Source organism: Opisthocomus hoazin, chromosome 4, assembly GCF_030867145.1.
Source record: "Opisthocomus hoazin isolate bOpiHoa1 chromosome 4, bOpiHoa1.hap1, whole genome shotgun sequence".
NCBI classification, from domain to species: Eukaryota; Metazoa; Chordata; class Aves; order Opisthocomiformes; family Opisthocomidae; genus Opisthocomus; species Opisthocomus hoazin.
The window spans coordinates 22,405,899-22,898,173 of NC_134417.1; the positions used below are offsets into that span (position 1 = coordinate 22,405,899).

General features: G+C 38.8%; 1 protein-coding gene across 7 annotated transcripts; it reads right to left on the reverse strand.

Annotated features, from left to right (window-relative positions):
- Positions 1–5,608: 5,608 nt before the first annotated feature.
- NLGN1 (neuroligin 1) lies at positions 5,609–411,430 on the reverse strand. Of its 7 annotated transcripts, none has more exons than XM_075418306.1 (8): positions 411,117–411,430; positions 327,306–328,112; positions 326,805–326,864; positions 226,214–226,273; positions 216,883–217,035; positions 16,405–16,617; positions 11,068–11,857; positions 5,609–10,090 (listed from the first exon to the last, which is right to left on the reverse strand). In XM_075418306.1, the coding sequence occupies exons 2-8, from the start codon at positions 327,796–327,798 to the stop codon at positions 9,268–9,270; spliced, it is 2,592 nt and encodes an 863-aa protein (XP_075274421.1). In that variant the 5' UTR covers positions 327,799–328,112; positions 411,117–411,430; the 3' UTR covers positions 5,609–9,267. The 7 variants fall into 7 exon arrangements, with proteins under 7 accessions (XP_075274421.1, XP_075274422.1, XP_075274420.1 ...); XM_075418307.1 differs by lacking the exon at positions 411,117–411,430 and adding an exon at positions 339,389–339,839 and having other exon boundaries at positions 16,432–16,617; XM_075418305.1 differs by lacking the exon at positions 411,117–411,430 and adding an exon at positions 339,389–339,839.
- Positions 411,431–492,275: the final 80,845 nt, after the last annotated feature.

Sequence of the window (492,275 nt, forward strand, 5' to 3'; positions counted from 1 at the left end):
CCCAAGGCAGAATCCATTTCAAAATGCATCCTGTGCTGTAGAAGCCATATGCAACTTACTCCAGTCTTAGCTATGCTTACCATTAGAAAGCTCCTACACTATGAAGTTTTTAAAGTGAGGATTGTTGATTACTTCATGATACCTCAGAGTCTTTGCTATTTAATTCTCATCACTGCTGGTCTTATTCCCTTAGCCATAGGCATTGTAGTAATAAAATAAAGAGCGGGTGTAAACAGCTATCATTCTGATCTATGAAACTACAAAAAATTATCAATCACATACATATATAAAAATAAATGCTTTCTCTCCTCTTCAAGCTGTCATAGTTAGTTAAATGTATCTAAAGGACAGAAAGGACAGCAATTTTTTTTTATCCACCTACTTTTGGTTCCTTCTTAGTCACCAGGGAAAACCAGATACCAGTAGACTATGATTTATCCAGTACTAAAATTCACCCTTTTACTTCAGGTAAAGCCCAGTGAGTTTCCTTACACTAGGCACCTAGTACTGGTAGTTAAATTTAGGAAAGAAGAATTCCATCCTGATAACCTTCTACATCCAGCCAGAAATCTACAGCAAAACCACCTCCCACAGTCACATCCAAACTATCAAACCCTCCTTCTACTCTTCAAGAGAGGAAACAAAGACCTGTTTCAGGTTATAAAACAGTAGAAAATTGGGTTTGATGCTCCACATCTGTAATTCATTCCCTTCTGCTATGGAAAGTGCTCATCTTTCTCAGGTGCAGTCAATGGAAATTTTACTGTTTACTGCAGCAGGGTCAGCAGGAGCTCAGCTCCGTGGAACAGCTATAGCATGGGTACGGGCACTGTGACAAAGCCCACTTCAGAACAAAGGTCTTAGTGTCTGCGCAGCCAGGAAAAACACATCAGCAATTGTCTGAAGTTTGTCCCTGAGCTAGAAACTATTCATAGACTCTTCAAGCTTTTTAATCTAGCAAGCAAAAGAGTTTACAAGTCACTGCTTATTTCTGGAGGCACATGCTTGCCTTAGCTTGAAGTTGGCTTTTGTCTATGAAATTGCACTTCCAGTATCCTTCAAAGGGAAAAATCACAATTTGGCATGTGTGTGAGGAGAATTCAGCAATGGCTGACAACTTCCTGGCACATGCCTGCATTACAGAATGCAGGAATTCTTGTACCGACCCACAAGCAACTAGTCTTGGCCACGCTAGACACTAGAGATACGAGAGTAGATGGATATCCAGGCCCATCCAGAACAGCAGTTCCTCTGTGCCTGGGATTTCTTAACTTAATAGAGGAGTTCAGTCTCCAGAGCTGTTCTGAGGAGTGTTTATATCCAAACACTACTATCATAGAAAAGAGATCATCTGTGAATAACCTTGGATACAGAACTAAAAGAAAACCAAGATAAATCAAAATCTCAATCAGAAGGATCAAGAAGACTGATAAAAATAACAGAGATTTAAATTATTTCAAGTATTTGCATTTGCGTGAGACAGTAGTAACCATGATGTGAGAAGGCATAAAGAAGAACAAAATTGCACTTACCACAGAAACAGTTTAAAAAAAGAACCCAAGACTTAAAGGAAGTAAGAAAAAAATTAGAAAATAAATCATAACTGAAAGGATTGGGATAATATACTTGTTGAGTAAAGGATGACTGAATGAGAGAGAACAAGCTGCACCCAGCAGTAGTCCATACTGAAGCAACTCAATAAAAACATAGTTTCTATTTTTAAAATAAAATCCTTGAATTGAATTGTAGAATGGAACCAGGAGAAGCATGGGACAAAGGGGAATTCACGTGCAGTATTACAACACAGTCCAAATTCTAGTAACCAACTAGCCCTTTTAGATTTAAGATAAACTGTACTGTTGAAAAAGGGTTGGTTTTTAAAACAAAGTTAATAGAATTCCAAATATACAAAAGTTACCAATATTTTATTGAATTTTACAATATATATTCCTTCTTCTGTCAAACATATCAGAATTTGCAAGTGTTTTCCTTGGTGTGTCTCAGAGCTACAGCTGGGAGTGGTTTCCTGGAGGAGTCCCCTTTCATGAACTTAACCCTGCCCTTGCCTCCTGGACAAGAAAAGAGGAAAATTCCCAGCAAGGCTCCTGTCTGCAGCAGTTATGGTTGTATCCTTTACTGGGTTTTGGTGAGCCTTCAAAGAATCAAGATACTCGAATGTGCCTAGAAAAAGAAAAAAGAATAAAAAACCCAAAACCCAAACCAAATTCCAAAACCTGGCTTGCTATTTTTCTTCTTCTATTACTTTTTCTGTTCTTGGACACCGAAGTCATGATTCACGAGAAGAAACCAATGGTTCATATTCTTTTCATCTTCTGTGAAGAGCTGTCATGGTACACTCACTCCAGTTACTGACAGGGGAGAGAAAAATATATTTATGGCAAATTGATGAATGTTAAAGAAAATATCAGCACATAGTTTAACATGGGAATCTGTACTAGCTGTCCAAAAGTAATTGGTTTTGGATGTTAATTACCTTTTTTAGTGAAGGTCCATGTTTCCGCTTTCATGAAATTGCTCTAGACTTACCTGTATGCAAATAAAAGCACAATTTATTCCTCTACTTGGCCAAGTTTCAACACTCCACAGGTGTATACCTTGTGCAAAGCAGAAAAATAACACTGTACATCCTTATCTTTATCATCAATCAGTAAAATATCACATGACTTCTGAAAATGTATTTGGTGACAAATGAACCATGTATTATTTTTAGAACCTTTCATTTAGCCTTAATTGCTTTAAATTACTGCTGAATTTGTTTCTACAAATTAATGGATGAAATAGGCACCTCATACATCTCACTCTCCCAGACTGCCTCCTGCCAGAAGGTTCTGCCCCATCCCTCATTTTATTCCAGGGAAAATTTGTATCCGGTATATTGTGCTGGGTCTGGCCCACAACTGCTTTGCAGTCACAAGTTTTCTTTCTCTAGCTTTCATGCCCATGAGACACAATCATGCTCCAGCCCAGAGCCATGCGGCCACACTGACCCAGTGCGGAGACCAATCTCACATGACTTGCTGAAAAATAAGGCATATTAGCTGAGGTTTGACCTTACAGTATCATGGTGACGTGTCTTTTCGGAAAGAACTGATCTGTATTCAGCCGCCAAGTGTGAATACCTGAACATGCATGCTCCTCTCTGCAGAAATACGGGTGGATGAGTAACTCGTGGAGGTCTGCAAACATCCGAAGGCTCTTAGAAGCCATGGTCATAGCTCTTTATCTTTGATGCGGACCTCACAGGACTTCATACAGATTTCTGAACTGATCCTTCTTTCAGTAAAGTCAACAGCGAAATTCTCATTAACTTCCACAGCAACTGAAGAAAATCACTACATGCAAAATTTATCTTTTCTTGAATAATGCAGTTAAAGTGTTAGCAGCTCACACAGTCTTTCATGAACCTGTTGTTAATTGAGCTTTAGTATTGTTACCTCTGGTTGCCAGCATTACCAACTTCCATGTGAAGAAAAGTTACTGACTCTGGCAGCTGTAAAGCAGAAAACCTGAATACTAAATGCCCAGCCCTAGAGACTGAAGAACTCCACATTTATTATTTTGTTAAATGGCATCATTCTAAAGCTGAGCTCATAAACGCCAGGTGCCTGGTGTTGCTGACACCGAGGAGGGAAAATTCAGCTGACAGAGGAAATGCAGCTATTTCTGCCCTGAATTTACAGCAAGCGTGTGGCTCAGCTGTATGCCTCTGCGTCCAGAGTGAAGCAGAGCAGAGCAGACTTACAACTGCTGTAAAGCGTCATTGTGTCTCTGACATATAGGTCAACATACAGATGTGAGGATCAGGCAGAACTGAATGTTCCTTTTTATAAAAATTTTAACATAAAACTTACCATGGCATGTTAAGGCTGCCAACGGTGGCACAAACCTCTTTGTATCAGAGTCATTACCAGGGATTTTTTTTTTTTAAATGTAGAAGGCTCTTTTTTTGTTTTCCTGAATTTTGGCCTTAGATACAAATAACTAGAAGTATATTTTAAAGCACATTTTAGCATCTGATAGTGCTGCTAAAGCTGGCAGTTATACTCGTAACAATTTCTGTGAGTGGGTGTCCATGTGCGTGAGAAGCTATGCAAAAATGGAAGGTGAGATGAGCCATGATGAACATTAAAGGTCCGGAAGCAGATCGATAGCTGGTGTAAATTGTCAGGGCTTCATTGATTTCAGTGGCCTTGTGATAAATACTAATTTGGCTGGTGCTAAAAAAAAAGTCCTCAGCTGAGCATCTGGTCGATACCAGTGGCGAATGCAGAAGGAGGTATCGGTGTTACCTCCACACCGAGTGCGTGCATTTCCCTCTGAGTTGCCTCTGCATGGTGCACAAAGGTAAAATTCCCTGTTTATTCACGTTTTTTGAAATCTCTTCTGGTGGCTGGAGCAGCGCATGTGGGGATGCACGTGGAGAGGAAGATGCAGATATATACAAGAAGGCATTTTCTGTGACAAACAAATACTTACACGGCTTTTACTGCTGTGATGCTACTTTTATCTTCAAATGAAAAAAAGAGAACATTTCCAGATACTGTATGAAAATTACTTGTACAAATTTGTTGCAATTCTATGAGGTTTTTCATTTATCCCAATAGAGAGGGGAACTAAACTGAGAATAGGCTTTAATCCACTATTTACATACAATACGTAAATTCCATTCAGCAACCAAAGCTTATGAAAGAACTGAGAGTTTCCCATGGGTATGAATTACTGGGGAATTATCATATCAACAGAAAGGAACGAAGCCAGGTTGCACATAAAAATCTACACTTACTAGGTGATTCTCAACATTTTTTTCAAAACATTTTCCACCAGCTACAGTTCATTACCGTGTTCTGACCATTTCCCATTTCACAAAGTTTAGCTTTTACTGAATCTGTAAATAAGAAATCAATTATACAATAGCATGAACAGAACCTAAGAGAAAAGGGACTTGCATAGCTGGTGGTTAACTCATGGATTCCGCTACGCAGTTCTCTCGAACCCCTTGTAAAATGCCGCTAATTTCCGGTTTGCATACAAAGGTATTGATGTGCCAGAATTAAATCAAATTAGAACATTTGGAGTAAAAGCCCCTTCACCATGTTTCAATTTGTTCCTATTTATTTGGAGGCCTCAGTAGGACATCTTAATCTTATAGTGCTATTATTTCAAATAGAAAAAGAAATTTTTAATGTTATTTGAAGAAAGTCCCTTAGCTTGTAGACTGAAAAAAAAGCAGAACTGCTGCAACAGATATTTTGACAAGAGCTTTGAATGAAAAATAACAAACCCTCTGCAGGGAATTTCCCATTAATCTAATTTATTTGGGAGCACATTTTCACTATAATAATTAAATTATTTAATGTTCGTTTACATTAAAAAGCCATCATCTGTAACAGTTCATTACTAGAAAAAAAGGCGGGGGGGGAAAGGCCAATATTTTAAACTAACACTGCAGAAAAAAATACCAACAACTTGCAAACATCAAAGGAGGGCCATGATGTTTGACAGCTTCCTATGAATTCAGCTGTTTCAGCTCTTAGTGAAGCTGGCAACAGAAATTTCAGTGTTTTCTGGGCAGTGGTGTCTTCAAAGCTGTAACATGTTTGTTTGCTAGACCTCTATTCATCCTGTTTTCAGGATGTCTCAATAACCAAAATATCCAGTAATTAAAGTCTTGTGTCATTGGGATCCATGTTTAGTACAGACAATGAAAACAACAATTGCATTTCCCTACAGACCCTTATATTCAGGTGGCTCATCCGTGCCCTGCAAGGCTTCAGTGGGTGGAGAATACCACGTATAACCAACTGAGATACCATTGAGCAAAATGTGTTTTCATCTGCTTTATTTCTCCTAGAAATGTCAGCACAGCACATTATATTGCCTGGAATTTTAATAGATAAACGAGACAATGATTCCATTGTGTTTTTTTCTCAAAATGGTAGAATACATTTTCTTAAAAAGATCTGCAAACATATTTACAAAAGTGTAAATGCAGGCTTTTTATAGTTTTACTGGACTTCCAAAGACTGAATGATATCCTAATTTTATTGGAAATCTGGTCCAAGGATGATACAAGAAATTAAATATTACACTCATTTTTGCTTTCTTGTAGGCTACCGTGGAAAACAAATCAAAGAGATAAATATTTCAAAAAAAGAACAAACTCATATTCCATGAAGCGTAATGAAGATATTCCAAAACCATTTCCTACATTTTTATTTTGTTTCAGCTTTAAAACATCTCTTGGTCTTTCTTAATGTTGTGTTAAAATGTGGGACACCATCTTACTTTTGGAAAGCCACTGCCGTAACGGAATTATAAAGTAGCCACTAAAACATCATTCACAGTATCTGCATCAGAGGAATGGACTTTTTTTTTCAAAGAGGAGTGATAAAATTTCTGTTGTTGCCTTCATCTTTCACATTTTAAATACTGTTGGCTGACAGAAATAAAGTGTAGTGTCATGCTTGGTTTACCTAAATTATTTATTTTGTAACTAATAAAAGTAAACAATTACCAGATACTGTATATATAGAGATATATAGATATATGGCCACAAATAAACTATAGTAGAAAGTTATTTTGGTTTTGATAAAGTTAAGAAAAGCACATAAAATCATGTTTCGTTAATATCTTGTTTTATGGCCATCAATATTTTTGTATTTTTTTGTTTTGTTTCATCAACATAGCAAAATACAATCCTCCTATTAAACAATAATTATCAGATGGCAGACAATTCTTTTTATTGGTTTACATTGGCAGGTCACAGTCTAAAAGCACAACCACATCAGGCAGAAATTGCACACAGACCACCCTGGATTTTGAAGACTATTTTTTTATGCTTCTACCAAAAGAGCTTAATTTAAAACTGGGGACTGTAACAAGCACTAATTAAATACATGGATTTCTTTTTTTTTTTTTTTTTGTTCAATAAAATGACTGAAATTGTAGTGCTTTATTTTGCTTTCAGCTTCCATTTTAACATTTGTGCTTGATATTAGCAAACACGCTTTGAAGCTTTTGCTTCCCAGCTATAGTTCATGAAAGTTCAATCACCCGAATAAAACCCAGGTGATTTTTTTTCCCATCATGGAATACTGTAGATCTATTTCAATTAGGCCTATTCCTTGGCTTTTTTTCTGGTGTTGATATTTGCATTTTTAACTTATTCCTGAAAACTTGGGGAGAGTTGCGTGTAATATTATGACATCCTACAGTGACAATGTCAGTATTTCTGTAAGAAACAGTCGTAGGTGGGACTGGCCCATAAATATGCAATTGTATTAATCGTAGAAGGCATGTTCATGTCTTCAAAAACCAGACTGGTCTTAAGATATTACTCTTTATTTGAGACAGTTACCATTACTTCATTAAAAAATGACAAAACAGCAATAAACATTTTAGCTCTTTAATGAGCAAAGATCAGGTCTCTTAGCATTGGAATAATATTCGTTATCCAGATTATCTTTATTTCACTCAGTGACCAGTAATATGGCCAAGAAGTACAAAGTAATTTTCCATCAAGTAGTATACAATTTTTGTGTGTAATAAGCTTTCATTCTTGAAAAAGAGTAACTGAAAAGAAATGTTTCTGTTACTGCAGTTAGTTTGTCAGAGAAAGTTCTTCGCATTATCTTACAAACTATCAAAATTGCTAGTAATCTGAAAAAATGTAAAAAAAAAATCACATAACTTTAGTCTAATAGAAATATAGTACAGGTAAGAGAGAAAGGATTTATCAGGGATGTGCTCTTAAGTCCATCTCAATTATTTCTTTTATATAAATGTACATCTGATTACATATACAAACATTTTGAAAGGACCATGGTGTAGAATTACTGGAAAGCAACAGGGGAATGAAGAATTTCTTGTGATTTTAGAACATTCATTTCCAATCACACAAACATACGTAGTATTTAGATTTTAAATTTTCCAGTTGTTGGTGCTCTCCCCATTCTTACACACCCTCTTATTCTACACTGTTGCCATCTGGTCTAGAGAATTCATTTGAATGGCAAAGCTAATGTATAGCAAAACGGGAATTAACTTTATATTAAAGTATTGTAAGTAAATTTTGTAACATGCAACATGAGTTTAAACAATAAACTGAAAGGTGTAATCAGAGCAGTAATATTGGGGCATTTTTGTATTGCAAAATATCATTGCAATTACATTTTTGGACACATATTACCTTACCAATTTGAACTAAATATATTGTAACTAAATCACAGCAAGTTATAAATCCTTCATCAGAGGAGATTCCATTAAAGTTATAGTTATGTTAAAGTTAGAAATTATTGAGGTGGAAAGGAGAAAGAACTTTAATAATACAAATTTTTTGTCTGGGATTCGTATCAGCGAGAGTTCATCACTGTATACCTAGAATGCCACAAAAACCTTTAAGAACTGTTGCAATTCCTTCTATTTCTGAAGCTACTCTGAAATATTTTACTGTAATTACTTTTGCCCCTTTAAAAAACTTCTTTAGGTTGTGCCAATTGATGGAGAAATCTTCTATTAAAAACTCCAATGGGATGAGAAGAATTTTAATTACGGCTTAATCAGCAGCACAGCCACCAAGCATATAAATTATCATGCACATCGTGCTAAAAAAATCCAGTTTCCTTTATTCCCACAACTTTTATACTGACAGCACTTATGTGATAATGTTGTACCTGCCAGGCTGTAAAACTTCTTTGACTGACAGATTTCAGCATGAGCCCCTTTCTAAGGCCTTAACAGCATTGGTGCTTTGTGTACTTATTCAAATATGTAAATATGGTCTATACAATAAACCACATCCAAATAAAAATTGGTGAAAATTATCTGACATTCCAAGAGTGTGTCCCTTGTGCATATTTATAGGTTTTAAAAATTTTCAGTCATAGTTCTTTCCTGTTTGTGTTGCACATGCCTAATTCCATTATGTAACTTAAATCTTCAAAAAATTAATACTTGAATGTGAATGAAAAAGTATCATTCAGGACAACTGCTTCAAGCAATTGCAAACAGTTGGGTTTTTTTGTTTTTGTTTTTCTTTTGTCTGTTTCGTTTGTTTGTTTCTTAAGTTCATTTGATATATGTACAATTCATTTTTTTCAAAACCCCAAAAGTTCTTGATATGTATATTCACATAATATTCCTCCATATTTAAATAGTAAGAGTCTTGTAGGTTGAAAGCCAAGTAATCTTCAGTAACATCACCTACTGTAATCCATCAAAAAATAAAGTTTGTTTCGTCTTGTCTGGCTATACCCTGGTTGTTGAGTGTGAATGGGGGTGGGGATGAGGATGGGGCAGAGTGTTGTTCTGTCCTCCGGTAAATGTATTGAATGTGTGTAGGGGCTGAATCCCTGGTATAGTGTTGGGGATCATTGTGATGGTGTTGGGTGTCATTAAGGGAATATCATCAGGAGACCTTCTCATAGCTAGCGTGTAGTCTGGGGGACAGGCGGTCCTGAGAACCACCTCATGTGGATGGATGGACTCACATTCATGATCCAAGTCAGTGTGCTTCATTTGGAGGGACATTATCTCCTCTTCTTGTGCATGGGTAAGATCATTGGTAGTAGTACGCTGTGGGCTACATCTCCTATGAACATCATGTCTCCGCTTGTCTTTTTTGTAGTACAGTGCTGCAAAGGCCAAAATGTTCAGGAACAGCAAAGATGCACCAACTGCAATAGTAACACTCAATTCTGTTGAGTAGTCTCTTTGATCCACTGAAAATGGGCTTGGCTGTTGTTTGGGATCATCTTGTTTGGCTGTAGGAAAGGCTGAAGTAACAGAAACAGAATTTTTCCTTGTTGGTCTGAAAGTATTATCAGTTGATGGCACTTTAGTTGTGGTAGAGGTATACTGTGAAATGTCATTAAGATTGTGTAGATGAGGTACCAGTTCCAACCAGAGGTTCACTTTATTGGCTCTATAATGTTCTTTAACTCGTGGTTTTAATCCAATGTGAAGATACAGTTGGTCCTTCTGAGAATATCTGGTCCATGCTACTTCTTCAAAACGATTTGGTTTTGTATGAATGAATTTTGTATCTTGTGGCACTGGTTGATTTGGGTCACTAAAAAAAAAATATCTCCAATGTTACAAAGTATTTCAAAAGGAATTATAAAATTAACATAATGAAGGTTTTATAGTTAATATTTAAGCCTGCCTTTGGACAGAGCAGAATGCTGTTTCCTAAAATTAGAGGCCTTAATAATCTTGATTAGAAACAACACTATGTAAATGAACCCTTCTTTTACATAGACTTCAGTGACTTCCCTAGTTCCCCAAAATGCTACTATCTCTCACACTGAAATCTTTCACTGCCAAGGGCAGATTGAGGACAATGTGGTAATGCGGACAAATGCCTGTGAGAGGACATTAAGCTTTGCTTTTCTTTTTTTCGTAACGTAAAGCTCGTAAAGCTCATAAAGCTCAGCATTTCAGTTCATATGCAGTGCCTGTGGCCCTCCAGAGGTGAAAGACCTCTGGCATAATGCAGTATAACACATAGTGACTTAGAGTCCAATGGTCAAAGGTAGAAAAGTCTTTTGAACTACCAGTGAAAGAAGAGTTAATGAAAATGACAAAACTTTTCAAGTTTAAAGTCACATATTTTATGATCAGAAGTGTCAATTTAAAACAAAATACATTATTAAAATAATCTGTATTACATTTGATGCAGTATTTATATCATTTTCTGTCTCATGAGATGAAAATATTATCAGTGCTGTGGTAAAGTCAGTTACTAATGTAACTGTTTTTAACTATACACATGTTAAAGGCTTAGTTTTGTGCTTTTCTGGGGATCTCTTAATTATTTTTGTGTACAAAGTATTTTTGGAATTTCCTCACACAGAATTTTTGCAAAGGTATTTTTTCCCCTCTGTTTTGCTAGGATATGTAAGTGATCTGAGGGACATCCAACCCAATTCTTAATTTCTTATTCATGCTTCAAGTAGAGAGGCATTCACAAGTGAGATAACCAAGGTAAAGCACTGCGTCATTATATCCTGAGTTTGTATACAAGGCTATTCGTTATCTGGTACTCACCCAGTTTTTGCAAAGTTTGTCCAGTACGTCATCACCACCGCACTTAGCATGACATCATTTTTGGAAAAATTACAAGGAAATAATTCAGTAGGACCAATCATAGGGATTCCTAGTACGTAAGGAACCTCATCTCCATGGGCTGCATCTGCCCATGCAGGTACCTGATCTGTCTGGCAATGATGGTAGAAGGCATAGAAATACGTAGGCGATCCAAAATTTGAGTGAAGGTCTGCTGTAGCCACTGCTGGTGCAACCCACTGGTGATCAGTAAACAAAGCCAGCAGTGTTTTCCTTCTGGTCTCCGGATTGTGTCGATCTGCCCAGTCCGTGTACATAAATTTAATAGTTTCCCTCAATATATCTTTGCCTTCAGGGTATCCGTATAAGTTATCGACAAAATTAGAAACTGCAAAGTCAAAATCACTAGCTGATATGCCATCTTCGCTATCCACAATATTTTCAACAAATTTTAACCCTTCCCCTTGGTTAACTCCCAACATGATGTCATAATTGAGGAATTCTCCTTGTTCCATCAATATCTGAGGATCATCTGGTATCACATCGCCATCAATTACTGGTCCAAAGGCTATATGGTATCTTGCTGGTTGAATGTCCTGGTCGACAAGTTCTCTATAAGGCTTCTTCTGTAGACATTCTACCAATTCTACAGTGTCTGACATGTTGCAACCAACTTTTGTAGCCAACATCCTGGCGTATTTTGCAGGCTGAAAACTAACTGCCCAGCTGGAGAGAGCTGTTCCGCTTTGAGCTATTGCTCTTTGAAAAAGTCCTGTGGGGAGAAATGTTTAAAAACTACTGAAGTGACCTTGAAACAGCTACATATTGAATGATTCAAAGGAGATCTTTGAAACAACAGAAAACTTTAACAGAAGAGGTACTTGAATCTTAATAGTACTTAAATACACAAGATGGTGAGATCTGACTGTCATTGTACCTACAGGTAATGTATACAAAATAAATGCAATATGCGCAGAAACTGAAGCAAATGATTCTACCTCAGTGTAGTCCAGCTGAGGAACAGATTTTCAAAGAAACTCAGGAGGAAAAAGAGTGGCATTACCTTATTTAGTTTCACTATTGGCTTGAAAGAAATTCCGAAAGTTAAAACAATTTATAGGTTGGAGGAAAAGCCAATGAGCCTCTGAAATGGATTTAATTTCTGGATATTGTTCAAGCCATCAGCAGCATGCATGCATACAGCTATGTGTTAAATAAACCTAATATACTGCTTTTTATATTTTCTTTGGGATTAAACTTGGTTTGAGAGGTGCAGTGCTTTTGAATTGTATATCATAGCAAAAGTTTATATTCTGGACTGATGGAGGGGAAGGTACTAGCCAGCTATTAAATTTATAAGTGTCTAAGAGTCAAGATCCTTTCTTGTAAGGAGTTTTTCAGTGAAGGTTTATAGTGATCACACTTACATAAAAAGGGAAAATGATATATTTTACCCAATTTAGCTTTGCAATTCAGAATTTTAAACATATGTTCAGGTATTAATTTCGAGGAGAGAGACAGTATGATCTGGTGCTGCATATAAACTTGTAGCAAATCCCAAAGACTTCAGTGCAATTAGTTTGAATTTATGTTGATTTAACTAGCACTCTGGACCAGGAATTCTACTCATAGAAATAACAAAATATGTTTAAATTGACATTTTCCTCTCCCTTCCATAAGCATTTTTGAGCATATCATGGATGAAAACCTCACCCCCTTGTAGTAAATGAATCAATCCAATTTTTTTGCTGTTGACTTTAATGCAACCGAAACTCCACCCTTGTCCCAATACTTCTTGTGCTCCCTTTGTGTTGCGGCTTTGCCTTTTCCCACTCCCTTTAGGGAGGGCAATTCAGGTTCTGAAAGAGATTTTGAGTCTGAACCTTGTGCAAAATAATGCTTACCTCTAATGTTATAAACTTAGACTATATTTAGGTAACTGTGACCTTTCTGTTCTTTTACATTTTCATGGAAGTTCATCCAGTTCATTTCAGTAGCACATCTCTTGCACTAATTACTGGAAAGTATTTTATACTGGACCCTACCTCCTATATCTCACTGTGTGTAATACGAATGGGTCTATAGCATAACGTAAGTTATGCTGATATAAGGTATATGGATTTTACTTATGCTGATAGGCACCTGGAGTATTTCCACTGTCTTTAGTAGAGTGGCCTGGGGACTAGAAGTGACATCTGGCCTCACTCACTTAATTTTGCTAAGAATGTATCTTTGGTCCAATGCTTGATGAATAGCTGGATACTCCCACTAAAGGAACTGGAGTTAAGGTGCTCAGCTTACCTCAGAATTTTATTCCAATAATGCAAAAGATGGCTTTTACTTTGATAAATAACACGTTTCTACTGATGATCAGAGACATGCTTTTACAGCCTCTATTGCAGTACCAGACCCTGTAAGCTCAGAAGCTAGTTGGAATCAGCTGCTGGCAGGAAACATTTTACAAGCTTCAGAGGAATTTTAAAATCATTCTAGGCTGTATTAGGTCCAAATCCAAAAGTCTTAAAATCAGATAGGTGTAGGGACTGAAATATGTAAACTCAAGCCTCTCCTTAAATTTATAAGAAGTCATATAGGAGATATTATTTCCTTGCAAGATATGAGTAAAAAATAAGAAAGAACTTGAGCTATAAAGCAGGTAAAAATATATTTGCATGTTTACAAGGTCAGATATTGAGCTAGTATAAATCAGCTCAAAGTCAGCGGAATTACCACAGAGGATCGAGGCATTGTAATAAATGTAACTAAATGACAAAACTGAATTTTCACAAAGATGGATTTCATGATACTTCATAATGTTTCTTTTCTGTATATTGTGTAAATCTGTTTTTATTGCTTTATTAAGTATCTCTGAACAAGGACAGAAACTGTAAGCTACGTATTAAGAAAATGCTGATATAAACACTATGGCTTGCTAAGTGCTACATAAACATTAAAAGTTGGATTAAGTAAGAATGGACAAGTCCTCTGGCCATAAAGTTATCTTAGGAAATGAAACTAAACATCCCTCCTTCTGCTGAAGAATGCTTATGGAAATATTCCTCAATCAAACCATTTGGTGAAAAATGAACAACAGCATGAAAAATTATTTTCATTCTGTCATATTATTCCTGGCAGAAATTGGTACCAGACAGGATGGAGAACTACATTTTTATCTGATAATGTGTATGATTATTATAGGTCGTGGGCATCAGACTGACAGAAAGAGGATTTAAATATTCAATGGACCATAGCGCTTTGTGACTCCTATTCAGACACCAAAACAAATAATAATAATTTGCATATATTCATCTGCATTTCCAGAGCACTTTCTACAGATGGGTGCTGTTCTGCCCACTTGCAGATGGGCAGCTATGAACAGCACCATCTTGAAGTAGGCTGAATGCTTCCTCTCAACTACCAAGGGATCCTTTCAAAGGGAAATGAAGGAAGCAAAGAGAGCATCCGAACTTACAGCTTATGAAAGAGACTGGTTAATAATGTGAAACAAAAGTTTTTTTGAAAATGTTAAGATATTTGAAAAGTTTGAAAAATTGAAATAACTTCTTTTATGTGAAGCTGACCAATTTTTATTTTAATATTTTTTTTAATGGCAGGTCTAACCATCCCCAAATGAAACATAACATATATGGGGGTTTGGCACCTTGTTCTGTTTAATCCAAATTTCAATAAAGCATGTTTTTTCTTTCTTGTAAAAGAAATCCTTAAAAATTTACTTTTACAACTGGATTTTAATTATACATCTGTAAGCCCTCTCCAGTCCCCTCCCGAATCCTTTGATCTGCTCTGTTGGCAAACGACTGCATCAGTTTCCCCCCAAAAATTCTGCTCCTGGCAGAATTCTGGCCATGTGTTAGAATATGACAGGGTAAAGTTTGCTGATAAGAGGCAACACATGACTGTCCAGATACTGTAAATGTGGCATTTTGCATTAGGGTCACATTACGTCAAGAAGATCAAGACTAAGATCAAGTAAGCGTTAAGGGAGGATAAACCAGGTCTCCTCATTCAACCTTAAGCTAAATCCTCTATGACAAAATTTATATTTGTGAGTTCTGATGAAAAAGTTACCTGATTATACTGAGGTAATGCTTACATCTTGTACTTGTAGGACAGTTTATAAATATGTTCTATTTAACTACAGATAGTAATGGAAAAAAAGAAAACATTAAAAAATCAAATTGTGGAAATAGAATGAAATTTAAACCACAGTCTATTTTCCACTAGACTTTTCTTGTAAAAGCTTATTTTTTCTCTCATTTAAAATAATGTAAAGGCTTGATCTAAAAAATCTCTCACTTCTATTGACCTCAGTGGGCTCTGCATCATGACTTTGGGTAAATGCAGCTCTTTTAATGTCAGTGGAAAAAGTTTGTTATGACTGGCCAATTAGTCCCCCATGGAGATACAGCCATATAAATTAGTGAAGGATTGTATGTACAGGGCACAGTGAGATGTCCCTGGTAAAACTAAACATTACAGATAAAAATGCATGAAAACAGTGAGACAAAAGTAGTGTGATCAATAAGCAATAGCCATGCAAATGAGAGAAACTATGGAACTGTGGTGCAAAAATCATAGGAAAAAAAATTGGGTGCCTGAAACAGCATGTTTTTAATTTCCTGCCGTCTGACTCAACTAGAGAGAAAAGTTGTTAGTTATGGAATAGGAAAAAACATATAGAAGAAAATCCATTTGCAACTTGGATGCTTTGACAATTTTGGATCATGCATGCAAAACATTCAACAATTCTTTTATTAGATGACAGCAAGTGAAGTTCATGCAGTTTCAGACAAAAGATTTCTGAACTAGGTACTTGTTTCCTTCCCACAAAATAATAGTTTTAAGCATTTCAGCTGTTAGCCTGAAAAGAAAAACTGTGTCATTTTAGTTTTCTTTAAATTCTGCTCCTCATGAGAAACTAAACATGCCTTTCATAACTGTCTGCATATAGACGACCTCATCTACTGTGAGCATGACTGACTGGTTTTCCAAAAAGGCCACCCTTAGATAGGAAAGAAAAGAGACAAAAATGATGCACCGAGAAAATGCTATTCAGAAGTCTGCTATAAAGTGTTTCTACAAAGCTCCATAGGAAAAAGAAGAAAGTGACCTAAAATTTAAACATGCACGGGAGAGCCAAGGGAGAAGGCGGCTTGCACAGCCTTTAAAAAGTTTGCTGAATATTGAGCTGAACTCAACAGTTCGTAGGAACAAAGAGAATATACAGAGCATCACATAGTACTAATGGCGGTGGCATGCAGACACCAAAATTGTCAAAATTTGCAACCTGCATAATACCTTTGGTTGAATTGCTCCAACGGTTACCTTCAGAATAATGGGATAAAGTCAACAGATTGACGCATGAACCGCCTGCACCAGATCCAAAAACAGTTATTCTTAATGGGTCACCGCCAAAGAACCCAATATTTTCACTAGTCCATCGCAAAGCTTGAATTAGATCAAGGAGGCCGTAATTTCCTTTTGCTGCTTGGTCCCCAGTGCTCAAAAATCCTGTGAATGTAAATGAAAAAAGAAGGGGTTAGCAAGTGCCCTTCTGCGTAATCCTGTTGCAATCTTCTAAGTAAGATGTCAAAAGTATATGCCATTAAATATTATGCATCTACATAATTTTCCATATTCACTGAGCAACAATTTGCAATTTTGCACTCTTTCTGAAACAAATTATTTGTTATTCACTTTTTTGGCCGTGGTATATAAATGTAGGAAAGATGACAATATATCCCAGGCAAAATACTCATTTAAGCCTTCACAGGTCACAATGCATTACTCCCAAAGACTTTGTGTTGATTATACAAAGTCTAAGAGTAAAGATTTAGGGAACAGATATGCTGCCGTCATTTGTAAGTGATTTGGTCAACTGTGTGTTGCACTTCCACATTTACATGCAGCCGTGAGCTTTGTGCACGCCTGAGAGGCAGCAGTTTTGCTTCTCTGTAGACTGTGTTTGGTGATGTTCTGGCAACACGCTATCTTTTCCTTTTTTCTCCCCCCCCGAAATTCAGCTTATGCCACAGGACAAGCTGGGTTGAACAATGTGAGCAGCTCTCAACTCCCTGAGCTCCATCCTGCAGTCGTTAACCTGAGTTAATTAAGTCTACATTAAATGGACAAAGACAATTTAAGCTGTTTCCATGACCCCTTAACATCAAGAAGACAAGAGCTCAGGGGTAATCTGGAGAGCATAAGAATTGCTCCATTTTGTTCATACTGGAAGAAAAACAGCAGAACATGTCAGGTGCAGGAACAACTGTTTTACGCTTCACTCTTAGCAGGACCCTCGTATTTAGTGTTGCTGTCACTCTGGTCATTGGAGCCTACTGACTCTAAAAGGCAGACAACAAAAACTTTGAAGAAAGTCTCTGTTGATAAAAGACATTCCTTTGCTTTTGGATCCTATTTGTGGACATTTCCAATTTTCTCAGATTAATAAACAAATGTTTAAATAATGTCAGCATTATGAAGTAGCCCAGCATCCTCATTTGCATATCAAACTGATTTAATGGTCACTAAATCGACAGTTAACTGTTTTTCAGTACAAGCTTTGTAGAGAAATGCAACCATTGCAAGAATTATTTCCACATTAATTAGATATTAGCAGGTCTTCTAGTCTCGTCAAAGTTCTACTGATTTAACTCTCTTGAGGGCAGACAGCCTACTCCAAAGAAGTTTACAGTAGTTTTTCAGACAAATGGCTCTCAAAGCAGTCCTACTGTTTCATTATGACAATAAAAGGAGATTTTGAGACATTTCTAAGAACACACATAGGCGTATACATATATAAAATAAGAACAACAACAAGAACACAGACAGGTGCATGCGTGTGCCTACATTCACGTATATAACGAACATATCATTTGGTACTTCATTATTATTCGGATTTGACTTCAAATGGCAAACTTACATTTGGTATTCTGTTGTATGCGTAGGCATTTATACTAACAGACCTTCTTTGCTGTAAACTGCACTGAAAGCTAATTGGCCTTGCTGCCTCCGTAGTTGAGCTATGCTCCATTTAGGGCAAGCAGCTTTGTTTGTGTAGGTCAGTCCTGATTTTTGTTACCATGGCGAGGGAAGGGGAAAATGGCATAAGGTGGCAGGCGAGCAATTCTCCCACTTCCAGACCTAATGTACCAAGTCTAATGGGCATACTTCATTCACTGTGGCCGTACTCTGATACTAGACTTTAAAATAACCACTATTCTATCACGAAAACCTGTCACATTTATTACTTCACTGCATAAAAAAACAAAGCAGCATCACTACCGTAGAAGAAAATACCACCTTGATATTCAGGGAAAGCCCAGAAAGGAAGTCAGAAATATAATTTATCCATTCTCATTTTACTATTACAGCTCAGTACTGAGTTGAGATGAATATGATGATATTTTACTCTGCTTTACTCTTTTGTTTTCTTCTGTGTAGCCAGAGGGGCTGGTGTGCATGCCTGTGTGAAAAGACATCCCCAGTATAATCCTTCCTGCACAGAAGCATTCATTCCCGTCTTCATGCTCCAGTAAAATGCTGTCCCCCATAAACAGTCTTTAAGGACACAGAGCGAGGATGTCTTTGAATGTATGACAGCAAACCTAAAGAAAGCTTCCAAACCAGTCTCACTGCCTGTGTCAGCCTGCTTGGAGTTGAGGGATGGTACCGGTGATGGTAACAAAATTAAAATGTAGGAATTTATGGGAACTATAGGATCCTGCAGCAGTACATGCTGGGAAAGTCTTCCCCTTTCTTTGCATAAGTATACAACTGTGGAAAATCAGTGACAAATCAGTTCATCATATTAAACACGTAAGTGACTGCACTGATTTAAGGGATTAGAGGAATGGTTGACACTGGCGGTCCTCGAAACACAGGCAGCAATGAGATGAGAGCACTTACAGCAGTTACCAAAATTGTGCCCTAAACAAGTCCCCCTTCGCTTTTTCCCCGGCTTGCAAATTCCCTGAGCCTGAGCAGAATCTGCTCTCAGGAGCGCTGCAGCACTGGTTCAAAAAGATCCTGCAGATTTCTCAAAGTGATTCCAAGGCATTTATTAGGAAAATAGATGGCAGGGTTATAGCTGAGCTCCAGTGATCGCCCTGAAGGAAAACAAATGCTAACACTCTAAATTTCTGAAAAAGTTGTTTTCTATACTCTGTATAAAATGCAGCAAAGTAGGAAGGAAGCAAGTAAGACTTTGCCTGGTAAGGCAAAATATTAAAATTATAGGTAAAGCCTTAGGGCAATTCCCTGCTATTAAATGAGTTCACATCAAGCCCTGAAGCTTGATGTGGAAATAGGAAATCCTTGGGAAGCTCTAAATATACTACTTTTAAAGAACCTTTGTGAAAAGGATGTTAAAAAGAGAGCAAAAGAGGAAATGTCTCCTGCTGCTAAAAGCAGGCATCAGGAACCTTGCATTCAGTTCAGGAAATGTGCCAGAAGGGGGAGCTTTCAGTTTATTAAAAAAAAAAAAAAAAAAAAAAAAAAAAAGGAAGTATTAGTGATATTTTCCTCATTCATCTATATTAGACAAATTATGACTTGTGTCCAGAGCAACAGCTCTGATGCAAAAGAAATCTCTCACGCCTCCTCAGCAAGAACCACATTGGCTGACTTCCATATCTACACAAGACCGATGATTATTGATGTTGACTTTCATGACATGAAACATTTCTATCTCATTTTTCGGAACCATAAGAAGCCTGTTAATATTGCCACCTGTTCATGCCTTTTTTCTTGTATGCAGTAGCATCAGCACAGCTTAGAAGCATTCAGAATGTCATGAAATCAGAGACAGAACTGATAAAACAGATGAGGTTTTTCTTTCCAGTTTGTGGTGGGTTTTTTTTTTCCCCTAGCGAGGAGTGCCTCAATACAGATAAACTCATCTAATTAAACACCCATAGAGAAATGCTTTAACACACAGCATCATACCCAGTCTCTAGGTCTGTGGGTGCAAGTACTTATTCCTATTTATCACTTAGATAAAATAGAGATGGCAAGAATATGTTTTGTCTTTATCCCAAGAGGAGCTTTCAGGATGTAATTAATATAGATACTGTACATTTCTATGCATTTCTAGAACACAATCATTACACTATCTATATATTAAGCTAGCAATTTTGAGTCACAGAGGGGAACCTGCTCTTGCTAAAAAGGGCTTGTGTGTCTGAAAGCTTGTCTGTTTTGAAACGGTACCATCTAGCTAGGCTATTAAAATATATTATCCCTTTCTGCTGGTGCTGTCTTATTATTATCCTTGGATTGTCATCTCACCAAGAACACTGCTATCATCTGCTACCAACTTTTGCTATTGTAAAAAAACTGAAGTAAATTATTCCTTATTTTAGTTATTCCAGGAAGATATTTGCAAAAAAACTTATTTTTGCATTATTCGCTAAAAAGGTCAGATTGAGTTAATTTTGTTCCATAATTAAGTTCTTCTACTGGAAATATTCCAGTTGTCAGCTGAACAATTGCTATTTTACATTGTGAATGGAGAGGTTATCTTTTCTTTTATCTCCTTCAAAGGAGCAGACTCTAATAGAATTATGGAAGTGAGGATGTGGTCTTTTGTGAATTTAAGAAAGAGATTTATTAAACTCATTTGGACCATTTCTCTGTTACATGTCCGTTAGACAAATAGGCAGAGTGTGCCACAACCAGGCCCTGCATTTTGTATTAAGATAAATTTTAATGCTTTATAGGCTTATCTGCTTGGATAATGATTTCTGCTTGCCATTCAGATAAATCTTTTTCTAATACGATTCCAGCATTTTTGAAGAGTAAATAAAATAATAGAGTTGGGAAAGTTAAAATATTTTGTTGAAAACCTTAGTAGATTGAATTATTTTAAGCTCTGACCTAATTTGAACATTCAAATTAACGCAGAAGGGAAGGCCAAAACAGAATTTTTCCTAATGTAAAGGACTGCTACAACCCAGTAATAGAGTAAAAGACTAGGCGCATGCTGGTGGGTACGAAAGTGCCATTTCAGATCACAGAGAACCAAACCTTCTCTCTGATGAGTTCTGTCTGTATAAGTCCTTTAATAACCCAGCCACCTTTGTGGCTGGATGAAAGTAACGGGCAGAATGTCTTGCTGGACAAAAAAAAAATACCTGCAAGAAATGCTACTCTAAAAATGCAAGAGCTTATAAAAACTGACGTGCTTAAAGGGTTTTTTCAAAGAGCTGCATTACTAAAAGCAGCCAGACTTAAGACTTTAATATTACCCACCTGTTTAGGCATGTGTTATAATAATTTAGCTATGTTTCCAGTTACAATTCTCTGTGCAGTCAAATGTCATCTTTTATTTTGTTAAAAGCAAATGTTAAACTGTACAAGTATAAATGCATCAATGGATAGTGGAAGAATACAGGACATATTTTGAGGGAAGAATTTATATTCCCTTTGGATTGCAAGTTCCTTGGTTAGGACTTCAGTTTGACACTCTCTATTAATATTGCATGGTAATTGCCATGTACTGAAAATTTCAGCTGCCCTTTAAACTATACTTACTCAGAAACGCGAGCAAGATAAGCAAATTTTAAGCAATATGGTTAAACTTAAAGAGCACATTTGTTTTCATCTTAGACATTTCTCTTGAATTCACATCAGCTAACTAATCTGAATGCATTACGTGGGCAGCAGCACTGTGAACATTAATGTATATGTGATATTCATGAAGCAGCGGATACTGCTCCTCGCTTTGCTGATCAGCACATCCTAATATTAATAGCATATTTTAGTAATAGATAAGGGATAAGGTGACTAAAAGAAAAATATTCCTTCATAGACATCTGCAATACACCTCTGCTCAACAATCAGATAAGCAAGTCTTCTGAAAACGGGGCTCAGTCAGGAGTTTTGTATCAAATTCATTTAATATACAAAAAGTAATTGCAACATTAGCAAAGTGCTCATCTGTTTCTGTAACTTTCTGCCACATACATACTAGCAATAAGATTAATGATTTCAGAAGTGCAAGATTTTAACTCCATAAGATGTGCAAAGTATCGTGCCACATCATTATGCACTCCTTCCTGGCTAAGTTATGTGAGACACTGCATTTATGTACAGATTTTTTTTCAATTTTATGTATAGAAGATAAATTAATATGTCAGAATCTCTGTAAGTGGACACACTGTACTTTTAAACAATTAGAAGACAAACGGTCTGTTGCAAAGTATTTGTTAAGAGATGTACATTGTCAGGTTGAACAGGGTTCTGAGCAACCTGACCAAGTCGAAGATGTCCCTGCTTGCTGCAGGGGGCTTGGACTAGGTGACCCTTAACAGTCTCTTCCAACCCAAACCATTCTATGATTCTATACATTATATGTATCTATTTGCAAACTATTCACTTTTCACATAGTAAGGTTACATGACTGGTCACATAAATTGTTCAAAAACTTACATTTTCTGATGTCATACCATCAACTTTATAAATTAAGGACGAGTATCTTCCATACAAATAGCCTGCACTGACTTTTTTCAGCCCAGAACTCTGTTTTGGGGTGTTTTAGGCTTGCATTTCTGCAGTGATAAAGTTGTGCCTACCAAAAGATCTGAATGTGCCATATAACACTGGTCAAAATGATGGGGGGGGGACCAGGAAAGGTTTTGATATGAGGCCAGTTTAACTGCAAATGTTTTTGAGCTCTGGAATTTGGTTTTTTTGTTTTGTTTTTTTTTAAGCAAAGACTCTCATATAGAATGAAAATCCATCCATTTAATACGGCTAGACTATATGGCTGACTTAAAAAGCACACCTCAGAAACTGAAAAGCGTTTTGTGAGAAGTTGTCCCCACTATTCATATAACCTCAGTCACTCAGTAAAAAACTAGGAAACAGCTCAACTATTTTGACTGTCTTAATTAAGCTGTGTTACTGTAAGAATGGTACCTCAAGGTGAAGAGTATGAACAATAAACTGCTCTGCGACTAATGTGAAACAGCTGCAGTAATTCATTAATTTACCAAACTCTAAAATGGTGCATCTGTGAGGCACAATTGCTTAAAAATACCAACTTCACTGGCCAGTGCTATTGCCCAGCAGTTAGCCTTCCGAAATTCCCATTCATTTCCAAAGTAAAGAATTTCCAGAATTGAATCAGTACATATAAGAACTTATAACCATATCCTTTGACATTTTGAAAGTATACATGGAGAAAAGTGTGTGATGATGTATAAACTCATATGTGCTTTCTCAGCATTGCTTTTTTACTGTTGGAATTTTTAACACCCATCCCAGAGCACCAAATCCTTCAAATTAATATCAGTGAAGTGGCCGGAGCCTACAAAAATGCCAGCCTTTCCTTGTGGCTCTTTGAAAAAAGGGAACTTTTCACTTCCTTGCATTTGACTTAATTTCTTTTCCTGTGAGAGGCTAAACAAACTGCACACTGCAAGTCACAGAATTCCCTTACAGCTGTTTCAGTCTGGCATCTGTCACTTGCCAGTGCTGATGCATTACAGCAAACTTCTAGTATAGAGGCAGATTGCGAAAGAGTGAAGTGTCTCACACCAGAGCACTTCATTCCATCGTCCAAGATGTATTGGCATGACTTCACCGGGTGCAATGCAGCCCAAAGCAGGCTGACCCTCAGTCTTCTTCCAAAACACAGGTTCTCATTCACAGGCTATATCAAAGTCCTTTAAATGTCAAAAAAAGTCTGGATGAAGCCAGATTTTTTCCTATCCTGGAAAGATTATCCTCAACCATTACAGAAGGAAGGAAGTTGCTTAGATTTCACAGAAACACAGCATGGCAGGGGTTGGAAGGGACCTTTGTGGATCACCTAGTCCAACCCCCCTGCCAAAGCAGGGTCACCTACAGCAGGCTGCACAGGACCTCGTCCAGGTGGGTTTTGAATATCTCCAAAGAAGGAGACTCCACAGCCCCTCTGGGCAGCCTGTTCCAGTGCTCTGTCACCCTCAGAGGGAAGAAGTTCTTCCTCATGTTTAGCTGGTACTTCTCATGCTTCAGTTTGTGCCCGTTGCCTCTTGTCCTGTTGCTGGGCACCACTGAAAAGAGTTTGGCCCCATCCTCTTGACATCCACCCTTAAGATATTTATAAACATTTATTAGGTCCCCTCTCAGCCTTGTCTTCTTCAGGCTGAACAAGCCCAGCTCCCTCAGCCTTTCCTCATAGGAGAGATGCTCCAGTCCCCTCATCATCCTCGTAGCTCTCCGCTGGACTCTCTCCAGTAGCTCCTCATCTTTCTTGAAGTGGGGAGCCCAGAACTGGACAGAGTACTCCGGATGGGGCCTCACTAGGGCAGAGTAGAGGGGGAGAAGAACCTCCCTTGACCTGCTGGCCACACTCTTCTTAATGCACCCCAGGATACCACTGGCCTTGGCAACAAGGGCAAGTATGCCATAGATGTTGAAACAGTCTGAGTTTATAATTTCTAGCATTCTCTGAAGGCTGTGAGAAGAAGGTGACTCTCTTTGTCTTTAAAGTTTCAGTAAAGAGATTATAAAAGTCTGAGAGCGCTTTCAAAATCTTTAGCTGCCTCTTCTTCATGTGGTCAATGGTTATTTTCCATTCTCCCTTGCCTGTCGTGTTGGGACAGTTGTGGGCAGTCTCTCAAATTCTGGGTATTTTCTGTGTGTTAGACATTCATATATCATTCCCTGTGACAACTCCGTGCTGGCACATGGGGTCGTGGTACGGGGCAGGCCTACACGATAAAGCAGGTCAGTGTTTGTGAAGTACCGGTTTCTCCATGTGCAGCACGGTGTGCGGTGTGGTGCCATTTCTCTTCAGCTTTCCCAGCCCACACATCAAGCATGGCTGGTTCGTGGGTCACAGCTCCCACAGTCTGTTGCAGGCTTGTCCGACGCGGGGCAACGGTGAGAATACAGAAAGCCAAATGTTTGTTACAGTACTGTCAGCTGCAGAGACAAGTTTCACAGAAGCCATTCTCTAAGCCCATGCGGTGGAGCCAGTATTGGGGTGGGAAGTGTGAAGCACTCCTGTGCTCTGCGGGTGGTTCTTACAATGGTAAAATCATAGAATGCTTTGGGTTGGAAGGGACCGTTAGAGGTCATCTAGCCCAACCCCCCTGCAGTGAGCAGGGACGTCTTCAACTAGACCAGGCTTCTCAGAGCCCCATCCAACCTGGCCTTGAATGCTTCCAGTGATGGGGCCTCCACTACCTGTCTGCGTAACCTGTTCCAGTGTTTCACCACCCTCAAGGTAAAAAATTTCTTCCTTATATTTAGTCTAAATATACCCTCCCTTAGTTTAAAGCTATTGCTCCTTGTCCTATAGAAACAAGCCCTGCTGAAAATATTTTCCCCATCTTTCCTGGATGAAAGGGGCTTCAGCTGCTCTCTGCTTGTCAGACCTCTCCGCCAAGTACAGCATAGCCAGTCCCAAATGATCACCCGAGAGATCAGCTTGGTAGTAGCTTATTACAGACGATCTTTAGTGAAGAGTCAAATGAAAATCTGATAACAATCTCAGAGATACTTTAAAAGAGTTATATAAGCAATAGGGCTATTCCACTTGAAGTGATCTACAATACTGACTTCTGGATACGCTGTGAAAGGAAAAAAGGAGGAGGCAAGACTAGTCAGAAATACAGCTGCAGAAACTGATTTTACAGGATTTTAAGTGATATGTGCTGAGACATATCAGAAAGTGGAAGTAAGCCTTAAGAACTGATGAATGACATTTGGCATAGGTGGACACAAAAGGCAGCTGGAGTATGTTTGATTTGATTGCCTCCTCTTCTTTAAAAATACAGAAGAATGATGGAGTTTGCTATAGAAAAGAGTAGATATCTATGAATATTTTAATCTTTGAAGAAATAAGCAATTCCGCTGCCAGCAGAGAACATCTGCTTAAATGCCTTCCACAAGGTAAAAATAGTTAGTTCTAGTTGTTAGTACATGGCTGAGTCATGCTTTAGGGCGACACAACTTTTAGTTTAAGGTATTTTTAAGCTGCATACAAACTTTTCATGGGAAATTGCCGACACTGTATTACTAAATAATATGATAGCAATGCTCTTATGAACAACCATCTTTGAGAACTTTAACAAAAATATAAATAAAATCAACAGTCTCTAGAAGACAGCATGGGCAAAACCAAATCTTATCATAGGATAAACTGTGGAATAATAAAAATGAAACATATACTGATCCTTTCAAATATATGCAGCTAAAGCCCAAACGATAAGGAAAGACTCCATGAGAGAACAGAAAAGTCCATAGCCAAAGCCATCTCTTGACTTTTCCTGCTTGGCAGAAAAAAACGATGCCCCGAGGGAGAGATTCTTGTCTTCACCAGGATTGAGTGCACAGCTGTTCTGGCCCTATTTACTTCAAGTGGTGCAATATGCAAAATTAAGTAGCCCACAGCACACTGCATCAAATATCTGTCCTTTACTATGGTCTTTGAGCATCCCCATTTTCAGTAGCAAGATCAGAAGCAAGGCATTAAGATGTACTAGTCTTTCAAGCAATGTGCCATAACTTTCAACTGTAGCTGATACAACTAAAGTCAGTAGCTACAAACCTGAACAACATTTCTTAATGGAGAGTTAACAAATACCAACATTCTTAATGTGCAAGGCTTTAAAAATTAAAATTGACTCTATAAAAAAATCTCCTTTCTATTTCCCTTCAAGATTTGGGCAAAATGGGTTCATTATCTCAAGATAGCCCATATGGTACTTGAAGATCTTTCCACCAAATATATTTTGAGAAATTTTTCTAGATAATGAGCTGTGCAATATGTGCAGCTACTTAGAACTACATGTAATTCAGATTTGGCTTTCGAAAGCATCTTTTAGGTAGTACATTTTAATTGATTGTTACATGCCAGAGAACTTTTTTTCTAACTTAGGGCCTGGAAATCATCTGCTTTATAATGGTCATTCTGTTTGTATATTAGTATAAGCTTTCGGTAATACCACGCACTTTCTCAGAATTTTGAATATGTACGTGGATGAGAGAAAGGATGGGTTTAATTTCACTAGAAGGGAAAATTAATATTTCAGAAATAAAAAAAATCATAATTACACATTCTGTTGAGAGGGACAGCACCATAATTTTTTATACTTCTTCACAGTGTTGAGATTTGCAATGAGGGTCCAATCAATGCTAATATATATTCTATGAGCTGATGAAAGGGAAGTCAGAAATCTGCATGTAAAACTGTATATGCAAATCACTAGTTAGAAGCCTAGCAGCTATCTGAAAGTGCAATCTTTCAATCAGAACACAGAAATTATGGTGCTAATTTACTGTGAACTCAAACATCCTTATTTGAAAATAAATAGAAAAGATTAACCATTGGACCAATTTACCAAGAACTGCATTCAGTATGTCATCACTTGCATTTTTTAAATTGAACTGGAGGCTTTCCAAAAATATGTCAGTGTTCAGATAAGATTTAATTCAGGAAAGTTTTATGAACACGATAATACAGGTAGAGGTCATGCCAGATCATCACAAAAATACCTTCTCGCTTTTGAATGTGTGAGTTAAACAACATATGAGACTCAAATAATCAAGATCTGACTTCTGTAACCTGATCAGCACGGATAGACCCTTTAAATGTACTGTGAATTTAAATAAGTTTTGAGAAAGCCTGAGGAATAAAGCTTTTCTATCGTCCTTCTTTCTCTCTTCCTATCCCTCTCCTCTTCTCTTCCCTTCTCTTTTGGCACAGCTTAATCTTATTTAATCAGTATCAACATTATTCTTGGAGTTCTGTTATTCATATGAATTTATGTATGTGTCCACTGTGCACTTTGAAATATACTTGGGGGCACACAATCAATTTATCGCTTGACAAATCCTCGGGAATACCTGGCAGTATTTTTACCCCTGTGATGACAATCTGCCATGCTCCCTACAGACGCTAGTTGGTTGACCAAATCCTTGACCTACGTGTGACATCGCACCTACATCTCTCTCCTTGCTGCAATACAATGTGCAGCAATAGCACAGTGATCAGAAAGACGATGTTCTGCTCTGTCCCTTTAAACACCTAGAGGCATATTTGTCTTACTGAAGACACTGTGTTTGTGGCTATTTTAGCCTGCATGTAAGAATAACTTTGAATAAGAAAAAGTAAGTAGAAAAGGCAGCAACCCAGTTTCAGTTTGAACCATAAAGTGAAGGCATGTTGGAGCACACTGCAACACCACCATAATTATATCACATCAGGGTATATATCACGGCTTGTTATTGCAGCTGCCATTTGTGTTTATGATGGCAGAGATGCTGAATCTATTCTTACCCAGAGAAAAGCACTTGTCCAACAGTAAGAAAGCTAAGAAATATATATAGCGGGTTTTCGACTTATACCTGTGGACCTCTAAAAGTCTATGGACTACTTCTCAGGGGCGAAAGACCACTAAGAGAAGCAAACCAATTAAAAGCAAACACAAACGTACTTTATGACTGTCTGAGCCACCAGGGAAAACTTTGAGAGGTCTGTAACAAAACCGTGTTGCAAACAACTGTCTTCATACACTGACTTGGCTAGCGAGATGCTTATACTCTCTTCATTGCTGTTAACTGAACACCAGAAACATTTGTAAGAGCATATATGCCTAGATAGAGGCATCAAATCTAATTTTCTGGTAAATACCTATCAGTTCTGGTAAAATGTGAAGTAACTAAGAATTAACTGGATCACCTTATGCCCATTTCTTTCTTACATGGCATCCTGCCTCTCCTAGTACAATTTTTGCTTTCTGCTGTGTCTGGATTTCCTGTTCCATAGGGCAAGATGCTTTATCTCTTCACAATGATTTCACTGTGCGGCAACACACATTTTATGTCTTAAAGGCAGGGAACTGAAGAAAAGTCACAAATGGGATGAGGGTAGCTGTTACAGAGACGGTAACTGCCATTTACCAAAAAAAATGATTGCTATTAAACTATTCCTCCCCAGCAGAATCCTGATGGATTTGGCCACTACTGAAAGTATAGCTGTTAAACAAAACAGCAGGACATAAAAGATATGTATTGATATACAAATCATAGACACAACTCATGTGTATCTCTTCAGAGCAGTCTTATAAAATACCTGGTCATATGCATATCCCCTAATTTTCTACCAACAATTTAAATAAATACAAGATGTCAAAGAATCATCCTTAATCCAAGGAAAAGGAAGGAAAAAAGTCTCAAATCCACCGAAAGTTTATTGAGGCCAGAATCACTTCAGCTCCATCCATTGCAATTTCACATTGGTGCACTTCAATTAAGGCATAGAGAGAGTGAAAAGTAATTTATACTTATAGATTAGATGTCATCTGTGAAAAATCACTGATTAAGTCAAAGTAGGGTTCTGGAGTAGAGAAGAAGAAATGTTGTAGTACTCTGAGTTTCACTTTTTGGTTAGCACCTTGAAAACACAAAAGCTAAGCTGAAATACCTTTATTTAAAGATATTGGTAAGGAATACTTTATACACATGGGCACACACAGACACATGCTATCAGCGTGTTGATCTTCAGGCTTCACTAAACAAAGGTTCATTCAACAATAAAGTACCAGCACAAAAATGCTTGCACTGCTTCAAATAACGATCACAAATGTTTATTTAGTTGCTGAAAGGCAAATTCCTTACTCTGTTTTGTTAGAATTAGATAATTCTTTGAAAGATTTCCTACCGCAGCCTCAACTAAATGCAGACCTCTAGCTTTCCGTAAGATGTTGCATCCTTTCATCCCACTCCACAATGTATATCATATGCATTACCACTACATCATCTGAAAATATGCATATGTCCATCTACAGATCGATTGTACAGACGTTCATTGCTATTCTAAATCTAACTAAATTTAGTGAAGTCAAGAAAATTTGCCAGTTCAAACCAAAGAATCTGATTCCAGACCCTTAATCTATAGAGATATGTAAAAGTATAACATCAGTGAGTGCATTCATAGATACTGCATCAAATATACAGCATCAACAAAGTGGCTAAACAAAATAATATTTAATGGGTAGCAGAAAATAATTGATGTTTCAGATAATTCAGTATATGAGCTGACTGGAAGCTGAAGTAAGATTCTGGAAATATTTGAAAAGAAAAATGTGCATACATATGCCATCGAGCTCCCAATAACTGAGATTGCTCTACATTTAAAGATTTCTGCAACAAATACAGTGAAAGAAAACCAGTGTCCAGCTGAGGTAAATATACTGTTAAAGATGCTAACTTTGCATTTACTGGCCCCATATTCGTTCCGCAGTAGGAAGCCAGGTATTCAATATTGCCTAATTGGAGAGTATCACGTAACAACCTCATCTAGCATGGCTAGTTTCACCTTTTTGCCACAAGAATACATAAACCTGGTAAGTAGCAAAGTGAGGAAAATAAAAACAACAAAACCTAAATTATTTCCTGTTTCTGTTGTTTATTTTAAAATCTAACACTTTTTTGAAAGTTCTCCACAATTGCAAAGTAATACTTTGGTACAGTACAATTACACGGTCTTTGAGTAGGAGGATTCTTTTCTGGGGAGGGTAATATTCCTCAGTTACATTTGGCTGAAATTAGGTGTCTTGAAGCTTACAACACCCACTTGCAGCCAAACAGAGAGAAGGAACACGAGTCAGAGGTCACAGGGAACAAGTTCTCAGCCCTGAGCAAGAACTGAATTTATACAAAGTGGGCATGTCTAACAGAACAGGGCACAGAAGCGGACAAGAATGTCGAGCACTTCTATAAGGCAGCTAAGAAACATGGCAAAGAGCGGCTCTCTCAGAGGCATCCGTTCTCTACTTTGCCATTACAATTCTTATAGCCTACTGCAAAGTGAACTAATATGCACAGCATTCACACAGTAAGTAAAATGATGCTAATTTGTTTTTAACACTTAACCAAATACTACAGGTTCTAAAGGCACTTTCTTAGTCTCAGATGAGTTGGAAAATCTAATCTGTGCTAATTTTCCCAAAAACAGATGGTGCATGAATTAAACTGTGTAGACCTTTTTAAGCTTCCATTCTCACTAGGTCCCTTTTGGGATAACTAATGTTCATTTCTTAAGGCTCTATTCTCCTGCACTTATTTCTTTTAAATAACTGAAAACAGCCTCCTTAATTGTATAGGAAGATACACTCAATGGGACAAAAAGTCACAGAATTTGGGCCTTCAACGGATTATGTTATGTATGCAAATCTTGTCACTAAATCAAATATTTTTTTGCACGGACAGTACAATGGTAACTGTATTATTTACAGTGGGAAAATGTTTCATTCCAGGACAGAAATATCATTACCTATGGAAAGGAACTAAGGCCAGGACTATGCCAGTAAACCTCATTCACATACGTCACTTGAAGACAGGAGGTATGAACCCATAGGACTAAAAAACTCTTCATCTGAAAATAAAGATCGCAGACAGTAGGCATTAACAGATTATTTTAGCTGTTGTTCATTATCGTAAAAGGCTTAAAACCTCACCATGGCCATAGGCTTAACTATGTTAGAGAGGTAACTGATGGTATTCTTAGGCTTTGTGCGAAGAAAAGTAATCAGCATGTGGAAAAGAAAAGTTGGGAAGGTGAAATAACATTAAAAAAGAGCTTATTAAACCAACATGACTCACAGTTTCTCAGTAGCCTAAGAGGAGCAGATTTCTGCCCATGCTGTTTCAATATCATAATATTTTTTTAAAAAAAGTTTCACAAAACCTGCAGTAGCCAGTTAGAGGATAGCCAGTTCTCCTGGAGCTGCTGCACCTCCTTGCACAACATCTCCCATCCCTCCCTCCTCTAAGTCAGACTTTTCCATATGGTGTGTAAGCACGCTCAAGTCCCAAGGTCTACTCTGATTTCAGTCATGACCTTCTTAAGGGAGCAGGTTGAGGGGAAAAATAATATAAACGGTCTATTACTGTTCTTCCTTTCTATGACATTTATACATTGCCCTGAATTACTCTGGAATCAGGATGGTTTACAGTATGTTATGTTTTTATCCTCACCTTGAATAATAAGATAGTAGTAATACTCAGTTCATAGGAACAGAATACATAGCACAAAGAGGGGAGTGACATACCCAAGATTATAGAGGAAAGGTGTGGTGGAAGAGGTAGTTGAACCTGCCTGTGAATTACGAGGCCAGAAGTAAGATCTGGTAGACTTAAGCAATGAAATAGAGAACTATTGTGCCATCATATTTTGAAGATTTTTTTGCAACCACATGCCCACCTTTAAAATTCCAATGTGAACGTTCTTTTAACATACTGTATAATGTAAGCTGAGTGTTAACTGATGAAATAAATTGAGTTTTAATAGACTTTGCTCAACAACACACCCCAAATGACACATCAGTAATTACCATCAAATCTCAAGCAACATCCTGACAAAGTTACTGAATGTAAAGCGCATCTGCTAGATTGCAATGGATTGCATTCTTGGTATGCTCGAGATTTGTCAGAAAATGTATTTATACTCAACATTAATTCTGCTGACTCTGAGGATTAACAAAGTTAACAAAGGCATCTCTGACACTGCAATACAGAATCATGCCCCATTTCTGGGAATGTACTGCTAGCAAAATACCAGCTGTTTTCAGTGGAGGATCCGTGTGATACAATGAATAGATATGCTGGCTTGATTAATCTTTATATGATTTCTTAGCTTCTAATGTAACATGTGCGTAATTTTAGATTTGTACTCAGTGGTGTAGAACATCTCGTGACAGTTAAACTACTCATGTTCTTGTTCTTTCTCAAGAGGCAGTTACTGAAGAAAGCAAGTTAATGTCTCTTAATTTGTTAACTTCTGAAAACAGCAGTGATGGACTGACTACATAAACTATAGAAAGGAAGAGAGTGGCTCAATAACTACCAGTTTCATTTAGTATCATTCTGTCATTTACTATCATTGCTATTTTCCTCCATCACAACAAAAGATACCACATGGTTCTTGCGTTTCAATGATCCATCAGTCAAATTCAATGATGAAGCGTAATTTAAAAAAATCAATTTTGAAAATGTTTTGCTAATTCTCCTAGCAAAATCACATACGATTTAAAAAATAAGCAGACTATATCCCTAAATGTTTAGAACTTGTCTCAGTAATTTTAAGGCAATATATTTCTTTCTAGGATAGAAACCAGACTTTCTACTGTATCCTTCTTTCTTCTTTTCAAAATTAAAATTCATTGCTGTAAGTTTGGAAGACTATTTAACAGCATTTATGGAAGACCATTTAAAAGTGTTACACTGGCTGGAATACTGTGCTCCCCTCTGCTGTCAGTAAGTCAGTCTCCAGTTATCACAGTCCATATGGAGGTGGATCTGGTCAAACTTCGAACATTTTTTTCTTCCTATACTCTCAATACTTTTTCAATTTTTTAAAAATATAGTTTACATTAAGTTTCCCGTGTCATTAGTTGTCTGTGTTAAAATCACTTATGTTCATGTCTGCTTCATTTTAAACCATTTTTAAATACTGCTGTGCACTGCCCCAGCTATTCTTTTACAATATATATACATCGTAGTCAACAATGTGTTAAATCTCATGCTAAAAGTGACTGAACACAAATAATGCTGTGCAAGGTATGAAAAATATTTGCTTTAATGCTGTAAATCACTTCCTGATAGCTGCTGGGAACTGGCTGTTTAGGAGAGTTTATGCTTCCTTCTAGCTTTGTTCTTCTTCCCAGAACTATGTCAAAATAGATATAGAGCATCGAGAAAAGGTGCTATGTACTAAACAATGCCAAGTAAAAGAATGCTATAGCTGGACAGTCAAAAACTCAGACATAAGAAAAGCAAGCTTGTTTGAACCCCTGTGTAGTATAACACATAACTATCTGTAACTATATGACCATTATTTTCATTGGTACTTTTGCATTTGCAGTGCTCTAGGTGACTTAAAAGCTATTTCTGATAAGTTCAAAGGTATTGCTGGTTGTATCTCACTTCATAGAGCAAAGAACAATGTCCATGTCTAGATCACAGTACTTAATTGCCTTCTTTGGCTAACTATTGCTTGGGGGCTTCAGGCTTCTTACATTTTTAAACATAGCTAATTTTAATCCCTTATCTTATTCTAAGCATAGGAGGAGTTGTGGAACTAGAAAGTTGTTCTTTGCTTTCAAACAGTAGTGGCGAGTTTAGCTTTTTTTTTTTTAATATATATATGTATATATATCAGGATCAGTGAGTTTTACTGTTGACAACTAAAGACTGGACAGCTTTCTGCATATCACTGTATCCATACAGACACCTTTTCCCCACATAGACTAGAGCAGGTATTGACCAGTGTGCAATACAGAATAAATAAGGAGGCACAGTTATTCTCATATGAATGGTAAGAAATCAGATAATAAAGTGACCGAGTTGGGATGTAAGAATGAACTTATCCAAGACCTGTATGGAAAAGCCATCCAAAACTGAAACCCTTATCCATCACTTCCTATGAATTTGCTGGTGGGGATTCTGCAATGCTTTCAAGGACAGTTGATTGTTTTCTGAGTCAATGAAGCCAGTGAACTTAATGAAGATATTTCCATTAATTTCATAGAGTCTGCATTCCTCATTTAAAACAGGGATTGAACATTGGTACATTTCCTGCTGTTTATTGCTGTTGCAGGAAAATCTTGCATATATGTTTTAAAATCAAAACCCTGAAGCTATTTATTCCAGAGTGATTAATTGATTGGAGAAGACGTTTATTATAAAATAATGAAAGATTTGCTTCACAGCTCGGTTATTGCATCTATTTACTATTTCCAATAATACAAAGGACGCAAATGGAAGTAGCAGTCATTTCATCACTATATTGTTTTTTTTCATCTGTTTTCAAATCAGTAATCAGATTACCTTTTGCCTATACTCTCACCATGGAGGGGTGAACAGAATGAACTTTTCACCCCTAGAATCTTTTATATTCAAAGCATTTGGTTTCCCACAAGCTAAAGAAAAAATAATTATACAATCTTTGTTCCCACTGCAGGTACCTAGCAGGTTTTAAATATAATAAATGCATTCTGGCAAAGTTAATGTACCATAAAATCAAGCAAACTGTATCACTCTTTGATACATATACCTGGTAAGCCATCAGTGAAAATAACAGTAATTTATGATAACAGATTATTCATCCATGGCAGACCCACCCTCTCTGTCAGGAAAGGTACTTTAAGATACAAAACCTTAATCCCCTCCTATATGTTTTCTCTGAGTATATTATTTACCCAGGATGCAGTGTCTGGTTTAAGTCCTGCTTTTAGTCAATTTTATAGCACGCCTGAAACACTGGAAGTCAAGTGACTCAATGCAAGGTCACACAATGAATCTGTGCCTCTGTGCAAACCAGAGCTCGAATGCAGCCAGCACCTGCTCCTCATCCCTAGATCATCCTGCCTCCTCTTTTTAAAAGCATTAGCCTCAAAACAAAGTTGGTATTGCAAATTCTGTTTACAGCCATTAAGGGCGGGTGAAACATTGTTCAGGAGGATCAGCTAGCTCTTGTGATTGGGATGCAGGGCAAACAGCACTTGTAAAACCAACTTAAAGGGCTGCCAGTTTCCTCTTCGTGGTCACAATTGTACTTTTCTTTCATGCGACAAAACAGCGCAGATGCCAAGGTCATAAAAAGTTTTATATGGTTCTGCCTGTCGTCTCTTCAAGGTGGGTTGGCAAGGCGCAGGGCTACAGACAGAAAAATGGAGTAATAAAGTTTACGTAGTGGGCAATAATATCTATCTGCAGTGCTGCAATGCCCATTAAGAGGTTGAAAAAACTCTCTGCAGCTCTAATTGGATTTTCTTGTGTTGTGTACAACCCTTGGGGGCCCCACGCTGATAAAGCCTACTTGTGCTGCCTGTTTGTCCTACATGTGTGACTCCGTATCATGGTCTTACCTGTAAAACATACCAATTCTTCTGATGGTGTGGAGCTATTGCAATAGCCTTTAGAGATCATTGTCTATTACTTAGAAAACCACAATCTAAGCAATTAGTATGACAAAATACAACACTAATCACAATCTAAAAATGTCTTATTTACACTACAATAAAACCAGCAAAAGAATCTGAATGCAGAAGACTACGTGTGGTTACCTAACTTATATAACATCCTCTTAGACCTTATACATTGCTAACCATAAAGGTAATTAAATTTGAGGAAAAAATATAAAACACATGCTAAAAATTAAGTTTTGAAAAATAGTAGTTCTCTGGGTAAACAAAAATCTATAGCATTTGAACAACGTTGTCTTTTGTTGAACTGAATCTGTTTTAATTGTACTCTAAATAAAATTACAAAAGCAAAATGAAGACCATTCCTGAGCCTGTAGACAGCCTTCACAAGCATTTCCTTTTCTTCTCACGGATTTTCTAAACTACAGACTAAAGCAATGGACTATTCCTGTTCACTGCTAATTTCCAACCCATTAAGCAGGAGACAAAGCTGAAACCATTTCATTAAATGGAAACAATACTGCAACTATTTAGTGGGAAGAAAACTCCAAACCAAATGAAATATTAGAAGACTGGGAATGCATTTATACTTTTTTTAGAAAAAGAAGGAAGCTGGAAGGACAAAGTAACAAACCACTTACTCTCCCAAGAATTAGAGTGTTGACAGTCAGGAAGGGGAAACCAAGAAGCCAGGAATAGAGGTACATCTGTGATTCATCAACACAGAGCTGACAGTTGCATTTGTTTGAGATTATTGAATGCTGTTTATCAGACTTTGTTCCTTGCATATGATTGTCGGATCCTTTCATTCAGATGCTTCCCACATGACTTAAAGATTTCATAAATTCACATCAGCTGAGCTTCTGATTTTGGGAACCATGTTGGTGGTGCAGGGTATTGAAGGGAGCATCACAACAAACAGGGTTAGCACCTCATTAAAACCCTGACAAATAATAGGGAAGAAGGAAGAAGATCAGCTAAATGAACCAATGACACTAAATAGGAAAGGGGATTGTGAACACAGCAGCAATAAAATAGAGGCAGAGAGTATAAAAACACTGTGAAGAAAGATTAGCTTCAAAAAAATGCACTCTGTTACACCTGGGGAGAAACAGGAGAAGACAGGATAATGATGTTAGAGATTTCTCCACTTATACCCCAGTGAAGTCCATCACAGGTTTGCATTGTCATAAAGCAGCCGAAAGTGATGCTTCTGCAAATGAAGCTCAGCACTTGTTTAGCTGTTGAAAGGTACTGAACAACCCAGGTGTCACAGCGTGGCTCTCTTCTCTCGAATACAGTGGAAAAACAAATGGGAGTAAGCTCACAAAAGAGAAACAAAAGTGGTAAGGTGCTGAAGGGGGAAGCGTTTGGAAAAGATTAAAAAATGGGTAAAAAACCCAAGGTAAAATGAATATAGTTTGGTCAAAAAAAACCCTAGGGATGACAGGTACATTACGGTATGAATTACTCAGGTTGCCACATAAGGTTATCACTAGGCACAATAACACCAAAATAAGCACAGGAAATAAATACACTTCTTGGTTATGAGAACTGCTAAAAATGAGGGAGAGTTTCCTGAGGGAAATAGTGGCATACCTCATTGATCTGAACTTTTAAAACTAAGAGACATAAAGCACCAGAAAGTTTTGGACTGGTGGAAATAGGGAGATGAAGATGAAAAATAGAGCTTTTCCCTGTCTAATTTCTCTAGTTCTGTCTTTCTGCAGCTTTGCTGATAGCATGATCGATAAATGATTCTCACAGTATTTTACCATCACTGTGCTCCTGCTTTCCAGTAATGAGAAGACTTTCCTTAAAAGGGCAGCATATGGGAGGCTTTCTCTGCTTTATAAATTTTATCCTTGAAGCAGGCTAGCTGCCAATTATTGCAGAAGGTTAGAGAACCTGGCATGTGAGTGCACAATATGCTTCGGATCCTCTGTATAGCTCTAGAAAAAGGCAATTTTTATAAAGGATGTTGATGTGATTTCAGTAGGGCCTTAGAAGAAAGGGTCAGGGTTTGCTGAAGAATTTTGCATTTTCTATTATGAACTGACATCTAGGAAACCTCCCTTTCATGCCTCCCTTTATTTCTAGAGACAACAAAATTAACCCCACCCATTAAGTAACCAGACCAAGTTACCAGACTCTACGGATTAGTAGCTCTTGTCCATTCCTACCGACATTTATATATCTACTGTTCTTCATTCACTGGAAGTAAAATAACAGAGTTCTTGGGCTCTGCAGGGGTCACATAACTGTTAGAGAAAAGCTCAGCCATGCAAGTTTTCCCAAACCAGGAGAGGAAATGTCTCCCAATCTTTTCAGAAAGCAAGCAAACATCCAAGCATGGCAACAAGCTTCAGGCTGAAACTATCTGAACTGATTGATTTTTGTTTTTCAATGCAAACTTTGATGCATTACGTACCTTGGCAGTATCTTTTGAAAGTGGTTACAGAAGAATGTGAAGCATTTGTGCTGTTTACCAGTCAGAATTTGGCAAATAGCTCCTGTTTGCAGGCATTTAGGATTAAAAATACATTATTAGAAAATGCCTCTAATAAAACTTTTCTTTTTTGTTAGATGGTGAGATCAAGTCCATGACAGATTAAAACTGCAATCATGATATTTATGGTTACAATGCTGTGAAAAATAGCTATATTTGTAATAAAACTGAATAGTTCCACAGTCAAAGAGCTCTAGAAAACTAAAAACCAAAAGGAAAAAGGGTAGTTTGTCAGCACCTGCTATTCAACCTCCAGTTGCCATGTTCATCAATCCTCTGCAGACATGAATGCCTGCAAGCATACTTCTACAAAACTGACACCTGCACACGCACATCAGCAATGCTATTAGAGCCTGAAAAGAGCTTTTTGAGAAAGCTCAAGGGGATAAACTCTAAAACCCGCGTGCACTTTACTATTGTGGTTGTTAACCTGCACAAGTATAGTTGCAAAAACATCTGTTCGCGCGAGTGGAGGAGCACATTTTAGAAGGAAACATGGTTAGAAATTTGGGTTCCAGCACACAGCAATCGGATACAAAACTATTGAAGCAGGTGTGAGGATCAGCACTAGTCAGAGGAACAAACTGGTGTCACTCTTTAATGCACTAAATTTTCATCAGTGGAGACCAGGGTTCAGTATTTGAAATGTGCCTGTTAACTACAGCCGGCTTGTTGACAAGTTAGTCTACAGTCCAAAGGACTGAACACTCCTCAGTGCTTGGCAGGTTTTGCTGGCAAGACCTCATCAATGAAATATGTTGCTTCAGCTTGGAAATGGGTGTACTTTGAAAATGGCTTCAGTACTCACCAAAGTAAAAGTAAATTGGATCAGGATCCTATGGAGAGTATTTGGACTGTATGCTTGACACTGTCAAAATACTCTTAAGCTTCTCATTTGCAATAATGAATAAGACATTTAGAAATCTGAAGTGGAAAGCATTTTCAAATAACTTAGGAAGACTTCTATATTTAGCCTGTGTAAGTACAGAATAAAATCTAGAGGCAAGAGTGTGCCATTTAAGTGGCACGCAGGCAGGGAGATAGTCGAGCTCAAGAAAAGACCCTGACTTCTGCTGCTCAAACGGTACTGCCAGTGCCGTTGAGGGCTCCAATTTACTGCCTATCTGCTAAAGAGCTTCAAGATGATGCCTGTTCACAGGGCTGTGCTTCCACTTTGCTTAAAAACCTGAGGCAACCGAGAATTCAGCACTTAGTCCTCAGTCGCGATTCAGTGAGTAGTTTGAGCACCCGAGTACTTAGATTTAAGTGCTTTGCCCAATAAGGGGCTAAATGTTGAAAGTGATTAAAAACCCCTTATAGTCTGAAGGAGAAGTCATCACAGTGATCTTGCATAAATTTTGATTAAATACATCTCCAAAAAAACTTAAGAGCTTTGGAGCAAATTTGTAAAAAACCAAGTGGCAGTACAATTAGTGAATCATGTAAGTCTAAACATTGCTATTTTTGTTTTTAGAGGCATAATGAAATAAACCTTAGATCTAACCCCAGGCTAATTCTATTTTGAAACGGGTTAGATGGCAGAAGCAAAGCAAAACGCTTCATGGCTATGTTTTGAATCTCAAGGCTCTCCTCAGAGGAAAACAGAGAGTTGCTGCAGCTGAGAACTAAGAGGGGCATGCATTACGGCTGTTGTTTTTTTTCTCTTTGCACTCTCAGCCCAGGCTACTTTCTCTGCCACAAATAACTCAAAGGTTATGAAATGCACTCTTAAACAAAGCCTTGATACATGAGGCATGTTTGCACGTCTGTCTTGCTATTGCAAATGAGAAACTTAAGAGTTCCTAAAAGGTAAGTCTGTATCACTAGATCAAGCATAGTAATATGAATAATTTTCAACATACTCTTCCTGCTGGCCTTTTCCCAGCTAACACATTTAAATCTGTCCTTAATGAACCCCTACAGACTAGAAAATGATGTCCGGAGGCAGGTAATCCAAAAGGATTTTGCAGGAGCCATCTGCAATAAATCTGTTTGAAGTTTAGTTAATCTGCATTTTAATAGTTCACCAGCCAGGAAATTCAAGATTTGGAAGGTTGGAGGCTGGTAATACGCTAAGCTCTATCAGATGAAAGTCTGTAAACATGAACAACTCAGAACTCTTGACTGTAAATAAAGTTTCAATGGACTTCTGCTGAGGAGATGTTTCAGAACTTGGATACCTCTGCATCCACAGATGTCAGCCTGATTATGGTGACTGAATTATTTCCATGCTAGAAGTACAGGTCACCATTTTGGGCCTTCTGCATTCATCTGCATGGCCATCAGCTTCCATTTACTACCCCTCGATATTAAGCTATAGCAGCAATTGGCTGAACTTCACTGGCTTTATAAGAATCATTTGTTGTTGAAGGTGGAGAGGAACTTTCTGTGGCTGCCTGGCGGCAAGCCATCTGCCAGGCAGCTAGGTAGCTCCAGAAAGACATTGTCACTGGAGGTTACAGACCGTTAATCCAGATTCTAGACAGTTTAGCTAACAGCCTTTTTTTTTAAATTAAAAATTATAAATATATATATTTATATAGTTATATTTATTTATATAAAAATATATATTAAAAAGGCGAATTTTTTCGGGGTTGAAGTAGGCTGCTATTTGCTAGCTTTCGTATGTGAAACATCTGAACAGTCAAAGTTGAGGCTAAGCCCACCTTCATAATGACACTGCATGTCTGTTAGGCACCAACTACATCCTTAATAATCATACAGACGAGTAATGATGCCAAAATGTGAACAAACCAAGGTTTTAGTGTGGGGATACTTCGTTTTACCTCCTTATTTTCATGGCTTGGTAAGCCTTCAGAGAAGGACTGTTAAAATCTCTTCTGAAGAATCCAATGCAGACTTCAGTGTCTGGACCCAATTAGACGAGGGTCAAAAATGCTACCAGAGGTATATCCAGGCTGTGTTATAGTTCCGTTTTAATCAGCGACTTCTACACTGTGTCATAACCTGGTTGTTCCTCTTGGACTTCAGTCCTAGGTGAACATGTGCCTTATTTTGCAACAGACACAAAAATACAGACCATATTTTTGTCCAGACCGAGTTCAGCCTTTGTGTGGTTAGGCAATAATCCCTTGGGTTAAAGGCAGATACGGCTTTTACAGTAACTGTGAACCGGTCGCGTAACTTGAACACACAAGGAGCTTCAATAACAAAAATGCAAAAATCCCTCAAAATCTAGCATATGTACTAATACCCTTACTGCAATGCAAGAAAAATCACCCCAAAGAGAAGGCCAAGAAGTATTTCTGAGTTTGAGTTTTGTTGTTATCTATAGACAAACTAGGGCTAAATTCCTAGCTAGTGTAACAAGTGCAAGCTGTCTGCCTACCTATGTATTGACTGATTTTGCGTTTTCCTCTTGTATATTGTTTCAGCTAGTCTGACAGAAATAAGCAGCTATTCGAGAGCACTCCTTGAGCATGTTAAGACAGAAAGCATCTCTCCAGCAGTAGGTGGCAAGCCTCTCTTGGTTTGTCAGCCGCATCCTTTCCCCTCAGCTCGAGACAGATCATAGCTCCAAGCTTCATTTTTCCCACATAAGAGATGAGGATTACAGTTCTCTCTTCTGAGGATTATTTTGATGTCTACTGGTATAAAATGATATACATATCATTTATTAATAATATGTGTTTGTAAAAATCTTTGAGGTTCTTGTAAGACACTTACATTGCGGTGCTTTGAAAGGAAAAAAAAAACCACCACCTTAAAACCCCAGAGGTTGTAAAATGACAGTAACGAGGGATAATGCAGACAACTCAATCAGACATTGCCTTTAAGAGATATTTCAGGTTATAATAAATAAAAAACTTGTTATTAGTATGGCTATCCTAGGGCCTTCTGTAAATCCACACCTGATAGCTGCACAGCAGTCATTAGCAGACTGCTGATGAGTGACTCATTACCTCTCAAACAGTTATTTATGAGGCTAGATTTTAATTTTTCGGTATTGTATTAACCCAAAGATAAATACTGTTTCATTCTCATCGATGCATGATCTCTGCCTGCTCATCAGCTGCACTTGTAACATTTCTTGTTTGCTCACCAAAGCAGCACAGCGAGCATGACAGCAGAGAGATGACATTTTGAAAAGAGTATCAGTATATAGCATCTGTTCTGAACTGTCTGGGTTTTAAACTACCTTGTAAATGGCAGGTTATTTTTCACATATCAAATATTTTCATGTCACATCTTCATAATATCATAAACCTCCTACTCTGTCAATTACTGCATAATTAAAAGGATGGACCAAATCAAATTTAAATTTTCCTTGGTTTTAGAGATTGACTGGGCAGGTACATCTATTTCATCACAAGAGTAGAGGTTAGAAAAACACAGACTTAAAGCCTGAGCTGTAGGATTTCCTTCTTCATGCACAGAGAAATAATATTCATTTCTCATGAAAAAGAATGACAGCCTCATTCAAATTAATTTTGTAGGTGTTCCATAAACAGAAAGAAAGTTCTTGTCGCTAAAGACAAAATCAAAGGGCCGTATTTTGGGTACCATCTACCAGCCAATGAAATACTGTTGATTCAGATTTGGGCTCCACTTCCACAGCTGTGTAATATTAAAAAAAATAATAAAAAAATGAGATCCCGGCTTATTCTGCACTGGGAAAATACAATCAAGAGATCTGATATACCCTAAATGGATAAATCCATCGCCGGGCACTTCTCGCAACACCAGCTGCCCAATGCTCTCCTCTTGGCATCTTGAGATGGGCGAGTAGCAGAGCTGGCGTCACTCCCTGGCTCCTGCTGTCCCAGCGGTCCATGGGAAGGGGATTGCACCACAGCTTCCTTACGGGAACACGTGTCGGATATCGGATTCCAGGCGAACGCGTATATGTTACTTTTTTGAAACAAGCCCAGTGTTTACAAATGTTTGGATTGGTGAAGGTAATTCGCAGTGGTCAGAATAAGTATTCCAAATACCACTGTGGAACTGTTATCTTCTGAATTTGATATAAAGTGACCACTGTAATACATCATTTAATTAACTGTCATCTACATCATACTCTCAAAGGATATTTTTTTTCTTTTCTTCAAAGACTAGCTTCAGTTTTAAGCATATCTTTACCTCACAATAATTTTATGCTTATCACATTCAGTGTTTTGTTTTTTAAAAAAATCTTTTTAATACAAAGTCAATGTAGTGTTTCATTAAAGAAATGTAAATAGGCTCTGTAGATAATTTTGTTCATCTGAGTTGGTTCAGACCTTGCCGTAATCTAAATAACCCGATTTAGCTGTGAAAGATGGAAATGAAGGTGCTGAATATAAAAGAGAAAGTATTATAAGAAAGTTTTATTCTAATTCTGATTCAATAGCAACTGTGTAGCTCTTGGTATTTTTGGAAACACCGTAGATGGCTAATCTTAGACTTGATGAATGGAGGTTACAGTGCTTTTAGGAGGAAAATAACAGGAGAACAGAATACTGAATCAAATGAACAGGCACATCCTCATGAATAAGCCTGACAAGACAGACACCTGGATCAAGCACATATGAAAACTACTTCTCAGTACCTAGATCAAAAACCCAATTAAAAGCAAAATGTGTGCAAACTGCTTGTCAAAAACAACGTATTGTTTTAGAAAACATCCATTTCTTTTCAATACTCAATCATGGCAGCCAGAATGGTCAAAGCAAGAGTATTCCACCAGTGCTGTTCTCTGACCTGAGATGAACAAAATGCAGAAATATGTCCAGATTCACAAAATCTGCTGCTGACATTTTCTGTGAGTCAGAGAAGAAAGTGCATCTTTGCCTAGCAAGGTATTTAAAGGGCATACACAAAATTCTTCAAACTCTTCCCATAAAAGAGATTCATATTCATGCAACCCTTACAGCAGTGCTGAGAGACAAGGTACTTTCAGACATTTTGAAATCTCCCTTGTAAACGCCTCTTTTAACTAAGTCAGTAAAGATTCTATATCCCTACAATTCAGATAATGCACACCAGTGTAAGACAGACCCATGCATGTGAGAAGAACCGAAACTGCTAGGCTGAGAAGAAGAAAAGTATCATGCAAGAAACTGGGAGTTACACATGTCTAATATCTGTGCAGGGTGGCTAACATAAACTTGTGAAGCTGGCACCTTATCAAACTTGCCCTTAGGTAGGCAAAACAGATCTGTATGTATCTACACAGTAATTGAATTTTAAAGTGAATGCAAAAAATACCGTCATTTGGTCATATACACATGTACCTACTTCTTTCCTTGTCTTAAAAGGTAAGAGATTTCAAGAGCAAATTTCCTAGTATTTAAACATGTTAAAAGTTAAGGTTTATGCCATTCAGTAATTTAATAGCAAAAGTGAGTTACAATACCGCATTTGGCGGTCTTACACCTTTTCACCCTGACTCTGTCCCAAGTGTTGTTATGTTCCCATTTATTGAACCCCCTGGATATTGATGTCATGGTTGCAAACTGGCTTCCCTCCCAACCTAATAACTTGGAGACTCTCTCTAAAACAAATGTAATATTAAAACGCAGACAAGTGACCTAAAAACGGCCCTTGAGGGGCAGGCCTGCAATTTCCTGAATCACACTTTCCTTATTCCCTCATTTGCTAAGTTTTGCAACATCAATTTTTATACTGTTGGTGTTTTATTCTGTCCAAATGATTGCTGAATACTAATGAACTGTCTCTCTTTGACAAATGAGTTATTGTTTGATATATTACATTAGGGACGTAGAGACTAGGCTACTCACAAATACTAGACATTTATAGAAAATACATCTACATAATACTATACTATTAGCGTAATGAGGTCCCATATCTGGAAATAAATAGGGGTTTCAATAAACACAAATTTTTGCAGTTACACTGTAGTAATATTTTGCAAAATAAGTGTAGGGAAACCATGGAAAATTACTTTCTTTCCAAATACTTTTTCATTTTGATGTTTTACTCTACACTAGTCAGCTGTACAAACACAGTGGGCATTACAAGTACGGTAATATCATAGAATCATAGAATGCTTTGGGTTGGAAGTGACATTTAGAGGTCACCTAGCCCATCCCCCTTGCAGTGAGATGGAGATATCTTCAACTAGACCAGGTTGCTTTCTCATGGTTCACCACTATGGTGATCGTACAGTTTTACTTTATAATATAAAGATATACTATTAGGGCCTGAGAACCAATGTATTCAAATTATTCACTAGTTGCATATTTCATTTGTACACTCTTCGCCACCTTCTATAGGAATACAGAGGGAACACATATAAAAAATCTTGAGTGGACCAGCCTCATTTACATCATGCTGCACAGAGCACCTGCTCTGCATTGGAACTTCTGCACTGCTCATTATAAATTGCTTTTTCAAAAAAAATTAAGTAAAGAAATTCTGTGGAGAAATCCCCTCTCTTTTATTATCTGTCAGAGGCTGGATACTCTCAGAGCACACAAAGGGAGTCGCTGATCCTCCCTGAAGACTAACTAGCCCTCTTAAGTTGTAAGTACATTTTCTTTTAACAAATAAAGTCTTTTCTCTTTTTCCACAGCTAGATTTACTTTTTCAGTTGGAAATTCTAGAATATTTCACATTCCCACTGATTAAAGTATTTAACTGCAAGTCCTTTATTTAATCAAAGTGCCTTTTTCCTATAGTTTATTTTGACCACACATATGAGAAACCAATATTGTAAAATACTGCAGTCCATACTGGCTTCGTTACTTCATGGCAGGATTTTCTAGTTCTAGTTGCTGTGCAAGAGCACACAGATCTGAGCTATCAGAGATTCCTGTAGCAGAGCTTCCTCTTCAACCTAAGAAGATGACTGAAATCCTAAAAATGCACTAGGCTGTCATTCCCTTGATTTTTAAGGCTTTTTTGCTCTTACATTGAGGCATCAATATTTCCCTTTTGTTCAATATTGCTTGCTGTAGGTGGTTTGGTTTTCCTTTCATAAGCTACTTTTGAAAAAATCTATCTTTGCTTGGATTTACTTTACCAATATTGGCTGGCATTTCTATCTGAACCTCTCAGCTAAATAAATTTCTATTTTGTGGTTTATGGAGAACAATGCACCTTCTGAAAGCATGAATGGAGCTGTCTGTGTGCAGCAGTATACACTTTTCCCTGGTTCGGATCATAGACTATAATGCAACAAAGGGGGAGCATCTTTGATTTTTCAAATTTTTCAGATTAAAAAGAGAAGGAAGGAGGTAGATGTGATGCTCCCCTGTTCAACTCATATTTTTAGTCATCAGGATTTGTTTACAACATTAATTTTTCAGAATTTCTTCATAATCAGTGGCTAGACATACAATGTGAAAACTAGATTATTTAGAAATTAATTTATATAATTTTTACTGTTTAATTGCATCTTCTCTTTATTCTTTTTGTATTTTATGCATAGTCATTAAGTTGGGGGAACAATTCAATTCAGTAATGTAAATCTTTTTCTTCTTTTGACACTAGCCTTTAACAAAGTGCTGAACTTGAGATATTTTTCTTTATGTTTCTTCCATGCAGTTGAGTCAAGCAATACTAAACATGCTGAATTAACCAATCAGCTGTGTTATGGTGTTCATTGGGACCTAAATATTTGGACTACAAATTTTACAAAGCAGTAAAGATCAGGCTGGCTCACAAAATATTCTAATCATGAGCACAGTCGGTGACACTTCTAAGAATATGACACTGCTGTCCTTCAAGTTTTGGGCCAACTCAGCAGTGAATGGATGCACTTAAATACGAATACATTTATAATTTATAATAAATTTATAAACAAATCTCCCAAAGAACTAATCAAAACCAACACCTAGCAGAGGTGATCCTTCACGTAACAGCCAAAGAAGTTGCTTTGGATAGTGTAATTCTTTGAAGTGATTGCTGTCTTTTATGTCAGTTTTATTTCATTTGTTAGAGTTAAGTACTATCCCCCAACAGAGTTCCCTAATAGCAATTCTCACGGATATTATCTACCATTTATCATATACAAGCAGATTTATCTGATTGAATGAGCAAATCCACATACGTAGAAATAAAGAGGAAAAAAATGCATCCAGAAATATACATTAAAAATGCTGCACCTCAGCAACTAAACAAGAACTCTCTAAAACTATATTTTGACTTCTTCCCAATTTCTTGTGAAATGACGTGCTGATCCCAAGCTCCTGTTGCTCAAGTCCCTCACTGATCAGCATTTCTTTTCCTTTTGCTATTTCATCTTTGTGATTGCTTTTCTCTGAAATACTAAACGCTCCTCTCCTCATTCAATGTCTCCATTAAACCTCATTAAGAAATATTCACCTAGAAAGCCCATTTGTGGAAGTAATATGTACTTTATGCCCAGACCACTATGAAATATGACTATTATGTGGCAAATAAACCAGGGTTCTGAACTGGTTTCTAAAAAAACCAAAAGTCTCCTGATCCCGATGTTTCTAAAGCAATTTCCTGTCCATGTAGAATGGCCCAGATATTGGCATAGGACTGTGAGGTTCATGGCTATATCTTTAACTCTCCTAGTGAATACAGTACTAACAATAAAACACTACACATTATATTTTTCAACACATTCACCAGTTTCTGAATTTGTAAGTTAAGCAAAGTGCAAACATTGTTACAAAGCATGCAGCACATCTGGGTAGTTATAACAAGAATTATTACAATTACTGTGAGCATTCAAGATGTTGCTATCAGCAAGGAAACATTATCTGTCTTATTCATTTCTATTCTTATTTTGACCACACAATATTTCTAATTAAGTATCCTGTAACAATTGTATTTTATGAACAACATTTATTAAAGGCATTGCTGCTTTCTCATTTATTCTCTCATTTATTCTGTAAAGGCTATTAAGTTAATGCAACTGTCACTTTTAAATTGTGAGGAAATAAGCCCAAGAAGTATTATAACTGAAACCAAACAGAAATTAGAGGTTGATATACTATGTATCTATTAATGCTGGATGAATGAGTCATTTATTGAGTGCAATTAAGAGGCTTGTGGATTGTTGGGTTTTGTTTAAGTTCCTTCTAATCCTTAACTAAAATAAACTACTAAAACTCAAATAAATTCCTTTTTAAGATGAGAACACATCGTAAAGCTAATACACATAGTTCTGGACTTCCAGATATGATGTAATTTACTGCTGCTATCTAAACAATGGTGAATACCAATCTATAAAAACCTGCTACATCCCACAGAGATTGGACCATTCAGGTCGTTGCTTGCTCAGTATAGAGATGGTACCTTCACTTCCATCTGCCTGCTCTTAAATCTAAACCACTTTCTACCATTTATCACCACTTTCTGCCATTTATCACCACTTTTAACACAGTTATTTTGATAACAACTATTCAAAAAAATACAACAGGGAGAAAACTGTGCATCTATACCTTGTTTCAGCTTTTGTCTTGGATAGTGTTTGAAAATAATTTTTCCACATCTCTCGGGCAAAATATATTAAAGATAACAGGATAGCAATAATAATAATTAGAAAAGTCTCCTTGGATTATGAAACTTTGAATACCAAATCCAAATGAAATCTGTGTCCAAATTTACTGCAAGAAAATACCATTCCACTGGAAAGATCGAAACTGCCCAAACTGATGTTGTACATGGTGAAAAATATTATCTTTAAACTGCTGATCCAGGTCAAAATACTAAAAGGAGTTAGCATGTTAGGTGACAGCAACTACATGTGAACTTCTTCATTAAAAGCATTTTCAAAAGAGTCACTTCATGATTTACTGTGTGTTGTGGGTTTGCATGGCAAGGTTTTGGTAGCAGGGGGCTATAGGGGTGGTTTTTGTGCAAAGCTGCGAGAAGCTTCCCCCATGTCTGATAAAGCCAGTGCCAGCCGGCTCTAAGACAGACGCATCGCTGGCCAAGGCCAAGCCAATCAGCGATGGTGGTAGCGTCTCTGGGACAACATATTTAAGAAGGGGAAGCCCCATGCTGGAGGAGGCGGACCCATGGAGAGAGGAGCCCAGGCCAGAGCAGGTTTGCTAACAGGGCTTGTGACTCTATGGGGGACCCACGCTGGAGCAACCTGTTCCTGAAGGACTCACCCCATGGGAGGGACCCATATTGGGGCAGTTTGTGAAGAGCTGCAGCCCGTGGGAAGGACCCACGTTGGAGAATTTTGTGGGGAACTGTCTCCCGTGAGAGGGAACTCATGCTGGAGCAGGAGAAGAGTGTGAGGAGTCTTCCCCCTGAGGAGGAAGGAGTGGCAGAGACAATGTGTGATGAACTGATCGTAACCCCCATTCCCCATCCCTCTGTGCAGCTCGGGGGGAAAGAGGTAGTGAAACGGGAGTGAAGTTGCGCCCGGGAAAAAGGAAGGGGTGGAGGGAAGGTGTTTTAAGATTTAATTTTAGTTCTCATTATCCTACTCTGATTTGATTGGTGATGAATTAAATTTCCTTTTCTCTCCAAGTTCAGTCTGTTTTGTCCATGACGGTAATTGGTGAGTGATCTCCCCCTGTCCTTATCTTGACCCTTGAGCCTTCCATCATATCTCCTCTCCTCTGTCCAGCTGAGGAGAAGGAGTGATAGAGCAGTTTTGGTGGGCACCTGGCATTTATCCAGGCCAAACCAAAACACTGGTTAGTTAGAACATTCCATGAACCCCACATACTGGTGTTTTAGTAATTGGTAATGGAATTGAGTTTCAAAGCAAGTGCTTTGAATGAACCTTTAGCAGGAAGCTAAAAGCTATAAAATTAATAGCTGTGGACAGTACACTCAGGATTTGCCTATAAATGCCAACTGAGGAACTCTTCTCTTATGTTTCTACTTCAAAAGTACTTCCACAAGCTACAGGAGTTATGAAACCTGCTTTCCTATGACCTTTGCTCTCTAGTAACGGGATTAAATTCACATGGCAATTTTTCCTTCAGTTAGGGCAGTAAGCTGTGTCTTCCTCGTCTATCTGGCTTCTCACTCTCATGAAGCACGTAGGTACCTAATACATTTTTTGATCTTTAACTTTCAGTTATATTTGCTTGAAATTGGCCAACAGATTAACAAGCTACTGGCATGGGAAACCAGACAGGAGGCAGTACAAGAAAAACAGCAGACAGCATAATCACTTAAGCCTTGTTTCTTTAGCAACCTAAACTAAAAGTTTCCTTTGATACAATTTTCAGCTCAAGCTTGAAAAGAAAAATAGTCCAATACTGCAGTCACAATTACAAAAAATACTCTTTCTTTACTATTTGCTTGTAAGATTTGGCTGAAAAAATAAAATACAACAGTAGCATTAAATAAATAAAGAATAACAAAATGACCTGGGCAAAATAGAGCATCTTTCAACAAATTGGGCTGCAACCTGAATTACTGTTTCTTAGATTACAATAAATGACATCGCCATTAGTGTTAATAATGATTTAAATGATATACAGAGAACTAACCAGGAATACTTTCCATCGTATCCCTACCATCTCAAAAATCTCATTTTAATAACACGTATGGTAGAAGACTGCTTAAAGCACATTGTTTCTTGTCTGACACTATTATGATAATGTATTACATGCACTAAGCGAAGAGGCTGCAGGGATATATTATTACAGTATACTGTAAGAGTGCCCCTTTATAACAGATGATTATTTGATACATCACGAAATTACTTTCGGAAGCACGGAGTCTGGGACACAGATCTGTTTGGTAAGGTTTGAACTTTGTGAAAGTAGGTATTTTGCTAAGAAATAATTTGAGGCACAGGTCTGGAAAACAGGCTGTTATGAGCCAACATTTCATGTTACTGGGGTCCAGTGAGTGCAAGAGAAAGCTCTCCATTCAAACGGTCATCCCATTTACATAGCCTGTATCTCAGAGAAGGAGACCAGAGAACTATTATGTTATGGGGCTGTGCCCAAATGTTTTCAAATAGTAGAAAGGAAGGTGTTTAAGAAGCAGCTGTAACAAGAGACTTGAGAAAAGACGAGACTGTGCAAACAGGGAACCGATGCTGTGACAAGTGGATTAATGGGAATGAGGAGTAACAGAGGTGACAGGGGAGGATGATGTTATGAAGATGTTTCTATAGTCTTTATTACTTTGGTTACTGAATACTACACCTGGAACTGATATAAGTAGGCACAATCTTTCCAAAGCAAAACCAAGCAAAATAATACAGATTCTGTAGAGATGCTAAAAACGTGAACAAACATTCAAGTGTTCAGGAACACATGAGAAAAATAATGGGTATGTTTTTTTGCTACTAGAGACTGATTTCACACAATGGACAAGCAGTACAAGCAGATGAACGCTAAAAAAGTGAAAGGTCCCATCCTTGCATAAAATGTCTTCAGTAATAGGAACAAGGGATTAATACGGCACAAAACATCATGTGCGTGGAATATTTTCTAACTCACCTTTCCTAAACATGATGAAAGCTCACATTTGAGTCTAAATGAGCAAATTTCAGGTTTCTGAAAGTCTCCGATTAGTCTCAGTAGTCTATCTGCAGCAAATGGGAGCGGGAAAGTTCAGTAGGAACACATCAAATATAATTCAAGACTTACTGACAAGTTTTGATTTCAGTTTGATCAACAAATCTGGGGGAAGAGACATACAGCCACTTACTCTTCCTTATGAACAGACTGAAAGGACCTCCAAGAGTCTTAGCCGTTTCTCACTTCTACGTTGTAAGCAGATTGCAGGGCTCATTGAAAACTTCTACACCAGAATTTACAAATGGTGCAGGTCTTTATAAACCCTGGCCCTTGTTTTACACAGATTAATAGGTCATTTGTCTCCTGCTGCGATCTCTTTTTATTAAAAACAAACACACACACACAGAGCTTTCATGTGGTTTGATAGTCTTCAACTAGCTTTCCTCTCTGTTTAGTTACTTGGCTTCTGTCATGAAGCTGACTTTCACACTGAGGCACAAATCCACTGCCCTCCCACGGCGATGCTTGGCAGTAGGCAGTGTGCAGCTCGAGCTCTGATTTCATGTTAGCGCCGGCTCTGGCTCAGCATCCTGACAAGCTTCCCGGGGACCGGTACTGTGGGGAATTCCTGCTGAGGATTCAATTAGCACTACACAAAAGTAAAGCGGTGCCAGGCGGTAACACGTTAGCCCGTGTCTTGCATGCACGGCCTCAAAGTCTGAGTTAGGACCTTTAATTTGTGACTACTGCTCTCCGTGTCCATTTTAAAGGGCAGTATTCAGGGGAATGGATGCAGGTTCGGCTCAACTGGGAGTGGGGTCAGCAGCATACCTGGCAGATTTTTAGGAATTCAGCAGCAAAATAGTAACTGAAAGCTGAACAACTTATTTCAAAATGAAACTGGACAATCTGTTTCGATTATTTTTATAGGCCTGTTTTTTTCAGAAGTTCCACTAGTCTTGAATCCTTTCATTTCTCTTTGCCCATCATTGAAGGAGTTCTGTTAGAGTTTTGTAGTCAATGACAATTTAATTAGTAACTCTGAGTGGAGTGGAGACTGTTAAACACATCTGGAAAATCAGCTTCTTCAAGCTGAGTATTCAAAAATTGAAACAGATTAACACAATGAACATTTCTGAAACCAGGTTGCAAGAGGATGCATGTGTATTTGTAGCATAAGGGAGCTGAAAATATAATGGAATTAAAATAGCTCAAGACAGTGTAATCTCTGCAGTGATTATGTATAGCACTTACAGCATGATATTCTGCGGCACAGGAGAATAACTGGGCTTTCTAGACAGCTTCAAGATGTCAAGACATGCTTGCGCACTTCCTCCACTTTCAAAGTAAGCTGGAGCAATCCTACCACCCGTCTCGCAATAGCTTAGTTTTTAAATACTTATCTGTAAGGAAAATAAATTTAGTCTAATTCTCCAATAATTTCTTTTTCAGAACTTCAGCCTTAACAAGAAATTGTTTAGTCTATATCTTTAAACTGAGTACCTAGTAATGACAGAGACGACTGGCAAAGGAGCCAGGGCAGATGGATGCTGAAACCTTCCCTCCCCAGCACCAGGCACTATCATTATGTCATTTGGGTCTGTTCAAAGACAGGAAGCAGATAAAGATGTTGTGGATCCTTGTAGCTAAAATTTCCCTACTGCTGTGACACCAAGGGGGAGAACAGTTGGCTTAGTGCAGTGATGAATGAGAAAGTCATTATTACGAGATACGTTAACATTATGTTTTTTCCTCTATTGGCACTATATTTACCATTACAGATCTTCCGTGAAGAAGGGAAAAACACTGCTGCTAACTTCATTTTCCACTGTTTCATCTTCAGTCTATGCTGATGCTGCACCGTACAGTACTTTACTTCACTGGTGAACAGAATGAGAACACAAAGCAATTTAAACTTCTTTCCGTGGGTCCAAACACCCTTATTTGCAGAATTTTAGAATAGAATACAATGGAATAGAATAGATCTGGATGTCATTTACATCATCAAAACACTCATTATAGCTTAGATCTCGAAAATCATAGTGAACAAATGTGTGTCACTGGACTATAAATTAAGCATTGTTGATATGGGGCAGAAAAGCTTAGGTCATAGTGACATTGTTTAATTTAGGCCTGACTGCTTTGTACAGACAATATATGCTTTGCTAACAACTATGCCCTTGAAGAGGAGCTAACAGACTGATAAAACAGGAACATCCTGCCCAGAAGGCACTGAAAGCTGGGCGATTGCTGAAGAAGCATGAAGGTAACAAAAATCTAGGGTAACCGGGAAAAGGTAAAGGCAGCAGGGGGAGATCACGACCACAAACTCCACTCAGAACCAGAGAGACTGAGAATGGATAGGTAAATAAAGAAGGAAAATACCCTTAAGATGAGTGTATAATGTGATGAACTAACCAGAATGCAATGAGTAATTTCTTTGTTTTTGTACGAGTGTATAGTCCTTGTGACTCTGCTAAGGGGTGTGCTAGCTTTGTGGAATTAGCACCTAGCACCCATGTCTGCGCAAATACGCAATAAATACGATACCTCTGCTCTGTGTGTATATTGGCGTATTGCACACCAGGTGAATGATCCCACTTTGGGGAAAACATTGCAATTGCTATGAAACATTTGCATAGTGTGTACCAGTCAGTAAACCTGCAGAAAAATTCAAATGTTACAGGAATCTATTAGACTCTTTTCCACCCAAGCTTTCCTAACCTGCTAAGACTCATTCTACTGTGTACTTATGCTCGAATATAAATCTCCATTTAGTAAAAGATATTTTGATCAGCCCCATGATGGAAAAAATCAGGCAACACTGAAAAGGCACTAAATGCCAATGCTCATATACCAGGTGGGTTAGAATGAATTCCTTTAAGCAGCCCAAAATTGAGCCTGGCTTTCACCTACACTTATAAGCTTACAAATGCAGATAAAAAATTTGTAGAGAGGTTTTCCTAAATTGCTTTGTTTTCTTTGTCCAGCTTGACCTGAAATTGAGAATTATATTTTAAAAATTGGCTTTATACTCCCTTGGAGGCTGCCTGAGCTATTTTCAGTACCATGTAAACCACATAGACATAAGAGTGTTTCTTCCAGTGTTGCTATATGAAAAAATTGGAGCTTATTCCCACCATATATTGCTCACAAATGCCTCATTGTCCCTTTGACAAATGGTCTGTGGCAAATTGCTGAAATCATCTCTTGCAGCACTGCAGCTTAGAAGATTCATGCCATTGAATACTCTCCCTCGAAGACTAAAGTCTAGCCTCAAAATTCCAAATATTGCAGCTTAATAAAATTTTAAAGACTGAGAGACCCTCTCCTGGGATCAGCTGTCAAACATCTTTTGAGAAGAAGAGATATAAACAGCTTCCACCCTAGAGTCTGAATGCCTTCGTCTTTGGGAAAAGAAAAAAAAAAAAAGAAAAAAAAAAGACACAGCAAGGGGTGTTTTTTGAAAAAAAAAAGAAAAAAGAATATGTTTTTTGATGTTAGAATGATAAGATTTTGATCTTCAGTTGAGGACTATCACAGGGATACTTATTTTAAATGTTAGGATCCTGTTTGTAATAAAAAAGCACATCTGCAGTTATCTTTCTTCTGGTGTTTTTAAATATTCACTGCTTCTGTGGATCTTTCTTGGGAATTGCATATAAGTTTCCATCACACATAGAGCCTTCCCCTGATATCTGCACTCAGCCTCATCAGCCCAGCTTCACCTGGGCTTTCCTCCCCACCCTTAAGAAAGAACAAAGTTCATCGTAGTTCATGATAATTCTGTTGTTTATTTCCTTCTAATCAAGCCTAATCACTGATTTTTTAGGAAGTTTCAGTAACGTTCTTTGCCACCGTATGCTTGAAAAGCTAATTCCCTCGTAGTCTCTTCTAAGAGGGAAAACTGACTGATGTTTGATGGCCAGAGGGAAGTCAATGCAAGGCAGCGTTTGCACGGACCGCAGCTGGGCGAGTTTACAATACAGCATCTGTGCACAAACACGTTGCACTGGTGGTTTAAGGTCACACACGAAGTTGGGAACTGGAGCAGAACATGGGGACATGCATCTTACTCTTCCGTCTCCGTGGAGGAACGGGGCATTGGACTTCTCTTTCAGGAGCAATGCTGATAATTGTCACCACAAGAGCTCATCAGTCAGAGCACAGAGGCATCAATTAGTCCTAAACCGTGAACGGCATTCCTCTCCAGTCCCCAAACCCACATCTTTAATTCTGGATGCCTTTTACATTCACATCTAGCCTAAGCTAAATAAAGGTACCTCTTTTATTGTGTCTGTCAAAATTATTTTTGTATGCGAGATCCATGAAATCTGTTGCAACCACTTTAGATCCTGGAAGAGAAGAAGAATGGGAACTATTTAACGAGAATTAATGGGAGATGTACTGAAACATGAGCTCCGAGCATTCCCCATGGTCTCAGACCTGCAGTATGTGGGCATTGAGAGAGTTTTAAAACTTTAAAATTCCAACCTATTAATCATAACCAATCTACCATAACACTTAGTGGTAGAACTCTTGAGTAATTAATGCTTAGCTGAAGTTATAAAGCAATGGGTTGTTTATGCTGTTTCAAGCACACCAGCAAGTCTCTGTGTTCCAGCTACAAAGTGGTGCTTAGGGAATAATCAATAATTTCTACCAAGTTAACAAAGATTATTTATTTTGAGTACTAACTGCAGAAAACAGTTCAAACTACTCCAATTTCAAATACTTTTTCTATGTATTATGACAGAAAGCACAAAACCCCCTTACTTCCACCCACATCATGCTAAGATTAGAAGACTCAAAACTCTACTAAAACACCTATGGTCTCATTACATATTTTGCAACAAATGGGTTCCCTGTGGCAGTTTTGCAATACATTGCATGCCAGCCTTTTGGTTCAGCTCCCACAGAAGTTAAGGAAGATACTTGAACAGCTTCCAGAATCCACTGGGCGAGAACTTTGTTCTTGTCCTTCATTTCACAAAGTGGCAAGTTTATATCCTATAGAAAATGTAAACCGAGAAACCTCCTCTGTCTGAACAAAATTAAACCTGAAGAACTGAATGGACTGTTACTTAATCTGACAATATTTGCACTGCACTGGTAATTTGGGCTTTATTTGAATAATGCCATTGCTCAGTGGCATTTCAGTTGCATTGGCAGAAGGAAAACTATTTTATTTTTATTTTCAGCTCAATTCCCTACGTTCAGCATGCTCAGTTATCGAGTAATGGTAAAAACAAAGGCACATGGAAGCAGGGCTTTGTGTTCACCAGAAATTTTCCTTAGTTGAAGCAAAAGCATAGTACACTAGTCACAGAATAAAAGCTGAGCTAGACACAGTACTGCTGTTGATCAGTAAGACAGACAGAACGACAATTAATATGCTGAGTCTAAAATCAGTTCTCTAGTGCCTCTCCAAGAAAGTCGTTCCTCTTCTATCAGCCAGTGTACGCATATCATTCTCTTGCTCTATTACACATGTGTTAGAGTTCTAATGTTTCCATTGCATGTCAGATACTGCCAGTGTTCTTGCCATTTTCTTCAGCAGCAAGTTTGTTTACTCATCCTGTATCTGAAATCCCCAAGTTTAAATAACTTGACTTAACCCCATCTAATTTCACTGAGTTTACTCAGGGCTAAAGAACGGAATTTTTCCTCTTGTCAGGTGGAAAGGTCCATTAAATTTAAATTAATATTATAGAAATAATGTATATATAAAAATACACTCTTAAATATACTTTTACTATAAATATTGTCTCTCTCTGTATACATAGATATTTACACACATACACACAAAAGGCAGCTAAGAGAATCAACCAACATACAATTCCTGCTCTAACAATACATGAAACTTGGAAACTAGGATAGACTATTGCCTGAAGTGGTCCATGCATGCAAGTGGTTACTACTTATGATGTCCTAATGAAGTACAGAAGACAACACAAGTAAAATCATCAAAAGATCAAATAATGTATAAAATAATTTGCATGTAAAGTTATAGCATATTAGTTTATATTACTGGAGATTATGTAATACTTCAAGGCATCTATGAATAAGAAAAAATTATAAATCTATTGATTTTAAGTGTTAAAACCGCACTTTCTACAGTACAAACTATTTTCTGTAACTAGCACACCTGCCTCTAGCATGCCTCTGAAAAATTGAGCAAAGAAAAATGAAATGTCCCTCCGCTATTCCTGAGAAATCCAGCTTTTTAAGACCATCAGAAGAAATAAATTCCCAGATCTGTGATCACAGCCGGAATGCGGCTCTATGAAGTTTATAGCTACATTATATTAGGCCAGTCACCACACATGAGGTCACTTTTGAACAGAGGAGGTCTCTAAAACAGAGGACTTCAGCAATGCTATTACATGAAAAATAACTGCAGATACAGGTTAAACTGTAACTTGAAAACTTGGCCAAGATTTATGGGAGTAACTGAACGATCAGGGAAACTCCTGTGGTCAGCCAGTGAAGACGGCACGCTGCAATGCAGCTTTACCAGATGGACGCAGAGCAGGCACAGCTGGCCCGCAACATCTGCCTGGAGTCGGGCACGCCTCGCTGACCCCAGGAACAAGCCCGTGAGGGCAGCAGCTTCCCGTCCTGGGCACACAGCACCCAACCATCATCGCAAGCTGCTGGTGAGGGGCTGTTGGGAAAGCTGCGAGATGCCGCCTTCTCCCATTCATCACACTGACCTAAGCATGTCGTGATGATGTCATGATGATGTCAGTGGCACTGCAGCAGGTTAATATTTCTTCAACTCCTGACTGAATTACAAGTGACACAAACTTCTTTTAAATTGTAGTACTTGGAGCAATCCTTAATTTCATGTTCTCATTCATACCCTGGCATACACGAAGAACTCCACAACATGGAGCAGACAGAGAGTAAACAGAGCTGTATTTAAAAGATGCAGTAATTTTGTAATAAATCAGTTGAAGAGTTTAGGGGATGTGTTAAAGTTCTGAAACTGGCAGGTCCATGAATGGTATTAGCTTTTAAAAAAGCATTTAAAGCCTAAATGATCGCTGCCAAATACTCTCTGTAAGTAATGGAGAAATACCTAACATTTATGGGTAATTACTCATTTCCACCCATTTCTAAAAGCAGTGGCAGGAGGTGAGACATGAATTGTGCAGTGTTTCATTACATAAGGACACAGTGGGCCTTTTTTTGGAACGTAACCTGCCAAAATCTAAAAGAATATATCTTATTAATAAATGATGCTTTCTCAAAGGCACTTTGCGTTTCATAGAATAGAGGACAACAGCTAGAAAGGGTAAGAAGACTTCTACAGCTGGAATGACGAATACGATGGGTTCCTTCCTGCCAGATCTGCATTACTCTGCAGCCCCACGGTGCAAAGATTTGAACTTTCGAACAACATACTATGTAATCTGAAACTTGAAAGGGATGGAGACTTCACTGCTGACACCTGCTGACGAGCAGGGAGAGGTTCCCGAGTCCTGGAGTGTAGAGAGACTTGCCGAATCCTAGACCCATGTCCCAAAGGAACAGCACCATTCCTCAGTGAGCAGTCATGGTTAGACAGCAGAGATCAGAAAGATGTATAGTCTGTTACAAATGTTTTTGTTAGGCTGCCTTCATGCTTTGAAAGTGTGGGTGAATAAAATGTTATTATTGATGCTTCGTAATGAATGGACAAAATAACTATGGCTACTAGGACTTAGAATTAGAGAATCATAGGTTGGAAAAGACCTCTCAGATCATCGAGTTCATCCATTACCCCAACACCACCATTCCTACTAAACCATATCCTGAAGAGTCACATCTACAAGTTTTTTAAACACTTCCAGGGACGGGGACTCAACCACCTCCTTGGGCAGCCTGTTCCAATGCCTGATCACTCTTTCAGTAAAGAAAGTTTTTCTAATATCTAATCTAAACCTCCCCTGATGCAACTTGAGGCCTTTGCCTCTCGTCCTACTGCTAGTTATCTGGCAGAAGAGACCAACACCCACCTCACTACACCCTCCTTTCAGGTAGCTGTAGAGGGCAATAAGGTCCCCCCTCAGCCTCCTCTTCTCCAGACTAAACAGCCCCAGCTCCCTCAGCCGCTCCTCGTAAGACTTGTTCTCCAGACCCTTCACCAGCCTCGTTGCCCTTCTCTGGACACGCCCCAGCAACTCAATGTCCTTGTAGTGAGCGGCCCAAAACTGAACACAGTACTCCAGCTGCGCCCTCACCAGTGCTGAGTACAGGGGCACGATCACCTCCCTACTCCTGCTGGCCACACTATTCCGGATACAAGCCAGGATGCCGTTGGCCTTCTTGGCCACCTGGGCACACTGCTGGCTCATGTTCAGCTGGCTGTCGACGAACACCCTAAGGTCCTTTTCCATTGGGCAGCCTTCCAGCCACTCTTCCCCAAGCCTGTAGCCTTGCATGGGGTTGTTGTGACCCAAGTGCAGGACCCAGCATTTGGCCTTGTTGAAACTCAGACAGTTGGCCTCGGCCCATCGATCCAGTCTGTCCAGATCCCTCTGCACAGCCTTCCTACTCTCAAGCTAATCGACACTCCCGCCCAGCTTGGTGTCATCTGCAGACTTACTGAGGGAGCACTCAATTCCCTCATCCAGATCATTGACAAAGATGTTGAACAAGACCAGACCCAAAACTGAGCCCTGGCACCACTTGTGACTGGCCGCCAGTTGGATTTAACTCCATTCACCACCACTCTCTGTGCTCGGCCATTCAGCCAGTTCTTTATCCAGTGAAGAGTACACCCATCCAAACTTTGGGCAGCTGGTTTCTCCAGGAGGATGCTGTGGGTAACAGTGTCAAAGGCCTTATTAAAGTCCAGGTAGATGACATCCACAGCCTTTCCTTCATCCACTAGGCGGGTCACCTGGTCATAGAAGGAGATCAGGTTGGTCAAACAGGACCTGCCTTTCATGAACCCGTGCTGACTGGGCCTGATCCCCTGGTTGTCCTTCACATGCCCTGTGAGCACACCCAGGATGAATTGCTCCATAATCTTGCCTGGCACCAAGGTCAGGCTGACAGGCCTCTAGTTCCCAGGATCCTCCTTCCGGCCCTTCTTGTAGATGGGTGTTACACTGGTGATCCTTCAGTAATCTGGGAACTCCCCTGTTAGCCAGGACTGCTGACAGATGATGGAGAGTAGCTTGGCCAGCTCCTCCGCCAGTTCCCTCAGCACTCTTGGGTGGATCCCATAGACTTATAAGTGTCCAGGTGGCATAGCAGGTCATTAACTGTTTCCTCCTGGATTATGGGAGGTTTCTTCCACACTCCTTCCCTATCTTCCAGCACTGGGGGCTCACTACCCTGGGAATAACCAGTCTGACTATTAAAGACTGAGGCAAAGGGTGGGTGCCAGGAGGATGGGGCCAAACTCTTTTCAGTGGTGCCCAGCGACAGGACAAGGGGCAACGGGCACAAACGGAAGCAGAGGAAGTTCCAGCTGAACATGAGGAAGAACTTCTTCCCTCTGAGGGTGACGGAGCCCTGGAACAGGCTGCCCAGGGAGGTTGTGGAGTCTCCTTCTCTGGAGATATTCAAGACCCGCCTGGACAAGGTCCTGTGCAGCCTGCTCTGGGTGACCCTGCTTCGGCAGGGGGTTGGACTAGATGATCCCCAGAGGTCCCTTCCAACCCCGAACATTCTGTGATTCTGTGAAGAAGGCATTCAGTACCTCAGCCTTTTACTCACCCTTGTTGACAATATTCCCCCTCGCATCCCATAAGGGATGGAGACTCTCATTGGCCCTCTTTCTGTTGTTGATGAATTTGTAAACACATTTGTGAAAACCTGTGATAGCTTAGCTTGTTCTCACACTCCCTGCAATTCATATGTAAAAATCCCTAGTTTGTGTAAAACTCGAATTCCAGAGGCAGAGCTCTGTCCTTCTAGACTACCAACCCAATGCTCCAGAGGAGAAACCTCCACGCTTTGCCACATTGCCATAATAAATAGCTGGGACTAAGAATCTGAGCAGAAGTGCGATCTAATCATTTCAGCAGGAACGCAATGAAGCAGGACATTTATGATGGAGTTATTGTGCTGCTGAAAGCGCCAGAGATAAACAGGAGCCCTAAGCAGTGTCACAAGAAGGTTAAAAAAGGAAATGCGATTTCTGTAAACCTGGGGATTCAAATACTACATCAGCATATTGAATATGAGAATGATTTCACATATGAGAAGTAAGAAAGGCTGTTTATTACAGAGTGTTAGTCACAGAGTCTTCGGGCGTAATTGCATGAAGTGGGTGGGAAAGCTGAAAGTCTAATACTTCCATAGAGAGTCATTTCCTGCTTACTGAAAAAGGGCAAGACTCCACATATTACATGTCAATTAATTAAAAACTGTAGTAACTGCCAGGAAAATTGCCTGTTGTTCAAACAGCTAAATGTGCAATAAGCTGTATGGGATGGACACAAATGTAGCAGTCTTGAAAACAGAAAAGCCGTAGGGCTTCAGTGACATGACCACACTGACACAGCCTACACTCAGCATGTCCAGAGGACAGGTAACCGCCAGCAGTGCCACAGCCAGTGACATCTGAGTGACTGAGTAACAGTGCTGCGGGCAAATAGAGAGGAAGGGAAAAGGCTCTGGATCACCTCGGTGGGTAGGGTCTACGCTGGGATCCCCCCTGCCATTTTCTCCGTCACCAGAGCTGAGCACTGCAGAGATTACCGTCACGAGCAAGTCGCAGCCCAGGCACGAAGCAGCTGTGACAAGAGCCTTGGTGCTATGGGACTTGTCACGAGACACAGAGACTGACAGGGCAGCCATCACGGAGGACAGCTTTGACAGGGCACTCTGATGAGGGTCTGCCTACGTAATACCAGAATGACTGCATATCTGTCCAGTAACAATCTATCCCGTTAACCCTAGAATCCCTGACTGCAAGCAGGCATCCCCTGAGCCCAGCTAGGGTCAGGGAGCGCCAAGGAGGGGGCTCAAGCCAGCATCGCTTGGGGGTCCTTTATTTAAGTGGGAAGCTTTAGGAACTGAATCTGGTGCTTTTCCCCATCAAGTGTGTTTATCAGTTGAAGGATTTTTAATTTGAAGGATTATAATTTTTTAAGTACCCCAAGTGAATGATGGCTGTTGTCTGAGTTCTCACGGAGTCCACTGTGAGTTGTGGGTCAGCTGGATATTTCAGTTTATTCTGCAACTCTGATAGGGAGGGAAAGGAAGGATCGGGGACAATTCCAACAATATAATGTCTGCCACTACGGGAAGTATATGGCATAATACATCTCTTGGCATTGGATTCCTAATAAACAAAATGAGAGTGGTTATTTTTAATTTAGTATTGCAGTATGTAGGTTGTAGGCAACAAAGAGGCTTTGATGCTTAGAGAATATTCAAAATATAATTTACCTATACGTTTGTTTACTGAAAGGCCTTGTTTTAGAAAAATGCACAAAATCATCCTCAATTTTACCCATATATTAAAGCATGGCACTAGTCTAGATCATAAATACTTAAGGACTTAACTAATTAGTGCTGTAACTGTTTTTGAAAAAGCGATGCTGCAATTTAAAATTGTAACAAAATAAGAATGTTATTTTTAACCTGTGAAATCTCTCAACACCAGCTGTCTGAACATTAACCAAAAATATACATGTCAGTCCTCTTTCTTCTTCATATTTTATACTCCTACTCATCTTTATATTTTATGTTGCTGCAAGCAAGTCCTGCCTGTTCCAAAGTTAACTGCCATATCTTTCCAGGTCAAACACCAAAGCTGTTATGGATTTCTGTTCATTAGCACCCTCCTTTTAATCTTTTTTTTTTTTTCCTTAGGTCTTGGTGGGATTTTTTTTCAGTCCCCATATTTGGACAGACATTTTTGTCCCAGTGAAACCCCTCAGTAAGCTCCGTGTCATCCAGCGAACGAGGCACAAATCAGTTCTCAGGATTTTCAACAAATTCTAACTCATCATTCTGAAGCCTTGGTGAAAACACCATTTTTTTCTATCCCGTATTACTGGTTAGCAATACAACTTTACCATCACTTGTGAATTTCTTGGAGAAAGTAAATAGCACTCCCTATTATCTTCCTGAAAAATAATTTGATGCCAAGGGATTTTTTATGCTTGTTTTTTTCCTTTCTTATTATAGAAGTCTACAGTATCACTGTGTCAACAGGGGAGAAAAACAAGCCAATCCCCCCCAAACCCTGGAGTAATTTTAGGAGATCTAGAAAGCTATGTCACACATGAAAAAACAATCTTGAAGTAATATTTAATTGCCTACATCCTGTCTTTCTGCTGTCATGAGTTGAGCTGCACCATTTTAATTCAGGGTAGAATTTGACCTATTATATTTAACTTGTCTACACTTTTTTTGTAAAATTCTCACGTGTCCTCAATAATTAATTCTCAGATCTAAATACTGGATAACAGAACATTTCAGAAATTAGGAGGGAAAAAAGATAAACTAGTTGTCAACATCATACTGAGTAATTCAATAGTACTGGAATATCCTGAGGGTGAATATGAATAAACAATTCATGAAGAGATGGTAAATTAGATTTCAGCTTCTGTTTATTGCAAAACTATATACTAGTCAAATACTTAGCTCTGTCGAATAAAGATAGCCCATTGGGCTTAGAATAAAGAGCATTTCTTAAGAGTTTTTCTCCTGTATTTATTTTGTTCAGGATGGGTTTAGGTTTTTAAGCAGTCGTGAACACAAACAGATGAGATTATATCAGACAAGGTCAAAGAGGAAATCTGGCCGCCTGCAGCAAGCTGGGTTAGCCCTTAATTCTTTCCTAGTGTACGCAAAAAATAATGAACTAAAATGAATATGTCTTTCAGTTTTTAGACCAGTTTTTAAGATAACATGAAAAACGAGTACAATTTAGAATATCTTCACGCTACATTTAGAAGCATTCATAACATTAGATGTCTAGTGGGTGAGCCAGTAACATGTGATTCTTCTCAGACCACAGTTCATATTCATGCTATAACCCTAAATAAAATTAATTTAACCCTTTGAAGTCAGTCTTCATAGAAAATCAATACAGATGAGGTCACCAAATAGTATTCAGTGTGAAATTGCTGGCAAAGAATCACAGAATAATTGAGGGTAGCAGGGACCTCTGTAGGCAACCTAGGAAAGATGATTTTTCAAATCAGAGACAACTTTGAAGCTGAATCTAACTTTGAAGTTGGATCAGGTTGTTTAGAGCTTTATCTGGTCATGTTTTTTGTACCTCTAAGGACAGAAATTAAGAAACATCTCTGGGCAACTTGTCCTAATGTTTGACAACGCTCATTATGAATTCTTTTCCCAATATCTATTCAGAACTTCCCTTGTTGCAGCTAGAGCCCTGTTTCTTGTGTTGTTTACCCACATCAAAGCCTCAACCATCCCATCTCAGATCACATCACTGGTTTATGTAATGCCAGGACAGCACCACTTAGAAAACTGTGGGAATTGTCTCTACCTGTATGGTGGCTGTGAAAATTCCTTAAATTGGAAAAATGCCAAATCTCCTGCTACTGGGTCAGATTGCAAGGTTGACCTGCTTGTTGTTGAGGAATATTCTCCAGCGAAACCATGCTCCTTTCAGTGGGGAGCAGAGAATATTAGAAGGAAAAAAGTGCAGCAGAAAGGCCACATGAAAGAGAAAGCCCTAATACACTGACGCCTTTACCAGTGTAAACAGAAGAATCACTTTTATCATTATAGTGCTCATTCATATATATTAAAGAGCAGTGTGATCAAGACCTACTTGCTGCATAACATATGCCAAAGAACCTCATTGTAAAACTGGGATTTTCATCTACGTACATCTATTTATAAGCCTCATTTGCTCTGTAGAATTGTAGTTTGACAAAGTCATCAGGACAAGCCTGAAATCCATTGTTAATTGCCTTAAACAATATTTAGGTCCAAAAATACCAGATCCAGTGAATCTGCTACTCAGCAGGAGTGCTGGTGAATCACTCTCTACACTTGTAAGTAGGTTCCACAGTGTCCAATAAAATTAATGAGTTTTGCACTGCTTTTGATTTTTGGCTATAGTTTGGCATCAAGTGGAAGATTCTTTTGCAGACGAGGCCCTAGAACTGCTGAAATGTCAGGACCATAAAAGCTGGATGCTGTTAGTCTTTAGGGAAGTATTCTGAAGGAAAGTTAGCAAGCACCTTGCTAGCCTTCTCACACCAGTAGGCATGTGCTTTGGGGCAGCCTAGGAGGAGAAAAGTTTGAGAGTAAATAGAAGAAAAATGCTGCATGGTGAAATGGCAAATAAGCTTCTGGGATGCTTAATCAAACCATTGCAATATTCACTCTTTTAGACCTGGGGAGCAAAGCGAGGCAGGCCTGTGGGATTGTTAGCCAAGAGAATTACCAAGACGAAACTCCCTTTGTTAACTACACCACCATGCTGTATGAGATATCAATAAATAACACTGAAGTGACAGTCTCTGTAATGAAATTCACAATCATTCCCATCACAAAAATGCCTGTTTTATTAGTGTGAATTCAGACTCCAGCCAGAGATGTCCTGACAGTCAGATATTAACTGAAAGCTGTAGGTAATTTTAACAATATTTTCCTGTTCAGATGTTATGTTTGATTTGTTTCTACCTGCTACCATAGTTTATACTGACAGCATTAAAAATGGGTTATTGCACTGTGGTATTTTACAAAGGTTGATGTCACTTCTTGTTACTTCATTTCGTGTTGCAACATGACAGAGCACAGTCTGATATAATGTAGTGTGGCCTCCTATATTAGAAAGGGTCAAACATTTTATAAACAGTAATATTTACATTGCAATGGATATTAATGCAGCAGTATTAAATGTTCTATCAAACCATGGCAGCACATCATTTTCTGTTTCTGTTGATTTATACAGCTCATACACACTAGGTTACATCAGCCAATGCTCTGCACCAGAAAATTATTTCTGCAAGAAGGAGAGAGACTGAAGAGAAAAACTGGATAAAGGCAAAAATTAAAAAACCTGTCTTTCCTCCCCTAAAATGCACAAAAGTAATTATTTTACATTGGAAATTCCTAATCTTGTAGATGTGCATACCCTTCTATGGTCTTAATAAAGCACTCAGATGAGACTGAGTCATGTCAGAACATCTGCCTGTTCATGTGTAAGGTAAGAACACATGTTCCACTGGCCTCTGCAGCTCTTTGTACACCTTATTTTAGCTCTGCTCATCTCCTTAGGTTATAAGCAGAAGAGGAGGTCAGCTTTTTCTCTTACAGCAACAAACTCATTGCAGGTACAACTCAAGTTGTTCTTTTCCATTTCATTTGATTTCTTCTCCTTTATAATGATGTGAGCACAGGATTAGCCCCAATATGTACCTACAGACTCAGTGAATTTAAGATTAAATTAGCAAAACATTTCTAGTCCCAAACAGTTTTACTTGCCTTTCTCCTAGATAACATTTTTAATGGGCCACAAGGGGAAAGTCCAGATGAAATCAAGTGGCAGTTTCCACTTGCGTTTGAGAGCTCTGGAATTATGGAGAAAATTTTAGCATAGAGGTCTTGCCTGTACTGCTGCCTTTCCTCACCACAGAGAATCCTTCTGTTATTCCTGCTCCGAGGTCAGCCTATTTTGCAAGAATTTGATGTTTCCCATTAAAACTATGGGAAGAAAGGAAAGCATGCCAGAATACTAAAGCAGAAGAGTGTGAGTTTTAGTAAGTGCCACAATAAAGGCCGATGTTTAAAAAGCTGAGACTATACAAAATCACCATTTATTTGATTGTATAATATGTATTGGGAAATTACGATTGAAGGAATGGAAGATCAAACACCTGTTATTGATAAGTTGCTCAGAAGCTTATATTAATTAAATGGTATTTTACTGCACAAATGATACTGTTGAGAGCTGAGTACACACAAGTAATCTTGCTTAGATTATTTCTCTACTTGTTACTGCATAACAGCCTAGAAGTGTGAGCTTTCTGTATGCTGACTACCACTGACAGCTGGCAAAAGTATAACTGTTGGTATAAATTTAAACCAATTTAACTTAAAACAGGTGCAAAAGACTGTGTTATCTGGGCTTAAGCCAAACTCGTTTAAGGTAATTTCAATCAATATGAATTGATTTATGTTAAATTTAATTAAATCAGTCCTAAAAAAAAAAAAAAAAAATTGAAAGTGCCTTGATGAGAAGTTGCACAGAATTAACTTAAATTAGGTCTAAAAATTACAGATGGTAAATTGTGCAACCATCTTTCATAGACAAGTGTCAGAAGTTAAAGAGGTAAGTCAGTAATGTGAGAGAGTTTGCGTTCCTAAAGACTGCCTGAATCAGAGGGATGGAGTTTGAGCTGGACTTCTTGCTGCAGATCAGGACGAGGACATAAAGCTCCTCTGGCCACCCTCTTCTTCTAGGAGCGGTCTCACTACAGAGCACAGCAAGCAATGGCAAGACCTTTCATGGGAATTATCCATCAACTTCTTTTGGTAATGGTAATTTCTCAAAGTCTTGGTGTTTTCAACAGGATATCTACAAAAATTTCTGTGTGTAAATATGCTTTGATGGAAAATTACATAATTCAAATTAATGTCCTTTTAAAATATATTTTGACATTGCCTTTTGCTTCTTTGTTTATATTATTGCATTCTATGGCAGCAGTAGTGCACTACAATTAGTGATACAGTCATCTATTGCGTAAGAGTTGAAATATTTCACTTTTAAATCATCAAAGACACATCTGCCACCCAGCATTGATTAAAACATGTTAGATTTTCTGGGCTGAAAAGTATCCTGTTTAGTTTATGATGGAACCTTCTGATGCCTTGACAATCAATGATAAATAACAGGTGCCCTTAAAATGACTTTAAAAGTAAAACCAAGTATTTTGATTATACTGTTCAATATTACGTCAAACCAAGAGGAGCAGTGTGAAGTATGGCAGATTGCCTTCTCTAACATCCCAGCCTGTCTTTTTGTACAAGTTCATAATAAAAACCCAAAGAATTTCCACGAAACTTCTGAATTTCCTTGAAACACACCATTTTCCCGGAAAAAGCATTCTGCTGGAAAATTGTCTAGCTCTTGTCTTTCATTTCTTTCCGTTATGTGTACTTAACAACTCTAAGTATCCCTACAACTTGCAAGTGCACTACAAACCAGACCTCTGACTCCATCTCTAACAATAAATAAAAGTCCCAATGAACTAGGGAAAATGTTCTCTGCATCTGTATCTTCCATTAAAATACATGGAAAAAAAAAAAAAATCTAATTTTGCCCTCAGGTAATATATATGATTTCTTTATAATCTGATATATTAAACTTCTTACTTACTATGTCCTCAGAATATTCAGCATAGCACAAATTTTGCTGTGGTGTTATGTAAAGAACTGTTAAAGGTGGGAGGTTTTCAGTAATGTTGTAATTACCGATTTCACAGAGCCCTCTTGGCCTTGCTGTGGAGTGGGACCATCCCACTGTGTGGCACCCACCTGTGGGTGCACGCATCCCCACTCCAGCAGACCAAGCGAGACCATGGAAGGGCCAGCCTCACTGTTCTACTCACTTTGGCAAAAGCCGTTGAGGGTTCAAACTACCAACAGAAGTAAAATAAGAATACTCCGTGGCAGAGATAGGGAGAGAAACAGAGTTCAGGTGAGAACCTTGGGAGATAAAAATCCCACGTAGGGATGCCCAGAGCCAAACACCAGGGAAGCAGGAAGGCACAGGCACGCAGCCATATAACAGAGTTGGTCCATCGGGCAGGAACAACTGAACTCCACCTTCATCAGAAGAAGAGGTGCTAGAGAAAGGTGGGAGATAAAGGCAGCAGATGGAGGAGGAGTGGAAGAGCAGAAATGAAATTAACAGTTTTCCAAGTGGTTTAAATGGTTATGAATTAAGAACTGCTAAAATCCACAGATAACGGCAAAAGAGCATTTTCCACCTGTGGGTGCCAAGTGCTCCGAGAGGAGCCACGCGGCATTAACTCCGTCTGAAGACAACAAAACTGAGATGCACAAAGGGAAAATAAAAGGCATCCTGTGGGCCAGCTTCAGAGACAGCAACAGTATCTGCAGGGCAGCTACAGCTTCATCCCTAGCCCAGCTACAGGTCTTGAGTATATTGTTTCTAAGCTAGTACCTGTTCATATAATTAGAAAAATACACTGTGGATAGAAATGCAGGCATGGGGGAGAATTGGCCTGTCTGGAAAGGGAGTCTATGAAGCAATGCTCATCAGAGTTGTATAGAGCTTGAGAATGCCAGCTTAAGAAACTGTTTTCAGAAATCATTATTCTTAAATGGTCTTCCAGACAAACTCAGTGACCCTATCCACTTAATTTAACTGAAATTTATGAACGTGAGGGGGGAAGACATTTTTCAAAGATCCCAAACTCACTTTTTGCAGAATTTACAGGGAACAGAAAGTTCTCAAACCCTGAAGATGGCCATTAGCATTTCACAATATTTTAGCATTTAGTACGTAGCCAGGTCATTTTTAAGTACCAAAAGAACTCTTCCGACAGAACGTATCCTAAAGATGTGTGCTAGAAATGCTACAAAATCTTGTCGTTATAGGTGATTAAAATGTTAGCTGATGTAATGACATTTGGGAAAAAAATGTGGCCAACATTCAAATTCCAGCAGAAAAGTAGACTGACCTTTCATAATGAAAATGGCTAACCACATAGGGAAAAAAAGAATCAGCCACATTAAAGTGTGTGGAAGTGCGGCGAGAGGCAGCAGCATGTCCAGCACTGACTCCTCTAACAGTAACAATGAGTCAAAGGACTGTTGTGGATTGCAGCTCTCTCCCTTTTTTCCTACTTTCCTCAGTTACTCATTTTCTTGCTCTACTAAAGATTCCTACTGGTGAAAGCTTTAAGGTCAGACCATGATGTGCACTACAGCCAGTGTTCTACTATGGGGTGGAAGAAAAATTCTTTCATTTTCCGTTTTCATGTCTAGTTTTAATTTGACTTGATAGCTTGTTGCACTTTGACTTGCAGCAAGTGTTTCCTATGTGAAGAAGTCACATCCAAAAGTTAAAAGACTGTAAAAATCAAAGTTTCTATATACTGAACTTCACAGCCTGCCTGACCATGCAGGGACCACCTTGCCCTGGATGTAAAGAACAGATGCCTACAAAAAACCCTCTCTGGAAGAGGCCTTCTAGGAATGATTTATTCTAAAATTAATCAACCAGAGGCATCAGTGACTACAGAAAGAAGAAAGAAAAAGGTATGCATTGAACTACCAAACCTGTTGCGTGGAATGGCTAAAAGGAAAAATCTGTACATTCCACTAAAACTAGAACGCTGCAAAGATATGAAGAAATAAAAGCTTTTTATAAGTGCTTCATAGTTTCACATTATTGCTCAAAAAAGACTAAAAAAACAGACTAATCTTTGTGTGGTAGAAGATTTCCAAATTCCACAATGAAAACATTCCCTTCCTCCTAGTAAGACCTGTTCCACACAAACTAATTTTATCAAAAAAAGTAAAAGTGTCATTACTGTATGCACCAACCTCTAAAATAATGATATTTCATGGCGTGCTGTAACTCAGTGCTTTACATAGCACAACGAAGGCCAAGAATTTATAGATACACTGATGCCCATAAATGCTAAGTATAATAAGTTTTCTTTCATTTCTTCACAGGTTGAAGGTAATACCTAAACTACAAAAATTCCATTTTAAAAACTCATGTCAGATACTGCATTGTATACTGGTGACATCTTTTACCTGCTCTGTATGTGCAGCATTTTAGTTGTGAGGATTTTGTAAACCATATGTAATGTTGGTACTTGCTTTCCTAAGACAGCCTTTCAATCTTTTATTCTCTGTTGTGCCAGACATCTCTGCCTGCATTTGTAATGAAAACAAAGGTCTTGCAATTACAGCAGTTTTGAAAAATTAGTGGAGAAAGCAATCGATTACATTTTCAGAAGATACCTCATTGTTCTTCGCACTAGAGAAGTGTCCAAATGCAAGTATCGTTTAATTTGATCTCATAGTATCATGAAACAACAGAGTTATTACCACATATGCCCCAGTGCATTTCGTTTCCTTTCTATGCAAAAATTCTGCAGGTCATTTCTGTTTGAATGGCCAGTTCTTCATGTGGAAAGAAAGCTCAGAAAATGTCTTATTGAATACAACAGGCTTGTTTCATGATTCATTACACCTCTTTTTGTCCTTATGTGTAAGCCAGCTCCTCTCAGTTCCATACCAAAGCCGAATGCACAATGGAGGTTGTGCAGAGCCATAAAAATGATGCTGCAAATTCTCATGCATACAGTAAAATGCTCAATAAAAATAAGAACATTTTGCAAAAGGTACTAATAATCTCCATTTTAGAACTGATTTTTCATTCTGCATAAGCTCATTTTTCTTTGTACTTAAACAAAATGACAGATGTTCATAAAAATTATACTAGGGATTCCTTTTGGCACTTCTGTTCAGTGTTTCATTTATTACTCTTCTGGTAATAGAGTATGCAATGTTATTCTTATGAAACCAGGATCATCAAAATTGCCAGGTGTCTGATGTGTGATTGCTCCCTCTATATGCAAAGCAAAGTGTTTCCAAATGCATTAGTCTAGTGAATTCTATGCTTACGGCTCAATTCTTCGGAGTGTTGTGTACTTTGATTATATACACCTTAACTCTACGACTTCAACGTCAATAATGTTCAGCCTCCTGTAAGATTGATCCCTTGAAGAAAAAGAAATTCTAATTGTGATTCTTACAGTGAATAAGTTTGTATTCTTGACAAATCTATAAACTCAGGTTCCAAACTGTAAAATCCATTCACATTTTCAGGTTCTAAGAAACAGTCTTTTTTAACAGAAATGCTGGGCTGCAGATAAAGTCTGCAGTAAAGTCAGTGGGAATTATAGCTGCCTAAATATAAAAATATATAGGCAGTTAAATTAAGGTGCCTGGAATTGGTGCTGCTTGTGCAATTTTTTGCCTATGAACGATTTACTTTGTTCCTCTTTCCCGCACATCTACCCCTCCTCCGACCAAAACAATATAAACAGAAATAAAGGAAAAATAAAAAATAAAATAAAAAACCTTCAGATCTATTCATTTCACAAAGTGGACCTCTATATGAGCAGATCAGTTTATGGTGTGAAAGATAGCAGCAAGCAGAATAGAAAAGATGAGAAACATGTGGCAAAGGAGGCAGCTGATAGCTAAAACCCACTATATATACACACCGCATATGCACTGTACATATCCATGTAACACCTCCTTTATGAAGCTAGCAAGTAAATTTTCACGGTTGGTAGAAGAATAGGACAATCTGACAGCAGCTTTACAGACATTCAGTGGTGGCAAAAGAAAGGGAACTCTTGGGGGACTCTTCCAGCCTCTGAAACACCATTTGCTCTATGAGGGAAACCCTCTTTGTGCTTCCCCACGTTTTCTGCCTTCTGCTGCATCCAATCTCGCTAGTTGCTATCCTCCTTCTCGTCCCAGCCTCAATCTTGTCACCTACACAATCCATCTTCTCAGTTACCTTCTTATTTCCCTTCCCCACACACCTTCATTTTGGTCACCTTGTGCAAGCAATCCCAACGCTCCAGCATGCTCAGCCCCTGACCTCCAGTGTCTTGCCACTTCCATTTCAACTCCCCCTTCTCATCGTAGCTTCAGAGCATCTCTGTTGCCACCTCTCTTTTCTCTGGACATCTCACATTCCCCATTTCTACTGGCTCCAACTCAAAGAAAACCACTAGCAGTAGAATACTCTATAAGGGTCCTTTAACTGCTTATGTGTAAAAGAGAATGCTGTTTTAGTTGATCCAAGTCTGTATCTTTCTAAATATTTCAAGTGCTATTGCATATTTACAGTATTTTTAGCTCAGCTACATTCTCCTTTCCTATATAAAAAGTGCTCCTAATGACTTCAGTGCCACTAGGAGGATCACACTTATTGGCATATTTCTGGTTTTGGATAAACCGTAATTTTATTGCCTTAGCCACAGGGCAGTTAAATGGTAAAGGATTTGCTAATCACTACTTTAAGAGGCATAAATCTGTTTACCTCCCAAATAATAGAGAGATCCTGCCTCCAGCCACTTATTTCTGTTTCTGGTCTAAAAATTTTTGCCCTTTCACGAAGAACTGAACAAGAATTTGTTAAAACAAAGGAGTTTGTGAGATGTATCATAGCAATGAGGAGGCTGGGGGTGGAGAGAGAAATCCCCTAAGGTGGATTAGAAAGAAATTCCATTAATGGCAAAACTAGTTAGGAAATCCTAACCTTCTTACGTTTGTTCCCACCATCTCCATGAAGGTTTTCATCTTTTCATTTAAGCCACTTTAGAAATCAACTAATTATGGGACCAAAGTCTGAGTGAGAAAGCATGAAATAAAGTAGAGGATAGAAGAAAGCATTGTAATGAAAAATTTATACTTAATTTTTGGAAGATGACTACTATTGTGATAAGAGTCAAAATTAACAAAACTACTTAGGAGTAGCATGGCTTCTCCCTCCACCCTCCCCAGTGCAACATAATACAAAACTAGAAAATACAAAACTGCATTTCTAATAAGTGTGTGCTGGACTTGGGTGAAAGGTGAAATAAGAATGACTTGTACATGGGTTATGAAACAGACATTGCTGAAGAAAAGTTACCTCTCTATAGTGAAGTATTTCAAATTCATGGGCCAAAATATGTGGGTGAAACTGTTTTTTCACAGACAGAATTTTTAAGACCTAATGTAAACAGAATCCACTCTGTATTCATATTTTGACAAAAAAACACTCCAGTTTTCCATTTAATTTGGCCTGAGACAAAGATCTGCTGTGTATTTCATCACAAATACAGCACGAAAGTTATAAAAGGAACTCCAAAAAGCACTTTAGCATCAGAAGTATCAGAAAACCCTAATTATAGTTACATAATTTCTCTGTCTATACTATACATATGAACACATACTTACAGTAATCTGTAAGTACTCTCCCAAATCAGTACCTCAAATAATATTAAAACTAATAAAATAGATAAACGCTTCAAATCCTCAGACTATAGTTGCTTAAGAAGAGCAATTAAATACCATTCCTAAAGTACTTTGAAAACCTCAGGTAAAAAGAAAGCAGAAGTTAGAAGAGTGTTATGTATCAAGATGCCCTGTATTAATCCTAAAAAATTTACTTGTGAATTGTATGAACAAGATTCTGCAATTATCCTCTAACACATTCAAGGTTATGGTTGGACATGCTCTGTATTATTTTTTTCAGTACCAGCCCTGTGAAGTCAGAGGCCCTGTAAATATGCAGAACATTCAGATGGCTATAGAAGACCTGAGCAGTATGTGCAAAGCAAAAATCAGCCATCCAAAGGTGCACGACTCATCTTTGCAATTCTCATAAAACCTCCAAAACCCACAGACAGGAAATTTTTTTTTTTTTCTCTTGCTATTACTGGTGTGTCTCAGCTGCATAATGGAGATCCAGATTTGCGTATAGCCAAGTAAAGGATTTCATCTCAGGCCAAATCTCTCTTTTATGCATAATTCACCTTTTGCCACCACTGAAGTCATAGAAGATAGGTTTCTTCATTCAAAAGGGATAAAATTAAGCAATTAAAAATGACTCCAACATTTCTTGCACCTTAATCTCCACATCATCCATCACCTATCTTGTTCATTTAATGACAAAGTATGTCCCTCCTTCATTGTTTACATATTCTTGTTGTTAGCACTTTTAACCTAGCAAAGTAATATAGGTTTTTTTCACTCCATGTCAGACAACATTGTTTAATCAAACCCTGGTTTTGGAAAAAAAAAGAGTTTTCTTATAAGGCTGTAAGCTTATCAAGGGTAGCTGTTGCAGTGCTGCCCTTGCCCCTGTTTTTTGAGCATTAATTATCATCAGTATGAGGGAAGAGTAAAGTTCCCTTGCTTTGGGAGGTCTATCGTCCTATAATGACTTACAAAGTCACTTCAAGCTTGAAGGGAAAATTTAGCACATAACAGTCATGGGGAAATATTACAAACTGTTCCCCACTTTACAGCCTGTCTGCCTGATGAGGTTATTACGGCGTGAAACTGAAAAATCTGAGGTTAAAATAAAACCTGTTCCCCTTTGGACAGGAAACAGATTAAGACCAAAATAATCTATTTAATTTTTGTCATTCCATATGAAAGACCTTCCTTTCCTTCCACAATTTTATACCCCTCTAGTTCTTTACTAGTCACAAGGTAGATTTCAGTGTCAATCTACCAGTTTTACAAGCTGATTGATGGCTAACTCTGTGCCAACTGCTACCCGGGGAGTTAGAGTTTACTCCTTCTCAGTAGTGAAGTGTGAATTTCAGGGCTGTGGTACTGTGTCAGCAGAGGTGTAGAAATCTTCCAAGCTTTCCAAAGCACATACAGTGGGAAGAATACAAGATGATGTCCAGGGTGAGGAACAAGAAAAGGTGTAGAAATCTCTTGGGTATACCCTGGGTAGGATGGAAGTTAAACTGGAGGGTTCTAAACCTTTTCATAGCTGGATTCACCCGTCTCCACATGAAACTCAATTATTTTGTGGTGACTAGATACACTTTGGATATGGTCACCTTGCTGCATTTTGATGATTTCTTAGACTTAACTTCTGTTTCTACATTTTGCTTCAATGCATAAGCTTCACCTCCCAGCAAGTATCATACTTCAGGTGCTTTTGGGAGTGGTTGGGTTCTTCCTCCCTGTTTTGGAGGGAGGAAGAAGGATGTAGCAATTAATTACCTTGCAGACACACGATCATCTCTGGTCATCTATCATCCGCGTATTTTCTACTGTATTACGGTTAACGTAAGTCAGCAGACACATGGGTCTTTCAGCCATCTCTGTAACACATCTCTATAGCAAGATGCTTGTGGGAAATGAAGTATGTAAAGCGGACATTTTGTCTGAAGGCATTCAAATCAGTCATGAAGGCTAGCTGGCTAGCTTTTTTACTCATCAGCAATGCTGGTTCCTACGCATTATGGCCCTCGCAATGAACAGAACTGGGTGAGTGAGAGTGGAGTTCAGCAGTGGTTACTCTCTGCAGAAAGTTCATAGCCCACAGCATCTGCACATAAAATAACAGGTCATAATGGTTGAAGGCAAACTGTGTCCGTTTGGGAATTTCAGAGTAAATTGCATCCTGGGACAGGGCTCTGACAAGCACTCGTTGCACTCAGGACTTGAGGACAAAATCTCAGGACTTTGGGCATAAGAGAAGGTCACCCATCCTGCAGCTTGAACTCTGAAGCATTTTCATTCTCCTGCACATTATGAGCAGCCCTAGCTATACCAGGGGTACATGCCGGTATGGTGACCTTCATTCTTTTATTTTTCAATCTGTGTAGCACATTAGCAGAGGAAAGCTAATGCAATTGGCAGCAAAGATCTTACATGCCCCGTCTGATGGGCTGGCAAGCCTCCAAGCCTCTAATCCACCATGTGACTGACAGGACTTCAGTCCCCAGGAGAAAGTGATTTTTAACACAGTTTTCAATTTCTCTGAAGTTATCAGCAGTTTCATACAGATCATACAGATCAAATGCCTTCAAGGTAAGTGATTATTTAAGGAATTATTTTCAATGAGAGTCTTTGGTCCTAGTGTTCATTCCAATAGTAGTTGGAAAGAAAAAATATACTTTGGTTCTCTGATGTTTAGCTTTTTTGTACCAACTAGTGCCAGATGAGGCTTATGCTACAGAAAAAAAAGACAGTAATAGTTTGACCTCTTTATATATATATACAAAAAGAAAAAAGCAAAAAGCAAAGTTCACAGCTAAATATGGTATTCATGCCAGGGGTCACTGAAGCAGATGAAGCCAAATCAATATTAAAAAAAATCTTATATCCTTACACTGCAGTTTAAAATATCTATGTGTATTACAGCTGCATCCATGGTGTTTGCCAACCAAGTGCTCAGATAGGAATGAAGGAGAAGGATGCCTGGATTCAGCAAAGCACTGCAGCACGTACTAACTTTTCTCATAAAAAGTGTCCTGAAGTAATAAAATAAAATCACCTCAATGGCTTGTAATAGGACTTTAACTTGGGTAAAGCTTTGAGGTAAGTCAGCTTAGATATTTTCCTTACAGTGAGTTCACAGAAAAGACAGTCTCTTAAAATTAAAAAGGCTAAATATCATTAGAATTAGAACCAGAATGATTAATTCTTTAGGACAGAGAAAATTCAAAGGGATTAGGTAAGACAGAAAACACATGAAAAGTGGATTTAGGAAAGAATTCCCCCTTCTGCTGCTACCTTTCCATTCTGCTCCTCTCCCCCAAGCCTGGTGTAGCTTTCTGGTGTAGCCCTGCTTGGCCCCTGATCTCCCAATGAAATTTTCTTTCCATTGCCCAGAGAGCTGGGGGTGTCTTTTCCCAGTTGTGCTGAGCATCTCTCTGCCTCTCCTGTGCTGTCGGCTCTCTCCTCGCTCACAGCCTTCATCCCCCGCCATACTGGGCACCGTCAGGACATCCCCTGCCTTCCCCTTGCCTCACCTTGTCTGTAGCAGAGCGTATTACACAAAATGAAGAAACAAGCTAGACAAGCTGCCACAAGGCCTAAATCCAGGAATCCTCACATGCTTTGTTGGCCAAAACTTCTCAGTGAAGCATACCCAGTGCATCCATAAATCTTGATCCTGGACCCGTAAGGAGTGATGCTCTTGTTTAAATCTATGCCCCTCAGAAGTCCCATCGATTTCAAGAGGATGACTTAGGCATGTGAAGTAAAGCACATACATTTTGCGGGCTGTAGGTTTAGCTTTCATAGGAAGTGATAAAGGAGATTTACAGCATTTCTTTTTCACCTGGGTTTTTACCCCATTTGTCCGGCTGGGTAGAAAAATGACCAAAGCTAGCCACTAACTATGGTGAGTGTTTGAACAGGCTTTCACTGCACAAGAATATGAACAAGGTAAAAACTACCTGAAGTGCACATATTTACAGAGAATTTATGCTACTTTCCTTTCTTTTTAATGTCCCAACTGAAGGGGCTGGTTTCCCAACCAAGACAATGATGCTCTTAGACCAAGCATTGAAGAAATGCCTAATAAAGAAATTACAAACCCTGCCAGAATACTTTGCAACTTAAATACGAGATGCAAATTAATGCAGATATGCACCCTCTGCTCCTAGTTACACAAGAACAATCCATTGAAAATCCTGTATTTCTATGGAGCTGCTTTTGCTCATTTTTACTACACAGTAGAGAATAAGTAATTAGGCAAAAACCTGGTTAAAATTCTCTAAGCAATGTTCATTTATCTACTTTGGAGTACCTTGTCTTCTGAATCACTAGTTAAGCTCTTTAATATATACTTTACAAAGTCTGAAATCCAGTGTAAGAGAATCAATTTTGGGTAGAGAGATTCAGCCAAGGCATTTGTTAGGGTTGTTTTTTTGGAGTGATTATATACTTAGCATAATCTGCCATCAAATTATTTTCGGAGTTTAACACAATTTCTAATTCTGCTATGCATTTTAAAGCATACAAAAGATGTTATACAAATCAATATATGATCATATTGATTTTTTCATACTTTAAATATTAGGGGTAAGGGGGGGACAGAAAAAAGTTGGACTGCTATCTACTTTTTCATGCCAGAAAATAGTGCAGCTTCAAAAATTGATTGGAAATAAATAAAAGCTAGCCTCAGGCGCACATTTTATATTCCCAGAGATGGTTTTGAAACATAATAAATTATCAGAAACAGAGAGTTCACATCCAGGAAATTAAGTCAAAAAGTCCTACAAGGCCAATACCACTTATGTTCTGCACATTACTGCCAAAGCATTCATTAAGGCTACATTAGTATGTAGAAAGCTACGTACTAAAGATAACACAAGTATGTGCAGTATCAAAATAAGCTGGGTCTTTGGGAAAGAACTGAAAAGATCTTTTTTCATTTCTTTAGCATGTGTGGTAAACGGCTTTTAGATATTGTTTTCACAACATATACAAATTAATATTTTCTGTTTAAAATGTATATACTTCACAAATACACTCAAAAGACGATGGGAGAACGTACTATCTGAACCCAAATCCAAGGTCAGATAATCTCAGCTGAATGCAGCTGGAAAAATTCCAGTCCCTATGAATGAAATGCTAATAAAATGCACTGCAGAATGCACTGTGTAAAGAGAATGTTAACCTCTTTCTTCCTTAAACACAAATTGGATCCGCTTTATACAAAATATATTCACTGAAGATTTAGCTCCATTATGCTGCATCATGTCTAATATTCCATAAAGTATATTCTGAAAAGAACAATTTGTTTTCTAATATGCCTAATGGAATGTGATTTATGATGCTAAACACAAATTGGTCAGCATGCTCAAGATGCCTCTCTCTGCAAACAGTGAGAACTTGTTTTAAAAAGATTTTTCGCTTGAACCGAAGCAAAAATTAGCTGAGTAAGTCCTCCTTGAGAAGTGCATAAAACCATGTATCCAGATGGCAGTGAACTTGACATTAAATGAATTTAAAATTTAAGGGGAAAATAACACATTTTATATGTCTAATAATTTATAAAGAAAAGGACATGAGTTTAAATTTTCCTTTTTGTGGCAAACTGTAATTGTTCCTTTGACACAGTCTAGTTTAAATTTATAGTTGCAATGAATGTAGCGTCAGAAAAATAGGCCTGAAGAGCTCAGTTAAGTATTTATAGAGCTACTGGAATTATCTATATTCTGCTTTAAAATTTTGGAGTATATACACATTAAATTGTAAGTTTATAACCTTTTCAGTCTAGTAAGTAAGGTTTTAAGTTGTCACTCGTAGCCTGATCTTTTTTATTACTTCTGTTCTTTCAAGTACTGGAAATGGAAATGCTTGGCATTATTTACAACCAAAACTGACTTGTACCCATCAGTAGTTCTGAGATCTACATCTAAAAGCAGGGCTTTTAAAACGTCAATTGAACCTAATGATCTAGGATTTGGGGCAAAAAAAATACCAGCACATAAAGAAACACGTTCCCGGGTATCGGGAAGAATAGATACAGAAACTGAAAACTACGAACATTGTCTGAAATGCAGTGAAGCAAGTGGAAAGACTTTTGCCTGCTTAAATGCCCTTTGGTTTAGACTGTATCACACCTTCACACGGTGCTGGTTAGCCTTAGTAATGGCTTATCTAGGACTTAAGGGAGAAACACTACAAAATCTAAAGTAAAAACTAATTAGTGACTGGTACTTGAAAAACATTTTATTTCATATCTGTTCTGATTTGTAAAATTATAGAACGATCACTTACAGCTACATTGTGTTTACAATACAATTTAAACAAAAATTTCACAGAATTTAAAAACTATGTGCTTTCTTTTTTAATTTGTTCACATTTATCACTGTTGGAATACTAGATTACAAAATTATTTTCTAAGAAGTTTGTTGTAAGTGAGGACAAAATCAAAGTATCTTACTGCCAGACTGTCAGAGGAATTCTGGTGATAAAAGCCAGAATTATTTTAAAGCTCTTTTAAAAGCAAAAGTTACAATTGTGCAATATCATCATAATTTTTCTTATATTGAAGGTATAACCTAAATAGAGACTATTAGCTAATTTAAGTTACCAGTGTAATGAAAAGTCTACTTTCCTGCATTCCTATTAAGCACTAATACACTAATAATTAACTAATAGTTACTTGGCCACAGCAGTACCAAATTCTGAACACCATACATTGAAAATTAGAATGTTAAGAAATATCATTGAAACACCAGTATGTCAAAAGAATGATTTATAAAGTCACATTTGCACTAGCCTACAATGATGTATGTATTTCAACAGATCAGATTTCAGCCAGACTGTCAAAAATCAGTATTCCATTTGAAATAGACGTATTTTGCCAACATCAACAAGAATGTATCAGGGAGTCTTCTCTCCCCGTGGAAGTCCTTAAGTGCCAAACTAAGATAAGCAAAGAAGCCAAAGCTGCAGTCCTCCTGCTATAAATAAGAGGTAGCTGCTGCCAGGCTATCGGTGCTGCTGTCAGTGAGGGTCTCTGGCTTTCGTATTAACTCCATCCGTTATTTTAAAAAATAACCTGAGTCTTGCCACCTCTAGGGAAAGCTAGTCTGTTTAGTTCTTAGAATGTGTGTTTTATTTATATCACATAAATACATTGTAATAACTTCAATGTAATAAGTTCAGGCAACTATCGTACTTGGGTAAGGCCCTTTATGTATTTTCTATTTCCGCACATTTAGACTGAAGAATATGTAATTGTGTGTTAGTCCTGTGCTTTCTATGGGGAGTCATACTTGCTATTGTACTGTTCACCATTTTGATTAAAAGTTGTTAATTTTTTTGCACCTTTAGAGACCACAGGCTCTTTTACCAAGCTGAGTTGGTGCCACTGCAGGCTTAAAAATCCATTTGTTTAGAGAAGGTATCAGACTGATAATGAACCTTGCTTTTGTAACAAACAATCTAAACCTACACCACACCAAATTCTAATTTTAGGTTTAAAATGACATGGCAACAATGTACTGACCAGTTCCTGTAAAGAGAGAACATGACTAAGCAGTTTCCAAACTATATGACAAAACTCTGCAGTAAGTTCTGAACTTCAGTCTGTGCTGCTTTAAGACCGGGCTTAATGAAAGCTGACCAGTGCCAAAGAGTGTCTCAGAGTGTTCAACTCCCAGCAGCTCCAGCCCCCTCAGTAAGACATTCACAAAACAAAATGTCAAACACCTTCAGACTCAGTCACTTACTCTGTGTCCTCCTACTAGTCAATTAGTCATGACAACTTGTGAACTTTTAATGCTCTACAAACATTCTCCAAGAATTTAATCAAGGTCATTGTACTCATAACTGTTTGTTCTAAACCACAGTAGATGTGAAGGCAGGTTGTACTAGGCACTCAGTTTAAACCATTCTGTCACTTATCAATTATTTAATCTACTAACACAAAAAACCTAGTAGAATAATGGAAGAAACCACCTCAATATATATTTGAAATATTAGACTTTTTCTTCATATATCATATACACTTATGTAATAAATTTTAAAGCATAGTCACCACAATCTGTAATAAAATCCTTATAAAAAGAAATGAGATCATACTACAAGGTATTTTCTCGTGAAGAAAATGTGTAGGTGTGTCAACTATCCCATCTTTGAACCTGTACTGAGTCCAAACTGAAGGGAGCTATAGTCTGAAACTTAATTTTTTTTATATTAAGCCTGGTATAATCAATGCAGTAATGGAAGTAAATGAAAAAAATAAATACAATCAAACCAGAAGGGATTTTGAGATGAAATGAAGAGCAACCAGTGGATCCTGAAATGGAAGTAGAGCCAAATAATGTACAGTAAACAGCAGAAATTAATTTAATAACTTCATATCAAGCTGAATCCATAATGAAGAGAAGACAATCAAATGAACATTCAGCTACAAAGAATACATGCATACGTGTGAAAGAAACAGCTGGCTCATATGTATAGCTCTATCATTTACAAAATGTTTCATATACCTCTTTAGATACACAGAATTGTTTAAAATCATATTCTAATATGTATTATACTATAGACATAATAATGGCAAGATAAAATAGGGTATAATAGATTGCCTTTCATTTTAACAGGCTAACAAATACAATAGCCAAAACTAAGGCACTAGTGACCTTATACACAGAAAGTCTCCCTGGTTCTACACATCTAATAGAAACAGCTACTCGCAGAAATACATCACAGTGCAATAAACAGTGTGGCCTTGCCTCTAAGTCTACTTGGAATTTAGTGCAGCTTATCACTTAGAAGAGTCCTGATAAAGCAATTGCTCAATATGAAATCACTCTCTTTGATCAAAGAAGTTTTGTAAAGCATTTGCAAATTCTCTCACAAATTACTGAAAAAATATGATGTACATTCACGGTGATGAATATGTGTTTGTAGAACCCTTTCTTGATTTTGTCATTTGGAGCATTCACCAACTAATATTACAATTAACTTCATCAAAATGGCAGGCCAAAAGTATGAAGAACCCAAATTATATATTTTCAATTTCAAATGACAATTAAATTTGTATAATATCTACTGCCTTCTGCCTCTAAGAAACAGAGTGTGCAACAGATCACAGAATCACAGAATGGTAGGGGTTGGAAGGGACCTCTGTGGGTCACCTAGTCCAACCCCCCTGCCAAAGCAGGGTCACCTACAGCAGGCTGCACAGGACCTTGTCCAGGTGGGTCTTGAATATCTCCAGAGAAGGAGACTCCACAACCTCCCTGGGCAGCCTGTTCCAGGGCTCCGTCACCCTCAGAGGGAAGAAGTTCTTCCTCATATTCAGACGGAACTTCCTGTGCCTCAGTTTGTGCCCATTGCCTCTTGTCCTGTCTCTGGGCACCACTGAAAAGAACTTGGCCCCATCCTCCTGACATCCACCCTTAGATATTTATAAGCATTTATTAGGTCCCCTCTCAGCCTTCTCTTCTCCAGGCTGAACAAGCCCAGCTCCCTCAGCCTCTCCTCATAGGAGAGATGCTCCAGTCCCCTCATCATCCTCGTAGCCCTCCACTGGACTCTCTCCAGCAGCTCCTCATCTTTCTTGAACTGGGGAGCCCAGAACTGGACACAGTACTCCAGATTGGCTTCAGTTTGCTACAGCGAATAGCAATCAATTCAGGCACAGAGCAAAGAGGGGCTGCAAAGTAAAGGAATTTCTTTCCCCATAAACATGCCTGATGAAAAATGATGCAAAGCAATGCAAAGCAGTCTCTGAACATTGGCGTGATCATCCAGCAGTGGCCAGCTTAAAAGCTGGGAGAAGAAAGGCGCACCTTTGCTGCCACCGCTTATTGCGACAGTAAAATGTTCTCCCACACGAAAACTTGAGCCCAAACCCCTTCACTTGGTCAACGTCACTGATCTGAAAGAGATAACAGAAATAAAAATACTGTACATTTGTATGTGTGGGAGCCATCTGAAGCCCCGGAGAATTTCAGGTTTAATCCAAATCAGCAATTTCGTGCAGCACTGAACTCTGGTGAATGTGGGCTCATTGTTGACATCCCCAGTGTCAGAAGCATTACTTTTACTATCAGGTTTGGATGAGATATGTGCATGTTGATTGAATTAGGCAGGTTAGTTACCTCCTGATGGCAAGAAGGAAAATGAGAAGAATGACAGCTACCCTGTGCCACTGAACTGGCTGGCATGTACCCAGAGACGCCGTGCTATCAGCAAGCCAGGAGTGTCATGTTGGATATCAGTAGTTAATAGTAGAAGAGCACAGCCCTGATGCAGAGTAATTCTAGGCAGGACACGTACTCATAGGTGCAGAAATTTTCATTTAGTAAAGCTCAGCATTAGCCAATACATCTACAATTTTTGTGAAAACAACTCGAAAACAACTTGAACGCACACAAAAAACAGAATGCGCACAACCAGAAGCTGCAGAAAGATTGATGATCATACCAGGTTCAGCCTTATTTTATAGCTGCCATATGAGATTTTATTTCTGGAAAGAAGCAGCATTGATAAAGAAGTTTAATTGTCTGTCAGCATGCCTTATGCTGCAGTTACTTCATTTACTTCAAGCCTGAATCTCATTACTACTTCAATTCTCCAGGTTCCCCTCCATCTTGAGGTGGGTGCTTAATTAGAGCAGCCCTGGTAATGCAAGCAAATACAGCAGACTCTCACTTTTTTCTCCTCCTGTCATCTTGACAAATCTAATAGACTATTGATTTTCCATCCTCAAAGAGATCAGGCTTCACTTTTACCATTCAATCATGATATTAGCTGTCCATTAACTCCAATTCCCTGGCTTGACAGCTTGTGGACACCTCCAAGGCTGTTCAATCAGCCAGTCAACATCCAAACAACAGTGCAATTACAAACCTCTTGTAGACCGTAGCCCAGGTCTTAACCTTTCACTTTCTCTCACTTCCTGAGAAGTTTCCGTTCCTTTTTTTGTATTTCTTATTTGTCAGCTTAGTAATACTATTGCTTATTTAATTATTGCGTTTGAAAAGAAATGTATTTCTGATTGACAGGATGATTGTGTTATTCCCTGGCAAAATCATCACCTCTAAGCGAAGTTCTTCCGCCATCTCTGCTGCACCTGTAATGGCTTGAAACTATAGCAAGCACTACAAACATTTGGTATTTGTCAGAGGAAATAAATTTGTCAAATCTCAGAGTTCCTCATTAAATTCAGCTGTGCAATTTATCCTGCCATTTCAAAAATCACAGTCAGGAATGATCAGTCCACTAAAGAGATCACTCAGTATTTGGTGAAAAGCAAAGAAGAGCGATCATTTTATGGTTTCACTTTGCTTATTAGCCAGTCCATTTCATGAAACTGCAAGGAATGGTGAAGAAATCTCTGACAACTGTTCTTCCCTCCAGTATCTTGGCATTAAAATGTACATTTAGCTAAATTAACTCTACATTATTGATATACCTGTTCTTTACACACATTAAAGCCCCAAGCTTTTTCTTTTCTTTTTTTTTTAGCTGCTGTCAACCACCAGGGCTTATCAGCCCACAGTATTTCTGCCAATTGCAGAATGAACGTTCTAAGTATTTCACTCTCAGTTTTAATAGCTTGTAACAACTGTGGCATGAATGACCTCAGTTTGTTAAGCACAGACATGCAATTTGGCATGAACACAAAGAAAACACTTGTAGTTTATGGGAATATTCTTTTACAGACAAAGTGTCTATGGAAAAGTAACTGCTCAGGATAATCTGATCTATGGGAATGCAGCTTAAATGCTATTTTTTTGTTTTAGACCAACAGATTGACAAAACCAATCAGCTTTCCTTGGTTTTAGCTGTAATCACAATGGAACAAGGCTCACACGATATTCTTTAAAGCTTTTTGTTTGTGAGATTTTACGAGAAATGGGGCATTTTGGTGTTCACGTATATTCTGCCTGCCACACAACATTTGACTCCAATATTTTACAGCTAAAATTCTAACAGGTATCTAATTCTGTATAATGCCACCTTTAATTACTTGATTACATTTCATGGCATTCTCACAGCATGTACTAGGGGGTGCAGTCAAGCAAGAGCGTTCATTTAGGTTAATGTACATATGTGTGGAAATATTTTGGTTCTTTGGTGAGAGAATGGGCAGGTGTTTCAATCAGAATTATCACTTAGCTTTAATGAACAAATGACTGCTTTTACATACCTCATTTTGAATACAGACTTTTTTTTTTTTAGATGGATGTTCCATTTTAAACAAGAGATACACTGTCATTTATTACTGCTCATATTGTTGGTAAGAAATCTGAAAAGTTTTTACAGTGCATATTCAACTAACTAGTTCTGTAAACAGATTTTCTCTTCCATCCCAGAGATCAGGGATGTAACTAATGCCACTGGTTATATTACACCTTATGCATCCTACAATCAAATACTTACTAGGCCTTCCAATCTGGCTAAATTAATACACCTCAAAGGACAGAGTTCATGTCCTCTATTAATTTCTCCCTAGAATTTTTCAAGAAACTCTTAGCAGAGCGCGTTTCTGTACTGTGATGCAGAAAAACACAAACTGGAAAGAATGATTGTCACAATAAACTCATTTGTATTCTAATAAGTTGATTTTATCAAGGCGTAGAATACTAATTTACGTGATACCTGAACCCTATGTTAAATATTTGACCAACTGCAAAATGACTGTCATCCCTAATTTGTGCAGCAGGTCCACTGTGATATTAATAGAAGTTTAGCTTCCTTAAACACCCCTCAGAGTAGACTGAATTTAAGATAATCATGTGGTGGCACTATATACAGTTGGTAACATTTAAATACTATATGCAAAATGATGGAAATTAAACCTATTTACCCTCAAATTCTGACATCTTTCACACCTCACAGCCTAGCTGAGGGTAAACTAAGGCTATTTAATTTTTATAACATGTCTACTCAGGTTCCCACAGATCTCAGAGGATCAGTTGTAAGTAAGCAGGTCTGCAGAAGACATATTCTTGAATTAAAAGCCAGTGTTTGCAGGCATTACTGATTTGATATCCAATCCAGCACTCTATCCTCATTCATGGACATTATAGAAGGGTGGAATTTGTGTTAAACGAGATTTTCCTCTCCATAATGCAACTAGACATGAAATGTTGTGTCACCTCTGATGATACTGTGTCTGTTTACTCCTGAAAAGAGTTTAGCCTTTGAAACATTGCTGTGATGCCCTTGGTGAATTGTACAAAGTTTGACTGTGTAATGTATTGAAAATATAAAATATACACTAGTCTAATCTCTCCAGAATACTAACAACACGAAGTCCATTTATTATTTTCTATATAGATTCTTCTTCATTCGAGAGACAGTTATAGTTTGAGAGGACTTCAGCTTCCTAGGGAGTAACTGCTGTTCAGCATTTTTCCACCAAGCATCTCTAACCTCCTCCCACAGCTGTAGGCTGAGCCTCTGACCTGAACATCTCATGTAATTTTTGGGGTGCATCTCTGCAGAAGTCTAAGGTTAGCCAACCCAGCAGTCTCCATAATGGCTGATTATTCCCTTTAGTGCAGCAAATTGGCCCAGTTCACTGATTTTGATTCTTTGTTGTATGAAGGACGTAGTGAGCCAGTTCAGGTAGCCTCCAAGAAGCAATACCCTGCTTCTGGTGAAGAGCTGCCGAAGAATTATGGCTGAGTTAATAAAGAGGTCTCAAAGAAACCAAATTAAAATATTAGCGATCAGACATTGAAGCAGGACAGAAGAAATTTTGCATACAGAAATTCACCTTAACCTGAAAGCAGATTGAAGATGAATCTGTTTGGTTTGCTGTACCGCTCCAAAACAAGCTTTTGTTTTAGCAACCAGAAGGGTCTCTACCAGCACCGGACCCTCTCTCACAAGCATACCGGTGACACTCTTCCTTCTCTCCAGCTCCTCTTTAGCACTTTCCTCCTTACTGATTTCCATTTTGATCTTTAGACACTTCTTCCCATTCGTCTTTGGCATCACCTGAATCATTGTTGCAGGACTACCCTGGGAACCTGAAGTGGTCACTGCCGCTTGGTATGGTCAAAGCAATCACAGCTGTTTGTTAAACACTGTGGGGGCTGACTGTAGTTTAGGCACTTCTAATTGAATGTCTCAAACAGGAACCAATCTAGGACTTGAAGTTTTCCTTGTTTGCAATGGTTCAAAGCTTCAAGCAAGAAAGACCAAGGATGGCATGGCAGCAAAGGAGCTTGGAGTAAGATGGAGAAAGCCTTGGGTTGCCTTCTGACTAAAGACTAATATTTAAATATATAAACAGAAAATAAAGGAACAGATGCCATTAGTTCTGGTAGAATTACTGCCTTTTTCTCATTAAATTCTGACTGGATCACTGAATATAAGGATCCCAGAGACTTACATCTTTTTTCTAGGAGGACTTATCTCAGGACCAGAGAAAGGCTGTGCTGGCCAGCCAAAGCAAATCTGCTGATCAGATCTCTGCCTAATCCTTCCTTAGTAACCTTGTAACCTTTAGATCCACTCGCATTATCTTTGCTCAGTCTTCAATCAGGACAGAGGATGGTGCCACTACTGCACTGTTTTATCTGAGACAAATTAAAAACTGCTATGATGACCTACATACACAGGAACAGATTTTGTATCGAAGATGTAATTTCAAGCAGTAATGATATTCACTTGCCAGCAAATATACCTAATATGCAACTCATTCAAATAATTTCAAAAGCCACTGTTCTCTGATTTATGTAAAAGTAGCCTTTTTGTCCATTTATATAGGTTGTAGTATACATTTATAGTCAGCCTGCAGCCTGATTCAATAATCCTTACGCAGATTCAGTAGTGCTTACTTGAGTAGGCATAAAGTCAACAGGACTGCAGGGGTGCTTAAAGAGTGCCAAAATAAGCTAAGGTTAAAAAAACCCAAACCTGAGCCCAGAGAGAAGACTTCACTGAAAGAAGTAAATGTGTAATTAAAGTTACACTCTCATTCAGAGACTGAAAAATTAAAAGGAGGGACTGTTTTAAATAATACATCCTATTTCTAAAAACTTTGCACATAGTCTTTTTTCATCTGCTGACCTTACCATTGGGAAAATTACTGTATCTCTTTTAATAAAAACTACATATCTCATTTGCAGCCTTCCAATCTGTTTCATCTGGAAGTTTTTTCATCTGTTCCCTGTAGGCGGAACTCCTTCTTTAGACCTTTAATTAGGTGGTGTTGCCTTGACCACTGTAGCTTAGATTTAGTTTAGTATTCTAACTCTAAAATGGTCACCTGTGTATTTGCACTCCAATATTGACCCTACAAATTTGTCTCAGAATTTGTTACAGTGTTTTAAAGTGTCGGGTTTTTTTTTCACCTCGCTCCAGTTCACTGGGTTTTTTATCCTAAGAAGGCCAAAATCATTCTTTGATGAACCTTGATTTACTGTTTCGAATTCACCACTGCCTCTTTTGAATAACACTGAAAAAAACGGTTAACAGAAAGTACAGAGAGTTCACTTCCAGCTTCTGCAATGTGCTTTTTCACACAGCTCGGTACACATTTCTGAATTAGCATTGCTACAGGTTACAACCATGACTTGTTGATGTGATTTATCTACTGAATGTTTAATGTATTTCTGATACTATCAATGATAAGATTTTAATGAATTGTTTATGGGCATTATCTCAAAGACCAGTGAATAATTTCTTCCTTCTGTGAACGTGTTCAGAGTTAAAACAACAAACAAACCAAAAACCGAACAACAAATACATAGACGATATCTCCCAACAGAAGCTGTCCTCTGATTTCTGTTTTACTTCAGGGTGGAAACTTGGGGTCATATTTTAATGTTGGTCCCTAACTTGGGGCACTGTTACTTCTTAGTGTACTTTGGTTAGATTTTTATTTGTATGCAAATAAGCCTCTGATTTATGGCACTGGTAAAGATACTACTCAATGACTCCTATTTTTCAAAATTGCTTTCAGGGTATGTAAACTTAGATAAGCAACAATTTTCTTTGAGCCTGGAAAATCCAGTAGAGTATTAAAACATCAATCAGCTTTTTGCTAAAAAAAAATATTAATTTTTTTTTTAAATCATGTTTTCAAAAGAGCTTATTTCTTTAAAAATATGAAGAAATAGATCTATACTTTAAAAAGCTTGATACCTTTGATTATCTGTTTCTCTGGTATAATAGAAGCTGCCCAGGCTCTTCATTCACACCTTGCTGCCTAGAGACTAAGGGATTTGTAGTGATACTTGAAACTCACACCTGAGTTTTACTGAAGTTCAGTCACTGGTAACAAAGCTACACCTACAAACTATAGGAATTAAATGAAAACAGTAAGTAGGAATAATGGTATATCGTTCTTCAACAAAAATCACATTTCAAAATTATTTTTTCAACGTGACCAATCCAAAGTTGATTTTATACAGTGTTCTCTATGTGACAACAACCGTGACATGACCTAATAAAGGATACGTCTACTGAAAAAACAATAGAGTTAATTTTTATCCATGTAGATTATCGTTTTCTGTAACACTGTCTGTACCTTTATAAATTACTTGAAAAACATGTTAACAATCAATATTCTTTTCCAATATTTAAGTTTGTACTGCACCCATTACCTATCTATCACAGTGAAGCTTCTGGCCACTTACTCATTAAATGCAAAGCAAAGGGAGAGGAGTAAAGAACAGCAGGAAGGCAGCACAAGAGCATTTGCTAAGGAATTTTCTTATGTTGTCCTTCCATATCAGAAGGAGCTGGAAGGGGTCTCAGGGTCTGCTGGTCTGACATACTCAGTTAATCAGAAATTGAAATAATCTTTTCATGCACATACATGGTGTGATTCACAGAACCTCATTTTATCTGTCACGTTATCTCCAGATGAAGAAATTCTGTCATTAGTTAGATGACTGTGCTTCAGACTAAATGAGTGGGCAATTGCTAATTGCAGCTCAAGGCTGAATTTTCTCGTGGTCCCCCTGCTGTATGGGGGGTAGAAGATGGAAATTATGTCACCATCAAAACTGCCTCCACTGCTCCAGTTCTGGTGCTTTCTGTGCCCATGGAAGAGCCACAGAGAGGAGGGGTGGGAATGAGCACCAGGGAAATAGCACCTCTGTCCAGCAGAAAATGGGAAATACAGGAGTGAGAGTCTGTCCATCTGAAGCTCTGGAGGTTTCTCTCATTGTTCCTACTACCCATACCACATCCCCTAACAGACTGATACACAGCCCAGATGCTGAAACTCTGTGATCTAATTACGCAGAGCATTATGTTTTGAAATGAGCAGTTTATATTGGAAAGTGCAGACTGAAAATACTTTGAATTCAACACTCTTCTAAATACAGGCCTGTCATTTATTGTGTACATCATGTTCCTTTTTATGACATAGAATTCTTGTACTTAATCTTTTTTTTTTGTTTAGATTTCCCCAGGGTACCAACCAAATTAATGTGTCCCTCATGGGAAAACACATGTTGGTAATAACACCGTAGAAAAATTAGGTAGATAACCTGGAATCACAGTCAAAAGTAATCAGATCAGTGTTGTGTTCTACAACAGAAAATGGTAAGTTTTGCCTTCTGTAATATTTCTAAATTAGGTTTCCCTGTATGACCTAAAGAAAGTATTGCAGAAGACTTTATACAGAGCACCCTTCCTAGCGAAAAGAGATTTTCTTTGTTGAATAGAGAAAGAATACACTTGTAGGTTTAACTTCAAAATCTGCCATTTGAAGTGGGAGGTCTCAGGAGAGGAAGACTTTTCTGAGTTTTAAACCAGGTCTAGCACTAGAAGAGTATAGAATTAGGAACGTATAAACAGTATTATATCTTCACCTCCACCTGTTTATTTAAACTATGGTCAGAAACGTGTCTATCTTTTAACCAATGGAGTTTTCACCTTGAGCCACGCATAGCTAAGCCACAGAGAAGTAAACCATGCCGTTTCCAGACAGCCTAAATTTCCTGTGCTCTGTTATAGCCTATTATGCTAGCTACAACCCCTGAGCCACTCTAAATAAATCTTCCTGTATTCTGTACTTAAGAGTCTCTGGAAGTCTAAGACAGTTATGCTTTCCCTCCCTTATATATTTACAGCCCGATTCTTCTTTCTTTACAACAGTGTAAATCAAGGGCCACTCCAATGAAATCAGCACATTTGTGCTGATGTAAAAGAGGCATTAGAGATATATCAGGCCCATTGTTCTGATTATGTTAAAAGAAAAATCTGTTACGGCCAGACATCAGATGAGTACAAAACACCTCCTTCAATATTAGATGTTGTTAGAAGTTAACTGAAAGTTTGCTGATTATGTCTCACTTTTATGTTCTTATAAGCTACCTGTGCAATACATGTTTGCTTCCCAGTCCTTCTCAACAGATTGAAAAGGTTTTGTTCACATGAATGTATTTGCCAAGACACATAAAGAGAAGTGACCACACAAAGCATGAATTAACTCAGTGTCTTATTTTATAATTAAGTGCCATCTAACATGATCCATTTACGCAGATAAGATAATTTCTTAATACGAGTGGGTGCTACGAAGATTATGAAGATCTGAATATGTATATTTACAGAGAGAAGACAATTTCTTACATTCTTTCAAGTCCAGAAAAATGGAAGAAAAAGATAAGTCTCAAATTGAAAGAGGGGCAATTGCCAGCCACGGTGGAAAGCTTTTTGGCCTCCACTGGCAGGCCCTCATGACCACCAAGAACCCCTGAGAAACAGGGGGGACTCAAGCCACATTTTACAACTTCTCCCACCATCGTACAAGACTGCCGTTATACTATTTCTAAAACCTGTAGAACAAAAATACCCCACAAACAATTATATTATGTATAAAATAAAGAAACTGCATTTTATAAAATTCTTATAATATGGCTGTTTTGGTACATGACACCTTCCAGAGCACCTCTAAATAAGCATTTGGGAAAAGCAATCTGAGTAAATGGTTTTAAAGACAGGTTATTTATTTATTACACAAGACACAACTTCTCACATTACTGCCTGAAGTAAAATGAATGCTGATAATGCTCCCGTCTCTGAAACTGAACACATTTATATTAAAAATGTAGAAAGTACAGTATACACTGAGGTGCAATCTATTGACTCAGTCAGTAATAGCAGCGTTTTCATTTTTCCCCTTGTAATAGAAGTCATTGCTTGCATTCAGAATGTATTGTCAAGCTTTATTAATCTCAGCACAGAGGCCATCCTGGGCCTTGAGAGCTATTGATTTTTTTAAAGAGATGGTATTCTTTTTCTATGGCCTACTCGAGATCTATTTCAGATCTGTCATAAAAAGGAACCTCAAATTACAGGACAACTTAAACAACACTTAGCGATTAGTGATATGTTTAAAGTCTCTTCCTTGAAAAGCCTGAAAATGGATTATAATATTTTCAATTTAGAAAAAAGAGTATCTTTGCAGGTTGGCAATCACATTGTAAGATGCTTCTTCGTCTCATTATTCTCAGATGAAAACTGATTGTTAGACACTGAAGGTGATATTCTGAGAAGAGCTGAATGCATGATCTGGAGAAAGGATTGAGAAACATCCCTCTGAGCTCTGTGGAAAGAGCAGTCAGCTTGCTGTCTTAATTCGAGAGCTGAAATTCTGACCCCAGCGAAGTCATTGGGATTTTTGTAATCTACAGGCTTGTTTGGTTAGGTTTTTTGTTAACCTATGAGTGCACAAAGAAGTATTTATGCTACAAGCAACCCTAACATGACCCGGTCTGCTCCATTCTGAAGCTGAAATGTCAGATAAACCTGTATATATTGAGGAAGGGGGGATTATTTATAAGGTATAATATCTGCATAATATTTGCACTTGTCTTTTCTCTAAAGGGGCAGAATGCAGTGGTGTAGGATACATCAACAACTCCTCAACATTCATCATTTATATTCAGACTTGTTATAAACATAAATCCTCTCCCTATTTTGCAGCATTAACTGTGTAATATTCTTATACTGAATGTCTGCATTAATTGTCTGTTAACCATTGAGTGACTGGAGACAGAAGACCAAGGCCTTATAACCATTTCAAATACTGTTGGCCTTCTGACATGCCCCTGACCTACCTGCATCCTTGTTTCTGCATCCGTTTCAAAAATTACTTTGTCAAGTGATTTGCATCAAAGATCCTATGCAACTCATTGCCATGAACAAGGACCAAAATGAGCATATATTACTAAAATACAAGATTATATACAGCATGCAATGGTTGAATTCAAAACTTTTAATAGTAATATAGAGTGGTAAAGACACTCATATATGAAAGCACATGTTTAATTGCTTTTGTGGCAAATGTTGATAGTCTGAATTACTTGTATTTGGCTGGAGTAGATGCTTCTATTTCATGCTGTCTTCAGAGAAATTATATAAATATTTTGCAAAGCTTAGTAAGACAGCAAAAATTTTATGAAGAGACACACAGTTCTGTGGCTTTACATTCAGGTGGAACAGACAGGGTTATCAACTTGTTCTTATTACTTGGATATAAAATATAATCACTCTAGAGAACTAGGTGCTTGCTGCTGAATCTCAGTTCCTGTAAAAGCTTAATAGTTTGTATGCAGCAAGTTAACAGCAACACTGAACAAGATTTCACTTGGTATCTTGCACTTACTAAGTCACGTTGGAAATTAAAAAAGCAACTTCAATAACAAAGTACTGAGACTTAAATCTTGCAAGTGATGTGCACAAAATGAAATACAAAACAGATACAACTAATGAAATAGAAGCCAGCTCAAAGTCTCTGTGATTTACAAATGAAATTTGATAAGCCAACAAGCGCTTATACAATAACTTTTATGATTTTTCAGCCTTGATTTTAAAGTTTTCTTTTAAAAAGATGAAGGTAGTTTCAAAAGTTTAATTGCAAGAATCTCATTCAAAGCAATATGATAGAAAGCTAGTATTGCGTCTTATTGTAAAGCTGGCTAATTGGAAGAACTCTTCATAGGCTACAGTAATACTATGTCATTATACTAGAAGACAATAACTTATTATTAAGTTGGCAGCTTCCCATTTAATAAACTTATTTGCGATTACTTTGTGGGTAAATGTTGCTGACAGAGTGAGTTCAATCAACATATTTTCCAGGAATGTGCTTTAACTTTCTTGCATCATTGCTTGCATACAGGTAGCACTAAAGGTATGCAATGCGTTTTTATAATCTATTCAATAAATTCCAGTTTTTAGCCTATTTTCTTTACGGCACACACTACATATAGCTTAAATATTGCAATAGTTTAACGTATTTGTTCATTTTTGCACATTCTGTAAACATGAGAAATTATACACCATGATTCAACTTCCAGAAAGAAATTATCCTTTAAGCTGGAATTCCCAAGAAGTACAGAGAAGTTCAGTGTCCTGTTTTCTTCTTGAAAGTAAAAGGTATCCTTTACTAGACCTTTGGCCTATGAAAATCAGAGTGCTTTTCTTCAATATGAATTGCAAAATCAGACCTTAAATGTGTTGAGTAGCCTTTGAGAATAATTTATGCTTTTTTCAAAATGGGGTCACATAAAAAAAGAAGACTTCTTGCAGTTATAGACTAAATGTACTTTGTCTGTTTAACACAGGGAATTGCTGTTGAAGTCAGCGAGAATTTTTTATGCCAAAGAACTGCAAGATCTGAATAAATTCTGGATAATTTGACAATTCAAGTAATCAAGACACTCTACCATATATTCAGTTCCTTCCGGACTGAAGTGCATGATGACAATATCCTGTTCTACTGCATTACAAGATGTTGGGAAAAATTAAGATTCTGGGAAGAACTCGTAACATTAAATGAGCCAGCAACAGCCCTTAACAGCAGACATTGATGGGATGACATTTTGGTATCTTAATCTTGGCCACAGCAATTCTTTTTAAATTTAAAATTTCCCTTAATTTATAATTTATTTTACTTTTAATTTTCAGACTCAACATCAGTAATATGGCACATATTGATTAAATCTACTTTGAAAGTATCAAAATATGTATTTTATTGAAATAATATATTCATTTGCACATAAAATATAGAAAATTAAATCTAAGACAACTGGTTTTTGTTAATCAGTCTAGTCAGTCACTAAAAAATCAGATCCTGAAGTAAAATATTGTAGTTGCTCAGTGTCTATGGATGATATAGTCACACTTTACACCAGAGAAAATAAGCCCAAAAGCTCCAAAGTTACACAGCATAACTAATAAGTTCAACCTCTGATAAAGCCATCCCTCTTCTGTGGCCTATTTTATTCTGCGGGGCAAATTTCAGACTAGTCATTGTGTCTTTCCCTTTAAGTTTCACAGCTCACCTCTGAAGTCCATCCATTATCAAGTGTTGTGGAATAGGCTAGAAATCCATATATATACACACACATCTCCACACACCTTTATGTACAGATCTACACACATCCTCCATTCTATTTTGCCAGACATACTAACGGTTTAGTAAACATGATAATTTTAGTGACAGCAATAGAATAAAGACACATATTATAAGAATATTGCAATTCTTACATATTCCCATTTAAAGGAATTCCTATGACACCAATGTTTAATCATAAATGCTGACCTTTTCCCCCATTCAGTCTGTGAAACAATCTTCCATCAGGCAACTGTATATAGTAATCAAGGCAGACTTACACATGGGATAGGTGCTGGAAATCTGTGATCAAGAATAGGGCTGGCAAAAGGGCCTAGCCAGGCATATGAAGGAGGGGTAAACACTGTTATTTGGCTTCAAGAGTTAATGAAGGAAAGACATCTTATTCTTTGGTACAGTGTCTGAATAAAAAAACTAAGAAGAATTTGGATTTTACTGTGAACCATGTTAAGAGAATCCTCATTCGATCTACTACTGTTTTGTGTAGACACTCACACTACTGTTTTGCCCTTAAAGGCATGCAGGCAAGCTGCAGACTGAGATTTTAAAAGAAGTATTTGTCCATACTAAATGTAATTGGATAGCCCTTTTAACGGGTACTCTACGGAGATTCTGGGTTAGAAATAGTTGGTGAAGTTTATGTGATAGAATCCAGAGATAAAACTGAGAAAACAACTGTCTCTGAAAATAGGTAAAAAAGGCAAGTGAACAGATAATAATTGAACTTAATTTGTCACTTGAGCTTTGCACAGGTATAATCAGCCTCAAACAGGACTCTTCAAAAGTACTGAACACTAAATGACTCTAATGTTATTCCCTGGGATAAAGGTAAAGCTAAGGATAAAAGCACTGTCTTCCACTGGATGCTGTACAGATGAAATCGTATCTATTCGCTAGGAGCAGTAAGCAGTACTTACAAGCGGTAAGCGTGGGACCCTCTTTGAACCCTGCAGAAAATAAAAGTAATTTGCAAAGAGAATAAGGTGGTGTCCTTAGGAGAAAGAAAATGCTGCGGATAGCAAGTGCGCTACACAAACGGTTTCCTGTAAACAAAGCAAAAGAGAAGGGATTCTTCAACTCCTGTTCACTCTTTGAATTACTGAAAAAATTGCTGGAGGAGAGGGGTTATGATGCTTGCCTGATGTTAGGTCTTACTAGGTGCAGAAGAAGGATATAGACTGGAAAAAGAGTTTCTTCAGCTTAGCACAGGGAAATTCTTACAAGCACACATGAATGACTTGATCTAAAAGGAACAAAGCAAAGACTAACGGCCTCATCAGGTAAGAATTTAAAATGGTTTTCTACTGTTTGAGAAGGAAACTAGTCCACTGTGGTTATCCTACAATCAGGTATTCTTATCATAACTACTTTTCTCCTTAGGTAGCAAAAACTGCTATCAAAGAAATTTCTGACAGTCAGGTATTCATCCTTGGCGAGTGTTGAGGGTCTTGTGTCTGATGGCTCGAGCCCTGTGAATGAGAGACATTGAGCGTTTCATCTTTGGTGGAAGCTGCCTGGTACGCGGCAGCTCTCAAAACCTAGTCTTTTGCTGGCAACATCTGTCACAGCACTGCACTGGTCATGGGGTGGTGGGAGAAGTAAAACGGAAAATAAGAAAGGAGAAATAGTTACTTTACCACCCAATACTTCTGGGGTGTAAAATGTCCAGCCTGGAAAACTTGTTAAACGTCATTGGAAACTGCATCTTTTTGCCATAGAGTTGAAGTTCTGGTAAGACCAAGGAGTTCAATGTTTTTTTAAAAACAAGAGTTTGGGATTACACTTCTTCCTCCTTTTCTTCCAGCAAGGTAGAAGATGCTAATGTAAAAAGGCAGAACAAATGGGCTCTTTATTTTTGCAGGACAAAGAGCATTTGAACTCCATCAGTGGCTCTTTGACTGCCTTCAAAGCTTGTCTCTGACTACATTAAAGCCTCTGCTAGCTTCTGATTTGTATTACACTGTAGGCTTTCCATTGCACTAGCAGCTAGATGCATGTAAGAGAATAATTGTTAACTTACAATAATAAAGCCAATAAAAAAAATGAGAATGAAGATTTACAAAAAGCTATGTTCTCACTTGATGCAAAGTAGCGTAGCTCCCCACAGTGGCTCAGAATCTGCCCCCTAATTCAACGAGCTAGTTCTGAGAGAGAAGTCTTAACCTTATCCTGTATAACCAGTGTAGCACATTTTGAGGTCACTGATAACATCAAATAGTTTAACTGAAATTAAAGTGATTTTGTGAGGTTAGGAAAGCACAACTCTGCAGATGAACCAGGAAAATCAGGCCCAAAGCAAAAGAGCACTGATCCTGATCTCACTTAATTTAAGAGGCACTCCTGTGAAATCTGTGAGGTTGTCTGGGTACAAAAAAACCCAATCACAACAACAGAGAGGAGAGCAGAAAAGTGCACAGAATGCATTTACATGGCTATACTGCTGATGTATTGGAATTTCTTCATCATAACTTCACAGTACGTGGTTGACACCTAAGCCTTTACAAATTAGGCTGGGGGGCTAACACACATCATTAACATAAAAATGTGTATTTCTTTCTCCTTTCCCCATTGCTCTCACTGCAAGACTGCCTCTGCACCCCTCCTGAGTGAGGAAGAGTTGTGGCTGTTAGAAGATCTTGCTGCAGGAACAGAACAAAGTAGCCTTCTAGGCCACCTCTTTTAGATGCAAGAAGGAGGTAAACACTGCTGGTTTACCCCATATTCTTCGTGCACATGAGCGTAAGGTGACAGCTAATACACTGGCATTGTTGAACTAAAGCGAATTGGTCCTTTACACCTGAATTACACTTATCTTACTCATACTGGCATCCACACAGTTTTCACTGAGGTTGTATTACAGCTAATAAGATTTCAAAATGCTTTAAAACCTCTCATGGATTTTCATTCAAGAAATCCAAATATGAACTTACACGAAGCTCCCTAATGATAACTAAAACAATAGTCTTGCAATGCTGTAGTGTTTTCTTTTAAGGCAGGGCAGTTTACCTTGTCTTCAGTATTTAGAAAATGAGAAAATATTTCAAGGAGATGAGCCTCACTGGAGACAATATTTCTACAACAAAACCAAGTGCCCTTAGAGATGAGAATATCCATGAAAGAATTCAACCACAAATGCAAGGCTGCTCCCAACAATTTGAACTTTCAAGAGGGTGAAGACAGAAAGCAGAGATGAACATTCTTTTGGACTCATGGGAAATAAAGATAGATCGCTAGAACTGGAACAATAAAAACCATACAAACTCTAGTACATATAGGAATCACGTGCAAGATTATTTACCATTGGCACTTGCTAAAACCATAAACACAGGACCAAAGTAGGAAAGATTCACTGGAGGGTACAAATCAGGAATGGAAAACCTCTACATGCACTTTAGAGAGAGAGACAATAGTATGTGGTCAGACCCTGTTAAAGCTATATTTTATCATCTGCTTTATTCATTCATTATTACCCAAATGATAAGTTTTGAAGCAACTGATTATTTCATTCCTGTCATTTAGAACTGTGCAGTTTGAAAGAGACGTTCAGACAGCAGTAAACTACGACACAGAAAAAAGTGTATTCATCACAGATACAAGAAAAAACACACATGCTTAGTGTGTCTAATAAATCTGAAATAAGTTTGCTTTGGCACAGCCATGAGACAAATCATTCCTGGAGGTAGCATAAGGGATTAGTAATTATGTCAAAATATTAATGTCCCAGTTGACTTCTTCATTTTCCAGCAGGCAGGCCTGCTTTTCCAAAACAGTTTTAAGAACCCACATGCTACCATATAAAATACATGAATTGAGCAATAAGTGGTAGGAGGAACTGGCTTGCTGCTTGTCTCCTTTTCCTACTGTATTATATTGCATACAGCGGAGCATCTGTATGGACTATATAGCTCAATTAGCGCATGTTTACATTAGCAGAAAAACCTGCAGGATAAGGTCCTTCTACATTTGCCGTAAACTTGGATGCTGGGCTAGTTATTTAATGAAAAAAAATTGGATACCTACAGCTGCCTAAATCCATGGTTTGACTAGCAAATAAGGTCTATTATGTAATTTTACCCCTATGAGAATTTAGGACATTTACTTATTAACGCATAAATCCTAACTTCTGAAATAGAAATCCCACTAATCCTACGGGACTGGGATTTCATCTGAAGGGCAGGATTTGGATGTCTAGCCTTTTTCAGGCTCTGCAAATTACCCTGCCCCGATCCAAAAAGGCTGGGAGTCTCCCCTAACTCCCGTGCTGCATTTTTCTTTCCAGGCACAGGGTGCCTTGGATGCCTGAGGGTACCTGGAACAGTGCTACGCACCCCTGCTTCTGCAGCTGGAACCTGGCCCGCAGGCCTGCACATCGGGGTCTGGACACCGCAGAGAGGGAGAAAACTGGATAATGACCTATGCTTGCTGACCACATGTACAGTCTGAGACTTTCCTCTGCCCAGTACTTCTGTGTGGTTTAAGTTGTTTTCTTTTCCCTGTGCTGTGTTGGACTAGAGGGAAGCATTTCTACAGGCTGCCTGCCAATAGAACTTGATAAACTATGGACAAGCTATTGCTTCTAACCACGTGTCCTTACAGCATGTCACCACAAATTCTCCCAAACGTCTCTGCTCTATTCCTCCATCCGCCTCATTCACTTAGTAGTACTTTCAAAATGTTACAAGTTTCATGTCTTCCTGCTCATAAAGCACAATAAAAGAAATAGGTAGGATCTATCACCCAACAATCACGGCTGAACCCTGTTTATTCCTGTGCAGTATGTTTCAATTTGCTTTTTAAAGTGAATGTTTTGTTCCTAATAATCCTCAAAGTTTATTTTGCAGGTCAAGCACTAGAAGTGTAACCAAAAAGTCTTTATGAAGGCCTTTATTTTGTTATCTCAAAAAAAAGTCAGTATTTCTGCTGGGGAAAGACCAATACTCCCACAGCCTTAAGCTGCCTGTAGTTCTCTGAGCTACTAACAAGTAAATAGGTGGAGTTTTTTTCTCCAGTCACCTCAGTATATGGAAATCCATGAAAAGCAATCAAATAGAAATTTCTTTGGCTTCTATAAACTCTGTACTCAAAACATTTCAAATTAGAAGGCTTTACCTCTGCTCAAATCAGCCCATATCACCTATGAATGCAAGTAAATAAAATGTGTATTTTGATCAAGATGCCAGTCTTTGCTCTGATCGGTTAGATCTCCTGCTGTCTAAATTGATTAATGGTCTATTTTCTGGGAAATTTGCTGCCTAACAGTTGCAACTAACAGTTCAGAGTGCTCTGAAGGCTGATGGTTGCCAGTTCCAGAAGGACTTCTCACTGTTAGAGGTCATTGCACCAGCATGTTTGTACGTTCTTCATGACATGTTGTCACACAGCACTGAATAGCTGTATGTGTGTGAACAGGCATATAAACTTTCATTTACAAGTTCCCAAAATGAGTTTTGTTTTCTTGAGCTGTGTCAGACACAGAAGAGCATGCAATTTATACCCAAGTGCCTCAAGCGTTGCCAATTACTTTCCCCCTTCTCTCCCCTTTTCTAAGCAGATTCTGTGATATATTGAAGCTTGGCCATAAACACGACTCCTTTGTGTGATTACTGCAGGCTTCCAAGTGCTGTGTATTAAGAGTGCACCGAACAATGTAAACTCACTTTAACAATGCTTCACACGTCAGGATGGGAATTTATCTCCGTAGACTCACTGGCTGTCTGCCTTGAACGTTGCACTAGCAATTGCATAAAGTATTTTCTCTGAAGCCACTGAGGCCACAATTACTGAGTGGTCTTACCAAAAGCTAGAAAAGAACATGCTAAACACAAACTCTTCCAGGATTCAATCTCTTTTCTATCAAGATCAGCCAACATTGAAGAGCTTTACTAGGTTTGGGAGCAAGGTTCACACCAGCCTGCAGGATTCAGCTGAAGGCTTTCTATGCAGCAAGGAGGAACATACAGTACCTCCTTGTCTTACAGGGCACACACACACAGATAAGAGGACTACTGAAAATTAATGGAACACATTTCCTTTGACTTTCAGCTTCAGTTTGTCACTGAAGTCCTATGAAATAAGGCTTTCATTTCAATAACTCTCCAAAGATTAATCGTTTCCTATAGTTTCATGCAGTCTGTTATTAGTATATTCTGACTCACTTTCACTACAACATCATTTAGAAGTCTCAGTCAGGTTAGCTTAACAGCAGATGCTGTACAGCCAGATTTTTCCCCCAAAGAGTTTGAAATCTTGATTATAATCAAGACAACAAGGGAACAAAACAATGCAAAACTGAGAGAGACAAACTAAAAAACATTCTCGAAACCTTTCCATATAGCTAAGTGCTGATCTCACACTTGTGGTGTTATTGTTTACAAGTCTTATAAAGTACTTTTAAATAAGCTTTTAGAGGCAGAATATAGTGCTATCCATCCTCATCAGGTAAAAGAGCAGCAACCAGGGAGGAAAAGAGAAAGAAATGGGGGAGAGAGAAGGAGGAAGCATTCCATTTTAGTTGTGATGAGTTTAGCTTAAAACTAAAGTCACACAGGCTCTCGGAAGTTGCTGGGGTGTTAGTTTGGAAAAATGACAGGATGATAGATAGGGTTTTGATTCAGCATCATAGAACTGGTTATTTAAGTTAGCTGCAAATGAAACCAATCAAAGATGAGGCGCAGTGGGAAAAGAGAAAGCAACTAGGACATAGCTGTAAGGAACCCTCAGAGAAAGCAGGATGGCATCAAAGAAGGACTTTCTGAAAAGCAGTCAAAGAACAACAAGAGTAAGAGGAGGAAACAGAAGACAGAGTCCACTCCCTTGACAACTGTCAACAGGTCCAGGGTAAGAACCAAGAACTAATCCTGAGGTTTGCCTAGGAAATGATCAAAATACTTTTATTAACATAAAGGAAATACAGAACTAGCATTTAGTCCAGAACTCCAGAAGAGAAGTCCTGGATAACACTTGGGAACTGTTATCGCTGTCCACAAGCTCAAGATGAAAAGAAGAGGAAGGCGGGGAAGCTGTGAAAAGTAACTTAGCACGCGTCCATCCACAGTTGGAGCCCTGCAGATTCCACTTGGTCTGTCTTTGCTTGGTGGTCACATACCTTCTTCAGTCAGCAAGACTGTCAGAAGTACGTACACAGTTCTGAGAAAAGCACCCTCTTACTTAACTGTTTTTGCTGTAAATTCAGCAAGGCAATAAGAGCAAAATGATTCCCCTACAACATCTTCTAGGAAAAGAATGCAATTTCTCAGATGTTAACATGGGGTTTTGAAAATATTGCTATTTACAGCCTGGAATGCACTTGAAACTATAAGACAAGTCACAATTTGGGTCTAGGATCCTTGCAATGACATTCAAAAAACCTTCCTCCCAACTCTCATAATGCTGTTCTCAGACATAGTGTTGCCTGCATGTACACAATGTGGCATGTAGCTGCTTTGTCTGTGAGCAACAAAATAAGCATGTATAAAATATTCTAGCCTGATTTGATAAACTAGAAAACAAAGTAAACTAGACAGGTAATTCAAAGTAATAAGCCACTTTTAATTGGTTAAGTAACCATCTAGAAATTCAGTGCCAGCAGCAAAGGTATAAAATACAGCAACTTGGGGTTTGGTGTCATAAGCATCTATGGTGCTGTTGAGCCACAGTAATTTCAGATACCACAGGGAAGCTAGTACTTCATTACTATGAATGTAGAAATCATTACCATACCTCATTCTATACACTTAAATAAAATATGTAATGTAGATAACTGACATCCTGAACACAGCGGGAAGGTGATTAAATAGCAGGTACTCAAGAAATATTGCCAACAGGGCCCAAAAGGCATTTTTATTTTTCTTCTGGCCAAGTTAATAAGTGGCCTGATGACCCCATCTCACAGCAATACACCATTAAATTTCAATAGGAATGATGACAAGCCTTCATAAATAAAAACATCCATTTGCAATAGCTTCCCACTAAACAAGGGCTAGGTAAGGCACTTTGCTAGCATGAGTACTTGCAGGTAAGGACCGTATCCTTCCACACTATGACAAAGCTCCAACAGACTCGCACTGGGAAAAACAGTCAGCACTGTCCAGAAGAAGTGGATTTTCTCAAAGCTCTGTCATCTCCTGAAGGCCACCACACAAGATAGTATCAATTACATTAAACGTAACACCATTCCCTTCTGAATCTCTCAGCAGAAATGAAGTAGGAACAGCAGTATCGATGTGCTGGGCGCCGAAGGTGGGTATCCTGAGGAGCACGAGTGTGGTGATGGGGAATATAATGAGTAGCTCCAAAAGTTATTGGCTCATTAACAATGCCCTACAGGAAAGAATTTTCTGTCCAATAATGGAAGTAGCACAAGCACAGATTCTCAATATGATGTGAAGCCTGTTTAAATCTACTGCTCTGGGAGCAGGGCTCTTGATTTCTCTCTTTCGCTGTCACTTACTTAATTTGGGCACTGAAGTACTAACTCTATTATATGGTTCAACATGAAAATGGAGACTTTTTTTCAAGCTTCATTAACATACTGTTGCAAAAATTGGCCTCAACAGAAGCTCAGTCATTTTCCAAGACTCACAATCTCTAACACAATTTGTTGCTGAAAATAATAAGATGCATTTTTGAAAAGCAAAAACTGGATTACAAAATATACTGTGTGATTCAAAATGGAGAACTCAGCATAGATCAGAACTCTATGACATAATTTGTCAGAATAGTATTCCATTTGGGCCACTATGCTGTATCTAACACTAGCCATAGCACTGCAAGATCGTTGCCATCAGCGCTTTGCAAAAAACGGGCTGAGAAAACAGTCCATATTTTGCCTAGTCAGGTCAGCAACAGCTTCCAGAGATTTCAGCTGGTATAACGGTATGTCACTGCCTCTTTCTGAAAGTCATATTTATCTACCCTAAACAAGGTCTATAGAGGATATAGTCACATACAATAAGATTTCTTTGCAGTGGTGAGAGGATCCTACACCAGATGTACACCAATACTTTAACACATTCTTCACCTTTTCTTTGCTGAAGCTACTGATAAATCTATACGACTTAAACTGGAACCTATGACTGTACTAAAAAATAACCATTATAGTAGTAGATCACATTTAGTCATGTACCCTAGCATTCCCCAAATTTGTCTATCCCAAAATATTGAACCAAATTTAAAATTTACTATGAGAACAATATTTCTGCGTCCTACAAAATTTTGATTGCATCTACTTTCACTGTAAACAAAGCATGCATTAATCAACTTTATTTCCTAAACCAAAGGTATTGCAAATCTCAATCTAATACAAAAAATAGGAGGATACATTATCTAAAATTTCAAACACAACATCTTCTGATTACTGAACTCAAGCAAGTGTTTGTCGTCTTACAAACAAGTGTTTAATTCAGGTTTGTTTGTAGCCCCAAAAATGATTGCCAAGTGTTTTTATTTGGGTACCAGTCACATTTTTAATAAGAGAAGAAAAAGGAATCAAAAAGCAGATTTTATTTTTCAGTGATCATGGGTGATTATGAGAAACCAATTGAAAACAGATTATATGCATTCTAAACAATTCAAGGCACAGGTGTTTATTATTCATTTTTATTATGAAGGTGCTATTTTTGGCACTGTATCTTATTTTTTATAGGTGTTTGCACTTTCCAGCAGTGAAACAATTGCACTGTCAACAATAGAGATAACTCACTGAACGAATGATGCTGTAATGGGAATCATGACATAATGTCTTGTGTGTCTTAATCAATTATAATTAGCAAAACATTTATAACATACTAGAAAAAAGAGAATTGATAAATACACATGAAAGCCTTATTACTTGATGCAATGTACATCTTGAGAAGTGAAAATAAATAGCAAATATTATAAATCACTGTGTGATTTACATTCTTCAACGCAAGTAAGTTTTCCAGATACAATGTGACACGAAATGTCATGCCATAACCAAGTATATTTCTGATTTAGAAATAATTAGGCAAGAAGGTGTTACTTACTCAACAGAGCTTTGCCTTATGTGAATGCACAGAGCGACAGCTTATTAATAACTCCTTCTTATTACTTCTCTACAGCCTTCTACTCCCTTCATCCTTATGGATCCTAAACAGCAAAGGCAGAGCAGGCGGGGTAAAGATAACGAAGCCTGTACCTGAATATGCTGGTTATATTGGCATAGTCCAGACTCTTAACCCTTGGAAGCCCAACTGGGAGGTAAAATGCAGTATTTGAAGTTTCAAAGAAAGTGTTTGTAGTTAATTAAGATTGTATGTACCTCACTTGGATTAAGTAAAAAGTAAGTAAATAAATGCATTTTAGCTGCGAGACAGTGAGACTCCTTAGCTTTTGAACTGAATGCATTTGCTATGGCAATGACAGGGAAGCAGCAGGCATGAAGTTATACAACAGCATCTGTACCCTTACTGCCTAGAATGGATCTGCATTTTGGTCTTTGTCCAAAGCTCACATGTTCAGCAGAAGCCTTTTCATAAAACAAGATGTACAAACAGAAGTGTCACCTCTAGGACAAGCAGAATGATCCTTTCTGTTCTAATAAGCATTGGAAAGACTTCATCTAGAGTACTGCCTCTGCTTTTGGACACCACCTTCACAGACGGGAACTAAAAGGAGAGAGAATTGTTCAGGGAACAGCAACAAAGACAAGAAACAATGTGAAATAAAATATTGAAGCTGAGGAAGAGGATATAAAAGAGAGAATTGAGAACAGTCTGCCATTATGTAAATGACTCCTGCAATTAATCCTTCCTTCATGGAAGGCAGTATCAGAAATAAGAGTGAAACAAGGGAGATTTTGGCTAACAATTCAGAAAAAATATCTAATGATAAGGATAGTTGAATACAGGATAGTTAAATACAGTCATCTCATCTCTGGAAGTTTACAAAGATGGATCATAACACCCATCAGGAGTGACAGAAGTACGGTTGATCCTGTCTGGGGCAGATGTATGAATTAGACAACCTATGGGAGCCTGACTCTTGAGACTGTCTCTCTGGGTCTCTCTGAATTAGCATCCAAAAGGATATACGTCTCAAAAGCACTGCAACAGACTTCAGGGATCGATCCTGTAATATAGTTGAGGAAGAGGGGCCATACCGGGATATAAGATCCTTCAATTTTTGAGAGAAACACTGTGAAAATCTCGGGGTTGAAATTTTCAGTTGTAGAGATATAAATGAATGATGGAGCCTAGGACCAAATGAATTTTAAAGCCTCCAAAATAAAAAAGATTGGATTAGCAGGATGGTCTCAGGTTCACAGCATTGGTGTGCGTGCATGCGTGCGTGCATGCGTGTTAAGAGAAATCGTCAAGATGGTGTTAAAAAGAAATTTCTGTAATTTTTCCATTATCGTTTCTTCAGTAACATTTTTCTCTATTAAAATACTGTCTGCTGATTAATTAAACACCTTAGCATAATCAATGCACAAAAGAATATGCCTCCAATATTGATTAAAGCTTTCTTTGAAAACCTCTCTGAGCTCTTTCATCACAGTCTGTAAAGAGATGGTATTTTCGAGAACAAAACAGAACTGTGTAGCAAGTGTGAAAGCGTGACAGAATAAAGGTACAAAATATGTAACTGTTTAGCTGAAGATGTTGAAACAAAGCATGTTCAGAAACGGAATAATGTGACAGGTAATTTACAGTGATCTGATGGAAGCTGACTGGATGCCAAATAACCTGTTGTAGTCACAGTGGGGTTTTTTTCCTCCAGATACTTTGAGTATCTTTTTTCAAAGATGACTGACACATTAGATTAGTTACAAGATCACCTGCCAGGAATGAAAAGGGATGAACACTGACATTTATTTTTTTAGGACCATTAAGGAGTAATGGGCTTGATCCTTCCTATACCACTCAAGTACAGAAAATAATGAGCCTCCATGGGGCAACAGCGAAGCTGATAGCACCTTTTGCACAGTTATTCTCTTCTGGGATGCAATTCCCTAACTAATATAAATTAATAAATAAATATAGGGATGAAACACAAATACTTTGGAGCACAATATGGGAATATTGCCAGGTCTGATCACTGGAAAAAAGCAATGGAAAGACTTCTGGTGACTTCCATATGCTATAGATGAGAATTAGAGATATTTGGGTTTTTAATTCCCCCAACTGGGTATTCGCATATCTAAGTCACTGACAAAAAAAATGTGGTACGTCAGTCATGCCAGGTTGGTGCCTCTTCCATGTTAAGGAAATCCCTTTCTAGGAAATCAAGTTACTAACATGAAGAATGATTAAAAATTGCTGATTTTTCCATATGTATGAAAAAAACTCTTATTTTACAGAGCAGTTGAGGAAAGTCCCGTATGCAAGAATATAAAAGTACAGCAAACCCACAGCCTTTCATATAAATTTTTGTCTATGTGCAGATTGTGACAAATTATGCCAGAACACAATTTAGCATATCCAGAGAAATGGAAAGTAGATTTGTTCCATATATTTAGTTCGTCCTAATTTTTGTAAGGACATGGCAGTTGGAGTTTAGATTTATCCTTCCATTTTATTTTATAATGCACAACAGCTTAAATTAATTTTAAGGCAATTATAATGCAAGGAAGTTACATGGTCTGTTAGATGTTGCACTATGTGGTGAACATCTATACTTTTGCAATTACAGGGGCCGTTTTTCACAGAAATAGAGGGAAATAGTGAAGTCTATGGGACTGAAGGATACTTTCCCATGTGGATATGATTCTGGAAGGACACTACCACGTGCCATGCTATGAACGATAAAGCCAGCCTCTGTAGTTATTATCCCAGCATTCTACATATACACAATAGAACTTGCCAACCCAAACCTCCAAACCTACAGTTATGTGGTGTAGTTACTCTAGTTATTTACATCAATGTTTTCTTTTGGTACAATCATTCTCTTTCTGTCACCAATGCCCTGCTTTTACAGATGAGCCACATACAGTTCTGTTTATCTTCTGTCTTTCTACCTACAATGCATTAACTATTTCCAGTGGCTTTCTCGAAAGCATAATGACTTTTCCTGTACTCTAGTAAAAATATATCCCCACAAATCAAGAGGAAGCAGGCTCAGACTAAGTGGCTGAGAAGATTTACATTCTATTGCTAACTCAGTTATTACTCTGCTGAAAACCCCATACCATCAGTATAATGAATCCCTCAACCTCTGCTGCTAGCACAATTTTTCTTCCCAACCTCATTGGCTCCCAACTTTCTGCTTGACCTTTTACAATCTGCATGCGGCAGAACTTCATTACAACCTTTTAATGATGCACAAATGGCACACAACACCAAGGTCACAGCACATCCCCAGCGAGAGCTTCTCCAACACCTCCTGAACACACAGTTAGTTTTCATTTAAAGGGACAGATAGTCCAGTGGGGAAACAAAACCTTAGGATTTAGCAAGAGTCTCAACAGCTACTAACATACAAAAAAGTGCCCATGTCATAAAATGAGTATCTGCTCCCAAAAAAATGTTTTAAGAAACAAGTTGATGTGTGAAGCTGTCAGTGACAAAATGAATAGAATGGCTCATTTAGGAAACTCAGAAAAGTAACAGTATTTTTCTGTATAGAAAGATTATTAAAATCTTAAAAAAAATATATATTATATATATATACACACTAAGGGGTTAGCAACATTCATCCATCTAGCACATTAGAAGCCTTTCTAATGTCACAGCAGTCAAATGAATATCAGATGATGGATTCCATTCCAAATGATCACCAACTTTTTGCTAAAACAGTTCAATCTCTCTTCCGTAATTTTCCAGCTAGGATGTGGAGATACCAATGCTTAAGCCCATTTTTAAAGTATTTCAGTTTTTTGTATCAAGAGTGCTATATAAATGCAAAGCACCTTGCTATTCAAACAGGTAGACTGTAGAGCACATTGTTCAGTATTGGTTAATGTTAAGCCACTGCATATACGCATATATTGCACCTCAGTTATTGGTGACGTATAATACAATGTTCCAAATGAGTATTTACTATTACCTCATATACTTTTTTATATGAAGTAATTAACACTCAAAAACCATAGAATCACACCTAAAGGTACCTACGAGGCAATGCTGTACTCCTTTACTTCCAACATTTTGATCTTCAGTTTAGAATAGCCAGAGCATTTCCATTCATTGTGTGCAGGTACATGCATACAAAGCTATAATAAACCCACTTTATATGCTCAATTCTGTTCTCTCTTACAATGGGGAAATTAGGAATAACAAACTGAAGTCAGTGCAGTCAGAAATACAACCATGCAGCTAATCTGTGAGGAGACTTAGGACCCAAACTAACCCGTATCTCATGATATGCTACTACAGTTACAGTGATCCTAGAATCTCAGAACACTTCCAGTGATGGGGACCCACAACTTCTTCGAACAATCTCTTCAATGTCTCCCCACTCTCACTGCAAAAAATTCCTTCCTAATGCCCAAGCTAAATCACAGAATCACAGAATGCCAGGGGTTGGAAGGGACCTCTGTGGGCCAGCTAGTCCAACCCTGCTGCCGAAGCAGGGTCACCTACAGTAGGTTGTAGAGGACCTTGTCCAGGCGGGTCTTGAATATCTCCAGAGAAGGAGACTCCACAACCTCCCTGGGCAGCCTGTGCCAGGGCTCCGTCACCCTCAGAGGGAAGAAGTTCTTCCTCATATTCAGACGGAACTTCCTGTGCTTCAGTTTGTGCCCATTGCCCCTTTGTCCTGTCGCTGGGCACCACTGGAAAGAGTCTGGCCCCATCCTCCTGACACCCACCCTTGAGTTATTTATAAGCATTTATAAGGTCCCCTCTCAGCCTTCTCTTCTTCAGGCTGAACAAGCCCAGCTCCCTCAGCCTCTCCTCGTAGGAGAGATGCTCCTGTCCCCTCATCATCCTCGTAGTCCTCCACTGGACTCTCTCCAGTAGCTCCTCATCTTTCTTCACGTGGGGAGCCCAGAACTGGACAGAGTACTCCAGATGAGGCCTCACCAGGGCAGTGTAGAGGGGAAGGAGAACCTCCCTCGACCTACTGGCCACACTCCTCCTAATGCATCCCAGGATCCCATTAGCTTTCTTGGCAGCCAGGGCACACTGCTGGCTCATGGTCAACCTGTCATCCACCAGGACACTCAGGTCCCTCTCCACAGAGCTGCACTCTTTCAGTTTAAAATTGTTGCCACTTGTCCTGTCACTACAGGCCTTGGTAAAAAGTTTCCCCATCTTTCTTACATGATCTCTTTATACATTGAAATGCCTCAATAAGGTCTCTCTGGAGCCTTCTCTTCTCTGGGTTGAACAGCCACAATTCTCTCAGCCTCTCCTCACGGGAGAGGTGTTGCAGCTCTCTGACCATTTTCACAGCCCTCATCTGGCCCTCTGGCCTCCAGCAGGTCCATGTCTGTCTTGCACTGGGGACCACAGAGCTGGATGCAGTACTCAAGGTCAAGTCTCACCAGAGTGGAGTAGAGGGGGAGATTCACCTCCCTCAACCTGTTGATCAATTAATTTGATTAAATACCTCACATTCTACTCCCAAAATTGTCACCAACATGACTTTCTACGCTTGGCCAAATCACTTAATCTCATTGTACTTCCATTTACCCATTTGTAAAAACTGCACGAAACTTACTTCTGACCCATAGAAGAGTATAAGGATTGCTGTAGTCATAAAGATCTCTGAAATCCTTGGACACACAACAATCTAAAAATGCAAGGCTATGTGTATGCTTTTAGGTACTTTTCTGTTATTAGAAAGAAGGCATCAGGAGTCTAACACAATCCCTGATACTAGTACAGTTTTAGTACTGGCATATTGCCTTGAATCTTACACAAGTGTGAAAAAAACAACCCAAAAAACATTCGTCATGGACACCTGAATTCTGCTTCTTTTGGACAAAGACTATCAGGGTCAAACTCTGCTTTCATGACTTTCAGAAAAGTAACTATCCATTGTTCTGGATTTACAGCAACATAAATAAAAGCAAATACCGACTATGTTCCTTTGTGTACAAACAAAACAGTTTGTACAAATACATAGATTTGGTGCAAGCATATAATGCAAGTTTTACTACCCATGAAGTAGTCTTGGAAAGCAACACATCTTAAACGCTCACTTTTATGCACTTAAAAAAAAAAATCATCACATAGTGGGTCCAACCAAAATTCTGGTCTCCAAGTCAGGCCAGGGACAAAACCCCAAAGTAGTACTTTGTCATACTGCCCCAAAATACTCGCCCAGCCTCCAGCAATTTGTAGCTCGCAAACATCTGGAGCTAGACTGGTGCTTACAAGTCAGTAATGTATTACTCTTCACGAATTTTTCTCCTCACCTCCCTCTTTGGTCCTATATTCAGCAGACTTGGTTCATGGTATTTACGTTACAGAATTAATTTGAAGTACAAGGACTGGAATATGTATGTGCAAAAAGATTATTTTAAAAAGAAGTAAATAAACTCAATATAATGCCTGACACAGGCACTAATAAAAATTTCAAGTTCAAGGCTTGATTTTGGTCTTGCAGTTCTATAGATCAGATACAACTTCACGGCAGTCAGTGGAGGGACATCAACACCAGATATTACGTGATTGGGAGGCAGTAAGACAGAAACGGTGGAGGACATAATTCCTTCCACAACAGGAAAAAAACCCAACCAACCAAAAAAAACCCAGCAGACTAAGAAAGTTCATTGTGAATTACCACTCCTTTGCAAAACTTTCTTTAAGTTTCTTGCTAGAATGACTACTGTAGCTAGAGCTTCTAGGAGAGAAATCTAGGATTTTATTTTAGGGACTACAGATAGTCTTTCCATATGCCACTTCCACAGTAGGAGGTTTACATGCACTGTATAAACTAGTCATAGGCAGATGCCTCTATTCACTTTTTAAACCTTTTGGATCATCTTTTCCATTACTAGAAAAGTGCCTTTCCCTTTCCTTACATTTTTAAAATATCCTTAGTAGCTCCCAGCTGTGCACCCCTGTCCAACAAGACAACTGGACACACGTTTTATAGAATATTGCCTGGTCTGCCTCTGTAGAACTCTAAAACATCAAGTGAGAAATCAAAGCTGCTGATTTTTTGTTGTAATGGAAGTACCAGGACTTACTTCTCTCAATTAATTAAATTGGTCTTAAATTTTAAATTCTTGGAGGCTAACAGGCCCTGAATTACAGAAAGATAAGATTCCATGGAAATCAATCCATGGTCCCAATACTTTCATTAGCATGGTCATGAAATTGTAGAGTAATAACAAAATGACTGTATGTAAACAGGAGGAGAACAGGAACAACTCAAACCATCAATCAGCAAATAACAAAGCTTAATATACGAAAACAGAAAACAGTGTGGTTTAACGCAGTTTTTATAAAACAAAAAAAAACCCACAAACCAACAACACCAAAACATTCCCTAAAGGACCTGACATTTGTGAAATACATTGGAAGCTCATTTCTTGTTAATTTGATGAGATTCACATATAGTAAGACAAATAAGAATATCCTTATTTTACTGATGCTGAGACTACCCTACACCTAAAGCATATTACTATTTGCAATGGTAGCTTACTGGGAGAGGCTTGGTCAGAAAAATATTATCTTTAAGTGATGTATATGAATGTATACACCCACAGAGAAGTTTAATCTGTGACTTGACTACAGAAAATACAGGTGTACTTTTTTTTTTTTTTTCTTTTTTTTAAGAGGCGAGGGGAGAAGGAAGAAGGATGTGTAGTAGCTCTGAGGGAACAGAGAAGTTGGAGGACAGGGTTCTGGGCAGGTTAGAGAATGGAGATTTATCTGTGTGTGTGGAGAACTAAGGCCCAAACCTCCATGGAGAAGAAAGCTTGAGTTCGATCCAAAAAGCATGAGAACAAACCGGAAACCTGCATCTGATGCATATGATACTAAGTAGCGAGATATATTTTATCTTTTTTTCTTTGTATATTAATTAGCAATGAAAATCATTAACTGTAAAATGTGTATAAAATTATATTATGGAAAAATGCTATTAATTGGCCTAAAGGTTCAATTTACTGAGAACATTGCATGCATCATGTAACATAACTTCTCTAAAGTTTGTGATATTAAAGGCTCCCCAAGGGATCTTGTAGAAACCCATTCTTGGACATTTTCACAAACATCCAGACAAGAGCCTGAGGAGCACCAAACTTTGATGGCAACCCTATTTTTGGGCATGACACTGGGGAAGAGACCTGCAAAAGGTCTCTTCTGACCTAAATTATTCTATGATTCTGTGACTGGTGGCTTACGCCTAACAATTCATCCACAACTAATGAGTAAAAATATTTTAAAATTATTTTTTAACCAGAGTCTGACTTAATTACTGCTAAGCAATTTTTAAATTTTGTTATAGTTTTTCTGGGGTTTTTTTTGTTATGTTTTTAAATTCTCCTGTGAGGCTGGTGGCTTTAGCCATGTCTTTTGGAGAAGTGAAAATAATATGCTTGAGTCTTGGAAAGACATGGTTGGTATTGAATACCAGTTAACACGAAGATATGCCCTTTTCTCCAAGGCTCTTTCTTGCAAATTCACCGTATGGTCTCACAGTAGCAAGCCTTAACAAAAAACGACTTCAGAAGATCTTGTGCAAGCAGAAAACGTTTACTGGCATGAACGTTTACTGGTTCTCAAGCTCAATGATCTTCTGTCTCTTTACTCTCATCTAGACAGAGTACCTGTGCATTACCAGGAAGCATCCCTATTCCTATACCTGTTGCACTAAAATTGTTTTTCATTTGCTCAAGTGGCTCCCACTAGATTAAAACCTTCTGAAAACATACAGCTAATATGCACATGGATACAGCCAAAACAACTAATTGAGTTAGGAACCTGTTTATTCTGAATTTCATTATTAGTACATATAGCAATGGGGAAAAAAAAGCCTCAAACCAATTAGTACATCGATTTTTACATTATCTTAATTACAAGGATGTGCTAACTGCTTTTCAAATACGGAAATAGGAAGTCCTTCTCCAACTAAAAGACAAAGCTACTTCCAGAGCAGGTAGTCACCTACGTGCAGGGTGATGCGCAATCAGTATCTGTGATATTTTATTCTACTATTAGTCCTTCTGACTGTGAAAGAGACTTTTGTAACATAAATCATATACGCTTAATCCGTGTTTGTTAGAACAGTCAATTTAAGGTCATCAAGACTACATCTATGTACACATTCATACATATACAATTGATACAGTTTATGAATCCACACCATATCTATAACACCCCAATAAATCAGCAGAGATTTTTTTTATTAATACAGATACTACTGTAACCACTCAGCCATATCTTGCACAAGGTAGTGCACCATGTTGAAATGCTGTGCTGTCAGATGGCTCTTCAATTTTTTGTTATTCAAACTTGCCCCTTTTTGTATTAAAAATTGGTAATGAGGTTCCCTTCTTGCTGAATAACTGGCAGAAAGAATCCTGTTGCTCCCCTAATTAAGAACGACACAGAACCGATGATTTTCTAAAGAACTAAAGAAAAATGTTGCTCTAAGCTTCAGAACTGACCCTATTGACTGAAAGCTGCGTCTTACCTTGTTGCAAATTAATGCTCTGGGCAAATTACCCTGCGTCAAAAGGACAAGAGAAAAGGCTTCAATGGCAATCATACTCCATATTTCCCAGTTGGTATTATGGCAAAACAAGTAACATCTTAATGAGAGTATACAGCTGGAAATGAGAGGAAATTGCCATCTCAAGGCCGATCTGTCTGGGATCGCTTTAAAAAAATGTCTAGCACAGGTGGTACTCTCCAAAATGGACAGAAACCATTTTGTAGAGGTGTGGGAAAATGCAAATTGTAAATCTGGGCTTCCTTAGAGTGTCTGTTCCTTTTTCCTTTCATGTTGTCTCTGTTCCAGCCCCACATCAACAGGGTTAAATTTTCTTACTCAATAATCTCCATACACTTTTCAAGAATAGAAACTCCTCTCATGAATTAATGTACAGGAGTTAGGTAGATATGATAAATCTTAAGCCCTTCTGTTTTCATATTTCATTCTTCTAGTTCACTTTGCCTTTTTAATCTTCCTTTCCTCAGCATCAGTAATAGTGCAGTGCTATCTCTGCTACCTTGCTTACCTACAGTATTGCTATTTCTTCTTCCTCTGAAGAATACAATATTGTCTGACCTCTCAGCTTTCCAATCTCATTCTTCCTACTCCATTTAATACCTTTATTTCTATTAGTTGTTGCTACTCTACCTCTTAAGCTGTGCCCTGTTTCCACATCTTCCTTCTCCCTAGAAGAATCTGCTAACATCATGTCTCAGTTATGCTCATCTATTTTTAATACCACAATTTTTTCAAATTTTTAGCACATCAAATACTTTAACAACCAACTGACAGAAAAAATATTGAGTATGTTAGCCAAAAAACAACTCTTTAAATGCAACTGGTTTGCACAAATTGGCCAAAAATGGTCTTGATTACAGAAGACATCCAAACTAAACATAACTAGTTGCTTTACTTCCTTGAGCTTAATTTGTTTAACTACAGTTCTCAGCCTTCAACCATCCCTCTGTGTCACATTTACTGAGGCATCTTTTTTCACACACAGACATTGTACAAGCGGAATCAGATACAATTTAGAAGCAAACAATAATTTTGGTTAATAGCTACAGAAGACAGCTTGGGTTTACACGCTACAAGGCTAAGCATCAGCACAATCACTTGGCCCAATGCTGGCACCCAAAGAGTCCCCACTGGCGGGGCAGTCATCACTCAAGGGTGGCTGTGTCAGCCACTGCAGATTTTAGAGTGGGCTGATCCTTTCTGTTGCAGAGATGCAACCTTCTGACCCTGCTTTTTCTGGAGTTTTATATATTTTCATGTTGGTACTTTCCCTTCAATCCTAGATTTACTATAACCATCTCAAGATTTTACTTTTCCATTGTTTATTTTCTTCTATTATAGACAACCTCACAGCTCAACAACACTGTGGGTTATTTCAGTAAAACTAAGCCAGCCACACAGCTGTGCTTCACAAACTTGGCTTTGAGACAGCCAAATGCCTGGGACGTGGGTCACAACCTGAGCTCAGAATTACTTAGAATTACAGCCTACTTGTGTCATGAAAACTATTCAACATTTTTATTGTATTTATTATTAGAAATCCATACAGTTTATATTTTCTAAGTATTGAATTCCTATTTTCAAGTGTCCACTCCAAATAGGCTTTCTGCTCGTTTCATTTGTTTTGTTAAAATCAATTTGATACCAGGATTTTATATTGCAAGACCAAGCCAAACTCATAATATTGCCATAGCATAATAACAAACTGTTGAAAGTTTCTATTGCAATTCCTTCCTTGTAGTAATTAGTAACTAGTGTTTTGCATTATAGCATTATTTAAATTCAATTGCTTGACAGAGTGGCTGCATTATTAAACCTTTTGCTCTTGGGGCTTCTATTTCAATTTCTGGTTGTGCTGGTAGAATCTGCACAATGCTCTCCAATGTCAAGTGGCAATTTTCTGAAGTTCATTCTTACTGGTAAGGACCAGTACACCCTCACTGATAGCAAGTTCATTTGCTTCCAGGAAAGAAGAAAATGATTAGGGATAATTCCCTCTGGTCTTCATTACAGGAATAGATAGGAGGTTTCAAGTTGGTAACTTTCACTATTTAAACATATTTAACTTTAGCAATAGAAGGCAAACAACTTGAAAAGCATGATGATTATTTGTGTCCCTGTTGCATACATTGTCTAGAATTGGGCTTTCAAAGGGGAGTGGAAGAGTACTTTAGAGAACTGCTTTTATTCATCCCTAGTGAAGCATCTGAAAATAAAATAACTGAGTCAATCGGTGGCGAGATCCCCAATGCAATGTTAATAGAGGACTTTCAGGCCTACTGACAAGCAACAGGAGGCAAATCCTGCCTTCATACAAAGCAAAACCACTGTCTACTGAACACAGCGAGATCATAAGGCTTCTGCTAAGAAAAAGAACACCTCATATGCTGGCATTTATAATGTGTAATACATTATATATTTACACATACATTAATTTTATATAAAGCACATAAGCATTCTTATACCAACACTGTTCTAAAAGAAATGCTAATTATTTTTAAGGACTAGTCACAGCAACTGCATGGGCCAGGATGTGTCAGAGATGATGTGATGGGTGGGAATGACAGTGAGGCCCCTGTTGTGATAATCATCCATCTTATCATTTTAGGGATAGGAAGGCACAAAGAAAACATGCAGTTTCGTTAAATACAGTAAACCTTTTAAGGACAGAAAAATTGTTCCTCCTAGAATAGCTGCCTTTAAAATACCTGTATGGCTGTGAAAGAGAAACTGCAAATCATACCTCATTTTATAAGATGGAAGCCAGCAAGAGTAAAAGCTGCTTTTCAGAAGAAATTTATCATGGAACAATTCATTACTCTCTATTCCTTTCATCAGAAAAAAAAATCTCAAAGTGCACTTAATTATTTTCAATTTGTCTGTTACTGGATTAATCCAGGTACAAGAACAGTACCAGCTGCACCACAAAACTAGAGATAAATTCCTAAAAATATGTGTTTTAAAAGTATCCCAAGTTGTGACTGTACATGGACAGGTATACATATGAACAAGACAAGCAGATATTATGGGTAAAAGAAAAGCAAAGAGATTGCTTTGATCCTTCAATCATAAGCCTCTAAGCTGAAGCTTTTTGTTCAAATGAGCAGGTAATTTTCAGCTTTTATGGTAAATATCTACCATCAACCTTGATGTATCTCTAGGTATCTAGGTGCTGCAGAGGATGAGATGCAGCTTCCTCCAGTTTAGCTCCACCTGTTACTATTTAAAGGCATTTCTACTCTCTTCAGAAATGTCTGCATTTTTTCAAAATGTGGAATCTGCTTGTAGTTTTTTTCCAGAGGTGATATATTACAGCATATTTTTATAACATCAAATCTTCCTTTGCTTATTCCTGACTACTCATGCTACTTCCCTTTCCCCCCCAGGCAGTCCCCTGGATATTTGAGACTTTACTACCTCAGCAAACCGGAACAGTAACAACAAAAACCAGGAGCATCTTCTGTAGAGATAATCCCTAATGCAGTCTCTTCAGAGGCTCATTAGGAAATAAGCACTAGTTCCAAAATGAAGAACTATATTGTTATGTTATTACAGGGGAGACAGACACATTTGGATATGCAGCATGGAATACCACTGGATTTTACCTTCAGCAAAGAATGGTTTAAACAATTACTGGTAATGCAAGATCTGGTGCAGCAGACATTGCAGTAACTGCATCTCAAAACTTCTTTAGGAAGCCAAAGAAATTAAAATGATACGGACACCGAGATCCACTCACTGTCAACAGGTTGATATGTCTTGCAATCTCTGTCAGGACAGTGGGAATAGCACTGCTGCCTATATGGTCCATCTTTTACAGACCGAGAAACAATTTCAGTTTCCAAATCTGTCATTTTAACATTTCCCTAGGAAGTAAATCAATTTTAAAAAGACGTAAACGAAGTCATAATAAATGAATAACCACTAACAAAAGTAATGTCGAACATGAACATAAGTCAAAATGCAGAATATGATTATCATTCAAATTCTGGTCTCAGGGAACAGGCTTTTTCTTGAATATGGGGGTATCCAAGTCCGAAATGCTAGGATTTTGTCCCTACTCTGATTTTTACCATGTGTGCTTTACTTTGAAAGAAACCCACAATGATATTTCCGACCTGTCTCTTGCTCTCAAACTAATCATAGCCTCCCATGTGCCACTTTCAGGAAAGTCAGTTTGAATTACACTGATTGGACACAGGCAAGATGATAAAATATATAAAGCAAAAGATAGATCATACAATTTTAATGACTAATGAAAACAAACAAACAAGTGTAAATTTGGAGTTATGTAACTTCAGAAAATTCTGTGAACTTATCATTACTATAGTTTCTTCATCGCTGTTACAACAGGAAGAATAATCAGAAGACTTACCTACCCCTAGCGAAAGTAACACTCCAGTGACGTGTAGGCATTTAAAAACTTACATATGCTATAATGTGACATAACTGCAAAACAAACTATACTAGTGTGCTCGTTTTGGCTGGGGTAGAATTAATTTTCTTCATAGTAGCTATTATGGGGCTGTGTTTTGGATTTGTGCTGGAAACAGTGTTGGTAATTCAGGGATGTTTCAGTTATTGCTGAGCAGGACTTACACAGAGCCAAGGCCGTTTCTGCTACTCAGCTCACCCCACCGGTGAGCGGGCTGAGGGTGCACAAGGAGCCGAGAGGGGACACGGCTGGGACAGCTGACCCCAGCTGCCCAAAGGGATATTCCATACCATACGATCACAGAATCACAGAATGTTCGGGGCTGGAAGGGACCTCTGTGGGTCAGCTAGTCCAACCCCCCTGCTGAAGCAGGGTCACCTACAGCAAGCTACACAGGACCTGGTCCAGACGGGTCTTGAATATCTCCAGAGAAGGAGACTCCACAACCTCCCTGGGCAGCCTGTGCCAGGGCTCCGTCACCCTCAGAGGGAAGAAGTTCTTCCTCATGTTCAGACTGAACTTCCTCTGCTTCCGTTTGTGCCCGTTGCCCCTTGTCCTGTCGCTGGGCACCACTGGAAAGAGTCTGGCCCCATCCTCCTGACACCCACCCTTGAGATATTTATAAGCATTTATAAGGTCCCCTCTCAGCCTTCTCTTCTTCAGGCTGAACAAGCCCAGCTCCCTCAGCCTCTCCTCGTAGGGGAGATGCTCCAGTCCCCTCATCATCCTCGTAGTCCTCCACTGGACTCTCTCCAGTAGCTCCTCATCTTTCTTCACGTGGGGAGCCCAGAACTGGACACAGTAATCTAGATGGAGCCTCACTAGGGCAGTGTAGAGGGGAAGGAGAACCTCCCTCGACCTGCTGGCCACACTCCTCCTAATGCATCCCAGGATGCCATTGGCCTTCTTGGCAGCCAGGGCACACTGCTGGCTCATGGTCAACCTGTCGTCCACCAGGACACCCAGGTCCCTCTCCGCAGAGCTGCTCTCCAGCAGGTCCACCCCAAGCCTGAACTGGTGCATGGGGTTGTTCCTCCCCAGGTGCAGGACCCTGTACTTGCCCTTGTTGAACCTCATCAGGTTCTTCTCTGCCCAACTTTCCAGCCTGTCCAGGTCACGCTGAATGGCAGCACAGCCTTCTGGTGTATCTACCACTCCTCCCAGTTTGGTGTCATCAGCAAACTTGCTGAGGGTACATTCTAACTCTTCATCGAGGTCGTTGATGAAGAAGTTAAACAAGACTGGGCCCAGTACTGACTCCTTGGGGACACCGCTCGTTACCAGCCTCCAACTAGATTCAGCGCTGCTGGTGACAACCCTCTGAGTTCTGCCATTCAGCCAGTTCTCAATCCACTTCACCGACCACTCATCCAGCCCACGCTTCCTAAGCTTCCCTAGGAGGATGGTATGGGAGACTGTGATGATGTCCTGCTCAGCATATAAACTAGGGGGGAAAGTTGGCCGGGAGGCCGCTGCTTGGGGACTGGCTGGGCATCGCTTGGTTGGTGGTGAGCAATCAGTTTTTTTCATTTGCATCACTTGTCTTCCTTGGGCTTTATTGCTCTGTCTTCTTGTTATTTTCTTTTTCACTACAATTTATTATTATTATTTCATTTATTAAACTGTTCTTATCTCAACCCATGAGTTTTCTCACTTCTATCCTTCCAATTCTCTCTCCCCCGATCGTGCTGGGGGGGGAGTGACCGAGAGGCTGTGTGGTGTTTAGTTGCCGTCTGGGGTTAAACCATGACAATCGGTGATGAAATTATTAGCTATGTCTTTCAAGCTCCAAGCTTAGAAGCTCCAAGATTCTCCCCAGTCTGGGCAAAGGTATGACATTCATGTAGCATAGGAAGAGGAAGGCTTATAAGGGGCGAAACCATAGAAAGTACCTAGAGAACTTTAGAGTTCACAGAAACAAGACTGCTCTCTGCAGGTTATACCGGGGAAACCTGTTATTCAAAAGCCATAAAGGAAAATATTCCCTCATCTGAGACCTTCTGCAGAATTTAAAAGAAAACTAGTTTTCTTGAACAAATCAAAGAAAACAAAAAACCAAGCATCATTTCTGCAAGAAAACAAAGAAACCAAAGAAATCAGGAAAAAGCTTCAGACTTGACGCTGTTCCCTGTCAAGCTACAGATCTGAAGTAGAAGGGTTCTTGCTGGGATATGTGCCACAGAGGAATTGGAGCATATCTAGACCTTGCAGTGTGCCGCATCACTGTTTTCTGCACAATGTCATGGTAAATTTGAAGAGTTAGAAGCTTTACTAAGATTTCATAATACTAATTGCATTGTGGGTTCTGTCCTCTAGAGTAAAACAACCAAGTTTTCAGTTACTGAAAGGCAGGGTCTCTCTGTTTGCAGGTCCTGTGCTGCTGTTGTAATCTGCAGTTTATCAGTCTTCTCCATAATCTATATAGGACATTTTCTTAAAAATTCCCAGTGACCTATTTTATAAATAAAACATGCTGTGGGTTGAAAGACAGGAAGAAAAGAATAAATAGTAGCAGGGGGAGGTGAAAAACTAAATCACAAGAATAAATAGTCATTAATAAACACCAGTTGGCAGTAAAAAGCAGGGATCTGAATGAAGTTCTAAGACAGCTTTTCTGTAAATGATGAAGGTAAGAAACACAACTAGTTTCAAAACAGCTTGACATGGATATTAATGGTGTTGTGTGATTTGGTTGGCTGCACCACTGGAGACCATAAACTTCATGACTCAGGGTGTCCCCTTCACTTCTATGATGTAGTATTTATCCTAAGTCAAGTATTTCACTGGAAAAATAACCTTTCCATTTTATGTAATCTGAGGCATGCTTCTTATTGGTTCAAGCACTGTTAGAAATTTATACACATGCTGTTACTTGCTAAACAATAGAATTTGTCCTAGGCTTCAGTTCTGAGTGTTAAAAAAAAAAAAGAAGAAAAAAAAAAGAAAGAACCACCTCAACTAAAAAACCTCCACTTTTGCAATGTTATCTTGCTGAAACCTTGCAGCAAAATTTAAAAACACAGCAGCTGTCATTTACCAGATTCTCCAGTACTCTTCTAAAGCCAGATAAGATGAATATAGAAATCTCTAAGGACAGTATATAAACTGCAGTATAAATGGGAAAATGTGAAACAGAATTCATTAAAATACATCAGTAGCTCTACTACCAGCTTAGAATGGATTGATTCAGGAGAAAATCCTGTGCAGAACTTACTGAACTGCTGCTGACAGGCAGCAAAGGCTCAACATGTGCAAAAGTGATAACTGTTGAGACTGCAGAAGGCCTCTTGGCGATTTAAATGCATAGGCTGCAGACAATTTAGACTGATTCTCCACAACGATTTTTAGTGTTTTATTTCATTACTTTCTGCAGCAAATGTCTGGGAACAGAAGGGTAGCTCCATTAAAAAAAAAAAAAAAAAAAAAAAAAGTATCAATACCCTTGCTGCCTGCCCAAAAATTTCACTAAGCTGAAACATTACTGAAGTTGTGTCCTTGCATGAAAGAAAAAAAAAAATTTCTATGGTCATGACAAGCTCTGTCAAAGTTGCTGTCGGTAAAACGGACCCTAGGTTAGGAACGCATAAACAAAAATGCCAAGGACCTATATAGCTTTGCATACAATGAACCTTCCAGTGTTTACTTTCTCAGGCATACTGAGGCAAAATTAAATTATGAGTTATTCAACCAAAAACCATTAAGTGAACTAATGGCAAAACCAGATTTAATACCCTGCAACCCTGAATCATTATGCCATGCCCTCAAAACCTTTGCCAGCAGAATAATAATGGGCCCTGGTATTTTTCTTTGACATATAAATACCAACAAGAGTGTGAATTTACATACCAAGGTACCTGCAAAACACATTTGATATTCTGTTTTATTCTAGCCATCTAAACCTGTTAAGGTATCCTAGAACAATTACTTCGGGGGCGGGGGGGGGAGGGTTGGCAGGAGGGAGAGGGGGTGGAGCGGCTCTGGGCTGGGTAAATTGTATCCAACCTATCTAGATTTGCTGATTCTAAAATCTTGCCAATAAGCAAACAGAGAAATAAATCATATCCACAGCTGATCCAAATGGCCACATCATCAAAAGTCCTTAGGGAAGAGCAGAAGAACAACAGATGTTTTGCAGATAAAACTATGTTAGCATTGATGTAGCAACAGAACTTTCAAATGAAGACTATGGGCTTAAATTATATACTATCCTATAAAAAAAGCTTTTTGAATGAAGCAAAAATGGATTTAAATATCACCCAACCTTATCTAAGGCAGTTTACCCAGATATCCACCGATCGAGTCCCACCATCACTACCAAAACCAGTGCTGCAAGGGTAGATGTGCTGCTGCAGCCAGTTCCAACCAGTGTGTAATAGCAAATGCTGAAGACGCTCCTAAAATAAATTTCTCTGGACCTCAAACAGAATGGGCAAACTTGGTGTTGATTTCCTAGCTGTAAGGTTTCTTTTAGCACTTACAATGCAACGGAGCTACATCCAACAATGTTTTTTACGTGATACGGCACTTCCTCAGTGTTTGTGCACTTCCTTGGATACAGCTTATTCCTCACCAGACATGAACAAACACTTCTCATTTTGCCACCGGCAGCTCTGTTCCTGAAACTTTTAAACTGAAGAACATTAAAGCTTTCTGACAAAATCCAGACTATCTTCTGGATTTTCATTTCCAACCAACTAAAAATTACACTAAATTTTGAATGATAATTTGTTACTGTTACTTTACTTAGCTGTGCTTGTTTTGCTTGCCTGATTTTTTTCTGTTAATTCTTTAAATTTTATGTGCTTAAATTCTTCCACTAATTATCTTAAGATATTTTAATCCATTGGACTCATTTAGACATGTGTCACAAGAGCAGTTCTCCCACATAAGAGTAGATTTTTTTTTCCAATTAGACACGCAAATGTACATGGCCTATTTCATAGTTGAGAATTCTGCATGCACAGAAGTAATGCACGCAGACAGCCAACTGAAGCCAGTAGTATTACATTCTGCTTTTTGGTGTTTTTCCTGTAACAAAAGCACAAAATATGATAAAGGGCTGAAATGAAGGGAACAGAACTATGCTTTAGCTAATTATGGTCAGGAAAAAAAATACAAATTCGTAACTGCCATTTGTCACAGCCTTAACTTTGAGTTACGGGAGGGGTAGAAGAACACCAGCATGGCTTGGGCATATACCAACGCACCACATTGTCAGTCTCTTCTCGGAAATTCTTCCAGAGATAATACTTCTGGGAATGACACTAATTAGTCACCAATCAACATTACCAGCTCTGTAACACTGTTCCCAGAAACAGCATCCTTCTGTAGTCATATTTCCAGGAACAATACATGGTATGTTGATAGAGGCAGGCAAAAGAGGCAATAGGTACTTCAGTATACATGAGGCCAGAGAGCCCTGACTCTTAAAAGGCAGAGACTTTCATAAAGCCTGTTCTTTCAAAACAACACTTATGAGTATTTTTCAGTCAGACAAAACATTACTATTGATTAAACTAACACAATTTTTATTGAACTGGGCTCCTTTGCAGCATGAAGTGCACACCATTTTTTGTGTAGCATACAAAAAAGAAGAAAACTGTGACTGATCTGTTTGCTTCGGTGTAAGGGAGCCTTTGTGCAGCCGGTATGGAAAAAACAATCTGCGTTGCATCCTTTACCACCAGGAACAGATACCTACCTCGGTTTCATTAACTGGGTTATAGGATTTAGACCCAAGCAGCATGGTTTCAAAGGTAAACTGGAAGGTATTCAGATACTTAAAAAGCAGCTAAACAGGTTACAGACATTGATTTTATAATTAGTTAGGTCCATAACTTGGTTAGGTGCCTTATGAAAATCCAAACTGCTGCACAGTTACATGCTTAGGCAACAGTGAATCTGGCCCTAGCGTTTCAATAATTAAAGCTATTGCATAAATTCTCAATCATTTTATCATTTCAGTGGAACTTCAAATCCCTGCACAAACTTAGACATTGCTTCCAAAGCACCACATATAAGTGCATTTTCTTAACCAGACTTCTGCAACTGTTTTTTTCTGCCTTATATATTCCAGGTTCAAGGAGTGATCTGAGAGGAGAACAGTGTTTAAATAGCAATGAATTTAATTTGACCACTAAAGATTAAGGTGAAAGTCATTGTACTGTAGCACATTCACAGTCACTTAAAATCAGCTGAAGCATTCAAATTAGCACTTATATTAGAATATGGCACAGTTGCTAATGTAAAATGAAACCTTTACTAGTTTATATGGATTTGCTCAAATAGATACTGTAATAGATTTCCCTTTTAAAGCAAATCTAATTGCAACTTTGCAAAGAAGAATATTGCATGAAATAGATATCTACATTGAAACAATTAATCAGAATTACAGCACTAACTATTTCATCAGGCAGATTGGGGATTTGGGGGGAGGGGCTGTTTTATAAGCAGTCTGTAAGGGTAAAAAGGAATTCATACAATTGTAAAATTTATCATCTTTAAAAGAAAAAAAAGTTTGCACTACTTTATTCAGCAGATACTAGAAGTACTTTCAACAAAGTTGAACCAAGTATTTTTGTAGTCTCACCACTAAAATATTTAAATTTTCATATATATGTACAAATTTTGCTCCATTCAAGATTTGTTACAGAGGGAATAAACAGTAAAGAAAATTGTGAACTATAAAATTGCTAATTGTCTCAAATTATACACACTGGCTTTGTAATTTGGATAAATGATTGGTGAAAGAGACTACCTTAAAACCTTTACTTGATTCCAAGTGTAGATTGTACCAGGAATAACTTCAGTAACTCTGTGCCAGAAGAATGCTGCAGAAAGCACTTTGAAGGAAACCTGCAGAATGCATGTACTAATTTGAAGGTGATGAGAATTTACTCACTTGAATCTTGGCTTTAGTTTAAGACTTATTGGAAGATCAAAATATTTTGGGTTATGTCCCTGACTGATGTTCAGAAGGTATCCATTCCACGTCAGCACTTTTCTTACTAATCACAGTCCAACAAAACCAACAGCAACAAAAAGAACGTGGAAGCAATCAAAGCCATCAGGATTTTATTTCTTTGCCCAATAATAGAATGAGAAGAATAGTTGACTGAACTTCTGTTGGTTTTATTAGCAACAACTATGAAGGCACCAAAATGCTTTGGCATCCATCAGACAAAATAATGCCAAATATTATATCTAGAAGATCTATCAAATGTTAGAGTTAGTGGAATATCTGCTTAATGCTCTTTTTTTTCCCCTCTATTTGGAATTGTCCCTGTGCTTGTAAGTGACAAGGGAAGACCAACGTGAGTTAAGATTGCTGGCTTTGCAGACTGCAAAAGGAATGTCTCTTTGCTTGGTACCAACTGATAGATAGCAATGACAGCCCACTTTCCAAAATTTTATTCCTGCCTCTTCATGGAGACCCTTAAAGAGCAACACATACCTATACAATCTCCCTTTCCTCATTTGCTGAAGCCAAAAACTTTGACAATACCTCACAAAAAAAAAAAAAAACAACCCACAAGCAAACTAAAAGTGCCACAAACAGTAAATCTTTTGTCAAAGACATTATGGCCCTCATGCAGCAAGAAACCTCATAATACTTTTACCTTCACAAATGCTCTCAAGTGACCGCTAATCAAATGAACACAAACATGGCTTTAAGTCAACCTGTCGGGTATTTTATGATAGAGGATATGAAATACTGAAAATTATAGATTGAAGATAGTGAGTGTCTGTTCTTCAGGTTATTTAATTTTTCTCTTTGGGGATGATCTTTCTGTTTCCCTAGTTCTATTCCTTCCATGCTCTGAAATGAAATACAATGTGAGGAAAAACATGTATGCCATTTTTCTGATCCTTTAAAAGGGCTTATTTATTGAAATTATTGTTTAAAATGTAAAGTAATAGGTGTATCGGCTATTTTCTAATAAGACTGTAAAAGTAAAAAGGAAATCTATTCATATCAAATTCTATTACCTATGCAATACGGCTCAAGAACATATATATTCAGATGTGGCATATACAGCATTAGAAACTAATAAAATGTCAGGTAATTATGAAGAAACAGCCTGCAAATCTGATTATAAATATAAAGCTTCTCGAGATTTTTACACTTATTTTAAGCAACGTTGGTTTATGAGTCTACACTCTTATTTCCAGAGCTGAAGGAACACAGTATTTTCTTCAGTACTGCTCGCTGTGAGAATCCTATTTCATGTTTACAGCTTCAGCTCCACTAAAATGCTAATGAGGAATTGTTATTGGATGTCAAGTAGGGGGATACATCTGCCAGGCAGAAGGATGGTAACAGCCTTCAGGACTGCTAGATCCGGACCTGCATCAGAATCTGGTGTAAAGCCAGGAACAGCAATTCAGGAAAGCCCAGGAGGAGTGGTTTCTGCCTGAAACTTCCGAGCACGCCATCAGCAAAATCAGAATGAGAAGTATGTGCAGTAATCGGATGATCCTGGGCAAGGTTTGAGCGACATTGTATGGTGTTGACCTGTACCTGTTCTCTATGCCTCCACTAGTTAATGGAAAGTCTTACATACGGTACAGTTACAGTGTCCAGAACATAGCATTGCCTTAATAACTGCTTTTTATAACTTATATTTTGTCTGATTAGGCTAATCTTCTACTAGAAAGTTGACCGTATTTTTATGTTAACAAGACCATTTAAAATTGCATTCATTACAATATATTTCTGTGCTTTTCTCCAATGAAATTAAAATTCACGTCAGGATTCTCAAATGACAAAGACAACAAAATAAGATTAATAACTGGTGCAAACGAGTTGCCAGAGAAAGTCATCCAGCTAATGCTACAAAGAGTGCTTCTGCCAACACATTGAAGAAAGAAGCACAATTCAGAGACGGCTTCATTTGTTCTGTGTAAGTATATTTAGCAAAGATCCTGGGCCAGAAACAGAGATGACAAATAGAGGTGTAAATTATAGACCAGTAAATAGGAGAAAGGCAGAGTAAATTGGCATAAGCTGAAAAAAAGTAATTTAGAACCTTAGTTTCCGAAAATGGCTGTGACATGGAATGTAAGTCCAGTGATGACCGTCTGGCATGGTATTGAAAAATTTTGAATTGGTACTGGAATTTTTATTTATGTATCTCTCTAGTTGGAAAATGACCTATTTGCATGATTTCTAAGTGAAGTTTTAAAGATTTATGAAAGTACTTACCAAAGAATTGTATGCCTCAAAAGCCACACAGTTTACAAGACCAAAATCACAAACATGCAAACTGCTCAGCAGAATGCAAATATAAAAAGTATGGTGCAAAAGTAAAAAAATAAATGATTAAAATTGAACTATAAATTTTACAGCACAATTTTTTTCAGTATAGACTTTGCTGTTAAGGAAACAGACATGTCACTTTGACAATATAACTATGCACATTTTAATCAAAACTTAATAATAATAATAAAAAAAATCTAATCACTGAACTATAATGAGAAAGTATTACATTTATTTAATCCCTCACACAATGGAGCCAATGTGCCTACCAGTTGGGCTATTCACACATAAACTGTATTTAATGGCTTCCTGTTAATATACTCTAGTTACGTTATGAAAACCCAGCAGTCTTAAAGCTCAGGCATCCTTGTTTCTCTACTGCCATCAAACTGAGAAGTAATTGAGTCACTCAGGACACTATTTGACCTTGAAGCTTTAAATTTTGATTATCCCACCACGTCCCAAAAAAGAGAGGTAAAGTCCTCTGTAATTTTTTTTTTCTTAAAAGGTAGGAGGCAGTAATAGATCTTGCATTTTAATAGTTTAGAACCAATACCATTCCAACAAGAATCAAACAGAAAATGGTGGTTTGTTTCAATAAATACTGGATCTGGAGATTTTTGCAATGGTCTTTTGGTGCAAAATGAATTTTCTGAAGACAGGAGACAATAAATCATCAATAAATTAATAATTTTTCATTCAGAAAACAAGAAAAATTGATGAAGCAAAGCCATAGCTCACACAGATTCAATTTTTTAATTGTGTGTTTCACCAACCATAAGCCATTTAACTAATAAGCAATTCAGAAATCTGTCAGAGTAGAATTTGTAACTATATTATGTAACAGGAAAAATATCAGTTAAGAAGAACACGCATAGCATACAATAGGCAGGTTTACTGACACACCTTATTCCTACAGTATTTCAAAAGAAGGCAAGTCCTGAGCACATCATACTTCCAGGCGATTTTCAAAGTTTTGTGCTTTATATTGACTATAGTGGCATATGCACCACGTAGCGCAATAAATCCTTGGTTTGATTGTGTCAACCGGTATTTCAGATGTTACACAGAAACCATTAGTTTCGTTGGCCAAAAGGACTATCATGCAAATCTGTCTAACAAAAAAGCTTCCTCTGAGCCAAGACTATTACAAAAAACAAAGCCCCCTGCCAAGTCCTGTTCCATCTCCTATCTACATCCACGTAGAAAGAAACCAAATGCTCCCACATCCTCCAGTAGCCTAAATAGCCTGTACTGCCAAGAGCTGCTGTAGTGTCACATCTCAGCCTTTGATAGCTCAAAGAAAATTCCAACTCCACTGAATATATCACGCATCTTACAAGTAGTATTGCTCTCTTTCCACTCAAGGTGGAAAAAAGCCAACTCAATATAGATGTGGCTGATGGTGGGCAAAGTATTAATCAGCAAGGCAGGGAAACTGAACTTCAGTAGATCCTAAATGATGTGTTTGCTTCCTAAGTACCAAACTTGCTAGTTTTTGAGTATATTATAAGGGCCTTTTCATGTAATTTAAGATTCAATCAAGCAGCAACATCTTACAACAGTGTTCTTCAACATGTTAGGTCACTTCTTTTTCTTCAGAGTCTTACAAGTATACATGACTAACAGCTCTATGCATACAGAAGGAAATAAACTGAATCTATTTTGGTATAACTCCATGCAGAATTTGATACAATTCATGCCAGCAGATATGGTTTCTAATCTGAATTACTTTTAGATGAATGACTCTCCAGAAAACCTCAACAAATCCCTTGTCTGTATTTCAGTAAAGTAATATCTATCCACTTTAATCAATTAAACATTCGCATTCACTTTATCCAAGCTTTCTTATGATACTGTGTATTTGTTAATTTATGTCCAGTGGCACTCATGCCTTATAGATGAAATCTAAAAATAACTAGTCATGACCTAATGGATCTGATTCGAATTTACTAATATAAAATAAACATGTCTAAATTAAAATCTTACATTATTGACTCAAGTAATGGTCAAACTATGTCACATGGTAAAACCAACAAGTTTGTAACCTGCTGCACCATCTACTGACCAAACGATACTACAACAGATCTCAGAAAAATACTGCACAACTCAAAGAACATATTTAAAGCAAAATACACGTATGCATGACAGAGTGGCTTCTCTAAGCCACAGTGCTAATGACCTTAATATTTTGGACTTCACTGCAGTGATACTATAGACAGTACATGTAGGTAGGGCATAATTACTTTAAGTTATATGTAGGAATAAAGATAGTGTTTGTTTAGGTTTTTTTAAATATATGACTGAATTTCACAATGGCTAACTGCCAGTAAAACCTTTTTTTCTGGGATTATTCACTGGATCTTTAAGGTATAGCTGTCACACAACTCAAGCTTTCCAGACAGAATGGATGAAATGTCACCTTTCCACTGTATATAGGTCATACATTATAACAATGATGAGATTTTCTTGGTGACACTAAAAGCCATCAAAAGGATGTCCCCTAGTTATTCACATATTTTAACAAGAACCAAGGAAAAAAGAAAAGGACTATTTATGCATGGGGTCTGGAGATCCTCTTGTTCTATTAAACTTTATAATTACTCATTGTAATTGCCTTGCTTTTTTTAAACAAATGTGGAAAAATAAGTCAAGACACTTTTCTCACTAGGAACTAAGAAAAATACTACAAGCCTAAGCTGTCTATAACAATATGCTGTAACTATATACGAATATTTTTCCTTTCCAAATGACTGCTGAAAAGATGCAGTAGCACATGATGAATTAAAAAGGTACTATTCCGTATTTATAGAACACCAGCATAATTGCAACAAAGAATGCACTTATTTCCAGCTATGTGTATACAAGGAAGAGACTAGCAATTTGTAAGGCAAAAAGAGAACCGCAAAAGTAGTAATTACGAAGATGGAAAGAATAACTTATGACGAAAGAGTATAAGAAAAAACATGCATAGCTTGGCTAAATAATTATTAAATGGACTCATGATTACTGCACAGAAATAGTTCAAGGATGTAAACATGAGTGCATTGCAAGAGGATTTTGCTAGCATTAATGGGTTGAAGCAAAGCAGAAAAAAGTTTAACTATAACACTTTACATTTTTCATTTGTAAGCAATCCCAGGCCCTTTAAAATCTGTGTCTTGCTGATGACTTTCCAGAAAGATTATCAAAATACCATAATTAAGTGTACTTTTCTATTTTAAAACACTACCTTGCAGTAATGCAAGTGGAATGTTATGACTCTAGATTTGTTATGTATTTTAATTAAAAGTTCAGAGAAAAAAATCTGTTTAACAATTCTATTCAGTGTTTTCAATGTTTTCAATAGGAAAATGAAGGCAGAAGAGGAGAGTAATAGCATATATTACTGAAAAAAGTAGCATGAAGGATCTTGACTTGTAACTTTCTGATCCAATCCCAAATTCATAACACATCACTCAGTAAAGTGAAAAGGAAAAGCTTTTTAAGCACTTGACAAGGGCACGTACCCTTTCTAGAGTTGATTGAAATCCTTCTGCATGTGGCTGCACACAGCACCTCAGAAATGGTTAACGAGGCAAAGCAAAACACATTATGTATCAACAAAAATCAGCAGCTAATGCTTAAATGCTTTGGTTAATAGTTAAATGAGAACAACTAATTGATTCCATGACACAGCAACACTGCCAAGAACTGGACAGCTATCACCAAATGCATTTTTCCTCTCTGCAGGGTATGGATAATATCCTGGTCTTTACAGTGGGAACAAGTGACAGGACCAACACCTAAGGCAAATAATGCATAAACAAATTGGGGAACTTACAGACAGGCTGCTCTGGATTGCAAAACTATCACATTAGAAAAGTAACCACAAATATTCTCACAAAGTGCCATCAGGAGCTGTTAAGCACAAAGAAAGTCAGGACAGAACTTTCTGATTCAGAGACGAATTTGTATTAGCCTGCAAAACCAAATCAATAAGCATAGGGAGTTTGGTAGGGATTTGCCTTACGTTGTTCACAGGTGTAGAATATACAGTCAATATGGTTACCTTACTTAAGAGCTCATGGTGCCCAAAAACTTCCAAAAAAGCTAAAATGATGCTCCAGCATCCAGGCGTATTACTCCCCTTTCCCCTTGCTCCCTTCTTTAGGGGCTCTCAGGTAGCCTAACTATGCTAGCTACAGTTCTTTTTCTACTGAGTCCATTGAAAAGCTTTACAGGACATCAGTGAAGCCTAGCCTCAGCAGAAAAGTAGAATTTTCTATCAAATTATCATGAAGAAAAAAATCCAGTCTGATTTCTTACAGAACAGGGTTCACAGTTCCATTAGTTAAGTGAGCATCAAGCAGAAAAAGCTGAAGGAACAGCTTTCTTCCTTTTAAAAGTTCATTGGAGTAACACTACATAAAATTAGTACCAAAATTAAGACCGAAGAAGCCCTCGCTGATCTGAGTAACAGCTTCTGCTTATTGACCACCCCACAAAAATCTAGTTATACCGGAATTAAATTCACTAGTATAACGGTCATGTTCCCCTTGAAGGCTGATACAGCACTGAAGAAATCTTACAGGTTCTGGTGTTCACGTCAAGGTTGCTTGGAAAAACAAAATAAACCACGCTATCTCAACTGTATAATTTTATGCCAGATCAACAATTCTTTTACGGCAAGGGTTGTAAACTTTGTTCAGCTGCCACTTGAGAGAAAAGACAGTGTGTAGCACCTCACTGTATCCACATCTTCTGAGAACTTGTGGAAGACAGGTAAAGTTTCTAAACACTAAGTGTTTGGTAAACCTAATCCATGTTCTTTTTCAAGAAAGGGGAGAACAGAAGAATCATTGAACTTTAGACTGCTTGACTTTACTGATTTTCAAGCGATCAGAATTTTAAGGCTACCTATGAGCACTTGAAAGATGACATGGATCAAAGTTACTTCAATTCATAAGTCAATCATATCTTGTAGGTGAGAAGTAGTAATTTCATATTTTGACTTGTGAAATGCTTTTCACACAATCACATTTCTCATTTTCATAATCAAGACAAAGAAATACAGTATAGGCCTCAGAGAAGGAAGCAACAGAACATAATTCTAGGACAAGTCATACATTTTTACTCTTTCAGCAAGAATAACCACTCGCACAAATGCAAGACACTGAACAGCTGGTTGCGCATCCATTCTTTCAAAAAAATCCCCCAATCTCAAATACAATGGATCATAAGTTGACCATCTCTCACTGTTTCAGACAAGACAGATATCATAATGGATTATATTCATAATATTTTGTATGGAAAACAAGCTAAGCTTTCCATCCTGTTATTTAGTGGTAAGGCCTGCAATACAACTTACGCAACCCAGCTTCGAGTACTCCATGAAAGGTGCAGGTTACTTGAACCACAAGTCTGGAAAACGCCATATAAATCAACAGACTCCAGCAGCTATTTATCATTAAAATAGTTTCCAATCAAGCAGACTCAGAGCAGTGAAATTTAAATATGTAAGAGGTGACTGTAAAGATGAAGGGAGTAAAATATTCCCCATATCTCATACGCGCATGAGGCAAATAACAGTGTGCTTAAATTGCAGAGGTAGCAATTTTGGTATACAAAATCGTGGAATCGTCAGGTGATTTAGATTTATATGTTCTCCTGGCAATCCACCACTCCAACTTCCTCAAAACAGAGCTGACTTCAGGTTGTACCTTTAAAGTTATATATTAGGAAAGAAAATGTAGCTATAGAAATAGACTGCTTCCAACTATTGGTATCTCCACTAATTGAAACCAAGAACATATTGCATGGGAAGAGTCTGAGAATTTTTTCTATGTTTGGGAAAAGGAATGAAACCCTTGAGGTCCTGTTCTACAGTTTGTGACCTTGATTCTTTAGCCCCTTCATAGCTGGCACATACATGAAAAAACATTTGCCTCAATTATATTTAAAGATTCTGCAAAGCAGCTTTCTGCAATGTTTAGTGAGAAAGTACATGCAGGGAGATTCATACATCACTGACACCAGCCATGAAAAACAAACTGCATTATTTGCCAAACACCAATTTATAAAGTATCATTTAGTTGTTTCTGTGAAAAAAAACAAATTAATAAGTGTTACTGTATGAAATATTCATGAATATGCATTACTATACAAACATTTTGCACAACAGCTGTGAGTTGTTTACTAATTCCTGGTTTAAATCATAATGACATTATTTTGAGGAGGTCACTATTGCTGTAACTATGACTATAAGTGAGGATTAATCACCACTGGTATCACAGGACTTTGAAAGCCACAAAAATTCAACTTAAATTTCTATAGAAGCAGATTTTTTTGCTTAAATTTTGTGGAAAAGTACAACAGGTGGAAACAAAAAAGGGTTGTCAAATGTCTCAAGGAATACTTTTCCCAGACACATTTCAATGCAAGCTCTGAAAACAGAAAAATGAGATTTACAGCAGGAAGATAAGATGGAAGCATGAAAAATTAAGAACTTGGGTTTTTCCACGTTACTGAGATCTTTCACTTCAAAACAAAAGAAACTATACATTTTGTGCAAGGCAATGTCCAGCTCTAAACTGCACAGTTGTCATGCAAAATCTATTATTATTTTCATTTTGTTGATCCCTGTAGTAGAACATGACTTCCTCTTCTAAATGAGGAGATTCACTACCAGAATTTGTGCATACACTTACAGGAAAACAAAACTGTGCCTGTGATGAGTTACAAGCAGAGCACAAGTTTCACAAGACTTTTAAATTGTCTTCAAGCTTCCTCTTCTCTTCCCTGTTTTTTCCTTGACTGCCTACTTGCATTTGAATATTAAGATTTCATACAGGAACCGTATGTGCATCAGTGATCCTGTTCAGGGATCCCTGAATTTTGTATCTCTTGCATCCTGATCATTCCAGGACAAATAAAACCTCACTAAATGCTACAAGACAGTTCCTGTGATGAGACAGTGACTACCACATTGTAAGGCCAGAGTATATCCAGATCCTGTTGCAGAAGATTCATGCTTTTGCACATGGTGCTGGTAAAAAGTCTAACATTCAAGGAGAAGAAATTACAAGCAACTGAGACATGCAGTCTTGCTGAAGTGAATGCTAGATCAAATATTCACATAATTTTGCATATAATTAAAAGCTAAGCTAGATTTGGAAGTTAAAGAATCATATTCCTTAAGACTATGAGCATCTAAATGATGCTGAAGGTAAGGTAAAGATAATTCGCGTCTCTTTCTGAAAGCATCAAGAGTCCAGTCCCAGTCGCATTACGGTAATAACACTAAAGCCTTTATTATTCACTTCAGTCAGAGACGATTTTTCACATGAGGTGAAGTTACAGTATCTTGCTCAACATTTGAGCCCATATATATGTGCAAATTATTGCTAAACATAAACAAGATTCCAATCCTACAACTTCTTATGGGTAACCCTTGCACAAACACACAATACTATATATTTCCACAAGGATACACAAAATAAAAAGAGTTCTTTAATTTTGGTTTGCAATCACAGAAACTTCAAAAGAAAATAAATAAACTACAGTTTTTCTATATAAACTTGGAGAATAACTAACAGCAAATTTTCTGTTATTTATATGGCAACCATGTAGTCATCTTTATTTCCTCCGTTCTCCCTACATTTTCTCTATTACTGTCCCACGCCAAAGCTGGCTGAGATGTACTTCTGTATGTCTTCCAATATACTTCTGAACAGGTTTTGGACATCTACTCTATGCTGGAGGAATGGGGATATTGGAGAGAGAAAGATACACAGCTCCCAAGACATTGGCTCTTCAGAAATATGTGCCCTCAGGAAATGATTTTTAAATTTAATGTGGAAGGTATTTCCTCCTCCTATTTTTTCACATGACATTTTTCTGCTCTTGCAAAATGCAGAGGTTTTCATAGCCATAAAGTTAAAAAATTATTTCCATTATTAATATACCAGCTTTTTGACAGCCTTCATAGGAATATTCATTAATAACCCAAATATTAGGGAAACCAATTAATATAATGCAATAAAGGGCATGAAATTAATCTTTTATAGACTATAAATGAAAAGCATACATAAACTTTGATCTTCTGCCATGAAGAATTCTGCAGGAACTGATTTGATTTTGTTTGTTATCATAAACAACGTGTTTACATGTCACGCCTATTTTAGGCAGGAAAATTCCAATAAATCTCTCATTTAAAACACTTCTGTCACGATGCATGGTAATCCTATACATACAAGACAACTTTTATCAACTCTAATTGTTCATTGATAACACGTCTTATTATTTCCCCCAAGGTAACATTATAAATTCTAAGTTGTTTTTTCACAGTTGTAATTACCATATGTTTTCATTAATCTGATTTTGTTAGCTCACTCTTTGCTTAGCGATCTTAGTGTCAATCAATTATTCTGCCAGCGCATGCATCAAACCAATTAGAATGGATTTGGGAAACTGGAAATGTAATTTTTTAGTTCTGAGGAATTGTTCCAATAATCTGAGTCACAAAGCCTGCTTTTTAAACATAAGTGACAATGCAACCCCTGTGTTTCCAAGGGGTTGTAATTTATTCATCTGTGCAACATGCAGTATTCCTCTGTCCATCCTTTAAAATACTGTAAGCACACAGATACCTATTAAAAATATTGGTAAAAACCAGTATTTTTTTTTATGTTTGAACATGTCAGAAAGGGTAAAGGAGAAGCTGCTCTGGAGCAGCTACACACTTGATGGTGTTTCTTAGCAACTACTTCTGGGGAGAAGTTAGCAAGGAACTGCAAATAGGATTCAGGCAGTACTTTGCAGTTCACTGATTCAGTTCCTTGCCCCTAATTAAAATGACCCTGCATCTCTTTTGTTTATGAACAACATATTTAATCCATAGAGTCCAGGTACCAAAAATAAATTAATAGTTAATAAACACATGCTAAATTACTACTGTAATTTTAGTTATGTAAGACAGTCCCGGAAAAAAACAAGAACAAATTCTGCACTCTCTATCTGAAGCAATTTTAAACCACATTGACTGTCATTAAAAACAAAATGGGAAAGTCTGTATTGATCACTGGAGTGGAAACTAAGTTCTAGCTGTCACAGGACAGTAAACGGACTGTTTCTTTTTAACTTACTTTAAAGAAAGCCTATACATAATTTCTCTTAAAGTACGTTTTGCCAACATTTTACAAACTGAAGATTATTAATCCCAATGCTGACAATATGAAGCATAGTTAAATAATGCAATAATGTAATAATACATTACAGTACTTAGTTGAGGCAAAAAAAGAGGCTTTTTTAGTTATTGGCTTTTACTACAATAACTTAACCGCAGTGCCAGGTTTAGTATACCGAATACAAAGTACACCATCTGGCTATAAAATACATCCTACATGTTACTCACTTAACCAATTTCATTATAGTTAATACACAGCATGAACATCACAGAAATCAAAATAGGTGCATTTTAAAATGCTAAATGCATCTATTGTGACCGCACAGAAGACAAACTCATAGTACGAGCAAAGCACTGTTGATATAAACCAGGATAATATGAATCAATACTAAAAACAAAAATGAATATTCAAATAGTGTCACTAACTTGTTAATTTCATCAAATTTAATGCAAGAAATGTATTTTTCATTGGACAATTGCCTCATCTTGATAGTATTAATGAGAAATTATATAGAATGATCCCTGTGTTCTTCAGTAGAAGGACATTAATGAGGTGTTTGAGAGGAAAGACATATTACTTTGATTGTAAAAATTTGGGGGAAATATCTTTACTCACAGTATCTTCTGGATCATGACCAGAACGCTGGCCCCCCTACTTCCTCAGTAGCTAAGAAGGAGATGCACTTATCAAATCTATATGGCCTCAGGCTATTTCAGAAGCCTCTGGGCTAGCTGAAGGGTTACTCCAGTCTAGTAAATCCCTCGAACAATGCCAGCAAAACAAGTGGCTGATACATCTCCAGACCTTCATTTGAGAAAGCATCATGCTACAGCTGTTCATTCAGGCACGTTGCAAATGAAGACATATCAGAGCATCTCACCGTCTCCTACAGTCATCCAACTGCCTATGTATTTTGGTGGCTGATAAAGATTTAAGTATTTCCTATACAAATGAACATAAAAACTGAATGGAAATTGAGTGTCTTCTTGCCAGCTGAAGATTTTACTTGATGCTCTTATTATTGCACATTAGTATATTTTTCTACTCACATCACCTCTATCTGGAACATATCCTAATTTACATTAGGACTCACGTTCCATGTCTGAAGGCCACGTGTGAAGGCCTCAGAGACACCTCACCAAAGAAAACGAAAGCTGAGAGCCTTTCAGCTAACTGCTCACCCCCCACAAGAGGATTTCTACCTCGACCGTGGCTTTCACTGTGTCCAGTCTCATAGGTAGGGGACCCAAGTACTACGAAGATCACAAAGCAATGGTCGCTGGCTTTTAGGGTCAATATAGTTTCAAAGTTATCTAAATTAGGTGTAGAAATTTTTTTTTGAGATCTTTTTTTAAGTTCGAGTGGAAAGCAAACTGCAATTTTTGGTTAGCTCAGAAGTTGCTTTATATTTTGAGGACAACAGTATATTTCCTAAACTACATGAGCTTATCCAAAGATCATAATAAAAAATGTGATTGAGGATACAGCCCTAAGGAAGTACAGGTTCCTCTCCAACGGTGCTGGTCTTCATTACTTTTTAAATCTTAAATTTGCCAAGCCAATTGTCACACTTATTTCTCATGTTTGATAAATGGATATACCACTCTTGACAAACTTATTCATATGATCAACAGTTGCAACATAGTAAACATCAAAAATTCAGCCTCCTAATACTATTATTTAAAAAACAAGATGCATCCAAAATGGTCTGAAACATAATTTCCATGCTAAAGAGTGAACATTTAACTGTTATTTATATTTCTACATTAGTAAACATCCCTCTTTACATTCCTGACTTCAACACGGACCGTAAGTACATTTATAATTACAGCTTCCATTCATGCAAATGACAGTTATGCCTCAGTATTTATCAATGGAAACACTAGAGCATTCTAAGTGGAGCATGACACATCCAAAATCATTAAAAAACCTCTCTATCAACAGTTGACATACAGTAACACATTGAACAGATTTAAATGTTTGTCTTTGGAGATTTTGTGCATTAGCTTAAAAAGTGAATGATAATGCCAGAATTTGTGACTGATTTGTCTGCAGTTTGCTGTCGCCTGTTTATCTGACATACATTATTGGAAATAATCTCCCTGCGAAATAAAGATCCCAATATAAAAATAAGCTTAATTAGAAACTCAATCCAAGCAAGCCATTTATCAAATCAAAAAGAAAAATAGACAAATTTCTTCATTTGTGACAAAAAAATATCCTACCGAGTTGCCTTTTACCAAGTTATGTCTACTAACCTAACAGACATTCATCCTCACAAACATTAGCACAGAAATGACATATACTGACAGTCACTGTCCTTAAAACAATGGTTTAAGTCACAGCTAAACATGTCAAAGACTCAAGATTAGAAAAATAAAATCAAAGTTCATGTGGGGCTATCACGTTGTTTCAGCTGGCTAAAGCCTTCTTGCATTAGGCTGCTTCTGAAAGGTTCATTCCAATAAATTCTTTAAAATATGTCTACAAAATAAGTCATGCCAAGTATTAAAGGTTTGAAGCTACAGTACAGCCCTGGGTGAGACAGGTTGTATTTAAAAGTTGTCTCTGAACTCACCAGTTCTTACGTATCTTTACCTACAAAACATGTATGAAAGCGTAAGTGGCTCAGCAAGCGGCAATGTAGTGCAGAAGTCCTCAGAGGATTACACAGACTTACTTGCTAAACCCCCAGTCAGTAGTGTTACGGTTTACCTATGTGTTTTTACAGTAGCTGCTAGAGTGATTAAGCAACAATAAACTTTTAAAACGTAATAATGAATTCTCAAAGTCGTTTGCTTCTTTTAATCTGTTCTACCATGGTTGTCCTCCTGCCAGTCCGATCCCTCCTTCAGCGGCTCTTCAGAGGCTTCTCTATGCAGCTCCTCAGGGTTGCATCCTCAATCACTCCTATGGTTACCTTTGGATAATCTCATATATGAATGAAATTTTGTCTGAACAAGGTTTCAGATTCCACTTCAAATCTTTTCTCTCATCGAATCTACAAGGGCACGTGTGTCAAGGCTGACATACTTGAACCAGCTGTAACAGAACTCCTTTAGGCAGCAACGCAGTGATGATGTAGCACAAACTGGCCAACTAATTCACCCCAAGTCTCACAGTGTTTTTCCACAATCTTACATGAAATCTCAGTTGTTCCGTCATTACTGCTATTGCTCATAAATAATGCGGAGGTATGTCTAGATATGCTACAATCACATCTTCAGTGATATTCAAATATATCCTGGCACACCTGCTGTCTGAGATTCTTTGTAACAACAGGCTCTTGATGCATGTTTTGGTTCCTTGGTGTTACGATGAGTGAAATCATGGGGCATAAAACAAAATAACTAGAACTCTCAATTTAACCTAATTCTGTTTGTTCCATTCCTACTTTTAAATTCTTTCCAGCATCATAACTTCTTACTGTAATTTCATAATCTATAGATGTTTCATGTGGCTCCAGAATTTTAAGATATACCTAGAACCATATTTTCTTTTCTTTAACACCATTCTTAGCAATTCAGTGACTAATGGGCTTCTGGGGTGGGGAGGCAGGGGGTGTAAGTTTTGGTTGGTTTTCCCCAGAAACTGCATAAGAGATAACTGGGAAGTCCAAAAACACATCTAACAAATATACACGAGCATAGCATTAAACAAAAGAACAGCTTCTCTGTGGAGAAAAAAAAGTTAACCTGGGGCTTCCGAACGACACTGCAGAAAAAGCAGAGTATATAAATATCTCAAAAGCAAAGATATGCATGGTACTTTTAATCATGCAGGCAGACTAGCTCAAATGTGCAGATCACCTACAATGAAACGAAAAAACAAACCGATTAAATAATTAATTGGTTCTGCATCTATCATTCTAAAAGACTTAATTTCAAAGTTAAAAGACAAAATTTAATTTCTAAGAATCCTAAATTCATAACATTTAAATTATTGTACTATATTTATGAATTACTACCTTTTACTTGTGCAGTAGTACAGCAAATACATGTAGGCATGAGAAACTAAAGCCTGAAAGTTATGTATTAGACTTTGCATATCTTTCAATAGAGATATTTAGAATAACATGTCATACACTGTTTATTATCATCAACATCATACAGAGCCACATTTACAGGCTAGCAATACCTTTTTATGATGCTCTGATTTCAGAGTTGCTTTCAATTGTTCCCCCCATTAGAGTTAAAAATATTAATTTATGCAATCTGAGCCATGGAATGACTTCAACTCAACTAATTAGCATAACCTTCTCAGATGTCATCCATATTCATTTTGCAGATTGTGGCAATGCTTAATGGCAGAACTAGAACTGATGAAGCCTTAAGCTGTTTTAGTGCTACACTTCATAAACCTGCGCATTCAGTAAATTTTACCATTGCCACCCACAGCAATTACTGTCTATAGTGTTAGGTAACTGCCATAAACTCCACTAAATCCATCAAGGGATTTATGCATTTAGTCACAGCAAAGATCAGAAATAACTTCTGTGTCCATGCAGCACCCTTCCTAGCCGCAGGCTCCCCTTGGCTGGTGGAAGGGGAGCGGTTATGTCCTCAAGGAGGTGATGCACATAGGTCGAGAGCGTGCATGGCAGCATACCTAGCCAGTGCAACTGCCTGGAGAGCACAGCTTTGTGTCTTCTGCCACAGCACATATTACGGGAATCACCAAGAAGTAGCAGACCCAATAGGTCAGAGCCCCATGGCCTATACAAAAGCTTGTGTATCATCACCTGAAGATGCTGTCCGGGCGTACAGAATCACAGCATGGTCAGGGTTGGAAGGGACCTCTGTGGGTCTTCTAGTCCAACCCCCTGCCAAAGCAGGGTCACCTACAGCAGGCTGCACAGGATCTTGTGCAGGCGGGTCTTGAATATCTCCAGAGAAGGAGACTCCACAACCTCCCTGGGCAGCCTGTTCCAGGGCTCCGTCACCCTCAGAGGGAAGAAGTTCTTCCTCATGTTCAGACGGAACTTTCTATGCTTCAATTTGTGCCTGTTGCCCCTTGTCCTGTCCCTGGGCGCCAGTGAAAAGAGTTTGGCCTCATCCTCCTGACACCCAGCCTTAAGATATTTATAAGCATCTGTAAGGTCCCCTATGCTCCTTATGAGGCAACTCAGTGATACCCACCCAACCCATGCTGGATATTGCAAGGTAGGTAGTCGCCAAAGTATCAGCAGTTCCTTTTGGAAAATTAGTTTTATTAGCAAATCTCACACAGTCTGGGGACCAGCAAATATGGAGCCATTCAGGACTACTACAGACAAACACGTTTGCTTGCAAACAACTGGAGAAGCAGCTATTATACTCCTGATCTTAAGCTAGATACATCCTCCTGAGCAGTGCTAGAAAACAACTCTAGTTCCCATATGAAATGTTCTATCCCCATTGAATATAAACAATGAGTTACAAGTTTAATAATCCTTATAATTAATATCATATAAATATTCTAATGAGCAAACCCCAAAAGGCTGCAATCACATTCATAATCCCTTTGGCTTTGAGGACGCTAGATTAGAAACAAACATCTGATAGTACTTCTTGGGATCAGAGTTTTTCCTCTGACTAGCCTCTCGTACACTTATCTCCAGCTGTCCATGGACACGCATTTGTTAATGGTATCCGCTGGCTGCAAACGTTATACAATATTTACACCTTTTAAAAATTACAGTCACGTTGCTTCTCCATTACAATACTTCACACACAACTTCTTCAAATATTAACTTGGCAAGAATCTCAGGAAAATACAGCCTGGCTTCATTAATGTTTATAGGGTCATTCGAAGTGAGAATATCCTTCACAAACTATTCAAATACACATAAGTGGTCACCGAGATGCATGATTTATTGTTATTTTAATCCTCTCACATGTGAAAGGACACAAATTCCTGTTAAATACATTAACCCACGCTTCTACATACATAGTCCAAACACCATTACAGAAACCAACAATTTATCCAGGAGCCCCCAAGCCCTAATGCTGCTTCTATACCTTTCTAGACATTACTGCTACAAATTGTGAATATAATTAACAAGCAAAAACCCTTTCCCCTGGACACAGATACCTGTGGCTTCCAGGACGAGTAGCACAAACCACAGCCTTCCTCTTCATGATTTTTAATTGGAATTTTAACAAAGGCTCTACCACATTGGAGCAAACTGCCGTTAGCACAGCTTTGATTCTTTTAATCAAATTCCTTGGTGATTGTTCTTGGGACTGAGTGGAATACAGAAAGTTACTTTAACAATATTTATATGTCCTCTGATTTATAATTAAAATTTTTACTCAATAAAAAGACCAAAAAATGGTAACATCCTTGTGTCTACTATTTCAGACGATTCAGACAAGTTTTTATAATATTTCCATTCCAGCAGCACCCAGAAATGCTAATCACTGGATTTCCCAGATAAATGCCAAACAGGCTCACTGTGCACCATCCTTCAACACACATTTTGCTCTTAACACGGAGCTGCAAATTCCTACAGAATTTCAGTGCATTAATATATTTAGATAAAAATTTGTCCCTTACCTCAAATGATTGTAGTAACAACAGGTTACAATAAATTCAAATAGCTAAATGTCACTCTTATTTGAAAGCCTCCTCATCTGTTAACAAATTTCACTTCATTTTTGAAAGCACATGTAGCAGCCACTACATCTTTATTTTAAAGTGCACATTTTGTGTTTCCTGTCTGAAGGTGAATCCAAGAGGCAGAGAAAAAAAGAAAATCTTAATTGCTCTAACTTTTAGAATATGCATGTAGATTTCTTATATCATGCAAATCAAGCTACAGACATCAAATGATTTCACTGAAGTTTCTTTTCCTGAAAAGATTCTTTAAAATCGCATTATATATATAGATAGATAGATATATATGTTTGTCATTGGTTTGCATTCAATAAGCACTTGGCTCAAACATAATTTCACATCTATGCAAACTAAAACCTCCCAGTAAACGGATGGCTAATATGCTTCAATAGCAAGAGATGGAATTTATTAGATCCCTTTCTTCAATGGCATGGTGAACCAGGTAATTGATGCAGTAATGCAAAGCATTATTAATGCTATTGCCGCTGCTAATTCTAAGTCTACCATGCAGTCTTAAATCCACTGTGTCAATTTCTGTTAGTCCCCCCTGCTCTTATTGCTGTGCTTCATATTTCTGCATCAGAAACTTCCTTAAAAATGTTTCTGACAGTTATTTCAATAAAGACAAACACGTAAATTCTGAAATACACCAGTCAAAATTTTTTTCAAAAATAAGAAGGAAGCTAGAAGCTTAACTCCAAGTAATCCATCCATGATCCACTGGTTACTTAAGATTATGACCTAGTCAAAGTTATTATTTTTGTGTCTAACATTTTTGTCATATAATTAAGATACATATCTAACAAGTCCTTTTGAAAGGACAGTTCCTCAATTTTTTTTAAAGGTAAGCATTTTAAAGGCTTTGCATCAGGCCAACATTACTTCACCAGTGTGACTTTGCTCACAAAATTTTTTTACCCAGTTGTTCTTCAAAAAGAAAAAAAAAAAAAAGACTAGTTTAAACATATTTTCTACTTCATTTTCTATTTCTGATTATCTGAATCCATTCTTCAAGAATGCCATTAAACCCACACAATTCACCAGCGTGTGATGTTTTGCAGCAGGAGGGTAGGTATGCTGATGGAACACAGGTAAGCAGTGCCCCTTTGCATCAGCAGCGGCCAGCTGGGCTCTTACTGATTCTGCAGTAATTTTCCTTTCCTGTTTTGTAAGGAGAGATGAACCAGGAGACATGATACGCAGTTTAAATGAGGTGTTGAGCAACTCGTAGGAGGGAAGCAAGTTCAAAAGATCTTGCCTGTTTGGTTTTCAGGATGGCGATTGTAAAATGGGTCTCAGCAGTAACGAAGGGCTGAGGCGCTTATGCCTTGCATCCCACAGAGTACTCAGACACGTCTCAGTTTCATCACTTGGACATTATTGCAGCAAGGGAGGTTAAAAATAGCACACCAAAACAACACGCACAAGAAGACTTGATTTATAAAAACTATGTTCAGAACTGATGAGAAAGAACTTCAGGACATTGTGACTTGGATACTTACTTGAACTGTCTCAAGCTGCAGAATGATAAGTTAACTAAAACTGCCTTCAGTTTCCCTCTGTTTTCTCTTTGTGCAAGACAAATGGCCACCCAAATCAACAACGTGTCTGGCAGATTGTGCCAAATTTGGGATCTCAGTAGTACACTTTTAAGATTACCCAGCTCAGGTTTGACAATTCTTAATTCTTTTATCTGATCTCCAGTCCCCTCTCAGAGGTTCACCTCTATCCCCCCTGCGAAGCGGAAATATTACAAATAAGAAGATAGTGAGTGACTTGCCCAGCATGTCTTTGGTAGATGCTCAAACACAAATGATTCAGTTCTTCACTACTACTCTGAAAATTAATAATCTTCCCTAAGAATCAACGGGCACATTGAGAGCAATATAAAAAAGAAAACTAGAAACAAAAATTCTCAGAACCAACATCTGATCAACTGTTTTAAATAATACTTTATCCGCAGTTTGAATCTTTGAATACTTCTTGCTCTTAACAATTCACAAAGTTGTCCTTCTATTTTTGAAATCCATTATTTATGGATAAAAGGACAAGTTCAAATCACATTGCTTCAATCAAGCTTTGCTCTGGAGTAAATGCCTTTTTTAAGCAAAGACTGCTTGACATTACAATATTAATATTTTAACATCAACTTGGTACATCTGAGCAGTTGTTGATTATCACATATACTAAGTCCTATATATGAAAATTCTGTAAGTGAGAACTGGTGTTCAAAATGAAGAACAAGCAAAGGAAATAGTTTTCATGATCATTAAAGATGCATGCATTATTATTATGGGAAATGTTTTAATTAAATGCCGTTAAATAACTTCATTTTACTTATGTTTAGTTTGCTACACTGTATCACAGCTTTCACACCTTGTTTAAGCTGCCCATCTAACCTAAGGAACAGAAGCTAAAACAAAAAAGTATGTCTATAATACTCCATCATAAACAGCTAGAAATGACCATTTACTTTCATATCTTTAATGATGTTAAAAAATAAAATAAAAAAAAGTAAAACACCAAGTGCAACAAGGAAGTCTCAAAGCTAATGCTGTGGGACTACTGCCTCTAATCAACTCTTTGAACTAATTCAAGGCACATTTCTGATCATTGGTAACAACAGATCGGTAGATTTAAAGATACGTTAACGAAGATCACTAATGCCTGCATTACACAGAAGACTCATGCCTTTAACACATTAGCAGGCATGGTTTCAAATAGAACCACAATTTCCATTGCAGAGAAATTCCTGGTAAGCGGTGATGGGAAAACAAAACAAAATATACCCCAAGCTATTGTACCACATTCTGTTTCAGCTGTGTCCGTGAAATTCTACCAAATCATTTGGAAGCTGTTCAAATATGATCTGGAATAACAAAAAAGCGCAGCTTCATTTGAAAGCCAATATCGACCATTATTTTCCACAGGTCAGCACATTTAATGCTCTAAAAGCTGCAAAAAGCTTGAGCAGAATGTAATTTCTTTCCATGTTTTTTTGCACACAATCGAGGAATATCCATCCCCACAATACTCCCACCTCTATTTACTTTCTCACAGGGGATTCTGGATCAGTCTATGAAGCCAGAAAGGGAGAAAATGCTCTTTGTGGAGAAAAAACCAGAAGGCAGGAAGGATGGGGACTGCAGAGCAAGGTCCTCTGCTGGCAAAAATTCTCTGTCTTCCGGATGGTGGGAGAAGGGAGCTGATTGCATTCCTGTGGGAAAAACTGCATAGCCCAATGTTTGCCAGGTGCTTCAAGTCTCTTGCTCTGTGCAATTGTTCTGCCCTCTTCTAATCCCTGTTGTTTAGTACAGAAGCTCCATTTTCAGGACAAATCCAGTGTTTAAGAGATTGGAAGAAAACATTCCCACTGAGGCCAAGACTGGAAGACATTACCAGGACTATAATTTCAACACACTTAGGTTAATAGGCCTAGGACTCAGAAATCAAAATAAACAATCTGAGGGAAAGTTGAGGTTATCACACCTTCTGGATAACGTCCAAGAGTGCTAAAACACAGAAAGAGAACTCAAGGCAGCACTGAAGACCCCAGTTTTTATAGCTGGACATTAAGCTTGCATCAAGTTCTCTGTTTTCCCTTAAAAGGCTGAACTGCAGGTAGATGGAAAATGACTACTCATTAAATGTTTACTCCATTAGGGGTATAAAGAACTACTCCATGACTCCTACACTAGCACCACTTGAAAATTGCTAAGTACATTAACAAAGCTGCAGTGTGAAACTTCAAAGTCATCTCTTTAATTACATGCCACTCAAGATCATGCAAAATCATAATAAACATCAGACTGACCATTTTAGAGTGGCCACCACTACTCTGAAGCATGTCATTTACTGCAGAGACACAGGAAAAACAAACCACTTAGCAGAGCATTTCTAGAGTATCAAGGAAACCTGCAAGAATAGCCAAATCCAATCTTTTCCTGCCAAAAAAGGAACCACCACCACCAAGTTCCGGTAGGTAAGCTTGCGTAAGCAGGTATGAAGCTTCCATAACACCCTTGAGAATGTAACAACTGTTTCCTAATGATATGTGTGAAAACTTCAACTTCTTTATTCCATATGCCTGAGAGAAATAGAATGTTTGTGCTATCATATGATCCCAGCATTTTTTAATGTATAAAGGCAAATTAAAAAAAACACTAAAAATGCAGAGTAGTAAATTTTCAAACACTCAGAGTACAAGAACTTATGCGGGACCCATCCCTCCACTGACATTGAAAATCTGAGGCCTGAGATGAGGAAAGAGCGACTCAGTTTTCAACACTGACCACAGAGACTGAACTTGCACTTTCTACTGATTTGCCTAGATGTGCCTCATCAGCTGCATTTCTTGTCATTTCATTAAAAAAAAAAAATGCAGTACGCTCATTTCCATTGATACACATTTGATAGGCTTTTTATGCTGGTAGCTACATGAGTAAATACTTCTAGCAGATATTAAACTAGAAATGTAAGGTAAGTAAAAAAACATTTTTACCCAGACACTAACGTGTTTCTTAGACATACCAATGTGCTCTCAGCTATATAATACAAAAAGAAAAAGCTTTCTCTTAATCTGTATTGACATTTCAGAAATCACTTTTGCAGTACAGCAATTCTAGAAATGATGAGAAATGAAGACTAGCAGTGACAACGGAGTTTAGAGCGAGGTTCCTCTGGGGAAAGCACAGCTACCAGAATGAAAATATTCTTCTGTTGAGAGAATCCAGCTTTCTTGAAATAGGTTGTGCTCCTCCAGTTTACAGTATTTTCACTTCAAGAGCAGAAGGAAACCTAGATACACGTCAGAATGGACAAAACAGATAAGAAGTTCCTACAAAAAAGATAAAAGAGCAACCTGGAATGGAAAGAAGTCGCTTATCCAGGGTACATTATTGTCCTGGCAAGAAAGTTAAGACCACAGTACATGCAAATGAAATATCCAAAGTACATGCAGAAGTACACTATGAAAATCACAGAATGGTTTATGAAAAGCTCAGGATAGTATAGCAGCTTAGGAGATATCTCCTCAACAAAATCCTGAGTATGATTGTAACTATTATACTGTCTATATGTCCTGACTGTCATTGCAGGTGTACAAACTGTGACCATTAATAGCACCGTTTCACAGTTTAAAGCAGGGCATCAACAAGCTGAGTGGCAGATGCTATTAACCCCCACCCTCCCACCAGAGGAAGGGAAATGGAGGAAAAGGGAGAGAGACTTAAAAATTGAATATAAAAAGTTTTACTAATAACATTAATAACACTAATAAGAGAAATAATGCAAAATATATAAAACCAATACTGAGTTTCCCAGAGTTGGGTGCGTAGCACCAGGCAATCCCAGACTGGCCTCAGCAGTAGGCTGGACTCAGGAATGCAGGTATCACAGCCTGGATCAGGATTGCAGGCAGAACAACAAGCAGCGTCCTCTTCAGAAGCCGGCCATGGACGAAGAGAGCGAGACCCTCGTGATCCCCCAGCTTTAAGCTGAGTATGACATGCATGGCATGGAATACCTCGTTGGTCAATATCAGGTCACCTGTCCTCTCCACCCCTCCCTGCAAGTACGACCCTTTCCGATTCCTCACTTGCTGGACCTAAGAGATCTGTCGGTGACCTCAGCTGCTATGGTAAGAATTACAAACAGGGGCCTTTTTCTTCATTCCTTTCCTACCGTTAGCTCAGTAAGACTATAAACATTAGGTGTCATCAGCTGTGGAGCAGACAGTGTCTGTAAAATATGCGGTCAGCTTCAGAAAAATGCAATTACTTAGAAGAACTTAGCTGTAAGGAAGATTCACTAGAAGAGAATTGGTTCTGTTTTACCCAAAACCAGGACACGCTGCAATCTGAACATAAGTTGATCTTAGAGACTCTCAGACTGAGCAGACTCTTCGCAAAGAGAAGTGAAAAGAGGGAGGAAAAAAAAAAAAAAAAGGAAAAAATCGGTCTTGCAGAGATGAGGAAAAAAAAAATTACCTTATTTCTCCTTTCAAATACTTGAGGGCAATTTCATTCTTTCTCCCTCTCTTTGCACATAAAGAAATACATGAAATAGGCCTAAACCTGTCCCCTTTCCTCAGCAAATTATCCCTGTAACTCTAATGGGAAATCTGCCAGTAGAAGCAAACAATGTGAAGGATAGATGAACCCTACTGGAAGTCCAGAAATTATCACTAAAGAATTGGACTGTCTTTATTTAAAGATTCACAACATACCAAAGACTGAAAATTCAGCATCACTGTGATTATCTGAGCAATTCCAGGCAAGAATCTGCATCTGAAACTCAAGTGTAGTTTGATTGCCACATGGATAGAGTTCAGATAAACTTGGATCTACAGAAGATTTTACACTACCAATTCGGCTAACTGTCTGTAATAGCTCTTCCATGAGTATAACTTTATGCAATATTTTCTGAATACCTTTTTCTCTAGATGTTGCTAAAAATATGCAGGGACGGGACGCATCTAAGGTTTTAAACTTATTCTACAATTCTATAGGTCAAGTCATGCTCCTGTTACATCACCACAGTTCAGCAATTACCTTGAAGAAATCAGTGCAATTAATTATAAGGCTTCACTTCAATGAGAGAAAAGGGGAATCTAGACAATTATCTCTAACACCCTTAAGTATTTTTATTCTACTCCCCTCCCCTTCTCTACGAGACACATATTACCTATTAATACCTTTTAACTAAAGCGTGAAACTCAAATCCTTATTTCCCCACTAGTAACATCCCTACCTCAGTACACTTCTTGAAAAAAATTATTTGGAGATTAACTGTATAAGGTATCCGCTTTCAAATCCTCCTGATAACAGGCACCCTTTGCATCCAGGCAGAATTCTTGAACAAAAGAAACATTCTTCAATTTGTATGCCCTCCAAAGTGTTTATTGGATGTGTCTAGTAATGTATTTGAAGCTCTTGATTGCTTGTGCCAGATGGACTAATTTTTGCAAGCACTAAATGAAAACATATTATGTTCACATTCAAATCAGAGGTATATTCCCAGACCGGAACACTGTGATAGCAGATCTAAGGAAATGCCACAGCAGCAAATGTGATTTTATTTGTCTTTGATTTCATGGGTTGTGCCAGTCTTTGCTTCATCTGCAATAGCAATCCCATTTTCATGTGTTTAATTTGATGTAAAGGTGTGAAAGTTATGTTAGTCAGCTTCCCCAACTAAAACTGTTATATTTCAGACTGCAGTTCGTGGGGAGGTTGGGGGAGGACACCAAGTGATCTAACCTGTCAGTCAGACATTTTGAGATGCTTGATACTAATTAAGCATATCAGCGCTGATGCCAGACTTCTGTAAGACAAAGGGTTCCATCAAATTGATAAGACTCTGCTAAGCAGGGTTTAAAATTAATTCATAATTTCTTTTATGTTTGTCATGTTTTGTGAAAATGAACTGCCATTCAATTTTTCATAAACTCTGCACAAGCAGAAGAAGCTTAATTTCAGGCAGTGTGCTGACAGGCCTGGGTAGTTTTATGAACAAATTATGATTACACACAGTGATCAAGCTCCAGATAATTGAAGCAGCACACCAAACTATCCAGCATGCAAATATTAATGGATGTCCCCAAAGTCTCTTTGAATCTGCATAATCTAAGAAGTTTTAGCTTCTTTTTGCATTTGGAATATTTTCAGCATAAATAATTAAAAAAAATTATCTAAAGGATCTTCCATTGAAGATCATTCCTTCTTTGATTTCCTACTATTTGGAAATCAAACAGAGGGAGCCTAAGGCTGCAGCATTCAGAGCACACAGCTGGGAAGGGCTGTTTCTGCACCCCATTTCTGATGGCAAAAATGAACATTCTCCAAACTCAAAACTTTACTCATCTATTTTTACACGTGCTGAATTCACTGTTCTCTAATAAATCAGCAAGCTTTCAGAACACAGCACCTCCAAAAACAACAGAGCCAGCACGTCTGAAGCTTTAATGGCAGAAACATAGCATGATAAACTAGAAGAAGTGTAGGCTAATGGTGTTAACTCTGCCTAAATGCCTAAAATCTGACATATCTTGGAGTTCTAGAGTTAACAGCTATGTCTCAGTGCAAAACATTGATGTTACCAAGAATAATCCAAAGGCTGTGAAGATTTGGTTAGCTTCTATGTCTAGTCTACTGGTGAATAGCAAGCCTGTGAATCAACTAATCACAGTGAAAACCAGTAAAAAACTGTCTTTAAATTAAAAATCTAAAGCCACAATTCGTTTCAAGCTGGCAAAGAAAATGGCGAGACTTGTTGCTTCAGGCCTTGGGGGAAAAAAAATAGCATTAATATTGTCAAGGCAACAATGGATATATTTTACTGTTATTAGGTGGAAAAATTGAAGGTGCAGAAATCCTTCACTTGCTTTGTAATAGCTTGTTTAATAAAGGGCGACCAGAATAATCATTTTTCAACTTTAATATTATTATAGAAAAGAGAAAAACGGTGTCTGCGATCTAGTGCCGAAAACCATTTTCCTGCTGGCTGTGAACAGCTACATCTGTTTTGACAAATCTATTGCTGCAGTAAACAAAAGAAAAACCTTCCACTGTCACCTCATTAAGAGAGTCGTGAGTGATTTTCATTGATTAGCTCCTATTATAGCAATAATCTTCAATATGCTGCATGCTACATGTGAACACTGTTGTGTGTAAACAACTACCAGTGATTAGTGATCAATGAATAATTTTAGCCAGAGACATAAATGTAGTTGGATGAGAACAAATTAAGAGCTACTTCTTTTCATTCTCCTGACACTCAAGAAAAGAGATGTAGAGAGTTATCTCACCTTCTTAATTAGTACTTTCTTATGAACACAAACATTAGTTTTATATTAGACCTTACATCTGAGATGTATCCCCTCAAAATTTTATACAATCAAAATTAAGTCCTGCATTGCTGGTTTTCACCTAGATTTTAAAAAGTTTTCTAGTTAGTGTTGTATATATTTCTATTTTACCGATGTACTGAACCATTTTACAAAGAATGGCTGCAAGAGGTACACACTTAATAGCTGCGACAGCTACAGGTTTTCACACTGATGAACTGCAACATTAGAAACGGAAAGGAGCTGCAAATGCAGCATATTCTGGTCAAGTTGTTTCTTCAGAGCCCTGGAGCCCTCCCACACGGCAGCAGCAGACGGCCAGTTCTTCGTGTGGACTGACTGCAAGTAAACCTCATTTTTTGATTCAGGGGTTTGATAGCTTTAACAGGTGCGTTCCAGAAGTCTGACATGAAGTAACATTTCTAAAATCAGTGGGAGGCATGTGGCCTTTTTTCCTTCACTTCTGGTTTTCAAACAAAACACAATGTTTTGCACTTTTGTAAAAAGCCACAGAGCATTAAGTTCAGTCTTCTTTTAGCCAAATGAGTGTCCAATCCCTTGTAATGGCTGGTCTAATTTCTAAAATTGTGTTCTTAATCTCTTAGGGAAATACAAGCATAATATTAGTGTCAATATGACACCCTCTCCCTGACTTCTGGCTATTGTTATAGATATTTATCCACATTCTTCCACTGTCATTCTCCCCTGGTTTTAAAGGTGACTCCTCCTTTGTTCAGTTTTCCTTTCACTTGAATGCAAACCACAATGCTATTGGCGCCCACACATTCACACATAGTGTGTTCTCTAACTAAATAACATCTACATTTCAGATTCAAGTAAACATACCGATAATGTCACCAGCAGTCTAACTGTCCTGAAATTAACTTTAGCTGTAAGTAAGACCGTCCTTTGATGTTTCTGACTGCTTTTGACAGTTCAGTGTGTGATGAATCCAGAGATGTACTTTATTCTTAGTCTTTCTTTTCCTTCAGGCTCCAAGATTACATAAATTATTGAAAACATTTTCACTGTGAAATAACTGAATAGTATCCTTTCAGAAAAGCAGGTCCTGAAATTGTATGATATACAGCTCCTGGGCTATGAAACTTGATGTAAACTCACTGAAGCATTTCATAAATTTTAATTTAAACTCAGATTCTAGCAAGTTAGCTACGGGGATGGTAACGGATGTGACTAGTACAACAGGGATCTCCAAGAGGCAGTCAGTAAGATTACTTAGCTGGAGATGTAACACCTCCTACAGCACAACTGAGAGTGCAGCAGCAGTGAGTGGGCACAGCTATTACAAAGACAATTATACTTAACCATTCTTATAAATAGGGCTGTGTAACTGATGTGGGAAAACAGCAAGGGTAAGGAAAAGGCTGACCTACCCACATGTAGCTTTCACCCTGCAGACTATGAGATGGACACCCTGCAAGTACCGGCAGAGCAATTCTCCTTATTTTACGCACTGTGGGACAAGACATTTTTAGCATCCCTCTTCACAAAGCCCAGCAACAGTCTGTGTCTTCAAAAGTGTCATCTCATCCTCTTGTGCTGTCCTTAACATACCAAGGATGTGCTGTCATGAGCTGAACTAACATGCCAGAATGGTCTGGATCAGCACATTCAGATTTATTTCAGCTGGTCATTTATGACAAACATTGATACAACATTTCCAGTTTCTCTTGCAATAAGCCAGAGCTTGTAGCAGTCTGTCACTTCCTTCCCCCACTAAATTACTCCCGATTTTAACAGTGCTTTCCCAGGTGAGGCATAAGTAATGACTTCTGGCAACAGTCATTTCAGTATTCCTTGCCAACATCACACCTCTTAAGGAACAACTGACAATCACAAGGCCTGCTGATATCATCCTAGGGCTTGTGTACCTTAATTAACTTAAAAGATCAGTCTAGATGAACTAAGATTTTTCATTTGTGAATGCTAAATCTTCTCAAATTGAAAATTAGAAGCCTAAATCAGACACTTTGAAGTTCTCATTGTAAATCCTTATTTTCTATTACTGTACACATTGTAAATTGCTGCAGATAAAAGCCTTGTCTTTCATTTACAATTGCTTAGAAAAGTAAATTCCTTTTTATTAACTACAGCATGTAAAGTTTTGCAAGTGCATTATTAAAGCATCTAATTGTTCTTTGAACCAGTAAGTACGTATTTCTCTTTCCAATTGAGAGTTAAGTTCCCAGAGTACAAAAATATCCTACTGCATACAGCAGTTTTATATAATGTTTTAATTATCTGTGCAAAGCCTCAGACTAAGTTCTCGAGCCTTTAGCTTTCTTCCTTAATATAAATAAAAGATAATTCACAGGGTAACAATTAGGGTAGCTAAGAACTTCAGTAAAAAAAAATCGTAAAAATAAGGTCAGTAAAACTATAGCTAGTTCAAAAAGGTACATTTTGTTATTCTATCACCTACATAACACATGATGGTAATAATAATGCTGAAACAAGAATACCAATTTCAGTGATAACTGCACTGAAGAGAGAAGTGTCTCTCTCAATGCTGTAACGTTATTACAGGCACGGCACTACAGAACGAGGCACATAACTTAAGGCCTGCAGGAATGATAGATGCAACACACTAATTCCTGATGGCTAAAGGATGTTATTACACCGTAAAGGTCATTTGTTCAATCGTGTGACACATCTTCAGCTAAGAAAGGCCATCTGGAAACTTTCTCTAGAAAACTACAATCAACAAGTGAGCTACAATGGCAGCTCTGCAGTTAAACAGATCAACGACCGAAAGACGACTTCAAAAATCAGTAATACTCTCTTTTTGAGAGACAGGAAAAAGATGATGGCTGCTACTTGAATTAAGTTATTCTAATAATTTCAACATCTGTGATTCTTTATTTTGAAGTGATAGCATCAAATTTCCAAAGGACACAGTGATTTTGAGCACAGACTAATAGTTAAGGATTCAAGATATTGCATCAGCAATTCTAGGTATGTCTCAGTCTGTGTATCATCATGGGTTCCCCCTTGCCCCTCTTTATTTTTTTTTTTTTTGAGGGAGACATACGCACAGAGAGAGGATATGGCATATTGTGCATAACTTTTGAAGTTACAGAAGCTTGTTTTGCAAAGGTTTGAGGTGTGTATTTCGCAATGTTAGTTTTCACAGAATACTGAGATATTAAAATAGAAGAAAAAGCTTAGAGAAAGTTAACAAAAAATAAAGGTCATTTCCGATATGTAGATACTGTTCTGGAATAGGAAGCATAACACATCAATGCAAAAAGTTGCTGTATGACACTTCAGAGCTGGCTGCCGTCACATCTCAAGAAAGATATTTTGATAATCCCTACCAGGAGCTACTCCTCCACTGCCTCAGGTCTTCCTCCTACCCCTTCTGTACTTCTTGCAAGAGCTACTGCAGACATGAGACCTCTGCCTGGGCAGCAGCAACCGCAATAGCAAAAACAGCAGAAGCTGCCATCAGGGATTTGTTGTATCTGTACCCAGTTTGCAGACCTCACACCCTCCCCTTGCTATGGCTCAGGCAGCAAAACGGTGAGTGAGCTTTAAATAGAAAAAGAACTAGATTCTCTTCATGGTGACATTACATGTGTCTTTTGAATTCGGTGGAGACTCTCTCAACTCACACGATGTCTGAAAGAAGTCAAAGCCCACCACCATGATAAGATGTTTGCAATTGCACTCTCATTACCAATATTATGGTATTACCACTTGATAGTACAAATATCAAGTTATCGATATTGATGTTACTTGATATTACCAATATCATGTTGGGGGGGGTGGGGAAGGTTCTCTTTTTTTTAAAAAAAAAAAAAAACAAACGCCTTCATACTCCTCCTTCTATGGCAATTATTTTTAATATAACAGAATAAATTCAGTAACAGATGCTTTACTGAAATATTGTCCATAACGAATCTTTTACAAAAGTCTTCTTTCTTCCTTTTTTTTTTTTTTAAACTAAGAATAAAATCACTGTCCCTTACAGCATTTAATTAGATGTACTTAAAGTTTTTAGCCAAGGCAGCTTCTTATATAATTAAGGAGTTATATGGTATGCAAATACATATTATTTACTTATAATTTGTGTCAAAAAAAGTCAGTAATGTTTTAATATATACTAAATCCCATATGTTATTAGTTTAACTATATGGAAGCCAAGCATTTTCTTTACTATTTCCAGCTATAGCTCGATATGATATGTGCATCACTTATCTGAACACAGACTAAACAAGCCATGAAGGCATGAGGAAAGGATTTAATGCAACACATTACAGTGATGCTAACTCTACGGGATGTTAGGGAAGACGCTGACTCCACCTGTTCTCTCACCAGACAGCTTGTCATTTGAGTCAAGCAGGGTAAAATTACTCAGTTTAACCAAGACACCACACATTTGTCCAAAAATACTGTCTTCAAGATTCAGCTCCCTCACGCTGTCCTTTCACAAGTGGGACGAGAATATCATTAAGGTTGATTTGGCAGCAGAAGACCATCTCAGTCCAAATCAGTCCCGGCTTTTCCAAGTTTCCATGCCTTGGTTTACTTGAGGAGCTGCTCAAACACCTATTCTGGCTGCAATTCAGGAGACACAGCTATGGAAAAGCTCAACGTCACATTGTGTTAAAAAGACTCCCCTCTGTCTTTTTTCAGGTTATTGCACTCACAATGGAAGAAGAGATTTCTGAGCCTGGACACCTTCTGGAGCACAGAACACAGCAGGAAAAGCATGGGAGGCACCAATATCCCAAGGCACTGGGAATCCCAAGACAAGCAGGGAGCAGAACTACTGTCAGCTCTCGGGGGACAGAGAGGAGTATATTTACCTTGGAACCTAACTTTTGCACAGGTTCTCCAACCCCTGGAGCCACTGAAAACCGCCGGACTTGAGAAAGCAAAAGTGGAAGGACAGATGTCCTCATTCAAGGGCTCACTGGGCAGGAAAGAAATCTGCTTTTCTAATCTTTTACTTGAACCTGTCTCATCCTGCAGATCAGATTTCTCCCTATTTCAGAAGCTACCCCATTCTCATAAAACCAAGCTCCACAGATTAGAAGGCCAGTAGTATTTGTCAGAATACTTATTTTAAGGAAACAGTGCTGGCAGTCACATTTCAAATCTATGGCTAACTCAGGATCCTGTCAAAACTTTCAGAAATGCCCTCGTGTTAAATACACAGATACCCTGAGATACAGAAAATGCATTATAGCTACAGGAACTAATGACCACTTTCAACACACTGAGTCACAAAATATTGGAGCACATTTGCTACAGTCTCCCTGTATAGTTGATGGAAAGACAACAGCAGCACCCCCAGGTGGCTTGGGCTTATTTCCTTTCCACCCAACACATGACTGAATTGGGGCCACCAAGCTCCTAATCTGGACACCTCAGTAGATCACCTCAAAGTAGGTGGGATGAGCGCCAACTGTCACTAACTTTGAGGGAGCCATGTAGGAGCAATTCAACTCATATGAACATTTCCCTCCCTTATTTCATACTGGCCAGTCACCGGCTTACTCCCAGAATGAAGCACCCTCAGTATGCATTGCCCTTGTGCTGGAAAGCAATGGTGTGAAAAGACATGATTACTGTCATGTGAAGAAAATGAAGAGTCATAATCACTTTCATCTGCAGTGGAGCCTATTTTATTCATCCTCTTCTTGACTTGCTATTTCTAGAGGTCTTAATAAAAATTTAAAAAGAGCAACTTTGCTGGTTTGTTTTTTTTTTTCCTGTGTGGACTACCTTGCATTTTCTGAATGCTGAGCTACACAATACTTCACATGTTTTTCTTGGTGTAAACAAGTAAAAATCCTGACATCATAATTCCATGAAAGCATGTAACTGAATACACATGTTCAGGGAGGCAGAAATTCAACTGTTTTTGCATCAAAAGCTAATGTGGCTTCCCTAGCTGTGGGGCAAGGCATTTCAGTTCCATTAACCCTATAGTGCTTTTATTTATCTTTTAAGCTCAAAAAGCAATTCATAAACCCTATCCTAACTTACCCTATCTCTTTCATATCCTGTTTTCGAACATGTCTGAAAGAGCTTCTTGACTACTTTTATCCCATTACCTTAAGTACTTAAATTTCATTTTCAGTAAGGCACATTTTAATGAATATTTATGACTAGATCCTGCGGCGTTCACTGAAACTGTAGACTTCCCTTCACAGCAGGCTACAGATTTACATTTTGCTTTTTATTACTAAAAAGTTAGCCACACAAATTGATGTCACTTAGAAAATAAGATGACAGTTCTTCCTGCAACTCTAGCACCTTCATCCCAGAAAATTCATGTGCCATACTATTCTTTGACTTTGGAGAAATATAATTTATATTTTATATGCAATATTTAATTTAAAAAATATGTAATTATAAAAATTCCAGCAGCCACAATTTACACAAGGCAGCCTCAAGCTGGCAAACCACTGTGAGTAGTCTCCCTGAAGTCACTGAGATCACTGGTGTGAATAAAATTACCCAGCTGCATAAGCGATCACAAGACAAGATCTTCATTACAATCACACACAACCTGATAAACAGCAGTGTTAACTCTGACATTTCTTCTTCTGTAGGCACTGATTAGAGGCTGTTGATCCCGACAACAGCTATGCATGGGAGCAGCACTGCAAGGCCATCTTGTCAATTGTTTTGTCAGTTCCAGAAATGCCAAATCTTTCTCCCATGTGGCAATGGTCACTTAAAGAAGTTACTCCATTGCAACAAGCACAGAAAACTAAAAACATCCGTATTCTTCTCGTCATTAACTTCAACTTTGCACTTGCAAAAGCAGAGGTAAGCACATCTAGTTTTATTTAAAAGTATACACACAACTACCCATGTTCAGAGACTATAGAGTTCATTTATTCTAAAATAGACAAGTGACCCAAACATTTCACACACATCTATGTAGCTAACCAGTGAATAGGCAACAAGCTCTTCTCTGTAACCAGCTACAGTCCAAGATTAACTTCAACAAGATGAATTCAAGTAAAGCAGCTCAGCAAATGAGGAGGAAAAACAAAACAAACTCAGACTCTATGGTATTCCCTAATTTCCTTAATTTTACTGTTAAATTGAGCTTCTTTGTCTTTTTTTTTTTTTTTTAGGGTAGCAAGAGATGTGAAAAACATATCCAAACTTCCATGGTGCCAAACAGAGCTTCAGACATACCCACCTGGTAGTCTTTGGTTCGGAATGTTTGTTTCCTCTGAGTAAAATCTTCCCTATAGGCTATGAACAGGTTGCAGCTGCCTGTAATACAGGATTTCTATGGAAGATGTTAAAAATATGTTCTTTTGTATTTATATAAACAAGCTTAGCTGTCTTAAGCCATATATATATATATATATATATAAACACCTTTTCTGAAGAACAAGACAGACATTACACTCTTGGCATTTCAGAATGAAAGAGGCAGCACTTCCACTGTACAGCCTGCTGGGTAGAAAGTTCATAGAAATAAGAGTAAAGAATTCTTACATGAAATAAAAAACCTAGGAATTGTCTTCTGTCATTTCTAGAAATTTTTCTGATACAAATGATATAATACAATCTGACTTTGACTGCAATTTGAAAGCACGCTATTCAGAATAGCTTAACTCTTGCTACTTCAGTATTTTCTATCATATGGGGAAGGTTTTCTGTTTTTTTTAACGCTAAGACTAAAGAGAAATCTGTTATCCAGGTTCAACAGTTGGAGACTAAATTCCACATCATTCCCTTGACAGTGTCTATCAGAATACGGCTTTGCAGTACCTGCACACTGTAGTTATTTATGGAAGAATTATAAATTTTAGTATTACATTTGTAATTGTACAGTTAAAGCAGACTACCCCTAATTATTCTTGGAATTTCCATTACAATGCATTCTTCCTTCCTAATGCAAGACACACTGTTTTGTACATGAACATTGCTTTGTCCCTTGGATGATGACTTAAACATCAAACACTTAGAAGTGAGTTTCAGCATGTCACTTGAGCCAGAGAGTAACTGACTGCGTGCCCATTCTTAGCCTGTGGCTAATCCAAAGTAGAATGAACATGCACGAGAATCAGGAGATGAAAGTCCCAAGCTATCAAAACATTAGCCAACCCATGACCTCTGATAACCTCAACACCTGTGTAACGGACAATAGAATTGCCGGTCATTGATACCACTAAAACTAGGACTATGCTTTGACATTAAGGTCTACTTTAAAAAAAAAAACAAAAAAAACCCACACCAAAAACACCAAACAATCTGTATTTCCCTTTAAATCATCTTTATGGCTTCACATCTGAATAGATACTGTTGTCGCATGATAACTGCTTCCCCTGTACTCTCCTGTTACCGAGTTACCTCTCACAAAATTAGGTCTTGATACTGTGAACAAAGCATGGTATCAATGTCATTGCTACCCATATAACTGTACACATAAAGCCACGTGTTGGTTTTTAAAGTACAAGCTCTTTGAGATGCCGCCTAGTTTCCAAGTTACCAAGGTTGGAGTTTCTCCAGAATAAAACATGCTTCCTGTACGTAAAAATGAGAGCTAAGCAGCAAACATGTCTTCCTCACTTATGCTCCAACTTATGAAAGTGCTAGGAGACATCTAGTTCCTGAACTCAGTGGTACTACTCTCATGCTTAAAGTCAGGTACGGGTACAATATCTTATTGATCAAGACTACAGGATGCCAAAGAAAGGACCCTAAAGAATAATGCTGTAAAATTACTCACAGGTATAACTAGATCCTATGACAGACTTCCTTTATATAATCAGAAAGATAGAAAGAGTAAGAATGCCAAACAAAACACACCAGAGGTTTATATTATTACACAATTTTACAGCATTGATCTTCTCCCATCAACAGATGGAGAGATTAAAACAGCATTGTTACACCTCAGGTTTGAAAGCAGCACAGCATGAGATACTAGAGGATTTTCCAGGGAACATTGTAACAGAAGAGTCTCAAAGGGAATTCTGCAGATAAACACACAGGGAAAAACTGAACATAAACCACGGTACGCATACTGCTTCTTCTTGCTGAAATTCAAACAGCCAAATTGCCTACATAGAACAAAATCAGATTTTCAAACAAAATCAAGCTCACCTGGAGATACACAGCTGTCATCCACACTTGCATTTTAACAGCCTGCCTGGGAGAGCCTGGCAAAATGTTTGAACAATTACTACATTCCCATTTCACTTTGTCCTTCTACCAAATTTGCACTTTTTTCATTTATGAGCGTTCTGCAAGAATAATTAATTTCTTGCTAAATTGCTTACTTCCATACCTAGGTTCATGAAAATCAGGTACCCTAGCAAAGTTTAAAAACTTGCAAAAAAATTCCCTAGATTTTTTGAACTGGATAAGAAGAAACAGTGCATTCCTGAGACTCACTCTTTCTACCTAACCAATCAAACTTCGGTGGCAACTCACTTTTTCTGCATCATATTAGACTGGGATAAAAAGTAAACCAAAAATACATCCAGCAATAGTTTCTATAAAAGGTACGTACCACCAGCATAAAGAAGTTTCACATAACACCTGTCTTTACAAATATCTATTTTGAGGTAACTGAAATAGAAATCGGAATTGCCTATAGAGCACAACAGTCTGGAAATGACCATGCTGTTGCACTTGCTTGGAAGCTGAAAACTTTGGGTAAACTGTTCCAGGTTAGCTTTTGTGTGTCCTGCTAGGAAAGGCAATATCGTCATTTCTGGGTTTTGTATATTTCATATAGAGAAGCAAAAACAGGTTTGATGAAACAACATGGTCATATAAAACTCTCCTTAAACACAAACCAAACCAAATTCAGGTCAGAGAATTGGATTAGAACAAACGGGATTTTGCTCTAAATCCAAACAGGCAGCTGTTGATTGCTACTGTCATTTCTAAGTACAAAGTTTGTATATGGTACTGTAGGTGCAGATGTCAAAAACCATGACAGACTGGGAACAAACAGTTTTCAAACTGCAATGATATCCCCCAAGTTGCCAGGAATAACAATCACTTTTTTTTTTCCCTTCCAGATCAACGATGTAAGGACCAGATTTAGCCTCCTTATTCACATTCAGCTACATACTAACTCAAAGCAAATCCCACCACAGTAAACGGATGAAAGTAATAAGGGTATCAGAAGCCCTCTGACAGAGATAAATTCAAGTTATTATGTCGGTTAACAGAATTGTTTTGGTCCTATAAATAAATAATTTCCCCAACACACGAAATACGAAGGAAAAAAGTAGCCAAAGATAATGATACCATTTTCATTCCTTAATCAGGATCTCTTTAGCATGTTAAACATAACCAGAGCGAGGGGGAAAACGAGAGAAGCCAATTTTAAGCACTTACTGTCAGCAAGCCTGTATTAAGCATCTTGCTGTGATAAGGGAAAAAAAAAAATATCCTTTTTCGGAACACCACTGTAGACAGTTGATTTAATAAGTGCTGTTACTAAAGAGCTATCTTCCAGCCTGCTAGTTTCCTCTCACACTACAAACACACGATATTTGCATTGCACAGAGGTGTATTTCCTCTTGTGACAACTCCCCATGAAATATCTTGAAGTCCTCTTGTGCATTGCACTGTACCTTTTACACCAAAACACGTCCGAAGAACTTGAATACAGCTCTAACAACTCTGTTGGGGTTCCTGGTTCCTTGTTAAAACTGGAACTGAATCGTGTTTCTCCCTCAGGCACTGCCTTAAAAAAATCTTTAGGCCATACGTTCTTGAATTATTTATCAGAAGCTATTATGCAAACAAGGATTAAATAATTCTCTTTGAGCTGCTCGTGGTAAGCATAGCAGCTAGAGGCATATTGCCTGTGTGATATCTACATTTTACCCAGCCTTCCTGGCAAACAAATAGCATTTTGCTAGAGAGATGCAAGACCCGATTTTCCTCTTTACTGACACTGGTGTAAATGAGAGCAACCTCCTCAGAATTTGGTGGAATTACATCAGCATAATACTGGGTGAGTGAATCAAGGCCACTGTTTGTTTCCAAATGCATTTGATTAATGAGTATTGGACAAAAATAGCACAGGCTTAGATTTTATTCTGCCCTCTTGCTCAATTCATCTGGTGTTGCATTAAAAAACAGCTAATCTGTTAACGAATAAAGGAAATAAACAATATCCACAGAATCATTTCAACATTTTAAAAAAGCTAACTGTGTCAACCACCATATGCAGTAGATGAAGTTCTCATTATTTTCCAGAATAGGCATCACTTTCTAAATACACTTAGAAAAAATATTTGTCATTTCTATATACTTAAGCAACTGCTGTTGCTTCTGTATGACCTCAGTTCAATAAAGTTACCAGCCTGCTTAAAAATATTGATTTGTACAGTTATGCAATAAAAATAATTAAAAAAGCATAAAAACTACAAGCTGTATTTGAGAGTGTTATGTGGCAGAAAATAATCTAGACAAAGAGATAAAATTATTATTGCTGCTGCCTCGGACAAGTATTACCTTATTTTTGCTATTTCGTTCAATACGCAAACTTAAAGAGTATGTGTGAAATGTTCATTCCTTTTAGTAAACTCCCAAAGAGGACAGGTTGCTTTGTTCTTTTCTCAAAATTGAATTATTTGCACACGCACACGAGTATACACAAACACGCACACAAGAGGTTTTCGTTTTCTTAGCATGGCAAGGCAGAAGTTCCATCTGCTACTATTAAAGGAAGGGATACTGGAAAAAATAAACAACAGATATCGATGAAAAGCAATGTGCCCATGCTGCTAGACTTTGAAGGCTGTACCTTTCTAAATATTTAGGCAAGGTGCATGGTCCAAGATGCAATATACTTTGATTTGAAGTCAGAGCCAAGAAAGACTTAGCTGAACTTTTATCACCTAACACCAAAAACTGGATGAAGAAAAAACACTGACCACTTTGCTCTGGAGGCAGTAACTTCAGTTGTCCCGTGCAAAACTGTTCCACCTCAACAAGCAAGCCACAAGCTCTGGTCTTTGTTGCCAAGATTATTTTTTTATTTTGTCCAATGGCTTTTTAACCCACAATAACAACAGTAAACTCAGACTGAAATTGAGCCTGGTCTTTCCCAGGTAAAGGCCTTAACTATTACACCAGGGTCTTCATCCTTACCTTCTGCCGCACTCACATAAGGTATTCCCTACCTGTACACAGCCCCCGAGTCTCTCACTCCAGCCACAACAGCTCAGCAGACCATGCAGACCACTACAATGTCAGATGGCAACTGAGAGAGGGCAAAAAGCTGGGGTACATTCAGCAAATACATCTTGTGCAGCCTTCAAACTGAACCCCTCAGCCTGTAGAGGCTGAGAAACCACAGTCCTAAACCTCCTAGGCAGCCTCTCCAGCCACCACTTGCCCCTTGAAAGATGCTTCGTGGTAGATCAGGCTTCAGATGCTGCACAGGTAGAGTCCTCCTGGAAGCACTGAATCAAGCAGCTGCGTCTCAAAGGCAGGTGGAAGCTCAGACTCACCTTCTTGGCTTAAGATATTTCAGTGGCTAATTCTGTAACTCTCCCCTGGGTGAGCCTAGCCCCAGGCAAATGCAGTGACTGATAGCTAAAGCCAACGGAATTTCTTAATTAATGTCAATGGGTACAGAATGTAGTCCTTAAAGAAGTTAATTAAAATGGAGGGTTTTGGTGCAATATAAAGATGAATAATGTGCTTCATGTATTAATACAGAATTAAAAAGAAACCCTGAAACAGCAGCTCCAACATTGTTCAAGAGCATTACAAAACTCCAAAGGGGGAAGAATGAAAAACTGGAACGCTCTTCACCGCATCTTCACCATAAATATTCAAAAGAAAATAATATCGCTAAAATGAAAGTTTTAGGCCTACAGGATTTCACTTTTTGTGTAGAAACAGAGGAGACATAGTGGAAGACCTTTTAGAGTTCAGATCAGAATCATACAATGGTTTGGGTTGGAAGGGACCTTAAAGATCATCTGGTTCCAGCCACCCTGCCATGAGCAGGGGCATCTTCCACCAGACCAGGTTGCTCAGAGCTCCATCCAACCTGGCCTTGAACACTGCCAGGGAGGGGGCAGCCACAGCTTCTCTGGGAAACCTGTGCCAGTGTTTCACCACCCTCACGGTGAAGAATTTCTTCCCAATATCTAATCTCAATCTGCTCTCTTTTAGTATACAGCCATTCCCCCTTGTCCTATCACTACACCCCCTTGTGAAAAGCCCCTCTTCATCCTTCCTGTTGGCCTCTTCAGGTACTGGCAGCTGCTCTAAGGTCACCCCGGAGCCTTCTCTTCTCCAAGCTGAACAGCCCCAACTCCCTCAGCCTGTCCTTGTAGGAGAGGTACTCCAGCCCTCTGATAATTTTCATGGCCCTCCTCTGGACCTGCTCCAACACACCCATGTCCTTCCTATGCTGGGGAAGAATCAGAAGCAGCTGTATGCTGATTTTGGTTTCCAACAGCAGCAAACCAAACTCAAGCAGGACACCTGGTATCAGGCCCCTGCACCCACCTGCAGATGCCCGCCTGCCCCACCGCCCCCGCTCGCTGCTGGAACTTTAAAATTAATGTCAGCAGTGACATTTCTTTTTGATTTTGTCCTTGAAAATGAACACTCTCTGAGGGACTGTGACACAGGGGCTGGCCGAGCCAGGCAGGCAGTACTCTCCTCCACCCCGCGCCAACAACCTCTCAGAACCGAGGCAGGAATCAAAGTGCAGCACGCAATCAGACACTGTTCTAGCAGATTGTTTTCTTTTCCCATATTTAGGCTGTTGATAGACAGATGCAAAAGCTGGCGTCTCCTCACACCTCATTAATTTTTATATTTGGCAGTTTAAACTTAAGAAGTCCCCAGAAGATTGACACTGTTGTTACTTTTTCTGTCTTTGAAAGGAAAAAAGTGTCACGTGTTTTGGAGTTTTTCAGTCTGGGATGAGTAAGGATTTATTTTTAACAAAGCTGTGGTCTAAGCACCAAATATTTACAGTTTACGGGTTCCGCTCGGCGCAGCCCACACTTACTTGCCAAGCTGCACGGCACACGACAGCGGCGTGAACAGCCCAGTGAGCCCAGCGCCCCAGAGCAGCGGCGGGGCTCCCTTCGGGGCCGGGGAGAGGGACCGGGCTGCCGGGGAGAACCTCTGGGCACCGGCACCAGCCCGGCCGTCCCCAGCACCGCGGGGGGATGAGCCAGGGTGTGCCAGGCTGCTCACCGCGTATGCGGGCTTCTGCGTGCTCCGAGGAGGCGTGGGGGTGGGCCTGCCTTGGGGGACACATTGCGGGAGAGGTTAACGGGGGCTGGGTTTAGGTCCAGGCAGTTCCGTGCCAGCTGATAACGGGGATAAACTGCTAGGTGTAAAGCTGGCCGGGGGTGGGAGAGAGTACTGGCGATCGCAGTGACCCAAACCATTATTTCTTGTTGACTAATGCCTTTCTGCTGTGCCATTTAAGGGAACTTTCATAAAAGTCTCAGCATTTGCTCCGAATTTGGGCTTCTGCTTTTGGAAGTGAAGACTTTTTTGTGTCTTCGAAGCTTTTTTTAGGTAAACAACTGTACATTTAATCCAGAGAAAGCATGAGATAATCTGGCCAGTGCAGTTGCAAGCTTCTCAGCAGACTACTGTTTCCAGTACAAAAGAAACCAATCTAATTATTCCACCCACATTGTTGCTTGCATGGTAACTCACACTCACTTCACTCAATCCTGCAGCGCACCGGGTAATTTATGCACCCACTAACTCATTAGACCTTCGGAGCATTCGCTGTAGGCTGTCTCCAAGACCTGGAGGGCACTGGGGAATTGTTACAGCTTTCAGGGAGGCAGTGGTAAAATCTGTCAGGCCAGACACACAATTCTGTGATAAAAACCCAAGTTCTACTTATCAGCTAAGTTATACAAGCTCTGAAGAAGATAGTGGGTTCTCTGAACCCAGTGGTTTAATCTTCTCTAAAGTATATGGTTCATCAGTTTTAAGTCCAAATCCAGTACATAATGGTGGGAGCAATTTGCAAAGATAGGGAAGCTTCTCGGTGTGCATGCTTTTCCCCTCATATATAAATAGGCATGTGGTCATTGGATTGGTGAGCTGAAGGCATGCGAATGCAGTATTAGCCATAAAAGCAAGAGAATTGTTTTTTCCCCTCACCTGGGATTAAACTTGCCACTACTGCTGCTGCATCCAGGAGCACATACAGGTAGATGTGGTCTCTCTTCACACCAGACAATTTTAAAAAGAGATCTTAATTAGTACTTAAGAGACTTGTTTGGAAATCCTAAGGCTTAGAGTACTTCCTCAGGCGAGACTGTCCCTTTTAGGAAGTACACATTTTAGACAAAAAGTGTCCTATCAGGTGACCTGTACACTACTAAATTTCTTAGTACCCACCATAGGATACCAAAGATAAAATACTAAGAGTTAGTTGTTAAATAGCTACACGGCTTTTAGGACTTATATTTCAAATATGTACTGTGCTTACCACAGATAGAAAAGGTACAGGGTTTTTTTAAAGTAGAGTTGAAACCTAGTAAGTGAAGACACGTTTCATCCAATACATCGTATATTTTAACCAGAAGTAAAGAGTGCTGATTTACATGAATCTATCTGGACTCTCATGACTTGTGTAGTTAGTCCATGTTTCTATTATGAAGCCCTATGCCAAACCTTGCAAAATATTCAGATCTGGATGGCGTGTGGTGTTGTGGAATAATTCTGCTTTTATTCAACCCTTGTCTTTAAAATTACATAAAATCCATGTTCACTTCTACATAAGCTAGCTGCAACACCGTTCTGAGACAATTCAAATTATTTGCCAGACTAATTGCACTCACATTCTTTAGAAAAGTTCCTCTGATGTTAAAGAAGTTGTTTTGATCCTGGCTCCACAATTAAGATTTAGGAATGCATATGGTCATGACTGCATGTGATCTGAGCCACCCTCTTAATAACTTTTTCTTCTCAGCTATCCTCTTGTCTCCCAGCAGATCCCGTTCTTTCTCTTTGCTATCTCTGCCACATCATCTCTCACTGAAGTCTCCCCTTTTCCATCCTGCTTACCATTCCTCACTTATCTTCTCTCTCTGTAGTAAAAATTGAGAGTATCAAAACCCATCACTTTGATTGCAACAAACATGATCTTAAATCGCTTTCGTCTTTCATGTTTTGTCTTTTAAGAAAAAACACAGCCTCTTTGACAAGAAACTGTTCAGTACTGTGTCCATACAACAGAGGCCCCATAACATAAAAAGAATATGAAATCTTTATAGCAATTAATGTCTGTAATGAAGATTTCTCTATGGTGATGTCACTGTCCTGTAATAACTTGAAGTAATCAGAACTTTATCATAAAGTTGTCTGATACCACTTTGCTTTCATTTAGTGGACTGCCTAGTACATAACTTGGCAGAAGAGCAAAACCAAAATGTTATTCACGTTATATATTGGCTGTGTATGCACTGGGAAGACAGCATTGATGATGATTTCAAATGAAGTTTAGTGGACAAGAGTCATTCGTCTCAGAGCTGGTGTCATAAAATACATCTCAGCTAATATGAGCAAAGCAAGCTAGTTAGAGGAGAAAAAAAAGAAAGCTCAAACTGAAAACTACTGCTGGAATCTCCAGCACACTGGACACCACTGTCCATTGTTACATATGTACACTGTTGGTACAAGAGATGTACGTCCTACTAAGCTACTGAATGGATATCCATAGCGTGAACGTCTATGGGACATACATCTGTACATTATTTGTAAGTTGCATAGAAGCTGAAACCTGGTGTTATTCCGGCTGAGCTGCATCTGTCAAAGCTGGGTTAATGTTTTCAGAGGGGATCTAGCCTTTCAGAGCAGATGCAGAGCATCTTCTTGGCTGCGAAGGCCAGCGACACATAACAGAATGTCTGCGGACAACAGATGTAAAGATCATTTTGAATCCTGGGAGAGCAAGACGCAAGATTTTTTTTCACACCATTTCCTTTTTGTGCCAGGAACTGCATTGCTTTCAGCTCCACTCAGTGGGTTATATTGTTTAACTTCATATAAGTGCCAAACTGTCCTATAAATCTTCTAGCCAACATCCCAGTGCTTTATAGTCATCAGTCTCGCCCTCGTCGGATGTGCCTATTCCACAAATGCAATCCAGTACAGTACAACAAAAGAGCAAAAGGGGGATGGAAAAAAAGAAAAAGAACAAGTCTCATCCACTCAACTTCATTTTATCTTTGCCAGGGCTGATAACTACAGGGTCTAGTTGCCCCAGAAAGAAATCCCAGATCTCAGTGTGACATGGTAGTATAATTTGTGGGCGAGACTGGTGTGGTTGTAGACACTTTTGAAGCACCTCTGCCAGACATCATTAAGATCTCTAGGTAAATTAGTAGCTTCCCAGCAGGGGTGAAAAATGAGCAACAAAGCAATGCATAGCCCTGGAAAAATCAGCTTTGCTTGTGCCAAACGAGGATTGAGGTGAACAGGGTAAAGGTTTCTGTGCAGGTGCAGGAATCCCTTTGCAAAAGCAGCTTCCCCTGGACCCCCTGCAGCAGCAAGCTCAGCTCCCTAGCCTTTCCCATGAGAGCAGATGATGTGGGGCTTCTTACCCTCAGACACGCAAAAATAGCTCCACCTGCTCTGCTGAAACAGTGAGTTAATTCACCCAGAGATTAGAGCTCAAATCCTATTCTGCTTTACTGCAAGCAGATAAACCCCTTAGCTCACATTTCTGTCTGGAACTGGATATTCCAAGGAGTGAGACTACAGTTGTGGACTACTGTGAACATTTAATGGCATAAACGAGAATTCTGCAACCAGTTCTCAAAGAGTATTTGCTCTCTGAGCAATATATTTAGTGGGAATATGACTCCACACCTTCCTCTATGTGAGAGATTCTAGCCCTTGGCTCCCTGGTGATAGAGACAGATATGCAAATCCACTATTGGCTCTTGCACTGCTCAGTGCCTTGAGGCTCTCAAGCTTCCATTTCATATACTTGGAATAAGAGCTCTTGCTGAAAATATCACTTGTAGCTGGCTGAAACGCAAGGGATCACTCAATTTCAGAGAGCTCTGCAGTCCTTGGTATTTTACATTAGCTTCAGACATTATACCCCAGAACAAGAACTTTTATGAATGTAAATCTGATTGCCTGGAATAACTCAATGCAATACATGCAAGTCTGCCACACCACTCTGCTTATATTGATTACAAGCTTGGGTGGTGTGTGCACCACAAAACAAATCTATTACCGCACTTGTAGAATGAAATCCCTGAAGCTTATATAGGTCAGTAAACACAAGTTCCCTGCTGTAAAATATTTATTGCATATCCTGCCTTCTCCATCCGTACTAGTGCTGAGATATACCTTTTACTTTTACTAGTGTATTACAGTGTGATAACATATTTACTCTATTAAGCAATGTTGTATGATTCCTTTCCTAAGCAGAGGAAAGATAAATCACATAAACACCAGTGAGAACAATAGAGATCTATGGAGTGAAAACCTCAAGGCAACAGAGGAAAATTTCTGGATAGCCAGAAGATATGTAAGCAGAAAACAGGTGCTAAAGCTAAAAACATACCATGAAAAAAATTTATCTAATTGACAGCTAGTATGATTGTCCCAGGAAAAGTCTGTCTATATGTTATTTTTCTTCCTTCAGTCTTTCTTACTCCAAGGTTAGTGCAAGTGTTTCATGTCTACGTGCTGCCATTGCAAACTGATACAGCAAGTTCCCACAGTAGCCCTGGACATTATATATGCTCAAAGACAGTAAGTTTCCTCCACAATTACAATTTTTCCTATAGAATACTTCCAATGATGAATCTCATGTTGAGAGATATTTTCTCTTACCCCCCAAATACTGCGAGTCAGAGGAACATTGTTGGGGGGGAAAAAAGGCACATCCATAGCTTATTATGTTTAGTGGAAATCCTTTAGCTAGTGGCACTGTCATAACACTTACCAGGTGTAATTCTATGCCAAGACTTTGGTAGGCTTAAGAAGTAATTTTAACCAGTGAGGCACCAGGACAGCATTTCTATGTGTCTATTACTGTTTTGATGTCATTGTTATTATCGTTGTTATGCCAATATTTCCATTATAACTCCATCACACACATGCTTTATAGTTGAAAAGTCATTTTAAGTGTAGACATTAATGAAAGTCAGCCTTTGAACGCTTTTTAAAGACAGCAATGCTTTTTTAAAAAGCAACATTCTTCCTTTCTTCAAGTCAGTGCTGCCAATTTCAGGACAGGAAAGGGCAAAATAATTGAACAGTGTTTGTTTCAAGTACCATAACAGCCCCATTTTTTTAACACTGCTAAAATACAGATGTGAAAAACAGTATCTAGTGCCACAAAGCACATAAAGTATCCAAACAAAGAGATAAAACATTGTAAAGTCCATTTTAAATTTCTACATTTTATGACACGCAGAACAGCAAACCTCCAATTATAATGGGCTTGGCAGAAATTAAGAAAGTAGAAGACCAGCTCTTAAGTCTATCACCAACCAAGAAAAAAAATTCTGCTAGTACATAACCAGCAGTGGTAGAACCATGAATCTCTGTAACCATTCCCAGTCCACAACCTGACATCAAAGCACCTGGGATTTAACTAATCAGGAATGGTGAGGATGAGGATTTCCCCTTGTGCTGACCCCAGCTGGTTTAGGCCACTTCAGAACAGCTAGGGACTGTAAACTGTCTTCAGCATAAGCATTTGTATCAGTATCTTATATTGGTAAACTGTTTTGCCTACATGCAGTTCAGTGGGGTTTTTTTTTTTTCTATTTTCAGAAGTTATCATCATCCCACAAATCATGTGACCTTTCCAGATTTACCCACCACTTACACCTATAAGGTATTTTGTTACAATCCAAACTATAAAACACACAAGCAGAAAGGATCTACCATTCTATGTTACAGGGTAAGGGCAAACAATGCTACTAATTTGCAGCTAAAGAATAAATTACTACAGGTCCCAACTTAAGCATAATTAAAAAAAGCCAAACAAACCTTTAACTGTTTAACAGCATGTAAACCAGGCTTACAGAGAAACATCAAATGAGCCTTGTCCCACACAACATTCCCACACCCGATTTACCTTTTCTCAGGAAGATGCATCTAACAGAAATTTTTGAGATAGCTTCTAGCCACAGCAAGAACCTTTCTAAGAACAAAGCAACACATACTCTTTTTAACTGATCTTGGCCCTCCCCTTCTCCCTCCTAACCATGTATCTGCTACAGCTGTAGTGCCCCCTCACCCCTTTTCCAGGATCCAGGACACTTTTTTGTCTCTAACACTGCAATTTGATTCTATGATGAAGAACTATACAGAGTTCACTTAAACCTTTCTGATGTCCTCACAACTGTAGTTTGTACACCTGTATTTTTAAACACTTAGCTTTGACCCGTGGTGTTTCACTGTAAGCCTATGCACATTATATCAATAACTTCCACAGGGATGTTATGGAGCTCAGTTAATATTGAATTCAGTTAAGTTCTTAGCTGCTTAGATGAACTATGGTGAATAAAAAAGTACCATTTTGTCATGTCACAAGCAACTGACCTACCAAAATGGGTGTTATACTGAGAAAATAAAAACATATTTTCCCACTCTAATGTTTTCTTTCAGTAATCCTCATCCCATTACTACAATTTCTTTCTGTCTTTGCTATTTGTGTTGCTGGTTTGCCCTGGAAGTCCTCAGCTCTCTCTAATGAAGGAGAAAGCGAATAAATCTCCCTCCAGATTGTCTATTGAAGTAGAAATGTGTGTTGTTGCATGTATTATATATGCACGGTGTGAGGTCAGAAAGGAAACACGGCTGTTGAGATAGGGTGACACATCTTGCCATATTGCACTTAGCCACAGATCCACGTGCTGATGCACTGGCCTGTAAATTATGCAGCCTTATTACTGCCACGCTCTCTAATCTCTCCAGTACCATCTATTGGAAAGTCACTATTTTATAGAGAAGTTCTTTAATGCTTTTTCTTGATCTGTTGTTGCTATGCATCTGTTATTCAGCTATATAAAGTAATTAAGGAATGCTCTCATGGAAAGAAGAGCAGAGTTATCTCTTAGGAATGTGTGTGTGCATATAAAAAATCACTACCAAAAAGTACTTCAAGAAAAAAAAATATTTTCCTGCTACCACATTATGTCAATTCTCCAGTTAATTGCAAATGCAGATTGTAAGAGGAGAACTACTGTGCACAGTAGCCTTGTCTATATAGCAGAATAAGTAGGCCTTAGTTGTGAGAAGATAGCAAGAATTTTAATTTCGGAATAAAATTGATTTTTCAGAGAAAGTTTTTACTTTCACAGCTTATTTTGCTACTGCCTCTGGCACATAATAAATACCCACCTCATCTGCAGAGTTCTGTCATGCAGTCCAGGGCAGAATTTCAACAATGAGCTCTAAATAAAAATTATATTTTTTTTCAAGTATGGTTTTTAAAAACAAGGCATGTATATTAGACAAGCGTGCACACAGCCAGTGCTGGTACATGCATGTGTGTGCATGTTGTGTGTGCAACTCCATGGGGTCTCCCCAGACAGACTCTCTTCATCTACTAAAATCTTCATCTTTCAGCTAACAATTCTCCAATTTAATCATCTGTAACAAAGTAACTGTATTTCTGTTTAGCTTTTTCTCCTCTCATGCTTTACTTCTCATTTATTAAAAGATCCTTTGAAGCAAAGACTTGCTTCCGTGAAGTCTGTTATTAAACAAGCTAAAATTGCTGCTTTCATTATGACACATAATTGGGATGTTGTGCGTCAGGACCCATTAGAGCTCTCCTGCTGGCGCGGTTGGTAATGCCATGTTATGCCATACGGAAGGCTCAAGCTTGGAAGCGATTTTTGGGACGTTTGATCTTCGTGCCAAGGAAGGCTAAAATAAAAATGAAGGTAAGGCCCAGCACAGGCTAAACTACTCTTCGATGTCCCCTGGTGGCTGACAAATATGTGTGGGATTTAACAAACTGTCACCTTTTAGTCACAGAGTTAACTGCGTAATGGGGAGATGCAACCAGTTAATTAATGTCCCTTTTTCCTAGAGCACTAACTTCTATTAATGTGTTAGGCCCAGAAACTCTCCTGTATCAGAAAGTGGTAGGAAAACTGGAGGGGGGCTTGCAAAAGTTGGTGGGAAGGAAGATTTAAATATAACACTTCCTAATTGCATGATGCAACAATGATGGGAGTAGTTGTATGACTGCTATAAATATTAGGAGGATATTAAAAAGCTAGCTATGTATGATTTATGTCTGGTTTTACTACTAAAAATATTCAGTATAGTCTTGTGAAACAAGTAACGCAATCCTGTTGGTTTTTGAAGAGGGTCCTGAATTTATGGGGGTTTTGACACTGGAAAATTTTAAACACTTTTTACCACTAATTAAAATTAATTCTGTTTCAAGAAAACATACCAGGATATAAGGATCATTGATTGGAAGCTCATTCTATCTTTCTGTTGTGGGTTTGCATGGCAAGGTTTTGGTAGTGGGGGGGCTATAGGGGTGGCTTCTGTGTGAAGCTGCGAGAAGCTTCCCCCATGTCTGATAAAGCCAGTGCCAGCCAGCTCTAAGACAGACCCATCACTGGCCAAGGCCAAGCCAGTCAGCGATGGTAGTAGCGCCTCTGGGATAACATATTTAAGAAGGGGAAGACAAAACTGTGGTGAAACAGCAGTCAAGAGAGAGGAGTGAGACAGTGTGAGAGAAACAACTCAGCAGACACCAAGGTCGGTGAAGAAGGAGCGGGAGGAGGTGCTCGAGACAGCAGAGCAGAGAGCCTTCCCTTGCAACTCGTGATGAAGATCATGGTGAGGCAGGTTGTCCCCCTGCAGCCCATGGAGGTCCACGGTGCAGCAGAGATCCACCTGCAGCCCATGGAAAGGACCCCCCCAGAGCAGGTGGATGCCTGAAGGAGGCTGTGACCCTGTGGGGAGCCCCATGCCGGAGTAGGCTTCTCCCAGGACCTGCAGACCCATGGAGAGAGGAGCCCACACCAGAGTAGGTTTGCTGACAGGGCTTGTGACCGCATGGGGGACCCACACTGGAGCAGGCTGTTCCTGAAAGACTGCACCCCATGGGAGGGACCCATGCTGGGGCAGTTCGTGAAGAGCTGCAGCCCATGGGAAGGACCCACGTTGGAGAATTTTGTGGAGAACTGTCTCCTGTGAGAGGGACCTCACGCTGGAGCAGGGCAAGAGTGTGTAGAGTCTTCCCCCTGAGGAGGAAGGAGCGGCAGAGACAACGTGTGATGAACTGACCGTAATCCCCATTCCCCATCCCCCTGCACTGCTCGGGGGGAGAAGGGAGAGAAATGGGAGTGAAGTTGAGCCTGGCAAGAAGGGAGGGGTGGGGGAAAGGTGTTTTAAGGTCTAGTTTTAGTTCTCATTATCCTACTCTGATTTGATTGGTGATAAATTAAGTTTCCTTTTCTCCCCAAGTTCAGTCTGTTTTGTCCATGACAGTAACTGGTGAGTGATCTCCTCCTGTCCTTATCTCAGCCCTCGAGCCTTCCATCATATCTCCTCTCCCCTGTCCACCTGAGGAGGAGGAGTGATAGAGAAGTTTTGTGGGCACCTGGCATTTATCCAGGCCAAACCAAAACATTTTCAAATTAAATTTCATTAACTGGAAATAAATAGAGTATTCATAATTTATGTTGCTACATTTATTTCCTGTAGAAAGCATCTTAAATTTCCCCACCTAATTTATCTCTGACTTAATATACTGCTTCAAAAATAAACTAGTTTTGTTAGGTGTCATAGTCTGGACATCACTATCGGGTTACTTCTGCCTCTAAGAATAATAGTTGTAGGCTGGACTGCATTTTTAGTACACCTCTTCAATGAATCCCTCCATCTCTGTCTCTGATTCCAGCAACAGATTTTTACAAGTGAATCTACATTACATTCATAAAGCATTATTGTGACCTTCCAGTCAATAGATTTTAGCAAGAGCTTGCTAGAACTCACAGCAGAGCAACTAGTAATAATTTTACCTTCAATATTGTTGCACTATTTGTAAACCCCCTTCTGCAGTGAGAAACAGCAATTACCAGAATGTTGAGTACTTCTTCCTCTTTCTGCATGAAGATTTACCAATTTTAAAAAGTGATTGCTATGAAATAGCAAGCAGAAAGACTGCTTTTGATATACTTGGCATGTAACGAGGTTCAGAAACTTACTGCAAAATACAGTTTCAGACCAGTAAGGAGACCAGGGGCTTATGAAATATCCAGTTTGGGGCTGCGTCTAAGTGCTCTATTATATTAAACCTATATAGCAAGTTGTTTTCAAAATTAAAACCAGCTCAAATTTTTGCAGTGTATTCATATTTCTGTAAAATGGCTAGAAACAGCACCTAGGGTAAATATTGCCTCTGCTCAAGGAAAATTCTTGGGATTCAGCTCTGGTAGATGCAATTCAGAGTATATTTATAGTATCACAATTGTAGAGATTTGTAGGCACACAATAACAAAGTATAGCACAACAGGTATGCAAGAATGACAATGCTGAGGCTTTTTAGAGACCCCAGCAAAACATAAAGCCAGGCTAGAACTGAAACTTCAGTGCTGGTAACATTATTGTGTTTACAATATAAGATGAGCAATTCATAGCATGGTCAGTTTAGGGTGACATATTGCAAGGTCACAGTTGGCAGTGGAGAAAGCCCCTATATTGCTCCACCTTTAAAATCATGCTATTTTTTTGAAACTGAACTCTGAAATCAGACAGTTTTGACTGGGGTTATTTTTAATTGGCAATTCTGTAAACCACCCCACAGGAAAAAGGAGGCATCACATTAGAGTCTCTGAAACGTCCCAGTTGCAAGGTCAGTGCACAAGTCATCGAAGGCCCAACAGGAAACAACAGAAGAATCAGCAGTTATGGGAGGTATTCGAAAAGTAAAAAACTGAAAACCTAAAGGATGGGCACAAGGCTTTAGCCTGAGCACCAGTAAATACAGGGAAAACATAACAAAAGAAAATTCTTTCTGCAAGGTAGGTATCTTTGCTGGTGGCATCTTGGAAAAACTAAAGACAAGGAATCCTCTGCTGGAATTTTACTCTAGGTTCCTGTCCACTACATGAAGCCAAAATACATGAACAGCAAGCAGAAAAGGCAGTCGTCTTAACCAAAGGCATGTGTTTATTTGTTTATTTACCAGACAATCTTTTGAAGGAATTAAGGGCTTCTGCAGTTCTCAAGTTGAGTGGCATACGTCCTAGAATTTTTCTGACACCATTAGCTCCTTCAGTCAGGGAAAGCAGAAAGTATATTTGTGCAAATGAACTGTCAGCTTCCCAGGTGCAGTCACTGGAGTGGGAGGAGGGGAAACAACTCTGCTTTTCTGGGAGAGCCATAAAGCTACTGCCATTTCTTTTAATTGATTTGCCCTTTGAATCTTGTATTTGTTGCCAAGAGCTCAAAAAGCAAAGTATGAGGGGAGAGTCAATGGAGAAAAAAAAGTATAGAGTTGAGTATATAATAGGAAGAGAGAATGGAAGAATAAAAGTAAAAGAGGAAAAGGGAAAGAAAGAAAGGAATCTGGACTGCTAATAGCAAAAGCAGTTCCAGACATCCAGGAAATACAGATGTCACAAGAGAACACCAGAGACTTTAAACAGGCTTATGGATAAAATGGAGGTTAAAAGAAAGATGTATAAGGAAATGTGTAAGGCTCTACTTCCCTGACTGTAACAGATTGTTTGCTGTTTTTTATATTTATATGTGTGTGTGTGTGTGTGTAAATACCTTTAAGAATAGTGGCTTTAGTCATTTGTAATTCAAACTCTAGCGTCTTCCTAAGGGAAGTGCATCCCTGCACAATCCCCAAGGAATGCACTGAACAGATCTTGCTGCACGAAGTAATCATTGAACATTTTCCTCTCTTTAACACTCTCAAAGTATTATCTTGTGCATTCATCATTAGATATGTCTCTCCATGTCTGCAGAATTGTTCCAGTGTGATTTTTTTTTATTTAATCTTCCAAATGTACCTTCAAGAATCAATTCTGCAGCAGCGCTGCTTAGTAATAGCTACTATGTCCTTACCAAACCACCCCCAGAATCATTTTCAAAGTTACATCTGTGCTGCTTAAGTTGGTGGAAACAGAAGCAGACGAGCTTGCTGTAGTTTGTGCAAGCTTGGTGGCAGCAAGGTATGAAGTAAGCAGACAGTATTTTGGGGTTCAGAAGACTTGTTTTCATTATAATATCTTGATCATAAAAAACCCTACAAGCTCTGGCATTGCAGGAATAAGAGTGGCAGGAGTGCAACAGACACAACTGCTGTCGTCATCTGCTCCAGTGAAACCAAGATCAATTAATTTAGTGAATTAGGTCTTAAAGGCCCTCCAGACTGAATTTTGTTAAAGAAAGTAAGTTTCCTCTGTTTATTGACATCAATTCAGAAGTTTTCTAAAAACTTGCTAAGCTATTAAGAATTTGGAATATTCAGCTTCCCATAGTGAACATCCTACTTAATTAAGCAATCAAGAAAAATAAATCCCTTTGCTTATGTGGGCTTCAGAGAGTGAAAATTGAAAGCATCTGATTTTCAGCTGCTTTAACATTAAACGCACACATGCAGAGAACCAACACAAATCCTTCCCATGATCATACACCTGAACCTGGGATCTGAAGAGAAGCTGTAATAAAAACCATTTCTCCCTCAAAATGACCACCCTGTTCACTGGAACATCTCTAATATTGAGGGTAAAGCACAAAGGCTTCAGCACTTTCCCAAGTATACAAAAAAAGGATTGTATAGGAGGCAATATAGGAAAACAAAAAACTGAGAAACATTTTGAATAGCTCTCCTAGCCACAGATTATCTAGATCTATGTAGATATCTATGCCCTCCTGCTGCATGAGCAGTTGTTCTGGAATATGGAGGAGAAAATATCCAGGTAAAAATAAAGCCATCATTCTGCTGAGATGTATGCATACAGCTGTCAAAAAAATTTCACAAACTGCAAGTGAGCAAAAATGAAAGTATGCTTAAAAGCATAGGACAAAGATATGTGCTTTTTGGATTCAGAAAATGAATTGAAGCTCCTATTCATCCATTTCTGGAGTAAGAAAAATGTAGATTAGAAGTCTGTAAAAGCCTGTCATTGCATTATACGTACCTTCACATATATACATACATAATAGACATCAGCTAAAAGTGGAGCCATTGGGTCTGGGTTCATCACTTTGTATTTTATTCTGTACAATGCTATGTGGATGTTTTAGCTGGGAAAGAAATGTGGTTTCATCTGTGAATGGGTCACTGACCTTAGAATTGAAAGATTTATCAGAGTATGTTTGCATGACAAAATACAGCACTACACAGAAATATACTGGCTCCAAATGCGACATTTCCAAAATGGAGAAGGATTTAACTGAATTAGTACAGTCCTCTGATCAGTCTCCTATGCCCTGCTGTTCAGTAAAGCTACTTAACCCAGACAGAGCTATACTAACACAGTTATACTTGTCCTGGTTTCTGTGGTAGCCCAGCATGATTCTTCACTGAATTTAACTCAAAAGGGATTTACATGATGCTTTCCAAAAAGGACCCCCAAACCTCTCAACACCTCCTAATTTAACTTAAATAAGACCCATAGCAGTAAAAGTAAAAAAAAAAAAACAAAAACCCAGCAAAAAACAGCAAAGTAAAAATATTTTACGTATTACTATGGGTCCTGAGAAGAAGTTGGGTCCAATACACCTTTCACATCCTCACTGTGAAAGAGGTGGAAGTGTATAGGCCACATGCACAGTATCAGCACATCCTAAAAACATCTGGACTCCCAGATAGCAGTGACACAGCAGCTGGTGGGACCTGCAAGGACAGGTACTCAGTGGAAAGCTAGTGGACGCACTGGAGCAAGAAACTTCTCTAAAAAAATAACAAATGGGAAAAAACCAAACCAAAATCAAACCAAAAACCAGAGCAAAAGGAGCATGAACTTAGGTCTAAGTGAGATCTTGAGAACAGACTATATTCAGGACTTCGTAGAATGTGGAAAGAAGACATCCCTGCAAGGTGCCTGAGAAACAGAGAAACACCCTTGGAATCGCATCCTTATGAACACAAATGTAACCTGGCTGACACCACTGACACTTAATGGGAAGAGCATCGTTGGAAAAAGTAATGTTAAAATAACCCTTTAGAGGGACTGAGAGACAATGAGGAGGGATAATAATATTCTGTGGCAATAAGTAATGCTGTGAGGATAATAACTAATGAAGCCTGGTCTCTTAGTGATCTTCCTCTTGTGAATGACCGATATCATCTAAGATGACATCAGCTATAGCTCAAACTTTTTCACAGCTCACCATTTCTAAATGGCTCTCCCACAAGGATTCTTTGTCATCTAATATGCCTTTCCCATAGACTAGGCACTCCTAGTCTCCTTTTTCTACCTGGGAAACTGTTTTCCTAGCTATTATGAGCCCAAATTGTACAAAATCAGTTGTTTTTGAGACTGCTATTTATATGCCAAATGTATTTGAAAAGAGCCCAGAGAGGAAGGAGACAGTCAGAAGCACGCATAACACTGTGTGATTACATTGCCTTTTTCCATGAGAAAACTGTTAAAAAAAAAAAAAGGTTCTATTTGAGTAATGGACCCTAAATGATGGAAACAAAAGATCTGGAATGCTCGTGGATACAGACTATAGCTGACCAGAAGATGGGGTCCCTGCTGACATGTGCTAGGCAGCATCAAGCACCCCAGGGGACACGATGAAGGGACATATCAACACCTAATTGTGATACGTACAAAAGCAATCACAAAATCAGGAGAGAGTTTCTGAGAGGTCAAATTTTGAAAATCCCCCACTGCTGGAAATAAAATGGAACTCTGGAAATTATAGGAGAAGTTCTCTTACCTCAAAAATATGTATCTACCGCGAGGGGATTCTGTTAGGCTGTGGTTACAGGTTTCTGTTCTGAGGAAAGCACATCTGATAGGAAAGGTTACCACCTCTTTCCTGCATTTGCTTTCTCTTTCTCAACCTAAGCTACATTTAAACCTTTCTAGAAAAGATTACTGCTTCTGAGTTAGGGCAATTCATCTGTTCCTGTGATTTAGATATCCGACTTGGGTACGTGATATAATCTAGCTTGCAAACAGAGAATGATAAAAAAAAAAAAAGCCAGATCATTTCCACAGATGCCTATAACGATGGTCTTCACAAATAAAGGAAAGCAAAAAATTCATGGTAACTTTGTTGCCAGTGACTATAACCTAATATACTTCATTATAAGCAAATAGAATAAAATTCAGAGTTTTTCTTTAAAATGGCAAATTTCATAAAGATGAAAATAATTATGAACCAAATTGCTTGGGAGAAAGAGCTAAGCAGGAAAAAAAAATAATTGAGACTAGCTTAGTAGATGCTCAATTTAAATGGAAAATCATGAATTATAATTGGGAACTGCTTAAGAGCATTTTTCTGGCTGCTCAAAATCAGAAACCAATAATTGCAAAACACAACTCTCTAAAAACTGACAACCAAGAAAAACAACGTGTTTCAAAGCAAAACTGAATGCAGCTATTTAGACAATGTAAAAAGACATAATTACAGAAAATGGGGGAAAAAGGGTATAAATAAGAATAAATACTAACCTATAGGTAGGGTCTCAAGGAAACTAGCAATAGAAGCCAATGAATATAAAATCAAGGGCTGGCAGGTTTGATTAGGATGGCAGAACATTTTGATGTAAGGGATTAAGGGAATCCTAAAACTGACACAAAGCTTTAGAACAGTTACCATAATAATGACGAAAACACAGAGTAACCCGGCAAGTACTTTGTCTCTGGGTTTTGAGCAAACTCGATGTTGCCATATAGGAGTATGATGAAAAAAATCCTTTCCAGCATAAAAAAAGCAGAAAGTTAGTGGGGCAGCTTTGATACAGGAGGTCTAAAACCATTGTCTGGGAATGTCACTGGGCCATATATGTTAAATATATTATCAAAATATATTAAATACACTTTGAATACTGAGCAAACTCAAGTAGTAAAAAGCTGAAATTGCACTAACGCTAATTCAGAGAAGGATACAGAAAAGCATTTGTGTTCAATTTCTCTTGACAACTTTTAGCCAAATTAAGTTTGGGTTCTAAAGTATTGACATATTATACAGATAGAGTATCACATGAGATTTTTTTTAATAAAGTGGAATGATTCAGAACTCAGCATGAAATACATTAAATTAGTTGCAAGCCAGTTGCCTTCTTGAAATTGTAATTAAAAAGGAAACCATCAAGCATCATTAACACTCCAATTGCACTCCATTATGTAAAACCATTGACATCAGGTATAAAAATGCTGACATGCCAACGGCCAGGTTCCGCACCTCGTGCTACCGAGATGGCGATGTTTGCACACAGTCCTTAGTCATGAAGTGGAAGGTCTTAAAAGCCCAGTCAGTCCTTCAGGTTTGCTTGTTTTTCCATGCAAACCATAATGTGCTGACAGGAGAGTAAATAATTTTTCATTAAACTACTAGGTACTTTATTAGTAGTATGATTTCCTACAAGCTGTTTGTTGTAATCAATTTAATCAAGAAAATACAAAAAATCTCTGTGAAAAAGCAGGGTGAACTGCAACCAGAGAGCAGAATTTACTTTGCTGGTATGCTGTATAGTACCATAACATAATAAAGCTTGCAAAGGAAGCCCAGGTGTCATAAAGCAGTTCCACTGACTTGGACAGAATATTATACATACTGATTTTTCTATTTGCTCCATGCTTAGACCATGCCTATATTTATGAGGGGGGGGGAAATGATGAAATATTAAACCAGTAAGCAGCTTGAAGTCCTTCTATTAGATTGCTAAAATTTAGCACATGCTGCAGTAAAAGACTGAAGTCATAGCAGCAAGCTGCAGGGCTTTTGGGGGGACAAGGGGCCGCCCTGGGACATGCCCCGCAGCCACAACAGCTCACCCCAAGCATCTGGGAGTACTGCACCGAGGGTCACTGCTGCTGGGCCTCAAGAAAAGGAAGGGTGCTAGATACATTTTAGAGAAAGACAAAAATAGGATGTACTGCTCTTTTTGTCCTTAGGAATGGAACTGAGCTGGAATAAAGAAGGAAGCTATCAAAGCAACATTCCTGACTTATTCGTAACATGATGTAAAGATTAATAGTAGTGTTTCCGCTCTGAAGAGTGGCTCTCAACTTACTGTGAGCAGAGCTAGGAATGGCCCACAGCTTTTTATTTCAGACCTACAGGATGCATTTTTTCAGGTTCAATCATGTTGTCAACTCAACCATATTGTCAATTGACTTCAGTTTTTTAAACTGGCATCCAGGCCTATCTTTGGAAAAAAAACAGAGGTCAGAACTTCTAAAAAGTTTCAAAACTCTTGCTTTAGGGAAAGGCCATCATAGGAGAATATTTTTATGATAAGCAATTTACAGAAGACAGAAATGGACCACATTGCTCCAGTCTTCCATAGCTACTCTGTGGCCTCAGTCACTGTCTAACCGTGGGTATACAGAGTGTACACATGAACCTGTCCTTCAAAATATGAATGTCTCAGAATGAGAACCAGGGATTTGAAAACTGAAACACTGTTAACCATTCAAAAGTTGCTAGATGTTTTCCATCAAATCTTCCAGGCTGCAAACTGAGAGAAATAATCAGTTTCAAACATGATCGATCAATTAATCTGGGTATAATATTATTCTAAATTAAATTCATGAACTACAAGTTATCTAAGTGTTACTGGGTGGGAAGCTTCAGCAGGGAAACTGTTCCTATTCAACAGAAACAGTACATACAGCATTTGAGGCTGTATTCTCAAATCGCCTCTGTAATCCATCATTGCAAAGAGATTGCTTTGATGGGGGAGATACTGATTTACATTGAAAGGTGCAAATGCGTATATAAACACTGGAAATTTCAAGTAGTGATTTACAAAGTTTTGTAGAAACAAAACCTGCCACAAAAGAGATAAGACTGGATTTAAAAGCTTATTCTGGACCTCTGTCTGTTAAGTGACCCCAAGAAGATACCGGGGTCTTCCTCTGCAAATAAATTTGGGATTTACATAGCATTAATAAAAACAGAAAGATCATGTTAGGATACTGGCAAAGTAATACAAATCTCTTGGTTTGAACAAGGTGAACACTACCCTTACCCAGTGCTGCAACATGTGGGCACTTCCCTCACTAGTTTAACTAAAAGATGAGCTATTTAAAGGAAATAGCACATATCCAAGCAAAGGGAGAGCAAATCTATCAGTAAATATTAGAAAAATAACCCACCTAATAAAGGACACAGAGAAAGAAAAACAAATCTAGCAATTAATTTATCTTCTTTTTATGGCTTTTCTTTCGTGAATTTTTATTTATACTTTTACAGACATACATATAGAGATAAGATGATGCATGGAAGAAGTAATGAATTTAAAATAGAACTTTGTGTGACGAATATTAATATCAAGACATCGTTAGCGGCATAAAAGGTTAGAAAATGGAAAATTAAAACAAAAAAGAGTAAGAAAGAATAAATTCTCAATCTTAATTAAAATGCATGTATTAATTCTGAAAAGTGTGAAAAAACCCCTTTGTTTCATAAAACAATCTGATAAAAAAATGTGAAGTACAACAAATTTTTGTTCTGATTGATTGTTAGAGGAGATGGAGACAACCACTTAGGACATAATGGAGCAGTGACATTTGTAAGAAGAAAGATCGTATTTGCTATTTCAAATGGCCACATGATTCATAGTTGCATTTGGGGCCCTAATAGAGCCCTGGTGATTTTTAACTTCTTTGAAAGGTATGGTGCCAAATACCCAAGAATAATAAGCACTTATAGTAAACTATCATAAATGTGAAGCCTTTCTCTAGGGAATGTTCTTTACGCCGACAATGTCAGCTTGTTGAAATGAAGTCCCAGCCCCCCCTACGCCCTATGTTCAAACCTTCCTAGAGCAGTCAGTGGCTTGATACAGAAACAAAGGTGTATATTCCCATGTACACAGTGACAACACTAAGCAGAAAAGGGGGAGTAAAATAATTAAAACATTAACTAGATTGAAAATTAGATGGCATGGATCATTGGGTAGCTCTGTGTTGGCTTATTGACTGTTGATAGGTTACTTCAATAATTTGCAATTTCTACTGCAGTAACATTAAGGGCCCCGTTGTGCTACGTACTGTGTATACACGCCTGCTCTTAATGACCAAATCTAAAAGGACAACACATGGGAAGCGACACAGAGTCATAACAAGGTTAATGGACTTAACCAAGGTTACAAGACAAGATAATAGGAGGGATGAGAATGAAATAAAACAAGCACAAGCCATAGCTCCTATCCCTTTGTCATGCTTAAAGTAAGCCCTTGATTTAGATAAACGAGCTTCACAAGCAACTCATTTTAACATTTTTAATACAACGCATCTCCAAGTCACGTGATGACTTTCTGGTGGCGTCAGTGGAAAGATACATCTGTTGAAAGGCTACAGGTCTAGCACAGAGGTCAGGAGATGCAACTTTGCTTGCATCCTCTGCCAAAGTTTTGTGTAATCAGGGACAAGCTGCCTAAAGCTTTTGTAGACTTGGCAGACTGCCCTGCCTCTCAGAGTGTTATGATGACACGTTAATGTGACGGCAACAAGGTCAAGGAAAAATATTTAGACTCAGAGTGTTCTTTGATTCTGAAAATCTTCTGTGTGAAAGCAGACCTCAATCGCAGCAGACTAAAATTCAGTATTTAAACTGTCCTCCCCATTTTGGATTTCTCAGTTTCTTCTGTCTTAAGTCCTAACTGTATGAATAGCTGATTTCTGATGCTGATTCAGTTACAATGGTTACATGCCTTCACAATGCTGGCGTAATTAAACTAGACAAAATTATGAAAATATAATACTACTTATCAAAATAAGGCTTTGGTTTGTTTAAACATGCTGACAAAGCTCAGCTCGTTTTGTTAGAAGAGGCCAATACATCAGTCTACATCCACTTCTTATTGTTTCCCCTTGGCTATTAACGAGTTGAGTTGCTACAGAATTTGACAATGTGAATATATTGCTGTTTTAAAAAATAACTTTTACAGTAAGGTTCATCTGACACATCAATACATTGCATTAAGTGTTCTATAGTTGAAATTCATCATTATGTGTATTAAAAGCTGAAAAGTCTGTTGGTAAAAAATATAGATGTAAGAATGTGACAAATGAGATCAGAGCACAGAAAAAATCATGTCTTTTGTTCACTTTGTCTGATTCTGCAATATACCCCTAACTGCTAGAGACAAATTCTCTGGGACAGCCAATGTAGCCACTGGGGGAGGAGGGGCTGCTTTTTGGTTTTGCCAAGGGAAGCTTAGATATTTCCATACTTTTCAGTTTTACAATGATTTTTCTGAGCTGTATAATGTTGAATTAGGTATTGTTTTGCCAAGCTATTTACCATCTGCAGGATTTTGTTGTTAAAGAAGAGGCAGATATTCAACATCAAATAAAACCTTCCTGTGATGCTACTTTTACTAGCTGCTACGCAAAGGTGGTTCACCTAAAAGCAGGGAAAAATCAGGCCACCGAAGGAGAATTTCAGAAATGACTGCCCTTTTCAACAGGAAAAAATTTTCTTTTGCTTTCCACTACCTTTGAGCACAGCTCAGCTCCCAGTTTCATATCATAAAAGAAGATACATACGGCAGGAAAATGAGAGAATTTGTGGCATTGTTTTTTCTTTTCCACTGGAGCACCAGATTACATTTCTTCAAATGATTTTATCTTCTCTAATTTACTGATTTCACTACAGCACATTCCTTGGAGCCTATGTAAAGTAGAATCCAAGTCAAACATAAAGTAAGAATCTTTCTTATTTGTTTTCTAAATGCTTTCTTGTGAAGAAAAAGAATACTTCTTTCTGTAACTTACAGCATCTTATAAACTGTTGAAAGTAAGACACGTGCTGGCACGTACTATTTTAAAGCTAATGATAGTCATCCGAACTAATGTGAGGAAAAACTGACTGTTCATCTTGTGGGAGCAAGTTGTTTATGGTCAAACACTGATAAAATGAGTTCTGTTTACTTCCCAATGGGCATCAGCTATTCCAGCAGGTCCAGGTAAGGTGTTCTGCCTTTGTATCATGCTGTGCATGTAAGCAGAAGGTGCTCTGTGTTCTTCCAAATAAAACACCTGCCTACTCTTATAGCTGCATTTCTAAGTGCTTGCAGCTGTCTCTTAGATACTTAGCTTTTAGCTAGGACAATTTTTTTTTTTTTTTTTTTTTAATTTTTAACTTCTCTTTTTAGAGCAGCAAAGTTACCAGCCTGAAGAATCCACATGTTACTCATGTTGTTAATGGCCACACGGTTTTTCTAGCTTTTTGAGGATACTTCACTCAGTCCTTGCTCGGGTTCTGTACTGGGCTTTCTGCTTCCTTAACTGAGCTCAGTTGCGTACACAGGAAACAAAAAATGGAGACATTAAGAAGCATTCATTGGATTGTACTAAATGAATGTTCATTCACCATTGCTGGATATGGCTACCTTACACATTCAGGAGTCATGATTCCCTGCTATGACAGGACAAAGTTAACTGAGGCAACAAAAGTGACTTTTAGCATAACTAAGCATTTCCGACTTGTGTTGACTTCAGTTGAAATTATGGTAAGATAAGATCTCCAAGAATCTCCCCTCGGCTGTTTCAAGCTGACTGTCCAAAATCAGAGAACAGTCTTGTGTGATGTTGCAAACTTCGGTGCTGCCAGCATCACTTCCTGAAGCTTAGAAGAAATGAGCTGCACTGCATCTCCCAGGAAGATTATTCTGACTAGTAAAAGAAATAGCTTCCTATGATAGATACCTGTCTGTCATGATAACAGAAACCTGGAGAGTCAAAGCAGTTACAGAGTCCATTTTGTAACTGGTATAAATGTGATTACAGTTGAAATGAGTATTGCTCTAAGAACTACCATAAATCGGCACTTCTGATGCCGCTTTCAAAAAGTAAAATCCGAGGATTTTAAATCCTCACAATTTTGGGCATTCTCTTCATGTAATAGTTTGGGTAAAATTATTTAATGATAGTAAGGGATTACCCTTAAGGAAAGAAATTTGTCATCCATGATTCAAATAGATTAAAGACAATGGAAAATCACATTCTAATTTAAAAAAGTGTCAGTGAATGTTAATCTACTAAGCAAATTGCCAATACACAGATCTGTTAGCTGTCACAGCAATGAACTACAACAAATTTATTAACCAATGCTTCTGTCTCATTTCCACAACTGAGAGACAAAGGTGATTTTTCCAGCTAGATTCACAACTAAAAGCAGGGATATATTTGAATTCTTGACCAACACTTACATGCGCTATGTCTATTTAAAAATGAAATTTGGCAGCCTATCATCCTTCTAACAAGGAATATCAGGATGACCTATACCTTATGTTCTCACTTCTTTTATTTTAAATAATATACGACAATAATTTAGTATGGTTGTAGTATGTTAAAGATTATACTAATTATGATGATACTCACCTTCTATTATTTTCTCCATCTATTCTTTCTTTTGGCTCTTGTCCATCAGAGCTCTTCTTTTATTGCAGCTGAGAGATGTGAAGTGCACAGACAATGGCAGAGCAAAGGGGATTGGTTTAGATCGCCACAACAGCCCCAGTTACGTTTGTTTCAAACACAGAAATTGCAGAATAAAAAACCCCACAACTGACAACAGCAACACATGAAATTGGGATTGGGGCAAGTCTTCCATATTTCCCTTTCAAAACCAGCTGCATGGCCTCATGGGACAGTATTAGAAAGAGTGTGAAATATTTTTCAGGTAGACAGTTTAGTGCATTAAATTAATAAAATATCAAGTAAAACTCCCTCTGACCCAGACACAACAGACAACTGGCTCTATAGTAACGGTTCTTTCATCTCCAAATTCAAACCCACTGCACAGCTCCATAATGTATTTCTGTTAGCATCTTCTAATCTCTGGTATGGACACTTTAGAGTACCTTACTTCTAAATGCAAGTTACTGTGGGTTTATTTCCCTGTCAGGCACTTCTTAAGGTATCGTATTGCCAACAGGTCTCCAATGAAGAGAGAACAATTGGAATTTACAGGAATAACTTGATAAAAATAAAATCTGTAGTAAACTTTGGCTTGTAGAAAGCACAGAAAAATCTTTACAGGACATTGAGGCATCTTATTTTCTCTAGGAAGCAAGCCTTAAAGCCAATAAGTATTCATAAATTATTTGTATTTTACTAGCTTCAAACTTACTTTTTCCCTTCGAACAGAATCTCTCAAAATCAGTTTGTTTCCCTGTGAAAGAATGCTTTATAGAAGCTTTTACTGCAATTTCTTGATCAAGAACCAGTCGTAGAATAAATTGCCATTCTGCAGGGTAGCTCAAGACCTTTCATAAGCAGTGTATTAAAATCCATAAATAGAAAGCATGAAGTTAACATAATCTCCAACAATTAATATGTCTTACAGATCATGCTTGTCTGTTCCCAAAATACTAGCCACAGTTTTGTCACAGGGCCTTGCTTAATCTTACCTAAACTATTTCTAAAATACTATTAGAGTAGGAATCAAACAAAAGGGGAGATTTTTTTTTCAGAGATTTTGTTCTAGCAAAATGTCCAGCACTAGATAAATGACCTATTCTAGACAATTTATGCCATCTGATGAATAAAGAGCCCATATAAAAAATTAATTTGGGCTCAATACTTAAAGGTTTAAAATTGACATTCAAAAGGAAATGAAAACCAATAACGTGTGGGCTGAGGATTACCACAGGACTCAGGAAGGAAGATGCTTTTGGAAATTAAAGTTGTGTGTTTACAGTAGGATAACCAGTGATAAAAATCATGGCCTCTTTTAATAAACAGCAAAAATGAAAAAGGAAAGTGGAATACACTGAATACCTGTCTAAATAGCAGTATTTGAACAAAACAAATCAAATCTCTGTATGACAGAAGCTCAGTTTTTGTAACAACTATAATAGTTAAATCCACGGCTACTGTTATTTGGTCTAAGAGAGACCCCAGAAGAAGAAATAAATATTTTTTTTATTATTTGGATTTGTGGATATACTCTTAAAACAGAAACTGCAAGTAGTGCTGCTTTATACAGCTTTCAGAATGCAAATGTAAAAGCTAACTGGTTTGGTTCTTTAAACGAAGCAAAAAACAGTAGATACATTTCCAATTCAGTAGTACTTTCCAACAAAGTAAATCTAAAAAATATTAATAATTATTAATATTAATGCCTTTGGTTTTTTGCAGTGAATGATTATTCTCTTACAGGATATAGCCCTCAAGTTCTCAAAACACTTTATAAATATTAATAAATGATGACAGCTTTATAACAAATATAAAAAGTAGCCATTTTCTATTCTACAGAATAAGAAAGTGTGTCACAATCTTTTTTAAACAAGAAGTAGACAGGAAAGAAAAAGAAACCAGCTCTGATTCCCTTCTGCATTACAAAGATTGTTCTGCCTTTCATTTTGCTATTAAGTGGCATATTGCCTCCATACTGAGTATCTTCTGCCCGAAACATTCTTAGAAAACATTCTGCGGGAAGTTAAGAAAAGAACTACAGATGGATACCATATTTTTTAACATGAAATAATATGTCTCACGTAGAAGAGAATTGTATTCAAGACTCTTTTCATTGGAGATACTGTATTACATTTGGTGGTCGTTATTTTAATGACGGAAAGATAGAAAAAATGGAAGAAGACCTTGGGTACTCAAAGGATCATCAAACTTTAGTATGTTCCTGTAATACATATTCTTATACTAAAGGCATATGTGTAGAAAATAACGATATTACCTTGTTTACAAGTCACCTTCACACCAATATATATTTCATTTTTACCGCATTCTAAAATGCTAGTTACCTCAAATTTCTTTCAGAGTGCAGGTATCTTTCATAAAATTTATGCAGAGATGCTATCACATAACACTTAGAGAAATGGTAACTCATTAAATAATGGAAGTGTTAATATACCAAGAAAATTCCCATCCTAATTGTTGATGTAATTCTGTTTGCAAACCATGATTGTCTAGGAATCTGGGGTTTTATTGCAGAAGTTTGGGAGGGAGTGGTACTAATTTATACAGGAAAAACTAGGTATCCATGTTCTTAATATGCTTTAAGGAAGTGAATGATACCTTTTTGATTTTTAGCACAATTTCTGTGATCTTTTCTATCTAAATGTACCCAAGAATGAAAGTCCATTTTTCCTTTAGATCTTTCATAACACACGTAGTATTTAAGACAGTAAGTTCAGTAAAAGTTTCTGATCAGCAAAAGGATAAAGAGCTGTGCAGCATCCTGAAAAAGCCCAGTCTGCAATGAGAAAATTTTTCTGCTTCCTTCAAGTAAAGCAGAGACAGATCTCTCAAAATAATGAAAACTTGAAGTGGGAACATGTATCGGACCAGAAGATGGGGATAAATGTACAATCAGATGGCCTTACAGATCAAGAAAGTGAGGCTTATGATCAGCTTGTGAAGCTTGACAGGTCGGTATACGAGAGAGAAAGATCTGAATTTTCTGGAGGAAAGATGAGGAGAGAATGTATAAGCAGTTGGGGTGTGAAGGATTTGTACCAGCTTACTTTTGGTAGGGCAGAGTTCCAAGTTATGTGCCTGCAAATACTTATAAATACTCATCTTTTCAAGGCCAGAAGGGACAATTAAAATAAGTTCCTTTTTCTCTTGAAATACAGCAAACCAGGGAATTAAACAGCCTTATTACAGCCGCCAAACTGTGATTTTTAAAGAAGCAACAATGGAGTAAGGCAATAAATGTCCATTTAATTGCACTGGAAAACAGAGGCCTGATTCATTCCCTCAATAGCTATCTAAGCATTGCCTGGTTTCCACAAAAGCCAGAGAAATACCATAAAGAATCAGACTAGGAGCTACAATAAGTAGAGTTGGCTGGAGCACCTTATGCACTGAGCCGAGCTTTTCAGGTCTTCAGCAGATACCTACATAACATAAACCTGCAGAAAGCAGGCTGCAACAGAGCTGTAATGAGAGGGTTGCCGCAGTTCCTAAGCCATCAGCCTGGGGAGTCCCGCAGCGTGGAGATGCTGAGGACGGTGCTGAGACGCTGCTGCAGGGAAGCTCTGGGCAGAGGGGCCAGTCTGGCGTGGTCTCAGCCACCATGCCTCTGGGCAGCAGCCTCTGAAAGAAACTATCCAGACAGCTGCACCTCGATTTCATCCCAGACAAATTAATTTCCTCACTCAGAAAGCAAATCTGGGAGTAAACTAAAATGCACATAATTTGGCTACTTCAGTGTGAAACAAATTTCTTGACAGCTTAGACGTTTGCTAAGGCTACTGGGATACAACAGCTTCCCCAAATACAAGATTTTTCTTTGTAGCTCAGCCTTTTTCCTGAAGAAAGACTCTGTTGTACGAAAAGGGGAACCCTTGTCTCATCAAGCTCATGAATCTAAGAAATTCCCCTCTTTTTGAACTCGCAGTAATGCCAACGACTCCAAGTCCTGTCCTCACATAAGCTGCCAGACTTTTTCAGGTGACTCTGGCGATCAGTGCTCACAATGTCATCATACAAATTAGCAGATGCCCGTTGCCAGAAAACTTTATTCCTGTCAGCTCAGTCACCAGTAGGAGGTAACTTACTGTCATGCACAATTACATTTCAGTGGTAATAGCACTTCAGTCAAGGATTCACTGCTGGAGCCCCTTAGCAATATAGCTCAAGAGAGACGGTAAGTGGCAAGAAAGAGTCAAAAACTCAAAAAGAAGTTTGGAGTCTGACTAGGGCATGTGCAGAGTTCAGAGTCCCAAAGGCAATCAGTTCGTAGTACACTGGCAAATTACCCAAACTGTTATAAATAACATACACAAGGAAGTATATTCCTACTTTTTTCCTAGTTATAACCGAGGAGCTGCATTAAAATTCTTTCCACCATCCTTTGTATGGTGTTCCTAAATAAATTACTAAAAGCTTACATCAGAGAACAAAAAATGAAGAAGGAAAGTGAAAAAAACAAAGTCTATTAGTAATTTACCCTGAAGGAAAAAAATACTAAGCAAAAAAACCCCACAAAGCCCAAGTAGCCGTTTGGTATATTGTGCCATCGTAAAAGCAAAAAAGAGTAATTTTCTGAAGCATTTTTATGAGGCGGGAGAAGAGTTATCCCTTTCGCCTGCATAGCTGAGCACTGTCATGGGACACAAGAAAAGCCAGAGGCAAAACCAACACAAAACAAACACAAACCCAAAACCAACACTGCCTCCCAGTCTGTACAAACAACTTACAAACACAAATGATGTTTTTTGCCTCACAACTAATGGGGTCAGCACAAAATTGTTCATGTACAATCTATGTTTAATAGTATGCAATTTTTTTTTTGCCTCAGAGGTGAATAATAACAATAAAAGAAGACTATCGCCCTGATGCCTCTTTCTGTTCAGTTTAGGATGGAAAGTCAAAATCTATCTGGGACAGTTGTTAGGACATCAATGATAAGACATTAATATGACCTTTTTAGCTGGCGTATAATCCCAATGTACCCAACACCAAGACAGACATGTAAAAAGTTGCAAATAAGATGTTAAATGACATACGTCATAATTATAAGAAATGGCCAATTGTTTACGCCCTTTGCTTTCCTGATGAGCAGCTGCTCAGATCTATTCTTAAGGCCTAACTGACTCATCCTTGTTTGCATTTGATTTCTGTATCACCTGGACCACAAAGCAGCTGACTGCATTCAGGATTTAATTTTTTTTTTCCTTTTTAAAAACAAAACCTTGCCCAGAGTTGGAAGTTTTCCATTCAGATAAGCAAGAAACACTCATAGAAAGAATTCTGTAGCTGTTAGAGCAAGAATCGTTCACAGTAGCTCATAGGCCAAGTGATGCCATTAGATCTGGTGTCACTAGGGCACCCGTATAGGACAATCTAATCATAGGGGGAAGGCTGGTTTCTCCCTTAAGTTCCTAGGGGAAACAGCCAAGACCTGATGTTGGAAAATGAGAAAGTACCAGAAATTTATCTGTCTAAACTAAAACCCCAGGATAAGTTTTTATCCCATAAAATACTATAAAGACAAAAGCTGGAAAGAAAGAATGATGTAAGTCTCTGATTTTCAACTTGCCTCCTCACAAGTTCACTAGTTCTGGTGTTCCTTCCCATAAAACATATTATAGCTGCAGTGTTCCATTTCCTTTATACTGGTCCCTTTGGTAACTTTGATAGCTCTCATTAGCAGTTGCCCTTGATTTATCTAAATTTCCTGGTTAATATATTTTAAAGGCAGAAGGAACCGCTATTAGCACGTAGACATACTTGGAGTAAGGAAAGGCAAAGAACAGTCTTTATGGTGATCTCTGCAGAGACTAATGATTTGTATTTGCATGATTCACATGTGATTTAACAACAAGTTAGAAAGAGAAAAAAAAGTATTTCACATTTCAAATTGATATATTTTAATTATGACTTGGAGATGAAGAGAAGTCTGAGCTCGATATTACTAACTCAGCAGTTCTAGGCAACAATCAAAACATTCAGATTGTTTGGTTTTTTTCTATTGATGCTTGTCCATTGGCAATGCCACATAAATAACTGATATTTCAGAGACTTTGGTCACTACCAACTGCAGGATAGATTTTTTTTTTTTTTTTTTTTTTGCTTGAGCCTAATTTCCATACATTTCAAGTAACCACTCATAAACACAAAGCAGAACTTAATTTCAGGTAGGAATTCACTTTATCTGTTTTTACTAATCCCTTAAAATTGTCTTCACTTTTATGCGTTCCTAGTCCATGTGTGTTCAGAAATAGGACACTATTAAAAAAAATTCTTTCCTGGTCAGAATTTAAAAGTGTGTGAAATAAAGCAGATGGTTATCTGTGAATTGAAAAAAAAAAAAAGGAAAAAGAAAAAAGGATAAAAATCATGCCAAACATTTGAATTCTCTAACTATAGATTATTTCACTTAAAGTACCTTATTTATATTCTGGAGGGACCTATACTTCTTTAAAAAATAGTAAGTTTAATTATAAATTAAATACAATTCTATATGGCATCGCTCTCTGACTCTCTCAAAGACTTAAAAAATTTTTCTTAAAGATTTCCCATTTCCTGAAAATTATGTTTTATCCTTTCATAGACCAAGGGATTTGCAAAAGCAGCATATGAGATATCTCCACTAGTGGAATGCTGATCAGCGTGTCAGATGACCATTTTGTGCCATTGTTTTCAGACGGTTTGATCATCAGGTGGGATTGCCATCTTTGCTTCCCTTTGACCCAGAGCTGGACATTTGGTAAGTCTGTTTTCTTGTATCTCACCCAAGACAGAAGTGTCATACACATTTTGTGAGGAAATCACGAAGATTACATGTGTTTCATGAAGTGATACGATACCTGAAATATATGCCACGCGCTGCTGCAGAATAACTGTAGGAAATATGTGTGCCCAAATGTATGCACATATAGTAATACATAAACACATATGTGCACGTGCACATACATGTCTTCTGCAGTCAGCACAGAGAAGTCACACTGTCTTTCTTACAAGGTTCTTCCTGTGACTGATCTAACTACAGATAAGAACAACATTGCACATACACCAGTTGCTCTATAGAAAGTAATTCGCAGTATTTAGAGAAGTTTATGATTTCTTCTTCTACATACTGTCCAACACAAAAAAATTCTTACGAAATCGTCCACAATTTTTCCCATTACGGAAACAATACAGGCTGGTATTCCTTGAAGAAGTCTCCACCTACATAGGTTTCAGGGAAGCTGTTTGCCAAAATCAATACGGCCTCTTGCTACACACACAGCATGTATTTAGCTGGCGTAGTCAAAAGCTGAACTGTATTCACTATCAGGTCTTAGTGACACTGTTCTTTGGAAGACTAGGACATTTGAACTGGCTATTCTTTTGTATTAGGAAAACAACATTTTTTTATATTCCCTTACATTTCCTTGTTGTTTCATAGATGTTGATACTCTCAAACTCTCAGGCCTTGATGCAGCAAACATATCCACATGAATGCAATTAATTGAGGTGAAACAAACTGGACCACTTACTGTGTACTTAAAAACTTGATGAATACTTCAGCTGCTGGCTTGAGCTAAAGAAAACTGCACCAATTTTAGGCAAGAGCATTACTTCAGTAATATCTTTGATGCCCCAAATCTGACTGAGGATACACTTAATAACATTTCATTTTTTCCCATAGTTTTGCTGACTGTTTATCATAGGATTGAAATGCAGGCATTGCATTTTAGTTTCATAGTCTTACACATGAAGTCTCATACATAAAGGAAAACTGCATAGCTGATCAGTTTGTAAACAGATACAAACAATTAAGTTTTTCTCTTTTAAAGCCATGGCTTTCTTATTTTCCCACGTGAACAGAGAGACTGCGTGGCTTCTCTGAAAATACTAAAAAAAATCCCGACTTTATTTTTACAAAACATTGCCTTAGTGGCATACAGGGTAGATACAGATTCACCTCCAACTCTGCTGCAAGACTGGCAGAGTTATAACATTTCACTAGGAAGAAGACTGATTATGAGTAAGTCAGAAAGCAATGCAAGGAATAAAACAAAAAGAAAAATTAGAATAGATCAAAATATAGCTGAGTTTTAAAAATGGTGTAAAAAAAAAATTTATAAGAATTAAATTTTATAAGAATTTTTATAAGAATTTTTTGCATGGAGTGTCATCTGGTATCAGGGAAACATGGTGATATCTGTAACAGTTTAATTTTCCAGGTAAATCTAGACGGTCTTTTTCTGCGATGCATCAGTAAAATCAAGCCCAAAAAATTACATAAAGTCAGAATACTCCCAAAGGCCTGAAATATGAGAATTGCAAAATCAACAAACTTCTGTGTAAGATAAATCACATATATTAATTTGGGACGTCTGTAGCTGCACTGTTGTGGGAACAGCATGCAGCCTATCTGATTGCAGTTACTCCCAAGGCCTGCAACGCTGTAGACATAGGGTAAATCAGCAATGTATTAGGTCACATTCCACCTTAAATGCCCCAGATGTTCTCATAAAATTCTGCTCCACCTTTATCAGAAGCCAAATCAGTGTGCTGCCCTGTGGCCACAGTTAGATTTGCATTGTCCTTTTGCCCTGATAAAAAGAACTTGCCCTTCAGGTTTGACTGGAAAACTAAATACCTGTTTTGCTTCAAAATCCTTGGAGAAATCTCACTTTATAATGAATATAATGTCAAAAAAAATGTCACTTGTAAGTTGGCTTCTACTATAAAAGATTTTTTGCAACAAGCTGTGGTTGCACTGCAGTTCAGTAGTTCACTGCTATCTGCAGTAGCACTTTGCAACTCCGCTTTGAGGAGGCTGGAGTCCCATAGGGAACTATTCTTTCTTCCAGTATATTTGACATGTTCAGCTGTTAGTGCTCATTATGGTCATTATGAGCTATTACTGCTCATTACGCTGTTAGGCAGATGACATCTAGATTTACAGAACTAATAGTGATGGGGGTGGAAGAATCTTTCTTTTTAGACACGCGCGTGATCAAGAAGGAGAGCTAAAAAATCTTTGGGATGAGAGGGAGAAAAAGAAGTATTGAAACAAACGCTATACTTTCAAACTCAAAACAGTGATATCAAATCGTATATGCCATTCAGCATTACATGTACACATGCCTGGCACATTCATCTCCCTCTGGTTTTCTCTCTGCTAAGCTCTAGAAACCATATATCTCAACTACCAGAAACAACAATGAATCTAAGCTAATTAGAAGAATAATTTGGATATTACTGTTCTATTTTCTTTGTGCTATCTCTCATGCAATGACACATTTCACTTTGGTGACTTACTTTACTGATACAATTTCAGATAGCCTTAGGCATTACAATTTAATTATTCTTTAAAACAAAAATAGAAATATTGGCATAGGCAGTTTCTGAAAATAATATTAAGAGCTATACAGCAACAGGACTCTGGAAAAGCTATTCATTTGTTTTTTCCATTATCTATTAATGCAAATCACATACAACTTTAAATTTCGAACACATTTACCAGAAAGAAGTAGCAAACGATGCTTGTCCCATAAAAACTTACAATACAGTGGCCAACAGGTTAAACTGCTTAAATAACAGTTATCAACATAATAATTATTTTCAACCAACATTATTTAATTTTGAAAGACTTAGATGAGTTATTCTGGGGAATACACAACCATCTATGATATTTAATTTAATTTTACTGGAAATTAAGCTTTATTTCACTTGAAATTAAGGTTTTTAATGTGAAGGACGAGATTAAACACAACTTTCTGAAAAATATATGGATCATAATGCCAAATTTTTGGTTTCTCTTTTATTACTACTCCAAATGTAAGGATAGAGCATACTCTGCCTTTCAGCTCTACACAGGCCCTTTATTAACTTCCCTCGGTGTCAGGCAATTCAACACAGTGCTTGAGCTCCTTGACAAGAAACCCTAGAATAGAGTCTCTGAGGGTGTACTGTACTGCAACAGCTTTAAGCATTATGCACTCGCTAGTGTAAAGTGCCTAGTATAAGCTGGAGGATCAAGGGAAAGGAAGTGCCATTGCTATCTGCCTTTTGGTGCAGAATAAAAAAGAAGTAAGCAATAATCTTTCCCCTCTTGGTTTCCACTCAGCTGTGTACATGCAGGCAGCGAGACCAATGCTCACTGGCTAAGAAACAAAAACAAACACAATCAAGATGAAACTGTGGAATGAGATATGTTGTATTAATCTGCCTGTTGAATCCCAGAAACCAAATATTTGGACTGTACATAGCCAGAGTATTGGAAGCCTCAGAGTTGTAAGCGCCATCTATCTCTCTGTAACGAACCAAAGAGAAGGTCATTAATGAATTGGTCAGGTATAATTAACAAATGGATAAATAATATGCATTAGCATAATATAGGGTAGTTTCAACAATCTGGGTATTTCCAGTATCATCTCTTCTGCTGACAAACAACTGTAAAGGGTACTAAAAATCTATCTTTCAGATACAACAAGCCAAAACAGCGTATCACAACATTGTGAAGCCAGCTCAAACTTCAGGTGTGTCAGTTCTTTCCTGCTAGCCAAATTTTCAGTGGTGGCAACCTCTGGAGAAAAAATTATGGAATAAATATGCGTATCCTTCAACCTCTAACAGGTTGAAATTGAGTTGCTCTGTCATCAACAACAGCTTGTATCAACTTTAGGTACATGTCATAACGACAGGACCAATGTAACATTTAAATAAATATACATTCTGACTTAATTCCCTAATTGCTGATGAAGGAATCCTCTGAATAGCTTTTTTTCTTCATTGGGCATCGTCTGATGGCTAATCCTGCACCAGTAAATATAATCTAGTGCTTTCCTTATGATTGAGAAGTATACTGCCAGATGTCATGAATGCAGTGGACAATTACATCACATTATAAATACAGGGCTTGATCCAACACAATTAAAATTAATGAGTTTTTTATTGTCTGAAATTTGCTAGAATCAAGACCATAATTAAAGCATATGGTCACACTTTTAAAAGCAATCTGAATTTGTGATACATCTATTCACAGTACATGATAAACTTGAAACTATCTTGTACGTCAAGAAGTCAGTATGGGTGTAGTTTTAACTGAAAAAAAATTGTTTTCAATGATCAATTTTTGATTCTTTAAAAACAGACCATTTTTACTATTGTGATCCAGTAAAATACAAATGCTTTATTAAGATAACCAAGAACAGGAAATTAATTTTCCAATAAGTGTCTTCAGAATTAGTAATATTTATTTTACAATTGATACATAAAAGAAAGTTGAAATCACACTTTTTCTGTACTGAGATTCAAAGGGGAAAAAATATTTATTTTTCCAGTTTCCTTAAGAGGAATTGTATTCTCCAAGACTCTGACTATATAAACATCTATTATATGTTAATTTTATACATGTAAGCAATCTAACTGCAATCAGTGGAACTACTCATATTTATAGTTAATCAGGAACAACAGAAATAATGAGCCATTATAAAATCACAAAATCTATTTTAGCAACAAAGACCAGGTGCACTGAAAGCAAGGAAACATCAAACTCCTGTTTTTTTTAAAAGGGTCTAGGTGAAACTTTGGTACTGTCACTGACATCACTTTGGAGTTGTACCACTGTAAACAACATAAAAATCTAGCATAAAGAAATCTTTAAAAGCTTTGACTTGAGTGTTACTGGAGAAGGATGTCGAGGTTACCCACAGCATCCGCAATGTGACAATGCGCTGTACGTTGACGAGCACTGGATAAGTATTGCCCTCAACAAGGAGCAATGTGCAAATGGCACAGCTTCAGATCCAACAGCACAGTTAATTGTGTTTGGAAGTACAAGTGGAACTAAGAAACTGAAAAAGAAGTAGACACCTTTCCGAAGGGATGAATGAGTAGAAGAGAATGGAAATTATAATGCAGGAGAACAGTTGGGTATAGGAGGAAATGCAATTTTGTCTAACTTAATTAAAAGAAGCATTGAATTTTTTTTTAAGTTATATAACCTACAATTTAATTCCTGGTTTTGAGTAACTTCATATAAATACTTTCAAGATCATCAACATTGTTCTGTATTTGATATATAAATCCATTTCTATAGTGCTATGTATTAATGATCATAGTACTTTAAAGAAAATATTTAATAAACGCATGTTTAAAGTTGCTTTAAATTACACCAATTGCTAAAACACCTAAATTCAACCTTTCCCTCTCTTGGTGTGCCACAAGAATGTTTGCTAGCATGGCATAAAATCAGGAATTTTGAATTTTATACGGCAGTGGACAACTGATTGTTTGTCCTGCTGTGTGTTAGTGTTGACCCAGGTAGCAGTGTTTTATAGTCTGAAGTTCAAAGTGCAGCTTACCCATCAAAATCACATTCCAGCTGTTTATTACACTCTTAACCTTTCATCTGTGCTTTACACAGCACTGAAAAATACAAATGTAAAAAAAATGTTCAGAAAGCCCTGTTTCTTTATTTCTTGCCTTATAGTATTAACAAGTTCTTTGCTTTTGTTGAAATTCATCCATCACTAAAAACTACTATGCTATCCCTTCTGAAAAAAAAGTAACTTAATATACAAAATACATTTTCTGCTTTCAGAAAAAAAGTACTTCCATTTGTTTGATTCACCTGAGATATTTATGTTAGAGAGTTGGTATTAATGAAAACACTTAATGAAATAATGAGATTTATCACTAGCATTGGTTCCTCTTTTTCATATTCTTTTAAAACTAATATTATTTTAGGATGATTCTTTTTTTATGGAAATGCAGCAAATAATACCAGACAGATGTAAACACTCTCAAGAGAAAACAAAACCATTTATGAGTTGTATTCTTACAGAGAAATCCCCGAAGATGTCTTTCAAACAGCCTTCTAGATTCTGCAAGTTGTTAAGCACGGGACATTTAACCTGCTTTTTGCAACTGCTTCATTCCAAAGCATTTCACTACTTGCATTTACTGAGAAGCTGCTATTAAAAGTACCTTCAATCTGCTTTATACATGTCAATTGAGGAAAGCTATTAGCTGTAATTGGCAATTGAATTTTTTTTTCTTTTTGCTGCTTTTAGTGTATGATCAGCTTCCAAAAAGTAAGGTTTTAGAATTTCACTAATGTACCCTAAGCAATGTATTCACCTATGGCGTAGGCAGTTGTTAGTTAAGAAATTGGTTTTCATTCAATATGTGTCAAGAGATGTGAAAAAATACGTGCTCAGGAATTGCTAAATTGTGTGGAAAAGGAACAGTGAGATGAGTGACAGCACAGAGGAAACATCCTGGCATGATGAAAACAAAGGAAAAAAATAAAACGCCATATAGGTCAGTTGTTGGTAGGCTGAACTGAAATAATTGGCATCAAACTAAAACAAGCCAACATTTCACAGGTGTAGGTACAGCTTACACTGGATCCTTTCCTAGAAGCAAAAACAGGTGAAGAAGAGAAAGGAAAAGTAGTCTTCCATTCACTTGTAACTTGCAGGCAGTCTTTAGGATTCCTCAAAACCAGGAGCTCCTTTCCAAAAAAAACAAATTCCAACCAAAAAAGCTACAGCATAAGACCACTTGATCTAACCTGTGACCATGGGATTCTTCATCCCCTCAACGTTTAATTTCCAGGTAATACTAGAATGAGTGCAGGGCTTACCAAAAGAGCTTGAAAGGCTTAGCTTAAGTGTGAAAAAGGTTCTGCATCTCTGCTTTGGATGTAAGTCACTGTAAAGTTTGGAGGAGACAGATCATTACCTCTCACTGCTGGACTGCCAAAACAGAGCACTGGGATGGTAGAATGTAATCCTTTCTGCGCCCGTGAGCCACAGCCTGAAACCATAGCAGGTGAAAGTAGATGATGTATCTACCAGTGTCGAAAAAGCTAGTAGTGTGGTTACTGCTTTGCAGAAAAGCGCATTTTTTGCCTAAGACAAGTATGATGGGCTAATTCATTTCCATGACAGTCCAGTCAATGCAGAGACAAGGTTTACAAAGATAATCAGGAGTGAAAAGGTCAGGTAGGCATCTAGAGAACAATTCATCTGCCCCCTCACAGTACTTGGTACCCCACTGCTGTGCCTTGAGATCACAGAATCACAGCCTCAAGGTAGTAGGGAACTCTGGAGACTGTTTAGTCCACCACCTGCCCTGCTTAAACCAGGGTCAACTACAGTGGGTTACTCAGAACCACATCCTGGGCAACCTGTTTCAGCATCTGACCACCCTTCAAAGTAGGCAAGGTTTTTATTAGTGGAATTTCCTCTATAATTGGTGCCCATTGCCACTGGTCCTTTTGATAGATATCGCTACAAAGAGTCCAGCTCTTTTTTTTTTTTTTTGAAAAATCATCCTCATTCTATATAAACTTAAATTGAAGCCAGTCAAAACCAAACGCCTTCATATGCTTGTTTTCATTTCTTTTGGCGTCCTGCATATTGCTTACTTGGCAGTGAGAAGTTAAGAACCATGTTCTGAATATGTTTGCTGGGTTCTGCAGCTTTGCAGGATGACTTTAACAAGTAACTATTAGTGCACATTGATCGTCACAAGTAATTTTGTTTCTTTCAGAGCGAGATTGATTATCTTTACCTAACTCGTGCAGATCTCCAGGGAGGATACACTGAGGAACTACAGAGAATGTGATGGAAAAAGCTTCTAAAGGACTCAAAAGTTTTAGCACCAAAAGACTGACTAAGCGCTTGTGTAAATGAAAAGTGCAGTCTCATGACCAAAGCTCTCATCTGTATAGACAGACAAAGGCATTTGGTTTGTCTATTTCCATCATCCAAATGCCAGCATACAATCATTAATGGGAAATAAACCTATGTGGACTCATTTGTGAAAATTATTGTGTTGGAGTGTTGTAATGAAAATCATACAAAAGCAGAGAAAGACCCACATACTACTAGTGAAATATTGAAAATTTGTCCAGAGTCATTCAGGAACATTGCGAAGACTTCAACAGTGGCGAGCCACAAAAGTTCTTACAAGCACAGGAATAACAGAAAAAAAACAAATACATAGGCCTAGTTTTATTTGGTGCTGGAGGCAGCAGGAACAGAATCTCCACCTCTTTCAGAGACACTGCACCAAGTTGTTCTCCTATGGATGCAACACGCTGTCATTGCTGATTCTTTGGTACAAAACACATAATATTTCCTATTTGTGGTTGGTCCTAGTAAACACAGACAAAGTTCTAGCACAGGTGATGATTCCTCACGACAGCTGCTTGCAATCGTTTTGCAAGAGGGCCTGCTCTGTGATAATCTGGAACTGGAATTGGTTAGAAGATGACACTGTCTGCTAGAAGGCTTTTTTCCATGTCCTTAAGATTATCCAGACTTTTTCTGACCCTCAGCTGCATCTTTGATACACTATAGACAAGTAATGCTATTTTTTTTCCACATTTTTTATGTCTGAAGAAAAAAAGGTTTAAACTAAGCATTTATTCTAAATAATACTTATTAAAAATTATCAGTTCCACTACACCTACTGAATATATCCTGTTTGTAAATTTGTTTGCACACAGTACTTTCAAAAGAAACGTATCACCAAAAACATCTGCTGCCATGACTGAATTTGAACCAGAGATCAAAACACTACTTATGAAATATTTATGAAAAGAAACCAGCCAAAAAACTATATACAACTTTCAAAGTATGAAAAAACAACACTATGTGCCTATGGAGGGGAAAGAAAAGGAAATGTATGTATCATTTCAAAGCTATTTAAGAATGCAACTTTAAATTTCTAGTTGTGATCATCACTTTATCAGTAACATTTTTAAGGCACATCTTCAGCTGGAGGGAGCCCACATAAGAAGAGATCTATATTGGCAAGGTTGATGACAAGTGAATTCTTTTCTATTAGAAAGAAAATATATGAAAGAGTGAGTACATTTACATTTTAAATTATCTTTTTCATATAAATTCAAGAACCTAATGATAAATGAAATCCAAGCAATGTGCATCCAAACAGCTATTAATTACAACAGGAGAAACTCAACAATGAAATGGTTTGTAAGCTTTGAAGATGCAGCATGTGCAAGCCCATGAAGTGTTAAAAGATAAAATTTTAAATTATCAGAAAGAAATAGTGAAAAGAAAGTTAATACTCCTTTTACTGTGAACATTTTCCTTTCAGTCAAGCATAAATTAGCCTTCCTATTTAAGGACTACATGAAAGCAAAAGGAAAATATTTAGAGAAATTTTTTTCAAGAGGCATGTAATAATAAAGTGAGTAATTATAATAGCATTAGGATGCTCAGGAGTGTATTTTACAGGATCATTAATATGGTTCATGGGTAGCTGAAAGCACATGGCCTTTGGCCTCATGCCTCACAACACACATGGGGCATACATTAATGGCTCTGTAAAGCACACGCTATTGCGTCTCACTGCTTTAACAGAGCCTCACAGATGAAATGCAAAACCATTTTCTGTTGAGCTAGAGTATTTTGCTAAAGTTGAAAGGAAAATTTCGGTCATAGAAGCAAATCAACTAATGTACAATAAATTATAGCAACAAGTAGAGACAGAAACAAACTTTCTCTGGAAGAAATTAATTTACCCATATATTTTCTGTTGAAATCAGTGCGATGATACAAATTAGTGCTTACCAAATTCATGGGATATTAGAACCTAAATAAGCAAAACAGATTAGGGATATGTTTGCCTTTTCTTTTTGAAATTATTTGGAGCTATATGGCACTACATGTCCTTCTGTATTTGTACTTCTGTACTGAACACTTCATTCTCAATTAATCAAAAAAAAGTAAAGAATTTTTTCAGCATACTTATGGCAATATAAGATCCTTCAACTGAAAACCTGGTGGAAAGTGCTGAGAAGATGAACAAATTATAATGAATGTGGGAGATTTCATAAAATCAAACATTCAAGAGCTGACAGAAAACTACAGCAAAAAAAATTTTTAAATCAGTAGAATTCTCGAATTGTAGTGAGTCTCCCAGAGAAAGACCACTCACACCTCCTTTTGATTCTATTTTATCAGAATCTTGACACAGAGAGTGAAAAATTACTCCAGAACAATGAAAAATCCCAATAAGATTTATTCCTGTCTTGCTTCTCATTTTGAGAAACAATAAACCCCCTGAAAAATGGATATTTCAAATACTTCATTAAGTTATATAAGTAATCTTTCTTTTTTTCAAAAACATGTTTAGCTTGCAACATACACAACACAAAAGATACTCACAATACTTATACAAAGACATTGTAACTATCATCAATATTTGCTTGAAGGCATTTTTCATACTTTGATTAATAAGGGATGTTAACCAATATACATAATTTCCTCTGGCCTTTCAGAGGCCTTCATCTAGCAATTTTTCACCATCATAATGTATTCAAATTCAGTTTTCGCCAAAATAATATTTATTTGCCAGTACATCGTGGGATGTAAGAAATCAATATATCAAACAATGCAGTCTTCTATATATTCTCCAATGGAAAGTAATGCAAATTGCTACATTCTACTGTAGTATTTTCTGTGTTGGCTAAGGCAGGCATTTACACATGGATCAAACATTAAATAGAAGAAAAAAATCAGGACCCTCTCATGCCAGTACTGCTGCCAAGAGAGTTTTGGTCCTCTACATCTATTGTTTGCATTACTCTTCTGAACCATTAAAAAGTGCTATTACAACCTTAAAATACAATTTTTGTTCAAGTGATTCAAAAATATCATGAGGTATTACATCAAAGAAGTATCAGAACACTATTTGAGCTAGTACCTATATACATAAACTAATTTGCATATGAAAAAACATATAATGGGCAATTTTATGCATTTGAAATGTGTGAAAAATGAGAGCAACATTTGCAATGGAAATCCCTGTCAAGTTATCTATTTGTTCCAAAGCCTCACAGTATACAAAAGTGCTTCACTTAAGCTTCAGAAAACTTGGGACTATTTCAATACATATAATTAAATGCAGTGAACTGGGAATTCAGAGGTGTGCTATCTACTTGTCCTGTTACTTCCATCAGAAGTGTCAAAAGAATCCCCATTCCCCTTTTTTCTGGGCATGAATTACAGCAGTGTAAAACTCAGGAGTGAAGAGTACCCAGCCCACCAAGACTGGGCACAGATCTAACCTAGATGCTGAGATGTAGCATCTTTCTAAATGCCTTCCTGCATTGGTTGAAAATCAGAGCACTGGAAACGGAGAGGGTTGTTTCAGCGCTGGGATGCTCTGCTGTGAGATACAGATTGCATAAAACTCCTCATTTATCCCCACCTCTTGGCTTGCAGTCAGACAGATCCTTTCCTGTGAAGTTTGGCATTCTGGCAAAGGCAGAGCAGCCTAAACTCTCTTCGCTTCTGAGGGCGAGTCCAAATCTGGCTTCCTGACAAATCTCCCATCACAAGACAACCAAAGGCTTAGGACAGTATACAGTGGATAACACAGGTTATTTTGTACACCTGAAACATTTGTAATACTGTAGATTAGAGGTTTTGCACAGGGATCAGCGATGGTGTAAAAATAATTTGGTCAGGTATTACTTAGAGGCAAGCGAAGGTAGCTACACATAGCTGGATCACAAAAATTACAAATAACTTCATGTAGGATAATAGGGTCAAAGATTTCGATATTTTTTTCTGAGGCAGGAAGATGTCTATAATTTGTCTTCAGTGAAAACTTTTTCTTTCCCATTTTGCAAATATTATCAAGTGGAAGTTCATTACGCTCTCAAAGATAAATCTGCTATTTGGAAAAACTGGAATACTTTTATTATATGATTAAATATTGATCAAGGGAATTTATCTTACCAAAAAGTAATTTGTCTTGACAAAAATGACACAAACTGCTCTTATGCCAAAATGAATAGTTTTAAAGTTTGGTATTTGTTATTTTTCTGTTTACCAAAAAAGAAGTCTAGTGACAAATGTTAGAATAAACCCGTTATTTAAAATGTACCTGTACCAAGATAGAAATCTATTGAATGGCAAACAAAATGATGTCTTTGTGCCCTAAAAAATAGAGAAGTGTGTGTGTATCCATCTATCCAAGCAGATGGATAATGTCAATTTGCTGTGCTAGAAAAAGCACAAATAGAAATGAAATGGTTCATTTTAAAAGTGTACTATATATTCAGGGTTCCCATTTCATAAATATCTTGCCCGCTGTGCACTGCAGTTGACCCTTTAAACACATCTAGTCAATAACCTATTGTTTACCGCAAGTCCATTTTGTCATTTTGATGGTACAGATTCAAGTGTGGCAATCTTCCTTTCTCTGCTTCACTGCATACATGACTCCCTTTGGCTGGTACTAGCTCACAAAAAAGCCACTAAAATGTCATTAATTACAGCAGGTTTAAGCGCGGAATGCTAATTCTGTTAATGGAGCTATGAAATTAGGACACTGTAAATCTAGATGAGCTGTGCTTGGGCCTCCTGCAAACTGGACTGACCCAAGGTTACCTACTATGTTAAATGAGAATTGTCAAATAATTTTTTAGAATTCCAAGTATGTGTAAATCAGACCTTGTGAAGTAAACCACCAGATGGAATAGATAACTGCAGTACACTTTGTATCTTAGCTTCCTCTATTTATCTAGCATCAAATTCATCTGGGTGCTTCATACCAAGAAACAGCGATGGCCAAGGCTAAGGTGGGATCAGATAACAGCTTCTGGACACCTTCCCTACAGTGTAATCCCAAAATGTTACAATTTCATTTATAAGCAACTTAATATTCGTATATCTAAAGGAGACTTGTTATGAAGCTGGCAAGGGTCTCAAAGTATTTATTGAATTAACATTCTCTGCATGTTCTTCCAATTCAGAAAACTTAACTGAATTATTTTTGACTGCACATTTTGATGTGTTTTGCTATTAATTTCCCATCTTTACTTTCAATGTAATGTAACTCTAATTAGGCAATATATATAATCTTCTGTTCATCTATCATTTTTATTCAAACATGCTAGGAAATGGATACTAGAAAAAAGGCTCATCAGAGACCCTTTGGTGGTACAGCAAAGCTGGAATAAAATGCCATCTCCTGACAGTACCTTTAAGGTTTCATAAAAAGATAATGGATGTGCTTGTCACTGACACTAATAATCAAACATTTTCCCAGTTTTACTGGATATTAAATTGTGAACTATAAAAGAAAACCCCACAGTCTAAGCAATGTAGGAAAAAGAATCTTGCTACATTTTTTATCTCCTTTGGTATCTTAACTAACATAAACCTTCTTATTCCACTGTTACTTTCACTGAATAGACACTACGGCATGTGCGGGTGATGCTTAATTTTACTAAAGTGAAGAGGCTTATTTTCAGGAGGAAAGACAGCCCTCCAGGTTGCAGAATAGGAACACGACAGATTATATACGCAAAAATGCTTAAGTGACACAGGACACTAATTCATGACAACATGTATATGAAGTTGACTGAAGCACTTTTTTTTAATCTGATGAAGCAATTTTTGAAAGGGTTATGTCTAAATTTCATATATGATTTAGAAACATACTTGAAAGATATCATCTGTTTAACATTTTCAGTAGTATTATCATAATGTCAAAACAAAGAGAAGAGCAAGGCAGCGGGGGAGGGGAGGATGGACAGGGGACCGCAACCCAAACTGTGTGATGGGAACACAACAAAGTAAATAATTACCAAAATAAAGATCAATCAGTTCAACAAATTAGATTAACACTGGAAAAAAAAAAAAAAAACAGATCTAATTTGAAAGTCCTGGAAAAGCATAGTACGTTACTCTATTTAGAAAGAAAAATATCAAAGCAAACCAAGGCAATATCTTCTAGTCAGTCACAATGGAATTAGACACCTGAGATGGGCAGGTACTTCCAAGTTGTTCTGAATTAGTTTTCATTATCATATATTCTCATCTCTGTGTTCAAACCTGCAAACAGTCAACTAGATATTTCTTCATCCCATGAAAAGGTTCACTAGGCTACATTCTGGAATTACTACAGCAATGGGAACAAATTCAGGTGCATAAACTTACTCATAAAGGAAAGGCTGAGCATTATTTTTTGCCTGTTGGGAACGTGCAGTGTCCTGCTGAAGAGCAAGAGGGATAATGGGCAGAAATGCTAGGCTTGGCACAGATTGTCAAGCACTTCCTGCAGGGCCGTATCTTTATATTTCACGTACCTCTTTAGCCAATACGATATTGCTGGTTAGCATGATTCTGCATAGCAGCAATAGTTACGTTCAAACCTAGTGTGTTTTCCTAATGCATTCTGACACACAGCAACAAAACACGTTAAGGCACAGTAAGATGCATCGTCTGCCGCTATATCATCCATAAAGCTAACAGTCGTTAACAAATGTAGGAAAGGGCTTTTGCAACAGTGTTTTTGTTTTGTTCTGTTTTTTTTTCACCATTCTGAGTTTTATTTTACATGAATGTTGCAGCCCAACATAGGCAGCTGACACAACACACTACTGAAAAATTGAGGCTTGGGCTGGAAAACACAACAGACCTAAGAATAGCTTTTCTCAGAAGAAGCTCTGTGCATGAGTAGTAATTTTCCAGTACCAATTTTCATCACTGCATCATTTCAAATTATGGGCAGCTAGGCTCTGTCACAAGGGGAAGCACTGTACTTATGAGCCCCAGCAATTTCAGTGCAGTTATTTGAGAAATAACGTACTAGGAAGAATATCAGGCCTTTTGAACAGTGTGCTGCAGTGACTTTGCTTTCAACTTAAAGAACAGACTGGCAAAACAACAACAACAACAAAAAAATCAAAGTGGCCAAACACCTGGATAGGTATTTTTTACTCAGTCATCCCAATCAATAGCCTCCAACTGACCGGTGACAACAGAAATACAAGACTAAATGACAGCAACGTCTCCTATACTCTCCTCAAAAGTGAAAATTGGTACTAGTTAAAGAAAGCATAACCAAGACAGTCTCACTTATGGGTGTGCTTCCATTTTGGCATAAATTATGGTCTTACAGTTATAGAACGTTTGCCTTCCCAATGCAGACATTATCCACAATGCCAAATGGAAAACACAAAATGCATCTAATTGTTCCATTTTCCTTATTATTGCCTTTTGACCCAGACCCTTGCAATGACAATTTACTGTTTCTGTAGGGAAAACCACTGCCTCTTATAGAGGAAAAAAAGTGAAATTTAAAGCAGTGCTTAACCTATAGATTCCTGTGAATCATTCTTCCATCCCCCAGTTCAGTTTGTGATTTGCATTTAAAATGTTTCTTTTAGTTCTATTAAAGTCCTGTGGTTAAAAAGATAATCAAGAACAGAAGTATAGATTGATAAAACGAAGAAACAAGTATGCAGTTACCATAAAACAGCTCTCTTCTCTCCCCTCTTGAGAGCAAAAAGGGTAGCAGCCAATGCTGACCCAAAGCATTCTTCTTTTCCAAATAAACCCTTCATATGAAAAAACACAGAAAATGGCACTGGCAGTATTGAATCTGTCTCTCGTGATCATTTCAGGATGGTAAACAAACTCCTTTTATAATCCTTTTACGTTTCTTTTATGAAATTTAAATAAAAACCTCCTGCTTTTTGCCAGTTGAAGATACTTTAAACAAACATTTGAAATATCAAATTAGTTGACTTCAAAATCCAAACTTGCCTTCATATCTGTCCATTCCTAAAACAAGCCATAAAAATATATCTGCACTTACTCCTATGCTGTCGTTCAAGGGTATTAGACTACTCGCGCAATACTCCTCACTAGGCAAGATTGTTTACACAAGACTTGCATTTAGAGAGAATCTAAAGAAGATATAAATAGTCTATGTTCAGTGGCTTCTTATTCAGTAGTCCCTGTTTTTCCAGGGCGAACAGTTCTCTTTTCCACATATTATCTTTATCTAGGGAAAGATTCTAACAGACTTCCATTCTCAGACTTGTTTCACAGACAAAATTGGGCCAGGGAACTCACTGGGGTTTTCTTTGGCTTTTAAATGCACTTTCTCCATACTTCTTTAATTTTTATCATATTTTCTCTTTACCAAATGGATTTCACTTTTAAGCAATTTCTAACATTTTATTTAGAAGCAAATCTTTCATCTCCATAAAACGCAGGTCCTTGAGACTATTGGTCTGGAAGAAAATTTTGCTGTTGCAGCTCTAAACATTTATTTAACTGGCTTCCTTGTTAAGTAATGTCACTGTGCGAATCTCAGTGAAACAACGGCAGAACTCCCAGGACTCGCATAAGTCGTCTATATTAAGATATATATCCACATAGACTGATTCAAGAAACCCAGACCAAGAAAGGTCGTATGAAAGTGAGAACACAGACCTTATTTTATCCGTATATCTTCTCATCTGAAAAAAAAAATCCCTATATTTCCTCTCCCTGTACAGCCAGGCATTTTACGCAGCGGTGAAGTGAGATCTAGCTGTCCCATAAGCAATGGACAGCAAAGCTGAACGTCTCACCTTATGGGATCAGATCAGATAAGGGAAGTTGAGAATCTGTCAGCTACATATTTGTAAAACCATCTCTTATTTAACGTACCGCAAAGGGTAAAGCTCTGCTGAGCAGTGATGAACGAGAGTTTCAAGACAGCCGAAGTAAAAGTTGATATCTACTATGATTATGCAAAATAGTCTACTCTGAGGCTATCTTAAGACCAGGAAACACAAAGAAAGGCAGAAAAAAATGCAAAGTGTGCAGATTTTCTTTTTTGATTCCTAATGTGTTTCTACAGCACCTGTTTAGTGATACATCATCATTACTTATTTAATACATGACAGACACGCATTGTACCAGATACAAAATACATGAACTGCTACATACAGTTAATGGGTGAGTTTATTTTACTAAGAAAACCCTGCAAGCCCGATACAGGGTTATTTCAGTCGTTTTGAAAGTACTTTCAAGTATTCATACCAATCACTGGATTTTACTGTGAGTTTTCGATGTTTCACTGTAATAGGTCCCACTTAAAAGAAAATTAGCTCTCTGCCCCTTGAGGCTCTGCAAAGACCACAAAGTCCAAAGTCCTACAAAAGCACGAACACAAATGAAATCCTCCTAAGCTCAGTAAGATGTTAGCAGTGGGATACCTCCGGGATCTATGTTAAATTGCAAGTGGAAAAGCCATTACCATCAATGAAGGTGAATTAATTTTCATCTTGCGAGCAAGTAGCCCTTTCAAACACTGCAACTACAAGTGACTGAGGAATTAGACTAAATAATTTACCAAAATAAAGAGTGCTTTCAGATAATGGATAGTGTATTACTGGACAGAATACCCTACTGGCATATAATATAGATAAATGTTGTTTGAAACATCAAAGACAAGAGCACTGATGTAAGAATAAAATGTTGATTAGAGGCACAGATTACAGATTATTAACTGCTGCACTCTATGTGCCTAAGGACTTGAAGTCACTGTATAAATTGGAAGACAGGGGAGGAAGAAAAAAAAACACATACAAAAATCAGAATTTCCCTGCTTAAAGAAGTACATTGCAAATGACACTTCCAACTGGATATTAAGGAGATAAATCCAGCAAAAAATAGTTATCATCTTTCTGGAAACTATTCAGTCCCTTGTAAAATACAACCGTAATAGACTAAGATTCAAAATCTAAAGTCAAAATCCATTCCCTCATGAATGTGACTTCACTGAACAAACAGCAAAGTACACCTTTTTAGAAATACAAGCTACCAGAGGGATACCGCACAAGTCTACCAACAGCATCAGCACATCCTATTCACTGTATTTGAAACAATCATAAGTAACTCTATTCACTCTCTGATTTCGCCTAGAAAAATATTGGAAGTATTTGAATTATAATGACACTTTTTGAAAACACAATGAAGCACAAAACAAATCAGTAAAAAGTACAGCTATTATTAAATAACATTTTCATAACATCCTTAGCTTTTTCAAAGTATGAAAAAATAGTAGTAACCAAAACTTAGTCTCTGTCTTTCAACAGAAAACCTTATTGTCTATGATAACATTTTTTTAAGAAATCTGGTTTACCTGTTCATGAGGTAGAACATCAGTGTTATTCACAGAGAAAAAAAACAAACAAAAACAAACCTCTCCTGTCTGAACAGCTCAGCAATAGGAACACCTGTTTCATACCACTAAAAGCACAACAGCACGTTTTTTGTTTTGTTGTTTGTTTTTTTTTTTTAAATATGTTCTTAGGTATAACAAGGATCGCGTTGCAGATAGTAGGGATTAATGGAAAGCGGAAAGCTTCTTACCAAGTACCCCAAGGCGATAGTTGACTGTGATGACTATCACATTCCCATAACTTGCTAGAACACTGCCATCATATAAATTTCCAGTGCCTTCCATGTAGGACCCTCCGTGAATATACACCATCACAGGCTTAGGTCCCCCACTGTCCCGAATGTCTGGAAAAAATATTAAGACACATTTTATCTCAAGAAAGTACCAAAAAAACAGATACATGCAATATTTTAATTTTTTTTTAGTGAGGTTATTTTTCTCGAAGTGTTTCTCAAGCAACATCTTTTACATAAGGAAAAGGGCAGGTGGGTATAAGTGTTTCTTTGTGGCTTGCTAGTAACTAAAGCTTGTATTTTTGAAACACTTGTTGGCCTCAGAAAAGCAGAAGGGAATCGGAAACGGTAACACGTTTGCTCAAATGCAATGGGACAGTGGTCTGATTCTGTTCCTGCTGAATTTGAATAAAATATCTGCTAACACCAATGTGAGCTCTTTTAGGCAAAGTCTGAACACTTCTGAAAGCTCAATCCATCTTTCTGTTCACTTAGGTAAAGGCAATTCACCATGTTCAGATACACAAGATTTCTGCTCATACATAAGTTGATGATTGCTTCCAGTATGGCAGGATCAATAATTTATAAAAAGGGTGTATAAACAGCTGTCTTTTGATAAGTCTGAAGCCCAATGTTTCAAAAAATACTTGGAAGCTGTTTAACACTTAGACCTGAAATTATTATTTGTAACCTGGGTAGCCTGAAGTTTAAGGAGCGTGGGTACATCTTATTTCACTAAATTGTGAAAAGGAGCTGCCAGGAACAATGTTTATAAATCCCAAACAAGGAATAGTGTGGTTCTCAAAAGTGACACTCAATCTAGGTAACAATTTTAAATCTCAGAAGGTCTACTATTTTCTCAGACCATAAAATTATATATAGACATATTGTTTTGAGTTTCTTTTCAATTAAGACATTGATTTGGGTATCTGCCCCCCCTCAAATAGTCCTATTTGAAAATTAATGCATCTACTCAGAATAAGATTTTTAATATCTGAACACCACTTCTCCTTGTGAGGAAAGTTGTTAAGTACCAATTCAAAGCAACAGTTCGTGGTGGGATAATGTATGTTTCTAAAAGACTTTTCTTCTGTTGGACTGGAAAGAAATTAGCTACAGTGTAAATCTAAATTTTTACATCTGCATTAAATTGTATTTTGACCTCATTTACCAGGTGCCTAAGTCTTTTCCACTGCCCAAGTCACAGTATTCTGTATTAGTCCCTAAAAATCAAGAAAGACAATAACAAGAGAAAACTTCCCAATGAGGTACTGTACTCCATATTCTGATTTGAAGATTTTTTTTGTCATTATAACAGTATTCAAGGGGCTTCCCTGATTACTTTCTCCAGTATTTAAAGAAATTTCCAATGTATTATTTAATACTTTGATTTAGAGGAATCTTAGTTAAGGTACTTTCAAGTAAGCTATCTGTAGAATTACTTGAACCATTTCTGAAGCACTGTAAGGACAACTAGGTGAGGGCAGTTACACCAAAAGCCTTGCTTTTTGAATCTGCTGAAAAAGATCAGCACGGACACTTATGCTTATAGAAAGCCAGTTGCTATTATTATTTTGATATTGATTCTAATTCAAAGAAAATGCCAGAACAGTCAAGATCAGAAATTGGATCTTCAATATTGGAAGTACTAGAACAATCATTTATCCAAGACCAAAAGGATGATGAAAGGTTGTGCATGAAATTGCTTGTATTGCTTTCCTCACTCAAGCTTATAGTAAGGGCTTTCCAACATGCAATTTTCAGAGTGTAAAGCTAAGGGGATTATATATCTTCATTATCCATAGGACTGAATTATGAGCTCCTGAGGTTTAAAATCTACACAGAGGAAAAAGTCTTTTCAAATTCATATACTGTTTTCAGTAGATCATTTGTTCATAGTCTATGCTTTTTTTAATACAAATATGGAAGCAATAATAAATTATTAATCTGAAATCACTGTGTGACTGTTCCCAGCAGAAATTGTACACGGTTAATTGTGTGCTTGGTGGTAGCACAGGGGGAGACTGTCTCAGAATTCTTCTTTAATTAAAATTACATAGAATTACAGAGCACCAACTGTGAACAGTAATGAAATGCTGGTAGTACTGGCCTGTTTATCTGGAAAATAATATTGGGATATTTAGAAAAGAATAGGTGTCCTTTATCTGAGAAAGGAAGCACACATTCATGAGTAAAATCTAACATATAAAGTTGTGATTCTCTGAGTATATTCTGCCTAGACCATATTTTTATTATTTCCTATTACTAATATTCTTGTAAAGATTACATACACGTTAAGAAAGACTAATTTTCAGCTCTATGTGCCATGTTAGAGCAGATAAATTCATACTGCATGTTTCCTCATGCTGCTTTGCCAAAGTCATCAGTCTTAAGAGAAATTCCTTCTACAAAAGAAAAATTGTGTTTCTGTGTGGTTTTCAGGCAGCAATCTAGTACTAGAGACATCCATGAGGTTATGCAGTATTCAGCTGAGGCTAGTGGGACTTTGGGCTATGGATCGTACAGAAGCTATGGAGCTCTTCATGTGCAGAGAGATCACTGGATTTTGGTCTTACAGTCAGTGGTTTTATATCAACTGCAGGCTACAGGTAAGAATATTTGAAAGGTGCAAATATTCATCTGGGACAGTACTGTTTAAGTGCAGACATTATTAACTAGTAGATGTTATTAAATAGTAAGATCCAAGGAAGAGAGCAAATAATCAGACCATAATGAAGAATTGATTCCTACTTGAACAAGAGTAAAGGTTCCCCCATGAAAGATATTATCCTTTAAAATAAAAATGGAGGAAATACTAAGATAATACTCTGTAAGGAGAAACTTTGTATTGGTACAAAAGTGGCAGAAAGATGCACTTTTCAAAAGTGCTTATTGGAGTTAAGTGTCCAACTCAGCAGAGAAAATAATAGAGATTTTGACACTCAGATACTTTTTCAAAACCTCGCTCTTAATGATTTGACAAGTCTTTCATTTTTTCCTACAAGTTGCTCCCTGTCCTTTCTGCACATGCGCTGGAGTGGTCTCAGTAAACTGTAGTTACACTTTCTCACAAAGATTAATAGTTATTCACAGGTGCAGATTAACAGTTATTCGTGCAAGTAGCTCATTCTGAACAGGCCTGAAGAACAAGAGTGCAAGTGTCACATGTCTGTGACAGAAGTATAGATCTACATACTGATTTCATTTAGTTGCGTACTAATTTTGCTGCATTTTATGAAGTGTTGCTTCAACTAAGAAGCAGACACATTAATATCTTCAAAGGGGTAGTGCTGTTCAAAACCCTGCTCAAATTCAGCTCTTCTGTTTTTATCCACACAGAAGATAAGTTTTGAGTGCTGTCATTTGTTTGGCTTTAAATTGCTAGTTCATAAAACCTCTAAGTAGGTCTTACTGTATAGCAGAGAATGATCTTATTTATATGACATATACATGAACTTTCTTATTACGATTTGCATCATCTCCTCTCTTCTGTACCTTTGTAATGTTTGTTGCATCTACTTTTTATGTCTGGTCTTAATTACATTACAAGCAATTTAGGAATAGGGCTGTCTTTTATTCTGTGTTTGTTACATCACACAACAGGGAACCGGGTCTCACTGTGAATATCAGTCACAATTGTCATATATAACAAAACATAATTATAGCTTCAGTCATTGGAAGCTGACGTGAATTGGCCGTGTGACTTAACAAGCATAATTTGCAGGGAACAACCAAAATGGGAAAGGAAGAAAACCTACCTGGAGACAACTTAGCACAAAAATATAATTAGTTTAGCACAGATGTCACAAGTAGTGTTTTTCTAAATGCTATAAAAAATGGTGACATTTTGATGTAGACTGTTCAGTAAATCTTGGGTTTTGAATATGAAACAGTACAAGAATAGTGGAAAACTTTTAGATTGGTTACTGTGAAACCTTTGTGTTCCTTATATAGAATATTATATGGATATGTGTACCTCTTCCATAAGCTTTTGTCCTAAACATATTTAAGTAGAGCATGGTACCAATCAGTGTGACTTTTGCTTGTTTAAAAGCCTTTTAATAGTATTTGATCTTTCAGTTCAAAATCTATCAGATGCCTCATAGATGCACTGCTATTTTAATAAGCTAGTACCCTTCTCAGTGCTAATACGTAAACATCAATTAATACCCTGTTTTTAGCATGTGATATTAAACTAGATGTTCTGATATTATTTAAATTAACCACTGAACTTCTGTTAGGAGTGACAGTGAGGTTTTAGAAACGTTTCATATTTTAAAATACAGCACCCTTCAAGTTTCAGACAAACAGAACTATCTCCTTTTTTTGTTTGTTTCTGTATCTGTCAAACCAATGGATTATTTTGTGCAGTCTTGAACAGTTAGCTACCTTTACCTGACCGCGATTCAAAAACCTGATGGAAGACTATATGAATGTATATTCTAACATTAAAAAAGGCCTATTCTTTTACAGGTGAGCATCTGGAGCATATTTTCAGTAGAGTAGGACCTCAACAGCCAGGTAGGTAGTAATTTTAAATTATTAAAAGATGACGTTTAGAAATGCAAAAGCTGACAGACTTGTCACTGTACATGCAATGCTTGGCAGTGCTAAAAGTATAAAGGAGCCCTGAAAAGATGCTTAAATTAAAGGTCTGTCAATTTTTACTATGCACATTTTCAAGTACTAAAAACATCACTGCAAAAAATTCAGTGTAATCTGAACTGAGGTTCTCGACATTTAATATGCAAGTGACATTGGAATCTGCACTTTGGAGTTGGAATCACAGAACTAACATGAATGTGTGACAGGATGAACAGGAAGCATAAATATGTCTGTGTGTATCAGTCAAAAAAGTTCATCCAAAGTGGTAAGATCTGCGCTACTCCAGCCTGGCTGGAACTCATTAGAGGCTATAATTAAGGCTGGAGCATGTGGCTGCTTTGCGAGGTAGACAAATGTGTTCTGCTGTTTACTGAAGTCCAAAAATGTACAGCTAGTGCCAGCCGAAAAGATTGTTTCTCTCCCCATGTCTTACCATGACAGTTGAAAGCAGATGAAATGCTAAACTTAGCAACCTAGCCTATTTTAATACTAATGGAGTGATAGGGTTTTTTGGAGACGATCCTCAGTTCTGAAATGTGCTCATTAGCACCAATGACACTATAGTCTCTTAAGCATAAGAAGGGATTTGCAGATGCATTCTGCATCATTAGCAATTTAAAATTTGAGTGTATTTTTGTTTTGATTTAAAACATGCTCTGGACCAAGAACTCCTTTCAGTCAATGAAGTCCAATAGCCCACGTAAGACAGAGCATCAGACTAAATGATCAGAATCACCACAGTAACAGCCTGTGAACAAACAGCAACATCTGTTCCTAATCTGCTCCTTTTTCACAGGAGAGATTGGAATGGAGAAGGAAAGAGTAGAAACATCTATCTAGCAATTACAGTGCAGACCCCACTCCTGAGGTATGTACTCTCAGTTCTCTGCTTTACTATGGACATGGTGTCTGCCTTCCTCAAACTCAGCGTCTGTATTCCTCATTTCTAAAAATGGAATAATAGCATTCCTCTATCGCAGAGGGATGCTGTGAGACTGAATACATTAAAAACTGAGAGACGCTCAAATAGCATTGGGGACTAAATAAGGATCCAAGACTGACAGACTGATGTGCTAGGTAAGGTGTGTACGACAGAACAGTGGATGAGAAGAATTCATTTGCGAGCAATCCTTCATGGGTACTTCATACAGCACTAACTACCTAGAAGTCCAGTTCTGATCCCCGAGTACATAGGCTGATTAATGATTTGTGGTTCTGTATTTTAAGTCATGCTAAGGATTTCAGTGTATGGGAACTAAGGGTGCATAAAGAGTCACTGGTTTTTGCTACAGCTGAATTCAGTCAAATTATTACCTTACCAAAATTTACTGACATACGATACTAAGATTAAAATATTGTACTTTTTTAAACCAAACCTTGTTTCCAGACTGGGGAATGTACAGTTGATTCAGCTGCTGAGCAATGTAAATCTTGCATCTACACCAGGATATTGCCTACCTGCATGTCAGAAAACAGGCAAATCCACTACTGCTGTAAAAAGGGAAAGCCCCAATGCTCACTGGTTGCTGGTGCTTTTGGCGCTCTTATTTTTGGTGCCTGCTCAAGTAGTTCAATACTTACTGAAACACAGGTAAGCAATTTCAAGTATAGGCATGAAAGGGTTACACAGAAACAAAAATGCATCAGGACTGGGGGGAGCGTGGGTGTGAAAAATAGACATTTATATAATTTCTGACTTTTTGCACATTTCACACTCATAGAATTTGAAAATACCTTCATTTTTTAAACAGCAAATTTGCAGATCATTAGCTGGTAATGTGCACTACTGCCTTTGGGTCTTTTGAAAACAAAAATGAAAAATGATCTAATTAAGCCTGGTCTACTGGTTGCAGCACATACCAGAGATCCAAGTTTGACTACTGATTCCAGTGCTTGTGCTGCCAAGGTTTGGACTGCAATACTGTGGTAGTGACACACAGCAGCAGATGGGAGCAGGATTATCGAACACTTTTAAAATGAAATTTTCTGATGAAACTCTGATGTTTGAGTGACACAATACAGAACACTTTCAGGCATTTGATCCAAGAAGCTGCTGTGAAAGATGTTTCTTCAGGGAAGGTATAATAAAAGAAATGGACATGGGACCTCTGAATTTCTTAATACAGAGACCATCCTGGGCATTTTAGTAATCACTGGACATTGTTTTTGTAGCATAGATTCTATGGTTATTATGGTTATATGACACAGTTTTTCACCCTGTATAGCCCAGTCTCTCTAATATTCCAACTCCATCATTCATGCAGTCTGGTATTTATTTTATTAATAGTCATTCATTTGTAGATTTTTATATTGACTAAAAACTACCATACTGCAAAAGGTGAAGCATTTGATGGACAGGTTAGCAGAACTCTAGACAGCTAAGGTGGCTTTTTGCTTTGCCACTTTCTTTCCTGCTACTCATACCCAAATACATATGACTTGAAGTTTGTGAACTCTTTAGTTCTGCATATGCAACAAGTGCTAGAGCTCCAGTGCAGAAGAGCAGGTTCACAAAACGCAGGTCAGGTCATCTGATACTGCTCCTGCACTGAGGGACAGTGAAACACGGGGCCTCAGCAGACAGGGCTTCTACCAACCGATCAGACATCCCTGCAGCCTTCAGTGTCTGCTGTTAATAAAAATTTAAATTTGCCCTGTCTCTGTGACTCTCAGAAGCACTAAAAGTCTAATTACTGCCTTCATTCTTCTATTGGCATGGAAAGGAGAACAAAACTGTCACTTGTATGCCAGAGAAAATTAATCCCAGTTCTACAAATTACAGAGATTTATTAATGTTGTAAATGTGTTTCTTCACACACACACCCCGCCCCCCCCAGTTTGACTGCTGCGTTCTTACAGTCCTTTCTCTCTCTCTCTCCTAAAATTGTCAGCATGGGAGACAGGTTTTCTCTGACATGGACACTTGTTCTCCAAAGACTGAGATCCCTACTTTCATCTGACTCTACATACTAAACTGCTTTCTGGTAGCAACCACTCTCTGCTGAATTTTAGCAAACTAAATAGTCTCTTCTAAGTGTGTCTAAGCAAAGATGGACTTAACAAACTTTGAGCCATTAGCATCTGTCTTGGCAATTATACAGCAATTTAGGAGAGCCATTAAGGTCCACTGGATGAATAAGCCAGGTTTCAAACTGTTTCTTAAAACATATTGTTAAAACAATGGAGAGTAACTTTTACAATGGCTAATTCAATATCACAGGTCTTGGAGAATACACAAGAACATCCCTTGCAATATTTTGTCGTGAACTAATGTAAAAATTACTTGGCCTCATAGAGCTAAGTGAATCTGAATTATCATACTTAGCTCTGAATAATATAAGAGCTTTCAAAGGAGATTTTCAACTAGGTTCTGCTTTCAAATCTCGGGCCAACTGGTGGGCTTTCTTTCATATACACATTCAGTAGAGGATCATAAATCAGACATAAATTTGTTGCTTTATTTGTAAAGTCTCTGTTCAGTTATTGGGTAAGAAGTTAAATGCTCATGTTTACCTTCCTTCATCTTTTGTGATAAGACTGCGCGTTTCTCAGTAAAACAGTTAATGTTTTGTGTGATTAAAAACGTCTTAATTAAGAGCCTTGCAGTTTACAAGTTAAGCTTCATCTCAGTATCTGGCAAAAAAAAACAACAACCCAGGTATTAACAGAGAAGCAACTAGCAACTCTACCAGTCTTCTATGGTAATTTGTTTTACTCATTGACCATCAAATATAAAAACTATGTGATTAAGATTCAGAATTTTGAAGCACATCAACTTGAAGGGATGAGACTGTTCAAGAGAAAGAGCCCCTCGTTACCAATTTCATAGCCCTGAAAAAATATCAGATCTGCATAGATTATATGATTAACAGATGTAATTCATTAACAGAGTAATATGCTTGACATTTAAAACTTTCCATTTTACTTGGTAATGGGGTTTTCTAAGGGTCAGCACAAGAAGACAGGAATCTTTATATGCTTGTAGAAAACAGAAGGGATCAGATTCCTCTCAATGAGATCAGCTGAGCCCCACTGAACCCACTGGGGCCGCGCAGAGCCTCACCAACTGCAAATATTGCCTACCATTCTAGGGCTACCTCTCTCCTACAGGGAGATGGGGTAGTCTTGCATTTATTTATACTTGTTCATGGCAATGCAAATGCAGACTGTTTTGTATTTGGGGAAATTCAGTTGCTTAAGAGACACTTTCTAAGAATTTTCTGTATTTTTCCTTTTATAAACACAAGGTTTTTATGTTTATCAAACTGAGAACAGTCAGTGAAAAAAGAAACATCTTTATACTTGGTGAAATACATAGGGTTAGAAAACATGCAAAAAGGTGTACAGAGAAACTTTAAAAGAGTGTTAGTTTAAATACTATGGACAAAATTCAGTCAAAAGGTGGGATGCAACATATCAAAAGTCCATTTCAAGAAAACAAAAACCCCTTCTCTTTAAATATTGTTACTGTTTTGCATCAAAATGTAGAACTTAACATTCTTTCTTTTAAAAAATTAAAAATATATATATGTATAACAACAAGCAAGAAGACAAAACACATCAAAAATGGGAATTAAAAAAAAAAAAACCTCTTCAAAAGAAGACAAGAAGTCAAAAAAAGAGGGGAGAAAAAAGATTTTCAGGGATCCTTGTCATGCAAATCAGTTTGGCGGCAAAAAAATACCTTCATCTTCAGCACCGTCATTATCACCTAAATCATCTGTCTGTTTCTTTGTAAGGGGACCTAGGATTGAGAACGGAGAAAATGGAGGAAAAAAGACAATTCAAGAATATACAAGACTGAGGAAAAAAAAAAACAGTGAATATTAAATTCCCATGGATGTTTCAAGAAAAACATTTGCAAGGAGGGAAAAATTAGCTTATAACAACCAATTTTTCATTACATTTTTCAAACATTACAGCAAAAACTTCCCTAGGGGGTATGGCTATTAGAAACATCTAGCACAAGAATCAAAGTGTGCCCAGTGCATTATTGTTTTTAAATGAAGAATCAAAGCTTGTTTGCTAAAACCATACCCACCACAAACTATATTTATCCACTTAATTTAACTGTTTTTGTTGTTATTGTTATTAGGAATACTGGAGACTAGAACTGCCAAATTACCTCTTGCATTTGATGCACTAAGGTGGCTAATAAATGTATTGGCAGTTGGTTAAAACAATGCTTTCTGAAATGTTAATTCACATTTCTAAATTCAGCCATTTAAGCTCATGCTTTACAGAGATAAGCATGGATTTGGCTTTTTTTTTTTTTTTTTACACACTCATTACATTCTCTTTTAAATAGAACTGTAGATTCCCTTGAAACCTTTGACTGCCTGCTGAGATATTTGTAAACAAACATGAAAATCCATATGTAAACTAGAAACAAGAGTGAAATCCTAGACCAACTGAAGACAATGATTTTTGCCATTGATTTCAGTGTGGCCAGGGTTTTACCCACAGTATATAAGAGTTGCATTGAATATGAGAATTGAAGTTTTAGCTTGGGCAAGACACACAATATCATAATTCCTTACTTCTATAAATGAACAGGAAGACAAAATTCTTTCATGCCCAGCATCTGTATTATTAACAAGTATTAATAGATTCATCGTATTTTCCAATGGGAAAAATGCCCACTCCTTTACTGAGTAATAAAAATATACACCAGAAGGAAAGTCAAAGGCTATTCCGAAAATACTTCCACATCATATATTTTACACACTTACGCACAAACAAAAAACAGTTGGAACTCAGCATTATCTTTGCTTTTTTTTTCAGACCTCTCATTTCCATGACATTCTGTAATTTGCATGCAAAAAAGCAATCAGTACAAACACAGGACTAAGTAACAAAAAAAGAAAAAGCCAGCCAAGCACAGAGTAGAAAACAAGAACTTTTTCATGCATAAAATAGCAACGGACAAAAACAACAACAAAAAAAGAGATGAACAGTATGTGTTGATACTTGCAGTAGATGTAGGCAAGAGACATGCATTAACTCTAAGCACTATGGAGTATTAAAACATTTGTATTTAAAAAGCTCTCTCTAGCTCTGCTATTTTACAAGATATTAGTCATTCGGCATTAAACTTGTTGTTTATAGGCAAAATACCATGTATTTGAGTGATGCATTTAAAAAAAAAATTCATCAAATGTTTGTACCAGGTGCATGGATTTGAGAAACAGAAACAACCCATGAAGTACCATGAGATTGTAACCGTGAATGTAGGAACTGGATCGTATCATTGAAAATCAAAGCTGAATACCTGAATTACTGCATCAATCAGGAGTATAGTTTTAAACTCATTCTAAATACAGAACACTGGAATTATACATCATAAATTAAACACAAGCATTTTTATAGTCACACCTGCAACAATCATTCTGTTTAGTACACAGCCTTGGTGAATGCAATAGCTTTTCCTAATACAAGCCCTGAATGTAATCTTTACGAAATATGGCATCTAGGTAATGTGACCCCGTCCAAAGACACACATTCAAATGTCTTGCTGCCCATCATTCTCATGCCATAGCAACTTTACTTCTGAAAGAGTAAAACTAAAAAAGTAAAAGAAGTATGCAAAGAATAACAATAGTTTCCTGGTGGGTTTTCAGCACAGTGAACACGAGGAATAAACTTAAAATTCTAAGAACTATGCACTTAATGGATCTATGCACTTAATAATGGAGAGCCAGACACAGCCAAAGATATATATCTGTACACATTTTTAATGGCTTCTTGTTATCTTTTAAATTTTTAAAAGTCACCAGAAAGGAACAAAGTAGTGTCGGTAAAGGCAAATAGCAGACATTTCTCCAAATACCTTGCACAGGGAGGGCAATTTCTTTTCTGGATGAAACTAAGACAATGAATGTTACATTTTTTTAATAGCTGGCCTTTGTGGGGTATTTTGTACAGATCACGGTTCCAGATCTCAACAGCAGTTACATAGTGCATCAAACATCTAACAAAAATGACTGCTCTCATACCATCTCTGATTTTACAATATGGTGAAACGTAATTGAGGCTAGCTATTAAAAATAACCTGGGTAACTTTAGTATTTATGCAGGTGCGAGTTTCTCTGAAAACCACAAAAAAATCAGAACATCTTCCTTTTAATCATGTTGTAATACACATTATACACAATTCCTTTTGCAAAGGGGCTGACCTATTTTTAAGCTGTCATAGATTAAACATTCTTTCTAATACAGCTATATATGTATTTCCCAGTCCAGGGCTTCTGCTTGCCGCATCCCCTAGGCAGGAGGGCTCATCCCTGATGGAGATGTGTGGCAGACCCGCAGGGCACCAGTACCAGTATTCCATTAAGAAAGAGGTGAGACGCGATTTCTGCAAAAAGTTCGCTCCAGTCTGCAAATATAACGGACCACATTCATTACATCTCAGCAATAGCTAGCTCACAGAAACCCAGACCAAAACACTTCAGACAAATTTTCTGCTTCCTGGAGTTACAATGCTATCTGAGGTCTAGAAACCAAAGCAGGGTTGGGTCCTCACGCACCAGGCGTGAAGCTACTTACCTATTGTCTGTACTTTACCTATGCATACGGGGATGCTGTGAAACTTAATTCACATTTGTAAATTGCTCTGCAACCCCTAAAAGAGGCATGAGCTCAAGACCCACTGTGCACACGGCTGTCTAAAATGGCATACAGCAACATCAAGAGGTACCATCTTGAATCCTCAAAAAGGAAGCAGAGCTCTGAGCTTGGCTGTTTATGTTCTGTGTTGTCCGTTTCATATCTGTCTGCTGAAGAAATTTTCTGAAATCATGAAAGTAGTATTAAGAGAAGTTCTGGATTAGATTTCCATCTGTTTCAGCAGTAATGCTTATTCTAAAATCAGTAAGAAATAGCTTTTGCTTCTGATTCTCTGGATAACAGACTACATTGACTAACAGCATCGCTGTGTCTGTATGATCATAAAGACTGACTGATACCTTGAGTCCTTGCAAGGGAAAACATGCCAAAATCACTATCAGATAAACAAAATAAAATCTTACGGAAAGATCCTACAAAATGTAACAGCAATAGCCTTTTTATGCAATAACAAATCAGGACTGCTTAGCAGGTGTATAATTTTCAGTTTTCTGCAGGTTAAAATCAGTATTCTACAGGAAGTTTATGATTTCATAAGTTAAATGTATCCCTCAACTAGATTTATGTGTTTCACCCTGACTATTTATTTCATACATGATTCTTTAGGTTTCTTACCTGAAGATAATATTAAAATCGTGGAACAGAAAAGAATTTTAGAAATACTGATACTAAAACATGATGGACTACGAGCCAATGAAGCAAAAAATAGTATGCATTTTACAGAATTATGATCACCAAAAGTCTTTTGTCCACAATTACTTTCCACTGTTGTTCCACTATAGCTTCTCTTCACCTTTCGTGAAGGCCCACTTATTCCTCATCTTTGAGCACTTCACTTACAAAAATTGGCATTCATTACAAAAAGACTGTTTTACTGTGTTTAAGACCCAAGCCTTCAAATAGATACGCTGCCTTACTGTGCTGGCCTAAATTTTAGCTAAATTTTATATAACAAACATTAAATACCAACAAAGTAATCAGGTACCATAAATAATGGGGGGGGGAGGATACTAAAGCCTCTAAAATGCTGATGCAAAGATGATTTACTTATGAAGAGGCTCTCTAAGGTTTAGTCTCATTTCATCCCGTGTTGCAGCATACCAATAATTCTCATTAACATTAATGGGAAAGTAGACCCCTAAGTCAGTTTAAAAAGGGGAAGAAGCGATTACTGGATTTTATGTCTCCTACAGGCAATGAATAGTCTTGCTACAAAAGCTAAAGGAATGCTATGTGCAGAAGAAGCTCCTAATGAACTCTCTACTCATTTAATTCAAAAATAGTTCTTACATTATTTAAAGTATTACTCAAATATTTATTGTATTTGTATTGCAGTCAATGCTAAGGAATTAACAAGATGCATTTTTAAATCTCAATAGTTGACTACTGTATGCTTAGAGGTGGCTTTCCTTTGCTCAGAATAAGAGAAATAACATAGCTCCTGTCCAGTTAGCTAAAGAGTAATTATGTGCTCAGAAATAATTTAAGTCCAGCCATATTAATTCTGTTTTTTATCATTCCCTTTGATGAAGGACTAAGGTACTTTAGCTCCCAAATACATTAAAGCTGATTATAAATTCTCTCTTTATGGCCTTGATTCGGCAGAAATTATCTGTGGCCTTTTGGACCGCATGTGTGTGGGAGGCATGGAAGCTGTGGATGTCATTAGCTTTTTGGCCTGGGAAAGCTATTCATCATAAAAAAAGTCATACTGCAAGTTGACATCATTTTGTAAAACAACAGTACGAATCCTCTAAACTTAATAAATCTGTGCTTATGTATACAGCCATTGTTCAGGCCAAAATGTTCTCCTTCGGTAATGAGAAAAGTGGGAAAAAAAAAAAGGACCTTTTACATTAGGTTAAGTAGACTCCATGGATCTAGCAATTTAGAAATCTCCATAGTAATAATCATTCTTTGTGTTAAGGTGTCTGTTCAATAGAAAGGGAAAGAGATGAGATTAAGGCTGACTGCTGAAATAATACAGGTATTAGAAAAATTCACTAAGTGGGTTACAACACCATGGAATCTGGTAGTGCACACGTCAAATACAATTACATATTTATCTTTAAACTTAGATAAGTGCCACCATCCATCCATTGCTATTTCTTCTTCATTAGCTCATTTATTTAACTGAGCATTGAAGATCTGTGAAGTGAAATTATCTCACCTTTTCAGGGCCTACCCTCAGATCCAAACATAAAATAACAAGTCCTTTGTTATTTCAACTATCATTTTTTCTGCAACAAACTCTCCAACTGAAAAAAAAAAAGCACCTGTGCTGAATTATCACAGTCTAGCAGATGTTAGCTGAGGCACAATAACGTTGTACCTATCTCCTGTTTTTAATTCAAAAGACATTAATGATGAGCTATAATTAATGATCTTCAGACCTCAACATTTTTAGTGAGAAGAATTCAAAAAATCAAATTCTTGTATACTGAAATTAAAACATAACTATATAATCATTTTTCTTATACATGTAATGACAAATTGGAAAGATACAGCATAACAGTAATCTGATTAATAATTTTATAAAAATCATTTTCTTTCATTTAAAAATCAGAAAGCTGTCAGCAAAAATAAAAGAGCTAGAATTCCTTCCAGAAAAGATATTTGGAAAGTACAAATGGCAGCTGGGTCTTAAGAAACACTTAACTGAAAAAATATCTCTATTAACATACTTTCTTGCAATAGACAAAACAATATTACTGTCTTGCTTTCACCACATGTTCACTCCTTTCCTTGTTATTTTTGCCCCTTAAATTCCTTTTATTTCATGTTGTACTTATTTGTAATATTTGTACTTATCAGCAGGGCAAAGCCCTGGTTGACTTCGCTTTTTGATGATAACATTTGTACTCATGTTTTAACAACAAATGATGGCACAAAGCTCAGTCATTTCACATCTTGCTACCTGATTTGTGATGACAATCAAGTACGGTAATTAGAGCTGCAAGTAACTTAAATTTGCATCTGCAAGTGAATGACAGGTGCAAATTGAACCCACAAAAGGGTTGCCAACTTTCTTTGAAAATTTACATGTATAAATGCTTTGTCACTAAAGGAGCTATTCTGACACTTCAAGACTAACTCCTGCGGTGTCTTTTATAACAGTATATTGCTGAAGTGTCACACAGAAAGAATGTCTAATCCTGAACCTTTTTATTCACAGGATTAATCACACTGGCTGGATCTTGATTTCCCTTAAATCTGAAGGAACTTCATTACTGAACACTAGATTTGTGTGAATTTAAATGAGATCAGAATCTGGGAATGTAAGTAGAGTTTCACTCCTCTGCTTCCCATTTTAGGTGCAGCCTGAAATTCAATGTGTTCTCAGAGATGAATGCACTTTAAATTCACATGTCCTGTGGAGAGCAGCCCGAATGAAGCTTCATTTCAGGCTCTCCAAATCCCATTCCCATTGCAATACGCCACTCTATAAATCCAATTCCCTCTCTAGAGGCTTTTGGTTACATGATGTGCCTTACATGGAGTGATGCAGCATTACTAGCAGAGTAGGCAGGATAAGTACAGATCGCTGGGTGAGCCACCGTGTCCTGGGGCCTGTCCGCACCGCAGACAAGCTCAGCCCTGAAGATGCCTTCTCTCTCTGGATGTCTGCCTGCACTGGGCACCTTCACAGCATCCCCCCAGATGGTATTTTGGATGGGTAAAGCTCTGCTCTGCTCGGCCCCTGCACAGCAGTGCAGGCACAGTGGTACTACTCACATGAATGATATTTGCCAGGACAGGTTCAAAGACAGCACAGGTAGTTTTTTTCCTAACTTTCCATAAAATACAAAGCTAATATCCTAGGTTAGCTGCTTGCTAATCCTTATAGGGTTGCAATGAAAACATAGCTCATGTACAGAGTGTACTTGGTACAAGGAGGAAGCCATTTGGTGGAAGAGCCAACAGCCGGATAATTATTCTACACATCGTAGCTTCTGAACCACTCTGACTCCCGTTCTAGCCAATGGAGGAAAAAAATTACATTGGAGAGCGCAGAGAGGAGAAAGAGATGTTCATTTATTTTCTTTCCAGTGGAAGTAAGGAAAGCAAAGCTTATGGTAAAGCAGCAGCTGTCCCACCCATTGGAATTATCTGTGAGGAAAAGGATGGCTCAAACCAGGACTCTGCTGGCCAGTGTTGACACAGAAAAACAAAACCCATGCATTTAACCAGGAACATTGCAATTGAAGTACAAAGCTCCAGAGGTGAGGGATGGGTGGGTAACAGACATGAAAAATGAAATTTGTAAGCTGTTATATGGCCATTATCATCTGCTTTACCACTCCAGTGGCACCTGACTTGCCTATATCACAGGTCCATGCAGCTTTTAACATTTTACTTGCATTAATAATTCATGTTTTTTTACAGATACTCATATTCCAGGGTGACACACTGCTATAATGAATTGAATGCAACATTACACAGCTGTGCCATCACCTGAGCTTCGAGATCATGAATCAATTCTCTCTCTCTACAGGTAATGACTACAATCCAGATCCTAATGAAGACTTATGCACATGCTTAACTTTAAGCCTCTGAGTAAGTTCTCTGAAGTCAACAGGCTAAACCTCCTAATAATATAAAGACAGATCCACTACCTTTAACAGAACTGCTCCTACTTGCATCTGGGCCACGAGGTCAACTCGGGAGTAAAAGTTACACAGGAATGAGCATCCCAAATTTCTAACTTCCCTCAGTTATTCTGTGGACAAATCTAATCAAGAAATAGAATTTCAGTCTCTTGAACACACTACCAAAGCTCTGTGATGAAATTAAATTTTCTTTTTTATAAATGCATTGCTTTTCAGTCTGCATACATACAAATAAAACGCTACACTCATTTTCTACAGCTCTCATAAACCAATTGCTTCCTAATTTTAAGGAAGATACGAACTCATTTGAGACCACAGGTGTAAAAAAAAAAATGACCAAATGTAGCTCATGCAATAGAACTGAAGATTTGTAATTATAAGATCTAAATTTTCAGTTCTAAAAGGAAGATTTACAGTTGCCATCAATATATCAACATTAATCTTCACTTTCTTTCAAAGATCTCTATAGTATTGCTGTAATAACAGTGGAAGTCAAGATGCAGTAAGTGCATCCTTCATACAAGGATATACAAAGAGACACAGTTGAGAAAACCACCATTAATTTAGGTCAAACTGGTGTTTTCTTGGTGTTTTGTTTCAGACAGGTAGGGTGGGTCATCTACAACAATAAAATATGTTAGCAGAAAGCATTCTCTGCTACCTCTTGACTTCCTCTTACCAAAATATAATTAAAACTGTACATTTTAAAAAATTATCTTATTTTACATTTTATTTCATAAATAAAACAGGTCTTCTGTTATCAGACCTGGAATGGAAAACATTCAGCCCAAAACAACTGGACAAATAACCTTTGTAATCTTGCCCCCAAGTATCTCTCTCTGGAAAGAAACCAGCCCAAAACAGCAGTCTACAAGGGAGATAGGTTTGGGATTCTTGCACAAGTAATCACCTTTGCTAGGGACACTGTCAGTCTGCCTTCTGCTGCAAAAGCCTTCTCCCCAACTAATTCTATTAACTACAGGGGCTGGCATTACAGCAGCTATATAGTTTTGTGTATGGCACAGCTGAGCATACAGTTCCGCTCTCTTGAGACCCAGTTTCATAGACTAAATAGCAGAGCAAAATGGTCTTCATGTAACCATGTAATTGAACATTGCAGAGAAAATCAAGTTAATTGTGCATAATATTTTCATATAGAGTTTGGAATTAAATAAGCTCTCCCACCCCTCTCCCCAATGTACTTCATGTCATCTGGTTTTCAGCTGCATGCTTTGAGTTCTATATAATTCACTGAACCATTGCAACCTGTGCAGTACTTTACCATATAGAAATTCGCACTCCTGCATACCATAGAGATCATAAATAACATGCAAGTCTTATTTTCTCAATTTTCTGAATCAGCCACTATCAGTAAAACTTCTCAGCTACCTCACAGAGCTGAATTTCTTCAGAAAAGTGGTAAAGTGGAAGAGACTTTTGTGTTGTACAGCTGACTGCAATCCAACTCTCTCCTCGCAAACACTCAGCAGACAAATGGGCAGGGAGTTGATAGCAAAGCGCCTTGTTGATTAGCCTTTCAATTCCCTCATATTAACTCCAAATCACTGCATTTCTTGCTATGTTTCGAGTAGCACAAAGAAAATCTGATTCTATAGTGAGTAACCAAGGTAGACGTCACGTATGTCGAGTCATTCACAGTAGGCTAAATTAGACAGAACTGCACTCTCCTTCATTAATTGTACAGGCTTGTCCTCAGCATTGGCCAGAACTTCCCAATCATCTAATGCTGACGCTGGTACCTCAGTCACAGAGTTTCCTTGTTCTTACAATCATACCCAGGTTTGTCTCCTGTGACAACAAGGGTAGAGACACTACTTCTGATACTTTACATATATCTGCATATACAGTCATGTTTAAATGTTTTAAAATATTCACACAACAAAGTCTCTTCCTGGAAGGTAAAGGTGGATGATTTCTTTTAGTTATATATGGCTACATAGATATATGTGTACACGCACACACAGACGCAGGTTCTCCTACATGCCTTTTTAACACAGAGATTCTTCCTACAGATTTGAAGCTCTGAGCATTACTGAAATACAAACAGATTAAAAAATTTAATAAATACTGATACTAATAACCTGGTGTTCAGAACTGTAGTATTTTCATTAAAAAAAAAATAAAGATACTTCAAGTCAAATGTTTCTCCACTATTCAAAGCTTTCAAACAATCCTTAAAAGACCATTCAATTGGGACTGTGGTCACCAGCTTTTAGAAACATAATTATGTCTGCTCTCATTATCAGACCTTTTGACAGAATCCAAGTGCATAGCTCTGAGAAACAGTGATGGTAGAACTGAGGGGGCAGCACTTATGTAAAAGGCTGTCGGATGAAAAGTGCCTTGCCTCACTTATTTTCTCGTATTTACATACTGTATTTTTAGAAAAGTATAATCTTAGGCAGGAAAACTCAAAACATCTCAGCAATGGAGCAGTCACAAAATAAGAACAGCACAACCAGCACTTGAAGATTAGTAGGATCAAAGACTTGTCATAAGAAAAATCATTTTCATTTTGACATGTTTTCAATACTAGCATGGTGCTTGTTTTGAAACTACAGTTGACTTGCTCTGCATGTTATATCAAGGATTCCCAAATGGATAGATAGAATCCTTATACCGAATGGAGCATGAAAGGAAATCAGCACATCACTTCTAATCTAGCAGAACTTACAGACAGGCAGAGATACTTGGGACCACACATTTACACAGCTACTGTCAACTCCTATATAAGGACAGAAGGCTCGAAACCCTTCCAGTAGAAACTCTGCCTTCATGCTTACTATTTAATAATTGAATACCTTAACACAGAAGCTGGTGAAGAGAAAATGATCATCAAAATAAAACTGATTTATGAAATGTCAAGTCTAGGACTGCAATATATTATTTACAAAAAGCATATCAAGTTTAGGAGAAAAATGTCAGAGTAGCCCTTGCTTCCATTTTCACAACAGCCATTTAGGTGTGAGTTGGCGGGTTTGGGACAACATGACATTTCTAATTCTTTATCTGCTGACAATAACCATGCTCTCTGGAGGAAAGCAACAGCAGATAAAAGCAAAACATTCCTTAGCATTGGACAAAAGGTACTCTCACTCCTATTTTTATTTATTTTCCTTCTTATAAGTCTACTTGCTTAGGAACACAGTATGGGCACAGTTACCAGGGTTTTTACACTGAGCTATGTTTCTCTTTTTTAAAGCTGATCCTAATGAGCTAAAAGGTTTTTTTTTTCCCCCCTAGCAAATATAAAGAATTTACATAAACAGTATGAACTACTAAATTATAATGATGGTCCAAGGTTTCATGCATGAGCCCTTTTAATTAAAGAAAAAAATTAGTAGCTAAATTAAATGTGGCATTTTGTAACAGCTACACACATAACAGTTACTTTATAATCACTTTAACTGTTTAGTCATAATTCTTAAATTTTGTTTGTTTAAGAGTAGTCCCTGGTATGACCAGAATATCTTCTGTTTAGAAAGTAAACAAATCTATGAGGAGTATTTCTAAGAATATTTGAGCAAACAGTCCTTATGACCCTTTCCAAGCCAACCGAAGTTAGTGAAAAAATATCGAGGTAATCCAAGCTCCATCCTGCTGAGCAGAATGAATTCCTACAGCAAGTATACCAAACTAATGGCACCAGAACAACACTTTAGGCTGTCAAACCACCAAACAAACTGGGGAAAGTGAAAGTCACTCCTGCAACAGACCGCTAATAGGCTGTTCCTATTGGGCAGCAAAGATTCCTTTTGCTTATAGACCCAACAGTAAAGATAATCTCGGTACTTGTTTTCACTTCAGCATCAGTAATGAGTAATTTATATAGTAGAATACAAAATTTTAAATTCACAATTTTCCTTTAAGACTTTAGCTTGTTAACATTGTGGATTCAACAAAGTGGTGGTAATGTTAGACAGATTAATTCTAGCTCTTCATCTATGGGATTATTAACTAAACTGTAAACGCAGGGTATTTAATGTAGACAGATGGGAACAACCCAACTAACTTCAGTAGATTCTGAGAGCTTTTAACTCATTCCTTCAGATATATACATGCGCTAAGTGTATATTAACTTTATGATTTGGATGTAGGAGAAAGTTTTAGAAAGGTACATGAGCATAGATGATTTCTACATTCAGTGCTCATACAAGAGCTGAAAATAATTCTCTTTCTCCTGGGATTTTCTGTGTACAATTTGGTTATATCTGATGAAGAAAGACTAGATGCAGGCAAATAGTTTGAAAGCAAAAGAAAAGTAACCTACATCTGACAGCAACTCCCCAAAAATAAACTATGATTACTTTTCTTTTATTGGTGAAATCTGGATTCTTGGAAATTATACTGTTCAGGATTGCTGATCAATGATATTCAGTAAGTCTTTTTATGTTAAAAAATTTTGATAGAATAGTTCTATTATCCCTGTTATGCAACCTTACACTTTTTTGAAGTAATAATTATAGACATATCAGACTTCTACATAGACAAATCACGAGTGAACTGCTTCATTTAACAGAAGAAATTTAATAGTTTTGTATTTTCAGAAACTGTTAAAAAGCAGAGTTGATTTATGTTTCAATGTAAAGCAGTAGAAACAACTTTGTATTTAGTATTATTTGTAAATTAAAACTATTTTTATATAAGGCTAATATTCACTGTGATTTTCGACAAGGTTCCAAATGTTTGCATGCTGAGCTAGGCTTTCATCTCAGTTTGGAACTGCTTTCATAGCAGTTACAGGACTTTTTCATGGCCATTCTTCTTCCTTGCAAGCCCTTGAGCTTAACCTCTGACTTCATCCCAAACCATCACATGCCATTAGTACAAGAGTAACTTCCGAGTTTTGCATACTTCCAACAGGCTGTGAATTTTAGCAGACCGCAGCCATTCATTGCAATAGGCTGCTTCCCAGTAACCACAGTATGATTTACATCAGTGCAAATCACACCTGAGTTGGCTTTTCCAGCTGAATAATATAGACAGAAGCTGAAACTTCAGTAATGGTTTTAACTCTGTTGAAGAGCTGGGACTAACACTGCAATAACTAGCTTACAGCTGCTCAAAGAGCCTAACCTGTGTTGCAATCAAATACATTGTCCTTTGCAGCATCAGTATATCTTTTGTCTTTTAAGGTGCCATTCTCTGGGCCAGTGTCTTTCGCTGGTATCACAGATGAACAAAGTAATTTATGCCATAATGCGAGCAAGTAAAATACACTGGCATTTCGTTAGTGATTTACATTTTACAGTGGGATACCCAAATTCAAGGGAAAGTGCTATAACTTTGACAGTTATAAACTTTAAAAATATAAAGACTAAATGTAGTTCCCCATATGTGAGCTAGGTGTATAAATAAGCAAGGACCATGTTGACAATGGACTTTTCAACAAACAAGGCCCACGTTGATAATACAGCCAGCGCAGCCAACAGAATGATATCACACCCTAATGTAGACCCCTACACCTGTAGGCACCATGAACCTTGGTGCACTCCTACACTATCCCTCCTCAAACTCTAATGGGTGTTTAGATGGTTGGCTCACAGAGACAGCTACAGGGTGACTCTTGCATGACAGTGTCTTAATCTGGAGCTGAATCCCACCCCCAGTTTCCAGAAATCAGAGTGAGACATACATGGCTGATGAGGAGTACACACCCCTCATATGAAACACTAAGATTTTTTTATTTTGTTTCTTGACACAACCTATTTTATAGTTTTATAAAACTTGTCAACTCGTTAATTTTTGCATGGAGTTCATTTCATGCAGACAGGAAGAACTGAAATTATAAACTCCTATTGAAGTGAACATACTGTGTAGCATTACACCTATATAATAGTCTGATACTCTATTGTTTTTAATATTAGTGCACACCACTGAAAGCACAGATGGGTGATTCAAATAAGTATGTGTCATATGCAAAATTCACTGAACCTTTAAAGTCTTCCAACTAGTTGCATCCGTCATATCTATTATGTCAAATAATAAACTGCAGAGCATATTTCGGGTTTCAAGCTTGAATTAAAGGTCCCTAAGATTCTCCCCTCCCGTCATCCTTCAGAGCAAAAATCACATTACTGGTACCTATGGAGGGAGAATAAAATATCTAGAAACTTCACAGAATCACAGAATGTTAGGGGTTGGAAGGGACCTCTGTGGGTCATCTAGTCCAACCCTCCTGCTGAAGCAGGGTCACCTACAGCAGGCTGCACAGGACCTTGTCCAGGCGGGTCTTGAATATCTCCAGAGAAGGAGACTCCACAACCTCCCTGGGCAGCCTGTTCCAGTGCTCCGTCACCCTCAGAGGGAAGAAGTTCTTCCTCATGTTCAGACGGAACTTCCTGTGCCTCAGTTTGTGCCCATTGCCCCTTGTCCTGTCGCTGGGCTCCACTGGAAAGAGCTTGGCCCCATCCTCCTGACACCCACCCTGCAGATATTTAGAAGCATTTATAAGGTCCCCTCGCAGCCTTCTCTTCTTCAGGCTGAACAAGCCCAGCTCCCTCAGCCTCTCCTCGTAGGGGAGATGTTCCAGTCCCCTCCTCATCCTTGTAGCCCTCCGCTGGACTCTCTCCAGTAGCTCTTCATCTTTCTTGAACTGAGGAGCCCAGAACTGGACACAGTACTCCAGATGGGGCCTCACCAGGGCAGTGTAGAGGGGAAGGACCACCTCCCTCGTCCTGCTGGCCACACTCTTCTTGATGCACCCCAGGATCCCATTGGCTTTCTTGGCAGCCAAGGCACACTGCTGGCTCATGGTTAACCTGTCGTCCACCAGGACACCCAGGTCCCTCTTCACAGAGCTGCTCTCCAGCAGGTCCATCCCAAGCCTGTACTGGTGCATGAGGTTGTTCCTCCCCAGGTGCAGGACCCTGCATTTGGCTTTGTTGAACCTCATCAGGTTCCTCTCTGCCCAGCTTTCCAGCCTATCCAGGTCACGCTGAATGGCAGCACAGCCTTCTGGTGTATCTACCACACCTCCCAGTTTGGTGTCATCAGCAAACTTGCTGAGGGTACATTCTAACTCTTCATCCAGGTCGTTGATGAAGAAGTTAAACAAGACTGGGCCCAGTACTGACCCCTGGGGGACACCACTTGTTACCAGCCTCCATTTTGGTAGCAAGAGGTTCCATTTACATCTGGCTTGTTACAACCACTTGCTCAGGCCAAAACAATCTGTAATTTTATACCCACCTACTAAAATTTCTTACTTGAAAATCTCCCTTTGCTACAAATTTGCCCCAACATTTTTTTTAACTTTTAATTTTAATTTTCTTAAAAAGAAAATGATATATTTGATGGACCACAGCTGTCTGGAAAGTACATATTTGATAGGCATACAGTACTAATTTGGAAAATAAGCATGATTTACTTGATGAGTCACAATAAATGTCTGTAAATATATATCCAAGTTCTTTGCAAAACTAGTCTCTAGTAAGCTATATTACATAGAAATCATACTTGAACACGAGTATCTCCCCTGAAGAACGGACGCCTAAGCTAACACTCTCATGTTCCTTACTGCTTTCACACTTTTGGTTGATGAAGTCCAGAAACAAGATACTGTCAAAGAGTTCAAATATTGAATGTAACAGATTTACCCACTTTAGTCTATTTTGTAGAACAGAAATCCCACGGCATGGCAATGGATGGCTCTTGCTGTACATGAAATAGCAGCTCCATTCAAGGCACTGGCCTGGCTATGAACAACGGGAACAGTTCTGGCATCCTTCAGCACACCACTGGCTGCTCTCACTCCTTCAGGCCCTGCAAACATGCATTTGCCTGGTTATGTGTCAGAAGACACAGATATTGAGTCTTGGGGAGGAGGAAGGGTGGGCAGAATAAGCAGGAAAGAAGCGCATGGAAATGATTGCATCTGTGCCTTAGTGAACAGCACACATAACAGATCAGTATTTGGTAGGACACTCCTGCTTATCAGTTCCCTCTCAACTTTATTTTGAGGAAAATGGTGTGTAACAGTAGCAGTATCAAGAACCCTTGGAGTTCCTAGATTTCAACATGAGGAAGGAAAAGTGGAGCACTTTGCATCAAGCTATCCTCCATCTAACAAAGATATTTGAATAATTAGCGTAGTGCATTGCCAGAAACATGAAATTTCAAACTCAAATCAGAAAACATATCCATTGATAGTATTAATTTAAGATAATCAGGTGACTAATAGTGAATAGAAAAAGCTGAAATTGTAATCAGAGGCAAATCAGCTCCTAGAAATGCACTAGGCAGAACACTGAATACTAAGCCATAATCATCACATACTTGCTTCTTATTTGCTAATATGAAATGCTGAGTGTTGAAAGTTAAGAGAAAGTATGTTTATTACCATCATAAGCCATTAAGCTGTTTTAAATTTGTTAATTTTTTCCTTTAATTTCTAAAGAAAACAAACTTTTCAAAACAGTATCACTCAGGCTCAGAGAAGGCACTTCTTTGAGCAGTTTCTCATAGAAAGTAAAACAATGAAATGAAAATCACTTCATGTACCTGAGGATGGTACATGTTGTACAGACGGGAAATCAAGGCTATGGTAGTAGTGTGGCAAAACATTGAAGATTTAAGCATTCAACCAACTTTAAACACACGAGTAACTCCTGTGAGTGTCATTGGATTCATCCTGCTTACACGAACAGGATCTTCAGCAGACATTTCAGAGAAGTCTCAAAATGTACTTTAACAAAGAGGGTAGAGGGGAGATTTTCTGTAGATAATTGCCAGCTGATCATTTTTCATTATTTTGACAATGCTGGTGCTTTTCAGTTAGGTTAATAATTATACACGATGGTGCCTTAAGCTCTGTGTAGAGCTTTCTAAAACATAAACATCAAGTTGTAAAATTATACCTTAACCATGCCTTTTTTTCCTTAAATATTTTGCAGGACCAGGGTTTAAGTAACTGGATAGCAGGAGCATGCCAGACAACCAAGAAAAAAATTCCAGAACTGCTAATTTAACTTTAGGACATACTAACAAATGAAAATGAACATTTTAAATTTTATAAAATAATTTATCCTTCCTTCTTTCAGTGGTATGATAGTGTAGTAAGATCTTCCAATATGTGAAGTCATGAAAATAAAATCACCATCACATTTAACACACTAAAAATTCCTGCATCTACTAATAGTTGTTAGTCAAAGGTTAACTAGTATCGTGAAAGGGAAACTGAAGTTACTCCAGCAACATTTGAAATCTGGTCTCTTTTTTTTAAAAAAAAAAACATTAAAAACTGCATTAAGATGACTATTAGAAATGTGCTACAGATTGATTCTTTACTTATTAATAGTAATGACTGATATAGTCTAGTGTTTTTTGTCTAGTGTTAAATCTGAAAATGAGTGAGGCAGCTAGCTGTTGGATTAAAAACCCTATATTATAATTTAGTAGCCAGATTGTAAGGGGATTGGGGGGGTATTTACAACTCCAGATGCATTTTAGTATGCCATGACTCCCCAATTACATGAAATGCCCTCAAATGAACACAAATGCAATCTTTTCTAAAAATGAAAAAGCCTGAAAGCCAAGCCAAGGCCTACATTAGAAAGGCAAGTTGCAGTTATGCCCTACTTTATAAGCCTAAGTGGAATTCATGTGGTTCATAATCCTTGGTAGCCTTTTCTAAAAGGATGATTTTCTGTTTTGCTGTGTTTCAGAAAACACATCGATCCTAGGTCAGCACTTCGCTATTAAAAATAAGTAGGTTCATACAGCACTCAGATGTCCAAGAATTTTTTAGAAATATTGCAGGCACTTGCATATATATAAAAAGCAAAAAAAGGGATTAACGGAGGGTCACAAGAGGAGGATGGAAGAAGAAATGGAAATAAGAGGACAGTGTTACTGGATGTAGCTTACCCTTTCGCTAGGCAGTGGTCAGAGGTGTCTGCGAGAGGAAAAAGGATCGACTACTTCTTGCTGCATGTTTCCAACAGTTATTCCAACCGAAGGATGAGTATGGTCAAAGTGGGATTTTCCCATTCTCTTTGTTAAGAGTAAGACTGCAATGTCCTTTATGTGGAATTTGATTTAGTGCAAAACTCTTAGCTCCTTGAGGCTAAGAGTTACTGGAGTGGCTGGGTAGGACTCCACATGCTCCTTGTTTTATTAGAGGGTTTGGAATAAAGCTGAGAAGTATATACTATGCAGTTATGTGCTGCTTCCTTGGGAAGAATATGTATTAAAAAGAAGATTATTAGCACTCCTTGAGATTCGTGCACTGAAACACTGAACTGGATTTACAACAATTCAAATTATTATAGACAAAACTATGGCAACTGCCTACCAGGTACTTAATATAGCAAAATGATTCTTCATCAAGTACATGTTGCTGTATTACTATTTTTTCAAATGTCTTTAGGATGAACAACATAGCCATAAGCGTAGGATTGAGTTTGGAATCCTTTCTATTATTTAAAAATAAGGATGGATCATGTCGTTAGAGAGATCACCCATATAAAAAGTCCTCTTAGACTGGAAAATCTCCCATTGCTAATACAGATCTTCATACAAATAAGGGCAGTGGGTGACACAAGTTACACTGCTCTTCTGCTGCACAGGCAAAAAAAAAATTTCCAAATTTGCAAGACTACAACCCATTACTCCCTGAATATTTGATAGACTTTGCAAACACAGTGCACAGTATTGCAACAAACAAGGCTTTTTAAAAGCCTGCACTAAGTTTCTTTTTAAGAAAAGGCTTTCTATTTTAAATCATTGAGCTTTGCAGTTGTGAGTCATCATTTTAAATACATAGAAAACAATGCCATAATTAATGTCTTGTTATTCATTCTATGTATAATGTCAAAGGTGGAGACAAAAACTCTATATAAATTTCAAAAACTGTACACTATCATGCATTTTCTAAGAAGGTAGGAAATTTAACATTGCCTGGCAGGCCTCTGGGCCTGCTAAGCATATAATGAAATATACTGGGAGTAATGTGTACATTTTTGGCTATCAGATTTAGGAAGCACAAGGCAAAGATTCAAAATATACAACAGATGGTAACTGAAATGAGCCAGGTTCCGTGGATGTAAGATGATATAACTACACTAAAATTAATTTCTAGACTTCAGGAAACAGGAAACTGAACAGATATGTAACAGAGACAAGAAAATAAACAGATATGCCAGTGAACAGTTTGAAATAAAACCTAACATACAGGCATCGTATGACATTAGTGGAAAAACAGAAGGACCTACTGCAGAAACAATATATCTAAAGACTGAACCTAGGCTTAACGTAAGGTGACTTGAGCATAATTCTCTTGCAGTGTGGTCAGAAATGGAAGCTTTGTGGAGCTTTTAAAGGCTGAGCACAGGGAAAAGAAAGTCAATGGTTCAACTACTGTGCAAATTTAACATTAATTGCAATTTATAGGGTTATACAGACTCAGGGTCTTCTGAGATCTGAGCTAGAACCAATTGGAGAAATATTCAGAGGCACAGAAGGGAGTTAAGCACTACCTTTCCACTGCCTTTTGACCCTCACTTCTTTCTGCCTTCAACATTTGTGTTTATTACTGTTCTTACAACACTCGTGTGTATCCGAGTATTTCTTATAAATGAATGAATTTACGATCACAACTCACCTGTGAAGTGCAAATGTTTTTGCATTTCCATTGGGGAGAATGGAAAGCAGTGAGTGATGAAATGATGTGCTTGAGGTCACATACGAAGTGTGGCAGAAGTGGTTTAAAAATTTCTCATCTCCTTGTGCACACCTCTTCACCAAGCTTGTACACACTTTGAGCACTGAAAAGTGAGATGCATTTTATTCACCATCTGTGTGATTTGCCAAAAAAAACCCAAAACTTTAAGAAGGTCAATAGTATGCTGTTTATTTCTACACAATTTTGCAAAAAAGTGGGGATAATCTAGTCATTAGTGATCAGTTCTTATTATTTTTGTTTCTGGGAAAAGCATTCAACACCCTTTTCCCTACCTCACTGTACCAGTATCTTAAGTCAACTGCTATTACACAGTATTTTTTTTTTTCTTATTCCTGTGTTTCTAAGCCCTTTCTTCCAAGAAACAGACTTTTTTTTTTTCCTCAGTCATTTACACTGAGCTTTGACATTTTCTGTATTTTTTGTGACCTTGGGAAAAGTAACTTCACGATTAACACAGAAATACAAGACAGACCTCAGCAAGAAATGATAGTCTAAATGGTTTCTTATGAAGCCTCGTAATTTAACCTCTCCACTATAAAAATTCTCAAAGAAAAAACAGGGGTTTTTTTACATCCACTGGAAGTGGATACCTTTTCTGTTTTTTCTGCTGTTAACTGCTTTGTTCATCTGTGTGGCTTCAGTTCCATGATTCTTTTTACAATAGTGGAAATACTGAAAAGATTAAGTTTCTCTTTCTATTCCCCAAATGGGAAATTGTTAAAACATCAGAAAGGTAAACATCTAAATGCTACTTAATACTTCCTCATTTCCCTTCCAAGTTGATAATCATGCTTTCCCATTTGGTTTTAGTCACAACTACTCAGCACAGAGTAATCTCACTCTGTATGAATAAAACCAGCTATTACACAATACACCACAGATAACATCTGCTGCTGTGCATTGGGCAATCATGAAAGAGCTGTACCCTTAACATCGCTGTTAAACCCTGTTCTGTAGGCTTAAGGCACACGTACCAAGTGTACATCCAATGCCGGCTTATGTATGAGGATTAATTAAACATGGGTTTTGTGCTCTTTCACTTTTGTCCCTTATAGGATACATTTAACCATGACATCGTACAGCAATATCCTACTTGCAACCGCAGACTTTTTGGCTAAAGACAAAGCACAGAATGTCTTTGTCATCTGATGTGCCTTCCACTGGGGACAATATCACACATGTGTGTTGGTCTTGTACACATGGTCTCATAGGTCATTTCTGTCTTTGATTTTGAGAAGCCTGCGGAGGATCCGTTCTGCTAAAACCCGTAACTTAAGCTTATTATATCAGCTATACCGACAATGTGTCTCTGCGGAAAGCACAACTAGCTGAGCAAAGCTAGGTCTGCACCTGTATCTAAATGCGTACGTGGTGCGGATGATACCGCACAGGGGACGCTGCTCTCAGTCAGCCTTCCCCTCAGTCTCCCACACTTTGGTGCCGGCAGGTTCCCTGTGTTAGTGCTTGCATTCTTTTGGTAAGGCCTGAAATACGAGAGCTTTTATTTTTCTCTTGCTAACTGGCTGAAAAGTATTTTACAAGCCTGCTGAGAAAAAGCTATTGTAATGTTTTTGAGTCACTATGTGCCACCACAGTGAAAAAGAAATAACAGAAGCCTCCAGCTTTTCTGGAAACGATGTGGGAAAAGGGATGTATCCAAAAGCAATGAATGTATGCCTTTTATTTCCCATACCTTGTCAAGACAAGGCAAGCCTCTGCTACAGGGTCTAATCAGGAGCCCAGACACTCGTATCAAATACTGCAAGTGACACTTATGCCTGCTAAGGATAAAACCCACTTGAAATGTGCAAAAATGTCTTTCTTCAAGATCCTCTCATACAAATAACCTTGCAGTCTTCCTACTTCTCCCTCTTTCTTCTGTTTCCACTTTAACCTTTCCAAATTCCTGCTGGTGTCTTTAAAACCATCTTACAATTATTTGTTTTTAGTGTTTAAAGTAAAAAAAAAAAAAAATCTTCTCTCCAGTTTACAGGAAATTTTATTAAAAGTGGGGTTATCCTGCAGCTGCCTACCTGCCCTTCCTCTGTGGTTCTCCTTACTTGTTTTTAACCTGAATATTGCTCTGGCTGCAGCAGACAGAATGCTCTTTTATTTGTGGTTAATTATCATTTACTACATCAATAGAGTGTTCTTTGGTACCACATCAATCCAAATCTCACCAAACTTATGATTTTGGTTCTGTGTTTTGTTGTTTCCTGTCCCCTTACAAAATGTCTGTGGCTGATCTTTGTGTCCTACTCTCTCTTTTGAAGCCCCAGTCCTAAACAGCGTTACGCTACCATTGCAAGAGTACACGCAAGAATTGTGAGCAATGTTCCCTGAAAGAGTAAGTACAGGCGAATAAGAAAAGGAATCCAGATACTGGGAATTAAATCCAGGTCTTTATCATTGTGGTTCAGAACACTTTATCCTGGCAATTGACAATTAACTTTCAATTAATCATTACAGTTGGTAAATCATCTTCAAACAAAAGATCCCCGTGAGGACCTCAACGTTGCATGGTTATTTCTTTTCTTTTTTAATCTTATCCTTTAGGCTGATTTTGAAAGTCCTTTCCAAGGTTTTTGGAAAGTTACATCTATGCTTTGCATCTTTTGAGGGATTTTACATATAATTGGAAAGTAGACATATTTCAAGGAAGAAATAAGTGTTTATTCTTTTAACTGCATCAAATTTGCTTCTGGTTTTCCTATAACTCCTGGCGATTTTATAGCATGTTTAGAGTCGATTTTTATCTCTTTGTCAGAAAACGAGTACGGAAGCTTTCATGGAGTCCAAAATGTTAATGGGTCACAAACACTGGTCACCTAAAAAAAGAAAATAGTCTAACTGTAAATTCCTACTCCTCTTACTTGTTCCGCTTTCACTCTACTGATTTTATAAAAGTCAATTCCAATGAAGCTATTCCAAAAATCAGTAAAACGCAAATGTGACTCTATACTTACTCCATTTTCATTTATCCAGTCCATCATGATTAAGGGATTTTTCCTCACTATTGCATTAACAGGGGATCTTGCCTAAATTCTCTCTGTAACCAATTTCCCATCCCACAGCAAAACTCTTAACTCGGGCGTGGGGTAACCACAGCATTCCTGTTGATCCTTTTAGGTACAGTCTAACACTACAATGCTGCTTACTGTAAAATAGTAATCCACATGCTTTGCACTGAGACATGCTAAACCTCTCGGGTAAAAGTAATCCTCTCACAGCTATTCAACATTTCTCCATGGTCCCCAAAAGACAAATTCTCCTGTGCTTCTCTGATAAAGAGGAGTAGTCCATCTCAGCTTAGTGGGCCACTATGAACTGTGAAGGTGACATCTGACATTCTACGAACACAAACAAGTGCTGACAGCACCAGTACCAACACAGAAAAGCAGAACATCTTCGAAGGTGGCTTTTCAATGTAGCTGCCAAAGCAGGAATTCACGTAAAGGCCAATCACCTAAGCTGTCTCCTGTTCAGAAGACTCTTTATCCAAGGCAGACCAGACTTCCAGTGAAAAAAAAAAAAGCATGCTGCTTCCTTGCTGAAATAGTTTCTAAATGCCAGCTGGCTAGCTAGATTAGAGACCCCATCGCTAAAGTTGTTACTACTACTAGTTGTTACTAACTACTAGCAATTTGATGCCATACCACACTTTGTAGCTGCACAGAGACATTCCCAAGGCAGATACCCCAGAATACAAGGGAAACAATGCAACTTTTGTACAGTGAAAAAGCACCTCTTCCATGAATTGTTCAGAATAGAAATATTTCATTTGTAATTACTGTGGCTAGAGATTTAGGTTCATGACACAAATGTTACTAAGGAAATCTTTTGTCTTTCCTGCTAGCAGGTGTTTTTTTTTTTCCAATTACCAGTCACACTCATTTTTATTCAATTGGTTCTTGTTTCCCCAGAACCTTACCATGAATTCTTTATCATGTATTGCTTATAAAATATTTAAGAAATATATAACCTTATCTACAAAGACATATTTCCCTCTAGCATACTTTTCACATAAAAATTAGAACGATTGAGTACGAAGCCCACAATAAGTTAACTAGAAATCACAATTAACTGGAAAAAAAACCCAAGTAATCTAAACCAACATTTAATAAGAAGCTCTAACAGCACCAAAAAAAAAAAAAAAAAAATCTAAAAAACTGTCAAGAAGATGAGAATCAAAAGCCTAACATCTTGCATACAAAAAGGCTCCAACACCACAGGGCTCCCTGAGGCAACGTGCACCCACCAACCGAAGCTCAAGGTAAGTTTCTTTCCAAAATTATTACCTTTGTAGTGAAAGTAAATATACAAGGGGTAGGGATGATCCTCTACAAAAAAAAATATATCATCAGTGGTACCTTGATGCCTGTGATCCCTTGGCTAAGCCATATGTGGGGTGGGTTTTTTTGTATGTGAATCAAAAGTTTCAGTTAATTCAAAATGCAGCTATTTAATTCTTTAATTTAATTTAGCTATTTAAGTCATATCAGCAGCTAACAACACACCATCCTTCTTTCTTTCTCTACACTGATTCCCCATAGAATATTTGGTCAAATTCAAGGTCTTGCTGTTGCACTTCAAAACCCTCTAAGGAACTGATTTAAAATACCTGTGGGAGCTCCCCTCTTCACAACACTAACATCCCATGAGAACAATGTTCCCCAGAATCTCTAAAGCTGTCATCCTCAAAGATGACACTTATGATTACAGGAGACAGGGCTATTTCCACAGAGGACTTCAGCTGGGGTTCACAGCAGAGGAGTTTACAGTGACCATTCTACGACCATAAATATAACAATAAAGTAAAATTCACTCCTGTAGCTTAGTATTCTTAAAGGTGGAAGGGAAGTAGTAAATATAAAAGGAGGGACATTATTAGAAAAAGGAGAGCATAGAGAAATGAAATTAAAAAGCTATATAATCCCAAATATTATGTGGGATGTAACATAGAACAGTATTGCAGTTTATGTTGTTCATTGCTTGGAAAACACACAGTTTCCACAGTGAAGATACATGAAAAGCCAAGAATACAGATAGGATCAGACTAAAACACACAACTGTTTTTATAAGTGAAATTTATGCCTCTGTTAAACAGAATTTTTAAAGACCTGATAAGAAAATGCTTGCTGATTTTTATTAACACAGACATCTGAAAAAGACACATCCCCTTTACACTGTATGGGTTACAGTTTGGCTCATAATTTTCCCTTTGGTACTGGGACTAGAAAGGATCTAAAGCTCCTTGTCTGCTTAAAGGTTGCCTTCTTTACAAACTAGATGGCCACATAAGCTAAGGTTTTTATAGCGGTGATATAACACACCCAAGAACTGCACAATGTAAGCGGTTTGAAATAAACCCACGAAACCAGGCCATTTCAGAGTTAAGCCTATCACTCTATCCTTACCTTATCTCCCTGTGTCTGGCTATTGCAGTAATCTTGTACAAAATCATTCAAGGATATTTTGTCCCATGTGTGTTGTAACACTGACCTGGTGAAGGCATAGTGCTGAATTAATAGATCAGGAAGAGCTTTAGCTTCCATTTTCATTGATTTTATGGACTTAAGTTAAAACCATTTAGTTATTTGAAGGCTTCTTTCTTCTTAATGTTATTTATTTAAATATGTCTCAAGGATATAACCTTCTACATGATACAGGAACACGGCTCATTAACATGCAATATTACATTAATCAGTAGCATTGATTCTTGTTGCTCTTTATAATGATAATACATTAGATGTTACAGCAAAGAGGGACAAGTATTTCCCTCCTTGCTGAAGCAAGTAGGCAAGATGAGAATTTTATTCAAATAAAGTGCCAAAGACTTTGCTTGTGGGCCTTATATTCATATGAATAGCACTAACAAAACCCACAAAAGGAGCAGACAGAGAACTCTGCTATTAGCAGGATACAGAATTTTAACCACATTCATTTACAGTAAGTGAAAAATCATCTTCACTCTTACATTTAGAATACAAAAGATACTGATATGATTTATGATGAAACATTTTTCAAAACCTTGTTTCCTATTTCAAATTAAGGCAAACCAAGATTTCTGCCTAAAATTAGTTATCTATTTTTTCTCAGAGGCTTGCAAAACCACACAAAAATGTGCTCCAGGCAAATCTGCAGAGTCAAGCATTCCACACTCTAGAACTGTGATGCATAATTCAAAGGTTATATCATATTAGTGAACATTGCTATGCCAAAAGTAGGTGAAAACTTAACAAAGGTGAAGTTGTATCTATTCACCTTCTTCCACTTCTTCCCTACAGTACCACTGCAGTGCTGCAAGTCAGACAGACTCACCAGAGTAAGCCAAAAGCTTTGCAGCCTCCCCATCAGCCTTGTTCAGTGGGATCCGCTATACTATGTGAGATGACCGCAACAGTGTAGTACCCCTCCTGGCAAAACACGCTCCAGGATGTGCTACATCCTAGATGATAAGTACAGCCAGAATAAATCCACCTGATGATACAAGCTCCTTTACTCATAACAGGCAAAATGACAAATTAATTGTGACACTCATCCCTTTATTCATATAGGATAAATATGTAAGCTCATTACTGCTCTTGCTTACTATCCTATCCTATTTCTATAAACCCATGTGGAAATGTTTAATGTCATGAATATACTCAGATTACTTTCAACTGTCTTAGCTGTAAGAGAAATGAGCCAAACTTGTTAAAAAATAACACTGTTTGTGTACATGTAAATCTATATGCATCACACATATATGCACAAGATACTTCTGCATAATGTCTGAGCATCTGCTCACCAGCTACTTGTTTTACCTCCACCACCTGACTGACAGAACATCTAACCCGAGGCTGTGCCTCAACGAAAGTTTGCAGAGTGACATGTGTGATGTGTTCCTGCCAAAGATTCATCTCTTCCTCTAAAATGATCAGGCAATATGATCATGACATATCATCTGGATTTACCAGGCTATTGTGTCTTTTTTGTTTTTTTAAGATGTATTCGTTCAACTTCTAAAAGGTCAGATTCGAACCATCTATGATGTAAACTGGTTGGGGCATTTGTGATAAAAATATAAAACTTGAGCTCAGACAGTTCAGCAGACTCAAGATCTGAAAAAAAAATAGCGAAGGAAGTAAAAGGTACTAATCTGTCTGATTTGTGTTTCTGCTCTTTTTGATGTGAAATACCTGACGTATTTATTTACTTTGGTATATTTTAGTAACACATTTTGAGTTAATTTACTAGTATTTTAATATAAAATAGCATGACTCTTCAGTTTTTCCTTCCAGCTTTGATCAAGGAACATCAATTTCACATTCTATTCGGGTGAACTTTGGAGCTTTTGTGCCCTGGACTGTGCAACACAGCAGCAGAACCAAAGCAGAGACAAGCCAGGATTCAGAAACTCTTGGAAGACTGTTAGTAACCACTACTAAGGTCAATGTGAGCTGTTGTTTGAGCCCTGAAACCACAGATGATTTCTACACATGAGAGAATAAATTTGGAATTTCGGCACTATTTCAGATAAATATTTACACTTTTGAATGCTCACATAAAACAAACAGTGTTATCACTGTAATGATCAGTTATTAGAAAAGCAAGGTGTATAAAGAGAGGTAGTATCTTTTAATGGGCCTGGCAGGCTAGGTGAAAAAAAGAAGTGCTACATATAAAAAGTTGTAATTTGGTATAACTGATTAACACCACTAAATTAAACCAAAAGAAGATCTTTCCAACTTCAACTTAGCACGGAGTGTGCTGTTACTTTGACCTGAAGAAAGGACACGTGTAAAATCGTATCTTCTTTTCCCTTCTACATCAGCAGAAGGAAGAAATTGTGGACTAGAATTGCCAAAGTAGCCTGGTATTTAAGTGACTACATATCACATCATGAACTTACAAGGAAAAGAAGAAAGGAGTAAAGAAATAAAGCAATGAAGTAAAACTAAAAGCTTTAATTTCCTAAACTTTTCTACTGTTCATGGGTTCCCCCTCCGGTTAGGTTTTGGTTTTTTCAGTACTACAACAGGAGAAGTTATGGTAAATTGATAGCAGTCACAAATCCTAAATACAGAGTCAAGCTTTGAAAAGCTATGCAGAAGTAAATGAGCCCTCATTTCATTTTACCACATCACTAAAATTTCTCAATGGCCTTTTCTCTGCATATTTTATATGCTCTCTGCTTCTTGCTTTTCTTTTTTCCTAAGTAAAGCAATGCTTTCACTGCCATAGGAAAAAAAAAACAACAACACAGACCTTGCATGCTATTTATTAACTGCAAGGAGCAAAAAGCTGATTCCATATATTAATGTTATAATTGCAATAATTGAATGCTACTGAAGCAATTGTCTTATATATTATGTTTGTGCTGACAAGAGTTCAATGAACTAAAGTGCTGTATATACACAGTCTAAAGCCATTTAAAAACAATCAGTAAGTGAACTGATGCTTCCAGTGTTTTCCATATACATCTAACACAGATAGCAAATGAACTGTATGTCAAGTTGTATTTGAATCCAAGGCAAAGTGTACTCCTCACCATTTGAATTAATATGAGAACAAAACATGTATATTACATCTTTTTGACCACAAATATCTCATGCCATAACAAAGTCATAGAGTCTGTTCCTGCTTTTAACTCTTCAGGTGCTTTCCCACCAGAGAATGAGAGAAGCAGCTAGACTGTGTTGCTCTGATTTTCCATAAACATATACAAAATTATGTTTCATAGGCAGCACATTATGAAAAGCAGTTAATATGGTAGAAAATAATCCAATATTCTCCAGCTAAATTCTGAGTAGCACCTAACACTTTCTAATTAACAATGATCATTATGGCTTTTGCATCGTCAATGTGAAGTTTATCTACACTACTTATCAATTGCCCTAGCAACATCCTAGACTCACTTTAGAAACCAAAGCAGTATGAAAACACATTGGATTTTACCTATACTTATATTTATCCTATACAAAGGTTTGTTTGAAAACCCTGCACAGAATACTGTGACTTGATGGTGTTTCTTTCCCTTCTACAGACACTGTAAACGACTTTTTTAGAACTGGTGAAAAAAAGTGTTTTTCAAACCATTATATTGATAAATTTCAAAGATGTCCTCAATGAAAACTCCCCGAGTTACTTAGAGTACCTCCAACCTGTACAGGCTACTTTATTTTTGGTTTGTATCTGATGGAACTTATTACTAGTACCACATTTCATTTCTGAAAGCAGCGAAAGTTGTCTGAGTAAGAGAGAAACTCACAAATGACCAAACAACCATAAGACTCACAAACCTCTACTCAAAGTGCAAAATAGCCCTAAACCATTAGGTCTCTTTAGACACACAACAGATCAAAGGTATGTATTAAACCCAAAATAAACAGCCCCTCTAAAAGTCAAGTGTATACTGCACAATCAAATGCTGCTTTGTCAGATAAGATATGGGAGAACACTAGCCAGGTGTGACAGACGTTATTCACATTGCTAAATGCTTTTTTAGAAGGAAATAGTTTTAGGAAGAGAATGGTAGAGGAAATGCTGTATACTAGTGTAGCATGGAACATATAAAATACAGGCTTTCAGTAAGCATTTAGCAGATGCAAGTGAAGTGATCCAAAAACTATATCCTTTTTTACCATTATCATTACTGAGACGACAGCAAAGCTCACTGCTTCGAATCGGCCAAGCCCAGCAACTTCAGGGAGCATCCGACTCGCACAGCAGTATTACACAAAGTCTCCTGAACAGCCTGAATCACCACAGAGGCAAAGGGAATTTCTAAACACATGGTTGGGTATTCTTGAATAGAGACAACTCAGTTAAGGTCGATGAGTCCTCAAGATAGCGGCAAACAGCAAGATGGAACAAACTCATCCATTACACAGTGGTGAGGAGCTGATGTTTGGGGAGTTCATTAAACTGCCGAATAAAGCTGTGATGTCCTCCCAACCCTCCCATGAATTCTGACCTGTCAGTGGTTTCACAACCAGACAAGAAAAGCAAGATTCAAAATTGAGCTTTCTCTCTGCAGTGTTAGCTCACTGAATTATCTAAGCATTACAGCATGTCCAATCTCAATTAACAAACAGGGTTATCTCCGAACAGTAAGTTTTCTTGGATACCACAAATGCTGCAATAGCAGCTTAACAGCCTGCAATCATATTGTTGCAAACTTATTTTAATAATTCCTGTAGCCCATCAAGAAACTAGATGTAAAAAGGAATTAGTATAGTCTCCAAAATACCTGGTAAATATTTATGCATGCTTAATTTGCTTTAGATGAAGTACAGTGTAATTAACCCTGACAGTTCTGAAAAGCTTAGCTTTGTCATACCCACAAGTGTTTTATTTTCCCCTAGAAAAAAGCGAACACAAAATTCTGCCTTATTCTTTTGCAAAAGTATCACTTACAAAGGCTTCTAATAATACTAGTTCTACACATAATAATTACTTGTATCCTGATAAACTATCCAAAACTAATGCAAGGGGAAGAAAGTTTTCCAAAAATCAGAACAGGTTCTTGCTCCTAACATGAGCCTCTAAATCCAGCAAAACAGGTTGGTGAGGTTTCTTAGAGAATGTAACATTTACATTGGGTAATTGTAACTAGAAATTAAATTCAAGTAGCAAACACTTTAAATCCACATATATCTAAACATACCAACAGTTTATAAAATACAGGCTAGGAGAACATACCAATATCACTATTCTGCTGGGTGTACAGTGACCTGTCCCTGAGGTCTGGACACCCCCAACTCCTAGTAGCTCTAAACACATGGCCTGGCAAGAAACTTCCCTTATCCCAGTACCAGTCCCACCAGTAACTCCTGTTGTATCAGTAGGGCACTGTGGGACAGCCAGCTTGCAGAGAGCTCTAGCCATAAGGTGGAAGCAAGGGCCACGTAGAGGTCTGCAGAGCCTTTGAGTCAGAACAAGGGATCTAGAGAGACTGCATGGTTTTTCAGTGAGGACAAGAGATCCAAAGTAATCTCTTGGCATGTCCCAAGAGATGACTACCAGAAACTAGAATTGCATTTATTCATCTTACAGAGGGAAGGCATCACCCATCTTCATTGTCATTTTGCAATAGGTTCTTGAGCAAGTATGGTGTTCTGCAGTTGACGACAGCTTAAAGCTTCCCAGGTAGCAGTGATGTTGGTTTCAACATGCCTTAGGGAGTAAAACTGTTGGGGTGAACATTTATTCTGTTATACATGAGAAAGTAGCAGTAGAGGCAATTCATTGCTCAGAGGAAGCGCCTTTAAAGCTACACCTGAATGGAAAAAATTGAAGGATGCGAGATGCTAGAAAGCAGATAGTAAAAGCTCTTAAAGAAGAGGTACTTGGAGATCTGCTGGTAACCTCCACTTCTTGAAAACATATGTAATCTAGAAGCTTGCAAACACAAAGACTATTTCTCTCCAGAAAAAACCCAAAAATCAAGAGTCAGATATAAAAGTCACTACTAACAAATATGATTTATGGTGTAAAAAAGATAAGGAAACCTGAACAAGAGGAAGGGAAAACTCCACAACTGTCTCCTTCCATTGGCTCATGACTGTTAGCTGGGTTTTTACATTACAGTATGCAATGATCAAAGGTCATGAGTGTAAATCCCCTATTGCTTTTAGTTCACAGCTAAACCAAAATGAAGGTAAGTGGCAAACAGTTCTTGATTGTTTCTGTCAATCATTTTTCCAGCTGAAATGAGAAAAACTACACAGGGTTAACTAAGAAAGCAGAGTTGGAACTCCTTTGATATCAATGGGAATTGAACTCTTGGGACTGTGCTACTGAGAAAGATTTTGCAACGCATTTTCATCTTTCCCAGGATTTTTTTTAAATTCTCTAGGCATCTTGCAAAGCCCACATTTATACACTGGCATTTATGGAGTCAACCAAACCCACTGAAGTCAATAAGAGTCTTTTCATCAACTTCAGTGACCTTTAGATCAGTTTTTTAGAGAGACTGACAGAACAGAGATGGAAGCAAGATCTGATAAAACTTCCCAATTTGGTGCAGGCTATGGCCACTGCATTTTTACTTATGAAAGGATCTGTAACATGGACTTTTTGTTCAGCCGTGTGTGGGGGAAAAAAAAAAAAAATGACTGGCTTCGACTGTAGTAGACGTTATGAGTGCTGGATAGTTATCTGATGAACTAAAATATATTCATCTTAGACATCTCATGGGAGAACGAAAATCTGACACCACATACAACACATTTCTTCCTATTGTTGAACATACATTGGATTAGCTATTGAAGAAAGTGAAGGAATCCAGTGACATGCTACATATATTTAACTTTAACTGAAGTCCACATACAAAAAAATATACAAATTTAACATGAAAATGACTAATTTAAGTATGATAGCATAATAAAATAATATGGTTTAACAGAAAAGCCTTAAAATGAGAAAAATTGAAGCATTTGTCTTCAATGGTTACATAAGACATTTTCTATTCTGTTCATTCAACCTATTCATTTCACCTGAAATGGTTTGAAAAACAGAGGAGAAAACTAAATTTGAGACCCCAAAAAGCAATTGTCAACATTCTAGTACTAAAGTAGAGCTTATTAGTTGCTCACATGTTACTTTCCAGAGCCGCTCATTAGATAAGCATTCACAAAATACACCAAGAACAGAACTATTTAATCCAGCCTTGCCAATTAACACAGCACATCCGCTGTCTCTGCTGTCTCAAAGGATGCAATCTTGGTTCACAGTTCTGTAACCAGCTCCGCCCTGTGCCTGTGCACAGTTTCATGACCAGAACAAGTGTACAGTTTTGTTAATAGCAGGTAAGGACTTCTCTAATTCTGGCCTAAGTATTTTAATGTATCTCTCACCCTGACTACCTTTCTTGCATTTTAAGGAATGGATCATTTACAGTCCTTACACTCCATCAAAACCAGGCAAGCTTTTCCAAGCTAAATATTTGGTGTCAAAGAGCATTTGTCCTGCACAGATTTTATTATACATTTTAAAGTAAACTGGAAGTCTTAGGCCATTTCGCTGGTCTCAGCAGCAGAAGCCGAAATGCCGAAGCTACACAAGAAATGCAGCTATTTACTTTTCACTGAATAAGAAGCTACTCAGAGACCATTGTAGTCGTTTAAGTTTTTAAATTACTGGAGAATATATAGCTAAATTAATATTTCGTGTTATTTTCTAACAAGATTTATTTCAGGAAGCTACCCTGTACCAGCACAGAAATGGATGATCCTGTCATTTTATAGACTTAGTCAATGTCCATCTTAGACCCTCCAGCCGTCGGTTACAGATGCAAATGCTAACTATATATTGACATCTTCAGGGATGAAGTCATAGGGCCATGCAGTGAAAGCCATTAACCCAGAGTTGCAGCTCACACAGGTACTCTAGCGATACAAACCCTTCACACAGGCTGAGGCAGAGCACAGCCACTTGAACCAGAAAATGTCACCGGAGAAGTCACCATGTTTTAGAAAGCCACATTAACTCTTAAAGACAATTACAAGCAGATGAGATTAAAAGATAGCCACACACTACTGGCAAATATGTTGGACTTCTGGGGAATTCTACATGGAGCACTTTCTAATTCCTCTTTTTCTTTTTCCAGCTCACTTTTTCTTAAAATTACATTGCCTCTTGTGTGCTTACTTTCCTATTGCCCTTACCTTCACACTGTGTCCTCAGTACCTTTCTGCATACTCTCGTATTTTCTAGTCGCGTTTTATTTTTCTTTTCCCATCCTGTTTTACTGCTTTACCCCTTGCATTTCTTGCAGTTCCTACCTTTCCTATGTGCCTTCCCATTTGCTTCCTCCTTTAGCTCCTTTCTTTTCTCCTTCAGTCTTCTCATTTCCCAGAATAATGAATTTCCTCCATCCTTCCCCTTCAGTCAATATATTTGATCAGTTTTAAGGCATGCAGTAGTGTGCTCACGGGTGACACAATGCTACATATAAAAGACAAATTTTAGATTCTCTCAACATCTGCAGTCAGCAACAAGGATTGGTATTACTAGTCTGGTTGCACATGACTTCAGACTTGTTTGGACTACATGAAGGTTTTGACATGTTCTTTACTTTTGGTTTTAGTTTAGGTTTTGGTTTTTTTTCAATAGTAGAGAGATACTTAGTTTAGCAACCACTACTTTTGTTCAAGCATAGCCTGAAAGAGAACAGAGATAACCCCCAAAAGCTCCTATGTCTTGTTATTTTCCACATACTTTACCTAGTACCTGTGAGCCTAAAATCCAGTCAATCTCATTCTAAACTGCACAAAGCTCCTCCCAGATCCTTAAAGATCAAGCAGGTCTGTGATTTGTCATGTTTTGTCTTGCACTTCACCTCCAGAACAGAACACCACCTCAACGGCAAACCTTTGACCAGTTTTCAAAGCCTGCAATAGTAGACTAGGAGAAGCCAAGTCATTCTCATTTTTTTCCATTGTCATGGCTTAATCTGGCAGCCAGCAACTAGGACCAGAGAGCTGCTCACTTACCTCTCCCCTTCCCCCTAGTGGGATGGGGAGGAGAAATGGACACAACGTAACACTCATGGGATGAAACAAAGACTGTTTAACAGACAACAAAGGAAATACCAATATTAATACTAGTACTACTCATGAATATGCAAAATAAACTATATACAATACAATTTTTTCTCACCACCTAACAACCAATTCGCAGTCAGTCCCCAAGCAGCAATCACAGAGCCCAAAACTCAGATTTTGCAGAACTCCCGGAAAAAGAGGATAAAGACAAAAACCAGATTCCTTCCCCCCAGCCAACCGCCATTTATAAAGCAAGGATGCCACCTATGGTATGGAATATTTCCACTGGGCAGCTTGGCTGTCTGCCTGGCTGTGCTCCCTACAAGCTCCTGCACACCTGCTCATTAGCTGAACATGAGAGACTGGAAAAAGTCCTTGATTTCACAGCAACAACTAAAACCATCAGTTTTATCAACATTTTTCTTACACTAAATCCAAAACACAGCAGCTGCTTGGAGGAAAATTAACTCTATCCCAGCCGAAACCAAGACAGCCACGATGCTGAAAGATTTTTAACACCTTAGGTCTTGAGGAGGAGAAGAAATACATCTCTACATATTAGAAGTCTGAAATGAAAAGCAATAATTATCAATATAGTTGGATATACAGTGTTATAGAGTTATTTAATAGAGTGACAGTGAGTACGTATTTGCAGAAAGATAGGGTCGTGTACATATTTTGTCAACAGTAAGCAGTTGCTTCAGCAATATGTAAAGATCCTTTCTTGGTTCTTTTTGCACAGAGTTTTCAGTTATATTTCTGCCCACTCCACAGCCTGACATTTAATTACGAATTCTCAAGAAACCTTTACTTCCATGTAAAAAGTTCCTTTTGTACAAGGGCTTTGACAAAAGGACAGAAGGTCCCCATGATTTTGCCTGTCTTGTTAAATCATGAGCTAATGTAAGCAAACCTTGTCATCTGTCAGGATAAACTGCTCTGTTAGACTTTCACTGCCAGAAACCCTGCTATCCAGGCAGCACACAGGCCTCTCCAGCCTCCCAGTGGTAAACTGTCATCAAGCTGATCTGGACAGACAACATTTTTTCCCTTTTGGGATCCTAGAAAGTAATTGCACTACCAATGTTCCTGTTTGTAGATATTTTTAAAATGTTAAAAATGAGGTAAAAGATTTTATATTATAAAGATTACTGAGAGTCTCTAACCGCCAGGCAATCTTGTACATACATCTGCTCATCATTTATAAAAGTAATGGCACCTTAATGAGGCAAAATAACTACTGAAAAATTAAACTCTTGCAATGTTAAGATTCATGTTTTTCTTCAATACTAATGTTTGTGATCTAGAAGCCTTATAAAAACACAAAGAGTTCTGCCAAAATAAAGCGCACAACTATTGGAAAGAGGCTGCTCTTGGACTGATCTAAGAAATGTTCTCATTGTCAGTTCACTTCTGGGATGTTTTTGCTTTTTGTTTGCTGAATCCTTACCGGGAGGTTGTCACCTAAACTACTGCCTTTGGACTTGGGAGATTTTAGAAACCAAAAGGTTGTATTATAATATTGCATGTATAAAGCTCAGTGCTGAAAAATTCAAGGACCATCAAAAGAGTCTTATTTGACGATGTAGCAAAACAGATACTTGCACCTGAATCAGTCTTCATTTACACTCAAGCTCACTGCAGCTTAAATCCTACAGGGTTGGAGGACAACTCATATGAAATACATTTCATCTAGTTTAGAAGTTTACTATAAAACTGATGTGTTTCCATGTGTCAGTATTTGCCTCTATTTACTATCCTTATTGATTAATAAATGACAGTTGACTGTGTCAGAACTCTTTAGTGTTACCTTTGAATTATCTTCTTGTTTTCTTAGATATTCCATCTTCTCTGCAAAGCCAAAGACTGTTGTAGAACAAGATAAATAATTTCTTAATCCTAATTAGCTCCCAACTTTAGGCTATCTTGCAATTGCTTTGTTTATATGTACCTGTACACATGAATTTTGGAAGACTGGGGACTTCTTTATGGAATTCTGCTATAAGCAACCTACAGAAAAGCATGTGTAAAGAGTGTGGCAAATTAAATGCAGATGACTTTAAAAATAATCAATAAAGCAGGTTGTGGCACTTCAGTTTCATGTGCTCAGATTTTACTGAGCACTCCAATTTACATGTTGTCATCATTAGAGTTAATATTTACATGCTCCAATCACACTAAACGAGCGGGTCCTTAATTTCAGTGATTTTTCAGCAGTTGTTCTAATTTCTGCCTCTTCACTTGTAGCTGGCAGTTGTTCTCTTTTTGCTACCGTTTTGAGATATCATCATGTATCTGGGGAGATGTACGTACACCTCTTCCATATCACTGATATGCACTAAATGCTCTTACTTCCCCAAACTTTCTTGTTGTTTTACTCGGAGAAGTAAAAATACAAGGAATTAATAATGGGAGCATGCTTATAATCGGTGGCGAAACTACACAGCCTGAGATGCTTAAATGAGAGTAATATGTGAAATGGAGTGGATGTTTCAAACAATGAGATTGAGCTTACTACCTGTTGAGATCGTTATCATATAAAAGACACAGACGACATAATGTTAGTATCTAAAGATATTAAGCACATCTCTATTTCACTTGTGCCTCATCTATCCTAGACCCTCCAGCTATTGAAAATAGCATACTTGTATCTCAGCAACATCACAGAGAACAACAGTAGTAACACCATTACTATGTTATATACATCCCTATACACAACCCTCATCTTAAATTAGTGCACCTTATCCTTGTCAAGACAGTTTGTTGCATCTGATTTCTGTGACTTGGATTCACAAGGGCAGACCGTTGCACACACTACAAACCCCCCTCAGAAATGCTCAGTGTTAAAAAGCTCTTGACACACTTTGTGCTATACAGCATGTTCCAAAAATAATAAAAACAATTGATGGCGATTACAGCAAATTTTATAAGACGGTAAAATAGATAGCCAGAAAATGTAAAGATAGCAATTTATGCGGCAGATGAGGGTGCAAAGCTCTCATTCTGCCACCGTGCCCATCTTGCAATTGATCTCCAGGACAGAAGCTCTAGTGTCAACCAGCTTATCTCAGCATTTTGTTGACAGCCAGCCCATGAACAAAAGCTTTGGTGCCTGCTTTAGGAAAAATCCATCCAGTCATTTTCCCAGCATGACAGCTGGGTTTTTTGACAGCCCACACTGAAGCAGGAAGAGAGAAACCTCAACATAAATGCAATTGTGCGATCCCAGCTTCTGACTGCTGGAGTTCACTAACACAGTCTATGGTTAAAAGGTCCTGGATAATTTTCCAAGCAAGGGGATCTGCTCCAAAGCCTCACGTGCCAGCTCTGTTCTGCCTCCAGAGCCAGCCTGCACCACAACTTCCATAATCATACTTTCATAGGCTGAAGGAGACAGACTCTGTTTTTACACAAGCAGGTAAGTATAATATTCTCTGAAGCCAGTTTTGCAACTTACTACACTGTAAATCTGCATCACTAAGAATACTACTGTCAGAAAAGAGAGCTCTCTCCTCTCATTCATGGAAATAAGTAAGTAGCAGCATCTCTTTTCTTATGGACAATAATCACTAACTCCATGTCTTTATTATATAGCTCAATCAAACACTTGTGACACTTCAAAGACAAGCTGACAAAGGCTAGCAGCACCAAGTGCAACAATGGATTTTGACCCAACAGCATTTTACATCACTGTAAAACAGCACTGCAGGCACCGTGCGTTATTCCAGCTGACCTCAAGCACAGAGAAGACACCAAGCTCCCGCCACAGGGTGCTACCAGGGCAGAAACAGCAATGGTCTCCAACAAAGCCGTCAAGCAGGGACAAGGAACTTCTTCACAGCAAAAATCTCAGTAGGCGGGAGGTGAGGCAGTGGGAGGGTCAAACACAGCCAAGGGCCTGTCTGGAGCTCAGCATGTCTCCATAGCCATAACGCTCAGGTAAACTGTCTCCTTCCAAGCGCTCCCAGGTGTACAAGTAGCTCAAGTTTAGGTAAAAGCAACAAGATTTTAACATTCAGCATTTAAAAAGCTTTACCACTGCCAGCAGTGAAAAGGTTCTTTCCTGTCATCAGATAGGTTGCAGTTTAGCAACTGAAGGGAAAACATATTTGTTTCAGCAGTTAATCTGTTCTCCTGGGGGCTGAAAGCCATGTCAGAAGCCGCTCGTTGGTTTGTAGACAGAAGTACCACCATCGCTGGTGTGGAGAGTACCCGAGGGACCTGCGGGGCCTGGGATGGCCTTAACCCGCCAACTGCACCAGGACGTGCCAGCCCTTCAGTAACATGATGCCAGCAACGGTTCTCCATTCTTAAGCATCTCCAAAAATGTGTTCTCAGATGTTATGCCCGTGTTTAGACGTTTGCCAAAGTAGACACAGACCAACACACCAGCATGACCCACCTAACCGGAAGCAACTGTTTATTGCCCATTTCCATTTTACAAAAGGAAAGATACAGATATATATATATATATATATATATACACATGAGAAAGGCATAAAACAGGCCATCTTCTCCCCCTCAGCTCAGACTCTCCCTGCGCAATGAGGGCTGGCACACCCGGGCAGCACCAACAGCAGTGAGTCAAAGCAGCACAGACTCTTTTTTCCCCCCTACATGTGCCTCATATTGCTCCCCCGTTACGTGTCCCCACCTATAAATCCGTATTAAAGCCTCTCTGCCGCGCTTGGGCGCAGCCTCCACGCACAAGCAGCGCCTGACAGGGCCGGCGTCGCCCTGGCAACCGCGCCGGGCCCGCGGCCCCGCCCCCGCCCCGAACGTGAGGCGATGAGGGCCGGAGCTGGGAGGGTCCGAGCCGGGGGAATGCTCCCGCGGCCGCCGGCTTCTATTTGCCGAGGTTTGTCACCGGGCGGGAAACATTCGTCCCTGACAGAAGCGCGGCACGGAGGGGTCCAGCTCTGTTGGTCTTGTGTGCCGTCGACTTCCCCCCCGCCCTTGCTGTTGTTCACAAGCCGCAATTAAAATAAAACTTCCTGCTAAGGAATGTGGAAAACTGAACAGAAGTCCGCTCACCCTGAAAATTATTAGGCCGTGAAAACTTGAATTTGAGAAACTGCTAATTCACTCTATTTAACTGCTCTTTATAATCCAAGTGGCAGTGTAAATAAGAATGATAATAAAATCTGATGAGAGATTAATGTCCGACTGAAGCAGTAATTCCTTTCCAAAGAAATATAATAAACAGATTTATGACATAGAGTGGAGGAGTTATCACAGTTTAATAGACAACAGCGTATGGGCCAAATCCCGCTCCAGATTGTACTAAGCACATTTTTGTTCTAGATACAGAGTAGAAGTGTTACGTAGTTTTAACGTATTCATTTTTCCAGTAGTATTCCTGAGCCCGTAGAGGAGCCAAGGTTACTATGTGGTTACTAAAACACGTCACTGAAATAAGCTGTATCAGGAACATAAACTTAAGTAGGAAAAAATTGGAATAGGTATTTGCATCACTTAACTATGCTCGTCCACAAAGCAATGAAAAACCGCTGTGGAGAAGGGAAGGAGGAGTGCTGCGATGAGGAGAGGGGCTGAGCGCAGCCTCCGGCGCAGCCCCGCACATGCCATGGCGGGGCCACAGCCGCCATTTTGGGGCACGGTGAGGGAGAAGGGCTCCCACCTTCCCGGGCCCCAGCGCAGCGCCAGGAGCACCTGCGAGGAGTCGGTTGCGGGAAATTTTACATCACCTCAGAGTAACGGGATATGCTTTATCTGCAGCTGATCCGCCTCCCAGCAGCAGGACATGTAATCCCGCCAGATGCCTGACTAGTTGGAGGAATCGGGAGAGTATTAGTCTTTCCATAAAATGCAAGGACGTTGAGAGGTTAAATGAGGTACTGATAACCAAATGCAGAACTCGTACTGTGGGTGTCACTGCACAATGAATCAAATTATCACGGGATGTAAAAACCAAAGTGATCAGTTGTCTTTCAGCTAATGCCAGAAGTCCATACAAAAATAAGAGGAATATTTAAAAGCTTTCATTTGAGGAGAAATTAGGCAAAAAAATCAGAATTCTCAAAATCTGGTGGTAGGATTCACAACTGGAGTGTTTAAAGTCTCTAAATACATCCAGTCAGGAAGAACAACACGCCTAGCAAGGGCTGGGGAGAGAAAGCGTTATTGCCTCAAATTATTCACACATCAGACACCCAGGCCCTGGAATGGATTAAAGTCCAACAGCAGCAATCATTAACATTTGTTACGGAGTACCATATTAGATCAAAGAGTAGGATTTAATATGTATGATAAAGAGAAGAAAAATGCCTTATCCAAGGTGACATCAGTCTGGAGGACATATGCTAGTTATCTTATGCTGCCATTAGTAAAAGGTGTAAATGATCACAGCCTGGTTACATTTGCTGTGTACAGACACAGCTCATTCCCAACAAGACATACCCATAAACATAGATGTTAAATGGACTTCTTAATTGTTGGGGGGGGGGGGGGGGGGGGGGCGACACCAAGAAACTAAGTCAATTATTACAAGAGAAGATTGTTTTACTTAAAAAGTCATCCTGAATAAAAGGAAAAGTGAAAGCTGCACTGCAAAGTCTGTCTCTAAAAGGTGTAAGAAAAAAAAATCCTCATTGCATAAAAAAATTTAAAAGATAACTGGAAAGCACTAATAAAAAGAACTGTAGCAAATAGTGAGGCACAATAATAAAGAAATTGAATGTATCAGTTAAGCATGCATTCATTACTACATTAGGGTTTTTAAAATACCAATAAAGCTGCATAAAAAATTATTATTCAGTAAGTACTCCTGTTCATATCCAGCAAAACAGAAGATATGTGGATAAGCTACACAGTTAATTGGGGGGAGAGGAGGTTATCCCTACAGTAATTAAAGAAAACCCGTCATCTACTAATGGTGAATTTTAAAAATGAACAAAACTTTTCATCCATTTTTTTTCTACAATATTTATCTGATTTCTAATACTTCTTTAGATACTGTGGAAATTCCAGAAGACTAATAAAGGACACACTTTAGGCAAAAATTGTGAACTGCAAACCAAATGAATTCTGTACCTGCAACTCGTTAGGTTGATTTGATCCTGAGCAAAACAGCAAGCAGCTGCCAAGTGAGGAAAGAAATAAGGAATTGGAACAAAAAAAAAAAAAAAAAATCATGTCATTCACCTTGGGTTTATAAACATGTTTTTAAGACTTCTCAAAAAAAATTTGCTATCAGCTTTAGTTGACAAAAAAATTCTCTCCGCGCGACATTTGATGTTGAAGCACACAATGTTCTAATAACAAAATAATACTGCACAGAATTAAAGTGGCACATTTAAATGTGCTAAATGCGCACATTACTATGCTAGGCTGACAACTCTAGAAGTTATTGTTAGATATTCATTGCTCACTTGAGGTGCTGCTACTAGGGATCTTCGCACATCTGTTCTTGGCCCTATACAATCTTGTAGTACTTTTGCCAGTAATTTAGGAAAAAACATACGGTCATATAGCCTAACAGACAATGTTTTGCAGAGTTGTGAATACAAACACCCTTTACATAGGGGAATCCTGACTGGAGTCTTCTATGCTGGAAAGCTCTGAAAAGGCCATATAAAGGGGTAATCAACGCAACATCTTCTATGAGAGCTAACACAGATCCTGGCTGTATAAACAAATATCAAGAAAGCGCAGCTAAATGGTATGTTTGTATGAAATTTTAATTATGCTATTCTTCAAGTACTCTCTGGTTCTTGAATAGGTACTTTAAAACAGTTCTTTAAAAAAATACAAGGAGGGTTCAAAAAATGAGCTATAAAATACCCATATCGTGGGTTGGTTCCTTCCCCTTCTCCGAATGAAGAATTTCTTTCTAGAAACTGCCAAACCATCTTTTCCAAAGGAAAAAAATATTCTTAACTCGGAGACACTTCTGAAGAGCAAATATTTTGCCTCTGAAATACACCTCATTGCACCAGATGGTGTGTGTATATATATTTTTAAATGTTCCTGTGGATGAATGCTCCCACATACTCCTTACAATAGCACCTTCATCACTGTTCAAATCATCAAGACACACTCAAAGGCATACAATTGCAAACTTAGTCATGCAAAAAAGTAGTGAGGTGGAGTAACAAGGAACAAAGAATGCCATTCAACGGCATAAAACTCTTGTGCTTGTTAACATCCATAGTAGCAGTGCTACTATTTAGTACTTAACACTTTTACCAAGATATTTCATTAATACGTTTAATGCACCCAATTCTTTAAGGAATAAAGGACAAGGTTCTTACTGCCACGCTCCGGGCCACCCACAGCTTCACTGTCGCTTACATATCTACGGTAGATCATGGTTCAGTTATCACTAGTGCAGGTGCAACACCAATGACCTTAGTGGATTTCTGCCTAGTTTACAACACAGAGTAGGAGAAGAACAAGCCTTATGGTCAGATTTTGAGCTGATATCAATGAAGCTCAGTTATCCTTCATGGAGCTATACTGATTTCTCAGCAGAAAAATCTTGACCCATCTCCTACACTCAGTAACAATGCCAAGGTTAATCCTTTTTCTTCTAAACTGTCTCTACATTTTCCCCTGAAGTTTCTACAGATGCAATATTTTGACAGTACATTAACTCCTCCATCACGTCAACCCTACCTTAAATTTTTTCTTAGTTATTTGTAAGCCTTAGAGTAAAAGCTATCTTAGAATGAACATCTTTGCTGTAAATTAAACTTAAAAATTAAAACTAAACCTCAGACAGCATCTTCCACAGAGACCTAAAGTACTGAACTAAAGTCAATACTATCTTCTTTCATAGTTAGCCAAGTTGTCAGCACAAAGTAATCATTCTATTACTATACAAAAGTGTTGGTGCATCATACCTGACAAATTTGCCCTACAAAACCAGAATATATTTCTCTGAGCCTAAAATGCCAGACTGCCAGTCCTTAGCAGTATTATTCAGGCCACATAGGAAATGGCCATCAAAGAAACACACTCATTCCTTTCAATACCACTTACCGGTGCTTTACTGTTTAAGTAGATTATTCATCTCGCAGCATAATACCTCCTAGTCTCTGTCTCTCAAATACAGATAAATGCATAAAATCCACACAGAGAACCGAATGCATAAGCTCTAGCACGCAGAACTCTCTACACTTCTGCAATGTCCACTAGAAGTGGATAAAAAATGACAATAAAAGGAGAAGAAGTCCAGCGTTTTTTGTTCCCTGAATACTCTTGCACACGGTAGAGAAACAAGATTGTCAGGTATCTGGTTATAGATTTTCAGATTCTCAGGAAGAATTTCTAGTGCCTCGAGTGCTGCCATAAGGTTAATTTAGTAAGGATCAACTGAAAAGTTGGAATGATTAACAGAAAACTGCCACAGTTAAATTCTTACCCATCATATTTCATTCCTATAAATACATTTCGACAAACCTGCACTAAAATAATAAAGGAACATCATAAGGGGAAAAAAGTAATTTCTGCCATCACCATGAATTTTTCTTTTCAGTAACTTCTTGAATTGAATGCCCAGATACAATCTCTTCTTTCATCTCTCCTTGTCTAGTTTGTGCTGCAACAGTAGTGCTGTTTCAAGACTCTTAAGGTTTTTTTATTTAACTAGTAAAGAATGTAGAAAAGCACCACATCCCACAATGTAGAATAAGAGCTTTGAAATTGTTATTCCTTTAAGAAGGCTGCCAAGTAATAATGCTGGTTAAATTATGCAAGGAACGCTGCATTCTCCCACAGACACACTTTTAGTGTCTCCTGAGATTTGGTGTATTACATAGTCAAATGGAAAATGTGAAGATTCTTCTACAAGATTTCTTTGTAAAAATGCTCCTAGAGATAGTAACAGTTCCATAAAGAATTTAGTGATGGGTAATTTTTCATATATATAGCATCAGTATTAAAATTGAAATTAAGTTCATAAAAGTTTTTTTAAACACCCAAAAAACTATGATTTGGAATGTACAGTTCCTTTCAAACTCCCAACCCCCAGCCCCAAAAGGAGTACTCCTTGTTTGTGCAGCACCTTGCAGACAAGGTGCTGCATCTCTTCATTCTGCATCAACGTGATTTTTTGCTCTTTCATCCATCGCACTTCTACCATGATGCGAAGCGTTTTTGCTGAAGCCTTTCATATAGATGTTCAGTATACAAAACTCCCTCTCATCCAAACAGAAATGCTGAGCTATGACGGCAGCTTGAAGCAGAATTTCTATTTAGTTGTTTATTTTTCCTCAGTGACAGAATATATGTTGTTTTGCTGTGCCTCCTGCCATCTCCCCAAGATGTGCAACACACACATCTTAGATCTTAGTAGAAGAATATTCACTGAACAGCGATGCAGACAGGAGTCTAAAGAAGAAAGCTCTGTAAATCTGAACTAAAAGACTAAGAAACTTTACTGAAGGTCCAGATAAGGATCTTTTCACTGCATGTGAGCTGAGGCCTTTCTGTCTCTTCAAAGGACCTCACACAAACTTTAGCAATATTTCTCAGAAATCCAAGTGACTTTTAAAGCTACTTAGTGGTGGATACTCTCTTTTCTTAAGAGAAACTTTTCTTAAATACCCTACACCTGTTCCCAGAGGCATACAATGTAAAGCAGTATGCTGATCTATGAAAACTCTGGTCTTGCAAAATTTAATGGCAAGATAGAAACAAGCCATGGGTATTCTGATATGAGCAGCAACACAGAGCAGGAGAGCTTACAACAGCTTTTGGAGAAGAAGAGAACAGCAAAATGTAAGGAAGGAGAAGAGGAAGCAAGGGTTTCCAGGGACCATGCTGGGGCTGAATCACACTGATAATTTATTTGAAAAGAAAGGGGGTGGGAAGGGGAATAGCAAAGGAAATCACAGCTCTGCGGAAGAAAATGGCAAACTTCCATTGACTTTAACAGGCGAGCATTCAACCCAAGCAAGCTGAACAAACCCTTTACACTGAATTTACATCCCTGCTGCAAGAGTTACACACAAAAAATTAAAATCTTGTTTTTCATGTGAAGGAAGCTCAAGTTAAATATAATTCCATTGTGCTTATATTTATTAAGCACTAACAACACGATTCATGACAGTTGATAAGTCACTAATAAGAGCTGGAAAACTCCCATGCAGAGCAGGACACAGGTAATCATTACTAGCAGTAAATACTGCGACAAATATGAAGCATAACGCTATTAGTAGAATAGGACTGATGCAAACAGAAAATATAGCAAGCTGTGAAGTGTTAGTTGGGTAATATTGATGCAAGTTAAAGACACTATAAAAACTGAAAAGATGGGCAAGGAGAGTCACTTTGTAAGAAAAAAGATGCTAGCGCACATGAGTATCTTGAAATCAATAGACATTTTGAGCATGCTATGAATCCAGTGCTAGATACTAAGAGCAGCAAGACACAAAAAAGAAGAAAAATGTGATACTAAGGGGAGAATCTATTTTCATTTATAATGCAACTGGAGAAGGTGAAGTTTACAAGACTGAATGCCTAATTCACTTGATCCCAAGGAAGAAGACAAGACAAGCTAAGTATGATCTGCATAGAAGTCTGAAATTGATTGACAGGTTGTTCATTATTAAAACCAAATTATTCATGACTAAACCACTAAAAATTAAATCACCATGCATGCAGTGGCTGTCATAATCCTGAAATCAAGTGCACTTTAAAAACTGAAGTTACACGTAGAAAGAGACATGGGGAAAGGGTTAGGACAAGACCATTTTGATTGAACAGGACTTTTCAACATAAAAAATATTAAAGGGCTGGAAAAATTTTATTTCCTTTCATGTAATCTAGTCAGCCCTTGTGCTTTCTTCCCAATATCTCAAAAAGAATAAGGCATACAGCTGATACAGGTAGGAAATATGTTGTTGTATTTAAAAGAAATTAAAACATTCACTCAATTTTAATTAACCCAATTATTTCTGTACAAATTCTGGCTCATCCATGTGTGCATTAAGAAAAGGGTTTTATATTAATGTACATCTGTCATAAACAGTACATATCTGAATTGTACAATATATTTGCATCTTTTTCAGGACTGCTGTAAAAAGAGAAGAAAAGGGAATTATTGATGCATTCAAATAGTGTGCATCTTGCTTTGTAATGTAATCTGTTTTTTTTTCCTTAACACCTACACAGCTTATGTTCCTAGCTAGTACAGTTTAAAGAATAAATACGGACCCAGGGTATCAAGTTCCAAAGAAAAACTTGTAAGAAACTGTTTGCAGAATTGCATTTTGTAATTTCAAAACTAGATAATCAAGTTCAAGTTTTTGCTTCTTGAGACACTTAAACCAGCTGAAAGGATTTTTGTTGTTCTAGAGTTTGTATCTAAAGGTCCAATCAATACAGCTACTGTATCTGTTACTGTGAATTCTTTCCTCACAGGTTTTCATAAAGGAGTCGGGAGCAATTAAACCACATACAGAATAGAAGACGACATTTTCTTATGGAAATGAAAATGCCTGTTCTGTATCCATGATGATCCTACAAATATGCAAACCAAGAACTAGAGAAAGTGGTGGTATGCAAGCTGATGAACCTTTATATTCCAGGGAATTGCCATGTGGGAATATGCTTAACTTGGAGAGAACAGTGAGTTTTTCAAACCATTCTTCAGTTGACTCTTAAAACGGTGCATAATCACATTTCTGAGATGCAAAGAGAGGCCACGGTCAGCAAAGAAACAACACCATGTGTATGATTTCACACTGGCAACTGGCACAACATAAATGAGCATGTGCAGTATGACTAATGCATTGCCATAGTATCAGCCACAAGAAATGTTAAGTCATACCTTGAATGCTCTTGAACAGAACTTACCCTTGGGGAGGGCTGGGAGTGGAAGGAGAAGACAAAGTTTCATGGAAGGAGAGAAAGGAGGAAGAAATGGCCAGGTGGTAAACTTCGGTCAAGCATTTGCTGTGGCTAAATGAAGAGTATTGTGTGCTGTGCTATTCCGAGAACTGGAAGGCTGAGCTTCCTGAATTCAACTCCTGCAACTACAGGCTCTCTTATAAATGAGATGCATTTCTCTCAAGTAAATGGAGTGCAGTGAGTATTTATGGTCCTCTACATTTAACTTTGTTTTGCAACAACTTTGAGCAGTGTGCTTATTAATTAAGCACCAGTCTTTCCCCAGATGGGAAAAAATATTTTTTTAAATTATGTGACTTTATTAAAGGTGGCTTATACAGACAAGTCACACAGTGAGATAACAACACAGCCAGAAAAAGAAACATATGGTCTTCTGGGACCAGGCTGGTAGGGAGGAGTTTCTAGAGGAACAGCAGCAGACTAAAACTGAACCCAAAGGGAACGGACACCATCCTCTCTAGTAAGTGAAACACTACCCTGCAGTTGTCATTACTTGTCTAAGCATGGACCTGAAAGACAGTCAATTTGTTCTACACTTCCAAGTGCTCCAGGATTCTGCCCTAATGCTTAGTTCGGCGTAGCTTCTCAGTTTATAGGAACATTTCCTACCACCTCCATTTGAGGACAGTCCTCAGTCTAAAAAGCCATAACCTGCTCATGGCTAGGTGTGCTTTTGTCACCTCCCAGAGTATCTAAATCATCACTGGGAAGTCTGAGACCAAGAAGTCCATTCCAGAATACACCTGTGCAGGGGGCAGACTGTTCCTCCAGGCTGGCATGAACATTCACAGTATCTAAACAATAATTCAGATCTCACTACTGGATTTCCTATGAGATTGCTTTGAATGTACATTCAAAACCACAAACTACAGCAAAGGAAAAAATAAATTAAAAAATTATCTTAATACCTTAAAAAAATCTCAAGTTTTTCTAGAAAGAGAATCATGCCTCCCACAAGCTGGTCTCACAGCTTACTGCTTTTCAGGAAAACATTGAAAGTCTACAGTGGTGAAGATGGTATAAAAATGAGCAAACTGAAGAGAATGGAATTAGGTCACATAATCTTGCATACCACTAGTTTTCTCTGGTGAATCATATTACAACTGCCAACATCATGCAATTGTTCTTTGTAAGTGCATATTCCCAATAATTCTGTGAAAAACAGATATTTTAAAAGTGCCTATATGTTTTCATATAGAACTACTGCAGTACCTATATCTCTATCTAAATTAAAAAAATAAAAATACAGGGGAAAAAAGGGATTTTTCATTTTAAGAAACCCTGGCACGTTTTAAAAAAATTTTGTTTTCTTCTGGAAAGAAGTTAAGAGGAGAAAGTCTGATCTATGCCAAAGATCTTGTTTCCTGTCCTCTGCCATTGTACGTTAGCTGCTATTCCTTTTAAACTTTCCTCGCAACTTGCAGGCAATACAAGGCCAGTAAAACTGCTTTTATGCATCACATGTAATTCTAATATTCTTATTCTTCTAATTAACAAAAGATATTCTTACTGCAAGCTCCCTCTCCATTTTTCAGTAGATCGTAGTTACAGTCATTTTTAGAATGATGCTGCTTTGACTGGAGTATGTTTCTTTTTCCAAGCTGGTTTGAAAGCAAGCAGTAAAGTATAATCACAAAAGTGTAATAGGGATGGACAAAGCCTGTGCAAACTAAAATCACACTGTAGACATATTTATGTAAATGATAGTCAAATAGAAAGCAACCCTTTAATAAAGATAAATTATCTACGAACATATTATTGCTGATATGTGCATTTGACTAAAGCCAAGTTTTAAAACACAAAGTATTAGAAGCTTTTATGTTATTGGATCTGCTTGCAAAGCTAGTATGTTAAATTGTTGAAAGTTCAATGTTTTTTCTTTTCTGGGGCTGCACTACGGATGATAAAGATGTTAAGAAACAAAAAAACTCCAACACCTATAGCACATCGTTATTCAGAGAAAGCCTGTTTCTCTCAGGTGAAATTAGACTGTATGCCCAAGAAAGCAAAAATGAATGAGCAACTTCTATCATAATTAGTTTTAAAATTTCTACAACATAAATAGAGCTGTACTACAGGGAGCCTGTCCTGTCTGTGGCAGCACACAGAGCTTAAAGTACACTCTCGTAGTTCAATACTTTTATCTCTTCCTCACTGTATGGCGCTTCTTGGCAACTCCAGAGTTCAGTGCATTTCACACGTTGCAGAACATAAGAATGGAGGAAAAAAGATACATCACAGAAGAAAAGTCAGATTGCCGCTGTGCCAACTTAGGGCAAGAAAAGAAAATTATATCAAAATCTGAGGCAGGCAAATTCACAGGTAAGGAATAAACATGGAGAATAAGAGTAGAATATGAACTAAATGCAAAGAGGCAACAGAGAGAATAAACGCATCTCTGCTGAAAGAATTTGTGATCGGAGAGGCGAAAGGTGGAAGGTGACAGACAAAACGCAGCTGTAGGAATAAAGGAGCATGTAGGAATGGGTAGGAGTGACAACAAATGCAGCACGGGAGGATTCTGCAACATTTCTTTTATATCGGTTCATGACTACGCAAAGCAGGAAATGATGAAACAAAACGCTTCTGTTCTCACACCAACCACCGCAGAAACATCCACATTTCTTTAGCCCAGTGCTGCTTTCCTTGCATAGACCGCTGCAAAAGACAGACAGCTTTTCTGGTATTGGAAAGCTTAGTATCTCAGGGAACTACAACTGGCCTTCCACTGGTGGAGCACCACAGCATTCACAGAGGACAACCAGCCACAGCAGAGCTCTAACTGGTTGCTTCAACAAACTTGCTAATACGTGCTTTTTTAACTTAGCATAGGGGTGACAAGTCTTCTACACCTACTGTCTCACTCCCCAGGTGTGATTCTGGCCTTACATCCACCTGGGCTCAGATGTCCTGCTTTGAAAGCATACTTACAAATACACACAGGAGAGTCTTTATGTTACTTGGAACATGACTTAAAGAATATTCCGGAACATGCTTGACACCTATTTGGCAACTCTTCCTTTTCCTTGCTCTTTCAAGCATTATTTAATTCTCAAAAGCGGCATGCAAAGTATGTTCCTGAGAAACGCTCCTAACAAGACTAGCCAAGACCTATGTTTTCCACCTTCTAACAGCTTCCTGTAGGTTCAGGGTAGAAGAACCCAATAGACTACCTACTGCTGGCTCACAAATTTGATCTTCTCAATTGATTGCGTTCCTCAGTATTACTACTTCATACAAGTGATAATCCTGTCTCTTGCAAAGACTGTATATTTTTCCCAGTGAGATTATTCATTTCTTATCAGTTCCATGTAGAGAGCACTTTTATCAGTCACCTTGTGCTGGGATAAAAAAAATATCTCGTTGGCAGTTGATCTAGTGAAAGAATTAGAAGAACCACCTCAAAGCAGCAGGTTACTCTGAAGTTTGATCAGCTAACACGAATAATACAGACCCAGCTGACTGTTTCTGCAAGCTTGTGGCTCCGAGAAACGAGGCAAAAGATACAATTCCTTTGAGAAGGCAGTCAGGTAAGAGAACATTGGAGATTATAAAATCATGCACCTCAGCCCTGCAAAAAGACTTTCATTACTTTCTTGTTGCTAGTGATATTTTTCACTTTTCTAGAAACCTTTTACAGGTCCATACACGGATAAAATTAACACTTCAGAGTAGATTATATCAAATTCAGCTAATGAATGAAGGTCCTTGGTAACGAAGAGTTACTCTGACATCACAAAATAAAATTACGTTGCTTAAATTTACTTCTGTCAGGGTAAGTTTTGCTTAATCTACAGTCCACAATAATGCAGTGAATGGATGGGCCTGAAAAGAGGTTCAAGTCAGTTGCTCATCAGAAGTCATTTAACAAAAAGTAAATTGTGGTGGTAGCTGGAGGGAAAATCAAATACAAGAAATGAATTCAGGCTTTGCAAACGAAGCTGCAGTTTCATTGATTAACGTCTGCTAAAATAAACTGCTGGACTGTAGACTTTCTCATTTATTGCCTTCCCCATGTTTTGGTTGCTATGATATCCTTCTAAAGATATGTGGCAATTACTCATCTGAGAGTTGCAGGCAGGCAAAGGACAGAACAAGAAAAAAATCCTAATTAAAAGGATGATTAACAAATAACCAAATTGAATTATTCTTGTGCCTTTACTGAAAAGCTCTCAGAAAACCTTTGCACTGATAGAGAGTAAAATTCATGCTCTTCCCCACTAACATAACAATTTCTGTGTCCCCTTATTAAACAGAGCGGAGTATTTCCAGCAGATACACTGTCTGCGAAGTATTAAGCAAAGCAGAGGTGGAGTCACATTTTGCACAGATGGGCTCAGAAGCCATGAAAAAGTCAGGGCTGTTCTTTTAGAGTACTAGAGCACAAGAATCCCTATAAATTTATGAAAATGGACATAAATTTCCCTTTCTACTGCTCTCCATTCCATGCCACTCCTACTGCCATTAAACATTATTCCAACAAGCTCTGACCAGTATTCCCCAAACTCTCAATGCACCCACCAACCTACCCAGCAGCAGCACGCTCTCATCCACCCTGTGACAACTAGCCAGCTCTGGGGAAGCCAGGCTGCATGACACTGAAGTTCCCGCTCCAGGTAACACCAGCAACAGGCAGACCAAGCTCCCTTGGGGAAATCAACATATCTGTGCACTACTCCCTAGTCGGCTACTCCTGCATTAAAGGGCACCAGCTGGGCCAAATGCCTGTCAGCTGAGGGCAGGGGCTGAAGGTAACAGGGATGCTCAGGTAGAAGTCATGACACCATTTAGGCTCTAGGAATTTTATTCCCATTGATGATATAAAAGGAGCAGACCCAGTTTACTTCAAATCCCTCATTAGCTTTGCAGTGTGTTTAGGTAAAAAACCCCACATTTTTACTTGTAAACAGAGCACAGGAAATCAGTGAAAAAAATCAAACCTCCTACAGCTATTATTTCAGCAACACTTTTGCAATAAAAACTATTTTAAACTGAAGCCAGTGAATGATCAGAGAGGTACTTAAGTAATCTAGGAAGCTTCCCACCCATATACAATGTGTTCTCCCAAACAAAAGATTGCTTTTTTAAGCAATCTCCTAAGATTGTTTAAGAAAAAATTGAATGTTTTGGAGTGTAAATTTTAGCCCTGATTTGATAGATACCTAATTTCCTTTAAGTATTTTTTATTTCCTTGGGTTCAAAGAAAGTCTCCAGTGAGCCATATTGCCATTATCATTTGCATAACTACATCAGGCTTTGCTCTTAAGAAACAACAAGTAGTTCTGGTTTTAAATAAATATAAATAAAAAAATCTGCTGTGTTCAGGCATCTGAATATTCCAAGGGGATTTTTGTCCTGTTGCTTCTAAAAAATGTTCTGGAAAAATTTCCTATGAAAGCTCATTATTTAACACTATAAATTATTGAAAAACATTTCCCTTACATTTTAACAACTTGCATTTAGCTGTTGTGTTGGAAAAGTCACCAGATTGTTGTGGAACCAACCCTCCTTTGAAAGAGTTATCAACATCATTTTGGAAATTAAAAACCCTAAAATATAGATGCTGAGTCACAGCACAGATGCCCCGAGGTTTTCAGTTAGCAGCTGTAGCATTTGGAGAAGAGCAATGCCTTCGCTACCCGAAAACACACAGCGTCAGCCATTTGCTGGGCACTCTTTTCCCATATTTGAACAAAAGAGTTGAAGATTATGTGTATTTGACCACACACCATACCATTGCGCTGATGAAAGCAAAACTAGCATTTTTCAGACATGAGATCTAGATTTACAGCAGCGTCAGCATTTCCACTTGGCCACTGAACATATATACGTAAATGCACATATAGGCAAGTGTGCATACATGTTTGCACACCAAGGTGCCATAAAAAGTGAAAATGGCTCACTGATCTCTTCCCCAGGATGTAATATTATTGTTGCTTGAGTTGAGACCATCTGAGGACAGAAGTGAAGTAAGATCTGCAAGGAAGATTTTATTAGAACAGGTAATGTGGTTGGGAGAAAAAAAATGAGACTCGTAAAAATTTGTCTTCAGTTTTGGTATAGGAGCAGTAAACTTCAAGTGAAACATGGTTAAGAAGAATTGTTCATTCCACTAAGTCATTTAAAGAACTCGGGAAATGTTCAGTATTCATAGAAGGGACTAAAACAAGATGATCAGGAATTTAGTCTGACAGGACAGGGGTAAAAGAAACAGGAAATTGTTGCCTCTGGAATACAAGATATTAATGGAAAAAATAATTATAATGCGCAACAAAACCTCTGCTGAGGCCCTGGTTTTAGTGTCCAATAGATGTGAATTATTCTCCTAACATAGTCTCTTCAAGGTATTTTGTAGACCTTCCCTAAGGATTTGTAAGAGAGGCTGGAAATGGAGTGGTTGTCTTGGGAAAAATACGATTTTCATATTTTTTCACCAATTGTCTGGGTGAATTCATTTTAATGTGCAGGAATTCTTTTCACCCACGGTTTCCCTGAGGACATTTGGTGCACTAGATGAAATATATTGCAGTGTGAGATAGACGAAGAGAGAGAGAGAAAACCCATGAATTTTGATAGTTGTGTTGTGAGAACTATTTCTTACAGTGGCAGTGGAAATGCATTTGCAAATTTTACACTTGTTGCTCTACAGGAGCTGGCTTCTTTGCGTATGCGGTGGTCCTCAGCAACTTTAGTTCTAATGATGAGTTTAGGAAGCCTATAATGCATTTGAAAGCTATGAAGAGAAATTCTTTTTTGACGTGAAGCTGATAACATGAATTTTCTCACAGTAAATGTAGTGGTGTCGAGTAGCGAGGCTACACATCAATGCATCCACATGCTCCAAACAGCAAGCACCCCCATACCACAGCAAGAGGCTATGCTTTTGGTTTGATGGCACATTGTAATTTTCTTCCCACCTGCTCCACATTAATTTTACCACAGGCAACTTGAATTTTGTATCACATTTTCTGAAGTCCTGATTACCTTGTTTTAGTCCCTCCTGTGAATATTGACCATCGATTTTCCTGAATTCTCTAAATGTGTGTGTCAATAACCTGTGGGACCCTTGAGAACATCAAATATATTCATCTATGGACTTTGTACAACTATTTGAACTGCAAGGTTTTCATGTTCTCAGAGTCATAGGAGGTTAATTCAGTACCCTTGATCGCCGAAGATTCAAATGAAAATAATCCAAAATAGCACACATTGACTGCTGGATTCTCAGTGCATTCAGACACATTTTTAACCACAGTAATGATCCTTTCTAAAGCAAGACCTCAATCCTGCCGTCATCCATGGGTGATATGGATGTGAATATCTACTCACTGAACGACTCAGTGGAAGACTGCAGAAGAGAGTACAGGGACTTCAGAGACTCGTAAAGGGTACTTCTGCATGGGAAATTATTTCACAGGCAGCAAGAGGGCTTGAATCAACACAACCGAGAATTGAACTTCCATGGAAAACTTAAACAAGCAAGTTCTTCCATTGTGAGAGTGGCTTCGAAGTAGGAATGAAGAAGTAACTTTAATATACATTAACTACAATATTATTGTTCAATCTATCAACGTTTTTTTAGAGTGAAATCAAGGCCCCCATACCAATTTACAACACTGAAATTTTAATCTTACTTTTGAACATGGTGATGATAGTGGAAATTTCACTACTGATTTTAATGGATCTGGCATTTCACAGATAGGATATGGTTTTATTTCCCATATTATTCATTAGGAAAAAACCCTACTTTATTCAGTGTTACACTGATGTGAGAAATTATATAAGAAAACAGTGACACTGAATAACAGTGAAATGATATATATTGCTTCAGTTATATCTACACATTATAATGTTTTATAACAATTTGTTAGAGCAGCATCTGTTACAAATTTACTAAAACTTGAATATGCTTTTCAATGAGCTGAAGAACCGAGATCCACCTATTAATCATAAAATAGATATCAATGAATAATTTATAAATTGTACCTTTATTCAAAGTGCTGCCAATTAACTAAACAGTCGCTGCATTCGTAGTTGTATCAGTCACCTCTAAAGTTTCAACCTTTATCACAATTTCAAATACAGAGGCAGAGAAAATGAATGAAAAGTAAGTTTTTAGCGTAGCAGCTTCACACTGACTTTGATATTCTCTGGCATCACTGACAGTTTCCTCAGGAAAAGCAATTCTGAACCCTTTAATGTAGAAAATATGTTTATTCCTATTTCACGGCCCACAGCTTTCTAACGACAATCATAACTGCACACTGTAAATACAGTAAAATAAAAATAGGTACTCTGTACCTCTAAAAAAGAAGTAAAGCAAGACTAACTTAACAGTTCTGCTACAAAAACGTCTATATCCTGTAGTTTGGTATTTCTAAACTTTCTTCTTCTGCAACACAGATAGAAAGCTGTAATTTTTTTCACCAGGGCCATGCCCTCTCCTAGTCTTCTAACTGCATAACAAATTGTGCAGTTACATGCACTGTTCTGTCTTCCAGTCCCACAAACCCTAGTGAGATATTTACTTTGAAACCAACATAGAAACATTTGTACAGCAAGTAACAAATTCAGGAAACCTCTCCTTCCTACTTTATTTCAATTAAAAAGACAAATCATTGCGATCAGCCACATTAATTCAAGATTAAAACTGCAACTGTAAATCACAAAAGGTCACATTTAATGGTGACACAAACAGAAGTCAAAATTATCTGCATACATTTTTAATGTAAATTGGTATTATTTGCATGTTCAGTAAGAAGGAAGAACGGCAGCAAAAAAAAACCAAAAAAAAGGCAATCGACTGTCTCGCCTTAAAGCTTCATGTTGGTTTCTTTTCCCTTCTACAGAAGAGCCCTCTGGCCTCTCAGCATGGAAGCTGAGCTAACACTGACTTCCTGATGTGTAAGATGCAGCTGTGATATTTAGGTAATTGAAAAACGTGCTTGAAAGTGCATTAGTAAATTTTGAAAAGATTGGGCTATTACAAGGTGTTATTCACATGATCCCCGAATTTAGCCCCCTAAATTTTCAGGTTTTTATTGTCAACACCACAGATTTAACATTTATTTTATCCCCCAATTTTCATAATTCGTTCATTTGGCTTAATGTGGATATTCCTCTTATTACAAAATATTCACCAAATACATGCAGTTCAATGACATTAACTTTGAAAGTGTATCTGTTGCAATTTCTTCAGCTTCTTCAGCTTACATTAACGTACTGTGGAGGCTGCTGCCATGTGTTTCTGCTCCTGTATAATGTGCACAGTTATAGTTTCGTGTAGACATGAAACCATAACATGTATGTGTGTTTGTGAGTACGTGTTTATAAATACACACACATCTAAAAACACATATCCATATACAAAACAAAAAGAAACATTCATATCACGTACATACTTGGTGAAAGGCAGTGATTAGGCTTGGGATAAGGGGAAAGCAATTGTGGCACGTATTATTGCTCTCACAGTATGGAGCAATTAAAAAAAAAAAAAAAAAGAGCAGAGAGCCAACAGCAAAAGCACCCAAAGGAACAACAAATTCTTGAGAACATGAAGAGAAGCCAAAACAGAAGATGCATCTACTTGATCTTGTAATACAACTTCATTTTAAAAGAAAGATATAAATGAAAAGTCAGTGAACGTGTACATTGGAATTGAAAATCTCTGTAATTACCCTGGTTACCAAGGGATTTTTCATCTAGTTGTACTCAAAGACATTTTTTTTAAAAAACCAAGGCAAAACTATGAGGAACTATTAGGGAGCACTTTAAGATAATATTTTTAAGTATATAATAAGGGAAGGAACATCTCTGATTTTATGTCCTATAACACCACCAAAACTGCTTCAATTAAATTTTGTGTAGTGCATTTTCATGGAGGCTTTAGCTGCCTGTGTAGCATCCATGACATACAAGAATTTTAAGCAGCCATCGGGGCTTTGTTTAACAGAAAGAATGATAGTTTATAGGCATTTTCAAGCTCACCACTGAACATTCCCACCAGCGGAGCACATTACTGTATTTTAGGAGTTATGATAATTGTTAACTCAAAATCATTTTCTAATGGCTGCTTTGTAACTTGGAATTTTAAAATATTTTCAATAATTTTCAATATAGATATAAGCAATGAGTGGAGGAAATTCTCTAAGAAAATGGTTTAAGAATCTTTCCTCTGATTCATTTGTACTTTAAATAGCTTAAATTAACAGATGCTGGGACTCTAAGCATTTTTCCCTTAGATCTTTAGTCATGCAACAGAGGCAAGCCAAATAAGTGAACTAGATTGAACCTCGACCAAACTAAAGTTAGTAACAGGCTGGAGGCTAAAACCATGTCCACTGTCCCTATCAGCACACATCTGATGTACGTGCTAAACTGATGGCATACAAAAACAAAACAAACAAAAAAATCTCATTTTCATTCCTAAAATCCATTTCCCAGACAAACTAGGTATTGAGTTCACATCAGTAAAATCCTCACTAGCAGCAGCAAGGCTGCATGCAGTTCACCCAGAAGAAGGCAGGAGATCTTGATGGAGAAACCCTTAGGCAATAGGCTGAGCTTCCAGCCTTGATAGAGGATGCAGTGGGCGTAAGAGAACAGCACTATTTTACAGCATGACTTGATGCATACCACCAGAAAATACGATAAGAAACAGCCTTGATGGAAGGACTCTGTAAAGACACCAACAGCAATGGAAATTCATGATGACTTTATAAATCTTTTCTAATTTCTCAAAGGTCTGTTACCAAGGGATAACACTTCTGATACGGCTAAACTACTAACACCACCAGGACTACTGTCCTTTTCACATATACACTGCTTCTGGTTTTTCCTCTTTCTTGCCTTTTACACTCTTCCATTTCATAGTCTTCTCATTTTAATTCCTTTTTTTTTTCTCCCTACCTCGTCCATTAATTTCTATCATACAAAGTGCAACAATATGGAAAACTATACCTCTCATCGATTTCCTTCCTTTCAACCATTCCTTTGGACATCTTTACTACCTTGAACTGCAGAAATGGATAAAATTAATGAAAAGTAGGGAATAAACAAAAAAGAGAAAAGCCAACACACTTTTATTCATGAAAATATTTCAGTGACTGTTTTCCATGGGATCCATCAAGAGTGCCTCTTCGCAAATTCTTGTCATTGACGGATTAAGACACTGTGATCCAGATGATGCTGAATGCGATGCTGAAAACCAAATGTGCACAATAAAATGACATTTCTAGTTCTGACAGATGGCACATTTCCTTTTTGGGATTATTTTCTCTGAAAAATATACACTTTTAGACTTCAGAAAATTAATAAACTAAAGAATATATTTTTAAAGTTACATTTTTGTGTAAAGGAAAGAAGTGTAAAGTAATTAACTTTTGCTTTTGTGATTGACATATTTCGTACAGCTATCCAGACCTCTCTTGGGCTGTCTGTTTGCTCTTAGTCAGTAAGGACAATGACATCCTGAAGTTATTTCTCATTCATTTCACTGAATGTCATTCTTACGTGGAAGGGAAATTAAGTCATTAAACAGGAAGAAGACTGAGCTGTCACTGGAAAATTAATATTTTCAAATTAACTTTAGACAAAGGATGCATAAAATCTAAGTTATGTTGATGAAAACAAGAAGTTTCTCTGTAATAAATATGTAAATCAAGCCACTGATCTATCAGTTATTATGACAATCTACAGTTTTAGGAAAACTCACTGTGATTCCAAGCAACATCCATGCAATGATGAATACACATAGTAGCAGATCAAAATGGTAACGCATAACTGAGTACTTAGAATGCTTAAAAATCCCATTTTTATCAGGTAATTTTTAATATAAACAGCTTCTAAATGCAAGAGCTTTATCTGTCATTGTTAATTAAACCTGTACTTTGTCAACATACAATAATCCATTTATTATAGTAAAAGCCACTACATTTCAAACCACTCACAAATTATAAACCATAATTGCTAGGATTATTTTATTTCCAAGTGCAGGCAGCAAAGCCACCTTAAGATTCAACAATGGTGAGATAATTTTGGAGTGTAACCATAGCTGTATCTCGCAGCCCATTGGCTTTAGTATTGGTAGCAGACGAGCTGTAATTTTTCACTTCCTAATTAGATTTAGCCATTAATTTAACCATTCTATCATATTGGTGGGATAGAACAACCCTATTTGATTGGTCCTTCTTTTTCCTCATTGTTTTTACTAAATACTGTACGATAAATGCAGTAAATGAGAGAAAACCCACAAGGATCTGAATATACCAAAAGACCTATGCACTTCCAGGCTGGTCCTATAACTACCTAACTTTTAAGTGCCTGACTTCCAAACTGCAACCCGTGGTGTTATAAGAGGTATCTTCTGGCAGCACACGTGGGGAAATTAGGCATTCTGGGAGGGTTCACAATATCTAACACACTCAAATAGCTGACGGGGAATGCTGAAGCGATGAGGGTGCCATAAATCCCACCTCCCCGGACAGCTCAGGTGCCTGGCTCCGGGCTGCCGCCATCAGACAGGGATTCAGAGTACCGACATCCTCTGTGCTTGAGGAGCCAACAGAGGGGCTCCAGGCACCTAGCTGAAACACAGCGAGAAGGTGATGCTCCTCACTGTCTCAACTCCTCTGCTAGATGCTGCCATTCACCAGGCAGAGACCCGTTGTGGGGCTGGGTGAATGTTTCAAGACCAGTTCAATAAGTCAAACGGATTAGTTTAAATCACCTTTAATGCTGGTTCAGGCTAACCTGACTGACTGGATCAACAGGGAGTAAGAATGTCTGCTTTGGAGGTGGTAGTCAGTTCTAGGGAAAAGGTAACAACACAAAAATGCAGCGTAGTGGTTACTTCTTAAATTGCTACATCCAGTCCCATATAATCCTCCACTACTACATTTATGCACCTAAATCATTCTTTTCAAAAAGGTGAGCGAGGGTCACACCTATTAAAAAAAAAAAAAGCATAATAGAAGGAAGCAATACGAGTCATTTTTATACACTATTGAGAAAAAGAGGTAAATGTTCCACATCATTCTCAACATGAAAGGGTTCAAACTCACATCCTTTACCCATTTCTGTAACGCTCCAACCACCAGCTCTCGACCAGAAGCACTCTCTACACTCCACGTCTGTGTGGAAAACATCTCTTATGTTAAAATTAACTGGAATTAAAGAGGGGCAGAATAATCTGTAATCTGGGGGTTACAATGCCTATTTAAAACAAGCAAGAGGGGTTTGGGTGCTGGTCCCTCTTCTGGGACTGCTCGTAAGTTTTACATGGAGGATTTTATCCAGTGGCAGTTTCAACCATACTTGGACTAAGAACTGAATGAGATCTCTGCTGACCCAGGCGACTGCCTCAGTGACTGAACTACAGACACACTGGGTCCGTTCAGCCCAAGAACCTGGAGGGGTTTTTTTGCAGAATGACAGAGATGTAACTGGAATGGACAGTGCCCTCCGTGCTGAATACCTAGGGCACTTTAATGGGAAATGAAAGGTATGTATTTGATCTCCCTGAGGCTACAAAGAGCCCAGGGTTTCAGTCTTACAAGCCTGGATGAGTGCTCTATCTACTGAAATATTGTATAAATTTCAGAAGCCCCGATTCAGCCATTATATTATGTGCAGGCATCACATCAGCCATGCTTTAGCTGAACAGGACTGCTAAGGAGGCGTAGACGAAACATCACTTTTCTTGAGGATCCCAAAGAGCTTTGGGCTTGAGTGAGTCTGTGTCATGGAGAAAGCAGCTCTTTAGGAATAAAGGGACTTTACTGGAAAAATGAGTCCCTTTGTACTGGGCAAGGGATTTTAAGGTCCACTCGTATGCACTTCGAGTCCTGCATTTCATAGTCTCCACTTCAGATGACTGAACGCAATATTTTGTAACAAACAGATCTACTTTTGTTTTAACGTTTCTCATCTTCCCAGGGAAGTTGTAACTTCATAAAAGTCTTTGCAAATAGATGTCGATGTCTGAGTTCTAATACAGTCATAAAAATAGGGAAAATCTTCCCTCAAGTCCAACGACTGAACAACTCCCTTTAGAGTTGTTTCTTAAATATCTCCCACAACTATTTGTACTGTTCTGTCTTTGGGATGAAAACACATCTAAATTCAAATTTACCCAAGATTTGGCAAACTTATTTCAGGTATTGTGAGATCCATGTCAGGACCTACTAATACAGGGTGAACACTTGCAAATTCTTGATGAACTTGCCTTTGTACTAGAAAGAAAAATGTAAAGTATTTTCCTAGTTTTTTTAGAACTATCCTAGCAAGAGGGCACTGACAGTGGAGGGTGCGCACACTGCGGCACTGACACCCTTGGAAATCCATGGGGGACATGTATGGAAACATGAAATGCAGACCCAAACAAAAGATCTTTAATCTTCTATCTGGTACACAGAGAAACGCATCACACAGTGACTTCTCTGTCATGTTGTTATTTTTCCCTGCTGCGCATTCGGGACAAGAATCTCATTCTAAAATAATTCTGAAATGTATTAGTCAACAAGAGACTTGGTACTTATGGCAAAAGAGCCAAGATCCCGCCTCTGAAGGTACAAGCAACAGATGTGTTAAATGTCCCTGACACACAGTCCCTTGGTTTCATATAAAACCTCAGTTTATATTAATTCTGAGATTTGCTAAAACTTAAAAACATGAGAGGTGTTTCTCCAGAGACTTCAAGACAGCAAATGACCCTTGCTACAGATAAGTAAATCTTTCTTCTACCTGAGCAAGTACCAGAAGGCTAATTAATCCTTAAGCATAATCATAACTCACCCAACCAAAAAAACAAGATTAAACAATGATTTTGTAAACCACTGAAAATTGTATATGGTTATGTAATACACTGTCATTGCCTTGAGGCTTTACATTTTCTGATTGCAAAGGCACAGGTGAGGTGTCCTACAAATCATCAAAGCATATGCCAACAGAAGAAGCTATATTCTGAAATCTACATATTGCAAACCCAAATGGTTTTCATTTGTTAATTATTGACATTTTCCCATTAAAAGTTAAGGATATTACATCTATTATTGCCACAAGAAGAGAAAAAATAATCTAAAGGAAAAAGGAGGAAAAATAACAATACTTTGTGATTTAGAATGAAACATCATCACTACCACTAATTGCTCTCTGAATCTGAATTGGTAAAACCATAAGATTATCAACAAGACTCAATGCAGGTAGAACAATAAAATCTAATTATTTCTCACAAAGCAGGCCATTCCATTTAAAATAGAGGAAGCTGAGAGCAATAAAGCCTATGCCATTAACAATTAGTGTTCTGCACACATGATTAGACTCACAGAGATAAGGAAGCCTCTGAATTTAATGATGAATCCCATATTTCTGGCTGGGCTCAATATTCTCTGCTAATTATCTTGAAAGACCTTGTGCTACCTAAAAGTACTTAAGACTACAAAATATGATGCTGTCTCCATAGATTCACTATTAGCACTTAACATTTAATATTGGGCGCCAAACTAAACTGTGAATTAATATCGGCATTTAGGGTTATTTCTTTTGTTTAATTTTTATAAAAAGTAATTCTGGGGAGCTTGAGTACAGTGTTTTATGTGCTGTTTACTATTTAGAAAACCTTAAATATGAGCTGTATACATATGCTACCCTAAATTAAAATTCAGCAGAACATGTTACTGAATGAACTCAGGGCAAAAGAACCAAGCCTTCAGGAGAGTGAACCAAGTACCTGATGTGAGCTAGCTCTTAGCAAAACCAAGAGCAAGCAGGATTATACTTCATATGTAAGATGATCAGAAAACAGGAAAAAAAAAGATTTAATCTTTAAGTAAATAACATTCTAATGGCAACAAAAATGTTAAATATTACCTTTATACTGAGTACTTGGAACTGACCACAGAAATGTTATTTACTGAGCCTGCTATGGATACGTATCTTCCACTTTGTCATTTGGTTTGCAATATATATTTCTTCCTTTTAGTTTTGGAAAAGATGCAAAACAAGTCGTTTCTCTTAAAACAAACCACCATAACTGCATTACTAAGCTAATGAGAACTACAGGAGAGAAAAAAAAAGTTCTAGTCTGCTAAAAAATATTCTTAATAACTAATTTACAATAATGAAGATGCTTATCAGATGCACTGTGTCTTAGGACTTTTCAATAAAATCAGTCATATATATTCTACAGATTATTATACAGTTGCTAATATAAATTTGTTTCCTGGCATAAAAAGTATATCCCCCTACAGTGCTCTGTGTCTGGTACTTCAAGCCTCTTAAGAAGTATGCAAACACCTACCTAGAACAATGTTCTTAGCTTGCTGTATGCATCTGCTATGCACACACATATCCACCCATGCATACATAGCACCAAAAAAATCTCTTTGTGTCTTCCTTATTAAAGATGTTCAGAAATATCTCTGTCATTTGTGGATGGCTGGATCTCATTTCTAATTTGCAAAAGCTGATAATTTTGCTCACAACTAACAGATCATTTCACAGAATGCCGCGTGGGAGAGAAAACATGCACAGCACTGCTAAAACAGCACATACAGGGGCAGAATTATTTTTACCAACTTCACAGAATTTGACACTCTCCAACTGCAAGTAAAACAGGAAACATGAACAATTTAATGAAAATGAATCACGGTGTTTTGGGAATATATGTCTCTCTGTACTCCCCATACAAAATTGTCACAGAGACAAAGAAACAGACTTTGATAATTCCAATTAGAAAAAAAATATTTTGAACAGCTAGATAAATTACGGTGGCTCCTTGTTATCACAAATTATGGCGTAAAGTTAGTCATGTGTGAACAATGAATTTGACTGACCCAGTGATAGCACGATCCAACTATAAAAAGCTGTGCTATTCCATGAAGCTTCTGGCACTGACCACAGCAAGAGGCAGTCCGTTCCCTTCTATAGGTCTTTTGGGCCTGCTCCTTAAGCACCATGCATGCGCCTTTGAAGATCTGTCTAAAAATATAATGATTGGAGCTACTAAGTACTACCAACATAATGTGCATATGCTGATATGCCCAATACGCATAAAGAATAGGATCTTTGTGTTTTCCAAGAGCATCTTCTATTCAGCTGCTCTGGAGTTTATTCAAGGTTGCAATCTACTTTATCTTTCCATCGAGACAAGTATTTAAGTTTGTACTTTTTCTCAGAAATGCAGTTAGAGCCTGTATATTTCTGCAGCATAGGCAGCCAATAGTGTATTTCAGTCAGTAGGCCTTACTGAATTTCACGTGACAGAAACACCGTAAGAACTACTGGAACCTATATCAAAACACTGAAATAATAGGTAATAGTAGGTAGCCTGGACTGATGCTGGCAGAGCCTTCAAAACAGAATTCCTGTCATCAAAATCAGCAGCCCCAGTAAGATTGGCAGGTCAAATCCTGGTGTAAACTCGGCGTTACCAGGGGCAGCTTCGTGCCAATATGTGCAGGCAAACGAAGGCAGGAATGATTACAATATTCCAATCTGCCTTACAAGGAAGTAATTGTACAGGCTTACTAACGGCCATTGCTGATTTCTACCAATGCAAGACAGAAGTCTCAGGTATATTAATTAAACTCCGCTTTAGTTCTTCCAAATGGCAAAGCTAGATCTGCTGTTGCCTACATGCTTTACTGAAATTTTCTTCTGAACAGGTGTCAACATAAAGCTCAAATGACATTCTCTGGACATTACTTGAAAAATCTGTATTGTTCCAGGGATTAATTTCAGCATACTATTGGAAAATGCGTCAAATTAAGTATAAAATATCTTCATTCCCTGCTTGCCACGGCCTTTCCCAATAGCACTGACCAGTCGCCAGCAGGCAGAAGATTGCCTTGCTCCACAAAGGCAGCGATGCTTCCACATCTGTCATCCAAATGGGGCTAGGGAAAGTGCACTCTGCACATCAACGCCCTCCTCCGATGCAGAACCCTTTGACTCGCAGACCTTAGTGTAAACTACTGCCAGATTGCCATATTGTCCGCTCTCTGTTTTTTCAAACATTTACACGACAACATGAGACAAGCGGATCCTCATTCTGATGACATAAATCATTATTCATTGCCAGCAGCATATGCACTCGGCTCACATTCTTAAAGGCACATTAAACAAAATTTATGTTTTGTTACTGTACAGGCAAAATAGTAATCCTAGTTTATTGGCAATAATTCACTACCTTCATCTCACTCGCAAATCCAAAGCACCCCACAAAAGAAGCTGACATACAATGAATTATAATCGACAGCAGTAAAAGAAGAATCAAGTCAAATTTCTTTATTGTTGAAGCTGGAAGAGATAAATGACAAATAATCCTCAATTCATTTACTAGATTTCTTCCTCTTTCCTCTGGGTGTAGTTAAATACTTCTCCACATCAACTGTGTCTTTCATTGTTTCATTTAATAAACAGGAAATTCTTTATCGCTATGTAAAGTAAAATTAGCCTTAACAAAATCTTGCTATTGATCATCTAGCATGCGTTTCTCTGAGGAGCTGTGAATCAAGCATGTGACTGCTTGATTAGAACTGTGCATTAAAACCTGGGCACACAGATTACCCATTTCTGTTTTGCACAGAAAATACTATTTAGAGAAAACACAAATTGAAAATACAAATACGTAAGTTTTCCAATGAGAGTCAAAATCTTAATGAGTCATTATCAGATACAAACTCAGCGACTCGGCTCACACACATATGTGTGCACACCCTTCAGAGAAAGGGATCTGAAGGGGGACAACCCCAAGAAGAGCTCACGCTCACTGATTTACACCAAGTTGCGTATCAAAACACTTTAAATAAAATCTAGAAGAAAATTTCGTTGCTCTCAACCTTCTCAGCACCTTTCATAGCCCCTGGTGTCCAAATTGTTTTCAGTCAGTTCAGCACATCTCTGGTGTATAATTTGTTTTATTCAGTGGAATTTCCTGTCATGTCTTGTCACATCAGTCCCAGAATGGCTCACTGCCTTTAAGAGATACAGAACAGTCTACGGTAGGGGGAAAATGTCAGACAACACCACAGTCATAGCTCACTCAATGCAAAGGGAACCATTTGTACAGAAAAACTATCTTCGCACTCCACAAAAATTCAAACTTCAAGAGGAGAGATTATTTTGTATTGCAATGAAAAATGAAATGTATAGCAAGAGTTCTTTACATCAAAATAGAAAAGAAAAGGCTTTTTATGTATATCCCATTTGGGAGAAATGGAGAAACTTACAGTGTAAGTTTCTCAGACTCATATTTAATGCAGAAAACATAGTGCATGCAGAGATTTTAGCTTGCTTTCGGCTCAGCATAAGTGAAAAAGGTAAATTCCTAGCCAAGTTGTACTACTGTCAGCTGCATTCCACCTTAATCCACTTCTGGGGTATCTCACATTTGAAGCTCATAGCATGTTCAATTTGTTGAACAATTTAGAAATCAACTAGTGAAATATTTTCTATTTCCTCAGAAATTATAGAATCATTTCTTAGAACAGAAAAAAAAAAAATCCTTCTTCAGTCTGCAACAGCAACACAGCCTAATAACTTGAGTTTATCTAGGTTAGAAACAGCAGCTTTATACCACGGAATTGATTGGGTGAAGGTCTGTGGACAGAAAATCAAATTGGATTATGATGTTTCCTTCTGATCTTTCACAGTATGAATCTGTGATTCAGCCCTCAGCTTTGGTTCGCACACGATGTTTGGCTGAAAACCATTTATATTTTTATCAACACCACTGGTCTACGTGTTCCATTCTTGTTGGTAAAGCTCCTTTAGCAGCACTGTAATTTCAACAAGGAAACGTGATGCACAGTTTACAGAAGTTCCCTTAGTACCCAAGAAATACTTTTGAAGAGCCTAGGCCATGCTGAGTTAAATACATCTGCGCTGCTAGCTCATGCTCAGTTTGGTAAGAGAGCATTCAGTCAATAATCTAGTGATACAAAATCTGGTTAAATGTATGACTTCAGACACAGGCAGCCAGTTGGTGATCAATAAATAAGGGACAAGCAGGGGTAGGGTGTGCATTGCCTGCATGTGTGCACTCCCCAGTCCCCCTCCCTTCTGGGGAGACCTGGTACACAAAGGTGCCATGGTACGCAAAGAAACCAGAAAGAAGCGTACAGCAGACAAGGCGAAGCTGAGATCAAGAAAATTAATAAACAAGGGGTTTATGTCACTGTGAAATTAAGCGCCCAGAAGAGGAAAGTGAGGTGCGGTCAGGTTCCAGGGAGAATGTAAAGGAAAAAAACCTTATGTGATTTGGCAAGTCTGACCACAGGAAAGAAGGGAAAGATTTGAGCACAACCTGAGATGGAAAACAGTGTGATAAACATGCTCAAAAGTGCTGACCTCAGTGCTGTGTCAGATTCTTCCATTAGCTGAAATACAGCACTGGCATTAAAGAAGTCCCAATTTTCCCAATTAGCAGGCCAAGACTGTAAAAAATGCTTGCTAAGAAAATGAAGGGAAGTTTCGTGACGTGGTAAAGGATAACAAGTTCAGACTCATAAAATCTTACAGTTGTTTCAAAAAATATTCACGTATGTTCTGGCAAACCAGAAGATACGGCACCCTGGGATTCTCATACAGGATTCAGTTTCAAAACAGTTGCACAGCTGGGTTAGGTTTTTATCATGATCCATCTTACAAGACACCAGTTAACCTCCTGTGGGCACACACATTTCCGAACGAAACATACCCCGAATCACCCAGAACATGACAAGATCATCTGGCACTTTTCATAAGAGATCAAAAGAGGAGGAAAAAGCCCCAACCAAACAAAGCTCCCTGCCTCCACCCCCGTCATCTGGACGTGGCTGTTCTTGGACACTGTCCCAAAGAAGGGCATATGCCGAGGGAGCTCGGAGCTCTGCGAGTGAGATATAGCAGGGCAGAATTATCCCAGATTGACATTTCTTAAATTCCTACTCTAAAGCAAGGTGATGTAGACATCCCACTGGGCACCACAAGGAGCGAGGGAGTGGGACAGAAGTCAGCATCCATTTGCTTTGAAGAACAGAAGCATTTTCTTGGTGGCATCCCCAGGTTAAAAAGCATCTAGTTAGAGGTTGCTTTTGAACTCAGGCAGCAACACAAAGAAGTGCAAGCTTCCCCTGCTGGGACAGCTTGCTCCTTCCATTTTGCTAGGATAATTAGTTTTAAGCTACTTTAATTGTAAAAAAAAAAAAATCATACTCTGCTTCATTTTCATGAAATGTCAGTAACTCACGCCTGTCAGGTTCACTAGACCTGTGAATATGCTATGCTTGCATATTAAAAAATATTGAGCGAGTGTGTCAACACAGTTTACTAATTTAGCCATTTCTGTCCTTATATCTCTACCGAGCTCTTTTGGCTGCCTGCTGTAATTAGTAACTGTCAAGTGTATCTCACTTTATCTATACCTAGTGTCACAGCGACAGCAACTTATTTTTAATTGATTCTTGATCAAAAAGATCACCAGAGATCCCACACATTCTCTTTTATAATGTGCATACTGTAAGCTATTAGACTACCCTGCTTGGATAGAAAGATGACCCTTTGGATGCTCCAATAATGATGGCTGAGACAACTGTTAAATCTGCTGGCACTGAACTTCACGATATACTGTTTAAATGGCAACACACTTTGGTATGTCACATTAATTCTTCATTATTATGTATCATTCTATAGATTCTTGGCATTTCATCCAAAACTTACTTTCAGAACATTAAAAAAAATACCTATCTACAAAAGGATGTTCGACATAATGAGAAAAGGCTGTCTTTGTTTATATATTGCTTCATTATTCATTTTATAGGTACCTTATTAAAATTGGAAAATAGGGGCAAGACGACTATAAAAAGGCTTCATAATGATAGTTAGCATTTCATTTTTGTGTGCCAATTTCTTTAAAACACTAAAACACTAGAGAATACTGTTTGTCAAAACTGACTACAACAAATCATTTTTATATTTAAGATTTCATCTCTCCTCTTTGCTTAAGAAATGAAACACTCAAAATATTTAGTGCAAAATAAGAAGACCTATTATTGAGAGTTATGACTTTCCAAGGTCTACTCTTCATTGCACATCATATGACCAACAGGACAGCTGCAGGAAATTGCATTAAGAAAATGAAGGATTGCAGTATAATATGGGTGTCTGAAGAGAGTGTTCCTTGCACACAGGTCTTTAAAATCTAGCATCTACAGAGAGCTAATGGTCTGTGAGTAAATTAGTGCCATGAACATCTTTTACATCATATTACCCCAGGGAGACCTTAGACCTACTAACTTCAGCACATGAAAGATGTATTAAATGTGTTCTGACCACTGACTGTCAGGTTTATACTTGTCAAAACTGCCTTAGACACCAAGAAATTATAGACAATGTCTTGATCTGATGATGCTAATGCAGAAATTGCCTTTACTTAATCTTCATGTCTGTGAGAAATACAATTCATAGCAGGAGCATCCACTGTCATCACTGAGAGAAGGAAGAGTATCTTTTGTCTTTTATGTGTTACTAATTATTCAACATTTTTTTCCAAATCAGGATAAAAACACTTTGCTATCAGTGTATTGACTACCACATGCCAAGTACTTTATCACATGTTTATTCTTTTTTCTGGACTGTGCTCTACTTTCCAGTGTGTGGTAGCTTGTGAAGAATTACTGAGATTTTTCCATTAAATTTTCTAGTAAAAATAATTTTACACTATTGGTATCGTATCTTCTGTTTCTGAACTATCCACTTCTCAGCTAGTGGGAAAGTAAATGGCAATGCATGACTGGGAGAAAAAGGCTACGAGGACTGAAGAAAGTGCAAGCAAGGAAACAGGTAGCGCACTTTTAGGAGAGAAAGAATAAGGTCAGGTTTCTTTTACTATAAGCAAGCAATGACAAGCAACACTCATGCAGCAGAAAAGCTAAACACATTTAAACGTAATATTGTAAGGTTGAGCACTAAACCGCTGCTAAAAGTGACGTATACTGTAATGAAATGTATACCTTTTATCTCCTTCGCATCACGTTGAGAAAAAGCAAAAACCAACCAAACAAAATCCCCATCTGCCGTGGTATGAATACTCAAAAATGCCTTACGGAGACAATAACGGCACGCTTAATCTGTCTGAGAAACCTGAGCTGGAAAGTGACCCCAGGTTTCTGTCTCACCCTGCATGTCACAACCAGGAGGATGACGGCGGTGATGCCTCAGCTGGTGGGTGACGGCAGATGCTGCATGGTGCATCACTTACACGCAGCCCTTCAGGAATGAGCGCCGAGACCTTGGTGCTTAGCGTCACTCTGCGTCTCTGCAGTACAGCGACAGCTGATGAGAGGTGATGGAGGTGAGATCGAGAGAAGAGAAACCGGCCACTTACAACACGAAGAGAAGAATCTGGCTTCTGAAGGGAATGGCAAAAGCTAACTGGAAGCATCTCTGATGTGAAGTCACCAAAAGGACCTCTTTTTGCAGGGTCAAATGGGACAGGCTTAAAACATACCTGAATATCTCCTTGCAGAAATGCACCTGCTTCCTCTGGATAAAACAAACACAAGTGCATTGTCTGATAAAAATATCAGGTTACTGCTTTGGGCTACCAGAGCCTTTGGCTTATTGAATAAGTTCACAAAGAAATACTTGATGTGTCTGAACTTCACACTGATATGCAGGGGTGGCATCCTGGAGTTGTTCATTGTCTCTTTGCTGCAGCTGCCAATAAAGTCATTAACTAACAGCAATTTCAGCTGCGGATGTGCATAAGCGTGGCGCATCAACCAAAGGCAAAAGGACAAGGATGACCTTCCACTTATTTCACAGGCCATCAGAAACCCCTAGATTCGTAACCAGAATGAACTTGTTCAGCTTGTGAACTCGGATGCTAAATCTGTAGCTTGCTCCCTATCCCAAGAGTAATTTTTCTGTTTATGAAACCACCCAGTCTGCTTGAAATATTGATAATAGATTGAGACTCAAATGTTCTTTACAATGGTACCAAGGTAACAGCCCTGAAATTCAGTCCTGTTTTCAGGAAGTAGCTTGTTTCGTAGAAAAATTGTGGAAAGGTAGGTGTCAATTAATATTCATCAAGACATCAATCTTCCTCCAGTCTCTTTTTAAAGCTGGAACACCAACCACAAAGTCTCTATGTTACCTTGCCAAAAGCAAAAAATCTTGCCTTTTTGTCTACTTCCTAGCATATAAAATGCTATTCAGTACACAAAACACTTTCTCTGAACTCTGTCATCTCTAAAAATGAAAAATTTATATGACTTTGTATAACTTTATCTGGTGATAGCTAGGTTCATACCGTTGATCATATTTGGTAGGAAAAAGCCACAGCCCTAACTAAAATAGTGAAGCCAACATAACAATCACGTTTAGACAGAACAGGCTATTACAGCCATGTTGTTTGATAATTATGGATCATTTTGTGTCTGTGACGTGTTGAACAAATACTGTTCTTCAGGTATTCTAGTGCAGCAGGTTGCCCAAATGAACATCAAAGCAGAGAAATTCACATGAGACTTGCTTAATTTTACCAAGATGAGCAGAATTAACCTGGCAGAGTGGAAACTATACACTTGAAGTCAAATAATTCAAGGCTTCAGCTACCTGAGCACATTTTGCAGCCTTTTACAAAAAGGGAATACGAAAAAACAACAACAACAACAACATCATAGATGAGTTTTCTTCTTTATCCCTTTTTAGATTCTTCCAGCCACTAAGATCACTCCCACTAAGTAGTTTAAAAGCCCTGGCTGTGGAAGTAAAATGATTCTACAGCTTTGCTTACCTAGTATTGTCTTAGAAAGCATTAAGCAGAGGCAGTCACAATCCTCACCAAGAAGCTTGCTGTGAAGGAAAATTTCCCTTATTTCTTCAGAGCCTCATCCAAAGCCAATGAAAAGGAGACGAGCAGCAGGTGAGGATGGAAGTGATAAATTAAGGTTCCCTTATTCCAGCCGTGCTTCCCTGCCAATGCCACTGGGTGCAATGGTCCCAGATACTACAGTGACAGTCTAGGAGCTACAACAGGAACACAGGAAAAGGGAGCTGTACCCAGGAGCAAGGAACGGCTAAGCTATCCATCTCTCCACCTCACAGCTCCGCACTCTGCTAGTTCGTGTGCTTTTGGGATGCTGCTTCAGCTATCACGGTGCCAGTGAATTAAAAAGAAAAAAAGATAAAAGGAACAGGTGCCGATCTTCCTTCTTTTCTGCAAGGAAACATGACACAGCAGAGTCTCCTATTAAATCCTTTATCTTCATGCTAAGGTCTTCTGACATTTTGAATATCAGCCGTAATGATTAACATCTCTCCTTAAAGCCAGAAGCTAAGATCCGCCAGTCTGCCACACACAATGACACCTTTAAACACTCACACACTTCAGCAGTTACTAATTTTCCAATCCAGTACCTGGATATGACATTTTGACAAGTTTGCAAAGGATTTGCCGAACTACTTATTACTTCAATGTATAAAAAGTATGCTTTTTTGCAATACCTTTCAAAAATAGCTCCTGAATACATTTTATATGTGATTTTCTAAAGTAGCTTTCCCATTGCTCTGCTTTCATGTGCCTAAAGAGCCTAATGGTACTTGCAGCATTCAGGCAACTTAGAACATCTAATTACTTCAGCACTATTTTGAGTAAAAGCAAACTATTTTCTATCCAAGTTCTCTTAAGCAATACAGTCATTAGGCAAATGGCTGGATCAAGAATTTGCAATGACATTTGCAGTGATTTAAAGTAGATACCACTGGAGCTATCTAATGCTTCGTGCAAAACAGGAATATGGCCCGAAGCTGCTTTGTATTTTACTGATGTCTCCATCACAAACACCACCATAAAAAAAGCAATGCTGTGGGTGTTTTAATAAAAAGGTAAAGACACGATAATGGAAAAAATCCTTGGAGGTGAATGTAGTCAGGGACAGAGTGAAGGCTGTGTGAGGAAGCTGTCACTGCTTTTTTTGCATGCAGGTTCATAGGGAAAGCAAGCAGTTCAGTGCAATACTATTGGCAACTACTAAATTAGTTACAGAAAACAGATTCTAATCCAATTAACTCAGAGCTCCTATATAGTGCCTATATCATTCTTTCTCCCTGAAGTTCTCCTAGGTCAAGTGATTGTTTTCACATTATCAGAAAAACCACACGTTATTCTATGGATCCGATATGCTCCTCTGAAGAATCTAAGCAGCTTTTTATTATCTTGAAGTCACTGGGTCATGTATTAGCTCTGGTACAAACTATAGCCTGGTTTAATAAGACAACAATGAAAACTAGAATCACTCACAGTGGGGTAGCATTCAGCACGTATTGTTAGCTAAAATGTTGGCAGTATAATTATTATGCCACGCTAAGACAGACTCAACACTGCACAAACATCACATTTCCCCAGCAGATTTTACAAAGTATTTGAACTTGCAAAGAGGTAGGAGAAATGGAGATTAAAAACGACCTTCCAAAAGTCATAAAGTGGACCAAAAGCACTGGAAAACGGGGATGGCACGCAGATTTAAGCTCAACTCAGAGGCCTGCTTATTGACTGAGCATCCTTATTTGAACCACAGATCTGGTCCGTGTGTATTACTGTTCACCTGGCAATAACGCAATGTTCCGCAGGCGAAATGTTGTCTCAGATGCATTCAAACGCATCTTAAATCACTCCAAAGCAATCCCAGAAGCATTCAACCCTTGCATTTTTAGGAAGGGAGCACCATTCTAGTCCAGCTCCACATGGCTCTCCCCTTTGCCTAGGAGTCACGGGTTATGCTTTTTGGAATACAGCAGTACTCCTCACGAACTGCCAGAAATCAAAGACAACACATATGACAAGGTTTCTTCCCCGGAAAAAGAAAATCAGTCCGCATACGATGGATGTCATAGTATATAGGTCTTGGAAAACTGGTTGTAATGAAAAGATGCTGATCACAGTGCACATTTTTAGCTGATATATGGCTTACTGTTTTGAACTTTATGAGAAGATGTGCATTCATATATACCAGTATATGATTTTTATATATTATCTGTTATCTGTGATGTCTTTTGAACTATAGGTATTTTCAGTTCTAGAAATGTATCAAGCTGGAGTGTAGGGGAAGGAGTCTGGAGCCAGGCCCAATTTTCTGTCAACACTCAGAATCTGTGCAAGAGCAGGATCTGAACTAGCATCGGATACATTATTGTGGGTTTGATTTCTTCTGAAATGTGTACCAGAACACATTCAGCTATTAAGAGTTTATATCTGTAATTCAAGAACAGAAGCCAGATCCTAAATTAATTTAAAAGTTTCCCTCCTCTTCCTGTCAGTCAAACAAAAAAGTAATGAGTTTGATTATTGCAGTAAAATATACCAATATGTTTAATGAGATAAAAGTGATAATCAGCACATAAAGTGCAAGGCATATGAAAATTGCATGATGATTGTGGAAATAATACCTTTATAAATTATGCAGTGACAATTCTGTTTTATAGTTTACTTTTTACAAGAGCTTTTAATTAAAAATCAATTTCTTTAAACAACACATCACATTTTTAAACTGTATTTTTCCTTTACAGAGTTCAGCTTGTTTCGATGCACTGCAGAGGGATGGCAGGCTTAGCCCCTACACTATCTATGAAGCAGCTACACAATCAAGAGGGAAAGGTATTAGATTTTCAAAATACAAAGATATCATTATGAAATTATTTTTATGACATGACTGATCTATGAATCACATCCCTGCAGCTGGACAGGATATTTGTAGCAGACAGAGATGATCCAAGTGTCATTGAATGGAAGTGTCCCATCCGAATCCTGGCACAAGTTGTTTCCAAAAGAAATAACCCATGTAGTGCCAAGGAAGTTACTGGGTCTGTGCCCACACTCTTTCAATTTGTATCTTGGCATTTTTCATAGAAGTTTATTGATTTTCTTATAGTTATGAGATCAGACATGTATGGGCTTTTTATAATAATGAGCACAGTTATTTTGAAAAGTATCCAAGCCTTTTCCAGAAGGCTTCAAGGATTGCAAGAAACAAGTAAAATAAGAGATATGTTGGGTCCACATGCGCTCACCGTTAGCAAGAAGAGGCAATTGTTGCTTTATTTATTGTAAACCAGTTCCAACACCATTTTCACTGCGGGCTCAGATTGTATCACTCTCCGTAATGCTCCCGGGTGCCATCTGCTGTTTTATTTTTACATTGCAATTCTTGTTAAGGGACTATTCTCTGCAGATGTATTTTATCGTTGTATTCAGCTAAATGAGGGGGAAAAAAAATCACAGAACAACAGTTGTAAACTGTTGCTTTAGTCTAGGCAAAATGAAACTTGGAGTCTTTCCAGTACCAATTACTGGACATTGCAAATACATGTAACAGTACATGCCGTACCTTCTGTAATATAAAAAAATTACAGATGACCTTATTCATTCTGGGCCAAGATTTAACTCTGTCCTATCTGAATCTTTTTAAATATAACTTAAAAGACAAATAAAGAGTCTGATTTCCTTAAACGCAATTCCAGTCCCTGATATTCTTCTACTATACTTCAAACAAGGCTTTTGTTGTGTCTTTTGTTCATTTAAGGCTTTGCTGTCTAGCTCGAAGGCCAGGCTACACATGGGGTTTGGCAGGCATATTATCGTGCTCCAGCACCCAGACGGAAGAACAGAAGTGATTTCACTTTTCCCCTATATAGATAAATGCTCCTGTATTTCTGTACTTTCCTTTAAAAGTGAAATTATTCTAGAAATAAAGGTCAGAAGTGTCAAGTAGAATTAAATTTAGACAGACAGCATTAGGCCTGATATCCCCATTTCCTTTTACACTGAAGTCAATGGGAATTTTGTGCATTTAAAGAAGACAAAATTGGGCCTTTTATTATGGCTGTATTATGAGCTTCTTTCTTACCCTGCTGAATAAGTTACTCAATGGAATAGTTCCATTGACTGTAATGAAGCTATTCCAATACAGCACTAAAAGAGCAAGCGAGTCAACCTGAAATGTCTCCGAAGGATCCTGATTGCTGCACAGGAGGGGACCAAGATACAAGAGAAAAAAATTCCCCCAGCTTCACATGCAACAATTTCTCTACGCGACTGCTTTGAGGGCAGAACAACGAAAGTTTCAGTGCCGGGTCCCACAGCTCAGGAAACACAGGGATCCTGAGATGGATCAGCTGCTGAAACAGGAATGTCTTCACAGAATCACAGAATGTTCGGGGTTGGAAGAGACCTCTGGGGATCATCCAGTCCAACCCCCCTGCCGAAGCAGGGTCACCTACAGCAGGCTGCACAGGACCTTGTCCAGGCAGGTGTTGAATATCTCCAGAGAAGGAGACTCCACAACCTCCCTGGGCAGCCTGTTCCAGTGCTCCGTCACCCTCAGAGGGAAGAAGTTCTTCCTCATGTTCAGACGGAACTTCCTCTGCTTCAGTTTGTGCCCGTTGCCCCTTGTCCTGTCGCTGGGCACCACTGAAAAGAGTCTGACCCCATCCTCCTGACACCCACCCTGCAGATATTTATAAGCATCTATAAGGTCCCCTCTCAGCCTTCTCTTCTACATGTTAAACAAGCCCAGCTCCCTCAGCCTCTCCTCGTAGGAGAGATGCTCCAGTCCCCTCATCATTCTCGTAGCCCTCCTCTGGACTCTCTCCAGTAGCTCCTCATATTTCTTGAACTGGGGAGCACAGACATGGACACAGTACTCCAGATGGGGCCTCACTAGGGCAGAGCAGAGGGGAAGGAGAACCTTGTTAGACAGCGCAGGATATCCAGGACATTTGCAGAGACCGGCAGAGGACACAGGAGCTTGGGGAGATCCATGTCCCTCTGTAGAACAGCCAGGGGAAGGCAGAACAGCCCAGATCTCCGGGGGGTGACAGCAGGTTCCCCGAGCATCCGTTCCGTTTCCCTAATGAACACTTCTGCGCAGTTTTCATATGGTATAGCACATGTGGTAACAGGCCATTAAATGGGCACAGATTTACGCACCAAAGTAACACGCAAAAATTTTGTGCATGCGTATGTATTTTTTCCAGCTGATACTGTCTTGATTTTTGTTTTGTTTGTGCATGCATATATGGTTTATCACAATCTGGCCTCAGGATCACAGCAAATTTGTATTTTAAGGCAAAAAAAAAAGAAACAAAACTGTTCCGTGACAGATGATAACCAAAGCATGGCCAAGGGAAATGATTGCTGGGTACACTATGTTTAAAACCTGAGGGCAGAAAGAAAGTGCAAGACCTCACTCAGCTACTGACACACACAATAATTTCTAATTATCAGAAACTGCGCATATGTGATTAGCACAGACCTAACAAATGATCGCATGATTACACTATTAATTTTGGTTTTTTTCTCCCAAAGTGTCTGCATGGGAATTTTACATCCACATTGCTTTGCAGGTAAATATTTCTTCACCAAAAAAGGCTGTGGACAAGCAAAATTCCCTTAATGGTATATTCTCCTGGTAACTGACTTGTGCAGGTATATAAATATTGTGAATCACTGGGACATAATCTCTCTTAACAGAAATTCATTAAAATGAAAGTGAAGTTTAATAATGTATATTATCAACACTAGGAAACTGATTATCCATGCAGAAAGGAAAATGATGCAGCAGTGGGTAAGTGTTCAGATTAAACCTTTTTTTCCAGTTTAGCTGGAATACGGTCTTACCTATGACTGTACCTACTTTTGAAACACATGACATTTTCAAGGAAAAAAAAGGATGGAAATCAAAGGCAAGTATAACCTGTAAATAATATATTCGCATTGTGCTAATGCGTATGAGTGACTATCGCTGCTCACAGACCATCCCAAGAGCTTGTACAGGGCAATATAAAATATAGCTTATGTGACTGATCATGGGAGTAGCGAAAGCAGGGTTAATAGCTAGATTACAGTATTTCACCGCACTACAGTGGTCACAGCAACACCTAGAACTCTTCCACCTTGTAAACCCAGTAAGGAGATTATTTTTAGGTCCGTACAATTTAAACTACCTGTTTTGCTTTGCAAAACTTCAAATTCCCACTTAGATACCTAAATGCTAACACAGCTCCCTCTGTAGCAGAAGCTGAACATGCAAGCAAAACTCCATTCACCATGTCACAACTGCGACAGGTTTCCTGGCTGGGGAGAGACAAATCTCCCGCTTCCTGGTATTCCTTACCTGTGTTTTGCCAAGTTTCTGAATTAAACACCCCTCTCTCTCAGGAGGTTTCTGTGATCTACCCGAATGGCTACTATGCTGCTTTCCGAGTACATCCTACCAGCTCAGGTCCCAACACAATATCTTTCTAACACTCCAGTAACTCCATTTGCGGAGCTTTATGGCTTTAAAAGCAGTGCTATTCCTGCAGAGGGTTACCCCAACCATCTCCTACAGCAGGGGAACTGTCAGGTCACGAAGCGACTGAGCCTACCCTTGTTTCATAAGCAGCTTCCTTCAACAGCTGTAATATCTGGGACGAGCGTTCGAAGAGTGTCATTTGGCCTCACTGAGTGATTCATTGTATACCAGAAAACTGCTCTGCATTCTTCTGGATGCCTTTGCCACGTAGACAGGACAAAGCCCCATTTAGCTGGAAGCCCGGCATAGTGGCTCATTATTCACCTGCCACGGCAGTCACAATATTGTGAGGGCCTCTAGACAATGGTTAAAATTTCCAGCTACCTTTTTCTAGGGACACACTCCATTTTCTACCTTTGTATCCCGAGGAACAGAACCTGCGTACAGACAGACCGAGCATAGGGAAATGGGAGTCCTTTTTTTTCTGTAATAAAACAAAAATAAATTGCCATAGCACTCCACGAACTGCCACGGGATGCTCAAGGCTCTATAATCCTGCCTCAGCATCAATAATACATACTTCAGAGGGGGAGAGAGAGAGGGAGGGAGAGGAGGAGAGGGAGAAAGAGAGGGAGAGGAAGAGGTAGAGAAGAGAGGGAAATCAGCTACTCAGCCACCTCTAACCTGTAATTTAGCCCATGCCCGGTGCCCCTGCAGTGCTCGGCCAGCCCTGGCCAGCTTGGCCTCCCCTCGCTGGCCCCTGCCGCGGCCACACAGGGGGATCGGGCCCCACCATGGAGACCCCCTGCCTTCCCCCTCACTCCGGCCACTGTCTCCGCTCCAAGGAAAGCGCCCTCAAAGCCAGCACTTGCGGGAGAAGGAGAACCCAGATCTGTAAATCTATTTCTTACATCCAGCACTGTAGACTTTTCTGTTTGATTTTGGGATAAATACATTTTAAATGCCATGCTGAAGTAAACATGCTCGCTCCAAAAGCACTACGTTTAACAGCTGGGTTTTTCCTAAAGCATATTTTTTTTCTCAGAGCAGTAATAATTCAATAAAACTAAGAGGTGGCTTTAACAGTTTTCCTCTCAAATGTGTGTCCTGTAAGACACTGCTGCACAGGGATACACTCAGCGATCTTGTGAAGGCTTTTAGCAGAGAAAGATTTCTACCTCAGCAGGGAAGTAAACAGTATCAGCAGGCTCTAGAGCAATACCCTAAATGGCACCTGCATTTAATTTCTGCATAGTCCTTACAGCATTTTTTGTCTTTGTTTCGGTTGCCACCTTCCCTTTCATCAAACTCATCACTGTCAGGTTTACAGAAGGCGCATATTAAACAGCGGCATATATTCTAGTACATTCACTTACTGCATGTCGGCGCTGGAAAAATCATAAAAAGGTATTTGGGAAACAAATGCTTCAAAAAACCACGCTGCATCCCTGTGGAGATTGCCACCTACTCCCTATTAAGCCAAAGCATGCCATATGTTTTCAGGGCTTTTAACCTCCTTTCTCTCTTGTACAGTTCTGCGCTTGAGACCGCGCTGCTGGTTCTGCTGCCGTAGGATGTGCTTTTCGCTGGGGGGAAGGGAAGAAAGGAAGCGAGAGGAGGAAAGGACAGAGATTTTACAGCCAAAGGGGGATGCTTGTCAAATCTAACCCGCAATATGAGCAACTATTTACTTCTCTGGCTAAGGGGAGAGAGAAGTATTCACTGCAACAAACCTGTCCATGCGGGACCCAGGCAGTCACACTGAGGAGCTACCCACTGCCTCCCTGTAACAGGGGGGTTCCCCACCCCGGGCCAGAGACCTGCGAAAATACGACGAGATCCATTTAAGAATACCCCAGGGGAAATGTGTACGCACCTTTCCTTCTGCATCATCCCAAAAGGCTGGATGAAACCGGAGGGCCATCACGGGCCCAGGAGAAGCATGGGCTGTACCCTTGCAGTGGCAGATTACCACTGTCGCTCTGATGCTCGCATGCATTTGTTTGCAAATCACTAATCTCACCATGTTTTGTGCCATTCTTTAAGCCTTCTGAAGCCAAAGGCTACAAGAAAGTTTCAGCTATTATATTTCCAAGTTTGCGATTACTTGAAAGCACCTAGAAAAACTGAAGCCAAAAATTTAGGAGAAAGGAGGCCAATTAAAGTAGCTCAAGGTATTTTTTTCTGTAACCTCAAACAGGGAGCAAGGTGAGGGCAACAAGTGATTTCTGACTTTCTAGTCTTATAACAGAGGGAAAACTCAATTTATTAGTGCATTTTGCTTTAATTAATAAGAACAACATCTACATAACTTTTGTCATCCTGAGTTATAATTAATATCACAATAAACCCCCCCAAGCATTAAAATAATACATATATTCTGCTCTTTGGCATGTTTATTTCACATGAGCACCAATATATGCATTAGCTACGATACTAATTAGAACTTGCACTGCTGTACTGTCTGATAGTCTAAAGCTTTAAATCAGACTAATGCTTAATTGTGGAAGATCAAGTAGATAATTCTTATTGTGGCTTTCTTAGTCCAATGTTAATATAATCTGTAAGGAAATGTAACTACCTCTCCTCCAGCACGCCACCCCAGCATTTAAGTGAACACGCAGTACTGTTCAGGCAACAACTAACATGGGAAAAAGATAAAATTATTTTGAAAGAAACAGTCTGAATTTTATCTTTGGATTATAAATAATGCAGATAAGCATACTTAAAAAGTGAATTTGCTGCTGTGAGAAACATGATGGGATCCTACAGAATATTACTACAGAAATCTACAGAATTTAATAGTTCACTATGTCACTTTAAAGGCTTCTTAAAAAAAGCCTTCTGCCTCTACTGCAGAATATATCTTTTCTGTGCTAATCACATAAACTCTCAAGCAAATCCCGTCAATTGCAAAGGGATGAAGATTTCACCCTTTTTTTGAGGTAGTTTACAGGAGTTTTTATGAAACCCACCATAAAGAGATATTTCCTCCTTTCCATACGAACATGCATTTTCCTGTTCTCAGAAACCTCTCCTGTTCGATTTTCCATGTGGTTATCAAATTTATAGGACCTAAGGGGGCTCTTTGTCTGTATTAATCTCAAGAAACTGTATTAAAATAACATTAAGGTTGCTGAGTCAAAGACTGGGAGGTTAGGAAAAACCAGAATTAAGTTAAACTAATCTAATTTGGCTTCTTATGCAAATGCCTTATGGAACAGTCTACAGTCTTCTAATTATATGCTCACATCTACCCCCTGTCTGCTTCGGAGCGAGGGGGAACATAGGTCCTCCATCACACAGCTGCAAGAACTTTCTCTGCAAGACAAAATAGTGCATTTCTTCTCAATGTTCTCTTGGCAAGCAGCTACGAGGTCTTCACTGAGCTCTTCCCAGAAAACACAGCTGAAACTGATACCAGCATAGATGATTTTCACTGCTCAAAGTTAAATTAAGAAAAATGAAGAAAAACGCGCGAATGGGTAAAGCAGCTTTATCTGTAGGCATCCCCACTGTCAGTACCTGTAATAAACCTGTGAAGAAGCCGTATGCCGTGACGGGGAGGCAGGGAGGAGCCACGGACACGACACAGCACCAGCCAGCGCCCACGGTGCAGCCGCGGCGGGACGGGGCGTTACTGAATCTGCCATGGGTGAAAACAACTTCACAAAGCACCCTGGGATTAAAGGTGTTGCTTTTTCAAAAAAATTAGAAATAAAAATACAGCTGTACAGCATTGACGCAGTATGGTCCATGGCCGTTGTGTATCCTGAACTATTGCTTTGGAAGTGTAAATATTGCTCAAAGACGGAGGCTGCCTTCCACTCCGGTCTTTAACTTTCCATTACAGTTCACTGTGACCTATACTTAGGCTTCTGTCAGATTTTCCACTTTAAATGACAACTTTTTTTGCAGGGTTGCTGCCATAATGTTCATTGTAATTTATGACCAAAATTCTCATTCTAAAAAGAAACATGAAGAGACAGAGTCAATTTAAATATGGCCTGCAAGGGGAAAGCAAAAAACTAAATAGGATCTGCCCTTTTTTCCCCTCTGTTATGTATGAAAAAAAGTTTGCTTCAGTTTTTAAAACAGTTTCTAAATATAAAAGCTCATCTTGTTGTTTTTCACATTAGAAATGTGGAACACGAAAAGCCGACAGCAGCCAGGAAAATGAGAAATTTTATCAGCTCAAAGGCAGTCAGGAGTCAAATTTAACTTCTGAAAGGGAGGATACTAAGAACAAAAATTATTTTGGACACCTGAAGTCCTATTCTCTTACTTCAAGCTAGGACCCCAACGTAGATAACTGAGATATTTATTCCTGACACCTAAAAAGACCCCTAAACGCTCTGGGATTAGCTAAATCAAATATTCCTCTCTGCCCAAAACAAGCAAAAATAAATTTAAGCAGATTAAATTTCCAAACCTTTCAATGGTTTTTACACACATGAAAATCATTGTCCATTTTTTATCTTTTTTCCAAACCATACATATAATTAATTTATAATATTTATATTAGACACTTCAGCCAACTTACCTCCAACTGCCATAATAAGCTTCTAAAACATACATGTATACTAATATATAAACCTAAATAAATAAATACAGAATGCATTGGTGTTGTACAAAATACCTGCTTGCTGCACCAGAAGTAAAACACTACTACAGCTGGTGGGGAAACTCTGCCTTTCCCTTCCCCACAATTGCTACACAGAAGCGAGCATTATTTGCTTTCCCTGAAAAATCTAGCGTACCATGAACTACGGTCCACAACAGTACAGAGGATGTGGACAGGAAGACTGATACAACATGGCAGAAGCACTTCGGAGGGCTGGACGGTAATCTCCATGTTGCATTGCTACTAAATTTTTATAGTAATACAGGATTAAATAAGGTTTTTCTCTATTTTTTTTTACGAACTTTGCACATCTTTATTCCTAAAACTATCCATGACGTATAAAGTAGCAAGGACTTTTCAGATCTTATTATCATGTTTTCCTGACTTTTCTACTTTATGCATTTCTGTCAGTCTGAGGAATGAAAATGAAGAAATCCATTCACTTTGATTCCAAGTTAACTTTTGTCTTGGACAATCCTGTGTTATTGCACGACAAAATATCCAAGATACAGATATCTAAAGAACTGTAGTTTAATAAATACTAATAGAATTTAAAATCCATAAAATGTAGTCTTATATTGCTTTGATTTACGAAATCTAAAAATTTATCTTAATTTAATAATTTAATACCATTTCATTAAAAATATATAACACAGTTTCTTTCTCCCTGCTTAAAAAAAAAAGGGAGAGAAAGAAAATCTACATCTGCCCCCTGCAACTGTTAGGTACCAAAGTTTTGAGCAGCTATACTGCACTTGGAGGAGAATTTTCCCACTGTAGGCACTGACATATGCACAAAGACACAGATGGATCCAAGAATGCAGTCATATCAGCAACTTACTCAATTTAAAAATTGCAAGCAATTTTAATTGTGGAAACCAATAAAAGAAAAGTGGAAAAAGTCTTAAACATTTTGGTTTTTTACCTTTTTTCTTTTTTTTAAAGAAAACTCAGTTTTTTAATCTTTCACTATTCACAAGGAAGAAGGGCAAGATCACGTCAGAATCTGGATTACATCAGACTGGCAGCAGGATAAGGTCAATTAGGGATCAGATTTTTGCTAATTCAGGTCTCTTTTATTACTGTGAGGAACTACTCTGATTCACTAAAAGAGAGCAAAACAATAAAGCAGTTCAACCCTGCCTACCAAAGACCATAAAATGAGTATGGACATTGAAAAGCCACACTCACAGAAACACCAGCATTAATGCAGTTGTCACTGTATTCCACGCAATCTAAGCCTCCTTTAAAAAAATTTCTAGGCCATTAAGATAACATAGAAGACTTAAAATAAGTACAATAATGTTGTCGCGTCTGCTGCCAGAACAAGTGACATGATGACTCCAAGAAAGACACCGAAGTCATTTTAATTATCTCTTTTTTGAAGGAGGCATGGGCTCAAGCCAGTCAGTCTGGATTCAAATCTGAATTTTTGCAAAGATCCAGGTGAACCCCAGACGCGTTGTTCAGGCCCTCTCTGCTGTCAGTGAAGTCACTTCTCAGGGACATCAGCTCTTCCTATAAAGCCGCTAAGCACTTAACATCTGCTCGAGCCCTCAGCATTTCGGGCGTGTCGCTGGATCTGTGAAGTCTCGCACCGAATGCGGCTGACAAATAATAAGCACTTGCTCTGTGGAGCAGCATTTCATCGGCGCCAGGTGCAAACCCAGAAAGGGTCAAAAGGAGGTGCGGGCAGTGTTCACGGTTAGCAAAACACTGCAGTTTTTCCCACTCTTCTGACCTGAAAGCATGATAGGTACAACACAGTTTTTTCCGTGGCTTCAGCGTGTTTAATGCTATGATTCAAATGTGAATCTAATTTTTGTAGGATCGTTGCCTAATTTTTTCAGCGTCGCATGAATGCCTTCCCAAATACATGCAAAGACAAAGCTGTACAGGTGACACACCAAAAATATAATTGAAGTTGGTGCTTTCATGAAAGCAATTAGCAATCGCTCAAGTTGCAACAGATGATGGCCTCAAGAGGATTGCTGCCCTGGGCAGGGAAGGAACTGCAATTTACATTACAGTCAAATGTTCTGTGCTTTAATGCTATTTTGTTATAACAGGCAAGTACAAGATTGCTGATTATGTATTCATTCCCCTGTATAGCTTTTGGCTGATCTTTTTGTCCACAGACTCGGACGCATATACTCCACTCCTTTATCTTAAAATATTCCCTCTTCAAGTAAGTGAAAATAAAGTTACAATAAATAAGCAAATAAGTGCAACTGCAAGTGGACAAGGCCAACAGCAATGTCTTCTTAGCTCACGGTGAAAGTACATGACCATGCAAATATTTATCTTGCTCAGAATTCATACAGTGACTACAATTATGCCTATCTTCTAATAACATCATAACTAATTTTACATTTTGCGACCACTTTAAACCGCCAAAGCAATGTCCAGGAGCTTTATGGCCCCTAGGAGTCATCCTTCCACTTTCAGCACACTACGGGACAAATCCCGCTCTCATAACAGTAAATGGCAATGTTGCCATCAGCCAAGCCTTGCAATTACTGGCAAACTTGAACTACCCTTGGACAACCCCTGGCTTCCACAACTGCTCTCCTCCTTAAAATTAGGAGCATGCTTAAGTGAGGGTCTTAAATACGATTGAGTCTCTGAATATACTCTGCAGCTCTTCAGTACAACAACGGCATTTGATCTGAAAAAAAGTGATGCCCGAGTCCATGGTCAGCAGTGATTCAGAGCAGCCCTTTGCACTCAGGAGAACAAGGTGAGATGGTATCACTCCCAGGCACATTTCTTTTTTCCAGGCAACAATTTGTATTATTTTCACACTCATTTTTTTATGCTATGGCTGATTATCATATATGATGCCATTTAATATTCCATTATTCCAAGTGACGGAGCACTGGAACAGGTGGCCCAGGGAAGTTGTGGAGTCTCCTTCTCTGGAGATATTCAAGACCTGCCTGGACAAGGTCCTCTACAGCCTCCTGTAGGTGACCCTGCTTCAGCAGGAGGGTTGGACTAGATGACCCACAGAGGTCCCTTCCAACCCCTACCATTCTGTGATTCTGTGATTCTGTGAAGTGACCTCCATAGCAGCAGTTGTACCAGGTAGGACAATGCACGCTGCCATACACCGTACACTACCACACAACGCGTAATACCGTAACAAAGTCACTGGGAGATCACATCAGCATCTGTGGGTTTCTGTAAGCTACGTCTAGGCTGTTCACCTCTGGTTACTCTGTGTTGTTTAGATACACTTATACTCTTTGCACTCCTCCTTTCATGCATCTAAAAATAAAATTGTATTAGAAAAAAAGGAGACAATTATAATGGTTCTACGTGAGGTTAGGGACTGAGTTCAAAAACCGGTGCGCTCCCGACTCAGCGCTTTGCCATCACACTGCTGCCTCTGGGGAGGACAGAAATACAGTGGCTACTCTCACCGGTCCAAAGAAAGCCCTGTGCTAGGGGCTGAAAGTGTCATTAATTCCTCCGAAGGGGCCATTTCCCGCCGTTTCATATGACTTTTGGAAACAGTCACTAACTGGCACACGCGTGAAGTAGGCATGGTGGGGAGAGAGACCCGCTCGGTCACGTCGGTCTCCCTTTGAAACATGCACTTGCCTCTGCCACCCACTGAGTTAAATGATTATATTCAGGAGCTGAAAGAGCACCACTAAGACGCTGAGTGGTAAACACACAAATCAGGTCAATCCTTTTGCTTTCCTTGTAATCCCTGTACGTTATTTGTTACTGGCTTTTACTGCTGCCTCCTTCTCCTCTTCGGGCACTCTGTGCACGCACCCGAGCACTCTTGCTCTCCTTCTCCTTCACACCATGTATTATGGCAATCCCTTCTTATCAAAACTCCTGTATTCTGCACTACTTTACTACATCTACTGGCTTTATATCTTCACCTCTGTTGTCTTTTCTTCACTGTAAATTCTCTAGAGCAGGGAACTTGTTTTCTCCAAGTTTGTACTAAAGCCTGTAAATTTACAGCACTCTAGGAATGTTTGATAACAGCACATAAATAATTAATAAAAGCTGCAGCAGCCCTTTCTTTTTCCCTATTTGGAGGCTGCAAGGCAGCAAGACAAGTGGGAGGCAGAAAATATTTCATGGGCTAAGATAAGACGTGATTCTCACCCCTATGGGGGGTAGCTGGCTGACAAATACTCGCACTTAGGAAAGATCAGGACTAAGTTGAGCAGGAATTAAAGACAAGAAGCATTGCTTCAGCTACATGAACCATAAAAGTAGCCCAGAAGCATCATAAACAGCCTGGCCTAAAAAAATAAACATGCGATAAAAAGAACGGGATGTTTTAATTTCAGCTCTGCAATGACACACAGTCTCTTTCCCTCTCTGTGTGTGACTTTGCAAAAGTCCACTCCTGTGTCCTCGTTTCTCCATCTTCAGTATAAAGGAAAAAAATAAAGGATATTGTGACAAATAAATAGCTCATGATTTTGTAGCCCTAAAGAGGTAGTAAATGTTTCTAAAATGAAAGAAATGGAGGTGGAAACATGAAATAAAGACAAATCAGACAGAATAAGGAGATCAGAAAACACAGAAGAAGTGCAGAATAACATAAAAGAGATGTGTTATTGTAGGAGAGGCTGTGATACAAGATAGGTATGAAATTATTTTGAGAAAAAAAGGACAAGGAAACAGTAAATGTGTGTCTCGGGCACAATTTTCAAAATCTACAAAACATTCAAATCCCCTGTATCTACCTCTAAGTTTGTGTTTGTTCATCTTTTAGGTATGGAAATTTGGGCCTGGTCTTCTACAATTTGATTTGAATTTCATGATTAACTTCTATATGGCCAAGAATTTACCCACTGGGTACAAACAGTTACAGGTGCTTTCTACTGGAGCACTAAGGAAAGGACTTTATGGATTTTTGTGCCTTCAAAATAATCAATAATGCAATCCTGACACTTATGTCAGTTTTGCCGCTAAATATCCTAGTTTCTGAAGGCAATCAAGTACTTTGGCACCAAAGAATATTAACTGCACTGAAAGAAATTTGAACCTTCAAAGTGCAGGGACAAAACCAGAAGCCACTATGTCTAGCACTGAATGTTTAATCAGGCAAAACATCATAAAAACACAGCAAAAAAGGGCAGTAAATTACTTGATTTCAGTGCAGTGAAGTCTTCAAAATTAGTTCTTTTTTAGAACAGAGATATAATGACTAGCTTCTGAATAGATATTGGCACAGCAGGGCACACAAAAGCCCTGATTAGCTGCTGTATATTGGAATCTTTAGTTAATATTTGTTCTATTTTGGTGTTGATTTCTGACCTTTCCACTTTGACTTTAATTGGTCAAAATCCAAACCTTTTTGAATTTATTTAATACCAGATAACTGTTTCTAAATTGCCAGCATGTCAGGTCACATCCTCCCAATAAGGATGGGGAAAAAAGGCACTTTGCAGTTTTTTTCTGTCACTTTTTCAGTTTCAGCTAATTCTGAAGTAGCAAGCAACATGCATAACAGTTGCAACATCACTTGCGATGCAACAGTTCTTGAATTAGTTCTGGGGAAAGGAAAAAATCCCCAGCACATGAACTATGTTATGTCAAGCCTGATTCGGATGTCCTTCACCTTCATTTTAAAAAGTGCAGGTGTACTGCAACTGCAAACCTGTATTTCTATGTCAGTGGTCAAGTAAGAAAAGAATACAATACAATCTTGCTCCAGATTTTAATATTAGACAAAGCCATCAGACATTTCTTTGTTAACTCCTAAACCAGTGATAATCATGCAGTTTTTTCACCTCTTTGCACTTACAGTTAATAATACCAGAAAATATTTAGTGATATTTCAGAGCTCTAGCTGCTGTTGTAATACTGTATAAGAGCCTCCTCACTGATTGATTTACATCCACAACTCCTCTTCCAAGAGCTTCCTTCCCAAATTAAACATGCTAATGATTTTCTATGCAAAATTTAACAACCTAATAGGCTGAACAAGTCAAATGAAAATACGCTAATTATTGCCTTTGATGTATACTATTCTGCCAATTCTCTCATGAAAACAGTGTATTAGCACTAGCTGGAATACTTATTAAAACATATATTAATAAAGAAAAGCTCATATACATATATATGTTAAGAAAATGACATTGCAAGATGCAGAAAACAGAACTTCCAGGCTTAGAACTGACACAAATGGCTATTATATACTGGAAAACCATTTTCACAGGAGCCCTGAAAATAAACTGCTAAAGAATGAATCACAAACCTTTATCTGAATTAGCTAGTGTTGGTTCATAACTCTGGGTTGATGTAATAAAGGTAGTCAAAATAAGATTACACAGTCAAAATAATAAATACAGAATGAGATAAGAGAGATAATAAAAGGCTGGCGAGAGGCAGAAGGCTTCCTGCCTAACCCCAGAGGTCGGAAATGAGCTCCCCCAAGAAAATGCCCAATTGCTTTATAAAGTAAGATTTCCACATGCATGTTTTTTTTTTCACCTAGGGTACAAGCAATAATGTGTTTTAGCCTATGACCAGCACCACAGAGAGATTTTTACTGTAGAAATTGATTTTTCCCATCCTCCAACCCGGTTCTGAGCATGAGGCGCAGTGCCACTGCAGTCTCACCACATGTAAATAGAGGCAAACAGACAATAAGAGAACATAAATGTTCTTTAAAGAAATACAGTGACACAAGATTACTTTCTATTGCTTTGTCTTTAAGAGTTTGCTTATAATGATTTGATAATCTAATCTAATTGATCTCTCCAAGTACTTCTATGGCTCTAATCACTGTAGTATCTGATTAGTGGAACAGATCCATACTTTATCTCCACATTTAATAACTAAATCTATGCTTGAAATAGAGTCACATGAGTTCACCAGAGGGAGAGGGCCAGATGCTGCTCAGCCAGGAGAGGAGGGAGGGAACAGCAAAAGGCTAGTGAGGTCCAGAATGACTGGAAAGTGACGTTTGGCTTTGTGTCAAATCATCCCTCTGCAACCAAGCTCTGTTTAAACAGCACATTTCTGGGGTTACAGAAGTAAAGTGGGACTGTGACATAACTAATGGGGGCAGAACCAAAAATGAGCTACTGTCTGTGGCCCGCTCTCCTTCAAACTGTCTTCTTTGCAAGCATAAAGTAAATGTAATTATTATTATCATTTCTTTGTTCTCTTCCAGACTAGCACTTCATCAGCCTGAAAATTATGACATTTCCTGAATGTGTTTCAATGGCTTCTTAACCTTTCTAGTTCCTGAGTGCTGGTGCAATGGCATGCCGCACTTAGAGATTTCAGCAGTAAAGAGGTTAACACCCAAAATTGCTAATAATAACAATGGTATTCACTGAGCCAGATAATCACTCACACAGAATTTCAATCCAAAGTCACTTAAAATTCAAAAGAAACCACTGTATTTCTCTAAGGAAGCGACGGCATTTAGAAGAATATTCATAATTCAAACAACAGGCCAAAATCCAACTTACTGCTGAGTTTATCTATTTTTAATCGAGCAATATTATGGGCTAGCTTTTGCTCTACTTCAGGTCAAACCTATTTAGTGACACATCCTCTGACACATGCCTAAGTACTGGACAAGGGCTGACAGTCAGACCACGTGCACAGCGCAAATATCAAGTGTGGAAGGCGATGTGGAGCATTTCTGGAAAATCAGTTGTTTATTCCTCTCTCATATGACTGCTGCTTTTTTGTTGTGCTGATATTCAGCCAAACTAGCTTGTAGTTGAGTATGTCAAAGCTCTGGGCAGAAAAACAGCAACTCATATACGTTAGCAAACTTTGGAGAGAAAAATAGTTTCTGCCACTTAAAACTCCGGGGTGGAATTGCGTGCTGCCTTCTTGGTGTTATTTTGCCTAAAGGGAAAGAGCCTTTTAATTCTATTTCTATGCTTGGTTTGCACGCTGCCTGGCAGTGTACACCTGTGTCAATGTGTGTGTCAGGAGCCGCCTTTGCTGTCAGATCCCCCGTCCTGCTTCTTTCAGCTCATCTTCTGTCTCCCAGCTCACCTCTGCAGGCGAATGTCCCTCTCACGCCTACCCACATTCCGGCAGCCATCTTTCAAAGATGTCAGGAACAGAAACAATATCAGCCTGTCAAAAACACATGACTGCTTCACAGTTCAAGGGGCAATGTTCTCTTTTGCATCTGAACGACACAGAATGTAATGCACGCAGAAGGGGATGCAAGGGATTTCTGCTAACAGGCCCGGATTCAGGATCGGGGGGACTTCTACTGTGACCTCTTCAGCAACCATCCGTGTCTCTATAACACTCAAGCACGCATTCCCCATGATCTGCTATCAAAATGTGCTTTGAGGCAGGTAATACCTTCAATACCTAAAGAATTGCAACTGCAGCACTGCAAGAATTGCCGGTTAATCAGGGGTTTCATGGCACTTTAAAGAAAAGACAATCGATGCACCCTTTGTTTCTTCCTTTACGCGAGACTTCAGCGATGGAGACTTCATATAAAAGAGACTGCAGGTGCTTCAGCACTTCAGTATAGCAATTATTTTTGGTTTTAAAAGTTATTGTTTGTAGCAAAAGTAATCCATTTGTCACTAACGAAAGGCTCAGTTAATGACTGAAAAGTGCAGAAAACATACTTCATTCTCTTTCCTGTTCCATACAGCGCAGCAGTTAATGGATTCAGAAGGGTGCTCTGGCTGAGTTTAGCATCATAGAGAAACAGGGAAAGGACTACGATTTAAAAACTAGGTCTACAGCCTGATGATTTCTTGTGAAATTCCCTGAAGTGAACCTGCCTTTACCACAGCAATATACAGTAATATTTCATGGATCCAAAGTGCTGTATAGATCATGGGGCACGATCATTAACGAAAGAGGTCTTGGAGTAGGTAAATGTGCAAATTCTTCCGTAACATCCATTTGACTCTCATAAGTATCTTAGATCTGGCCTTCAGCAGCTAAGTTCAGATTTAAAAAAAAATATCCAAATGCTTTTTGGCACTTTAAAATGAGTATGAAAACATAAGAATCAATAGCAATTTTGCAATCAAGTAAGATAAATTGTACTAGCTTTCCTTTGAGCTTTCAAATTTGTTTATGACTGTGTATGTATATACATATACACAGATAAATGTATGTTTCATATTCCCTTACCACTGGGTCTATCTCATTAAAACTATTGCTTTGGGAATGAGGATTCTCAGAGTCTAAATTCTTATTGGTTCAGCTAGATCCAGCTGGTGAATGATACTTTCTGTTTGCCTGTTCACTACGCTAAGACGATATAAAGACCAAGCTTGACAACAACAGTGGTGGCTCAGCTTCCTGGTCAAAGGGCAGCAAGTCCTTGGAAAACCACCACAACCGTATAAGCAAATCAGTTCTTGTGTTGGCTGCCTCGCCAAGGAACCTTGACACAAGATGCTACAACCAAGGAGCTCTTCTCCAGGCCAGGGACGGACGGTCCTTCTGCAGCTCAGGGTACAGCGAGACATTACTGCTACCTCCGGGATCTCCTGCCTCATAGAGCTTTGTCTCCATCCTTTTGTGGGATATTAAAATTCTGCATTAGAGTACATCCTGCAAACCCTCTTTAATCAGGCTTGAGCAAAAATGAGCTGATGTGAATTAAGTGAATTAAACAGAAGGTTTGTCTAACCTGCCTGAATGCATCTGAAGTAACTGGGAAGAATGTGCATGAGTCATTCCCCTAACGAAACTGGGAGCAAAGACTGGAGGAGGAGCCCCAGTTGGTAGGGGGGAGGTAAGTAAGAGCGATGGGAGGCCCCTCCAGCTGGTTTGTACATCGCTCCAGTCTGCCCTGAGCCTCAGCCCGACAGCGGGGTGCTGTCTTTAGAACCAAAACCAAGGTGGATGTCATGGTAAGGGTGGCTGCATGGTTACCAGTCATGCCATAGGTACGCTGTTATACACCCATCACTTAAGAACACACTATATTAGATTAAAAAAAAAAAAAGAAAGATACAATAAGCCTAAAAATTATATACACCTTACTGCCATTTTCAATGACTTTGAAAATTAACTGGAGAGAAGAGAGATCATCTGTACACTACAGAAAGCTGACATGAAAGAGGACGAGAAATCTGTGATCCTGAGGTTTTGGTAGATACTGGCATATGTTATCCTTGCCTGATATTTCCCGCCCACTCTGGAGGAGAGAAAAGGAGATGCTCTATACGGTTCCTGTGTATTGACACTGCTTTGTCCACCTCCTGTGCTTGGAGCATCACGTGGACTGGTGCTACAAAAGGAATGTTGTCTCTCTTTCCCCAACACCTGTTTGGACATTGCAATAGATAAGCAGATCACCAAAACCCAGAACGTAATTAAAACGTCCTTATATTTAGAGGAGCTTTTTCATCATCTTGAACCAACTGCTGGGTAGGTTTTCTCCCCCCCCATAGAAGAAGGATGTCTAAGTACAGACTGTGCTTGTACATAGATCCTATTTGCTCTGGGCTGAGCCTTCTAGAAAAATTCAGCAAGCTGTGCAATCTTCTTATGCAATGCACCCTTCCATTAAAAATCTGCAGACAGTTTTTAGGTGTGAGAATACAGAGAACAGAAAGTAAAGACAGAAAAGCAATAGAGACAAATCCTTTTCCACGAGCTCTGTGAAATCTTTTCTCAAAATAACTTTGGAGGGGTTTCACTGCCAGTTCATAGTGTGGATGAATCACTTCTGATATTTCTGATAAAACAATATTCAAAACTTCAAAATCACTTCCAATTCATTTATGCCACTATTTAATTAGGGCTTCTGCAACATGTTACAAGGACGTCATTATCCCCTATAATTGTATAATAACTACAATTTTTAATGAAATAATTGCAAGCACACTAGATATGTGGATATAATTATGGTAATTACATAAATACCTGATTTTCAGCTAATAATTAAAGAAGGCCTTTACCAAAAGGGTGAGATTTAACAAATGGAAGCTTTCCAGAAAACAAACACAAATAATAAACGTCTGTCTCCCTCTGATAGATTTTGCCTTACTAGATTATCTCTATACTACGTATATGATTTTCCACACACTACAAAATAAGAATAAAAAATATTTAAACAAATATTAAATCATATTGCGAGACCTCAGTAGGGCCTGCAGGGCCTGATCCAAAACCACTGACACTGATGTAGCTCAAACCCAACAACCCTACGATAGCTCAGTATTTCTCAAGACACTGAATTGCAGATTACCACTGAGAGAAGGAAGATCTAAGTAGTGCCCACAACAGCATACAAACCATACTCTGATTCCGCTGCAACATAAAGGGATAGATCTTGGACCACCACAAAATGCTCGAGCAAAGGCCCACGTGCAGCGGAGTCCCTGACAGCTGTTGCAGGACAGCCAAGCCTGCCTTCAGGGCTCAGCACTCCAACACAGCTGCTGCTAAACCCTTCTAGTCACACCGGCTATGATCTGCTCCCAAAACGTGTCTTTTTGGTCGAATCTGCTGGCTATACGCCTGCTAATACAGAAACCCTGCAGAAGATTTATTCTCCCTCCACCGCCCTTGGTGGATAGACCTTTGCAAAGGAACTTCTTCCTGTGCTCTATCAGCTGAAAAACAAGAAACTCTTCAGCCAGGTAATTTTCCTTCCTTTCAAACATATTCCTAAGACTAAACTTACTATGCATTTACCATACTATTAGTAAGAACAGAAAAGGCAAAAGCCACCCTCAACAAAAAGCATATAGAAGACTGTAAGAGGGCAGGTTCTGATTACTGCTCTGATAGCATTAAAGGGATATTAAAGGAATTCCCAGAGCAGAGGAATTAGCAACATGATTTACTGTTACTGCTGAAATGTCTCAAAACACTTTGGCAAAACTCTAAAAGGGAAAATTAGCTGCAGCACCCCGCACTATACCATTTCCATGCGTCTTGCAATTTCTGCATTCATCTAGAGCAGCCCTGAGGTGGCTCCGATTTTGGCCAGAGACCACTCTGGTCCCAGCAATGTGTTAGAATATAGGTGCAAACATGTCTTAAAGTCAGCTGTGTCCCACTTCCCTTAGCCTTGTATTGTTCAGTGCTGCTGCTTCTTTTTAGGATAAATCTTCATTATTACAAGCATGAGAAAGTAAAATAAGAGATACTAATATTAAAACAGAAAGAAATGGTTTGATATCCCAAAAACAAATCTTATTTACGTTAAGCTCATTAAAGCAGTTGGGTTCTGAATGCAGAGTATAATTAATAGTACTATACATATCAAAGTAGAGAAGACATGTAAATTTGACAACATAAAGTGAGTGAAGAGGGCTAAAGAATTATAAGTGAAAAGAATCTGAAAAAAATTGCAATTATACTGGAGCAATATTAACGTTATAAGCAGATTATTAATACTATAATTTAGATGATCCTTAAAAATGGTTTGACACATGTAAGCATCATCTTTCAAGCTTCAAAAAATATGCAAAGAATACTAAAATTATTTGTATCCATGTGTATTATAAGGAAACAAAGAAATGAAGAGCATGAACACAGAGAAGAGCAAAGGAATAATAATACAATACTGGGGAAAAAATTACCAAAAAAGCAAGGAGAAAATAATAGTTATCCAAAAGTCATATTGGTTACTCATATGTTCCTCCTGAAAATGTACAAAGACACTTCTGTAGTTATTTTTTATAATATTTGTCCATTCTGGCTTTAAATGATAAACTAGAAACTAGCAGATTGAAAGGAAAACCGTCTCAGTTGTTTACTGAGTGCAACTGGTCCAACCCGAGAAAGGCCAGGGGAAGAAGCACAAACCAGTTTTATCCGACTTAATATTAGCAGGGTAACAGTACTATTTTAGAGCCTGTGTGTGGGAGGATGTAGAAAATGAAAAGCAAGCGGTAAAATAATGGACAAGGAATGGAATTAGATCAGAATTTAAGACCTGCTAGAACTATAAGCACTGTCAAGGTGTATGAACAAAGCAATGACAGCACGACGACTGTGCGGTCAGCAAGAGCTCAGAGCCTGAACAACCAGACATTTACAGAGGACTCTGACCAATGCTGACGGCATTTAAGATCACTGGAGTCTTAAAATGCAGTCTGCAAAGTCTTCTGTTGTCAAGAATTGGCTCACCCAGAAAGAGGACTGTGGAAAGTACATCAGAGTTTAAGCATTTTATTTTATTTCAAATATGACATAAATCTACTGCACATCTTTGAAAAATGCTGCTAACTGACACTAACAGCTTTAGGTTGTGAAAGGATGAAAAGGTCTGTACAAGACAATGTTTGCTTCATTATCTTCTTCCATGTATTACTAGTATAATAGGAAATGCTGCAGTGGTATCTGAGGAATGAAAAACAGGAATACAGTGCTTCAAAGAGGAACAGGAAAACAGAACAATCTCGCACCTTAGTGCATAGCTCTGGAGTTCAGGATCATGGACTGCATTTGTGCCTGCTGATACCGCAGGGATGAGTCCTGGCCTCATGAGGCCAGAATGAGGATGAGGGCTCCCCAGCCAGGAGCCAGCAAGGGTGAATAGGGCCAAGACTTCAAATGTGGCTGGCAACTACTGACACAAACACACTGCAGGCAAATAACGCATTATGAATTTTCAAAGTGGCCTAATGAAGATATACACCCTTTGTAACAGTTAATATACACTAAAATATGCACTAAGGTAGCTCTGTGGGCTTTCACACTCACTCTCAAGTCACCATGAGCCCTGGTAACAGTCTACAAATGCACGTTCTCAGCCTGCTGGCACGGCAACGTGTTTTGACATAGCTCAGTCTACAGTGATGGAGGCTCACACCTTAGATTTCACACTTTTCATTTATATGGCCGTGGAGAAAGAATATTTCAATAATTTTTGACAACATACCATCTACAAGTCCATTACTTTGATATTATTTTCTACATCACATATTTAGAAAAAAAGAATCTGATAGTCAATTGACAAATTTTGCCAGTGGAAATAAACATTTTAAAAGGTCTCAGCTTGTCCTTCTCTGATTGATTTCAGAGCTGGAGCAGGTATGCAAAAAGAAGTGAATTTAATGAAGTCCACAGGAACTGCACATTGCATTAATTCCTTTTTTCAAAAATGTGATGATAAGTAAACAGTTCTAGGATAGTTAAATGGAGTATTGGATCAAACACCAAACAGAAACACAGGGCAACAGGCTGAATTGGTCTCTTGATTTCTGCTTAGATTTGTAAAATATTATTGCTAAGCTTAAGAGCCTTAAAGTTATCAGTGCCATTTATGACTCACCACTGATGCAACATATTCTCTGTTGGAAACAATGGATGATCAAAGCAGGATGAGATTAGAGCACTGTGATTTGTGTTTCATTTCCAAGAATGTAGGTATGTGTATATGGTCCTATGTGTCCATAGTAAGCACAGCCATCACACAGAAAGTATAATGTTGGGAGTTTTGCTCTGAAAATCAAGTAGCCCATTAGGAGGCATAAATATTAATAGAGCTGTCTAATCCTACACTCTCAAATGAGGTGGTTCAGATCATAATTCTTTGCATTTAAAATTTATTCACTGCACCGGCTAGAATAAGAAACAGAATCCACATGTGAAGAAGTCACTGATGCTGGGCGGTCTCTTAGCCACTGATAATTCCTAAACACAAAAGTAAGGATCAAGTGATTTCTTTCCTTATTCTACTTCCAATTCTCCCACAAATACTAATTTATCCAAAACTGCATGTACATGGCAATCAGAATATATCATATTCTCTATAAAAACTACACCACCACATTTTCACATTCGGGTATCTTCAGGCAAGAACACACAATACCTGGTGTTTCATTTAGTGGTCATATTAGTGATCATTTGCAAATTTTCTTTGGTTGTCAGTGAAGCAGGAAATTCATGGTGCAAACTGTTGCAATGCAAAGAAATTTGTATAGAGTATTAAAAAACCCAGGCATGCAGCTAAAGCAGGATGTAGAGTCCTTCTAAGAGACAGTAAGTTATCCTGTCATTCTGAGCCATGAGTAAAACATTTGTGCTTCAACTATAAAGTAAAATAGAGATCTGAAATAGCAAACAGAGTGCAAAATTACTCCGGTATTCCCTAGAAATTATGCAAAAGTTTGTCAGGAAATTCAGGAAGCACCACATAACCAACAATATCATTAATATCGGTCAGTAAAATGGTGTACCTACAAAATTACCTAATTTCTATTAAAATTTACAATTATGGAGTCTAGCCTCTAAAAAAACAACACAACATTTATTAGATGCCTTTGTACAGATTTTCCAAAACCAGCCCTAGCAAACAGAGGTTTCTGCTGGTGTGCATATCCACAACAGAATTAGTAACCTCTGACCATGTACCTGAAGACAAGACACAAAACCAGATGTTCTTCCTTTATCTACTGAATCAGTAAATTGAAGATTAAGTATACTGAAATACAGGCATCAATATTTAGCAAAAAGCATGCTATATTGCCTCGTTTCTTTCCACCCAGCTCCACCCTGTCCTTTTGTAGCCTCTGCAGTGTGCATATCCAAATCCCACCAAGAGGTGGTAATGGTTATGATGCTCATTACAATCTCTAGCATGACTCATGGATAGAATTCCTTTCATTTCTGCATCTATCTTCATCAGATTACCCCTTCTTCTTCAAAATTTTGAATTTTCTCGTGTCCCTCAGCTGACAATAAAATATAGATGCCAATTTATTTATCTAATTCAATCTATTGCATATAATAAGAAAGAATCAAACAATATATATGATAGCATACGGTTGTTGGTTCGGTCACTTCGAATTTATATATCCTTTTTTAATTAAAAATATGGTGTAAAAGTCTGCCTCTTATTTTCGTATTTTCTCTTTCCAGTAATTTTCATCACTAAAGGCAATGAAATGACTGCAACCTAAAAATCCAGCAAAAAAGTGAATATTGGGCCTTTGTTCTTTCTCATAAAAAACCAATACTATTTCCAAGCTGCTGTTGCTGCCAAGCTGCTGTGACTCTGTTGCAACTTTGTTCTACAGCATGATTTCTTTTACTACTAGGTATGGGGGCAATCCGAGCCAAGGATCATCTTAGGTTATACACGGGTGAGTAGAGCATGAGTTACTCAGAGAACAGAGATTACTACAGCTATGCCAACTGCCCAGGCTGCAGGTATTCAGGAGCTCTCTGCACTTGTCAATGGGAAAAGATAGGCTTCTGCTGCTTTTACTGTGCTGCGTGTGCAATGAATTTGACTGGAAAGGTACCTATTGAATTTCAAATAACTCTCTCTTTATTCTCCTTCAGGCTCACAGGACAATAAACGTGACTTTCTCATCTACCGGGCTCTCCCTCCCTTTATTTTTGCTATTTTTCTGACTTTTTTTTTTTTTAATATTCTCTCAGAGGAAAAGATGCCTTCTGAGAACAATGATGGAGATCTGCATCTTTATTTATGACTTTGTGAATCAGCGTCTGGGTGATAGGAAGTGAAAGTTGCTCAGCTAATTACACATGCTTGATGAACTGCGTAATAACTGCTGCAGCTCTACACATTAATTGAATGCATATAAATGACAGCAGTTATTCTAACTTGAATGATGTGTGAAGAAGTGACGTTGCTCACAGTACCCTGTTTATCTTTGTTTTCAACTTTGGGAATTCAGCTTGAACAACTGTATTTTTACACCACTGAGCAAAGATTCCCTAATACAAAACATTAGAAGTTGCCTCAAAGCCCAACACTTTAAAAACAAATTGCCTTAAGTCACTGAAAATGGATTTAGACATCTAAAAAAGCATACACCAAACAACTACAATTACAATTAAAAATTAACACCTAGCCACAACCAACAGTCAGTAGGAGCTGTAAGAGCAAAAACCTTGAAAAAGAAGGCTACCTCCATTTAGATGACTAGGTATCACCTTAAAAACCTGATACAGAGTTTATAGAGTTGAACTTTCCCCAACTCTAAACAATTTCATGCTATGATACTTCCCTAAAATGTATTAGTTCTGGAATAGCAGGGACGTGTAGGAACTGCTATAAAAAATATAGATTACAGCTAATAGGCAACCATGTACGTCCACACTGCTCTTTCTTTACCCTAAAAAAGCATTCTAGCTTCAAAAGTAGTCCAGCTATTAAAGACGACATTATTTTAAAGAAAACAATACAGAAAAATAATTTGTTGCAAAACAAATGTGTAAAGTAGTACAAAATTTGTGCTTTAAACTGGTGCCAAACACCTGCTTTAAATCACCTGCTTTAAAATATACCTTCTATATTGCGTATCAATCGCTTCGTGAGTTCGCAAATGTTCCCAAAGAAATCTGCAAATTCTCCCACACTACCTAACACAAAAAGGGCAGAGGCCAAGTTTCCAAAGCTTCCAAACACAGGTTGCTTTCCCAAGTACCACATCACAATATTTTAACATTTCCCTACACTCCTGTTAAGAGATTTTCAGCTTTACAAAGAGAGTCGCAATCACCTAATGAAGGAAAGCAGCGCTCACTTTCCTACGCGTGCAAAGGAAGAAAAGCGTTTCACATCTACATTTCAGGAAAGTGAACGCTGTTCCAAGCAAATAAGGGTGTTACCACGTAGAAAGTTGATGCGGGCTTTCAGCTCTGCTTAGCTACAAAACATAGTAGCCGTTGTGCTACACCACTGGAATACAGAGCTGTGGAGCTGGGCCAGCAGCTTCAGTGGCAAGAGTAGCAGGCCCCAGAAATATGAGCTACCTCCTATGCATGGATATACAGCGTACGGTGTCTACGTACGAGTGACAGACACTCCTCTAAACCACGAGGCCAAGACAGAGCAGCTGCCGGTCAGGTCAGCATGAGATACTGCAAGAGAGATGATCAGGTGCAACCGAGTTCAGGCTTTACAAATGTTATCTTCTCATCTGCTTTACATGGTCCTCTCTTTAAGTACCTTTCTGGCCTTATGAGGACAAAATAGTCCCTAACAGTTCACTTCACAGCATCAGCAAATCAGACTCCTTCAGCTGTATTACTCGTTCTTCCTTTGCAAGGTTTCGATCTTTCCCCCATTTTTTTTTTTGTCCACTTTATACATACCTCCTTTTCTACAAATTTTCTTGCCGGGTTTTCTGGCACATTCCTTGGATATTCTTTTGACTGAAAAATGAATAGAAGACTAGAAAATAACATGGAGCTCCATCACAGACAGTAGGAGCATGCAACACCACTATCTAACTTAAATATGACCTGCTTTATTAGGTGCGGAAGAGTCTCAACTTGTTGTGCCTGCACATGCAATGGACAAGATGTGGATGCGTCTTCCCAGAAGTCAGTGGGTGGCAATGAGAATTAGGTACCAACTTTGACCTAAAAATACACGTGCTGTGGGAGAAAAAAATGAGCGTAGACAGAAAGAAAGCAAAACTAAACAAAAAACGAGGACAGATGCACACACAGAAGAGCAGCATGCACACATGTAATATGCTGGCATGCAAACAAAGAAAGCCATGCGTGCTACCAGTACACGTGAATTAATATTGTTAGAACGTAGAACAGGAAAATAAAAAGATCTCCCTGTTTCGCCTGCTATTAACTCACCATCCTCGGTTGGGACATAGATATTTAAATAGAGGCAGTCTTCATTCTGATCTTGTACATAGGTAGAAACTACATCCAAGTTATTAGTAAACCACACGGGAAGCATGACTTCAGGCAACCTGCCTTCTATAATGTTCTGGGGGCACACTGGAGCAAACTGAGTGGTATTTTTGATATCTGCCCAGGGAGACGGAGGTTCAGGAGGTTGAAAGCGGCGCTCCCCTGTTGGAGGGGCAGCATACGGAACCCCAAGAAACTGAATAACGGGCCCCAAAATTTCATTATTAAGTTCCTTCTTAATCCCTCTTATCTTGCCAAAGTTGGTGGTCACCACTGGGTTGGTATCATCCAATTTTTGGGAGGACACAGCTGCAGCGTGAAGCAAAAATCCAAGTATGCAAAAAGCAAAAGTGGCATTCAATCCCATGTGTAACAGGCGGACTATCATCGCTCTCCATACACAGTTCAGCCACATGGATCTTGGAAAGGCCATGGTCCCACATTAGTTGTGTAACTACAGTGAAGCAATCTGATTTGTATCCACTGGTGTAAAAACAGGGCAACCGAAGGAAACAGATCAGGTTTCCTAAATAGGTGCCTGTCAGAAAAATCTCAAAAGGCTTTTCATGCGGTAAGTATCTTCCATTGATTTTCCCACTTATTGAAGCTGCATCTTCACTCAGCACTATTTATCAGACTACATCCTATTGACAATTCTGTTTTCCATAGCAGCAATATGAAGAGAGCAGCCATTTACTGCAGAATCCCCTCTTACAAATCAAATCCAGTTAGCCGCAGGTCTATATCCTGGAGAAAATGAAAATAAATCATTAGTATGAAAGAGCTAATATGAGCAGAGTGATAACTAGATGTTTCACAAGTTATGTACATACATTAATAGTTGCTAGAGTCATGTAAGTAAAATTGCAGTAGTTTATGGGTCCATGAAATGGCGGGTGAAACACTGATTACTGGATTATCTATAATGTCACCTGTTGAATTTACAGAGGTTTTTCAGAAGAAACAGGACTCACAGAAAACACATTTTTTAAATTAACCTTTTTAAGAATAACCAATTTTCTGCCAGGCTACATTGCATAAGTGTTTATGTTAATATTTTATTTAACTAAATCAGTTCATAATCAATTTTCACCTCGTTTACACAAGTTGACTTATCAAAATGAAAGTAATTATTTCTTAAAGCAGAAGATAGTGTAATTAAGATAGGTATACATAAGACTCAAATGCATTTTATTTCATTAAAAGCAGTTTACAATACATATGAACTTTTTTTTCCATCTTCAAAAACAAGTTCTGATTAAAACATTGAGGCAACTGGAATATACTTGTAAGGATAGCATGAATTACTGCATTTATTCATGATAACCTGAATTGCCATACTTTGTACAGTTTTCTTTTTCCAGAAGCTTCTGATAGCTGATGAAAAACACCTACAGAGTGAGATGTTCACATCACTGAAGGACCAAAATCTGATCCCACTGAAGTGAATGGCAAACTCTGAATTTGTACAGAAGTACAACAGGACCTCAGTGGGTTTTTTTAGAACGGATTTGGAAACCAATATGGTCAGACAGTTTTGGGATGGAGCTGTACATCAGAGTTTTTATTTCAGACCAATCCAAACTACTGACTTGAGTGAAAAATGAAAATGAATGCACTCAATCCCTAGCACCCTTAATTTACAACATAAACAATAAACGTTCCCATAGACAGCTTTCATATACCCACATGCTGACGGAACAGTATCCTAGAAAAATAATCAGTTAGGATCAGAGACTGCATAATCTCAAATTCCAGATTCTATTTTCAACTCCTTTAGCTCAGAGGTTGTCACACAAGGCTGTGTTCCAGCACTTCTGAAAATTGCTCAATGCATATCATTACATCTTCCATACTCATGTTAAACATATTTCCAACACGATTTACAGTATCCCATTATTTAAAATGCAGTGTTATACACAACATAGCAGCGTAATCTTACACTCCCTATTAAGCAGTGCGTAGTGCACAAGAAATGTGTTTTGCTTTGTGTAGGAAACATTTTAAACCACCTGGTTTTGAAACAGCTTTGGCAGCTTTAATGAGAATTGTTTTTTTTATCATGCCTATACACATTGTAGAGAGAATTCAAAAGAACGGCTTGTCTAATAGTCAGACTACCCTGCAGTTTGGGTTATTAAAAAGGAGATTGTAAAAGCTATATAGGACAGCAGGAGATTTGGTTCATGTCTAGTGTTCCTTTAGCTCCAAACAATCTATCTCAGGAGGCAATAAGGAGATAGATGAAGCTTTTCCACAATTTTCTCTCTCCCTTTCTTTCTCTGCTAATTCTAACACCTTCACTGTGAAACTGCATTAAGAAACAGACTTACATCCTGCATTCTCCGGCTTCACATTCTCAGCGCTTGCTGGAAACACACCAATTTAGCTGTGGAAAATAAATCCCCAAAGTTGATGTACATGTTTGCATTCAGTTTAATAAACTTACACAGAACGGCATTCCAGCAATCGCCTCTTGGAAGACTGCTGCACTGTTGCGTTTCAAATTTTGCAGATAGTAGGATATTACTTGAGAAATAGTGAAGACAGAGTGCACCGACAGGTGCCAGAGCAGAAGGCACCTAGCACAACTTTCCTCTTCCGACGTGATGGTAGGTCACGGAAAGATGGAAGCTTATTCCTCAGTGGTATTCAAACACTTCCACAAATTTAAACCTTTTCCACTAGGAATTAAAATACATGTTTTTTTTTATTTCTATCAAGAGTAGAAAAATATACCCTCTGTTCTTTCTCAGACTTAAACTTATAAATGGCAGGAATTTAATCTCAGTAGCCCTCCTGCTAATTTACATGGTCTGGGGAAGGTCTGAGCACAAACTAAATTCAATATAGCCGTGCCAAACAATGGCATCCTTCTTCATTTCAAGCTGCTGAGTTGGTTCAATGTGGAAAATTACCAAGGCGCTACTAATAATTCATTTAGCACTTTCACTTTAGAAGTCTTAGACCTGTTTTCAGAACTAAGACAAGCTTTTCAGACAATTTTGATATCTAAAATGGTAAGTTTTTACAATGTTAGAAATTACATGAGTTAATCAGAAGAGATACATTTCGGATAGCAAGACTGGGGCTTCACTTTTTTCTTTAACTTATTCTAAACTATACTTATTACTCATGTAAATTCAAAGCAAATCCTAGAGCTGGGCTGTATTTTTAAGCTTGTCCATCAGCTGTTTTGTCATTGCAGCTGAACAGCTCTGCCGTGATTGAAAGTTCTGGTTTGCCTCCCATGCACAAATTTTTACTGTAAGGCAGAGACAGGAAGCTAAAACGGTTAAGAATATAACTCCATGATCTGTTTGGCTATTCTTAATTAATTAACTATAGGGTAGTAGCTAGCTTCAGTGAATAGATTTATAGGCTAGTAAATTGTAAAGCACTTGCAGAATTGGAATCAACAGATTTTCATTTTATTTGTAACTTGAATTCTGTATTTGCTTTTTTTCCCACAAGCCTTTCTTTTTAAATGGCTAAATAACAATTTCTTTTTGAGAGTCAGAGAGGTCAGACATTCAAGCCTGTCACTGGCTGTCCTGAAGCTATAACACCAAAAACACAAACTTACACAAATAAAGAGAATGAGACTATTCAAACCTTTTAAGACTTTTCTGCCAAAATTTTATTTCCAGCACCAATTGGAAAGGCAAGCAGGGAAGCCAGCCTGGAGCATGTCTTACTTGTTCAGAGCCAATGCCAGAAAATTTTCCTTAGTCCACCAGCTGCAGGTGATCTACCTAGGACTTTCCCTTGGTATCTGGACTTGGGTGAACAGGAATCAGTGGACAAAGAGAGAAGAAATAAACAGGTGCAGGCATGATCAGGGAGATGGGCAGGAGAATAAACTAAAGAGTAATTATGACCAATATGGGGCAAGGTATAAAGCTTCAGCATCAGAATATTGTGGATCTGAGGAGGAGGAGAAGCGTTTTCAGATTTTATTATTGTCTGGATGTGAGGATCACAATTGTTCCCTGTGGTAATGCAAATGAATTCTACTGTAAAAGGTATTTGATAAAGTCTTTCATGGTCTTTGGAGCAGTCTATGCTATATAGAGGTTTTTTCTATCATCCATTATTTTATTATCTTCCTTTCTGAATTTAAATTACTTTATAGCTCAGATTCTGAAATACGTTAGAGAGGCATTTAGTATGCCGAGGAGCGAACAGTCCAAGATAACTTCAGCGCATCTTTGCATTCCCAATGACATAGGGCATCCCACAACAGGTCATATCTGCTGCAAACTGAAGCAGCTAAACTCCTCTTTGTTACTCGTGCACAGAGCTTCAAATCTTCAGGGATGCCTTCAGCTGCACCACCTGTCAATAGCTCCAATGGATTAATAAAACCTTTGCTTCTGGCCATATGCCAGCTTCAGCGCATGTAAAGGCATTGTTATGGTATCTTTACACCACCGGCTGTTTTCTTTTTAGCTGAAGATGTACTCTGTGATTTGATATGCATGCTAAAAAATTCCTTTCTACCTCAGTTTTGCTAGCAAATCCCAATTGCACAAATATTCATAGAAAGTGATTGTAAGAGTTTTGAACACCACACAATGCTGCTTCATTTCAAAACACAAATGCAATTTTGCAGAACCAACTACATTTGCATCCATTTTTACTTACAACAGTCTCTACTTAGAGCTAGCAGCCCAGGGATGTTTCGCGTCTCTAAAAACAAATCCGTGTTCTAAAATACGCTATGATGCCAAACAGGAACATGGCCAGCGAAACAGAAGCCATTAAAGGAAAGGCTCTCACCCAGGTTGAACACCAGGTCGGTGGGACACACCAAATGTAAACATGATCAGACAAATCCTCAAGAGAGGCATCACAGAATTTCCCATCTCCTCTTTCACGTTTCAAGTTAGCAAAGGGAAGCGTTGCATCAAATACAGCATATTTCCTCTCCGTGTAGTAGTAAAGATTTTGAAACGAACCCTGCTCTTGGGTATTTCCATAAATACTTGGTGAAGGGAAGGGATTTACATGTATTTAGTTCAAGAAATGAACTATATGCATTTTTAAAAAGCAGGTGTGTGAAATGAGAGTAGAGGAGACTGCAAAGCTGAATACACACACCTGAGAAGGGTACAGCACTGGTGGGGTCTGCTCAGCTCCCACACGCCAATCCCCCTCCGCCTGAGAGCAGCTACCGGTCTGGAGGCTCCAGAAAGCAGCTACAAACCCAACCCTACTGAGATGCACAACCTTTGCTGAGATCACCAACCGAGGTACGAATAAGACATTATCCTGCTGGGGTCACAGTCCGACCTCACAATAGTATGAGATTATAAGCGTTACGCTGCACAGGTCCGCAAACAACCCAGTGGTAAGGATTTCCAGGTGCTACGCTGTGTAAATATATCGCTCCCGGATCAGAGAGACTGACTCCTCAGCGCCATTCTCACATTTACCTCTTTTAATGTTATGTTTTGTACACAAAACTTTACAACCAAATTAGTAAAAAGTATGATATTTAAATACAGTATTCAACACAGTGTAGCACAAATGAGTGAAAAGTTGAACTAAACTGAGTAGATGTTGTAAGACTCATTTAAATTGTCATGTATTTTTCAGCTTCACTATATTTTTGTTCTTCCCCATTAGTGGGAATATTCTCTAATGCTAAGTCATTATTAATTAGTATTTTCATGATCAAAAGATCCCTTTAAATAATTTCTGCAACTTAGTTTGCCAAAATAGGAAGACTTCTGATCATAATTTTCTATTAAGCTGTTTTTGAATTAGACAAATTAAACCTATGAGAAGAAGAGGGTCACATAAGTCTTATTATCTTCCATTTACTTGTATCAATAAATCATTTGCCTAAAATAGTTCTACTTCTTCACTGAACTAATTGTTTATATTACCAGAACCTGGCTACAATTTTTTAATGTGGACTACAGCTGTCTGACATTTTGCACAGTAAGTAGGTAACGAAATGGTGATTTTACCCATAACAGAAAGAATGGGTAACTCTGTCACTTATGTGTAAAGTTTTAGACAGCTAAGTAATACAGATTTAAATTAAAAATGACAGATGCACTGGTTTGGAATATAATGGGCACTGAAGTGAACCTTTATTCCTCTTAGCAGCTTATGGTTAACTCTTAAATGGACCACAAATGATAGTCGCTTTTGAGTACTGTGACTATTCAGCTAAATGATCAAAAGGCTATTCTGTTGATGGCGGTAGTGTGCTTCAGGACATGAAGATTTTTTGATCTACTGTAGAAATTCAGCTGAACTCATGTTAATCAGAGGTCACATCAGAGAAAAAAAATCCCAGAAGTTTCTTGTTTGAGATCTTCAGTACTGAAATCTGCATATTGTGTATCATAAAGTCAAGTGGCTTTAACTTGATTTGATTAACACTTCATACAACATTCACATGCTTCCCATGTGAGCACTCTAATGGAGTATACTAGATCCCACCCAGAGGCCCCTGAAACTATGCGTTCTTTTATTGTCTCTTGCAGGTGAAAAAGTAAGCTATAGAATTAGTAACAAAGTTCATTACCTGACATACATTTGTGGCTAACCCTTGGTTCCCTGGGGTTAATCATATGAGAAAAGTAAATTGGATTTTGTTGGCTACCTTTAATACTGTTATAATATCAACAAAAATACTATCTTTAATGCTAGTTCATCACCTAAGGCAAGCTTTCATATCAGGTTCATAAGATACCACTTTTTTTATTTTCCTATTTTTGAGGCATGAGGAATTTGAGACAAAAAAGCCTAAAATGCAGTTATTACCATTTCTTGAGAGAGAACTCTGAAAATAAAGATGCTTGAATGAACTCAGAAAAACAAACAAAACCAAAACCCAACAAACTTCCTTGTGACACAACAAAGAGCAAACGCTTTTCTTACTTGATCAGATTCTAGTCTCAATTCCATCAGGGTAATTGAGATCAAATTCCACTCATCATAAAATCCACAGAGGTACAAATATAATTTGTTAATCACAAACCTGACATCTCTAACTCAACTTCGAAAGTGCTCTTGAACGGCGTTACCATGCTTTCCAGCACTGCAGAGTGCACACTACATTTCGAGTGCAACCTTGGCTTTATGGGGATCTATCAACTTGCAAGTCCATTTCCTGTGATGTAGCACTCTGTACATCCGCAACTTTGCTTGTATTTGTTCCAAAATGAATTTCATGCTTAACTTGTTTTTCTTAATTAAACTTCCTTTAGCAGTCTCTAATATGTGCATTATTAAAACTCATTAGTCCCATTCATGCCTGCCTGTCATTTTTGGCTTCACATTCATGTATCGAAGAGCTCAGTTGCTTTATATAGGAAGCAAATTAAATAATAAATATGAGAACTTGAACGTTTTATGAGTGTCAGTATGAGAAAGTGGCTGCAAGGCCCATAAGGTTTCACACAAAAAAAGCATTACAACTAAAGCTAACATGCTGACACATCTCTGATCTATAAAGTCTGCAGTAATGGTAGCAGTAAAGTGTTGTGCCATAGACGGGGAATTTTTCTCTCGCATGAAATAGAAATAGGATATAGCACAGACTATATTTACTGTTGTAAAAAAATTTCAAATAAAATTTCCCAAAAGCTTAGAATATAACACCATTAAACGTCTACAAAGATTTACTCTTTCCATCTGACTCCATGTGTAGCTCCTATTATTCAGGTCCTTGTCCTGCTTTCATTGTCTGCCACTATCTGTGAGAAAGATACTTGTTGAAGTTATAGCAGGTAGTCTCAGGTCTCCCTGCAGTCATGTCCCAGCCACGGTGGCCACAACCCCAGCGACAGAAGTGTTTCCTAACCCAGCAGCGAGTGCTCGTGGCAACTATTTCAGAGCCTGAGTCTCCACAGAAATAACCCATCTTTGTGAACCCAGTCTGAAGAAACAAAAGCTCCAGCCCACAATGCCTATTTCACACAGGTTTGAGGATGTCAACTTAGCCAGTATATCTATATAGTGAGGGTTCTCCTAAATAAGTTGTCCTTTTCTCCTCATGAATATGTCTGATGCTGTGTGCCTACATAACACTTTACTGCTTTCAAGTACTTTTTTGGAAACTGGGGGACAGAGTTGCGAAAGCAGAAGGTAAAGGATGATTTTAAGTTCAGATGCTGAAGTTAAAAGCTTCAGATAAGATGGGATTAAATAAAAGTATAAAATACAACGTCAATGTACTCCAGTCATTAAATTCCCAGAACCAGTTCAACATGTGGCCTAATGGCATCTCTAGGCAGGATGTGATTGAAGAGATTTAGAAAATATATATTTAAATTGCCAATTAAGTTATCTGCTTGGATAAAGGAATATGAGTCACTTGAAATACAACATTTGTAAAGTGTCCTTGATGACTTCTATGATTTTACAGTCATACGTTGCTAATTTCCAAGCATTACATTCTCCCTTAACATGGTGCAAAAGACCCAACCAAGCACCAATGGAAAGTAACAGACTACCCAAAGGCAGCACTAAAATTGATTACGCAGAAAATATTATGAGGACAAAACAGAAGAATTCAACAAATGGGGGGAAGGGGACTTCAATTGCCTTTCTTTTAATGGCTTCATCTTTTATTTGCCCACAGCAGTAGAAAAAAACGTTTTACACTGATGTATGCAGCCCAGGTCTTTGCATGGCTTGATTACCACAAGGATATTTACAGTAGATGCTGTGCTCCATGGTTTCACACAGATGGTGTCCCTTTACACCCCCCTTTGTGTTTTAGTGAAAATTGGCACTGTAGAGTGGGTGTACAGAAAAACTGGCACATGGTACTAAGTAGCCAACTAGTCACTCTTCATCTCTGGATAATACGCAGCATGTCATTAACTAGCAATTAATAATTATGAAGCCAAAGTCTGCTGGAAAACATGTGGGGTCTTCAGAGGCAGGTGGAAATGTGGAGCTGAGTCACCAAGAAGTCAACAAGATTTCCCCTTGTAATTGTGATAATTTAGTAGTCATTCTGGGGAATGTAATGTCATTATTTGTTATTAAAACTACAGGATGTGCTTTCAATATGCAATACATGATGAAGTTTCCCATCGGTTTCTTTTTTTTTTTGCATCCCCTCCCTCCCATACAAACTCTTCTGCAACAACCAGTAGCAGAGCAGGCATCCCCCTCTGAATGCACACATTCCTTCATAAAGCAGAGCTCAGAAAAAAGGCTACGATCATGGAAATGTGCTTTTATAACAGCATTTATTCATCAGTCATGATCTATTTTTTTTCTCATTACCTGTTATACTTACCATGGATGGATATCTAGGACTAATCAGAAATCATGTTGTTCACTGGATCAGATTGATTACTGCCCATCCTTTATTAAAAGAAATCCACAAAGGTTTCTACTGAATCTCTGGCAAAATGTTGTCTGGTGACTATTTGCTTTCAAAGAATGTCTGTCTCTTTTTGCCCTTCTTTTTCACTATTTAATTTTTAAATAGTTTCTTTTTCATGTGATTAAAAAAACATAATAAATATGACATCAAACAAATAATTCAAAGCCAGCCAAGGATCTGTAATGCAACTCCCCATCTCCATTAGGAAGGAACGTATATTTGCTTTTAATAAAGAAAGGCAAACCAATCCATTACGAACCAAGACCATGTCTAAGCCTCCACTTTCTTCTCTTTTCCCCAGACTCCATTTGAACAATTAGAGTGGTTTCTGTTTGTGTGTAGGCCAGTGGATATTAAAAACGCAAAATGATAAAAAATAAAACTACCACTATTACCATGTTCAAATCCTCCATTCATTTGCAAATCAATTTATCTGCCTGCAGCTCTGCCCCAGTCTTTAAATAACCCTCCTCAGCAGACTGCTCCACCTCCAGCCAAATAATCCAGAGCAAACCCACTTTGTTAAGGATGTTGAAGTATCAACAGCTAGGATATTATCTTCTTACCCTACTGCAGAAAAGGGGGTAAGATAGCCAAAGCAGTGTCAGGACGACAGCTCTTCTCCTTACTTCTACACAACTTACTGTCTTAAACAGCCTGAACACTCTCCGATGGCTTTCGTTCTACTTCAGTTAATCACAAAACAGAGATGTTCAGCCAAATCCTGCTTTCCAGCACACTTGGTATGATTATCCTCAGCCTCATTTTTCTTCCCATGGTCTGCATATGATTCACATGAAACATACAGAATAAATGGGATCTCTTCATATGTATCTGAGGAAACCCTAATCATTTACTGCAAAACTGCTTTTGCATCATTGCTGCAGTCTGTAGCTGTAGTCTAAGAAAACTGGTATCATTTATCAAAAGTAACTAAGAAGTAGTCTTCCTTAAACATGCATCGTGCACCAGAAAAAAAAGAGAGGGAAAAAAAAAGCAAACCCTCCCAACCAGTATTTCCAAACATGGCTACTTCGCTTTTGGCTCCCAATCTGCAAACCTAATTTCAAAGATGCGAAAGTGGGCTGCATGTTACAGCTGTTGAGCCCACTCAAGTCTCAGTGCCGTCAATGGGAATCGGTGTCTTCGGAAATCAGGGCCCTTAATAGTGGGCTCTGTTGTTAAATGGTCAATTATACCATACAGGGGTCTTTCACTTGTCAGGTGCCTGTAATAAAGTGCACATAATTTCATAAGTATCCTTTGCTTCAACTAAGCCAGACCAAAAAAGAAGTGGGATAAAAGGTCCCAAAGCTCACAGTGTTGCTCTTTCACCAGTAACAATAGTCTGTAGATGCATCAAACATGCTGCTACTGTAAAAACCAAACAAACTGAAAAATCAACCTAGGTCTTACGGGAACATGAAAAAGTTATTTTGAGCATTGTCACAAATACATGTTTTCAGGCATGAATTATCTCTGTGAATTTACCAGTACAGTCTGGTCCCACTAAGGCTCTGGATAAATGCAAATATTGCAACAGTGGAAGGCAGTGATGGAAAAAATATTTCTTAAAACAATTTCTTGTACTTCTGCTGGGGAAAAAAAGTCTACTTCATTTCAAATTCACAGAACATCTAAAGGTGCTAAAAACATTCACTTAGATATTTGTAGCTTCTATAAGATATATTTCTATTTCATACTAGGGGATTTTTAATGCCGTGGTTGTTAGAGCTAACATAAACTGTCCTTCCAGAAGGCAAACCCAGTATCAAACTAAAATGATATTCCTTAAAAAGGTCGGGATATTTACAGAAGAAAACAGCCTGTCCAGATTGTGTCACCTGCAGCACGGAGAACGCCACACTTCAATCAAGCTCTGTTTTGTTTTATTTAAACAATTATTTTAATGTAATTGCTCTGGAACTGTACGCATCCTTAAAATGATTCGAGATAATATCCTTTCTCCTGATTCCAAGGTAACTTTCTGCCTTTAATTATAAGTCAATTAATATTAAGTAATTTGACTGATTAATTTTAATTAAACCCGCTGAAAATTGATTTTCCTTCAGCAAGTAAAGATGAGGCGCTAGTGCGATCCTCGGGAAAATGGGGGGGGGAGAAAACCCGGTACTTAACACCCAAGCGAGAAGATGTCTGAAGAAGGGAGAGAAGAAACCACCACCTCCCACCCCCCCCGGGCACGGCAGCCCGGCCGGCCCCGCACGGAGGCACCGGCGGTGCGGGGCGGGCAGAGCCGCGGCCTTCCCGGGGGCACCGGGGGAGGAAAAGTTCGCCGGGGCGGCGGCGGGGGCAGGGCCGGGCCCGGGGGGCACCGGGCTGCTGGCGGATGCGGGATGTGCGGGGCGTGTAAACCACCCCGAGAACACCCCGCATCCCCCCGCATCGCTCGGGCCCGCAGCCGCGCAGCCCCGCTCCCCGGGCCGGCTGCAGCAAGCCGAAATGCCACCTCCCCGCCCGCGGACACGCACAGCGGCTCGTAAACCGGAGCCGTAAAGAGTCGCCGGGGTTCAGCCCCCCGCGCCCCGGCCCCGCAGCCGCCCTCCCCGGGGTCGGGGGTGCCGAGCCGAGCCCGGCCCGCCCCCCCCCCATCCCGGCTCGGGCTCGCCCCGCACGCCGAGAGCATCAAAGTATTTACCAGTTCACGGCCGCTTTCCCGCAATCGCAGCTGAAACTGTAATTCACTGGATTCGCCTCCTCCGGCTCTCTCCCAGCCGCCGCCAGCTGGAGGTTTCTCAATCGTGCCCCGGACACTTCCCAATTGTATCGATTTTGAGATATTTTTCTCCCCTTTCCTCGGCTCGGGGTGAGGGGAGGGGGGGGTTGGAAATCCCCATCCGGAATTCAGCCTCCTCCGTGCCGAGCCACCTCCATTTAAATCCGACCATCAGGCAAGCAATAGGAATGATCAAACGCTACTTCTCTCCGTCTGCAAGCAGATAATCCTACTAATCCAATAGATTTCCCCCGAGCCCAAATTGCCCTCCAGACGAATCCCCTCCGCTCGGTGTCCGGCAGGTGATCTCGGTGCCCCGAGGGGTGCGTGTGTGTGTGCGGGGCGGGGGGGGGGGGGGGGGGGGGGTGGTGGTGGTGGTGGTGGTACGAGGGGTGTGAATCGTTTTCGGCTCCTGCATGCGCGGCTCGCTAAAACCGCCGAGAACCCGGCTTCTCCCCCCCCCCCCCCCCCCCCCCCGTTACACGTTTCCACTCCAAATTGCTGCTGGATGAAAAATGGTACAAAGATACCCCCAGCGGCAGCGCGGCGAATAGCGCGGGCAGCCCCGGCCCCGCTCCGCGCCCCCCCGCACCGCTCCGCGCGCCCCCCGGCCACGGCCCTACCTCCGCGGGTCCCTCCCGGGGCGGCTCCGCGGCGGGGGAGCGGGTCTGGGGGTGCCCCTCGGGGGGCTGCGTGGGGCACACGCACCCTCGTGCAGGCAAGGGATGGGGGGGGCGGGGGGGGGGATATAAAGCGGTGCCGGTATGGGATGGAAGAAGCTGCGCGCACCGGCGGGCGGGCGGGCGGGCGGGCTGCTGCCGCTTGCTGAATTACACCCGTGTGCAGTGCTGAAGCATTTCACGCGGGTGTCGTTTAGTCAGAAACCATCGTCTTCCTTGGGCTGTCACTGTCTGCATGCAAGAGATTCGTGACTCTCTTTTTTTGTTTCTTTTTTTCCTTGCTGTTTCTTGAAATCTTCTAATTATTTTTCATTGCCTACCTTCGATTTTTAATGGAGGAAAAAAAGTATTCTCGAATCCCGGCCTTCATGCTTTCCAGGATCAGAGCGGAGAAGGAAAGTTGACGACTCAGGGTACGTGGGGAGAAAGGAAGGCCAGATCAGGAGGGAAAGGAAAATAGTCCTCTGAATTCTGAAAGGTCTATTCATTTTCCAAGAACAGCCACAATCACACACTGAAACACTATAAGCAACCCGAGTCAAGCCTCTTGTAGAGATCTCCTTGACACCGTCCGTTATTTTAGGAGAGGCTTCCCTTCACACTGTGGTAAGAATCTGCATTTTGTTGCGTTGACATCCACCTCGTTTTAAAATATTGACACTAATCAGGCACAGCACACCCACTCCTGTTTCCAAGCAGGTAGCCCCAGGCAAGGTCTGAAGGTGCCCGATAATTTGATAAGCTTTTACACCCCTCACCTGAGAGCACATCCCAGCAGAGCGAAGGCCAGGCCCAGCCACGCCGGGCTGTGCACGTCACCGAGTCCCACTGAGGATCTATTTCTAAAAGTCCGTGGCAGGAACGACAGGACACAGCAGCAGAGCGTCCTGTCACGTTTCTGTGTGCTGGAATAATTGTGTCCTGGGAACATATTTTCACCAGGTGAGTATCAATAATTATTATAGTCCATGCTTAATTTTCGAAGTCCAGCATCCTTCAGCACCCTGAAATTTAACTCTTTCACTGCTACTGAAGGCATGTGGCACTCAGATACGGTAGAAGGTAGAACACAGCCTTTGCTGACAGAGCAGTGCTATGCAGGTTGTTGTGTTATTCCCAAGGGAACACTAGGGGGGAAAAAAGGTTTCAAAACAAGGAGAGAAATGCACAGATGAATATCAATCACTTGCCACCAGCCACAGGTCAACCAACAGCTTAAAAACTACCACCAAAGAGGACAATACCAGGTGAGTTATTCTGCCATTCTTCATCCACATAAAACCCTGGAGTAGTTTTATCTTTCAGTTGTTTTTTGCACTGAAGAGTAAGAAATAATAGTGACATAAAATAACCACCCTTATTGTCACTTGATGAGTACTGGAACCCAGGTGTGTAAAATTTTCTTCTGACTTCTCCAAGGAGGATCCATGTATCTTCCCCCGGTTCCCTGAGCCATCTTGTGAAAACCCCATTGGAGTGCTTCAAGAATCATTGAAGCATATTGTCCCCTACTAACTTTGTGAAAAAAATCTACCCATTCATCCCTCTACCATAGGGGTTTTTTTGGGGGGGAGCTGATAATTTCCACTGAATTTACTGCAATCCCACCTTCCGCCATCAAACCTCCACCCAATCCTAACCCATCTCAATTTGTGCAGAAATGACACAAAGTTGTTGTTTGAGCACATTGAGGTTTTAATTCCCCCTCACAGCAGCAATGTGACACCAGTTCATACGCAGCATTAATTTTGCTCTGCCCTGTCCCAAAGGTTGGGGTCCCTTTCCTGAACTTTCCCACTGTCTTTCCCTCTACTCCCCCTCTCCGTGCTTCAACATTCCTCCTTACTTCTTCCCTCCAGGGACCTCGGTAGCACAACAGCTCTCCTCTCACCTGAAAGACTGCCGAGGAAGGAGGAGTACTGGCTCATGGTGGGCAACAAGATTTTTCTTCAGCTCCAGAACGTTGTGCAGGTGTAGGAAAGGATACAGGGTTGGGAGAACAAAGTACAAGACTGATCTCTCTATACTGAGATGTGATAGTAATAGCTGTGCCTGAACGTAAATGTGGTAATAACACCGCCTAAGGACCGATACTACTGTATTACTACTATACTTTCAGTCTACATCCACTATGTCCCTGCTTTAAAGACCCAGGTGGCCTATACACACATTTATTTGTAACATACATAGACATATATATGCACATATATGTATAGTATTTGGAGTCATTTGAAAGAAGGGGGAGAAGAGCTTGTAGTCAGTTGGAACTTTGCTAAATAGGTTTTAATATGCTGCATGCCAAGAAACTACACTTTCATTAAAATCTAAGGAATGCAAAACTGGTTTAAAGGAGGGCATTAGTCAATATTTAGTTCAGGTGAGTCTTGACAAGGTTATGTTATCTGCATTTATGGAAAGAAAGAGGGATAAATTTCCATGGAAATTTCTAAGTCCAGCATCCTACAGTATTCTAAAATTTAACTCTGCTCCATTTTCCCCATTTAAGAACACAAAGGCCTGCCTACAACTCTCACCTAAGCACCTAACTTCTAGAAAAAGCAAAACATACCATCAAAAGCTAAGAAGAAGAAAGAAGGTACCGACTAGCAATCCAAGCTAAAATACATACCTGAGGAATATGAATTATGCACCCAAAGCGTTAATGGTAAGAAAGGGGTTTTTAAGTGACACAAGTTTCATGGACTATTGAAAGATATAACTTAAGACAGTAACATGTTTTTCTTTCAAGTATAGATTTTATCAGACTGTATTTCTCAAGAAAAAAGATTAACCTTTCGAATAGGTAGAAAAGGTGGAATTATTTACATATATAAGATTCTAAATATTCATTAATTTTATTGTCTCAGGATAGCTCATGAAGTTGTTTCTTGCATGTACCTTCATTAAATATTTTCTTTGATTTCATGAAACTTATTTAAGATTACTCACCTCTGTCCATTTGTATTATTTAGATTGCCCCCAATTGCCAAATCTTTAATGAAATTACAATGCCTGTCTATAAGCTGCTTTAGTTAGCTGTAACTGCTTAATTATTGCCATTCACTTGGTTTAACCTTGCCAGGAAGAGAGCCACTTCAAGAAGCCATCCCTCTTTGCAGCGTGGCCATTAAAGCTCTTCACAAAGACAGTGGGGACTGACAGTCCTTCTGTCACTTCAAACACTCATCATCACTTGCTTATCATTTGCTTTCTTTAATATTGTTCTTTTATACTAAAACAACCACATTTTAAAAAAATATGATGCTTTGCTTGTATGGCAAAAAACTCTATCACTCAGGAATGGCGACTTTCGCGTATCAGGAGTCAAGAAAATAAGATGCGTGTAGTTTAAGGCTTTCAACTTAAACTGCATTCACTCTCCTCCCAAAAAGTCGCCAGGCCTGTATTCATACCCCGTGCGTCCTTACTGCTGCGGCCCAGCAGCGCCTGGCTACAGTGGTCAGGGTCAGTGGTTTTCTTCCTCCCGGCCTGTGATGGGAATTGTACATTTTGTCATCTGCTAGGATTTGTATTCTGACATCATGCAGGTTGTCCTTGGTGACATTCGCTTTTTATCATCAGCACCTTGTACTGGAATATTTAATTGGCTATGTTGTATCTCTGCACTGTAGATTTATTTTGCATTTTCATTTAATTAACAGCCATGACCAATGGCCTGATAGATGGCAAAGCGTTCTGTGAAGTAGAATCCTACTGGATTAAAAGCTTTGCTGGAAGGTTTCAAACACCCATTCAGTGCCTGAACTTCTCAAAGGTGATTTTCTTTAAAGTACTGTGTTTCCAAAACACAACACTGGAGGACACAGGAAGAGGAAGCCAACAGGACCCAAGGATGACAGAGAACCTGTTCCTACAGACTCACCCCTCTGGAAACGTTGCCCCGCGGTGACTAGATGCTCGGATGAGCGCAGACCACCCACGGGGTTATTCTGAGATGCAGAATTTCAGGGTCTTTCGGGTCCTGTTAAAGGACTGATATTGATAAAGCAAACCACTGCCAGTGTTCTTACTGGAATTTAATCAGTAGATTACAACACATTACAACACTGCTCTTGCCAGCAAACTCTGAATTAATTATAAAATCCATTTCCTTGTTTGTGCGGCTGTGAATATTTTTAATCCAGAAGAATTTTATGACTTTGTTCCTTCCCAAAATTTCAGTTACTCTTTGAAGTCAAAATCTACCAGTACCTTCGTTTGCAGTGACCAAATACAGGAAAGTATGGGGCTAGACTGTTGGGTTTTTTTAAATTACGAAAAGCATTTGTACAAAGAGTTTTCTGTTTACGCTATCTGAAAGCCAGTCTATTTCTAGGTTTTTTAATTAAAACAGTTTAAACCTACAATTGAAAAGAGTACATACTGTATACAACTTCCGACGTACTGAATTTTAAAGCACCCAAGGACATTCCCTGCGGAAGCTGGGGCTCTAAGACAGTGTTAAGTGCAATTTACATTCTTTTAGACCCAGTAAGGAAATGACAGAGAACTATGGGCCAGCTTCATCTCTGATGTAATGAAATGGAAGTTAGAGGAACCTCATCAGAGAATTTTGATTGTTTCTTCATACCTAACCTCAGCAGAAAAATGAAGGTGTAGGCTGGATTGTTAGCATTTGCAAGTAAAAATAGTACATTGTTTTCCTCATGCATGTACTGAGGAACACCTTTTACGTTTTCACCAGCCAGCTTCCATAAGCAAGGAAAGCTTCAACTTCCGTGAATTAAGACTTGCTGAAAACTTGACACTCTCTCAGTACTGACAAAGCATTTTAGGTCCTTATTTAAATCAGCCAGTAATAGGATGATTGTGAAATACATCATGATTTTACTACCAGTTTCTCTTGGCGCCTGTTTGCCTCCAGTTACGATTGCACTGATAACTTGGTGAATGATATAATTAGCCTGGCTGTCATTATGGCTACCGGCCAAAAGAGCCCAAGATGTTTCTTAAAATTTCTTTTCAGATGCACCAAATAACATCATCCATTAATTAAAACTCATAGAGTCCCAGTTAATTCCTGACAACTGAAAAATATGCGATTTGAAAACACTATTAAAAAGCAGTAAACCGCTTTCCAACCTGGTTTATGTGAGCTGCATTTGAAAGAGGCTGGAGTGGTCTTGGGTTTGGGTACCGGGCTGGGAGCCAGGAGCAGCCCCCCGTTCTGGCTTTGCCACTGACCGGGTGGAGACCTCGAGCAAACTATTTTACCTTTCCTATTTTTAACCCTATCTAATCCACTTTGATTTTTCTATCACTAGGGCAGAGGCAGCCATCCCGCGCCAGGCAAGAGGAGGAAGGAGGCTGGGGGGTCCTGAGCGATGGAGCCGAGGGAGGTCAAGAGGCAGCGCTGGAGCAGCCGGCAGAGCCCGGCTGTGCAGAGCCCCCGGCTCTGGCACTGCCCGGCCGCTGCCGCCTCTGCCAGCCCCAGCTGTTTGGCACCAACAGGCGCAGTCGTTTGCAGGTGCAGCGACGGGTCCGTGTTGCTACAAGGCATTGATAGACCTCTGAAAGCGGCCAGGCGCTGGAGAGAGTTGTGTGGGACAAACTGTTTTTGTGGAGGAGTCGATATAACGTGTTTATGAAATTCTGCTATAATAAGCGTTAGAAAACAACGAACCAACAGAAAAACACTCTATAAAAGAAATGTTCCTATATTCTGCCGGCATTAATCAGCCTCAATAGCGACAGGAAATCCAGAAGATAGGATCAATATAAAAATACCATTGTACAAACGGCAACATATTCACCTGCTTATCTTAGCATGTTTTGAAGCTTGTGATGTCTGGAAATCTGATTCAGTGTGCAAAGACAAACCACACCAAACAGACATGTACAAGCAAGAACATACAAAGCAGAGCATACAGAAATGGCCAAGAATTCCCAAAGCAGACACCTAAACTGGTCCTAAACTGAGGGACCTGAAGAAATGTCATCTTTAACAGGCCGCGGGGGGCCTTAAACCTTTTGAAAATACAGTTACTTCTACGAAATTAAACTGAAGGCAGATCAAACCACTTGTGACTTCTGAAAATCTCACTGTGGTATAACCAAGCCACTATTTACAGCCCATTAATATTGTGCCTGTAAAAATCTAGCTGTTCTAGTGACTTGCTAACAGAGTAACAACAACAAACTTTTTCATTCTAGCTGTGTGATGGGTGCATGTTAGATCACATGCCTTTGTGTCTCTGGCTGCACATAGACACGTGATAGTACCAGATCTACAGTACTTGGCTGTCCAGTCCCATCGGTAAACTGGAGACACAAACAGCACCTCTATTCTATGCAAAATATCTGCCAATATCTCTGTCTGCTGGGACAGAAAAATACAACCTCAGGAAGCCCTAGCTGGCATCCTTGTAGGCAGACAAGGAAGAAAAAGAAAAAAAGACAAGAGAAAGAAATGGCGATAGAGAAACTGCAGCATCCTAGAAGCCTATTATTTAATTGATGTCATAACCCAGGAGAATATATTATCCTCTATACACTATGGTCCTGTTATGGTATGTGTTCTACATGGACTTTGAAATCTCAGTTGTTCTTTATACAAGACCTGCTAGAACCATCTGAAAATTAAATCTATACAAATACTTTGTAATACCTATCTGTGGCTAAACTGAATCCCACACCCAGGAAGACATGACTTTGAATTTTAATTTTCAAATTTCTAGAAGGTCTTGGTTGCAGAATACTATTTTTTTTTCTACATCTGGCATTTGCAGAACTTAATGAACAACGACTCTAGCATTCAGAATAAGCACAATACAGCTTAATCTCTTTCTGTGTGGCAAACTTTGGCATTCCCTTGCGGGAGAAAGTGAGCACAGTAGTTCTTAACAAACAGTTTCTCCAGCAAGATGAAAGAATTCATTAGTTTTCTATTTCTCAGACCTTTCACTTTCTTCCATATTCCAGACGAATAGGATACCTAAATTTCCTATCTCTTTTAATAACAATGCAATAAAATTTTTGCTGGCAAATATTCTTATTCCAGGCTGAGAAAATTATTCCTATAGCTGAGGAAAAAAAAAAAATCAAGCCCATGCGTGGCCTGCACAGCAGCCAGGAGAGGGTGCAGTCAGTGAGTCAGTATGGCTGCATTTCCCACACGCCTGAGCTGCTGCTTCAGCTTCTCTCCACAGGTGGGCAAATATAATAAGGCATCTAATGTTACATTATGGGTGCAGTTCAATACTAAATAATATTCACAAATTGCATGGCATCTGTTTTTCTCAGCCTTTTGTTTTCTTTATTCACAACTGTTCTCTGTTTATAGTGATGCAGGGCTTATGTTGCACACGTGTGATTCAGAGACTGCAAGAAAGACTTGCAAGCTCACCTGTCTTATGACTGCAAATATAAGAGACGTCTGAGATATTTTCATAATCACATGATTAAAAAAGGTGCATTTCCTATCAACAGAAAAGTTTATTTCTATTATAACTTCAGGCCTTCACTCAAATAAACTTCCACTGAAATAAACCAAAAATATTTCCCCAACACTGGGATATCAGCTTTTCAAGACGATGTAAATTAGAGAGGCTAAGAGGCATTTGTTTGAAAAGGGGATATTGCAGCGGCCCTTGTTAAAGGGGGAAATTATCTCAGTGTGGTTTTTGCCTCTGTCCACACCCACCTGTAGTTGAGCAGTTGTGGGTGATGGGACCGTGTGATGGGCACTGCTGCTGCGCAGTCAGCTCCACAGCGCTTGACAGCCTTTTGTTTTGTAAATATTTTGCAGTAAGGCTGGCACAGATGTGAATAAGACTGGATCTGTAGAAGCATATGAATACACCTGCTACAGCCCAGCGTTTCACATCTGTAATTCTACTTGCAGTGCCCAATCTACCCAACTGCCTTGGTGTCTGTGAAGGCCAAAAGGCAACAGTGGGATTTAGGCTGCGGGAACCTAAGTCCAGTGTTTCAAGCAGCCTACGACTCTGTTAGATTGAGTTCAGCACCTACAGAATAAATGAAAACACAAAAGTTGTGCTTGACAATGCCGAATCGCAGAGGTGAGCAATTATCAAAGAATGAGCACCATGTAATAATCACAAGGTACACAGCATGAAAGGTTTTGTGACAGGTGAAAATTAACACATTTACACAAGATGGAGCTAAAATTTGAATCTAAAATGAAGGATATACTTTTCTTTTTGAGGAAGTATTTGCTGATCTAAAGACCAAAACAGCAGAGCTTGTCTCATTAGCATGCGCTAAATAAATGACAGCATCTTTCAGCATTATCTTCGGTTTGGTTGTAGGTTCCCTTTCAAAGAGCAGACAAGATAAAGCACCTTGCATTAGCATACCTATCTGACACAATGACATCTCAGAGTGGTTTGGTAAAATATGATGCTAAATTTTACAGGTTGGTGATCTCTGCCTAGTATGAGCAAAATCAGTGTTGTCCACTCCTTTCCTACAGAGCTATCCGCAATGGAAACAACCAGCAACATCTCAAACGAAATGTCTCAAATCTCGCTACAGTCCCTGCAGCCATCTAGTTCATCAAAGTATGAAACAAACTGAGGAGAGCTCGTGTTCAATGATGCTCTGAGGGAAAATGACTGTCTGGCATCAGGACTGGAAGTAGGATGTGGCTGACTGATGATTTAGGATTGTTTTTTGAAAATACCGGTAAATTGAGTAATTTGAACCAATCATGGAATATAACGTGCAACACAACATTCTTCTACCCTGCAGTCTCCCTTCTGGGAAATCTGGAGTGGTGGTGAGTACATTTATCAAGAAAATAATGACCCCAAACAGACTCCTTGAAGCCTAAGTTTGTTGTTGTTTCTTTTTTATAAGAGGAATCTGGGGAACTAATTAGGAGGAAACAGCTCCTCAATGTCCTGAGTGAATTCCCACTGAGAAAATAAACAATTTACTGGCTCATGCAACTACAGACATCCGAGATAGTCATCTTTCTGACATGAGTTTTTGCAAATATGCAATATAAAGGGGTATGCAGAGGCAATATTTGAGAATGAAAAAAAGGGTATATATTCAAGGGTCCACTCTTGTCATGATTGTTCCAATTTTTACCTTTGAATTGGGAAAACTAATTAAGATATACTAAAGAGGTGTCCAGTACTGTATTTTATTCAAAAATTAAACTAAAAATACAGGGTTACTTTCTAACTATTTTTACAGACTTTAACCAATTTCCATGCTATGTTACGTTCCATTCATTCTTTGGAGAGCAGGAGATGCAGGAGCTTTGGTTGTGGACATTTGCTGGCTGTCAGACAATAAATGTTCTAGAACCAGCTTAGAAAACACTCAGTTTTGCAAATATTGAATCTTTCAGACCTTCTCCCCAGAACAGAAAGCAAGTATCTTGATCAACAAAGGAATAAACTCATGAAAATGGAAAACAGTGGCAGTGCATGTATTCAAAAGGTATAGACACCCAGGAGTAACGTAGAGTATCAGAGGGAGCTGTGACAAGAAGTAGCACATTTAGACTGAGCATCAGCAGAAAGGTCCTGTCAGTGCAATGCATGGAATTATCCTAAGGGAAGTAACTAAAGCTCGCTGCCAACAACTATCGCTTTTCAACTTTTCAAGTTGGCAACTCCATATCTATACCAAACATTCTTATCAGCCCTTTCATTTTATGATCAACACAAGAAAAAAATATCTAATCAATAGCAGCGATAGACCTATATGAAATATCTTTGTGTTGTGAGAAGCTGAAACGGAACAATTGATTTGAGTGGAACAAGTGAGCAGGATTCACTTCAAATTTTATCAAAATCCCAGCATCCTGGAAACATCTTGATTATGTTTTTATGACTCATCTTAGAGCCTTATACAAACAGCTCAGAAACACCCTGAATATTTGGAAAGAGCCTTAATAAAGCACTCTTGAAGAAAACTTAGCTACTGAGGCAGGATGCAAAGCTAAATGACTGATTGTTTTCACTGCTGAATATCTACAGTTAGAGTCCCATTCTCTTAGGATTCTGAAGATATTTCTTATAGCCAATGGAGAGAGAGAAAAAGGTTTTGAGATAATAATAAAGACTGAACACAGTGGTGCCGTATTCAGCAATACGTACATTCACTCACATACAGTATCCTTTCTTAACAGTTCAGTTCCCTCGTGCTTTTAACAGGCTTTCTTTAAAAGGGCTTGTCCAGACAAATTGTCTTCCAAGTAGAAGAGGCAATTCCTTAAAGTAATTTGATAATCAGCATTTCCTAGAGAAATGTATTAAATTCCAGCTGCTCAATTCCTCTCCGTTCATCCACATATTCCTCCTTTCTTTTTCTCCTGCTGGTGTCCCAACGCATCCTCTCTACTGATGCCCATACTGGTTAGGCTGCCAGAACTTTTTGGCAGGACCTATTCTATATTTTGCATTCTACACTTTCTGAAGCTTGTACAAGAAGCATCCAAAGACTTTCACACTGGTCACCTCTATCCCTGACTTTTATATAACTGTGATTAGAATCCGACATTTTCTTCACGGAATCTTCTCAGACCCCCATGGTCTACACCATTATAACTCACAATTTAAAGCCCATATTACATCTTCTGCATCTGGTAGAATCGTGCTTAGAATCATAGCATGGTTTGGATTGGAAGGGATCTTATAGATCCTCTGGTTCCAACCCCCCTGCCGTGGGCAGGGACACCTGCCACTAGGCCAGGTTGAATATTTCATGTGTTTATTTAAAAAAATACCGTGTAATTCAAATGCACATAAATATGGATTTGCTTATTAGCAATGCTCCTTCTGTAACTACTGTTAGAGCACCTTAGGGAATAAAATACTTAATTCTAAGAATTTGGGAGGGACAAATTCTCAGTTTTGTTGTCAGAATGTTCTGAAAACAAAACACTCATTTGATGTGTAGTGGTCAACCCACTAAATAAATACTGTAAACGCAAGAAGAAAATCTGATGCTCAGAAATCCTGAAACAGTTCTGTCAGTGGAGTACCTCATCAAGATTTTATCCTCACTTTTTCCTCACAGTTTACCCTAAAGCTGTGACTATCAAAAAATGCAAAAAGCAAACAGTGGTGGTGGTTACTTCTTTCTTAGTTGTGGTTTGTCCATGCATCCACAAGCTGGAAAATGAGACAAGCTTGTGGTAATTAGTGATTAAACACAATTGTGGCTAAAAGTTCTTACATTTGTTTGGATAATATCAATATGTTTTGGAAAAAAAATCTGTAAGTTTTTAATGCATTAAAGCAACAAAATTTTTAAGTAGAACACCAGACATAGAAAAATTTAAAAAAATCTTATAGACATATTCTAGGTTAAATTACCTGCCTTAATAGATGGTATTATGGTCTGGAAAGGATTTTATCTGGTACAGGTCAGCACAAGTTATTGCTGCAATTAAACTAACTTGGACAGAGTGTTCAGCATACAATGCCGTGATAGATTAAGGTAATGATGTGAAATGGGGCAAACAATACTAAGATTATTTGTCTCATGTCCTATTTGTGTTTGGGGCCTCTGAAAAAGTTGTGGGTAAAAATTATTTAAGAAGAGATTTACAAAATGTTGTTCATCACATCAATGTTAGCATAAATTGTGTCTGATTTATAAAAGAATTTTGCTAGAAGGAATATTTAGAGAGTTCATTCTGACTAGATATCATCCAAAAGAAGATTTATGTATTTTAAGGTTTAGATCATTGTATATTGGTGAAACGTGATTGCATACAACTTCCAATTTCATCCTCCTTTTTGGGCAGTTCTCAGAAAAAGACATCCAAAACAGCAATCATTTATCTTTGATTTAAGCACAATTTGCTGCCTACTTAACATACATACAAAATAACTCAAGACAGCACAAAATGTGCATTTGACAGGTTTCCAAAAGACACCAGTGCATATTAATATTTTTGCATTTGCAGTCATAAATTCATGGGTGGCTCTCATGCTAGATGACTTGAAAAAGTCTTTGCAATATTATCTTCTATAAAGATTATTCATTTATTCAGTATTTTAGTTGCATATTCTTCATGCATTATTTCCTGCAATGCTTATAGGATCATGTTATTCCGAGATTCTGTTACTATTTACCCATATACCACCATTACTACTTGAAATACCAAGAAAATGCTGATTTGCAGGGTTTTTTACACAGAACAGATTGTAATGATTATAACATTCTGTGGAAACTCTCTATGAAATATGACTGACATAACTAAGCCCCAGAGAGCAATGGTTAAATAATAATATACATACATAATGTCATTATTATATTGATTTATACAGATGTGATATTACCTGGACTATAAGTGAAAGAAAAAAGTGACAGCTATTAATAAAAGGAAAAACTAGTCGTATAACTTACGCAATCAAGAAAATATTTTAAACCAATGTTAAACAACATGTATACATTATTCTCAGTCTCACAGCTGTGTTCTGAAACATCCCCAAATCAAGCATTTCATAAACAGAAGAGCAAACCAGCTCCTAGATCAAACTTCTTGCTGTTCAGCAGGTTTGATTTGATTTGGTCAGAAAGCGAGTTTTCTCTAAACAAAAGCGTCTAACTACAACATCTTTTCCCTCAAACACATCAGCTCATTATTAGATCTTTAGGAAACTGTGGGCCATTCGCAAGAAATGCATGAATTTCACTGTTACTGAAGGAAGATTCAATCTCATCCTAGCCTGCACTGGAAACTTGTGAAGCTATGTAGCTCTACCAGCTGAAAAAAAAGACAGCAGCGCACTCTTATACTCTGAGTTGGTATACACAGACGTTGTTATATTTGTAATAAAATTCTCGAGGGCATAAAACCCCACGTAAAATCAGGTTAAGGGCATTATGATCAGTCATTACTGCAATCAACATACATTCTTCAAACTGTTTTTTGACTTCAATAAAATTGAGGCCAGAGGACAGCTGGAGGCTTGTGGCTCCTACTGAAACAAACCTGTCTACTGAGACAAGATCAGCTTTTGTGTATTTTTTTTTCCTTAAACATCCAGATCATATTTCCATTGATTCATAGCCTAAACTTCTCTCTTTCGACTCTGTAGTGATGGAATGGCCAGACAGAAAATATACTTTTGCTCAGATTATGCCCCAATGTCTTTACTGATTCCTTAACTCATCTACAACATAGCTCTTTAAAGATGGTACTTGGTTTGAAAGGACAGAAAATGGAAATATTTAAGGGAGCTATAATGGAAGATATAAATCCTTACCTTCCTTCAGATTCAATATTTGATTGTTCCAATGACATCATTGTGTAAGCCATGCAAAATGGGATGAAAACAGAAGGAAGGAGTTAAACTCAGAGGAAGGAGTTAAAAGCAGGATTTTTCTGCACTCCTTTCTTATTAAAAATGTAAACAGCTTAGAGCTTGTGAACCAAACTTGCACCTCATTTTCTACTGTATGTTTTTATGTGCCATAAGATACAGTTTTGTATGCTGTAGCAATTTCTTAAATAGACTAAATTCCCCAGATTACGCAACATACCAAAAATAAGACACCAGCTTCATCTGATTTCACAAAAGCCAGTGGCCTTAATGCAATAAATTCTAATATAGGGTGAAACAGGCAGATAAAGTGAAAATTGTCAGCTATATTTAGTTAAAATATACCAAAAGAAGCAAAGCATTTATAATCTTTGGACACCACATGTTAATACATAGCTATCTAGGATATCCAAAATATTGAACAGAACACACTAGCCCACAAAAATAACGGATAAATCTAAGTCCATGAGGAAGGACAATGAATGCCTGCTCCTGGCAGTGCGATGTTAAGATTGAACTAAGCTAACTGCTAAAACCAGAGAATGAATCAAGAAGGGGAGAACTTCTGTTGTGAAGAGGAATAAACACAAAATGACTGTTATGCCTTGCAACAGGAATCTAAAAAATATCGCACAGTACCTGAATTCCACACTGACCTAAGAAGTTGGGCATAGTTACCCTTCTGCAACATTTCCCAAGCACCAAGGTCATGCACATTTGGCAACCGAAGATGCCCCACTGACTGCACCAAGCGTATTGGTTGGGCAAAGTCCACCTGTCTCTGACAAACTAGGAAGCCAAATCAAGACAGAATAAATATTCCCTTTCTTCTAGTTCTATATCCACCTAACAAGGCAGAATGGATGATGATATAGCCATGTAAAGGGTAAATAAATGCTTCAGGAAAGGTTCCACTCAGCACCCTCAGGACTTTAATAGCTAAATAAGTGCAAAAGACGACTGATATTCTCCTCTGAAAGGTGCCGTGTGCCATTGACAGCTGAGATGATTTACAGATGCCATCAGAAAGTTCAGGCTGTGCTTCTCAACAGTTCATTTTTATTCAAGAAAACAAAGTAAAATGGGTTGCACATTAAGCTCTCCTGCTGTCTTAAATCATGAAATAATTGTGTTGAAATTGATCATGACCTTGTGTTGTGCTTCTCTAAGTATGTCAGAACTATTCTTCTAAAGTAAACCAAAACAACCTATGCTCCCAACTAAAAACAGCTTAATGTCAATAACAAGCTTTCCTTCCCATTGACAGCCAAAACATTACCACTCCCAGTCTGATAATATCTGCAAATTAAAGCATCCAGCAACATTTAAGCACTGTATATCAAGTGGAGACTTGACAGGGATTCCCATCAAGTCCTCCTTGCTAGGTAAAGACCTTCACAAGGGATTTGATTGGTGATATATTTCTCAGGTCTAGAAGGGCTTCATATTGTGCCCTAATGTATTACTTCAGTACATCATTTATATCCTTCTCCTATAGCATCAGTCATCACTAATGGCCTAAGACCTTTCCCACCTTTCACACAGCATTCATCAGAACTGGCTCCTCTCAACACTTTGGTCCTGTTTTGACCAAGTCACTGATTGCCATCTAAATTCGTTATCATCAAAACTTGACAGCTACAGAGTCATCTTTTGAAAAGCAAGATTAGAATCCTGAAAGCAGAACTCTGCTCCTCATCCTTGGTTTCAGTGGGAGCTGTGCAATGCTGCTTCCAGATTGCAGAGGTCCTCACCTCTCAGGCTGTGTTTCTGCTGCGGTGGCTGCTCAGAAACTCCACCAACATAATTGGCTTGCAGCAACCTCTCCTTTTCAATCCAAAATGCAAGAAGACTTCTTTTTAGTCTACTCCATGTGCAAACTCATCATTTCTTTACTCTGGAGAAGTATAAATGGCTTGCACTGCTAGTGACACAGGTCTTTCCAGGAGGGGAACAGAGAGGCTTAGATAGGTCTCTGCTTCTTCCTTCCAGAGCATGAAGACCAGCAGAGTATGCCTTTCCAGGAGTGCTGTTGCATCTTCCACAGGACATCTCCCTAAAAGTTGCCAGAATAGATTCTCTTCTGCCTCTTCCAAACCGTTCCCTAGTATAGGCTACAGTTTTAGCACAAAAAGTCTACAAGCTGGTTTTGACTGGAATAGTACAAAACTGAAAGGAGAGCTTCTTAAGTTCTCACTTTAGTCTTGCCGATACTTCGCAAAGGAGGACATAGCTATTCTTTAGCAATATTTGCCAAGCGAAATGTACTTTGTATTGCCAATATCTGTCCTACACTTCAATCCAAAGAGTAATGCCACCATTCTGCTATAATTGACATAATACAGAATAGCTGGTCGTTATAAATCACAATGTCCTAATGAAGGATAAAAAGAAGAGGAACATTTACGTGGCACACGTAATTCACAGCACATTTATACTGGCATTCTTCAAGAGCAGAAAAGGTATATGGATAGAGGGTAAGAAAAGAAAAGTGAAATAACTGTATGATATCCTCACAGGATGTCTGAGTGCCCACAAATTTCTGAAAACTTTTTAAAGGTCATTGTTACTCAAGTTTACACTGAAAATTTCAGGTTTTTTCCCTCTTCCTTGCTGATCTTCATGTGTCCTTCTCCTTTGTGATGTCATGCCATGTTTAAGCTAGTTACTAGCTTTCTTAGGCTTGTTGTAACTAATCAAGAATTATGTATACTTGCGATGCAATATATCACTGTAATAATAATAATTTACTTCAGGTTTTCAAATAGTATGACTGCTGACATGAAACATGGTGCAGAACATAGCAAAATAATAACACTAACAACAAGAGATGTAACTGTCCATATAGTATGAGGAAGCTGCATCTATTTTAGGAGAACTTGCTAGGTTTTACCCCCTATGAGCATGTGAACTTTGATGTCTGCAGAACCTTTATTTCCACGTAATTGTTTTATTTCACTTCTCCTATGCCATTTTGAAGGCTTCTTTCTCACTAGTTCTCCAGATCAAATTCAATAATTGAGGTCCTTAATTTTACTAACCCCTGAAAGGCCGTTTAAATCATCAGTCTCACCACAACCTTCCTAGCAGTCCCATGGAAGGGAGCCATGGCAACTGACAATTTGGGCGCGAGCATTAAGTGTAGGAAAAGAAATACACTGTATTTCCCAGGATAGGAAGGGTATCACTGAGCCCTGGAAATACATGGCATGCTTCTCCAAAGTTGCACCATCTCTCTTTTGGGAGGAAATTCAGCAGCAGGCGTGCTGACCCTGCTGTTAAGCCACCCCTAGCAGTCTCAGGCAGTTTTCCACTTCTCTAGGAAAGGTGAAAGCAACAGATGCATCTTCAGAAATCCTTATACGCAACAAGTCTGGCTGCTTGACCTTCATACTTTTAAAAGACAGGGAACCTTCCACATCGGTAATCACAACCACAGAAAAATGCCATACATGCTTAATGCTCTTTTCTAGGCTTGAAACATTTACTGTTTTTTCCCCCCACTGCTACGATAACAGGATCACTCATATTTACTTCTGGTGAAAGATGAGCAGGCTAATGACACGACTGTAAAATAAGACTCCGCTTAAAGTCAAAGTAACCGCAACAGCAAGTACTGGTATCTTCTGAAAACTTAAATGAGTCTGCCAAAATGGTTACATATGTAGCTTGCGCTGAAAGTAAATCCAAGTCTATGGTCCTAAAGAGTAAGTGTAATCACTGTTTTATCTTCATTTAAGTGATACATTAGGACAGAAGGAACACCACTGCGTTCCTAGCTGCACAAACAGATATTTAACTGTGGTAGCATTTTATGCAAACTACCTATTAAGCTACTAAGAAAGTGCCAAAAAATGTAGCAAAGTAATTAAATAATGGACAAGGCCTGAATTTTATTATACGCTTTCCAAACCACAAAAACAATGCCAAAAGATAGTATAAATCCAGTATTGTTGGAAATTCTTTGGCACTGTGGATTCTTGAAGTCCTGTACTCTGATCTACTCTTTATTACTCACCCACAAAACACCTAGCAATTTTTATTACAAGTCCCATCCATTACAGTATTAAACTTAAATTCAATATACACTGCAAGGTCGTGATCCCAATGGTGATGAAAATCTGTGTCTGGTACAGCCTGCTTCATTTAAGGCTTAGATCTCTTGACCTACTGAAAAAATGAGACTCACAAAAGGCACACTCCGATGTCAGGAAGAGTAGACTTGGCATCAGAATGGGAAGTTTACCTAGTATCTCCAAATGGTTTAATTGCACGCCAGACTCTATTTATGAAGCCCTTCTGATGTTAGTGTTCTGGAAGAAAACCCTTCTGGTTATCTGATGTAAAAGTTGAAATTAGTCCTTAGGATCAAATAACGACAACAGATAAATATTTAAGCCAAGCTGCATGTGTGTTCTACCTGCCGCTGGCTACAGTAAGTCTGTAATCTTTGGAATCACTTCAGTTTTACTCAATATTTGCTAAGTTAAGTTGTACTTTAGACTTTGTAGTACCGCACTGGCAAATGTAATAACCCGAAAAATGCTCTTTTGTGAAAAGTAAATAGCACATTCTAGGCTGAATATATTGTAAGGCTGAGGTCAGAGTGACATAGCCCAACATGTGATATTGCTAAATTGTAGAGGACCTTATATTCTTAACACTTGGAAACAGCTAGGTACTTCTATTGAAAAAAAAAACATTATTCTTTAAACATTTTCACATCTTTATCTCACTCCTCTTTGCTTCATTATTTTCCTTCCTCCCATCTTATTATTTTCTTTTTTAGCATCTGAAATTGGGTGATTGCTTCATCTCAGAACTAGTGTGATACTTTACATTGTTTACATTTTAATTCTGGAGCAAGCAGCCAGGATTTGTCAAACAAGCAATGTAAGGCGTGTATTCTTGATGTATTATGTTAATTAATACTAATTGTACCACTCCTGTTATCTCACCAGCCTTGTCACTTGCCACATATTGTCCAGATAAGGACTTCAGTGAGATAACAAATCTAGACCAGTTGCATCACCCGTCAGAAGGTAGAAAATTGCACAAAACTGTCTAGTTATTGCCTAGCAACAGCACAGTATTGCCTTAGTATTCTGATTTGCCAAGGCAGTTCTCTTTCAGAGCAATAAGCCAAGAAGATGAAGGAAATGCAGTATACTCTGGATGCAAAAGGACATCCTGTGTCCCAGCTCTATGCCCTACACTCAGAACAGGTTGATTGTGTTTAACAGAAATCCCGAAGATTTTCTCTATCTGTCGATCCGTGCTGAATTTTTGCTGAACTTGGGATGGAATGCAAGAGGATAAGTAATACAAATTCTTTAGGATATTTTCTTTCCCTATCTGCACAGGAAGGGGACCTTTCTTCCTTTTTACACCCAGAACTCTCCTGATGGAGGTACTGGAGTGGGCTAATAAAAGGCTGAGCATTCCCAGTTTCTACCATCTCCAAAACTCGTGAGATAGAAGTCAGTTATACCTTCATATTTAGTGACATCTTTACTGTTAGTTACAGAATTTTCCTCTCCCTGGTATGAAGCATTACTTTCAAGTCAGTCTTCTGCAACAAGATACCTTTTTATGAACGATTATCAGGAATAAAGGTTCCTCATCTGGTCTAACGGACTAATCTAGAATAGGCAAAAATAGAATTAGGCTTCAAGCAAGGACACTGGGATTTGTAAACCACACTGGGAACGTAAGGACACTCCTTAGTGAAAACACAGCTACTGTCGGTTAAGTTGTTCTTGCTCTGAAAACAATGGTAGAGGCCATTCCAGAAATTAAAATAGTGTGTGCATAATAAAGGGTAGAAGACACATTTTATAAATGGAGACTAAAGAAAAGCATTTTCAAACACTTAGGGACTATGTGTGACACTCCCTTTGTTAGGGATGGGAGCTGAGCCAAAATGGTTATACTCAAAGGGAGCAGACAGTTTGGAACTGTTAAATGGAAATATTTTGTACAAAACGTGTAATTAAACTGTGGAACACTTTTTCATTGTAAAATACTGAGTCTAATAGCTTAGGAGGATATAAAAAATACCTAGATATTGTAGACATAAGGACACATGCAATGTATCATACCCAATTACTCTAAAATAGTATATTAATCCATGTGGGTAGCACAGAAAAGTACATCTTCCTGTTCAAGATACGGTGTTACCATCCACAGGTGTATATATTAAAACTGCTCCCTAGAAGTACATGTTCAAAACTGGTAAAGTAAAAAAGAAATTATGAGAGAGCCCATTTTTTAATGCTTCAGGGAATGGTATAACACTGATCTTGATATGCAAAGCTGAGCCTTATGTTCCCATTAAAAAGATGTGTTTTCCAAAGAAAGAAAAGGAAATTAAGTAAAGCATGGAGCAAGTTAATTCACAGCTCACTGATGGAATCCTTAATCTGCTGAGGGTAAAGTGATTAAATCTTTGGCTACCTAAGCCATTAAGGAGCAAACCCATGCAACTTGTAGACGGTTTAAACCTGAGACACTATTACAGAAAGGAGCAGGTAGACAGGTGATGAGTACTGAATATGCTTTCTAGTCCACAGAAATAGGTGAGTGGGATAAAAATAACCAAAATCCCCGGGCAATACCTTACAACAATTATTTGGCAGCACAGGATTTTTTGAAGAGAGCAGAAAAAAATTTACAAAGTACAGGAAGGCAGGGAAAGATTGATTTCTCTTTACAGAAAGAACACAAAGCTTGCCCTTCTCTCCTACCAACAGTGGCATAGTGACACCTCATTATTTTGGAAGTTGCTACTACAAACAGCTCTACCAAACAATGAGCGACTGAAGTACCTGCTTCTCCTTTTGCCTTTGTCTCTGCAAAAAACATCAAGCTTAGTATATTCTCTTTAGAGCTATTCTTTCTTTTGTTTTGTCTTATACAGAAATATTCATTTTCATGGGGAAAAAAGCCCCTCAATATAGCATATCTGAAGAAAGTAATAGCACTAGCAACCATCAAACTGCAGTAACATAAACTTTCACTGAGCAAAATAGTAGGTCTGTCTCAAGCATTAGAGCTGTTAACATTCCTCTGCAAAGACATCAAAGCTGTTAATTTAATAATAACTTCAAATTCTAAGAGGTCTTGTTTTCAAATGTTTACTGTATTTCACAAAATTGGTTAAAATTAGTCTTCCTTGGATTATGCACGTGATATTTTACAAGAGTAAGCAATAAAATTAAGGTAATCTTTTAACAGATTTCAGGTACAGTTCTTCTCTGCACATATTCAGTGACATGTCGTGAAAGTGCAACACACCATAGAAAAGCCCATATCATTGGTGGCATCAGTGTAAATTTTCTATCTCTCTGCTGAAAGACATAACATTGGCTGTAAAAAATTTCATAAAGACCCTCCAGAACCTCAACAGCAAAAGGGAGATTTGAAATGTGTAAAAGAAATGCCAGTGCAGTCACCTGAGCTGTGCTTTTTGCATGCTAGAATTTATTTTAAATTACCTAGTTTATAACTAAACTTGATCTGATTCCGAGAATTAGGAGCAGATTCACCACTGTTCCGTACCCTGTGCAGCCAACATCTGCGGCAAAGTACTGCTAAATGAGCGTAGGCTGCTCTCACATCAGATTGGGAAATTTCCACACTCACTTTGCACTAACAGAAAACTTCTACATTACATGAAAGATAGCGGCTAATCTGATCCCAACAGCTGTATGAAAATTGTCCTACTATGAGTGAACTCTGATCTCAATAAAGAATAAATCTACTTACTATTATACCATGCTTTTTATTTATAGTTACCAGGCTTAAAAATTATCCAGTATTGCTTCAGGTGACTATCACAATTTCAGCTGTAATTCACATGCAGCAAACATTATTTCATGATTTAAGACAGCAGGAGAGCCCAATGTGCAATCCACTTTACTTTGTTTTCTTGAATAAAAATGAACTGTTGAGAAGAGACAGCATTTCTTTAAAGGCTCTTATGGATTTAGAAAGCAAGACATGTATGCATACACAAAATATTCATTAGATTGTGTTAAGAAAAAAAGTGCAAAAATAATGGACTTTACAAAAGATAGATTTTGGAGAAGTGAGTTTAAGGAAATTGATGTGAATTAAACAGAGTCCAGAAAATCAAGTGTAGTAAAGGAAGGATATTACTAGCTATGCTTCTTCCAATAAAACATCTACAAGATGTGTCAGAAATGAGAACAGGAGCTGGTGTGCAGAAGTAAAGGATGAGGAAAACAGTATCAAGGATAAAATGACAGCGTTAAAAGGTAGAAAGAATCTAGAATACAGAAGGATTATGTAAATTATAACAAGAGCCTGAGGCAATCAAAAATACTTGAGAAAGCCAAATTGAAAAATGAGCATTAAATAGTGCAAAGCATCTCAACTAATACCAGAAGATATTTTAAGCATAATTATACACCAAGTAACGGACAGGAGAAAAAGGTGATGGAGTGTAAAGGAACAGGAAGGCTATATAGCAATTATTCCTGTACCTATCTCTAAAACTGAAGAGGGCAGACATTTGCCTAAGACAACACACAGAAATGACGGTGAGGAATTAAAAGAAAAGGTGATAATACCCAAACTGTCATTAACTGGATTGTTGTTCTTAAAACCAATAAGAGACCAGAGCTGAACAATGCTCATCTAAAAGTACTACATGAAGTAAGCACAGAAATTGAAGAAGGTGTAATGAAAATTTATATTTAGTACCATCATTTCAAGAGACTGGCATGGGGCCAAGCAGACACACAGCAAGAAATTACCTGTCAGTTCATTTCCCATTAGTTGTCGAGCAAGTCTTAGACAACCATTAAAAGGATCACACTGGGGCTGGGGAGGAGGGGAACATGAAAATTCAGAGCATAATCAAGGACAGCTAATATTGTTTCAGGTCATGCTTCAGTAACTCAGATTTCATTGAGCCTATTACTGCCTAGCCTGGCAAAGGGGTGCAGTAAATGTCAAAGATGTTAGTTATTCAGATTGTCAGAAAACATTTGACAAAGCTCCACATCTAGGAGGAACTTATCAGTGTTATAAACTAACAGACAATAAGCTCTAATGTGTCAGCAAGTTCTAAAATTTGGTTATTAAACATGCAGTGCAGCTGCAGAGCTCAAGGTGTTAGAAACCAACACAACAGCAGGCAAAGGAAAACCAACACTAGACCAGGAGTTACTAAAAGCAGGGTTACGGATTGGAGATGCTTCACAGGGGTGAAGAGCTCTTCTGCCAAGTCACCCTCCAGGGCAATTTAGATACAGGGTAATTAGAGCTGTATCATCTTGACAAGTCGATCCAATTAGTCACAACCAGTATGCAGAGTTGAGGAGAGCACACTGGGGATCACAGTGGTCCTGGAGGGAAGGCATTCAGGTTGAGTCTTCCATGTTCCTGCATTACCAGCAGTACCACGACCTGCCCTTTCTACCCGGCTGGAGACACATCTGGACACCCGCCCAACACTGCTCATTGACCCACACGCTCCCACCTCACAGGAAGGTGTGGGCAGGTGCCCTTCTTGACTGTGGGATAACAGGTTTTGCCTGTTCTGCATTTTCAGACTGTACTAAGTGAGCACTGTTTGTACCTTTGTGCCCTGCCAACACCTGTTGGCTTCCTATCCCTTTCACTGTATTGTTGCAGTCATCCAAGAAAAGGACTTCATCCAGTTACCTATTTTCCTCTTCACAAAAGGTTTTTATGCATGACTATCTGCACAATCACAATCATTAAGTATATTTAAATCCCTTTCTTGAGTTTACCAAAGCGCCAGGAAGCCAAATCCTGCAGGAGGACTCCAAGATACCTCCTGCCTCACGCAGAAGCTGCTCCTGGGGCTGCGCGTGGGGAACAGTATGCTGCGGTGGCCTTTTAGCTGTGCCCTTGCTTGTCTCATCATAGCCAGCTTAGAAGGCAGCATGTTTTATTCCTTATTCCCACACACAGTCTCTATGGCTGCAATTGTGAAGCTGTGGGGTGATGGACCGCAAGCGCTAGTGCGTGAGTCACGCTGCTATTCAGAAAGGGATGTCAACAGAACAGCAAGAAAAAAGGGAGGGGGGGGGAAGTCACATACTCCCTCCCTGTGCCCTTTGCCACCTCCACGCAGTGAACGGCAGGTTGGGGTTTGACTGGTCTCTCGGCACTCTCGTCCTCCCTGCCCTCTTGCTCAAATGCTGCACAACGTGACTCTTCCCAGCCGAGCTGCCAGACATTTTACACGGAGCCGGCGTAGGGCTATGGGGAGAAGAGGGATGGAGATGCGCTGTGCGTGAGCCAGCCAGCGGGAAGAGGAAGAGAGGAAGGAGGGAGACACACTGTGCTGGAGGCAGCTGGGAGAGCCCATGCCTTCAGGGGATGGGGATCAAACATGGGGGCTAAGCAAGGGAACTGGCAAAAAGAACTCCCTCCAGGAAAGATTAACAGACAATAGACAAAAAAGAAAAAAAAGAGTGAGCCTTGGGTTTCAATGTCACTATGCATCTGCTTAAAACATGTGTTGGGTCCTTACTTCATGCTAAAGGAATAGCAGCATTCCTTCCACGTCATGCAGGAAGGCGAGAGATTATTTCAGGTAATCATACAGTCTGTGGTCTCCCTCACTCAGCAATTTCTGACACTCAACTTGTGCAAGGATTCTACTGCTGAGTAAAATTGCTTAGGGCTTTCCATAGGTGTAGATTATAGCTGCTGTCTAGGAGTTAATATTTCTATATACAGGTTAATGTGCCTTGTAAATGATCCTGCTTACAGATAATGACTAGATGTGACCACCAGTCACACTGGAATAGTGGAAAAATTATCCTGTTTGAAAGGACAGAATTGAAAAAAATGAAGAGCTATCACTGAAACAATCTCTAGGATTGTTGTATTATTATTGAAAAACTGTCCTTGTGGAAAGAATTGCAAAACACATGCCAAAGAACTGCAGAACATGAAGTTAAGTTTGAAGGAACTTTAAATTCTCTGTTGACAAAGGTTGGTGATAAAAGTAACACACAACGTTGTTCAGTAAAGCTAGGATGGCCAGATCTTCAGCTGGGGTCAGTTTGTGTAATTCCTTTGATTTCCACGAAGTAAAGCAGTTTACAGAAGCCAAATCCCTTTAAGACGTAGCCTGATTTGATGGGAGGTTTCCCTAAACCCGTCTCAACCACCAAGAAACAGTGACCTGTAATTTGTAATGAATCAGGCCCGCATTCTGTGGTAAGGCCTTCTTATTTTTTTTATTATTATTATTATTTTATTGTTCCTAAAAGGTCAAGTCAATAACTCAAATACCGTGACAGGTTTATTGCAGAAAGGAATGGTAATATTTGCATCATAAAACTTTTATTTTCCTTGGAATCTGATAAAGTACTACAAAAGAGTATTTAAGTCATTTCTTTGACTGAATTAAACAGAAGGAAAGAATATGTTGATTTATACACAGGCAGTTTTTTTCCACTTCATTTTATTTAGAATAAAACCAAGTGAAAAAGGGAATTAATAAAACAGTGTTAAAAAAAAACATCCCCCTTTTACAACATTTTACAAATTGTAAGATTCGCTTTTCCAAGATATACTCTTTTATCACCAAAGTGCTGCGTAATGGATTGCAGTAATAAAATTATTTCACTGGAATTATCTGGTTTACATAAGAATTCTTATGCTTTTCTTTGCCTTTTCAAAGAATATATGAAAGCAAATTAGGAATTAGCTGCTAGGTTTCAAATAGTTGAGTGTGTTAAGAAAAATGCACATGTGTAATCCTGCAAATGTATGATAATTTCACACAAATAATTCTTGAATTAATTAAAGGATTTACAGGTTTGTGTTATGTTCTTTCTGCTGGCTTTTCGTTTTGAAAGCATGAGTCAGAATGATCGTCCTACATATATCTGGCAGATGTAGCCATATGGGTGGTTTTAGAGCACACAGCTATTTTTAAGCAAAATTTCAAATGTTTTGGGTCCTTCTAAAGTCCCAAGATCTGACATATTTTGTCTTATGTAGTCCTCACAGCTCTACAGTCTGGACACCACCATCCTTGTAGCCAAATGTTGGACAAATCAGAAAAATCTATTAATTTGTACAAGTCTTTAATTGGCCTGAGATGATCTTAAGCAGTAAGGGGCATGTCTCTCCACACTTTGAGCAGAATGTATAGATTCTGAAGTACTGCTAGTCCTTGCCAAATTGTGTGTGTCACAGTGGAAGGCATCAGAAAAGACAGATATTTTTTAACACTCATAAGATCTGGATGTAATTTTTGACTGTAGAACAAAAGCAGTGCCTCATTCAGCAAGATGACAAAAGGTTATTTGGCACCTGGCATAAAATACATTTCTTGCAAGAACCTGGCACGAAAACCAAAGTGATAATGAGTAAAATGCCAACGTCTGTGCAATAAAATCACTGATGCTGAATGTTAAACAATCATAAACAGAATACTAAACCTTCTAGGAACATTACTCCTTTTCTATGAACACCCCAAAATTAGGCAAACCTAAGCTGACAGCTTCTTTGGTATTAAGAAAATAAATACACCTAATGTCCCAAGATCTTTATTATTACCTTTAATGTCCTAGGACATCAGGTAAACTGTAGGAAATATACACCGCTACTTGTTAATGAATCACATGGTACAAAGTGGACATCAGTCCAGTTAATGGATACTGTTCTTTGCCAGATCTATGGCTTTAAATTTAATTATAGTTGAGCTTCATCAATCATACAGCAAAAGAACGTGGTGATGAAGATATGAACTCCAAGCTCAGCCCTTAATCAACAGGCGTTTGCCTCATACTCCTCTAATACACTTGCCCATAGAAACCATTTGCTAGAGAAAAGAGAACGACGGTCCTTGAAGCTTTATGATTAATAGCTGCATTAGAAGAATTCAATTCCCGCCCTATAGACAGCTGCTCACCACAAATACAGATATAAACCACGACATTTAGGCTCAGACCCAAGAGTTCTCTGATTTTACAATTGCTTTATTCTATTGCTGCTAAGCCATGTCTCCTTTGGACAGTCACTTTTGCTTATGTTTCCCCATCCATAGAAAAAGTGACTGGTATGGTTCTATATATTTCACGGGATCGCAATGAGTAACCTTTATAACATGCTTGGCAGATGAAGGGCCAATGAGACTAACGGAAAAAATTCCATTCACATCGGCAGTCTGGATTAGCACTTCAGAAAGGAAATCTCCTAATTGTGAAACATTCTTATTTCTATGTGAAATTCACTGGGAGCAAAACTACGACGTTTTTTCCCCTCCTCCCTTTATGTACCTTGCATGGCAGGCAAGGAAAGGGGGGGGGTGGAATTAGTAATAGCTGCATGTTATAATCTCAATACACAAAATACCTCCCAGCAGTTTATTGAGTCCAGCGTCATATCATAGGGAGAACAGGTTATCCTTAGACAAAGACTGAGGAATTAAGGACTACCCGCTTCTCTAGAAACCTCATCTCCAGTTCAGCAGTGGTACTAAAAGCTGTGGCCCTCAAACCTCTCTGATAGCCAGAGCAGGCAAATACTCAAGATGGAAAACACTGTGTCTCCCTCCTCCCCATTCAACACCCACCAAGGTTCCTATTCCTGCTGCTCTCATCATCTGCATACAGAGGAGAGAAGCAATATGCAAGTCTTCTTGACTGAACATATGTATCCACAGAAATCCACATGTTGCTTACCTGTGGCTAAACCAAGAGCACAATCCTGTTATCAGTACTCAATCAATCTTTCTACTGACCACAGGTGACTTGCTCAAGCAAGCATGAGATTCACTGCAGGAATACTCCAACATGCAGCCACTTTCAGTAAAATGTTTATCTTCTAAGCAGTAAGTCTTTTGATATTACTCCACTTCTTGTGTATAATTATAAGCATATTATCTTGATTTTTCATAATTACATGCTAAACTGAGAAGTGTCCACTTTCCCACACTTAAACTGTGGGGAAAAATTAGTGAGAAGAGTGTTTTTGTTCAAAAGATATTTGTATTATTAAAAACAGCATATAACAACAACAAAATGTGCTCTTTCTTAAAGGCAATTGCTAGATCATTACGCATTTCAGGAGAAACACTCATCAACTTGGAGCTGAAAAAGTTTAAAGCAGCACTTGTGGATGTCACTTCTGTAAAACTTCGTACCAAGGTGACCGTCTTGTAGCTACAACCCTAATTAGTACCTAACATGAATACTATGAATTAAAAAACATTAATTAATCCTCACTATTTTTCCTGAAAAATAAGGGATATTTGTTCCTTTACAGTAAGAGAAACTAAGGTTTAGAAGCTATGCTGGGACTGCCTTATGACAGACAGGTCTAAGAGGGGCTGAGAGCACGCTATATTCTCAGACCATCTCTTCTAACACCCAACCCGTCAGCAAAAGGACAACCAGGGATCGGCTGTCTCCAAACCTCACACTGTACTACACAAGAGATCAACATTGTTCATGCGGTCTTCACTGCCTGACCCCATTTTGCAGGAATATTACCAAAATCTCCATCCTTCCCACCTGCCAAGCCACAGGGGTTGCCCACATCTCAACCCCCCGCCTGTGCTTGTGTCCAAATAATCTGAATGAAGGGCAAATTTGGGTTGAGTACAGGCATAGCCAGGGATCCAAAATCACAGGGTAAAAGAAAAAACAGGATCACAGTTTGAAACGGCACTCTTAGGACCCAGAGTCACCCCACTGCATAATATTGTGCTTAATGCAACAGTGATGCTGGTTAGTTAGCAAGGATTGACCAAACCTCAGATAACTTTCTTTTATGCAGCCTTTTTATGTTTAGAGCAGACAGAGCACACTGAAATTTATCCATAAAAATATTGTTTTAATCACTAACCCATGACTGTCTCTGGAATACCGACACATTCAAGAGAGGGGGAAGAAAACCAACAAGCATAATATAAGCTGAAGAAGATCAAAAGAAACCAAGAGCGCAATTAATTTCATCCATTTTTAGAAGTAATTGTCTTTGCACCTTATCCAAAATTTAATGAGCATTACTTCTCTAGCATGTAGAAAAGCTTTGTTCTTTGACTTAATTGATTTGTAAACGCAGTAGGAGAAGTATATCTGAAGTTCAGTAACCTTGATAGTTGAAAGAAATAGAGCATTCAGTGGGTGTAATACACCAGATGACTGCAAACCCTGGAAATGTAACTATGAAATTGATTTCCTGTTCCCCGAAACTCACATGCAGTATATGTGTGTGTTTTGCAGTTTCAGTTATGTTCCTTAAATACTCGTTTTACAATTATTATTTAAAATATCCCCCCCCCCCCCCCCACTTTGTGACATAGCTCTTCATTCTCCAGGATTTCATAGCATACAGTGGTTTCCAGTGACAGAAAAACAATGAAGAGGGAATGGCTGGCAAAAAAATTTCCCATAGAAAGGGAGATTAGCATCTTTTGGATTACAGAAAACCAAGACTGGCCAGAATTTTATTCCTTGCATCACAGAGGACTAGTTTGAATGTGGTCAAAGGATTATGGGTCCAATGCGTCAGAAACGCTGAGCCAAGGCAGCAGAGGAAAGAAAGACAACAGCCACAGCTTTTCCTAAGACAAAGAAGAAAACTATTTTCGGTTAATATCTTAAGCCTGGAAAAAGCTAAGTTTACACTTCATTTTTGCCCCTTAAGGAAAGATTTAGTTCAGTATTGTTCAGTATGTAAATTCTAGTTACACTCTAATGAGATTCCTACAAAATACCCTATTAACACTAAAGGCTCTGTTCTGATTGTACTTACATATGTTACTTATCTTTTTCTCATCAGGGTTCTTTTATGCTCCTGGATGAGTTTCTCAGCTGGATCATTATAAAATACACAAATTATGGGATTTCTTACCTGTACTTCTAGGAAATTAACTCATATGTTCTACCACCACGCACCTAGACTCTGTGGCCATACTAAAACACCTCTGTAAGCCAACGTACAAATCCACTTAAGATAAATCAGTGACCCAAATATAAAATGCAGACATGGTATCATATATAAGATTGGTATAAATATCACCTCCTTGCCTCTCTGCTAAAATCTGCAACATCAAAGCCAATTGATCTCTTGGGATAGTTTACAGGAAGGCCAGGGAATAGCATAACCGTCTCATCTCTGCAGAGCTTTCAGCCAGGAGAAGTGGTGTGATATGAGACTTGAAAATGAGCCTCATGTCCCTGGAGAGAAGTTAGAATTACAACACGCAATGCTTCATTACCATGTGTATCACTATAATGAGAAGGCAGCTATATTACTGAACTTGCATTATACAGAATTATATATGCACCATGTGCATGTAGATGTGGTTTTAGTGCTGCTGTATGTGGACTGGACTGGACACATGCAGAGGTGAGGTATTTATTTTACTTCCTGATTCACTTTTACCGGTATTTGTACCTTAAGCAGAAGTACAAATCAATTTTGAATCACGACTACTTAACTTAGACTACAAGCATTTCTGTTTTTAAAATTACCACATTGAAATTTCTATGTGATACTATGATTTGCAATGTTAAAATATAATGTTAAAATATAAATGTCTAATAATCTATTAAAATCCTTTAAATGTTCATTTAAAAATATACTGAGCCAATAGTGCCTCACAAATCTTAATGATCTGAAGAATATCTTCTCAATTGGATTAATTCCTTGAATGTTGGAAAAATGGCTATGAGCTGAAAAGCCAGCACGCTTCCTCTTCTATGGTAAGAAACTAGCAGGAAAAATAAGAGATCTATTAATTCAAAAATTTGGAAGAAGTAGATTCAGAATATCAAGTAGTTGGGTAGAGTTCCTGTTGCACTCGAGAGGTGTTCAGCCTTTGTGGAATTCAATTCCTACCAATTTACTCTAATTTGGCTCTTCTGACAACTAGGCTATGCATGCGTGTCAATTTTAAAATATCAAAATATTTCAGAAAGTGATGACCAAAAAAACCCTAATTACAATCAAACTAATTAAAATTTACTTTTTTAGTAATAGGTTTGCCATGTAAAAGAAATTCTGAAAAACTTTTTTTCTACTCAATGCATCTCAGCATCGTTAGTATAATTTTATGCAACTAATTAAAAGTATACTCTACGTTATAATCATAACTAAATTTCTATTCACACATGGCATGACAGAACTGAAGTAAGAAATTAATCTACTGAATTAAGACACATTATTCAGTATTTTTAACACCTTAAAATAATATAGTATTAAGACTAAAAATTAATATTCTGAGCAACTGTATGTAAGTTACATGCCAGTAGACAAGTATGAATACACGGTATGTATTCCTACCTAAGCAAAACTAAATTCCATATGGTTTTTGAAAAGCATACTTTATTGTTGTTCTAATTAATTACAAGTCTTCCTTTAATAAAAGAACTGAATATTCTGATTTTTTTTTTTCATATTATTTTCTACTTATACCCAGAGTTTTAAATCCCTTTGATTTAAATAGGTCTTCTCCATTTGTCAACCACTGGAAAATCTACCTATAATTTCATCATTCAAATATTGCACGGACTGTAATTTGCTGTCAGGAAGGTAACTCTGAAAGCTTTGAATAGTGTCTTTCTGAAAATGAGTATTTGGAACACGATTAAAGTACATAAAATACTGAATAATTCTGCCGTTTTCATGACATGTACTTCTTGTTCCCAGAAGAGATGTTCCTGGCATTTTCCAAGTTGCGTGACCTGTGTCATAAAGACCGCGAGGTCTGCCAGTTCATTACAGAATTCATGGTGTAGGTGCGGTGTGGGATTTCATTTTGCTGCTCCTAAACATTCATCTCCTTTGAATTTCCCTTCTTCCTCAGCCATTGGCTGAACGGACTCCTTTGACATTGGTCTCTTCCAAAATGGAAAGAGCAAAACAAATTTGTTGAGGAAGCTGGTGCCAAGCCATTGTCTGCTTGCAGCCCTGGCTAAGGCTGGGTGGGAAGCCAGCCTCGGTCGTCAAGCAGCTCACAATTCGGCTATATTCAGGGGAACAATTGTGTAGGCCTGGAACGGGCAAGCATCAGCCGCATGCTTACACTTGGAAGTGGAAAAAACATCTCTAACACCAAGCCACATAAATACTTCATGAAATAATTTCATCTGTGCATCTGCAATCTCATCTTACAGCCAGTACATTTCATCAACAGAGTTTTATTTTGTCCTTTTCATAATCAGAGGAGAACTGAGTATTGGCATGTTAGCTTAGCATACATACATCCTAGCTGGTTAAAGAAAAGCACTTCTGGCATGCTAGCCCAAAATCCACGGCATTTTTACTATACCAGTGATGTTCTGTACACACAGTTGTGGGGATAAATAATGAAAAAAAATAGTAATTTAGTACATTTCCTGAATGAAGGTGGCCCTTAGCACTTTTGTTTCTCTGACACAGTATGGGAGATAAACTGAAGGAGCTACAGAAAAAACATGCTTCTAGAACACAACTATTGCCCCAAGTGCTTAGTACTCATTTGCCCTAAAATCAAAGCTAATTAATATATTCTCTCTAAATTTTCAGATTCAATAAATATATTCATTTACCAGTTATGTTTTATTTTTTGGTGGAACTTTGTGCCTCACTACAACTTTTCCTGTGCTCCATGTGGTCAAAATAAATTAAAAAATTGCTGCCTTCTGTAATTTAAAGATATAATAAAACTGTATACAAAAAAAAAAAAAATCCACCTAACAGTGAGGTCTAATAGGCTGTGAAATAATCTTCCAAGGAAATGGCAGACTTAAAATGAAACTAGGAAAACCATAAGTAGCGTAAAACAGAAGAATGGTCCTGAAAGAGGTATACAAGATAAATTAGCTCATCTTTTTTATCTCTATATTCAAGTAAAATATCAATGAGAATATAAAATTCAATAATCCTGCACACAAATGTCATGTCATATGCAATGCAATGCTTTAATCCTATTATGTCTAAAATTTAATTGCAGTTTTTCAGTGAAATTGAGGGAGGGAGAGCCCTCGGTGTACATACAGATTAGATCTAGTCTCCACTCAAACAAAGCAGCACATAAATAGGCCATTCAGGTCTCAGTTTAACAACCCACATTAAAAGATAGGCATGTTTTCACTTGGAAACTCGAAAGAGCGATTCTGGCTTTTTAAATGCAAAAAAGATGTCTCTGGTTATCATTACAGATGAAATAAAATAAAAAATGAAATTAATACTTGGGAAATAGTAGGTTTGATTTCTGTTTCTCTGTAAGGCAATTTTCATTTCATACATATCCAATTAATATGCTCCATTTCCAATATGTGAGTATGCTGTTCTACTGTAGCTGAAATTTTCTTTCAGCTGTACTTTTACTAAAGAAAAGAAAGCTCCAGTACAGATGGGGGCATACTGTCACTGATAAAAATGGCCATAGTTTCATTAACATCATTGCAGTAATAACAGAATACTGCAGCTGAGGATGAGCCCCATAAACTCATGTTCAAAACTCCGCAGAAGGAAAAGGAATAGTCACCACATTTGGGTGCGTTATCTAGTTTAATGCTAAATTTCAGCTCAGGCACTGTGTGCTACTTTGAGTTTGCAATGCTTCTAATACGAAGGATCTCGGCTGATTTGTAAGCACTACTGCAATAAGCAAGATTTACAATAAAACTAGCCAGTTTCGCTATTTAATGGTTGTAATTGTGATTTTGTTTCTGTGCAAGCAAGGTAGCAGAACGCTACACAGCATCAGCATAAGATTGGGTACCCACTCATGTATATTTATATACCTCCCAGAGCCTTGGCAATGTTCTTTAAGTATCCTTAGTTCAGAAATTTGAAATATTTCCATATGAAATCTTTGCTTATTTGGGCACCCCAGAAAGACAGGAGGACATAAGGAAGACAGTTCTGAAGTGCTGTAAGGCAACTCAAGTTTTCCATGAAGATTTTTGTGATGTGTACGGCTCACTGACATAACAAATGCTAAGGCACCATATAGAGCATATCTGGCCTTACAAGGAACAAAAACCAGATAGGTTGCATATCAACTTTCTGTTCAGTGGCCTCTTCTCAGTTTCGCTATTACTTGTGCTCTTTTGAGACTAATCCATCCACCTTTTTGGCAAGCTGTGTCAATTTTTAAATGGTTTTCCTTACTTTTTCACACCCACAGCCTGCCCATCTACAGTAAATGAGGAATTTTCCCAGCGGTACAGCAAGCTTTAGGGATGGAAATACTCACAATATAATGACTTAATGGTATGAATAGCAAATCTGACTTTTACCATCTCTTTCTCTTTACCTTCCTAAAAACAGATAACAGATTCATACCGTGGAACAAGCAACAAGGATCTCATAAGTTTAAAAATAACTTTGGTTAACATTTAATAAGAATACTTTGGTATAAGAGCAGCCTAATAAACGCTCACTCTGAAAAATGCATTGTGCAACAACTGCTAATGGGACACGTATTTTCTTTAAACAAATACCAAGCTCCTTTACTTGAAATTATAACAGAAGATAACAGTAGAATGGGAATCAGATGGTCATCCATGCACTCCATGAAAAGGTTAGTGACCATAATCTACATCTCGTTGGTTATTTCAGCCAAGAAACAGTTTGCCAGAAATCTCATAACAGAGCCATTCAAATACGATAGCACTGCATTTCTAGAAAACTGCAATAGCTAGCAAAATTATTTGTTGGGCATTTGAAGGCTATTTATTTACCTTAAATATTATAGAAATAGCTTTCTGAAGGATCAACAGCATTATAAAAATCACGTTAAATCAGCTAAAATAAGTCAAATTTACAAGTTCAGAAACCACAAGTTAATACAGCTGGCTATTCAAAGATGACATGTATGGCTAAGGACATTTCTTAACAATTGCTTAAAACTTCTGTTTAAAGAGAGTAACCAAGACCTGTCGATACTTCCTTTAGGAAGGGAGCAACAATTTGAAACTCAATTTGAAACTCAGTTGAGAACAGACCTGGAATGCATATGTTTGTTTAGCAAGGGTACAGCACCGAGAATCCTGCGCATGTGAAGTTGGATGACTAGTTTCAAGCTTCGCTTTAGTTTCTATGTACAGGACAGAAACCACAGAATAATCTGCAAGTATAGCAGACAGCTGTTTGGAACCCATCTGTACGATGGAGTCCTGTTTTAAAATGAATTAAAAGCTAACAGTTGAAAGCTGAATACCACAACACATAATTTTCATGGTATGCGCAAGCATCAGATTGCTCCAATTAAACTTACATATATATAAAAAAAAAAGCTGTTTAAAAAAACGTTTCAGGTATTCTAGCTATTATTCATGAAAATGCAGTGCTTCCCAGCATTGTAGCTTATCAAGTATAAACCAGAATCCTATATTTTAAATTAAACGATGTGTAAAAGTTGCTATCTTTGTCAACATGAGATATTAAACCATTTCAGAGAGGAATGTGTGAATCAATTAGATTCAGCAAAATAGGTTCTCAGTATCTGAATATTGTGGATACACCGAGGCAACGCGTCAGAGAACAGTGCTGACTCGAACATTTTTCTAAACAAAGCACTCAACATACACCATCCCTGCTATGAGATATATAACTTAATTTATACCTAAATGCCACAAACCCAAGGATATTGAGATTAATCAGCTACGTTACCTACAAACAGATCACTTAAGAAAAAAAATATTTAGTCCAAAACCATATTTTTGTAAATAAGTTTAAGATAAAATTGTTTTCCTATACATTTTCCCAAAGGAAAGCTTGGCTATCATAAATCATTATATTGTTAAAAAGGTCTCAAATAAAACCAGATTATAATATCTCATGCTGCTCATCCTTTGGCTTCTCTCCCAGTACAGGGTCATGGCTCTGTACTGAAAACACAGCGGGATAATAAAACTGCCTGGAGATACTGAAATGCTTATTGTATAGCAAGCAACTACGTATGACTTCTCCTTAAAAGAATAAAAATAAAAATCACTTCAACTTACTGATGGAAGATTCTGGGGATTAAGTCCTCATCTACAGCAAATAGCAGAAAGCTATCAAAGGCAATGATATTATCACTATTCATACTAAGTGGTCTGGCTAGAATTATAAAACTGCCCTGGTTCTTGGAGGAAAAACACATCAAAGTCGTATCATGGTTATGTGTGAATAAGTCAGATATATTTGTTTGGATGAAAAAAGATGTTAACTAAGAGTTTTGAATGAGTATATGAGATACAGTTAGAGATGCAGAAGTGTTGGCATTTGCTCCCAGAAGTTTATATTTTTTTAAACCATCTTAATACTCTTCGTAATATGTTTATGTATATTATTTACTGGAACGCTATATTTAGCAGATAGTACACAGTATGCACAGTGTAGTGTAGTCCTGTTGATAAAGCAGTATGAGGAATTGTTAAAATCTTATATACATACCACTTTACCATCAAAAGTATAGGCCAAAAATCACACTCCACAAGAAGCGCAGCCATTGCCTTTCCTCTATCGCCTGTAGATTGCAGAGAGCTGTACAGCATGGGGAAATGACCTCCCACTGCCAGAAAACTCGTCCTGGAGCTTTCAGGGCTATTGGGCCACTAATACTGCAATGGTGCTTAATGGAAACATCTGCTGACATGCCTTGGCCAGTGCCTCAGAGCTTCAGGACTTTAGTGTAAGATAAAGACATAAACATGGTCCACAAAGAGAAGCAAAGGGCTGCCACAATTAGGGCAGCCATCCTAGCACATACTGCTTGTTTTCCTCAGTTCAAGGGTATTATGCTTTCCCAAATGAGACCCATGCTCTGCTGCGCACTTGTAAATGAAAGGAGATATATACATGTATTATCTGTGTTGACACAAATCTATTATGAATAAGTATAAGGTACATTCACTCATAATCTGTTTATGGTGTTATAGAAGAGAAGCAGCGTAGAAGAAGCAGCCTGCCCGTCCTCAGGGAAATCTCCTAGACAAGAAACCGATTACTAATATTTTTTTAATTTGGTGGGGCTTTGTGAGAAGATATGTAACCTTAAGTCCTGCTTGTGTTGAAGTTTCACGGACACAGTAATGGCATTTATGTTGGTAAGCAGCACAATAAAATGCTCTAAAAGCAATTAACTAAAGTGCGTGCTAGTACTGTGCTGCTAGACACAGCTGCAAGGTCAGCCTTCCTCAGATTTTTGTTTCATGGTCACACATTGCTCCAGTCCATTCACCTGATTTTCTTTCATCTGCCCTTGAGCTACCTGAGATTTGGCTGTGTGTCCCTGTCTGTGCATCAGCTCAGAGTCCCAGCACAAAGTCAGTGATGGCCCCCGAGTGTCTTAAGACTGGAAACTTACGCTTCTTCTCACATCATCCACACCGCTTACACCACGTCAGTGTCAGTTAATGAGACACCACAACAGACACTGTCCAGATCCAGGACACTCGATCCTGCCGGTGGACAGGGACTGTACTGGAGGAGGCAAACTGCACTAACACAGAACAGAGGGGAAAAAAAGGAACAGAAACAAGGCTTGCACGGATTCAGAACAAAGGAGAGAAGATGTCTCCCTACTTTAGCAAAAGAAAGGAGGCTCTACTCCCTTACACACTCCCTTTAAGTAAACCATGAAGCACACTCATCATATTAAGCACATGCCCTCAAAAGTAATCAGCTGTGTATACAAGTCATCCTGTTGCCACTGACACCCCTCAGAGTGGGATACTGGGCTTAGATTTGATCTGGAAAAAGTTGATGGGGAGGGAAAGGATTAAAATCATTTTAATTGTCTGATGTAATCTGCACAATGAGTTTTCAAATAGTATATATCAATATCACTTTCCTGCAAAGGAAAGGCTTTGCATGCAAAAAGCACTTGCTTCACATGGCATTTTAGGGGGCTGTTATCTTCTAACATTTAACATTTGCTTCTTAATGGCAGCTGTAATAATTAAACAAGACTGACAAGGCAAGTAACTTGTCCAAATAATATCAGAGAGGACCCTCTGCTTTCTATATTCATAACATGAACTCTGCTGGAGGCAATCATTTGTCATGATGGAAAGAATTAATTAACTGTGACCCATTAATATTTCATCATTAAAATTATGAAAAAACAAATCAAAATAACAGCTTATCTGATGATCCTGAATGCTATAGTTCCAAACTCAAGAACGTGAAGCAGTCCTTGTGATTGGCAAGAGATGTTCTCAAGCCCTGAAAGGATTTAGTAAGGGTTAGTGTATACGATGCTGGGAAGTTAGAAAGACAACTCAGAGTAGTAGAAGAGGAAAGCTCAGATTTCAGGAAGTGATGACCATGACCAAAGGTAAAACTAAGCATCCCGTGACCTCACTATAGCCACTTCAGAGAAGCTGGAAAAATCCTGCTGTTATATTACATATGGTATTTTGCAGTAGAGAAGACACTATTTCTTATGGCTTCAAAGAACTAAAATCCTTAATTAAGGCTCAACAACAAATACTAGATAGATGAGTGTTGTGGTTTGACCTAGCAGCTGGCAACTAAATGCTGGACAGCTGCTCCCTCACCCGTCCCCTTCTCCCCAGCAGGATGGGGAAGAGAAATAGACAAAAGGGGAAACTCGCAGGTTGAGATACAGACAGTTCGATAAGACAACAAAGGAAATACTACTAACGACAACGACGACTATGCAAAACAAACTATATGCAATACATTTTTTTCACCACCTGACAACCGATTCGCAGCCAGTCCCCAAGCAATGGTCATGGAACCTGGAACTCATGGATTTTGCGAAATTCCCGAAAAAGACCTAACTCCCAGAAAAGCTTGAACTCCTGGACAAGTGAGGATTTGAACTCATGGAAAAGAGAAAGTGAGCATGACATCTGTGGTATGGAGTACTTCCACTGGCCAGCTTGGCTATCTGTCTGGCTACGGTCCCTCCCAGCTCCTGCACCCCTGCTCATTAGTTGAACACAGGAGACTGGAAAAAGTCCTCGATTTCATAGCAACAACTAAAAACATCAGTGTTATCAACATTCTCCTCATGCTAAATACAAAACACAGCAGCTACTGGGAAGAAAATTAACTCTATCCCAGCCAAAACCAGGAGAATGAGAATGCATTGAAAAAAAAGAAAAATCAAGTGTCTTTTGCTCCTGACGGATGACAGATGAGAACATGAATTTGCAGCCATGACTAAGTCGGGAACAATCAGAACAAACAGAAGTAAACCAGATTTCTGCATTGCTACATCCCAAGTGGAACAGTGTCATGACAAATTTGAACAAGGACACTACTGTATGTTGGTAGAGCATTCCTAAAAAGCATGGCCATGTGTTCGGTAGTGACCCAGAAGAAGAAAATGCCAGGTAATGCTATTAAACAGCATATTTTCGTTTCTTCAGGTTATTTCACATAAGTATTGACTTGTCTCGTTCTGTTTGTGAGGTAGAAAAAAAAGGAGAATAAATGAGCTTAACTTGTAGGAGACCAAGAAGGTGCCAAGCTGCTAAAATGTAAGAATTCAAGGGTAACCCAGGAAAGTGATTTATTTTTTTAAATTAAATAATGATGCAAGCATATTCTAATAGTAATTTATAACAGCTGTTTAATAAACACAGGAAAAAATAGATTCTGTAATAAAATATAGACTGAAGAACGAAAAGGAAATTCATTATTTACCCATTTATGTTACCATACTCTCTGCTTGTCTCTAGAATTGTGGCTTCTGTTGTCAGTCACCTTAACGGAGCTCAACAATGTTATCCTGCATACAAATAATGAAGGATAATGATGGCTATATGGCAATAAAGACAGATTATAGGGTTTTCTACCCTGGCAAACCGAGTGATGTATTTTTTAAATTTATTAGCTGGTTTTATATGAATGAGAAGAAAAAATAGGAACAAACAATTGTCTTATCTTGTTAAACTTGGTACACGAAAAAGGACAAATGTTTGTCTTCTATAAAATGTAAGGCTGCAAGTTACTAAGACTGAGAACTAACATATACTAACATATAATTATGCTTAGGTCCTCAGGTATTCACTTAATTTTCAGGTCAATTCTAGTCCTATTGTAACGAGGAATAGACAAAAAAAAGTCAAAACATTAAAAATATTTTTTAACTGACCCTCAGAGATTTCAAACAGAAGTGGGCTGTGGGTTTTGATCTGAAGAGAATTCTTCACTGGCTGATCCTTCTGATTGAGTCCTTTAGGCAAGAAATAACTTCTTTTGTAATGTGACATCTAGAAGACCATCCTGTACTCACAGAATAGTAATGAAACTTTACACTTCTTTAGTAACATTCCTAGCCATAGGAACATAAAGAAGTTAGTATCAATGGAAAACATACCACCAAAGGACCTAAATAAATAGCTATCATAAGTCATAGAATTTTTTATATATGCAAAATACCTTAGAAAGCTGTGCAAATTATCTCATGATCTGGTAATAAAGAGACTGTATAACTAAATTACTGTCATTACATCTTCAGTAATAATTCATATATTGTCTTGGAATAAATGAAGAATGTTTTCCTTATCAACCTGATGAACTTTGGCCAACACACCAAGGGAGGTTACTCTTTTCTGTCTCTGAAACAGCTTACAAAGCTTGAAATTTCTCCCTGCCTCCTGCCAGAAACACAGACTATTCCTACAAATGATTCATACTTCAGCAGCATGTTGGAATCCTAATCAAGGCTTTTAGCCCCACTGCGTTGGACTCTGCAGAGGGGGGGATATATCACATGAGCTGAGGGGGCAGCCATTTGGGGCTGACAAACCAGATTTGCAGGAACAAGTACTGGCAATTTGCTGGGCAGGGCTTTATAATTTTTTTCCTTATATCACACTAGGTAATTGACAAAGAACCTACCAGAGAACATATGTTCTCTTTTCAATGACAGACAAAAGAGACAGATTGAGGAGAACTGGCAAGGAATGAGGGAAAAAAAAAAAAAAAAGATTAGTTGCATACTTCAGTTTACTGGGGTGGGAAATATCCCAGCTGAAATGCACTTGAGCTCTGCATGGTCACACGCCTGCGTGTGTCTCTAATCTTTCTTTAAAGACTCAGTCATGTATTGTTCAGCTTTATAGTCTTCAAAGTTAAGTGTAAATCACAGAATGACTATTTTCATAAACTCTAATCTTCCTACATTTGTCAAGTTAAAGACAGTATAGACCTACAGATCGCTTACGTTTGTTTTTCCAAAGGCTGTTTTAATCAGTTAATCTAGTGTCCTGCTTACATCCAGCTACGAGTTTGATCACATTTAGGTAGTCTTTAATAGTGTAAAACTCATACTGATGCTGTAAGTGTACACAACAAGTCACTGTGTAGATACAAGTGCTTTGTGCGTTATTAGCCCCATTTGTCTTATTGAAATTCTGCTCTGTTGACTAATAAGGTATATGGCTCCATCTGGCACGGATGTGCCACTCCAGCTACCTGGGCCCTACTCATTAGTGTATTGCGCATCATTTAAAACCATGAACATATAAAAAGTTCAGGACCCACCCAAAGTGTCTGCATGATCCCGCTTTACAGTATTGAAAAGGCTTTTTGCTTTGCATTGCAATAACTAACTCATTTTTTAACTGGAGAGTGGGTAAGGCGAATAAAAAGGGAAGCTTCCACTTAAAATGTGACTACTTCTAATTTCAAAAGACAAAATAAATTTTTTAAAGGCAAATTGCGTTCAGCTGAACTCACCCATGCTTCTGGCACACCTCCTTGCCAAAAAAGTAAAGACTCTAATAACAAAATAGCCAAACATCTGGTATATTATATTCAGTGACACCGTATTTCCTACATTTACTCTGTCAAGACATGCTACTTTTGCTTCTAAATCTGTAGATGATGAGGCACAGCTTGCTGGACCTTGATATTTCTGCTAATTTTGAGGTAAAAGAACATGTTCAAAAACCTGAATACAGAAACTCACCTAAGCTTGTTAAGGTTTCTGACTTTTAGTGCAATTTCCATTAACTGGGGAATATATCATTATTTTTTGCACTACAGTTATCAGACATCTTCATGCCTTTTTAAAAGTTTAGGATGAATATCAATGCTCATTAAACAGCCAAACTGATAATTTTGGCTAGAATCTGGTATCGTAAGCTAACAGCTGCCTTCATTTACAGCCAAAAAAGGTCTATCCACTGGAACTGAACTGGGAAGTTGAATGGGATTGAAGAGATAAAGAGAACGATAATTTGATTCTGTTTTGGGAGATGATTTTTCAGGCTTCCTGTTATTCCATGTCCTGATTAGATGAAGTCTTGAAATGCAGCATCCAGTACAAGTCAGGCTTGTTTAGGAATAGCTGCTAACTAATTGCTTTTTCTATGGTAAAGATAGGAAAAAAAACATCTTCCAGGAAAGGAAGGCAAAGTAGTAGTGTTCTCTTTGTGGGATTTTCTATTTTAGTAATCTAGTTATATACCTAACAGGCTTTCTTTATCTCTTCTTAACTCCACTGCCTTCTCCCCATCCAAAATAAAAGTAAAACAAAGCAGTAAAAATACAAGAGTGAAGAACTTTTTCCTAGACTTCAGCAACAGTAAGACAGCAGGCTGGAAGGAGTCTTCGAGGTGAAGAATAAGCAAATTTTTTTTTTTTAAACTTGTAATACATTAAGGTCCTTTTATATTCATCGCTTCACAGCTCCTCTGTAACATCTCATGCATGTCCCAGGGGACTAGATGCTGTCACTAGATTCTCTCACCTTTCACTGTATAGTACCTGCTCTGCATCAGAACACAGATAGTTACAGAACGTCATTCATCAACATGGGAGCAACCTTTCAATGGTGACAGGATCAAGATCAAAGTAAAAGTGTTCACTAAACCAGTAAGGACTTCTAGCAGCTAATAAACTCATCGATACCTGAGAATATATATCTACCGAACAGCCACAGCTGAATGCATCTTGGCCAAATGCAAGACTGTCATGATCACTCTTATGGCTTCATTTGCATATAAACACACAACAACCTTAAATACAAGGTAAGGAAGAGCCTCATGTATGATTAAAGAGTGAGCTGGAATGTCTTTTCAGCTTTGAAACAGAAGAAAACGTATTAAGGATCATCAATAGGGTGGGCATTGCACCACGAAGCAGTTCAGAGATGGCTACATGGGTAGCAAGGTATGAGTATCACACACGAATTACAAAATACTGTCATCTTAGGTGCTTCAGGATGGATTAGTTGCAGTACCTCCATTTCACCTGTTTCACAGACTATGTTTTGCCTCAAAGATTGAATTCTCCTGACCTAACATTGTCCCCACTGCTTCCTTGACGAGACAAAGACTCATAAGATTTGAGGGCTAAAATAAGGAACACCAAGGCTGTGAGTAGTAATACGTTCCTAGTGATAGTGCCACATCTCTCTGCAAGGAATTGTGAACCAATCGGGTAATGTGATCTGTGAAAATCAAAACTCTACAGGCATCTGACAGCATCTCTACAGGTTTCTGACAGCAAGAGACCAGAAACTTTTACTTTTCTGAGAAGCTACTACCTAGAGTGTGTTGACCTCATCATTCCCAACAGCGGCACAATGCAAAACTCCCCATAGACTGGTCACATGCTCTCCTTTCCCGAATTTCTAGGTAGGTATAGCTCCATAAAGAGTGCTGTTCTTTGACTACAAGACTATATTTCTAAATTTATGCTGCAGTATGGCTTTATTTTCAGAGTGCTACACTGTATAATTTATGAGTTTCAGATTTGGGTAAGAAAGATGAGAATTTATTGAAGAGAAAGGAAATTAAGTGAGAATATCAGCTGATATATAATTGGGTTTTAGTCATTGCGTGAAAATTAAGTGCGTGTATCTGTGTGCATGCCTGCTATAAAAACGTTTTCAGTTTTTTATATACCATAATTTTTATGCTATGAGCACTAATTATCTTTTAATACGGAAAACCAGAATGATTAATATAGTTTAACACATTACATGAGATTTTGTTGTTGCAAGACAGCTTGCTTTCTGTTTATTCTCATCCAGATGTTTAATGAAGTGACTGGCATATCACACAAGTTACATGTGGGTTAAATGAATCAAACGCAACATTTTGCCTAATGAGCAGAATTTACAGAAAACTTATGTAAAAGGTTAGATTGTTTTGTTTGGGTTCTTTTGTTTGTTGTGTTGTGGTTTTTTTAACACAGAGTTGTAACAGCAAAACTCACAAAGGTCTGTGTTCCTCTGCAAGTCAGAAAACCTTATGAGAACATAATGATCAAAAGTGTCACGCAGAAGAACTCTCAGTAATTATCAAAAACTTCAATATTGTCTGTAAGCTGTTACACTGAAAAGCCTAAAACCTGCATCTTTTTATTTTTCTCACTACTTCTCCAAATATGTACAACTAAAGAAAGACTGAAACTGCTGCCAGGATTTTTTAGAACGATGTGCTGAAATGATTCACATGAAAGCAGTTGAGTTTTCCAACTTGGCAATATGGGGTATTTAAGATTTTCTTGGTCTCGTTTCAGCCTCAGCGTGATCATCAATGTATTTGCCTTAATGACATTATTTGTATTACGTACACGTCAGCATTAACGCTCTGTGTGGTTCATGAGAGCAGTGAGACCTCGAGTGCTTCCCCACCACGGGCTCTGGTCACAGGGAGCCTCAGGCTTCCATCTCTGGCTGGGACCTTTGCAGGATGCAAGGGAAAACTGTTGCCATTGAACTAAAACCTGCTACACTCCTAGCAAAGCAAACAAATCTATGAGCAATGAGGACCATCAGCAATTCAGTGAGTGTTGTGGTTGGGTTTTCTGAGGACCAGAAAGGAGGAAGGGAGAAACATGTTTCTGTAAACCAAGGGGATACAATAATGTCTCCAGATTCCAAGGCTACCTGGAAACGAGTTTTAACTGATTCAGGCTTCTACCAAGAATGAAAGAAACTTAATCATACAGCTCATTAATACTCGAACTTAATGAATTACCTTTGGTAAAAAGCATTTTAAAAGATTCCTTGAAAAAAAATATCTGATGCTTGGACACAGAAACAAAAGGACTGATCCCGTAGCATGCTCTCTCCACCCTGAAGTCTGGCGTGTGCCGTGTCCTCTGCCTGTCCCCCAAGCACCGCTGCGATCCCTTCTCCTACGGGAGGGCAGCAGTTTCCATGCGCTCAGGGAAGCGGAGCGGGAAGCTGCCCCCTGCCGCGGTGGGTGCAGGTGCCTCTCCTGCCCTGCCAGCTCCTGCTTGGGCTAGAAATCCCCGTCAAACGGGGCTTGGCGATTCCAGCTTTGTGACAGCACTTCTCAAAAACTCTTCCAGAACTTTGGAAACTAGGCGGAACATGCTGATGGGCTTTTCAGCGGCTATCATACCTATATTAGCAAGAAAACTTTTCAACCTTCTCAGGTCGCAAGCTGATACATGCAATCTCTGAGGCTACTGAGCAAGCAGAGAGGAGGAAATGAACTGAAAAAGACAATTTATTTCTTCTTTTAACTAGGAACGCTTTCATCCGCCTATAGCTTTCCGCAGAAGCAACATTACATTATGAAAGAAACTATAACATAGCTGATTAATTACAACGAAAGTACAATCAACTTGACACGATGCTGTGCATTAGGTGAGTACACACTGTAAACAGTGACAGACTAGAACCACCAGATGAGTGGAAGTGATTGCCTGTAATTGTAGGCTGACACCAAAATTACTGGCTTCAAGATTGAATTTGGTGATAATGTAAATCACTCCCTGTTATTCTTTTCTTAGCAGCCTGTCTGAACTGCCTTGAAGAAGATCACTGGATTCCTCTGTAAAGAAAATGAAGTAAATTCAAAGTATTTTCCACTTCCACTAAGATTTCTGTAGTTATTCTGTTAATGAGGTGCAGGGTTTGGGGCTTGCTTTTAAACAGCCCTTTTACAATCTCAGTTGTTCATATAAATCTATCTGCATGGTATCTGCAGGCACATTCATTGTCAATAAAGGCATGCCCTAGTCACCTTCCCAGCGGTCTCAACTGGTGATTTACTTTTGTTACTGCTCCTTCTTTGCAGGACAAATATTAAGAAGTTTGTGGTTACAGCTGCCTCCTGCAGCTATATATCGTGACTGAGGATTCAGTGTAATTGCCCAGGCTTTTTTGTTTTCCATCTTTTCCACAACAAGCAGAAGAACAGTATACGCTGTAGAAGACAAGGTATAAAACTCCTCAGAGCCACTTCTACCATGGGCGTTCCTCATAACCAACCAACCACCAAACCATAGTTAACATGCTTGTGATCACAAAGCCACCTCTGTAAGATCTGTCTTTCCTACAAGTACCACAAAGAGAGAGGGAAGAAAAGACAGCAGAGATATAGACACAACAGTTGGTTTTATATTCTCATTTTGGCTCAGAGCAGCAGAGCAATTTTGAAGCAAATCCCCTGACCTTCCCCACTTATTGCAGACTGGTGTGGCTTGCATAGCTTGATTTGGTGAGAGTGCATTCGGCTCCATGCAGAGGAAGCTAAACCACTCACTCTTCTGCAGGTGCAGAGTAAGTGCTCTCCACCCTAATGAGTGCTCGGCCATTTAGATGGCCTCTAACAACATGTCTGCTGAGGATGTTTGGCCTAGGGCACCAAACTAAGTATTTTAAACAGAATTATACCATATTCAGCATAAGAAAAAGCAAAATCATTCCCAGGATCTACAGAGTTTTCATATGCGTGGTTCAGCATTGCTGGAAATCCGTACAAGTTGGGTCCTATGGACCAAGAAATGTATTTGTTACTGCTCTCCAGTAATTAGTAACAACACACCTCAACACAACTGTGTGCCAGAAAACAGCATCTTTGTAATGGAGGGTACTGCAGAGGCAAAGAGCCTTTGGAGATAGCTCAAAATAGTAATTACTTAATACCCAATTGATCAGAACATGAATGAAATAAACAGCATGGTTTCTGGCAGCATGATAGACATTATGAAAAGCACCTTAGTTATTAAACAATCAAGTAACACTTATCTAAGGAGCTCACAGCACCAGATAAGAGACTGAATAACTAAACAGGAAAAGGCACGGGATACAGGCAAAAGCTATTATCTTGTCAGATCTCTATGAGATTTTCTAGAGATAAGTTAGAAAATGTTCTGTATTACCCTGTCAAAAAAGTAAATACTCTGGCTGTAACACTGTGCTACGTGACACTGCACAGCAGAAGGCAAAACCAGTCAGGAAATGCACACGTGACGGAAAGTTGTTTTAATCCTAAATCAGACAAGATCCCAACACATTAATACAATACTACAATTTACAAATACAAAATATAACTTCATTACCAGCCTCCTTATTTCTGAAGGATACATTAAAATTAGTACTTAAATAATCTACTATCAGGAAAAAATTGGAACAAAATTGGAAACGTTCATCGAGACTCAAGCTGTTTTACTGTGGCTAGTAAGAAGCAGATTTCTACTTGATATTTTATTCTCAGGAGACTGTGTTCAGAAGTAACTGGATCTGTGTTTCAAACAATTCAAGGTAACTTGATGAAATGTTGAGGCTGTAAAAATCAGCTTGCCGAATCCATCTGGTTAAAGTTCTTACAAAGGGTTGATCTTGAAAAAGGTTAAGCACCTCATAAAAAGCTGATAACCCTAGCTTCTGTAGAATTCAAAACTATATATTAGTATTTTGTAGATGAAGCTTTTTTGTAGGGTGCATTTCTCACACCTTAACATGATATATTAACTTTCGTAAAGGTCCATGCTCGCAGAGCTGGCCTGTTTCTGGTATCGTAGCTGGCTCAAAAAAAAACCCCAACCAAACCCCAGTTTCAGGAATCTCTACACTAAATCATGATACTTTAAGAAAGGAAATTTCACTATCAGGTATACCTGCATGTTTTCGCATGCTGTGGTTGCAGGTGTAATGCATCTTACTCTGATGCACTGAGGTACTGAATGATTATAAAACTGGATAACCCACAGGCTTAACCATGTATGAGCATGTTGATCTTCTAAAGACATTGCTAGGGTAAAAAATTCCTATTGTTTGTAGGGCAGTGGTCATGGATATCCTTCAGAGCAGAGAATAGAAGAAAAGCTCTTATTTGCCAACACGCTTGTTCATTAGCAATAGTATTTGCACCAAACTGTCATGCTCAGTTCCCAGAGCAACATCATTATTATCTCTGATACTGGGGTACAAGCACAGAAGTTAACAAAAGCCTATTAAGTCCCAGCAAAAAAGTAGTTGTAAAAAGGAGGATAGACAAAGGACAAGTCATTAAAAAGGCTTGAAAGCCTTGCTTTCCATCTTCTAATGGGGAAAAAAATACAAAAAAAATTGTACAGAAACATGACAATGTCCATTTAACTCCAACACACTTACTAGCTCTAAGGTTATGCAACATGAAAAGAAAAATATTATGATATTATTAAGGTAAAATAGGAGACTGTGGGCTTTTAAAACAGATGCAGACAAAACATTTCTGAAACCCACCAAAGATACACTTAACAGCGAAAGTACAGAAATGCTTTAAAGAAGCTAGGTCATGCAGAGCTGTAACCTAAAATGTAAACCAAAAACAACTGGTAGAAAATAATTTGCTTGTATTATCTATACAGCTGATTATTTTCACATCTCTCTGCCCCAAATACTCATCAGTTTCACTCTGCCTCGTACTGTTCTTGTCGGATATACGCCATCCGAATGATTTCAGTATCAACCAACTTAAAAAACACATTTGCAATTTCAGCACAAGTCAATACATGCCAAACTGAAATCAGTCCCAAAGAATTTAAAAATATCACTTCTTCAGATCTACACGATTCCTAAAAATCATGTATATAAGTTTATATACTCACATGGTGTTTTACCAATATGGAATAGTATAACCTGCTGTCATGAAAAGCCTGAATGCAAAAGCAGGCATGAACCACCAACATGCGAGAAAACACAGAATGACAGTCAGAACATGTTGAATGAGGAGTGATTACTGGCACGTTCAACTAAGACAGAAAGATTCCTGGCACAACTACATTTTGAGAAAAAACGTGGAAACAGGAGGAGAGATGAACACAGAATTATGTGTAACAAGCAGAGTACAGTAATGATAAAAGCCATACATACTTGAACCAGAGAAAAATAACAGTAAGAAGAGATACCTGGAAAGGTCTGTTCCATGGGGATGAAATTTAGGGTTAGCTTCAACTCGTATTTACATTTGAAAACGGTTTCTTATCAGCAATGAGTAGGGTAGAGCAGCAGGAAAACACAAACTGAGTACAACTGACACAGTTGAACTGTAAATATAAGGCTAGTGTAAACCCAATCCAAGTTAAACTGAAAATAAAAACAGAGGAGCTACTATTTCAGAATTTCATCTTCATATTGAATTCTTCCGAAACTTCCATTCCATTTTAAATTTAACTGAAGCTGTCACAGAATTTTCCATCTGCCTCACAGGAGGGCTGCAGACTCTAGGAGACTTGCCACATCATGCAGAATAAGTTTGCTGTGAAAAGCATGGCTTTTTTTCTAGAACAGAAGGTAATTGGTAGAACAAGAAAGAGTAGGAATCATTTGAGATTATACAAGTACATCAGCCGGGACCTTGAGTGATTTTGTTTCATGAATCACGGGGTTGAGTAGGACAGACTTTTGTAGCAGTGCTTTGGATAGGCTAGGAGGAGGGAAAACACATGGCATACGGACAGAAAGGAAAAATAACGGTGAATAAGCCAACACATAACCAACACAGTCACAAGGGCTTGTGGTAAATTTATTTTCGAATCCTGGCAGAGATTTAAATGCATATTCCCTCTTAAATACATTCTGAGTTATTAATATCAGATTGAAGAATTAAAAGATTCAGAATATTATAATTGATGCGTTTTCCATCCATTTCACACTAATGGCACAAGTGATATAAGTCAATATGAAAATCAATGCTGAATATTTGGCATAGTACAGCAGTACATGGCAGAATCCACTGAGAGCTATTGCACTCAAAAAATTAAGAACCTGCAAGGAAATAAATACAAATTATATGTAAGTAAATTACACAACGGTTTACGGTTTTGATGATGAAAAACGGTGCCATCTGTTAAAATTACAGCAGCCCTTAACAGGACAGGAAATTGCCTTAAAGTTAAACATCACCAGTGGAGAAAACTGTAAATGCACATTTTTAATGGCACAGTAGTTTCCTAGTTTCCTCAGAAATAGCCCCACATCCCTAAAACATGTTCTCATGTTTAGGCTCTTTGAAAAGTCGGGAAAAGAGGGAAATAATCACGGGAGAAGGAAAGAAAAGTGTGCAATGAAAAGATACGAAATGAAAAACAAAAGGAAATTTCTCTCACCTCTGTTAGTATCTAAGTACCATTTGTAGGTAAGAGTAGGCTAGAAATGAACTGGTTACAGAAGCATTAATGTCTTCATTGTGCTGAGCTGGTCTACCCATTGCCCAAGGAGCATCTGTTTTATAAATGAACAAAGAGGACTTCAAGGACAAGGACCAAAAGGAATTTGTGTTAAAATGCAATTATATGCTGAAAAATGAGTCTATAAGTGGTGTCAGTGAGTTCAGTGTTCATTGTTGTGAGTGACTTCTGATAAGATTTACTTGACTTACAAGCTTTTCTCATTTCCACCACTAAAATTCTGCCTGAGATCTGAACATCAAGTTAGTCTGTTTATGGTCCATGCGTCATCATCTATAATAAAGACTCTGCATCTGGGACTTAATTAATGCAGCCAGGTCAGAATTCAGCTCATTCCTTCCCAGAGATGTGTTGGCTCTGCAATGCTAACTGGTGTAAAGAATAGCACATACTTATTTTTCCGCAGGAGTCAGCAGAAAGACTGAAAATACACAGGACATAGATCTACTGTCATTTCTTGCAGTCACTTTTCTGACCACATACATTTTTTAAAATAAGAAATTTTTTTTTCACTTGCCACAGCATTTGCAGTCCTTACTCAAGGGGTGTTTTTCCAGAGAAATCACTTGAGCTCTAGGGAAAATTATTGGCACAGTTACACTGCATTTTGCAGCATCCTCCTTTTTCTGAGGCTTGTTAGTCTAGAAGTGCAAGTAATTCTTCTAAGTAAAGGTTGATATCATTTTTCATAACTTGATCTCTTCCATTTTGCTTACACAATAATGTGCATATTATTCAAGTATCTACAAGCCGTGGAGGGACAGTGAGTAACCTTTTATTTCTTGTCTACTCCTTCCCTTTCCTTCCCCTTCTGCCAGCTGTACGATATTGGGCAGGAATACTTATGAGAAGGCCTTTCTGACTTCTGTAGGAAGACTGATGATTAGGGGATGAGCTAGAGATATATTACATACAGAACTTCAAGTTCGATCTGGGCTTATGGATAATAACAGCACTTTGTTCTCACTGCTACTGGAAGAGAGTGATATAGGCAGAGCTACCTCATGCCAAATTGCCACAGACTGACGTTCTTAATTTTCAGAGGTAGGAATACTGCCACCTCATTAAGAAGAACACTGTGTTATTAGTTTATTGGCATGGTACCAGAGCTGGAAAAAGCAGCATGCATGTCCTTGTGACTAAAGGCAAAAACCTGGAGAAGCATATAGAAAATTGTTTCTTTGGACAGGAAGCAGAGAATAGTGGCTTCAAAGAGACCTGGGACAACAGCTAATAGTAAAGAAATTTGTACTTGTGAATATATCCTCCCCATTCCATAATATCATTCTAATCAGTGCATTTTCACCCACTTCATTTTAAAGACTCATGAATTTAAGACAACTGATTGACATTCTAGCATTGAAAACTTCACAATCCAACAAAGGCGAGACGGTATCACAAGCAGGTCAAAGTGCACTCCTATCATAATGCCGATTCCTCCCCGAATTCCCCACCTTCTACATTCTAGTGACACATGGGAATAAGATTAATAGAAAGAAAAAGCAGCTTTCATTCTGAGCAGTCTTTCTGAAAATCGGCATTTCCAGCATTTCAATACTTATTTGCCACAGCAGGGAGCTAATCCTTCAAAAAACCCCAACCCAATCAGCCAACCGAACTGAAAGAATAATAACTTCTTTGAAGTTTTCTTTCACTGCACTGGGAAAGTTCAGATGCTCTTGCTGGGACAGTTCAGATGCCCCAACCTGCACTAATTACCAGACAAGTCCTCCCCATTCATTTTCATTGTTAATTGCAAGAATCCAAGGAAGGCAGGTTCACAACGAGGCCACTGTTGATTTTTGCACAGGTATTAGTCTCTAGCCAAGAGCTAATTCTTCATCTGAAAAACTTTGTTTTCAGGCTTCTGAAAATGCTCTGTCATTCCTAACATGCTTTAATTGACACGTAAACTATCATACATCTTGTTTTCCTTTCACATGAAAGATTATTTGCGCATGGAATGTATCTAAAATGAATGGCCCTGCTCCATCATTGTATGCTGCCCTTTGCAGAAGAAACAACTAATCTGGGAGATGCATTGTTTCTGTTGGGATTTACAGCCTCGTGTTGTCTAATTATTCATGACGCCTTATTCATCATACTGCAAACTTCTTCACAGGACCAGCAAAAACAATGTGTTCCAGTTAAGGAAAACTGCTAAAACCAAGCTATTGAAAGCATATGCCACCTCGATATAAATGTCTGCAATCCTTTATTAATTTGAGGGGGTATTGCACTTGCTGAAATTTCCTTTCCTTTTTTTTGGGCAATGGAAATTCTCAAAATTAAAATTATCAGATAACCAGGTGAATGAAGTGTCAACTGAAAAGACAAAATTTATCTAATGTTTATATTAAGAAATTATTTTGATATTTTTCAGTTTGAAAAATTCTAATCTGCTTTAGTTGACCATTAACAATTATAACTCAGTTGTAGAACTATGCTGTTAATGAGTAAAAAATATTAATTAAATACTTTAAAGTGAGTATAAATGGATTCAGAAATATCAGCTGGGATTAGATGGGTCAAAAAAATGCTTCCTTGTTATGAAGTACTTTACCTCCAAGTCACAGATTAAATACAGAGAATGTAAATAGCGAATGATAGTGTTACCATTAATAACTGCTTGGGGATATGGGGAAATAAACTTGCTTATGTTTGATCATTTTCCACTTTAGTGATAACCATGTTTCAACCACAACTCGTATGTTGATGGCTTCTTTGTTTGCAGTCTTGAGTTCATAGAGAGATCATTGTTTGTTGGCAAATTCCACTGCCTCTCTCTGTTATAAACAGGAATGTAATGAAATTTGTGCTGTGTCTGCACCTGAGACTTAATCCTCGCAATGCCTTCTAGCACTAGTGCAGCTGTTGTGGGCGAGCCCAGTCAGCCTTCAGCTCCCAAACCAAGAGGTATGGGGCTCTTTATCACACCAACCAGCGCTATGAGAATGTCTTGGACATCCTGGGGCACCTCAAGAGGTCCTGGACATCATTGTGTGGGCAACTGGATCACGTCTTTATCATTGGCTTTTCTGTTTCTGCACTTGCCTTTGTGTTTCTGTAATCCTCTGACTCAGACTAGAGGAACTAGGTTTCTTGTGGGTTTTCATTTCCTGGATGGCAAAAATATTATAATCAGAATGCGCCTATAGAGCAAAACCTTCCAGCGAGAGAATACAATAGATACATTAACCTTGATTTATCTTCCTGTGGTGGACCCATGCAACGCGTCTCCACCAAACCCCGTGCCAGATGCTATGCACAGCTCTTTTTATGGGGTGGGTAAGAAAGAGAAATACTGCAGTGCCAGAAGATACAGACAGTGTCTGTACAGCCAGCCCTTGTTGCAGGTTTTCCACTGAGTCCCACCTGAAATTTTAAGCACTTTTACCACCCAGACTCAGAGGTATAAACTCTATAACTGCGCATTTCTTCTGTTTAAATGGATTTCTGACACTCCACAGGCAAACTAAGAAGCAAAAGCGCAGCAATGAGGACCTTCATTGGGAAGTTTAGTTTACTGAGCCAAGCACACAGGAAGGTTTTTTTCATTCAGATTGTAAAACTAATGCTGTTTAAACTGAACCATGATTTACATCCCTGATCAACACCAGTGATAAGGCAGAGTACAAGGTGATTGGAGCATCACTAACAGCAAGTCTTTCAGCAATTTCCATGTTAGGAAAATAAACCTCTGCACTCATTTTTTTTCCTTTCATTTCCATCCTAGAGTTTCTCAAGCCCCAATATATTTCTATACAGGTTGCAACAGTGTGAGGCCACATGCAGAAAAATCATCAAAAAGAGCAAGAAGTCGCTTCAACTTTCCTTTAATCTGTTTGCTAAAATCTGTCATGTTCTGCCCAAGGTACTGTCATTTGTACAGAGTATGCTGCGCTAAAGCTTCAATCGTACTATCCAAACATGAGGTCTGGAAGTAGCCATAATGAAACCAATGTCAGACAAGCTCAGCTCACACTAGATTCCAGCAGCTTGACATCTTCAAACACAAAGGACAGCTCTTTATTGCAGTTTTGGAAGTGTGTCCATGTTTCACACTGAAACTTATCCATGTCTCAGTATCTGTGGTGATTTATTTTCTTCTGTAGCATTTACGAAATATATGAGAATACAACCCACTGTGCAGTTTATTTGCCATTTTGGGGAAGTCTGAGCCAGTCCATTGAAATTCTTTAGAGCTTGCCTCACTTGGCATCCTAAGCATAAAGGAAGAGGCACTATCAATAATCTACTGCACAAAAGCCAGCTACAAATATCTTCTTGACAATAGATTAAAATCACATCTCTGTAGGGACAAATTCCATATCTGTACAGGTTACTAGCACAAATTTATCAGTCTAGGAAAGTCACTTTGAAGCAGAGGAACAGTCAGTGGGTCAACTGAGCTGGCTTGTAGAATCACTCCAAGACAGTGAGCTTCACACGATGGGATAGATAGATTTCTGTATTATGCTCATTGGAAGACTGTTTCTTGGGCCCAACAATATTGTTAAATAGCTATTGCCACTTACTCTAGGATTAAAAACTCCAATGCAACCAGCATTCAAATTAATGGACTTCTTTGGGAAGCATGGTACACTGAATAAATCTCTTACATGTTTGTTCCATACAGGAGTGTGAAAAGAGCTAGAGGCCTAATTCCCTTCAGAAATCAACAAAGAATTTAGGTAGTGTATGTATGTGGGATGCTAAGCTTATATATTTATATATCACCATTTTTATTCCAATTTCTAGTTGTTTTTTTAGAGTTAAATATTGTTACAACACACAGGTGCCTAACCAGATTCTCTGCAGTTCCTGTAATAAAGCCAGCCAGAAATAACGTAGGAGTTGGATACTTCCAGTGCAAGCCTGCTTAAAGTGTAAAATATTTCAATGCATCCAAACAAATGTGAGGTCAAATAAAAGGGGTAGATTAAAACTCACTGCAGAGCCCACTTACTACTTAAACTTTCTGATTGTAATCTAAGGCTTTGACTCTGCATACATGCATACATTTAACTTTGAGCCAGAAGGAGTGAGATTTCTTGTAAAAATTAAATTATACATGTGCACTCAGAGAATCAGATTCTCATACACACTGTTTGCTCAAAAAATAAAAGAGCCAGAAAAACATGCAAGACCTGAGAGAAACAAAGAACAGATTTCTCCTGGAAGAACAAATGCAGCTACTTACATTAGAATCAGGTTGGCTTTAGCTGTTAAATATTTAGACCCTTATGTACCACATGTCTAACCTGGACTACAATTTGACTAATTATGTATCAAAAGCTTTGTGCTTCTATTGAATTACATGCCTAGGCTGAAGCAGTCCTTAAATATTTATAAGTAATGAATCCTATAGACACCAGAGTGTGTCTTGCAAAACTAAATGAAGTCTTCCATAAAATAGTAAAAATTCTTATATTTACTGAAAATACAAAGATTGAGGATACTTGACGCCTTGCAGAATCATGCCCTATTGCAATTTCATTTGGAGATTTGCCACCTGTTTCATAACTGGCAAAAAAAGGTGCTTTATTCCATATTTGATCAATAAAAAATTTTTAATAAATATTTCAGAGACTTAAATTATTAGTAATATGGTCATAGAAATCTTACACAACTCATTAGCTCTTTCAGAGCACCCTAAAGAAAAACCTTCAAGGAGGAAGGAATATTTGTATTCCTCTTTTTAGCAAACTTCAGCCTCTCACACTTTATGGACAAACTCTGTGTGAATGCAAGGCTTTCCTCCCAAAGTCAAAACCTTAAACTTGTATTTTTCCAATCTTCACTTTTAATTTATCAAAAAGGCAAAGTTTGGACTGAAGCTGACTTGCATTGAACTGAGTGTGGGTTAAGGAGTTAATGCCATAATGCATCCCTGTAGGTAGACATGTTCTTTGGGACACCTGACGTTATCGTCCCTGGGACTTTCAGTGGTTGCTCTTGCTCCCTGCATCTTAGTTTCCACACCTGAAAAATGTGACTTTAAGAAAATCCGTGCCGGGGGGAAGAAAAGAAAAGAAAAGGAAAAAAAAAAAAAAAAAAAAATCTACCTGCTGTAGAGCATTTTCAGATTTTAAGGGTGAAAGGCAGATATAAATGGGAGCTTCAGTTCTCAAATCATGAGAATAAAGATACACAATCATGTCTAATAGTCTGAAAACTACCAGAGTACTGCTAAAATAAGTATGGCAGCTGAGCGTTGCTTTTACTTATACTTGTGCAGTGCCATTAGAGTCAGTGAACATGCACACACAGAGAATACAGTAGATTTTTGATGCACAAATTACATCCTTAAAAGCAGTTCTAGTGGAAAGAAACAAAATTAAGAAAAACAACAAATTATTTCCCTCATCATGGCAGTATCCTATATAGATTTATCTCTTTATTCTTTTGGGATTTCTACGGCTGCATGAACTATGAAAATTTTATATCCAAGGTACCAAAATATAAGCAAGTACCAAATCATTTCTACCACCCAATCAAAGCAAATGTAACCACAATAAATACTTAATTCTTGGATTTCCCCAACATATACAATAAATGCTTCTATCTGCAATGTAGCCTGTCAAACCATCAGGAGCTGAAACCATTTGTGGTGGGACCTAAGTGCTATTTTACTGACCATGGCACAATCCATAGGCAGTTTTGTTGGGTTTATTTCATGTATACAATATACAAGACTATCTCTAAGCAACAGAGAGCTACTGAGCAGAAACCAAAAGGCTTTCAAAAAAAATATTCTGAGAACAGCCAGCTCAAGAAAACACTTTATTCTGAGGCTTATTGGAAAGAAACTCTACCATTACAATCATTAACAGCCTGCTGTAGGCTCAAGTAGAAGCACGCTTTTATAATTTGAACTATACTTTTAAAGTATTTGACTCCTGAAGACGTACACAACGAATTCATTTCAACACAAGACAGGGTCCTGGGCACAACTGAATATATCAGTGGTGACCGGTGGGAATCATAAGTGCTTATCACTTCCACACATTTCATCTATCTTCTTTTGTGACTGCTGCACCTTGAGAGAGTAAAAATCAAGCCTTGGATTTGAAACTAAAGGCCTTGTTTAAAGGATTCATTGCTTGAATAAAGACAAAGTTTGGATATGAACTAGCACGAGCACGCCTGCAGATAAACACATTCCTGAGCTGGGTCGGTTTCCCTTTCAAGAGTTATTTATATGTGATCGGGTAACAACTTCTCATATTGAAATACTGAGCAAAATCTTGCCTGTGCAGTTGGGTCTGGGTGTGCAAGGCTGATTTTTTTTTATTCAGTGCTGTTCTCTGTAATCCTATAGACCAATACTTTGCTACTATAGTGATGGGCCAGCTAATCGTAAAATCTTAATTATGGATTGATAACTTTGAAAACCCTAAATTTCTTTAGAGAAGAAACACATAAATCACCCAGGAAATTAAATAATTGTGTTTCCAGATGAAAATATTAAAACTAAACATGTCTTATTAACAACCATAGTAAACTCTGCCAGTGTACTTTGAAGTGGAAATTCAGACAATTTTATGAAATTCTGCAAATCTTGAGTTACACTTGGAATGCATTTCCACTAGGTTATCAGAACTGAGCAGCTACTCTATGAACAGTAATGGGTATAGATAAAGAAAAGCCATAAAATAATTACCACTATGTGGAAATTATGAAAATGTTTTATTAAAAGTATTCATCTGGAAAAAAAACCCTGCCACATATATTTCAGCAGTGTTATAGGTTTTCCTGCACGCCTGCATCTGAGGACTTCACACGGATAATGAACTTGTAGTTTTTTTGTTCTTTTCTTAAGAGAATACTTCCTTTCTTATTCCTGTGTGAGCCAACATCTTGACTTGTATGCAAAAGAAAAAAAAAAACCTGCAACAGAAGATTTAACAGTACTCCTGTGCTTGTTTGAGCTCAAACCTCCAGCCAGTGACAGGTACAGATTTACTGCAGGTTGAGCTGAGACATTAAGGAGGTTCCAGATCTCCCATTAGCCCCAGTCCCTGCTCCCCTGCAAGAACAGCAGAAAATCCCAACACAATACTGTACTTTTCCCCAGCTTAAAAAAAAAATCTTCTGTAAATGCACATATATGTAAAAAAAAAAAGTAAACAAACAAACTCAACCTCCTGACCTCATGCCGCTGAGTGCCAACACGTCGAGTGACATGTTATGATACGAAGCTGCCTGTGCCATCACTGAGGCTTTCAAGGAAGATGGCCTGCATCTGGCTTCCAGGAGGCATAAAACGCCCATATCCCTTGCAGCCTCTTTCCTGATCTCTAGGGTACACAATATGAATACATTAAATTTTAGTCACTTACCCCTAATCCTGAAAGCCAGGAGAATACTACAGCCCCCAGTTTTCAATTGAAACTCATTTGTATTGGCAAAAACATGGATGGTGCTCTTATCAAATTCCTAGAAGAGAAAGTCCAGCTGAAGTGAAGTATTGGTAGCGGCTAAGGCTGCCACCTACCAAACTGCTAAAAGCAAAAAGCAACCCGGTGCAACTTTGTCATCTCATCAACTGGTGGAGCTACAGGGCAAAGTGTCTTCAAAGAACTTGTTGCATGATCTGGGAAAAGCCAAATCTTGTATAACAGTAAAAAACAAATAGAGTTCAACAGAAATTACTCCAGAATCAACAGAACTGAATCTTACCAGTTTGGGGCTTTCTGAGCATCCTAGAAAGCTCTGGTTAGGGTATCTCATTGCCTGTTACTTTATATTTGATTTTGCTAAGGGGTATAGGACCTTGCATTTTTCTTTTAAAAGGCACTACTCTTGGAATGATCTTTTTGTTCACTGGAGTGCAGAGGCTGCAGACGTGGTCAGCTTCCATTGAGGGGACTGGAAGGGAAAAATGTTCACGCTTCCCTGCTCCATACCCACATGCCAGAATCCTCCACAAACTGGGCCTAAGAAAACACAACACGTTCACTGAAATGAGCAGTGTCAATTACAGAATTAATCCTTTTGAGCAGTTGGTTTCTGGTGAATCCACTGCCAGAAACAGGCTCCATATCAGGTAAATCCAACTTCTACTGCCAAGAAGTTAATCAAAAAGCTATTATAACTTATTACTTGCCTAATTTGAGGCCTGCAAAGCATTGTAAACATTTCTGAGTTATTTATATAAGTAGCACATCAATTATCTCTGTCCAGATACCAGGACAGATAGATAAATTGATTATTTTGTAATTTAACACATGATTTAATGTGTATGTGTCTGTATCTCTGCGTGTGCACACAATTCAGCAATTTGTCATGAAGTCTGTTTCTTACATCACTTGGTATCTTTTCCGCTTTTGAAAAAAAGGCAAAAAAGAAAGGAACCCTAAAATACACACGGGTAGTCTCCACCACATAAAATGCAGTAATTCATACTAACACAGCTTTAAATCAGGAAATCCAAAAATAAGCTTCAAACATTAACGTTCACTAGCCCTCATTACGCATCATTGTATGGACAAAAGAGCTGTCAAAAGGGATCAGGAAACTCCGGCCTTTTAAATAGTTTCACTGAGGGTGGCTAAGGCTCAAAGTTTCAGAGAAAGTGAACCGCCTTTCCTAGTATAATGCACTAAACCAATTACGCCAAACCCAGCAGGTGATTAGCTTATGCCCTGAAGCATGAGATTTGATTATTCTTATCTTGGTTTGCATACTGGAGCTACAAATATTATTAACGGCCATAAAATCATCCAGGCTTTAAAAAAAAAGAAAAATCTAGCCTGAAAGTTTAATGTGATGACCTCTGTACGTGGCAAATTCCAGAATGTTTCTCTTGTTTAATCCAAATGCTTTAGCTATCACATGGTCACTTGTGTTCATTCATACCACGGGACGTGATTACAAAGCCTAACCATTTTGTGTGCACTTTGCCGTTTGACAACAGCCGGTTTGAGCTTCCCGACTGCATTGTTGGTAAGAAGGTTCAGTAGAGAACTAGATGAATAACTGAGCATGTAATTTTCCTTGAGATCTTTTTAAAGGGAAGTAGTGAAAAATGTTTCTTTATAGAAACACTACAGACAGAGATGTAGAATTTTTCATTGGTATGTCACTGTTTAATGGAGAATGTGACATTGCCAGACCTACTGAAAAGTGATCCAAAAACCACTGAGAGAAATGGGAAATTTTCCACTGATTTCAGTGGACTTTGGGCTCAGCCTCAGTTGAGCTAAATCACATGGCCTTATTTCAGTTGTAGCTCTAAAAGATGACTCCCAGTCCTGTTCAAATTAGGGTGAACCGCTAAGGAACAAATAACAACTTCTTCAGAGATTTTTCCCCAGACAATCCACACACCAGACTTTGTCACAGTGAAGAGTATTTCCACCAACGTGTGTCAATTTAAAAATTACACCGGTTGGATTCTGCTGCCCAGTTATTTCACCTTGATTTTTTCATAATCCTCCAGGCTTTAATATATCACCCTGCACAGAGAAGTGAGTTAATGCAGACTCATTTTGTCTTGGTAACAAAGTATTTCCTTCAAGATGCAAAAAACAGCTACTGTTCTCTGAACACTTGGCTGAGAGGATGTTTTTGGATAAATAGCCTCTCTTAGAAAACATATTTGCAAAAGTCTTTGAGAAAGTGCAACGTATGTGACAGTTTCAAATGATGCTTTAAGAACTCCGTACTCGACCTGACACAAAACTGAAGACTTTTTACAGGAACTTCCAATCCAGATGTCCTCCAGGTGACCAGCTAAACCATAATGAATTCTTTACTTATGTTTGGTCTTTGAAACAAAAACAGAGTAAAAACTGAATCAAAGACCAGAAACATGAAATCAATGACATTAAAAACACATGGTGTTGAGTGTCTCTGAAGTGTTTCAGGTTGTTTGGACCACTTTTGACAACGTTTTAGGATCAGAACTTGCAGAGTGAAAGAATACGTTTGAAAGACCTAACGGCAAAATTTGCAGCTTTCAGGTTTTTATGCATTTCTTTTTTCAGACTGTCAAAGACTACATCTTTCTTTTATCTCAAAGTGGGAAAACTTTAGTTCTTGAAATTCATAAAAGACAGAAAAGGTAATGAAATCTGCAGTTCCTCCACACTGATCTTAAAGCCGCTACATTATCCAGGAGTAAAGAAAGTTGTATTGGCACACAAACAGCTTTCTAGGAAATCTTGGAAAGAAAGGGAACCAGTCGGGTGATTCAACTGGTATCTGAGGTCAGTTTGTTGCTCTGGCCAAGTTTTTCCTATATGAGTTCACTTAAGGACTTCAGTATCCAAGCTAAAAATTTAGATGTCATTGAGACCCAAACACCTCTTTTCATCTTCATCCCCTGACCCTGTGCCCACCTCTGTCAGCCAGGATGCATGGAGAAATACCTAGCGCTGAGCTGGAGCATTTCAGGCTAAGACCATTATACCACTCTGTTCTTGATTTGTAAGTCAAGCTAATTGAATTATCAGTTACACATATTTGCAAATCGTTTAATAAGGGAGAAATTTCAGCACGTATCATAGGGAAAATGCATTGTTGAAACAAACTTTTGTTCTCTATCTTCTCAACAAAGGAACTTGAAAACTAACTTAGTATGCCACTTAAATTTGGCAGTATAACTTGTAAAATATTGAACTATAGAAGAATGTTGTTAGCAGATTTGGTCCAAATGTGAAATTGAGAAGCAGGACCATTGACTCAGGCCCTAGCAGCAGATAAACTGGGCTTTTCTGATCTCTCTTATCAAGTAAAAGAAAGCCAGACCACTCCATGAGTACTGAAATTTCTCAGCTGCTCCACTTCCAAAAAAGTTTCAGATAAACTCAATTTCTAATTTTGACTTTGAAATAACTAATTGCATATACATACACATATATATACATGCTAGAAATGCACCTATGCATGTATATACATACATACACTCTCTACAGACGCTTCTGTGGGTCGGTACCTGCTTTGGAAATCTCTTAAGCAGACAGATTGAATAGACTTAAATTGATACAGCTTAATAACTTTGAAGCTCCACATGAATTGATTTTAGTACTGTTATACTGCCTTATCAGCAAAGCCCCTGTCTAAGGAAAGGATTTGTGTGTGTGCGTGTGTGTGTCTGCACATGCATGCCTGTAAATAAGTGAATTTTACTACAGCAGTAGCAGAACACACAAATCTTGTTTTAAAAGTATTATCTTCAGTGTAGAGAGATCACTTTTTATGGCAGCAAGGTTAAGAGAAGAAGGAATATCTTATGAAGAAGGTGCTGGGCTAGGACTTCAGAGGCTCAGGTTCAATTCCTCACTCTGCCAGAGGCTACTTCTGTGACCCTGGACAACTTGCAGAAGCAGTTAAGCAAATGCTCAAGTCATCTTTTGTTCAAAGGGCAATATTTCCTTTCTCTCCTCTTTTGTCTGTCCCAGCACACAGATTACAAATGCTTTACACCAGTGCCGGGGCGGGGGGGGGGAAGTGTGTGTGTGTGTGTGTGTGTGTCATTGTTTTTTTTACTACAGGTAAACACAACATCCTGCACAGCTCAGCACTGATTTCACTCTGCAACCTATGAGCTTCACTGGCACACAAATACTTAAATAATTATACTTTACAGATGAAGTCCAGAGTCACTGTATCACACATGTTTCAGCTCTCATAATTTCAGAGAATACGCATTAATGCCATATAAAATACAGGTTTACTAGGAGAAAAACAAAAGCGAGTGTGATAGTCGAGGAAAAGAATAATTCACCTGATCAGTATTCCTCCCAGGTATCACACTGTACCAACCAAGAATACAAATGTAAGGGTACAATATGTAAATATAAAATGTATTCATGTTATTACAGCAAATAGAGGATCCAAAGTTACAGTTGTGACTGAAAATCACAATTTACTTTTTATAATACCTTCTTTGTAAGCTTCAAAATATTTTTATGACAATAATCTAGAAAAAAATGGCTAGATTATAATTTGAATGTAATAAATTAAGAGTATTGAATGTAAGGGGAAAAAAAAAGCAAAGTCAGATTTGGCCAACAGGTCAACACACTAAACATAGCTGCAAGTTTCAAATATATTTTTTTCATGTCTGGACAGTGTTCAGCAGGTTACCATAATTTTTTTCTGCCATTTTGTCCTCTTCTGTTGGCTCTTTCCAGCCTTCGAGCTGTTACTCGGCCAACAGTCGGGCAAGTGGCTCCCTCTGGTGCTGACATCAATGCGACTCTCTAGGTTTTACAGATCTCACTCTGTATTTCTGTTTAGGACCCAATTATGGAAACTCAGCATTATGCAAGACTGGGTTACGTAGTCTGCAAAATAATTTCTTTTCATACCTGTGGTTTAGTTAAGCAGTGAAATTGTCTTTAGAGAGAGAGTGAAAGCACCACACTACTCAATATGGTGTCATCACACAGTATCTTCTTCACAGAAAACCAAAGATAAGACAGGACTTGTTGTTAGCATTTACACATTTCCCAATGCTTTGATTAAGAATCAGCTTGCATTTTTGAAATATCAAATATTTTCTGAATTAAAGTGGAACTGCAAAATGGTAGCTCAAGTATATTATCAGACAAACGTCCAATATCTTGCTTCACTAACAACAAGCACAACCTTTTAGTTAAGATTACACATCTTAGTGTTTACGTATCTTTCAGTTCTACTAGAAGCTTCACTCTGTTTTCTGCAACTAAGCCACTGTAGTACCATAGTTACTATTTCTCTGAATTTCTGACAGGTTACCTGACCCCATATAAAATATGGATAAGGCGTGCAATAGTTGGCATCACAGATGTTTTCATCGCAGTTCTATGACAGTTAAAGGTCTGTCATAATTTTCATTACATTTTCCTAAATATTCAAAACTACTTTTAAAATGTAAAAAAATGTTGCATATAACTTTCTACCTAGGAAATTATAATTCTCAGGGAAATATGTTTATATCTAATGAGAAAATGAAATTTTTAATACTTTGTTAAAAAGTACTAGAAATCTAACTGGATTCTAACCTCATCACAAATGCTGATTTCTTTCTCAAATACCATCTGAGTTTATAATAAGCATTTTACTTTTTTTAAGAAACACTTCATCTTTTTATGAATGGCCAGGCCCGTATACATAGTGATGTTTTAATTTGGAAGAAACATACCCGAAAAGAATTAAATACTGCCATTTCACAAAAGCTGAAAGGCATCCATCAGAGTCCAACAAGATTTCCCCGTGTCAAACTTTCCTCAATTTCAAAGGCCATTACAAAAAGAAGGCTCGAAAGAGCGAGATCATTCATTGCACTGTTGGTCTCCGAACCAAGAATGGATGGCACATGAAGAAAGACCTATGGCTCCCCCATTAATAGGAGGTTTAATATTTTCTTGCTTCATCTGCCAGAGCCTTTATACAATTCTCATAACTTTTGAACTATGCAGTGTTATACATAATGATGTGAAGAGGCAGCACTGTATTTTTTCCATCTGCAGTGAGCTTTCCAAGCGTTCATTAATCCTCACAGCATCTCAGGGTAGTAGTTCAATTTATGGATGGGAAAACAAAATAGATTGAGTAGCGGAATGTATTTTAATGTGAGTGCCAAGCAAAGGCATGAGATTGAAAGTTCCCCCAGAGTTTCTTTCTTGCGGACATCCAGCAGCTACGACCTTAGACATGGGTACGCTGGAAAAATCTGGCATAGCGTGCGTCACAGCCCCAGCAGCTGGGTGAAGAGTGAGTATGGAAGAAGCAAAGACCAAACAATCACATTGGTTCCCCTCTCTCTTTGTACCCCAGTGAATGGCAAGGAGTCACTGCACACTTCCTATTGACTTGGTAAGATGGGGGGAAAAAGTTACTCTGTCTCTCTGTTACGGCAATGGGGACAAGAACTAAGGCAAGGCAAAATCTTGCTAAACAGTAAAAAAGGAAAGCTGTGGCACCCTTTTAAGGCATTCTCCATCATTAAGATTCCAAATGCAAGAAGATTTTTGTTTAGGTAGTGAACATACTCCAGCAAACTTATTAAACTACAAAAACTTAAAAGTCAACTTTGACCTCAGCAATACCCTGCAAAAACCTCAGAGTTGCAAGGCTACAAAATGGCGGGTGTGAATGAAGAGCAATGAAATCACTATGGTTTGCATTTTCTAAAAATTGCTCTGTTCCTAAATATTAGTTGCAGTAAATATTCCAAACCAACAGAAAATCTCTTTTTCTTTAGCAGCCGCTTTAAAGTAATATTTACAGTTCAATTTCATTCAACCTTTGCTTAGACCTTCATTTGCCAAATGGTACATGTCTCTACGTAGGCTAAACTCTGCCAAACAGAGGCTAAAAGTCCACCCACTTTTTTATATTTGGAAACTTTTAAAAACAAGCAAATGAAATAGGAGGGAAAAAAGTAGCATTAACTATGCATATTTCGTTAATTCATTAAAGCCATGAAAGTTGACTAAGTCACTCTCTGATTAAAAGAACTGCTATTTCTTCTTATATACTAGCTGCATATACAATTGTTGTACATATGAATTCTGTTAACATTGCTGCAATCTCTATGTATTTACACTGAAGCTTGAATCGGGCCACATATCATTGCTTTCGCGTATTTGCACTATCAGATAGCACAGTGCATGTGTATATATCTACATACGCGTGCATATTTTTAACTGAGTCTATCAAAGACAAGAAAAGTTCTCAAACAGATGGATGACCTTCTTCTGAAAATGTAAACATTCTCCAAATGTTTATTTCACTGAGTACATCGAATTTATTTCTCTGACCACTCTACTTTCACATTGTCTTCCAGTTCTTCCACAATTTATGGTACTTTCACATGTTGTGAACACACAAACTCAGCGCGACTGTTGTAAACCATGCGGTAAGAACTCACTGTAGGGTGAAGCCCAAATTCCTTGAGATACAAATTGTATTTCTTATTTATTTGTACAGTCTTGCACAAGCAGGTGATGATTTTGACTGAACCTGCCAGTTGCCCAAGGAATATAAACAGTAATTAATAAAACCTCAGCACTCAGCTCATCTATAACTTAGTAGCATCTAATTTTCATGTTACTGCAATACAAATTGCTACCTGGCTACATCTTTCAGTAAAGTTTATCTGCTTTTAATTTTAATTGAACAATAAATGTACTTAATTGGAGCCAGTCCCAGTTTTTCCGAGTTCACGAGTTTGGGGGTTTTTTTGACAAAGTCACAGATATCTCAGCTGAAGGTGATGCTTTATTGAAAAAAACAGATAAGCCAGTTCTGAATAATTGTCAAACAAAATAAAAGGCAGGTGCCAAAAATAAATACCCATAAGTATATTCCTACTTCCTTAAAATGAACTTTCACAATATTGAGTGTTAGCAAACAACTATATACATGATAAAAAAATTTCTCCTACAAATTTCTATTTCAAAATTCAGAACCCCCCATGCGCCGTTTTCTGGAAGCTGGGATGGAAAGTCTCCCACCCACTTCAGAGGAACAATACACCCTTCTCCCTTTTCCTTCCTTTGAATAATAAAGTTCCCCTCAATAGGAAACGGATCAAACCATAAATAAATAAATAAGCGCATCTGGTATTTATTTATCCCAGTCCTTGGAAATTTTGTGCTAATTGTAATTCTGTTACTAGGGCTCTGGAAAACATCTTGTAGTTGATTTTATAATATTTTACTGAAATTCACAATTAGAAATGCTTTCTTTGCCAGTTTCTCGCCTCTGTATAGTATATGAAGTTAGTCCTCTCACAGTGTATGACGGTAGTAAGGTAACGATATAGCTGCTCAATTCCTTCTAGTTTCTCCTTGCCCAATGTAAAATCACATTACAAAGTCCTCTGTTCTCTGCTCATCATCAATAACAAAGACAACTAAAAAGTAAAATCACAGTTCTCCGCTGCTTTAGCCCTGTTGTAAACTAGTGCTGCTCCACTGAAAAGGGCAAACTCTGGTGGACTTTGGACTGCATTTTCACAGTGACATTTTGGGATCGAACACAGCTACTTGCATTTGCAACACAGCTTTACAGATAATGAGGCATTTATTATGGTCAATTAGCAGCAATTTATCACCACTAAATTCAATATATCATATTTTCTGATACATGTCTGCTTTCTAGCTTCATTCTTCCTACTTTCAGTTCCCCCCTTCATCTTTCCCTCATTCAGCCTCTTCCTCCAGAGAGAAAAGGTATCTGAAACCTTCCCCCAAAACACAGTCCCTCTCCTGAAGCACAGTGGGTTTTTCTCTGCTGGGGAAAAAAAGGACATGGTGGGATTTTTTCCAAAGTCTTCACATCAATAAAACTACTATAAAATTTCATTTTGGAAATATATCTTGAGGTGGATGCATCCTTAAAAAAAAAAGGCTTCATATCTTTTTTTTTCCCCCTCCTCTGGCTTTGCAAAAAGCTCTCCAGCACACAAGACTCACATACATTTCTAGGAAATTACCATTTCCTAGAAAGTTGCAGAAATCAGCCTAACATCTGGTATCACAACAATATGGTCATTTCCTCGACTAAAACTGGTCTTTTGTGAAATCTGGACCTCATTTATGACAAAACCATAGTCTTAACCATTTGGGTAGGCAGCAGATATCTGGTGATTTCTCCTTTCCCCCATATGGACCTCCACAGACAAACGTTCAGGCTTAAAGCTTGGACCACCAATACCTGGGGCCAAGGAGAAATCTCACTAGCTGTCAGCAGTAGTAAGCTCTTCCCCTGTGCACTGAAAAGCTATGAAATGAGTGAGACATCTAGTTTGCCAGCTTGTTACGCGAGGAAAGACATGACGTGTAGAAGGCTGCACTTTTAGCCTGGCCTTCTAAAACAGTGAGATCTACACAACGCTACTTAGTGTGCACTTACGCCAATTTTTTAACCAGTTGGTGATTTCGGCCCAACTTGTGTTTGGAATACGAAAATTCATTGAAAATAAGTGAGAAAACAGACATGAGAAACAGCAAGACTCTGAAAACTTCTCTCAAACTCAATATAAAAGAAGAAAAACTGCAACATCAAACATTACATTTCTTTAAGTATTCACTTTCTTTCTTCCTCTGAAAGCTTTGCAACTCTTGCAGAAGTTTCACACCCCTTTAGGGGCTACAGCCTGGAACTGGGCAATAAAAGCCACAGGTCCGCTATTGACACTTGCTACTGAGTCGCTGCACAATCTCCGATTAGTCACCCGCTGCAGGTACTTTTCCCATCAGTAAAAAGGAGGATATTGATAGCTGCTCACTACTGAAAAGCACTATGGGATTAAACAGTAGTGTTAGTAGCTGTGTGGATTTGGGTACAATAAATTAGTGTTTGGTGTCTGGAAGACTGTACCTCTAGTTTTCCATTGCAGAATTAGATCCTCTCAATCTGTGGAATAAAATGCAAGAGTCCTGCAATACTGTTTACCATTTGAAAAAAAAAAATCCAACCAGCTCCCAAGGCTGATTTAACAAGAAGAGCTAAATAGGAAACATATTGTACCTCTGCCAGAAATTATGGCTGGAGATTTAATTTGCCATACACCTCGATCAGCAATATTCTCTAACCAGTCATGAATCACTGTGTTGACCCATGAACTCGAGCATTTGCTTGCAACTCACTGTTGCTTAAGGAATTATCATTGTTATAGCACATGGGGACAATCATGCTCAAACAGGAAAATAAACAGATAAATAAAGAATTTATTCAAGCAATGACCCGTCAATTCAAGAACTAGATTCTGCACCCTTCTAGTGAGTCACCAGTTCAGTTTTCTAAATGCACTTGATGTTCAGAGGAAAGACATTTTAAAAGCTCAAATCCAAGTCTGTCCTCACTGAGTAACTGTTCTTTGGCAAAGAGGAGCAACAGCGGCTGTGCTGATGACACAACAGGAAACACTCTTTGACCCTTTCCAGTTTGCGGAGATAAACAGTAAACTTTCTAACACTGACAATTAACTCTCAATAAATACTGTTGACATCAAAGTTACCATCAAAATTGCCTATTTGCATAGTACAGACACTCTCATTGAAAACATCTTTATATAGAGATACATGAAGTCTATGGAAATTTTTGCTTGAGTAAGGACAGTAGGATTGAACTCAGCATCTCTGAGATATTTCATGCTAATAAAACACTCTGTTCAGAAGGTCTTAGAGAAAGCACTAAAATCTACATGTATTTCATGAAATAACTCCTTAGATTTGCCTTCCATTAACCTTATATAAATGCCTACTCAGTGGCCACATTCATTCCTACCAGATTTCGCATGTGGCTATTCTCCCAAATAAAAAGATACACGACAACAAATTTTTACAGGACTCAGCATATCTGTATAATTGTATCATGTTCAGCAACCACTGGCCCAAGTAACCGTACGGTGCACTGAACCTGTCCCTGCTCAGTCACGGATTAATGTTTTTGCACAGTGTAAGGTTTGCCGGCAGCATCAGCCGGAGCTCCAGCTGAACACAGGGAGCTACACAGGTGAGATACCTACGTGTAGATGTATGTTATGTCACCAGTTGCAGATCATGTTTAAGATTGTCAAAGACAGTGGAAAGAAAACTCAGGTAAATATAAACCCTGTTGCTTAACAATCCCCTTAACACAGTCAAACTCGATTCCTTTCCTCATAGCATGCTTCCCCTCGTAAGAACAGCAGCAATATTTCATTCGAGCCTTTTCAATACACTCTGACTGTAAATAATGGATCAAAAAATACAATCATGGATACAGAGGAAGGTAGAAATAAAGCAACAGAAAAGGATAACTTGAAAGAGGAGCTTTCCTCACAGCACTGCAGGGACACTGCTATATTCTGCTGAAGGACTGAACTCCACAGCTCCTGATTATTTTAAGAAGATTAAAAAAGCTAATGATAGAATCACTAAGATTACAAAACCAAAAAGGTTCGCTTTGTCTTTTAATCAAAATACGTAATCAGAAGGCCTAAGTGATGATTGCCTCCTGCTTTCAGCCTAAGTCACTGAAGCATCCCATGAAGTGGGGTTTCACTCTTTCTAGTGCTGAGCAACGTGCCGCTTCACCAGACAGGTACGTTCACACACTACACTCGCCTCACAATCATCTGATCTCTGTATGTATTTTGAGAGGACGGTGGTCATCTCCAGCTAAGGCACACCGTAGGAGTTTAGTAAACATGGGACCCATATCAACAAAGCCACTTTGTAGTAATGGCACCTTTATTACCACAAGCATGTTCACAACTGTTAGTGTAATTAATTATCAGGATGAGGAGATACACAGCTAAAGACTAAAAACTGTCTTTACTGGAACACAATTCATTTAGATGATTTGTGGAGTTCTTCATTGTTGGCGTCACAAGAGCTTTTTCAAAACAAGAGGAATCATTAAATCCCATAAAACACGGACTATCGCCGCAGTTAGCTGGCAATTGATAACCCTGCTCGTGCCGTTTATACCACTAAATGGAGCTGATAAAACCAGAAATTAGTTAAGCGTGCCGATGGACAGCAAGCGCCTGCAACACCCCAGCAGGAAGCAGGGGAATCCTTTTCCTGCTTCCCCTCTCTTCAGCCACCCAGAAGGAACCCCCCCCCGCCACGGCACAGCCCCCGGGAGCGTTCGCAACTCAGCGCAGGGGCTCCCCCAGCGGCCCCGGGGGGGGCAGCAGAAACTTTGGGAGGGTGGAAGGGATGCAGGGATGGACGGAGGGAGGGAGGGAGGGAGGACGATGCTCGGCCCCCTCCCCGCAGAGCCGGCGGCAGCAGCGCGCCCACCGCCGCGCCCGGGGTGGGGGGAGCCCAGTGCCGGACCTCGGTGCGTCTCGGTACGGCCCAAAAAATCATCCTCAGCCCCGGGGAACCGCCGGCGAGAAGGAAGGGAGAGGAATTCATTTCCTTTTAGAGGGAGAACCTGATTGCTCCCCCCTCCCAACCTCTGCCCAGTTTTCCCCTGGGGGCATTTTAACTACTACTTCTCTCTCCTTTTTAAATGCAAATAAAAAAAAAAAAAAGCGCTTTTGTGTTGCAGTTTTCTATGGGGCTTTTCAGGAATCCTGCTGGGTGGAGAAAGTGCAAGATACGAAATCATTTTAACCAGAGGATCGGTGGTTTTAAACAGTTGCCGAATAGCAGCCACAACATGTGCACAGCAAAGAAACTCCCCAACGCAGAGCGGGCAGGGAGAAGGAACGTACGTTCTGGCGATGAAAAGCAAGCAGGCGGATTAGAAAAGACTCGGAAGGACAGGAGAACAGCACCGAAAATGCAAATACATCAGCCCAGTTTCTACGATAAAAAAAGAGAAGCTGCCGATAACCCTGAGCAAACGCTGTTGCCTCAAAGATGAAAATATCTCCCTTACCTTATTACTAATCCTCGCTTGCACCTGCTCTGCAATCATAAATACTTCGAGGTGCTTAACATGAAGCTAAATTGATGGCTGAATTTTAAGAAATTCTTCACACGCCTCATTTACAGATTCAGAAGGAGATTTCTAGGATCGTCCTCCTCAATATCCATTAGCTTCCCAAAGAATTCCCATTTTCTCGAAAAAGAGGCAGAAAAATGTGGTATAGTCTGCGTACAAACGGGCGCTGTAATACATCCAAAAAAAAAAAAAAAAAGCCAGGGAGCGGGGGGATCTGCGAGGTGTCACTACAAACTTGGCAGGCAAAACGTATCCTCGGCAGGAAGGGGAGAGAGAGAAGGAGGGGGGGAAAAAAAAAAGGAGAAAGCTGCAAAATGCAAAATTCCCAGGGAGATTTTGAAGGGGAGAAAAAAAAAAAAAAAAAAGGAGCGAGAGCAGCCCAGGGGACGGAGCGCGAGCAGCGCGCGGACGGGGCGGCGGGGTCTCTCCCGCCCCCCCGGCCCGCGCCGCCGCCGCGCGGGCACCCACGCGGGAACACGCCCCCACCACCACACCCCCGCAGCGCCAGGGCGCGCCCCCGCGGGCTCAGCCCGGCGGGGATCCCCCCGCCTGTGCGTGGCGGCGCACGCCCCCGTGGCTGCCCGCCCTCCCGGCCGGCACACGTCACGCGTGACGCCGGAGCCGCCGCAGCCCCAGCCCGCGTTGGGGGGGGAGTTTCCCCTCTCCCTGCCCCGCCGGGCACCGAGCTGGACGCGGGGCCGCTGTGTGCCCCACGCCGGGGGGGGGGGGGGGGGGGGTCGCTGCTTCTGCCTCCCGCCCCACCTCCCCTCCCTCCCCAGCCCCGCAGGTTTCCCAGTTGCGAGTAGGCTGGGAAAGGAAAAAGGGGGAGAGGCTCCTGCACCGTCGGGGTGGTCGACGGTTGGACTTGATGATCTTAGAGGTCTTCTCCAACCTGAATGATGCTATGAAAGGCCGTAGCTGCAAACTAGCCCCAGGCACCGCTCCCCAGACGAGCTGCTGGCCCTGGCTCGCGGGTGCCTTCCTGTTACCCTCCCGCATCACCCCAAAACGCCTCAGGTCAGCTCACCGGGCTGGGGGTGCAGATGCACCCCCTCCCACCTTGCACTGTCACTCTCTTTCCCCTGACCCGGTACGCATTTCCTCTGAGACTTCCAAAGACCTCTAATTATTCTATTAATGTATACCCATAAATCTTCCCGAGCAGCATTTCATTAAGCAAACATCAATATATGGCACACAGATGTAAACAGAGGCACCAAGGGCTAGGTAGGTAGTGAATTACAGAGCTAAACAAAAATTGTTCGGTCATCTTCTCCAGGGAAGTTATTTTATGATTTTATTTCAGAAAAAGAAAAGATTCCATGGGAACAACTTATATCAGTAGATTACCAGGTTACTCAAGCAAGGCCCCTTTTACTCCACCATAACAAGTCTCTCCTGTGAGCCCTTCCCAGCTTACAATTAGACTAGTGAGGGAAAACCTAATAAAACAGTCCACAACTCTCTTAACTAGTAGTGTTTTACAGTCACATCGTTTACATACTTAAATGAAAACCAGATTTTTTGTTGTTGTTGTTTTTCTCCTTGACAAACTGGGAAGCAGAAAAGAGCACCCTGAGTGGAAAAGACAAAACCTAGGTCCATCCAGCTCAGGCAGAAAACGACCCAGGAACACAGACCTGCTGGCTCACACTTGAGTGATCACCTGTGTGCTGTACAGGTAGCGGGACTTGCGACCTATTTTATCCCTCCTAAGGTGCTTGGAAGAGGAGATCAAGGATGTACAAGCAGATGGACATGGAAGAACTTCAAAAGGAAGTATGAGATCCAAAGGAGGTCTTCAACATAGGTATGGAGAAGGCAGAAACAAGGAGAGGAGGCAGCAAAAGGTGCAGTGAGGTCTTCCTAGGCAAAGTGGAAGGGTGGGAAGAGAAAAGAGAGGCTGGGAATAAACTCTTTAGGGCTTCCTCAACTGGAAAATATGTCCTTGTGAACGACTATTTCACACACTATTTTCCAGTAAGGAAATCAAAATGACATCCCAGCAATTGATATGTTCTTGTTGAATTTTGAGGGCTGAAGGTGAAGGGCTTTAAACTCTCTTAACACCTTTTTCTCTGACAGAAGAAGGAAAAACAAAAAGCAGGGATTAGTTTAAGGCTGAGCCAAGGAAAGATTCTTCACGATTCTTGTGTCAGACAGACGTGTTTACAGTAAAAGCAAAGCACCACTCCTGAGAAATTGGTACAGTTTTATTCCTTAATGGCAGCACTGGATGCAGAGAAATCTGGAAGTGCTGTAGAGATTCCAAAGACAGCACCTGTCTGTGAAGTATGATGCATTTCTCAAGTCCTCAAAAGTCAGTGTGACTAACAGGGTTCCAACCCAGAATGCTTCTCCCAAATTTGAGAAGTGCTTGAAAATATTTGGTTTGTTTCTGGTTTCAAAACAAACAAAACCTTTATTTATCCTCTAGATAAACCACATATGTAACTTCGGAATATGCAATCTCGTCTTTAATCAGTGTTCCAATTGCTACAAAAGCAAGGGCAGATGCTCCCATCTGCTGCATGGCACTGGGTGGAGTGAAACAAGCCAGTGCCCTGAAAATGGGTTGGCAGATGCAGCATCTCTACTACACCTAGGAGGGTCTCCGGGAAAGGCAGCCCACTCCCCCCACACACATCTCACACACTGCTGTACCGAACTAACACACGGGCACATATACTCCTACATCACTCGGTTCAAGCGATGGCCAGTTTGAGGAAAGGGGACCTATGGAGAGCAAGGACAGAGCTGGCGAGCAGCTGTTCGGTACAGCATGGTGCTTCTACAGTGTGTGATTCTCAGCTGGAAATCTGTATGGTTGTTTCCACTTCGGAAAATGGGAGATCAGCCCTCCACCTTCAGTCCCACTGGAGAAAGCACTACTGGCAGCAAGAGAGGCTCCGCGCTGGAGCAGACATGAAAGGAAGACGGATGTAAGGGAGAGCTCTGCATGTCTGGAAGGTAAGTCAAATACATTTCCGAAGTGATCATTAATTTGGTATTCCCTTGCCAAGAAGCAGATTTAACCTTCTAGCCAGCAAGTTATCTACATAATCCTCACCACTGCAATACCTGAATGCGTTACGAGCTCTAACCTGGGCATCCAGATGATCCAGTTCACAAAGTCCAGGTGTAAGGCTGACAGCTTCAGACTCACTCAGGTTTTCTGTGGGTGGAAGCACGAATCTAACATGGTTGCACATATCAGTTCTACCTTTCAGAATGAGAATCATTTGTCAGGATTAGCCGCAGGGGTATTTCTAATACCTTCCCTCTACTTGTGGTAATTAAACAGCGTTGAAAATATCTTCCAGTCCTTTCCAACTCCTGCATCTTTTCCTGGAGATTTATATAGAAGGAAAGATGCTGTAATGCAGCTGGTAGCCAATACATCTCACAAGGACAACATAGAGTCGCTTTATTAATACAAGCTCAGCTTTCCCCAGCTTGCAATTGTAGTTCTGTGTTACCATGGTGGTCTTGCCACATTATCAACCAGAAGAACCTCACTAAAATGTATGAATAATGGAAAATATTTACAAGTTTTACTGTCCAAACGTAAAGACAGAAGAGTTCCATCCTTAATGTAACCATCCTTGCTTCTGTGAGACAGAGGAAATGAAGGTGCCCTAAACATGACAAACAGAAGATGCTATGTACAAAAATCGGGGAAAGAGCTGCGTAATAAAGCTGTCTTTTGTAACTGTCCAAGGGAGACTGAAAAGGCTGAAAGTGAAATGCAGCAAGAATGACTTTGAAGAGAAATTGTCAGCTTGCTTGGCTCCCAGATTCACACCCTCATGCACAATCTTTAGACAAAAAGCAAAACACAGATGCTCAGGAGCTTTGAGGCAGAGGAGAAGACCTTTATGCTCTCTTTCTGGGTTTGTTACTTATTCACTCTACGGCCGTAGCTTAGAGTTTTGTAACTGCAGGAGTTACCTTAATATGATAAATACAACTATGCATATGAATTATCAGCAATAACTTATTGGCAAGTATATAAAAGGGAGTGCAATTTTAGACCTCAAACTTGATAAATATGGCTTGATTTTCAAAGGTGCTGGACAGCTGAAGACTTCCTGACACCATGGAAGTGAGGGGCATTCTGTCTCTGAAACAATGCCCAACAGTTTCTTGAACCTCAATTTCCATTCTCCCTTTCTTTCTTTTGATTATAAACATTTATTTCACCTTCTCTGAACAGAAAGGTGGAAGAGAAACCTTGTAACAACTCTGGTAGAAGCAGGTGCGGTTCCAAAGATATTCTGTGTTTTTTCCTTGAACAGAATCAAAGATCAGTCTGGAGTAACAGTATGGTTGAAATATTAAGGTGCTAAAATTTCAAGGAAAGTCATACACTACTAGTGAGGAAAATTAAAAAGCTTATTTGAATTATTTTAATCCATTTTGAGATTACTTTTAATAACCAAAGCAGATGTTATCAAGAGTTAAACTGACATCTTGAGTAAGCTTACAGGGAACCTCAAATAGTCATTAAAACATTATTATAAAGATGCTCTACAAATATAATGGAATACAGAGAACATACTGCGAGAAGAGATTCTTGCATTTAGAGCCTACTCTTTCAACAGTGTGAGGATATTTTCTTTCCTCTTTAGGTTGGAAGGGGCCTTTACTGAATACCAGGAAAAGAAGAAAATGAAAACATTAAAATAAAGAAAACACAAATATTCTAGGGCACGCTGAGGTGATTTGTCTTTTTCATATTACTTCACTGATGTAGCAACTGCTCTTATTTCCCATGCTGGTGTTAGGATTCAAAGATGACACATTCCCACGTGGTATCATAGAATGGTTTGGGTTGGAAGGGACCTTAAAGATCATCTGGTTCCAACCCCCCTGCCATGAGCAGGGGCATCTTCCACCAGACCAGGTTGCTCAGAGCTCCATCCAACCTGGCCTTGAACACTGCCAGGGAGGGGGCAGCCACAGATTCTCTGGGCAACCTGGGCCAGTGCCTCACCACCCTCATGGGGAAGAATTTCTTCCCAATATCTAATCTAAATCTGCCCTCTTTTAGTTTACAGCCATTCCCCCTTGTCCTATCACTATACACCCTTGTGAAAAGCCCCTCTCCATCCTTCCCGTAGGCCCCCAACTTTAAAAAGGAAAAGTCTCTAAAAATCCAGTTACCATCATAAGAAAGGGAGGGAACCACAGTGATTCTGCAATCACTTTTAAAGACCACCAGTATGGCATGTGTATAATGCACCATAGCACTCAAAACCAAGGCATGAAATAGCTACCGAGATTTCAAATATTATACAACATTCTTTGGCCTTTTACTACTTTCTCAAACATTTTTAGTTGTCAAAAGTCTTATTTCCATATCTGAGACTACTAGGTCTACTGGATGTAAGGGAGTTGTGATTATCCTTAAAGTGTATCTGACATTGCTATTAATGCTTTAAACTTGCTACCAGTGCATTTTTGCAGTTTCATCCTTTTAGCAGAACTGACACATATAAAAGCTTTGAAAATTGAAAGTATTAATCTCCAAAAGCATATGTGTAGTGATTACTTAACCAATAGGATGTTTTTTCAGTTCCTCTAAAAGTTGGCTCAGTAACAGTACAATATTAATAACACTTTAGCTTATACTTTTACAACCTGTTCTCCATTTCTCCCATCTGTCGATAGACTAAAATTGTGTTTACAGAATCACTCATTTTCTAATGTTTTTTTTTAATTCATCTGAGACAACTCATAACCCTTTTTTTTTTTTCTAAAGAGACTACAAAACCCCAAAACTCGAGGCTCAGTTTGGTTTTCAGAGCTGTTTCTATAATTGTGAAGTAGCTTCATTGGTTTGAGAAGTATTATTTTGGCTTCATCGTGTAACAAATGAGGAAAGAATTTTCTTCTCATTCCAATTAAATATATGCCTTCAGTTCAGTTCACTACGTCTCTCACCAAACTACAACTTGAGGCAACCCTAGGGTCTGTTACAACATTAGTAAGTATATGTACATAAAAGCCTGGCAATATTCAATGGGAAAAACATCCTCAAAGGCCCCAGACATGTGGCTCCATACAGAAGTCACTGTAACGGTACTATTTTACACATTAATTTCTTTGCGTGGTCAGAAACAGGGAAATGGAGAAGTCTGTCCTCCTCAAGACCCTGAATTCTGTCCCTGCACGCTGCGTGCAGCAGGTGGGAGATGGGCATGAAGACATTAGATCTTTGCAAACAGCTCTCAGAGCTATAGCTTAGGCCACTGTTTCCAATCTCATTCAATAGACTCGCCAGAGTAAACACTGATCTAAAAATTGTTCAAGGACCTCCAGATTTGGCCCCAAATCAATGTGTATGTAAATGACTTCATTTACAACTCTGTTTTTATGCCAGATTTAATGTCAACAGCCTAATGGTGCGTTGGATTTCATTTATAGGATTTATTAATTTTTATCTAATGAACAATTTCACAAGGCAATTTAGATGATTACAACTGTGAAATGTTTGCAATGAGGACCAGATCTTGCCAGCCTTACTTGCCTGTAGTGGCACTTCTATCAAAAGTAATTGAAAACAATTGTACTTTAAAAGCACCAAAACAAACAGGTTCGAAAACACTCAGTCTACACGAGAAAAGGAAGCACAGTGGATATTTCAGTCAATTCTGAGACACGCGTTGTCTCAGTACAGGTAGGGACAACAGCATTCTGGAACAGAATAGCTTCCAGGAGGCAGCACAGCACGCTGGCGTGAGGACTGCGCCTTTGGGTAGGAATCGCCCACGTGTTGTTTTGGCTACAACAGGTTGTCCCTGCGACAACTCCCCCATTGACTGCAGCAGGAGGAGAATGAGCTCAAAGCTAAACATCCCAAAATCTCAAGAAATCTTCAACAAATATGAAAATTAAAACAGGGGAATATTTCGTTGGTTATGCACCACAATGGACCAAAGCTTGGCTTATTTACCAAAAATGTCATCTGCTGAGTAATAGGTTGGTTGTTTTTGGGTTTGGTTTTTTTTTTGGTAGCTGTTCATTGCTTTCTCCTTCTGATCTTGGAATTATGCTACAAAGTTTCCCATTTATTATTAATGGCATTTTTTAGATATTGTTTACTTGGGTGGCTACAACCTTCCAAGCACTACTGCCCAGAAACCGTCACCAGCATCCTCTTCAGTTTACTTCCAGCTCCCCTTCAGCCAGCAATAATTATATTTTTTTGTGTATGTTTCAGAAAACAGAGATTGTTTGCCATAAAATTAGCTTGATGTGATTCAAAAGAAAATGCAAAGCATTTTATAAGGAGTCTGAGAGAGAGCACGCTGCAATTGTGAACAGAGGCTCAAATGAGAACGGGGAAGACCTGTGCTTTCAGCCAGGGGAATCTTCATTACAAATTAAGTTTTGTTTCTTTTACTTGCTGCAGCACAATGACAGCTTTGACAGACGTAGGAGCTGTTTAGAATCATAAAGGCTTTTTAGTTTAAAGTGCTTCAGGAATATATCTAGCTGCAGTGTATGACATAGGCACTTTTTCTTTAGCTGTATTCTGCTAAATGTAGTTTGTAACTGGAACACCTTTCGGTCCACGCATCGGAAAATCTGTTTCAGTCTACTTCTGCATTGCCGAGCTGCTCGTGCAGCGGGTCCTGCCAAGGCTGTGCATTTCATACTGCGCATTGCCATGCATTTCAACAGCATGCGTATTATTGTTATTTATTTCTATGGGAGCTGGAAGATACTTGAGGCTGTCCTGTCTCTGAGCAGACAACAAAAACCAGAAGGTCTTTATGTCATTTAAACCTTTTCCCAAAAAGAAAGAACAAGTCAGGTCACCCCGAGCTGTTGGTTTTCAGGTTTTGTGTTGTTGCAAGAGTTGCAGTTTCAGGGCTGTTACAACGCTGTAAGGTTTTGCTTGAAAGTTTCACAAGGTTGTTACGGGCCTGGTGTGGATTGCAGCTGTTACCCATGTTGCATCTTTCACTTGGTTTAAAAACCTGTTGTTTTGGTTGTTTGAGGGTTGTTTTTTTTAATGTCCGTACACTTTGAGACAGATCCTGATTTCAATTACATCGTGTAATACCCAGAGTAAAGCCATTTGCTTGAGTGGAATTATACCAGATGACACAGGCATGGCTGAGATTAGACTGCGGCTGATTATGGGATGGGCAAACCAAATGGTGCTCTTTCTGGCTGATGTATTAGTCACTGCCAGTAAAGATGTTGCAGCTCCAAACGCTATGAGTTCAGAATGCAGAAACAACCTCGTGCTGCAGATAAACGACCAGAAAACACTAGGCTTGTAAACTGTGAAGTGCTGGTAACTAAACCAGAACAGGGCTTGGTTTTCTTCACCCAAGCCTTACTGGTTCTACCAGTAGGATGTAAAACTCACAAAAATGAAGCAATCCCCAAAGCCAACCAAATGTCCTGAGAAAGTCTCCAGGAAGAACGGAGGCCATATTTTCCACAGACTTGGACACTGGTTCCTCTTATTCTGGGATGCATAATCCCACAGACTAAGAATAAAGCCTATCCTTCAGTGCGGGGGGACAGCACCCTACGTTCCATCGCGCCTTCATGCCCACCTCCTACCATCTCCTGCTCTGCGATCACACCCTTGCAGCCACAGTTTATTTACAGCTGTAATACACTTGGCCCTATAGCAGCAGATCGTCCTAACAAACAATTCTTTATTTACCATGTTGAGTGGAGAGTATCGCAAGATATCTTAACACTATTAGTGATTGGAGGGTTTTTACACCTTCCCCATTAATAGCTTTGATTTAAGAGCCTGTACAGAACATCATTTAAAGGGGCAACCTGAAGTTTCAACCCAAGCTACTGCGCTGCTTCAGGTATTTTGCTGTTCTCTGGAAAAAGCCCTTTGAGAGCTGGTGCTACGTGGTATAGGGTGAAGTAACAGCTGTTCTATACAGACCTCTGATCAAAGGCTGTTATTTGATTATCAGTGAATTAACACTGTGTTTGGAAAAAAAATTGGACAGAAAAGGCTGACCCATAGGAACACTGGACCCAGCAGAGATGGGACAGATTAAAAAGGAACTGTGAGAGTGAAACAAAAGTTACACTCTGACTTTTCTTTGAAAATTTAAAAATATCTTCTGCATGAACAAGAGTCTCCTGGGTGCCAGCTTTAGAAGTAACTTAAAGAAAATTCTCATGTCATTCGCGGTTGATGTAATGTAAGGATCCTTTCTTACAATCTTTCAGTGAGATACAGGGTAGAAAACTGGACTCCCACTCACAGGCAGATTTTTTTCCCCTTTGCACACTTGTCAAAGAATGTCTTTTCCTCTTAGAATAACGAGAGCCTATTCACAGAAATTCTGCGAGCAGAGCCTGCATTTCCCCATCAGTGAAACAAGGGCAATGCCTAGAGTGTTTCAAAAGACTCATTAATGAGTAGTTATAAATACTAAGCTGAAATAAACTTATGCAGATCCTGAATATTAATTCTGTGAGAATTATATGGGGCCTCACCTCTCTATGTATTTTTCTAGCACTTGATATTTTTTTTTTTTCCCCCCGTTAACAAAACTGCGTAGGTTGGCCTTGTAATTCTGGGTAATTGAGCCTGCATTCAAAGGCAAAAGACCAGATGATCCTGACAACCTTCTGCAGTGCCTCCAAACTGATATGTTCCAAGATTGGGCTGAAGATTTTTTTTTTTAATTTTATTTTTAAAAAATTTATAATAAAATACCTGATAAGTACTTTTGCCAGGGCATGGTTCACATTTTTCTCCCCATCTCACAATCTTAAGAAACCTTTATGTACATCTGAGCTCTGAGAACTAACTGAGAAAGATAGCCTGCTGTTCTTACTCAGCCAAAAATTACAGAATGTCAGAGATACCAGCAGAAAGAACATTTGGCTGCTTCTGTCACTCCCAACAAAATCTCTAACATTTTGTTTTATTTAATGGCTTCACTTTTCATACGATGATTCAAACCCCTACAGGGGACTTACATTAGTCTGCTGACATTTTTCTGCTAGTATAATTATTATGTCCTTCTACAGTCTGCTTTTCATCTGTGCAGAATTTCTCCCCGGCACAGAGAAGTATAGTTAAAGACCTTAAGGTGGAAAACTGGAGAAGCCAGAATAGTTCTTCAGCATAAAGTAAAGTGGAGGGCAACTTATTTGGTATAACTGTGCATATGCTGGGATGCCTGGCAGCTGATGGCATCAAATAGCAGATGGACACAACGCAACTGAGAAGAAAGAATCTTCCTAAACTAAAAAAAAAATATATATATATATACACACATACTGGGGGTGAGGGGAGAGGCATGTTTGTCTTTTCTTTACACCCCATCCGGCAAAATATGTTGTGGGTTTCAGCGACTTCAAGCATAGCAGGAACATGGGTATTTCTAACAGAGTACATACTGCAGTACATACCTGTATATCACCCCACTAATCACAAATCATAACAATTTTATTTGATTACTCCATGCAAAGGCCTACCCTACTGCTTTGTATTCAAAATATAAAAGACTTTAAAGAAAAAAAAAAAAAAAAAAGAGACCTCACCGGAGTCTAATGTCATTATAACACATAGGGCTACTGCTAAATGCTGAGAGGTTGAGCTTTGATGTTTTCTAAAGACACTCATATCGAGACTCAGCTTTACTTTAAAGCCAAGGTTACAACTAGCCCCTTGAACACGTGTCTTTTTGTTGCTAAGCAGGTGCAGATCTGAAATCAGAATAAAGCACTTGGGATAAAAAGAAAGCAAATCCACCTCCTCAGATTTAAAGACAATATTGCCTTGGTAACAGGTAACACATCTGAAGTACATGGTTAATTAAGGCTTCCAGTTATAACAGCGACAAAACAGAAATGAAAATGAGAAGCACTGTAGCAAAATATAGACAGTCCTTAATGATCAGGTAGCTTAAAACACATTAGTATACACCATTAAACAACTGAAAAGACAACTGTGTAGTTCAGATGGAAACAGTGAACAGAAGTCTGGAAAACTTAGCGAACTGGGGTGCTCTCCACAGGGTGAGAATGGATTTGGAGAGCTCGTGCCCTGTTCACTGGTGAGTGAGAGGAGGAGTAAGGTGATGAGAAGATGAAGTTATCTGGAGCTATTTTAAAGGAAAATGCAATCATGTCCAGAAGTTTTAAACTGTTCACTGTTATTGTGTACAAGGGTTTTACAAAGCTGAAGCAGACACAGATGTCTGTGCCAAATGCTCTTCACTCAACCTTCCTCACCAAGGCACTCTGACCTCACGTGCCCCTCTCAGAAAAAGAACGAGGGATGTGAACACAAGGCTAAGCATTACGGAGCTGGAAGAACTGAAACAGGGTCCCTTTAGCACAGTAAGCAGCCACTTTGACAGCAAGAAATGGAATGTGAAAAACAAACACGTAAATAACAGTAGATGAAGCAGATCCAGTTTACACAGTGGAGCATACGGCTCACTAAAATTAAAGGTTAAAGAAGAAGGCAGTGAGTTTTCCATAAATGTTAAAATCTGGACAATACTGCAGTAAAGGAGTCTGAAAATCTAAAAGCATATATAACCTAAAATAAGGATGAATATCTATCACTACTGGTCACATTGCTTAATATTAGTATCACATCGTATCCACAGCAGAATGAGGTTTTAGACTCACAACTAATTACTTTCAACAGGGCTGAAAGAAGTAACATTTTAAAGCTCAATCTGATTAAATAAAATGCTTTGAAATAAGAAATATTTCCATTTATAATACACAATGTCTACCCCAAACTAGAAGAGGTGGATTGATCTTTCTTAAAAGTTTTTTATTACAGAGATGTCAAATTTAATTTATACGACATACCATGTATGATAAATATGAATGCATTCCTGTGTAGAGGACTAACGCTTGGCATATGTACCAGACCACTCAAACATCCATTTGTACAGACCCATTTGTGTATCAGAAAGCTGAATCTCATGCCACAGCGGTGCCAGCTGACAGACTGAGCCCACTGTTGACAAGCCAAAGAAAATTGTGCACTTCGATTCCCTGTTTAGGCATGTTCGCTTCCAGAGGTTGCACTGACACTTATGAACAGTGCCATGCGATTATGGACTGAAAGGATTTTTATGTCTGTATAGGGTAGACAGTACAAGGAGCAGTGCAGTCCTTTAACACATACCCGCACCTAGGTGTTTTAACCCAGTTTGGGAGAAGACTATTAATAAAGTCAAGGCGGAGAACACTCACAGCATCTAAAGTCAAGCTGCTTGAGTGCTGAAATATTGGATTAGGCACCTAATTTCTTGCAGATTTTGATTCAGTGCTTTTGTTACTCTCTGAAAGAGGTGATAATAAATACTCGCCAGATTCACAGAAATCTGAACAGGATTGATTGGTTTTTGCAGAGGTCTCTGATAACGTGTAGTAGAGGCATTACTCATAATTCAGGGTTAAGCTAAATTTGACCCAGTAACCTGCACTTGAAAGACAGGATCAATCTATCTAGTCACAAATCTTTTAAGACAGCTAACTGGTTTTGGACGTTTTCTGTGAGTCATAATGATAAAATATCAGCCATATTCCCTTACTCTAGACTATTTGTATAACTTTACAGCAGAGCTTTTCAGTAGATACAGAGATCTAGTTATTGATCACTTGTAATGCTTAATTCGATTCTGAGAGGAAATGGCCTACATTTCATGGATACATTTCATTAAAAGACTATTTATTCATTTTGCATTTTTTAAATGCTTTAGCGAAGAGATATCAATGCAAGCTCTCAGGATAGTACAACAAATTGGAAGATTTGCTACCAGTCATCAGCAAAATGTGAGCAAAATGATGTTAGTACACCATGATCTCCTAATGTAATTAATAGAATCAAAGGAAAATAGGAAAGAATGGACTCAAATGTCATTGTGTCTATCTCCTTGCCTTAAGGAAGGCTCAAATATACTTATGTCATGCCTGACAAAAGTATGTCTAATTCAGTCCTTAAAGATCTCTGATGACACTTTACAGCCACCTCAGAAAAATTTATTCCAATGATGCTTTATCTGCATCATTAGAAAGTTTGCTGTTGTTTTTTTTTCTAACGTCTAGTGTGAATCTTTTTTGCTGCAGTTTATGCTTGTTGCAATCTGTCCTACCACCTGGAATACAGAAAACAGCTTAGACCCTTCTTTCCTATAAGATCCTTAAAGTTTTCAGAAGCTGTGTATCCCCCATCAGCTTTCCCTTCCTCCACCCTCTAAACTACTTTTGGTTTGTCTCATTCAATCTTTACACACCTTGTTCACAAGGCTCAGATGATTCCTGCCGCTGGTCTGTATCTATCCTCAGTGCAGTACCCAAAACTGAGCATTATATATTCAGCTAATCTTTTACCAGCACAAGAGTTACTTGTACTTGCAAGAGAAAACAGCAAGCTCTGTGTCTCAAAGCCTTGACTTTCTCTGTTGCTTTTGTACAACAGTGTGATCTTGGTCACTTACTGTTTGGCTTGTGACTCAGTATAACTCCTACCTCCAGCTTTGAAGACAAGTTTTCCCCTATTTTGAAGTGAACTATTGATAATAACTCTGAATACATTAGTACAGCTCATCTTGCACTCCAGCAGCCATAGGTCCAGCATTTCCCTCCCCGGCTTGCAAGAATGCCATGAAAACAGGCTGGCCTCAACGACGTTCTCACACCATCTAGCACCTACAGCTTCTTGCCTGTCCACAAAACATGCCACTCTATTACAATAAGGACATTAGATTCATTCAATGTGATGTGTTCTCAGTAAACACACACTAGCAGTTATGCATTTCCTTGCTATGTTGGGGTTGCTTATGAGTATTTTAATTATTTCCTGGGTTTTTTTGTTGAGGGTTGAGGCTGAGCTGCCTCATTTCTGAAGACAGACACTGCATTTGGTTTTTGTCTGTTTTTTGGTATCTCATCCACCTCCTGCTAGTTAGACCTGATGAATAATGGCTCAGACATCACTAGAGACCATTTGTTTGCTGTCCTTGATTGAAGTTCAGCAGCCCCAGCTGATCCGAAAGGTTCTAATCTCTTGAATCTATTAAATTTTTTTGCCTGTCTCCCTCCTTCCTTTTTCAAAGATTGCAGCTGCAAAATGATGGAGCTCAAAGTAACGCTTTTTTTTTTACCTGACCTTCCTGAACAAGATTTATCCCTTTTCCATCAATATTCCAGCATATCCCATCAAGCCTCTGTTACAGTAAGTAAAAATCTTGGTGCGTATTAAAAATTCTGCGGATAGATCTTGTGCAGGCAGCTAAATCAGCTGTTCAGGCACTACCACAGGACTTGCTAGATCAGATGTGGAATGGAAAGGGAGAAGCTGAGAGGAAAAGGTTTGGAAATTGTTGAGTTTTTACTAGGACTGTGAAGAGAATACGAACATCTCCTACATGTAGAATACTGGAAAGACACCGGTCATGTTTCACAGCATTGGCCAGAGAAAGCTTCTCACCAGATACACGCATGGACAGCGTTTGTTGCATGCTATGCCTAGAAAGGTGTCCAGGGCCCTGTGGCCACGTGCCAGCATAAAAATACATCTTTAACTAGAGTCCAGAAGAAAATCTCTATGAAATTACATATATGACTAGGCACCGCAGAACTGGAGCCTTAGCGGACGCACTGTAACACACACTTATGCCACGCAAATAGTTATTCAGACTCCTGTTTCTGCTTCAATTTCCTGGGCATTGCCCTCTTTCAAGCTCTGTATTTGAGATTTATTAAATCATTTATGATTAATCACTGTCTATTTAATAGCTTGAGTACAGAGAGATTGTTAATGACTAAGAAATTTGCTTTAAAGTTCTAGCCCACATCCACAAAAGCAACAATAACTATTTTATGTGTGCAGATATATTTATAAGCTTAGCCAGAAGTTAACAATGAATAAGGCCCTGATCTACACTTCAGAGTCACACAGGATTAGGGTCCCTTTTTCCCCCCACAGCTTCTATATTTTATGCCTTTTCCTGTTTTAGTAGCACAGCTGTAAAGTGCCCTGAGACTTTGTAGAAAAACACTATCAACATTCATGGTATTAAAACCATTACAGCTTACTGTAAAATTTATTTACATTGCTGCTATCTCTTTTTAAAAGTTTCAATTAATCGTGTTCCCAAGTTCAGAGTGACACAGGCGTCAAATCTAGCAAGCTCTGGCAGATCAAGCAGAAGGCAGTGGCAGCCACCGCGGAGGGAGTCGCTCTGTCCTTTCTTCCTTTTTTCCTTAAAGTGAGAGAACAGCAAGTGGCAGCCCCCCCATTTGGAGAGAAGTGCTGGTGGATCTATGCAGGGACGTGTTCGTTACCTCTGTCCCTCGTGTAATCTGTATTCCAAAATATCATGGCATGTAAAGTCACAATAACAGTCTACTACCACGTACATATTCTGGTTTCACTGAAACTGAACTTTCAGGAAATCAAGGTATTTTATACTGAATATATCCCTGTTGTCAAACTTGTTGATAAGCGAAAAGCATCCCCCTTCACAAAAGCCACCAGCACGACAGGAGCCAGCATTAGCTTCCCCAAAGATTGACTCTACAGATTACAAGGACGTACAACAATCTATGCTTTTTTCCTCTGGCCTTACAGGGAGGAAAATATAGATGAAAACTTTTTTAAGACTTGATATGGATGGTCTCATAGCAGCAGAAAGGAGGATTTTGCGAAGGAAATAAACTTACAATATCAGAGGTCATCTCCTGACAAATGCATAGGGAGGCAAACTGCCTACCATTTCATAATACACCAGCACACATATATCAAGACGAAGTTAATTCCATAAATACATTTTAAAGTCACCACATCTGAACACTTAATTTACTTCTATGCTCAGCCACAATTTATTTATAATCTTTATAAAATGAGGCATTGGGAAAAGCAGGTCAACAAATTATTCTTCAATCTATAACCACATCAAGAAGTAAATGAACATATATTCTTAGCTTCACATACTTTTTACATTAGTTACATTAGCAATTCGATGACTACGTATTTGTGGCCTATCAACCGTTTTTCCCCCGATTGTTTTGTTTTTAAAAAGAAACAGCAATTGACAGGAGCTTAACAAAGGGAAGCGTCTCCTTTATAATTGAAGTACAAGCAAAGCGGATGGAGTTGTTAAAGTCGGCTTCAATTTGTGTGATATCTAGAATCAAAGAAATAAAACATAGCCTACAATCCATGGTTGTTTCTGTTACACGAGAAAAGCTGTATTTTTTCCATTTGGAAAGGTAATTGTTGATATGGTCACCTGCAAGATTTAAAGCCTATTCTCTGTCAAAAGACGCAATGTTCCTTCCACTGCAGTCAATGGCAAAACTAAAAAAAGCTGTAATTGTTTCTATACAGTTTCTTTATCCACAGGACCAGACATGAAAGAAACAGAAAAAAACACCTTCTTTCCAAGCTTTGGAACTATAATATAATACAAAAATTACTAAATATTACCAATCATTTTCAGTTGCTGAATTTCTAAAGTTCGATCTTTCTGTACATGAAATAATCTCACCTTAAAACCTGCATCGGAAACAACCTCTGCTGACACACTACTCCTGAGTGCTTTTGTTCCAAAAGGAAAGCACATGTTACTAACTACTAATCATTAATTGATTTATATATATTTTCTCCCCTAATCTGAGCATAACACGATTGTTCCACATTTCAAAGCCAAGGCAGCAGCTGAAAGCATGTCAGGAAGATTGCTTGCACTAAACTAACTCTTGCAGCAACATGTTTTTCTGGCCAGCAGAAGCAGAGAGCACTAATTTCTTTCGGGGGATACCAGAGGAGCACATGCAATTACCTCTGCACTGACCAAGCCTTGTCTTTGCTTCTGTTTTGCCAGTTTGTCTGCCTTTTTAATAATCTGCAATTGGAGATAAAGGTCCACAAGTTTCCAGTTCCTATGTACATTTCTCCACAGCATATTCAGTTTATGGCTGTTGCAAGAGGTTTTCTATGCCAAAAATCTTGCCTGCTGTTTTCAACTACTTCATTTAGGCTAACAAAAGTTTTTACTTCTCCCTATAAACTTTGTCTGGAAAGAAATTGTGGAAGATGAGAGTCAGAACTTTGACTTGCCATCCTTCCTTCAGCAGATGATTTATATTCAGGGAGTTCATGCATATTTAATAATATAGTCCAAATGTTAACCTAAAAGCAGAATAGGATTTTCTGCTTTTCTTAAGTTTGATCCCTTGTGTATTTTGTCTGGTTTTCAGGGGACAGAATTTTGTACAGAAATTTAAAATCTCCTTGCATTAACTTGTTCCATGAAGAAATCATTCCTGGAGTCCACTCCACAAACTCCCTAAACCCCGGATCTTTCCAAAGCTGAGAAAAATGAAGTTTATTTGTATACAAAGGAACTGCTAATATTGAAAGAAGGAAGATACGGTCTGGATGGTTTTCCTGAAATCAGAAATTATATTTCCGTGGCTTGATACAAAAATTCCAAGTATCTCTCCAAGCACTAGTTTTCTTGCAGGTATACAAACTAGAAAGTCTCACCAAAATAAAATTTCTTTGACCCTCTATTCTTGTTTTAAAATTTCTGTATGCAAAAAGTTCAAGATATGAAAAGAAGCACTATGAGCTTCTCTCAAAAGCATGGCCAATGAGGAAAAAATTTAGTACTGAAGCAGAAATACAGTCTGTATAGTCACTGCAATGTGCAGTGGGATTATACTATTCTTGAATCAGCCATTTCATGAGGAACTGTGAAACATTCTATTAGACACAAAAATATATCATGCTACTTGTCCATCTTTTGCTCCTTCTGGAAGAGCCCTTCCATTTCACCAATATCAAAGGATCTTTTCATAATCAATTCTTATTTCTCCATTTTTTTTCCTCCTTTTTGTTGCCAGCAAAGCCCTGCTTTCATATTTGCAGAGTCTGCTTTGAGAACACATGTTCCTTACTGGGCAGACTTTTAAACATAAAGGAAGATGGCAGAGAAAAACAGTACTGTTTAAAGCATGGGAAGCTGCAGAAAGAAAAGCTACACAGAGCCCTTCTTCAGCTAGCAGAGAAGAATCATTCCTTTTACTAAAAAATTACTGCATGACATTAAGTGATCTCTGTTACACGGAACATCAAGCTAAAAGGTCAGAATGGTCTTTCTTTACCTGGATTCTGGTGGCTTGGTTGGAATATAGGAAATATGATGAACCATAGGAAAAAAACACACATGTAGAGCAGGATACAGGCCTGGTATGCATTTGGAAGCAGCCAAAGAATGAGGGTGCAGGAGGTGTGAGTATAGAGGCAGCAGACAGGGTCAGAGGAAAGTGATGGAAGTTGAGGGGAAGCATCTGCTGCTCAGCAAATACTTTTGAGTTACAGCATGCCCACTAATTCTTTTCTGCATGACTTCTGGTCAACTGTTTGATTCTGTCTCTCCTGCTGGCCCACTCAGAGCAAGAGCAACAGCCTCCATGCCCAAGCTCGCATGAGATTTTCAACCTTCCAGGGAACCTTTCACAGGGTTCCTCAGAATAATGGAATCTATTTTCAGAATAGATTTGGAAAAGCATTTAGACTCTTTTAGGTGCTTGATCTCATTTACATCCATGACTGAAATACTCCACTCAATTACAAACCCAACACTTCAATAAGAAGTTAAACACACTTCACCATTAATTAATTACTGAGATATAAATACTGTCCTCTTAGCACACTGGAGAAAGCATACAAGTACAGAACATGGCATAAAGATAAATCGCACAGCTAACTTGGTAACTTAGGTAAAAATATGGAGGATATTAGCATTCAGCTGATAAAGTCCTCGGAATGAATTTTTAAGATGTTTAAGTTTATGACATTTATGACATCAAAGGCAAACTATCACAACTGCAGGGAAAGTAAACAGGAGGAACTGACAAAACTTGTCTACAATTCTTATTAATTCTAGATAGTACAAAACCAGATTCATTATGGAATCTCACAGAACAAAAAGATAAAGATGTCAGAAAAGGAATCTTTCCTAGGAGATGCCTAAACAGACAGGCGCTTGATTAAAGATACAAAGCGAGAGGTCTGATACATATTCTATACAGAAATCCATTACAGATACGTATATATTTCAGTGACAGACAAAAAAAATGAAGAACAAACCTACAAATCATGTCAGGTATTATTGAATTAGTCTAAGAATTCAAAGGAAAAAAAATGAAGTAATAAACCGCCCTGTTTTGTCCCTTCAGTATCACTGCAGTCCACAAGGGACAACAAACAAAGAGATCAACAGATATCTCAATTTTTATTCTAGACTCTAACACACCAGGTACTGCTGAATTCCATCAGCAAATTAAATATATGAATTTATAAGCCCCTTGTCCTTACTGGTGAATTCTGACCCTTGTTCCTTCATCAGGCGTCTACTCATATGAATCCTTTCTGTCCAAACTCAAGTCACAGATTAAATTTAAAGGAGGGATCACCTGTCTATTCTTCAGGAAAAAAAGAAAAAAAATCAAATTATTTAAGCACATAGGCCCAGTCCTGGATGTTCTATTCAGGCAAAGCTGCTGCTGATTCCAGTGTGACATGTGGCTCTTCTGCAGGTGTGTGTGTGGCTAGGCTGCAGCAGCCTGATCTCTTTATGGCTCAGCTGCAACTCTATAGACCAGCCCTGAAAAGGGAGGGCTGCCTGTTTCAGCAGCAGGAACAGTCCCAAGAAACACAATACAGTCACAATCCCAAGAAACATTGTTCTTCAGAGACACACTTTTCCCTTCATTCTGCCTTCCATGGTTGGGAGCCGTAATTTCTTGTTACCTTGTGTTAGAAGAATTAATTTCCTTCTTGGCACAGAATCAGTTATTCTGTCCAAATGGAGGGGAGACAGAGCTAAGATTCCTCCTATGCCCTTAATAAAGAGTACAGCTACCAGCTTATCTTGCTTCCTTACTTTGCATCTGGACCTAAGGAAGTTAAAGAGAATACAAACACAAGGTCAAAGGAACCTGCAAGGGCATTTTCTTTTATTTGCAAGTAGTCTGAATTACAGTCAAGGCCTGACAGAAAAAAGAAAGGTAGAACCGAAATCTAATACCAGACCATAACACTGCTATCACCACTCTGTTTTACAGAGGAGAGGGGGAGATGAAATGTGTACTTTAAATATCAGGGTCTTCAGACTTTCAACAAAAATTCCTAATGCTTAAAGTTAACCCTATATATATATATTAATAACAAGCTGGAGTCATGACTTATCAGTGTCCATTCTTTGACTGAGAAGTCATGAACAAATGCACATAGCCTGAATTCCAACTGTCTCTAACCTTGCTGTCTCCCATTCATTGTGTACCTACAACAGCATACAGCCAGACAGTGCAAAATGGAATTAGAAGTTCATAAACCTGTAATCCTCAGTAAAAAAAAGACGATGACAGGAAAAAAGCTTATCAAGTTTCTCTTGAAATCAGGAATGGCACCCAGATGCGCAGACCTCCAGTTTATATTTCTGATCTGTATTTCAGTTTCACTTCACAGCCCATCTGAGTCATACCAAACCTAGAATTTCTTCAGACTAAGACTGCACCCAAGCTGCTATGCTGAAGTCTTGTTGAATATGATTCAACCCAAAAATGTTTCTGGTTAATGGCTCAGAAAACAATTAGACTAAAAATAGTCTCCCCAAAAGCTCATCTGTTGGCACAGCAATAGCCCACACTTCTACCGCCGTTAGGTGACATCACACCACAGCCCCTCCTTCCCTAACCGCCCAGGAGGTTTATTCCCCTCAATAGCTCAAACAAACAGTCACCCCAAGGGGGATGGACTTGTCAGATCTTCACTTCCAGTCCTTGCATGGTGATGACTTCTACATTGCTAGTGCTATAAGGACACCACGAGAACCTGAGCTGCTCAGCAGTCACTCTGACGGACCTTGCTGTGGATATGTCTGCACATTGTAATACCTCTGCTTTGTATGTACCAATTTACTGGCAGACAGAGGAAATCAAAAGGACTTTAGACATCCTCTCTTCCTGTCTTTGCCATTTTCTCACCATAGGGTCACTGCTGCTCTCCTCCAAAGGATTTAGGGAATTCATTGAAGTGGTGGCATGGAGACAGACATAGGTGATGACAGACCTCCCACCACCAGTCTGCTCCTTCTTTCAAACGAGTTTATAGTTCCCATTTGGCCATTATTGACCGAAAGCAAATTTAACAGAATCAGTATCACCAGTAAACCAAAGCAGAACTTCAATCATGGTGGCTAGGTTCTTCTGTCATTTAGGAATTAGACTTTAGAGACTTGTCTATGTGACAGTCACATGAAAATTTTTCTTGTGAAGATTCCTGCTGCAGTAGGGCTTTTCTACAAGAAGGAGACTTAGTCAATGTTCAGAAAAGGGTAGTGGGGCTGAATGTACCTGCTGCAGCGCAAGTCGAGCCTCAGAATAAAATATTGTCTTTTGCTCTGTGAGTTATATATTCTTGATCACATAAAGACAATTCTATTAATTTTGCTTGTGACAAAACCAGCTGGGATATTTGATGGCTTAACACACTGGTGAGAGCAAGAAATTATAAGGTCAGTCTTGAGTACCTCATCCTTGCTCAAATCTTTTCTTCCACCTAGGTTTTTTTGCTTTCTAAAACATAATTCCACTGATGCTGTTCCTGGATTTCTCTGTGTGTATACATCTCTAGAGGCATACAGGGAAAAAAAAATATGAGATTCTGCAAGTGATAAGGCTCTGGTGTCAGACTTGCTTTCTATTTTAATAGAGATTTGGCCCCACTATACATGTTTTAACCATGAAGAACTGTGTCTTCCTTTTAATGTGCACCACAGCCTTCAATGAACATATAATGGCCAATATGGTGCCCAGTTACAAGACTTCATAGTATTATATTGCATACATGATCGTTCATTGCTAATGCAACCCATCTGGTTTCTGGAAGGCCAAACGTGAATGAAACCAATTGTCTGCTACTTTTATTTGAACTGATTTCAAATGGATTTTCATATGTGAGAATGGTCAGTCATGTCAAGAGGGATTTTAACAGGGTAATAAATACTGCACCTATAAATAGTCTTTGATCCATGAGCAGAGAAAATGTCTCCAACAATTTCTTAGTGCAATGACAGTGAAATAATGAGAATGAAATCCAGACTGAGCGTCATTCAGTATGTTGTTTGACTCCAAGTACTTAAACAGTTGCTTGTGAACCAATTTATTCATTATCTATTATGGATAGAGTTGGAAGCAGTGAGATAGGTCTGTAAATAATAAGCTGAGTGGGCTTGCTTTCTCTTTCTTATATAGCAAGATAACATTTGTTTTCTACTACTCTAATGGAAAAGCTCCAAGACACAGTGATAAATTGAGCATGTAGGTGATAGGGCCCTGGTATTACATGAGCAGCCAGTTTAAAAATTTTTGGAGATACACCAGCAACACATCCCATCAGAGCTTGCTGCTGCCATTTCTACATTTGCATAAGCCAGGCTGTCTCACAAACTGCTGCTCCTGTTCATACAGCTTTCCCAAGCCAAACTCCTTCAATCTGTTGCAGTTTTGAAGGCCAAACCCCTTCAATCTGCTGGTGCTGTTTCCAAGTGTGGCTGATGCTCCAGCAGTTGCCCAAGCCAAGCTCTGGAGCAGTCTTCTGCTGTTTATTCTTAGCTTGCTCAGCTCTGATCCTGGCTAGCCTTAGCCACCAAACAAAAACCCTAAATTTGGAACCTACTCACCTTGGACTCCTCTATATTCTAACAGGAAGGAAGAGCCAACCCAAAAGGTTTGTTCACATCCTAGGTAAGCCAAATCAGTGAGGTATCTAAAGGAGCTGGAATAAATCAGACCAAGTCCTCCACTAGGCTCGATGAAGGATTCTGTCTTTTCTATTGAATCGCATAATCCACATATAATACGCACAATTCTAATACGATACTATTCTAACATGAAGCACTTGTAATCATTTAGTTGCATAATACATGAATGATAGCTTCACATTTTTATAATGGAAAATTCACTTGCATCTCTACGCAGGAGGATTTGGAAGGAGGATGAAAGTTCTGTGTAGCGTTGCCCAGTGTGCAATGCAATCCCTACCACACTACACAGGACAGGTAGGGCTACCGCACACCCCTCCTGCATTCCACAGTCACATCTATCCACTAGAAATGCTTTTAAAAAAGTTTCATTAGTTTAATCAATTGGTTTTGTTACCATCTCGAATTGCCCCTACAGAAACAGCAAGCAAAGGCAGTGCTCCAAAGGAAGACCTCCAGACCTTTTCCCTTCATAGTCGAGACACATGGGAGAAAGGAGGAAAGTGTGTATTGTACCTGAGCAGGGATGATTTTACAGTGACTACGCTGTTTCCCTTGCCAATGTTAGTTTTAAATTTTCTACTGGCTTAGTGCCTGTGACAATAAAGTTGGCTACCTTGAACTACAACAGGTGAAGACCAAGCCTACATTAAGTTTATGTCTTGTTAACATAAGCCATGCTAGAAAGAGACTTGCAATGTCCCTCAGCCAGGATTATCTTTTGCAGTTCCAGAAGTGTCAGCCAGACAAACTACAGCAATTAAACCTACTGCACCTGCCTACTTCTGCTGCACCTCATCAGCCCTGGGAGACAGGCATACAGGTCAGCCACGTGGCCAGAGAGCAACAGCCTCCAAAGATGAAGACATTTTTCCCGGCATCTTTACTTGCTGGATTCTATGTGCAAAATTATTTTATTCTGTATCTTGATAAGCACATGTCACATGCAAACAAAGAGGTATAGCAGGTCATATAATCCCCACCATCGTGTTTTCATTTCTGTTTGTGTATGCCTGATGAGTGTGTTTATTATAGCTTCCTGTTCATTACCCTCAGATATCTGTGGTAGTGTTGCTGCTTGTTTCACAAGGCTACACTATCAATGTAAACACACTGAAACTTAAGAGGTTAAAATTAGAGGAAGATGTCAATTCATGATGATCTATTGAAATATTTGCTACACAACTTGAAAATAATACAAGTAAATTGGCTATAGAATCAAACTAAAAATATTCCTTCTGAAGTACTGTTGAGGTTAATGGCAGGTATAGCTTTAATGGAGAGTCAGTCTCTGTGCTTGTCTTGAAATATGTCCCTTATTGCCATGCTCTGTTTTAAGTGTCAAAAACATCCGTAGAAAAGTTGCAAAGAAATGTCTGGGCCTTGGACATTTTTTTTTTCTCTTTTTCTCTTTTTTTTCCCCCCTCCTAAAAACATTGCAGTGTTATAAATACCGCTACAGATGTGAGAAAACAATAGCATTTTATTGTTGTAAATGTTTACATTTTTTGTGATCAAAACCACCAGACCTCGCATTTTTCATCTTCACAAAGCTTTAGAAACAATACTCAGTAATGATCATCATTGTACAACCCATGAATACTAAAAATAGCAAATAGCTTTTCCTTTGCTTTCACGTTTTTTCCTAAATAGTTGTTCTTTGTAATGTTGTGATCATCTAGCAGGCTGCAACAATTGCCTAGTACTGTATCTTTATCTATCACACAACCAAGCTACATTTGTGAACCAAGTGTGCGACTTTTTGCTTATAAGTCTGTCGTCTACAGAGAAAGATGACTATTTAGAAATCAGTTTCTCTTACTGTGGTTTATTCTGTTGTACCTATTTTCAAAGCACACAGCCAAGTCTTAATACAATAACTAACTATACAAACACACAAATAATCTTTCTACCGGAATAAAACGATTCCCTAATTTTTTTTTCACTTCCCCTTGCACGGTCCAAATAATATATTGCATTTTCTGTATAAATAAGTATATCCTGACACAATATTTAATAAATATCCAATTTCATTTGGTTCACGAAGAACATATTTAATCCCCTACAGACTAAACACACTATGTAAGAGAGAAACCAGAGCTGATCCTAAGACATACAGCACATTAACCTATACTCATATTCTGAACAGTTAATACTCTGAGAAGCAGCAAGTGCTCCTGAAGACTGGGAAGTACTTTGAGGCAAATGTAAAATACGTGTGTAAAAACAGTGCTAGTATAACTGCAAATTAATTTATGTTGAGAGGTTCAGAATGCTAAACACCTTTATTGGAGACAAATGATGTTTTTTTCTGTTCTCTGAGGGTGTATTATACATCTCTTGTCAAGTTGTTGCTGAGATATCATGCTATCCAAGCACTTATATTGTGATTTATAAAAGAAAAGGAAGAATTCTGCATTTATTATCTTGGATTGTCTACCCACTCCTTTGCTGCTTGCACCTATTGTTTACAGCAGGGTTCCAGCACAATCAGCTACAGCAGGCTGCTGACATTTCAGTGGCTGTATTTACCCCTAGAGTTCATAACTCACACAACAACTGCTTAATTTAATGCTGTATAAGGGTTGAGTGACTTCAGTGCGTGCAATTTTACTTATTCAAATAACATTTTTTTTGAAGAAAAACCCAAATGACATCCCTGAAAAAAAGCTCGAAACACTTGGAAAGTTAATTAGTACTACAACAATAGAATAGGGACCACCCAGCCTCATTAAAGGAAAACATACTTTGATAAAAAAAATAATCTTCGCAAGCCAATGACAAAGTTCGTAGAATCATAGAATACTTTGGTTTGGGAGAGACCTTTAAAGGTCACATAGTCCAACCCCCCTGCAATGAGCAGGTGCATCTTTAACTAGATCAGGTTGCTCAGAGCCCCCATCCAACCTGGTGTTGAATGTTTCCAGGGATGGGGCAGCGACCACCTCTCTGCGCAACCTGTGCCAGTGCCTCACCACCCTCATTGTAAAGAATTTCTTTGTTATACCCAGTCTAAATTTCCCCTCTTTTAGTTTAAAGCCATTACCCCTTGTCCTATCACAACAGGCCTTGCTAAAAAGCCTGTCCCTATCTTTCTTGCAGGCTCCCTTCAAGTACTGAAAGGCTGCAATCAGGTCTCCCCGGGGCCTTTTCTTCTGCAGGCTGAACAGCCCCAACTGTCTCAGCCTTTCCCCACAGCAGAGGTGCTCCAGCTGTCGGATCATTGCTGTGGCCTCCTCTGGCCCCGCTCCAAGACTGTCCTGTGCTGAGGGCTCCAGAGCTGGACACAGGACTCCTGGGGGGGGTCTCACCAGAGCGGAGCAGAGGGGCAGAATCCCTTCCCTCGCCTGCTGCCCACGCTGCTGGGGATGCAGCCCAGGGGACAGTTGGGCTTCTGGGATGAGAGCACACATTGCTGGGTCATGTCCAGCTTCTTGTCAACCAGCATCCCCAAGTCCTCCTCAGCAGGGCTGCTCTTAAGCCCTTCATCGCCCAGCCTGTGTTAATACAAAGGGTTGCAGGACCCTGGTGCAGCACCCTGCACTTGGCCTTCTTGAACCTCTTGAGGTTCACAGAGGCTCGCTTCTCAAGTTTGTCCAGGTCCCTCAGGCATGTCAACCACCCCACTCAGCTTGGTGTCATCTGCAAACTTGCTGAGGGTGCACTCGATCTCACTATGTCATTGATGAAGCTTTTAAACAGTACTGGTCCCAAAATAAATATATATATTATCAGAAACAACCTGTCAGCCAAGATACCAAGATCAGAAACTTGAAGAAAACAAACTAAACCACAAAAAAACCAACAGAAACCCCCACCAAAGCTTCCCAACCTCCCCACTTATTTTCTTTTTAAATCAACACCAGCATCCCAGCTGGAACATTCCTTTAAGACTATCAAATATATGATACATTTTGCATCAGTCTCAGAAGCTGCGGTCACATTACTTCGGCATGCTAGAGGGGAAGATCTCTGCGTTTAGCATATACACGTGTGTCCACTATGTTTCCGCCAACTGAATACTATAACAGGTGAAATTTAACTTCTATACATGATGAACGTTAGACATGTCTAAAAAACAGGACAAGACATCCTCACAAATACCAGTAAGATATTTGCACACAGTCATTCACTAAAAATAAAGAAAAAGGCAGTTCATTGTTATTAGGAATTGAGAAAGAAAGGTGCTACACCTAGCTATAGCAAAAGATGGAATAGAAAGGAATAACTGTGGAAACAATGATTTACCTGTGTATCTTAGAACTGATCCTATTCTCAAGGCTAATATTACAGTATTTCTGAACTTCAAACACACTCTTCAATCAGGAGTACAGATCATTACCAAATAATTAATGCCTTGAGTTCCGTAATATCAGACATGTAAATTACTTCCCGTGTGAAAATGACTTTCATACACTTCACAGTCTGCTTCTGAAGATATCAGGATGCTGCCCTAATTTTATTATTTTCTTAATTAAGTGACCAACCCAATATCAAGATATTGGTTTCTTTCTCAGTTCCACAACCCCAGAAATAGCTCCAGGCATCAGAACAGTGGTTCCTCCATGCTCTGCAGTCTGCCAGTGACTTCCATAGGGGCAGGGAAGGGGGCAATCCTGAACAGCATTACACCTATTTTCTTTGGGAGGGAAGAAAGTACAATCAAGCCCTGAGTTTAGATAGCCCATGCTATACATGTCAGAAAGAAGAGTTTTGCTTCCTAATCTATCGGACATAGAAGCCAAACACACAAGGAGATACGCGCTGTTAGAGACTGTTACACTACTGTTCAAACATTTTATGAAGACTGTATCATATTGTCCTCCAGAAACAGATAACAGCACCTCAGTCTATTGGAACCAGCGATGTTAACTAAGTTCTTCCCTCTCTCTCACACACAATAAGTAAAAATACCTTAAAAAAACTGGCAGTGAAAGTACCTGAACAATATAATCTGCTAATAACAAGTGATCTTACTGCCTTAGGCAGACATGAACAACAAGAGCTGAACTGCTGACTAGTCAATGATCAATAATACATCAACAAAGACGTGTTAGATCTTTAAAATCCATAGTGCTTATTTGAATGGGGTTTTGTGGTCACCAAAAGCAACATGACCCAAATTGTATTTACTTCTCTCTGAATTAATATGAAAATGACTTCAATATTTACTGACTTCATTTTTAGAATTTTTGGCCGTTAAAAGCTATATTCTAAAAATCAAGCTAGTAATTCTGTTTCTTGTTGCTGTTCTACACACAGTACACTCTTACAGCTCTCTGTAGGTTCTCCTCATCATTTACCACTAGAGAATATATCCATCAAAAATTGTTCAGTTTTACTGAAACTTCTTGGCACCATAAAATGACATGACTTGACCGTCTGCAAACTCATATCACTAAAATAAGGAATGTCATATGAGTCTAAAGGTCTGGCAGCAACTATTGTTCATCCCCTTGCTCTAGGGGTATCGCACTGTAGTTCTTCAAAGAGACAGCAAAGGACATAAGCCTAGAACAACTATGCCTAAAAGAGGAGTTTTGACAGAGTTAAACTCCTTGTAATACACCTGTAAGTCATGCATCTCTCATGTCCCAAGTATTCTCTGCTATCATTCACTTCAACAGGCGGCATTAGTACTTTGCAGGATCCAGCTTATAGTTCTAATAGCAAGTGGCATATCAAGAGGATATTACACTCCATCACTGGGATTTCAAAATGCTGAGCATTTTTTAATATAGCACCCCAGGTGTTTGCTGCTTAAAGCATACTCTACATGAGCATCTGCAGATGGCACGTCAACAGGGAGCCATCAAGATTCAACTGCACTAGCACTCACTCTGGGACCCCATGCTGAGACCCTAAACAAAAGAAGAAAACAAAAAAGACAACAAACAAAAAAAATTTAAAAAAAATCCCATAATATAGGGGATTACTCAGTATGAAATATTCTTGTGTCCAGCAAATGCAGGACCTCATCCTGCAGTCCTTATTCAAGTACATGGCCCCAGTGAAAATAAACAAGAAAGGCAATTCAAGCTGTCTACTGCAAAGGTAATATTCTCCCTGGATAACTCAACCATGAATAATTCAGTATAGGTTAAGCTAAAGTAAGACCATTACTAACTGTTTTCACGTATGGAGGATCGATTTTTCTTCCAGTATGAAAGGAGACTCTGGATGCAGTGCTGCTAAAATGAAGATACAGCACACATTGTTGATCTGATTGAAGCATGCTGCAGATGATATAGCTACGTTTTGTCTCATACCACACAGGAGGGCGGGGAGGGGAATCCTCTCTGTTGCAGTTTTGCACAGTTATGTACTGCACAGCATAATTTAGTTAAACATGACAGGTATAAAAAGGAACTTAAGAAGCAAGGAAAAATTATACAGGTATTTCCTGCTTCTGTAAGCTAATTGCAACATTTAGAGGCTCTAATTTCAGAGATTGTTCAGCCTACAAACAACACTAATATGACCAAAAGTATCAAATAGTCAATAACTGTTAGTAATTTATATACAGGCTGCACAGCCAGAAGGAGGCACATCATGAATAAATGGCATTTAAATCGAGACCTATATGTGAGCAGAACACCAATTGTAGTTGACAGACTATGTAAAGCACTGCCTACAGAAAGGCTTATATTCAGAGATTTATAAGAACAAATACAACACTGTATAGATTACATTGTCTTTGAGATTAAAAAAATGAAACTACCTTATGGAAAAAGAAAGCTGTTTTTTGTCACCTGTAGATAAGTCTCTTCTCTATATAACTGCAAAGTAAGCATCAATGGCAGGTTTTGATTTTCATTTGTCACTTAAAAACACTTAGGAAGAAAAACAGCTCTACAAGAATATGAAAGATTAAAATAAATTAGTTGTTCATTTTCCACGATACCTTAACATAATCATTTAATAGCATGAAAATACTTCACATCTAGGACTATTACACTCTACTGTGACACTCTAGACAGTAAAAGCCATCCTACCCACAGCCATCAACACTTAATTTAACAACAACCTAAAATCAAGATAAACTGACTCTCTAAATGCTTGAAAATTATTACCAGAATGAACCATGATGGAAGAAATCACTTTCCTGAAAACTTTTTAAAATAATTTTCATTATTACAGTTCACTTTCAAGCATTACTTCATGAAAGATTATGCAGATATTTCTAGCAGAAAGTAATTGTTTATATTTTCAGCTGTCCTGTAGTCACATATTCCTTTAAAAAGATAATGAAAGCAAGCTATAAGTATTGCTTGCCACTGCTCATAATTGGAACAGTTCTTGCATGTTAAAATGCATCACACTTAAACTTGTCAAGATGAACCTGAAATTTCAGAACTTATCAATGAACAACAGTTGTTGCAAATTAAATTTACTCTACCTTTCACCTATTTTTTTATATAGAATGTAATCTCAGTATTTTTCCCCCTATATATTATCTAGAATACCAAGTTCTACTGAAATCAAGCAATTCTTTCAAAAAAAATGAAAAGTGTCTACCACAAAGAACAACTAAGTCTGCGAGAACTCTATTGCTTAGATTCAACACTGTCATTGGAATGTACCAGAAAGACTATCTTAGTTTACACGCAAAACCCTCGTTGCAAGAGAAGTAAATTATAAGTCTTCTAAGGCAAGCGCTCATTTACTGTGTGGACAACACTGTGTACAATGCAGTTAGAAGCCAAATTTAGCATTTTACAGTAAGTTTACCTTCTTTTTGCTCAGTATCAGTAAAGTGTTTTGAAACAGGAGTCTCCTCTGAAAATGGACTGTAGAAATGCCGATGTTGAAAACTGTATTTGTTGCCACTTCATACAGCAGCCGTGTCAGGTACATAGTATGTGTGTCACAGCACAGTTCTTTTTGAGCCCTACAAATGAATTCTAGTTTGCCCTGTTTTACGCATCATTATACAACTTCGAAATTTCATGCTCTTCCTTATGCCTCTGCAGCACCAAAGCTTGCAATGAAGTTACTCCTCAGGCTACAACAGTAAGACACAAAAATACTGGAGTCCTGCTGTCTACGATGCAGAAAGTCAGGTTATGAATATGTGGGGTATTAAACTGAAACTTCACAACAAAAATGGGGGAAAACCCCACAATTTCTCAAGGCTGTCCTGTAGAAGTTTTCAAGAGCAAAAACTACTGTCTCACCCACTCATTTCTTATTTTGCTAATGCTACTGAAGATCTAAATTTGTTAAGCTTGAAGAAACCAAGTTTCATTCAGTCCTAACAACAGATAACATACAGAACTACAGAAACCAGCTGAGATTCCTACAAGCTTCAACAGGCTTTGGATCATGCACCTAGCAATTTTGCTTTGCTTTTCTAATTAAACTCTATCATGCTATCCCTCCTCCATTGAGCACACTCTTGGAATGTAGATATGACCTACAGAGTTAAATTACTGGGATAGTGTTATTCCATCATCTAAAATTACATTATTTGGTCAAAATAGATGTGGACTATCTACCTGAGTGCACATTCACAAATTCAATACATTCTTGTTACATATCATTTCAGCTAAACACACACAAGAATCTTTCAGTCAACTTCTTCAAATTGTTTAATAATTTTAAAGGCAAAAGAATGGGCAGCATGGCATTTCTCAGTCTCCTCTTCCTATACTTCCTGCTATTTCCCTGTGGAAAATAAACAAGTAATAAATCCTAGACAGAAACAAAAAACTTTTAACATTTCTTTTCATAGCTTACACATAGTTATAACTTTGTTGTGTTATTGTTTTTTTAAATGAAAATACAATTATAATAAAAATGAAATTTAAATTTCATTTTTATTATATTGCATGCATACCTATGAAGATGTGAAATGGACATAAATTAGACAATACATAGTAGGCAACGCACTAAAATGTGGTATGTAATAAAAATCAATTCATACTTGTCTTCCATTTGGTTGCTGAAACAGCAAATATCCTGTCCTGTCTGTACTCTGGACAAGACCTCTACAGAAAAAGCTCCGTAACAAAGCTAAGTGTTATGATTTCACTTATTTGATGTGAATATGTATATTTGCATGTTTATTCAGTGAGAAGTTTTCTATGGTAAGTTTCTACATACGTACTGTAATACTTCTCTATTTCTGTACAGACCATTCATTGATAATAAAAACTAAAGATCAGAATTTTGTATTTCTCATTTAGCAATTCAGCTTCAGGTACATATCTCCATTTTCAATAGTGCAACTGATGAATGTATATCAGGACACGAAAATTAGCGTTAAAATCCTTAATCTGAGAGAAAGTGTATTTGGCAATTAAAACCAAGGAGAAGAGATCTTTGGTTTGGGCTATACTGACTCCCTGATCATCGGCTGAATACATCCTGAACGTGTATCAATTTATCTTCACAGCAGCCCTGTTGGGTAAAAAAGAATGTTTATCTCAGGAAGGGGAGCCAGAATGTCTGAGACAAGGTAATAGGTCCTGGCTTCTCAGCTACTGGAATGGGTAGGTCTTGCTCCCCACCATCCCTCCAGGCTAACCCTGCTCAGCCTAGATCTTACCCAGCACTGTCCCTGACATCGTTTGCTCTTCTTGATTCCACTCACAAACCCAGAAGAAAGTTATCCATCTTTTTGCAAGTTCTTTCTTTCTTTTTTTTTTTTTCCTAGTAAGTTGAACCAGCTCAAGGATAGGTAGAGATAAAAGCTACAGCTGACACTAGCTGTGCAGATAAGCCCAGAGAGCAAGGGTGGAGGAATGAAGATGGAGGAGAAAATGGAATATTCCCTTTAGCTGTAGTAAGATCGGCCTGAGCTCATGCAACAACTTTGAAATGTCACTGATGGAAAACAGAGATAAAGAGCATTAAGAAAAGTTCCAGCTCAAAGCAGACTAAAAGCCAATGTCAAACACAGTGAGCTTGAAGAAACAGTCCTTCCCTGGATCTTCTGAGGGTGTAAAGTGCTTCAGCTAACACTGGGGGTAAAGCCAACGATATTTACCTGCAGTGAAAGGTATAGGCAGCCACTGAGCAAAGACCCGAGCTGTGTTATTTAACGCAAATAAATGGATATAGAAATGGCAGTAGCTATAGACAAGTGACATATTTAGGATGGGCAGGGGAGTTTGAAACATTTCAAATTGCAAAATTGCACATCATGCTCATTATTAGGGTTTTTTTTTTTGGTTTAAGCCTTAGGTGCATCTTGAAGTCTGCCAAACAATACTGTGAACAAATATTTTCAAAATGCATACCATCTTTTGCTTTGACAACAGGCTACAGTGGATGATGAAAAACACTAAGCCACTTTTTCGATAAGGTGTCTCAAGAAAATAGATATTTGTAAGCAACAGGAAAGCTCTAAATGACGAATACAAGTGCATTTGCAAATCCTTCCCAGGGGGAACAAACAGTTTAAAGAAATACCTTAAATTTTATTTTGCCTTTCATTTAGTGGTTCAAATCTAGCCTAAACTGAGAGTAGATGCAAATAGCTATTATTATCTGCTGGCTGCTGGGCAGCCTATGCAAAATGAACCGTTAGTTTTAGACCTGTTCCTATTAGATAAATTCTCACTTTGTAAAATCACCTCTGTAACCAAAAACCTTCATCAGCAATCTCAGTGTCCTTGGCATATGGAAATAGAGATACACAAACTTATTACTGATAAATTAGCTAGTTCTTTCCTGTCAGTGCAGGAATGGGGTTGCTGCTGATGAACTATATTGCAGTTATGCCTAACCTATTCCTAAAGTACTGGTGTTTTGTCTAGGGGCTTCTACATGCCGAGAAACAGTCTTTCCCATTATTTCCCATGGGGCGCAGATCTAAGCGTAGTAGAGGATTTCACAATTCGTCTATTTTCTCATGAGATGCAGCCTAAATTTTTCTTCCTCTTAACTCAATCACATTTTTCCAACTGAAACTCTCTTCTGCTCTACATAATTCTTGCTGCTTCTGTTGTCTGAATCATTCAGTTAAGCTTATAACGCCTCCTCCCTCCTCACCCTGTACATCACAAATCAAAATGCTTTTGGAGTTTTCTTCTAGGTTTTTTGTTTGTTTGGGTGGGGTTTTTTTGGGAAGGGGAGGGAAGGACAGGTGGGTTTGGGGGTAGTGGTCATTTTATCCCAACTTCACATCTCTCTGATAGCTTTGCGATTCATTTCCTATTTACATTTCTCATCTCCCCAGACTCCACCAGTTCACACAGACTGACTCTCGAGAGGGATGCTGGGGATGGGGTAGAGGCTCCCTCCAGAAGCCATAACCCCCCACTGCAGGCCTGTAGCGTGGCTTCCACTAAGATACCGTACACTAAGCCCAGACCTCAGGCAAGCTCCAATGCTTGCACAGTGTGCCAATAAGCAAGACATTGGGGTAATACCAGAAGAAGGAAAGGAGAGGAGAAACAAATTTATTCATCACGGTAAACATGAAACATAACAAGTCGACTGAGTTTTCCTAGCTTGAGAGGAAAACTAGGTCCTTGGCACAGCCCATTGTTCCTTCTTACAACACTGCTTCATTACAACAGTATTTTCATAGTTTCTGAACTTGCTGTTTGAATAGAGCTATGCTTTCCACCACGGTCTGTGCTGTGCACCATGCTCGAGCACCAGGACATGAGGAGGTCTCCCCCAAAGCCTCCAAGACCATTCCAGACCCCTTCCCTGTCCTTCTCCCTGAGCCATGCCTCAGGCACTCTGCAAAAATTAGCTCCAACCCTGGTCTTAAATACAATCTGCAAAGGTTTTGCTGAAAATTAAAAGCTTGTTTGAGATCCCTTAGGAAGATGAATGTACACAGCTTGTCTAAAATGGAATTAGTGCAGTATTAAAATGAGATGTGAGGGACAGACTGCCAATTACTATACACCTTCATCTGGGACACAGCACTGTGGAGAAAGCAAGAGGTGACTCGGGGAACCCTTGGCTCTCTCTGTTGCAGAGACAGCCTAGAACCTGTTCAGTCCCCACATAATGACCCCATGCCAGGGGGCAAGCCCACATCCCATCAATGGGTAACAAAGGGGAGTCATTCCTGTCCTGCCAGCCATGGCCGCACAGAGCCCAGCATGGGCTACAGGCCCTGGCAGCACCCCTCCCTTCCCCCTGTACCTTCCTGCTTCAGAGGCTGGGAGGCAAACTAGCATCCAGCCACCGCATCAGCACTGTGCAGACGTGAAGGAGACTTGGTGGGACAGGCCTTCAGCTCCCCCAGACAGACAGTTATCATGGATGGAAGGTGCCTCCAAAACAGCCTGTCCCTAACTCATCACCTCCAGGGCTCCCCAAAAATATTTCATGAAGGCTTGACTTTTCCCCACTTGCCTTGAGGAAGCATTGGAACACAGTCACATCCTGTCCGACCCACATCTGGAGCCTCTTCCTTCACTTCCTTCCGTTCCGGTTCTTTTACCTCCCCTTTTAACTTTTTAAATTTAACATGACTTGACAATTTATAACATTCTTCACTGCTTTTCACCTTGTGGAGCTCCATCTGTGCATGCAAAATACTTCCAAATCCAAATGTTAGTGCTCTGGATTGCAGTTTAACTGCTGGAATTTGAGGAATTGTGTTTTGGGGGAAAGAGAAGGGCGCTCTGCCCCCCACAGATGAGAAAACAAACCTTTTCTACTCATTTTGGTTTCTTGTTCATAAGTATGAGATTTGATAGTAGGAAGGACATCTATAAGGGTAACATATACAGTATAGTGGTACAGGAATGGAGAAATAGTGCTGAAAGAAGAATTACAACAGCAACACATGAGTTCAGCTGTTCACCGCCATTAACACAGTATGGGCCCTGAAAAAGAGCGATTCAGACCCTGTCCTCTGCATGTCTTGCAATAAATGGGGAGCAAGAGCCCTATTACCACAGGCTGCCATGGTCATGCATTTCTGCATCTGTGGTGTGCACCTTGTGCCATTCATCCCATATCGCAACCCCAGTGCCCGTATGGAAGGCATTATCTATCATGGGCCATTCACTGATCTGGCAGCAAATCTGCTTTATGGCGTCTTTGTAAATGCAAAGTCAGCTATAACATGACTGTAGCAGTCACCTTGTAGCACTGGGTTCTCCATCTTCTTTTTTTCCATCTGTGAAATAGGTCTAATTGAAAGGGAAGTTCAGCTCCCTTTAAACGGAAGGGAATGCATATATTTCTAAGCAGGGCTCCAAAAGGGAGTGAAAAATGTAGAAAATTCAAGCAAACATCATTATTCAGCAATGCTGATGTGGGATTGAAGCTCACTGCTGCATTATTCAGCGGAGATTACAACAGCCTTAGTCTGAAGCTGTCCTTCAGCTACCAGCACTGAAGGTAGGACCAGCCTGAGTAAGCCCCAAACACCACATCTCCTGCAGCCACTCCTCCCAGCAGTGTTGCTCCAAGAGGCAAACACACAAACACTCCCTCTAGCACAGAGGCTCATGCCCTGGCAGAGTAAATGGCTTTTAAAGTGCTGTGCATCCCTTCAGCACAGTCTGAAGTAGTACATGCATGGGGCAAAACCCATCTCACCCTAAATAATATGTTGGAGAAGTGAATTCAGGGAAATAGTTGAACTGTTAACTTTTTTTCCTAGTACAGGATGAAAATCTTGATAAGTTGCATGGTCAGCTGTTGGCTTTTCTTTAAACATTTCTCTACAAAACCTGTGTAAGTGTTATACCAACCACCAGCTTCAGCAATTCAAGCTTGATATAGTTAGGGGAACTGTACATGCTTGTCCTAATGAATATTTTTCCTGAGTCAGGGAAACATAAGAAAATCTGAGAATTGCAGAGAATGAGGGAAAATGGATTTACTGAGTAAGCTGTAATTGTTTCAAACTTCATATGCTAGAGAAAATAAAGGAGTTTATGCCACCGTTTCCCTTACGGAACTAAAGGTTCTTTACCTAAGGCCAATGGAAACATTCAAAGTGAACTCTACCTGAACTACAGTAATTCTTTTTATGATGGTTAAAGTGATGCAATGTGGCATATTCTGAAATGTGGATGTAATTTAGATTAATTGCACAGCATGCTGTCTTTTCACAGCCTGCAGTGAGACTGTAGTTCTGTGCAATACATAACACAGTGAGGCAGAAGAACCAAGTTCAGGGAGAGCCTAACGGTGACTTGGGCTTTCCAGCATGTCTGGGTACCACTCACGACAATAAATTTCCTTGGTCCTCACTGATAAGCTGCAAGATCTGTCACTACTCCTCATTCTCTTGAGTGAGTCACTTCAGCAGAAGGCTCTGACAGGAGACTTTTGGTCCATTCTAACAGAAGGAACAGTAATAATTAGTCATATCGAACTGAATAAAAATGAAAGCGATTGACATAAATTGGATCCTACAGAACTCGCTTCAGAATTGGTAGGGCTGAATGCTCATACTGTGTAAGCAGGCTCCACTGAAGTCAATAAATTCGCCAATTCATATAAGCTGACAACTGCCCCATTGAATTTAATGGGAAATTATCTCCTTTCTATAGATTTTCGCTACTGCTTATAATTATAGTTCTCTCCTGAATGTTACATGATGATTCAGCGATCAACCTTCTTCAGATGTTTTCTTATAAATTCTTCAGCCCATAATTTTGGCAAGCAAATAAATTTGAGACATTCAGAGCAACTTTCAGACTAATCACAAACTGAAAGTTACTATTTACTACTATACAATATCCAAAACCTGATATTCACAGCCAAAAGTTCTTTGCAGTAAATACACGGGCAAAGATGAACTCAAGGAGAACGGCACTGGCCATCAGGGAGGTGCACCTGGGTGCAGGAGTCTCCTTGTGTGCCTCATATAGCACAATCTACAGTTCACACATCATCCCTTTTCAATGACAGGCAAATTTGTACAATATGCATTTAAAAGTTAGGATGGAATATATCAAGAATCTTTAATAGATATCCAAACACACTCAGAGCTAAAGAAAAGTCTGGACTTTTGGTGCCAATAATGTTTTAACTGGAGTAGGAAATGTTTTCTACATTTGTTTATACAAGAAAAATAATTTCTTTGGAGATGGAGAAAAATAAATTTCAGGACAGAACCTTAGGTTATATAGTAAACTGGTTGAATTGGACTGATCTGTTCATTGAAGAGAAGAATTATAAACTTAAAACAAAATGGTAGAATTAATTTTTAAGTGATATTGCAAAACCTACATAGACACCAGTCCCTCCAGTACTGCGAGAAGTAGAAATTGTCTCTTCCAGTAGAGCTGCAGACAAATTTTTCATAAATTTAAGAGGTATTTCTCAAGCAAGTGGGAGCAGCTTTGCAAAGAACTTCAGTGTGTTTAAAACACTTTTAAAGACATTAACCTCCCACATTTTATGTTACAGTGTTCCCTAGGTAACCTTGGGGCAGAAACACTTCATTCCATGGCGTACATTCCCCCAAGGTGCTGTTACAAAGACGATCACCCCAAGACAGCAATAGCATTCAGACAACATCTTCCCTTTGTGTTATACCCTCATAACACCAGCAACATTAATCCACCCTCCTCAAAGTAAAGCAGAATCCTCCTCTTACAAGTAGTTACACATACACAAAAGTGTTAAAAGAGCACATATAACTTAAAAAACAAGCAAACCCTTCAGCAAGCTAAGGATAATTGTGTAGGCAGATGAAGATTGATGGTAAATCCCAGGGTACTGAAATAGTAATTAAAAATAAACAAACAGGAGATAAAAATAGAACTTAAGCAAAATATTTTCCCACAAGGGTTATAGAGTAGTCAAGCACCCCATCAAAAACAGCAGGAGAACAACAAGTTTCTTTCTATTTTAAGTAAAATGAGATTCATTCCCCTGTAGAAAGCAGACTGCAACCTCCAATTAAGCCAATGAAACTAAATTCCAATTTAAAATGATTTCAAATTATTTTTGTAAATACTCATGATTATTGGAAAAATTCAGAGTCAGCCTGCCTTTGATTCTGCAAAACTTGTTGGTATGACCCCACAATGTACACCAGTCACACCCTCCCCCACCCACCTCCTGTGCCTTCGTTATTTAACACAATATCAGAGTGTAAGTTCAAATGCCTTCTACTTAAATGACAGTCCCTTGAAAATGAGAGAGGATATATCAGGCCACATTATCAAAAACCACAAAGAAGTTGGAAATCTTGCTCTAATTTTTTTTTTCCTGTACTTTGAGAGTGCAGTGATCATGAATAGGTCATACAAGAACTCAATAATTAATGTAAAATGGGCATGTAAAATACAGACCCACAAAAGGATGCTCCAGCACAGCCCATTAATGATCCTTGTGCACATGATCTTTGTGTTTTGCCTTTTTGGAGTAGACTCAGTTTAATTTCAAGTGAAAAATTCAGAAAGAAAATGGAGGGGATAAAACAATAAGGAAAATTAGTTTACAGTTCTTTTTAATTTCATGTATAATTTCTAGTACTTCATTACGGATACAATGCTCTGTGCAGTTTTACTTAAACAGCTTTCATTAACAGTGCACAGAGTAATTTAGAGTCTTAAAAGATGCTAACTTGTAGCTACATTTATAAGACCAGGGTGTTTTATTTCTTCATTCGAGGAATTATGCATCGTGTCCAAATAGCACATGTCTATGCAGAGAGGGACAAACAAGCTCAGCATCTATGGTGGCCACTATTAGGCTATTTTGCTCTGTCTACATTTATTCTAATATTTCTCCAGTTAAGCTATAGTTATTACTGTTCTGTATCTTATGAGGAAATCAGGTTCCTTGAGAAATACCCCTGTTCAACTGCTGTGCTAAAACACTGCATCCCAGTCACCTTAGCTGCACCATAATCCAATTTTATATATTAATAATATGTTTTCTTTCTGGACACTAAGTTATACATAAAATCCACCATAGATCTGAGGTGGAGTCTGAACATCAACGGAGGGCTCTAGACTACAATAAAGGAAAAGACATTTAAGGCAGCAACAGCAGAGCCAACTGTAATTCGCAACTGAGCACCTTAATATCCAGAGTTTTCATGCTCTGATCTGAAAAATCTGCTCAATATATACAGCTTCTCTTTAATAAGATCAGGGCTCTGAAAAGAGCCAAGCCTACTTAACTGCTTAGCTGGCACCGAATTGGCTGAAGTATTTTTTTAAGCTCATACCTACTCAGAGTCTTGAAAAATGCAAGTCTTACTGGGGCCAACGAGAGCAGGAATACTCAAGTCCTATTTGCTAGTTCTGCAGAATGTTGGGGTGGTTTTGCATCCAGTCATTCCTTTCTGTATCAATGACAGGAATAGTTCTTTGCCGAAATATTTTGTGCTTTTTTTCATTATTATGAGAACTAACATTCTCAAATTCCTCTAAAATCACTTTGACTAAAAATAGATTTGTGATTGCAAAATGGGGGTAATGAGAACTGGTTTATCCTAAATATGAGAAAGCACCAGCGATCAAGCACAAATTGTTTCAGAATTGATGGAGGGCGGCTTTGCATATGTATTGCTGAAAAGCCCAATCACCCATGCTACAAAGAGCCAGCTGGCAATCTTAGGGGTGACATTTCTCAGGAAGGCTCCTCCATGGTCGGCTGCGGCTTGTAGCAGTCCTGTCACCAGTGAAGATCTGCTGGGTTTTAGCTATGGCCTTGGACCATGAGCCCAGAACCCATGGAGAGGTAAAACAGTATATAAAGAAGTTAGAGGTGTTCAAGTCAGCAGGAACCGATTTAATTTAGCCTATTTTTAGTCCTCAGGGACCACCTGACACCACATTCCCAGCCTCTAAGAACTGTCTTTGGGAGCTTAGCGAAGAGAGGCGATAACCCAGAGGAAGGGCATGCAGTGACTGAAAAAAATCATGATTAGAGGCTAGACTTGTGGTACCGAGTTATAGGTTAATTCACTTCATTACATGAATTGAGTTTTCTCTAGCCTGAGGAGAACTGAAAACTCAAATCAGTGAGCGGGTGGGATATATTTTTATTTCTTATCATACAATTCTGTCATTTTACCCTTGGTTATTTAAGTTATTGAGAAGATTCAAAACAGGCATGGAAAAAAACACTGCACCAATCCACACTGTGCAACCACGGGTGTCAGATCCATTGTCTGAATTAACATTCTTTAGCCCAAAAGCGCCACTTCAAACTCCAGTGTAATATTTCCTGTAATCTTTATTACACACTTTTATCCTTGTCAAAGTATGTAGCTATGTATGATCCTGGCAACATAAAAAATTGGAGTAACATAGGGCTGTATTAAATTATGCATAATACAAGAGCAAGCGGCAGATGGTATTGTAGAGTATGCTGAGATACTGGTATTTATACAATAAGCATTAAAATAAATGTGTCTAGATAAACAAGGTTATTTGCAGGTATGATGCACCTAACGCCGAAATAAATGTTTATTTTCAGGTTGTATGCATCATGCACAGGTTATTTTAGAGGCTACATCTGTCAGATTGCGAGATTGATGTGACGCAGAAATGCAGACACTAGTAAAGCGAGCTCACAGTAGCATGTAGAGGAGAGAGAGATGAGTGTAAGGAGACAAAGGCTTCATAAAACAACAGCATGGAAAAAAAAAGCTATCTTCACATCAGGGCAAACAGGAAGGGCAAAGGGAGGTGGGAAAATGCTTCAAAATGCTTGAAAAATGAGATCAGGAAGTTAAAAGGGACATGTCTTGGGGGAAAAAAAAATAAATGACTGCAAGATATAAAAGCAGCGGCTATGGAATGTGACAGCCACCTAGAAGAGAGGGAAAAACCTAAGGCTCACGTTCTGCATTTCCCTCCTGCCCTTCACTCCACTCTCTTACTCATGAACATCACACAGTAATGGCAAGACTCAAGGACAGGAAATGCTGTAACGAATCAGACCAGTGTCCACCTCCTCCAGCAGTCTTCAAGTCCTATTTGGGCTTGCACTAATACCCCAGTAACGAAGTCAGCAGCTGATGTGTGGATCCTTTCCACTACCTTAACAAAAAGGATGTATAACAAAAATCCAGTGCAAAAAGCAGGGTACAGCATTGCCGTAAACTACCCTGGCAACACTTCCCAGGGTATGTCGACAGGTTTTTGACCTTAAAATCTGTCGCCCGAAAGAGATGCCTACATCCCTCTGGTTGTAAAAGGAGGTAAAGATGCACTCTCAAAAGCCTCCTGTATTTTTGTGACAGGCAGCAGGAGCAGAGCTGTAGGAGGAGAAGCAGAGGAGACAGGTCACATTATATTCCACCAGGTTTTACTTGGAAGAAATTCAGATAACCACATGGGAATAAAAGGAAGTGTTTGAGGAGAGTGCCAGGTGGTGAAACTTGGTGGGGAGAAGGGTGAGACCTGGATCATAAAGAATATTAATGATGGAGGAAGAATGCAACTATCACAGCTTCTGAATGGAAAGGGAAGTTCCCCTCTGTAGTGCTCCAGGCATGCTCACAACCCTGCGTATTTGAACAGTTGTCCAGCCTTTCTTCACTTTGAGAAAGTCATTGTTTAGTTTACCAGGCATGTAGTTCAGACCTTTTGGGTACTAAGGGACATGAAGGGTCTAGGCACAAATTAAGCAGTTTGGTTTTTTCCCTTTAAAAACATCAGAAATAAAATGAATTTAAAGTCTCATTCCACTGGTGCATTTAGAAGCTTCTCAAATAGTCCATTCCAATTCTACAGCAATTCTATAAAACAAAATGAATAGCACAAATCCAGCAAATATATCTCCTGCCAAGATGAGCTCTCCTGTTTTAAAATCTTTTATAGCATCTAATGTATTTATTTGCATCAAGAGGGCATTATGCCAGTTAACATCTGTGTTCTCTAGAGTTGGTAATTCTGCCTCCCATAACTAGTCATCAATTCTGCATGAAAATACACAACTGTCTTTCCACTATAGATTCTATGTGCTGCTCGATTTTTCCATGCACATTGAGAGAAATGTTTAGTGAAATACTGCTGCATAAAAGGATATAGACAGGAAAGGATGATTCGAATCTCTTTGGATACCCCACCCCCACCTGCGGATGTCATTTATGGACCTGCAGATTCAAATCAGATATTCCATTATGAAAAAAATTAAAGACCGAGTCTTCTGCTAATGTAAATTGACATGGCTTCTTTGAAATGCACAGAAAATTTCCCAGATGTCTACCAGCTAAAGATTTGGTCCTGAAACCTCGGGGCAGTTCACAGCATGCAAATTAAGCAAATGCACTTAATGTGCATGCATTAATGTGGATTAAATTACCTCACCTGACAATTAAAAAAAAATATCAAAGCAGGTGTCTCTTCCTGAAAGGCAGACACAACAAATTTTACCAGAAGTAAGGAATTTTCCTGATATAAAATAGCCTGAAAAACTAAGTGCCAGAATTGTAAATGCATGTAATCTCTCTCTTCATATTTAGGTGCCTGAATACCTTTCAGTATCTAGCATTAAATGACCAGAAAAGAAACCCACCCTTTGCCTATGAGAAGTTAAAACAGAGAATCAAAGTCATATGAAACAGAGTAGCTGAGATTTGGGCCAAGATCACAAGCAACTGAGCAGATCAAAGGTAAATCATGTGCCAAGCAAAATGATGTAATTCATTATAATGCAATGAAAGCACCAACTTTGTTTCCAGCATCACCACAAACTTCCCTTCCTCAGCCAACACTCCTGCCAGCCCGAGTACCCCCAGGGTGCAATCACACCAACATCCTTACAGTTTGCAAGCTAAAACTCTGCCTAAAGCACCTAAATGTCTAACTCTCAGCCCTAAAATTCAGTTATTGCAATGACCGGCTTGTTGACGTCTATGTCCTATGGATCTAGTTTTATGCGAAAATCTTGTGGTTGTAACAACATACCTTCCATAAAGAATTAGAAATCTATTCAAGAGCTCTATTTCTATCCATGCAGCCGTTAAATGGAACCTGCTAGTCCAACAGCATGGTCGGGTGACTATCCTACTAGTTAGTGAATCAACTCTTTCCTAAATGACAGGTAGTTCATAAAGACCACTTACAGATAGCCCGTGGAATATTAGCAGAAGGATGACTGACCACTTTTCACCGCTGCATGCAGTATTTGCAGTGTACATTTTGTTGTCTGAATGTTTCCCCAAGACTCTTTATGACTGCATGGTTGGGATCTACGCTTTGGTTTCTGCACAGCTTCAATTGTACAAGAAAATAGCTATATAACACTTCAGCAATCAGAACAAGACATTTCAGTGGAAGTAGCATGTGCTCTGAATATCCAGAGAAGAAGAAACGTCTTAGAATGATGAGGTCAACAACATGCCCAGCTTCTCATCAAGAAAACACATAACAGTTTTTACTACTTCTTGAGAGGTTTGTGAGCCAAATTATAGTTCCTATATTATTGTCAAACACAGTAGTCGGGTTCCCAGTTTATTAGAGGCAGTCATTTTATTTATCTGTTGTGGTTACTGGGGTTTTTTTTTTCCTTCTGATTTCTCTTTGGCTCAGTGTTTTCTCTTGAAATTGTTCATACCTTGGACAAGAAAACAGATTTATTTTCTGTAATATGCTTTCAATTGGTGATATCAGAAAACAAGTAGAAGAATGTGATATAGGTTTCAGGTTACATGTAGGAGCCAATTTTCTAGGATTAATGTCTCAATTAAATGGAAGTATAACTTCAGTATTTTTAAAAATTTGTATCAAGTCACACCGTCTTTCTCTGTCCTGGCAAATGTTCCAGTTATTTTACAGACCAGTGAAGTTCTGAGAGTCAGGTCTTTTTCTGTCTCAATCACAACAGCGTAGACTTAATTTCCAAGCTTGTATACATACAGATTTCTTGCAGGAAGATTTATAGCAGTCCAACTTCAGTCAATACCTTAGTTAAAGAAACAACAGGGCTCTCACACTAGCTATGACTGTAAACTACCTCACTGTTCAGATTATTAACTCAATTCATGGTGCCAATTTGGTTTCATTTATTTAAACCAAGAAATGCTGCAGTTCTACATTTACTGCAAAATGCCGTATGCTGAGGTTTTTTGGGTTCTCACCACATGATGCAAAACCAAAAAGCTCATGAGCAAATTCAAAGTGAGATATCCTTTGAGGTTTATCGCCACTCTTTTTAAACACTGAACAACGGCAGTCAGAGTTTGGGGTTTTTTGTTTTTTTTTTTTAATGAAACGCATTACACTGTTGCTGTGTAATCCAGCATGAATATAGTACTAACTGGAATGAAGGAACCACATACTAATCTTATGTGATTTTAAGAAACTCTCCCACACACATGAGTCATGGTCAAGCTGTTTAGCCTAAACATATTGCCATTAATGTAAGTAGCAAGTAAGATTGTTCATATCAGCCAGGATATTCTGATCCACCTATATTTTTTGCAGTTACTCCAGACCTGAATGCAAAGAGAAATAGTCTAGTCAGAACCATCTGAGCAGTTCCGATTCTTCTGCTCTGATATTTTGTGGGAGGCACTGGTGCCTTCTAATCAACAGACTTCTTCACAACATAGACAGCAGCAATAGGTACTGTCATTTCCCCTAGAACAGGAGTGCAAAAGCCCTGGATATGATTAATTTTCTGCCTCAGAACTCTAGATCCTCCAGGTTGTCCCTAAACACAAAATAACACAAAAGTTCTATTGTTCATTTTATATTTAAACATTTCAACACTGTAGCTTATTGTTTGAATGGTAATTAGTGCTTTTGATCTCCTATTGAATGCTGCTTTTTTTGTTTAAACGCTTTTTGCTGTTGAGCAAACTGAGGTATATTCCTGGCTACCATGCTACAAACAATTCAGTTCGGCAGATGCTGCCCCTGTCAGTTTTGTGTATCTCCACACCAGAACAGAGAATTGCACTGGTGCAAATGTCCCTGTTGATCTGCTTCTATCATCAATGCCTTCTTTGCAGTTTATGCTGGCATACATCAATTCTCACTGTGTTCACACCAGACGATATAGAAACACCACGTGTTCCAAATTCTGGCCACAGTCTGAGCAATACAAGCTTAAATCACTTATTTCTCAAACTTTGCACTCCAACACCTGGAAAAAATAGTAACTACAATGCAAATTCTTGAATTATATTACACTATTAGAAAATCAAGAAAGTTGTTTCTGCATCCACATGCATAAAGATCACATATTCTACCAAAAGCAACAGAGCATGACAGAGGTTCGTTGTGCTTTACTGAAAAGGTCATTAGACATTTAAAATAGTAATTACCTGCATCTATTCACTATTCGCTATGACATCCCCAATAAGAGAGTTCTCCTTCATCATGCCTCTTAGTATCTTTCACAGACATTGTAACAAGGAATGCAGGAACTCATTTTTAACATTATTTTTACATTTTTAAATAAATTATTACATAATACTTTGGGCGGGTCATGTTTCTTTTATGAACTTTGAATAAGAAAGTGCAATGCCCAGTAGCGAAAATACTGACAAATATTTTTAGACTTCTCTATAAAGAGCTATAATTTAACCCCAGAACACTGCAGTGAGTTAAAATAGCTATTGTTAACTTCCGTATTTTAGAGATAGGATGTGGTGGCAAGGGGTCAGGAGAGTTATCCAAGACAGAGATATTGCACTTTGCTCAGGCCATGATCACTTGTTTCATACAAACAAGATCAAACTACAAAGAGCAGCAGCACCAGCCCAGCTGCACTTACCTTTTCTGTTTTGTCCCTGAGAACACACTTAATATCAACTTTAATCATCCAAGCTTGTCAGACCCAGGGTTCTTTTACAAAAGGTCCCATCACTGAAGGGATATGGAATGTTTCTTATAATTAAAGTCTTTGTACTTCACATTACAAATGCTTTTTGCTTTCCCTTCTTTTTTGTACCTTTAGTATAAGCTAAAAATATTTTAAACAGTGATTGCCATGGCAATAAGTAAGCTAAGCTCTCAATATTTGAACTTCCAACTGCTGCTTGATAGTTCAACGCTGTGCATTGACTCTGGTTTATTTATTACACCCAGTTTAACACAACAGACTCCACACAGCCCTGAGGATCATCATGGCTCCACACAGGGCAGTACAGTGGGGAATCTGATCCAGCTGGGAAAGGAACAAGGACACATGAAGCGTAAGTAAATTCTCAAAAGCAATAGTGCTATACTTTAATATATGGGAACACAGCCATAACAGCTTCTGCTTTTCAAGGACTGAGGAATGGATATGGAGGAGTTGCTCTGATTTCTTTCCACTGCCACCTCTACCCAATCCTCCCGCTTTGTCTTTTTTCAGCATAAAGCCTGTTTCACCTGCATTTTTGCAGAGGCAATAAATCCAGTCCTAAGTGAAGAGGCACAAGACTTTGTAAATAAACTTGAATGTACTGAAAGTGCCTCCATGCGTTTGGTGAGGTATCACGAAAATGAACTTCCATTGATATCAAAAGAAAACTGTTATTGATAAGGCATTAAGAACAATTTTATCTCTCTGCTTTGTCTTTAGTAAAGAAATATGGTATTTCTCTTCAAATCACCTTGGAATTTGGTATATAGTTGATTACAGAAGACATAAAAGATGGGAGATCAAGAAAACTTTCAATGGTTGTTCCTGCTTGACTTGCAACATAAAGGGCAAGGAGCCTGATTTTATAGACCTTAAAATATAAAAAGGACTCAAAATCCAATAGACAGCTTTTTGTTGTTGTTTGCTTCAATAAATCTACATTTTATCTTCTCTGCAGGGCACAAGTTTATCTTCCAAACAACATCCTTTTTGAAGATACACTCATCAGCACTGCAGTATAATTTTTTTGATAAGTACTGCAGGATTTCTGACTCCTATGGAGTAGGAGTAACAGAATAATATAAAGATTACAGATTAAAACATAAGTACAGCAGAGTATATTTGCCCTCGCCTTCTGTAATAGACAGTACTCTGGTATACAGCTGTACCGTCAGAAAATGCATAGCCTTACTCAAACCTGTAAAAAAAATATCAGTATCATGCAGGTGTATATTCATGAGGGATACCAGGTGTAGGCAAACATGCCTGACTCTGAAACTACAGGTAGCTACCTGTAATTTACAGTTTTTCACTGACTTGTAGTTTTGCATCTCTATTTAACTTTCCTCAAACCAAAACCCTAGCTCATCATACTGCACATTACCACTAGGACCCATTACCACAGTTTGATCCCTCATTAAGGTATCAATATTCATCCCAGCATTCTTTGCTCCAGAATCCCCAGTTAAATTACTGCTTTAATTGTCTGCTGTCACTGACAGATAGGTAAGTGCATGTGCCTAGTCCACATCACCAACTGAAGGCCCTTGCCTTAGTGTAGAATTACAGTAGATTTAAATGTTCTTTCTTTATACATAAGAAATGGTCATAAATCACTGCTTCAGTACAGTCTTCCAATGGTGGGAATTTTTTCCCTTTTTTATTTCTTTGCCAAGTTGCAATTCACAGGGTACTTGCCACTGGCCTAATTTAAAAGTTACATTCCTTTCTGGTTTCCAATCTCTATCAACATTCTGAGACTGCTAACAATAACAGTAAGTATTTCTCTAACAATGGAGGGATTTTATTAAGTAGTTGTCCATATTCTGAGTGTCTGGGAATCCCTTTTTTATTTTGATGGACACCCAAGAAAAAAGAAAGGGATTGGCATTTACACACAAGTTAGAAGGCAAAATTGTCTAAGTTTTCTAGTAAACAATACTATTGTCTTACCCAGGCTAAGCCTGACCCTCAATGCACGCAGAACAAGACTAGCCTGAATTAACAGGGAGTGATGGCATACACCTGCATTTGGTTAAAAGTAACAGTGCCTCCAACCACACAATATTCCTTTTATTCTGGTTTGATTGGCTTATACTAGATAAAAGATTTAAACTGTGCTGAAGTGGTTTATAATTCTAGCTAAGTTAAGAACTGACATTTTAATGGCACCTTTGAGGAATTTATGTAGACAAGTCATATGACCCTAATGCGATAGCTTAAATGTAGCCCTGAGCAATTCAGCCTGGACCTCAAGGGTTCAGGCAAAATCGTAACTCTCTTTAGTCTTTGAGCCATTAAAATTTAGATAGACAGCGACATTGACAGCTGTTTACTGTAAGGTTACCTCCTGCCTGCCAAATAATAGGGCTGCTACTGGCACCCTTCCACCCTCATAGTTGAGAAAAGACTTCCTTATAGTCAGAACGGAGCTAAAACATTCCACTCCTCAAGCTGGAAAGTTGTGTATCTAAATAAGCTTAAGCAAGATTGAACTAGTCCATTACCTTACTTCAGTTCTTTTCAAAGTAAATGTCATCACAACATTTGAGTGGAATATAAATGCCAAACTGGAATTCAGCTTAGTTGTAATAGAAGACCCGCAAGAAGATTAAAAGTAATGGCACACATTCTTCCAGGGCCTCCCAGCTCACGTCTTTCCCAGGATGCCCACATTGCTGTGGGAGGCAGACTAGGCTTCCTGCCTTGCTCCCTGAGTTGTAAATGAAAAGAAATACTTTCTCCTTTGTCACACAGAAAAAAGCCATCATTATGTACCACCAGCTGCCAAGAAGATGCATATTAATGATACAAAAAGACAAATGTCACATCGAGGTCAAGAAACAGTGCAGAAAAGTCAGCAAAATCCTCTCATTAGAGCCCCAACCCCTCTTTCTCATAATTTTGTACTTCTGGGTTTTATTGTTTCTAACATCACTTTCAAGAACATTGAAAACATTTTGCATTACACCAGTATTAGCTAAAAAAAGGGTAGGGGATACAACAACTCCTCTTCTTCTCTATCTTGCTAACTCTCCTGTGTGTTCTCTCTCTGCAGGCCCAGGAGTTTTCACTCCCTGCCACAAAGCTTGTGCATCCCATCAGACAAGACATACGCTCCTCATTTTCCCTCACAGTCAAAAACACATGCTCAAAGGGACAATTTTGAACCACTCAGGATACATGCAAACAACTGAAATCTTTCATTTTTTCAGCCACTCTACCTCTAGAAGATTACATAAAAGGGAATAACCCTACTACTTCTTCCTCTTTTTATATTTTAAAAGAAAAAAGAGATATCTATTAATTTCTTTCAAAAACACAGAGTGGGTACCCACCTGCAACAGCAGAGCTGGGCTTCTGATCCTCAGGAGGAGAGCTGCCAGCCCACCACCTCAGCTGGCCCAGGTGCCAATCTTGAGGAAGGGCAGAGGCCTAAAGTGCTCTCCTTTTAGCATTTTCTGCTGATTAGCTCTAAATAGCTTTTCATGCACCTGCCTTGCTTGGGTCTTAGGCTCTGTGTGAGAGACCCCAAGTCCCAAACTCGGTGTAGGAGTTGGCTGTAGTGAGTAGCAACTGCTGTGTGGGTGTTGCAGGAACTGACTGGGAGGCAACGGAGCACTTACAGATACTTGTAGTTTTCAAGTCACTTGATACTTCTGAAAATCTTATCTAAGTGCTTTGAACAACACCAAATGTCAGCAAAACCAGAATGCAAGTAAGATACTCCTTGTGAACACTAAAAACCCTTCCCTGAATGGGTCATTAGGGAAGTGTTTCTACATCGAAAGGAGCTGCAGAGAGGATATTTGTACAGTCATATCACAGAGACAGCAAGCCCAGGCTTAGTGCTGGAGCTAGGGCAGCTCTAACACCGCAGGCTCCAGAGGAGCTTGCTGATGACAGTAGCCCTACGTGCTGCATGCCATCGCTTCCCTCTCTATTATCTGGGGAATTTTGCTAGTCTGGGCTGGTACCCTCATTCTCTTCAGCATCCATCAATGGTCTGCTGTTGTGTTCCCAAAAAAAACGCAATCCGCACCCTTTGTGGGCATTAGGATCAACTGTAATTCCCATTTATTTTACTTGTCTTACTCATTATTATTAACCATGCCTTCCTTGGCTTCTGTGTTGTTAGTTCCTCTGTTTTCCACAACTAAGATGGATGTTGAAATGGGTCTGTTCAACAGATGGCTGTTCAATTCATGCTCTATTGGATTGATTGTTTGGTCTTTTTGTAATTAGATTTTTCTGGTGCTTTGTATTATTTTAATGAATCCTTATTAATGGATGGGGCTAAACAAATAAGGCTTTCCCCAAGTGTAACGACTTTAAACAGTTAAGAGCATGCCTACTTGTATAACTGTAGTTAAAACCATTTTGGCCTGAAAACCATCTTCAGACTGTCTTTGTGCATGTGCAGGAAATTGTTTGGGATGCCATTATTTTTAAACACTTAATTAATTTTCTTCAAACCAAGATTATTTTCTTCCTCTAATAAGAATTACAAAACCTGTCAGGTCTGAAGCTTCTATCTTTAGTCATTTTTTGGAATTATGCAAGTCCAGAATTTAAAATAGAACATATGGAGGCTCCTCAACTTGGTTCGAAAATGGCAGAACTAATTCCATAGAAACATATCTCAGACAAAGCTGATTTTGAAGCCAAGTGGATCATGGAAAATTTTAGCAAAAAGTGTATTTTGAGAAGGTATGAGATGCTTAAAACACGGTGTTGCATCTTAACTTTAGCATTTGCTATCAAGAATGCTATAATAACATTATAATTATCTATAATATCAGAGAATTTTCTGTTCATCCTACTTAAAGGTAATGCAGTGTGAGTCACTAAAAATTATGAAACTGAATTGCCATTTTAATTTCAGGATATCATTACCTCGACTTGCACGACCCAGATATACCTAGCTAGGAAGCAAGTTTTCTTACATATATATTTATACACATGTATATATTTACATAAACCTTTGGAAAACCAGACTCAGTAAAATTTAACATCCCCGATCTTTTGGGTAGTATGGTGCTGGACACTGAAACGAAGTTACTGTGTGATGCTTCTCTTCCCATCTGTTATTTCTCTCTCTGATTCTTGGCAGTTTTTCCAACTGACAACTCGGCAGTGAAGGTCTGAATCCAGCGATCTGAGTGGGTGATATCTATCAATCTTGTGCCACACGTATGCAACATTGCTAGGCAACAGGTAGCAGCACGACTCCCACATTCTGCAATTTCCTTTTGGTGACTGAGTCTTTTACTATATTAATTATACTGAACTTTATTTCATGTATTTCAGGCATTAACTTCTATGGAAAATATTTTTAAAAACTCTTTAAGCTAAGATTACTTTCTGTTGCATATTGAATGAACAAATATTTGCAACTGATAAAGTCATCATTCTAACAATCGCTAGATATGAATGTGGTGCACAAAGCCTTCTAAAATTGCAGATAAGTGGGATATCACATTATTTTGTGTTGAAGATAACTATGCTACAAGGAAAAATTTTTGCAAGGACTTCAAAACATAAAAGACATAAAAATATAAAGTGAAGAGATAACTAGGGAGGAAGTTCCTTTTTTCTCTACTTTCTTTCTCTATTTTTTTGTTGGCTTCTCTTTTTCGGTGGTTAGGATGCTACAGAGGGACTAAGCTACAGATTTACTTTCTTACCCCATCACAGACTTTTTGTGTGACCATAAGCAGGTGAGGCTATGTTATACTATAGAGAGAACGCAAGTGAGCGGCACTCACTTCACTTCTCTTGAATTAGCCTAGCTGAGGAAAAATAGCCAGCCCTTCAGCATTATTACACCCTTGCAGGCAATGTATTTTTCTATGGATCTGGGATTTCTCAAAGATGTGTTGCACGGTTATTTAAGCTGCAATAAACTGGGTCATTCTACACATTTAATTTTGAAATAATTTGCCTGTCCTTTCTGAATACACAAAGGAAATCCCTGAAATGTACTCAAATGGAGCTAGTCTATTTGTTGTAAAGTGCTTGTGTTAGCCACTGATGAGTAATAGCAAGTTCAGCTTTAGTTCACACCCTCTGAGAAACCAGCCAAATCAAACTAACAGCAGCAGCAGACTTATATTCAAAGTTTTGCCAGCAGATGGAACGTTATTTGGGGCAGCCCTCAACTTACAACCCAAACTATCTTTGCAGAAAGACAAGGCTCTTTGAGGGCATGTTCAAATGATCATGAGTGATCATGAGCAATCAAATGACCATCACTTGCAGAACTAACATTGGTTTCTATGTCTTGGCTAAACATGAGTATTCAGTATGCCAGTATTATTTATGAGAACTTGAACATAGCCTTCATCATCTTGGGCTTTGGGTTCTCACCTGTACCACTCTATCTCCCACAATGTTTTTGAGCTGCTCGTAACCTGCATGCGCAGGGGCACGGTTCCCTGATACATGCAGATACCCTATTTTAAGTCTTTTAAGTGTGTCCATGGGATACTGAGTCTCAGCTTCATCTGTTGTACAGGCGTGAGAAGTGGCTACATGTCTGTCTGAGAGATACCTGCTGCCGTTACACACCAGGTTTTATGTTCAGGTTGTATCTATGGAATATACTTTCTGAACAGAAATTTTATCTTTATACAAAGGGAATGACTTCAAGAATCTGAAATGCATGATGAATTTCTTCCTTTCTCCTGCAGCTGTCCTTTCTGGACATTGGCTCAACACTGCAAAGGGAAGCAAATTCCAAACCTGAACAGTAGACCTAAACCAGAAAGGAAAACTGTTGTACTTAGCTGTGAGGTAGATCAGGAGGAAAACAAGAGAACAGTTGCTTCAGAAGACATTTTTCCTCTCCATTTAGACTTAAAATATCAGTGCTGGGATAGTACCAGGTGGGTAGATTTCTTTGACTGCATTAAGTTCCCCTGGAGACGGGTGCGGTCCAGAGGGAAAGTCCAAGTGGACATGCTGTCTGCTAGCCAAGAGCAGCACTTTAGGAGGCGACCTTGATCTCCTTTGGCAGACAGAAGCCTGGATGAGGTGCTGTGTGAGATACATGTTACAGGTCCAGCTGTGATTCATGAGGTTGGAGAACAAGCCCTTCAGTTACCAAACCCACCTTTTTAACACTGAATCCCCCTGGCCTAGGGGAAAAAAATGCAGGCTGACAAACACACATGAAAATCCGGACAGGTTTTCGATTAGTATGTTCCCTGTTGCTTCAAATTTTTGTGCCAGACTTGAGCCTAGTAAGAGCAGAAAAGCACACCATGCTTGCAAATACCTCTTGGTAGCCAAATAGGAGCGCACTTCAAGAGTCAGAATTTATCATTGAAAAATACTGTTGTTTAAGCAACAGGGTGGTTTCAATTGGCCTGTTAGTATTTGGATTTTTGTAATTTCTGTTAAGAATTTAGCAGGCAACATCAAAAGCTTTAGCTTGGGGAATTCATAAGCAGGGATATGATTATTACAACTTCAGATATATTTGTAGAAGATGCAGAATTTGCTGTGAGAACTGATAATTTAATTAGGTTCTGGTTTATGTGATTCATATGCCTAATATTCTGAGTACTATATTAAAAAATAAATACAACTTAATTTTTCATAGGGCATTTCTTTCTTCTGCTATACAAGCAACCAGTTGATTACATAGAAGGCACAGCTTTGATTTGCTGTAAAAATTAGGACCTCATTGTACTGTGAAATAGCTTTCAAATACAGCTAAATAAAACAGGCTGCATATAAATAAATACATAAAATCCCCAGGGAAAAATTAACACCATATTTGGGAATTTTATGTTGAATCTCACAAATCAAATGAAGCCTTGAATACCAGTAGCTTAAACAGAAAAAATGTTCTTCATAAACTATTTATAATACATGTTTCTTAAAATGTTAACTTTCAGTTTTGCACCAAGATTTAATGCAACTGACACGAGACTTTTAAGTAAAGTCTCTCTCATATCACTAGGCTACATACTGTGATCAGCAAAAGTGCTGGTTTTATCATTTTCAGCTGTATTTGTGTGGTAGTCAATGAAATTACACCAGTGAAAGCAAGAGAATCAGGCCTACATTTATAAAGTAGAATAGAAATATTTCTTTATAGGTTCAGGAGATGCTTAATATATGTCTGGATGTATCTGATATGCAGGGAAAACCAGTTTTCTCCTGGACTGACAGCAAAATTTAAAATGTATATGCCCTCAGTATCTCTAAAATCTAATATAAAACAAGTTTACTGTATTTGTGGATACCTTGAAGGTCAAAATGATTTTATAGACCTTTTTTCGTTATTTAAACAGTACTTCAGTGATCAAATTCTACAGATTTTTAAAACCCTGTAGCTACCTGTAACTAAGCAAAACTCTTACAATTTACAATAAATACAGTGGCAGAGCACCATAAATCTGGGTATAGAGAAATTGAAGTCTTAAAGAACTAAGAAAAAAGAATTCTTTGGCAGAAGAGACAATATTTGTATAGATTTTTTATACAAAGCAAAGAGCACTCCCCTTCCAATTGCCTCTAGAAAGCACAAAGAACATTATGCAAACAGGTAGTAATATTTGTTTTAGTCTTTCAGAACCAATTTCATCCAAATTGGTGCCTCTGCAGAACCCCAGCTGCTGGCTTTTGTGTCAAGGAAGAAAGAGAAGTGCAGCAGGTAAGCTGAAAATGCACACACATAGTGAACCAATTCCGCACTGACTCGTGCAGCAGAGCGCTGGGAGGAGGCTGTCGTGGGGCAGATGAAGATGGGCTCCTACCACTGTGGAATAACTTCAGTGTTGTAAACCTGCCATGTCCGAGGAAGCAGAGAGATCAGAGGTCCCAGAAGGACCCGTTTCACAGAATTCTTCCTTCCTGAAGTGCCTGTCGATGCTGCAGCTGGAATCTGCCCAAGTCAGGATGGTATCATGCTTCAGGAGAAGCGGACGCAAGGGTGGAGTTGCAGAAAAAAAGAGCAGTACAACAAAGCTGTCCCTTATTTTCTGAGAGGCTGTATCAACTGAAAATAGTTCTTCCAGCAAGTGTCAGGATTTTTTATTTTATTAGAAAGTTCATTGGGATTCATTACGTTTACGTGCATGATGACACTGTCTTTGTTTTCAATTTTCAGATATAGGTCTGAGAGCTATGTCTCTAACATTTAAAACACCAGAAGTATTTGGGCACTCAGAAGACATCAACATCTAAAGCAGCTTGGCTTTCTTTTGCCCTGTATCTTTTCCCATCCTTCACTCCTCATCAGAGTGGACAGAGAATGCTGCCAGATTGCAGGGGTGACATTTTGCTTACACACAGGGCAGCTGACAATAAAAAAAAAAGCAGTATAGCTATGTATTAGGCATATGTGGATTTTTTTCCCAGTGTTGTGTGGTTGGTTCAGCTTCACAGACTGATGATTTTCTCTTTGCTTTTAAAAAGCTAGAATTATCTTGAAGCTATTTTGCCATTAAATTTCCTCCATACATACATGCATACACAGATAATATGACTAGAAGACAATTAAAATAATAGCACAGCTTGATTTCGTATTTCTTTTGTTCAATTGTTTCAAGTTCTCTTCTTGGAGGAAGATGTGTTTCTAATAGTTCCAGTTGGAATATACAAAGCTAATGATGTACATTGCTAATGTACAAAACAGATTTCCTATCACAAGGAGCCTTAGACAATAAACATATAATGAGTCCGCAAGTAATTTCTCACTGAAAGCTAATAGTTCCAGAGTCCTTGACCTAAGTGTGGGATTTTTTTGTGAAGTCGGCCAAAGCCATCCCAAGTACCCAAATTTAAAAAGGGCATAACAGCTATATCAATATGTCCAGAAAACTATTCAGACTCATGAATGCAATCTACAGTAATATCAGCCAAGGTTATCACCAGATGTTTCTTGTCCCACATGCCACAGCTTGATTGTATTGTAATTAATTCAGCTGAGAAGTCTCTGCAAGAACTGTGTTTTCAGCACTGTTTCAAGCCTGGTTTCAAATACCAGAAATAATTTCAGATTTCTTAAAACTTCCTAGACAAATGTGAAACTCTACAGTTAAAATATGCCAAAAACTATTTATAAAAATTGCATTTAAAGAGCATTGAAGGACTATTCTCCAAACAGTTTTGATGAAGGCTAGACATTTGGGGTTCAGAGTTTTAGGCACGTATAGCACAAAGGCTTAGGGCCTTATTCAGTAAACTATTTGCCCCAGACCATACTACAAATTCAGAGGTACAACAGAAATGTGAACTCAGATTTCTGCACCAAACCATACTAGCATTTATCCAGTTAGCCATCCATAATATGAACAAACAAAAAAACCAATATTTTCCAAATTATTTTACAACTCATCCTCCATTGTTTTATGGCATATCAGACCAAAGACGTACTATATTCTTGTTGTGAAGAATGATGCTTTTAGTTATTAAAGTTTGAGGTCCATTTGAAAATGAATTTCATTAAAGTCAGATACTCATGGGCATGAAATTAAGACATAAATAAAACAGAACATATTTTATTGTGATATACCACTTTATTTTGCTGCAATATTTGCAGAAAGAGCACATTGAAATGCACTTCCAAAGTATTTTAAACCCAGTTCTGGACAATACAATCCTGAGATAAAATGTTAAAAATTAATGGTTTTTTGTAACTATGTATAAAATTATCTTTCTGGTTCTCAAAGTTATTGACCACCAAAGCCTAGATTTAATTTCAGGTAGAATTGTGATCAGCATATCTGAAAATTGGGCCCTGAATTAAAGATAAGTGTTTTTACCTGGGTAACGTCCCTTTACGTACCACCCACAAATTATATACTGATAGCTCTTCCCACAGGAAAATCTTCTTTTCGATTATTTTAAGATAAAAGCACAGACCAATGTCAGCCCTCTTACAAGCTGCATACTAATGCGAGGAAGGGAAAGAAGGATTTATTTGGATTCTTCTAATTGACCTCAGTGGAATTGGGCCTGGACCCATTAAAACATTTATGAAAAGCAGTTATGGAGCATGAATAGTACCCAATATAAAACATTAATGTCTAGGTAATATTAAAAGTAATTTGTTTAAAAGTAGCAGGGAGGGGAGAAGCGGGAGCCCAGCTGCATTAAGAACTAAATTCCTCCACTTTCTGTTGGTCTTTTTTATCATTATTTTTTAAACAGTTGTGGAGACAGAAGTTGCTGTTTTTCTCCGGTGGCAAAACCGCAGCAGCGAGGCGGCAAAACGCGCCGAAAGACAGAGAGAGGAGACCCCAGCCCCCCCCCCGCCCCGAGCGGGAAAGCGGGAGGTGCCAACGAGCGGCAGCTCTGACTCAGCGGGGGCGGAGTCGAGTGTGAGAGCGGCCAAACCCCCTCACGGATAAGAGCAGCCCCAGGGAGCGCGAGCGAACAGAGCCGGCAAACAGAGGCGGCGCAGCAGCCCGGGAGCGGCGCAGCAGTTTGCGCGGCAGTTCGCGCGGGCACGGCGAGCGGGGAAGGCGACTGGCAGGGTACAGCCGCCCCTTCTGGCAACTCAAGTAGTGAGCATCGCTCTTCCAGGAGATATTCTAGCCATGGTTACCACCCGTGGTAAAGCTGTTGCTCGAAGGAGTGTGGGGACCCAGACGGAGGCCCCACGCAAGAACGCGGGTGTCCAGGTCTCTGGCTGCAGGGAGTGCCTGAGCCTGGCGCTCGTACCGGAGGACAGCAGAGACAACGGCTGTGTTCGGTGCGAGCAGGTGAATGACCTGCTCAGCCTGGTGGCAGAGCTGAAGGAGGAAGTGGAGGGGCTGAGGAGCATCCGGGAGTGTGAGAGGGAGATCGACTGGTGGAGCCGCACCCTGCCCTCCCTGAGGCCGAGGCAGCAGGAAGCGGCTCCACAGAAAGCAGAGAACCCCCTACCCTCTTGCCACCGAGCAGAAAGAGGGGGCCTAAGAGATGGGGGGGAATGGAAACAGGTCCCTGCTCGGGGGGGCAAGCGAATCTCCCCCCGGCCTCCCTCACCTGCCCAGTTGCCCTTAAGCAACAGGTATGGGGCTCTGGAATGTGAGGGACCGGCCACAGAGGATGTGGGTGAAGGTGAGGCTCCATCCAGGGGGTTGCCTAGAACGAGTCAGACAGCCCCAAGAATTACAACTGCCTCAACTAAGAAAAAAAGGAGGGTCATTGTCATAGGTGACTCCCTTCTGAGGGGAACAGAGGGCCCAATCTGTCGACCGGACCCATCCCACAGGGAAGTCTGCTGCCTCCCTGGGGCCCGGGTTAGGGATGTTGCGAAGAAGCTCACTGGTCTGGTGCGGCCTTCTGATTACTACCCCCTCTTGGTAATGCAGGTTGGCGGGGACGAGGTAGCAGAAAGAAGTCCCAAGGCCATCAAAAGGGACTTCAGGGCAGTGGGGTGATTGGTTGGGGGATCAGGGGCGCAGGTGGTGTTTTCCTCCATCCCATCAGTGGCAGGGAACAGCACTGAAAGGGGCAGGAAAACTCACCTGGTTAACAGGTGGCTCAGGGACTGGTGCCATCAGTCAAATTTTGGCTTCTTTGATCATGGGGAAGTGTACACAGCACCGGGCCTGCTGGCGACAGGTGGAACTCAGCTATCTCAAAGGGGGAAAAGAATTCTTGGCCACGAGCTGGCGGGGCTCATTGAGAGGGCTTTAAACTAGGTTTGAAGGGGGAAGGGGATATTGCCCAGATCACTAGGGATGAGCCTAGGCTTGGAGTGCCAAGGCCAGGGGTGAGATTGACAGCCCAGCTCAAGTGTGTTTACACCAGTGCACATAGCATGGGCAATAAACAGGAGGAGCTGGAAGCCATTATACAGCAGGACGGCTACGACTTGGTTGCCATCACAGAAACGTGGTGGGACAACTCGCATGACTGGCATGCTGTCATAGATGGCTACAGACTCTTTAGGAAGGACAGACCAACAAGGAGAGGTGGGGGAGTTGCTCTATATGTGAGGGAGCAAGTAGAATGCATTGAGCTTGGCCTGGGGGCAAATGAGGAACGAGTTGAAAGCTTGTGGGTTAGAATTAAGGGACAGGCTCATAAGGGTGACATTACGGTGGGTGTGTACTACAGGCCACCTGACCAGGAGGAGGAGGTTGATGAGGCCTTCTACAGGCAGCTGCAAGCAGCCTCACAGTCACAGGCCCTGGTTCTCATGGGGGACTTCAACCACCCTGACATCAGCTGGGAAGACCATACAGCTAGGCAGGCGCAATCCAGGAGGTTCCTACAGAGCATCGATGATAAGTTTCTGATGCAAGTGGTGGAGGAACCAACAAGGAAAGGCGCGCTGCTGGACCTTGTGTTAACAAACAAGGAGGGACTGGTGGAGGATGTGAAGGTCGGAGGTAGACTCAGCTGCAGCGACCATGAAATGGTCGAGTTCAGGATCCTGCATGGAGGAAGCAGGGCGATAAGCAGGATCAAAACCCTGGACCTCAGGAGGGCTGACTTTGCCCTCTTCAAGGAGCTACTGGGAGGAATCCCGTGGGCCAGGGCTCTCGAAGGCAGGGGGGTCCATGAGTGCTGGTCGCTCTTTAAACAACACTTCTTCCATGCACAGGAGCAATGCATCCCCCTGAGAAAGAAATCTAGCAAAGGAGGCAGGAGACCTGCATGGTTAAACAAGGAGCTTCTAGCGGAGATCAGGCAGAAGAGAAAGGTCCATGGAATGTGGAAAGAGGGGCAGGCCACTTGGGAAGAGTACAGAAACGTGGTGAGAGCATGCAGGGATGCGATGAGGAAGGCCAAGGCTCACCTGGAATTGAAGCTGGCAAGGGATGTCAAAAACAACAAGAAGGGCTTCTTCAACTACATCAGCAGCAAAAGGAAGGCTAGGGACAATGTGGGGCCGCTGCTGAATGAGGCGGGTGTCCTGGTGACGGAGGATGCGGAGAAGGCAGAGCTACTGAATGCCTTCTTTACTTCAGTCTTCAGTGCTAAGACTGGCCCTCAGGAATCCCAGGCCCCGGAGGTAAGAGAAGAAGCCTACAAAGAGGACGACTTTCCCTTGGTCGAGGAGGACTGTGTGAGGGATCGCTTAAGTGATCTGGATGTCCACAAATCCGTGGGCCCCGATGGAATGCACCCACGAGTGCTGAGGGAGCTGGCGTATGTCATTGCTGAGCCACTCTCCATCATCTTTGAGAGGTCCTGGAGGACAGGAGAGGTGCCCGAGGACTGGAGAAAAGCCAATGTCACTCCAGTCTTCAAAAAGGGCAAGAAGGAGGACCCAGGGAACTACAGGCCGGTCAGCCTCACCTCCATCCCGGGAAAGGTGATGGAGCAGCTTATCCTGGAGGCCATCATGAAGCAAGTGGAAGAAAAGAAGGTTATCAGGAGTAGTCAGTATGGATTCACCAAGGGGAAATCATGCCTGACCAATCTGATAGCTTTCTATGACGACATGACTGGCTGGGTAGACGAAGGGAGAGCCGTGGATGTTGTCTACCTTGACTTCAGCAAGGCTTTCGACACAGTCTCCCATAATATCCTCCTAGGGAAGCTGAGGAAGTGTGGGCTGGATGAGTGGTCGGTGAAGTGAATAGAGAACTGGCTGAATGGCAGAACTCAGAGGGTTGTCATCAGCGGCGCTGAGTCTAGCTGGAGGCTGGTAACAAGTGGTGTCCCCCAGGGGTCAGTACTGGGCCCAGTCTTGTTTAACTTCTTCATCAACGACCTGGATGAAGAGTTAGAATGTACCCTCAGCAAGTTTGCTGATGACACCGAACTGGGAGGTGTGGTAGATACACCAGAAGGCTGTGCTGCCATTCAGCGTGACCTGGATAGGCTGGAAAGCTGGGCAGAGAGGAACCTGATGAGGTTCAAGAAAGGCAAATGCAGGGTCCTGCACCTGGGGAGGAACAACCTCATGCACCAGTACAGGCTTGGGGTGGACCTGCTGGAGAGCAGCTCTGCGGAGAGGGACCTGGGCGTCCTGGTGGACGACAGGTTAACCATGAGCCAGCAGTGTGCGCTGCCAAGAGAGCCAATGGGATCCTGGGGTGCATCAAGAAGAGTGTGGCCAGCAGGACGAGGGAGGTTCTCCTTCCCCTCTACACTGCCCTAGTGAGGCCTCATCTAGAGTACTGTGTCCAGTTCTGGGCTCCCCAGTTCAAGAAAGATGAAGAGCTACTGGAGAGAGTCCAGCGGAGGGCTACAAGGATGAGGAGGGGACTGGAACATCTCCCCTACGAGGAGAGGCTGAGGGAACTGGGCTTGTTCAGCCTGAAGAAGAGAAGGCTGCGAGGGGACCTTATAAATGCTTACAAATATCTGCAGGGTGGGTGTCACGAGGATGGGGCCAAGCTCTTTTCAGTGGTGCCCAGTGACAGGACGAGGGGCAATGGGCACAAACTGAGGCACAGGAAGTTCCGTCTGAACATGAGGAAGAACTTCTTCCCTCTGAGGGTGACGGAGCACTGGAACAGGCTGCCCAGGGAGGTTGTGGAGTCTCCTTCTCTGGAGATATTCAAGACCCGCCTGGACAAGGTCCTGTGTAGCTTGCTGTAGGTGACCCTGCTTCGGCAGGGGGGTTGGACTAGATGACCCACAGAGGTCCCTTCCAACCCCTACTATTCTGTGATTCTGTGATTCTTTGGGCTTCTCCTTCCCCAGCAGTGACCTGAGTGTTATTGATACTCCTCATTTTCACCTCAGTCCCTCATTATCCTGAGTTTCAGACTAATGTCCCGGCATAGCACAGCTTCATCCTTTCCTGGAATGACGTGGGCAGTTAAAGGCACTGAAACAAATAAGCCTCCAAAATTAATGTATTTTGCAGGATGTGAGCATGGGGCTATCCAAAGCCAGAGGGTACGTTCCGAACAGGGGCATTCAATTCCAGGGTTTCACAAAAAGTTCTCCATCACCACAGCATGGCAGAAACCTGTTCCTAATGCTATGATAGATGCTCTAAATACGCCACTTAGTCAGAGTTATTGGATATGGGAACATGCAAATCTACCAATAACACAAGACCCCGTTCTTTATGAAGGGCACAGCTAGCAGAGAGGCAACTGCCTCTAAGGATTTCACAGTAGCTGTGTTACTCCATGGTGTCTTGGGCATGAGCCTCTGCTTGTGTTCTTTAATCTGGAGAAGAGAGGGGCTTTACCTCCAATAAATATCCTAACACTAGGTCTCTTACAGCAGCTTTTCAGATATCTCTTAGTCCAAACAAAAGTTGCCATTAGTGTGTGATCAGTGGCTAACAAGTACCTGCATGGAAATCACCAAGCTAAAGTTAAGCCAGTTGGCAACGGGAAACTGCAAGTTAGAAATGAAAAGCAAAAAAACAGATTGGCAGGAAACATCTGTGACCCTTCCTACTGTCCAGTATGCCTTCTCTCCAGTTCCCAAAGCACTGACTTCTCCTGTGGTCCCTTACGATTTGTATCTAGAACCTCCCAAAATGAACAGTGGCCACATGCACATTTACCTTTGAACACATGAATGTTGTGTTGCATCTCTTCGAAGGCGGAAGTCATCCCAAAACTATAAAAAACATACTTGCAATAAATAATATAGCATCCCAGCTTTTGACGGGAAAAGATCTGTGAAAATATGTGATGCCAATGCTTCTTTTCTCCACTGCTCGCAGAGGGACGAAGCAGCAATGTGACAGAGGCATGTCACCAAGGGCCATGACAGCTCCCGTCCAAAGGCTGCCCATGCTGGACATAAGTGCCTTGCCGTTCGCCCCAGCCACTCTCCAAAGCCCTCCCCTGCCTGCCTTTGGCTGCCTGCAATTTTGGATGGAAGTATTTCAGACAAGCCATTTTGGAGATGAAAAGCAAAGCATATCGATGTGAGAACTTTGTTTCAATGTCTCGTGAAAGGTGTGGTCTCAACACTTTGCGTCCTTGTATTCAGTTTGCACTCCCTGCTTGGGCTATGTATCACAGAGACCAATACAGCCTGCTTTTCAGATTGGTCACCTTTTAATCAAACACAACTACTTTATTTTCATGGGTATTTTTCAGCCAAAAAAGTGAAGACAAAATTTCCACTAAAGAATACATGATGAACATTTTTCAAGTAGGCCTACTTTTTATTTTTTAAGGGCTGTTTCTAGTAAGGAATCTTTGATGTAGTCAGCAAGACTTTTCTCCTGCCTAGAAGACCTATTGATATATAGCCAAACAGAAAGCAGAGAAAAAAATCCACTCTTGTACGTCACCGGACTCTTAATCTGGTTTATGAGCCTGAAACACTACAACTCTTTGCACAGTAGAAATTTCCAAAGATCTAGAAACTCCATTTTTTCTACTTATGCGGCTTTTCTAAACCTGAAGTTTTACTTTTCATGAATATTTTTAACCAGCACAAACCTTTTTAGGCTTTTTCTTACATCTATCCTTTGTCAAGGAAGAAAGAAGCAAGCCTGTGAATCAGATCCCAAGTGCATAATCACACAACTATACGAACTAATCGCATCCATAAAAAGCATTCAGTTCAAACATTGCTGTATAGGGAATGCTTAGCGTTAAAAATTATGCTGTTTGGACTAGCAACTTTGAATACATCTTATGAGCAATCCATCTGCACTTGTACTTTTTTTTTCTATTTTCAACTTAAATCAGGGGACTAGAGCAACCTGACGGTCTATAATAAGCCTGCTGATTACTTCACCTTTTGTAATTCTTGCTTCTTTCTTTGTTTCATGCTTCTGTTATACTAAGGCACACATTGTTAAAATGTTTTTTAAAATTGATCAGATCTTAATTGGCAACTAGGAAGTCTAGAGTAGTAACGGCAACCAAGTTTATAACGAGCTTCAGATTTGTTATCCCATACATGGAGCCATCACCCATCATAAATAATGCAAGCTGGGTGTGCTGGAGTTGCTACCTAGCCTGGGAGGACTCATTTGCAGCACAGAGTTGCCACCTTTGTTTTTAGCCCCTGAGTCATGGCCAAGCCCAAGACCTTGCCATGCAGGTGGAGGAGTAGTGGCAGGCATCGTAGTGGCTTGGGTTGAGGCATGTGGAGATGCTGGGGACATGGGGGACACCAGGTGGTGGCAACAGGGGAAGTGCCATGGATGTAGGAGACACTAGGTGGTGGGGGCAGAGCGAGGGCACAGGGTGGTGGGGACACAGAGATGCTGGGGACGTCAGGAGGTTAGGACACGGGAGCAGCAGGGATGCAGCGGGACACAGGGTGGTGAAAACGCAGGGATGTCAGGGGCAGGAGGCCGGTAGGGCATGGGCGGGGGTGGGGCAGCAGGTGGCGGGGTCTCCACGGACACCTGGAATGTTGTCTTTGGAACCCCAGCACATTCCGCCAGGCACTGCAGCTGCCAACGGCAGACGAAGACCTGGTCGGTAAGTAAGAAAGCTGCTTTCTGTCTCTACGCCGTGCTCAGAAGGGGTCTAGGTGGGGCCTGGGTTATCACATCTGGAACATTTCCCTGCGAGGAGCAACGGGGTGTTAACCGTTTGCTTCTCCTGAGCTGGCTCCAGCTTTGGTGCTCGCAGTGGGGATAGTGCTGTGAGCGAATGGAGGGCTCCTGGCCATCACAGAGCTAACCCACGTCTCCTCCATACTTAATGGGGTGGGGACTGATGAGGGAGCAGCTTTTCATTATCTCCACCTCACCCAAATTTCCAGTCCAGCCTCAGCACTTTCCAGAGACCGCAGCGGGTTTCTTCCAATCACCTCCTCTCCCACCTACTCAAAATCCCTTGCTTCTATCACCTAAAATCAACCTCTTTACAGCTCAGTCATTTCCACTCAGTGATCTCGTCTGGCAATATGCATCTTTTTAGACACTTGCCTCAACCGCCCTCCAGTATCTCTCCATCCAGCGATTTCTTTCCTCTCCCACTAGTCATTTATGTTTAACAAACCAAATCATCCTTGAAGATTTAGGTGGAGAAGAGCCTTCTCCTTTTTTATTTCACTTTTGTTTCCATTCTGCGTCTTCCTCCCTTCTGACTATAGCATTTTTTTCATTTTGAGTAAAAAGGCTTAATTATTGTTTAGCTGGCAGTCCCTGGATCCTATCTCCAAATTACTGCATCATCAACAACCCCCTAGACAGACACTAGGAAAATTCACATGAGGGAGAGACGCTGTGAATACTCCAACCACAGGGAAAGCTTCGATCGGAGCTTGCATGCTGTGAGACACCAGAGAGCGCAGCCACAAAGGCCCAAGGAAACTCGGTTTCATTAGTTCTACTTATCATGCAACTACATGTTTCACACTCCTGTCATCTTCCCTTTTTTCTCTATTCCCTCCTCAGACCTTCAGTGTTCTCTCCTCTTACTGAATCCCTAGACATTTCGATTTTATTTCTTTCCCCCTTTTGTTGCTTTAGCCCTGCTGCACTTTTCCCCACAACTGTTTTGCTCTGCTCTGCTCGTTCGTCTAGGTTTCACCTCAACTGCATAGCTAAAGTAGAGAAATTTAGATGCTGTATCTAAGTTGCACCTCGGGAAGCAAATGTGCAGAAGAAGAAATAGTACTGAAGCTACTAGGGAAAAAAAAACAAAGCACCTGGCTTGAAAGTAAATTTATTCATTTATCTGCAGAACAACATTTTTCAGCAATATGGTACATTAGCTCTGTTTTGAGATTTTGTGTCTTAGTTACTTCATTGATTGTGTTGATTTTGCTTTGTGTTTCTTATTCACTTGTCTCCCTCTGGTCATGGGATTTTTTAGTCCTTGGCACCTAAGAGGATAACTTGGCACTGGGATGGGACTGTTGTCTGTGAGGTTTATGCCGTTTTCTACCCTATTCTGAAATGCTTGTTGAACCTTCGCAGTGCTCCAAGTTTTGAACATAACTCCAGTGTGTCTTCCTCCATCAGCTGTTTTGCGGCCTGCAGGTTTACTTGTCTGGGTTAGAAGCAGCAGAGACTTCATATTTTACTGCATTTTTTAAATGTATTTGCAGAATTTCTTTAGAAAGTAAGGTTAACAAGTTGCTCTGATTTAAGTGTGTTCAGCAATTTAATCTCTTGACAAATGAATGAGGACCTTACATAAAAACCCTTTTCTAAACCTATTTTAGAACTTTTTCTTTTTATCATGTACATCAGTGGAGCTCGGGTCCTGATGAGCATGAATATACCTCCACCAGTGGTCCAAGGAGGGAAGAAACCTCTGCTTACGCTCAGTGGCCTGAGATGCAAGTGGTAAAACTCAGGTTGTGGGGATATAGATTTTGCATTCTATAAGCAAGACATCTTCCAGCTGATTCAGTTTCTTCCATTTTTCAAAATAGTGGGCAGAAAGCATTCTCAATGAGGTGAGGAAGAGCTGAGCTGGAGCTGCTAAGCTGGGGCATGCTATAAATCATTTGGGACTGACTGCATCAGGGACAGCCATGCAAGCCCCGGTGTGCTCTTTCTCCTGTGCTCCAGCAAGCTAAAGGGCTTGGGCTAAGCCAGGGCTTCCCTGCCCAAGCACTTCCCAGCAGGGATGTTCCTCAAGAGCACCTGAGGAGAGTACGCTTGTCCTGAGCTGGCTCAGCACCATTTTTAAATGGGACTTAAGGAAGGCAACTGCAGGAACCCTGGAAGTGAGAAGCTGATCTGCCGTGGGTCTGGTGTACATCTCTGAGCAGATTTCATTTCTCTGTGCCTCATTTCTGTATCCCCATTTTACCGCAAAGGAAACTTCTTTCCTCTGCTCGGTCTGTTTAAAAATGTCTTTTACAATGACTATGTAGAAGTACCACAGGAACCTGATCTCAGATGGCACCATTTAATTTTATTGTAATAATAGTAATAAATGTACTAAGCACCAAAAACATGCTCAATGTAGAAATAGATTTAATACATTTAACTGGATTTTGAAATTGGTTCTCCATGAACAGACACCCGTTCTTGTTCAGATCAGAAGTGGCATCTCAGATGGTACTTTCGAAGATGATAGAATACCTGTCATCCTCTTACCGGGATAAAGTAGAGAAGGAACATTAGATTTCCATTCCAAGCCTGTGAAAAGATTTTTTTTTTCTGATACTTGGATGTTATTTCATTATGTTTCCTTTTCTTCATTTAATTTAATAATACGTTCCAAATCTATTTATCCAAATGCATCTGTTTTATACTCGGGGAAATACAACCTGAAAAGAAAATGTAACTTTTTTCCAGTAAAATTGAAAGAATGGAAGGCAACTAATTTTAACATATTGCCACTTAATGTCATCTTATTTGCTGATAGAATACATGGTAAAGCATTTCAGTAATCACTTCTTGAAACAAAACAGAGCTTTCCTGAGCTAATGAATGGAGATACATTTATTTATTTACAGGACGTTCATCATTCTAATTCCTTTCTGTTTCACAAATACTAGTAAGTTGATCCATGTGGCACTGAAAAGAACTGAAGTCTGATTAGCTCCATGAGGCACAGAGATCACATGATCTGCCCACACTTACCAGCAAGATGCATGTAAAGTATAATTAGAACTTAAAAAAAATAAAAGTTGCTCTTACTACAGCACCTAACCAATAATAACCTCTCTCTGTCATTCAATACTGCTAACCTTAAGCATTAAACATCCTCAGGCAGGCAACTAGGAACATCTAACTAGATAAAAACGGTACTTTATTTTTTACAGTTACCTTCTTTGGCTTCTTTCCTTTTATTTCCTAAGCCTTTACATGATATTTCAGTTATTTTTCCAAGCTTTCTCCTGCAGCCGTGAGGCCTAGAGAAATTATTTTAAAATAACCTTGAGATTGTCATAAAATCGCACATCTTCTAGAAATCAAGTTGTAAACAGCTAAATAAGATGAGGTCTGTTGTATTCCAGGGTGGCCATACTGCTCATTTGGTACTTGTACTGTTTTCAGGAATTGTAATACTGTCATGCATTACGTTATAATCAATAAATGAAGTGTTTCATTAGATATGTTCCCTTTATGGTGCCTACTCCTTAGAAGGTCATTAGCTATATCTGTGCAAATTGGTGGTATTGTCAGGATATCCCTACTTAAGCTTGCACAACTATATCAGAAATATAGATTAAATACTATGGTAGTAGTATTCAGATGTGACCACTGACAAACTTTGATGGGCAATCTCCGGACACACGTAAAAGCGAGTCCTTGAAAGTGTTTTGCATTGGCTTATCTTCTCTGGCAAAGCCATTGAGACTTTTACCAACTGAATGAAATGATAAGTAAGGCCGGCAATGAAGAAACTCCATGTATCATTGCCGTTTTGAAAGAATATGCAGAAAATTCAGTGTAAAATGTTTTGTTGCATTCCACACTTCTCCATTACAAATATAAGCTCCAGCTCTGTAACTGCTTCTCTCCATGTCTAATGTTATGCGACTCTGCGAGACTACTCACTCCTATCAAATTAAGATGCTGCATGTATGTGTTTGCAGGACCGTGACTGCGAGGAATACTTGCTCAATGCAATAACTACCAGTTGAAAAACAAAATAAAAATCAACTCTAATTGTGCCCATTTAAATTCAGACATTGAAAAATAGCTTAAATATGGTATTTCAGAATGTAAATTTTATAAAAAGTCTGAAGATTTTAGGATTCTGTTAGCTCTTTAGTCCCTCTGTAACGAGGCTATTACATAGCATTGCTCAGATTGATGTTGAAAATAATGCAGCTGCAAGAGCAGCTGCAGCAAGAATTCACAGAGCCAGGATGCAAAGCAGGCCCTGCTCGAAGTCCCTGCCTTTAGCTTTCTGCTGTTGGGTTTTTCCCCTTAACTATTTATTAATTTAATTCCAGAATCCTTTGAGATAACACCTTGCTGGGAATAACTGAGGGTTAAAGCTTTCATGGCTTTACTGAGACTCACAAATGAAAAACCTGGAATTTACTGCCTTCTGCTAACCAGAGTCATTCTGACAGCAGCAAATGCTGGTTTTTTCAAAATGAACAGTACTGGGGTTGGTCAACATTAGGACAGTAACAGTGAAGAAGAAAACACAGGTTTGGAGGAAGGTGCAAGTCCAGCACCCACACTGATGCTTCGTTTTTCATGACATACGGGGGGTGATGGGAATGAATTGCAGCAGCATAATGCTGGGCCCTGGGTAAACCCAGATTTTTCTAATCCCAAAGGGATTTGCCACCACCTTGACCCCATTTTCTAACCCTCAGTCCTGGGAGGATAACCAACACCTTGGTTCTTCTTGCTTCTTTCATGAACTGGTTGATATTAGGTAAAAACTGTTTTAAATAATTTTGAAACAAAGCTTTACGCATAATTTAAAACCAACATGATAAGTCACATCACTCAGTCTTTCAGAGTCACCTTGTAAAACCTTCAGAAGAATAGTTCCTAAGGAGATTTACAATAACAGATGATAAAGAGAAGTAAAGCTTCATCCTTCACCTCCCAAACTTGAATGTAGAATAGCCTATTAATTCAACATATTCGGTTACTGGCCCAAAGTGACCGGTACTCAGGACACAAAAACAATTTTAAACCCCTGCACCCCTTTAAATCTGAATTTCAGAGCTAAGAGAACACCTTGGAAGGTCTCTACTAATGGCAAAGTTCATAACACGGTGTTCGCATCCCAAGTGTAGCCGTAGAGAACACTTCAAGTTTCTCCTGGCAAAATCAACTGGATAAAAAGAACTGATACAGTTCTCTTTCAACTGATGTAACATGTTCGGTCACCTTATTAGAAGTTAATATTCAGGTTGCAATATCTTGCATCCATTGGAGCTTTGCAGAATTTTCTCAGGAAGGTCATAAAATAAAACATTAGTGTAGTATAACTTAAAGGTTACAAAAGCATGGGCTACAGAATCAGCATTAGTCTGTGACAGCATTGCCTCCAGTCCTGGTGTAGTTTATAGGAAATAAAGGGAAGAACCAACTATACATTTAATGCAACGAACAAAAACATGTTAGAATCAACAGCTGGATCAGATTTTTTTGTTGTTTTTTTCAGTGGCTCACAACCACTGGGTTTCCCTTGGCTGTCACTGCTCTTACAGATCTGTGTCATTGCATGCAAGCAGGTCAAAGACCAGGGTCACTCGCACATCCTGAATAGGAAATTTGTACCTGAAGAACGTGTGCCACATACCTTGCTGTTCATCAAGGGAATAAGAAAAATTTCCCTACTGTTCTTGTAGCACTTCAAGGTTAAAACTCATGTTGACAAAAATAATGCCGCAGAGATAATAAACATTCACAGAGATTAAAATAATTGCACAAAAGTCAATTTCTTCCCTGGAAAATCAAGACATCAAGCCAAAAGTAGAAATTAAAACCAGAAACCATACTAAGAAACTAAAAGCTGTCAAAGAGCTGTCTTGAAAGTTAATCTGAGCTATTTCAGCCAGTCCTTTTTCACAACCTTTTCTTTCCTGCTGACTTTTATGTTACAGCTCTATTGCCTGTACAAAGTTGCTGAATTGAAGCTCTGCCTGTCAGGAGCTCTCGTCTGTGCATACTGTGGCTCTCAGTTGTTACTGGATTTGCTTCAGCTGCCACTGTGAAACCAATGTATGTCAAATTACAAAGCAATTAAGGATGAAATGCATAGTTGTAATAAACGAGTTAAAAAGCCCTCCAGACACTCTAAATTTTCTAGGTTCGTAATAATGACTTCAGAAAGTATGAAAATATTTTTTTAACTAATATAATCCTCAAATTATTGACATGTGCTTCACCTGGTGTCACAGAAGTCTGTTATCCTTCTGCCTTTCTCTTTTTCCTTCCTCCCAGACTTTTTTTGCCTAGGCATATTTAAAGTTCATTAGTCCACACTATGAGAAATGGAACAAGCATAACTTGAGTATTTGCTAAAGCAGCTGGTGAAGTAAGGAGGTGGGTAGATCAACTATCCAAATGCTTTATCGCATATTCTGATCCCTGAATTTTGCTTCATTCTGTCTAGCATTACTGCAGAAATACCGTATCGAAGATGAAATCCCTTGTAATGTAATACAAGGTAACTGTAGTGGTCGTATGAAGGAGCCTAGAGGATGGGTCAATGACAGCTGCCACCGTTGTGCTCTGAAACAGGAGCCAGGGAGGGACCAATGCACAGCCATGGCTAACTTATTTAATACTTCTGCTTAACATCTCTGCGTACCAGTGGGATTCATAATATTTAATTACATATCTAATAGGAAATTCTGCCTCACCCTGTGAGTTATTGTGCTTCCTCAATTTCTCTTGCCTTGTAGAAGCACAGCACTTCACAGGACTGGTCCTGCCATGAAAATTAATTAGTTTATGCCTGAACAGGGCTGTCAACATACAGATCATTCTGTAGGACAAAGTAGTATTAGATAACAAACCTAGTTATTCAATGGAATTATGGAGCCATAAGATAATTGTTGTCTCTTATTTTTAATCAAGCAGACTCCTATGCAGATTAGTCCCTGATGATGATGCTTTGGCTGTTTCAACAGGTCTTATTGCCACCAGAAGAGTTTCTCCCTATTTTGGCTCCTGTGCACTCTACATGTTTCACATCTTTATACGTAATCCACTCATTAAAGACAGCTCTAGGTCTCAAGTTAGCCCTTACCTTCAGCGAGCAGTAATTGTTAAGATGGCTTGTTGAAGTTAAATAAAAAACACCTTGGTTTTGGTAACAAACCTCTCCATCTTTTTTGATTTGTTTTTTTTTATAAACATCCTGTTCAACCATCACTCACTGCATGGATACCAGACTCTAGAAACAGCTCTGAAAGTTTGAGAGAATTAAGCACCAGTAGTTCTGCATTTCTTTTCACGACATCAGAAAAATCTCAGGTTATACATGTGCATATGATTTCACATGCATGAATGCTTCAGTGCCCTCCCACCAGTTATCAGACTCTTTATTAGCCTCCATAACCCAAGCAGAAGAATTTCAATACTGCCTTTAAGGGTCACTTGAGCAGAAGCTTCAAGACAAATTGTACTGCTAGGGTCATAGAAATTCAGTATCTAACTGGCAAAAGAGAACTTACTTTCATTTGCTGAGGTATAGAAGTGTATCATTTGCCTGGTCTTCTTTGCAGAGGTAAATTTCTAATCATAAGAACCCATTTATGGTCAAAAGTATCATCAGCCTCCATCTTTCCAGGCTTGCTAAAATTCTGGGACAGATCAGTGTCAATTTACAGCAGTGGAAGATCTGAACTAGCTCTTTAAGATTTCCCATTTCTCATTTAGGCTGTGGTCTCCATGGACCCCTGCTACAAAGGCATCCTTATTATGAGAAGAGCGGGAGGGACTTGCCAGCACCTGCTGTCTGCTCCCTTGTTCCCTCACCCTGCACTGTACTGTACTGTTTTCACTCTTCCATTTATTGCTCTTACATTGGAAATCAGATACAACAGTCATAAAGAACAACAGCACCAAAGAAACAAAAGCCACAATAAAAGATGAGAAAAAGGAATTCCAGTTAATGACATCTATGTGGGGAGATTCCCTCGATGGGGAAGTGAAGCAGTATGGAAGGACATTCCGAAGGAAGATAGCCCCTCAGTTCACTTTGCATCTTGATATGATGGCTTTTTTGCTGACTTCCTTTCCTTCTTCTTCCCATTCTTATGGCCTCCTTGTCTCCCTGTTGCTCCTTTTGGCTGTCTTTGATTTGGGAAGGTTTTTATGGGAGCAAAGATTTAGGCATACAAAGAAAGTTGTTCATTTTTTTACTAAGTGTGCAATAAAACCGGTGACTTACAAAGATCTATCATTGATTTACCAATTTTCTGTACGCCCCAGCTCCATTCTAGTTACATAGTTAGTGTAACCAACAGGAAGGATCTCTACCAAAGTCGTCTGTGTTCAGATGGGATGGTCCTAGCTGGGAGCTTGGATGTTGCAGATAACGCTTTACCGCATAGAACATCACAAGAGTTAGTGGTAGAGTTTTGTATTTGGTGAACAGAAACAATAACAGCTAAAATGGTAGCTCTCATCTAACATATCTCATTAACATGAGTTAACAAGCAGAACTTAGGGGACTGTAAGGGGACACCCATCCTGAGGTGGTCACCAGCAACTAGGGTTGGGTTCAATCGTGATAACCTGTCTGCTTATAGCTAGAGCAAGAAAAGGATCTGTATCCTCAGCCGCCACTCTCTTGCTGTGGGTTTGATCTCAGTGCCGTACAAGGTGTCAGGCACCTTCTTTGCTGTGGAACTGAAGGCTATGTTTTGTGTACTGTGCAATAGGTAATGGAAGTCCTTATAGGTCTGCTAACATCTCCTTTAGGTTTGGGCTTTCCTACACCATGGTCCCATAGGAATGTGATTATTCTGTGAAGTGAAAGAGAGCTCTTTCTATACTATGAGCTCTCATTGAATTCCTGCCTCATCTGGAGGCAGGGCTGCCCAGAGCAGTTCTGAGATGCAGACCTCTTAATAGCATGTTGGCAGATCTAATCAAGCCCACAGCACAGTCTGCGGCAACCCTCCTAAACCAAACTTTGCCCCTCTGCACACATTCTTTAGAAGTACTCAGCTCCCACCATTTCAAAGCAATCTTTTCAGAAAATCAATAGTTCTTCATCTCCTTCAGAACGAGAGCAAGTAGGACACTTGGACGTTTGCTTTGTAATCTCTTCAAAAATTGCTTTCTTGTCTTCCCAACAGCATTAGGAAATATTGCTGTACAAAAAAAAAAAACTTCTCAAGCTTTTTCAGCACAACGTCTCAGCTGTAGGACTGATCTTTGCATTCCTTTTCATTTAGGGATTACCCTAAGATCACTGGTCTGTTTATACCTTAGGCACACACATGCGTCCTTGTTCCTCACCCAGAGGAATTATTTGTTCTCACAACTCTACTTTTCAGGAGCCTGCTGTAGAAACATTTACCATTTTAAAATTTCCGTTTTCTCTCCCCCTTGCCTCTCAGTAGCCCTTTAGCTATGAAAATGAACCCCTCTGCTCCCGCAGTGCTGAGCTGCTGAATCCAATCAAGGAAGGCTGGCCAGGCTTCACATCCCCGTCAGACACAGCGCTGACCTTTTTTTCCTAATTGACAATGCGGGGCTTTGTACTAAGAGGATGACATCATGACGCAGAGCTGAAATGCTTTCCCTGCTGTCTCTTTTGTCTCTCAGTATTTTTCTCCCACACTTTTAGAGGAAGTATTTCACCACAAGGGACTGTGAGGAACACAGTCACACAATGCCTGAAAAACACATGCAGAAAACATCCTCCGTTTCTCTCTCTTCATTTTTCCTTAGTCACACTGGTTACCAACCACATATCCTGAGCTCTGACTGTGTCCTGAACCTTCCTTTGCCTTCTTCCAGGTTGCGATCACTGATGTTTCTTTTCTGTATTTGTTTTGCCTCACTGTACTGAGATGTACTGCTGAGGAGATTCTAGTTCCTTCTTGATTTTGAATTATAGTTGTGGTTGGTAGCCTATTGTCCTTTTACGGCTCTATTTTTATTCAAACAACTTGTTAAGAACGTCCTTCTACATCTCTACAGCAATAGTTAATTGAGGTGCCTAATTTTGTGTTAAATTGTTGGCAGTTAACTTTTGCTGTGATATTTAGAGATATGAAGTTTTGAAATAATACTTTAAAGAATACGTGGAAGTGAAGATGCCCCAAAGAAATGGAAAATATTAGAATCTTTGTTTTAGCTCTTTTGTGAGATTGGCTTACCCATTTCAGTGCGTACTATAACCTTTTAAGATGCTGCCTGAAAGCTTAAAAAAATTGCCTTAATGTTTGTTATTGATTGACAGCCATGTACTAAATCATGCAGTCTTGGCTAAGCCAGCAAACCAAATAAATACACATGATGGGCTTTCACTGGAGAAGACAGAAGAAGCAGAAATTTCCCAGTTCTGCCTATCCCTCTCTCTTTCTCCCCTCTCCTATGGCTGCCATACTGGGTGCTCCTAGCTCATAGTATGTATTTCCAGCCTGCTTCAGTGCCTAGTGAAATGGATTAGCTCAGATCCCCGGTACTCCTGTGAATCTGTTTCCCCTAAGCCGTTTTAATTTGCACAGATATGCACAAGGAGCTGCGGCAGTAAAAGGGAAGGGCAGTATTGACCAGCTGGGAGAAGCAGCCTCTTAAATCACTCAAGCTGGCTCTACAGGACCACAGCTGTCTATATCCTTACTGCAAGAAAGGCAATCGGGAATGATAAGACAGACAAAACATAGAGTGAAGAAGGGAAAAGGTTCAGGAGGGAGAGGAAGTAGACCCCATCATCATTCAAGACTATCCAAAGTTGTCAGGAATAGGGATTTATCTATTTTCCTTTTTTGCCCAGTCAACGCTCAACTATTTCATAGAAGATTTCTGCATTCCTGGACACGTGACAGTGATCTTCGTGCCATCCTTTCCTTGCTGCATTTAAGCACTGTTCAAGGAGGCAATGACAGCCACATCATTAACATACCTTGTGAAAACTTCTTATATTAATTGTATTTCCTGTTTCTTTCTGCACATTATCCTTAAAGACAAGTTTACTATTTTAAGCAGGATTTGTTTCTTACATTCAGTTCCTGCCATATTTACCTTCAACTTTAGTTAACTTCTACAAGCTACTGCGAGTAATAGAAGAGACTGGAGTTATGCTACTTTGAACAACAGTGAGCCTAAGCTTATTGTCTTTGCATAAGAATGTCCAGTGAACTAGCTATCTAATAGCTGTGAACAGGAATTATTAATACAGTTTAGTATTTCTCTTATATCTGTAGCCTAATGAGATTAGTGCTTTGTTGTACTCAGTACCACATAAACAATTAATATGTGACTTTCAGCCTCAAAGAGCAATTAGGATAATATGATTAAATCCCTGCAAAATGCTATGAAAAAAATATGATTAACCTTACCAAATTTCAGCCCAGAGCCCAATTTCTTATTATTTCTGTAAACAGGTCAAATACAGCAAGAGAAAATAGTGTTTAGAGTGGAAGTGCTGACAAAACCTTTACTGTGGCAATATGGACAATGCAGCTGTAATAATGGCAAGTGTGCCCTTATCACAGCAAGAAAAATGTAAGGAGTTCTGATTTTGTACTGAATGAGCCATTACTTATGTCTATCACAAAGAAATAAGAGTACTGAACAAAAAAAAAAAAAGATACATTAAGGGTTTTTTTTCCCCAAAAGAAAACTAAAAATAAAAAAGATCAGATGTGACTCAGGCTTTCAAACAATAAAAATAGCAAGATGAAAGAACTACGTTGCTTCATTGCCTAAAGAAATGGCTAGAATCTTAAAAAGTCTGAAACCTGATTGTGAGAGACTCACTTTATGGGCTGCTAAGAAGGTGCTGACCTTCGTCATCAATAGATTGTCTGAGCCTTTGTGGTATTCAGCAGTAAAAGAAGTGCTTAAAAAGTCATCCCGCTGAAAGATGGACTGGAAAAATCTCCAGTTCAGATCTCAGCATAGTTGTTGTCAGTGCACACGCTCATTCAGAAAGCCTGTCTGTAAATCTAATACAGATAAATCTTGCTCCATTTTTAAGTGATGAAACTGGAGCATCCTCACCTTAGAGATGGATCAGGATATCTGGAATTCAATATAAGTGAAATTATTACAGAGGAGGGCAGCTAATGACTTGTTTGTTGTGGGGCTTTGGATGTGTTTTGTTACAGTACTATATTTCTCTGTCTCTACTAGAGGACATTGAAAGAGTGGGATAACACTTGTACAAGTACCAGTGGTATAATTTTCTTATACTTGCTCCATAGATTTGGATGCAGTTCTGCCTGTTCCAACATTTGCACTGAAATGAACTGTAGCAGATGACTGCCCTGTGATTTCAAATGGCCTTCCGGGAGAAAAAGAATATTATAGATGAAAGAGTTGGATTCCTATAACTTTCTGGAAGAGTCTCATCACTGTCTAACTAGTACACCAATACGGCAGCTGTCATCATATGTATCTTCTAGCAGGGTGAAGTAGCCATGGTGGGCTATCAGGCTAACACAACTATATGGCTGCTAGTACACAAGTGAGCTCACTGAAAGACAGATGGGATATCTTTACACAAAATGCACGTGTGTTGCCGATACAGCCATGCTCTGGCTGAAAAATGTTGTGATGTTATCCTCTAGAAACTGCAGCACTGAACATTCACAGTAGAGAGCACAAAATACAGATGGACCACTAATGACTAGAGCTTCTGGGATAGCAGATGAGGTACAGCCAGACCATCCTGAACGAGGCAGCTTGTACCTTATGCTGCAGAGGAAGTGAAAATAAAATAAAACAGTGACAACAGAAACGCCTGCTAGTTCCGATTGGGGTGGGGAAGAGGGAGAATTATTGCTGCCTCCAGATCTGATGATTAATTTGTGTCTGAGCTTTAACAAGGCACTTATGGGGCACATTCAATGTCAGAGCATGGGTCCACTTGGACTGCTGTCGAATGGTCAGCGTAAGGAACCTGCTTCAGAGTAAGAAAAATAGTCATTGAGTCCCCTTTCTTCTTCCTAGCTGCAGTACTGTCGCCCTAGACCTCTGAACCATGAATGGGTGTGATCCAGTAGGCCAGCGCTGGGGAATCTCTCATTGAATTTGGTTCTTTCTCCACAGCCTCTGCCACAAAAAGCAACTGTGATCCTCAAAAACAGCAACTTGTGCTGTCTACTGAAAGACTTCACTGAAATTGGGAAAAAGGCCTTTTCTTGAAGTGCAGCCCCGTAGAATTCATGTCCTGAAGAGCTGAGAACGGCAATGTAATGGTTCAGCTTCAAGGCAGCTTAATCCCCTCTGAGAACTACTAGAAGACATTCCTCTCTCCTCTCCCTCCACTTAAATCAATGCTGAACGTAGCCCAATGGTTCTGCCTTGGTACATGCAGATTCAGGAACATAGCACTGCAGTCTTTGGTGTTTAGAAAGGTTTTGCTTCACAACTGTAAGGCCAAAAGCTTTTTTGGTTGAAATCAAAGTTTAAATTCTGAAGAAAAAAGGGCTCATCAAAGAACTGGCAAAGAATTTAACAACTAGGTGCCACCTGAAGTGCTAGTGTGATTTATCAGCAGGTTCTGCTCTAATCTGATGTGAGATAATAGGAGAAGGTGTTAAAAGCAGAATCAAACTAGATACAGAACAAAAAGTATGAGTAACAGGGTTCATAAGATCACGCACATAAGGAAGTTACTTTATCTAGTAGGCAGGCCTCTCTCCCCAAGAAGGTTTTCTTGGATATACTGGGAAATCAACATATAAAACCAGAAAATTTTAAAAGATAAATATCCTTATGTTCCTTTTGCATTTATATTTTTTTCATGTAAGCCGCTCCGTTTGAAAAGGACATGGACAGGAGTCTCTTGGCAAAGATTAACCCTCAAATATGCAGAAAGCTGAAATTGCTTATAACTGATCAGGAAGATCATTCCTGAGAGCTCACGAATTTAGAGTAGTTTCCTTCTGACTATAGTGCTGAATTGTCTATCTATATTCCCCTGCATAGCGATTCATTAGAAGCATTTTACAGTAAATGCATCCAAAATAAAAACCAGACATTTTAACCAAAGTCTCAGGAATATACTTAACTGACAAAGATAATGATTTTCTAAAAGCTTTTCCCTGGAAGTGTTTTTTTATTGAGGCAGTGATTAAAGTGAGCCTGCCTGGGTTATAACATGTTTCCATTGCACAACCCAAAGTCATGTTAATCAGTTTGAATACCTAAAGACACAATAGGAGCAGTATAAATCCACTTGATACAAAGTTCATTTCAGGTGCTGGTCCACCAGAGAAATATCCCTGAGTGATTAAAGAATTATTGGTCTGTATTTCACAGTTTGTGCTCTGCTTTTTTTTATTCCACAGTAAATTATTTTAAAATTCTTAAGACAGTCTCACAGCAAACAGTTTGGTCCAGACAATTTCTCATTCAAACTGATATCAACCCCCTCATCAGATACAGGGCTTTGTGAGCTTTCTGGTGAGGAGAAGAGTCTGCTAATTCTGCTTGAGGGCTCCTCGGTACTATTTGGTTGCTCAGAGGAAAATTCCTGCAGACTTATATATGATGTAAACACTTAAATCTCATTTTCTAGAGCTCTATAGGACCTTCAGTGAACAGCCCACCCAAGAGGCTGTGAAAGCCCTGTGTTCCCCCTCCAGAACATGGTACAACCATATACTGCAGGGCCACATGGAGGTCCATCACAGGTCCCACGTGACAGTCACGTTGGCATGACATGGCACCAAGATCATCAGGCTCATCCCCTCAGCTGGGGCTGGCTGGAGTATCTGTACTCCACTGCACAGTGAAGATAAATCATAATTTCCTAAATCACCTAGTGCTGAAGCCAGCACTGAAAAACACAGCTTCCAATCTTTGGGCTATGCTATGGTTTGTTTTAAAAAGGGATTGAATGTCTTACAAACAGGTAAAATTGCTGCCAGATGCAAGTACATTAGCCTTTTCCAGCTGCTTTACTGCTGCCATTCAAAATAGCTTGCTATAAATATGATTCCTTTGAGCTCTATTCTGACAAGTGCGGAGCACTATCTGGGAAGGGCCAGTGGTTTTCCATCCTCTTTGAACTCAGCAGGAGTTGTGATTGCTCAGCACATTGCTGAAAAAGTCTGCTGAAATTACCTTAAATCACACAATTATCCCCTCACCTCTCGCTCCTTCTCTTGCAGTCGTGGAAAGAGGAATAAGTTTCTCCTCAAGCAGTTCTGCTACAGTAAAGTTTTCAGCCTGGAGATTGTGAACAGATGTCAAAACCAACAAGTTCCCTGCTTCAGGGCTGGTGATGGTCCTGGCTGCAATCCAGCTTAGCCAGGGGAAGGGCGGGGGGAGCATGACCGAGGTTTGAAACCCTAGGTATATAAAAATTCAGCACCAGCTTCTCATACGGCCTAAAATGCCTTCACATATTCACTTTACACCTTTCTATATGGTTCTGCCCATTGCCCCAAACAATAAAGGTTCGTTGTATCACAGCACGCAGGACACATTCTAGCAGCTTTTTCCACTGTAGGAATACAGTAGGGCATACTGTAGGGCCCTCACTAAAACTCCACAAGCTGCTTGTTGTTTAAAATCTGTTTCTGGTTGAACAGAAATGCATTTATTATGTATCTTTCCTTTGTACAATCTGTACCTCTAGCGAAGTATATTAAACTGGTGCTAAATGTATGGAGGTCTGTTGAACAATAACAGAAGGTTAAAGGCTGAGTGCTCATGCTTAACAAACCATTCTTGAAAGATGGTCATCATTAAAGCTATTTACAATTAAACTTCTCATAATTGATGGAAAAACTGAGAAGAAAATTACCCGTGCCTTCCACCTTTCCACTCTGAAATCAGCAGGGGCGGATGAAAACCAGCGTTTCTTTTGAATCTGAGTACAATTACGAGTTTACAAGTCACCTTTCCTATTGTATGGAACTGGTGTTGAGAAGAGGCTTATGAACTTGGTTCTCCAGCTTCTTGTACCTGTTTGAATTCACTACTGGTTCCCTGAACTGAGAATTCGCTGTTAACTACTAGGGGAGTGTTGCTTCTTAGCAGCAACACTCAAATGTCCTTTGCAGACAGTTCAGTAAGAAATGGCTTTGAAACCCAAATCAGGATCTGAATCTGGCTCAAACGCAGCTGAAGCTGGGACCTCACTTGGAGGTTGTGCCCCTCTGGAATACATCCCCTCTGCCTGATTGTTGAAGACCCCTCTCCGAC

Coding starts and splice junctions, on each gene's coding strand:
- NLGN1 (XM_075418306.1), bottom strand. CDS start 327,798: ATGGCCTTTCCAAGATCCATGTGGCTGAACTGTGTATGGAGAGCGATG. Junction 326,865..327,305: donor CTATGTCCCAACCGAGGATG/GTGAGTTAATAG, acceptor TTCATTTTTCAG/TCAAAAGAATATCCAAGGAA. Junction 16,618..216,882: donor CTATCGCCTTGGGGTACTTG/GTAAGAAGCTTT, acceptor TTACATTCACAG/GATTTTTGAGCACTGGGGAC.